Source organism: Stereum hirsutum, assembly GCF_000264905.1.
Source record: "Stereum hirsutum FP-91666 SS1 unplaced genomic scaffold STEHIscaffold_1, whole genome shotgun sequence".
NCBI lineage: Eukaryota > Fungi > Basidiomycota > Agaricomycetes > Russulales > Stereaceae > Stereum > Stereum hirsutum.
Genome location: NW_006763131.1, coordinates 348793 through 868029, shown reverse-complemented (window position 1 = coordinate 868029; position 519237 = coordinate 348793). Strand labels below are relative to the sequence as shown.

General features: G+C 51.0%; 163 protein-coding genes and 2 non-coding genes across 165 annotated transcripts in view; 78 read left to right on the top strand and 87 right to left on the bottom strand.

Annotated features, from left to right (window-relative positions):
- Positions 1-1160, bottom strand: part of STEHIDRAFT_126869 (uncharacterized protein) — a gene marked incomplete at both ends in the record, with an annotated part of 2745 nt that extends 1585 nt beyond the window's left edge. The window contains 6 exons of the mRNA XM_007298504.1: positions 1-166; positions 226-308; positions 378-454; positions 518-715; positions 786-922; positions 1010-1160. The exon at positions 1-166 is cut by the window's left edge and continues 93 nt beyond it. Coding sequence (XP_007298566.1) covers positions 1-166; positions 226-308; positions 378-454; positions 518-715; positions 786-922; positions 1010-1160 — 812 coding nt within the window. The remainder of the gene's footprint in view (positions 167-225; positions 309-377; positions 455-517; positions 716-785; positions 923-1009) is intronic.
- Positions 1161-1386: 226 nt separating this feature from the next.
- STEHIDRAFT_48067 (uncharacterized protein) lies at positions 1387-3391 on the top strand (the record flags this gene model as incomplete). Its single annotated transcript, XM_007298031.1, has 7 exons — positions 1387-1549; positions 1620-1804; positions 1882-2050; positions 2118-2249; positions 2310-2818; positions 2874-2903; positions 2957-3391. 7 exons carry the CDS (start codon positions 1387-1389, stop codon positions 3389-3391), a joined length of 1623 nt encoding a protein of 540 aa, XP_007298093.1.
- Positions 3392-4583: 1192 nt separating this feature from the next.
- Positions 4584-6320, top strand: STEHIDRAFT_47956 (P-loop containing nucleoside triphosphate hydrolase protein; the record flags this gene model as incomplete). The annotated part of the gene is made up of 7 exons (XM_007298022.1): positions 4584-4680; positions 4745-5055; positions 5117-5430; positions 5492-5760; positions 5821-5910; positions 5973-6102; positions 6170-6320. 7 exons carry the CDS (start codon positions 4584-4586, stop codon positions 6318-6320), a joined length of 1362 nt encoding a protein of 453 aa, XP_007298084.1.
- Positions 6321-6632: 312 nt separating this feature from the next.
- On the bottom strand, positions 6633-7752 carry STEHIDRAFT_106625 (NAD-P-binding protein; the record flags this gene model as incomplete). Its single annotated transcript, XM_007298503.1, has 4 exons — positions 6633-6655; positions 6715-7073; positions 7142-7511; positions 7584-7752. 4 exons carry the CDS (start codon positions 7750-7752, stop codon positions 6633-6635), a joined length of 921 nt encoding a protein of 306 aa, XP_007298565.1.
- Positions 7753-8366: 614 nt separating this feature from the next.
- STEHIDRAFT_106624 (uncharacterized protein) lies at positions 8367-11126 on the bottom strand (the record flags this gene model as incomplete). Its single annotated transcript, XM_007298502.1, has 7 exons — positions 8367-8473; positions 8545-9524; positions 9584-9732; positions 9777-10624; positions 10681-10814; positions 10862-10910; positions 10931-11126. 7 exons carry the CDS (start codon positions 11124-11126, stop codon positions 8367-8369), a joined length of 2463 nt encoding a protein of 820 aa, XP_007298564.1.
- Positions 11127-12982: 1856 nt separating this feature from the next.
- Positions 12983-15374, bottom strand: STEHIDRAFT_106623 (uncharacterized protein; the record flags this gene model as incomplete). Its single annotated transcript, XM_007298501.1, has 7 exons — positions 12983-13324; positions 13427-13437; positions 13516-13655; positions 13719-13795; positions 13888-13921; positions 14223-15064; positions 15114-15374. The coding sequence occupies 7 exons, from the start codon at positions 15372-15374 to the stop codon at positions 12983-12985; spliced, it is 1707 nt and encodes a 568-aa protein (XP_007298563.1).
- A 657-nt stretch (positions 15375-16031) lies between these two features.
- Positions 16032-18458, top strand: STEHIDRAFT_46182 (uncharacterized protein; the record flags this gene model as incomplete). Its single annotated transcript, XM_007297906.1, is given in 3 exon segments — positions 16032-17141; positions 17233-17239; positions 17257-18458. Coding segments are annotated over 3 exon segments (2319 nt in total), but the record flags the coding sequence as incomplete, so codon positions are not given.
- Positions 18459-22452: 3994 nt separating this feature from the next.
- On the bottom strand, positions 22453-23454 carry STEHIDRAFT_126866 (uncharacterized protein; the record flags this gene model as incomplete). The annotated part of the gene is made up of 2 exons (XM_007298500.1): positions 22453-23228; positions 23289-23454. 2 exons carry the CDS (start codon positions 23452-23454, stop codon positions 22453-22455), a joined length of 942 nt encoding a protein of 313 aa, XP_007298562.1.
- Positions 23455-24473: 1019 nt separating this feature from the next.
- Positions 24474-29105, top strand: STEHIDRAFT_88623 (UPF0187-domain-containing protein; the record flags this gene model as incomplete). Its single annotated transcript, XM_007298169.1, has 13 exons — positions 24474-24614; positions 24676-24724; positions 24961-25029; positions 25090-25132; positions 26581-26890; positions 26949-27536; positions 27843-27978; positions 28055-28111; positions 28176-28209; positions 28283-28303; positions 28481-28620; positions 28701-28711; positions 28782-29105. The coding sequence occupies 13 exons, from the start codon at positions 24474-24476 to the stop codon at positions 29103-29105; spliced, it is 1923 nt and encodes a 640-aa protein (XP_007298231.1).
- A 796-nt stretch (positions 29106-29901) lies between these two features.
- Positions 29902-33230, bottom strand: STEHIDRAFT_136041 (uncharacterized protein). Its single transcript, XM_007298499.1, has 10 exons — positions 33044-33230; positions 32820-32971; positions 32569-32766; positions 32433-32509; positions 32282-32364; positions 31939-32191; positions 31777-31877; positions 30959-31719; positions 30600-30883; positions 29902-30525 (listed from the first exon to the last, which is right to left on the bottom strand). The coding sequence occupies exons 1-10, from the start codon at positions 33180-33182 to the stop codon at positions 30495-30497; spliced, it is 2079 nt and encodes a 692-aa protein (XP_007298561.1). The 5' UTR covers positions 33183-33230; the 3' UTR covers positions 29902-30494.
- A 2527-nt stretch (positions 33231-35757) lies between these two features.
- STEHIDRAFT_151297 (uncharacterized protein) lies at positions 35758-37111 on the top strand (the record flags this gene model as incomplete). The annotated part of the gene is made up of 2 exons (XM_007298498.1): positions 35758-35809; positions 35877-37111. 2 exons carry the CDS (start codon positions 35758-35760, stop codon positions 37109-37111), a joined length of 1287 nt encoding a protein of 428 aa, XP_007298560.1.
- Positions 37112-38704: 1593 nt separating this feature from the next.
- STEHIDRAFT_117057 (uncharacterized protein) lies at positions 38705-40913 on the bottom strand. The gene is made up of 6 exons (XM_007298497.1): positions 40702-40913; positions 40325-40636; positions 40014-40256; positions 39514-39950; positions 39019-39453; positions 38705-38952 (listed from the first exon to the last, which is right to left on the bottom strand). The coding sequence occupies exons 2-4, from the start codon at positions 40433-40435 to the stop codon at positions 39936-39938; spliced, it is 369 nt and encodes a 122-aa protein (XP_007298559.1). The 5' UTR covers positions 40436-40636; positions 40702-40913; the 3' UTR covers positions 38705-38952; positions 39019-39453; positions 39514-39935.
- Positions 40914-43426: 2513 nt separating this feature from the next.
- Positions 43427-46206, bottom strand: STEHIDRAFT_136039 (uncharacterized protein; the record flags this gene model as incomplete). The annotated part of the gene is made up of 12 exons (XM_007298496.1): positions 43427-43693; positions 43751-43775; positions 43835-43931; positions 43994-44103; positions 44159-44222; positions 44283-44296; positions 44358-44569; positions 44623-44958; positions 45081-45764; positions 45825-45889; positions 45947-46129; positions 46169-46206. The coding sequence occupies 11 exons, from the start codon at positions 46204-46206 to the stop codon at positions 43755-43757; spliced, it is 1824 nt and encodes a 607-aa protein (XP_007298558.1). The 3' UTR covers positions 43427-43693; positions 43751-43754.
- An 809-nt stretch (positions 46207-47015) lies between these two features.
- STEHIDRAFT_126863 (uncharacterized protein) lies at positions 47016-49890 on the bottom strand (the record flags this gene model as incomplete). The annotated part of the gene is made up of 4 exons (XM_007298495.1): positions 47016-47420; positions 47487-48044; positions 48118-48655; positions 48719-49890. 4 exons carry the CDS (start codon positions 49888-49890, stop codon positions 47016-47018), a joined length of 2673 nt encoding a protein of 890 aa, XP_007298557.1.
- Positions 49891-56018: 6128 nt separating this feature from the next.
- STEHIDRAFT_136038 (uncharacterized protein) lies at positions 56019-57988 on the top strand. Its single transcript, XM_007298494.1, has 4 exons — positions 56019-56180; positions 56240-56391; positions 56448-57156; positions 57216-57988. The coding sequence occupies exons 1-4, from the start codon at positions 56051-56053 to the stop codon at positions 57287-57289; spliced, it is 1065 nt and encodes a 354-aa protein (XP_007298556.1). The 5' UTR covers positions 56019-56050; the 3' UTR covers positions 57290-57988.
- Positions 57989-65529: 7541 nt separating this feature from the next.
- On the top strand, positions 65530-65764 carry STEHIDRAFT_151293 (uncharacterized protein; the record flags this gene model as incomplete). The annotated part of the gene is made up of 2 exons (XM_007298493.1): positions 65530-65646; positions 65708-65764. The coding sequence occupies 2 exons, from the start codon at positions 65530-65532 to the stop codon at positions 65762-65764; spliced, it is 174 nt and encodes a 57-aa protein (XP_007298555.1).
- A 2075-nt stretch (positions 65765-67839) lies between these two features.
- Positions 67840-72791, bottom strand: STEHIDRAFT_136037 (uncharacterized protein; the record flags this gene model as incomplete). The annotated part of the gene is made up of 8 exons (XM_007298492.1): positions 67840-68157; positions 68210-68494; positions 68550-69348; positions 69405-70058; positions 70127-71670; positions 71726-72285; positions 72417-72640; positions 72700-72791. The coding sequence occupies 8 exons, from the start codon at positions 72789-72791 to the stop codon at positions 67969-67971; spliced, it is 4347 nt and encodes a 1448-aa protein (XP_007298554.1). The 3' UTR covers positions 67840-67968.
- Positions 72792-73536: 745 nt separating this feature from the next.
- On the top strand, positions 73537-76754 carry STEHIDRAFT_117035 (uncharacterized protein). Its single transcript, XM_007298491.1, has 10 exons — positions 73537-73750; positions 73824-73978; positions 74032-74229; positions 74289-74365; positions 74434-74516; positions 74607-74859; positions 74922-75022; positions 75080-75840; positions 75915-76195; positions 76272-76754. Exons 1-10 carry the CDS (start codon positions 73603-73605, stop codon positions 76369-76371), a joined length of 2157 nt encoding a protein of 718 aa, XP_007298553.1. The 5' UTR covers positions 73537-73602; the 3' UTR covers positions 76372-76754.
- Positions 76755-76924: 170 nt separating this feature from the next.
- On the bottom strand, positions 76925-81961 carry STEHIDRAFT_151290 (uncharacterized protein; the record flags this gene model as incomplete). The annotated part of the gene is made up of 9 exons (XM_007298490.1): positions 76925-77122; positions 77176-77448; positions 77508-78510; positions 78565-79218; positions 79281-80833; positions 80898-81463; positions 81514-81528; positions 81589-81812; positions 81870-81961. The coding sequence occupies 9 exons, from the start codon at positions 81959-81961 to the stop codon at positions 76925-76927; spliced, it is 4578 nt and encodes a 1525-aa protein (XP_007298552.1).
- Positions 81962-82527: 566 nt separating this feature from the next.
- Positions 82528-83765, bottom strand: STEHIDRAFT_151289 (uncharacterized protein; the record flags this gene model as incomplete). Its single annotated transcript, XM_007298489.1, has 4 exons — positions 82528-82893; positions 82991-83085; positions 83148-83491; positions 83554-83765. The coding sequence occupies 4 exons, from the start codon at positions 83763-83765 to the stop codon at positions 82528-82530; spliced, it is 1017 nt and encodes a 338-aa protein (XP_007298551.1).
- Positions 83766-84035: 270 nt separating this feature from the next.
- STEHIDRAFT_117032 (uncharacterized protein) lies at positions 84036-88038 on the top strand. Its single transcript, XM_007298488.1, has 7 exons — positions 84036-84357; positions 84436-84516; positions 84737-84799; positions 84872-85009; positions 85063-85107; positions 85162-85212; positions 85278-88038. The coding sequence occupies exons 1-7, from the start codon at positions 84131-84133 to the stop codon at positions 87718-87720; spliced, it is 3048 nt and encodes a 1015-aa protein (XP_007298550.1). The 5' UTR covers positions 84036-84130; the 3' UTR covers positions 87721-88038.
- Positions 88039-88554: 516 nt separating this feature from the next.
- STEHIDRAFT_151287 (uncharacterized protein) lies at positions 88555-91222 on the top strand (the record flags this gene model as incomplete). The annotated part of the gene is made up of 12 exons (XM_007298487.1): positions 88555-88696; positions 88769-88890; positions 88950-89147; positions 89214-89290; positions 89343-89422; positions 89490-89748; positions 89804-89904; positions 89977-90128; positions 90201-90358; positions 90455-90752; positions 90823-91067; positions 91126-91222. The coding sequence occupies 12 exons, from the start codon at positions 88555-88557 to the stop codon at positions 91220-91222; spliced, it is 1929 nt and encodes a 642-aa protein (XP_007298549.1).
- A 529-nt stretch (positions 91223-91751) lies between these two features.
- On the bottom strand, positions 91752-93302 carry STEHIDRAFT_164342 (uncharacterized protein). The gene is made up of 4 exons (XM_007298486.1): positions 92884-93302; positions 92559-92800; positions 92316-92498; positions 91752-92242 (listed from the first exon to the last, which is right to left on the bottom strand). The coding sequence occupies exons 1-4, from the start codon at positions 93291-93293 to the stop codon at positions 91995-91997; spliced, it is 1083 nt and encodes a 360-aa protein (XP_007298548.1). The 5' UTR covers positions 93294-93302; the 3' UTR covers positions 91752-91994.
- A 220-nt stretch (positions 93303-93522) lies between these two features.
- Positions 93523-95156, top strand: STEHIDRAFT_151285 (uncharacterized protein; the record flags this gene model as incomplete). The annotated part of the gene is made up of 4 exons (XM_007298485.1): positions 93523-94563; positions 94621-94901; positions 94966-95026; positions 95103-95156. 4 exons carry the CDS (start codon positions 93523-93525, stop codon positions 95154-95156), a joined length of 1437 nt encoding a protein of 478 aa, XP_007298547.1.
- Positions 95157-95457: 301 nt separating this feature from the next.
- Positions 95458-96975, bottom strand: STEHIDRAFT_106605 (uncharacterized protein; the record flags this gene model as incomplete). The annotated part of the gene is made up of 1 exon (XM_007298484.1): positions 95458-96975. One exon carries the CDS (start codon positions 96973-96975, stop codon positions 95458-95460), a length of 1518 nt encoding a protein of 505 aa, XP_007298546.1.
- Positions 96976-97491: 516 nt separating this feature from the next.
- STEHIDRAFT_136031 (uncharacterized protein) lies at positions 97492-99243 on the top strand (the record flags this gene model as incomplete). The annotated part of the gene is made up of 2 exons (XM_007298483.1): positions 97492-97765; positions 97827-99243. The coding sequence occupies exons 1-2, from the start codon at positions 97698-97700 to the stop codon at positions 99241-99243; spliced, it is 1485 nt and encodes a 494-aa protein (XP_007298545.1). The 5' UTR covers positions 97492-97697.
- Positions 99244-99331: 88 nt separating this feature from the next.
- STEHIDRAFT_88619 (thiolase-like protein) lies at positions 99332-101827 on the bottom strand. The gene is made up of 12 exons (XM_007298168.1): positions 101553-101827; positions 101438-101464; positions 101334-101373; positions 101205-101272; positions 100799-101138; positions 100599-100729; positions 100260-100523; positions 100118-100192; positions 99951-100047; positions 99878-99892; positions 99655-99811; positions 99332-99562 (listed from the first exon to the last, which is right to left on the bottom strand). The coding sequence occupies exons 1-12, from the start codon at positions 101601-101603 to the stop codon at positions 99454-99456; spliced, it is 1374 nt and encodes a 457-aa protein (XP_007298230.1). The 5' UTR covers positions 101604-101827; the 3' UTR covers positions 99332-99453.
- A 432-nt stretch (positions 101828-102259) lies between these two features.
- Positions 102260-103725, bottom strand: STEHIDRAFT_46206 (uncharacterized protein; the record flags this gene model as incomplete). Its single annotated transcript, XM_007297911.1, has 4 exons — positions 102260-102307; positions 102376-102606; positions 102665-103562; positions 103667-103725. The coding sequence occupies 4 exons, from the start codon at positions 103723-103725 to the stop codon at positions 102260-102262; spliced, it is 1236 nt and encodes a 411-aa protein (XP_007297973.1).
- A 431-nt stretch (positions 103726-104156) lies between these two features.
- Positions 104157-106073, bottom strand: STEHIDRAFT_151280 (S-adenosyl-L-methionine-dependent methyltransferase; the record flags this gene model as incomplete). Its single annotated transcript, XM_007298482.1, has 7 exons — positions 104157-104480; positions 104560-104618; positions 104832-104930; positions 104979-105459; positions 105526-105753; positions 105829-105950; positions 106028-106073. The coding sequence occupies 7 exons, from the start codon at positions 106071-106073 to the stop codon at positions 104157-104159; spliced, it is 1359 nt and encodes a 452-aa protein (XP_007298544.1).
- Positions 106074-106259: 186 nt separating this feature from the next.
- Positions 106260-107575, top strand: STEHIDRAFT_151279 (uncharacterized protein; the record flags this gene model as incomplete). Its single annotated transcript, XM_007298481.1, has 4 exons — positions 106260-106708; positions 106783-107024; positions 107085-107267; positions 107322-107575. The coding sequence occupies 4 exons, from the start codon at positions 106260-106262 to the stop codon at positions 107573-107575; spliced, it is 1128 nt and encodes a 375-aa protein (XP_007298543.1).
- Positions 107576-108160: 585 nt separating this feature from the next.
- Positions 108161-110732, top strand: STEHIDRAFT_151278 (uncharacterized protein; the record flags this gene model as incomplete). Its single annotated transcript, XM_007298480.1, has 7 exons — positions 108161-108601; positions 108667-108850; positions 108914-109092; positions 109166-109254; positions 109325-109425; positions 109486-109910; positions 110439-110732. 7 exons carry the CDS (start codon positions 108161-108163, stop codon positions 110730-110732), a joined length of 1713 nt encoding a protein of 570 aa, XP_007298542.1.
- A 5277-nt stretch (positions 110733-116009) lies between these two features.
- Positions 116010-117222, bottom strand: STEHIDRAFT_117024 (uncharacterized protein). The gene is made up of 6 exons (XM_007298479.1): positions 117128-117222; positions 116968-117073; positions 116713-116884; positions 116529-116637; positions 116387-116470; positions 116010-116310 (listed from the first exon to the last, which is right to left on the bottom strand). Exons 1-6 carry the CDS (start codon positions 117149-117151, stop codon positions 116020-116022), a joined length of 786 nt encoding a protein of 261 aa, XP_007298541.1. The 5' UTR covers positions 117152-117222; the 3' UTR covers positions 116010-116019.
- A 4095-nt stretch (positions 117223-121317) lies between these two features.
- STEHIDRAFT_164336 (uncharacterized protein) lies at positions 121318-122225 on the bottom strand (the record flags this gene model as incomplete). Its single annotated transcript, XM_007298478.1, has 4 exons — positions 121318-121750; positions 121862-121900; positions 121957-122025; positions 122094-122225. 4 exons carry the CDS (start codon positions 122223-122225, stop codon positions 121514-121516), a joined length of 477 nt encoding a protein of 158 aa, XP_007298540.1. The 3' UTR covers positions 121318-121513.
- Positions 122226-122707: 482 nt separating this feature from the next.
- Positions 122708-124234, bottom strand: STEHIDRAFT_126852 (uncharacterized protein; the record flags this gene model as incomplete). Its single annotated transcript, XM_007298477.1, has 4 exons — positions 122708-123342; positions 123405-123644; positions 123731-123990; positions 124062-124234. The coding sequence occupies 4 exons, from the start codon at positions 124232-124234 to the stop codon at positions 122708-122710; spliced, it is 1308 nt and encodes a 435-aa protein (XP_007298539.1).
- Positions 124235-125669: 1435 nt separating this feature from the next.
- On the bottom strand, positions 125670-126855 carry STEHIDRAFT_106597 (DOT1-domain-containing protein; the record flags this gene model as incomplete). The annotated part of the gene is made up of 3 exons (XM_007298476.1): positions 125670-125956; positions 126013-126723; positions 126780-126855. 3 exons carry the CDS (start codon positions 126853-126855, stop codon positions 125670-125672), a joined length of 1074 nt encoding a protein of 357 aa, XP_007298538.1.
- Positions 126856-127937: 1082 nt separating this feature from the next.
- Positions 127938-131594, top strand: STEHIDRAFT_88608 (P-loop containing nucleoside triphosphate hydrolase protein). The gene is made up of 19 exons (XM_007298167.1): positions 127938-128330; positions 128380-128431; positions 128487-128558; positions 128618-128644; positions 128706-129293; positions 129352-129388; positions 129442-129508; positions 129562-129582; positions 129642-129701; positions 129762-129892; positions 129960-129997; positions 130060-130106; positions 130173-130334; positions 130426-130494; positions 130553-130693; positions 130777-130873; positions 130958-131077; positions 131178-131237; positions 131352-131594. Exons 1-19 carry the CDS (start codon positions 127975-127977, stop codon positions 131385-131387), a joined length of 2181 nt encoding a protein of 726 aa, XP_007298229.1. The 5' UTR covers positions 127938-127974; the 3' UTR covers positions 131388-131594.
- A 53-nt stretch (positions 131595-131647) lies between these two features.
- Positions 131648-132923, bottom strand: STEHIDRAFT_88602 (uncharacterized protein; the record flags this gene model as incomplete). The annotated part of the gene is made up of 3 exons (XM_007298166.1): positions 131648-132444; positions 132509-132652; positions 132726-132923. 3 exons carry the CDS (start codon positions 132921-132923, stop codon positions 131881-131883), a joined length of 906 nt encoding a protein of 301 aa, XP_007298228.1. The 3' UTR covers positions 131648-131880.
- Positions 132924-133556: 633 nt separating this feature from the next.
- Positions 133557-133845, bottom strand: STEHIDRAFT_151271 (uncharacterized protein; the record flags this gene model as incomplete). The annotated part of the gene is made up of 2 exons (XM_007298475.1): positions 133557-133738; positions 133788-133845. 2 exons carry the CDS (start codon positions 133843-133845, stop codon positions 133557-133559), a joined length of 240 nt encoding a protein of 79 aa, XP_007298537.1.
- Positions 133846-135370: 1525 nt separating this feature from the next.
- On the top strand, positions 135371-136211 carry STEHIDRAFT_151270 (uncharacterized protein; the record flags this gene model as incomplete). The annotated part of the gene is made up of 3 exons (XM_007298474.1): positions 135371-135406; positions 135497-135640; positions 135705-136211. 3 exons carry the CDS (start codon positions 135371-135373, stop codon positions 136209-136211), a joined length of 687 nt encoding a protein of 228 aa, XP_007298536.1.
- A 681-nt stretch (positions 136212-136892) lies between these two features.
- Positions 136893-146084, top strand: STEHIDRAFT_70358 (type II DNA topoisomerase). The gene is made up of 20 exons (XM_007298059.1): positions 136893-136967; positions 137066-137290; positions 137391-137573; positions 137693-138635; positions 138710-139119; positions 139176-139403; positions 139471-139635; positions 139706-139891; positions 139969-140314; positions 140384-140664; positions 140734-140970; positions 141031-141339; positions 141402-141518; positions 141577-142154; positions 142218-144260; positions 144312-145094; positions 145157-145270; positions 145342-145534; positions 145622-145679; positions 145749-146084. Exons 2-15 carry the CDS (start codon positions 137189-137191, stop codon positions 142600-142602), a joined length of 4470 nt encoding a protein of 1489 aa, XP_007298121.1. The 5' UTR covers positions 136893-136967; positions 137066-137188; the 3' UTR covers positions 142603-144260; positions 144312-145094; positions 145157-145270; positions 145342-145534; positions 145622-145679; positions 145749-146084.
- Positions 146085-146340: 256 nt separating this feature from the next.
- Positions 146341-147734, top strand: STEHIDRAFT_151267 (uncharacterized protein; the record flags this gene model as incomplete). The annotated part of the gene is made up of 5 exons (XM_007298473.1): positions 146341-146345; positions 146412-146523; positions 146584-147167; positions 147232-147643; positions 147723-147734. The coding sequence occupies 5 exons, from the start codon at positions 146341-146343 to the stop codon at positions 147732-147734; spliced, it is 1125 nt and encodes a 374-aa protein (XP_007298535.1).
- A 625-nt stretch (positions 147735-148359) lies between these two features.
- On the bottom strand, positions 148360-150039 carry STEHIDRAFT_151266 (uncharacterized protein; the record flags this gene model as incomplete). The annotated part of the gene is made up of 11 exons (XM_007298472.1): positions 148360-148452; positions 148511-148760; positions 148861-148916; positions 148980-148994; positions 149059-149101; positions 149178-149193; positions 149250-149374; positions 149549-149646; positions 149709-149809; positions 149872-149933; positions 149996-150039. The coding sequence occupies 11 exons, from the start codon at positions 150037-150039 to the stop codon at positions 148360-148362; spliced, it is 903 nt and encodes a 300-aa protein (XP_007298534.1).
- A 1782-nt stretch (positions 150040-151821) lies between these two features.
- STEHIDRAFT_151265 (uncharacterized protein) lies at positions 151822-152845 on the bottom strand (the record flags this gene model as incomplete). Its single annotated transcript, XM_007298471.1, has 2 exons — positions 151822-152498; positions 152557-152845. 2 exons carry the CDS (start codon positions 152843-152845, stop codon positions 151822-151824), a joined length of 966 nt encoding a protein of 321 aa, XP_007298533.1.
- Positions 152846-153742: 897 nt separating this feature from the next.
- On the bottom strand, positions 153743-155196 carry STEHIDRAFT_126847 (uncharacterized protein; the record flags this gene model as incomplete). The annotated part of the gene is made up of 5 exons (XM_007298470.1): positions 153743-153819; positions 153891-154388; positions 154442-154582; positions 154658-154696; positions 154764-155196. 5 exons carry the CDS (start codon positions 155194-155196, stop codon positions 153743-153745), a joined length of 1188 nt encoding a protein of 395 aa, XP_007298532.1.
- Positions 155197-155405: 209 nt separating this feature from the next.
- On the top strand, positions 155406-158742 carry STEHIDRAFT_70354 (nucleoporin-interacting protein NIC96). Its single transcript, XM_007298058.1, has 10 exons — positions 155406-155587; positions 155648-155987; positions 156097-156249; positions 156318-156841; positions 156898-157258; positions 157322-157442; positions 157505-157764; positions 157835-158212; positions 158279-158473; positions 158574-158742. The coding sequence occupies exons 1-10, from the start codon at positions 155421-155423 to the stop codon at positions 158694-158696; spliced, it is 2622 nt and encodes an 873-aa protein (XP_007298120.1). The 5' UTR covers positions 155406-155420; the 3' UTR covers positions 158697-158742.
- A 512-nt stretch (positions 158743-159254) lies between these two features.
- On the top strand, positions 159255-162732 carry STEHIDRAFT_70351 (HlyB/MsbA family ABC transporter). The gene is made up of 11 exons (XM_007298057.1): positions 159255-159592; positions 160229-160253; positions 160313-160760; positions 160820-160942; positions 161013-161134; positions 161191-161453; positions 161514-161595; positions 161655-161834; positions 161892-162288; positions 162347-162443; positions 162501-162732. Exons 1-11 carry the CDS (start codon positions 159291-159293, stop codon positions 162613-162615), a joined length of 2154 nt encoding a protein of 717 aa, XP_007298119.1. The 5' UTR covers positions 159255-159290; the 3' UTR covers positions 162616-162732.
- A 371-nt stretch (positions 162733-163103) lies between these two features.
- STEHIDRAFT_151261 (uncharacterized protein) lies at positions 163104-171311 on the bottom strand (the record flags this gene model as incomplete). The annotated part of the gene is made up of 34 exons (XM_007298469.1): positions 163104-163368; positions 163432-164214; positions 164277-164382; positions 164438-164457; positions 164515-164587; positions 164655-164914; positions 164974-165363; positions 165416-166062; positions 166122-166482; positions 166535-167094; positions 167148-167231; positions 167286-167429; positions 167483-167519; positions 167577-167678; positions 167736-167992; positions 168056-168177; positions 168235-168278; positions 168337-168396; positions 168452-168646; positions 168724-168779; positions 168839-168946; positions 169005-169344; positions 169395-169460; positions 169522-169564; positions 169617-169629; positions 169717-169744; positions 169806-169822; positions 169881-170016; positions 170073-170175; positions 170232-170244; positions 170304-170342; positions 170401-170509; positions 170565-170890; positions 170949-171311. The coding sequence occupies 34 exons, from the start codon at positions 171309-171311 to the stop codon at positions 163104-163106; spliced, it is 6270 nt and encodes a 2089-aa protein (XP_007298531.1).
- Positions 171312-172040: 729 nt separating this feature from the next.
- STEHIDRAFT_88590 (chromatin remodeling complex subunit) lies at positions 172041-175560 on the bottom strand. Its single transcript, XM_007298165.1, has 14 exons — positions 175191-175560; positions 174751-174859; positions 174486-174687; positions 174320-174419; positions 174026-174250; positions 173865-173945; positions 173676-173795; positions 173560-173601; positions 173311-173499; positions 173053-173203; positions 172948-172997; positions 172712-172892; positions 172498-172652; positions 172041-172419 (listed from the first exon to the last, which is right to left on the bottom strand). Exons 1-14 carry the CDS (start codon positions 175515-175517, stop codon positions 172141-172143), a joined length of 2211 nt encoding a protein of 736 aa, XP_007298227.1. The 5' UTR covers positions 175518-175560; the 3' UTR covers positions 172041-172140.
- A 2052-nt stretch (positions 175561-177612) lies between these two features.
- STEHIDRAFT_106588 (uncharacterized protein) lies at positions 177613-179006 on the top strand (the record flags this gene model as incomplete). Its single annotated transcript, XM_007298468.1, has 5 exons — positions 177613-177816; positions 177879-177984; positions 178058-178272; positions 178522-178545; positions 178701-179006. 5 exons carry the CDS (start codon positions 177613-177615, stop codon positions 179004-179006), a joined length of 855 nt encoding a protein of 284 aa, XP_007298530.1.
- Positions 179007-179365: 359 nt separating this feature from the next.
- STEHIDRAFT_151259 (uncharacterized protein) lies at positions 179366-180419 on the bottom strand (the record flags this gene model as incomplete). The annotated part of the gene is made up of 2 exons (XM_007298467.1): positions 179366-179639; positions 179689-180419. The coding sequence occupies 2 exons, from the start codon at positions 180417-180419 to the stop codon at positions 179366-179368; spliced, it is 1005 nt and encodes a 334-aa protein (XP_007298529.1).
- Positions 180420-181170: 751 nt separating this feature from the next.
- STEHIDRAFT_151258 (uncharacterized protein) lies at positions 181171-187927 on the bottom strand (the record flags this gene model as incomplete). Its single annotated transcript, XM_007298466.1, has 27 exons — positions 181171-181570; positions 182181-182338; positions 182400-182748; positions 182807-183363; positions 183425-183508; positions 183563-183697; positions 183758-183794; positions 183846-183915; positions 183976-184007; positions 184062-184321; positions 184371-184596; positions 184650-184956; positions 185013-185042; positions 185142-185244; positions 185302-185632; positions 185691-185756; positions 185811-185921; positions 185993-186001; positions 186061-186077; positions 186152-186287; positions 186348-186450; positions 186519-186531; positions 186588-186623; positions 186683-186791; positions 186861-187189; positions 187242-187699; positions 187753-187927. The coding sequence occupies 27 exons, from the start codon at positions 187925-187927 to the stop codon at positions 181171-181173; spliced, it is 4641 nt and encodes a 1546-aa protein (XP_007298528.1).
- Positions 187928-189835: 1908 nt separating this feature from the next.
- STEHIDRAFT_117018 (rab-type small GTP-binding protein) lies at positions 189836-191367 on the top strand. The gene is made up of 6 exons (XM_007298465.1): positions 189836-189965; positions 190038-190059; positions 190142-190272; positions 190363-190471; positions 190561-190768; positions 190839-191367. Exons 1-6 carry the CDS (start codon positions 189933-189935, stop codon positions 190966-190968), a joined length of 633 nt encoding a protein of 210 aa, XP_007298527.1. The 5' UTR covers positions 189836-189932; the 3' UTR covers positions 190969-191367.
- Positions 191368-192345: 978 nt separating this feature from the next.
- On the top strand, positions 192346-192926 carry STEHIDRAFT_106585 (uncharacterized protein; the record flags this gene model as incomplete). The annotated part of the gene is made up of 3 exons (XM_007298464.1): positions 192346-192421; positions 192487-192729; positions 192778-192926. 3 exons carry the CDS (start codon positions 192346-192348, stop codon positions 192924-192926), a joined length of 468 nt encoding a protein of 155 aa, XP_007298526.1.
- A 775-nt stretch (positions 192927-193701) lies between these two features.
- Positions 193702-195815, bottom strand: STEHIDRAFT_45933 (UPF0052-domain-containing protein; the record flags this gene model as incomplete). The annotated part of the gene is made up of 11 exons (XM_007297887.1): positions 193702-193821; positions 193890-194043; positions 194126-194180; positions 194238-194317; positions 194385-194502; positions 194587-194845; positions 194915-194971; positions 195033-195123; positions 195193-195262; positions 195339-195530; positions 195599-195815. 11 exons carry the CDS (start codon positions 195813-195815, stop codon positions 193702-193704), a joined length of 1413 nt encoding a protein of 470 aa, XP_007297949.1.
- Positions 195816-196794: 979 nt separating this feature from the next.
- On the bottom strand, positions 196795-199912 carry STEHIDRAFT_70339 (Oxysterol-binding protein). The gene is made up of 8 exons (XM_007298056.1): positions 199604-199912; positions 199488-199535; positions 198446-198553; positions 198203-198381; positions 197981-198145; positions 197678-197925; positions 197316-197596; positions 196795-197238 (listed from the first exon to the last, which is right to left on the bottom strand). Exons 1-8 carry the CDS (start codon positions 199726-199728, stop codon positions 197166-197168), a joined length of 1227 nt encoding a protein of 408 aa, XP_007298118.1. The 5' UTR covers positions 199729-199912; the 3' UTR covers positions 196795-197165.
- An 834-nt stretch (positions 199913-200746) lies between these two features.
- On the top strand, positions 200747-203292 carry STEHIDRAFT_164322 (uncharacterized protein). The gene is made up of 11 exons (XM_007298463.1): positions 200747-201205; positions 201275-201308; positions 201359-201449; positions 201522-201859; positions 201924-202083; positions 202136-202153; positions 202215-202276; positions 202344-202376; positions 202432-202507; positions 202572-202787; positions 202856-203292. The coding sequence occupies exons 1-11, from the start codon at positions 200775-200777 to the stop codon at positions 203086-203088; spliced, it is 1692 nt and encodes a 563-aa protein (XP_007298525.1). The 5' UTR covers positions 200747-200774; the 3' UTR covers positions 203089-203292.
- A 5-nt stretch (positions 203293-203297) lies between these two features.
- Positions 203298-205786, bottom strand: STEHIDRAFT_143437 (uncharacterized protein). Its single transcript, XM_007298462.1, has 6 exons — positions 205456-205786; positions 205264-205352; positions 204176-205210; positions 203979-204095; positions 203443-203912; positions 203298-203379 (listed from the first exon to the last, which is right to left on the bottom strand). Exons 1-5 carry the CDS (start codon positions 205736-205738, stop codon positions 203454-203456), a joined length of 1983 nt encoding a protein of 660 aa, XP_007298524.1. The 5' UTR covers positions 205739-205786; the 3' UTR covers positions 203298-203379; positions 203443-203453.
- Positions 205787-206244: 458 nt separating this feature from the next.
- On the bottom strand, positions 206245-209217 carry STEHIDRAFT_164320 (uncharacterized protein; the record flags this gene model as incomplete). The annotated part of the gene is made up of 11 exons (XM_007298461.1): positions 206245-207304; positions 207372-207465; positions 207529-207811; positions 207886-208111; positions 208181-208205; positions 208547-208626; positions 208701-208724; positions 208785-208863; positions 208929-208973; positions 209028-209108; positions 209170-209217. 8 exons carry the CDS (start codon positions 209215-209217, stop codon positions 207921-207923), a joined length of 573 nt encoding a protein of 190 aa, XP_007298523.1. The 3' UTR covers positions 206245-207304; positions 207372-207465; positions 207529-207811; positions 207886-207920.
- A 1204-nt stretch (positions 209218-210421) lies between these two features.
- Positions 210422-211034, top strand: STEHIDRAFT_117009 (uncharacterized protein). The gene has a single exon (XM_007298460.1). The coding sequence runs from the start codon at positions 210662-210664 to the stop codon at positions 210983-210985; it is 324 nt and encodes a 107-aa protein (XP_007298522.1). The 5' UTR covers positions 210422-210661; the 3' UTR covers positions 210986-211034.
- A 1827-nt stretch (positions 211035-212861) lies between these two features.
- On the bottom strand, positions 212862-213516 carry STEHIDRAFT_136015 (uncharacterized protein). Its single transcript, XM_007298459.1, has 4 exons — positions 213347-213516; positions 213194-213275; positions 213072-213130; positions 212862-213011 (listed from the first exon to the last, which is right to left on the bottom strand). Exons 1-4 carry the CDS (start codon positions 213479-213481, stop codon positions 212949-212951), a joined length of 339 nt encoding a protein of 112 aa, XP_007298521.1. The 5' UTR covers positions 213482-213516; the 3' UTR covers positions 212862-212948.
- A 1325-nt stretch (positions 213517-214841) lies between these two features.
- On the top strand, positions 214842-216504 carry STEHIDRAFT_46362 (DEAD-domain-containing protein; the record flags this gene model as incomplete). Its single annotated transcript, XM_007297931.1, has 6 exons — positions 214842-215020; positions 215079-215512; positions 215579-215692; positions 215748-215781; positions 215842-216182; positions 216275-216504. The coding sequence occupies 6 exons, from the start codon at positions 214842-214844 to the stop codon at positions 216502-216504; spliced, it is 1332 nt and encodes a 443-aa protein (XP_007297993.1).
- Positions 216505-217219: 715 nt separating this feature from the next.
- Positions 217220-224226, top strand: STEHIDRAFT_88576 (uncharacterized protein). Its single transcript, XM_007298164.1, has 6 exons — positions 217220-217980; positions 218277-218402; positions 218454-219224; positions 219326-222904; positions 222967-223479; positions 223555-224226. The coding sequence occupies exons 1-6, from the start codon at positions 217273-217275 to the stop codon at positions 223975-223977; spliced, it is 6120 nt and encodes a 2039-aa protein (XP_007298226.1). The 5' UTR covers positions 217220-217272; the 3' UTR covers positions 223978-224226.
- Positions 224227-224792: 566 nt separating this feature from the next.
- On the top strand, positions 224793-226117 carry STEHIDRAFT_164316 (uncharacterized protein). Its single transcript, XM_007298458.1, has 4 exons — positions 224793-224907; positions 224987-225411; positions 225474-225651; positions 225719-226117. Exons 1-4 carry the CDS (start codon positions 224846-224848, stop codon positions 226053-226055), a joined length of 1002 nt encoding a protein of 333 aa, XP_007298520.1. The 5' UTR covers positions 224793-224845; the 3' UTR covers positions 226056-226117.
- A 166-nt stretch (positions 226118-226283) lies between these two features.
- On the bottom strand, positions 226284-227753 carry STEHIDRAFT_151246 (uncharacterized protein; the record flags this gene model as incomplete). The annotated part of the gene is made up of 7 exons (XM_007298457.1): positions 226284-226607; positions 226664-226908; positions 226974-227054; positions 227126-227204; positions 227264-227300; positions 227358-227601; positions 227666-227753. 7 exons carry the CDS (start codon positions 227751-227753, stop codon positions 226284-226286), a joined length of 1098 nt encoding a protein of 365 aa, XP_007298519.1.
- Positions 227754-228597: 844 nt separating this feature from the next.
- Positions 228598-229704, bottom strand: STEHIDRAFT_70331 (uncharacterized protein). Its single transcript, XM_007298055.1, has 3 exons — positions 229424-229704; positions 229056-229361; positions 228598-228996 (listed from the first exon to the last, which is right to left on the bottom strand). Exons 1-3 carry the CDS (start codon positions 229563-229565, stop codon positions 228779-228781), a joined length of 666 nt encoding a protein of 221 aa, XP_007298117.1. The 5' UTR covers positions 229566-229704; the 3' UTR covers positions 228598-228778.
- A 417-nt stretch (positions 229705-230121) lies between these two features.
- On the bottom strand, positions 230122-230856 carry STEHIDRAFT_143429 (uncharacterized protein). The gene is made up of 3 exons (XM_007298456.1): positions 230503-230856; positions 230378-230431; positions 230122-230317 (listed from the first exon to the last, which is right to left on the bottom strand). Coding segments are annotated over exons 1-3 (351 nt in total). The 5' UTR covers positions 230798-230856; the 3' UTR covers positions 230122-230315.
- Positions 230857-231562: 706 nt separating this feature from the next.
- STEHIDRAFT_151244 (uncharacterized protein) lies at positions 231563-232469 on the top strand (the record flags this gene model as incomplete). The annotated part of the gene is made up of 7 exons (XM_007298455.1): positions 231563-231632; positions 231695-231775; positions 231835-231915; positions 231986-232063; positions 232117-232188; positions 232282-232347; positions 232447-232469. 7 exons carry the CDS (start codon positions 231563-231565, stop codon positions 232467-232469), a joined length of 471 nt encoding a protein of 156 aa, XP_007298517.1.
- A 200-nt stretch (positions 232470-232669) lies between these two features.
- STEHIDRAFT_164314 (branched-chain amino acid aminotransferase II) lies at positions 232670-236194 on the top strand. The gene is made up of 8 exons (XM_007298454.1): positions 232670-232851; positions 232914-232998; positions 233066-234288; positions 234348-234422; positions 234500-234643; positions 234967-235059; positions 235134-235554; positions 235622-236194. The coding sequence occupies exons 3-8, from the start codon at positions 234172-234174 to the stop codon at positions 236050-236052; spliced, it is 1281 nt and encodes a 426-aa protein (XP_007298516.1). The 5' UTR covers positions 232670-232851; positions 232914-232998; positions 233066-234171; the 3' UTR covers positions 236053-236194.
- A 324-nt stretch (positions 236195-236518) lies between these two features.
- Positions 236519-237890, top strand: STEHIDRAFT_151241 (SAICAR synthase-like protein; the record flags this gene model as incomplete). The annotated part of the gene is made up of 3 exons (XM_007298453.1): positions 236519-236901; positions 236994-237165; positions 237228-237890. The coding sequence occupies 3 exons, from the start codon at positions 236519-236521 to the stop codon at positions 237888-237890; spliced, it is 1218 nt and encodes a 405-aa protein (XP_007298515.1).
- Positions 237891-238288: 398 nt separating this feature from the next.
- Positions 238289-239140, bottom strand: STEHIDRAFT_88565 (uncharacterized protein; the record flags this gene model as incomplete). The annotated part of the gene is made up of 1 exon (XM_007298163.1): positions 238289-239140. The coding sequence occupies one exon, from the start codon at positions 239138-239140 to the stop codon at positions 238403-238405; it is 738 nt and encodes a 245-aa protein (XP_007298225.1). The 3' UTR covers positions 238289-238402.
- A 278-nt stretch (positions 239141-239418) lies between these two features.
- On the bottom strand, positions 239419-241481 carry STEHIDRAFT_143425 (phosphatidylserine decarboxylase; the record flags this gene model as incomplete). The annotated part of the gene is made up of 3 exons (XM_007298452.1): positions 239419-240075; positions 240167-241073; positions 241296-241481. The coding sequence occupies 3 exons, from the start codon at positions 241479-241481 to the stop codon at positions 239639-239641; spliced, it is 1530 nt and encodes a 509-aa protein (XP_007298514.1). The 3' UTR covers positions 239419-239638.
- Positions 241482-242118: 637 nt separating this feature from the next.
- Positions 242119-243357, bottom strand: STEHIDRAFT_164310 (uncharacterized protein). The gene is made up of 5 exons (XM_007298451.1): positions 243227-243357; positions 242950-243079; positions 242760-242857; positions 242614-242689; positions 242119-242529 (listed from the first exon to the last, which is right to left on the bottom strand). Exons 1-5 carry the CDS (start codon positions 243284-243286, stop codon positions 242438-242440), a joined length of 456 nt encoding a protein of 151 aa, XP_007298513.1. The 5' UTR covers positions 243287-243357; the 3' UTR covers positions 242119-242437.
- A 179-nt stretch (positions 243358-243536) lies between these two features.
- Positions 243537-245081, top strand: STEHIDRAFT_88555 (DUF602-domain-containing protein). The gene is made up of 4 exons (XM_007298162.1): positions 243537-243763; positions 243848-243982; positions 244046-244819; positions 244892-245081. The coding sequence occupies exons 1-4, from the start codon at positions 243641-243643 to the stop codon at positions 244898-244900; spliced, it is 1041 nt and encodes a 346-aa protein (XP_007298224.1). The 5' UTR covers positions 243537-243640; the 3' UTR covers positions 244901-245081.
- Positions 245082-245966: 885 nt separating this feature from the next.
- STEHIDRAFT_48040 (uncharacterized protein) lies at positions 245967-246920 on the top strand (the record flags this gene model as incomplete). The annotated part of the gene is made up of 2 exons (XM_007298030.1): positions 245967-245990; positions 246162-246920. Coding segments are annotated over 2 exons (783 nt in total), but the record flags the coding sequence as incomplete, so codon positions are not given.
- A 912-nt stretch (positions 246921-247832) lies between these two features.
- Shfet3a (ferroxidase) lies at positions 247833-250640 on the top strand. The gene is made up of 10 exons (XM_007298450.1): positions 247833-248085; positions 248149-248292; positions 248369-248459; positions 248528-248702; positions 248772-248992; positions 249049-249208; positions 249267-249627; positions 249689-249879; positions 249958-250249; positions 250313-250640. Exons 1-10 carry the CDS (start codon positions 247922-247924, stop codon positions 250494-250496), a joined length of 1983 nt encoding a protein of 660 aa, XP_007298512.1. The 5' UTR covers positions 247833-247921; the 3' UTR covers positions 250497-250640.
- A 10-nt stretch (positions 250641-250650) lies between these two features.
- STEHIDRAFT_126817 (alkaline phosphatase-like protein) lies at positions 250651-252886 on the bottom strand (the record flags this gene model as incomplete). The annotated part of the gene is made up of 7 exons (XM_007298449.1): positions 250651-250980; positions 251047-251537; positions 251600-251670; positions 251734-251849; positions 251915-252346; positions 252405-252499; positions 252565-252886. The coding sequence occupies 7 exons, from the start codon at positions 252884-252886 to the stop codon at positions 250651-250653; spliced, it is 1857 nt and encodes a 618-aa protein (XP_007298511.1).
- A 2283-nt stretch (positions 252887-255169) lies between these two features.
- Positions 255170-256099, bottom strand: STEHIDRAFT_116992 (uncharacterized protein; the record flags this gene model as incomplete). The annotated part of the gene is made up of 2 exons (XM_007298448.1): positions 255170-255618; positions 255702-256099. Coding segments are annotated over 2 exons (847 nt in total), but the record flags the coding sequence as incomplete, so codon positions are not given.
- A 319-nt stretch (positions 256100-256418) lies between these two features.
- On the bottom strand, positions 256419-258540 carry STEHIDRAFT_143419 (uncharacterized protein). The gene is made up of 8 exons (XM_007298447.1): positions 258425-258540; positions 257990-258339; positions 257732-257938; positions 257599-257678; positions 257137-257526; positions 257016-257076; positions 256887-256945; positions 256419-256766 (listed from the first exon to the last, which is right to left on the bottom strand). Exons 1-8 carry the CDS (start codon positions 258508-258510, stop codon positions 256617-256619), a joined length of 1383 nt encoding a protein of 460 aa, XP_007298509.1. The 5' UTR covers positions 258511-258540; the 3' UTR covers positions 256419-256616.
- Positions 258541-258802: 262 nt separating this feature from the next.
- On the top strand, positions 258803-261239 carry STEHIDRAFT_116990 (serine carboxypeptidase). The gene is made up of 11 exons (XM_007298446.1): positions 258803-259068; positions 259154-259260; positions 259333-259374; positions 259425-259555; positions 259621-259731; positions 259800-259899; positions 259959-260049; positions 260124-260148; positions 260240-260430; positions 260541-260922; positions 261009-261239. Exons 1-11 carry the CDS (start codon positions 258812-258814, stop codon positions 261075-261077), a joined length of 1506 nt encoding a protein of 501 aa, XP_007298508.1. The 5' UTR covers positions 258803-258811; the 3' UTR covers positions 261078-261239.
- A 456-nt stretch (positions 261240-261695) lies between these two features.
- Positions 261696-264585, bottom strand: STEHIDRAFT_116988 (S-adenosyl-L-methionine-dependent methyltransferase). Its single transcript, XM_007298445.1, has 6 exons — positions 263974-264585; positions 263312-263559; positions 263149-263218; positions 262819-263021; positions 262642-262706; positions 261696-262579 (listed from the first exon to the last, which is right to left on the bottom strand). The coding sequence occupies exons 1-6, from the start codon at positions 263984-263986 to the stop codon at positions 261736-261738; spliced, it is 1443 nt and encodes a 480-aa protein (XP_007298507.1). The 5' UTR covers positions 263987-264585; the 3' UTR covers positions 261696-261735.
- Positions 264586-264911: 326 nt separating this feature from the next.
- STEHIDRAFT_46391 (DUF21-domain-containing protein) lies at positions 264912-267732 on the top strand (the record flags this gene model as incomplete). Its single annotated transcript, XM_007297936.1, has 13 exons — positions 264912-265105; positions 265165-265259; positions 265326-265366; positions 265647-265667; positions 265741-265779; positions 265841-265902; positions 266146-266234; positions 266336-266541; positions 266607-266662; positions 266732-266813; positions 266975-267081; positions 267241-267435; positions 267567-267732. The coding sequence occupies 13 exons, from the start codon at positions 264912-264914 to the stop codon at positions 267730-267732; spliced, it is 1353 nt and encodes a 450-aa protein (XP_007297998.1).
- A 1008-nt stretch (positions 267733-268740) lies between these two features.
- Positions 268741-271141, top strand: STEHIDRAFT_126811 (arylsulfatase precursor; the record flags this gene model as incomplete). The annotated part of the gene is made up of 9 exons (XM_007298444.1): positions 268741-269068; positions 269148-269242; positions 269316-269433; positions 269538-269848; positions 269919-270034; positions 270094-270164; positions 270272-270553; positions 270630-270739; positions 270812-271141. 9 exons carry the CDS (start codon positions 268741-268743, stop codon positions 271139-271141), a joined length of 1761 nt encoding a protein of 586 aa, XP_007298506.1.
- A 2489-nt stretch (positions 271142-273630) lies between these two features.
- STEHIDRAFT_116986 (uncharacterized protein) lies at positions 273631-274427 on the top strand. The gene is made up of 3 exons (XM_007298443.1): positions 273631-273974; positions 274090-274203; positions 274287-274427. Exons 1-2 carry the CDS (start codon positions 273679-273681, stop codon positions 274133-274135), a joined length of 342 nt encoding a protein of 113 aa, XP_007298505.1. The 5' UTR covers positions 273631-273678; the 3' UTR covers positions 274136-274203; positions 274287-274427.
- Positions 274428-275445: 1018 nt separating this feature from the next.
- On the top strand, positions 275446-276172 carry STEHIDRAFT_106562 (Osmotin thaumatin-like protein; the record flags this gene model as incomplete). The annotated part of the gene is made up of 4 exons (XM_007298442.1): positions 275446-275504; positions 275574-275837; positions 275904-275983; positions 276066-276172. The coding sequence occupies 4 exons, from the start codon at positions 275446-275448 to the stop codon at positions 276170-276172; spliced, it is 510 nt and encodes a 169-aa protein (XP_007298504.1).
- A 389-nt stretch (positions 276173-276561) lies between these two features.
- Positions 276562-278849, bottom strand: STEHIDRAFT_164299 (glycoside hydrolase family 5 protein; the record flags this gene model as incomplete). The annotated part of the gene is made up of 13 exons (XM_007298441.1): positions 278597-278849; positions 278521-278539; positions 278253-278456; positions 278018-278175; positions 277785-277928; positions 277615-277722; positions 277493-277560; positions 277364-277436; positions 277287-277308; positions 277153-277220; positions 277040-277094; positions 276933-276983; positions 276562-276854 (listed from the first exon to the last, which is right to left on the bottom strand). Exons 1-13 carry the CDS (start codon positions 278825-278827, stop codon positions 276562-276564), a joined length of 1494 nt encoding a protein of 497 aa, XP_007298503.1. The 5' UTR covers positions 278828-278849.
- A 2082-nt stretch (positions 278850-280931) lies between these two features.
- STEHIDRAFT_143412 (FAD/NAD-P-binding domain-containing protein) lies at positions 280932-283253 on the bottom strand. The gene is made up of 10 exons (XM_007298440.1): positions 283065-283253; positions 282739-283006; positions 282479-282681; positions 282308-282418; positions 282207-282254; positions 282086-282158; positions 281766-282036; positions 281522-281715; positions 281263-281465; positions 280932-281201 (listed from the first exon to the last, which is right to left on the bottom strand). Exons 1-10 carry the CDS (start codon positions 283220-283222, stop codon positions 281051-281053), a joined length of 1680 nt encoding a protein of 559 aa, XP_007298502.1. The 5' UTR covers positions 283223-283253; the 3' UTR covers positions 280932-281050.
- Positions 283254-284786: 1533 nt separating this feature from the next.
- Positions 284787-285429, bottom strand: STEHIDRAFT_88530 (uncharacterized protein; the record flags this gene model as incomplete). The annotated part of the gene is made up of 2 exons (XM_007298161.1): positions 285318-285429; positions 284787-285265 (listed from the first exon to the last, which is right to left on the bottom strand). Exon 2 carries the CDS (start codon positions 285204-285206, stop codon positions 284787-284789), a length of 420 nt encoding a protein of 139 aa, XP_007298223.1. The 5' UTR covers positions 285207-285265; positions 285318-285429.
- A 539-nt stretch (positions 285430-285968) lies between these two features.
- STEHIDRAFT_164296 (FAD/NAD-P-binding domain-containing protein) lies at positions 285969-287832 on the top strand (the record flags this gene model as incomplete). Its single annotated transcript, XM_007298439.1, has 9 exons — positions 285969-286006; positions 286071-286276; positions 286336-286404; positions 286459-286853; positions 286912-286929; positions 286998-287174; positions 287243-287338; positions 287402-287452; positions 287518-287832. 9 exons carry the CDS (start codon positions 285969-285971, stop codon positions 287830-287832), a joined length of 1365 nt encoding a protein of 454 aa, XP_007298501.1.
- Positions 287833-289019: 1187 nt separating this feature from the next.
- Positions 289020-290353, bottom strand: STEHIDRAFT_151222 (uncharacterized protein; the record flags this gene model as incomplete). Its single annotated transcript, XM_007298438.1, has 13 exons — positions 289020-289130; positions 289193-289235; positions 289289-289304; positions 289372-289383; positions 289444-289468; positions 289524-289558; positions 289624-289675; positions 289740-289757; positions 289812-289821; positions 289886-289931; positions 289996-290036; positions 290191-290227; positions 290317-290353. 13 exons carry the CDS (start codon positions 290351-290353, stop codon positions 289020-289022), a joined length of 483 nt encoding a protein of 160 aa, XP_007298500.1.
- Positions 290354-292121: 1768 nt separating this feature from the next.
- STEHIDRAFT_151221 (uncharacterized protein) lies at positions 292122-292363 on the top strand (the record flags this gene model as incomplete). The annotated part of the gene is made up of 2 exons (XM_007298437.1): positions 292122-292194; positions 292260-292363. 2 exons carry the CDS (start codon positions 292122-292124, stop codon positions 292361-292363), a joined length of 177 nt encoding a protein of 58 aa, XP_007298499.1.
- A 902-nt stretch (positions 292364-293265) lies between these two features.
- Positions 293266-295484, bottom strand: STEHIDRAFT_47982 (MFS general substrate transporter; the record flags this gene model as incomplete). The annotated part of the gene is made up of 14 exons (XM_007298025.1): positions 293266-293331; positions 293390-293452; positions 293504-293648; positions 293704-293767; positions 293821-293891; positions 293946-293980; positions 294050-294583; positions 294645-294695; positions 294748-294773; positions 294833-294883; positions 294939-295007; positions 295067-295169; positions 295226-295254; positions 295373-295484. Coding segments are annotated over 14 exons (1419 nt in total), but the record flags the coding sequence as incomplete, so codon positions are not given.
- Positions 295485-297456: 1972 nt separating this feature from the next.
- On the top strand, positions 297457-298707 carry STEHIDRAFT_106554 (uncharacterized protein; the record flags this gene model as incomplete). The annotated part of the gene is made up of 6 exons (XM_007298436.1): positions 297457-297509; positions 297667-297836; positions 297888-298124; positions 298194-298348; positions 298438-298519; positions 298658-298707. 6 exons carry the CDS (start codon positions 297457-297459, stop codon positions 298705-298707), a joined length of 747 nt encoding a protein of 248 aa, XP_007298498.1.
- Positions 298708-298877: 170 nt separating this feature from the next.
- On the bottom strand, positions 298878-299742 carry STEHIDRAFT_106553 (uncharacterized protein; the record flags this gene model as incomplete). The annotated part of the gene is made up of 3 exons (XM_007298435.1): positions 298878-298909; positions 298966-299341; positions 299422-299742. 3 exons carry the CDS (start codon positions 299740-299742, stop codon positions 298878-298880), a joined length of 729 nt encoding a protein of 242 aa, XP_007298497.1.
- Positions 299743-300822: 1080 nt separating this feature from the next.
- STEHIDRAFT_46352 (uncharacterized protein) lies at positions 300823-301317 on the top strand (the record flags this gene model as incomplete). Its single annotated transcript, XM_007297930.1, has 1 exon — positions 300823-301317. A coding segment is annotated over one exon (495 nt), but the record flags the coding sequence as incomplete, so codon positions are not given.
- Positions 301318-302826: 1509 nt separating this feature from the next.
- STEHIDRAFT_151216 (uncharacterized protein) lies at positions 302827-303589 on the bottom strand (the record flags this gene model as incomplete). Its single annotated transcript, XM_007298434.1, has 3 exons — positions 302827-303018; positions 303093-303376; positions 303463-303589. The coding sequence occupies 3 exons, from the start codon at positions 303587-303589 to the stop codon at positions 302827-302829; spliced, it is 603 nt and encodes a 200-aa protein (XP_007298496.1).
- Positions 303590-304526: 937 nt separating this feature from the next.
- STEHIDRAFT_126805 (uncharacterized protein) lies at positions 304527-306293 on the top strand (the record flags this gene model as incomplete). Its single annotated transcript, XM_007298433.1, has 2 exons — positions 304527-305344; positions 305408-306293. 2 exons carry the CDS (start codon positions 304527-304529, stop codon positions 306291-306293), a joined length of 1704 nt encoding a protein of 567 aa, XP_007298495.1.
- Positions 306294-307050: 757 nt separating this feature from the next.
- STEHIDRAFT_116979 (NAD-P-binding protein) lies at positions 307051-308556 on the top strand. The gene is made up of 3 exons (XM_007298432.1): positions 307051-307561; positions 307640-307836; positions 307972-308556. Exons 1-3 carry the CDS (start codon positions 307153-307155, stop codon positions 308458-308460), a joined length of 1095 nt encoding a protein of 364 aa, XP_007298494.1. The 5' UTR covers positions 307051-307152; the 3' UTR covers positions 308461-308556.
- Positions 308557-308699: 143 nt separating this feature from the next.
- Positions 308700-312298, bottom strand: STEHIDRAFT_164292 (Cullin-domain-containing protein; the record flags this gene model as incomplete). Its single annotated transcript, XM_007298431.1, has 11 exons — positions 308700-309077; positions 309145-309317; positions 309416-309635; positions 309794-309999; positions 310054-310462; positions 310532-310647; positions 310749-311059; positions 311191-311301; positions 311376-311449; positions 311527-311834; positions 312025-312298. 11 exons carry the CDS (start codon positions 312296-312298, stop codon positions 308823-308825), a joined length of 2457 nt encoding a protein of 818 aa, XP_007298493.1. The 3' UTR covers positions 308700-308822.
- A 459-nt stretch (positions 312299-312757) lies between these two features.
- On the bottom strand, positions 312758-312831 carry STEHIDRAFT_t4. Its single transcript has one exon. It is a non-coding gene; the product is annotated as a tRNA-Val (tRNA).
- Positions 312832-312934: 103 nt separating this feature from the next.
- On the top strand, positions 312935-317670 carry STEHIDRAFT_143406 (cytoplasmic dynein heavy chain 1). The gene is made up of 15 exons (XM_007298430.1): positions 312935-313013; positions 313065-313449; positions 313514-313780; positions 313838-313962; positions 314019-314349; positions 314415-314984; positions 315041-315207; positions 315258-315335; positions 315395-315968; positions 316026-316156; positions 316219-316338; positions 316395-316604; positions 316669-316795; positions 316853-316950; positions 317009-317670. Exons 2-15 carry the CDS (start codon positions 313152-313154, stop codon positions 317444-317446), a joined length of 3534 nt encoding a protein of 1177 aa, XP_007298492.1. The 5' UTR covers positions 312935-313013; positions 313065-313151; the 3' UTR covers positions 317447-317670.
- Positions 317671-318088: 418 nt separating this feature from the next.
- STEHIDRAFT_70268 (terpenoid synthase) lies at positions 318089-319458 on the bottom strand. Its single transcript, XM_007298054.1, has 4 exons — positions 319247-319458; positions 318925-319095; positions 318582-318867; positions 318089-318477 (listed from the first exon to the last, which is right to left on the bottom strand). The coding sequence occupies exons 1-4, from the start codon at positions 319417-319419 to the stop codon at positions 318136-318138; spliced, it is 972 nt and encodes a 323-aa protein (XP_007298116.1). The 5' UTR covers positions 319420-319458; the 3' UTR covers positions 318089-318135.
- Positions 319459-320971: 1513 nt separating this feature from the next.
- Positions 320972-323049, bottom strand: STEHIDRAFT_46201 (homoserine O-acetyltransferase; the record flags this gene model as incomplete). Its single annotated transcript, XM_007297909.1, has 3 exons — positions 320972-322019; positions 322620-322793; positions 322856-323049. 3 exons carry the CDS (start codon positions 323047-323049, stop codon positions 320972-320974), a joined length of 1416 nt encoding a protein of 471 aa, XP_007297971.1.
- A 1820-nt stretch (positions 323050-324869) lies between these two features.
- On the top strand, positions 324870-327253 carry STEHIDRAFT_70267 (CoA-dependent acyltransferase). The gene is made up of 4 exons (XM_007298053.1): positions 324870-325241; positions 325318-325924; positions 325976-325996; positions 326050-327253. The coding sequence occupies exons 1-4, from the start codon at positions 325081-325083 to the stop codon at positions 326797-326799; spliced, it is 1539 nt and encodes a 512-aa protein (XP_007298115.1). The 5' UTR covers positions 324870-325080; the 3' UTR covers positions 326800-327253.
- A 319-nt stretch (positions 327254-327572) lies between these two features.
- STEHIDRAFT_151208 (uncharacterized protein) lies at positions 327573-329763 on the top strand (the record flags this gene model as incomplete). Its single annotated transcript, XM_007298429.1, has 5 exons — positions 327573-327749; positions 327801-327987; positions 328200-328559; positions 328626-328729; positions 328789-329763. 5 exons carry the CDS (start codon positions 327573-327575, stop codon positions 329761-329763), a joined length of 1803 nt encoding a protein of 600 aa, XP_007298491.1.
- A 467-nt stretch (positions 329764-330230) lies between these two features.
- STEHIDRAFT_164287 (uncharacterized protein) lies at positions 330231-331901 on the bottom strand (the record flags this gene model as incomplete). Its single annotated transcript, XM_007298428.1, has 1 exon — positions 330231-331901. One exon carries the CDS (start codon positions 331899-331901, stop codon positions 330264-330266), a length of 1638 nt encoding a protein of 545 aa, XP_007298490.1. The 3' UTR covers positions 330231-330263.
- Positions 331902-332202: 301 nt separating this feature from the next.
- On the top strand, positions 332203-335612 carry STEHIDRAFT_88506 (Pkinase-domain-containing protein). Its single transcript, XM_007298160.1, has 9 exons — positions 332203-332357; positions 332864-333217; positions 333618-333751; positions 333809-333868; positions 333934-333999; positions 334058-334180; positions 334261-334391; positions 334501-334577; positions 334649-335612. Exons 1-9 carry the CDS (start codon positions 332244-332246, stop codon positions 335438-335440), a joined length of 1851 nt encoding a protein of 616 aa, XP_007298222.1. The 5' UTR covers positions 332203-332243; the 3' UTR covers positions 335441-335612.
- Positions 335613-336102: 490 nt separating this feature from the next.
- STEHIDRAFT_151205 (uncharacterized protein) lies at positions 336103-337761 on the top strand (the record flags this gene model as incomplete). Its single annotated transcript, XM_007298427.1, has 1 exon — positions 336103-337761. One exon carries the CDS (start codon positions 336103-336105, stop codon positions 337759-337761), a length of 1659 nt encoding a protein of 552 aa, XP_007298489.1.
- Positions 337762-338022: 261 nt separating this feature from the next.
- STEHIDRAFT_164285 (uncharacterized protein) lies at positions 338023-339444 on the bottom strand. The gene is made up of 5 exons (XM_007298426.1): positions 339109-339444; positions 338772-338993; positions 338645-338702; positions 338238-338571; positions 338023-338173 (listed from the first exon to the last, which is right to left on the bottom strand). Exons 1-5 carry the CDS (start codon positions 339195-339197, stop codon positions 338091-338093), a joined length of 786 nt encoding a protein of 261 aa, XP_007298488.1. The 5' UTR covers positions 339198-339444; the 3' UTR covers positions 338023-338090.
- Positions 339445-339618: 174 nt separating this feature from the next.
- Positions 339619-340962, top strand: STEHIDRAFT_151203 (uncharacterized protein; the record flags this gene model as incomplete). The annotated part of the gene is made up of 6 exons (XM_007298425.1): positions 339619-339759; positions 339835-340018; positions 340096-340146; positions 340209-340293; positions 340341-340600; positions 340652-340962. 6 exons carry the CDS (start codon positions 339619-339621, stop codon positions 340960-340962), a joined length of 1032 nt encoding a protein of 343 aa, XP_007298487.1.
- A 244-nt stretch (positions 340963-341206) lies between these two features.
- On the bottom strand, positions 341207-342434 carry STEHIDRAFT_164284 (uncharacterized protein; the record flags this gene model as incomplete). The annotated part of the gene is made up of 2 exons (XM_007298424.1): positions 341322-342434; positions 341207-341227 (listed from the first exon to the last, which is right to left on the bottom strand). Exons 1-2 carry the CDS (start codon positions 342363-342365, stop codon positions 341207-341209), a joined length of 1065 nt encoding a protein of 354 aa, XP_007298486.1. The 5' UTR covers positions 342366-342434.
- A 264-nt stretch (positions 342435-342698) lies between these two features.
- STEHIDRAFT_70261 (uncharacterized protein) lies at positions 342699-350089 on the top strand. Its single transcript, XM_007298052.1, has 7 exons — positions 342699-343089; positions 344001-344054; positions 344112-347188; positions 347252-348654; positions 348723-348954; positions 349015-349088; positions 349157-350089. Exons 1-7 carry the CDS (start codon positions 342973-342975, stop codon positions 349453-349455), a joined length of 5256 nt encoding a protein of 1751 aa, XP_007298114.1. The 5' UTR covers positions 342699-342972; the 3' UTR covers positions 349456-350089.
- Positions 350090-350524: 435 nt separating this feature from the next.
- On the top strand, positions 350525-352475 carry STEHIDRAFT_135987 (uncharacterized protein; the record flags this gene model as incomplete). Its single annotated transcript, XM_007298423.1, has 2 exons — positions 350525-350564; positions 350887-352475. 2 exons carry the CDS (start codon positions 350525-350527, stop codon positions 352473-352475), a joined length of 1629 nt encoding a protein of 542 aa, XP_007298485.1.
- Positions 352476-352622: 147 nt separating this feature from the next.
- STEHIDRAFT_135986 (uncharacterized protein) lies at positions 352623-353694 on the bottom strand (the record flags this gene model as incomplete). Its single annotated transcript, XM_007298422.1, has 4 exons — positions 352623-352958; positions 353013-353195; positions 353282-353454; positions 353535-353694. The coding sequence occupies 4 exons, from the start codon at positions 353692-353694 to the stop codon at positions 352845-352847; spliced, it is 630 nt and encodes a 209-aa protein (XP_007298484.1). The 3' UTR covers positions 352623-352844.
- Positions 353695-354369: 675 nt separating this feature from the next.
- STEHIDRAFT_126793 (FKBP-like protein) lies at positions 354370-355037 on the top strand (the record flags this gene model as incomplete). Its single annotated transcript, XM_007298421.1, has 5 exons — positions 354370-354400; positions 354558-354624; positions 354701-354759; positions 354865-354890; positions 354954-355037. 5 exons carry the CDS (start codon positions 354370-354372, stop codon positions 355035-355037), a joined length of 267 nt encoding a protein of 88 aa, XP_007298483.1.
- A 1324-nt stretch (positions 355038-356361) lies between these two features.
- On the top strand, positions 356362-358118 carry STEHIDRAFT_143398 (Fasciclin-domain-containing protein). The gene is made up of 6 exons (XM_007298420.1): positions 356362-356581; positions 356653-356875; positions 356939-357099; positions 357166-357320; positions 357389-357630; positions 357700-358118. Exons 1-6 carry the CDS (start codon positions 356410-356412, stop codon positions 357914-357916), a joined length of 1170 nt encoding a protein of 389 aa, XP_007298482.1. The 5' UTR covers positions 356362-356409; the 3' UTR covers positions 357917-358118.
- A 1043-nt stretch (positions 358119-359161) lies between these two features.
- On the bottom strand, positions 359162-360133 carry STEHIDRAFT_151197 (uncharacterized protein; the record flags this gene model as incomplete). The annotated part of the gene is made up of 4 exons (XM_007298419.1): positions 359162-359323; positions 359379-359501; positions 359566-359973; positions 360047-360133. The coding sequence occupies 4 exons, from the start codon at positions 360131-360133 to the stop codon at positions 359162-359164; spliced, it is 780 nt and encodes a 259-aa protein (XP_007298481.1).
- A 5295-nt stretch (positions 360134-365428) lies between these two features.
- Positions 365429-366798, bottom strand: STEHIDRAFT_106535 (uncharacterized protein; the record flags this gene model as incomplete). Its single annotated transcript, XM_007298418.1, has 2 exons — positions 365429-366352; positions 366493-366798. The coding sequence occupies 2 exons, from the start codon at positions 366796-366798 to the stop codon at positions 365429-365431; spliced, it is 1230 nt and encodes a 409-aa protein (XP_007298480.1).
- A 1700-nt stretch (positions 366799-368498) lies between these two features.
- STEHIDRAFT_88502 (uncharacterized protein) lies at positions 368499-369228 on the top strand. The gene is made up of 2 exons (XM_007298159.1): positions 368499-368915; positions 368966-369228. Exon 1 carries the CDS (start codon positions 368547-368549, stop codon positions 368781-368783), a length of 237 nt encoding a protein of 78 aa, XP_007298221.1. The 5' UTR covers positions 368499-368546; the 3' UTR covers positions 368784-368915; positions 368966-369228.
- A 1243-nt stretch (positions 369229-370471) lies between these two features.
- Positions 370472-371921, top strand: STEHIDRAFT_151194 (NADH oxidase; the record flags this gene model as incomplete). Its single annotated transcript, XM_007298417.1, has 2 exons — positions 370472-370931; positions 371023-371921. The coding sequence occupies 2 exons, from the start codon at positions 370472-370474 to the stop codon at positions 371919-371921; spliced, it is 1359 nt and encodes a 452-aa protein (XP_007298479.1).
- An 838-nt stretch (positions 371922-372759) lies between these two features.
- On the top strand, positions 372760-377466 carry STEHIDRAFT_135984 (uncharacterized protein; the record flags this gene model as incomplete). Its single annotated transcript, XM_007298416.1, has 4 exons — positions 372760-374646; positions 374763-374884; positions 375236-375314; positions 375361-377466. The coding sequence occupies 4 exons, from the start codon at positions 372760-372762 to the stop codon at positions 377464-377466; spliced, it is 4194 nt and encodes a 1397-aa protein (XP_007298478.1).
- A 42-nt stretch (positions 377467-377508) lies between these two features.
- STEHIDRAFT_116962 (uncharacterized protein) lies at positions 377509-380457 on the bottom strand. Its single transcript, XM_007298415.1, has 4 exons — positions 380174-380457; positions 380037-380109; positions 377894-379956; positions 377509-377805 (listed from the first exon to the last, which is right to left on the bottom strand). Exon 3 carries the CDS (start codon positions 379922-379924, stop codon positions 377903-377905), a length of 2022 nt encoding a protein of 673 aa, XP_007298477.1. The 5' UTR covers positions 379925-379956; positions 380037-380109; positions 380174-380457; the 3' UTR covers positions 377509-377805; positions 377894-377902.
- A 722-nt stretch (positions 380458-381179) lies between these two features.
- On the bottom strand, positions 381180-382371 carry STEHIDRAFT_151190 (uncharacterized protein; the record flags this gene model as incomplete). The annotated part of the gene is made up of 2 exons (XM_007298414.1): positions 381180-381215; positions 381301-382371. The coding sequence occupies 2 exons, from the start codon at positions 382369-382371 to the stop codon at positions 381180-381182; spliced, it is 1107 nt and encodes a 368-aa protein (XP_007298476.1).
- Positions 382372-383495: 1124 nt separating this feature from the next.
- On the top strand, positions 383496-385741 carry STEHIDRAFT_164276 (uncharacterized protein). Its single transcript, XM_007298413.1, has 2 exons — positions 383496-383540; positions 383613-385741. Exon 2 carries the CDS (start codon positions 383673-383675, stop codon positions 385671-385673), a length of 2001 nt encoding a protein of 666 aa, XP_007298475.1. The 5' UTR covers positions 383496-383540; positions 383613-383672; the 3' UTR covers positions 385674-385741.
- Positions 385742-386631: 890 nt separating this feature from the next.
- On the top strand, positions 386632-388713 carry STEHIDRAFT_151188 (uncharacterized protein; the record flags this gene model as incomplete). The annotated part of the gene is made up of 1 exon (XM_007298412.1): positions 386632-388713. The coding sequence occupies one exon, from the start codon at positions 386632-386634 to the stop codon at positions 388711-388713; it is 2082 nt and encodes a 693-aa protein (XP_007298474.1).
- A 1012-nt stretch (positions 388714-389725) lies between these two features.
- Positions 389726-390708, bottom strand: STEHIDRAFT_116960 (prefoldin subunit 6). The gene is made up of 4 exons (XM_007298411.1): positions 390491-390708; positions 390271-390395; positions 390110-390170; positions 389726-390045 (listed from the first exon to the last, which is right to left on the bottom strand). The coding sequence occupies exons 1-4, from the start codon at positions 390617-390619 to the stop codon at positions 389971-389973; spliced, it is 390 nt and encodes a 129-aa protein (XP_007298473.1). The 5' UTR covers positions 390620-390708; the 3' UTR covers positions 389726-389970.
- A 157-nt stretch (positions 390709-390865) lies between these two features.
- STEHIDRAFT_70253 (vesicle transport v-snare protein vti1) lies at positions 390866-392823 on the top strand. The gene is made up of 6 exons (XM_007298051.1): positions 390866-391101; positions 391204-391262; positions 391363-391499; positions 391619-391838; positions 391923-391984; positions 392249-392823. Exons 1-6 carry the CDS (start codon positions 390993-390995, stop codon positions 392334-392336), a joined length of 675 nt encoding a protein of 224 aa, XP_007298113.1. The 5' UTR covers positions 390866-390992; the 3' UTR covers positions 392337-392823.
- A 446-nt stretch (positions 392824-393269) lies between these two features.
- On the top strand, positions 393270-395407 carry STEHIDRAFT_70249 (uncharacterized protein). Its single transcript, XM_007298050.1, has 7 exons — positions 393270-393575; positions 393720-393837; positions 393959-394081; positions 394226-394256; positions 394355-394434; positions 394610-394730; positions 394874-395407. Exons 1-7 carry the CDS (start codon positions 393550-393552, stop codon positions 394972-394974), a joined length of 600 nt encoding a protein of 199 aa, XP_007298112.1. The 5' UTR covers positions 393270-393549; the 3' UTR covers positions 394975-395407.
- Positions 395408-396738: 1331 nt separating this feature from the next.
- STEHIDRAFT_116956 (uncharacterized protein) lies at positions 396739-403103 on the bottom strand. The gene is made up of 19 exons (XM_007298410.1): positions 402892-403103; positions 402774-402817; positions 402638-402701; positions 401905-402525; positions 401696-401833; positions 401522-401643; positions 400986-401454; positions 399221-400920; positions 399081-399156; positions 398849-399017; positions 398590-398783; positions 398005-398536; positions 397864-397921; positions 397665-397789; positions 397457-397603; positions 397141-397361; positions 396961-397070; positions 396876-396902; positions 396739-396782 (listed from the first exon to the last, which is right to left on the bottom strand). The coding sequence occupies exons 1-12, from the start codon at positions 403090-403092 to the stop codon at positions 398330-398332; spliced, it is 4005 nt and encodes a 1334-aa protein (XP_007298472.1). The 5' UTR covers positions 403093-403103; the 3' UTR covers positions 396739-396782; positions 396876-396902; positions 396961-397070; positions 397141-397361; positions 397457-397603; positions 397665-397789; positions 397864-397921; positions 398005-398329.
- Positions 403104-403456: 353 nt separating this feature from the next.
- Positions 403457-404590, bottom strand: STEHIDRAFT_151183 (uncharacterized protein; the record flags this gene model as incomplete). Its single annotated transcript, XM_007298409.1, has 1 exon — positions 403457-404590. The coding sequence occupies one exon, from the start codon at positions 404588-404590 to the stop codon at positions 403457-403459; it is 1134 nt and encodes a 377-aa protein (XP_007298471.1).
- A 1478-nt stretch (positions 404591-406068) lies between these two features.
- STEHIDRAFT_151182 (uncharacterized protein) lies at positions 406069-406525 on the bottom strand (the record flags this gene model as incomplete). Its single annotated transcript, XM_007298408.1, has 2 exons — positions 406069-406380; positions 406460-406525. The coding sequence occupies 2 exons, from the start codon at positions 406523-406525 to the stop codon at positions 406069-406071; spliced, it is 378 nt and encodes a 125-aa protein (XP_007298470.1).
- Positions 406526-406989: 464 nt separating this feature from the next.
- On the bottom strand, positions 406990-407441 carry STEHIDRAFT_143391 (uncharacterized protein; the record flags this gene model as incomplete). The annotated part of the gene is made up of 1 exon (XM_007298407.1): positions 406990-407441. A coding segment is annotated over one exon (269 nt), but the record flags the coding sequence as incomplete, so codon positions are not given.
- A 1903-nt stretch (positions 407442-409344) lies between these two features.
- On the bottom strand, positions 409345-410404 carry STEHIDRAFT_143390 (glutathione S-transferase-like protein). The gene is made up of 3 exons (XM_007298406.1): positions 410318-410404; positions 409918-410221; positions 409345-409803 (listed from the first exon to the last, which is right to left on the bottom strand). Exons 1-3 carry the CDS (start codon positions 410381-410383, stop codon positions 409478-409480), a joined length of 696 nt encoding a protein of 231 aa, XP_007298468.1. The 5' UTR covers positions 410384-410404; the 3' UTR covers positions 409345-409477.
- A 2297-nt stretch (positions 410405-412701) lies between these two features.
- On the top strand, positions 412702-417850 carry STEHIDRAFT_143389 (uncharacterized protein). The gene is made up of 19 exons (XM_007298405.1): positions 412702-413128; positions 413181-413202; positions 413253-413340; positions 413389-413491; positions 413543-413707; positions 413766-414922; positions 414988-415138; positions 415197-415332; positions 415397-415573; positions 415636-415686; positions 415744-415765; positions 415848-416100; positions 416164-416238; positions 416301-416341; positions 416423-416657; positions 416735-416793; positions 416853-416983; positions 417053-417230; positions 417316-417850. The coding sequence occupies exons 1-19, from the start codon at positions 412787-412789 to the stop codon at positions 417497-417499; spliced, it is 3570 nt and encodes a 1189-aa protein (XP_007298467.1). The 5' UTR covers positions 412702-412786; the 3' UTR covers positions 417500-417850.
- A 376-nt stretch (positions 417851-418226) lies between these two features.
- On the top strand, positions 418227-419341 carry STEHIDRAFT_70231 (phospholipid methyltransferase). The gene is made up of 4 exons (XM_007298049.1): positions 418227-418379; positions 418441-418543; positions 418640-418972; positions 419037-419341. Exons 1-4 carry the CDS (start codon positions 418271-418273, stop codon positions 419122-419124), a joined length of 633 nt encoding a protein of 210 aa, XP_007298111.1. The 5' UTR covers positions 418227-418270; the 3' UTR covers positions 419125-419341.
- A 454-nt stretch (positions 419342-419795) lies between these two features.
- On the top strand, positions 419796-422101 carry STEHIDRAFT_164268 (uncharacterized protein). The gene is made up of 5 exons (XM_007298404.1): positions 419796-420077; positions 420148-420399; positions 420464-420585; positions 420645-420766; positions 420823-422101. The coding sequence occupies exons 1-5, from the start codon at positions 419890-419892 to the stop codon at positions 421816-421818; spliced, it is 1680 nt and encodes a 559-aa protein (XP_007298466.1). The 5' UTR covers positions 419796-419889; the 3' UTR covers positions 421819-422101.
- Positions 422102-422380: 279 nt separating this feature from the next.
- STEHIDRAFT_46304 (uncharacterized protein) lies at positions 422381-423575 on the bottom strand (the record flags this gene model as incomplete). The annotated part of the gene is made up of 3 exons (XM_007297924.1): positions 422381-422590; positions 422670-422962; positions 423017-423575. The coding sequence occupies 3 exons, from the start codon at positions 423573-423575 to the stop codon at positions 422381-422383; spliced, it is 1062 nt and encodes a 353-aa protein (XP_007297986.1).
- A 224-nt stretch (positions 423576-423799) lies between these two features.
- Positions 423800-425627, bottom strand: STEHIDRAFT_164266 (uncharacterized protein; the record flags this gene model as incomplete). The annotated part of the gene is made up of 4 exons (XM_007298403.1): positions 423800-424466; positions 424572-425049; positions 425129-425483; positions 425568-425627. The coding sequence occupies 4 exons, from the start codon at positions 425625-425627 to the stop codon at positions 423800-423802; spliced, it is 1560 nt and encodes a 519-aa protein (XP_007298465.1).
- A 1752-nt stretch (positions 425628-427379) lies between these two features.
- On the bottom strand, positions 427380-430274 carry Shlcc13 (Cu-oxidase-domain-containing protein; the record flags this gene model as incomplete). The annotated part of the gene is made up of 21 exons (XM_007298402.1): positions 430004-430274; positions 429924-429945; positions 429802-429868; positions 429712-429744; positions 429531-429653; positions 429401-429476; positions 429297-429346; positions 429163-429239; positions 428933-429098; positions 428791-428874; positions 428694-428737; positions 428603-428637; positions 428434-428552; positions 428360-428377; positions 428259-428300; positions 428030-428199; positions 427942-427961; positions 427863-427879; positions 427698-427801; positions 427609-427628; positions 427380-427540 (listed from the first exon to the last, which is right to left on the bottom strand). Exons 1-21 carry the CDS (start codon positions 430155-430157, stop codon positions 427380-427382), a joined length of 1602 nt encoding a protein of 533 aa, XP_007298464.1. The 5' UTR covers positions 430158-430274.
- Positions 430275-433334: 3060 nt separating this feature from the next.
- Positions 433335-433991, bottom strand: STEHIDRAFT_106520 (uncharacterized protein; the record flags this gene model as incomplete). The annotated part of the gene is made up of 4 exons (XM_007298401.1): positions 433335-433517; positions 433563-433642; positions 433671-433879; positions 433945-433991. The coding sequence occupies 4 exons, from the start codon at positions 433989-433991 to the stop codon at positions 433335-433337; spliced, it is 519 nt and encodes a 172-aa protein (XP_007298463.1).
- A 1917-nt stretch (positions 433992-435908) lies between these two features.
- STEHIDRAFT_116947 (uncharacterized protein) lies at positions 435909-436816 on the top strand. Its single transcript, XM_007298400.1, has 2 exons — positions 435909-436314; positions 436510-436816. Exon 1 carries the CDS (start codon positions 435935-435937, stop codon positions 436250-436252), a length of 318 nt encoding a protein of 105 aa, XP_007298462.1. The 5' UTR covers positions 435909-435934; the 3' UTR covers positions 436253-436314; positions 436510-436816.
- Positions 436817-440401: 3585 nt separating this feature from the next.
- STEHIDRAFT_164263 (uncharacterized protein) lies at positions 440402-442892 on the top strand. Its single transcript, XM_007298399.1, has 3 exons — positions 440402-440658; positions 440711-440886; positions 440955-442892. Exons 1-3 carry the CDS (start codon positions 440505-440507, stop codon positions 442203-442205), a joined length of 1581 nt encoding a protein of 526 aa, XP_007298461.1. The 5' UTR covers positions 440402-440504; the 3' UTR covers positions 442206-442892.
- Positions 442893-443697: 805 nt separating this feature from the next.
- STEHIDRAFT_151172 (uncharacterized protein) lies at positions 443698-444026 on the bottom strand (the record flags this gene model as incomplete). Its single annotated transcript, XM_007298398.1, has 2 exons — positions 443698-443813; positions 443876-444026. 2 exons carry the CDS (start codon positions 444024-444026, stop codon positions 443698-443700), a joined length of 267 nt encoding a protein of 88 aa, XP_007298460.1.
- A 2829-nt stretch (positions 444027-446855) lies between these two features.
- On the top strand, positions 446856-447452 carry STEHIDRAFT_116945 (uncharacterized protein). The gene is made up of 2 exons (XM_007298397.1): positions 446856-447112; positions 447264-447452. The coding sequence occupies exons 1-2, from the start codon at positions 446979-446981 to the stop codon at positions 447385-447387; spliced, it is 258 nt and encodes an 85-aa protein (XP_007298459.1). The 5' UTR covers positions 446856-446978; the 3' UTR covers positions 447388-447452.
- Positions 447453-447783: 331 nt separating this feature from the next.
- STEHIDRAFT_164262 (NAD-P-binding protein) lies at positions 447784-449215 on the top strand. Its single transcript, XM_007298396.1, has 6 exons — positions 447784-447959; positions 448025-448062; positions 448157-448311; positions 448377-448453; positions 448513-448606; positions 448675-449215. Exons 1-6 carry the CDS (start codon positions 447828-447830, stop codon positions 449064-449066), a joined length of 888 nt encoding a protein of 295 aa, XP_007298458.1. The 5' UTR covers positions 447784-447827; the 3' UTR covers positions 449067-449215.
- Positions 449216-452336: 3121 nt separating this feature from the next.
- STEHIDRAFT_116943 (arad-like aldolase/epimerase) lies at positions 452337-454090 on the top strand. Its single transcript, XM_007298395.1, has 8 exons — positions 452337-452423; positions 452500-452722; positions 452782-452885; positions 452941-452977; positions 453041-453128; positions 453193-453447; positions 453505-453680; positions 453740-454090. Exons 2-8 carry the CDS (start codon positions 452540-452542, stop codon positions 453794-453796), a joined length of 900 nt encoding a protein of 299 aa, XP_007298457.1. The 5' UTR covers positions 452337-452423; positions 452500-452539; the 3' UTR covers positions 453797-454090.
- Positions 454091-454345: 255 nt separating this feature from the next.
- Positions 454346-458394, bottom strand: STEHIDRAFT_151169 (uncharacterized protein; the record flags this gene model as incomplete). Its single annotated transcript, XM_007298394.1, has 21 exons — positions 454346-454884; positions 454945-455110; positions 455167-455342; positions 455404-455428; positions 455491-455574; positions 455632-455834; positions 455899-456077; positions 456133-456219; positions 456288-456424; positions 456489-456552; positions 456613-456641; positions 456700-456752; positions 456807-456825; positions 456889-456989; positions 457048-457121; positions 457183-457380; positions 457437-457520; positions 457596-457741; positions 457817-458132; positions 458185-458327; positions 458377-458394. The coding sequence occupies 21 exons, from the start codon at positions 458392-458394 to the stop codon at positions 454346-454348; spliced, it is 2841 nt and encodes a 946-aa protein (XP_007298456.1).
- A 1347-nt stretch (positions 458395-459741) lies between these two features.
- On the bottom strand, positions 459742-464051 carry STEHIDRAFT_70216 (uncharacterized protein). Its single transcript, XM_007298048.1, has 21 exons — positions 463929-464051; positions 463736-463871; positions 463369-463684; positions 463163-463308; positions 463020-463103; positions 462760-462957; positions 462623-462696; positions 462465-462565; positions 462390-462408; positions 462273-462325; positions 462194-462222; positions 462073-462136; positions 461871-462007; positions 461713-461799; positions 461470-461651; positions 461208-461410; positions 461061-461144; positions 460975-460999; positions 460738-460913; positions 460511-460676; positions 459742-460454 (listed from the first exon to the last, which is right to left on the bottom strand). Exons 1-21 carry the CDS (start codon positions 464026-464028, stop codon positions 459916-459918), a joined length of 2919 nt encoding a protein of 972 aa, XP_007298110.1. The 5' UTR covers positions 464029-464051; the 3' UTR covers positions 459742-459915.
- Positions 464052-464715: 664 nt separating this feature from the next.
- Positions 464716-469195, bottom strand: STEHIDRAFT_116940 (uncharacterized protein). The gene is made up of 21 exons (XM_007298393.1): positions 468968-469195; positions 468769-468904; positions 468388-468709; positions 468184-468329; positions 468029-468112; positions 467767-467964; positions 467640-467713; positions 467480-467580; positions 467403-467421; positions 467300-467352; positions 467219-467247; positions 467099-467162; positions 466899-467035; positions 466750-466836; positions 466509-466687; positions 466246-466448; positions 466087-466170; positions 466004-466028; positions 465769-465944; positions 465535-465700; positions 464716-465479 (listed from the first exon to the last, which is right to left on the bottom strand). The coding sequence occupies exons 1-21, from the start codon at positions 469092-469094 to the stop codon at positions 464944-464946; spliced, it is 2946 nt and encodes a 981-aa protein (XP_007298455.1). The 5' UTR covers positions 469095-469195; the 3' UTR covers positions 464716-464943.
- Positions 469196-470251: 1056 nt separating this feature from the next.
- Positions 470252-471565, top strand: STEHIDRAFT_47129 (uncharacterized protein; the record flags this gene model as incomplete). The annotated part of the gene is made up of 5 exons (XM_007297978.1): positions 470252-470557; positions 470630-470780; positions 470855-471084; positions 471143-471293; positions 471357-471565. The coding sequence occupies 5 exons, from the start codon at positions 470252-470254 to the stop codon at positions 471563-471565; spliced, it is 1047 nt and encodes a 348-aa protein (XP_007298040.1).
- A 1313-nt stretch (positions 471566-472878) lies between these two features.
- On the top strand, positions 472879-474977 carry STEHIDRAFT_151165 (uncharacterized protein; the record flags this gene model as incomplete). The annotated part of the gene is made up of 4 exons (XM_007298392.1): positions 472879-473517; positions 473588-473974; positions 474031-474551; positions 474629-474977. 4 exons carry the CDS (start codon positions 472879-472881, stop codon positions 474975-474977), a joined length of 1896 nt encoding a protein of 631 aa, XP_007298454.1.
- Positions 474978-476871: 1894 nt separating this feature from the next.
- Positions 476872-478193, bottom strand: STEHIDRAFT_88454 (uncharacterized protein; the record flags this gene model as incomplete). Its single annotated transcript, XM_007298158.1, has 5 exons — positions 478185-478193; positions 477898-478119; positions 477829-477848; positions 477571-477772; positions 476872-477506 (listed from the first exon to the last, which is right to left on the bottom strand). The coding sequence occupies exons 2-5, from the start codon at positions 478082-478084 to the stop codon at positions 476872-476874; spliced, it is 1044 nt and encodes a 347-aa protein (XP_007298220.1). The 5' UTR covers positions 478085-478119; positions 478185-478193.
- Positions 478194-478656: 463 nt separating this feature from the next.
- STEHIDRAFT_106510 (uncharacterized protein) lies at positions 478657-480693 on the bottom strand (the record flags this gene model as incomplete). The annotated part of the gene is made up of 1 exon (XM_007298391.1): positions 478657-480693. One exon carries the CDS (start codon positions 480691-480693, stop codon positions 478657-478659), a length of 2037 nt encoding a protein of 678 aa, XP_007298453.1.
- A 718-nt stretch (positions 480694-481411) lies between these two features.
- Positions 481412-482146, bottom strand: STEHIDRAFT_88451 (LSM-domain-containing protein). Its single transcript, XM_007298157.1, has 3 exons — positions 481951-482146; positions 481768-481881; positions 481412-481705 (listed from the first exon to the last, which is right to left on the bottom strand). The coding sequence occupies exons 1-3, from the start codon at positions 482111-482113 to the stop codon at positions 481674-481676; spliced, it is 309 nt and encodes a 102-aa protein (XP_007298219.1). The 5' UTR covers positions 482114-482146; the 3' UTR covers positions 481412-481673.
- A 427-nt stretch (positions 482147-482573) lies between these two features.
- On the bottom strand, positions 482574-483539 carry STEHIDRAFT_126764 (proline-specific peptidase; the record flags this gene model as incomplete). The annotated part of the gene is made up of 2 exons (XM_007298390.1): positions 482574-482811; positions 482881-483539. The coding sequence occupies 2 exons, from the start codon at positions 483537-483539 to the stop codon at positions 482574-482576; spliced, it is 897 nt and encodes a 298-aa protein (XP_007298452.1).
- Positions 483540-484450: 911 nt separating this feature from the next.
- Positions 484451-486583, top strand: STEHIDRAFT_151161 (uncharacterized protein; the record flags this gene model as incomplete). The annotated part of the gene is made up of 1 exon (XM_007298389.1): positions 484451-486583. One exon carries the CDS (start codon positions 484451-484453, stop codon positions 486581-486583), a length of 2133 nt encoding a protein of 710 aa, XP_007298451.1.
- A 1827-nt stretch (positions 486584-488410) lies between these two features.
- STEHIDRAFT_106507 (uncharacterized protein) lies at positions 488411-490069 on the top strand (the record flags this gene model as incomplete). Its single annotated transcript, XM_007298388.1, has 8 exons — positions 488411-488507; positions 488564-488606; positions 488667-488880; positions 488949-489051; positions 489135-489285; positions 489375-489501; positions 489574-489672; positions 489737-490069. 8 exons carry the CDS (start codon positions 488411-488413, stop codon positions 490067-490069), a joined length of 1167 nt encoding a protein of 388 aa, XP_007298450.1.
- A 315-nt stretch (positions 490070-490384) lies between these two features.
- Positions 490385-490481, bottom strand: STEHIDRAFT_t3. The gene has a single exon. It is a non-coding gene; the product is annotated as a tRNA-Gly (tRNA).
- Positions 490482-490657: 176 nt separating this feature from the next.
- On the bottom strand, positions 490658-494486 carry STEHIDRAFT_116936 (uncharacterized protein). The gene is made up of 9 exons (XM_007298387.1): positions 493703-494486; positions 493359-493613; positions 493111-493274; positions 492841-493028; positions 492486-492746; positions 492026-492393; positions 491666-491953; positions 491015-491589; positions 490658-490934 (listed from the first exon to the last, which is right to left on the bottom strand). Exons 1-9 carry the CDS (start codon positions 493919-493921, stop codon positions 490907-490909), a joined length of 2346 nt encoding a protein of 781 aa, XP_007298449.1. The 5' UTR covers positions 493922-494486; the 3' UTR covers positions 490658-490906.
- A 617-nt stretch (positions 494487-495103) lies between these two features.
- STEHIDRAFT_116935 (uncharacterized protein) lies at positions 495104-495942 on the top strand. Its single transcript, XM_007298386.1, has one exon. It carries the CDS (start codon positions 495466-495468, stop codon positions 495811-495813), a length of 348 nt encoding a protein of 115 aa, XP_007298448.1. The 5' UTR covers positions 495104-495465; the 3' UTR covers positions 495814-495942.
- A 2487-nt stretch (positions 495943-498429) lies between these two features.
- On the top strand, positions 498430-499585 carry STEHIDRAFT_45928 (uncharacterized protein; the record flags this gene model as incomplete). The annotated part of the gene is given in 4 exon segments (XM_007297885.1): positions 498430-498807; positions 498971-499131; positions 499151-499161; positions 499362-499585. The coding sequence occupies 4 exon segments, from the start codon at positions 498430-498432 to the stop codon at positions 499583-499585; spliced, it is 774 nt and encodes a 257-aa protein (XP_007297947.1).
- Positions 499586-501213: 1628 nt separating this feature from the next.
- Positions 501214-503401, top strand: STEHIDRAFT_46336 (uncharacterized protein; the record flags this gene model as incomplete). The annotated part of the gene is made up of 7 exons (XM_007297927.1): positions 501214-501438; positions 501547-501768; positions 501847-502004; positions 502082-502197; positions 502322-502582; positions 502652-503016; positions 503090-503401. The coding sequence occupies 7 exons, from the start codon at positions 501214-501216 to the stop codon at positions 503399-503401; spliced, it is 1659 nt and encodes a 552-aa protein (XP_007297989.1).
- A 1089-nt stretch (positions 503402-504490) lies between these two features.
- On the bottom strand, positions 504491-511001 carry STEHIDRAFT_106503 (uncharacterized protein; the record flags this gene model as incomplete). Its single annotated transcript, XM_007298385.1, has 8 exons — positions 504491-506172; positions 506258-506327; positions 506402-506523; positions 506729-506819; positions 507055-508751; positions 509149-509160; positions 509199-509230; positions 509317-511001. The coding sequence occupies 8 exons, from the start codon at positions 510999-511001 to the stop codon at positions 504491-504493; spliced, it is 5391 nt and encodes a 1796-aa protein (XP_007298447.1).
- Positions 511002-512290: 1289 nt separating this feature from the next.
- STEHIDRAFT_135964 (NAP-domain-containing protein) lies at positions 512291-514385 on the bottom strand. The gene is made up of 4 exons (XM_007298384.1): positions 514009-514385; positions 513445-513937; positions 513050-513354; positions 512291-512956 (listed from the first exon to the last, which is right to left on the bottom strand). The coding sequence occupies exons 1-4, from the start codon at positions 514357-514359 to the stop codon at positions 512843-512845; spliced, it is 1263 nt and encodes a 420-aa protein (XP_007298446.1). The 5' UTR covers positions 514360-514385; the 3' UTR covers positions 512291-512842.
- A 585-nt stretch (positions 514386-514970) lies between these two features.
- On the bottom strand, positions 514971-516097 carry STEHIDRAFT_106501 (uncharacterized protein; the record flags this gene model as incomplete). The annotated part of the gene is made up of 4 exons (XM_007298383.1): positions 514971-515039; positions 515101-515344; positions 515497-515843; positions 516074-516097. The coding sequence occupies 4 exons, from the start codon at positions 516095-516097 to the stop codon at positions 514971-514973; spliced, it is 684 nt and encodes a 227-aa protein (XP_007298445.1).
- A 1283-nt stretch (positions 516098-517380) lies between these two features.
- Positions 517381-518596, top strand: STEHIDRAFT_164252 (uncharacterized protein; the record flags this gene model as incomplete). The annotated part of the gene is made up of 1 exon (XM_007298382.1): positions 517381-518596. The coding sequence occupies one exon, from the start codon at positions 517381-517383 to the stop codon at positions 518506-518508; it is 1128 nt and encodes a 375-aa protein (XP_007298444.1). The 3' UTR covers positions 518509-518596.
- Between the last annotated feature and the right edge of the window lie 641 nt (positions 518597-519237).

The following is a 519237-nucleotide window of genomic DNA, read 5'->3' as shown; positions in this document are numbered from 1 at the left end:
TTTCTACGTTCCAATTCTGTTTTCCTGTCCTCCAAAAACTGATCGAGAGCTTCATTCCTATTGCCTTGCTCGGTCAGACTGATGAGACAGATCGACTTCAGGTTGTCTTCAAACGTTATCAGGTCCTCGTCCCACCAGACGCGGCGGGGCCCTTCCTTGGAGCGTACTATATACATGGTTCCAAAGTCAATTACGATTAGCGGTTGAGCAAGATGAACGACGAACTCATGGTGTATGGTACATAATCTATGAACTCGGCAGAATTCGGAGCTTTCTCATAGACTTCTTCCTGAATAGACAGACACAGGCTTGACATGGCACGGATGAGTTGAGCCGGAGTAACATAGAAATCTAGAAAATCTAGAGGATCCACGCACTGTTGGTTCAGGCAATCACCGCACACACGACGGCGAAGCATAAAGTCCACCTTCAGAACTCGTTTGTTGCGACAGAGCTAGGACAAAACCCACGGTCGTCAGTAACTGGGGGTCGTTAAGAGTCTTGGGCATGAACGTACATGACACAATATGCCCCCAAATACTAAATTTGTCCACTCTATTAAGGACACATCTTCGGGAGGTGCAGGTAATCCAGGAACATTCCCGAATGCAGCTTTCCACAGAAACAGGGAGCTAGAGTCGAGGAGCAGCTTCTGAAACGAGCTTGAGACGCGCGAAAGGCTGAGCAGATCTGCAGGCGCGAGATGACCAAAAATCTGATTCATTGACGAATTACAACTCTATTAGAGATAGTAGAACGGGACGGACAGGCATGAATGCACACACCTCAAGAAGTATGTCCAGAGACATATTAGGTAGAATACTCAAACGGCCTGCATTTTTCCTTCTCCCTCCTGTTTTCTTTACTGTCTTCGTGTTGTCCACTTGCGGTCGCTTTCTCGCTCGCTTTGCTGGAGGAGGGTCTGTGTCATATCAAAGAGAAAATCAGTTCCGCCACGGTGCGCTAGCATTCGAGAACTATAACCCTTCCAGGACAAATGAATGCTCACCATCATCATCCTCAAGTGAATCGTCGTTTTGCCGTGGTTCTGTTGGCGTAGCACCGATCGCCACTGTCGACACTTGGCTACTCTCAGCGTTGTCGGCCGACAACCGAGGAGGCGGCAGCTTCCCGGTTTGCGAACGCGTCCTACGAGACATTTGTGAGGTCAATACTAAGAACGTCCGACCTTCAGCCCAAGGAGAACAGAACTTTTGAGAATGGCAAGCGCAAGAAAGAAGCACAAGTTGTGGAGGGAAACGGCCACGCCACAACCGAGCACGGTGCTTGCGGAGTTTGAATGTCACCCTACTCCGTACAACCAGGTGTGGCGCCTCTTCCCTCTGACCACCACCGTACACTACTGCAGCAGCACCATTGGTCACCATGGCCTCGACCTCTTCAGCACAAGACTTGCCACAGAATGACTTCAATCACCAGTTGGCTATCAAACTTTCTCGAGTCATGAACCTCGTCAACCCCAATGACCTGCTCGCGACCCGCGTCACTGACATTGCTAAGACAAACTCGGAGGAGGGCTTCATCAAAGGTGCGATATTTCCGACTATCTGTATGTCGTTGTATTTACCCTGACAGTGCAATATCATGCTACCCTTTAGCTGCTAAATCCTTCCACAAATTCAAGGACAACTTCCTCTCCGAGATTTACTCCGAGATTATAGCCCACTCCCAGCAAGAAACGACGGGCCACTTTCCGAAGCCAGTTCCAGGAATCACGGTCCACGATAGTGACGTACTCGAGCCAGAGCCCGTTAGACAGGGTGGTTTGATGAGGAAAGATTCTGTGCGTCCCGCTACATCAGTCACCTTGGCTAGTTCACTGACTAGGATGTTCGTACTTCTGGCCTTCCTGTTGATTAGCGTCACACATTCCGACAACCCGCAAGGACACTAGAACCACCTACGCCTAGGACATCAGTGCTGGGACTTGATAGACTTGCACAAGAGAAGAGGGCGGCCGCGGCTGCGAAGGATGAGGGAAGTCGAAAGAGGCCACGTCTAGACGACGACAATGAGCCTGTCTTCAAAGGTATGTTGTCCATCTATTACTTCTCTCGAATCTCACAGTAACTTATACGCTATTCTCGACCCCAAAGTTCCCTCACTGCCCGCGTCTCGTATGAACAATCGACAACGAGGTGCCGAAACCCCCTCACATGGCACAGGCCTGTCGGATGCAGGTAAAGCCCGTTTGCAAGAGTATAGAGCGAACAGGGAACGCCAAAGAGGTGCGCACATGGCATCCTTTTTCTCTTCCAGCGTCTTCTCATCATCCGCATAATGTGCAGAGGGAATCATTGCCAAACAAGAACAGCGTCAGGACGGTCCTCGCGGTTTAGGTGACTTTCAACGTCGCTCCAATAAAGACAGAGACGGGCGCAATAATAACCGTAACCGCGACGATAATCGAAATCGTGAATCTCGCTCCTGGGATGCAAACGCTACACCTCGTTCTGAGCGTGGTGGACGCGAAGACGGACCCTCCATGCGTGTACCCGATGTTGGTTGGGATTCGACACCTCGGAATCAGCGAGGCTCTGACGGAGGCTGGGGTGGCGCGAAAAGCCGGGCATGGGACGCCCCAACGCCCCGGACTGTGAGGGGCGGTAGTCCGGATGATGATAAGGAGACAGTGATGGATGCGCGGGAGTGGGAGGAAGAGCAAATCCGTCTGGATAGAGACTGGTATTCGGGTGCGGAAGAAGGAGGCTTAATGGGTGATGAGGAGCACAACCCATTGGCTCAGTATGAGGATCTGGCGGCGATTAAGCAGGCTGAGATCGCGAAGAAACAGGTCGTACGTGCCCATTCACTGCTCCCTACTTCCTGTAATTATCTCACATCCCCTGCAGAAGAAAGTCTCGGCCAGGCAGGCGCAATACGTGAGTCCTTTCCAACGACTCTGAAATGCGCCCACCACTCATGATTTGCGTAGAACGCCGACAATGACCTCTGGGAAGCCAACCGGATGGTCACCTCCGGTGTCGCCACCCGAAAAGGTGTCGACCTTGATTTCGAAGATGACTCCGAGTCCACGGTTCACGTTATGGTCCATGATCTCAAACCGCCCTTTCTTGATGGCCGGACGGTGTACACCAAGCAGCTTGATACCATTAACCCCATCCGCGATCCCACATCTGATCTAGCTGTGTTCTCCAAGAAAGGCAGCGCCTTGGTGAAGGAGAAGCGAGAGCAAGCAGAACGCGCGAAGGCTGCCGCAAAACTGGCTGCGTTGGGCGGGACGAGCCTAGGGAACATCATGGGTGTGAAAGATGAGGAAGCAGAAGCTGAGGGTAAGCTCCATTCCTTAGTTCATGCTCTTTTATCGAGATATCGTGGGCTTGGATGCGTAGATTGGACATTCACGTAGTTCTTTTCGGTTCGGGCAATTTACAGCCGCGGCGGAGGCCAAGGCCAAGGATGGGGAGAAGGAGGACTACAAGGGTGACTCCAAGTTTGCAACACATTTGAAGTCTTCGGCGGGTGTCAGTTCTTTTGCGAAGTCCCGGACGTTGAAGGAGCAGAGAGAGTATCTCCCGGCTTTCGCATGTCGGGAGGACCTTTTGCGGACCATCCGGGATAATCAAGGTCAGTCCTTTTATTGCGTCAAGCCCTTCAATTCTGACGAGAGATCTAGTCGTTGTGGTCGTCGGTGAGACTGGATCCGGAAAGACGACTCAGCTCGGTCAGTTTTTGTATGAGGACGGCTACTGCTCGCATGGCATTGTTGGATGCACGCAACCACGTCGTGTCGCCGCTATGTCTGTCGCCAAACGTGTTAGTGAGGAGATGGATTGCAAGCTTGGGTCTCTGGTCGGATATGCTATCCGGTTTGAGGATTGCACGTCAGCTGAAACGAAGATTAAGTGTGAGTCTCTGCCTCTCTGTCGCATTCAAAAATTCACCCGACTGATTTTCCTATATAGTCATGACGGATGGTGTGCTTCTTCGCGAGTCCCTAAATGAAGGCGATTTGGATCGGTACAGCGTCATTATCCTTGATGAAGCACACGAGCGTTCGCTCAGTACTGACGTATTGATGGGTCTACTACGGAAGAGTGAGTTACTGTCCGTTTCTCGGTGGATATACACCTAAATTTAGCGACATATACAGTCCTTTCAAGGAGACGAGATCTGAAGCTCATCGTCACATCTGCAACAATGAATGCTGAGAAGGTGTGTCTTCGCCCGTTTACCTGCTTGTTGCACTGCCCTCAACGGTCTCTTTATTAGTTCTCAACCTTTTACGGTAACGCGCCATGCTTCACGATCCCTGGCCGTACTTTCCCAGTCGAAACCTACCACTCCAAGTCGCCCTGCGAAGATTATGTCGACAGCGCCGTGAAGCAAGTCCTCCAGATCCATTTGTCGCTTCCTCCAGGGGATATTCTTGTCTTCATGACCGGTCAGGAGGATATCGAGATCACTTGTCAGGTCGTTCAAGGTATGATATATACCCGCTTTGCCATCGCGTTCTCAGCAATTTTGCTAACTTGCAACCAGAGCGACTTGCACAACTGGATGATCCTGCCCCCTTAGCAGTACTGCCCATCTACTCGCAGATGCCTGCAGATCTACAGGCCAAGATATTCGACCCTACGTCGGACGGGCGGCGAAAGGTCATTGTGGCTACAAATATTGCAGAGACTTCATTGACTGGTCAGTCACCTTTCACTAATTTTGTGCCATAATGAATAAACTCATGCGCATACCCCTTTACTAGTTGATGGTATCCTCTATGTCGTCGACGCTGGTTTCTCCAAGCTCAAAGTCTACAATCCTAAGGTCGGCATGGATGCTCTACAGATCACACCTATTTCCCAAGCGAACGCGAACCAGCGTACTGGGCGTGCAGGACGTACGGGAAGCGGGTTTTGCTACAGGCTGTACACGGAGATGGCTTATAGGAATGAGCTGTTCGAAAACACGATCCCGGAAATTCAAAGAACGAACTTGGCGAATACAGTATTGCTGTTGAAAAGTCTTGGAGTCAAGAATCTTTTGGAGTTCGATTTCATGGATCCACCTCCTCAGGTATGTCTATATCTCCAGCTCGTCTTTGATATGACGAATTACTGACCTCGCATTCTGCCAGGCCAACATTCTCAACTCCATGTACCAGCTCTGGGTACTTGGTGCCCTCGACAACGTCGGCGACCTCACGCCTATTGGTCGCAAGATGTCGGAATTTCCGATGGAACCGTCCATGGCAAAGATGCTCATCACCTCCGTCGAGTACAAGTGCTCGTCTGAGATGTTGACCATCGTGTCGATGCTTTCCGTCCCGAGTGTGTTCTATAGGCCGAAGGAAAGGATGGAAGAAGCGGACGCGGCAAGGGAGAAGTTCAATGTCCCTGAAAGTGATCATCTGACGCTGCTGAACGTGTTCAATCAGTGGAAGAGTCATGGGTATGCGATCTCATCTACTTTTCCCTGCATTCTCATTGGCGAACACTCATGGTATATACAGTTACCGTGATGATTGGTCCATGAAACACTTCCTACACCCCAAGCTCCTCAGGAAAGCTCGTGAAGTCCGTGTTCAACTTGAGGATATCATGAAGTTCCAGAAGATGGACATCGTCTCCGCTGGTACCGACTTTGATATGATCCGCAAAGCCATCACCGCGGGATACTTCCACCAGGCCGCTCGTGTCAAGGGTATCGGCGAGTTCGTGAATATACGCTCCGGTCTACCAACACATTTGCACCCAACCAGTGCATTGTATGGGCTCGGATGTGCGTTCCATTCCTCCTACAATTTCATTGCACCAGTTTTCTAATGAATGCCCTCCGCAGACACCCCGTCATATGTCATCTACCACGAGCTGATCCTGACCTCGAAGGAGTACATGACCCAGGTCACAGCCGTTGACCCCTATTGGCTTGGTAAGTCCATCCTTCATTGCTTTCGTGCAAGTTCCACCCTTGGCTGATACACGCATCTACAGCCGAGCTCGGTTCTGTGTTCTATTCCGTCCGTGAGAAGAACTTCGATGAGCGAGGAAACCGCCGTCAAGCAGACAGAGAATTCTCCAGGCGTGCAGAACTCGAGACGGAGATGGCCAAACAGCGTGAAGCGTAAGACTCCTTCATTTCTCCGTTCGAATATCAGTTAGTCAGCTTACTGACGTGTCTTTGCGAATAGAACTGCGCGGCAGGCGAAGGAGGAAGCAGAGACGGTCAAGATTGCAAGTAGTTCAGCTTCGAAGATTGTCGTTCCCGGAACTCCAAGACATACGGGCATCGGGGCAGGAGCCAGAGTCACGCAGACACCGAGGAGAAGAGTGGGTATTTAGGGCTCGGTCTTGTGTACTGGGTATGGTTGGGAGCTTTTCACTGTAATTTATTTCGCTGAGGGCTACATGATACCGGTGTAGACCTATGTACGAACCCACACACACCCTGCGGTTATGACACTAGGACCAAGCTATTTGTGGCCATACGTACCATTCTAGGTGACAGAAATCCCGGGTACTTTGTCCAGTAAGTGGATACTTATACGAATTTCTCTACAAAACTTTTGATTCCGTCGACATAGATTGTTGGAAGACGTAAGACTACAAATGCTTCGTGAGATTAGACTTCTATGTGCTCTATTTGCGATTGATTCAGTAGACTGGGAGTGCGCCGCCTGCAATGATACATGTGAGTACATCAACAAGTTGCGGCCACGATGGGATATGCACATACCATCCACGACAATATCCGTAGCATTGATATAGCTCCCCGCACTACTACACAACATCACCACCACACCCGCCAACTCCTCCGGTTCACCCATCCTTCCGAACGGGTTCCGCTCCGCCCACAACGCTCTAGCCTCCGCCAGCCCGTCTCCCTCATTCAGGATGGTGTTCATGTATCCTGGACTGACACTGTTCACGCGGATACCGTGATGAGCCCATTCAGCTCCGAGGCAACGAGCAGTATGGATGACGGCGGCTTTGGAAGCGTTGTATGCGACCTGTGGTTGGGGAAAGTTGACCGCGTGGCCGGAAATTGAAGCGGTACAGACGATGGACCCCGACGTCTTTTGTTTGATCATTTGTCTGAAGGAGAGCCGAGATCAGCCCTCGCTACACGAGAAAGCAGTCGTACCAATGAAGACGATACCTACCTTCCAACAATCTGGGCGGACAACCATGTACCCGTCGCATTGATCTCTATCATCCGCCGCCACTGCTCAGGTCTGATATCCTCCGCATGCTGCGTGCCTACCACTCCCGCAAAACAAAGCAGGATATTCACACTCCCAAGTTTCTCCACCGTCGCATCCACGGCATCTTGCAGCATCTTCTCGTTCGTCACGTCTGCAGGCTGCGTGATGATTTTCGCGTTGGGGAAGTCGGCGCGTAGTGCCTGGACGGCCTGAGAGGCTATGGTAGTCTCGAGAGTTGATGGGAGGTCGAATAGGGAAAGACCACCTGCGCCGTGCTCGAGCAGAGCGCGACAGACGCAGAGAGCTATACCTCCTGCACCTCCGGTCACTATATCCATACATCGTAAGTACATCATAAACAAATGTCCATATTATTTGGGTTTGGAGACACAGCTCTCACCGATAGCATTCCCCTTGATCGCAAAACGAGCAGCAGCACGTTGGGCCACAGACAGACCCAGAGGAATAACGGGTGGCGCAGTCAGAGGATTAGACTCGGTCGAGAACTGAAATTTTGGGATAGATCGTTTCGTGAGCTCCTCGCGGGAGACCATTCCTTCTCCAGGCATGTTGACTGAGGAGTGAGTGCGAAGAAAGCTTCAAGGGAAGTAGATCTTACAGTGCCAGATGTTGCCAGTGGGCACGGAGAAACGGACGTTACCCCGCAATTCGAGTCAGTGCTTTTATGCACCATTCCATAGACCATGCACCTGACCGCGACGACCCCTATCTCGACAACAAGCGTGATGAGGCGTGAGGGTAGAAGTCCTGAGATCTTCGATTGACGAGCAGTTCGGTCATAGATAACAAGGGCATGCGTTTGTTGTGTGTCGTATACATACCGTTCTCCGAGTCATCGATGTGCGGTGGTCGACTCTCGGAGTGTTCAAATTCACCTCTGTGGGAGCAGTCGAGTCCATCCTAGAAGGTATGTGAGATAAGCTAAGCTCAGTCATGGGGCTTGGCCGAAAACAAGCTCAAATGTTGTTTTCAGCCGGGAAACAAGAACTTGAATAATTATGTAAGGTCTATGAGGAGAGGGTCACATCAAGCCACGTAGAACGGTCCAAGAAGGATAGAACATACCAAGCCAGATTCTCGACACGATGACCATGCGATGGACCCGAAACAGATCTTTCCAGAGCGTTCATACGGTTTTTTCATGAGACGTAAGCCTAGTAGGTCAGTCCCATCGATACTCGAGATCCGTCAAGTCATTTTTCAATGCGGCAGCCTTCTTGAATCTTTCCTCGAATAAGACTTTGCCTCCACCGATCGTGTTTTCGTGGACTAAAGGGGATGGTAAGGGTGATGTCAGCTAGCTGTAGCCCAAAGTCAAATGTGATGATTTGAATGCGCACTGAACCACGCCGCACGGATCCATCGTCGTGCCTGCGTCTTCTCCAGCATCATCGTGAAAACGGCGGCCATCTGCGTAATAATGAAGATGCATTGCTCCTGCGTTGTTGTGTTTGCTGGCAACCTTCCCTTCAACATCGGTAACGCGAACTCTGACTTTTGACCAGGTTGACCGCGGGTGTTGGCTTTATAGCGAGGCGAGTATTGCGGTTCGTCAGGGAATATGTCCAAACCAGCCGCACGAAGGGCCTCTACGCCATGACGAATCATTGCTTTTGCGGCGACACGATCAACAGGTGCACGAGAGGTAGCCTTCTCCTGGTACCACTGCATGGCTTCGTCATGACTGTCGAGCAGAGTATAATGGGTCGTCCGACCGGATCTCGCGAAGGATGACTGTAGGTGTTCGATGGCGCTATTCAGCTCAGTCTCTGAGGAGCAACTCCTGAGATTACGTTTCTGGAAGCTGTCCCAAACGTTCCACGCATCTTCGGTGTCCAGTCTGTCCAGTTCGCAGAGGTCACAATTGCAAGGACCCAAGAGCTTGGTGAAGAGGTCCTTCGAACGAGTCCGTGCATTCCCAGCTGGTGACACGTACGCCAGTGTTATCTCGGTATTTTTAGGGATATCACGGTTGGATCGGATGACCATGGTGTCGCCAAAGAGCCTCCATGTCGCATTTGGAGCGCAGGAGTGATTGAAGAGCGAGGGCAAGGTATGGAGAACGGCAGAATGCTGGCCGAGCTTCGAAGGTGGAACAACGGACGCAACCCTTACTGTGTCTCCGCCGAAACAGTTCGAGAAGATCACTCCGTCGATGTAATCGACGTTTATGTCGGCTGGGTCGGGGGGAGCGTGGCACGCAAGGACTGGTTCCGTACCCAGCGGAGGGTATGTCGTAGAGGGAAGATGGAAACGGTCTGGGTCTGCATTCGAGAACAGACCGTAGATCAGTGGGGTATCCTCCGGACATCCATATAACCTGCATGATACTTCTAAGTCAGCCACTAGGAGAGTGAAGGGCACGTACGAGCACTTTACCTCGTAATGACCTTTTGAACCAGGTCGACCTCAGAACCCCCTGCGATCGTCTGGGTGGGAACATGAATGATATTCATACTCTTCTTCTGTTCCTGTTCTGCCGCCGACACGAGAGCGTACGCTTTCGAAACAACCTGTCCCAGCTTGGCCTTAAGATCGTCGTCGTCGAGATCGCTCGAAGAAGTAAGCATACCAATAATGCACCCGCTCGAATATCCTCAGTCGCACGCACACCACGACCACCACCTCGATCAGGCATCCCGCAAACTTTGAGCGGCCCAACAAAGTCGGCGACGTCGACGGGGGCCCCGTTCCCCTCCAGGCCACTACGAAACATAGCCTCCCAATCGTACACTCCGCTTGTCGTCTCTTCCATCCGAGTCTGGCACCTCTTGATCCAGGTTTTATCCGCAAGTTGTCCGCTTCGACCGAGCGAAGTGAATCGCGCAAGCGCATCGCTATATTTGGCGAGACCGTAGAGCGCCCGCGCAGCACGGAAGTCTGCTTTGTCTCTGTTCCCTTTTGCAACTGACTGCGTATGCGATGACGACCCCCCGGGGTCGGTGACCAACTCTAGTACCTTGGATGCATCTCTGTAGGCAGCGGCGTACCACTCCAGACGTAGAAAGGCCATACACCGGTTGAGCAGTAGATCGACAGACGAAAGGTTGATTGAAAGACCTTGAGACCAAGAGCTGACGGCCGCTACGAAATGGCTCTGCCGGAAGTGGCTGGTACCGACACTCTTGAAGGTTTCCGGATTATCTAGCATGGACTGGCGCCAGCTGTATCCTTCCAGAAGAGGATGGGCACGGTTAAGGACGAGGACATCAGAAGGCGAGTCGACTCTGACTGTGGCACGCTGGCGATCTGCGGTGACTACAATGAACGGCTCGCGAATTAACAGAACGGTTCCTGTTGGGAACATGGCATCGATGGCAGACAGGTCGGCTTGATAAAGGTCAGGGAGGTTGTCTAGTGTGAGTAAGATGCAGGCTCCCGCGTCGTCCTCCACGGCAAGTTGGACCGAAATATCTTGAGCTGAGGCATGTCAGAGAGAAAATCATGTTTTACATGATTGAAATCAGCAAACTCACCCGGAAGACATAGCGTCCGGCAGAATAAATATGTGCCCTGAAATGAATAGTTAGTCATGTTGAATTGACCGTAGGATTGCTTTCTATACCGACCTCGTAGCGTTGAGGTGCTCGGAGAGCCGTAAGATCCACTTCTAAATATGAGTATGAGTCCTCAACATGACCAACGAAAAGCGCTCACATCTGCTCAAGCTTTTCAGAGGCATCGTCGAAAAATATTTTGGCAAACCCTGAACAAAACGGCATTCACCATGTGTAGGCATGTCTGGAAAATCGTTCTGTCCATGCTTATCCCTGCGGTCTTGAAGTGCTTTACAGAGGTTCTCGCGGTCATCAAGTTGGACGGTCTCTGGCCGGAGAGATCGGGCGGCTTCTTCGTCTTTGATCGAGACTCTGACGAAGGATGTGAGTACGACGTTTCGCATGAAGGAGGCCTCTATCGACATAGTTGGTTGACGTGTTGTATGCGAAGTAGACGGGGATGATGGTCGAGTTTATGTGGCGCGTGAACCGTGCAGAAGGCTATATAGTGAGTAGTGAAATTTATGTGGCGCATATCCCCGTGAGCGACGACATGCAATCAATATGCGGTCTTAGTAAACGAGATACCTTAGCATAGCTCCCCCATCCTCCTTCACGCATGTATGCAGCCGGTCGTCGCAAGTCCTACTAGGATCTCGAGGTGCGTTGAAAGCATAGTATCTGGGTGCTACTTACGTTACGTGGATCATATCCACTGTGCGTATGTAGAACGCCTGGTCGGCACGGAGGTACCGACCTGGCACGAAAATCATGAATTTTCGTCTGCGAAGCCGCAGTGCCGGGTCCGATCCCAGGTTCGATCTATGTGCGTTGGTTTTTGAACACGAACAAGAGGTTTTCATGCGGGAGGGTCCTTTGGGTGAATTCTGCCGGCCCGTAAAGGCCTTTGACTCCAAGCCTCCGGTGCCCTTCTGCGGCTGCTGCCAACGATGGGGCCACCGTGCGCTCTCCTGCAGATCTCCAACCAAGAACTGCCCGCGATGCGGGTTGTCTCACGATGAACGCCAACACGATCGGCATTGCCCCTCGTGTGTGGCATCTCCTTCCACAACGGGTGGGTGTTCGCATGCACCCAAGTGCTACAACTGCGGTGGGCCACACCGGGCCGATTCACGGGAGTGCGCGTTCTTCCTCCATCGGAGGGATCCCGAGTGGATTCGGACGCATACTCCTAGCCGCAACACACCACCAAAGTCTCGCGATAAGGGGGCGCCTCCCCCCTCCCAGGTTAATCGCCCTACCAGGCCCCGAGTAGCGGATTACATGCCTGGGGCATCGTCGGAAGACAGAGTGGTGTTCGACTCTCCCTTTGATGGTCCGCCACCAAAAAAGGCGAAGGCGAATAAGAAGAAGTAGTGGGTTCTTCATTTTGTTTTCTTCACACACGGCCATTCTACGGTAGTTGTGTCTCATATCCCCCGTCCTTTTACGGATCTCACTTGAACGTTCGATACCTCTCTTTCGAAACAGCAGACAGTATTCTGAGTAGGTAGACTTCTCTTATGGACTCAGTCGACAATTGCCCATCTTGTATGTAGCTACCTATCGTACGAAGCGCCCCTGGCTCCGCCGGCGCTATATAAATGTGTTGAATTTTAAAAAAAAAAAAAAAAAAAAAAAAAGAGGGTCCTTTGGGGCGGAGCGTGAACCTCCTGTGGGCGGAGTTCGGACTGAGATGTGGCTGCCCTGCGGCCAACTTGTGGCCGTTGTTCGTCTTGCTGTCCTGTCCATGCTGAGCATCCTGCTGTCATAAAGGTGACAATGCAACCGAAAGGGACTCAGACAGTAAACGTCCTCGAATGGCATCTCTGTAGTTCCCAGATCCCAAAGGCCCATCGCAATAAGTAGTACGACTCTTCTGAATCGTGGCTGCCTGGAGGCCCCCCACAGTACCAAAACACACCCCACGAGCAAGTAGAAAATAGCAATGTTCATCGTAAGTACGCTGCCTCCAATACCAACAGCAGACAGAACGCCGTCCGGAACGTGTACGTGTATAGTAAGTAGTTTGTCTTAGAGAATAAATAAGGTCACCGCAACCAGCACTATCACCACCACCACCAGCATACCACGTACGTACGTATAAATCCAAATAAACAAAATAAATGAACAGACATACATACATATGGAGCTTTCATATCTTCTTCCCCTCGACGGAGGGAACGAAAGGATCGGAATGAGCTCCGAGGTTCACGAATATCTTAGCACGATAACCATTTTTTTTGACTCTTCTCCTCAGGTCCTTTGTCGAATGCGCCGCTCATCCGATGACGACCTCAATCTCATGATCGTGCATCTCCTGCCCTTCCATCCTGCCCTCTTCCCTCCTCTCCCTCCTCTCCCTTTCCCTCTCCTCCGCATTCCCATTTTCATTTCCTGCGACCAACGCCGCGCCCTTACCCTCCTCTCCTTCCGCACCCCCCTTCCCCTTCCGCACCCCATCTGCCTCGACCTGCTTCACGCTCCTCGTCCCGTCATACAGCGGATCCCGCGCGCTGAGATGCCGCGAGCCGAGGAAGACATTCGTGCAGGGTGTTCGTTTCAGTTTCTCGATGTCTGCGTGGACGATCTCTTTGCAGAACATGTCGAGGTCGAGGTCGTTCTGTGGTACGTGACACGGAGAAAGAAAAGAAAGAAAGAAAGAAAGGGAGGGAGAACCGTCAGATTGGGAAATACGAAGCAGGGAAGAGAAGACGTGACGGACTTCGTCGTAGCCTACATCGCAAGACATAAAACACAGCCGTCAGTACCGGATACTATGAAGGCTTGCGCGTTGAAGGAGAAAAGAAATACCGAACGGCTGCTCGATCTCCTCTCCCGCAGCGAGGAAGCCAAGATAAATAAACGCCGCGATGGCGGTTCCGGGGATGGAGGACCATCCGAACTGGTCGACGAGTTGGAAGGGGAGGAAGATGAGGTAGATCCAGACGGTGCTATGGAGATGCAGAGGGAGAGGTGAGGTTTGTAAGGAAAGGTAGAGGGGAGTGGGTGCTTACTGCCTATATGCGTATGGGGGACGAAGGAGTGACGAGGTCAGTCGTCGTTTAGTGAACAGGGAAAATGGGTCGCAGACCTAATATGCACGGAATAGACGCTACACGCCCCGTCGAAAAGAGGACATTGATCAGTTCCAGACCACGACATATGCGCTGCGAAAGCACTCACAACGGCAACGGCGTAGTCAAGATCCTCTCCAACGCTATTCGTCAAATCACCCTAGTCAGTTCACGGTTTTCCTAAATCCAAGACGATAAAATAAACCCACTTGACAGACTGTCCTCAAACGCTGCCAAACAGCCAATCATCGCTCCCAAGCTCGTCCCTAAACATCACACTGGCCATCAGCCAACCTCGCTTCAGATTCATATAAAACAAACGAAAAGACAAACCAGGAACAGTCCCCCTCTCCTCCAACACCGCCGTCTAATCACTCAAAAACCTCAACGCATCCAGCGGCAAATTCTCTCCCTGCCCGGCCACTCTCGGCCTATGCTTCCTACCCATCTCGCTCGCCTGTCTCGCGCCCTCTTCGCCGCTCAACCGATTCACCCCGCCTTGGCCTCGGGCGCCTGCACTGGTGGAGGCGGAGTGCGATCTTTGGGCGTTGGAGTTGGCGAGTGTGGCGCGGCGGTTCGGTGGCGTATTTCTTTTTCCCGGGTGCTCTCGCGGGCGCATCATCGTCATCTTCCTCCGTTTCGTCCCCACTGTCCGTCTCGACCAACAACCTCTCCTGCTCACCATCCCCTTCCACACCCGCCGCAGCCTCCACATCCCTCTCCCCCTGCGAATCCTGCTCCGAGTCTTTCCCGATCCGGAAATGCAACAACCGCCCCACGACCCTCCCCACCCCCCTAAACACACTCCCAAACGGGATCAAATCCCCGCTTATCTTACCCAACACATCTTCTGCCTCCCCTCTATTAGCGGGAAGAAGATGTCTGCGCTCGCGGGAGGTAGAGGAGTCGGAGTCTGAGGAGTCTGAGGAGGAGGTGGAGGCGTGGCGGTGGAGGAGGTGGAGGTGGGATTTCGATTTGGTGGAGGAATGGCGCGAGGGGCGCGGGGTGGGTGTGAGCGAGCGGGAGGAAGAGGGGGTGGGGGCGATGGAGCCGTAGGAGTTTATGGCGGGGATGATGGGGTCGCGGGGCGTTTGTAGGAGGGAGGACGTGGATGTGGATGCTTTTGCGGTCGGTTTGGACGGGCTGAGAACGGATTGGGGTCTGGGTTGGGGTTGGGTCTGAGACGGGGATTGGGTGAGGGTGCGGTGGGTTTGTTCGGTGTGGTCGTGGCCGTGGTCGTGCGTGATGTGAACTTCCATCATGTGGTGGTGACGGCCATGAGCGTGCTATTCGCGGTATGAGTATACATATAAGACGAGAAAAACGAAAACACACCTCATGGAACGGCTTAACAAGATCATACAAATCCTCATAATATATCCCGAGTTCGCTCCTCAAATGATGTTTAAGCGCCACCACAAGCCCATCCACCAAATCCAGCGCCATCCTCTTCTCCCGCATCACCACGCCCACCTCCTTGCGCCCCCGCATCTCGATCCTTTCTCCACGGGCTTGCAGGGCGGTCTCGGCGTCGGTGCGGGGAGAGAGCCGGAGCGGGACGTGGAACCAGACGAGGCGGGTGCGGGCGTTGCGCATTATGTCGGACCAGGCGGAGCGGCCGGCCCAGTAGCGGTCGTAGCTGTGGGTGGGTGGGATGAGTAAGGATAGGATGAATGGAGAGAACAGAGGAAGAGAGAAAAACTAGTTCTGAAACACGTCTCCGTCCGACAAACGACTCCAGACAGAAAAAGAGGCGTTCATGGTCGGCCGATCACTGCGCTGAGCAACAGACGTCGCCACAGGACAGGAACAAAAGTCTGCTCGTTTGGGTCATCCGGAACGGGAAGCAAGGGATGGTCGAAAGAGAAAAACAGACATGGATCATCACGTCTCCCCGACAAACGACTCTGTACAGAAAAAAAAATGAACTTCACGGCGGCCCGTCGACCAGCCACACCTCGAACCACACCGTCGAGCATAAGTATTCCGAGATGTCTCCACAGGACGGGGCAAAGAGCCCGAGTGTGCGCCGTGGGACGGACAGAGTGGCTGGTTCGTTTATGTTCATGTTGTACAGAATGGAGGGTGGTAGGAAGAACAATAATGGTGGATCATCACGTCTCCATTGATGGATGGGGGAGGTTATGCGACTCACAACGTGCCTTTATGACCTGCCGACACGACCGACCACGCCTCAAATGACAGCGAAGCCTGCGCGTGCGACAGACTGGCTGGCTCGGAGTGTCGCACCCGGACCGCGCTCATTTTTTAAATCATCTCGTCGAAGCCCTGCATGAACGATTTGAGCGGACGGGACGTCTCAATGATCTTGATGAGTCTATTGCTTTCCTTCGAGATGTGCTTCTCCTTCCCGCGGAGAATCATGAACGCGATGTTTCTCTTCAAAAACTTGCTACTGGCTTGGGCCGCCGCTTCACGCTGACGGGATACCCAAATGATTTTGATGAGTCCATTCATCTTCATCGACAAGTGCTTCGCCTCCGTGTCGCGGGGCACCCTCGCCGCGCTGCCGCTCTGCATGACCTCGCTACTGACCTAATGTCTCGCTTCCGTGGGGCGAGCTCGCTCGACTATCTCGACGAGTCCATTTCTCTCAATAGAGAGGCACTTCTCATCCCTGGGGAGGGCCGAGCCCGTGCTTTTTCTTTGCACAACCTGTCTGTCTGCCTGGTCGAGCGCTTCGAACAGACGGGACAGCTGGAAGACCTCGAAGAATCCATCGATCTCATTCGAAATGCGGTTCTTCTCCATCCCGTGGGACATCCACGGAACGCTTTGCCTCTGAGACACCTCGGTATCTGTCTGGATCGTCGCTTCCGGCGGATGGGAGACCCAGCTGATCTCGCGGAGTCCATTGAACTGTTTCGAGAATCTATAGCTCTCTGTCCCGTGGGGCACCCCGAGCGTGCTTGTCTTCTGGAATACCTTGGTATCGGCTTGAAGAGTCGTTTCCTGATGACAGGCCATCCCGAAGATTTCAGCGAGTCTATATCAGCTTTCGAGCAGGCTGCTAGTGATGAACATTCTAAGGTAGTAACACGTCTATCAGCAGCCCGAGAATGGGCGTACTTTACTCGAACACGTCTTGCTCAGTCCAGCCTGCATGCATTTACCATCGGCGTTTCCCTCATCCCCCGCCCCTTATCTACTATGCCTTTTGTTGCGTTGCAATACTCGCATCTATCAGTGAATCACAGACATCCTGAATTTGTTTCAGATGCGGCATCACACGCAATTCAGATGGGTCAGCTGGCTTTGGCTACGGAAATGATTGAACAAGGGAGGGGTTTGCTTTGGTCCGAATTGCGGGGCTTGAGGACACCAATGGAAAGACTCCGAGCTGTAGACCAATCACTTGCGGAGGAACTTTCGCAGATAAATCTTCGACTCGAGGCACTCTCAATGACATGGAATTCTCTTGACCTTAGCGAAGAACTCCGGTTTCATATAGCGGAAGGTCCAGCTCGAGACCCATTTGGTCCTCTCCTCGCCGAGAAACATCGCCTTTTGGAAAATCAGAAACGCATCATCGAGCGAATCCGGGAAATCCCTACATTCGAGGCATTTCTGTGCAGACCTTCGTTTTCTGTCCTCCAAGCTGCTGCGAAACATGGCCCTGTCATTACTGTAAATCTCAGCGAGTATCGGTCGGACGCGCTCATTATTCTCGAACACGGCCCACCGGCACTGGTCCCCACGGATGATAATCTTCACGAAATTGCACAGAAACTCTCGCAGCAGTTGACAGAGGCGCGGGCCAAGATCAAAACTGCACCGAAGCATTATAATATTGTTCTTCGGACTGTTTTAGAAAACCTCTGGGAGCTCGTCGTCTCGCCCGTCATCACCAAGCTCAAAGAGCTCCGCATTCCAGAAATGTCCCGGATATTTTGGTGTCCTACATCCGTCTTGTCAACACTTCCGCTGCATGCAGCAGGCCCTACTTTGCCTGGCTCGAAGAGTTATCTTCCCGACTTATACATCTCATCATACACCCCCACACTCACCTCTCTCATTACTGCTTTCAACACCGGTGAATCATTTGCAAAACCACCACGTCTCCTCCTTATTGGTCAATCCACATCCCTTCCTAGGGTGAAGGAGGAAGCTAATGAGGTTCTCTACTTCATGATCAAGTCAGGCATCATGCCCATGGAGGAACCAGAAGCCATCCATGACACTGCCAGAAATCCCTTTCTTGATTATGACTGGCTGCACATTGCCTCTCATGGCACGCTCATCCCTGGAAAGCCCTTCAGCTCTTACTTTTCCCTGAATGAAGATACACATCTCACCCTGTTGGACTTGATCCAGCTCCATCATCCCAATGCCAACTTTGCATTCCTCTCAGCATGCCATGCAGCAGAATATCCTGTGGGGAGCATTCATGACGAAGCTATTCACCTCGCTGCCGCAGTACAGTTCTGTGGTTTCCGGAGCGTGGTTGGACCAATGTGGGAGATGGCTGATGTAGACGGGCCGGATCTGGTGAAAGATTTCTACTCGTATGTATTTGAATCAGATGTGGATTCATCTCAATGGAATAAGGTGGGGCTGCATGCCAGAGCATTGGCCTCAGCAACTAAGAAAATGAGGGAAAGGAAGGGTATGACACTTGAGAGATGGGGGAGGCTCATATCTCGAAATGAGTCCTGTTAGTACCGAGGCGAGGAGTCCAAGCACCTCAATATGAATCCAATTGTCTGCTCTGAGATGGAGGTGTGTATACTTATCTCGAGAAACTTACAGGGAATTCGCCTTTCCGGGCGCTTCCGCAGCCGTCGATCGTATATTGATCGGCCGGCCGCGGCACGGCACAGCCACTCCACGTGCGTCCACCTGCCTCCGTTGGGCGTCGCGCTTCGCGCGCCGCCACTTTGCTTCCAGTGGTCGAACTTCTTCGCTCTCTTCTTTCTCGATGCTTTCGAGCTATATATGCTTATATGATATGTGTTTCTCTCCTCATTGCCTCGAGCGATCTCTCATAACTGCAAGTGGAATTTATGTACGAGTTTTTCCTCATTTTGCTCTCAGTTCTTGTGCCACAGTACTTAGCTTCAACAGCAATTTCTTGTCCAGCACCCTTATGCATAGCTGTATATGTGTATGTTACATCTTGAGTACTTGATTCCCCAATAAATTAAACTATATTATTCCATGGAGGAACTTGAGTCTGGAGAAAACTATGGGAGCAAGAGGCATTAGATGTATGGAATGAGTGCCACACTGTGGCCCAAAAAATGCATCCCGTGTGCTACGAAGGAAGGCATGGTGGCGCTACGAGGCTTCAGCGTAGCGAAAGGACTCTGATGACGAAGAAGAGACCGAAAAAAAAGATCGCGATCATGAGTGCAAAGCACCAGCGAAGGGGCTCATGTGTTAACGAGGCATGCCGAACTTACTGGATAAGTTGCCAAGGTCTGTCGTTTGGCAGCAATAAGTGCAATAAGTTCGTGCCGAACTTAAACTTACTGGAAACTTACTGCAGAAGGCTTCGAAACTTACTGGCGATCAAGTCCAGTAAGTTTCTCGCAAGCGAGATGAGTCCGAGAAGGTGTGGCACAGCTTCGCACTTGCCGCTCGCCCCTCCTCTCGATTTGGACCGCTCAACGGCCGGATTTTATGCTCAAACGTTGCTTGAAAGAGACCTTCGGGTCTATTTTCTCGGGCCTGCGGCGCGTACAATTGTCCTCTGCGTCTGCGGTCCAAGTATCAAAGATGTTGAGCACGCTAGTATGTACTAATGTAGTAGTCTTAGAGTATCTAGCAGCCAGTTGTATTTTTCTTAAAAATACTCTATGAGTCGGCCCCTTCGTAGGCACGACGAGGCCTTCCGAGTCGATGCTGTCTCGCACAGACATCAGCGTACACACTCCGGAACCGGGCGCAAGACCACTGGCATAATGCCAGCCGCTGCCAGCCGCTCTCCCCAGCTCTTGATGCTTTCCTCCGGATATCCCGTCGCTTACCAAATCCCCGTCGACTCGATCACCCGCGGCCACTTACACGAAACTTACCAGCCGGTGTAAGTATTCCTGATTATACTGACTTATATTGCCTACTACAGGTTTTCAATAGTTGCCTGTGGCTTAGATAGAGAGTCCCATAACCACCATAAGTTCCAATGACATTCAATACATGTGGAGTACATTTGCTTGGGCATCATGAGAACGAACTCGGAATTCTGAAGCAATGCCTACAAGAAAGGAGTTTTAGGAGGTCACCATGGCATACTGTAGTTTTTCGACCAAGTGTTCGTGGGAGAGTTACGTCAGCCGTGACCACCGCTGGGCCACGGTTCGTTCGGGTGAGCCACGCGTGACGAACAGGCGAAATTGTTCGTACACGGCGGCGGAGGCTACTTTCCGGACACCCCAAACAGGAAACAGAATCGAATACTACAAATAATAACATAGGGTTAGGTTTCGAGATACATGCATATAATATCAATCATACCCTGAATGTCAACCGATTCTTTGTGTTCGGCTTTGCGACCGGTATTGGGTGAAGGAGTTCAGATTAATAAAGCATAGTGCCTGTTAGAGAATAAAAGCAGCTTATGCCAAACAGGATACTATAACCATTCCGGCACTTTGTGTTCCGAAGCCGGTATAGGATCCCCAGAAGGGTTTGTTTAACAAGGCCGGAATTCAATACGGCACTTTATGACTAGCAGGCGCGGTAATTTGCGTCGAGTCGATACCAAAGATAAAACCAAGCCAATGAAATACTTTTTGTTCTGCAAGATGTTCAGGAGAAAGTAGACCTTTTGTCTTGCGTACGCGGAACTCAATACCATTGTTTCATTACCGCATTTGGTTGAGTGCACGCGAAGAAAAAAGAATAGAGCAGACGAAAAGATTAAAACAGGATCCGCTGTACATAAAGATTAGCATTCACTGAACTGATCGCCCGCTCATTGTTGGCTCTGGCGATGAGCGGGCATTCAGTTTAGTGTACACTGATCTTTATATACAGCAGCCGCTACACAAAGGATTCCGTTGAGGCTGTAATTTTTGCTTTGTGTATCCAAAACCAGATGCGGATAATGATCGAACAGAGATGGATCCAGTATCCCCCGAATAAAAGGTTCCCTTTCTCCCTCTTTCATTACAATGCATAATATTTTGTGCCCACCATGCCTTATCTTTGGCATTGGCTCGATAAAATATATTGCTCCGGCTGAACACAAAGTACCGGTTTCAGTCCCGGCCCCGCCAGATAAATTCCTTTGTGAGTCCTATATCGGCATCGGAACGCAAAGTTCCGGAACGAGGACAGTATCCAGTTCCGCATCGGCCGTTTTTGTGCTTCACCACACTCTATATTTCATTAGACTGAGCTCCTTCACCCAATACCGGTCGCAAACCCGAACACAAAGAATCGGTTGACATTCAGGGTACGCTCAATATTATATACATGCATCTCGAAACCCAACCCTATGCCATTATTTGTAGTATTCCGTTCTGTTTCCTGTTTCGGGTGTCCGGAAAGTAGCCTCCGCCGCCGTGGTATTCCGGCCAAAAATCGAATTTTTTGGCGATTTTCAGGGCAAATCGGTCACGATTTTCTGTTCGTGAACCCCCATGTATGCGTGACCCCGAGACCCAATCTGTTCGCCGACGCACTCCGCGTGACGCGTGACGAACAGTTGGTCGAAAAACTACAGTAGATACATTTGAAAAATTAGAAAAGTACAAGAAAAGAAAATACTCACTTTTGTACACAATACATCCTCGCTCAATGTCACGCACCAATATGAATGAAATTCACGAATCGTCATCATCAACGAACAACCCTCACATTTCTAAAGGTTTCTAGGGATGACACAGAATTGAGGGAGACATCATATGTGCTCCTTGTGAGCGAGGTGGATGGAACGATAAAGAGACGCGCGAACCTGGCGAAGATGTCAGAGTAACTTAAGTTCGGGGAAGACCGGGTGTGGCGAGTGCAAGTTCAAAGAGACCTGAATCAGTGGCACAAGCTCCGAGTCCTACATACATAGTATTTCTACCTGGCGGAGAGCATTGCATGTCGGACCTCCGACCGGATTGGTCGTGATTGTAGATGGTTGCCGCTGGTCGGGGTCCTAAGTCTCATATCCAACGACCTGATATTATCCAAGTATATATGCTCAAATGAAAGTGCGATCCACGGTCTAACTCGAATCCACCGGCAACTCTCTTCCCTCTCCACGGCTCTCCTCCCCGTCCTCTTTCTCCCCATTCTTCAAGTTCCTCTTCGCCTTGCCTCCCCTCTCCCCCCTGTCCTTCACCCGCCGGCTCATCTCCCACAACCCACATCCAAGGTCCCGGTCCCACACCTCCGAAGAGTTAGCCCATAGATACATACAGCACCGAAGCAGAAATATGTCCACATGTTCAATTGTCATGCAATCGTCAATCGTCATATCACGTCGAATGTCCGTATCTTCCGTTACGTACGCCGATTACTTACTGCGATACACAGTGATATACGTAGATAAAATCCGAGCCGGTCCAGTCGAGTTGTGTTGAGGGCAACAGGCCCGATGAAACCGATACAAACAGAACAGCGTAGGTAGGACTCCAGACCGCGGCCGTGTTACTTACGTCGGGAAGTTGGGATGGGATGGTGGGGCCGACGTAAGTGTAGTACATACGCAGGACTACTAGGACAACGATGACGTGGGAGGAACATCGAGCGGATACTCCAAATGCGCCTCAGTCTGCTTCACGTTTCCTTCTAGCTTCAACGAACCCTCCGGTGTCGTCGGCGTCGAGGGCGATGCGGTTTCGGCTGACGAAGAGGAGGAGGAGGAGTGCAGGGAGTATAGAGATGGTGGAGATGATGTGGGTGAGGAAGACGTCGTGGGTGAAGACAAGGAAGGTGAAGACAATGAAGGTCCATACGACTCTGCGTTCGACTCTGAAGACAATGAATGTTGAGATGAATGTGAATCCGAATCCGAACCCGACTCTATCTTCTCCGGAGCAGAGGTGTCTACGCGTAAGCGTGGTGTAGCACTGGCACTGGCGATGGCACTAGCGGTGGCGGTGGCAGTGGCAGGTCCAATCGCGGTGACCTCGAGCGATCCCGATCCTAAACCAAGAACAGACGATGACGTCGACGCGGATGGAAGAGGCTCGGATGGAAGTTCGTCGGAGGTGGTCGTTTCCGTAGACGTCATTGTCGCTGTTGTTGGCGGCTGTAGAGGCAGCATAGCAGCGTCTTCTTCCTCGGAGCTCGCCAAAGACGTCACTATTGGTAGTAAAACCAACCCAACATCCTCCGTTGGATGCTCAACAACCGTATCCAACGAGCTCGATCTTGAGACCGGATGATGATGCATATGCTTGAGGGATGTGATGGATGTCGAGTCTGAGTCTATGTTTACGATGGTAGCGCTGAGCGGGTGGACGTGATACGGAGGCGGAGGGAGAGGTGCTATTGAACAATAAATCAAGTTAGTAAAACGCACGACAAAAACTAAGAGCCCAAGCACACCCGCAGACTCCTGCTCCTGCTCTTGCTCCTCCTTCTCCTTCTCCTGCTCCTTCTCATCCGGCCCCACCTGCACCCCCCTCATCCCCTCACACAAACTGTCCACATCGAACCTCAAATGCGGTCTCGCAGCAGCCACACTATCCCTAAACAACAACGCCGAATCCATAGTAGGTAAGACGACCGCATGTAACGCCCTCGTCAAAGTCAGATCGCATGGTTCTCCGTCGTGGTGGCGCTGATGGTGGTGATGATGATGATGATGATGATGTCGCCGCAGAGCACAAACGAGCTTCCGGAGGAATTTTCGTAGTTTGCGGTGGTAGCGACGAGGGAAGCTCGGAGGTGGGGTACATGAAAAGGCAGGCGAGAGGGGGAGGGAGAGGATTGACAGGGAGGAGAGGGAGGGTGAGCTGCATAGGCATGGAGAGATGGGGAGGACGGGGAGGTCAGCGAGGAGGGCGTTGGCGTTGGGGTTCATGGCCATGGCTCGTGGTGGACGCTCAGGCTCCGGGGCGAGCTCGAGGTGGTGACGAGAAGAAGAGAAGGAGGACACGACTCGGAGCTCAGGCTGACCATGGGACGTAACTTATAAAAAGCCTGGGATAATAGATTATTTGGGGTACGTCCACGGCGAGAAGAACGGACCGAATTCGACGATGTCTGGGCCTCGAGCATGAGTCAAGTGAGGCCAAGCGGAGAGCTTTGAAACGGAAGCAGACGTTTGCGAGAACAGATTGTGAGAAACAGGGAGCTTGTGCGAGGAAAGGCCGAGACTCGGAACGGGCATGCACAGGGCGAGACACGGAGGCGGATTTCGAGGGATATGGACAGCGTCTCCCAGACAGATTTAGGAATATATATTGAAGATAATGTCGAATATACAGAGAGTCTCTGGGTTGACAAGGGCGTTCCATATCCAGATATTCGTTGGAATAAGACAAAAATAGAAATGATGCGTGATTGGCGAATGGACGTGTGCCTGCAACCGATGACGAGCGTCGACATCAAACACACAAATCGACAAAATTAGCGCCTTACTTTCTCTTCCTTTTTCTCTCCGACCCTCGATACCCTCTAACCAGGAGACCACAAACTACCCAGGAGCCCACAAACTATTCCCTAATATCATAACCACAAAACTCGAAATAAAATACCCTCATACTTGGACCCGGCCACCATCCAGCCATGGCCGCACAAATGCAAAACAAGCGCTCCTTCACAGGTCAACACACCTTGCTCCCAGCAGCAGAAGAACACCGCGTCTTCCGCATCACCTTCGTCTCCCCGCACACCCTCTTCTCATGGACTTTCGGACGCGGCACCGTCGTTCGTCTATCTCGCCCTCTTCATCCCTCCCCGTTGGTAGTGCTCATGCTTTATCTCGTAGATATGGAGGATATGGCCCGCCGTCTTGATGCACACGCTCTTTGCTACTCGTAAGTACCCCCTTCCTCCCATTTAACCGTATTTCTGGGGTGTGGACGACGTTCGAGAGTGCACGGGTGCATTTTTTCTGTCTCATTTTTTTTTGCGTCCGACGCGTCATGTCTCAAGACGCGTCGCGAACTCTTGGCACTCCCGATCCTCCCATCTTCACTTCCTCACCTCCCACCACTCATACTCATGTCGTCCACAATGTCTACCTCGCTCTAACATTGATGATAATATACAGTCGTCACGATCGTATCCATGAAAACGAATATATACCTCGGCATACCTAACGTCATGCTCACCGTTCTCGGTCCGTCCCCCCCTCTTGTTTTCATTCCATCTCTATTTGCGTACTCATACGTGTGGTTAGGTGTCGTCATCGGTTTCGTGATCTCCTATCGAGCTATGTCGGGGTACGTTCTACGTTCTACCTCTCACTTCTACCTCTCTCGTCTCCCTTTCGCATCCGTATATTATTCCATGTCGTGGTGTGGTGTGGTGTGGTGTCTTGGAGAGATCGGCATTCAACCGAATCCCGATGAACCAGTCATGATCAGTCCGCAGTCTCAGTCTCATACACATGTCCCTATGGCGATATCTCCAACTCCAAGTCCCCTCGACGGTATATCTCAGGGCACGCGCGCGCAGATTCTTGTCCCGTCCCGTGCCTGTGGCGAGGTCTGTTACGCCACTCAAACGCAGTGGTTGGTTTGGTTTGGTTTGGTTTAGTTGGGCATGAACGTCTTTTTTCTGCGCGGGTGGAGATATGTGCCACTCCCACTCCCACTCCCCTTTCTCTTCCCCTCCGGATCCATCCCGGAGACCTAAAAAACTCAGGAGTCAGAGCCATCCTTTCCGCCACACGTACACCCTGTGGCGGCGACGTCTTGTCGGGCAACGCAGTAGTTGGTTGGTTGGTTGGATCGGCCAGGTCTGTTCTGTATAGAGATAGAGTCGTTCGGCGGGTGAAGACGTTATGTCACAAGAGCTTCCTATTCTATTACAACCACCCCCTTCCCCTCCATAGACATAAACGACTCCGAGCCAGCCAGTCTGTCCCACAGGCTCTTGCCCCTGTCCTGTGGCGACGTCTGTTCAATGTTCAATGTAGTGGTGGGTCGGATCGGAGTCGTTCATCTGGTAGAGCCCGTTTTTCTCTCTTGTCTCGCTCTCGCTCTCGCTTTCCATTCCATTCCATAAAACATCAATGAACCAGCCAGCCGTCCCACGCAGACTCAGACTCTCGTCCTTGACCTTTGGCGACGCCTTGTTGCGCAACACGGTGGTGGGTCGGATCGAACAGCCAGAGCCATGGACTCTGCTGTTGATTTTCTGCGTGGAACCTCCTTCATCCATCTGGAGGGGGGGACGTCGTGTCGCAACTGCTTACTCTTCCAACCACCCTTCCCTCCATTTGGGATAACGATAACATAAACCGAGCTAGTCCGTCCGGCGCACGCACAGCGCGCAGGCTTTTGTCCCTGTCCTGCCCTGTGGTGACATCTGTTGCTCGACACAGACACAGAGGTCTGTCGGATTGGCGAGGCATGAACATGAACATGAAGCTTGCTCTTACACCTAATGGACTAATGGAGGAGTCGTTTGTCCGGGGAGACGTGACTGCTGTTTTCTCCTCTTCTCGCGCTCTTCATTCCATTCCATTCCATAAAACAAAAAACGAACGAACGAGCCAGACTGTTCGTCTGTCCCACAGCGCAGCCTTTTGCCGCTGTCCTATGGCGATCTCGTTCGTACTTATGGGGAGACATGGATGATCCACGACTGTCTTTCTCTCCTTCTCTCCTTCTCCATTCCTCTCATCCTACCCTTACTCACCCCCACTCCTCACCCCCCACCCCAGCTACGACCGCTACTGGACCGGCCGTTCCGCCTGGTCCGACATAATGCGCAACGCCCGCACCTTCACCCGCCTCATCTGGTTCCACGTCCCCCTCCGGCTCTCCCCCCGCACCGACGCCGAAACCGCCTCGGAAGCCCGTGGCGAAAGGCTCGAGATGCGGGGGCGTAAGGAGGTTGGGGTGGTGATGCGGGAGAAGAGGATGGCGCTGGATTTGGTGGATGGGTTCGTGGTGGCGTTGAAACATCATTTGAGGAGTGAGTTGGGGATATATTATGAGGATTTGTATGATCTTGTTAAGCCGTTCCATGAGGTGTGTGTTTCTCGGAGTTCTCTTTTTATGCGCATACGTATACTCATACCGCGAATAGCATGCTCATGGACGTCACCACCACATGATGGAAGTTCATATCACGCACGAGCACGAGCACGATCACAATCACACCGACCAAGCCCACCGAACGCTCACCCAATCCCCATCGCAGACCCAACCCCAACCCCAACCCATCCCCCAATCCCTTCTCACCCCGTCCAAACCGCCCGTCTCCGCAAAAGCATCCACATCCACGTCCTCCCTCCTGCAAACCCCCCGCGACCCCATCATCCCCGCCATAAACTCCTACGGCTCCATTGCCCCCACTCCCTCTTCCTCCCCCTCGCTCACACCCACTCCCCGGCCCTCGCGCCATTCCTCCACCAAATCGAAATCGCACCTCCACCTCCTCCACCGCCACTCCTCCACCTCCACCTCTTCCTCCTCAGACTCCGACTCCTCATCCACCTCCCACAGGCCGCTCCTTCCCGCCAGCCGTGGAGAGGCCGAAGATGTATTAGGTAAGATAAGCGGGGACTTGATCCCGTTCGGGAGCGTGTTCAGAGGCGTGGGTCGGGTCGTCGGGAGGCTGTTACATCTCCGGATTGGAAAAGACTCGCAGGATTCGCAGGGTGGGGAGAGGGATGTCGAGGCTGCGGTCGGTGCGGATGGGAATGGTGAACAGGAGAGGTTATTAGTCGAGACGGACAGCGGAGACGACAGTGAGGACGATAACGACGACGATGGTGCGCCCACGTCCACGCGCGCACCCAGGAAAAAGAAATACCCCACCGAACCCCGCGTCGTACGCACCGCCGCCAAACGCCGCGCCACCCTCGCCAACGCCGCCTCCAACTCCAACTCCAAATCCCAATCCGTGCCCACCGCCTCTTCCACCAGTGCAGGCGCGCGAGGCCAAGGCGGCGTGAATCGGCTGAGCGGCGAAGGCGAGGGCGCGAGACAGGCGAGCGAGTTGGGGAGGAAGCATAGGCCGAGGGTGGCGGGGCAGGGAGAGAATTTGCCGTTGGATGCGTTGAGGTTTTTGAGTGATTGGACGGCGGTGTTGGAGGAGAGGGGGACTGTTCCTGGTTTGTCTCTGTTTTGTTTTTGTGTCTTTCGTCTGGATCCGACGCGAGGTGATCTGATGTCGTGTGTGATGTGCAGGGACGAGTTTGGGATCGATGATTGGTTGTTTGGCGGCGTTTGAGGATAGTCTGTCTAGTGAGTGTCTTTTCGTCTTGGGTGCGGGGGAAACGTGGACTGACCGGGGTGATTTGACGAATAGCGTTGGAGAGGATCTTGACTACGCCGTTGCCTTTGTGAGTACTTTCGTAACGCATATATCGTGATTCATGGGCTGATCAATGTGCTCTTTTTGCGACGGGCGTGTAGCGTCTATTCCGTGCACATCAGGTCTGCGACCCATTTTCCCTCTTAAGTAAACGGCGACCGACAACTGACCCCGTTCCCCCTACGTTCCGCACACGCATATAGGCAGTACGTCCTCTCTCCTCTCCTCTCCTCTCCCCTCCCCTCCCCTTTCCATATAATCCTCACCCCACCTCATCTCTCCCCCACCCTTCATTACAGCACCGTCTGGATCTACCTCATCTTCCTCCCCTTTCAACTCGTCGACCAGTTCGGATGGTCCTCCATCCCCGGAACCGCCATCGCGGCGTTTATCTATCTTGGCTTCGTCGCTGCGGGAGAGGAGATCGAGCAGCCGTTCGGTATGTTTTTATGTTTTTCCTCGACGTGCGGGTCCTAGTATCGGGTACTAACGGACTTTCTTTTATGTCTTGTGATGTAGGCTACGACGAGGTCCGTCACTTAGTCACTTCTTTTTCTCCACATGTCCTAATCTCGTTTCTTTCTCTTTTTTGTACCACAGAACGACCTCGACCTCGACATGTTCTGCAAAGAGATCGTCCACGCGGACATCGAGAAATTGAAACGCACGCCCTGCACGAACGTCTTCCTCGGCTCGCGGCATCTCAGCGCGAGGGATCCGTTGTATGACGGGACGAGGAGCGTGAAGCAAGTACAGGGGGAGGGGGAAGGGAAGGGGAAGGGCGGAGAGGAAGTGGTGGCGGGAAATGGGAACGGGAATGGGAATGCGGAGGAGAGGGAAAGGGAGAGGAGGGAGAGGAGGGAGGAGGGCAGGACGGAGGGGCAGGAGATGCATGATCATGAGATCGAGGTCGTCATCGGGTGAGCGACTCATACGACAAAAGATCCAGGGGGATGTGTTGGTGTTCGAAAAGGACCGAAAGAGAAGAGTCGAAAAAAACGATCATCGTGCTAAGATATTCGTGAATCCCGAGAAGCCCATTCTAATCCTTTCCTCAGTCGAGGAGGAAAAGAAGATATGAATGAAAGCTCCATATGTATGTCTGTTCATTTATTTTGTTTATTTGGATTTATACGTACGTACGTGATATGGTTGCGTTGGTGGTACTGCTGGCCATGGTGCTAGTGCTGGTTGCGGTGCCCTTATTTATTCTCGAAGACAAACTACTATACACGTACATATTGCGGACGGCGTCCAGTCTATTGTTGGCATTGGAGGCGGCGTACTTACAGTGAACACTAACATTGCTATTCTCTGCTTGCCTTTGTACGTTTGAGTGCATTCGCGGGCGCGTCTCGGACTACAGGTTGATTGCACGAGATGAATCTGTGACTCCTGCATTCATCCATTTTTTCCGGTACTGGCTGTCCATTTGTTCTAGAGGAGACACGGCAGGAGGTATAGGCGACGTTGAAGAATACTCGTCTAGTGCCGTAAACTCAGACCTCTAAAGGCTCGTCTTGTCTGAACCGTCGCATGAACCGTCTATTGCGCGAATCCGTCAAGCTCGAGAAAGTTTCAAGAAACAGGGATTCGGATTGCAGGAGGGTGCTAATACTGGTGGACAAGAAAAAAGTCTGCGTCACGAACTAAAGGAAGAAGGGATACGATAGAGAGAATGATGGGCGACTCATGCGTATCGTATACGAGGAAGTGGGATGAAGGGTAATCAGTCTTGAATCGAACGAGAAATGCAACAAAAAGACCGAAATTAAAGGCGGGATACGGGACATGCAATAGGTGTATGGGCAAGAGAGTGGCAGAGAATCGGCAACGGCCAGGAAAGCTGAATCTATGGGTAGGTATGGTACATGAAAGTGCAGGATTATAATAGGATGAGAGGGTAACGATTAGAAGGACGTTACGGATGAGGTCAGAACGACCAGTAGTCGACTGTCCGAGACATTCGTATGGGCAAGAAGATAGAGTCCAAAGCCAACAAGCGAGGTATGGAGGATGTAGAGGAACACCGAGAAATGCAAGGGGGGCCATTGTTTCTGTGTAGCAGGCGCAAGAAGAGAAACGAAGAGCGAGACGCCCTCTCCCGGAAGATCTACCTTTCAGAGGGAAGAAAGTGCAATAGCGGACAAGACCGTCACGGCCGAAACAGAGAGAAAGAGAAAATAAAGACTGGTCAGAGTCTACCGCATAACCGCATGCATTCCACACGACCGGGGGTGTGGTATTTAACTTGTCATTCCAAACCATACTCCTTGTGGTCTAGGATACTGGTCCCGAGGCTCAGGAAAGAAGTCACGATGCATCCGGGGATCGTGGATTGTGTCTACAAACAGACCAGACATCCGTCAATTTCTGCACACGGATTCCGGCGTGACCCAAAGAGAAATGAGAACGTACACAGCCTTTATGTGTGTGATCATAGCATCTCGCCCCAGATACGCTACCCTGTTTTGCTCTCGCCCAAACCTTGCTTCGAATGAGTTCGGATGAAGAGTAGCATCACGGTAGTGAATGTCGCAATGGTAGCACCCAAACTGCGACATGGATTCAAGAATTCTAAATATGGGGCCGCTCCGCTCGCGAGACTTGATGGTGATTGCCTCAGTGTCAGAGAGCACGTAGAAGGAGGAACCGACGTGGGAATCTGGAGTCTTGGAGTTGCTTTGAAGGATATGTTCGAGCTACGTAGCCGTTTTTGGGCAGAAATGATGTGAGCAGATTCTAGGATCACTAAGCAGCGATGACGATGAACTCACCAAACCCCACCAAGTCCTAGCCTTTCTCCCGAGCGGGCCATCTTGTCCCCACTCTTCGCCTTCATGCTTGATAGGACAGTCAATACAAACAAAACGTTTATCGAGCCGTTCCAACTCTATGCAAGTGGTAGATTTCTCGTCCAAGCCCAAGCGGTTTAGGATAGCGACGACTACATCTTTTCCCTTCTCGCTGAAACGTGGGAAGATTGCATCGAAGGCAAGTCCGTTCGTCGTGCTAGCCGAGTCGAGTATGCAGGATTTGCATGTATGTCCAAAGACTTGGAGACCGTGAAGTGGTGAAGCCGAAGAAGAAGGTGATCCTGGAGCGCCACAAACGAATATGGATGTGGCAAGCTGGAATCGTCCAAGGGGAGCAGACCCAATTGAGGGAGCAGGATGACTGACGGGTTCAGAGGTGTCTTGCATCAGAGCGAAAATGGCCTCCTGTCGGTGATGGGCCAGAGCAGATAATTTGGGTATAAGGGACGTGGAGACGATTTTGATCTGGGCTATTCGTTCTTCTGTGTCCTCCGTGTCGTCGACCACGAGTGCATCTATCTCGGGCAGAGAGCGGAAGTCTTCCTCGCCGAGGAGACAGGAGAGCTCAAGGGCAGAAGGTGACAGAGACCGGAGGATATCGTAGTACGCAGCATACACCGCTTTGGATCGAGTTTTCTCCCGCCCTTCTCGTTCTCGTTCAAGCCTAGCGAGATTGGCAGCCGTGATGAGGGGGAGAATTTGGGGGAGAATAGTTCCCCATCCTGCACAGGAGTTCAGAAAAATGTTGGGTGAGCGAGAGAAATTGTCAGGTATCCCACCTTTTTCTGTTAACTTGGCCTCAGTGTTGACGGAATGGTGCCGTAGTGCGTCCTGACAGTCGGCCTCTTCGTAGCCCAGTTCAATGCAACGTCTGAGAACTCTAAAACAGAAAGGACTCCACATTAACAAGAGGTCAATTTCAAAGACGGCCATAGACGAACTCGGCTCTGCGAACTGCTTTCTTGGCTTCGCGCTTGTCTGCCTTCTCCGCTGCGTTTCGAGATATCCAGTCCGACCAGGACCGTGCCACGTCCTTTCTAGCTTGGAGCTCTGAGAGCTTGGCCTGTTTGAACTCTGCGAGGGCGGCTTGTTGATCACCTTGTTTGGTAGTCTTCTGCATGGTCTGAAAGTCTGCCTTGAAGGCTAGAATATCTTCGTTCCAGCATATACGGTGAGAATACTGCTTCGTAACCTCTATAGCAAAAGTGCACCCGAAAGGAATGGAACAAAACTTCAAAAATTATCGCCGTATGGATAGTTGTATGGGCGGGTGATAGTACGCACCAAGTGTATATGGTATACAGTCACGCAAGCTCGCTGGTATTTCCGGAGCTAAGGCAAAGATTGCAGCAGGGCGGTCGCAAATACTACGCTCAGAATGTTAAGGGATAGGATAATAGAACAAGGTGGACTAGCGAACAGCGTTCCTACGTACTATTCTTTCAAGCAGCCAGAACATACTCGTCGTCGTAGTAGAAAATCGATTTTCATAACGCGTTTGTTGCCACAGCACTAGAAATCAGCTTCGAGGTCAGTATGTGCATGGTAACACGTATTAACTGAGGACATACGTGACAGTAGACGCCTCCCCAGACGAGATTTGCCCACACAGGAAGCGGGACGTCGTCAGGACAAGCGGGCAGATCTGGAATGTTACCAAACGATGCCTTCCACGCAAATAGCGAGCTACGAGACAGGAGAACATTTCGGAACGACTTTGAGACGCGAGATAGGCTGATGAGGTCTGCAGGCAGCAGATGACCCAGTACCTGGATCAATATGAAGTAAATATATGCGTGTACAGCCAGTGATTACTACGCACCTCATAGAGAATGTCCAAAGAAATATCGAGTAGGGCACTCAGACGACCAATGACCTTCCGTCCACCAGTGTGACCGGTTCGTTTCGAACTGCTCGCAACCTTGTCAGTAGACTTCTTGGCTCGTTTCTTCGGGCGAGTCTTGGTGTCTTGAGCTGAGTTCCACCCGATACGAATAAGGATCAATCGACATTGAAAGAAAACATAAAGACATGCTTCAACCTTACCGGATTCGTCTTCTGGAATATGGGGCGTCCCTGCATGGTCCTGCGGATCCTCTGAGCTCACGCCGACACCAGAATGGCTTTGAATGGCAGTCGTCGTGGCATTGGAGCTGGTCTCGATTTGACTGCTCGGTGCGTTCATAGCACAAGAATTGCGCGTAGAAGATCAGATGTGATACGAATGTCTGTTATAGGTATTGAAGGTTGCAAGGCGGTCGAAAGGAACGGTTTATGGATTCAGAGATGATTCAACACGGTGAAAGGATTTCTGGCGGCGCCCGGAAATATCCGCTACGTCACGATACAAGCCACGAACTTTGCACGTCGTCTTCGTTCTCTTATCTCCTGCGAATGTTTTTCTGGGATTTTGAGAAACTTTGATAAGTCATCTCGACTATCATGGATGCTACTCGACAACATTTTTTCAGGCCCTCGAGCGACACTGGCAGTAGCATCGTCACTCAGGCCCCTGTTAACACAGCAGAGTCACACACACATCTTCCTTCAGAGCTCATATACCATATATTTGTCCTCCGGATATCTGAGTATGCTCGCCAATCTGTCCTCGGCCTGAACTTGGATCCCGCTAGCGATCAACTACGACCGCTACTGCACACCTGTCGTCGCTTTCGATACATCGCAATAGACATCCTTTCCTACATCCTCGAAGAGAGTCTGGTCGACAGAAATTCTTTGTGAGCGAAATTAGCGACAGTCTCCCCGCCCACCCATACATTGATTACTGTCTATAGTAAACTCGAGAACTTCCTGCCCTGCCTCCAAACGGTCCAACATCATATCCGTCGAACACGTACAGCCTTGCCGATAAGCCTTGCTTCCTCTGTCTTGACAGAACTTGTCATCTTCGACACGACCGGTCACGAATCTGTCCTGAAATCTCTGGCTGTTGCGTACACCACCCGTCTCGCTGGACGACGTCTTCTCGAGGAGAGTCCGTTTGACTTCCGACTACATCTGTTGGACTTCATAGTACCTGTCCCGGAATGCCAAACCCCGGAACCTATCCTAAGATGCCTTGTGGAGCCTCTTATACGGGACATATACACACAAGAACTATATGTGAGGCGATGTAGGTGGTCTATCATGGCAACCTTGATCCAAGGGAACTTATTATGGCCGATCTTTCTTATGGCAGTATGGCCTTTACAACATCTGAGAGCCAAGGCCTCTGGGGTATTGAGATGGATGCTGCGTCCCCCCATAGCCTTCAACCAAACAGCTGTAGCAGTGAGCGTTTTCTTTGATCGATCATGATGGCGGCCACTCATTCGTGTTTCAATCAGGAATACCTCGAGAAAATGAAACGAGAGACAGTAGCATCTTGTACTGACCACAGACAGGCTCTCGAACACGTCCAGCGTTGCTTTCGAACAAGTTTGGCCGCACAATCGGTATCTCTCGACGATCTTGCTCCATTATCATCAGAAACTCTTCATACCACGGGCATCATACACCTCATACATATCATCGACGAGAAGAAGCGAACATCGGATGATACAAGACTGCGTTCATTCTGCGAGGTCGTTGCACAGGAGATGGGACAGTTTCTTACGCCAGAGGAGCTCCTGATTGTAGAAAGTAGCAAGTACTTGTAAGTAAAACCGAGGTCGTACGAGGCGGTGACCCGGATGCCAGATTTTCGTATGCTGTCTACCGTTTGTATGCTAGTCTCCAGCGTATCTCGGTAGATGTATCATCTACAATCGTCACTACCGCAGTTTTTTTGGGAGCCTAGACATATTCATCAGAGGCTGCCTCGTAGACTCATCGATCCAAATCTGGGACTACTTGTCTCGTCGAATGGCGTTCCGGGGTAATTTAATTGTGTGCTCTGGGCTGCAACTGGGCTGTGAGCTTACGTGAAACAGACTTGTTGAATGCAGGGAGAGGTGAGCGAAACGAAAGAGTATCTCCAGCTAAGATGCGAGCTGTGAATGAACTGATCGATCAAAGGTGAACGTTTGAACGCTGAACAGACTGACTGAAATCATCATGGTCTGACACAGTCTTGACACGGGCTTGGAATTCAAAGTCCGCGCATGCGCGTGAGAAAACGTGACGAGCGCAAAAGTCCGCTATTACTGGGCAACGGCCTCTGACCTTCCTTTCGCTCGTTTCTGGGTACCTATACAATGACCATACTGCCTTCTCAAGAACTTCGCATCGCCATAGTAAGTTCATTCTGGCTGGCTCTGCTCAGTCGAGACTTGAAATTCTAAATTGCACACGGCGCGTCAGGGTATATCTGTCCTGAAATGTCGACCGCCCGGAAAATGTCTATCATGTCAGTACGATCCCTTTCCATGGCGTGCTGAATTTGGAACATGATCGTGAACTACTATATAGATCTTCTTTGTGATCTAAGGAGTCTCTTCCCCATTCTACCTCTGAAACATTCCGAAGAGGAGACATGGAGGGACCGAGCTCTGCAGCTCGAAGGCACTCTTCGCGAGATGAAAACGATATCCGAGTCCGAACGCATTGGTGAGTGTGTCTGATAGATTTGCATGTGTATTTTTGTCTCGAAATTGGACTCATCCGGACTTGCAATAGAGCTGTTAGCTCTTCGTGCATCTGGCGCTACAGCATCTTACTTGTCAGATACAGGCACAGAATCATCCACTACGCCGGCAACAGGCCCTAAGAAGCAAAAGAAAAGCAAAAAATCAGTATCCTCCACGCATATACCCATAGCTATGCCTCACCTTGGGACGAAGATAGATATGTTCTTGTCTCCGGATGATCATTGTCAGTCTTTCTTACATGTTGCCCATCCACGTTTCCGCACGAGCTTACCATGGAGAATAATCCATAGTGACCTGGCACCCTCCACCTCTCGCGCAAGCTCTTCGAACGTTACAGTCTTTGGTCGACATTGGCTCATCTGGCCTTGACTCAGAACGACCTTCAGCCGTCGTGAGCGTGGCTTCCACACTTGGGTGCATTGACGCCGTCGGCCATGCTCTTTCTTTTGCGCTATCTCAGCCTTCCTCTATGAAAGATTATATGCCTTCACCAACAACGCTGCTGCCATCTGTGTCCGACCTTGTTCCACGCGTACTCTGCTACTCTTTCCCCCTCATCGCCGGCGCATACGCCGGAAAACGCAAAGCCCAGAGACCAACTCGGACAGCATGGGACGACACGATGCAGGCAGATTCACTCTTCAATCTGTATCTGCAAGGCGACAACAACATTGCTAACGCCTTCGAAGCGATTCTCGGCTCTCTGTGTACACGGATTCTTACTCCAGCTGTTCGCTCCATAGTACCTGCCTGTTCGACTCGGCTCGATGCTTTCTTACTCGCACCAAAACCCTCTGTAAACCGGACAAATTTGACGACATCACGACCTCAAACGATCTCACACATCGACCCTACCGATATCGTGTATCTCCTGCATTCGGTGCGCCAAGTCCTCGACAATATATGCGTCGATATCTCTCAGCGCTACTCCAAACACTCCGCTGCCTTGACGATCTCTGTTCAGACACTACTAGATAGTGTCATACTCGAAGCTCTCCGCGAACTTGATGGTCTGTACAATACTTCTGAACTCGACTCAAAGGTCGCCGCCGCAGCCCTACACTCTCAATCTTCGCACCCTGACTCGGGCAGTCAAACACCCACTACCCAAAGCAGGAAGCCACTCCGACTTCCTCGTAGCGCTCGAATCAAACACCTCGCTCGAAGAGAAGCTCTCCACCATCTCTGTCACGTCTTATCCTTCTGTCTCGATCCAGCCCCTGGACTCTCGTCGAACTCTCTTCGGGAAAAGGCACCGTCCGCTGCACTGCGGCATGCACTAGAGGGGAAGATGGGTGTCCTTTTGCGCAAATGTTTGACCACGACGCGGACATGGTCGGCAGGTGTACTGGAAGACCCTATCTCTGAGGAGGAGGGAGAGGGTGGCTTAGAGATGGATGAAACCGAAGAGGGGATGGTGCTAGCCTTGCTGGAGAAGGGTTGGGGGTATGGTTTGGATTTGAATCCAGGGCCAGATATGGACAGGGGGTACGGTGGTGGACTACAGATGCCTGAAGATACATGACTCGGCAGGTTAGGTGAGTCCTCGTATCCGCTGTATGGACTCCCTTCTTGGCCTAACTGCATATATCCAGGTAGTGTTCGTAAACGGTCGAACGAATCTCTCCGCGCATTATCTCCATTTTGTTGGCGAACTCTAAACCAGACTCGACTTCAATAACAATGACTGGTTTGATGAGATGAATGCCTGGAACATCCCGGGACCAACCACTTTGAGCGTTCTCTTCCCAGAACTGACGAGCTGAACCTATAACAAGAGTGCATTGATAGAAACAGGGATTGCAAACGAAGTACAGTAGCCGTCCAAACAGTGCTGAAGTCTAGCCACGTTCTCAAAACAAAGCCACACCTCCAACGTGTTCACCAACGACCACATAGGGGGTAAGAGGATAACAATCACACACATGAATTACCGAAACTGATAGTGTGCTCCTTTCCCAGCTCATTGAGTGCTACTTCCATATCATGCTATATGCGGCACATTGGTTTTGGCATTCTACTTGAGGAACACGGCGAAACGCTCTTGCTGCCATCCCTCCTGCGGCGTGTCCTACAACAGAACCGGATATGGGAAAAACACGATGCATCGAACCGCACTAGGTTCTCGCAGAAAGTAAATATTCGGTCCTATTCGGTCCTCCTCCTGTGCTAGTGTATACGCCATGCTATGTATCAAGGCAAAGCAAACACACGAGGAGTGCTAGCACTGCGTTGGGGTATTAGGTCGCGGTGCTGAGACATGAGTATGCATAGTCTGTATATGTGGTCTGAAAGACCGGGGCTAGGGCAGATTCAAAGTCGTCGATAAAGGTGACAGGTACGGATCGGCGGCTAGCAGTAAGGTTTGGCTGGCAAGCTATTCCCGGCTCACAGGGTAATTTTCTATGTTCACCGCTGAGAAACGTGTTGCTACGAACCTGAGAGAAAGAACACTGTTTCTGCAATGTTGTTAGTTCAGTGAGCGAGTCGGGTAGACCGTTCCTGATAGAAGAGTGGAGTTCATAAGCCTGTACAGACCGCTGTAGGCAAGGCGCCGTTCATTGTCAAGCGCAGTGAGGGCTCACCTGTGTTCGCATCTCATCGTACCCACGAAGAGCGGACTCGGGTGTCGCAGGATGTCGTACGTCCGTGTGGGAGAAGTGAGACACTTCGGCATGTGCCAGGAATTGATAGTAGAAGTCGGTTGCACCTTCGATGAAGGGCCTAATAAATAACGACACGTTCATGATACATTTGCCGAACTGAAAGGGCTGTCGTATCAGGTCGCAATGGGCTTCCCTTGCCATGAAATATAGAGATAAGCAACCCCTTGGAGGAATGCCATACCACAGCCGTATGCAACAATCACGGACGACCCACCTTCATCATCACCGAGTACGAACATAGACCAAACGCGATGCAATCACTATACATGGAATGAGCGGGTTCTCTTGAGTTAGGGAATCATGAAGTCGGACCAAGAAGTACTCACCTCTGAGCGACGGATACGCCGGGCGTCTTCACGCCTCGGGTTGACCGAGTACTAGCACAGATCATCAACGGCAGGCGCGCTGTGAAGCAAGATCCGAGAGGACAACAACTGTTTCAAAACCAACATCTCCACGCCGGAAGTGATCATCTCTCGTTTACTGGCAGCCTGCACTGGTTACTGGTGTCCACAGACACAAACAGGCGCCTACGAACAAAGTTCAGCTCCCACTGACGTCGCACATGCCAACGTCAGATCAGAGTTACAGGGCGCCCAATGCATCCGTCGAGCTCCTTCAAGTCATCGTAGAGATGTACGGAGACACCGCTCAAACGCAATAGAAGCAATGGAGTAGAAAACGACGGATAGATCCATTCCTAACACATTATCGGGAAGAAACTTTATCATTGAGAGGTCGACCAGACTCCGAACTACAGACTCACTACTCTGCAACGGCTGAGCCACCCACCTCCAACTGATATCTGTTCCCGTAGGATCAAAGCATACCCATCACACCTTCAGCACTGGTGCCTGGACACTGAGCCCTCGTGCGGCACCGCCGATTCCATGTCAGTGATCTCGACAACACTGAGTGGGAACAGTGTGGCGTTCTGAGTCCGCGCAAACCGAGGCATCTTGAACCTGAGGATCAGAGTCGGAATATCCCGCAAGATTGGGTTGATGGTACCAGTCCTTTTCCGTATCGGCCACTTGAAAGAAAGCCTATTTGGAATTCGTCCTCCTTAAAGGTTAGATATTTAGATTATCCGAGGGGAAACGGGCGACGCCACAAATCCTTTGAGTTTAAGATCGTCAAGATGCCCGTCGAGAGCGGCGAGATGTCTTTCACGGGTGCGGTGGTCGCATAATATCACCTCCTGGAATCAGACGGGAGTTGGTGAGCCGAGAGCGGTAAGGGCGTGTGCGAGAGGACATACGTGCCACTTGCAGGTATCCTAAACACGAATTTTATCCGTGTACGGGACCGTGGCCTACGAGAGAAATGTTGAGAAGGTTGTCGGAGGTGGTGGTACCGAGGGTCCAATTTCCAACGAATGAACCAACGTGATTGCCGACGATGGGAGGAAAGCGTCGGGTGGAGAAAGCTCGGTGAACGATTGGTGGACGACCAAGGATGGAGGAGCGAGAGAGCGGGAGCAAAGTACAAGGGCGGAGTGCGGTGGGTCTACGGTATTTGAGGTGTATAGATACCGAGGATGAGCTGTGGAGGTCGGATGTTGTTCCAAGCCTGGCGAGAAGAAGAGATACAATCACCGCCGACTTTAATGAGCACATTCGAGTAAGATCAAAGGTAAAAGACAAGGGCATGCTATCCTACCGATGAATACGGCGAGAAACGCTACGAAATGGCCAACTATGACACCATTCCAAAGGTAAGTAATATTGGAGGGGGGGTGTTTGATAGGACAACGCGTACTTCGTAGTCCCCCGACTTCCGTAGGTCATCCATCACAGAGCCCATTCTAAACTTGATGAACACGTACATCTCGAAGAAGGTCCAATATCGGAGATCAGACCAATCTGTGTGAGTAGATATACCCGCTTTCTCGAGGAATATGGTCTCTGTATAGCATGCACCCGACGAGCGTGACTGGCGGCGTACCTTCGGATGCTCCGCGACCATCCAGAGAGTGAGCTGCGCGGAAAATCTCTGGGTAGCCTGTGATATACAGTCGCGCATGAGGAAGCACGCAAACGTCGGTATACCTGAGAAGGGTAGGAGCCTACCGTATAGTTGATGTGAGGAACCATTCCGGAGTATCCAGGAAATGGTCGGTTCCTGTGCGCAGCCAAAGGTTTCGATATTTCTGGGCAGCATGTGAAGAGAGAAAGTGACATCATTTAGCCAGCGCAGAGACAGCAAGTAACTCGTCAAAGCCCTCCAGGGATCATTCTCAGAGTGCCATGATAGGTACACAGCTAAATTGGGACGTCAATGTGTATTTCATCAATGGTCAGCATATCGGGTTTGGAAAGAATACATTTTCGGTACCATAGCCACCGCTGTGCTGTATTCGCGGAAGGTGTTCTTCATCTAGTCTTTTCACCAGAATTCTCAGCACATGCAGAGAGCTGAAACCGATCCCGACATTGCAAAAGCTCACCAGTGCCACCGTGAACAACTGGTATACAGCATTCTGAGCGCGCCGGGCCGTCATCGAAATCACCTGCAGCAGACTCTTCAGAGCGAGCATGTCGTTGTGGAGCTATATATATGAGAAACGCATCATCAGGTTCTGTCCCAAGAGAGATATGATGTCCAGTATGTTGTCCGAATATGCGAGGCGCACGGAGTAAGTAGTACCGTTGAGGGAAAGGCTTGGGGTGGAAGTGGAGAAGAAAGAAGTGGAACTGGGAAATGGAAAAAACGCGCTACGGTAACAGTGTGACGTGACGTGACGGATAGTGACGACACGCCGGGAGAGCAAGGGAGTGTGGCTGAGTGTGGCACCGCTGCAAGGAGGTGCGGTCTGAGCTGCATTCATTTTTGTAGGTTGATTTCTATGGGCCGATCGTTGTAAGGGACTCGGAGAATAGGTTATACATGCATTGAGAACAAAAAACATATATTATAGCGTACTTCTACATTTTCTGAAACATGTACATGCACATAAATACATACCATCACTAACAAATAAAACAGGACTTTGAAAATGGCCGCGAAGCGGCCCAGAAATCAATTTTGGCTTTCTCAAGCATTGGCACGTCTCTGAGAATTTTTACAGAGCCGTGGATGGTTGAGTCTGAGCAAAGCGACTGAAGGGAAGCCGGCGAAGGGTGGCGAGGGAGGGAGTGTGGCGGGCGTGACGGAGGCGCGCTGGATCGTGTTTTGATGGGACTGGATCGTGTTTTTTTGGATAGGAAGGTGTCTGCGCACCTGGGCGCTTCACACCAAGCTCCCCGCCAGAATTTTACCGAAGGTGGGACGAGGCGGGAAAAACACGCTCCCGATAATCAGAAACACGATCCAGTGCGGGCGCTTCAGTGGTACGCAAGGCGCCGCCCATCAATCTTATCTGTTCGGGTGCCGTTGCCGGGTTTACCTCATGGCCATCAAAGTTGTCACTCCGTGGAATTTCGAGGGAATTTCGAACGGTTTTCATTGCCAGAGGTCCCCCTCCCCTAACTAACTACACAGGTGCCACAAAAACACGATCCCGTCACAGACAAGACGCTCCCGGCACTTACCGCGTGACAGGAGCGTGTTTTCCCCGTGAGAAGCTGTGGCGCCGCACAATGGCGGGATTCTATTCCTTCCCACGCCTCGTCGCCTTTACCGCGTACTGCCATCAACCGACCTTCGAATACTCCTGCTGATGAACGAATCGACGATTGAACGCTGAACTGGGTCCATCTCTTCCCAGCTTCTCCCGAACGGCGACAAAGTTCACCGAAATAATCTACACCAGCACTAAAGGACTCTCGGACGAATATGGTATTCATCATGCGAAAGCCTGGAATTAGCACAATATCGTGAGCAAGGTTCTGTTCAACACACGCTCCGCCTGAGAGCTGACCGGTACCACTTAGCTTTTCCGAAAGGACTTTTGTTCTGGTTGAATACATGGTAGGCTCGGAGTGAGGTCTGGACACAGTTTAAGACATCCTCACGAGGCACCCAAGGAGGTTGCGACTGGGTGTCAGGGCCCAAGTACCTTTGACCAGCGCAGATAGTGAACCGGATGTTGGTGTCTCATCCTTAGGTGCTGGGTCATCCTCCCTTGTGTCTAGTCCCTTTCCATGATGGAAAAGCTCGAGGTTATCTCAGGTGAATCTTCCTCATCGTGGCCGTCTTCTTAATCGTTCGCACCCTCTTCCTCTCGGACTCTATCTGCATATAGTTGGAAAGCCCGGCGGTATACTCCTGCATAGTGTCCCTCGTGGAAGCTTAAACCGGGGCATTCCTGTGTTTGGGTACAGTTCTTGATGGAGGATCGGTTTACACATCACAAATTTAGCTCAACAACAGCTCGTATGCCCGAGAGAAACCATTATATCTCGGTGTCTCATGCCACCAAAGGTACCGATGCGATTCGTGGCATTGGCCCTTATGCTCTGACTGCTCAGATGTGCAGTTGGTGTTTGACTTCAGTCATCAAGTGACCTCGTACGCTGAAAGCTTGATGCTTCCTATCTGTCGTACTCTCACAAGGTAAGCATAGTGCTCAGCACAAGTCGGGGTTTCGAGGTTGGCTTGAAAGGGTAACACATACGTTTGTTTTGCTCCATTGCTATGTTTGCATCGCACATCTTTGCCTGTAACGGTATTACTGGTGTTCGTGTTGTCATCGTGATCAACAGCCCGGCAGAGACATTGTTCCTCGGATTCTCCTCGACGCGAAGGCTATGTTTATTTCAACAGGACGCCGGGTATAACCTCATGGTTTCGGTTCGGATCCTAGAAATAGGATGGCTTGCATGTGCTTTCCTTCGCTGTTGTTGTCCTGATCCAAACAGATCTTTGTTAGACAACGACATTTCCGATTTCAGCGGTGAGTGGCGGTGGCCCTATGGCAAACTTGTCTCCCGAACCCGAGGCTGCTTATGCACGATCATGGCGATCGACGCGAGTTCAACATCCCGGATGTTCGTTTCTGCTGCTCAATCCCAGTGAAAACCGCATCGACGTGTATCTATGGAATCGCACTTGCCGCTTATTCCATAGATACACGTCGCAACTTGGACCATTCCGAGATGTGTATCTATGAATAGCTATGGGGCCGTTGAGCTCTCATTTCGGCGACATGGGGCACCTAGTAGTATCTATGAGATTCTATGAGATTCCATGTGTTCCAATTTACAGTCTATCGGGATATTTGGCACGAAAGGGTGCTTTTATTGTTGATTCTACGTATACATATGCATATCTACGAGAGTCTGCTCCGCCGCATCTCGCGCCACATCAATACAACCGCCACAGCTCTCGACGGTCTACCAAGAAAGAAAGCCTGAATCGATGCTGAGCCGGACAGCATGTTTGTGTCTACCGAGAAAGAGAGTATGAAAAAATGAGAATGGGGTATTTCCACGAATCGCACGAGGGTCGTAAGGGCGTGGAAAGGGAGAGGGTCGCGTGCCCATGCAGTGCGATAAGCTCTACAGAAGACTGGATATCAGCGTCGTCGAATCCAAGGCGTGCAGTTGCCGACATACCTATTTACTTCACAGTCTTGTATGTCTATTCAAAGTACGAGTCAGGCAAACAGCATTTCTGCGAGGTGGTATAGAACGGCTTACCTGTTTCACCTCGTCTGCCAACGTGCTCCAGTGCTTTTCGAACGCGGCTTGCGTCATATTGGGCCACGCTGCTTTCCACTGTAAGGCGCAGTTCCGTCTGAGCCGTTGAGAGGTATAAGTACTAAGAAGGAGGCGAAAATGGTAAAAAGTGCAGCTTACTTCGGCGTATCCTTTACACCGGGAGTTAGGGACTTGCCCCCCTTCACTCCGCCATCCGTCTGAACACTCATAGGGTTGCTGGGTGTTGGGTAAGACGACACCATGCGACTCTGTATATTTAGAGCATGAGAATCAATGCAGATGTAGACGAAACAGACAACTCACGGATGAACCTGATTCGGTAGGGAGCAACACTGAGTCCGTGCTTGCCTGTGTGTAAGTGCCGGCTCTGCAAATAAATGACATGGTCAACGATACATCCGAGAGTCCATACCGTGAGGATACGCACAATATATCATTCTCCTAAGAGAATAAAGCTACTGTTAGTGAAAAGTGGTATAATGACAGCATGAGAGAAACGCACCATGAAAGGTGCGGACAAGACTGCCGTCCGATTCTTGTCGGTGGGACCCGGAGGTAGATCGTTCGATAGGCCAGTAGCGTATAGTGAACTATCTGGAGGCGGTGTGTTCGAAATGCTGAGCTCCTTCGATGAAGATACCAAATGGAAAGGTGACGATGAAACTTGACCTGACACGACGCCCATCACCTCGGCTTCAGTCTCGTGAGGAACCACTGATAATGATTAGCACTAATAGGAGGATATAACGCGCCCGAGTAAAGCTTACCGTCTCTAACGGTGTCTTGGGCATCCTGAGCAGTAGCGTTACTGGTTGAAGCGGGTGTAGCGCTCAAACAACGTGTAGCGTCAACATTGCGAGGAGGTGTACCGGTAGTAGGGGCACCCTTTACATGGGACTCGAGCGAGCGGCCACGAATAGATGCATTGTCGTCGCCGCCACGACTGGATGTATTGCCAAAGTCGCGATTAGCGCGAGGTGAATCGGTGGCGACATCCGTGGAGGCGCAAAGTGGATCGAGATCCTCCATGTTGACGCTGCCAGATGGACCGGGAGTGTCGAAGGCTTCAATTTTGGCTTTCTTCTCAGGATAGTCCGAAGAGACTAGGAGTGAGGACAAGTTAGCTTGTGTTCAGGGAAGATAAAAGAAAAAAAGGGATAAGATTTTGGATAGGCTTTGAAAAAAAAACATTGACTGTATACATCAAGAGTGAAGAGAAACGCACGATCTGTCGCCCGCTTCTTCGACTTCAACTTCTCCGTCCGAGCCCAACGCTGAGTTTTCCACGCAGGGAACTGCAGCTCCATGAACGCCTCGATCTGCCAACCATTCTCACCAAACGTGAGGTCCGTGAACGCGTCTCGGACATCCTTTCGAAACCGTTTCCGCACCCCTGGACCGATGCGCAACCACGTAACATCCTTGCTACTCGTGGGCAGCTCACCCTCAGCATAACGGTCATCAAACCAGATATTAGTCCAGCTCCTGAGCGACGTGACATCGCCTCCATCAATGACCACGCCCTGCATATTTTCGAGGAATCCAAACATGACGTTATCTCCCGCTGCAAGCCTCGTTTTTCCTCGGCCGCGATTAGGAAGAGCCAAACCCGTATCCTCCGGCTTTGCGACACTCTTCCTTAATCTCTCCGATTCAACAGCCTCCCTCCAAGCCTTTTGCTTCCAAAACCTTCCCGGCGGTATCTCTATGGACGATTTGGAAGGCGACTCGGATGTGGAAGGCGAATCGTTATCGGACAGTGCAAATGCGGGTACAGGCTGAGGGGGGGGCAGGAGAAAAGAGGGCTGCATGGGGGATGGCGTGAAGGCAAGTTTGCGCGGTAGAAGGTCCAGGTCGATAGGAGTAGAAGGATATAGAAAGTGGTTAGGAGTGTAAGGCGTTCTAGGGCCTACATCGTCGGCGAAATAATGTGAGACCCGTCAGAATTTGAAAGAATGGAGCAACGTACCTATAGACGACGGTGGGCTCATGCTTGGCGACATCGATTCTGTGCTAGAACCTTGCCCGCCGGACCTAGATATAATACAGTCAGTTCAAGTTTCGTTAGAATATTGATCTGCTGGTGCGAACCGTAACCTAGCGTTCTCTGTCTGCAGAGAGAGCAGCTGGTTTTGCATCTCAGCGATTTGGCGGGAGAAGAGTGTGAACGCATCAGCATTGTTAGTTACGGTATCTGGCGAGAAAGAGTGTCCCGCCGCCGCTGCATCTAAGGGAATATTGTCGCGCTCCATGTGAGCGACAAGTACACGGTTGCTGTGGGATGGGAGATGGTGGTCAAGCTGAAGAGCGTACCAAATGAGGAGGAGACGTATGCCCTCGAGAGTGTGCATTATTTTCCTTGCAAGAGGCGCGAGACTGAGAGCGACGGCAGGGCACCTCGAAGAGGTTGACGAATGTCTCGTTTAGGCGCTAGTAGAACGATGGACAAGGCGCATCAGCGCGATGCGGTAGTGTGAGAAAGTAGATCAGATCAGATCGAACGAACGATCTAATCACCACACAACTTCTTCTGGTTTCTGAGCAATTTCTGAGCTTGCCTCAGTGTTCGAGTTATTGCTAGCATTTATTGGCCTTCAATTGATTTGTCACTCTTTGAGAGGAAGACTACCATAGGTACCTTCTCAGATAATTTTTTTTCATCTCAATAACCTGAGTCAATCTTGTTCTACAGCCTGGCGATTTGAATCGGACACCGGACCGGTCCAGCGGAATCCAAGGCGCGACATTCTAGCACAGCCACATGGACACTCGGCACTTGGCGGGAAGACCTCTCCCAGAAAATTCATCGAAATTGCTCCTGCTCACGGAACGTATGCGCAACCTTGGGCAATGCACATATACCGTCTACATATGCATATCTTCTATCTAAATTTATTTTAGAATAGGTGTGATGTCTTGTATCTCATTCATACGACAATATTTTTGTTCCATGACCTGTGTTCCCACGCTTCTTACTTACACCACCCTGCTCGAGATACCTCACTGACCTGTGTTTGGATGATTATCTGCTTGTGTTATCCTCTCAGTAATGGTCTATTATGGGTATCTGCATGCTTCAAAGAGTTCCAAATGATTTATGGCTTGTATATGTGTACTGTTTCCGCATGCATTGACCCAATTCTAACAGAAGTACAACTTTCTACTCGTCCAATATCTCTTCCTGAGCTCCTGCCATGGATGCAACATCTAATCCGGGTTTCTCAACAACCACAAAACGATCCTCCCAATTCCATGGCTCCTCGCTCTCATCACCAAACCTCCTCAGTCTCCCACTTTCGTACCTCTGAATGCGGTGTGGGATGCTAGCAATCACAGACTTGATATCCGTGGCATTGACAACACGGAGGCTTGGATGAGCGGTGTGCACGTAAGACATGAGTGTGCCGTGCGAAAGGGAGAAGAGGTCTTTTTCGAGGTCTGAAAGTAGGGAGACCATTGCGACAGTTCGAGTTCTTCCAGCAACCTGAAGCTGAAAGAAATACTGGACTTCTCCAAAATCAGTGGCACGGTGCATTTCACCGTTGAAGACGTCTACACTCTCTATCTAATAGTCAATCATGGTCAGTTCAAGCTGTGTTAATTATGAGCAGACTAGAAGAAAATATAGTACCTTTACATTTCGAGACATGCGAAGCTGGTTGAGCGGCTTTCGTGACTCTTTCCAAAGTGTTCGAGCAACCTGACCATTTGGCAGGCGCAACCTGGCCCAACGTGTGACCGCTGTAGTCGGTGTCTGAACTACCCCACTGAGGCCTAGCACATACACACGAATAGCTTCCGTTTCCGCAGGTGTGATGGGTCGAAGTATGTTGTCCATGGCACGAAGCAACGCATACCCATTACCCAAATCCTGAGCGCCATGCGGCAACTGAGGTACAACTCCTCCATCCAGATCCGGTATCATCGATCGCAATGCATTGATCTGTGCTTGAAGGAGTCCGCGCTGTGAGAGGTTTGCATACGGTCTAGAGGGCTGCTTGATCTGCTGTCCAAGGTCGCCTATGGTACGTTCGAGTGGCCACTGACTTCCGTATGCACCGGGTCCGACACGTTGTGTTTCTGAAGCCATGTGAGAGATCGTGTGTATGCTTTGGCGAACAAAGTCGATGCGCTCTGGCATACGTCGGTAGTAGAGTGATTCATAGTCCTCACAGCAATTCTGAGCGGCCTGGAAAATAAGTTAGAATACCGTTTTTCCAGACTTGGAACTCCAGAAGAAAATGACAGAGAAGATCACGCACAATTTGGGAGTCGAGAAGCTGGTCATGGGAGATCTTATGCTGGACCTGATAACGAACAACCTTGACAAGCTGACAGTAATTTCTCCAATACTTGTCGGGGAGAAATTCGTAGAATACTGCAGGACCGATACCATAGAAATATAGCATAAACTCCCATGCCTTGTAACCACTCGAGATCTTCTCTGCCGGATTTCGAGGAACTCGATCGAACGATCCTGGCCAGTAAGGAGCAGCTTTACCGAGTAGACTACCATGCTCTGTCCATGCCGGACCAACAAGTGTGGCCCAGTCCCAGGACGCCCTGTTGTCGTTCTTATCAGCCTTTGTCCGTCCCCGCCAAAGGTTGATGTGATTATCGGGTATGTTGAGCGCAGGATGGTGCATGCAGTCGCCACAGAGACAGCCAGGAACACCGAGACAACGCTGGGGAGGAAGCCCGCTGATGATGGTAGGTTTGCAAGTTCCGGTCTCGAGTCGACGCCTGTTGTATTCGTCTTGATCCTTGGATGCTCCAACGTAGTCAACACCTCTCTTATACCTGTAAAATGCATCACAGTCAATTAGGACAGGTCGGTTGAAGTGCTACTCCATCAAAGCTCACCTCTCAGCCAGTTCTGCCGAGGTCCCCTTCCTCTCTCGATAACTCGAATCTGCATGGTCACATCCCGGTACAGAGTAATTGTTCGGCTTGAGATAGGCAGGGAAGTAGCTCTTGTCACCTGGTTTCCGACGACCTTGTTGCATGCAGCGAAGACGACATCCAAACTTCCCCAGATGCCCAACACCACCAGACAGCGAAGCCATTCCAACTGCATCGGCTGTGGCGAAACCAAGGAAAGGATAGTCTTTGTAGATCTTGTTCTTGGCGGCATCCCAGACTGTGAGCCCTCCATTCTGAAGAGCGGAGAGGTGATGGAAGCTTGGATACATGTACGAGTCATGGTTGCGTGGGTGTCGTGGTCCAGGAATGAAGAATGCGGGGAAGATAAACGCCTTTTTGTAGCGAATGGTAGGCGACAGGCTGAGGATGACCCAAATAGCGATTGTACAGTCCGAATCCTTGTTGCGATAGAGTTTTGCGCCATCCATCGAAAACATGAGGACTGATGTTTCGGAGGTGATACGACGCTCAACGATAGCACGGCGAAAGTCGCTACCATCGCACCAGTCTTCGAAAACCTGAGGAGAAAAGAGAGGATTGTGATTGTATTGCTCCAAGAATTTCTCGATCCGTTGACCGAGATACTGAAACTTCTCTGCACTCTCTGGGTTTCGTCGCAGAGCTTGTAGAACGGGACCGATAGGAATTGTCGAGAAGTGTTGACGCGCAACTCGAGAGTGTGGATGCTGTGGATCATAACGCGGTTCCTTGCACTTCGGGCACGATGTCTCATTGGCGAATGGACCGGTGAATGCGAGGCAGGAGTTGATACACATATCATGAATGATGGGAGTGACACCGCTAAGCTCCGCGACACGGTGTTTCATCTGTGCATGTGATAGCATAGCAGACTCGGGATTGTGGCGCTGCATGGCCTGGTGGATGTCGTGATATGTTTTCTGTGAAGCATTTCGAGTGGCGAGGAAGATATCGAGGGATAAACGAAAATCTGGGTCTGTTATATTGAGTGGTGTACGCAGGGGATTACGTAGCCGATCAACGGTCTCTAAATCTAAACCACCATTGTCCAGAGTGGCTAACTGGACACCACGAACGAACTCCTCCCCAATCCGAAAATCCTCTATCACCGACGCCGCAGGCACCTCCATCATCTCCGGACTAGTTCCAACACCGATTGCATCCTCTGGTATATTCGGAAGTTCGATCGGAATATGATTGTGCTCTTGAACATTGTCGGGGTCTGGAAAGTCGGGAGGATGCTGAGGCGGACCCGCAGGAGTATGAGGTTGGTGGGTAGATCGTTGTGTATCAATGGACGGTGGTTGCGGATTGGGAAGTGGTTGTGGTTCGGGAGTCTGAGAAGGCGGTGGATGTGCAGGAGGGGAGGGTGGTGGACTGTCAGGCTGAAGAGAGGATTCTATGAGTGCATCATACAACAAGAACGGGCATGAAAGAATGATCGATTTGATCACATACGGGAATCAGTGTATCCTCATCCATGTCTTCTACCCGTTGGCGCTTACTCTGTTCTGCAGAGCCAGCACTCCGGTCGTCTGCACTACGCTTTCGCATTGACGTAGACGAGAGCGAAGGGCCTGCGGAATCAGCAGGAGCTGCAGGGGCTTGAAGAGACGACTGATCCGCTTCGGCTGTAAAGCGGTTCATGTGTGCAGTAATTTCTTCCGGTGTTAGAGAAGCAAGGACTTTTGGTGTGAGGCCGGTGTGCGTCTTCAGAGCCTGCCGAGAGACCTGACGTCCAACTTCAGCACATTCTGCACATGGACAGGGATATTTCGTAACCAAAGCGGCATTTTCGTTTCGGGAGGAGGTAGATGCAGAGTGTTTCAGATTCGGAGCATGAAGGTGGTGGACAGGACAGAATTTCCGAATATGAGCCTGGAGTGTAATGGAGTAAGAGCGCCCAGTCTGATTGACCACGGCTGGCCTCAATGTTCCGAGTGTTCCAGCAATGCCGCTGTGTGCACTAGTTATGTATTACAAGACACATGAGAGAGGCTATGAGTTATCCACAATTGTTTCAACCTACCTTGTCCTAAGAAAAGACCCTTGGAGGCAGTGGAAAGGACGAAGCATAGAGAAATGCGTAGTTCGAGCAGCGAGAACTCGGAGACTGCTAGCTCGGCTCAATAGGAGCCCACTGGTGACTAGGAACATTCAAACTGAAGCCCAGAACTCGGATATCAGAGAAGCCAGCCTAGCTAACAGTAGCACAGAAGGGTATATGACTGTGAGGTCTTCGTGAAGGAGCTCGTTGCAAGCAGACCATACGCTAGAGCGAGCGCCACAACAATGACGGAGGCAAGCTCAACTTGAACTTGAACTTACTGTGAACGACTCGCCGTGGGACCCTTACCCAAAAATGGAAGGTATGACTCAGACAGTGTCGTCAGTGGACGTTGTCTTGCAAGCAATCGAAATTCATAGACCGTCATATATTTACATAGATACACATCGCCTCATAGATACACATCGACGCGTTTTTCACTGGGGCTCAATATTCATACGCCGAAGACCTATACAGGCACGTCTATTTTTCTGTAAATTTTGTTCCGAGCCCCGTTTCCCCACACAGCGCGCGACAACCCCACACAACACTTCGCCACATCTTTTCATCCTGCCTCTTTCGCAAAATGGACCTGCACGGATGCTTATGAAGCCCCTGGAAGCACTTTGAAAAAAAATAATGATGAACAATTCATGGAGATTCGTTGACAGTCTTCTGCCCAGCGCAAAGGTACATCGGCGCAGAAGGAAGCACAGGGACTCGGGGACTCGGTAAGCCTCGAGGATCACAATCAGATATTACCCTGAGGACAACCAGCAGCTTCGAGATTATGGTCGATTTCGTCGCTTCGCACGCGTGCATCCGCATATGCTGGTGATTTTCCCTCATCGATATCGAGGCCGTCTTCCGGAACACGACGCTCTGCTTCGACCACCTACAAACTCATGCCTCGAGAATCGAGACCTTTCAGAAAGAATCAAAGCGAATTCTCGCCAAGCTTTCATTAACATCGGGTTCACAATACGATGTGCCGTTTCTCTGCGTCGGGCTATACTTAGCATCCTGTCTGCGAAGGAACTACAAACATTTTCTTCCAACCCGATTGACCGCTAGATCTGTCCTCGCTGCTCTTTTCTCTGGTCCGCCACCGATCACTCCCGGACCGCAAATACTCCCCGTATCTGGACCATTTCTCAGCGGCATCGGTCGGCTCGGTAGCCAGCTCTCTTCCAGTTTCGGCCAAGAAACCCGGAAGCAAAAGGTTGTCAGTCGCCGGATCGCCCCTCGATGTCCACCTAAAGTCGACGGAGGTATATCGAGACCAGGCCCGACGCCGACTCGGTCGTTTACTTCCGTTGACATCGACCTCGGCGATGATCACAGTGACAAAGAAAAAAAACTGCGGCGGACAGCAGTGACCCACCCTTCGCGATCGTTGGAGGCAGCTTGCTCCCACTTTTGACGTTCGTGCCAAGTGATCGTCCCCTTCGAAAGCACGATCGTCTGTGACCGCTGCCGTCGTAGCTGCCACCGGTAACTCACCGCCGTCTCAAGCAATTTTCTTTCCATTTTTCGACCGAACCTTTCATCCTGCCAGTGCCTCGGGGAGTCGTCGCCTGCGTCTGACAGAATCAAACACAGTGGCAGTCCTCAGGCTGATTTCTCGTTCTTCTCTCCGGCTCGGCTCATGCTCTCGCTGTGCGCCCGACGCGACGGCATCTTAAAGGAAGGGCGGGACACACCTAGCAGAGGCGGGATGGCGTTTGGCACGGGAGGCTGTACTTACGCATCCGATTCTCCGGAAGGCTATTGTTCCTGTTTTGGGTTTACCTTCTGTCGAGTACACTTCGGTCTCGGGCATCTGCATCACTGGAGGTTGCGGCGTAGTACCTATAGCTATACATACGTGGCCCGTGCGCATGCTGCTCGACGAGGGCAACGGGCCCGAGCGTGTCGTTGGCATTGGCAACGGCTACTTACTACGGACCTTAGACGTGTTCTACGGAACCCTTCGCTGGAATTCTCTTCAAGGGGCTTTGGTTATGACCTGACTGCGACGACGCGTACTTACTGAACTGTGGAGGGCTGTACGCGCACCCGAAGGTCCTTGAAGGCTGTACATATACATGTGTATGTACTGTGCATGTTGAACGAATGCCAGCTCTGCGATCGACATGTCAGGCTTATTCTTCATGCTCTTCAGTATTATCCGTATGCTCTTGGTCTTGGAACGCCGTTTCAGCTGCGGTGGGGTATGTACCGTCAGTCAGTACAGTACTGCCCATTGACAAGCGCTTCGACTCCGAATCCGCCTTCGAAGGAGAACTCGAAGAAAGGGTCACTCCACCTCGGCGATATCCATATCCATGACATTCAAGTTCTCATCGACGCTGCCAATTGGCATTCGGACGACACGTATCCCCGTCCAGCGTCCTCGCTCTGCGTACCGACGTACACGTATGTTTTCTTCGATTACGTACTCCCCATCAACGTCTCCTGGAACATACGTCTTTGCATGCTCTTCTCGGGCGGTATGAAGACTTTTAAGTTTTAATCTATTTAATATCGAGAACGTCCGAGCTCGCCTCTTACAGCTTGTCCGTTCGGATTCTTCCATGTCCCATTCACCTTGTCATTGGTCGAACAAACCAACGATTATTACCTATACTTGAACCCTGACCGAAATTCCCTCGTAAACCTCCTTCAAAGCACCCCGCACCCATACGGAGCTATGTACGATCCTGCATCCTGCATCCTTCAACCTGTCACCCGTCACTTCCACCCCGTCCTCCCCGGATTTCTACTTCTACTATTAACGTTGCATACCCACGTCCGCCCATCCCCGCATCGACAACGAAACCTAATCGTCAAAACGTTACCATTTCCATAACACTCAGTACTCCAACACACCAATCTGTTTCGTGTTTCGCCGCACTTCCTTCACGATTTGACAGACAGCACGGCGTACACCCTTCCTTCCCTTGAAGCTTGAAGCTTGAAAGTCAGATTACGGTCAGGGTACATACAGTAACGTCCCCTTGACACCGGCACTCGATATCCCCATGCCTCCTGGTGTGCCTAATGTGAGATGCTAGGGAGGGAAAGCCGGAGATCAAAGCAGAGAGGGGGGGACCAATGCGGCGTCGGCATTTCCTCATCCGTCCATCATTGTTATTGGCCACTCATCACTCGAGCTCATAACTCGCCGCACTGACTGGAACAATGAACCAATGAACGCGCTGCTCGCACCAGCACAACAAGCGAACCTCGTGTTACACTCCCAATCCTCCGAACCCATCTCTCTTCATCTCGACTTCAGTGAGACGACGTCGCCGTCGCCCGTTCGTCCCTCAATTCCCATTTGCTATCGAGACTCGAGCGTAATAACCTCCTAAACTTGAAGTGCCTATGTAAATTCCCAACACGTACACTTCTTTCTTCAAATTTCATGTTTGCATGCATGAATGAAATCAAGGGGCACCGTCGGCGCACATGTCCACATGTTACGCAGGGCATCGTGGCCTGTCTGGCCTCGAAACGCAACGGCGCTAACGAGCAGCGATTCGTATTCTGCGCGTGTCAGAGGGGGCGGACTCAGAGGAAGAACGCTGTAGCCGTCGTCGTCAACCCAGTCCAACATCGAACACGAGCTCTCGCTAACGCTGCCATTCCGCCGCTGCAGGGTACGTATCGGGATCATGAGCACTCCACGGTGATGATATTATGCTCATTTTCGTCATGTTCTGAAACGCACCACGAACACACGAAAGAGAGACTACTATTATTTGATCTAATGATCGTCCGACTGCTAGCAAGCAGACATCGAACGGCCCACGACTCCTCTCGACGAACAGCGAACCGAAGGAACACGCCCAACGACCACCCGGATGGAGTACATAAACCGCAAAGCGAACTCGTAAAATAAAACGGAACAAGACCGAGTGCCGCCTGAGGAAGACCCGGACGGCATGTGGGGTTGAATAAAGCTGGACCGCACATCTTCCGCTTTCCGAGCGCCCCGTGTAACCGTAACTGAGAGAATTCCCCAATTCGGTAAAGCGTTGGGGACACGGAACATGAAGATTCTGAACCGTACATAACGTCGACGGCGTCCAGGCAAAGTGCCAGGCAACGGCGCAACGGACAACGTAAGGGAAGGGGGTGCAAAATCGGGCAATAAGGTGTGGGAAATGATGAGATGCCGATTGGCGAGGCGGGCGAAGGGGCAGGACGGGCCTACGGGGCTGTGTCAGTGGCCGGCAGTTTGCCGTAAAATACCGTAGGGGTCGTTACCGTAATCATAAGCGTTAGTCTATCGAGGTTAGTGCGAGAACGAGGGGACCGCGGTGGTAACTGTACATGCGGCGAGGAACACTGAATTACTGGAAGAAAGACGGAGGGGAGAGGGCGAGGAGCAGGGGGATACGAAGAAGTGATGGCCGCAGGGGTGGGAGGGCGAGTGACGGAAATTGCTGAATAGAATGACCAAAGAAAAGAAGTGGAAGACGTTGAGGACGTTGAGCAGCGCAGATCGATTTTTGGGTTTGTCGGCTCTCGGTGCGGGAAATAATGACGACGATCAGTCGGGGACGCGATTGACGATGATGAGCGACGAGATGTCGATGGGGCGCAGAAGAGATTCGCCTCCGGATGGGCTGAAAAAAGCGAATTGATTGTTTTTCTTTCATTGGAGAGACCGGACACGGGAAGCTCGGGGACAGGAGAGGAGAATGCGCAGCCAAAAAGGGAAGAAAGTTAAGGACGAGGGCGTGCTAGGGACGGAGGTAAATGGAGAGGAAACGAAGGAGGAGGGAAGGAGAGCGATCAAAAGGTCGCCCGAGGGGTCGAAAGGAAGAGGCACGAGCGACGATCGCTGTGGGTGGCGGGTGCGAGGAGAACGGCGGGTGTATGTTTACGACCTGAAACACAAAACATACGATGGTCCTCGTTGGGATATCAGGATGGGGGATCATGAAATGCTATGGAGAGGGCAGTGCCGGGGGAGAGAGCAGCGGAGGGGAAGAGCGAGGGCTGGGGAGGGAGGAGATGGGACTTGCTGGGGCGGGGCGATGAGAGAACTGGCGACGTGTCCGGAAGGGGCAAGGGAGATGTTCCAGGGAAAGTCCGAGCTGACGGCTCCGTCGGGGTCAATTGGGCTGGACGCGAGGCATCGACATGCGCCGAACTGGTGGTCCGCGATCGTATCCAGCTGTTTATAACAGTGCGCTGGACGCGTCCTGGCCACCGTTGTTCCCCGCCCTCCCCACTCCTCCACAACATACACCATGTCTCCCTCTCTCCTCGCCACACAGTTCCCCTCCCACGCCCTTGTGGCCCCCATCGCAGGCACCCTCCGCAAGCTGGGTTCCCTCTCGCCCTCCATCCGCTCCCTTGACAGTCTCCCTGAAGACTCTGGTAAGCGCCCACGCCCTCTTTCGATCGCTACTTGTCCGCTAACACACCACGTGCCACAGCGGAATACTCGCCCTCCTCCGCGTCCTCTTCATGCTCCTTCCCCTCTGACGCCTCCTCCGACGCCACCATCTCAGACACTGCCTCCTTCGACGCCACTTATGTCCGCCCTAATGAACACCTCGCCGTCCTCCTCCCAAAGCATCTTTGGAAGGTTCGTTGTCCTATCTTCCCTCTGCGCAACTCAAACGCTAACCTATTTTTGTCCAGCCCGATTCCCAAGCGGCATCTTGCGAAACCTTCACCTGCCCGAAGCGGTTCTCCATCTTCGAACGCAGACACCACTGTCGCAAGTGTGGCGGCATCTTCTGTGCCACCTGCTCCTCTCGCAGGACGAGCCTCCTCGACACGTCCAATCTCGACTTCCTTCACCCGCCACGCAACACTCCCATAGCCCAGTTCGCGTCACCCACTTCGCCTCTCTACGCAGCTCGCGTGTGCGACGCCTGCTTCGACCAACTCTACGGCTGTCCTACTCCCCGTACACCCGAACCATCTCACGCTCCCCTTGCACCTGTATCTGCACCGCTACCCGTTACCACCTCTCCTCGCTCTCGCACTAGCTCGAGAAGCAGCTCTATTGTCATTCTCACCCCTCCCGACGGCCAATCCATTGCCCCTGCCGTTGCCGCTATACGCCGCCGCTCCATTCGTCAGCAACGGCTCAGTCTGCCACCGCCCTCAGACCCCTCCGTCGCACCCGAAGTTACCTCTCCCGTAGGCGAGCTCGACTCTTATCCCTTACGATTGAAGAGCGAGGTCTGCAAGCGCACCGGTGGTGGTCGATGGACCCCGAAGAAGTGCCCTATCGATGCTGCCGCTCGCCTTCCTGGCCGGAGACCTCTGTATGAGGTCGAGATGGAACAGGAGGAGGAGCGCCAGCGAAGAGCACGCGAGAACCCTGTGGTCAAGGATGGAGGTCAGTGCACATTCTTCTCCTTTACTTACTTTCGTCGCTCATCGTGCACTCGTCTTCAGACTTCCAGATCCGCATCGCTCGTGATCTTCAGCCAGGAACTCCCTACGGTCCTTGCATCCTCTCCACATTCTAGTCTTCTCTTCAGCATCGCTTCTCTGGTTTTCGACGTCCATATTACTCTAGGCGAACATATACTACGCTCCCGCGACACCCTCACCACAACAATTGTACTATATAATCTCGCATCACTCTTCAAGACTATCGTCGCCGCGTTCGCCTCTTGCTATCTTATTGTTCCATATATATACTTTATTCCGCTCATCCTCTGCATCCCGCTACGGCGCCGTCCTATCCCCTACTTGCCCTGCCCTGCCTCGCCCTCATGCCCCCGATATGCCCCACTTGCATGCTCTCCTCCGTCATCTGTGTATACCTCCATCGTCTTGCTATACCTGTCTGTTTTGCTATACCTATGAACCCTCGTCCTCTCCCTCTCGTCTCCTCTGGTCTCCCGCGCGCCGTCTTGTTTATAGTTCACCTGCCTTTTATTCGTCTCGGACAACTCGCAGTCCCAGCTGACTTTTATTCCTTCACTCTTATTACTCTCTGGGGTCTCGGGTTTCTATTCTCATTATTGTCTCTTGTCTGTCTGTCCTTTATTACCGCTCCGGTTCTTGGTTGGTTTCACTCCTTTTGTTCCAGTACCTTCTTTTCATACGATGTTGTTGTTTAGCAGATACTTGTTTCGTTCCTTTGTCGTTGTTGCGTGTGGGTAGATACACCGAGTAGATAAAGTACAGTAATGCAGAACCACGTAGACCTCTTCTGCCCCTTTCGAATTCGCTCTCGAGCTCGTGTGCCACCCAACCGCGTACAGATCCTCAATATTCAATGGCCATCAAATGGTCATACGAATACCAGGTTCAACAGCCTCGCCCTCATTGGTCCCTCTCCAACCAATCACAACCCCCGACCAATCACACTCGCAACAAAAAAAAACAGCAACAGCGAGGCAAGATTCGGGATTCGTGAAACCACATCTTACACCCAGATCCACCCAGTGCACCGGCTACGGTACTGGAGTTCATCCGGCCCGGGCCGCACACTCCCTTTTCCTCCCCTGCAAGTGTGCAGGGTGCCGCGAAACCTAAACGCTAATTTTCGGTTGGCGGTATGATACGATACGTAAGTGCATAATTGAGGCCTGGCTGGGGGAGCACATGGCGAGCCCGAGGCCGATGGGGATGGGGGGTTTTTCTTGTTGCTCGACCGTTCCACTTTGATTCAGAGGAAGGTCAGGTAAGGTGTCAAGAAATTTGTGGAAAATTTGGAGGTTAAAATGATTGTGTACGGCTGAACTTGAAGTTCAGGAGGTCGAAAATTCGGGCTGGCTGGGCTGGGACTGGGACGGGATCGCTCCTCTGCATCAGACAGCGACGGCGCTCCATTTGCTTTTTCTTAGTATTATCATCACGAGAGGATAAGGACAGGAGGTAGTGTATGTAGGTGGAGATGATCGCCCGTATACTGGCAGGCCTAGGCTTGTTGAAGCTTTGAAGGGTTTCCACTCTTACGACTTACGGACTCTGACACCGACTCCATCTTCCTGACAGTCCCAATGTAGCCCGGCGGTAGAGTAAGTATCGTAAAGAGAACAAAATAAATTTCGAAGTATGGAGTCCTCAACGGCCAAACGGGGAGATATGTAATAAGGATACGGTGGAGGCGTGGGTGGGTATGCTATGTGGATACACCGACTTCGAAGTCAGACAGTAGATAGAGTTGAAGTGTCAGATGCGGGTGTGTTTTTGGAAGTGGCGATTGATGTTGTTAGAAGTTGGGACCGGGAGTTGCTACGATGCTAGCGCTCGCACAAACATTCTCGCAGACTGCCTTGTTTGAAGTTCAACTGACATGTACGATTCCCATATGCAGACGCAGGAGTTTCGGGTTTAACTGGGTTTTAGAAGCGAGCACGAGGGTCTGAATCAGGAAAAGAGATGGAAGAGGTGGAGTGGGAGGGCGCGCATTGCATACTTACACGCATACGGCGGGATGCGAGGCTCGGAGGTGAGCTGAGCGCTTGTACGGTATATGCAGTACTGAGACTGATACATCTGGCCATGGAATGGGGAATGAGGGATCAGAAGGAGACTTGGAAGGAAGGAAGATCATCTTGATGGCAGTTGTACATATCAGGCGCAGCGGGTTCAAGACCGTCGCTCGTTCCTTCCTCGAGGACAGGATCGATGGGTCTTATTCGATAGACGCCCATCTGACAGATCGCATCAGCTTCTAAGAATCTGAGCGAGAAAGGAGAGGGAAGAGCCTGTGAGAAAGGGCCCGTGTCTCCGTCCGCGGCGACTCGACGATGCTACGTATGTGTGGCGCTGAACGCATATTGGAGTCCTGTCGTGCGCATGTAGGCTAACGAAAAGTCGGTCAATATGTGTTCGGCGTAGGAGGCTACGCTTTACTCCAGCCGAGTAGGTGCACCTGGGATAAATTTCAACGTCTGCATGCACAACAGGACGAGTAGTGTATGGATGAATAACCGTCGTCCTGGCAATTGGTTGGAGTCCGGAGACTTATACACACACACACACGCACACAAAAAAGAACATTGACCGCCTGAGTCAATGTACATCCCATTCGGGCATCAGACCATGCTGCAGACAAAAATGCTCCCTGAATGGGACACTGATTTTGAGGCTGTGGCAGCCTGTGGGCATGCTTTCGATGTCTAGTTTTACGTGTGGCCCAAGTGTGGTCTGCACGACAACCTTGAGATCATGATGGCAAGACTTGAAAGTGGGAGAACCTCATGCTTCAAGCTGCTGTTGCCGACTCCATGGCAACTTCACCTTTGCAATATGTTGCAAAGCCTAGCACAATTGGACTGTCTTTTCTCAAAGTCTCTGAGCCAGAATAATGATATTCGCTGGAGATCAAGACATCGACTGTCAATATTCAGCGACGCTCCCAGGTCTGGATAGAACAGGCAAATTACTACCGCGTTCGTGCAAGAACCACGACGCGTGTGACGCGATCTGTCAACTGGGCGTCTATCGAATAAGACCCATCGACTCTGCCCTCTCCTTCCTCCGACGTCTTCCTTCTCTCGTGTGCGTGTGGATGGACTGTCTCCGGATGGAGTTCTGGACGAGCGCTCGACGACTGTTTAGATTTAGAATGCGAATAAGTACGTGAAGGCGGAGATGGGAAGTCGTTCGGGCGGAGATGGAGAGCTCGAGCTCGTTTCGCTTTTGAATCTGATGCAGGTACCAGACTAAGGTGTGTGGCGAGGGCCGAGGAGGAGCTAAGAGCTGGTAAGTAGAGCTTCAACTTACTGTACTAGTAGCCCTGCCGCGGGGATCGCGAACCTGCGAGGCTTGGAGGCCGCGGTGAATGGTTTCTTTCTTACCGCTGTTATTGATTCCCTGCGGGGATGGAGGATGGAGGCGCCACACTGCTAGAACTCACTCACCGCGAGACATCGACTCCGCGATTGAACTTCGCCTTGTTCCTCACCGTCAAGCCCTTCGCTGTCAGATAACCTGAGTATCCCAGGACCTTACCTTTTCCTCTTCATTTCATCCTATCCTTCCTACCGGCGGCTCGAGACTGGCTAGACTTTGAACATGCTCCGACAGTGACGAGGCCAAGATCAATTCTGCGACATGTGGCCGCGGTGAATTCGATAGAGGTGGAGGAAGAACGGACAGCTCGACTTCTTCGTCGACATCATAGTCTGGAGCCGTTCTCTTTCGCAGCGTCACCGACGGATAGGAGACAGACGGCGAGGCTTCTGCAAAGCTGAAAGCCTTGACTTGCTCCAAGATCCCGCCATAACACCACCGACTCGGACTCGGACGTTCTGCAGTAATACCGCTGGCAATGTGGGCGGCTACATCATCGCTGTCTATAGAGCTCATTCCACATCCCGGCGGTGCGTTTTGTTTCCGACTTCGGTTGTGTTCCCATCATAATAGTCTGAGGTGCTCCTCATCTCATCAACTCATATGCCACTCCATTCCTTCCTTTCTTCCTCTATCGACTTCGTCGAATTAGAGCTCATTTTTTGCTCCCCGCACGGCTAGCGGTCGAATATCGAAGCAGGCTGAGACGTTCAACTCCGCCCCATTTTCTCCCATTTTATCATCGCGGAAGAATCGCCTTCCTTCCTCCAACTCACCGTGGAGAGCCAAATATTGACAGCTCAGCGCTCAAGCGCTCAAGTGGCGACTCCAGTGTACAAGAGCTAGCCTCGTACAGTACCGGCGGCATGAACGCACCTTTTTCCTCCTATTTTTTGACTACAAATTCGCTTCGACGTCCACCGTCGTCGTCACCAGCTCCGAGTGGTTTCGAGCGGCTTTGCTTATTAGCGCGCGCGACGGCGAACTCGAAATCTCGAACCGCTTGTAAGTACATAGTCTTCATGTTCCCATATATGTGGTCGTCTGAGATGATATGGAGGTCGAGATGATAGATAGCCTTTTGACGAATTCGAAGGACTTCGGAAGAGTCCAGGCGTGGCGTCGAACGTCGACGTCGCCGACGCTCACGACGCCACGCCGCCACATAACATAGGGGAGAACCTAAGCGAGACGTCGACCCCTGTTCCTGTCTCTTCAACTGTTCCCTCCACACCGCTCAAAAAGGCATGTTCTATGTCTACCTCACGAGGCTCACGGTTCTGCCTTCTTCCCGACTCCTGCAGGCAGCATCGTCGACAGCGTCTGTCCTGCCCGTCGTCGTGCGAAGCATCTTGCAGGCACGACTTTGTTCCGCGCCGTCCCTCGAGGTCCCTCGTTCGAGTTCGGAGCCTCGAGGCCCTTTCGTGCTGTTTATTTACGTGTACGTGCGGTCTGTCGGGCTGAAGCCTGAGCGCAACGCCCTTTCGCACGCTTCAAGTTGGTGTCGGTCTGTCTTTGCCAGTGAGCACAACGGCGGCTCGCTGTAAAGTGAGAAAGACGGGAGGGCAGGAGCGATGATGCAAAGATAACGGAAAGTCGGAAGGCTGGCCGTTTCTACATGAACCCTTCTTCTCCTACATAGAACTTCACCTCTCAGAGCAGCTTTGGCGCCCTGACGCGACATAAGCGCCGCCGTCAAAGCTCATTTGAGTTGCCCGCTGGCCCGCCCACACTGGACGAGGGCCTCGAGGTCCATCAAATCGTGGACGTCCAATTTTTACAGCATGTCGGCCATTTGATCTCCGTGAGGCGGTCGATCCAGATATATGTGTGCCGATCCTTTTTGCAATCTGCTCGTTCTCGCAGGCTGAAACGATCAAATTCTGCACGGATTAGGTACCCGTGTGTACATATACGGATGCGTGCCAGAATGCCACGGGGATGGACGACCTCTCTTCAACGTGTCGTCGTCTATGGAGAGACCGCGTTGTTCGAGGTTCGTGAGCACGGTTGACTTTTTGCAGGGCGCCTCATCCTTCCCACATCGACTACACAGGATCGGGAGATCCGGCTAAATAATTCTTTGGGCCATCCACCCTGTTCGTATGCATGCATGGGGAGAGGTGGACAATCCACTGGGCCAGTTTGCTCGGTCTGAAACCTCATCGGATCCTGAAGGTCTTTCTCCCCACTGGCGGCCGTGAGCATCGTCGCAGTTCGACTCTGTAGTCGTCTGCGATACATGGATGCGATGCGATGCGATGATGTCGATGGAGGACCTGCACTGGACCTGCAAGTAACAGAAACTCGCTTCGAGCTCACGTTAAATCGATCTCCGGCAGTTGATCCGACTTCGTCGAGGAAGACCACACGGTGTTTTATCTGTCCGAGGGCATGAGCCTAAGATGATCTAAGATCATGGTGTGTGGCGGGGATGCTCTCTACGTCGTCCTTCATTCACCGTCTCAAGTCGCGGATACAGGAGAGCTTTACGTCTTCTTTCCTCCTGTCTCTCAGCTTTGTGTCGAGGCTTGATCGTAGGCGTTGACTCAAAGGCAGCTCGCTCGATTCAGCGGTCTTCGTCAATCGCGAGACAGTTGCCGCATGACCCTCTGTGCGGTTGTGGCCCCCACCCAAAAGTCCGTAGGTCTGAGTCCAGAAGGTGTGTCGTTGTAACGCTTCGTGCGCTACAAATGTTTCTCGCGCATTGCGTTTGCGTATTCCTCGTAGAAGTGACGGGCGTGCAGAGGAACACGCGGGAGCAAATACTTAGACGAACGACGTCAAAGCAGCTCACGATCGGAGCCTAGTGGTTGCCTTTGCTTTTACGAGCAATTGACTATAAGAACACGGTAATCAAACAGCAGACCAAGTCGTGTGCTCTCTTTGTGAGTCCATCACTTAGACCTTCCTTCTCGAAATCGCGGTCTTTCGGCGCACATCACGTCCCGAAAGTTAACACGTAGTTGATTTACTTACGCCTCCTGTTATAGGCCTTCCATAGACCCGCGTGTCGACATTTGTGCGTATGCTTTCTCAGGTTTTCGCTCTTCGTCTGGAACGCGCGTCAGACGGCCGGACCTAGCCCACGTACTGGCCAACGCTCGGACTCCAGATTACCTTGAGTGATGGATCATGTGAGAAGGACATAATTGTACAACTACTTCTGCGGACGTCAATTGTGGACTTCTTTGCGGCCTCGGGGAGCGTGGCAATGACCTCGAGAGTTGAGTCGAGACGGGCATAAGAACCTACGGGTCAAGGTGCGGGGTGACTTCTTGTCGTGGTATAGGGTGGTGGTGCAGGGTGGCGCGAAGGTGAGGAGAGTGGAGAAGCGCGGCATGGAATAGTTGTGTGGCTGAGACTCGAGGTCGAGGCGCACACAAGTTCTCATACTTACTCCTGAGTATCTTTCCACATCATAGATCGTATATCACAGAAGACGCAGATGACGGAGATGTGATTGACGAAGCCACAGGGGAAGACTAACGGACCACTGAAGCTTTCACGACTCGAATGACGAACAGGGCCACATCGTGTTGACGGAGTTGCGTGCCGTGAGTTTAATGTCCATGTGTGTTTATTTCGGTGTCTTGAAAAAGCACCGTTTCAACAGCGTGCTCTTTTGAGTATGGCCTACGGGCGGAGGCTTCGCGGACATGATGCTTTGGAGTAGGTACTTCATCATAGTCTCAGCGTAGAACCATCCTCACGAGCTCACAGTTTCTTAGGGATCTTTTAGAGCCATCAAATGATCACAGAAGCCATCGGTGACCGAAATGTGATTGGCGTCGACGTGGAAGTGGTACTGAGTGCCAAGTCTTGTACAATTAGGTGAGCACAAGCACAGAATACATCGGTGAGTGTTTAAAACGTACAGGTGTACGTCGCTTCAAGAAGGATGCTTTGGAGGTCGTCAGTGGCTTGTGGGCGACCGCATCTGATATATTTTACCTGTGGCACAATTATCGTACTCCCCCGAGATGGCGCGCAGATTCTATCAACATTTCGCCCAGGCCAGACCAGACGGAGCAACGGAACGATGTCGATACCCTTTGTCTCTGAGCCACACCAATGAACGGTCAAAAGGATGATCGATAAAGGTGCGTCCTAAGGCCTGAGTCTCGACCTACCAGCCGTTGAGCCACTTGGGGTCGTGCTTTACATATACACACGTGCGTTATTTCTAACATTCGGTCACACCCAATGTAGTGGTTTAGGAAAGTCGGTCCAGAGTAAACGGCTCGAAGACAACGTGTAGGTATTATGGGATACCTCTGGCCTCATCCTCGTCATCATCTGCATCGACATCACCTTAAACAACACCCGTCACATCCTCGAGGATACGCCGATCGAGAACTACTGAGAACGAAGGGCACATCAGATAAATGAAAGCAGATGTCGAGTCGGTGCGAAGTCGAAGTCGATGGTGAGTACGATAGTGAGGCCTCGGGAATCGATGGGTTATCTTTGTAACGAAGGAGCTTCATGGAGCGGTATTATGGAGGCCTCGAGGAGTGGCGTAGATGTGCCATTCTTCGAATCTTGCCGCCGACTTTCATATTTTGATGTATATAGGATGAGTGCCAGTTTTGCGATTGGACTCTCAAGTCTTTGGATGAAGCACCGTGGCACGTAAGTGGCACGCTTTGTGCTGCATTGATTATGGTGTATCAAAAAGTCTAGATCCGGAGATCCAAACAGAACGAAGCAGTAGAGCCATCTCCGAGGTTCGTTTCTTCTCCAGCGTCTCTTAGATCCGTTATGAACATTTCTTTGTCCCACGGGTCGGTTTGCGCTGTCCCAAAAAAGCTGCGTCAGAAATGGCTCGTATACCTCAGGTTCTGACAACTCGAGCGTCTGCCAAAATGTCGCTCTCTTTTACGGTCAGTGAGAAGTGGATATTCATTTACCATCTGTTGTGAAGAATGCAATGATGCCTTTACTACTAAAGATGCCTTTCCCTGGAACAGAACAAGGAATGGATCTATATCGGGTTGAAAGCCTGGTATCGAGATGCCCTAAGTTGAGCTTCATTCACATCCGTCACCGCCCATCTCCTACACCCAATGTACGAAGTTCATTTAGATGAAGTTATTTAAAGCTTGGAATTATCTGACTATTTTCTATAGATGCTACAGCTGCCGGAGCATGCTCGCCTAGAGGAGAACGGAATATCCTTCTCTTAGAAGTTAGGATGCCCGCGCTCGGATATCGTTTACCTCCGTTTCATCAGCTCTGGAGACTGGGGGTACGGAAGTCGAAAGAGAAAACATCCTCGGACTCCCGCGATGCTTTGATGGTCGTTATCAGGTGATTTCACAATGTATCTCAGGCTCCAGTGCCTACCGCGGCGGTCTTCAAAGCGTAGCGCTCTAACTCGCCTTCTACGCCCATCCAAGCCCCCTCTGGCGTCAAACAAAAGCCGAGTGCGCTGAATCATATTCGGAGTGGTCACAATGGGAGCAGATACTCCTGCTCCTTGTGCGTGCAAACCTTTCCATGAGAGAGACCTTGTTACTAATCCTCAGAGTCAGAGAAGTAGAGGAAGCTCCACCTTGGGACGTACCTTTGCCGCCTGAGCTCCTTCGGGCAGTATTACGGTGATGCGAGACCCTTTCATCTCGTTTTGAACCTTCATGGATGACTGAAAGACAATCTGCGATAGAGTTGGTGCGATCTTCGTACCAAGAGGTAGGCGGACTTGGAGGAGTAAGTTTCTATCCAAATCATGATCTCGTTCATCCCTTGGTGTTCCACAAAGGAGACAGATGATCAGGCTATCAAGGGGCGTATCTAGCAGCTGCTCTGTCTTGAACTTCCGCGATGGATCCGTCGAGGCACTAGCGCTTTCGGAGAGCTATCCATCTCAGATAGATATGGTACTTGTTTGTGATCGACCGACTCGCCATTCCTACGCTGAGAGCTTTTTTCGGCATCCACGAGCTTCGGGTGGCGTAGGGGTCGTTGTAAAATATGGCCGACTGTCGATATCCAGGTCATCGACGACCAATCCACGTTCTCCCCAGTGTGGCAGCCTTAGAAATAAGCACCCTATCCACCGCTTCGCCATCGCAGTATAAGTATTCCGGTATACATGCCTGGACAGGGATGCACTGCATTCCACTTCGTTGCGTATGGTCTGCTCAGCTATCGATGCAACGCGCGGCCTTCCTGACCTTATCACTGTAAGTTCATGGTCGATATCGGGCAGCCTGAAACCGATGATGCTTTGTACCGTCTATTCTGGTACCTGAGGCGTCAAAAACGCCGGAAGACAGGCATTCACCTCTCTGGTTCGAGGTCATATCCGTTTACGGATCGCAGGCTTCCGACCAGGTCTGACTATAGGGCGCTATGCATCGTATCACTGAGCGTCAAGGTGATCCTCTTTGACGACCTGGGTCCTTTGTTACATCTTTGGGAGGCTCAGTAGTGGTGTTTTCAGAATCACTATATGGTACAGGCTCATCGCATCATCGCCTCATGGTAGTCTACGCGGCAGTATGATTCACATACACCTCCTTGTAAGTTGTAGTACTCGCATATTACGCCCCACTCTATAAGTCTCCTCTTACTCATAATCTCCAATGATTCTCGATCTAGAGGCATCATAGCACAGGAGTGTGGCATAGAATGAGTTCATAAAGTAACATCTGAATACTTACTGGTGGAAAGAGAAGCGCTCTCGGTTTAGCGGCCAGGTGAACACGCAACTCCACGTTACTCCAGAGAGAACCTTCACTAGCACCAGAGGTACAGCTATGCTGAACGCATCAATACTAGTGCATGTGAACCCGACGCATCTTTTTCTAAACTTACCTTGATAGTATGCCTCCATCCCTGTGCTCACTGCTTACCGGGCGAGACTTTCATTCGCCCAATGCAATGCTCGCGACACACGCTGTTTTCAGTAGCTTTACGCTACTGCATTGTGATCTGCAGCATGGTTTTGGTTCCTCTTCCAACGAGCCGAAATCGAACCTTCTAGTCCTATGAACGACATTGCAATATTTTTGGTAACGCAGTCGACTCGAGGACACTACTTACTGCCTCGTGTAACTTACCTTGTTCTGCGCTCTGCGATGGCACGCTGCACAGTTAAATGTACTCACTTCTTTATTAGGCACATGACGAATTGTGAAGCCAAGAGCTCATCTCGTCAATTTACAAGATACGGACTAAGTAACTAGGTCAATGAAAATTCGGATATTCATGCGAGTCTACCCCTTCTTTCAATCAATCTCTCGCACTGTTCGTCTTTCCCGTAAATCCTCATGAGCAGACTGTGATCCTAGACGACGGACATAACAAAGTTTGAGAGATAAGCACGAGGAGGAGGAGAGGTTCAAAGTATATCAAGAAATATAACGGAACAACAGACGGTGAAGAATTAATCGCCCATCATGAGCTCCACGCTATCGGAGACTAACTTCAATCCTCCATCGCAAAGCCTTCTGAAGGGATCGACATAAACGGCATAAGATGTCGAAGAAGGCTTGCGCACGCCCCATACGCGAATGAGGACATAGACATCGCTCTGCTGATTGACGACATCCTCGCGTTCTGTTAGGTTCAAAGCCTAAGGAGCTTTCAGCGAAAATGAAACATACCGAAGTAGGAGAGAAACGTACGATGTCAAGTTGATGTCTGCTAATATGGAAGGGGTCTTGTGCAGTCCCTGCAGTTGATTTGACCTCTATGTGGTATGTCGGCCATTTGCCTTCCCATGCTTCCAAGACTGCAGAATCGCCGTCATACCAGATCCTGGTCAGGATTCCGTCTTGATCATGATATGTGAAGTCGCCGAGGCTGCTTCCCTCGAAAGGGACAAACCCGTCAACAATTTCTCGGGCCTCACTAGTCCAGTTGTCGGGGCCAAAACTATCACCTAAGAGATCCGACAGCATAGCGAAGACCTTCGAATAGCTTCAGCATATACTCAAAAGAGAGGGTGTAGAGAAAGCGACATACGAAACGCTCGCCTAGAAGAGCGTGAAGCCGTTGAGCGCGGTCGAGAGTATTAGTGACGGAGCCGTTGGATGCTCGTGATGGGCTAGCAGAGAGAAGCTCCATATCGAGTGTTGGTGCTGGGCGAAGGAGATCCTGGACGGATTGAGGTGAAAATATTACTGAGGAGTGGTGCACGGTCGAGTCATCCACGGTAAATGTTGCAAAACCTTCCGCCATCTGCGCGACCTGCTTTCGCATCTTGCCCAATGGGTCTTTAGACTTTGAAATCTGCTGTGGCCCATTGCTTGTTACTCCCGAGCGACCCGTCTGCTTAGGCTGCCGAGGCTTGGTGGATTGGGGGGCGAGAGTTGTCTTGTGACGAGACTGTGATGGCATACTAGGTAGCCCCTCATTGTCGTCTTCTACCGAGTCATCCAGCCATCCTCGGTTCTGGGATAGGCCGACATGGTCGAGCTCAGGGATGCCCTCAAAAGCGTACAATGTACGAAGGGTTCCGACATCCATCATCACGGCCTGAAGCAAAGACGCAACCTCTAGCTCGAGCAAATTACCGAGGCGGAAACAAATCTCCATGTGTACCTCGCCTTCGCATGTATTCGAGAGCGCCTCGCCGCTGATGAGAATATTGATGTAAGATTGGTCTTCCATGACGGATACCGCATCACTTGTAGTGAGCGACACTTCTTCGACAGTGAGCGTTGAGACGATTCTGTCCACTCTATGAATCGCCATGTTTTGAATCTTCTCAAGGGAGCTAAGTTGCCTCGCCGAAGGCTTCGCGGAACGGTAGTATAGCAACCTATATTATATGTGTAAGTCGGCGAGGTCATCGCAAATGATTGTTCAATTCCGCACCTCTCGATGAACTCAAATTTTCGAGCATATGTCGAAGTGAACAGAGTGTCGAAACGCCGAACACCGTGAGGTTCATGCTGACGTTTCACCGAGGAAGCTAGATACTTGACGTCAGGCTTCAAGGCCGGTGATGTTAGGAGTCTGTAAATCACGGATGGACGGTGGCTAGTGCCGATAGCGAGGAGTGGAATGCGACCAGCGAATAGTTTGGCGATCCGTCCACCCCTGTCAGGTAGGTAGAATTCCTTCAAAGACTTCAAATAGACTTCGTCTTGCGTGGATTTGACAGGGAATATCGTGTCGCCCGCCAAGCGCCGTAGGTCGTCGAGGTCTATCCGTTCCTCGGAAACAAGATCCCACAGGTCTACAAGCATGTCCGATATTCTCTCGTGGGCCTCGCTCGTAAGGGCACGTCCCCTCCACTGCTTTACCAGCTGTTTCAGCTCGTCTAAGAGAGTAGTGTAGGGCGCGTTGCGTACTCCGAGCTTACTGTAGAAGAATTCCCGAAATGACGTATCGTAAGCGCGATTGACAGCGAACTTGGTCACCATGGTTGGAGGACCATTCCAGTACGCTTCCATCCGAGTAAACCAGTGACGTCCTAATACTCCCTCACCAGGGGCTAATATTAGAGGATATCGCTTGAATGTATCGCTGAACAAGACGGTCGTAAGGAAAGGGCGTCAGGATAATGGATGAGGCCACCATTGACCTAAACTTACCGTATCGAATCGGCGTTCTCATCAAAACGCGAAGATAACTGCTGGTATAGTCCAGATATAGCATGCTGGTTGCGACAGTCTGTTGTCTGGTACAAGACAAGGAGTTTGAGGAAATAGTTCGCGTTCACGTCCACGACAACGCCTAATGATCGAAGAAAGTCCCATTCTTCGGAATCGGGATCGGCAATCGGAAGGAAGGGCAGGGTGATTTCTGTCGGAGCATGAAAGCGGGAAAAGACTCTGCGTCTGACGAATGTTAGGTCAAGGCGATGAGTCGTTCGGTCTTCGAGTGTGATGACGGCCTGCGAGAGTTGATATAGTCCGCTGTCAGAAATACGACCCTTGAGTCGTGGCCAGAAGTATCGTATCTCCAGCAGAAATTTATCCGCGGCGGTATTCTTGATCGAATGAATGAACTCTTCAGAGAGCGCACCAGAAATGAGGCGGGGAGCAGTGTTGACCGCGAGTACATCCTGTAGCCAGGTGAACCATCTCTGCTGCTCTTCGCCTTCATACTGCTGAAGATACAGCGAATGGAGGAATGGTGTGGTCCTGGGCAACAACTCACGAAGCCTCCCTCCGTCCTCGGGTAGATCTAGATACGTATTTTGACCTTGATATAGACGTAGAGATTCGGATATGACGGCTAAACTGAGAGGCTTTGGGAGGGAGTAGGTAGGATCGCGATAGTCAAAGAAAAATCGAGCTCGCTGGACGAGCAGTTTGGGTCGGTTGCCGGTCTTCCCCTTCAGAATCCTCTGTGCGATATGCTTTGGATCCGCGGGTTTGACTCCAAGCGCAGAGAATAGTTGGTAGCGAGAGGAAGATGGTTGCACCTGGCGAGAGATACGACGGAGGCCGATATCGTCGGGGATGCCGCTGAGCTCGAGGTCGAATACCAGCTCTGAGGCTGTGGCAGCGCGAACCCAAGATCCGTTAGCCAGAGGAAGGATGTTCAAGTTCCGGATAGACGGGTGGAATTGCATTTTGCGAGTCTTTGGGAAACGGTACAGCAAGTCGCATACCGTCTCGTGCCATTCAATCGACTGGTGAGAGATCGCGCCTCCTGCGCTCATATTCTCGAGGCTTTTGACGAAGACATCGTCATCCATGTCCTGTACCCCAAGTCGTTTGAGTGAAGGCCTCAGAACCCTAACCGATAGATCGTAATCGGGCGATATGAAGGTATGTGGTTTTGGTAGATGGTCGCCGGGGATAAGAGGAATTCCGATCTTATCACGGAACCTGGTAGGTATGACAAGAACCTCTCGCGGTCTGCGATATACCCCATTGGCATTGCGAATGATAGGAAGATTCGAAAGTACGCGAAGCAAATGAGGCTCCACCTCACTGAAGAAGGGGTCGAGCACGGCGTGTGGCAGGTAACCAAACCACGTATCGCGCAACTCGTCTTGACTATGGAAACGTTCTATGGCCTGTACGAAAGCAGTGACAATCCCATCGCGAAGAAGTTTGTTCCAACGGCTATCCGCAAGAATATCTTCTCGGCTCGAGGACGTCAAGAAGTCAGCTTGGATGACGAACTATAGTATGAACAAGTAAGCGCCAGGGTGCTTGAAGATATCAAGACCAACGTACATTGAAGCCAAAGGGTCTCAAAGGCAGGAAGACGTGCACATCTTGCGGAGAGAACACAGGCTGAAAGTCTTCGGCGATGGGGAAGGCAAGCACAATCTCACTCCTATCAAGTCCCGGCCGCTTCGGCTCTTGTGTGGCTGACATGTCGTTGAAGTGGTTGACCATAAGGTAGAAATCGTCTCGTAGAGGGCAATCGTTCTCGCAATGAGTGAGCTTGACAATGCCGGGTCCAATATCGTAGCGGAAGAGGGTGATGATACGCTGCCGGTCGGGGTCGCTTAATGCGAAGTCAAGTTCGATAAACCGGAGCCTTTGGAGGAAGAGTAAAAGGGAGGCCTTGACTTCGTCCAGTTTGAAGCTCAGGGCCATCCCGGGGGGCATCGAGGATTGTCTTAGACTAGTCAGTTCGAGATGAAAATCTGTCCATCCGGGTTGAGCGGGAAGATCGTCTTCCCACATTGGCGCAATCATACCAAGCCTCTCGTCTCTATCGAATTTGAAGCGAAAGTCTCCCGACGCCACACGGACCACATTTGCGACTTTGAAGACCGACTTGAACCCTATCAACAGCATCACCATGAGCGCGAGAATTAATTAGGGTTGTACACAATACCTATCCCTTTCTCGCCTGCGCATGCAATTGTGGCTTAGCAATTGTCCTTCTACATTCGAACCAGGAACGAAAGCATACCAATGAAGCCTTGCAGGTGTTTCTTCGTGCTAGTGCCTATATTACAAATGGCTCGCACATTGCTCTCGTCGAAGCCGCGTTCGTTGCAACTGATCCTCATAGAGTAATCGTCGATGCGAAGGGAGAGAGTCGGGGTCACGTCTGGATGGTAGGAATTGTCTTCGGCATTTTGGACAAATTCGAGGACGAAGTGTGTGTCAGTTCTATAGAGTTGGTCGGCCAAGCTATGGCACGTCGTGTATGAGATCACAGTCGTGTACCTCCGAGAACATGGGGCACTCACTGCTCTAGAGCGCGACCAAGCATTCTTTCGACCTCTGTTGGATTCGGAGCATCAAGTCCGAGGTCTTGTCTGATAGATCGTATGACCTCCATGGGTGCGAATTGGTCGTGCGGAAGCAAAGGGAACACCAATGAGATGGTGGTCAGGATTAGGCCAACATCAGCAGAGAAGAAAATGGGAGATGTTTATAATGCACCATTACCCATTTGCTAATTGTGTGGCGAGTCCTGGGAACACCTTTCAGAGAAATTGCCTAGCCAGATGAGAAGTAGCATGTTATGCGTGAGGTAAAATTGCCCCATGGTCTCCGCCTTTGCGGTGTCACATACCGTAGTTGGAATCGCGAGACATTAGAAGTTATCTGCTCTCTGAATTCTGAGTGGAGCCCCACTGAAAGCCAAGTGTCTGATTGGCTAGTTCCCTTAAAATTCAGGCAGCAGATAACATCTATTCACACCAAGTTGATGTTCGTCATAAGGAAGAACGGAAAGAACCGGCTGGGTTCACAAGTGCCACTCGGCGGGCGCCATGGCACGCCTTCGACCCTGTTGTGTTAGCAGTTAGTTAGCAAGGGCCTGGGTGACGATGCTGCTGGCAGGAATTGGCGCTCAATGGTCTGAAGGAATGCTATCGAGTGGAATTCATGATATTCGAGCCAAAAATCTCAGAAGAACGTACGCAGGAGATGCGAATGACAGCAGAAAGACGATGTGCAATTGATGTGGAAAGTTCGTGGCTTGACCGTGACGTAGCGGATATCTCCGGGCGCCGCCAGAATCCTTTCACCGCCGTGTTGAACCATCTCTGGATCCATAAGCCATTCCTTTCGACCGCCTTGCAACCTTCAAAATCTATAGCAGGCATTCGGGCCACATCTTTCATCCTACGTGCAATCCTTGTGCTATGAGTGCACAGAGCACTCAGATCGTAACTAGCTCCTCGAATGCCACGACAACTGCCATTCCTGAGAGCCATTCTGTAGTAGCCGGCGTGAGCTCAGACAACACGCAGGACCATCCTGGGTCGCCCAGTATACCAGAAGACGAATCTGGTAAGACCAATGGGTGTTCTGTATTCTTTCTTTCAATGTCGACTGATACACATTCGGACCGGGTGGAACTCAGCTCAAGACACCAAGACTCGCCCCAAGAAACGAGCCAAGAAGTCTACTGACAAGGGTGCGAGCAGGAACTCAAAACGAACCGGTAACGCTGGCGGACGGAAGGTCGTTGGCCGTCTGAGTGCCCTACTCGATATATCTTTGGATATTCTCTATGAGGTGTGTAGTAACCGTTGGTTATACACGCATGTATTGACTTCAATTTGATCCAGGTGCTGGGCCATCTGCTGCCTATAGATTTAATCAGCCTATCTCGCGTCTCAAAGTCTTTCCGGAATGTTCTCCTGTCTCGTAGCTCGCTATTTGCTTGGAAGGCATCGTTTGGTAACATCCCTGATTTTCCCGCTTGTCCTAACGATGTTCCGCTTCCCGTGTGGGCCAATCTCGTCTGGGGCGGCGTCTACTGTCATGTATGTCCGCAGTTGATACGCGATACTCTGGAAATACTGAACCCAAAATTGGTTTCTAGTGCTGTGGCAACAAACGCGTTATGAAAATCGATTTTCTACTACGACGGCGAGTGTGTACTGGCTGCTTGAAACAATAGTACGTAGGAACACTGTTCGCTAGCCCGCCTTTTTCTATTTTCCTCTTCCTTACCATTTTGGATGTAGTATTTGCGACTCCCCTATTGCAATCTTTACCCTAGCTCCGGACATACCACAGACCTTGTATTTCTGTATACCACACACACTTGGTGCGTACTATTACCCGCCCATACAACTATCCATACGGCGATCATCTCTAATGTTTCTGTCCATTCCTTTCGGGTGTACTTTTGCTGTAGAGGTTATGAAGCACTATTCTCGCCATATATGGTGGAACGAAGATATTCTAGCCTTTGAGGCAGATTTTCATGCCATGCAGAAGACTACCAAGCAAGGCGATCGACAAGCCGCCCTCGCAGAGTTCAAACAGGCCAAACTCTCAGAGCTCCAAGCTAGAAAAGACATGGCGCTGTCCTGGTCGGACTGGATATCGCGAAACGCAGCGGAGAAGGCAGATAAGCGCGAAGCCAAGAAAGCAGTCCGCAGAGCTGAGTACGTTTATGATCGTCTCTTAAACTTGACCTCTCGTTGATGTGGAGTCCTTTCTGTTTTAGAGTTCTCAGACGTTGCATTGAACTGGGATACGAAGAGACCGACTGCCGGGGCGCATTAAGGCACCATTCCGTCAACACTGAGGCCAAGTTAACAGAGAAAGGTGGGATACCTGACTATTTCTCTCGCTCTCCCAACATCTTTCTGAATTTCTGTGCAGGATGGGGAACTATTCTGCCACAGATAGTCCCCCTCATTGAGGCTGCTAATCTCGCTAGGCTTCATCGTGAACGTAAACGGCGGGAAGAAATTCGACTCAGAGCGGTTTATGTGGCGTACTACGATATCCTCCGGTCTCTGTCACCTTCTGCCCTCGAGCTCTCCTGTCTCCTCGGCGAGGAAGACTTCCGCTCTCTGCCCGAGATACATGCCCTGGTTGTCGACGACACGGAGGACATAGAAGAACGAATAGCCCAGATCAAAACCGTCTCCACGTCCCTTACACCCAAATTATCTGTTATGGCCTGTCACCGAAAGGAGTCAATTTTCGCCCTACTGCAAAACACCTCTGAACCCGCCAGGCATCCCGCTCCTTCAGCTGGGTCTGGTTCCCTTGGACAGTTCCAGCTTGCCACATCGATATTCGTTTGTGGCGCTCCTGAATCACCTTCTTCTTCGGCTTCCCCGCTCCACGGTCTCCACGTCTTTGGACATACCTGCAAATCCTGCAAAATTGACTCGGATAGCACGACAAATGAACTTCCCTTCGATATGATCCTGCCACGTTTCAGCGAGAAAGGAAAATATGTAGTCGTCGCTATCCTAAACCGCTTGGGCTTGGATGAGAAATCTACCACTTCCATCGACATGGAACGGCTCGATAACCGTTTTGTTTGTATGGACTGTCCTATCGAGCATGAAGGCGAAGAGTGGGGGGGAAATGGCCCGCTCGGGAGAGACGCTATGACTTGGTGGAGTTTGGTGAGTGCATCGTCGTCACTGCTTAGCGATCCTTGAACTTATTCACATTTTTTCTGTCCAAAACGGCTATATAGCTCGACCATATTCTTCAAACCAACTCCAATACGCCAGATTCCCACATCAGTTCCTCCTTCTACGTGCTCACTGACGCTGAGGCAAGCTCCATCAAGTCTCGCGAGCAAAACGGCCCCTTGTCTAGATTCCTTGAATGCTTCTTGCGGTTCGGGTGCTACCATTGTGACCTTCACTACCGTGAAGCTACTCTTCCACCGAACTCATTTGGAGGGCTCGGGGGACCGCAGAGCAGTGAAGCATATCCGCACCGAGGTGCTATGATTGCACATATACAGGCAGTGTACGTTCTGACTTCTTTTTTAGGGTCACGCCGCACTTTGTGTGCAGAAATTGATGGATTCCTGGTCTGTCTTTAGGCACGCAATCCCCGACCCTCAGATGCACCGTGACTTCTTTCCCAAGCCTCGGGGCCGTTATCCTCTCCCACAGGAAGTATGGTTTCAAATGACAAGTTAAATGTACCCCTGTTCATGTGGAATGGTGTACGGTAGAATCTGTCCAGTCTTTATTTTTATATTTTGGCCGTGACGATCCCGACCGCTGCTTTCCTCTCTGAAAGGCAGATCTTTCGGGAGCGTGTGTCTTCCTCTTCGTTCCTCTTCTTGCGTTTGCTACATAGGAACAATGGTTCTCCTGCATTTCTCGGTGTTCCGCTACCATCCTCCATACCTCGCTTGTTGTCTTTGGACTCTATTTTCTTGTCCAAACGGACATTTTGGCTTGCGGACTGTCTCGGACGGTCGACTACTCGTCGTTCTGACCCCATTCGCCACGTCCTCCAATCATTACCCTCTCATACTTATTGCTATAATCCTGCACTTTCATGTACTATACCTACCCACATTCAACTTCCCTGGCCGTTGTCGATTCTCTTCCCCTCTCTTGGCCATACTTATACCTATTGCATGCCCCGGACCCTGTCTTTCATCTTGGCCTTTTTGTGAGAGATAAGTGCGAAGACACTCTGTTTAAAAAGTATATTAAGAAAGTACAACGAAACAACAGGAGATCAAGAGTATAAACCGCTAGTCATGAGATCGACACTATCGGATACAAGCTTCAGCCCTCCGTCCCAAATTCTTTTGAAAGGGTCCACATAGACAGCATAAGACATCGATGTCGGGTTGCGTACACCCCACACACGAATGAGAACGTACACATCTGTCGGCACCTCACGGGTACCCTCGCGCGCTGCAAGGTTGGATGCCTGAGGAAGCTTTGAGCGAAGGGGTCATATCTTAGACTAATTGCTGAACTTACAATGTCAAGTTGATGCCTGCTCATTTGGAAGGGCTCTTGAGCAGTGCCTGCAGTTGATTTGACTTCTATGTGATATGTTGGTCGTCCACTTCCAACCCATGCTTCCGAATGACACCAAATCTTCGTCAGGGTTCCATCAAAGTCGTGGTACGTGAAGTCGCCGAGGCTGTCTCCCTCGAATGGGGAAAAGCCGCCCACAACACCTCGAGCCTCACTAGTCCAATTCTCGGGGCCAAAGCTATCACGTAACATATCTGACAGCATTGAGTAGACCTGTATAAAGGAGCACTGAGCTTATATTCAGGAACGAGCAGGTGGAGCAAGCTGCGTACAAAGCGCTCGCCTAGGATGGCATTAAACCGTTGTACACGGTCCAAGATGGTAGAGTCGGGTCCATTTGACAGTCGCGGCGAGATGTCAGAGACAAGGTCCATATTGAGAGATGGTGCCTGGCGAAGGAGATCCTGAACGGACTGAGGATGGAAAACAACTGGGGTTTGGCGCATGGCAGAGTCGTCCATGCCAAAGCTGAAGGTCGTAAGACTTCCCGCTGTTCGCGCGACCTGCTCTCGAAGCATGCCTGTTTGATCGTGGGCATTTCTTATTGGTTGTGGCTCGTTCTCTGCCATTGCTGAGAATCCTGTCGGTTTGAACTCAGGCGCCCTTCGCGCGACCTGCTCTCGCAGGTTGCCTGATTGATCCGGGGATTTTCTTGTTGGTTGTGTCCTGTTGTCCACTACTGATCGACCTGTCGGCTTGGGCTCGGACTCCTGTGAGGTGGGATGAGGCGTGACAGGAGGTGGCGTGGAAGGAGATGGCGTGGAAGGAGATGGCGTGGAAGGAGATGGTGTGGCAGGAGGTGGTGTGGCAGGAGATGCTGCGGGACGGGGTTGTAGTGGTGCAGACAATACTTCGTTGTTGTCGCCTTCCAAGGAGTCGTCAAGCCATCCTCGTTTTTGGAACAAGCTAGCGTGATCAAGTTCAGCAATGCCCTCAAAATTGTACAACATAAAAAGGGTGCCAGCTTCCGGAGTTATTACGGCCTGGAACAAACGTCCCACCTCTATTTCGAGGAGGCTACTAAGACGACCGCAAATCTTCATGTGCACGTCTTCTTCGCTGCCAGGTGTATTTGGGAGGTTCTCGTTGCTGACAAGGATGTCAATTTGGGACGAGTCGTCCATGACGGATACCGCATCCCTTGTGGTTATTGTCACGTCTTCAATAGTGAGCTTTGAGATGATCTTGTCCACTCTATGGATCGTCATGTTCTGTATTTTCTCAAGCGAGCTGATTTGCTTCGCGGATGGCTTCGTAGAACGGTGATATAACAACCTATGCGCGAGGATTAGTGGGAGAATCTACATAATTGCGTAAATGATGTCACACCTCTCAATAAACTCGAGTCTTCGAACATATCTCGCGGTCAACACAGGGTCGTACCGTCGCGTGCCATGGTGTTCATGTTGATGTATCACGGCGGACTCCAAGTATTGAACATGAGGTTTCAATGCCGGTGAGTTGAACAGCTTTGGGAACACTGTCGCGCGGCGGCTCGTACCGACACAGAGAAGTGGAATGCGACCAGCGAAGAGTCTGGCAAGCCGCTCGTCCCTGTCAGGAACGTAGAAATCTTTCAGAGACATCAAGAGGACATCGTTCCGCCTGGATTTGACAGGGAAAATTGTGTCACCCGCCAAGCGCCGTATGTCTTCAACGTCTACACGTTCATCGTAAATAAGGTCCCATAGGTCCGCGAGCATGTCGGATACTCTCTCGTGGACTTCGCTCGTGAGGACACGGCCCCTCCACTGCTGTACGAGCGCCTTCAATTCGTCTAGGAGAGTGGTGTAAGGCGCATTGCGCACTTCGAGCTTGCCGAAGAAGAATTCCCGGAACGATGAATCGTAGGCACGGCGAACAGCGAATTTGGTCACCATGGTCGGAGGCCCATCCCAGTACGCTTCCATACGTGTGAACCAGTGCTTTCCTAATACCCCTTCACCAGGCTCCAATATCAGAGGATATTCCTTGAAAGTATCGCTGGTCAAGACGCGCATAATGAAGTGAGTGACAGATCATGAAGATAAAATCAACAAACCTACCGTATCAGTTCAGGGTTCTCGTCAAAACGCGAAGATAGCTGCTGATATATAGTGGATACAGCGTGCTGGTCACGACAATCCGCTTTCTGGTACCACATGAGGAGTTTGAGGAAATAATTCGTGTTCACTTCGAGGACTACGCCGAACAAGCGAAGGAAGTCCCAACCTTCGGAGTCGGGATCGGCGATCGGAAGGAAGGGGAGGGTGAATTTTACCGGGGTGGGAAGGCGGGAGAATACTGTGCGTCTAACAAAGGTCATATCAAGGCGGTGAGTCGACTTGTCTCCGAGTGTGAGGATGGCCTGTGATATTTGGCGAAGACCATTGTCGGAAATATGGTCCTTGAATCGTGGCCAGAAGTACTGTAGCCCCAACAGAAATCTGTCCGCGGGGGTGTTCTGAATAGAGTGGAGGAAGTCGTCTGGGAGCGAACCAGAAACGAGGCGCGGGGCAGTATTGACCGCAAGCGCATCCTGTAGCCAGGTGAACCACCTCTGCTGTTCGTCGCCTTCGTACTGCTGAAGATACAGTGAGTGTAGGAATGGAGTGGCCGCGGGCAAAAACTCGCGAAGTCTTCCTCCGTCCTGGGGTAAATCTAGATATATATTTTGGCCTTGATATAGACGCAAGGAGTAGTCGGATATAACGCTTAAGCCGGAAGGCTTCGGGAGCGAGTAAGAAGGATCGCGATAGTCAAAGAAAAATCGAGCTCGCTGGACAAGGAGTTGGGGTCGATTGCTGGTGCTACCCTGAAGGATCTTTCGTGCAATGAGTTGCGGATCCGCGGGCTTGACTCCTAGCGCAGAGAAAAGCTGATATCGAGAGGAGGACGGTTGCACCTGGCGCGAGATACGGCGAAGGTTGATATCATCTGGAACGCCGCTGAACTCGAGGTCGAATACCAGCTCCGGTGCTGTGGTAGCGCGGACCCAAGCCTCATTCGCCAGAGGAAGGATGTTCAAGTTCAAGATCAAGGGGTGGAAATACATTCCGCGAGTCCTCGGAATGCGGTACAGCAAGTCGCATACCGCCTCGTGCCATTCTTCTGACTGATTAGGAAAGGCGCCTCTTGTACTCATAATCCCGAGGCATTCAAGGAAGATATCGTCGTCCATTTCCTGCACCAAAAGTTGCTTGAACGAGAGCTCCAAACTTGGTTTGGAAAGATCGTAATCCGGTGATATGAAGTGGTATCGTGGTGGAAGATGGTGGCTGGGGATAAGAGGGAGTTCGTTTTCGTTCTTGTCCCGGAACCTGGGAGGCGTAATAATGATTTCTTGAGGTCTGCGGTATACTCCATCGGCATCGCGGATGATAGGGAGGCCCCAAAGGGCGTAGAACAGGTGATACTGGACTTCACTGAAGAAGGGGTCGTATACGATATTTGGTAGGTAGCCGAACCAGGTATCGCGCAACTCGAGTTCATATTGAAAACGGTCTATTGCCTGTATGAAAGCATCGACAACGCCATACAGAAGGGTCTTGTTCCAATAACTGTCTGCAAGGATATCTTCTCTGCTTGAGGAGGTCAAGAAGTCGGCTTGAATAACGAACTATATGACAATAACATATCAGTCGCAAAATATTACTAGAGTGAGTGTGTCAGGGCCTACATACATTGAAGCCAACCGGTCTTAGGGGTAGGAAGACGTGAACATCCTGAGGAGAAAAGACGGGCTGAATGTCCTCGGTGACAGGAAAGGCGAGGACAATTTCGCTGTCATTCACACCCTGCCGCTTCGGCTCTTCTATAGCTGACATGTCGGCGGAAAAACTGATCATTAGGTAGAAATCGCTCCGTATTGGGCGATCGTGTTCGCAATGAGTGAGCTTGACGATGTCAGGACCAACATCATGACGGAAAAGTGTGATAATACGCGGATCTTCTGGGTCGTTTAGCGCAAAGGAGACTTCGATACATCGTAACTTTTTGAGGAAGAGTAAGAGCGAGGCTCTGATCTGTTCCAGTTTGGAGCTCAATGCCGTCCCAGGGGTTATTGACGTCTGTCCTGGTAGACTCGTCAATTCCAGGTGAAACTCGGTCCAGCCGGGGTAAACAGGCAGGATATCGTCTTCCCATATTGGGGCAATCATACCAAGCCTTTGGTCTCTGTCGAATTTAAAGCGAAAGTCTCCTGACGTTACACGAACAACATTTGCGACCTTGAAGACCGACTTGAACCCTGTCAACAACGTCAGCAGAAACACGGGAATTTATTAGCGCCGTACATACCGATTCCTTTCTCACCTGCGCAAGTGGTAGCTCAGCAATGGTCCTTCCGCACTAGAACCAGGAGTGAAAACGTACCAATGAAGCCCTGCAGATGTTTCTTCGTGCTAGTGCCTATATTGCAGAGGGCCCGTACATTGCTCTCATCAAAGCCGCGTTCGTTGCAACTGATCGTCATGGTGTAGTCCTCAATGCGAAGGGAGAGAGTGGGTGTCACGTCTGAAAGATAAGCGTTGTCCTCAGCATTTTGGACAAATTCGAGGACGAAGTGCGTGTCGGTTCGGTAGAGTTGATCGGCCAAGCTACACGTTGTGCATGAGCTCACGACTGTGTTGTTAAGAGAGTATGAGGGTGCTTACTGCTCGAGAGCGCGACCAAGCATTCTTTCGAGCTCTGTTGGATTCGGAGAATCAAGCCCAAGGTCCTTCCTAATAGACTGGACGACTTCCATTGCTGTAGAACTTTGGCTATGAGGAAGTCAAAGGCCAGTAACCATAAGCTGGGGGTTCGGATCAGACTAGGATTGTGAGAGCAGAGAACGGCAGTCTGCGTCTTTAACGCACCATGTAAGTTTGGGGCGCGGGGCTTACCTATTCGCTGATTGTGTGGCGAGTGAGGGGAACGCCGTTCAAAGCAACTGCCTAGCCAAACGAGAAGGAGAGCGCCAACCGTGATGTAGGATTGTCCCATGATTTCCGCATTTAGATTATCACATACTGTAGTCAGGATACTTATACTAGTCAGCACGGGCTTGTGCAACTAACTTGACGCCCAAAGGAAGGTGACAACGGTGAGCAAGCGGCTGGCCTCCTTCTCCATTGTTGAAGCGGATTTGCTGCTAGACTTCCGAGCAGATGCGCAATACTTAGTCTCAACTAGCTTGCGAGGAATTTCTCGGAATCTGTCGAGGATCGCCATAAAGAAGAAACCGAAACGAACCGGCTGAGATCAACTCACAAGTGCCACACGGCGGAGCGCCACACACCTTCGATGATATGCCGCTCTTTTCAGATGTCGCTACTCGATTCTCCCATCATGATGCCCTCTGTCCGTATCAAACATAAACTTCTCCATCCCAATCAAACAATGCCACACTTCCTTCTGCACGACCTCGCAAAACGTCTTCAACCGCTTACTCCTTACTGTCCGAGTCGAATCCGAATCATGCTCTATCTGTAAGTTCCTCATCGTTCTCATCACGTCGTGAAAACCCATCTTCCGGAGCTGATCCATGGTGAAAATTCCCATGATATCCATGGGAGGAGATGTGGCACCGGTTTCAGCGCGCGTGCGGAGGAAGATTTGGATGTGGAGGGCCTCAGCGGTGGAGCGAGTGTCTTGACAAGTATTGACTAGGTATTCCTGGGTGGCATCTATCCATTCCTATTCGTCACATTGGACAAGGATATCAGAAAACGCATTTTTCGGAGGTAACGTGCAACCCCCGGATATCATGGCCAAAACGAACAAAGGTACTCACCACTTCGTTGGGGGATAGGTTCGCACCGTATGAGTCGTCGCGTATGTGCTGAATAATGTCATTAACTGAGACCGCGACTAATCGAATAGGCCACACTACACTCCGGATGTAAGTATGGCTAGGATGGTGGCATGAGATAAAATAGAAGGTTACTCACACCGACACAGACGGAGTTCTTCCTTTAAAATTTCGAGGTAGACAGGCCCCACTAAACAGTTCATGATAGGTTCCGGTGGCTCCTTGAAATCCGGGAGGCTCGTCACCGCAAGTGCGTCAAACTGTATGTGCTCGAAGTTTATGCTGCACTCGAGGAGACGGTTGCAGAGTATGTGTAGGCAGTAACAGGCGGAAAGTGTCTTGATTATACTTCGAGGACCACGTTTCTCGAATCGGCGGAGAATTGGCATATCGAAGTTCATGGAGGTGTGGAGGTGAGCGGTATGTGCTCTTTGGATATTCGATTGGATTTCTGTAAGAAAGGGGATATAATTGTGGACAGTCCTGTGTGCATGATATCGTTCAGCCTTTGACAAAGTGAGAACATGCCCGAGCGTGCCACTCACATCTCGTCTCTGTCGAAAAGACCTTTATCGAAGACATAGGACAGAATGTCTATGGTAAGATTCCGGAAATTTCGGGAGGTATGTAGAAGAGGATGCATTGGTACAGGAACGACCTCCGTTCGAGGAACCAGTACGACATCACAGAGATAGTCAGAAACAAACAGAGTTATAATGTGGTAAATGAGCTCGGAAGGAAGGCGACGGACAGCCATGTTGGAATCGATACTGCGAACAGAGAAAACACCACAAATCCTCCAGGTTTCTCCCAAAAGTCGCCGCGCCCAGATGGAGACAAACGGTCGTGCATCTTGGGACGAGTTCAAACTGAGGGCGAAGGACAAGGTCCATCGTAAATTAGTCTCAGGGTCCGTGGACCTCTGTATCCCCTATTGGGATGATGACTAAGCCACGGTGCACTTCGCCGCTGGTTCGAGTTGCTCTTGACCTTTGCCTCCATCTCCTCATCCTCCTCCCTTTTTCGTTCTCGTTTGCTCCTTTTAGTCTCTTCTTTGTTTTATCAATCTTTATACTCTTTCAAATTTGATTTCCCGAAAACTAGCGACAACTTACGCGCCGTATGTCCAAGGACCTCTCACGAACATCGCTTACGACCCCAACTCCGTTTTCGACACAGCCCTCCCCAATCTTCCGGCAACGACAACCGGCTTCAGAGCCTTCCAAAGATATACAAAAATCTCAAAACTATCACTCTTCGTCCGTCGACGGAAGCTCGACCGATAGAAGTGTCTTAGCAGAGGCTCAGAGTGGACGAGAGAGACTGATTGTTGGCGAAACCATCACCGAGTGAGCCCACTTCCTGAGCCATGGAGGTTCTTACTCATCATTTACTATCCATGCAATCTGCGCTCTGGAATGCTCCAGCTCTCAAGTGCGAATGCAGAGCCATTTGAAGTCACCATTTGCCAGCAGGGCCCAGTCAGGACATCTGCCGACTCCTCAAAGGTGCGGACCCTTGTTTTTTCTTGCTCCCTCTAACTCTATTCTGTATCTACAATACCTCGAGAGGCAACGTGAAACACATTTAAGCGATTGTGTGCCCCCAGTGTTCTTATTCGAGTCTATCACACTCGCCTTTCCATCAATTTCGCTATCGTCGTCTTTTGCTTGCAACCCTATCCCTCAGAGCGCCCTACTAACGAGATTATCGTTGGTCCTTCTACAGTCCGAATAGCCTGGGACAATTTGCTCCAAGAACATCCGAGTCACCGATTGCACACTCGCAATTGTACGCCTTTCCCTCCATATTTGAAAACATCAAAGATGGCCCCTTTCGCCTAACGCTCGTCTTTCCCTGTAGCCACGCTGGAGCAAACTACAGCCGTCAACTTGTCGGCCCCGACATCGACGCAATGTCAGATGATGATGGGGATGTGGATATGGATCTCATTGCGACACCAGCCAGAACTATTGCCCAGACAGTCACCCCCGATACGAGGTAAGACGGCCACGCTCTACATCAGACACGTCTCTCATCGTTCCATGTTGCAGCCCGATGCCAGGTCAAAAAAGTGGACCGGAGTATTCCGGGCATAGGTCAGTCTTCATCACCCGTTCACACTGAATCATCATTTCTGACTCTGGCTACAGAACATCTTCGCCACCTAGGACACCCCCGAGAGCGTACACCCGCTATCCATCGTAAGGCACCTATCAGAGGGCCATCTTTTTTTGTCTCCACTCACGCATTTTTATTTATGGCTTAGGCTGCAAACAGACTCCCCCGCCGTCATGCAAGTCGACGATGCTGAAGATGACGGATTCCTTCCCTCCCCCCACCACCGGTCCGAATCCCACAGCATCGCTTCCCCGACATCCGCCATATCTCATATCACCTCCCGCCTGTCATCGCCCTTCGAACCCAGACCTGCATCTGTAGATATGGACATGGACGAACCACGCACGCCCTCTCCTCCTCCACCGCCTCCCTCTTCTCTTCCAACGCAAACCGCCAGCTCATCCTCGATAGACGCCGCAGATCACCCACCTCTTGCAGCAGGAGGAGAAATTGATCGTATACGAGCGGCGCAACAGCAGTCTCTAGTAGAAGCAATCAAGGACGCTGAAGCCCGACGCCCAGACTACCTCCGCCGTAACTCTCGAAAACGGATTCCTCTCATCCGTGAACCACCGACCACACCTTCGTCCGCCCGCCACACCTCAAGCGTTCCCCTCGGCATGGGCATCACGGAGACGCCCATGCGGGGCCGTAGGCTGGAGCTGTGGGGAATTCAGGAGACGAGTGAGGAGAGCTTCGAGGAGAGGTTAATGGCTGGGGGGTATGGCGGGTACGGGAGTACGATTGGTCCTGGCGACGCTCAGAGACCCAAGACCCCGCCGAACGGTAATAAGCTAGCTTCAAACGCTGGCGGTGGTGGATACTCAGTGGCATTGGAGTGGGCGAGCATGATCACGCCTGGACCGGCAGGGTCGTCTAAACCCGTTGAGGTTTCGCTCGCCGAGACATCAGCAACTCCAGGCGGTAGTTTTACGAGTGCAATCGGTGGTCCTCGTGGCGGCGTTAAACCCGAAAGGAAAGAGCCTCTGATGGATGAGAGGGAAATGAGGAAGAGGAGGAGGCTGGAGGCGTTCAAGAAGGATATGGGCAGCGAGGACGGCGTGAACGAAATCGACAGGAGGAGGAGCAGGTTGGTTCCGGTTGAAATGGAGGGCAGAGGAAGAGTACTCATGGATGTCAGCCTGGAAGAGACTTCAGACATCCTGGAGGGGAATATGCCTCAAGCTGATGCTCAGTCGGCTGGATCAAAGAAGAAGGCCGTCGGGAAGAACAGGAAGCGCAAGGGAGGACCTGCAGCTATGGCCGCCACTTCTTCTGCTACGCCCGTCAAAGCTGGAGCGAAAGGGGCCGGCAAGGGAAAGGCGAAAGAGGAATGGAAGACCCCTGTTGAGGATCCTGCGGCTCAGAGAAACGGTGCTCCTAATTGGCCAGACAGCGAGTTTCCGTGGAGTCTGAGACTAGCAGAGCGGAAGGAGAGAGAGGAGCGGGAAGAGCGGGAGAAGATGAGATTAATCGAAAGATTTCTCGAGACTCCGAGTGACGGCGAAGAGAGCGACGAAGAGGCTCCTTCCTCTGCTAATGGTGTTATCCCATTCGACCCGGCTGATGCTCGTGCTGCATTCCTCTCGAAGAAGACCGTCCGGGCTCTATTCTACGGGCGTCAGCTTGGAATGGAGTTCGGGCTCAACGACAGCGATGATGACGAGGATAGGATCTGTTTCTGTCGTGGAAGGGATGACGGCCGGGAGATGGTCCAGTGCGACGACTGCAAGGTTTGGTACCACTTGGAGTGCATCGGCGTACGGGACGTCCACGACCTTGGGGACGAGAAAGACCCTTGGTACTGCAGGCGCTGTGTCCTCCATCGCTCGAGTGATCTCTACGATAGATTACCATCGTCGGAGCCGACCTTCGCACCAACGGACGAGGAACTCACACCGCACCGCCAGCACGCGACTGACTCCCTCCTGTTTCATTCATCGCCATTACAGGAGTCTCCCGGTTTTGCGGAATGGAGTCCCAGGAAGCTACCAGCCATGCCTACTACGCCTACAAGGGGAAGTGATATCAGTGGAAGGAACGCGCTGGAGTTCCCTAGTAGGTCGAGTTGGACAACGAGCTCCGCTTCTAGGCACGGCCCCCCTGCGACGCCGAGAAACTCTGCTCATCACGTTCAAATCTATACAACACCGACGCCAGGCCAATTCCACCACGATTTCTCTCCTCTAGACCCAACTTCCACTCCCTCTCGTGGCTTACGCTTCCCTCCTTCTTTCACGCCTAAATCGTCGTCAAACTCGTGGACTGGCCCACCACGGACAACACTTTTCCAAACGCCTGCAGCCGCTCCAGCTTCAACGTTTAGCAAATACGCTTCCTTCCCACGCAGAACCGGTAACCCCTCGAATGTGTTTGCTCCGTACAATCAACGCCTTTCTGCTTACCCGCAACATGTCTATCATCGCGAGGATGGTGGCCATAGTGTTGTGCCGCTCAACTCGAGTCCTCTGAGAGGACAGCCCACCTGGTTCGAAGATGACACTCCCGTGGATCATTCTGTTCCCAGACCAGGAAATCTTCCGCGCCGCCTGCCCGTCATGCCGGAGTCTCCACTCGCGGGCAGAGGTTGAGATCGGCCTGCTGCTCTAGTTTTTGAGGGTATGCGACCCGTATTCACCCTTCCTGCTTCATTTCTTGACAATACAGCGCTCCTACGCGCTGTCTCTTCCCCTTGGGCTTATTTTACACATTACACTCCATATTCGTCATCCCCTCCGTTTTATCTGTCTGCCCAATCTGTTATGCTCGCTGTTATGTGTCTGTGCTTTTGGATGTGTACTCTACTTGCTCCCTTACGATATTCTCCTGTCTATCCCACGCGATACATCATCACCACCGCCTTTATTCATCGACATCCATCCATCATCCATTCACATGCTCATCTTTCCCAGCTCTTTTTATGCCCTTGACTCGTCTTCGTTCTTGACGTGCCCCCGCTGTTTATGGCTCGACGCCACAGGACGCCGTCCTTTTTTTGATGCTGAGCGATATGTGCGCCACCGCGATATACTTACTGCATTAGATCACAATACGATTCCCTTGGGTTTAAGGCCTCAAGGCCTTCTTCATCGTCAATTTGGACACCTCAGGCCTGACGCCAGGGTCTTTGGATCCGATAGAGGATACAAAAAAAGTTGCGCGCCACCCTGCGACGCCACTGTCTATTGTGCCGTGTTCCTTCCTTCCTTATTACGGTCTTCACCGAACTGACCGTTTCTTGCTGCATACAGACGCAATCACCCGGTTTCGGAAAGTCCTTGTTCTTTTGTTCCATCTCCGCTCTTTTGTTTCTTGAAGCTTATATAGGTCGTTTAGGCTTGCTCCAAAATGCCCAAGTCTCCTCTTCTGGATACATCCATCCCTGTTACAACACCCACCTGCACTGTCCGCCTCTTCTCTTCGCGATGTCTGTCGAAACGCATGATTATGCCGGTGAACTCATCGTACCTTCGAACCCAACGCTCGGGGACACCAGCGACGAGGTAGCAACAGGGAGCAACAAGCGTCGCGAAGATCAAGCTGAAATCCAACATGGCAGGGAAAGTGGTAAGTTTGAGCTACCCCGATTATAACTTATTGGTGCTCACCGTCGCACGCAATGGATTATATGATCGGCAGTCATAAAACGATTTCGCAAAAGCTCTGTTGAGAAGGACGCGTTGGGGGCCGGCAGAGGAAAGAGGAGATTAGCGGGAAAGCTCAGTTTTTTGCCGAACATGGCGCTGGACATCCTCTATGACGTGAGCGTCGACATTGACATTTTTTTGTTCATAGCACCAACCTCGCTTGTATTATTTAGATCTTCTCTCATCTCACACCTGGAGACCTCGTCAATGTCTCGCGCGTATCCAAGGCGTTCCGTGAAGTCTTATTAGTAAAGAGCTCTATGTCTGTCTGGAAGACTTCTTTCAACAACGTACCCGGTTTGCCTCCCTGTCCTGAAGACGTTTGTCCTCCAAGTTGGGCTAATCTCGTATTCGGTGGCGTAACCTGTCATGTACGATTCTTTCTTCTGTTCCTCTTCCTTGACGTCTCTCTTACCAAACCTTTTCTTTGTTGATAGTCATGTGGCGAGAAACATGTGAGGAAGGTCGACTTCCGCCTCCGTCGGAGAGTATGTCCAGACTGCCAGAAGAAACAGTATGTTGTCCGTATCATGCTACTGTGAAATTTTCTGACCTCCGCCGCGCAGTCTTCTCACCGAGAGTCTATTCCGCCAATTCGTGCCCAGCGTCCCTGATGACTTACTGAATTGTATCCCCAATGTTCTAAGTAAGTGCTGTGGCGCCAAGTTTATATGCTGTATCTTTCCTAATCCCGGGCCGTATCACTTTCATAGGATATTTTCGGGGATCTCGTGGTTTGCGAAGGGCATGGTGGGACGACGATGTCGCTGCCCTCGAGGGCGAAGTGCAGCGCTTATATCGGTCTGTCGAGCCGACTGACCTAGAAGCGGCTTTGGAGGTTTTCAAAAGGAACAAGGAGGCCTTGATGCAAAGAATGGAGGCTGCTGCTGCCGCTTGGTATACGTGGGTTCAAACGAATACCGATGAAAGATCTCGAATACGTGAGGGTAAGAAGGAGATACGGCGGACAGAGTGAGTACAAAGATTTGGCGTCCTTGTCTTGATACTTATGTTGGTTTTCCATAAGGGTGCTCAACCGCTGCCTAGCTCTGGGATACGAGAAAGCAGACTGTCGCAAGATATTGAAACACAAATCGGTCAACAACGAATCCCAGTTCTCTGAAAGAGGTAGGCGACGCTTTGTATCCGTTTTGTTCCCCCAATATAACGGCGTTACTCACTCAACGTCATCGCACATAGCATGGGAGAAGACTCTCTCCACTATACACCCTATTCTTGAAGAACGCAAGGCGTCCAGACTCATTTCGGAGAGGACGCGGCGTAAGAAGGCCCGTCTCCAGGTCATCCGAGAGGAATATGTAGGTTTGCTCAAGATCATGCTGCCTGGCCCTGTGGGTCTTGCCTGCCTTCCATTCCAAAGTGAGATCGCGGAGTTTTCTGAATTACAATCACACGCCGAACAGGATGAGGAGGTAACTCCCGAGTTTCGTCCCTCTGTGCAGCACGTATTGGACAGTCTTCAACCCGAACTCTGGACTTTGTCAACACAGCGGTTAAATGCCGTTGTTTCTCTAGTTCCAACCTTCTCCGACCAACCCAAATGTGCATCGTTGTCGCAGAGGTATATCTCTATGACAAGCTCCCCTCTCGACCTTGCAACTTCTGTCTTTGCTTGTACCTGTTCTCTCGGGCTGCCACATCATTCTCATTCCCACAGGCGCACGCCTATTCAGCTAGGCTTGACTGCCCTAGGCCACATATGTCCGGACTCTGTACGTTATCCAGAAGGCGAATTTTCCGGTACATGTCTGCCCACCTTCAGTCCAAAGGGAAGAGAGATTGTCGTGATGATCTTGCGCGATCTCGCGCTCGATGAGACCCACACGACTATCGCTGATCTCGATCAACTCGACCATCGCTTCGTCTGCCTTTCGTGCCCTGTTGAATGGGGAAATGTGCATAGGAGAAGGAAGAGGGACAAGAGTGGTAGATATGCCTTGACCTGGAGATCCCTGGTTAGTTGTACAGCTTGGTTTTGATGTGTACGGACGCTCTAACTGAAACCTGCTTCATCTCTCTTGTTAGGTCAGCCATCTTTTGCATGTGCAAACTGCCCCATCGCAGGTCGAGTCGGAACCCCACGACTCCCATCCTCGATTCAAGATTCTTTCCAGCTCCGAGGCTACGATTGTACAACAATGCGAACAGGATATCCTTCAGAACTTGAGGCTTCGGTCCTGGGGTTGCTGCCACTGCAATATCTCCCTCTGCGGACCCAGTGCTCCAAACTGGATGACGAGCCAGGAAATTAAAGAGCACTTGAAAGACACGTACGTCCTGTTCGCTATTTGCTTCGTTCTTGCGATACAAACATCTCTTGGTACACAGGCACAAAATCAATCAACCGTTGCCTCACCGTGACTACTTCAATGACCCTAGTCATTGCTATCCGGATGCTGCTGTCCATATTGCAATGTCTCTCTAGACCTGGCAGTACGCAAAGTGTAGAGTTTGATATCAGCATCACGGGGACTTGGAGGTTTAAGGAGAGTAGCGGTCCAGCCATGTCAGCTCAGTAGCACTTTTATATGATTGTTTTTCAATGCATGAAGTCTAGAAAACCTACGCCCTGACGACCGATTAAATTGCAGACGCGGTAGGGATGTTGAGCCAGAGTGTCCAGTTTTGTAACTCCGCTCAATTTCTCGACGTAAGGACATTGCCCAGACGGGTTGCAGCGGGAGCTACAGAAAGCGAAGGAAGGAGATAGTCTGTCAAGTCGTTAGGCTGGTTACGACTTTTGAAAGGAACCGCACTCAACTCTATACTATACGCTGTGTTCATCTCGCCCTTTGCGGCGTGTCAAGAACAGGTCTCAGTGGTCAAAGAGCCTCTAAGTCAGGATGAGTGGTGTTGCATAGTCGGACAACGCCGCCTTGTGCCTTGGATTGATATCAGATTCAGACCACGGGAAATTGATGCAAGCAAGCTCTCTGTGCGAGCCAGTGTACGATGCTGAAACGGTTTTACAGATAGCTAGAATTGAGTTCTAGCGTTACGACTTCATCGGATAGCTGCTATTAGTAAGACACAGAGCGAAGAAACGTAGTCGAGAGCGTTACATTACAGGAAACAGATGCAGATCAGGGACATAAACAAGACAACGGAGACGGGATGCGTGATGACAAGGGCCGAACAAGGGATGAAAGGCAAATGATGATATATAGTAGCGGAGAACAGAAGAAGCCAAGATGAGATCAGTAGTTCCAAACGACGGGGACAGGCTTCGGTCTGGTACGCCGCCGTGTGTCACTGCCAACCCCAGAAGTAGCGCCGGAAGCCTCCTTTGCCTTGGAGGGTTTGCGGCCAGGTTTGCTCTTCGGTTTGTTCTTCGAGCGAGTCCGGCCCACAGAGGAATCGGATGAGGATTGCGAGTCAGCCTCTCGAGATTCTTCGGACCTTTCCGCAACTTTCATATCGTCCTCCGGAGGCGCCACGGGGGCATCTATTGGTGGAAGTGAAGCAAACGACGGTTGCATGAGGATTTGATATCTAGAGCCGGAGTAAGAAGCACTAACCGGATTTTCCATATATCCTTTCGTAAGTCTCGGGCAGCCAGCGTTTGGAGTACTCCTTGGCGACCTTCCGAACTTCAGCCATTGCCTGCTCTCTAGTCCAGTAAGCAGGGGCTTGTTTGACGAGGTCTTCGGGGTGATGCATGATGTTGACCGGGTAATATTCTCCAGCGTAGAATATGGTGGCTGAGGATTTCATCCTGAGTATTAGCATGGTCGATGACAGAGAAATAGGACACATCATACCTGGACGCCATAGCCCAAGATCGGTCAGCATGTGCCACAACTCTTCGCACGGAAACTCGGATAAGGATTGGGCAATGGAATTCAGTGGAGGGCGCTCGGCAGTGCATGTGTGGGTGTCGGAGGCGTGCTCGAAATCGATAAGATATCCTCTATTGTGTTTATATACGATATTGCGTGGGGCGGGATCACCATGGTCGACGCCTAGCTTGTGGACAGCCCAGAAGGCAGCGATGACTGACTTCCTAAACAAGACATATTAGATTCACACGATAAGTTTAGTAAGTAGATAACGAGGAATACTGAGAATGAGATGAATAAGACGCACTTTGCTTCAGGTGGAAGATCGTCGAAAGCTTCTGGCCGAGGCTCCCCACAATACTGTAGTACAAGGCAAGCTATGTCGTCTCCCTCGAAGTAGCCGTAGCAAATCGGTACTCTCGCTCCTTGTACACTGACCAGTTTGCGATAAATCTGAGCTTCGTGACGAAGTCTTACGACAGCAGGGCCATAAGCAACCTTGTAGACGACATCGCCGTCGCAATCGGAGGGAGGGTCACGAGCAACAGCGCGATAAATGTCGACGTGATTGGCTGTATGGATCAGTTTGGATTGCTCGAGATGGAGACTATCGCAAGGGTAATGGTCGTATTCGACAATCCTTATACGTTTAGTTGGGTCCGCACTGGAAGGGATCTCGAGGACTTCGGGGACAACGAGTTTTGAGTTGTTGGCCATGGTGGTGGTGTTGGTAGTGGTGGTGGTGGTGGTGGTGGGAAGTTTCGAGTTGGTCGGGGGCGATGTTGAAGCCTACAGCACGTGGCTCTTTCTATCTCCGACGGCAAATTCCGAGGACCATCGATCTGACACGCCCGACCAAACCCAACATTGTAGACACAACATATGAGCCTTTTTCTCCGCGACTCTCACTAGGTCTAAACATCCACCTTCCCCAACTCCCCCGATTATGCCTCGATCCGAGACCGACAACCCGTCCTTCGACGAAGACAACACTCCAATTGCCGGTAGAGGAGACCCGAATTGGAAAAAAACCTCACTCGAAGATCCTCCTGACACGTCCGAATCGCACCCGCCTGTTCAATCTCCTAGTCCGCCCTCTACCCCCAACTTCAAGCAGCGTTACACACGCCCTCGCCCGAATGCGGTCAAGTATGCTCCCGTGAAGCAAAAGAATCTCTTCGATCAGTCCAAACCTCAGGCACAGCCGCCTTGGGAGAAGAAAATGGCGAAGGTGCCTCCCATGAAGGAATGTTCTTGCCCGGATCTTGACCCGAAAAGTCCTCATAGGCTGCGCACTGTTCTCGAGCTTGTTCTTGTGATCATCCTGTCTGCACCGGACACATACAAACCTGATGTCTTGGGTGGTACTCGTAAACAGACACAACGGGACGCGGCAATGTCGGCTGCCGATGAACTCGACAACATCGTGTATGTTCCTCACATGGTTGAACAGCTCTTCGGGCCAATCTTGGATATCCTGAAGGAAATAGTTCTCGATTTTACTAAACCAGCACATGTTGCCTTCGTTACTCGAGTGCATCCTTACATGACCCTCCACGACGCGCCCCATGTCACAAATTCCGAGCATGACACACAGGACGCCGTCAACAGGCAACTCGTTCGAGCCGCTCTCGCTGTGTTCAACGTTGTGCGACGCTGGCTGCTATCCAATAAGCAAGGTGACCCTATTCAGCTCGAACACGACGATCCTTCGACTTTCGCGGCGTCTGGTGCTGGATCGAAGGTGGACTCTGAAGGCGACTCTAGTTCTCGCAGGCCTATTCCCGATATCTGCGTTATTCACCTTGACGACACGTTCATCACTGGAGAAGTGAAAACGAAGAATGTCGTCGGCTTAGGCGAAAAAAATCCATTGGCGCCTGCTCAAATGGTTCATGACAGAACTGGATCGGAACGCGGTATGAAGTTCATTCCACCTAGGTCTGTTAACGACACGACCGGGAAGATGGCAAGGATCCTTATCCAAGTACGTCCTAAACCTTTGTGGCTACATTCCTCCGTAGATTGAGTGTGCTATTTCTAGCTGTGGGGGCAAATGGTCGATGGCGAGAACGACTTTGCCTTTCTCTCATCCATAGACATGACAACCTTCGTCTGCCGACTAGAAGACACACTATTTCTCTCACATCCGTACACGGGAAAACAGCCGGTGCTCCTCGCTATGGTTTCCTGGCTGATGGTAGCCATAGCCCCTGAGCTCGTGGGACCAAAGTTTGAACTTCAAGTCCCTGATCCGGAGAGCACCAAAGAATGGTGCAAAGACCGGATTTACGGCCCTGATCTCAAGGTTGGAATCGCAACCAGGTTCGTGCTCCACAACAGTTCTCGAATCCTCATTTTGCAAGCTCATTCTGACGCGTGCAATTAGTGATCTACCGAACGAGAATTCAGTTCCTCCTTCGGAAGATACTCGATACGTCGGGCATCAGGTCACGATGCTGTCGTAGTTGTTCGTCTTCTCAGTCTTCCTACCATCATCTTCCTTTCTTTTCGCATGGCTATTAGATCTACATGAATCCTGCCCTTCACACTTCTGCTGCTGTCCTACTCGTTCTTTGAATATCGTGCTTTGATTAACTTGTTTTCATGACACTCTGACCCGGTTTTGTACACTAAAATTATTGTGCCGGGGTATATCATACTTACTTCTAGCCGCTGGAAAATGCAAGTCAATCGTTTTTCAACATCAAGTAACCTGAATTTTCCCATGCTTGGGCCACAGTACTACATAGCACGTTTTTGTCAGTTCCACTTTGACCACCATGCCTAAAAGAGATATCAAAGCTCTCGGGTTCCACGCCATCCGCCTATTGATGTACCCATTTATCTCAATATGTGCACAAAAGGTGTTCCCATCAGTCTATCCAAACCACAATATGCCTATAACAACAACTCCTAGACACCACGGGCCATAATACAAGACCTTCTTTGTAAGACTCCACAAGAACTTGGGCGCAAGCCAGCTGGCGACAAAGCTCAGAGGCCACCCGACCGTAATCGACCATGCGTAGCTCATGACACGCCACAAAGTCTGACCCAACGACATCCCAAACCAGGACGCGCACAATATCGACACAAGTCTCCAGACTCCATAGTAGACCATGATCGGATAGATCCAGCCAAACAAATAGAACCACCACCGAAAGATCAACGCCACATGATTCTCGACCCGTATCGTCGCGTGTGTCCATCGGCAGTCTTTCAACATCGCATATTTCGGTCGTCCATTCCGAGGGAAGGTGATGGGCATGATCGAGTCCTTCCTGAAACCCTCGACGGAGGTTTTGAGATGTTCGAATGAAGAGTAGGCGACCTTGGTCTTGGGGTCACAGTACTCGATGAGAAAGCGATTGACCTGTGAAACTTGCTCGACGCTCAAATTCAGGAGCTGAAATTGAATAGGGCCGCTGCTAATCTCGGTTGTGGTGGGCGGTGATATAGGAATAGGGAACGTCCGAAAATAGGTCGAAGGGCCCCAAGCTGCTCGCATTGTAAGCTGAGGATAGGCCGACACGGATGCTCGAAGAGATTTTGGTGGCAGGAGCACAACGAGGATACGGGGGGTGATGGGATAGAAGACTGCAAGCTCAAGCCATTTCGCCGGTCGTAGAGCCTGCAAAGGCGACGCGAGAAATGTCCAAGGCCACACGAGCTGCCAAACCCATTCGGCGAGGCCCATGCCGTTCTCTGAGAGAACAAACCCGTGCGAGTCGGGCGCAACGTATATCGCTAACTCCCTTTCTTCGCAGTCATAAAAGAAGGCGCCGCGGTCAACACCAAGTACTCGTTTTTGAGAGAGGAGTTCTTCCGGTGAGTCCGTCAGGATGTAATATAAACTGCGGTAGAACACCAACGACCGTTCGGATGTCCCAGTTTCTTCCATCAAATCATCGAGTTGGCAGAATCCTGTTGTGTTCATACCACCCCGTGGCCGTCTCCCGAATGGAGAACGTTTTCGATATGAGGCAACGTAGAGGAAGTGGCGCAGAGTGGCATTGTCTTCCTGTGTCAAACTGACAGAGGCGTGGCCCAAGAGAACAGCAGTCTCGATCCTGTCTATGACGGCTGACGCTCGTGCCTCTAGTCTGAGTAGCATGTTGGATAAGTCTTGGTGTACCGTGCGGGAGTCAATTTCGGGGAAGGGGGTTCGGGTGGCGAACGAAGTGAAGTTTGGACGAGTTCCGCGGCGTCTTGGGGTCGCACTTTCAGGCTTGTCGCGAAGTGGATCATAGATTTTCAGGTCCGCGCTATGGGAAAAGGAGAGCTTCAACATCTCTGGAAGAAGGTCACTGGAGATGCTACCGAAGTACCCTGTCAGCCATTTTTTCTTGATGAATTCGGGCACATAAGAGTTTCCGATCTTGGGGTCGTAGGACATGCTCCACTCCGGTGCCTGGTAGAATAGGTAAACTTGAATCTGTCCCAGGTCTATTATGCGGACTGCTTACCTCGGGCAAAATATTGAGATAAGCCTTCATCTGCTAAGTACTCCGTTTTCTGAGGAGCAGGAACTGGTCGCGGCGCAGCCCCAAGTGAGCAAACAATGAGAGTTAAACACTCAAAACGTGCTCACGATAGTTTGTAGGGCCAAATGTACCGCGCAGGATGTTGGGATGAGACTTGGACCCGTGCGATCATCACGATGCTACCAACTTCGCGCCAACGACGCGTTTTGCACGCGCTTCGAAAAATGGAAGGATGGTCCCACGGCAAGCTCGCGTCGCGGTCCGCGATCTTCCGCGACGCGTTTGACTTCAAGTTGCTACTTCACCATCGACCAGCTTCAGACCGTAACGTTTAACATCCTAGTGCGTTGTCTGGTTTGGTCAGTGTCCATGGAATTCCTTGCAGTATCGCTCTAGTAATTGACTTGTTATATGCGCTTCAAGAATTGTATACTGCAAGCCACGCAGGTTCCCCTGTGCCCAGGCAAAGCTCGGGATAGACTTCAGTGGGAAGAATCGACCGTCAACTGGACACAGCATTCGATTTCTCCTAAGTGACTACGGCCTTATCACTCTTGCTACTCTGCCAGAAATCTAAACCAAGAGTCTTGTACTACCAACGCAATAGACAGTCTTAGAGGCTGAGTACACCATCATGTCCGGGTCGAAGGTTGACACTCAGTCTTACATCCCGAGATTTGTCCTTCAAAAATGGACCACAGGGTGAGCTCGCTAATTTTAAACCTTCCGATAGACGTCTGAATTGCTCACCCATCCTACCTAGTAACTCTCAATTGGAGTTCCATGAACCTTCTCTCGAAAAACTTAAACGCAAACAGAACGAAGGTCGCCACAAACGTGCCTTTGCCTCCTTCGGACGCCGAAATATATTTCCCGATCTCAAAGGCGTTTCCCCTGGACATGGCGCAAATAGTCAGCACCAGGCGATGACCAACCTTGAGACAAAAGCCTCCGCAATCGTCGACGCCATCGAAGCTGCCGTCTCGTCCAACGAGAGTGCTGTATCTTTGACTCCGGAGCAGGTCGCTACAATACGACAGTTCTTGTTCGTGGCATCATATCGCAAACGAAGTCGATTCTCAACGGAGCTACACTCGGTATCGCTGGGGCGCCAAGTACAGCTGCAGGTTGATGAACATCTAGAAAAGTACAAAGAAGCAGACGCGCAGGAGGCCTTCTTTCACAATATGCTTCACATCATGGAAGACTCTCCCGAGGATTTGTTGCACGACAAAGCGATACTCCCCGTCGACCGTGCGCTTTATTTCCAAGATTGTCAGGAACGTCGACTCGCGATCTACGTCGCCCCGTTGCCACTTAGTTTCGTCTGCTCCGAGAATGGGTTTGGGTTTAGCGAAGAGGGTGTCCGTCTCTTCACGCCATGGTCGAACTTTCCATTCGGCGCGCTGTGGGCCAAAGAGTACTTCGAAGCATGCATTATCTTCCCCATGTCGCCCCGCATCCTTATTATGCTCCTCCCGCCAAGTTCACTCCAAAAACGAGGTGCTTCACTATCGTGTTACCTCGACATACCCACCATCGGCGATCTATGGCCCGAGTCCTACTTCTCCGACTTTCCAACCGCGCAATATCCTCATTTCATGCCCTCCGGAGGCTCAGTCTTAGACGACTCGAACAAAATCCGCCTCCGCCTCCAACCCCTTTCACCCATCCAACTCTCCCAAGTTAATGCCTACCTCATCGAACACTGCGAAGCGTCCACAAAAGTGGCCTACAAAGCTGCTCCAGACGTATACAGCGCGCTCCTTGCTATCAAGAACGATAAATCCCTCCCGCTAAATTTCCCTCGCACCGGTCGTCCAGACTTCGCGATGTTGAAGGACTACGGTAATACACAAGCCATGATGCGTCTCAAGGGCGGTGGTTTTACTATATTCTGGCGATGGATGAGACTTGCATTGCAGATGCTGTGGCCCTTCATCGTGTGGTACGGGGTGTACAGGGTAGCGGAGAGAGGATGCAGATCGTACTTCAGGCTATCCGTCTTCCAGGCGGGGTATTACGGACTGAGCTCGGCGGCGAAGCTCGTATGGGATTGGACCATAGGGATGATCGCGGGATGGTTTTCGTTAGGGTTATTATGGGGTCTCGTGAAGAAGGCGATGTGGTACATTCCATGGCTGCTCGGAGTTCTGGCGATTGTGGCGAAGTTCTTCTAGGGCATTCGACGTGTCGTGTATGGGGAGGACGGACAGTGCTTTTATTGTATATACATCTACGAATCTTAACGTGAGACTCGTCTTCTTGGAAAGCTTCCCTCTGAGAGAAGAAATTTATAGCATTGCAGAACAAGAGCAAAACATATACCACTTATTCGTACACGAACCCACGACTGAAGTACTCATACATATCAAGACCGGAGGCCCAGATCACAGCTTCGCAAACTCCAACACATGCTCACTTGAAGCCTGCGCCTTGACCTTATCCACATCCTTCCTCGTAATCGGCCTACACTCCTGCGCATGATTGTATCCCACCCTATCATTCCAGTGAAAGATGCTTCGCGTCAGTTACTTATTGCAAACCCACGGCTCGCGAAGAGCAGAAAATAAAGGAAATGAAGCACTTACCGATCTCTCCCATCCTGTCCACCTTCCTCGAAGAACTCTGGCCTTCTCAAGAGACTAACGACGACGGCTCCACCAAGTCCGACGTTATGTACCAGACCATATTTTCCTCGTTTGTCAGAAACGTCGAACAAGCCTGGTGCTTGCATCGGACCGGCCCCTATTGCCTCACATCATCAGAATTGTTCATCATGTCAGGGCAAGGACGAGAGGCAAGGATACACACAGTTACGGAGTTGCACTAGAAGAATGAAGGCTGGTTAATATAGAGGTGGTCAAGGTATAGTTGGAAGACATACTGGAGATGTAGAAATGCATGCCGAGTCCGGTTGCCCCCAATGGGTGACCCTTCGCTTCAAGGCCTCCGCTTGGGTTCACGACGTACTTGCCGCCGTACTGTGTGATGAAATGGCAAAGAAACATCAACAGGTCTCTATAGTAGCGGAATAGCTGAAGCAAGACATACAGTATTATCGCCGGCCTCGACGAGCTTGACGGCACCGTCGAGCGGGCAGAGCCCCAACGCCGGATAAGTTATGAGCTAGAATTTAAAAACACCATACCCATCAGTTTTCTCTCCAACATCAACGTCCCGGTTATCCACAAACCTCATTCGCCGCAAAACAGTCATGCAGCTCCACCACACCTACTTGATCCCTGCCCTGCCCTTCCGCAAAGCCCGCATCCTTGAACACCTTATCCGCGCACCTTTTCGACATGGCGTATCCCACGACATCCATCGCACTCCTTCCTTCGAAGGCTTCAGGCGAGTCCGTGGTCAGTGCCTGGGCTACGATCTCGATGGCTTGGTTCTCGAGATTGTGCGCATGGACGAAGGTTTCGGAGGCGACGATGCAGCATGCGGCGCCGTCCTGTGTGGCGGTGGCGAGTAGTCAAACTCCAGATCAGCAACGAGAAAACCATGTGCGTGGTAAGAAGAGACGCACGGAAGTGGGACTGCACATATACTTCGTGAGCTCCTTGGTGATCTTCGGCGCAGCGAGGACTTGTTCCTCCGTCCATCCATCCCTGAATTGCGAATAGGGATTCTTCACCGAATGCTTATGGTTCTTGGACGCTACGGCACAAAAAGTCAGCGCCATCTAATGGCTTGCTAGCAAACTCGTAAATATGAACGTCAACGCACCAATCTTCGCCAAAACCCTCTCATCCCCACCAAACCTCTCAAAATACTCCCTCGCCCCGTTCCCAAACATCCTCGGCGCCCCGGGGCCATGATTAACACCCCACACCTCCTCCGCCCTTTCACTCGCTTTATTCAGAGGCATAGTCGGGCTCTCCCTGTCCTTCCAGTTACTCCCAAGCGACCCACGCGCCATGCGCTCGAAGCCGAGCGCTAGGGTGCATTGAGCGAGGGATCCCCGGATGAGGTTGGCTGCGTTGTAGAGAGCGGTTGAGCCAGTCGAGCAGTTGTTGTTGACGTTGGTTATGGGGATTCCGGTTAGGCCGAGGTTGTATAGGGCGGCCTGGATAAGAATGTTGTTCGAATGAGTATGATGGCACTGTTATTTCACCAAGTATAAGAAGCATACTTGTCCGGTCGTCGAATCGCCGTAACAGTACCCGACGTAGGCATGTTCAACGTCCTCGTAGGTAATTCCTACAAAAATCCATATTTAATTAATACACTCTTCAGCTGAAGACAAGCGACGGTCACACACCTGCGTCAAGCAAGGCCTTCGTCGCTGCCTCCAAGCCCATCTATACGCGAACCGTGCACCTCAGAACCCCTATTTGAGCTGGAGAGGGAAAGACTGATACATACGTCGTTCGTCGACCTCAAACCTCTCGGCTATAGCGCACAGGGGAATACCATCCAGAAGTAAAACGTTGTCAGTATCATCCATTACACCAAGATAGGAGTCGGTGGTAAAACAGACCTTGATGAACGCCGTACATCCCGCCCCGATGATGAACACTCTCTCAGGCATAGTTCAGAGATACTCTGAGAATTCGAGGGAGTCTTATCCTTCAGATAGCCTTACAGTGGTGTACGTCGAACGTGTCCGAGTCGTTTGATGGATAGGTAGGACAGATTCTATAATAGCCTGCAACAAGGCCTGACGTGGGAAGTCCAAGGATAAATGTGGGGAAAGACAGCCTGGGAGTGCTGTACAAGCGCGGATTTAAACAGACGTGTATGTAGACAGAGAGCATGATTGCCTGCCGGCTATATATCTCTGTGAAGCCCGAGAGTGTTACGTTGTGTCCACAGGACCAGGATGCGGCTAACAGGAGGGGCAGTCTCATGTTCTCTCGATCTACGTACTGAACAGCAAGGGGTGGCGAGCACGGGTGGCACCATCCCTGTCCGCCCGAGTGACATTCATAACATTGGTCAGAAGAACAGCAGCAAATGTTCATTCGAGGCAACATAACGGACAGCTACGTATACGACGCCCAGGATCAATGGACTTGCACATAGAAGACGTGACATTCACGAGCATGCCATCTCGAAGCAGAGCAGTCTCGAAGGCATGGAACATACATGAACGCGAGAGACGAAGCAGGAGCATAACTTTTCACGACGGTAAAGCAACCAGTCCATATGCGAAAACAAAGAGGATAAACGGCCGACACAAGCTCTCTACTCGTCATCAGACTCTTCCTCAGACTCCTCCGCCTCATCAAGCCACTGAGGATTGAAATATTCACCCATGTCAGCTCTTTCGTATAATGAAAGTGATGGGGGGAAGTACGAACCTTCAGGAACGGCTCGCTCGCTTTCCTGACCCTCTTGCTCGTATCCTTGTCCACATACTTCTTACTGACATGGGTACCCCACTGCTTGATCACTTCCTCCTCGAGAACATCGACCTGGTAGAAGGCCATCAAGATTTTGGGAATGAGGGGGACGAGGTCAGGGTAAGTGACACCCGCAAGACGCTCAACACCTCCAAGGAGGGCCTTCTGGTGCTTCTCCGAGGTGATCATCTAGAGGAACGACGCATCAGTGGCCTGATAACGCCGATGAAAAGAGAAGTGAACGAACCTTGAGGAAGAGAGGATTGTACTTCGGGATCTGGACAAGGATATCCTCAGTGAAGAGAGCCTGAGCAAGAACCTGCACGGTTTTGTGCTTCTTCTCGATGCCCAAGTCCTGAGCCTTCTTGAAGACCTCAACCGGGGTCGGATCCTCAGTCTCCTCTGCCCAGCGACCGAGCTGAGAATACGGGCTATCATAATCCTCGTCGCTGCCGTCATCATCGCCACCAGCGGCGCTGATGGAGATCCCAGCCATAGCCCCCTGCATGGCGCTCATACGAGCCTTGACGGCCTCGGGTGACGTATCCGCCGACCAGTCCTCCTCAGCCAACTTCGTCTTGGTGCTCAGCTCCGCCGCCTCCGCCTTGATCCTCCTCGTCAACTCATCGTCGCTCCCCGCCTCGTCGCCCCCTGCCGCTCCGTTCTCCTCTCCTCCACCATTAGTCTCTGGTAGCGGACCCCCAGTCGAGGGCGCCTCAGCATGTCCACCGGCGCTCTTCTTCCCCTTCGACGCCTTCTTGGGCGGGTTCTTGAGAATATACGTGGTGAGCTTATGCCTCATATCCACCCCCGTCCTCTCCCCACAAGCCTTGCAATCCCTGATGATCATCTCATTCTTCGTCAAGATGAGGTCCGTCTCGGGATTCTTGCACGACCCACAGAGGACGAACTTCTCGATGAAACCGTCGAGGAGCTCGCGAAGGCGGGTCGCGTCGTGGGCGCCGTTGACGATGTACCGGTCATTCTTCTCGTCAATGGAGGTCTGCGCGCCGAGTTCGGAGCCGAAGAATTTGGTAGGGTAGGTCGGAGGGCGTGAGAGAGCGCGGGCGACGTCGGACATGTTGGGGATGACAGTTTTGATGCCGTTGCCTTTACCCTCGATTTTGGTCGTGAGGAGGGGCATGCTGTGGGGATGTCATAGCGTTTAGAAGAAATAAAATAACAGGGTCAGAATGATTTGAAACGAGGCTGAGGTTCAGCGAGCGGGAAAGAAGGAATGTGGGCACACCGGTAGCGGTAAAACTTGTCATCGACGTCACGACGAATGTTAACGATTCCTGCGGCCATGCTGGGCGAAGTTTAACGCTACAGCAACAAAACGATTATCATCAGATGGCTGGCCTCCACAGCAGATGTATCAAATCATACAAGACTGGAAGATATGTTGGGATGCAAAAAACGCTGTAACTCTGGAATATTGACTGGGGGTCGAAGCATGAATCTTCTGTCTCTACAGAAGATATCGGCTGAGGAATTGGCGGGGAGAGGGAAAGAAATCGTGGGCGACAGGTGATGCGCTGATTCTAAAGCAAGAAGGGCGTTCGGGAGAGATGATGGTCGTTCGCTCAAGACGCGCTCGCCCACTGCCCGACTCTTATACCCCACGGGCACCGGCTCCCGCCGAGCGTCTCCCACGACCGTGTACGCGATCGGGAATTTTTGCGGATTGGTGCCACAACCTATCCACGTCACTTGCCACACCCACTTCGCACGTTCGCTCATGCAAACAAAAAGTCTATAAGACGAGACACTACGAGGACGTTGACGGAGTTGCCTATAAGCCTGTATTTACTCTTCGTAGAAATACCCTCGGGCCATACGAATCCTTTCTCCTCTTCTGTCTTCTCCTCCGTGTCATTGGCCACACGCTCGAAGCAGAACAGTCGGAGCAATTCGGAGGGAGAAAAATATCGTAACTGAAGCGGATTGAGGACCTCAACCCCATTGGACCGTTCGCCGACACGTACGTCGGCGCCGTCGTTTCCACCGTACGCGTCATCTTGCCGCTGATCCTTCAGGAATATATCGAACGTCGCTGTGGTCTGTTATGATATATTAGGGTGATCCGGCCGAGAGAAGTGGGTGCAAATAGAGAAATGAAAAAAGGATTGTGAGGCTCACGTCGAGGCTTTCATTTTCTTGCAGGATGGACCCTGCGCGTTCCACGAGCTGCGTGTAACCTGAATGCCAAACATCAAATTAGCACAGGGTCATGGGTTGTATGGGTCGACCAAATATCGTCAAGACTCTGCCAATTGAAGTGCGTGGTGGAGAGACTGAACTCGCCGAGCGCACAGTTAGGAGTTCTCGAATATCAGAGCAAGGAACCAGCAGGAGCGCCATAGGCCACGAAACCTCGACGTCAGACGAATGAGCTTTTGAGCAGGTCATACGGCTAATCTTGAGGACCATGAGGCGCGGCTGTAGTGAGGATCGCACCACAAAACCAGGCGGAATAGCCACTCGTAAACCAATCTTAGCCGCCATGAGGACTAGAGTGAACCGACAATAGCGAGACAACAGGAGAACGGAACACTCACCTCTCGTGAAACAGCATGTCCTCCTCGCCTCAGGCAACACGACGTCAAATAACCTCCCCCACTTCCCCAATACCCTGTCCGAAACCATATGTGGATGCATCCACCTTTCCTTCCCGTCTTCACCAACAACCTTCTTCCACCTACTCTCTTTGGACCTATCGAGATATCGTCTGATCTCATCTACATTATTCTCCACACTCTCAACATCGAGACCGTTCCGAGGATCGACCCAGTCATAACCTCGACCCGGGATATGACGCCACACTCGGTCTTCGGGTGGTAGGGCGCATTCATTCGAGGTCGGATCTGAGGGGCGGGAAGATGGAGGAAGAGGAATGTTAAATGGCGTCTTCCTGGCCAGCATATAATACCTCAGCCTTGAGTTCGGTATCCCAAACTGAAGTGGCGTGAGCAATAGCTCGATGGTGTGGTACCCGAGGCTTTTCATAACTTCTATCAATATCTGCCGCGTGCTCGATGTCTACACGAGATGACGGCCATAAATACCAGACAAGGTAGACATAAAGATGAGTAGATGAAAACGTACCTCGAAGCCAGCGACATTCTCAATTAATACCCAGCCAGGCTCACGCCCCTTCTCCTTCAACCCCGGCAACAGAGTCCTCACGATCCAGAGGAACGACTCCGCCCTCGGATCATCTGCTCCCTTCGCTTGTGGATTAAGCACAGTGTATGGTTGGCATGATGGTGAAAGGAGCCAGAGGTCGGCAGCATACGCGGCCAAAATATCGGGCGTGAGGGTGGCGATGTCGACCTACTTTCAGATCCATGTTATGATCAGGCCTGAGGAAGGAGCGAGACATGCGGTGATGTGAAAGAGAGAATGAACCTTTCGTGCTAGTTTAGGTTCATGGTTGGAATTGTAGACTGAGCAGGCTAATTGATCCCAATCAAAGGCCTGGACGACTTCTCCTGAGACAGAGCTGCGCTCGAGAGCAAGATGGAGACCACCTGTAGGTTTAAAGTTATAAAGAATCCATCAATTAGAAATAATTTCTTGACAATACGAACCAAAAATGTGGACAGACCAATGCCGCTATAGAATTCTAGAGCTCTGATGCTCGAAGTAGACATGGCGGTCGAAGAGAGGAAACAGAGCCAGCTACTGTGGCCCAATTGTGAGAAACATCAGCGGACATTGTTTACGCCACTTCAACACGATTCGTAAATTCTTTCCTGGACGTGTCTCAGCTCGACCGTCACCTTTCAAAACTCAACGTCAACATCCAACGTTCAAGCTCAACTACGACCTTGCCCACTATGGACAGTAAATTTCTCGAGATTCCTTCAAGTGTAGATCCCAACTCAGAACCCGCTGCCCTCGAATTTCTCGAGATCCCTTCCAGTGTGGACCCGACTACTAGTACACGTATAAGGGTTGTCGAATACGACCATTACCCTTGTGATAGTCTCCATCTCGAGCAATCCAAACTGATCCATACAACAAATCACGTCGACGTTTATCGCGCTGTTGCTCGTAACCCCCCCTCCGATTGCGACGGTGATGTCGTCTACAAGGTTGCTTACGGCCCTGCTGTCCTAAAACTTCGTCACGAAGCTCAGATCTATCGCAAACTGTTCAGTGTACAAGGAACGAGAGTACCGATCTGTTACGGCTACTTCGAGGAGCACGACATGGGTTGCCTTGTACTAGAGTACTGTGGGGAGCCTCGTCCAGAATATTTCGACGATCTTCCACCAGAAGCAAAGTGCGTCTTATTCATCTCATTCAGTATTCCCCGTCACCCACTAATCTCATCGTGCGAATCTAATTCTTGTTTAGGGAGGAAGTCATTGATGCCTTCTGGGCTGTCCACGAGCTAGGCGTCGACCATGGTTGTCCTTCCCGACGTCATATCGTATATAAAGATAATAAAGGATATCTCATCAATTTCGAACACGCCTCCGACGCCCATAAATGCACTGCTGAGCGCCCTCCACTGAATTCCATTGCCCAATCGCTATCCGAGTTTCCGTGCGAAGAGTTGTGGCACATGCTGACCGATCTTGGGCTATGGCGTCCAGGTATGATGTGTCCTATCCTTCTGCCATCGACCATGCTGATACTCGGGATGGAATTATCAGCCACCATATTTTTCGCTGGAGACTATTACCCGGTTACCATCATGCATAACGCCGAAGACCTCATCAAACAAGCCCCTGATTACTGGACTAGAGAGCAGGCAAGGCGCGAAGTCCGGAAGGTTGCAATGGAGTATACCAAACGCTGGCTGCCCGGAACTTACGAAAGGATTTATGCAAAATCAGGTCAGTGCTTGTTGCTCCTCATGCGACCGTCACTTGCTTCACTTTCACCAATAGGTGTCACCGTCGCGCCTCCGGAGGACAATATGAAAGTTGCGGAAAGGTCCGAACAATCTCAAGTGGCTGACTCGCAACCCTCGTCCGATTCCCAGTCTGTGGCCCGAGTGACTCGCTCGAAGAGCAAACTGAAGAACGAAACTGGACATATTAAATCCTCCGAGGTGGAGACTTCCGGAGCCACTTCTGGGATTGGCAGCGACACACGGCGGCGTGCCAGATCGAAGCCTGTCCCTGTCGTTTGGAACTACTGATCTCGTTTTGGCTTCTTTGTCCTTTGTCTACACAGCAACCTAGGACCTTCCTCTCCTGCCCTGGCTTCCTTTGTGATCGTTATCTCTAGCACAGCATCGTTCCTGTCCTCTTCCTATGTTGTATCTACCTCCCAATGTGTAGTGCTCCTGTTTCGACTGCACTGTGGCTTTGTTTGTTTGTTTTCAGCTACAGTAACCTTGATGCTTTGCGGTTACTGCCGAAAGAATCTTATCGTTGTTGCCTGTCACTGTCCACGTCGCCTGTGATGAGTGCTGATAGCAGAGAAGCACTATTGTGTCCGTACGGCCCATGCGCCTCGCTTGTTGTATAGTCCCTTTGATTATTCCGGCCAAAGTAAGCAAGTTCTTTGTTCCCCATATAATATGTGCTGCCGCTTATGCCTGATAGGATATACTATCATCGCCATGACATTGTCCGCATACCTTTTGTCACCGAAAAAGGTAAAATGAAAACAGTATATATAGAGCTGAGTGCGGCGCCTTTCACAAGTCGTAATCAGTCCATCGCCTACGTTTTGACAACTCATTTTCTTTCTCCACTCTCTGTATCTTCCATTGGTGATCATGACAGCTCCACTTCCACAATTTACGGATCGAGATGATGCTATCCAGGATTCCGAGGGCAGCTCGAGTCCGCTCCAGGCTCCCCTAACTGATCCCGGGTCACAGTGTCACTCCAACTCACACGAACGACCAGCGGTGACCACCAGGAAGAGGAAACGGGATGGCACAGCTACGACTCCGCCACCGCGGCGGTCGACCGGGCCTCCGCGTCCATTCAATCACATCCCTAAAGAGATCTTCCTTGAAGTCGTTCACCATTTGCAGCCTATCGATCTTCTTCAGCTTGCGCGCACCTCCAAGCAGTTCAGGGCAATATTATTATCGCATTCCACCGCCTTGGACTGGGATGTGGCCTACGAGAATATCGGTGCGCCACCTTTTCCGCGCGATGTTTCAGCACCTGCATGGACATACTTCCTCTTTGACCACAACAAGTGCGATGTATGTTATCATTCTCTACGCTTTCCAATGTGTTCTGACCTGCGGTGTGCACGTTCCGAATCTAGTTCTGCGACAAAACTGCCAATAATACGGGTTTCATTGCTCTCGATTTTGTTTCGTCGCTCAGGATGTGTCATCGAGCGTCGCTGTGTCCCTCAGCGGCCGATGAAGTACTCACCAGCGATGATGCACTTCGGATTCTGACAGGTCTCGATCCGATCCTGCTTAGTTGCATTCCCGCTATACCGAGTCTGTGATGTTCAATATATTGTTCCATCAGGCACGTCTTACTCAATTCCCACCTTTTCATAGAGCGCATAGTGGAACTCAGACACAATAAGGATGCAGACCTTTTTTGGAAGCGTCAAGTCGAGGCTGCCAAATACAAGGTCGAACAAATTATCGCTGCTGTCAGCGACCCGGCGCATGTGCAGAACGTATTGCAGGAATTCATAATGGCCGAAACCAAGAGGTTGGAAGAGAAAGAGCCTGTGGGTTAATATCTTGTTTAGAGTCCGCGCTCGCTTGACATTCTGACCTGGATTGCGACACTACTATCTATAGGACGATGAACTATACGAACATTGGTTTCAATCCGTCAAAGCCGCTCGTTCTGAGAAACGCGAAGCCAACAAAATAGACCGTCAAGCTCAGTAAGATCTTTTTCGACTGCCTGACCATCGCCATACTTCTTCACTACTTCACTCACCTTCCGCTTCGCAGAATTAAGGCCCGATGCCTCGAAATGGGATATACCGAAGCAGACTTTAAGAAGATCAATACTCATAAAGAAGTCCGTAACGAAAAACCATTAACTGAGCGAGGTCAGTATCAACTGCATAATGGAGACGTCTAAGTGCTTACCGGTGATGATGGGTTGATAGTTTGGGAACGAGTCAAGGCTATTATTGAGCCTCTTCTCGCCCAGCATAAGGCTGAAAGGCTACGGATAGAGCGTGTGGGACGATTTATAGATCGCCTCCGCCTCCTTGAAGAGGTCTGTGTAGACCTCATCGAATGGCTCGATATTCCTGGATTCCCAGAACCTACAGGTTACCGTGGTCCTCTGGCAGACAATCTAGATGAAGCTATTACCAAGCCCCTCACCGACCGAAGTCGCAATCACTCTTGGCATCTCTACCTTCCGGACCATCGTGACATCCTAGAGCAGCTCCCCGCGCTTCAGTCGCTTATTCTTGCAGATGACGATAGCTCCGACTCGACTATGCAGCAAAGGATGCGTGCCATCCTTTCCGAACGCTTCTACGATCATGAGGAGACAGAGCAACAATGGCTTCCTAAACATTGGGTAGCGGTGTGGGAACGTATCATTATTTCTTCGATTCCCTCAGAATACTCGGATCAGATGCCCTTCGGGGGGCACTCACATGAGGGCCTCTTGCGTTCTCAACTGGCTCCAGTTGTTTTTCGCTGCCGTGGCCCGGATTGTCGGAGCTCTCACTATCCCCTCCTTGGCTCTGCGATTATTACTCATAGGTGTCGAGATGGTATGATATTCTCCTATGATGGTGATGTCGATCAAATTATTCCACGTCCGACCCCCGAGCTATCGATAGATCGTGTTGGCTGTGAAGTGGCACTTCGCTTGGCTTGGCTACAGGATCCTCAGTGCTCCCCCTTGTCCGTTACGGTGGCTGCAATGGATCGTGTCGACGCTCGATTTGTTTGCATGGATTGCCCATTGCTGCCTAATTCACGCGGCCGATTCAGAAAACCACAGGGGCGAGACACTATGTCATGGAGAGAATGCGTAAGTCCAGTGTAACTCTATCTTCTTGCACTTCGTGCTAATGGTTCAACATGCAACTTTTTTAAGATTGAGCACACCTGGCGCCAACACAGTATGGCACTGCCTTCGAATAACGATGAACAGCCCTCTCCTTCGAGAGCACATGCGACACCTCAATCGAATATCCCGAACTTCCAACTCCTCAATACTTCCGAAGAATTCCAGGCCAAACTCTTGGATAGAGAAACATCGGTGCGGTACCATCGAGACAAGGGGAGGGACTGGGGATGCGAACTCTGTATTGCGCATCTTACGCGACATCGGTCCTTCACGAATTGGTTTACGCGAGAGGAGGTCTGCGCACACGTCGTCGATGCGTGAGTGCTCGCCTCTCTATTATTGAATTCACAGAGCTAATGACGCAAGTCTTTCGAACATAATGCACCGTCATTTCAGTCATCACGTCGCGGAATCGGCGCTTCTTGAAGGAGTCCATTACTTTTTTAATACACGTGCGATGACCGCGTTCAGATGGTTCCCTTTTCACGGAAGACACAAAATGGATGAGTGAAGTCCGTTTCACCGCGTTCTCGTTGACCCTTCTATGACTTGGTTCATTTTTTCTGTTCAATTTCTATGTCAACATTGCACAACCTACTATGGAACATATGCCGTATGCCTTCTCTCCCTCTCAACTTACGAACTTGCTATGTACTCCTTTTATTGATGACATCGTCCGAACACTCTCGAGCATGACCCCTTCTCTCTATGTCGGGTTTCAAAAAAATACTATTGTCATATACTTCTCCTATCCGTCTCACCCTACGACAGAGGACAACATCGTGACAGAGCCTATCCCTCCATCCGATGAACTCGGATGAAAATCTGCTTGACTGATTTCTGCCGTGACAGAGACGCCGAGATTGCTGTCCAGTTGTCTGATGGATACTGGGTGGTCCGTCGAGGTTCGGTTCTGGTGCCTTGAACTTGCCTCGATATCTGCAGGAAAAGGATATGTTGAGGCGCTGACTGAGCTTCCGATACTGACAAAAATAATGATGATAGTGGGGTATATGCCCTGGTCATGACAAAATGCGCATGGCTCAGCAATTATTGTAGTGCAATTTTCGTCGAATATTGCGTACAGATAGGTGAGCAAGTATGTTGTTCGTTATGTCTCCGACGGTTCCGACTTGCAATCGAAATAAAGAGCATATACTGGAGGATATCTGCAAAGGACCAGAGCATTAGTGTACAGTACCTTGCGCGTAATATATATATGCTGTGGGTGGGGAGGTCTTACTACGAATATTGAGTATAGCAACCCTGATTCAATCAGCAGAACCATGATCTGCCCAACATGGGCGGCCTTGTTGCTTAAGAACTTCTTTCTGAGGAACCGACGATATTTCCTGATCATCAAAATGCCGAAGAAGCGAGGGTGAGTTACATGATCCGGCAGAAAGCGGAGACAACGGTGTGCGTACCAAAGATAAAGGCCGATGATGGACGTGGTCAGGACATTTGTGGCAAAGGATATAGCATAGGTCAAAATCTGGATAATCGAAAGTGCCTCCACCATTCGACTTCTCCCTACAGTATTGTCCCCGGCCAGCGTAATGGAGAGCATAGCTCTCAAGCCGATGGTAGTGCAAGCCGATGCTAAAGCATAAATATATGGGTCACAAGAGACGCGTAGAAACCATGATGATGTCCTCGGCCACGTACCTGTAGACAGACCCAATGATGCTACCGAAGAGGTGAGAATTCTGGGATATTCGCGCTTGCTTATTACCCACACCCGCCACACGAGTACTGCATCGGCAATAACGTTCTAACAATGCAAGAGGTCAGATAATTAATTATAAGGGACGATATTTGAGATTATGCACATTGAGTTCGACGATTGCATGTGTCATGTCTAACCATACGTTGATACGCGCATCGTCTTGCTCCTTTAGTCTCGCGATCATCAATGCCAAAGATATACTCCAATCCGCTGTCGACAGAGCAAACATCGTCCAAATTGACATCGCCAGGACGAGATTGGTACGATTAGACAAGCCACGCTTACTATATCGTGATAAGAGAACTTGACGGAGGATGCTTAGAAGTAATGAGGGACTAACACCAAAAGGGCGCTGGCGATTAAGACCGACATAGCGAAGATACCTTGATGAAGTCTTAGTGAAATGTTTGAGAGTATGTTTTACTAGTATGCTTACCGTAGACCGGAGATTGGGCGACGACGACCACTACGGAAGAAATAATGGATATTTTGACCATCAGAGCTCAGCCTCGAAAGCGAGACCAGTAGGACGAGGTGACCCGGCTGCGTGTAAAATCGCGGGGACGTGTCAGCTATGCGGAGATACTTATACACATGGTGAAAGTCCTTTAGAATGTTGAGAATGCTGATGCGAAACGGCGTCCTGAGCGGGATTCTCCACCCGTGGAGATTGCAGCTCTATATAGTATACACTTGTGTGAACTCGAGTCGAACACAAGTTGATACGTGGGATATCCCGCGTTGACCGGATCAAGGGAGAGGGTAGCGTGTCGAGATGTTGCTTCGGTACTCTAGTGGATATACCTCAAACTCCAAGTACATTTTGCACATCATTTACTGTACCATTTCGATCGGATGCCATGAGATTTCTCGTGTGACACGACTTTGAAAATCCGAAAAAGCGAAAGAAAATTATTGCGATACTCAGACCTTATGCCATGAGGGGTCTGTGACGTGTGACCATGGCATCCGATCGAAATGGTACAGTACTCTGACTAGACGCTCGAGTATGAGTTTCAATGACCACGCCACGCCAGTGGCATCGTTGCTATCGAGTGGTGAGCATGTACGAAATGTACCTGGTGACGGAGTGTTGATGGTTGTGATGGTTTTCTGTGAAGGGCTAAGAATTACGATTGTGGCTGCGCGGATAGCATCTCTAGCATAAGTAGGACTCGGACCTCGCCAATGAAATGACTTGGAGAGCTTACAAAAAACGGGAGTGACGGTAGGTACATACTAACACTGACTCTTGCATAAATAATCTTGCGAGAGTGCGAACTACGAAGTGCACACGCATGAGGAAACATACGGAAGACAATAAACAGAACTGGGATCAGCAGAGTTGATCAGCTTTGTCCAGTCGGCAGTCGCACTCCGCTCGGACGATGCCGACGGAGTCCTTTGGTGAATAGATCACATCGTCCTGAGTTCTCCAGCCTTTTTCTCTTACTCGACACGTAGGATGGACGCACTGCACTGTCCTCATCGAGGTTGTGTCCTTTGAGCTACGCTAATCTGCGCTGTAAGCATCAGCCCCACCCGTAAGGATATCATATAGAGTAAGTAATTCCAAGCGACTGAAAGCAAGTAAACCATGCTATCCCATATCTCAACTATTCACGGCATCGACATTACTACTCAAATTCAGATCGAAGGATAAGTGAAGTGACTACACTAACAAGGTGAAAATCCTTCCCTATGTGTCCACCCATACAATTGAAGACAGCATGGAACTGGAGCCGATTATCTCATTCGACGAACGGTATCGAGAATTAGCTTGACAGCGACTTGTCGCTATGCTTGTCGTAGGGTTCACATCTTCTACTGAGAATCGTACGCTGGGTATACCTTTCGTGGTAGGCGCCTGGGATTCTTGATCTGAGGCGGACACCCTTGAGCTTCCGGCCACTCCTTGAGCACTGACAATAATAATAATTATCGTTGGATATACTCCCTATTTTACGAATTTCATATGAGCAGATAGACACAGTGATAAGTGTGAATTAGTAGACAGGATAAACAAAGGTACATACAGAGACATGAGCAAGCATACTGTTGGCGACATCTCCCACAATGCCGTCGGAAACCACAGAGCATGCAATGTTCGATATCTAAAATAGACGTACATCAGTCTCAGATTAACCATCAAGGCAATTTCTTGTGTCATCTGAGATGTGAAAAATATCACCATGTAGAGGGAGTACAGCAGTCCCGACTCGATCAACAATATCAGGATTCGTCCAACATGGACAACCTTATCGCTCAAGACCCTTCTCCTCAAGATCTGTCGATACTTCCTAACATCAGAATCTCGATGTGAGTTTAGCCAGAGCTAAGAAAATAGTTAGACACACCAGACATAGAGTGCCACGACGGAGGTAGAGATGATATTGGTCATGAGCGACATCACAGATGTCGAGATCTGGACATGCTGAAGTGCATGTACTATGGGACTATGGGTATCCTTTGGTCCCTGCGTGATAGAGAGTGTAAGCCTCAACCCAATAGTGGTGCAAGCCGATGCTTGAAGGTCAATACACACAACCACAGTATAAGCATGATATTCGTGAGCAATTTCTTAGAACGCTGGACATACCCGCGGTCAGAGCCAAGGACGCTATCGACGTAGCGACAAGTTTCGAGTACTCGTGTCTGCTCATCGCTACTACTCTCCACACAAGGACGGCATCCGCGATCACCGTCTAGCCCATAATAAGCACGGTACACGTAACACCATACATCAAAAAGAAATTTTGAGTTCGCATGCGCACATTTATTTGGACAATCGCATTGATATTATTTGCCCATATATTCAACCGTGTATGAGACGCATCCCCCGCCGTGACCTTGGCTATTAAAAAAGCCAGGGAGATCCCCCAGTCTGTTGTTGCCAGAACAAACATAATCCACACCGCCGCCATCAGGATGAGATTCGCACGAGTGCCTAAGCCACGTTTGCTGTATCTCCACATTAATAGTGCTGACAGGAAGGATAAAATTCAGGCATGTAAGACGGACATCAAAAGTGCGCTGGTAATTGGGACGATCAGAACGAATATCCCTGAGAGTATATGGAAACATATGAGCAGTAATAATCATACTTCATGGTCAGTGTATTGTGGACGGAGTACTAACGCACCATAAATCAAAGATTCACCCACGACAGTAGCTACCGAGAAAACGAGAGATTTTGTGCTGGTGGTCATCTGAGTACAGATACGATGGGTCCCACTATCGAGGAAGTGAGTCTCGCATGAATAGAAATTCTGAAACATCAAGTATGGACGTACGCTGATACTTATATGTCATACTAACAAGGCAGTACCAGAACAGGTTGATCTTCGGCCGATCTACACAGCAACTTTAATGATCTTCACTAGGAAATTGGATTGATATCTCTGAAACAAGAGTATTACGGAGGGAGTCCATCGTCGTCAATGTCACAGCATGCTACTCGCAATCATATTCCACTGCTAGCCGCGTGATCGTGATCTACATCGCAAAGATGCAGATTGGACAAAGTCTCGATATCGACTGTCCTGGCAGAGAGACACTACTTATTAGTCCTGTTGCTACACTGGAGACGCACCGTGATTGATTGCTCTCCGATCATGGAATAATCGGACGCGGGTTATCTGCCGCTGTTAACTTTATGGCCATGTTGGCAGTCCTGGTATTGTTATATCAGTCGTGCGGGATCTGAATACTACGGGATCATGGAGGTTCTGTCGGAACGGACGTGGACCGTGATCGTGGTCAACGAGTGAGTATCATCAATGCTGCAGCCAAGTCCTGTAACCGTGATACTTTCAGAGGAACAACGCTGCGAATGAGACGAAGAATCTGATACTGTTTTGGGGGCTACAACTAAGATCATTATTCTCGAAAGGAAGTAAGACACAGATAGACTATACGCGAGTTGTTTTCGAGCCGCCGAAGCTCATAAAGAGAGTAGCACAGGAAGAAGGCGAAAGATGCCCTGCACATCTCCCGCTCCCTGATGAGCATCACCTTTGATTCTTGCATTGACTGCTGTGTAGGGGGCTGTGTGAAGTCCGCGGCGGACGGGACGGAATCAACACAGACACTCTGATTGACCGTGAACTGTGAGCTGTGGACGGTGCCCTGCAAGCTGACCACAATTATAATGACGGTCGGATAAATTCCCTGGCCGTAGCAAGAACGACGAACATGAGCCAGAACCTCACGAAATGAGGCGCTATATGAAAAAGGGAATACTCACTGAAAGGTGCGCGAGAACGCTGCCAGTGATGTCTTCTACGGTCCCGATGGTCACCTTGAGAAAACGGCCTACAAAAGTCATGGTCTATTTACCCAGATATTACTTCAGACGCATACTGTGGTCGCAGGAAGGATAAACAAACCACAAAGAGAGAATACAACAAGCCAGATTCCGCAAATAACACGAGAACGCGTCCCATCTTGGTGTCCTTGTCATGCTTCAACATATTACGAACGAATCGACGATACTTCCTGATGAAATATGACTCCAGCATGAGTTTATCATGGTGGCAAATGGGTCGCCAAAAGAAGATCAGAAACACGCACCATACATAGATCCCAACCGCCGAGGTAGAAAGCAGATTGGTTATCAGTGAGATGCCAACCGTCGCGACCTGGACGACAGTGAGGGCATGGTATGTGGGAGTTTCCGTGAGGGTGATTCCTCCCGAAAGAAAGGACACAGTAATGCGTAATGCAATTGTGGTACACACCGATGCTATGATAAGAGAGATATTACAACGGCAATATTGTTAGCAAAGTGCCAGTGTCACTCCGACGAATCAGGAAAAGAATTCGCACCCCCAGTCAAGAATAGAGAGAACATAGCTACTATGATCAACCAATGCAACTCATCTGCACACAGTATTTCAACTCTCCAGACAAGGACAGCATCTGCGATGAAAGTCTGGCGCTCAGTGAGTATGCTGCCCCTGTTCACTACGGGTCAGAGAAAACGCACATTGATAGTCACAATTGCGCTCATAATGTTCGACCAAATGCGCGAGCGATCCTCAACAGCTTCGTGTTTCACCTTAGAGAGAAGAAAGATGAGGGAAACACTCCAGTATGCTGTCGACACGAGAAACATAGTCAATATAGAGAGAATGCGCGCTTGCATTAGAAGGGACATCGACACTGGAAGAATTACCACAAATGCCCCTAAAACAACGAGCAGATACAGTCAGTTCCAGAAAGAGTACGTCCTACTCGTGAAGGTAGGTTGCTATCTTACCATAAATTAGGGATTGGCATACAACAATGACCACCGAGCCGAGAACATCTCTCGAGCTACCGTCGACTGATACAGTGTTCGACATGGCGAGTTGATAGGAAGGAAAGAAGGAATTGTATTCAGGATACCCAATGGGTCCATGATATAGATAAACGAGTAGAAGACCCGGGAAATAGATCAACGATTAGACCTATTCCAATATATACTCGTCCGGGAGATAAAGCTTCAGTATACAGCAGAGTACTATGAAGGTCCTCACCAGACAAAATTATTCGCATGAGAACAGTGGTTTCCGGACCGGTTTTTAATCAAATCGGGACGTTCTCACACTTTTGACAGAAACCGAACCATCATTTCCATATTCAACTCGTTCTTGATGCCAAAACTGGTTTTCATTGTCAGAACTCGTTCTCGTTTTCAAAACTCATTTATACTACTAAAACTCCCAGTTTGAAAGGCCATACAGGGATGGAGAGTGCCCGACTTGACACGTTGAACGTCCTATCTTCAACACCAAGGTCTGTCTGTGGGAGACTAGTGCCCAATGGGGCCACCAGTGTTCCATATTGGGCATCAAAGGTGCCGGTTGCCGGGGCCACATCTTGTCCTGTAGCCACTGTGGCGCATGTATTGCCCGTGTATGGCTTTAAAGCGTAAGGCACTCCACTGAATATCAGTTCTACATGCCAATTGATGCAAAGAGAGTGTGCAAGACTTTAGGACCCCGCAGACATACCCTCGCCAGTCGGGGAAAGAATTGCCCGCTATAGGCCTATAGACGGACTTTTCGGACTCCAGAGGTGCGGCACTTCAGGTGTACTTCAGGTGGCGAAGGTGTCTATAAGTACCCAACAGGAGAGCCTGTTGCAGCCGTGGAGGCGCATCAACTAATAAAGACGAGAGTTTCAGGCGACTCAATGCTGGAGGCAGGATATTGGCCACCAGGACATTATTATTTTTCTTTTCTTTTCTTTTGCATCTCCTGGGGTCGGCTGGCGTGAGGGTCCCTTTCGGAGATGCAACTGCCCATTTTGCATCTCACCGCACACTGATCGGCCGGCGAGACGATTCCCAACAAATTCTGAGGTCGAGAACGAGTTTGAAAACGAGTTTGAGTTCCGAATCGAATTTTGTGTGGGAAAACACCCGCCAATGAGGTAGGTCTACCAAATAGGGTGAGTATCGGGTGCCAAAATGGCATATCGCACGCGAGATATTTTGTCCGCCTGGGACCTTGAAAGAGTACTCACCAAACAGTGGCTAAGATTACACATTAGGGGTTTTCAAACCTCAGCTTTCGACGCAGCTTTCAGCGTAGCTTTCGACTCTGCTTTCCGCTTTCGTGGCGGGACTGCCGCGCGTCGGACTCCGAAATTGAGACCCTCGTCTAGGGTTGGGTCTCGCCACTTGATGTCTTTTGGCTGATCATGATGTGTATTGCACTGCACTCCTTATTTAAGCTCGCCTTCTCTTGCTCAGAATAAAATTGGTGGAAATATAATTACACAATCTAAGACCTGCTCGAAATGTTTCGAACAATTTGGCGGCTCTACTAAGTCTACAAGTAACTTAATAACTGATTGTAATGCTCTTCGGACGCCACAATCATCAGCTACCATGTTACTTATACTCATGCAACACCGGTGTATGTGCTCCGAATGCACGTTTTATGCTTATTATAGAGAGCCACATTATATATGTCCTCTAAAACCCCCCTTTGAACTTAGAATTGCACATCTTGGACAATTACCGAGCTGTCCATAGGATGGGTAGCTGTGCGCCACACATGCTCCCTCAAGCTCATGTCTTCCAGTGTGTCGCTTGTACTGTCACATATAAGATTGAATGGAGAGCTCACAGGGTTTAAGAATACTGGGAAAAGCAAGTCATAACAGAGCCCCAATAAACGGTCCATGCATGCAGCACAGAGTCAGATAGGGTTGCCACATTTCCAAGTTGGACACATAGCTGCAGATGATGCACAGAGGAAGGAAGCTTTCTACTCGGATTTTCAACGCACTGTGTACTTAATTATCAGTGAGGTACGTCAAGATCTTCAGAGAATCCAGTCTGAGCACTTCAGAAATCTATTCTTGCAAAGGTAACACTTCGGCAAGTCTTAAATGTTGTCAGCTATACCTTGAGTGGCGAGACCCAACCCTAGACGAGGGTCTCAATTTCGGAGTCCGACGCGCGGCAGTCCCGCCACGAAAGCGGAAAGCATAGTCGAAAGCTACGCTGAAAGCTGCGTCGAAAGCTGAGGTTTGAAAACCCCTAATAATTGTCTAGATGCACAATAAGACGGAGCAGATGGCAGCCAGGGGTAGTGTTCTACAAGGAGTCCAACCGCGGGTGTCAGAGACGCACCCGCACCCCCAAACCAGACACGTGGGCTATTTTCGAGGATATAGCTAATGTATTTCCAAGGGGGTACTCACAAGACGAACAGACTGTCATGACGCTAATGGAGGGTGGGAAATACTATGCCTGACCCAGTAGTGCAAATCTTACAGTAGTGCAAATTCCGACTTTGCACCTCGAGGTCCTTTCTGTTTGTCTTTAAAATATTCTACAGGTTGCAGATACTGGATGGGATTGTTCCTGGGTACTTTGTTTGACGAATGTCACGCATGAACCGCCAAAATACTCGATAATGTCGAAAATTTGCACTTCGGACTCGCGACGCGCGTCGGAATGCTTCCGGCCCGCCAAAAGTGCAAATTTGCATTACAGGGTGCAGGCACTCGTCGTCGCGCTCGACGTTGACAACCACATTCGCCCTTTCAAAAAATGCTGATAAAATCGTAGTACATAGCTGAGATGTATTTGCATATGGCTGGGTAAAAAGATAGCTCATACAATGCACGATGATTGTGCACAATGCCTTGATTTGCCGAATTTGCAGAACTGGGTCAGACATAGTAAGTGGAGTGGCGGGAAACCCTGAAAGCACGCTCCACAGATTCTGGCACATTCCTGACTTCACATTGAGTACGGAGCAGCGCACGGGAAACTTACACTCCTACATCAGAAAAATGGCGCATATCGTGTTGCAAGGAAATGATGCACCGCCATTTCTCCAAGCAAACAACATCCTCGGATCGGCGAACTCGTCCACAAGCCATGTTGATGCTATCTCAGTGTCCAGACGTCCAAGTGCGGAACGGTAGGGACCAGAACCGGCAAGCAGGACCGCCCCGTAGTATCGAGGCTGAAGATGATCATGGTGTGATCACGAATCTGCCACGAGTGACGATGTTGTGATGACCGCTCGGTGGTGCAACAGAAACAGAAAAAAAAAGGAAAAGAAGATCAATCGGTGTAACGACCGATGGTGATTCTGCGAAAGTGGGGAACCCAACGTAAAGCGCGTTAATGGAGACATATTCAGTCCTGGTGGACATCCGGAAGACCAAATATACAACCGGGTTGCTCGAGGTCTCCTGGAGTCCTTCCTGGAATGCTTCTAGAGTCCTTCCTAGAAGGCTAGGACACTTTTACAGCCTAGAATGGAGCTTCCAGGAGCTCTTATTTTGAACTTTGAACGACCCTAATGGTGAGCTTCCGTCCATGCGGCCAAAACAGCTGTGGCGTATGGGTAATGCCTGCCATCGAAAATTCGACGAACCACCGTAGCCGAATGTGCACTGTACGAATGGCTCGCCGGAGGGCTTGCTTGACTATGAAAGCTTTTCACTTTTGGATGTGAATAACTGGAGCCTGGGGGTCTGGACACCCCGCAACGGCGAAATTTCGGCGCCAATAGGCTGTCTCACCCCACCGACTACCTGATGAATCCCCAGGAGACCAAGGCAACTCTTCAGACAGTCGCCCGTTCCTTGTAAGATAGTCTAATATTGTCTACTAAGTGAGGAGGTTAGATTAGTATCGACTCCAAGATTTATGTATGCACTCACGAAACATAGCATCTTTGTGTCCGTTCTACACCGGAGGCGTCGACAGCAAAACGTCATATATAATAAGAGAAGAAATAAGTTCACGCCACCTTCTGAATCTTACAACACCGCTGCACAGATATATCTGTCTGTTCGTTTCGTAGCTGACAAACTCGCGGCTAAGCCTTCCCGCTCTGATCACCATCCCTTGTCTGACTTAGTCCGTCTTGACCTTCTTCGCCCCTACCCTGTCTTCTGCATCCTCTTCGTATCCTTTATCTTCTCCGTCGGCCAGCGGACCCACCCCATCCTCGTCCTCGACATCCTCTTCCCTTGCTCTTTTGAGACCAGACGTCATCGACCCAGTAACAGAGCTCGCGAGTGTCGGAGCTGGTTCGTCGTCCTCGCCGTCGCCATCTTCCTCGTTATAGTCTTCTTCCTCTTCCTCATCAGCCTGAAAGAAAACGTTGTGCGGTTAGATTCGAGACACGATGTATACAGCTGGGCCTTGAACGGGGAAGGGAAAGACGCAAAGGGGATAGATGCATGAAACAATGAGACTAACCCCGCCGCCACCCAGCAGGAGTGCAGTCAAGTTGTGCCTCTGAAAGACACAGATCATCAGTAGGTCTTTGAGCGTGAAGGAGGATATATACGTACTTTTCCAGCTTCGGCATCGTCCTCGTCATCATCTTCCTCGAACCCTCCTCCCTCTTCATCCTCCTCATTCTACACCGTCGAGAACCAAGTAAACGTCAGCCCGGTTTCCTTCTGAAGAATCGAGAGATAAGACGCACCTCGATATCATACTCGTCACTCTCTTCCCCTTCATCCACTGGCTCGTGCTCAGCATGCACCACCGGCACAGGCTCCGGAATCTCCTCCTCCTCTTCTACTTCAGCAGGTGGTTGTTCCGAATCGATAGCCATGGTATAACGTGTACAATGGTAGTATGCTCGAGCAAGCACGAGATCAGATGAAAGGTCGAGGCAGAAGTTGAAGAGCAAGTCGTACACGAGCAAAGTTGATAGCTGTGTGGGTAGTGCGATACGAACGTGTGTCCTGTCGCTCTTTTCTGTGGGAATCAACACCAGAAATCCTAAAGGGGAGGGTGAGACAAGTATACTACACGTCAAGAATAGGTTATGGCTTGATGCGCTGGCTGGGAGCTAGAGCGAGGAGGGAGAGCGGATGTCCGCAGAGAAGGGCCATGTTCGGTTGAGGTGACATCAGAGCAGGAAACGAACTGGGTGGCACCCCGAGCTATGTTGTGGCCCAAAACCATTCCAGCACCGTCATTTCTCACAGAAAGTATCACTATCATTGTCCACCACACGACGGAGTGAATCACATAGCTCATTTATTTATGTACGAAATATTCTACGAGACGAAGCGTAGATCGACTCTGCGCCTATTCAGCTACTTCTCCTCTCGAACCAGGCGGACCGATACGAACAATCAACGACAAATCACCATACAGGCCACTGAGCGAAGCCTGATTACCATACGCAATGCACTGCGACCCATGGGTGTTCATATTCGTCCACGGTGAGGTGACCCACCGCACATGCTCTTCCACATCCGAATCTTTCCTCCTCTGACGAACAGAATGGCCAATGACGGTACCACCTGCCCACCTTGAAAGAAGTATATCCGAGACCCAGTCATCATCAACGTCAACCTCTTCGGGAGGTTCGACATATTCGGGACACATGATGGTGTATCCCTCTTCCATGTAGATGACCATGAGAAACGGATCGAGCCCGTTTGAACGTAGGGCGTAAAGGAGATCGGCGTCGCTGCCCTTCATGACGTTGAGAACGGAAGCGATTGCCTTCGAGTCCGAACGCTCGTTGACAGAGTATTGGTACCGGAGCCCGAAACCGAGGGTACCACCATTCGGAAGGAAGGCAGGGTCATCGAGGAGAGTCGAAAGTTTCTGCAAGAGAGGGTTTTGCTCGATGGGCTGGACGATCTTGGAATGCCTAAGAACTCCGACATCTTGATCGGCATAATAGAGGTTGTAAGTGAGAGTGACGCGATAGCCTGTAAGAGTATACTTATCAGCATGGAATATCGCGATGAAGGGAGAGAGAGAAGAGGCGAACCATTAGTAACTTCATAGACTTCATGCTCGACATCGCCAAAGAAACAGGCATAGGCCACGTGCGGTTCTTCCTTCGCTCCCAACCACTGGCTAAAGTCGAGACACACTTCCGTATCCATGTTTCGCGGACGCAGTACGAGCTCGCCACCTTCGTGTTGAGTCGGGAACGCGACCACAAGGGACCCAAACATGTTCGACGCGCGCGGCGTATCTTGATGGGGTTTGAAGAAAGAACCTGGTCCTGTTAGGAGGTATTGACAGGTAGTATTGAGGGGTAGTATTGAGTGAGCGGGAACATGAGTCAGAGCGTGCAGTAGTAGTACGAACCATAGATGTTCAACTTGTACAGCTCAGCTCTGACAGGCCGTGATCCATCCTTTGCGGCAAGAATATCTCCACACGCCACTCGAACGAGTCCGGATTGGATTGGATCATAATGACAAGCGAAATCACAGCGATCGAGCTTTCGGGCTTTCCGGTACGTCTCGTCCAGCACGTCTTCATGGTTGCGCCCGAATGTCGCAGCGGCGCAGATTTGAGAAAGATGCACGAGTTGGTCCTCTGTTGCGTTGGCAAGATCGATACGCCTGTATATATCCATAACATGGGTTCAGAGAGGTCAGGTATGGACAAGATGGAGAGGTTGAAATATACCCACCACGCGTCGGGACCTTGGGCATAGAACAGGGTGGACTCAGTAGGAGTGAGGGGCATAGTTCCGCTGGTGAAGGACGGTCGAGCCTCTAGGATAGCCTTAATCTCCCCAAGAGTCTCTTCATGAGTTGTAGCCAATTTGGGAGAGGGAGGAGTGGTGTCAGAGCTGTCAGACATCGTGATATGTTTACGACGAGGAGATGGTCCTCCAGGAGGCGGTTGGCCCAGGTATATATAACTTTCGTGGATATTACGCCACCCGAACCACCAGAAAATGACCGAAGGCTCTGTGATATATCATACTGACTCGTATGAGAACGTCCACATTAGCGAGCTCGAATAGCACATCAATGAATTGTCAAGGCAGTCTATTTTACGAAAACCTCAGGGAACGATGCAAGTTGGGGCGACCAGCGAGTATATCAGACCTCAGGCCCGGGAGTCCTCCCACCAACCTCCCACTCGAGTCACCAGAAGTCTATAAGCCTGTAGGTCCATAGGGGTCCGTGTTGTAGATGACGCTTCCGCTTCCTCGGCTCATGAACATTTGCGTACAGCAAGCGAAACATGAGGCTGGTCGACTACAGAAAATAAAGCATCCGAAAGTGAAGGCAAGTCAGGAAGAAAACGAGGTCTGAAAACGGGACCGTTCGACTCGGCGTTCGCCGAGGAATATTTACGGCCTATTTTTCCAGCACCTCGGCGGACCACTTCGTGGATATAGCAATGTGTTCCACTCCTAACAATGGCTCACTAGTAAAGATGACATTCCATTGCGCCTGTTTGGCAAGAAAATAAACAGTTTTGTGAAAGGATTGAAGGCATACAGACGAAGTCTCGAGTTTGGTTACCTTTCCGTTTCGAAAAAAACATCCCAACTGCAGCACTTTCGCTGAACGCAGAACCTTGGATATACATTGGCCACGACCGACGAAAACAAGAGAGACAAATAGGAAACAGAGCTCGAAAGCAGGAGAAACACAAGGCAGGACGAACCACAAGCAAATAAGGAAGCGGCCTATGAACGTGAACAATATAACGAGATGCGTGAGGAAGTACGGTAAATATAGACAGAGAAACGATCCTGACCCGAAAGTGAATGAGTAGAGGGGGCAGGCAAGACAGAAGTCGTATATACTAGGGCCAGTTAAGGGTCAAGCAAACAAGGATACCTGAAACGCGCCAGAAAATATATAAGCTGTGGCCAATGAAGGGAAGAGCAAAAGTGCAGAGAAATGCAGGAGCGGAGGGTAGGGTCGTGCAGAATGTGCAGAACTTATTATAGACAGATTAGTTCGTAAAGGGATTTAAGTAGATGATAAACAGAATGGCGATCATTAAATACACACAGACAGTTCCATGACTGGAGGTCCCGAGCGCGAATGTCGATTGTGATGCCGACGTTCGGTCGCTAGTCCCGACGCGTCCAATTGCGGAAAACGATGAAGAGGCAAACAGAATGAGAAATGCCACGAACCAAAGAAAAGGGGGAAAACAGAAACAGAAAACAAGGACAACTTTTCCACTTTCAATCCTCTAAATGGTATACCAGCCCATCCGATTAATCGGTACAAACCGTCCGATGATATCTCGAGATTCCACACGTCCAAATTCATCGTCGACTCCTGGTACTCCTCCCGCTCTGCCTTGCCTCATACTTCTCCACGATCCTAGCGTAGCCCTCCCTGTCGACGCGGTGCACGTAGAAGATACCACCGTTGTCTGTCCACGAAACGCTGTTGGGCGTGTACTCATGTCGCGAGACGTCGAAGATGGTTGACAAGTCGCCGATATTACGGTCCGTCATGCGCGCATTGAGGGTAGGGACGAACGGTTCGAGGGAGATGACCAGGGCGCCTTCCTTGAGGTCCAAAAACTTCGGACGAATGGCTTCGTTCACTGTAACCAGCCTCGTCAGAGCACGGCATTGGCAAAAGGAACCGCAGAATACTCACAACTCTGTGTGAACACTTTATTGTTCACGAGTACCACATCTGCCTTGCTCATCAACTCCGACACCCTCCGATCCTCCAACATATCTCCCCTCACCAACTCAACTTCACCCATCGCGACACCCCACATCCTCGCCCTAATCTTGACCTGATCCAGCTGCTCGTTCGCAATATCTGCCGGGGCCTCCATGACCTCGATCCCAAACGACTTGCATCCCGTCTGTAGCGCCGCCTGGATCGGGACATTGCCCACGCCGGATCCCAAATCCACCAACAGCTTCCCAGGACCGAGTCCGCCGAGGCGTATGATATTGTCTTCGACGAAATTAGGCAGAAGCTCGCCGTACACCGTGCTCGAGAACGACTCGTACTTGCGAAGTTCTGCGATTCGAGGCCCGACGACGCGTTGGTAGGTTTCCTCGACGATGCGCCTCGCGACGGCGGAAGGGAGCCCTGTGGGCGTCCATGCTGAGACCGATTCTTTGATACTGTTTGGGGGAGCGTCTTGAAAAATATCAGGGGGGAGAGCGGGGTACTTCAAGTCCAGGAGTAATTTGTTGATGGCAGTGATGGCCGCGAGGAAGGCGGGTCCATCAGCACGGAGATGGGCGCGCTCGAGCAGACGGAGCCAGTCTGGGCGGTCTCTTGGCCCGGAGGGAAGAAGCTCATTTGGAGGAGTCCCAAGGAGAGCTCGGAGAGGCGGTGTAAGGTAATCTACGCCGAGGAAAATATTAACTCGTGTAGGGTATGGATGTCGCAAGAACACGAACGGTCAACGATAGTCCGCAAGGTTTCTTTCAGATCCATGATGGGGTCGTAGTGTTGGGGGTCGATGGGCACTTGCATGAGGAAGTCTTCGACTGCATTGTTATTTGGATATTGCAAGCATACGACAAAATCGTCATAGTATCTGTCGTTCGGGTCGTCTGGATTCTTGAAATCTGTGATGTATGGTGTATTAGCATTGACAGCCTGTGCAGGCGATTGATTGCCACACGATATTAAAAATTCATTAAATTCAATTGAATTATGGGCATCAACCAGCTTTATTCGAGGAAGTTAAACACGAAGGAGGTAAGCTCTGCTGGACTTAATCCCGAGACCACCCACAGCTGACTGTCGAAGATGTGTTATACTGTTTGACTATAACTGTGGCCCGAAATGGGTGTCATCTGAGTCGTTGCTCACAGTCAAGCGGAAGAAAGGGAACAAGAGAACAACCTTAAACGAGCGAGATGTGCTTACATGGCTTGTACGATTTCTGCAGACGCCTCAAGACGCTCTCGGAGGATAATAGGAGGTCCCCCGGCTTGCCATCTTCATGTATGTAGCAGTTTCGGGAAATGGGCTCACGCGACACAGTTGGCGGCAGCACGGACGTAGAACGCGATCGACTGCTCTCGCTGCGATATATTGAATCCGTCATGGGTGGCGAAGTAGGCGCGCGCGACGAAGACGCGGAAGAACGTGAGGAGGAGGGGGTAACACGCGACGACGCGGTGAGGGTTGACTCGACCGAGCTCGAACGCGACTTTTTGAGCCGCCTGACTTCATCTTTGTCCTGCGTGACGCGTTTCCGTTTCTTTGTAGACTCGGCAGAGCGCGAGGATGTGGAGGCCTTTGGAAGAGCCTTTGGAGGAGTAACCTTTAACACCGGTGGGCGTTCCTGTGGCGGCGTGGAAGCTTTGCGTTGGACGACGCGTGTGACGACCTTGACGGTTGTGGTGGATGACTTGGGCTTCTCAAGGATGCACCAAGTCTCGGTTGACGTGGATGTGATGGTGCTCGTCATCGTCGGAGAGAACAGTGAGGAGGAGTATATGGTGAGTGTACGGGATAAGGAGGCGCGGACAGCACGGCATGAGAAATATGGCTGTGACGCTGACCCTAACCCCACCATAGCGCTACTTTGTTTCCCCTCGGTCAAAGCAAAGCTAGAGCCACACTTTCGTGCTGTGGCCCGTCATGTCCTCCTACGATATCGCAGAAGAAATTCGCTCGTCTCTGCCTGGAACTGAAGAAATCGTCGTCCAATATCTCTCAGGCTATCTTGTCGATGATGCGGCCGAAGACGAAGACATCCTCAGCGTCGCACGCTACATGCTCGAGTCCCTGGCAATGGGCAAGCAGGAAGCTGTCGACGAGCTCATGTCCAAGCTTGGTACACTTCTACAGGACTTGATCACATCAAGAGAAAAGGCCAAAGCTGGACCAAAGCTGCAGCGCCTGGACAAGGTCATGGATATGAGCAAGGCCAGTGCCATGTCAAGTACCATCCAGTTCACGGAAGGCGTCGACTTGGAGTCGATCAATAAATCAAAGTGTGTGCTTAGGCCCTTTCGTCTTAAACCTATTCTTACACGAACACAGAGCCTCTCGAGTCGATGTCAAAAAACTTGAGAAGCAGGAGGCCAAGCTAAAGGTAAAATATTTGTTTCGCCACACAACTCATACATACTAATATCCGAGCTACACAGGCTAAAATCGAGAAAAGAGCTCGGAGAGATCTGTATGAGGGCTCCAAGCTACTGGAACAGACAAAGAAACAGGTACAAATTCCATGTTCCGTCTGTACATATGGACCACAGTGCTAACCCCCGTTCACTAGCAATCCTACGAGGAACTGTACATGCAGGTACGTAGTCACCTCCAATCCCACCTTTTCCACCATAACCTCACGGATATTCCACCTTCAGATCAACCCTCTCGAAGCCGCCGCAGCCTCCAAGAACAAATCCAAAGACATCCACCTCCCCTCCATCGACGTCAACTTCGGCTCCAACCGCATCCTCTCCGGCGCCTCTCTCACCCTCGCCCACGGACGTCGCTACGGTCTCATCGGCCGCAACGGAGTCGGTAAATCTACCCTCCTCCGGCACATCGCGATGCGCGAAGTCCCCATCCCACCGCACATCACCATCCTCTTCGTCGAACAGGAAATCATCGGCGACGACACCACGGCCATCGACTCCGTGCTCAAAGCCGACGTCTGGCGAGACCATCTCCTCAAGGAGCAGAGGAATTTGGACCAGAAGTTGGCAGAGCTCGAGAAGGAGGGTGGGGACTCGGACGTGAGACTAGAGGAGGCGAAGGACGAGATCAGTGGAAGGTTGGCGGAGGTGCATGCGAGGCTGGCGGAGATGGAGGCGGAGAGTGGGCCGGCGAGGGCTGCGGCGCTTTTGGCTGGCCTTGGATTCAATGAGGCGGATCAGGGTAGGCCTACGAGGAGTTTCAGTGGTGGGTGGAGGATGCGACTTGCGCTTGCTCGGGCCCTTTTCGTCAAGGTTTGTGGCCCTTCGATTCAACGCTAGATCCATCCTGATAACTGAAGCGCATTTATAGCCTGCACTTCTGCTTCTCGATGAGCCTTCAAATCACAGTGCGTTTCACCGCCTGGATCATCTTCGGAAACAAGGCTGACTCCATCCATAGTCGATTTGAACGCTCTTGCGTGGCTCGAAGATTACCTTCAAACATGGGCAGGCACCCTTCTTGTCGTGTACGTATTCTTTCTAGCCGTCTTGTTAAAGCACTCGCTGATACTCTTCCCAGTTCTCACGACCGAGCGTTCTTGTAAGTTCTTAGCCAGCACACCTCAGGGTATCGCAGATGGTTGAGAATTTTCGTTATAGGGATGCCGTCGCGACCGACATCGTTCACCAACATTCCGGACGTCTGGACTACTACAAAGGGTATACCACTTCGCTTCGGCTCTCCTCCACCAACAGTCTGTAACTCATTTTCTATCATAGAAACTTCGCCCAATTCTACTCCACCAAATCCGAACGCGAACGGAATCTACAACGCGAATACGACGCCCAAATGGAGTACCGGAAACATCTTCAGGCCTTCATTGATAGGTGGAGGTATAATGCTAATCGGGGTGCGTTCTCTTTTCTTCTTTCCCTACCCGCCCTCGTACTCGGGCTGATGTGCGAGGGAATGTATAGCCGCGCAGGCACAGTCGAAGATCAAAATTCTGGAGAAGGTATGTTCGTTTAATTGAACCGTCTTTCGAGTCGCATATCTAACAGTCGCAATGGCCTACAGCTTCCAGAAATCACGCCCCCAGAAACCGAAGAAACGGAGAAATTCAAGTTCGTTTCCTCACCACTCCCCTTTTCGTTGTTCGACCCCACTCAACTCACCCTCCCCTACCCCAGATTCCCCGAAACTGAAAAGATCTCCCCGCCGCTCCTGCAACTCCAAGACGTCACCTTCGGCTACGACCCCGCCAAGCCTATCCTGAACAAGATCCATATCGACGTGGGGCTGGATTCGCGGATCGCGATTGTGGGTGCTAATGGGGCGGGGAAGTCTACGTTGTGCGTTTTTCTCCTACTCCGAAAAGAATGATGAGGAAGTGGAAGAGGAGGAGTGGAAGGTTTGTTGACCCCCGTTTGTTGTGTTATGTAGGATTAAGCTCCTAACAGGCGAGCTGAGCCCACAAGGCGGCCAGATGAACCGCAATGGACGACTGAGAGTGTACGTCCACTACCCTCTCACGCTCAGACACTCATAACACCACAAACACATCTCGTAGTGGCTACTTCGCGCAACACCACGTCGACACGCTCATCCCCACAATGACGCCCGTGCAGTTCCTCGCGTCGAAGTTCCCGGGACGGACGGAACAGGAGTATAGAGGGCACTTGGGGAATTTCCAGATCAGTGGTATGACGGGGTGCGTTTTCTCTCCCTTCTTCCCACATACACACTGATTGTCCGCACCCAACGAACGTCCACGGGCTGATGTTGCGACGATAGGTTACAGCTGATCGGAACACTGAGTGGAGGTCAAAAGTCGCGCGTGGCGTTCTCTGTGCTTTCGCTGCAACAGCCACATATCCTACTCCTCGACGAGGTGCGTTCCTCCTCCCTTCCTCCCTCGTACACCTTTCCTCCTACCTTCTCACTCACTAACTCATTATGCGATGTGGGGCCATAGCCGACTAACCACCTCGATCTGGAGGGTCTCGACGCGCTAATGCTCGCGCTCAGCCAATGGAACGGAGGCGTGATCATCATTTCGCACGACGAGAAGTTTATCACTACTGTCGCGAAAGAGGTGCGTCTTCCTTCCCCACCAATTCTCACTTCCTCCCTACACCTCTCATCACGTTGTCGTTTGGTGGAATTCGTGGCTGACGGAACGTTGGTACGAATAGCTGTGGGTCTGCGGCGACGGAACGGTATCGAAGTTCAAGGGAGACGTGCAGGCTTACAAGGTCCGTTTTTGTTTTCTTTCCGGGCCTCTCTGCATCTGCATCTGCATCTGCATTCCAAATGGCGATTATGTGTGGATACTGATTTGGATGTATATGGGACCTTTACCTTTGCAGAATCTGATTGTGAGCAATGTGAAGAAGACGCCTTGATCCTTGAGCTTGAAGCTTGAGTTGAGAGAGGGCAAGGGCACGGGATTTGGGGGTAGAGTGAGGGGTGAGGGGTGTACGTTAGCATTGACGGTGACGGTTTGTTGTAGTCTACTATAGCCGAGCTCGAGTACTGGGAGTCTCAGTCACTCGCGAGTTGGCGCGCATTGCCAATGGTCCTCCGAGGGCAATTACATGTAGTCTTTTCGGGCACTGGCAGGATTGGCCGCCTGTGTACGAGTACATTGACATTGACTGCGGGAGGGAATAAACGCCTGGTACTCGATCAAAACCAGCCCGAAACCCGCTGAGAAAACCATCAATCTTCGTCGACAAGGCAATTAAACAAACTGCACAGAAAAAGAACGAATACAACACATCGGTGTTAACTTACAATCGGAGGTACATACTCATAACAGAATACAGGATACAATAACACGCCAGTGCTCACAGCACAACAACTACAAGTCCAACACAACACAACACCCCGCAAGTCCTACATGTACATGTCCATTTCTCTCACCTCCTCCGCGCGGGTTACAGTCCCAACGCCGCCGCCTGGACCAAACAAAGCCTGATACTTCTCCCTATTCTCATCCGCCGTCCCGTCCCAGCTCGTCCCCTCCATCACGCAAGCCTTCCACGACGCACTTTCACGCGTCGCGGCGAGGATTTTGTAGATCGTGGCACTGTCGAGACCCAAGACGGGCCCGTCAGATGAAACCGAAGTATCGCCCTGCTGCATCGGGAACTGTGGCTGTTGTGGCGGCATAGAGCTGGTCGCGGGCGCAGGTGAGGGCCGGGGGTTGGAGTCGAAAAAGCCGTGCGTCGAGTCAGTGTTCAATATACCCGACGATGTGATCCAATCCTGCCATTGGATTTCGTCAGGCGATTGAAAGGTAGAGTGAAACGGATTGTGCGCCCGAACGCGCAGCTCATGGAGGATGAACAGTGCGGGAAAAGGTGCATAACGATGACCGATGTCGAGCGCGATGGCTTTTCCGTGAAATTGAGCCGCTCCGCGATGTTCGGTGTGATTAAAGAAGACAAACTTTCTCGCCTGACATTAGATTAAATGTTCAGGCGTGGGTGCCGACCGGATAGATGCAAAGAGAGCAGCTCACTTCGGGCATGTAGCGTATGAAAAACTCATATGCATCGAACGCCTTATGATGGGTGGGGCACATCAGAAGACCGTTTCGTGGTTCGTGCTCTACGTGTTCTTTGGCTTGGGACGGGATCCATCTGCGTCGCTGAAGGTCGAGCCACTACATGTGATGTTAGTCCAAGAACTCTTCCGCACGAAAACACACTCACTTTCTTAGGTTCTGATTGTCTGACAATGTGACAATGCTCCAAAATTGGAGTGTCCTCACCGCAGATAACACAGCAATTGACACCGAGGAAGATGTCACGTTGGTCTATCCCCGTCTTAAACGCAGACACCGTCGACAACAAGGACAGAGGGCGTGAGGCATAGCCGTATCCGCTGGGCGGATGGGCTGGCAGAGGGAGTGAGAAGAGGTCTAAAGCGGACATGATGGTTGACAGAGCAGAAGGCCTGCTTTTATAGTCTCGGAACCAGCCGTTTCGGAGTGCGAAAAAGGAGTGCATGCCCGCACACCGAAACGTAGGCTCGGACACAGCCGGTACATTGCAACTCCGTAAACTCCATTGCAGTATACACTTGCCCTCCGGGCTACTCCTGGTCCCTTTGTCTCTTAGTCGGCGGCACCCGGGCCCCCCCTTGACGATTCTCACCCATACCCAGACCTCGTTACTTTCAAGGTTACTGTACTATTTCGATCAATTCGGCACTCGGTGTGACGTGTGACAGGCCCCTCGCACTCGATGGTTTCGTCAACGCGGCGAAGCCGCGTGACGCCAGGCAAAAAATCGACGAAAAACATTAAAATTTACCATTTTAGGACAGAAATCTGCTCGATGGTTTCGACACTTGCGGTTGTGACATGTTACAGCTGTGACATTTCGTCGATTCTGGAGGGCCTGTGACGCGTGACCGCCGAATTGATCGAAATAGTACAGTATCTGAACATGTTATCTACACGTCGAACTCGCCCGCTATGCATTCTAACTACACCATTGAAGAAGACGTCTATCATCTTGTTCTGTGCCCTCCCTCGTTCCCGATGCCCCCTACCCTGCTCTACCTCAATCCTGCTCTCCATTGTCAACTTCTGCCTCGGATCCACCCTTGTCACTTTCACTCCCCGACCCCGGGCTGCCTGATGTCTCCGTCTCCTCTTCGCTCGTCGTTCCTGACTCGTCTACCACGGAACTCGCGCCGCTGCCACTTCCTACCATGTGATCCGCCTCTGTATCCTCATCTTGACCTGTAGTAGCTCGTTATCCGGAGTTTTTACATGCTGTATATCTACGCACCTTCACCAGACCATGTAGTGCCATTATAATGAAGTGAGGCAAGGACGTCGAGCTCCATTGTAATGTCTGGCGTAAAGTACGCACTGCCACACTGAGCCAGAAAATGGCTGCCATTACAATGCTGCACTGGCCCAATTGGGATATCAACAAATGCCTGCATTGCACATTTTTGTTTTCTGTGATAAATGCCGGGTTCAGAATGTCCCAAAAAGGATAAAAATGGGTAGGCTGCTTTGTGCTCGAAGGTGTGGCACCAGAATGTTCATTTTAGATGTGGCCCAACCTGTAGTGCTTTGGCCCGGCTGGTTAGCTGGCTTTTGGGTGACCGGGTGGGCTCTAGGGGCGGGTTGGGGACCCAGTAGGGGTTGCTAGGGCGGGGATGGGGTGCTGGGGTGCTGTATACATGAATTGGGTGGGTTTTGGCTGGGATTTGGGTACTGGGGACGATACTAGGTGTACTAGGGTAGTATTAGGTGCAATAAAAATTGGGAAAAATAGGGAAATAATAGTAGGGATGCTAGGGTAGGCCTAGCAGGTGCTGGTTTCTGGTTTGTTAGGGGGTTAGGGGGTGTTTTGGGGGTGTTTTGGTAACTTTGCGAGTTTTGTGATTTAGAACGAATGAATCGCATTGCTGGGTGTCGTTTCAATGGAATCAGCGTATAAAACGTAAATCGGCGATGTGATTTCGCTGAGATGAAGGAGCCCGATTTTGGGTGTTCTGACTATTTGACAAACATTTATAAATGTATAGGACGCTCAAAATCAATTTTTGAAGGAATCGGTCCATTCGTTCCAAAGTTATAGTGTAAATGGTTAGAAAGATATTGCCACAGCGAGGTCACAGGGGGTTGGGAGGCCAGAACTTCTGATACAACGGTTCGATTTACTTGTTTTTTGCTGTCACGGGTGGGCAAACATCAATACTTAACTATGGGCACAACTCGGGGCCCAAAAACAGCGACCATCTCATTGGTAGTGGTGCGGTGTCTAGGGGGGGAGGAGGAGAACATCTACCCTGGGGGTATTACCATGGTTAGAATGTTTGGTCATGTTGAAACAATGATTGTAAAATATAGTTTGATGTTTGGGAAGTCGATCTACGGTGCAATATCAGTCAAAATGGTTCTGCATCAATTGTGGTGCGCTGAGGGGGTAAAACGGCATGCTGGGCCACAGTATAATCACAGGAGAACCGATTTACGCGTTTTTGGCACCGTTCTTGTTGTGGTAATTTAGTTTAAATGTGTATAAACAGTATTCAAGCACCAGAACAGCCGCTGGTAGATCATGGAAAAAGCAAAACCATGTTTCCGATGGGGGAGCAGGTGCACATGTAGTATTGGGGGCGTATATGGACCAGATCTCCCTCAAATGCAGTGCTATCATGGTGTGGTGTGGTACAGGGCTAAGATACATCATAATGAATGTTTCTGGGTGATCCACTATGTCATAACTGGCCTGTGTGATACAGTAAAAATGCAGAACATCAGTTTTTGGCTGTAAATGGCCAATTCTGCCGCGTATTTGAATTTCTGAATATAATTGAGGGATTTGTGGACCAATCCCCGTTAGGGCTGAACTCTATGCATCAAAAGGTAAACGTCCAAGAAAAATCCGAGGTGATCAGTCAGCCTATACCTCTCAAAGTGCACAATACGCTGTTACTGACATTTGACTAGTGTATTACTACTTGAAAACTCCAAATGTAGTGGCTCGACCTTCAGCGACGCAGATGGATCCCGTCCCAAGCCAAAGAACACGTAGAGCACGAACCACGAAACGGTCTTCTGATGTGCCCCACCCATCATAAGGCGTTCGATGCATATGAGTTTTTCATACGCTATATGCCTGAAGTGAGCTGCTCCTTCTGCATCTATCCGGTCGGCACCCACGCCTGAACATTTAATCTAATGGCAGGCGAGAAAGTTTGTCTTCTTTAACTACACCGGACGTTACGGCGAGGCCCCATTTCACGGAAAAGCCATCGCGCTCGACATCGGTCATCGTCATGCGCCTTTTCCCGCGCTTTTCATCCATGAGCTGCGCGTTCGGGCGCACAATCCGTTTCACTTTACCTTTCAATCGCCCGACGAAATCCAATGGCAGGATTGGATCACATCGTTGGGTATATTGAACGCTGACTCGACGCACGGCTTTTTCGACTCTAACTCCCCCTCACCTGCGCCCGCGACGAGCTCTACGCCGCCACAACAGCCACAGATGCAGCAGGGCGATACTTCAGTTTTATCTGACGGACCCGTCTTGGGTCTCGACAGTGCCACGATCTACAAAATCCTTGCCGCGACGCGTGAAAGTGCTTCGTGGAAGGCTTGCGTGATGGAGGGGACCAGCTGGGACGGGACGGCGGATGAGAATAGGGAGAAGTATCAGGCTTTGTTCGGCGTTGGTGCGGAGGATGTGTGAGAGATGTATGTAGGACTTGCGTTGTGTTGGACTTATTGTGCTGTGAGCACCGTTTTGGGACTGTTGTGTTATTGTCTCCTGTATTCTGTAATATTGATATGGGTTCTGTGTTCTCGTGATACGTTAATATCGTGAGGCATGCAGTAGCTCGATATACTTATTAATAAGTACATGTACCCCGTAAAACTCGTTGGAATCTACCGTAAAGACGCGTCGCGTCGGGATCTTCCCCAAAAACGCACGTGAACGCCGTCCAAAGGGCCTGCTCTCGAACTGTCACCTCTGTTCATGCAATTACTGCACGACTGCACTCCCCTGCGATATCTCACTCGCCTCTTTCCCTCAGTCGAAAACGCGACAAATTTCACAAAAGCAGAACGAAGACGACGCGTCTGTTTTGGAGTCACGTGGGTGTCGCGTTCGGCCTCCTTTCGCGCGTCCAAGTCAACACGCGACATCAACAACTTCCTCCAACACCACCACCACCACCAAGACCGCACCCAGGACGCCTCGCCAAGTCTCCAATACCCTCTTCGACTTGGCCATCATCACCAACATCCCTTCAATCTCGGACAACCCCGTCGCGCGTTTCACACCGCCCTCAAATCCGAATTTGAAGGAACATACGCTTCACTCCAGCGAGCACAACAACAACGCGAACTTCACATCATGAGCTCTGACGAAGCGGAGAACTTCGACCTCGACATCTCCGGGTCCGAGTCGGACGACTACGCGCCCGTCGTGAAGAAGAAGCCCGTGCGTGTTTTCTCTCTCCCCCTGCCTTGCTCTCCCTCCTCATCCTCTCCCACACGTGTCCTGACACAACATGTCTCGCCCCGACACTCCCAACGCAGACCAAAACCGCAGCCAAACCAACCACGAAACCGAAAACCACGAAAGCCGCGCCTGCGAAGAAGGCAGCAGCCCCGAAGAAGAAAGCCCCCCTCGTCGACGTAGATTCTAATGCGGACGACGATATGATGATGGACGATGATGACGACGGCGACGGGTCGGGGCCTTCTGCGCCGAGGGCTGTTCCTGCGGCGAAGAAGAAGAACGCGTCGGAGATGTATCAGAAGGTGCGTTCTCTCCCGCTATGAGTATGAGTAGTACGAGTCGTTGTTGTTGTTGGTGTTGATGTTGATGTTGACGCATCTGGTCTGCAACGGCATCCCACAGCTCTCCCAACTCGAACATATCCTCAAACGTCCCGATTCGTATATCGGCTCCGTCGAGACGATCACGCAGAACATATGGACGTATGATTCGGACACGAAGCGCATGGTCCTGCGCGATGTGAAGTACGTTCCTGGTTTCTTCAAGATCGTGGACGAAATCTTGGTTAATGCTGCTGACAACAAGGTGAGTTCTTACTTCTCTGTGTCTTCTGTGCTTCATCGTCGCGTTTGAGCGCATGTATGCTATTTTCTGCGTGTACCTAATTATCCGTAGACTGACTCGCGCTCCAATCGCTTCGCCAGATCAACGACCCCAACATGGACACCCTCAAAGTCGAAATCGACGTCGAATCCTCCTCCATCTCCGTCTTCAACAACGGCCGGGGCATCCCCATCGAGATCCACTCCAAGGAAAAGATCTACATCCCCGAAATGATCTTCGGCCACCTCCTCTCCTCGTCCAACTACGACGACGACGAAAAGAAGCTGACGGGCGGACGTAACGGCTACGGCGCGAAACTCGCGAACATCTATTCGCACGAGTTCACCGTCGACACCGCGGACAAGAACAGTGGCCAGAAGTACAAGCAGACGTGGAGCGACAATATGGGTAAAGTCGGCAAAGCGAAGATCACGAAAAACGCGCGCGGCGAGGAATACACCAAAGTGACCTTCAAGCCCGACCTCGCCCGTTTCGGGATGGATTCTATCGACGACGACACGGTCTCTCTGCTCAAGAAACGGGTGTACGACATGGCCGGCACCGTGAAGGACATCAAAGTCTTCCTGAACGGCGAGCGCATCAAGGTCAAGGGCTTCAAGTCCTACGTCGAGATGTACCTCACTTCTGCAGCCGAAGCCGCCGCGGAAACCTCAGGCGGCGCAGCCCAGGCGAAACCGTCGTTCATCTACGAACGCATCAACGACCGTTGGGAAGTCGCCTTCGCCTGTTCATTAGAGGGTCAATTCCAACACGTCTCCTTCGCGAACTCGATCTCCACGATCAAAGGCGGCACGCACGTCACGACCGTGTCGGACCAGATCGCGAAGAACATCATACAGGTGGTGAAGAGCAAGAATAAGGGCGCGCAGTTGACGCCGGCGAAGGTGAAGGACCAGATGTGGGTGTTCGTGAATGGGTTGATCGAGAATCCGACGTTCGACAGTCAGACGAAGGAGACGATGACGTTGCCGGTGAGCAAGTTTGGCTCGAAGCCGACGCTTTCGGAGGATTTTTTGAAGAAGGGTATGCTCCTTTCTTTCCTTTCCTCACATTTTTGGACATGGACATGTTTCTGACGAGTTTGTGGGTGTTTGCAGTCAATAAGTCCGCGGTGATTGAGAGGGTCCTGAATTGGGCGCAGTTCAAAGCCCAGCAGGAGATCAAGAAGACCGACGGCACGAAACGCACCCGGCTCGCTGGGATGACCAAGCTCGCCGACGCAAACAACGCCGGGACCAAGAACGCGTCCAAATGCACGCTCATCCTCACCGAGGGCGACTCCGCCAAGGCCCTCGCCGTCGCGGGGCTCGGTGTCGTCGGGCGCGACAACTTCGGCGTGTTTCCGCTGAGGGGCAAGATGCTGAATGTGCGCGAGGCGAAACATGATCAGATTATGAAGAATGAGGAGATTCAGAATATTAAGAAGATTATGGGGTTGCAGTCTAATAAGGATTATAGCAATACGTCGAGTTTGAGGTATGGGAGGTTGATGATCATGACCGATCAGGTTCGTTCTCCCTCTACAAAAACTTGGAAGAAGTGTCGTTGACTGAGCTGCCTCAGGATCACGATGGCTCGCATATCAAGGGCCTGCTCATCAACTTCCTAGACCATTTCTTCCCTTCGCTCCTGAAGCTGGACGATTTCCTGGTCGAGTTCGTCACGCCCATCGTCCGTGTCACGAAGGGCAAGGACCGCATCGACTTCTTCACGATCCCCGAGTACGAGAAATGGCTCGAAGTCACGCCGGATGCGCATAGATGGACGTCCAAGTATTACAAGGCGCGTCTCGTTCTATTCTCGCTCTCGCTCTCGTCGTGGTATTCGGAATTATCGAACTGATGTCCTTTGCGAATAGGGTCTGGGTACGAGTAAGGACTCCGACGCGCGCGATTATTTCAGCCATATGGCGAAACATATGATCTCGTTTGCGCCTACTGCGGAAGGCGACCGTGAGTTGATCGATTTGGCGTTCAGCAAGAAGAAGGCGGACGAGCGGAAGGAGTGGCTGAGACAGTTGAGGGTACGTATCTTTCATCTCGACCGTTTATATGCCGATTCAGGTGACTGACCTCGGTGATGTTCGTTTCCAGCCTGGAACCTTCCTGAACCACGACACCGACGAGATCTCGATCAACGACTTTATCAACAAGGAGCTCATCTTGTTCTCGTATGCGGATAACGTGCGGTCCATCCCTTGTGTCGCGGATGGGTTGAAGCCTGGTCAGAGGAAGGTCGTCTGGGGTTGTTTCAGGCGTAAGATGAGGACCGAAGTCAAGGTACGTATCTGCCGACCCCATCTTTCTCCACATCGATTTTTTTTAAAAAAAACCCTCCTAAATTTGTCAAACCCCAGGTCGCCCAACTCGTCGGCTACATCTCCGAACACGCAGCCTACCACCACGGCGAACAATCCCTGACCCAAACCATCGTCAACCTCGCGCAAGACTACGTCGGCGCGAACAACCTGAACCTGCTCATGCCAAATGGTCAATACGGTACGCGCGACCAGGGCGGAAAGGACCATGCGGCGCCGAGGTATATCTTCACGGAGACGGCGGCAGTGACGAGGGCGATATTCCATCCTGCGGACGATCCGTTGTTGAATTATTTGAAGGATGATAATGATCCGATTGAGCCGGAGTGGTATATGCCTGTGTTGCCGATGGTGTTGGTGAATGGAGCGGAGGGTATCGGTACCGGTGAGTTACTTTCCTCCCTTCAGAATTTTGCAGCAGTGGGGGGTCGAATGCTGAGCGATATGCGGCTAGGTTGGAGCACGTCCATCCCGAACTACAACCCGGAAGAGATCGTGGACAATCTCCGGCGGATGATGAAAGGCGAGGACGTCGTGCCCATGAGCCCGTGGTACCGCGGTTTCAAGGGCGAGATCAAGAAGACGGGGGATAATAAGTATGACGTGTTTGGGTGCGTAAGGAAGGTGAACGATACGACGGTCGAGATCACGGAGTTGCCGATCCATAAGTGGACGCAGACGTATAAGGGTGAGTTGGAGAGCATGATTGGCGAGAAGGGGGATGGTGTTATCAAGGTCTGTTGCACCCTTCACGTCAAGTAAAGAATCACTGCTGACCTGGTGGTTATGTGTTATGGTATGCAGGACTACAAAGAACACCACGACAACACGAACGTCCACTTCGTGATCAACATGGCCGCGAAGGATCTCGAGAAGGCAGAGGCGCAGGGCTTGATAGAGTTCTTCAAGCTGACCGGTAAGATCAGCACGAACAACATGATGTGCTTCGACTTTGACGGCAAGATCAAGAAGTACACGTCGCCGGAGGAGATCCTCGAGGACTTTTATCCGAAGCGTTTGGCGTATTATCAGAAGCGCAAGGTACGCTCTCTGTAGTTTCTCTGTAAATTGTGTAGATTTTGCTGACATTTCGTCTCGTAGGACCACATGGCCGCCGACCTACAGAACCAATTCGAGAAACTCTCCAACCAAGCGCGCTTCATCCAAATGATCGTCAGCAAAGAGCTCGTCGTCTCCAACCGGAAGAAAGCGGACATCGTCCAGGAGCTGCGCAAGCACGAGTTCCGGCCGTTCGCGAAGATCGTAAAGGCGCGTGCGGCGGGGGAGACGGCGCCGACGGTCGAGGAGGAGGAGATCGAGGCGGCGGAGAGGGAGGAGGCAGAGACGGGGGCGACGACCGATTTTGATTATTTGTTGCAGATGGCGATCTCGAGCTTGACGAAGGAGAAGGTATGTTTATAGGTTTGTTCGACGTAGTGCGCTTTCTGACCCGTCCTATTGGATGATTTTAGATTGCGAGACTCCTTCAGCAAGCGAGGGATAAGGAGGAAGAGCTGTTCCAGTTGCTCAAGCTCACGCCCGTCGAAATTTGGAATACGGACCTCGACAAGTTCCTCGAGGCATACAGGGTACGTTGTCCTTGCCTCAATATGCACGTCTTCGACGCTGACCTAGTGCATTGATCAGGCCCACAATGCCGAGCGAGACCAGCGTAGCGAGACAGACTCCACCGGCAAGAAAGTCAAGCGGAAGCAAGCAACGCTCAAGACTCGCAAGTCCTTGCCTGGCGCTGGCAAGCGTAAAGGCGACGACGACGATGACGGTTCAGACTACGACTTCAAGCCGACCAAAGCAGCGGCTAAGAAACCAGCACCCGCCGTGTCCAAAGCTGCTCCTAATGCTGCTGCCGCCTCGAAGTCCAAAGCGACGAAGCCGACCGTGGTCAAGCCTTCTGGCTCGACGATCAAGATGGATGACGATGACGATGATGATCCTCCGTCTGCTCCTCCGTCAAAAAAGCGAGGAGCTGCTGCTGCTGCTGCGACGAAGAAGAAGCCTGCACCGAAGGACGAGTCGGATTCGGATATTCAGATGATTAACGACGATGATGATGACTTTGAGTCTGTACCGCCACCACCGAAGAAGAAGCCTGCGCCGGCGAAGAAGAAAGTGGTCAAGTCTGATGATGACTCGGATGACGATGTCGTGGCGGCTGCTATCGCGAAGGGCAAGGGCAAAGCGAAGGCTGCACCTAAGCGCAAGAGGTATGCCATTTTTTCTTTGTCTTCACTGTGTTAGTTCGTCTCTAACTCCTGACTGTCACTTAGCCCGGCAGATGACGCAGACAGCGATGATTCGGTCGTAATCAGACCTGCGAAGAAGAAACAAGCCACCTCTCAGCCCGAAGTCACCGACTTCTTCTCTAAGAAACCCCCTGCGAAACCTTCAACCGCCAAATCCACGACGACCGCTCGCAAAGTCTCTTCTTCTACCGCTACCACCAGCAGTAAAGGTAGCAAGGCGCCTCCCGCAAAGAAGGGCAGGAAGGTGGTGGATTCGGATGACGATGACGACGAGATCGACTTTTCCAAGGGTGGTGGTGATGATTCAGATTCGCCGCCTCCGCCAGCTAGGGCTGCACCTGCGCGAGCGGCGAGGGGAAAGGCGAAGCCGGCCTACATCGAGCTTTCGGACGATGATGACGAGTTCTAGGCAGGTCGGCTGGTGGATCGTGCATCTCTATCATTATGTGACCGCTTTCATGGTTCTTGTCGATGTCTTTCTTTCCGCTATCTTTCCGGGTTTCGAATTCCATTCAGTATGCGGGCGCGTGTGTTTCTCGCTAGCGCAGACAATGTGCCACACTTCCCTTGTCCTCCACGTCCCATGTGCATAGACCAAGTATCGTAGTTTAGTTCAGCGCGTGTGTATTGTTCTGTAGCTTTATTTTTATTTCTTCATACGTCTGTCACACGTGCACTCCGGAATGCGCTGACGCATCGTGCCGTCGATTCAGATGTTGCCTTCGACGACATAATATGTACATAAAGACGGTCTGCACCAGGAGACGGAGAGTATAAAGACAGAGCAAGGATTAAAGGGCTGTGGAAAGACAAGCAAACCTACATGATCTAATCTTCAAAAGGGTTCATCTCTCTCTCCATATCATTCTCCATTTCTTTGAACTCCTGCGGAATATTATTAGATAAGCTATGCTCAAGCAGGTCTTGAAACTCCTTCTCCAAGCCAACGATAGCGGGGTACTGCGTCGAATCTCGACCACGAATATTTAGTAGGAAGTTATCCGGCTCCGTCTCGGCGAGATAAGGATCGGAGTAGCCTTTCCAAACCTTGGCCCTCTGCTTAGGCTTCATATTTGGCTTCCTGTCGTACGGTGTTATGGCTCTGCGACGTGTGAGCTCACTCTTGACACCGACTTGGCCGTGAAAGTCGGCTGTTGCGCAGAGGTCCATGACGATGATGAGCGTCTCTTGCTTCCTCCGCACAGGAAACTGACCGTCCACGGAAGGATAGACGATGTGCGGGACGGTGAGAGAGTCGCTGACTGCCTTCGATATAGCATGACTTTGCGCCTTGCTCTGCTCTCCGATAAGAATCAGGTGCAGACTGTCGTATGGTTCGTTCATGGGGCCAACATACGCAGGAAACAACATGTCGACAGACTCCTGGTTAGGCGAGCATTGAAACGCGGCTCCAGTGGAGAAGGCCCACTCCACTAGGGCGATTGGAATTTCGGAGAATGAGCGAGTAAGACCATGGATGTGGGTCCAGGTCATAACCGCTTTCTCGCTGAAAGCACGAAGCTCAGGCTCCAGCGCTTTGGAAGCCGAGTCGTGGCACCCGTAATTCGAGCCTGCCAGTTCCGAGAGCCACTGCGCCAGCGTGAAGGAGCGAACGGCAGACTTCTGGTCGTTGAAGAACGAAGTGTGGATTTGATCGCGGGTAAAAATACAGAGAAGTCGGCTGCAGAGCTCGCCCTGCGCTCCACGATCGATGATAAGGCCCTGAAGGATAAGCGTGTTGACAAGAATCTGTAGCGCTTCGCGGTACTGTTCCCTGTCTTCGTTCAACGCGGAGGCCGCAGCGAGGGCGAGAGCTGGCTCTGAAGGTGCCCTTGTCTCCATCTTGTCGCGAACAACTGAAACGATCATACGCATATGATGGCTGACCAAGTCGGCTTCGAAACGTGTGGCGGCTTCATTCTGTCCAAGTTCGAGGGGCAGCCGTGAGGCGAACGCAGCGAACACGTGACTTTTGTTGTAGGAATGGAAGCCGGTGGTAGTGGCGGACCAGAACAACTTGCGGCTGGCATATTCGACGACGGCAGAATCGGGAAGCGTCGCCCAATACTATGGGGTACGATGAGATTACAATAAAACAGTATGAGCAGGGGCACTTACCGGACGACCATACATCTTGAGATGTCTCAACTCCAGCACCTCGTTGGGGTGCTTCATGGATACATGTCCAGCCATTTGATTGAACCCAAGATAGACGAAAGGGTTCAGAGGAACAAGACCGTCTCTCAAGCGCTCGGAGCCCGCTCGTGGTCCTGATGGCGCGAGCATAAATGCCTTGGAGTTAGTATCGAGCTCCAGGAACCAGAACACAGTCTTCGTCTGTAGAATGTCGGCCGCCTTGAATATGCGCTGCATAGCAATGAGTGACATCGAGTTGGAAGGGAGAAGATCGTCTGGGTCGAAGTCGCCCAGGGCACCACATTCGTCCAGAGCGATGAAGAATCGATCATTTTTGTTCAACGCTTGGACCTTGGCGTCCAAAGCTTGAAACCCCTCCAGGCAGAATTGGGTGAAAAGGTTCTCGTGCCATCTGGGAGCCTCGAACAAAGGATCTCGTTGGTCGGACGCGGACGAGGATGAGGACGAAGGAGATAGACCAGCATGGCCGTCTTTAGGCTGTTCCTGGACACGGCTTATCCAAGCACGCTCCCTTTCGAGCCATCCCTTCTTCTCCCTCAACATCTTTGTCGCTCGAGATACGACTGCATTCACATACTCTGCTCGTCTGTCTGGGCCGGAATCGTTCGGAAGAACGTATTTCCAAGTCGCGAGCGGATCCGAGGGCGGCTGATCAGAATTGTGCGAAGAGCTCTCTGGTATCGGTATGGAGTCGGCGATGACCTGTGTCAGTGCTCCTAGAAATGCAGCAGACAGCTCTTCTCCCTACGTAACAACGCATCATTTAACGCTCGGGTAACTGAGCATTGTGGGGAAGAATTAACTACCTTATACTTGCCATTGGAGTGAGTATTGAAGAACTGCAATGCCGCAACGTCACCAGGTGGCCAACCAGAGGTAAGCTTGGTATCACTTCGAAGGCAGATACTGATCAGGTGATCCTGCAAATTAGCGGAGGATTATGTGTTAATAGCGGAATGGACAATCCTCTGGGAAAATACAAAATCCTGACCTCTGATGAAAGCTCCTTCACTAAGCGTGATTTTCCACATGCGCTAGACTGTAGGATGGCAATCACGCGGCCGTAGTGTATCTTCGGGTTGTATTGCTTATTATAACTATGTAAAGCGGTTTTGAACCGTGTCTTTGCGTTTCCCTCATATGTCCTTCCAAACGCGAGCTCAAGGGCGACAGCACTTGCGGTCCTTTACAACCAAGACAGATCAGCATCTACAGCATTGTTTCATCCCCCCGGCGGTTACTGTAGGGATGGACGAAGGGATATTACATACACGCTATGTTGGATACCTTGTGGGTTCGATTGAACGAGTTCGTGCTCTACATCGGGGACTGTTAAGCACAAGCTATTTTAAGCATGTGAACCATTGGGGTGAAAGAGGTAAGGGCTGAACCACTGACGGCATGCTTGAAGGAAAAAACGTTCTGGTTTGGCGAAGTTCTTCAAAAAGAGTTCTTCGGCATCGTCCCTCATGGTTCGCGGCCCGTCCTGAAAGAGAGCGTGTACGAGCTGATCTGGCGGAGCTGTGAGAGAGGCTCTAGCATAATCTTTGACGTCGTATTGAAGATAGCGAATGAGAAAGCGGAGGAGCGATTTCTTGTCCGCGCTGTCGCTCACTGAAAGTTCTGAGCGTGTTCTATCGAGCTGTCGTGCCAACCCCGGAACGGACTGCAACCACTCAGAGACCGCGAGTTCTCCGGCAGGATCAGTTTGGCTCTTGTCTGGCTGGTGTTTCGAGGACATGGTGAAAGCGAGGAAGAGATGAGAACGTAGGCAAGCCGGAAGAACACCGTGACTAGAGGCTGGCTCGATGATGCGGGAGTTCAATTGAGACCGGCAAGTGCCGGCTGCTATTGTATCTTCACAGATTTTCACCCTTGTTCGTGTCGTCAATCCCTGGTCCCTGCACGATCCCTGGTCCTGGCATCGACAATTTTGATAAATGTTGCAGAGTTTGCACGGCTAAGCTGCTCTTGTCAATCGAGGGGGTGTATGTTGTAGTATGTATTAGATACCTTTTTTCGTAATAAGTAGTTCAGACCCGCCCTGTCGGATGAATCTAGATTGCGAAACTCCTGGGATAAGGAGGACTCGGAGCTGTTCCAGTTGCTCAAGCTCACGCCTGTGGAGATCTGGAACACGGATCTCGACAATTCCTCGAGGCATACAGGGTATGTCCTCCCTGCCTGATCATACACGTCTTCGACGCTGACCCAGTATACGCACTTTAATTAGGCCCACAATGCCGAGCGAGACCAACGTAACGAGACAGACTCCACCGGGAAGAAAGTCAAGCGGAAGCAGGCAACGCTCAAGACTCGCAAGTCCTTGCCTGGCGCTGGCAAGCGTGAAGGCGATGACGACGGCGACGACGACGGTTCGGACTACGACTTCAAGCCGACCAAAGCGGCGGCTAAGAAACCGCCACCCGTGTCCAAAGCCGCTCCCAATGCCGCTGCCGCCTCGAAGTCCAAAGCGACAAAGCCGACCGTGGTCAAGCCTTCTGGGTCGACGATCAAGATGGATGACGATGACGACGATGACCCTCCATCTGCTCCTCTGCCGAAAAAGCGAGGAGCTGCTGCTGCCGCTGCGACGACGACGAAGAAGCCTGCGCCGAAGGACGAGTCGGATTCGGATATTCAGATGATTAACGACGATGATGATGATTTTGAGTCTGTACCGCCACCACCGAAGAAGAAGCCTGCGCCTGCGAAGAAGAAAGTGGTGAAGTCTGATTATGACTCTGATGGCGATGTTGTGGCGGCTGCTATCGCGAAGGGCAAGGGCAAAGCGAAGGCTCCACCCAAGCGGAAGAGGTACATCTGACATTTCGATTTCATCGCACTAGTTTGGCTCTAACCCTTGACCATGATATTGTAGCCCTGCGGACGACGATGACAGCGATGATTCGGTCGTAATCAAACCTGCGAAGAAGAAACAAGCCACCTCCCAAGCCGAAGTCACCGATTTTTTCTCTAAGAAACCTCCTGCAAAACCTTCGACCGCCAGATCCACGACGACCGCTCGCAAAGTCTCTTCCTCCACCGCTATTACTAGCAGTAAAGGTAGCAAAGCGCCTGCAGCGAAGAAGGGCAAGAAGGCGGCGGACTCGGACGACGATGATGAGGAGAACGATTTCTCGAGGGGAGGTGGTGGTGATGATTCGGATTCGCTCCGCCGCCTAGGGCTGCGCCTGCGCGAGCGGCGAGAGGGAAGGCGAAGCCGGCGTACATTTTTGAGCTTTCGGACGATGATGATGAGTTCTAGGCTGAGTGTTGAGAAGTCGTACGGCGTATACCTGCATTTACCCCCATGTGCTGCCTTTTTTATTTATTTTCTGTCGTGTCTTTCTTCCCTTCGTTTCTACGTAGCTGCATTTCTAGGAGGTGATCTCGTGTTTAGATGTGACGTGCATATCATATTCTTGATCAGGTTGTTGTTACTGTAATATCGAAGATGTCTGAAGTCTGCTGTGTGATATGTCCTGTTGACGAGTCGTGAATCAATATGGTACCCATAGCACACGCTCATTCTGCTTCGGACAGCGGATGGATTGGGCGGAGTGTGTGACTCGGACATGTCTGCTTCAATCCTCTCGGAGTTCTCAGCATACATGGCGCAGTGGTGATCCTCGCGCCCGCCGGTTGAAACGATTGGCTACTCTGCTTAGGGAGACTAAGTGTAGGCGGCGGTTGTGACATTCTCGAGAGGAATCCGGTTGCGTATGTTCTTTCGGTCAGTACGGAGTAGTGATAATAATAATCTTAAGTAGGAACGGCTCGAAAAGGTTCTGGCTCACGAAGAAACTAAAAAAATAGAGATTCACAAAAGCACATCGTAAACGGTCATTTGATTCGACCGACGTGACGGAAAAGAGCGAATTGTCCACAAAAATGTTACCGTTTACCCTAATAAGAAGTCAAAGCTAAATCAATGAGCGAGAGTAACGTGTGGGCATGAGTTATTAAAAAGTAATACCTCAGACCACTCGGCCTGACACTGCTAGGACTATACCACACCGTTGACGGGGTGAGACAGTACTGCAGCAGGAACCGCCTCTCTCTCCAAGGGAACCATCTCGACAGCTCCGGTATCATAGACCTGCCAGTGCGGAGGTTATAAATTGTTCAAGCTCTGTAGACAAAGGAAGGATACTCACGACTGGTACAAGCGTCACTATTCCCCCGCCACCCGCAGGTTCCATAGAGTTCTGCAGGTTTATACTGGAGATTGTGTCGACTTGCGGCTCGTCGTCATCTAACTGTTCGTTCCACCAGTCGGGATCCAGAGGGGCTCCGATGTTGCCCAAAAACCTATTATGCGCGAAAGCCTGGTCGGGCATGCCGTCATCTATGCGATGTACGGTGGTGCGTGGACGATTGAGTGCTCGAAGGTTTAGACAGAGGCGGCTGACGAGTAGGTTTGTCAGTCTGAAATCGAGAGTTGTTGCTGTTTAGTAGAGAAAATATGGCAGCTTTCCAGCCCAGACAAAGATATAGAAAGACGTACACAGAAATGTAAGGCGTCATGCTGTCCCCTAGCAGGATCACAATCTGAGAATCTTCCTAGTGAGGAGTTTGAAGAAATATGAGACATAAGTTCCGTGTGGAATGGGAAGAATGACTGACGTGCGCTACGAATAACTGGCAATCCATTCAGGTTCAGTCATTATGTTACTGAGGGCATATTAAATAACAAAGTACATACCAGACGAAGAGCAAGATTCACAGCTGCTAGAACTAGCACGGCGCTGTTTGAGAAGAAGGGGCCAGGGTGGACCTGGTAAGTCAAGGTCCGTCGAGCGATATGCAGGATTAGTTACTGACAAAAAGTACAAGGTCCCTGATTGATATACTGTGAGCAACGATGCCGAGAATATATGATGCCGGGAACCATACCATCGTGAAGAAGGACTTCAGCGATACTCTTTCTTCCGTGTTCCCGCATCTCCCTGGAGTGTTGGTATGTCTTCAGAACAGTTGCTACGAAGACAATGAAATCGAAGAGAATGGGGAGGGAGGCACTGATGGTAGTGGCTGGTACATATCAGGAGAGGATTGGGAGTTAAGGGTATCAGTTCACATCGCAACAAAGATGATATATTCCCGTGACAACGATAGACGGCATGAACCTACCACTTCCTCGAGAAAATGATCAGTTCGACCTAAGTGTAACTCGTTTTTGGAACTCGACTCACTGTTCAACCGCCGTCGGGTCCGCTATGATCGACCAACACATCGAGAACTCGTTCCATTGAGTACCTATGCTGGATAGACTTATGGACAACGTAGATCTCTGTGAGCGTCAAAGTCATTCGAGTCAGTGGATTCACGCTCCGTAGAAACTTATAGGCGTACCCAAACGTCGATCCCAAATTTCGCGATGATCATGAGCAATGTCAGCGCGAGAATTGCTTTATTCTGTCCCCATAAAGCATAGACTCTAAGAGTGAAGATTACTGAAAAATGTCGCATCAATATCAATTGAGGGGAGTTGTAAGATGGGACATTTGCGACTGACAGCTTGTAGTGATCCGGGAAAGGATTTGCATAGCTGTCTCCAGTATATATAATGTCTGGCAGCTGAAGAGGACAGTGGTAGGGTCGTTAATATTGATTTCACTCATGGCGATAATGCAACTCACCTCTTGTCCGATCTGGAGCCCGGAGTATCGAGCACGGTGATCATGATGATGCTCAGACCGTACGCATAGCGGTTCACCAGGTATAATATGGATGTTCCTGTAACATTTCTTGACCATATAGCTTCGATCTCCATCGGTAAGGTGTAAACAAAATCGGTCATCCACATGGCTTATATGGGGAGAGCGCTTAGTGAATACGTCACAAGGAACATTGAGTGTATGAAGTACGCACTGTTAGCGGAGAATGTGATGTAGTTGCCAAGGATCCTGTATGTGGCAGTATCAGATAATTTAATATCCTTTAAGAAAGAATAGCCGCGCTTGCCATAACTGGTCTTCAAAAATGGCCTGCTGTAATTCTGTTGGTGAGGTAGTCATGATGCGACGTGGAGTCCTTGATGAGCGTTTTTGAAAAAGAAGAAAAAAGACGGTCATTTTATAGTGTTCTGAGGAGCTTATGTTCCTCTGCACCGAAGACTGTAGCACGTAGCGAAGTGCCGCAACTAGCATTCACGAGTACATTCACGGCTGATCTGAGGAATATGATATACTCAGTGTGACTCATTTGACAGCCAGGCTCCGGTAGGACACCGCGTGGACAGCTGGACCCAGAAAATGACACTACTTCAAGTATACAGAGCAGCAGCAGCGTTCCCAAAATCACCTACTCGACATCGGTGCTAGTGTGCATGGTCCCAATACGGTAGACGATAGCTCTAACACCGGTGGATGCGTCCACTGCCTTGCTTCTTGATGCGAGTTAAAAGGCACAAATGCATGCGGTTGGCGAATCATACACCATTGCGCGGTCGCAGTTTAGACACAGAACAGCATTCGAGGGGTGATTGATGGCTTCGGATGCAGCCACTGCCCGGAAGCGAGTGCGGATAATTGAGGTCATTTCCTTATGAGGTTGAATGATGGTCCGTAATAAGGATCCTCCAGGTACGTCAATGAATATGGAGACTGTGTGGCCGACGAGAGATAGAAGAGTCGAAAACAGTCTCACTAGGACATGATTGATTTGAAAATAAACTCGAAAATTGCTGCATAGACAGCGGCTTTCCCCCTGCCAATGGTTAGCGCTGTGGCGAACATCAGAAGAAAAATTTGACGGTACCGCGGAGAATAAGGAGCACCGATGAAACCGGAACAGCGCAGAAAATTGGAGAGATGGAATCTCTTCGAGAATGTTTGATGTTCGTTTGGAGTCGTTGGGCAAGAACTTGAAGGGAATAGCTCAGCAGAAGGAGTCGGGATCAGCCGGCCAATCGTGAACTCCTGCGCGGCGTACTGTGGCGAGAGACGTACTGAACGACCATAGGCCGATGTGGTGAGAGGTAGGTGAAGGATCGAGGTAGGAAGCCATGCCAAGAAAGATTGCGGCTTCGGGAACCAAGCCTCGACCTGTATGAAGCCTTATTTTGAGATGAATCGTATCACGAACGATGTAAAACAACCTGGAATCATACATACAATATCCTGTCTCACTCGACACCCAGTCTCGCCTTGATCCAACGTTTAACATCAAACGGAAAACCTCCCCGTTCTTCCGGCCACTGACTCTCCGCATACTTCTCCACCCAAACTTCCGCGTTCCCTTCGTACTCATTGCACAAATTATAGAATATCGCACGAAGCTCGACTCCATCCCGCCAATTTCGAAACAGCCTCTCATTCCTCGTCGAGAGCTGCGTGCAGAAGTACTCGCGCAACTCTGTATCCTCCTCAGAATCTTCTTCATATCCATCTGCTTCAGACTGATCGTCCGTGACCAGAAAACGACACGAATCGTCATTGAACCATCCCGGGCTGACGGCAGCGAGCTACGAAGGCCGGAACCCTGCCATCTCCCAGTCTATAATGCCAATGACTTGACCCGTCTCAGGATCGACGAGAATATTCGCAGCGCTAAAGTCTCCATGGGCGAAGTGAAACAGATGGGGATCTAAAGTATATAGAGGGCGGATGGAGTCGTAGACTTTGAGGATCATGTCGTATGCACTTCCGTGGGGATCTTCGTGGGGTATGCGTCGGTGGGGTGGAATGCCGCCGTAGGCGAAGGCTTCAAGGAAGGAGCGTTCGGAGGGGAATGGGCCGCAGAATGAGGCGGGGAGCTGGTGCGGAAAGTTCAGGAAGGTGATGTCGTTGATAGGACCTGGGTTCATGCTGAGCTTGGTCGACCCAATATCGACGATGGTTGAAGGTAGAGAACAACCTGCGTCCGGATGAGCGACGCCACCGAAGCGTAGAGGTGATAATTCCTGTGACTGTCTGACATAGAACAGACTCCCGGCGAGTGGCGCCGTGATAGAGAATAGAGAGTGCATGATCTGTGCAAGGTCGGAGGCTATTTGGTGCTTCTGAGGATACCCAAGGTCGTCGAAACAATCGGCTAGTTGTTGACCAGCAATATAGTCCATGATGACCCATTCTACGCAGACGGGATTGTCAGGGTTGCTGCAAAACAGATGGACTTTAGGGACGGGAATGGACGTATGCTCTAGGTTACGAGACAATCAATTCAGGAAAAAAATTACAGTACATTGCAGTGCACTCACTTTTGGCGAAAATCATGGCGGACACTTCTGCCTCGGTTTTCAGGTGCTCACGCACAGGAAGAATAAGGCGTCCTACCACGTGGCAACCGTTCTTAAGGACGAAGAGATACACACGAGCGTATGCGCCGTTTTCCATTGAGGTCCGTTCCAGACAGGGGGAATGCATATGCGCAGCGATGATGTCTGACAGTGCATCAATATTGATGTTGGCATTGCGCCAAAAATCTTCGTCCGCAGATAGAGTGCTCCGAGTCTCAGCAGACGAATGTTGACTGCCAGACGAGGACATAATAAAGAGGATCTAGTTTAGATGCAGGCCAATAAGAAGGTATCCCAAGCTAGCTAACCAGTTCATCAAGTACGTTAATCTAGCTTATAGCCAGATGGAAGCGGTCCGTCCAGTGTCGGCCATGGTACATGGTGGTTGAAGAAAAAGAGCAGCAAGATGATCTAGCGCCACAAACGCGTCTCGTCACAGCACGTCACTATTCATCACAGTTGTGATCAAGTGACAGCTGACGCGCGTGTACGTTGTTGTTGGAGCCTGCACAATTCGCGGGCTCTTGTTCTTCTACCGTCACTTCTCTGGAGATACACTATTATCATGTACGAGAAAATAGCTTCAGACTTGCTTTTCTGGTTGCAGTCATTGTTGAAAGCGCTCACCTCGCACAATTTCGCCACAAGTGGCCCAATCCTCTGGATCACATTGAGGCCCAGTCACGATGATTTGTATCTCGCAAGTTTCTCGTCAATCACTAGGAGCTGCGACATATGTGCAGTTTGGATAATGCTAGGTTCGCCTGTCTGTAGGTAGACAAGAGCAGAAACTTCGGTGTCGGCCATGGTGGATAGAGGAAAAGAGTAGCAAGATGGATGACTAGTCACAGGATAGGTCAAAAGCAGTCGCGATAGCAATGAGTAGAATAACGAGTAGTTCAAAAGCGGAGATGACAGCGAAGTGCAAAACAAGTGCAAACTTGAAACCAAGAAATCAACACGATAACAGGTACAAGATCAATTTGCTGAGCATATTGTAAGATAAATGAGGCCTTGTTCATGAATAGCATGGGAGAGTAGTGTATGGAAAGCAGAGATTGAAGAACCAGAGCAAAAATATGAGCAAGATATGAGTGTAAAGAGAGCGAACAGTTGTTTTTGAAGTTGAAAGCCGTTGAGCTACAGCCTACCACCCCTTCAGAGCTCCGTATGCGTCACACGCAGCCTGCAGGTGGGCGTGACTCTTGCCTCTTCCAAATCCCCCTAAACGTGATTTGTTAGTTCAGAAAGTCGAGAATAATGTGCCAAGGATATGTAATTAGCCTTAAACTCACAAAACTCTGTCTCTCCCTCCTCATCCTCCTCATCCTCCTCTGTCTCCATGCACGGATCAACCTCTTCCATGACAATATCCAGAGCTTCCTGTGTTGCTGCGTATGTCTTCATGGACATAGGCCTAGGTGCTGAGGGCGGTGCACCTTCGCACGATTCAGGACGGACGAGAGGATCTACGTTTAGAGACGTGCTTGGAATAGTATCGCAATCTGGTGATGAATCCCGGGGCTTCATGAAGATTGAATTGCAATTCTGTGCAGGAAGAGAGCGGCGTGACAAAGGTGATGAAGGCGACGTGGTTACAGCGGGTGATTGAGGGCTTGATAATTTGGGCCTCTTGCTTGGTGGAGTACATAATGGCTCATTGTCGACCTTGGCTGATTCCGACTGTACGAGTTCAGGATAGTCTGGACCAGTCATGGTTTGGGAGAAGAGTGTCTCGAGGATGGGAGGTGGGCTGGATTGAGGAGAAAAGACTGTTTCGAGCAAGGTGGGAACTGTCATGAGTTTACTTAGGGGTCAAAAAAAGTATACAGCAAATTGAACGTACAATGTCCCTGCGTGTTGTCACTTTCGTATGCTGGGAGTGCAAGGTGTCTATTGACAAGTGGTGTGTGACCCGGACTCTGAGTATTCAGAGTGGCAAGAGAGATATCCTCCCTTCCTGGTATGGTATCGATTGACGACTCTTCTGTGAACCTAGACATTCAGACCGCTACACACTGCAACATAATGCGAGAAATCACAAAATTCATCTCGTACATACCTGGAACACTAAACAATGAGCCAGCTGGCGAAGCACTACCTACAAAGACAAAAGCCACATAAATATAGCTCAAGGATGCATAGAAAACCACAATCAGCAGACTTACGGCAAGTGGTAACACTTGTATCAGCTTTGACAACCTGATCCGAGGAAGCTGTCCTAAACCTCATCATGATCTTTTCTTCGTCGGGGGATGAGCGCACTGCAGCCCTCAAAGCGTCAAACCGCTTGTTTGCACGGTCAAAATTCGATTTCCATTGCTTTCTGTGGAGAGCATGCTGCTCTTCCAGCTCGGAAAGCTTATTCTCCAATTCCGAGACCTGCTTTATAGATGCCCGAAGTTTCAGAGAGAATCCTGATGCCTGAGAGCGTGCCTCATCACAAGCGGCCAAGGCATTCCGTAGCTCGAGTTCCAACCGATGTCTATTTGCTACAGCTGCTTCTTTTAGAGACTGCAGAGGTAGCGTATCACGTTCGGCTATAGTCGCGTCAAAACGCTCAAGCAACCGTGATAGAGCGAACTTTGATTGAGATGTCATGAGGAGTAAGGACAGGAGCCAAAGAGAAAGACCAAGGTAGTGGTGGTGAGTGTAATGAGAGACGTTGCTGGCGGTGAACTTCGAGTTCACGGTCAAGCCCCTGTCATCATTCGGCAGATGCCGTGCGCGCGTCGTTGTTCGAATTTGACACGGTTCGCGTTCTCCTTGTTCTCTTCTTCTGACCGCCACTTCTCTGGAGATATTCTGTTGTATCGAAAGCAAAAATGGCTGCCGATTCGCTTGCCTCGTTGCTGACCTCGTCGAAAGCGCTCACGTCGCACCTGTCTCGGCCAGATCTCCCACAACTCAACCTTTCTCTAGATCAAATTGAGGCCCAGTCACGACGACTCGTTTCTCGTCAACCCGGAGCTGCGACAGATTCTGGACGCGCGTACGTTTAGCATAATCCAGTATCTTGTACTCTTGATTGAACTCGAACACTGTGTCTCAGAAATTACCTGCTCGCACAAGCACATGTTGATGCCCCAGCACTAGCAAACGCCATAACCCAACTGAACACATCAACGACTTTCTCTCCACTACGACCTCTCCAAGACACCGACATTGCAAGCTACCTCCGCCATGCGCACGAACAAAACATCATATCCACGATCGAAGAGGCGCGGCGAGAGACTCAGGAAGACTTCTACCGCGTGCTGGAGGATCGGTCAAGGCAAGACTGGGAGACAAGAAAGAAGAGGGTCTTCGAGGAGCTTGGAGGACGCGTCGGTGGTGATAACCCGGCCGTGGCACAGTACAGGAAGAGTCATTCGGGCAAGAGCGCATTTGCAGTACGTGTTTTCAGACGTTATCGCTGTAATGAAAATTACGCCACCCTACTGCACCCTTGTGTTTGCCAACACAAATGGTCCCTGACATACTCCATCCTCCTGTTCATAGATGAGCACAGGCCCCAGCCCAAGCCTCCAAATGCAAAGTAAAATGATGGCCTACGACCGCCCCATCACCGAGTTGAACCAAGCCCGCCTCCGTGGCGTCTCCTACCCAATCATCCACGCCCTCCTCCATTCCTCTCTTGCTCTCCACCCAGACGTAAGTTCTTGTCTCAGCCCCTTCCAATTTCCGTCGAAAAAACGCGTCACTCATTCATATTCAACCAGCGCACGAACCCAATGTCCCAGCTCTTCCACCTCCTCTCCAAAATCACCTCTGAACCCCCCTCCATCCCCCCTCTCTCCCACTCCTCCGCCCACATCCTCAACGCACCCCTTTTCGAGCGCAAACACGCCCGCGCCTACCTCAACGACCCCTCCTCCCGCGACGCCCTCGACCTCCGGCGTCAAATCGCCAAAGGCTCCCGCGAAGCCCTCGAAGAGCAATACTTCGACGTCCTCGAACGCACCGTGCACTCCCGCCCCACCGAGGCCAGGCTCGGTGGCGACCCGAGCGTCTCAAATAAGGTCCGCGCTTTCCTGTTGGTCCGGTTCTATAGGGGCGGGGAGTGGCAGGAGAGGATCGAGCTGGTGGCGGGCCAGCCGTTGTGGGCGAAGTTGTTTTATTTGGTGAGGACGGGGTACGGGGATGAGGCGTTGAGGGAGGCGGTGCAGCATCAGGCTGCTATTGAACATAGGGAGGATAGCTTTGTGATGCATTTTAGGACGTGGATCGAGTCGCCTGATAGACGGTGCGTCTTCTTCCTATTTGATTTTTCCTCCTGTTTAATGACTATTGTCACTGTAGGCTACCGAAACCTCACCGAGACCATATCCAATCGATTTACAATGCCCATCTCCTCCACTCCTCCACCGTCGACCCGTTCAAACTCGCCCTCTACAAACTCATGGGCCGTCTCGACCCCTCACGCAGATCCGTCCCCCTCGTCACCGCAACGACCGAAGACTGGCTCTGGTTCCAGCTTTCGATGCTGGACGAAGATGAGGAAGGATCGGGATTGAACTCGTTGGGCGAGGTATTGATGGGGTACGGAGAGAGGTATTTCGAAGGTGGGGGGGCGAGTGCGGGGGCGGAGGGACAGGCCCAGGCGAAGGGCAGGACAGGGTTGTGGGCGAGTGTCTTGTTGATGACCGGACAGTTCGAAAGGGTTTGTTTGCGATCTTTGTGCAGGCTGTGTCGACATTTTCCCTTATCTGTTGCTTTGGTGTAGGCTGTCGCTGCGCTCTGGGACCATCCAGAAACGGAGATCGAGGCGGTCCATATGGCTATCGCTCTCTCATATCACGGCCTCCTCCGTGTTCCTTCTCGAACGGACACCGCAGAACTAACACGTACGTCTCCACTTTCTCCACTCCCTGTTGCACCTCGAAGTACTCACCCATAAAACAAACAGTCTCCTTCCTCCCCAACGGCCAAGTGGCACTCAACCTCCCCACGCTCATCTGGCGCTACGTTCGCCAATTCGTCAAAATGGACGGCAAAGAAGCGCTCCAATACGTCTACACCGTCACGCTGAACGCCGATCAACCTGGCGTAGGCGAGGAGCAGGTCGAGCAGGCATGGGAGATGGTCCGGCGGATCATCACCCTTGCAAATGCAGGACCTGCGTGGGACGAACTCGTCGGTGGGTTCAGGACCGACGGTAATAAATTCGTGAGTCCCCTTGCGCGTCAAACTTGTAAGCGCATCCGGTTCTCTGACGGTAATGTTATGCACAAATCAGAGCGGCGTGATCGAACACTTCGCCCCACTTCTCAAACTCCCCTCCGCCGAATCCTTCAACGCCCAAATCCTCATCCCCGCCGCTCAACACTCCTCCTCCTCTGACCGGCCCCTCGAGGCCATCAAGCTCTACAACCTCGCGGGCGACTACGACACCGTCGTCGCGTGTCTCGCACAGGCGCTCGGTGCGTCCATCGGGCAGCCGAACGCGGGGGGCGAGAGAGGGAAGGCGGTGGAGGGGACGGCGAGGGAGATTGTGAGGCATTATGTGAGGATGAATAGGGGGGCGGGACAGTGTAGGGAGGCGGTGGAGAAACTGTTGAAGATTAGGGAGGCGATGGGGTATAAAGAGGAGGGGAGGGTGGATTTGGCGTTGGAGGTATGTTCTCATTCCATTTCTCATCGTGTTTCTGATACTGAATGCGGAGAATTGGTGTTTGAATAGCTCCTGGAGAGTACGGAGATCGTCACGCTCGACGGCGATGTCGGCAAGATCAACAAGAAAGCGGACGAGTTCAAGAACCAGCACGAGTCTCTCCAGAGGAATATCGAGATGTTCTTGCCGCTCGTTATGGACTGTGTCGTCTCGGTATACCGCAAGATCAAGACGTCGAACGCACCGGATTCGGCGCGACAGGCGGTACGTCTTCCTCCTTACTCTTACTCTCACACTTCCTTAACATCTCCTGATGTACTACTTGACGTGTTGTCCGAAACTGACTGGCATGGTGGTCACACAGACGTTAGCTACTTTGAGGAAGAAATCGAAATCGGTGATCATGTTCGCTGGCTTCTTGAAGTACAGGCTGTCGCCGGATGTGTATAATTATCTAGCGAGGCTGGATGTTGAGGTTTCGTTGTAGTTTTCTCTGTTGTTTGTTATGGTGATGATCCACTTTCTGTTTGGCGTTACAACGCTCATTGGTATTGTGGCATGTTCGACCCTGCTCTGAAGGATGAGTGGGGAGGGCCATGTTCCAACTGAGACGAAAACCACGTGAATGTTTCCGCTGGTCGATATCATAGATGTCAAGAACATGTGTGCGCCTGGCTTTCCCCTTTCATGAACTCGAAAGACTACTGCCAGCAATTCCCGATAGTTATAAATAACACCTGATGTACACGTTCCTTGGATGTTCCTTCCTGATGTGAGGCTCTTAATTTCTGAAACTGCGCGCCAGCTTCCTGATGTCTTCGACGCACTGCGCGTCGAGCTCATGTCAGTGCGCAGCCGTGGAGTATGTAGACTATGACTCAAGAAGACTCAAACTCTACTCGCTATAAACAACGATAATGCCATCTAAACCAACGAGTCTGACATCCTTCTTCCTCACCCCCATCGCTCAGCAAAACAGTCGGAGAGCGTTCGAACCTCTGCGCCACACGCCTTTCGCCACAACATTCAAGTTCAAAACATGCGCGGACCCGGAGGACCTCCTGGAGGCGGACCACCACCAATGGGACGCGGACCAAAACGAAACAAAGCTCGTTCAAATCGGAAAGGCACCTTTGACCCTACCGATACGAAGAATGTCGAACACCACCAGATAGGCGTATGGGATCTCTACGTGCAGAAGGAGCCGAAGCTGCAATATGTGCCAGGCGCGCCGGTATTGGAGGAGTGGGCTCAGATGTTCCAGGATTTGCCGTACCTTTGGAGGACGATTCAGGACGTGGGCAGGGCGGATTGTTGGACTTTGTTGATCCTTTATGGGTTCATCATTCTTGGGCAGAGTTTGATGCCAGCCGTGACGCTTTGGTGAGTTCTGTTTCGTTGGGCATGGTTTGGTATGGGTGGCGAGTTTGGAGACATGGAAGGCTTGGGTCAAGTAACGAATGAAAGGCTGGGACTGGTTATGACTACGAATTGGAGCCGTTTGTCTTCACCGTATTCAGGGCCTATGGTCAAGACAATGTTGACTACATGGGTGCTACGTGGTGGGTGGCGCGGTGTGGCCCACACAGTATACATATACGCATGTCGTTCAACGCCCGTCATATAGAACTTCACTTCTTCTGAGGAAGGATACTCCCCAATTCCATCTCTTCAAACCTCGCTGCTTGGCTGTGAGTTGACTGTTCGAGCTAGGCCGAAGGACAGTAGGATGGGCCACATCGACATGCACGACCCACGACAGACAGACTAATGTTTAAGGGCGATCATAACCTAGACATCTGCGGTTGTTTATGAACCATCGAAATGCATCGATATTGAGCAGCTGGTGCCTGTTTACGCTCTTCCTGACAAAATGAGCCACCCAGTGACACAAATTGTGCTTCATGCCTAGAGCTGGAGGTCTGAGGATTTTCCAGTACTTCGTTTCTTTTTGCCTTCTCTTTCTACATATCGATACATCCCCGGTCTGTTCGACTAAGACTCACAGCTCATACACAGGTTCTCGGGCCAGCTTCTCAAAATCGTTAGTTTCGTCTCACCGCATCTACACGACCAACTGCTAACGGTATCACCCTGCTACAGGTCCAAACCGCCGTTGACTCCCGCCAAGTCGACAAAAACCTCCTCTTCCGTGTCGCCGCAGGTCGCATCCTCTGCACTGTCCTCACCCGTCTCCTACACCACTTCGGCTGGCGCATATCCACCACTCTCAATGGCCACATCAAACGGTTCTATTCTGTCCATATCTTCAAATCCATGATCCGGCTAGACGTACCCACCTCCGAGGACCCCAACGTTGCTCGTCAAATCGATGCGATAGTGCCGACGGATAGGTATAGTGTACCGTGGAGCGCGTTGAGTAGTATGTCGACGCTGTTGGGGACGATCGTGAAGCTTGTTGGTCAGGCCGCGGTGCTGGCGGGTGTGTTGAGGAACCAGAGGGATGGCCCGCTATTGGCGGTGTTATCTTTGAGTGAGCATCTCTTCTGGTGGGCAAAGGGAGGGGCACACATCGGTGGATCGTCAGGTGGTAAGCGCGAATATGTTGTGCGAACTCAGAAGATGCGGCTGATGTACATTTATCTGTAGTATGGGCCGCAACTACTTTCGACGAGGACTTTATGCGGATGGAGGCTATGAAACGCCTTGTGAGTAATGAGACACACCGCAAGGAGATCGTCGCTGGCAACTTCTCCGAATATCTCACGAACCGTATGTCCTGTTTTGAGCCCTCATAAAAGCCTCAAATTGATACTGACATTTTTCACCTTGCCGTTTGCAGAGTATCGCGAACTAACGGTTAAACTTGGTAATCGCGCAGGCGATTTCTGGAGCCTCTACAATGACTGGAAATCACAGTCACTGTTCTCCCTTCTTAGTGGACCAATCGACGAGTTACCCCAGGCATGTAACGCCCACAGCCTACATATAATAAAAGGATATTAACCACAAGCCAACAGATCGTGTTCACACTTCGAGCTGTCCAATATCCTTCCTCAATCCCAGTCTCCCTCGCCTCCCTCAACCTAATCCAACAAACCGCCCAAAGTTTCTCCCATACCATCTCGTGGTTCGTGAGAGAGGTGGGGTCGGTGAGCGAGAGGCTCGCGAACCTGCGAAGACTTTACGAGGCAGAGAATATCCAAAATAGGATAGAAGACGGAACTGTTCCGTATCCTGAAGACGAGCAGAGCGTGAAGAGTGGGATCGCTCTGGAGTTCAGGTGACCCTCACAGATAGACTAAAGTTTCGGCCCGATGCTAACTATGCACTTTCACATCAGAGATGTCTCATTCAAGTACCCAGGCAGTCCAGTATACGCCGTCCGCAATGTCTCGTTCAAGATCGAACGTGGTCAGCTCTGTGTAAGCGAATCATCCATACCACCTAGCGCCCAGCTCTACTCACCAATGTTATTATACAGGTCATTGTTGGAACCAATGGTTCTGGTAAAAGTACCATTCTGAAGCTCATCTCCCGAGTCTACGACGCCACCGAAGGTGAAATCCTCATCGACGAAAAAGACATCAAGACCCTCAAATTGGTCGATCTCAGAAGAGCAATGGCACTCCTCTTCCAAGATTATACTCACTTCCCTCTCTCTGTATGTATACTTCCATGCGCACTTATCTAGTCCCTGTCCATTGACGTTCTTCAATAGATCAGAGAAAACATAGCTCTCGGAGACCCAGACAACGCCCAAGACGACGAACGTATCCGTCTCGCCGCACGCCTCGGCGGTGCCGAAGAAATCATCGATCGTCTCCCCCAAGGTTTCGATACCTACCTCGAACGACCCGTCCGCGACATCTATTCCGGTCTTCCCGAGGGAACCAAGACCCTCTTTGGCCGATCCGTTGATTTTGGCAATATCAGGGGGAACATGGGAGGCGGAGACGGTGGGGGAGAGGCGCCGAATAAGGTCAGTTTGAGCGGAGGACAGATGCAGAGGCTGGCGGTAGCGAGAACGTTCATGAGGAGCAGTTCGGAGGAGCAAAAAGTTGGGTTGTTGTTGTTTGATGAACCGAGTGCGAGTTTAGATCCCACGGCAGAGCATGGTAGGTCGACCTAGCTAGTCTCAGTCGTATTTCCTTGACTGACTATATTGCTTTCCAGACCTTTTTGCCCGTCTACGAGAATTGCGCGGAAACAAGACGATGGTGTTTTCCACTCATCGTTTTGGAAACCTCACGCGCCATGCGGACCTCATCCTGTACGTTTTACCCATCTCCTGAAAGCATGAATCTATGGAGACTGACGTTTGGTACAGGTACATGAACGACTCCGTCATCGTAGAGACGGGTACTCACGATGGGCTGCTGAAGCACGGCGGGGAATACGCTAGGCTATGGAGACTACAGGCACAAGCATTCCTCGGCGAATGATGTACTTGATCTTTGGTTGTTCTCCTACGACTTCACGTGATTACGACTATTCACGCGCATACACGAACTCGTTTACGGACTACAGTACGGAGCGATGAATATGTGACGTATAGCGACAAAAACAGGGAAAATTTTGACAAAATGTTAGCAAATGATAGAGACAGACCAGGGTACATGCTACAAAAAAAGTGACAAAACGATACGTCGACATTGAGTCTAAGGAGTAGGAAGGCTGTATGGTGTACACAAACTGAAGAAGAAAGGCGAGAGGTAGATTTCGGATACAGGATGGATAGGGCTGATCGCATTACAGTGCATGTCAAGGTTGGGAGCGAATATCGCAACGAAAAACAGAAAAAATTAGAGGAAAAAAAAGTGCGGGTGTCACATAGGTACGCTTGGCAAGACAACGACATGCAGGGGGAAATACTTCGACGAGAGATACCAGATGTTGACTCAACCGTAGACACCCCGTCCGACCTTACCGCTCAATCAAGGTCCTCCGTGTTTAAGGTCGGCTTCTCATTCTTCGCCACTGGTTGTTTCCTCTCCTTCACGATACCTGCCCACGCTAGCTGGAACTCATCTTGGAGGTCGTCACAGTTCTTTGAAGAAGGAATCTGCTGTAGCACGTCGTTGAGCTGTGTGACGTGTTTCTTCAGTTCGTTCACTTCTTTCCGGTCATGGATAGACGACGTCGAGTTGGTGGGGTCAAGAGCCTTGAGCGCAGCTTCTATCTGCCGAAGTAAATCCCTACGCAAGTCGAACAAGTCAGGGATGCACTAGGATAAAAAAAAAGCTGACATTCAGACCCACTTTAGCTTGTGCTGACGATCCATCACGTCGTCGTACTCTTGATGCTTGACGTTCGGATCCTTAAGCTGTTTCTGGACCTTCTTCTTCTCTACCACCAACTCCTTCTGCGACCACTCCAAACAGGCCAACAGATGTGGCAAAGGTCCCAAGAAGACATAGCGATAATGAGAGGTATTCGCCCACTGGATCATCTTCGAGCGCTCGAGACATTGGCCGAAGAAACGTTGCCGTGCTGCTGGGATTGGTGCAAGCTCAGCGTGTCGGCCACGACGGATGCGTTCATAGTACGACCACATAACTTCGGCAGCGGCCTTCTGCTGCTTGATCGTCTCAGGGTCCGCGACTGTGACTGCGTCTCCACCACTGTTCGACTTAATGAGGGCGTTTATGTCGGTAGTTGGGCTCTCGACCAATTCTGAGTTCTGGGGTTCGTCATCTGCATCTAAATCTTCCTCTCCTTCGGCTTCAGCCTCATCGTCGTCGTCATCCTCGTCATCTGCACCCCCACCACCTGCTTTCGCCCTTTCCGCTAGGAGGATGCTTGGGCTGGGTACGAAGTTCTGTGCGAGCGGGTTCAAAGCAATCGCGGAGGCCTTGTTCCTTACCTCGTCAAGGGTCCTTACGATATCGGGCATAGTGTGGAAGAAGATCCGCCGAGTGTCACGGATTTTGATGAATTTCTTTCCTTTGGAGACCAAGTGGACTAGTTCATCCATCTCGAGCTTTGCCGACGAGGTGAGCAGAGCCTGATAGACATTGGACCAAATGGCTGCTTGCACGAAGCTATGCAGGTATTGTGCCATAATTAAGTCGGGGATGCGTATGGGAGGGGGTGTATGACTGACTTTCGATAACTCTCGGGAAACTGACGGTCGGGAGCTCTGAGTGCATTCAGACTTTGGAGAATTTGGATCCTCATCACGGGGATCTTGACTCCCAGGTTGTTTCCGACTAGACAGACATTAGAGGCCGGATTGTCGCAAGGGATCATGAAGGCTATACGCACGCAAAGCCATGTTACGACACCTGAACAAATTCATTGCGTCAACGCAGAAAGGTCATCATAGAAGGAGATAAACTCACAATTGAGCGATCAACACATGTCGCGCTTCCATCGAAGCGTGCTGGATGCCCTTGCCTTCGTAGAGCAGATAATCTACCAACGGTCATTCAGTGTCAGCAAATTTGGTAGTTAAGCGGTTCAAGATATAAGCCAAGCTCACCCGAGGTGTCTCCACCTGTGTACAGTTGCTGTAACAGATTACGGAATATCGGGACGAAGAGGTCCAGCATGCCCGTATCTTTGAAAAGGAGTCCGTTTCCGTCTACCAAATCCGCAACCCAGCTCCGAGGTAAAATAATATCATGGAACCCAACCTTTCGGTGCTCGAACGATTTCGCGATGATGAAAGATCCACATAGTCGATCCAATATGTGACATAGCGCTACGACGTCAATCTTCACTGACTGTCCCAAAATATGGCTAAAGCAGATGAGGTCAGAGAAACTTGTGGGGGGGATCTCTAGTAGCAGAGAACGTACCGTATAAACAGAACACCATGGTTCAAACTTAGACGTGACTCTGCTCTCATGAGCGAAACCAACTCATGGATCACATAATATTTCTCCCGACCAAGAGTGCGAAGAAGATTTTGAGGTCTGTAGACGGTGACACAGCGGGTTTGATTGATGTAGGTCTTGATTTGAGCCTTGTCAATGCTGAATCCAAGGAAGGCATTCTTCAGGAATAGTGTGAGGAAATAGCCCTCCCACTCGTCGGGTTCGAGGAGATAGAAAGCTTCTCTAATCCATTCCCTGACCACAACGAGTCCACGATGATAGACCGTGGAGGTCTTGTCTCTCAGGTTGGCTATGGATCCCAGCATGTACGACGGTGGATTCAGGACATCATAGAGACGATCGAGCCATTGACTGCACAAACATGTTAATGAACATAAACTTATACGAAGAGAGTCAAGCGTACATTTTGACTTCGGTCGCCAGACCATCAGGAGGTAGGTTTGAGACAACTTGGAGTAGGAGGATTTGGTCCAATATGACCGAAATTCGCTCATTGTAGATGTCTACGCTAATGGTGTGCTGACGTGAACAGCCCGGTATCTTGCAATTTCCGGTGCATGCATGTACTATGCAAGGATCGAAGACAGTGGATGAAAGCAACCGCTTGCTCCAGAGTAAAAGCCTGTCTCTCAGTCGTTCGGCTAGAGCGTGGCGCAGCAATGTGGTAAACATCTGAGGGGAAAGTATGGCCTCCTCGGTAGTAGCCACAGCGAATCGTTCGTGTGTACGGTAGAGCCAAGTATGGTCCAAAAGAGCGATTTGTTCGGCGGAAATGAGTTTGAAGGCGAATAGAAGTTGGAGGTCCTTGTCCTGAGCTGGGGCAGTCGTGGCCATGATATTTTGAATGAGCCCTGCGTAGACGTGCAGGACGTGCAATATATCCTTGATCTGGAGCTTCGTTTTCATCTCCATTGTTCCGAGATCGTCGAAGTACCGGTCCAAGGCCAGCAAGGCCGTCGAATTCCGGCAGTCTTTCTCCTTGAAGAGATGCAGGCCCAGTCGCTTGAGCTGATCCGTATGTCCGTCCTCAATGGAGTGGAGTACCATGAGCTGTCGTACAAGGCTAGTCAGTCAATTGATTGTCATAGAGTCGATTAGGCAGTACAGACCTCTGGACGCTCGTGCCTTGCGACAACATTGTTGACTTGGCTGACGAGCCTGAATAGATCGGACATCGTCGTTCGCATTTCTTCGGATTCCTCCTCCGGCCGAATACCGAACGATAAGCATCTCCGGAGTTCGTCCATCGCACAATCCTTTGCTCGCCGCCTTAAGCTCAGATCTGGACCATCGTCTTTAATGAACGCTCGAATGGCATCGAAGGTACGGCCCTCCTCGAGATAGATATTAGCGGCTTCTTCATACTTCCCAGCCTCCAGAAGAACATCGGCGCGGGCGATGTCGAGGTCATAGTCTTCCAGGAACTCAAGCTTTTCTTCCACGCTCTCAAAGAGACCGGTCGGTGCGCCCCTACGCAAGCTAAATCAGTGTTGTGCGTGTAAGTGGCACGAGGAAGACATACTTGAAGTTGTTCTTGTTGAAGTAGTGCAACCGGGAGACATTCATGATACGCTCCGCCACAGCGGTATCCACCTCTTTTTTGTGACCTCGCAGCAAGGTAACGGCCTGCTCGAACATTCCCGCCTTTCGATAGAGCAAAGCACCCTGCGTAAAATCTCCCGACAGGACATATGCCTCCGCCGCCTTCGGAATATCCTCGACGGTCAGATAGGACTTGCCGGCGATGCGGAAGTATTCACTTCGTTCTTTGACAGCTTCATGGCCACAACGCATGAATGCTTGCGCAGTGGCGATGTAAGCCTCGTTATACGCCTTGTGGGTCGTGCGGGTATCGGAGCGCATACCACGAGCTTGTTCACGAAGATAGTAGGCGTACGCCACCCGAGTCTCCCTTTTCTTGTCGGCACGCTCGAAACAATGCATCGCTTGGAAATATCGCTTGTTCTCGAAGAGCTTAACGGCCATTTCGCTCCATTCCTCCGGTGTCGAAGTGGCGGCGAGGTGCGGCATGTCAGTTTCGGGATTGCAGTTCTGGACTAGGTTTTTGGCAGTCCAGTACATCTATGGCTAATATGAGTATGTCGGTTGTTCGGGAGAAATCCTTGAGCACTTACTCGCATTGACTCCCCGCGTTCAGAGCGATCGACGATCCAGAGATTCTTTCGTGCTCGTGTGATCGCTACGTATAGGAACTTCAACTGGATCGTCGTTCTGAGTGACTTGAATCTTCAATGAACTAACACGAAGCGTACCTCACTGCACACTCCAGCATGCTTGGTGTCATCGAATGACGGTGCTTGAATCGTGTTACGGTGCGCCTGGGCCACAGCGTTAAGTACGACGCGCCACTGAGAGATATCGACCGTTGAGTCTTCGAAGAAGTTGTACAGCAAGACCTGTGGGATGAATGTCAGGTGTGCATGGCGTACAAAAAGGGAACTATTCGCACATCATTGAACTCTAATCCTTTGCTCTCATAGAGGGTCCTGTGCGATGTGTGGGGTCAGTCTCAGAACGAGAAAATATCGTACATGGAGACGCACATGATGAGACCAATATCTCCCACTTGCTCGCGAAGCTTGTCCCGAGCGGCGTCATTGCGCACGAGAATGCATTGCTGGGCACCGAACTCGATGTGGCTCCCACTGATACGAACATCATCAGACCATTGGGGAGTACTGATTCATATGGACGAGACCTACGCAGAGCCAAACAGAAAGGACTCGTATCGCACGTTGTCTTGGTCCCAGCCACTGAAGAAGACAGGCTGAATCCCGTCGACAATACCCTTCTCTTCCGCAAGCGCATCGATTGAGTACGGCCAAAAATTTGTGATCAACTGCACGACGGAATGAGCGCATTTGACGATCCCGCCATGAGACCGGTAGTTTGTTAGCAAATGGAAGGATTTGGGTTCCTGTGAGGCTCTTTTTTGGATGTCACGGGATTTAAGGGCCTCCTAGGCGAGTCAGGAACCATAATTTAGCTACAGATGGCGGGATCGAGGCTAGAGAAGTCGAACCTCAATTCTGTGGAGGAAACTCTTGAGATCGTCGAAACGGAACGAGCTACCGACGGAGATGGTTTGAGCAGTGTCCCCCGCCCAGAACAAGCCGTCAGGATTGCGGCATAGAAGTCTGAGTACTGTGGTGCGGATCCGTAAGTGTAACAAGCGGGAAAGAGACTTTGTGATGTGCTTACATTTGCTGTCGATCAAAAGGTTGTCTTGAACTTCGTCAACGTAGCTAGCAATCCAGAAATTCAGCGATCGGGTTCATATGTTGACCCAAGAGATAAACTCACAGGAAATCCAGCTTTTGTCCAGGCGTTCCGTTACTCAGTTCGTCTAGTATAGCATGTGTGCTATTGAGGTGTTAGGTCAATAGTAATTGAATATCATTCAAGACCCTCAACTCACCGATCAGCGGCATCATACTCTCCCCTCTTCCGCTTCATGCGCAAGTAAGCTTGGAAGAGGTTGTAGATCTCCTCACGCTTCGAGGAGAACGTCGATTGAGTTCGATGACTGAGGGTCATGTAAGTAGCGCGGTCCAGGATGTGACCCTCAGTCTTGAGAGTCTGTTCTGAACCTTTGATCACACCCATGAACTCGCTGAAAACCAGTGAAGGATCTGCAACAGCTGCTGTAAGAGACCTGCACGAATTTCGACGCGATGGCAGGAAACAGACCTAACCCCTTGGTCAGTGGTTGTGGAAGATGCGGCCAATAGTGTTCCATAAAGACCCTGTACGACACGAAGCGATCACGCTCTCGTTGCATGTAATCGCTCACCGGTTCATTTACATTTCGGAGGAACAATTCAACTGTGGGGCTGCTCAGAGCATCCGTCACGTTCAGGCTGTTTTGCCTCTTGCCGCCGTCCTCCTTCTCGGCTTCCAGCATGCTCGACAACTATCCGCGACTACCACGGTCAGCAAGTCCTAGTGATACCACCACCTCGATCACGCACCTTGTCAAAAGTGATGAACATAGGGAAATGACCGTCGTTCAGGTCCTTGAAATGCCTCGGTAAATCCTCCCTCCACTGTACAGCCTCCTCCCGATCCACCAGACCTGCCTCCTCCCTATTTTTCTTCCTCTCCAAGAGCTTTGATATATCGGCCGTCGTGCGCGACTCCATTGCCAACGATTCCAGAAGTTTCGTGAAGTAATCTTCGACTCTGTCAGCAAGGACGCGGGACTGAGTCACGAAGAGTTGGCGTGGGCGAGCGAGGCCAGAGGATTCGGGGGTCGATTGTTGCCAGGAGTTTTCGATGCCGAGCATCTTGAAGAGCATGGTCGTGGTTTTGCTGGGTGCGGCATTAGATGCTAAAGTGTAAAATTATCGGCTGTAACTCACCCGGTACCGCTACGACCTTGGACGTAGCAGGAGTAACTGTGCTCGATGATCTCCTGCTCCTGGGGTCTACATGTATGGATCGGTTTGTTAGAGGATTGGGAAATTGCAACAGATGCATTCGACGCACGAGACGTGGAACACGTGGGAAGCATCCTGATCCGCGATAATGCCTGGCGTAGAGGTCAAGACACCTTCTATCGAACATTATTGCAATGAACTTACTACTGAGGAGGGCCTGAAGATGGGCGGTGCCACCGAACGCGTACAAATAGCAACGTCAGTTAGAATGTCAAGACTGATATAGGAGAGGACGGCGGCTTACCTGCGAGAACGTCACGAACTTCTCGAGGCTAAAGGAGAACAAAATACGGAAATTTAGAAGTGTCATCTCAGCCAAGTAAAGACACATACACAAGTAAGGCATGGAGCTTGAGGAGAGGAGAATGTAAGTGTGGGATACAGAAAGAAGTCAGAAGCGCAGCACACCTCTTCCAAGTCCTCGTTCCGCATGTCAGCAGCATCGCTAGCGGTCTCCTCAAGATCCATAATCGGGGTCGGAGGGAATGAAGCTGGCGGGTAGACATTGTCTCCCTTGTGGTAAGGGTCTTGGCGAAACGTACAGCTAGATGGTATGTCTCAGTAAATTGCAAAACATAGTGACATGAGTTGTTCACGCACCGATCTCTGTACTCCTTCCCTCGTCTAGCGAGCTGGAAACCCATAGAGTCCCAGAAACGCTTGTCGAGTTGAGCATGGGTGTATATCCCGAATACTCGAATTACTGGGCATGCAACATAAGTTGGTTGAGAATGAGACGTGGTGGAATACTGTGGTTACCTTGATGTTCAACCTGAGGGGACAAACATATCAGCACATAAACAGCAAATAAGTCAAGAATTGGTGACGGACATGGCTACCATCGAACTCAGGGATGCAGTCGATTTGGTACTGAATGTTAAGTAAGTCAGCGACCGTGAAGCCTTCAACGCACAAAACAAGGGCATACCACCAAGCGAGAATCACGCGTCATCTTTGCTTCATAGATGGGTACCGGAATGTTGACTCCTGTCAAGCGTTTCTGGTTATCATCTGAGAAATGACCGTTCGAAAGCTCCCTGTTGATACCATCACATTGGTCAAATGTCGAAGTCTAATGAGATGAATACATACTTGATCTTCTTCAGGTAGATCCTGAAAGAATTGGCGTCTTTGTTTCTAGCCTCCCGCAGGTTCCTATCAGCTCGCGTTGAGATCAGAATTCGCCACTCTCCAAAGCCATCAGCACTGTCGAAGTAAAGTGCTGCTTTCATAGGCTGCACCATGGGGAATGCAGAAGAGGGCTCTGCGGGCAGTGCTTCCTCTGAGATTGAAGGGAACTCAGACGCCTCCGTCTCATCCGACATTTCTGAGGATGCGGCTACCGCATTCAGACGCGGTAGAAACACATTCTTGAACACGGGGATGAGGTTTGGACGACGGAATATATCCAAGAAGTACTAGAATCAACGGTCAATCAGTAACATTCAATATGTTCTAGGTGGTAATGAAATAGACCTCGAGGATTTTCTTCTGTTCAATCAACAGAGTCTCTCCCAAGAAATCAACCTCCTCACGAGTAGTCGGAATGAAGGGGCACACGGCCTTCAACGGGGTATCGTCGATCATCTGCTTGACTCGGCTCTCTTTTCGTGCGTGCTTCCGCGTGGCTTGAGTGCCCTTGACCTTAAAGCCAGGAGGGAGGTCCTCTTCAATGGACACGCTAGTAGGTTCGCTCCTCGAAAAGGACGGAGAAAGTTGCATGGCCAGCAGGACTCCGAGGGCGGGCTGTGAGTCCCGAACGGTACGATGGTGTTCTCGAAGGTTTGCAGGTTCGAGTTCGGCATCGGGGTACGGAAGGAAAAGTAAAGAGTCGGACATGGTTTTCAAAAGTGTCGAGGAAATCGAAGATGCAGAGTACTTGGCAAGAACGGTAGTACATTGTCCCAGTATCCAACTGGTCAAAATCGTGTATGCCGACTCAGGAAGAGCTAGGGCACACATGAGTTGACTACTAATAAAATCAAAAACATATGACATACCAGACAATATGAACTCCAGTCGGTACCCCTGCTGTAAGGCTTCTTCCAAGAAAGTTTTGTGATTAAGCAGACCATTGGTTAATGATGTATCCAGGCGTCCTAGAGCAACGTCAACTGCTTCCTCGCTGTGAAGATTCTGTGCATCAAATCCCTGCAGAGCATCACAGAATACAACAGGAGAAGTAGCCAACATTCTGCAGGTGCGAACAACGTATGAAGGGTGAGGATACAAAAAAACCAGGAAAATTCGATGGGTACGTTGCGGTCGCCGTCGTGATCGTCGAGGTTGAAGGTGAAGACCTTGTAGACTAGTATGCGCTGATATAGAAAGTTTGATAGAGGAGCCAGCCAATGTGGATACAACGGCTCTGCTCTGTTGTGATGGGGAAGTCAAGAACAAGGAGGAGACAAGTACGACCTGGATTCCGATTTGGGTGGCGGCAGAGGGCACTTAGCACAGCCACCTGCGCGTCTTAGGGTTGCACGCGACGCGACGCGTATGTGGCGTGCGAAGGTGGCCCACACAAGTTCGAATTCAACCATCCGAATATGATTTTCCTCTTACATTCTCACCTTCATTTTTCGTTCAATTCACCTGCCAAGTTATAAGAAGCAGGTCCGTACATACAAGACTCCAAGAAAGATACCGCACACCGTCTCAGCCAACCTCAGCCATCCACAACACTCGCATTCCAGTTCCCACCCCACCACCTCCTAATCCTCTCCCCTCCCCACTCCTCGTACTCCGCCTTGCTCACACCAACCTTCTTCAATCCCTCCGGATCCCGGTTCGCAAAGTCAGCCATTCCTTTCCACGCGTCGTGCGAGGGATCGTCGGCGCGAATGATCGAGATGGGGGTTTCTGGAGGTAAGATGGGGCGGAGGGTGGATTCGAGTCGGGGTATAAGGCCGGGGAGCATTGAGGGAGCGCCGGTGAGGAAGACGTTCTGCCATACCATTGTGCGAGCGTGATCAGTTTGGAAGGGCGAAGGGGAGGTGGGATGGGAAAGGAAGGTAAAATATACCTGGACAAGTCTTCCCCGCTCCGGGATGGTAAACGTGTTGAGCACGTTCTGCAGGACTTCACCCAGACCAGCACAGTCAACGCCAGCCATAGAAGGCGAGAACCACGTCTCGCAGACCCGCCAGCGTTCCGTGCTCAGGTGTATACGTGTATTGCCTACGCCATCATCAGCGGTCAACTAGAGCTTTGGTACGGAAGATGTGAAATTATATTACCTTCAACGTCGCCGTCCTCGTACTGCGGCTTGAAGGCCGCGATAAGTGCGGACTTCTGGGAGGTGATAGAGGCGTAGGTGTGACCGTCGTGGAATGTCGGGTCGTGGGTGAGGAGCTTTTGTTCCACCGATTGGAGCTGATTGAGGTCTTCTTCTTCGTCCGAGGAGGCTGCTGCGTTATTCTAGACGCTGTCATGTTAGCACAATGTCCCTGGAAACGAGCATGGAGGAACTCACGATCTTGCGATATATGGCCCAGTCCGCATCGTCTGCTCCGAACATATCCTCTGGAAGATCCAAGATGAGTCAGGCAATGTGAAGAAAGTGTGGATAAAGACACACCTCCGCCATTCTTTCTCCTCTTCTTCGGCGCCACACGGTCGTCCGCCGCCAAACTCGCGATATTCTTCATCCTAGCTTGCGACGCTGCGCTCTTCCTGTCTGTCAGTGCCGCCTTCTTCCGGTTCCTCTCCTTGATTTTCGCCATTAGTGCCTACACCGTCACCACCACCGATGTAATGTCAATCAGTCACTATCAATCCAATTGTGGCGCACCGCCAGTGGAATAGCATAGGAAAAGATGGAGGATTAATCACACACCTCATGTTCCCTTCTCCGCTTCCCCGCCCAGCCCGCCAAATCTTGTTCCCTCTCCTCTTCCTCTTTCCGTTCCTCCGCCTCGCGCTCTTCACGTTCTTTCTCCTTCTCGCGACGGGCGCGGAGACGTGCTTCGAAACCGGCCTTCATCATCTTTTGTTTCCGCTTTTCTTTGAGACCTTCTTCGTCGAGCTAGAAGAAACAGTCATGAGTGTGTACGTAGTGAAGTACAGCGATACAGAGATGGCCTACATCTGCGTCGGGAATATCGACGAGTGGATATGTGGGCTCTTCCTATGCAGCGGTTAGAAGTCAATGCTGGTAAATAGCGAAGCCTAGTGGGAACTGGTCAGGAAAGTTATACGTACGGCCACTTCATCGCCCTCTGCGACTTCCTTCTTACGCGCTTTCTTCAAATCGGTTTCCAGCTTCTTGATGGCCTGGTCAAGATCAGCGTCGTCGTCGTAGCCTGCAGTCTGTAGTGAGATCTAACAACCGAGTGAGTATAACCATCAGGGAACGAAAACACAGAAGGTCGAGGAGCGGAATTGACAGACCTGCCATTCTCTCTTCGTCTCACTCTCCTTCTGCTCCTTCAAGTTCGTCAAGAACTGCAGCTCGTTCTCTTTCTGCACAAGCTATAGCAGAACAATCGCACAGCAATCAGCTCGGTTCTCTGAATATACCATCCAATGAGGGGCGGAGGATGATAACAAACCTTTTCCAACCTAGCCTTCGCCGCCAACTCCTGCAACTTCCTCCCCTGCTCCCTCCTCCTCTCCGCCGCCCTCGCAATCTCTTCACTCGATTTCTCGTCCGCCGCAGGCAGGACGAAGGGAAACTGGACTATTCGTTCGGAAAGGCGCATTTGAGCTGGATCGGATAGGCGGCGAAGGAGAGAGGTGTAATCTGGCGAGACTTCGCAGAAGTTTTGCAGCATCCACTGTAAGATGACTGGAATTAGTGATGGGGTCATATGAGTATCTCTGGCGAGCCCACAAGATAGACATACATTGGTGTGAGTCGGTAGAACGCGTGTGGGAAATGTGGGGTATTTGAGCTGGATGAGTTTGAGGAGGTAGTCGGCGGACTGGGAGGCACCCCACGGTATTCTGATATACGCATAATCATTAGCTGGTCAGATATGGGAAATTAAGCGTACTAAAAATGAGACAAACCGTTTAGCTTGGCTCATAATCCCTTTTCCGTTCAACATAGGAATCACAGAGGTAGACGCAGTATTGAACGAAACGACAAGGCCGTCTGAAGTGAATGGAGATGACAGTGCTGGGAGGTTGTTATGGTAGAACGACATAACAGAATCGACCGTATATGTTAGTGATGGGACGGAGTATAATTCGAACATCAATTCGGAGGTTACTGTAGAGAGAAGAACCAATGTAAGCGGGTATTGCTACTTGCAACAACCACCGGGAGACGTACATGCTCGTGAGTGCAGTGGCGAGGCTAGGCGTTCCGTCATCATAACAGGATGATCGACTGTCGGGGTGTCGACTGCAAGTTGAGTGAAAGCATAGTCCAGAGCATTCTCCTACTAATGCGGTCAATTTACCTCATATTCGTACAATCAAAGATAACTCATGCAACACAGAAATCTGAGCGGACATGATGCAACAATATCGATGGCGTGTAGGATGTTTGACGAGGACTAGGACTACATGTCATGCATTCCTGGGCCACCGCCACCCGTCATGCATGAGCATGCGTGGGTTGGCGCCTCAGAATAACATGGAAGACCAGGGTCTTATCACCTCTCGGTAGAGGTGCTTTGGGACATCTCTTCACAGAGCATTGGCATTGAACAAAACTCCCCAGCGCTTCATACTAGACTCGGGTCACATAAAACAAAGAGCCACGCTCACCAGTGCATCGAAGTTCAACAACACGTCACCCTCCCAAGGCGTCTTGGCCTGCCCCCTTGCTCCACTCTCCGACTCGATATCATCTCCAAATAACAACAGCTGTTTCCCAAACTTTCTCTCCTTGTACTTTGCCACAGCGTTTGCAGAAGTCCTCGGCGATGGCTGAGTCGCATAACCAAACCGGAAAGTGCTGGAGCCGTTGTCAATGAGAATAGGTGTATCTGCCTTCTTGTACTTGTCCAATGGAGCCCGAGTACCAGGGAAAATAAACCGGGCAGGGAGGTGAACAATGTTCTGAGGATCGAGTGATGCAGTGGCTGAGGACATGATGTTCGTTTATCGGTATGGGGAGATTGGGCCAAGATTGGGCAAATTTCTCAAGCCAAAGCAACCATCCAGAAGTTCAGGAGAATGATATGTATATGCCAAAGTAGCCAATACTTTTCTGGTTTTGGTGAGATATCAGACGAGGGTAGTAAAGCAAGCCAAAGCGCCTACTTTCTCGCATCCAAATGATCTTGAATTTCAACCAGAAGGCGGCCCGACTCTCCGGGTGGTGTTGTTAAGGCGGCACCGGGCTCAACAGCTTTGTTCCTCCGAGTCATTCTTTGCAGATCGCGGTTTCATGAATATCACAAATCCCTGCTTGAGGCCGGTCTTTTGTCGAACGCTTTGGGTACGTCTTGCTGCGCGTCTTTTTGTGACACTTACACGCCCAAGCACTAGTTAAGTACTTGCTAGTTACGCTTCCCAGCAGTGTCGACAGACAGAACCCAGTAGTGGTTGGGCGATTCTCATCAAGATGTCGAGCAGGGATCTTCTGGCGACGCACGTGGATCACTGCGACGATTCACAGTCAAAGCAGTATCCACCGACATCTCCGAACGTGGACTGCCTCGAGACACTGATAGTTTTGAACAGTGATGTGGCGCAGTGCTCGAGCTCGCACTCCTTTCGGACAATCCTCAGTATGCTCTCGCAGGCTTTTGGATACTGCACCTGATGTGCTATTCTCTTGCTTGGAGGTTTCTATTCTGTGTTGCGTTCGGGAGCCTTTTCAATCGTTATAGTGATAATTTTCACCTTGCCGGGAGCTGCCCAGCGCTCGCCTTTCATGGCCTGGGTGTTAATAGTGTCGCTGCCACCGTGAGTGTGTTTGACGTACGACTTACTGGGAGCACGCAGATACAGTTCGATGAGAAGATATGGTATATCAGCTGTGGGTGATCGTCATCTGTATAATGGTGCTGATGAAGATGCAGTTTGAGTGGGGCTGAAGATACACGACTTTTCCAACCCTATGTGAGGAAAAGATAGGTTGTATGGAGCCGCTCTTGATATCCCGTCACCCCCCTGTGATACCTATGGGGGTCGTCGTAACATTTGATGCATTGCTCTGATACAGTTCCATCGACGCACAGTTTGTTTTTTTTAAATAAAAGTTTAGATGTTTTCCTCCATACTGCGTCGAATACTTTGTTCACAACAGCCCCGATCATGTTCAACCGGTGCTGCGATAACAATATATCACACCGTGAAGATAGGATCTCTAAATAGTACTCGTTTCACTTCCTAATAAGGATCTTAGTCGCCGTCAGCTTGTGCTGGACAACCAACAATGCGTCGTCTTGGTCTTCGTACTCCTTCCATAACTCAGTAATCGAAACTTCAAGGCAATGGACGGGCCGCCCATCGTGGCGCTCGGCACTTTTTCCTTAGAAGATACAATATCAGTACGCCATTCCAGTAGTATCAAGAGCTATCGTTACCCTAATTTTATCGGAATAGGTTGCAGGATGATGCTGTGCGCTCCCGTCATCAGTCTGCAGTTGTGTCGATTCGATGCTCCCTCAATCTCTGAGTTCGAGCCTCGACGTGACCACTTATTCTATCAGCAGGCATCAGCATTGCAAACGGCCTCGCAAAACAGCCACGATCGTGACTGTGCAAAGATCACATTCACGGCCCATTCTACATGGCGATGTACACTATCAGAGTTTCCGCGAAGATGATCATCCCGAGTCCATCCTGCAAGCGCGCTGTCACATATTCCTGGATGAAATCATGATCATCCGCGTTTCGTCGTTGGTCCCCTCATCCAATATGTGCATAAATATCGCAGCATAGTGGACTTTTGTTGATACTTACAACTTCTCGCGAAGCCCTTGATTACCCTCACCCCGGAGGCCGTGGTACTTTCAGAGCTCCGCGCTGGATCCCGATGCACACCGACACCGTAATCCATTTGATGTCCATCATGGTGGCCCAATCTTTGGTTTATGGTGTGCCATTTCCGACGATTCTGTATAATGATGTGTCAGCTGACTAGGATGGTCTCGTTCCTTAGGTATTTTCGTCATCATGGTCCCGATTGCCAGCGCACTTTTGCTGTCAGTTCACACCTTCTACTGAATGTCTGTCAATGGCTGACACTCGAAAACATAGCAGGCGTGGTTTAAAATTTCGTGCAAATCTCATACTGGCGGTCTCGATCTGGGCTATGTTCGTACTATCAACAGCCGACTGGAGTCTCGCATTGGCTAATACGCTGGCCGTTCTGAAGGATCAACAAAAGCCACGGCTCGTAATGTGGGCCAACATAGTAAACGCGGTCATACGACTCAATGTGCATATATTTTGACTTTCTCACGATACTATTGTCTTGACGTGCTTGACACCCTCTGCAAGACCGTAATTGCAGACGCAGTACTTGTTTGGCGAGTGCGAGTAATCAGCAGGCACGAATACCCGAAACTTCTCGCCGTCGCGATAGCGTCCTTCTGCCTAACCGCAGGTACGTATGTTGAAACTTCATCAACGCCTGTTACTCTTTCTTTATTGATATGATGTTTGATGCCCTGCTTCAGCATCGGCTTGCGCCACCATTTGCTTGAGAGCTACGCTTAGCATTATGTTTGGCACAGACGATGCACGCGCAAATTCAACCCGAATAAACAGTGCACTGGTGGTTATCCAGATTTTAACATTCGCCATCTCTTTCATCACGAATGTCATCACCACGTCAATTATCGGCCTCTATGTTTGGTATGTGTCTCCCCTCAGGCTGTTCGATCTGAACTCAGTACGCAGGCTGGACTTTTAAAATCACTCCCGTGACCAGGAAATATCGCCAGTTCCTCAGGAAGAAGTTTCGGAACCAAAAGACCGTTCACGTTGGACGAATTATGGATCTATTCATAGAGTCAGGTCTTCTATACTCTTTATACGTGGTGCGATATCTCCTCCTTGACTAGACGTATCTCGAAGCAAGATTAACACAAGCTAACATATTGGTAACCTTGTTTGCCTAGCTCTCCTCTATTATATGTAGTTTCTTCAGGAGCTATACTCAATGGTCCGTAGGAGACATAACAAATGCCATTCTCGCGCACCTTTCCGTATGATCTTTCCATGTGCATCACGTAGAATCAATGCTGATCCCTTTCGTTTCTTTGGGAAACGCTAAGGGCATTTACCCAACCCTTATTATTATTCTTGTTAGTGTTCAAGGAACGATCAGCAAATCGTCATTATCTGCACCTTCGGATCACGAAGAGCGGGCGAGCCGCAGGAGTCGAATACCGGTTCGAGTACATCCGTCAAATACAGATTCAGCAGAAAGAGAGCTCGAGAGCTCAGCCATGTCTGTCACGGCAGAACATCGCCGAGCAGGTTTTCCACGGAATTCGTCGGACGGAGGGGTTGGATCGGGCACGATGCTGTCTACTGTCGTATGGCTGGACTCGTAGGACATTGCTTCAGGCTGTTATACCGCAGTATCTCTTCTGGAAGGCATTTAGCGATTTTCAAGGATGATGCAAAATGTATAAAATTTAACTGGACTAGATCAAAATCGTGGCTATTTTTTAGAGGTGATTTCTTGCATATACGAGTTGTTCAAGCAAATAGAGGGATATTTGTGCCGTCTGTAGAACATCGATGTTGCTTACCTCCATTCTGAAGGTTTCGTCTATGAGACCAGTTTCTGACTGATAATACGTGTCGGAAGAGCGAGAAATATAGCTTGAAAACGCACAACATGATCAATCACCCTCTACGTATACCACCACATAGATAGCCAACTACAACATTACGCTGCAAAATCCTCATTGCGAACACCATCCGAATCAAGACTACTAAACGGCACGATAACCCAGAATCCCGTACCACCGATATCAAAGGTCCTCCGTGTTCAAAAACGGCCTCTGCATCTTCCGACCATGTCTGATCCCAACCTTCTGCCCCTCCCGCTCTAATGAACCATTTACCATGTCGTATGCGATGTCCAAGTCTTTGCGGACTTTGGATCCCAGCCCAAGCTCCCCCAGTAAACCCTTTACATCTTCGCAATGAGCCCGTAACGCGACAAGATCCAAGACCCCAGTAGCATGCTGGGTCGCGTCAGGCTGGATTAGGTCGCGTATATTCTTGCTGCATTTGAGGATCCCGCTATCAAGGACGCGAAAATCATCGTCAGTTCGTCGGCTACATGGTATACTGGATTATAGCTTCTTGCCTCGCTTTGGTCTGCAACTCCATAGCTTGTTCCAACTCCCTATACGAGGCACCTTCCCTGCGCTTCTTCGCCAACTCTTTCATCTCCTTGGCTCTCTCCATAACCCAGTCGACCGAGAGTAAGATATGCGGAAGCGCCCCTAGGAAGACATGGCGGTCGCTTCGTTTTCCCCAATTGATGGCCTTCGAACGGGAAAAATATTCCAGGAACAAACGTCCCCTCGTCGCAGCGATTCCTTTTGTAGCCTCGCGATCCTTCTGGCGCTGCATGGCGCTGCGCCAATGAGTCTGTATCAGGCGAGCGTCCGTCTGCTCCTCGGCTGTTGGAGTGATGATCTTGGTGGTAGAGCTTTCTAGAGTTTCGTTCACCACAGTCGCGCCATCGATGTGGGAGATTTCCACCTGGGAGCGAGAGTCGTCGATCTCTGAATTCGCATCGAGTGCAGTGCCCATCGATATAGCGCGCGGACTCAGGGCGGTGGACAAACGAGACAGTTCGGAGGTAGGGTCGATGAGAAGAGGGATGTCGTCAAGAGCCTTGTAAGTCAGCCGACGCAAGGGAAGGGCAGATGATCGGTGCTGTTGAACTTGGCCGTAATCGCATAGTTGTACTAGTTCTCCTAGACCCGTATTCGTGCTAGTTTGCCAAAGTATGTGCTTTAGCTGGTCCCAGCTTGTGCAATAGATCCATCTAATACCACTAGTGATGAGCATTGTATATCTAGAGTGAGAGAAATAATTTCGGTCCACGCCTACTTACGGTCGGCAGATCGAGGGGATCAGCATGCGATTTTCTTGACGAATGGATCTTACTGCCCCCAGAACGTCTGTCTGGAGAACCGGATCACCCGGGATGTTGTACGCCACTGAGAAACAATGTCAGAAAGGATCTACATATGGTAACAAGTTTGAAACGCCCTACAAAGGCATAAGGCTCGACAACTGGACATTACAGCGTAAAATCAAGTCAGATATCCCGATTTACCCAGAGATCATTATGATACTCACAGACGAGCGATGACGATTCCTTTGGCAGGAGAGAATTCTAACTCTCGGGGCATCCAATATGGTAAATCTAATCCACCACGCATCGATGCGAGGTGCGGTCAGTTCTTGTTAATATCGGCAATGGAATAAAAGGTACTATGCACCAATCCTCGAATCAGCAGTGAATATTTGTCCCAAAAGAGTTCCCACTGGTTCCACTAGTTCTCTATACGAACGGCTTGCCTTGAGTTTGAAGCTGTCAAATTCCTTCCAGACCTCAAGCAGCCATGTTACTGGGAAAACAAGACTGTGAACGCTATTCCTGGCCTGGTAATTCCGCGCCAATATGAACAGGGCGCAGAGTCGTTCGACATATCCGCATAAAACGCCAATATCGATTGTGATTTTTCGGTTAATAATGTACCTGCGCCGTAGGACAATTAACCATTGAGCGCCATCTTAAACATGAGGCATAAACCTACTCCAGGAACAATGCACCGCGCACTAGGTCTGAAGGCCCCTGTGCCCTGAAAAAATCTACCAAGGCGTGAAGAGTGTTGACGTCGCCTCTTACGGTTCGTAAACGTAGATCAGGATGATAGCAATGGTGGACGCAATAAACGCGGCCAAGGACGCCATTGATGCGGGGCTTGTCGACGAGCTGACCTATTGTAGCGGCTTCGAAAAAGTTTGTCAAAAACCCGCGCTGAAGTCCAGGGCGAGTAGGATCGAGGTTCTGAAGGACATCGAGAACCCATCGCTTTACTCCACGGAATGCAGCGGCGCCCTCCGGAATGAGATCCAGGCGAATCAGGGATATATTGCCTTGTTGTGGGAGAAGGGATCGCATAACGGTGTCGAGACGATTCAGCCAGAAGCTGCATAAATATGAGTTAACAATAGAGTGCCAGAGTCAGGTAGCGTACTCACCGGTTTACCCACATTCTTGTGGGAAAATCGTACATGTCGCATATCTTGTGAGCCGTGTCGATGACCATCATTATATGGAGGTGAGTACTGAGCCGCTGATTGAACCAGGTCACATCAAGATTATGGCATAGAGCGCAGCTTGTTTGGGTGCATCGTCCATCGCGAGACACCGAAATATAAGGGCAAGGATCGAGAAGCCTGAGTGGACATGGATCGATACAGGTGCGTTTCAAAGCGTCAAAACCACCTATGACGTTCAGCTGGACCTGGATGCGACCTGACAGACGCTCCCGTAGATAAAAACGAAAGCCTTGGCCAAACCTGATGGGTTCCATATAGACCTCGGTGAGAATATCTTCCTTTGGAGTCTTCATCTCTTCCAGATAGCACTGGTGGAGGTACGTTCCTGGCGATAGCAATATCCGGTTGTCACTGGATATGCAAACAGCAAACAGTTTTTTGACGAGGTCGCTCTGAGCGGGCCTATGCTGGACGATGTTGTCGTGCATCAAGCGCGTGTACTGCAGAAAGAAAAACATACACCTCGCCACTTCGCACGGCGTAGTGAGAGGGAGGGATGTCACGTCTCCGAAGAGGTGGTCAAGAGCTAGAAGAGCCAATGCCTTGGGATACTCAAGATCAGGACCAATCATGGAGTTGATAAGGCCTTCGAGTGCTTGATGGTTGGAGGTGTATATAGCTTCGAATACATCCAGCTGTAAAGTGTAATATCAGCATAGTATCTTCTTTCGCAAAGTGATTACAAAGTTTTATTACCTCTTGCTGTTGTTCTGGTGTCAGCATACTCTTTCCCAAGTCATGAATGGACTCGAAGAGAGTTTTGAGGCGCTGTGTGTTGCGTTCTGTGCGGCCGGTAGCAAACGACAGTGTACGCCACAAATCCTCTAACACCAGTGCGGCCGCTCGTTCGCACGATGCTAAGCTCTGACGATCCTTGACCAGGAGACGGATGGCGTACATAATGTCCCCTTCTTGTAGCCTCAAATTTGCAGCTTCAAATAACTGACCTCGAGATTCGAGCACTGTGGCGTGAGCCACTCCGAAATCATGCTCAACCATGAATTCGACTTGCTCCTCATCGGCATCGAATAAACCCCTTGCTTCCCTTTGATAATTGCATACGCATGAGTAAATATATAGAAACGAATCAGGCGGAGACGTACTCGAGACGTTCTTGGCTCAGATATGTATAGCGCGCAGTGTTCACCACCTTGTCGGCAACGGTGTGCTCGACCTCGTCTTTGTGAGCCATGACGATCGAAACCGCTTCGTCAAGCATGCGAGCTTTCTGATAATGCACTACCGCATGCGTCCACATCGAGGCTTTCACAAAGGAAGCCGCAGCTTCACTGTGCTTGTCGGCATGACTGTAACAATTACCTGCTTGAGCGTAGAAAGTTGCCCTCTCCTTCTTTGAATTGTCGTGATCAGCCACAGACCTTATGAAAGCCTCTGCAGCCGACGTAAAAGCAATAGCGCGCGGCTTGCTGTTTATGGTGGAGCCTGCTTCAGCTTGGAGAGCATAAGCTGAAGATATTCCCTCTTCCCGTGGCATTTGGGCGCGTCGGTAGGCAGCTTTGGCTAGGTCGTACTGCTGAGAATCGAAATACTGGCGAGCTCGACTGGCCCATTCTTCCGGCGTTGATCTTTTGGCAAAATTCGTCAGTACGCTGTCAGCCCCGGTACGAATGTCGACGAGATTTTTATGCTTCCAGTAGGACTGATGTCATGCCAAGTTATTAGCGACGCTAATGCAAAAAGAGCGACGGGACGGGAATGACCTTCATAGGTTCACTCGTGAGTGAGCGGTCCATGAAGACGAGACGGTTGCGGGCTCGTGTGATGGCGACGTATAAAAATTTAAGCTATAACAGCTTATTTCTTGAGTCATTGGTCGTGGGTATGAAAGTATAACACACCTCAACGCAGAGTCCAGCATTGGCATGCCCGACTTCGAAGGTATCTCGCGTATCGCATGAAATGGCTTCATGAATGACTCTTCGCCACTGCGCACGGTCAACTGAGGAGTCCTCAAAGAAGTTGTACAGAATAACCTGTGAGGAAGTCACGCTCCCGGATAAGCAACGTGCATTAGTTAGAGATATGCAGCTTACGTCGTCGTATTCCATGCCCTTGCTATCGTAGAGTGACCTGGCAGAATCGTCAAAATGGTGAATTTATAATGACACAGTCAATGCTCACAATATAGCACCAATGTCTCCCAGCCGGCTTTTCAGCCTGTCTCTTACCTCATTGTTCCGAACCAGAATACCTAGAGTATGCCTCAGGTTATAGAAAGTATAGTAGAATAGCCAAGCTATTTTCCACATACATTGCTGAGCACCCAGTTCGATAGGAGTATCCCTGAGCCCATGGTAAGAGACGGGAAGAAATATGGGGGGATATATTGACACTTACACCTCGGAGTCGGGCTGAAAAAATGATTGCTCTTGTAAGTCAGTCCACTCCGACAGGAATATTGGCCTTGAGCCAGCGACAGTTCCTCTCTCGCGCCGAAGGATATCGATGGAGTACGGCCAGAAGGCTTTGATCAGCTCTATGGTCGAGTGAGCGCAGTCCACAATGCCTCCGTGTGATCGATAGTTGACCAGCAACTGGAAGAATTGGGGTGTCTTGAACGCCGGCCTCGCAAGAGTTTGTCGTGCTCGGGACCCCTCCTGTTTACTATGTTTACCATGCGCTCGATGCGATAATAAAATATGATACCTGCCTCGATGCGATAAAGAAATGCCGTGAGGTCATTGAAGCGGAAGGCACTTCCGAGAGAGATCGTTTGGGCGGTGTCTCCGGCCCAGAATAACCCGGAGGGGTTTTGACAGATGCAGCGTAGAACTGGTTCTTCGTCATTATCTTCCCATCATACCAACGCAAAACCACGAATATCATACCAAGTGTGTCGATCAATAGAAGGTCCTGCACTTCATCAACATACCTGTCGAGTATGGTGAGTGGCCCCAAAAGAATTGACTGATGGCATGAGCTCACAGATAGTCGACCTTTTTCCTCAGGATTTGTTTTGATCGAATGGAGCTGAGAAGGTCGTGAGTTCTGTCCATAATAGAAAGCAAGTAAGAAAATGATTCAGTGCCTCGGCGAGAAGGAACAAGCCTTTCGGCGGGATCACGATCTCCTAGTTCACGCTTTCGCTTCAAGTATTGCTGGTAAAGGTCGTACAATCGGGAGCGAGTATTGGCGAACGTCGGTTGCATTCTAGGGCTAAGTTCCTCGTACGTTTGACGGTCCATGGCACGTCCGGGTAGCTTGAGTGTAACTTCGGAGCCCTTTATTACACCTAAGGAGAAGTGATATATATGCTACAGAACCTTCCACTGTGGTAAAGTGGCCCACCTATGATCTCGCTATAAACTAATGTAGGAGCTTCATTGGAACGATGAGTATTTGTGCTGCTAACACAGGCCGAAGGACGATATTTACCGAATGATCTGAAATTTTGTGAAAGCCGGGGCCAATACTCACTCTTGAACACTTCATACGATAGCATTCGTCGATGGGAGTCAGAGTGTTGTTTGGGCTCATTTTCGGAGTCTTCGAGGAGATCGGCCTCGACCATTCCACATAACTGGTGCAAAAGAAGTCATATACATTGTAACATATAAAGACTGACTGCAGGACATACCACATCGAACGGAACTGCCAAAGGAAAATGCTCTTCGCCTAGCTCGCTGAACTTGCGAGGTAAATCTGCGCGCCACTGGTCATCTTCTTCTATATTGATCATGTCTCGAACGCGCGGCCCTTGCCGCCTCCATCTCGCAACGGAAGCATAATCTCCACTTCCTTCAGTGGGGATCGTCGAGGAGAGAAGTTTCATGAGATAGTCCTCAACCTTGTCCGCTAGCATGCGAGACTTGGTCACGAAGACCTGCCTTGGACGAGGAAGCTGGCGGTCTGACTCATACCACGCTTTCTCGATACCGACCATCTTAAAGATCATCGTCGTAGTTTTGCTAAACGACACTAGGTCAGAATGTGCGCCGCACTAAAGAGGAATCTATTTGTTCGCACCCCGTCCCACTACGTCCTAGGACGTAGCATGAATAAGGCCATTCCACAACTTCTTGCTCTTGTGAGCTACGGTTTGCATGAGATGGAGAATGAACACAGATGCCAAGTGGAATGACTCACGAGAGTCGGTGAACATGGGCGAGGGGCCCGTCGGTAAGGATACCTGTGGCACAGCTGCTGTTGAGTATGCATTGAAGATCACAAGTAGATAGACTTGCTTTTGATGACGCCCTAATATAGTGAAAATCAGGCTATGCGGGTACATATGTAGAGCGGCCCATACCTCTGACATTGTAACATACTTCTCATGACTAGTGAACATTCATATCAAGTGGGTTCTGGGTTAGCACAAAGTACAAGCTGCACTCACACTAACAAACTCTGCATCTATGAGGATCCAACCCGGGTGGATATATGCGGCTTAGAGTACATTTGGCAGTAGCAAATGCATTGACACGTACTTGAGCTTGATCCTCTTCATCGAGAACCTCCTCGAGAACGTTCAACTCGTCCGCGTTCTCTTCATGTATACCATCAAAAGCAGCCGGTAAATAGATGTCTTCCCCGATGTGGCGGGGATGGTTTCGGTATCGGCATCTACAAGTGCGACGTCAATAATCCTCTGACTTGTGATGACGAGAGGAAGAGGTTATGCACCGTTCTTGATAGGATTTGCCTTTTCTGCCTAGGAGACGCCCTATCCGCTCCCATACGCTTCGTCTTATCTCCGTGTGGCTCATGATGCCGTGTATTGTAAGAACTGGTCACAGATGGAAGATACGTCGTGAGGTGGAGGGTAGATGATCGTCGGGAAATTTATTGACAAACCTTGATGCTCGTTCTATCATATGCTCGGAAGTGAGTACAGTGGAAGTATAAAGTGTACATTCGACGCACATCTGACTGAAATTCCTGCATACAATCGACTTGGTACTTGAAGATGATGAAGACACATCAGTGGACAAAACAATTGATTGCTTGGCTGCACATACCACAATCCTAGGATCACCAGGAAGTCTGGCCTCGTAGATGTGGACGGGAGTCTGAGGGCCTGTGATACGTTTCATGTTGGTCTCAGAGAATTTCCCGTGAGACAGCTCGCTGATGTGTCGTATGATATGTAGTTGAGCGGGTGGAGCTAAGTTGGTAGAACGGAGCGGTGTTTCTCACCTCAATTTCTTCATAATGATGGCGAAGTTGCTTGCATCTGCCTTTTTCCTCTTCCGCAGATCCTCTTCGGCACGACCAGACAGCCAAATTCTCCACTCGCCCAATCCCTTCGCACTCTCTTCGTATAATTTCGCCCGAAAGGGAACAACAGTCTCCGGAAGCTGCTGAGTGTTGCGGATAGGCTCTGACGGACTCATAGGATCCTGTGATGGCGAGGCAGCTGTCTCGAACCTGGTGTTATTGCTCAATGGCGCCACTATCCCAAGGGATAAATATGCGTTTTTGATGAGAGAGCGGAGAGCGGATCGACGCAGAACAATAATGAAGTACTGTTCTTTGTACATGAGTAACTGTCCCGGCCTGCAGACTCAGCGCTCTCACCTCAAGAATATTCTTTTGATCAAGAAGGATACGTGCAGCCAGGGCCCCCGCCTCCGTCAAGGAAGTGGGGATTTGGACGTCCATAGCTTGAAAAGGTTTGGGATCAAGAAAGGTGGTGGCGCGGAGAGCTGCCTGGGACCGCCTTTCACCTCGTGGAGGTATTTTCTTTTTTGAAGGAGACACGGGAGTTCCTGCGTCGTCGCCCGTTAGCATGCTTGGATCTGCAAGCATGCCTTCGAGCTCGATGAGGACTGGAGGTGCGATGTCGACCGCGCGTGAACATGTATGGAGTTGCTGAGGCTCATCATCGCGGGTTGGGTAAGGCAAGAAGGTTAAGAATTTTGCCAATCGAGACAGTAAGGATAAGTGCCATTTATCCGCAGAGACGGCGTCTAAACTGTCCGGAAATCCGTCCAGTATCCACGACGAGAGAATTTTGGAAGTGTCGGCCGGTATTGCTGGATAATGATTAATGCATAGTGTATTGAAGGAATAGATAGTCATGGCATACCTGAGAAGATGAATTCAAGCGCATGCGGCACCTCGACGGCTCGCTTGATGATAGCTTCCGCGGTGTCGGAATCAACAGTGCCCTCGAGGACCTCTAAAGCGACTGTTAAAGATTCTTTGTCTTGAAGAAGACTCGGGTCAAAAATATTGAGATACGACAAGAAGTCGGTCGACATTGTCGAGTACGATAGGGGGGGATACAATGAGTGCAGGAAAAAGAGAACCTCTACTGGCTATTTGTGTGGCGCACATCGTGAACTACTAGGCGCAGTCTGCCGAGAAAATAGAAACCTACAGCTGACAACGAGGCCACGGTGATCTAGTCAATCGCACGAATCGCAGTGAGAAAGCACATAGAACGCAAAGCTATTGCCTCTTGCGTATATTAGGGTCCCTATTATCAAGGGCATACGGCGGAAATGAAACCCCGCGAAGCCGGATACACGAGTGAAGTCCTCAATGGTCAAAATTGGGTTGAAAAGCTCTGGGCATAGAGTTTTATGGACGAAATGGATGAAGATCGGGTCCCCTGCTGCAGCTCTGTCAACCCCTTCGAACTGGCGTCATGAAAAAGGACAGTTACCACTGGATACTTATCTACCATCGAGAATGTCCACGAAAAAGAAAAAAACAGCACCTGATAAACGGGATCAAGACGCGTATCTTGAGCTTGCGGCCGCATTGTGCTCCGAGTCGTCTTCTGGAATACTTAGGCTCAACGTTGAAGTTATCGACATCGAGCTAATTTCTCGCATTGCACGGTGTAATACTGATGCCACCTAAAGTATCCCCATTGTGTGAAAACGTGATAACTTAGTGCTATCTGACTTGAGAGCCCTCGAAGTGGAGGTTGGATCGAAAAAAGAAAAGGAGGACAGCGCGTGGGAACGACTCAACCGGATGGGGCCGGATGCTGCCAGTCGCGAGAAGCGTGGGATAAACATACATTTTGATTCTCTCCTTGTTCTTTCCGGTCAAGTTTCCTTCAGCCCAATCTGCATTTGCCGATTGCCGACAACTCTCAAGCTCGTCACAATGACTAGAGAATTCTACGTCTCGGTCGATATGCTCTTCTGTTTCTGACATGTCGGGCTGGAGTAGGTAGGGGCCTCTAAAGACCGCCCGTTCACGTCTCCACACTGCCGGACGGTGCTCTATGTGTTCGTGCTGTAGCTACTCTGGAACATGATGGTGTGACTCTCCATAAACCCACCAGCGTATTTGAGTTTGGTATGAAAATCCCCAGCCATATCATCTCTCCGCACAACTTCTTAAAGCAGTGGAACGCTCAGCAGCAACTGGACTTCAATCTGTTGGCGCGTTACTAGTCGAGGGATGATGTTTTTTTTCGTCCACCTTTATGAAACACTCTCTGACTTGGCACATTGCAGCTCCTGGTCACTGGCGAACGAGAGGAGTATTCTCGTAGCTTGGGCATTCTCTTCGATAGTATTCAGACCTTGCTTGTCTAGACCTCCCATTGACAGGACCATCCAGGAGTTGAGAAATCTTCTTTACTTTAGTATTTCAGCTCTATGAAGGAATGACCACCTGGCTTCAATTTTGTGGCCTACCATACAGTACTTGATAGCAGAAGTATCAAGTCCCAAGTTGTACGCACCTTTCTCCATGATTGCCCTTCTCTCCAGAAATAGGCACAAGTCCTCCGCGATCTCATATTTTCGACAACTTTAGAGACATTCTCCTAAAGGACCTCGATGAAATGTAACTGATATGATCTCGTCACAAGTATTTACTAGGGAGGGTTGTAAGAGGGTCGGTGCCACAGTGGCGATGATCTCAAGTCGATTTTATCAACTGGGTTTCGCCCTTCTGGAGGCTCTGTCCTGTACTTCTTTCTTCGTTAATGATGTAAAATTATACTAGCCTGTATTAAATATCAGTCTCGCTCCCATGATGCATACCTAGCAATTTCTCCCCAAGTCACCTGTGACTGTGGCCCAAGCGGACAAATCCTAATATGGTGCGATAAGTGGTTACCGAAAGCGGTGCCTGGTCGGTGTTTGAAGTGGCACGCTGTGAAGCAACAGGCCGGAATCGTCTTGGTCGTGCTGCTACAACTCACGACTTGTTCTCTGCTTTCTCCTTGCATACGTTTTATACAAGCAGTCATCAGACTGTGTACATTCGGTTGAACGGACACTTGCACGACTACGAAACATGCCTCCCCCTCACTACGATTTCCTCATCAAGGTGCGTCTCAGTTCGTCGTGACCTGAATGCAGGTCTATCCCCGCAGCACACCCAAGCTGATGTTGACTCTAGCTGCTGCTTATTGGTGACTCAGGTACGTATAACTTTAGCGTGCTCGTCTCAGTGTGAAGTACGAAAGTTCTCAACGATCTGGGGATATATGAACAACGCGACAGGTGTCGGGAAGTCATGCTTGCTGCTCCGGTTCTGTGACGATGCGTGGACGCCTTCCTTCATCACCACTATCGGTATCGACTTCAAGATTCGTACCATAGAACTTGATGGCAAACGTATCAAGCTGCAGATTGTACGTTGCCCTGCCTCGCATCCCATACCCCTCACGCGCGTCTCGCTTCGGACTCAATCACTCACACATGGCGGACGTGGCGGATTATAGTGGGATACCGCGGGTCAAGAGCGGTTCAGGACCATCACAACAGCTTATTATAGGGGTGCTATGGGAATCCTGTTGGTCTACGATGTTACGGACGAACGCTCGTTCAACAGTGCGTACTGTCCCCTCTGCCCTCCACTGTGGCACCTCTTCATGTGGCCCGATTGCCTGACTTGGCTATCCGCTCGCTTGATGACGTAGACATCCGCACCTGGCACTCTAACATCGAGCAGCACGCCTCTGAAGGTGTGAACAAGATCCTCATTGGTAACAAGTCGGATTGGACAGACAAGAAGGCTGTCACGGAGGAGCAAGGACGAGAACTCGCAGAAGAGTTGGGCATTCGCTTCATGGAGACATCAGCAAAGATCAATGAGGGCGTAGAGGAGGCATTCTTTACCCTCGCACGGTGGGTTTCTGACATCATTTCCTCTCCATATAAGCAGGCGTCTCGAGATGGCTGACCATGGGGTCTTCAGGGATATCAAAGCCCGGTTGATCGACTCGCAGGCAGATGCTGCCGGTGCCCCAGGAGGTCCCTCTGCGGCTGACGGCTCTGTCAAAGTCAACCAGCCCGCAACAGCCGCCGCCTCTGGTTGCTGCTCATAGACGCTCCATCCACCCCTATTGCCTACCGTTCCTCTCAGCTCCCACACCACACGGCGTCTACTTGCACCCCAACATCCACCCAAACATTCAAATTCTGCCTTATAACTCCATTCATATTCTCGTCTCTGGATGGAGATTTCTTGTTTCGTTCGGCGGTGCCGCGTAACGCTGTGGATAGTCTCTTACTCCTTTCTCCATGCATCGGAATCCATTTCATATTTCCTCTGCGCTCACTTTGGTCCGTTGAATGCCTCCTTTTCCTTTTCCATCTCACTATATGTAATGCATGCACGCCCTTTGCATAACGATACTGCATACGCTTGAGACTTCCACGCAAAGTCGCTATGATACTGCCCACGACCTCCTGCCCAACTAAGTGACGTGTCCTGTGGGGGCCACTTTACACGAGTCCATGTTACGCTCTTCACCGCTCATGCAATTTAAAGATCAGCGAGCAGCTCACTGCTAGCACAAAGTGCGGCTGTTACATATCACTGAACGAGGTAGACAATTGAGACGAAATGTCCACCGAAACCGGAATGGCGTATGCGGTTGTTTGGTTTTGTTAGGATCGAAAGCCTCCACCCCTTACTGCCGGCTAATGCCGGCGCTGAGGAAGCAACGAACTTGAAGTCACTGTCCTTCCTTCCATGGGTCGAATCACCAACTTTGTATTTAATCCGGCCAAGGCCGTCACCCGTGCTCTAGGAAAAAGTCGCGGCATCTCATCTCATGCATCGCTCGTCTCTCTAGGCTTGCCAGCATCTCCACCCCCTGAGAGCGTTGCGGGCTACCAAAGTAGGCCCAAAGACGAGCATTCTAAGGAGCGTGGTGGAAAATGATCTGGGCAGACGCACCCGCAGGACTGCGTTGAAGTCCTTGTCTCTCCGGTGGTGGAACTGCTCTCCTAACTGCGATCGCCGTGCATGCCTGGATTCTTACAACCAAGCGCGAAAGGACTCGAAAATAGTAAGTGCGTCACTGACGCCGCACTTCGTCCGCGGTTCTTGGCAGCGTCGCACATCCAAATCTTACTGAACTCCCTCTCTTGGTGACTGGTCTGGGGAGCGTCGGTCTGTAACCACTCATCCACTCTCATCCAACCCTCGGAACACCACCGCGAAGGCAAAGGCACTACTCGGGGACGGGATGACTCAGTGCTCCGAAACTGAAACCGGCTCCCACTTCACGGCTGAATTCCCCGAGCACATACATCAATGCTCTGATCATAGTCGTGCAACGCGGGAATGCAGTCACGGCAGATTCACCTACCCGCCGACACATCCACCATCGCTCCGCAAAACGTATATAAACCTTATTTCTTCCTCTATCTCTTCTCCACCGAACCACGCACATACCTCACCCCAGAGCATAACCATGTTTACCAAACCCACTGTTACCTCCACCGCTGTTGTCGCCGGTCGACTTAGGCTTCGATTCCGTGGACTGTTCCGTGCGTCCTTCCTTCGTCTTACTACATTTTCCTTCCGAATACTAACACGAAAATACAATCCACAGAAAAAGTTCACGCAATCCAGGACATATCTACGCAGGCGTACGAAGTCCCCGTCATTCCCCGCCCTGTTCAACGCGCCTTCTTACAATCTGCGGACAAGGCTGCTGCGAAATCAGGTTCCTCGGCATTGGGTCTCCCCACCACCCCTCGCCGCCCTCAACTCTCCTCCGACTTCGAGGAGTCTGCGTTCAGTTCTTATGCGAAAACTGACAATGGGCTCGATGGTGATGAGCTCAACAATGTTGGTGAGTCCATGGATCCGCTCGAGGCTGAGTATTGGTTTGCCTGTGAAGGCACCGGTCATCGTGATGTGAGGCCCTTCGAGGTGTTCGTTGATGGTGGTCTCGATGTGGACGAGTGTGAAGAGTGGGGATATCAGGGTATGGAAGACCTCGTTTGTGGGACTCTTCGTTGTGGATTGCTATGGCCCTCTAAGGACTGAGGAAGTAGTGATGAGGTGACATAGTGTAACAAGGAGTCGCAGGGACTCGATGTCTCAGTCCATGTCTCGGAAGATGTGTGTGGCCCGATAGGTCTCGGAGGTGCTCGAGTCGGAGGGGTAACCTCCGAGACCATGCTACTGACAACTCAAGGCTCAGTAACAGGGATATTCTAGCACACACGATATTCCGACGCTCCAAGAGCTTTCGCAACAGGATATTCGCCTCTACGATCCTCAATATCAAACACCGACTTCCGCTGGTGACGGGTTGCGCGACCCCACCAGTGACGCCCCACCCTCCCAAGCTCTCCAGCAGAGTGTCCCTCGACTTACGCGCCCGGGCTTGGTATGGGGAAACCTCTGTAGCGAGAGGTCTCTATGAGAGGCCAGTAACTATATGCCCCCATACTGGTTCGCGAGAAGAGGTTAATTTAGAGGGCTGCTATGATGCTGTTAGGTTGGGGCGTTTTTTGTACCTGTATAAGATGCTTCCATGTACGCCATAGCCTGCGGACTATCACACACCGTGCCTTTGCGCCTTTCTCGTCCATCCCAACCTACACGATCGTGAACCACAGCACCACTTCGATCGCATTTGATTCTCAGGGGGAAACGGTTCATACACTCCACATACACTCCTAGAAGTAGCTATTAAACTATTAAAGCAATAAACATGGATCGTATACGCATAGTAATACCCTGAAAGGGCCTTTCCAAAGCCCTTGCGCCATAATATCATCCTCGTTACTGATATCCCAACGACACAACCCACCATTCAAGTAACACTGCTCAGAACCTCATCGACAGCCGTTCTCGCGCACTCCGCATCGTAGACCGGCGTTCCGCTACTAGACCGTGATGAGCTCTCGACTTCTATGCATCTCACCCCCATATCCTGGGAGACCGACGTATATATCATGAGCGCTTTTTCTGAGCTGAGCGAGCGTAAAAAAGCATGCTTACAGCAATCTTCCTCACGTCTACCTTGACTGTTGTGCCGCGTATGTATACGAGATGCGTGATGAATGCTGAGACAGGGTAGAGTGTGGCCGCGTTCCCTCGAGCGAGCCCGTAAGGTTCTACTTGATATCGGGCGTTAAGGGTACGAACGATCGCCCTGCCGATGTTCCGGAGAAATATGCAGAAGAGATCAACCATTAGAAATGATATAGCATGAGAGAATACTGAAGATAACGGACTGTATATAGTCTACCGCCGTGTACCCTGTTGTTTCTCGGTCATTCTTCGAGTTGACTATGACGCAAAGTAAGTAGGCGATTCGAGAGAGGTGAGTGTTGTTTTCAAACGCACGAAAAAGGACCTTGGCGCGTAGTGAATGGGAGCGTGCAATAGCGGTGGATACTCCTCGAAGTGCAAGGCACGGGATGATACTTGAAATTGGTTTCGAAAGACACTATTATAATGCTCAGACTAGATATGAGGATACCTGGTACATACCTAGTCCATAGAGACCCACAAGAATAGACTAAGACCTCGTTTCTTGCCAGACTCTTGATATAGTCCGGGTTAGGTGACGGGTGGATCTCGTGTCCATATGAGTTGATGTAGTACAACCCTTCAGACAGGACGTAGGTTCACACTCGGTCAGCATCTAGAGAGAGAAAAGCTTGGACTACCGTAGATCATTGAATGTACGCACGGGAGATGGGTGCTTCTAGTTCCTCTTCTTCATGATTGTCCTTTGATGTCGCACTGAACATAACGTTTTGATTTCGAGGAAGGATGGAGCCTTCACCACCGTCCCCATCCGCATCGCCAGTTGGAGACATTACATCGAAGTCATCCTCTGTGTTTTCCCCTCCGGTATGGTCTGTGCGAGTAACTTCTTCGGGGTTAAAGGTGATTCGGGGGACTGGGTGCGATATTTCGCATTGTCCAATCAACTTGGCGCCGTTGTTCTATATAAAGGGGCCAAAAGCACATGAGCGTCATGAATCACTCTGAATTCGCAAACTATAGGATATTACGAGTTCAGCAGCAATCGTCACAATGTGGTTGGTAACGATTACGGGCAAGATGTTAGCCTTTCGAGGCCAATAGAGTTTATTTAGTATATTGTTAGGTGGGTATGTCTTTGAGACATACCTGAGAGCTCGTGATCGACGAAAACAGAAATATAGCGGAAGGGAGAGATCTGAAAAAGCCCTGAGAAGCGGCGAGGAAGTAGTTCCCTATACTGAAACACAGTTTCGCGAAGCTTTAGCAGGCGCATAGACTCATCTGGGAGTTCATATGTTTTGTTTACCTTCCGTTCACAAAAGAGAAGGACTTGTGCGCTCTACGGAGCACTTCGTTCTCAAAGTATACCAAAAAGCCTAGGCGAAAAAATAAGCAGCGACTCCAATCAGTGTGCACTCTTCATGACTCGAACCAACGGCCTGCTACACTCACCTCGAATAGCCTCCTTTCTGTCGTTAGGGACACCATTCCACAGCGGACTCTTGCCTTCCACAATCGCCCTCCATTCATCCCTCGCCGCTGCACCAACAGGCAGCCTATACGCCAGCAAAATCCTGAGAGCATCCAGCGGTGATCCAGGAGGTGCAGGCGGTATGAGACGCACGAGACGCGACCGTATATCACCTATACGTCGTATCGGATCAGCATCTACTACACCTAGGTTGACTTCATATAATGGTAGGAATCCCTACCTATCGAAGGCCCACCCAGAACTCGGATAATCTCGCTCGAAGAGCCTCCGTCATCCGAGACAGGCAGAACATAGCAAGCATTAGAAAACGCCGAACAGATAGCATTACATCCCGTCCCACCGGACACAATCACGAAAGACGGGTCGGCGGATTCAGTATGCTCGTTCCCGGCACTGGATGCCTGAACATTGTCGTTCGAAGGGTGCCGAGTGACCATACCACCGGTAGACGTCCCGGGGTGTGTGGGGAGGTCAAAGATAGAGGAGCCGGCTGGACTTGCGGGACGGCCGGCTTCTAGATCAGGAGTAGTAAGCAAGATAGAAGGCTGAGTTTGTGAAGCCATATGAATTGCAGGACGGTATAGAAGTGATTAGAGCTCCCGATGCAACACTGGTGAGCACAGTGATAGTAAGGCTGCGGAAGTCAAACAAACGAGTCACTCCGAAAACGATAGGATTATAAGCTCGCAGACGGCGTCTAGTTAGCGGTCGATGTTGGTAGCGGATTTACCAAGATGACGTGTTCGTAGTAATTCCTGCAAGTAGTGGAAGAATGGGCCACGTATCGACCACGTATGAACAAGAACAGAATGCGGCGCCACAGGCCGGCGTCTGAGTTGAACTCAACATTTTAAAGACCAAGGACCAGTGCTTTGGCGCATATCCTACGTACGCGTCATAGTACAGGTGGCGTGAACGGTCGATAAGACAGAGGCCATCAGGGACCGACGAACGTCACGTGAAGTGGCGATTTTGCAGTCCTCGACGAATAGCTCACGCAAAAAGCCCTAAATCAAAGATCCAGGAAGACAGTCCGACGCATATGCCTGAATGTAATGTCTCTGTGCAAAGAAATTCACGAAAATACGAAATTTGCGAGTGCCATTAAACTTGCAATGCCCAGAAGATCCGATCCGCGGCGCCACCGTCGCTCTCGACGGTCTGCAGTTAATGGCACTCGCAATTCGTCGTTTTCTTTGGTTTTGACTACACAGTATAATGGGTGACTGGGTTACCCAGAGGACTGTCTTCCTGGATTTCCGCGAAACATCGTTTAAACGAGATAAATCGCTGAAAACTGTCGAAACGCCACTTCACGTGACGTTCGTCGGTCCCTGATGGTCTCTGTCTTACAAGCAGAGCTCTTACTCAAAACAAATGTAAACCTGCCCTCTCTTCTGCTGAGCATATACGTTGGCAGATTCTATGATGAAACTTGTATCGCATCGCAGCTGGCCTACTAATCGAACTATACAAATATGGGATAACCTTCTTCATGACCATCGACAAAAAGACTTGAAAACACTAGCAACGATGTAAATGCGTGAACACACCAACCCGACAACGAGACATGGATATTAGTGTCCGTTAACGCAGCGTCATGATGACATGAGGGGCTCATAGAATGGGATGAGGAGACGACGGGCGAGGGACGCGAAGAACGGCCGGTTCGTGTACAACATAGATAAGGACCCTTGGATGTAGTACAATAGTGGGCGAATAGTGGGATGAAGGAGAAAATGATGCTGTTGGCCGCTTGTCTAAGAAGTGGTGACGACACGAGGGCATCAAGATGCAGAGGGGGAACTCCATATCCATGCTTGAACCGCTTTAACTGCCTCTTCCGGATCCTCGGGCAATCTAAGCAAAGCGAACCAACCGTAGATCTAGTCAGAACCACCCATGAGGCTCAAGAAAGAAACAAGAACAAAACTCACCGTAACTTTGGCTCCCACCTGCCATTCCTCAACTCGAAGAACCTCGGCGTATGCGACCCACCGCTCTCATCCAACCGCTTCCTATCCTCCCTCTGCACGTCCTCGACCTTCGATTTCGCATCCGTCGCAGCCTCCATATCCTTAGCCTGGATCGCGAGGGTCAAGTCTCGCCACAATCTGCGCGACTCGTTCGGCTCCTGCTCTGACTCTGGCGCGACCCACTTCGGCGCCACATTCTGGCCGTCTTTCTGTGCATCAAAAAGAGAAGATTTCACTCCAGTCTACGAGACGGAATCAAACACAGGACCATGCTTAGTTATCTACCAAGAATGAGCGGAAGAAAATAAACCACAAGAACGAACCTTGCTGCTCTTGAACTCCATGAGCTGACTCCACTTGCCGCTCACCTCGCCGATGTCCGTCGACCCTTTATGCACCCGCCCGGCGATGGCGTTGTACGTCCCAGAGAAAAAGCCCTTCGTCTTGAACTCGAGGTCGCATTGCAGCCCGTGCGCCTTATTCGTGGCAGTACACATGTCGCCAAGCTCGAGCACCATCTTGCCGAAAAGGATTCCCCGGGCATACATGTTCGGCATGGTGATCACGTACTCTGTGGCGACCGTAAGTTTTCATGCACTGGGTCCGCGAGTACAGACAACACATACCTCCATCTTCTGGCCGGCCCAATAGCTGCACCCGGTTTTCGCCCTCCATCGTCGTCGAAACACTATTCCCCAAGAACTTCGACTTTGGCCGGAGCTCACCGACGATCGAGACCTTATTAGCTGGCGAAATATAGTAAAAAGCGGAGATGGGAGGATGGTGCGATACTAGGACGTCACAGCATCAGTCGGTCATCGCACCAACCAGAAGACAGCGGGACGCACCTTGCTCGGCAATGTAGAAACCCTGCGTGCCGTTCGGATAGTCGTATCTGCACCGGAAAAACTCGCCGAGGACGGGGTTGTATGGCTTCTTCACGCCCTTCGGCTTGATATGCCAACCGGCCAGGTAATACTGCAACACCTTCATGAACCGCTCTTCGGGGTCATCGCACTCTTCGGCGCTGCGGGCGAAGTTCAATTGAGACAAGGGCAATGTTGGGACCAGGTGTGGAGCGAGTCACGCACCCAAAGATGAGGTCAGGGTGCGCCATGAAGTCGGTGATTCGCTCAAGCATACTTCGAGGCTCGAGGACGAATGTCGGGAACGTGACCTTCGATAAGTCCATGCCAACCCTAGCACACAAAAATGATTTAGCGTTTGATCTCACCACGAGCAAGTAAAAGATGAACGAAAAAAGCATGACGTTAAGGTGGCCCGTAAGATGAACCCGGGATACAAAAGCAGTGATATGTTTGGATTAAACTCAAGAGATCACAGTATCCAGTCCGACGAAGAGCAATCGTCACTACTGGAAGGGATTACGACAGGAGGTCATAAGTGTGGGGCCACCGTAGAAGCGCCACCCATTAATGTGAGCCTCACCAGTCTATTGAAAGGTTCAAAGTGTTTTGTACGAAGTGACGACTTCCGTTACGCCTTGTGTGAAGGGACGGTGGACAGTGACACATCATAATATGGACAATGATCCTGAACAACTGTCGCTGAACCAAACCCGCGTCCAAATATGTCCGGAACTACTGCGCAGGGGCCACTTCGCACCATGAAGCAACAAAGAACAAAGAAAATGAATTCGGAGTGGATAGGTGATGACTGGACACACAGGGCATCACCGCTTGACCTCACCCGAGACATGATGCTATGCACGGCACGTCAACATCCGCACGGCGTCATGTCATTGGGGTCAGCAAAAGCTCGTCGGGATAAACGTCCACGATGGACCGGGTGGCCCGCAGCGTTGCATGTCCCTCATTGGCCAATACAGCGAGTGCAGAAAAAACACTAACACCCGAACATGACGGGGAATTCCAATATGCAACGATATCGCCACACAGGAGTTAGGCGAGTGACCGAACCGGCAAATGTGGTAGCGTCTCTGAGACCACCGATGTCCATCTTGCAGCCAGAGGAGATGAATCATATAGCACTGCATACATTCCCATAGAAAAAAATCTCCACCATCAATGAAGACAGTGTCGTCTGAGTAGCTCCGCGCCCGTGTGCGCCACGCAACACACACAACGGTATTCTGGGACGCAAAGGACTCACCGAAGTTGCGAAATGAGCGAAGTAATTATGGACCCCTCCTTCTCATCTCTACCCCAGCAATCGTCAAAGGTTTCAGCCCAGAAGGACATTGTGGAGGGAGAAGAAGACGAACGGACAAGATCGATGTATCATCTGGGTCTGTACCCTCAGGTGCTCCCTCTCCGTTGGTGTTTGATGATCCAGCGCGTGGTCTAGTGCTGCCTTTGACATGAGCACTTGCGGTCGAAAGAAAACCCATCATACTTCTGTAGCGTGTATGCTACGTGGTCTAGGCGAGGACGGGATACAGGAAGTGTGTGGCAAGGGTTCGGGGTCGCTCGATGGAGAGTTTGTATTGATCTTTGTGTGCGAAATGGGCGGCAATGAACAGTTGTAAGAGGGAAAGCTGGGGCAAGACGAGAGATGCGTTGTGAAGGGGTGTTTTGTCGTCGTCGAGGTTGATGAGCAAGTTGACTGACAGCGCCGAGAGGGGCGTCTCGCGTTTATTTACCGCAAGTAATTCATCACAGCCGCACGCCTGCGTCATGCCGGTTCCGGGTCCGAGAATACCTATTACGGTAGTATGCTGTGCTATCAATATCATTTCCTCGGCATCCTCCGGCCGGAGAGCTTTTCATTGCCGCGGAAGACACCAGTCGCCCGGAGTTCTTTCCAGCATCTCTCAGTTCAAGATATCGATATTTACCTTATTCATACGGGCGTTAGCATCGGTCTGGTCTACATGATGCAAACGGCCTTCCTTTAGCTCTGCTGGCTGGTGATAGAGCACTGTGGTATCCACTATTCGTCCTCTGTATGATTCTTTGGTACTGTGACAGACATGAATATCCCCTGGCGATTTTTTGCGCCGATGCTCAGTTTTGCTTCTATTTCCAAGTAAGTATTCCCCTTGTTTCGACGGTGTGTCTCATCAATTTGAAAAATGGTAAACTGCACAATACAGTTGAAAGGGCGATTCACAGTCGACAACGCCGACGCATTTAGGCGTTATCCACGCGACTTTCTCCAAGCTCGGTGCAAGTCCCAGGGAGGAAAAAGGCGGTATTGGTGCGGTATACCTTTGCTCTCTTCAATGCGCATGTGTTTTACCCATCTTGGATACACGATGGGACGGCGACTGTATTTTTTTGGTTTTGCGCCATCTTCATGGGCTTGGTGTTTGACAGCGTGTGATGATCCAGTTCGGAGACTCGCGGCGACTGAATAAAACTGCACCTTCCGCGAATTGAATTTCGATTTTGCCCCCCGTTGGTCCCTTTGTTCTCTTCTCTGTCCTTGCGCTCCTGCATGTCTCGCAGCGAGATGGATATCGACATTGCGTCTCAGATGCTTATCGCTGAACTCCTCAACGATGAGCTCAACGACAGATTGTCCTCTCAGTACGCTGAACAGCTCCAGGCCAATGAACTATCTGCGGTTGAACTTCATGAAGGCGGGACCGCCGCGACCCCGAAGCCAGAGGTCGTTGCGCCTGCTGTCGATGACTTCGAAATGGCGCTTCGCTTGTCTGCCTCTGACACCCGTGCCTGTGGAGATGCGGCACTCGCGGCGAAGTACCAGCTACATCTCGACGCTAGCTATACGGCTGGACGCCAATACGCACAACAGGTCGCCGCCGCGGAGGCCAAGCTTATTTTAGACGCCGAATACGCAAAACGAGTCCAAGCTGCATATGATGACGGTGCTCCCGAAGACGTTAACATGCAAGAGGTTGACCGGTACGTATTCCTGTGACTTTCCACCGTGAATTTATTTTCTATCTGGCACTCATCGTTTGGCTTGTATAGATTCCTCACTGCTGATACAATCAGTAACATTATGGTTTGTGGAACTTAGAATCCATGATGAATTTTCTACTTATGATGATATAGTCGACGGACCCTAACTCCAAAGGCAAAGGCAAGGCGAAGGCAACTACAACAACGGGTCCAGAACTGCCTTCCATCATTGAACAACCATCCAGTAAGCACTGTTCGAGCTAATATGATCTCATACTGTTTATCTCATTCTCATCTACGGCCTCTCGAGCAACAGTCAAGTCTTCTCCCGCAACACCTTACACATGTTGTGGGATCTGTATGGAACCTTTTCAGCCCACGAACTCGCCGGTTGCTGCTACAACTACTGCGACGTCTCATGATAGGGTAGCATTCGGTCTCTTCTTACCTTGCCCAGGAAGCCACGGATATTGTATCTCCTGTCTGTCCACATACATTACTAGCAAGTTAGACCCCGACGAAGATGGTGGGGGTCGTATGGATATCGTTGTCTTCCCTCTTCTCTGTCCAGAATGCTCCTCGCAGGAGTGGCCGCAGGGAATTGAGGATGGAGTAGCGAAGCGCGTGCTTAGTGAAAAAGCCATGGTGTTGTGGGTAAGTCACCGCGACCAAGTCTTCGACGTTGCCATTCCATATTTTTCTGATCATCATGCTTTAGCACCACCGAAAACTGCTGGATTCTCAACCTCGCTATTTCTGTCCCAATCCACGTTGCTCCGCTCTCGTCGAAGTCGAAGAAAATCCAGATGATCCTCAGGCAGAGTGTCCCGCTTGTCGTCAATTGCTTTGTATACCGTGTCGATCATCTTGGCATGATGGTAAGTAATGTATGTTCAGTTCCTTTGCTCTAAACTTAATGAAGGTTGATAGGTATATCGTGCGAGGAATATCAAGTATGACCGTCATCTTTATTCCCTCGTTTCTGCTTCCTAACATGTTTTCCAATAATCTCAGTCCATGCCGTTAGAAGATAGGTCCCCCGACGATCTTCTTGCGCTCCAAGTTATAAAAGTACGTTTGCCTTCGACATTTTTCCCATTCCATATGACCCTCATCATCTTGTTATCCTGCACTGCAGGCCCACAACTGGAGAAGATGTCCGAAATGCTCCGTACGTCCTCGAGCACTTCCTCATTCCCCTCTTCCGACTCATTCGTCTGTGACAGTACATTGTCGAGCTCGTCGTCGGCTGCAATCACATTACATGCCGCTGCAAGACAGAGTTTTGTTTCAAATGTGGATGTAAGACCATTGATCCCCAACGTTTCATCCTGGACGGATTCTAATAGCCTTACGGGAACGGTAGCTCTTTGGGATATCGCACAGCGGAAGTGTAGTCAAGATCCTAATTGCGCTCTTTGGGACGAAGAGATGCTCCTCGAAGTCCGAGAGCGCAACCGTCAACGACCTCAACTGCCAGGCGCAGATGCCGGAATGTTACCTGCCCCTCCTCCGATGGACATTCCTCCATACGCCCCTGAGGAAGCTCGCCATACAGAGTTTGACTGGCTGACGCATTGGGGTACGTCTTCGTCTCTCTACGTCGCACGATTTGTTTTCTGATCTGCTAACACATCGAACTCCAATCAGGAATGCGGTTCAAGCTTCACGAGTTCACGCACAGCATGGTCAAGCGCCTTCAATGTGGCTACTGTCACACCCGCGTGCAATCCCTTCGAGAACTGGAGGTGCACCTGAGCATGGCTTATCACCCAACTTATGCGTGCTGCCATAGATTTTTCCGTACCCGCACCCATTTCCACCAGCACCAGATGGCTCGCACGAGACTCGGGTATCATCAGGATGCATTTGCCAGAGATTGACCGCGTTCATGGCTTTTGTTGAACGTCGCTTTTTTGGGTACACTTAGGTTACATCTGGATTATGTTCGTGCCTCTGTCGTGCTCACTCGTTCCTGGAGGCCCGGGTTGTTGATTTGCGACCGTACTTCCTGTGATAATTCTCCTATTCTTGCTCAGGTTTTTCTGTGACAGTGTCTCAAATCAATGGTACTCGATAATGATGCACTCAAGTTCGTGACGACTGACAGAATACATGTGAGCAAACTAACAAGGAAGCATATCCCTCGACTACTCCGGATTCTATGTTACAAACTATCACAACGGCGGATCAGTCATCGGCCTCTCAAGGAGAAGAATGAGACGATAAGAGCGTACCTCACTCATCTTCACTGGGCTCGTTTACTTTTGTACAACCCAACCCTCACTCCATCGAAGAGCACCTCCTCCTGCACACTGTCACAAGTAGACCCAGCTATCCAATCAAATGGATCCGGCGCACTCAGAGAATAACTCTCCCTGCCATCGCGGAAGTCCGACGCATCAATTATGTGATCCCACACCTCCATTCCTCCATAATGTGGCAAAACAAACTTGACGGCTTTGCCTGGAGTGAATCCGAGGTCCATCATAGCGCTCCTCAGACGATAGAACATTTCGAGGTACTCGGTCGTGGTGGTGTTTACGACATCGCTGGAGGTGCTCGGGCTCGAATCGGAGAAGTCGAAGAACACGACATGAGGTACCGGGGATCGAAGAACGAACATGGGTCTCTCACGGTGTGCCCAAGCACCTGTTGAGATGTCAGTGTACTGCAGAGCGCGTACAGCATGTCGAGCGCCTTTAATCTGAGGAAGATGAAGGATTATTACGTTGTTGGATTTCAAGTTAACGATGATATATATTAGTCTTACCAGCTCAGCACGTTCCGGATCGCTCATTGAGGGCATGGCTTCTTCCAAGCTTATAGGGTTACCAGCAATGAGCTCTAGGAGGATCCCATAGACCCAGTGTCCATCAGGCAAAACGAACTACGAGATCATAAAGAAGTTAACACCGTCAGAGGTCGTATTTCGGCGTCAAGATATGGATGATTCAAAATGAGGCGTACCTTATGCACACCGTAGTACCACGGCACGAACGATCCTTGCGCGAAGCGAAGCTGCTCGTAGACGACTCGCTCTCTTCGCGCATCATCCTCGGACGTCGTGAACGATTCCCAGAAGATCTGATCTTCGCCTGTATCCCAATCCTCTGAAGGACGAACGTCGAACAGGCGGTCGTCGTAGAATTTGATGCAGAGCTCCGGAAGACCAGGAGGGGCCTCTTCGTTGTCGATGGATATGAGCTGGCAGCGATGCACCGTACCACAATCGCCGCCTAAACTGTAAGATATGCAGAGCTGGAACGTCTGGGATGTCTCGAGGCGATGACGCATGCGATCGTCCAGTGGCGGAGGGCGCTTTATGATGTCGAAGAATTGCATCGTTGAGTCGGGGATGGTCCCCAGGTCAATGGGCCAGTAAGGTATAAGGGTGGCGTTGTCGCGAGCAAAGCCGTCCGTAGACGCGATGAGCACATCTCCTGGACGAATATTTTGGATTTGGTTTGCATTTTCTTCCATGTGTGTCTTCCACCGGAGAAACTGCAGCTCTTGTGCACGATCGTGCATCAAGGTGTACGGATCGAAGTCTGAGTGGCGCTTGCGCGTCTCGAAGACCTCTTCGTCTGATGGTTTTGGCCCGTCAGGATTGGGAGTACAGCCCATCATGTCCGAGTACATTGCCTCATACAGTGGAGGCTCTTCACTTCCAGAAGTGCCCACACCAAGTGAGCTCTGAGGATTAAGATAGCCACGCACTGGGTGCCGGCGGGTTTCTTGGGACGGTAAAGCCTCGTATATGTATGCCCCAATGAGAACGCGGATCGAAAGCAAGGCATCGTCCACTGTAATACACTCGTATGGAACGACGCGACCGTCCTCGGACGAGGGAGACGGAGGGTGAAAGATGTGGAAAGAGGTGAGGTCTGTCATTATAATCTTCGATTTCGCGTTTGTCTTCCATGCGTTGCGAAGGAGCGGGTGGATGAACGAGGATTCGGAAAGGCTTTTCATGTCAGGATATTGCTCCAAAAATCCAGGCATCTAAGAAGGTATCAGCTTACTGAAGTGTTGGATATGAGAGACTGGATGCGTACAGTGAACAATATTACAGGTGTGCTATCCTTTTTGGGGCGAGCACGCGGAACGGGTGGATAGGTGGCTGCCACCCTGACAGAAATGATGCCTATCCAAGACGTTGATTAAGGGGGTAAATGCAGTCAGGCTCCAATCTACGACCCAGAACAGTTTCGATGACAGAAAATGTAGCGTAAAAGGCACACACTGACCATCGTCAAGTCTGTCGACTATGAGTTGCAGGGGTTCTTCAATGTACGGCGCCCGTAGATGGGAAAGTAGATTCAAAACTGGAGAGACGAGAACATCGACATAGTATGCATGCATCTGATCAGTATAATTTCCATGAGGCACTTCAAATTGGTCGTCCATTGGCCACAGAACCCGGGTCCAATGGCACGAGCACAGGGCCTTGGAGAATGACTCCACTACCACTTTGAGTAGGGGATAAGTGCGAGAATACTTTTTGAGAAGAGGGCGTAACAGGAAGCGCATTTTTGGAGGGAGGTCATGGTTTGTAATGAGTGGACGAGATGGAGAAGGCACTGGACGGCGAACAGACGGGGGCCGAGGTGGTGGACTGAGTAAAGTCTCATGAGGGAATTTTAGGGCATATCCATCATGTTTTTCAGTAGGTTGATACGCAAAGCCTGGAGAGACCTGAGCAAACCGTGAGACGGTTTGTTGTGATGCAGCCATCGTTTGAAGTGGTCGCAGTACAAGGTGGATGAGCAAAGAAGGACCAGAAGTGTTCACTGTTTATATGTACGGCGCCACCCAAACATCGCGATCGTCCCACGGTTGGCTCGGGCCCGGGGCTCTGATCTAGTACTTACTCTGACTCCTCGTGCCAATTGCCACATTCAAAAGGATCACAGATTTGAAAGTGACAGCAGAAACATGCTTGAAGGTGAGTTGCTCAACAGCGATACTCGCTCAAACGTTCACTAACTATGATATGGTCGTTCTGTATCACTTAGGCCACTATCTCACCGCTCAGCCTGGCCGAGTGCCGTAAGTATTTTCTGTTTGTTTTTACTAACAGGAATAAACAGCGCTGATGCTACGATTGCCAAAGCGGGATAATTGACAGTGCGGCGTTGCGTACAGCGCAGGCTGCCAGCAGGGACATCACTAACATTCCACAGGACAAATATACAAGACCCAACTCCCTTCCTCCGAACCCTGTCTCCGTGTCATCTCGCGAACTGGTATAGGGGCATATAGTTACTGGCCTCTCATGGAGACCTCTCGCTACAGAGGTTTCCCCATACCAAGTCCGGGCGCGTGAGTCGAGGAATACTCTGCTGGAGAGCCTGGGAAGTTGGGACGTCACTGGTGGGGTCGCGCAACCCGTCACCAGCGGAAGTCGGTATTCGGTATCGAGGACTGTAGAGGCGAATATCCTGATGCGAGGGCATGTAGAGCGTCGGGATGCTCTGCGTGTACTAAGGGGTCCCTGTTACTGAGCCTGAGTAGTCAGTAGTATGGTCTCGGAGGTTACCCCTCCAACTCGAGCACCTCCGAGACCCACCGAGCCACACACATCTTCCGAGACATGGGCTGAGACATCGAGACCCTGCTACTCGTCGTTAAACTATGTCACCTCATCACTAATTCCTCAGTCCTTCGAAGGCCAAAGCAATCCACAACGAAGAGTCCCACAAACGAGGTCTTCCATACCCTGATATCCCCACTCTTCACACTCGTCCACATCGAGACCACCATCAACGAACACCTCGAAGGGCCTCACATCACGATGACCCGTGCCTTCACAGGCGAACCAATACTCAGCCTCGAGCGGATCCATGGACTCACCAACATTGTTGAGCTCATCACCATCGAGCCCATTGTCAGTTTTCGCATAAGAACTGAACGCAGACTCCTCGAAGTCGGAGGAGAGTTGAGGGCGGCGAGGGGTGGTGGGGAGACCCAAAGCCGAGGAACCTGATTTCGCAGCAGCCTTGTCCGCAGATTGTAAGAAGGCGCGTTGAACAGGGCGGGGAATGACGGGGACTTCGTACGCCTGCGTAGATACGTCCTGGATTGCGTGAACTTTTTCTGCACGAATAAATCTTCGTGTCAGTATCTTGGAAGGCAAATACAGTAGGATGAAGAAGAGACGCACGGAACAGTCCACGGAATCGAAGCCTAAGTCGTCCAGCGACAACAGCGGTGGAGGTAACAGTGGGTTTGGTAAACATGTTTATGCTCGTGAGTGTCTGATGGACAAGGTATGTGCGCGGTTAGGTGAAGAAGAGTTGAAGGAAAGACGGTTTATATACATCTTGCAGCTCGACGGAGGATGTGTCGGCTGGCATGTGAATCTTCCGTTGAATGTGGCCCACGGAGCGTTTGGTCGTGTCGTCGAACCGTCTACCAGTGAAAACAGTCGCCAAGTCTCGGACGAGTGTGGGTGTCTCATACCGATGATTCTGTCTTCAAGACGGAGACGATTCGAAGGTCAGGCCCGAGAGCTATTCTCAAAGAGCATGTCGATCAGACTGAACCTGGAAGGGTGCTGGTTCCAGGACACCCTTTGATTTAATCAAATAACTCAGTCGCACACTACACAAGATTCCCAGTCGAAAACTCAAAATAAGCGTCGCCGTTGGAAATCTGACCGTCACGGTCGAACTCACCTTCAAGATACCCATTATAAATTGACCCAATTCCCTCATTCCTCACCGTCCACTTCCGCCTCCGCCATACCTCTCAAGATCTGCTTTGCTTCTTCCAAATCTCCTTCTTTGTACATCTTGAGCCCATAGGAAAGCATGAAGTGGTACATCCCACCATACGACTTGAGGATGGCTCGCTGGACTTCGGCGATGCGTTCAGCACGGGAAGGCATTGGAATGTTATGTACTAGCAACGAGTATTGGACGTTGTGTGAGTTCTAAGAATTTTTGGTTTTGAATAATGAGAAGGACATACCGTAGATGTTCACAGAGAGCAATGACTTGGAGAGGTTTGCGTGTAAGTACTATCGCGGTTTGACTCTTGGTGGCAGCGTCGAGGTTAGGGGCAGTCAGACTCACACTAGTTAGGGGCTTGTTCGGTCGCCACAGTGGCGTGCGCCCCTGTCAGAGGGTATCTCATATTTAGATGAGTGTGGACTGTGATGGGAGCAGTGTATTGTCGAATAACGAAGGGTGATAAATAATTCGATCGCAACGTAGGTACGCAGCCATAACATCCTACATTCTCTTGATAAATAAATAGGTTGCAACAAGAGTCCAGTGGTCGTAAATCGCAGCATGACGGTCAAAAATGAAAGTTGAGGATCGAAAGAAGCCATACAGCTTGCAGTCCCGTGAAATCGAATAACGATGTATGAGTAGGGTATCCATGATGAAGATTCAAATCCGAGCTCGACCCGACTAGATGAATGCACCCAACCCAAAGTCAGCTTCTCGTCCCACCTTCGAAGTGGAAGGCGAGAACAACTGCGTACCTCGCGTCGGCCAAGCTAAGCAGTCTATAAAAGAAAACGACGTCTTGCCAGTGCCGTCTCATGAATGCGACTTCTTTCGCTGACGTCTCGACGATGATGGAACACCCCAGGACATGTTGTCCTCATCCATCATCTCGGCATGGTCGTTCACTTGGACTTGCGACTATTGAAGAAACCAAGATCATAGTCAGCGCAATGACGGGAAAATAACTCTAACTTGTCACATACTTGGCTACTTTGAGGTGACGACGTGAATTTCGCGCGTAGTGGGTTCTACGAGGCATTGTCAGTACAGTGATAAACTCTAGCATGACTCATTACACGCACGATAAATGTGCTGAGCTTTGAGGCGGCCGAGGAAGAAGTTGAAGTTGTTGTTCCCGTAGCCGCAGATTGGGTGCTAAATCTCTACATGAGCGATGACGTCTGTCAGCATACGAGAACAATGATAGCTCTCTGGGTGGCTGACCTTCGCCTTCTTCTGAGCGGAGACAGTGGGTGGAATGGAGTTGGACATGACGAGAGTTGATTGCCAATGGGAACGATAAACGATGAGATAAAAGAGTCTGTGGATGCAGTAGAAACACTCTAGTTGACGGAGGACAGAGGTCTACGAGTGTAGTTGATGATAGAGGTAGAGGCAGAGTACTGATTCTCCACGGCCGCTGTCATCGCACTCTTATATATACCACTCACAAACCTTCTCGGAAGCCTGCGCTTCTCCAACAGACGTGAGTACCCCATGACCCCCATTTCAATCTCAGCTATAGTCATGAACCTACCTACTGGCCCAAAAGCACCTCCAGCCCCTCCAAAACCAAAATAAAACGGACCAGAAAACGACGACAGCGGAACGCCGAGCCCAATGCGCCCAAGTCCTCTAACCGCCGCGAGCAATGCGCAAAACGCTGTACAGCCAGGAATAGACATCCGCAGCGCGACTGAGAGTCTGAGAGAACGATAATCCAAATTGGGTGACGGAGGTTAGGGATTGCGGTAATAGTGCGAAAGATGAGACGAAAGTGAAATAGACATAGTGCGCCAAAAACGTTCCCATGGGGGCTCTGGATCCGTTTTCGCACTCCAGCGTCCCCACGAGAGATACTGTGCGCTAGGGATGCGCCGGGAGAGGTTCCCGTCAAGCGGGACTGTGCGTGAATTACTGGACATAGAGCTCCCAACGCCTCCTGGGGAGTGGATACAGCGAGTACAGAGCCCTGCCAAGGCTCTGTATTAGAACCTGATCGCAGTCCTTCCTAGATTATGGAGTCGTTCGATTGTCCGTTACGAGCGAGGTCACTCCAAATGCCAAGTTCGCATCCAGCCGCTGTGGAGGTACGAAACTGATTGGAGGAGGAGGGGATCGGGACGTGGTCGCTCGGTCTACAGAGGTAGAAGAGAGGCCGATCAAGCGAGTGGAAAAGGGAGGAAAATTAGAGTAGCAATGTACGCACCGGATTAATAAATGCGGACACTTGTAGGGTTTTGAGAGAGTTCGAGTTCTCCGAGGATAAGCCGGAACGTGGTGGAGAAATGAGACGAGGGAAGCAAGCAGAAGAAATTGGAGAAAATGGGGGTATTGAGGCGAGGCGAGTGGAGTTAGAATAAAGAGAGTGGAGGACGATGAGAGCGAGAGGCAGACGATAGAGTTGACGAGTGGGGGAGACAGACGGTTGACGGACAGACACGCAGACAGAGACGTTCGAGTTCACGGGGTGAGGGGGGACCTGCATTCGAGAGGTGGCAGGACACCAGTATAAGTGACAAGAGAATCTTCGCTTCCCGATCAGCCGCGCGTGCTCCTGCGCCGTCGGGCAAGCTACAAGTGCATCGGAACGCTAGTGAACAGTGGAAAATGCGATCATAGATCTAGATACATAATTAGAATGTCCGGGAAATGAAGGAGAGGCCAAGTGGAATAGAGTATCGTAAAATCGAAGAAAAATAAAAGAGAGCATTCCATGTTCGAAGTTGAAGATGTCAACAGTGTTATTTACCATCCAAGAGTACTCCAAGATCGAAACCTGCAGCTATTGACGAACGCGAGCGATGTGGAGGTCCTCTGTGGCCCTCACACAGAGTTGCAGACTTGGGTGCCCAATCCAATCGCCAAGACCTGTCCACATGCTGCGGCGCAAGGTTACGAACCGGAAGACACTCCTTTCAGGTCAATAAACCGTCGATGCGATAGGGATTGGTGGTGGAAATTGAAAGAAGCAGGAAAAACAAATAAAAGGGTGAAAAAGTGCACTAATGGTGAGGCCCAGAGTCGAAGGGTCGCCTAGAGAGAACCAGATGAGACTCGTACTCGAAAACAATTTGCCAGTGAAGGTTAGATATGTGTGAAGTTCTGTACAAAGTTTCGAGGCAAACGGGGAAGGGGAAGTGCTAGCAATAAATCGAACAAAGTGGAAGGAGAGGCGAAGTGTGGCTGAACCCGAGGCCGCGCGTTCCGTTCCTAGTCCCGGGCGGATGGCTCCGGCCCTTCGTCCACTAGCGATGTCGATTTAGCGTGCCGTGATCGCCACTACTTGAAAACAATTGCTCCGAGTGCTGGAGGCGATACCTGGGATTCCCTAGAAGTGCTCAAGTGGGACAGCTCAGTAGTCCAAGGAAAAACGAGAAGAAAAACGAATAAAACATCGCGATGCTGCAGAATGGGGTTGACCGGGAATTGAAAGTCCGACTGAACGAGCGTAAGTACGTTCGCAAGTCGCTACTTCAACTCCTTTTCCTTCTCATATGGGGGAGTACACGAGTACGCTCGTATGCTCCTCCACACCGCAAATCTCTAGAAGGGTGAATGTGGTCTGCAGCCGGCTGAAAGTGCTCATCCTGGAGTGAGATTAGTGGAGTTCGACATTCGCTTGACTTCTCTATCCTTCATCGACTGCCGACAGAGCTGACTTGCGGAAAGACCAACCCAGGTTATTTTCAGATAGAACTGACGAATTGAGCCGAATATATCTCTAGGAGTGTTATCGAAATAGGTGGAGCGGCGATATACTATGCCTCGAAATATAGTGACGTACATCTTCCAAGCATGTCCTTGATATATAAGATTGCTCGATCACGGAACGCGCTATTCAAGGGGTGTTATCCCATATGTGTGATCGTCGAGCAAGTATGAGAAGGAATACCTTGCACTATACGCTGAGCCGTTATGAGACCCTCCTGAATCGCTGATAGTCTATAGCCTGAGCACTGAACGTTTAAAAATGCAGTGACAGAACCGAGCAAAGGCCTCGACGTCTAGCATAGGCCGACCAGAACGAGAAGTTCTCGACTGTGCTAATATTGTGAGATGCAAGCATGCAGCATCCTTCGGATGGCTGGAGATGATGTTCTAATCTGAGGAACAAACAAAGATATGTCATATCTCACCATGTCAGGATGCACGATATAAATACGGCAGAGACGTACCAATCCATCTCACTCCATATGATTCAGAGCGTAAAAAGACCGGCGTTACTGGACGGGAGGCCGTCGATATAGGAGCAGGAGTTCCGCGAACTCATAGAAGGGCAAACAGCAAGGGTGAAAAATAGTCATTAAGCGTTCAAACAGCGCTTCCGTTCCGAACAGACCATCTTGTCCCCGACTGTGCTTTGGCCGCGTCCTTGTCAACGATGTACACGTAGTCACCTCGAGTGATCGCGATACATCCCAAGATCATGTCGTGGCGTCGATCAGAGCTGAACCCGTCGCCAATCTGAAGCAAGAAAAAGTACGCGACACCCTGAAGATGCAGTTGACATGAGCCTGGTCGAGTTACGTGCCGTGCCAAAGTTAATATTATCTGCAAGCTCGGATCCCTTCGGCGGCTGAGGATTCTGAGGAAACGAACTGGAACGGAACCCAGGCAAAGCTTCATCAAGAGCTTTGCATCGTCTACCTTCTACATGCCTTGGACGAAGAGGAAACAGAACATTGGGTCTGACTCGAAGGTCATGGTGAAAGAGAGAAACAGAGGATGTCGCCAGATGATGCACTCGAAAAGCGCGCAATCCCGGGACTCTGCGAAAACCCTTGTGGCGAGGTGGCGGGACTGAACTGGGGCCACAAACAGCTGACAATTCGGAGAACTGTTGGTTGAGGTTTGGTTCGACTTTCTTTTTTGCACAGTTCATATGAGAGCTCTTTGCAGTGATACTGAAGCCGGAAAATATAGTGTGTTCACTGAGATACGCTAATCATGCTTAATGTACAAATGTGTGTTGCAACGGAAAGGAAACAAGGACAAGTTCGTTACAGGTCTTTCTTGATCTCCGCCTTGGCTTCGTTTTTCTTCTGACCAGCGACGCCGGCGGTCTACAAGCCATACGACCATGTCAGTATCTCTTGTGAACAATCGACAAGACATACACGTACCTCTTTCGTCTTCTCCTTTGCAACACCAGCAGCGTCGGAGGTTTTCTCCGATGCTACGCCTATGTAGAAAACGCCAGGATCAGTATATATTCATAGTGGCATGAATAATGAGCCGTGCGTACCAGTGGCCTGCTTCGTCTTCTCCGTAGCGACCTCTCCTGACTCAATGGCGGATGCGAGACCCTTTCCGAGCTTCTTGTTCACCTACATCACAGAACGAGAGATACAGTAGCGTCAGCAAGCAGAACGAACAAATACTGAGAGAGGAGACGCACAGCATCAGCCTTCTCCTTCACTGTCTCCGTGACGGTCTTGAAAGCTGCTGGTGAGGCATGGAACTGTCGCGATGCAGCAGCGCGAGAGAGGGCGGTGGTTTGGGTGCGAGTGGAGAGAGCGATGCGGGAGTACATGATGATATTACTGGTAAATCGGAAGAAGATATTCGTAGATTTCGTAGGAGCGGTGACGAGGAAAGTTGTGAATTGTTGTGGTTGGTAGACATGCGAGCGCGGCGGTTTATATACTTTCGTTGGTGAGGAGCATGACGTCGGGAAGTTGAAGTGACGTCAGGCCCGCGATGAGGAAATGAGGCCACCCCCTGTGGCACTAGGCGCACTACGGCCGCAACTTGGGTGCAACGATAATATGCATAAAATGAGACTGAGACCAAGTAATAGTTGACCTCCATACCTGTATTTTTCGACGATCACATGGATTTTTTGTGGAAGAGAAGGGACCTACGACGAGGGCGCCACGCGCACCCTGCACTTAGAGGTGGATTTGAAGTCCTAAACTTGAATTAGTGAAGGGAATTCCAGTGACGAGTAATGCCCACCATGACCGATGGATGTTATTTTGATATTTGAGTCCGGTTTTGAGACCAAGCTTGTAGTCCGAGTCGTCGTGGTTAAGGATAGGGAACAATTGTGGCCCCTCTTCGTTGTGCCACACCGTGGTCCGTCGGCCATTCATGATCGAGCCTTCGCCTCGGACTTTGGCGTCTGTCCTCTCATCCTTTTTTTCGTGCTCCCCACACTCTTCGCCACACTCTTGCCACACACCCTTCTGTTCCGTACCTCTATCCACGATTGCCATGACTCTCGAGATGGACACGACCCCAGGCTCGTCCGATCCCACTCTCAAGCGCAAAAAGTCGAAAAAGCATGCAAAGGAGACGGTCCCGATGGATGTAGAGGAAGTAGTTGTTGCACCAGTAGTTGAGGAGGACGAGAAGGAACGGAAACGGCGGAGGAAGGAGGAAAAGCGGAAGGCGAAGGCTGAGGCAAAGGCTGCCAGTATATCAGCCGATACACCTGATGCTCGTGCGTGCTATTCATCATGTCTCTACCGAAAGGCGATATTAACTCATCGAATGTAGCAGTTGAGCCAGAGAAGGAGAGTAAGAAATCGAAGAAGGATAAGAAGAAGAAGGCTGCTCTACAAGGCGAGCTTGTACCAGCTTCAGATGCTGTATCCCCTTCAGGTGCGTTGTATCATCTATGTCAAGCTCGTTATATATCATAAATCAATTCCCTAGAACCGGAGAAGAAAAAGAAGCGCAAGCGCGACGAGACCGCTACCGAAGTCGCCACACCTGAGGTCGCATCCCCTTCTAAACGCTCCAAAAAAGACAAGAAGAAGAAACATGCTCCAGAAGAACCCTCGTCGACCTCTTCACCCGCCGTGCCTCCTCCCACAGCATCTACCTCCGCACCCAATGCACCATCATCTTCCGACGTCGAGGCGTACTTTGCCGAGCACTCCATCAGCATGAACCTCCCTCAGGGCTCGGGTCCGATCGTCCCAGCCATGTCTTTTGCCTCTTTAAAGATCCCGGCAGCATTCCAGGCTGCGTTCAAAGGCTTTGACAAGCCGACGCCCGTGCAAGCCTGCACCTGGCCCCCAGCTCTCGAAGGTAGGGACGTTGTAGGTATCGCAGAGACCGGAAGGTACGTTTCCTCCATTCTCAACACTTTTGACACATTCATTTACTTTATACGACTACAGTGGCAAAACCCTCGCCTTCGGAATCCCCGCCCTCGCACGCCTCGTCTCCTCCTCCTCCTCCAAAGCCAAAAAATCAAAATCCTCCGTCCGCGTCCTCGTTCTCGCCCCAACCCGCGAACTCGCCGTCCAATCACACGACACCCTCTCCCACATCGGCTCCACTTACTGCTCTCCCCCCATCCATTCCATCGCTATCTACGGCGGCGTCGACAAAATCCCGCAAATCAAAGCGCTTCGTTCGCCCGATACTAAAATCGTGGTAGGCACGCCTGGACGGATATTGGACCTCGTGAGCGATGGGTCGTGCGATCTTAGTGGGGTGGAATATCTGGTGCTGGACGAGGCGGACAGGATGTTGGACAAGGGGTTCGAGAATGATATCAGGAGGATTGTGGAGCATATTAAGCCCATTGAGGAGAGGCAGACACTTATGTGTGAGTATCTCATCGGTTTTTTTTCACGGTGTAGCGGGATGCTGAGATGGCCTCGTGTGGGTGCAGTCAGTGCCACTTGGCCGGATGCTGTGAGAAGGTTGGCGGCGACGTTCCAGAAGGATCCGGTGAGGGTCACGATTGGTAGCGATGACCTGACGGCGAACGCTCGTGTAGCTCAAGGTCAGTATCCTACTTCAGTCCTGCTGCTTTCTCCTGGCTAATACATTATTCTCAGTCGTCGAGGTCTTCGATGATGACCGTGAAAAGGAGTATGTTCATTCGAGCTCCCTCGTAGCCTTCCAACTAACCTTACTATCTCTCCAATTTAGCTCTCGCCTCTTCAAACACCTCCAAACCCTCTCCCCCAAAAAGAAACACGCCTCAGACCCCGAATCCGACCGCGTCCTCATCTTCGTCCTCTACAAAAAAGAAGCCACCCGCGTCGAAGCCACGCTCAAACGCTCCGGCTACTCCGTCGAAGGCCTTCACGGCGACATGTCGCAAGGCGCTCGTCTCGCCGCACTACAAGCGTTCAAGGACGGAACGACGAGACTGTTGGTGGCGACGGATGTCGCGGCCAGGGGCTTGGATATTCCTAACGTCGCATGTGTGTTGAATTATAGTTTCCCTCTGACCATCGAGGACTACATCCACAGAATCGGAAGAACAGGTGCGTTCCTCCCTCCGGGGTCTCCCTTCCTAACCTTCGTCCAGACCGCTGACTGTCAAATTGTCTTCTTTCCTTTTTGGTCGACTAACCAGGCCGTGGCGGCAAATCCGGCAAATCCATCACCTTCTTCACAGGCGACAAGCACGAACGCGCCCTCGCGGGCGAACTCGCGCGTGTCCTCCGGGACGGCGGGTTCGATTCTGAGCCGCTGCAGAAGTTCCCGATGACGATTCGGAAGAAGACGCATAGCGTGTATGGGGCGTTTTTCAGGGACGATGTGGATATGAGCGCTGTCCCGAAGAAGATCACTTTTGATGATTGAGGGGACGGATGGAGCGGTGGGGTTTGTTTGGGTTTGGTTTTTTGGAATTGGTGGGCGTTGGTCGTGTTGGGAGGGGGGTGGGCGATTTAAGTATTTCGGTGCTGGGTCTAATAGATGATGCTCGTGTCGTTGGCTGCATATTCAACATGCCATTACCTGAACCGCGCTATGCTGACCGCAATCTCTCGATGCACAAAAATGCAAGAGGCATAAGGTCAACTATGGGCCGGACGACATGTCCTCCATTAAAACGTTGATGATTCGTACTCAAAACGTGATGCCAAAATATTGGGATTCATTTACGCCTTAACTGATTCGACCCTCTGTGTGTTAGACAGATGCCATAACCAACTACGCCATCGAATCATATGCATGATGAGAGACGTCGAGAGCGTGTAACAACTGATATTTCTGCGAATTTTTGGGATACCCTTCTTTATTTCTTTTCAAATGAAGCGAATAATATTCAGAATGTTTGATGGCTGATCGGCATAGGGTAGAACATTAAATCCAAGCTCAGAAATGTTTGTGCATGTAGGAAATACTTCTGGAGGAAGAGATTGCTTCCGGCAAGTTGCGCAGTCACATGTCACGGTCGATGTTTCCGAGAACTTGCCCGCCAACGCCGTCCACGTCTTTCCCTTTCCCTCCACCACCGCACTCGTCGCCGTCGTCGTTGCCGACAGTGAGCTCGTGAGCGAGGACACTGTCTTCGCCGTTATACCCCGTCCCTAGTTTCTTACCCCCTGCGCTGCAGGCCACTGTGCCATGATGGCTGGGCAGCACCGACATCAGCTGTCCCGACTGAACATCCCAGGGCCCTCGTTCCACCAGCAGCAGCCCGTGCAGCCTATGTATTCGCCTTCACTTCCAACCGCGATCCAGCAGAGCTTTCATCCAGCCCCTCCTTTCAACCCGCAGTCCGCACTGCAGACCCCGATGCAGGCCTCTTTTTTCCAGCCACCAGGTCCCCCCGGGAGACCTATGCACAGAGCTCACCCGTCGCTCGCACTCGCCGCCATGGGTGGACGACTTCCACCAGGAATGCCAATGACGCCTCTTGGCCAGGGCCAGTTCCCGCCAAATATCATGCTCGGACAGGGCGGCCAGCCGTACCCTCAACGCCGTGGCAGACAGCCGAGCGTGAGCATCGGAGGTCCTCCAAAAGCTCAACTCGGCGGGCCTGGCAAGAATCACGTCCCGACGCCACTCACTCCTGCCGCGACTGCTGCGACCGCGTCTGCAACGGCCGTGAAGACGAAGAAAGCTATCGTTTCTTTCCCGAAGGAAACGATACCCGGGGAAGACGGTCAACCAGCAACGCATCCCGAGTGGGCTCGCGTACCTATTCCCATCGACGAGGTGCCAGAGCAGCTACCGTTGCCGCCCCCAGTTATTGATACTCGCGAAATCTACCCGGAGGATATGTGGCGTCAGAAACTGCCTGATACTATCGATGTCTTCCTTCCCGGAAAGGTATGTCTCTCTCCATCTTCAGAAGGTGTTTCTTGGGAGCATCGAAGTGCTGCACCCCCGTGAAAGGTCATTCGTTGCCTGTTTAGCGGCTCGTAACTCAATGGGTCGTGCTCGTCGATCGCCTCCTCGTGGCGATGCAGTCCGCGTCGTTTGCAAGCCTATTTTGAGAGGGGCACGTTCCTGTTCAACATGTTGAACAGAGCTCGTTTGGTCTGCGCGCGTCACGCGAGCCCTCTGGCTTTCAAATCCTTGCTTCGTGTCCCGCTCGGTTCGAACTAATTTACTTCGAATTATAGCTCGCCTGGGAAGATGTCAAGAGGCAAGCCATCGAAGAGAAGCTCGAGAAACTCGGCGTCGAGAAGGGTATTGGCAGCTACAGCTCGGTCCCCCAGATTCATGCTCCCCATGCCCGTGCCGCCTCGGTAAGTATCCCGCTTTCTCTTACGTCATGTCGGTACTCATCTGTTACGCAGATTTCTTCACCGGCAGACCCAGCCCTACTCTACTTCAAGCTTAACAAGCTTCAGCAGTCTCAGAATGCATCCCAAAATGCGTCTACCGCTGTCTCTCCTCAGTCACTCTCTGTTTCTCCCAACCTCGGCGCACAACTGCCTCCGCGCCTGCAAAACAGGCATGGTCACAGTCTCTCGCTGGCTCAGCAACCGTCCTCGACGTACAACCCATCCGGTTCCTTCAATCCCTTCGGCCCTATGGCCACGCTTGGTTCAGACACCATCACCCCTGGTAGTTTCGCTCGGCAGGATACGTTGTCGGACCCTGGGGCGCCTACCGATTCCTCGCTTGCGCCACCTCCACTTCCACAACGTGCAGACAGCCGTCCAGACTTTGTGCGTGGCTTTGGTATCGAGATCCCGGAGGAGGAAGAGCCGCCAGAGGATGTGGTGGAGTCATCACATGTCGTACAACTCGCTGAGGACCAATCGGTGGACATGGAGCTCGATGAGGATGAAACGCAGGAAGGCAGTGTCACGACGGCGGCTCATAGTAGGCTACACTCGAGGCACGTATCGCGCCTATCGGCTGCATTGTCTTTGTTGTCTGTAGGTGGACAGGTCGATGTGGAGGAGCCGGAGAGGAGGGATATGGATCAAGTACCGCTACATCAAGTACCGCTACATCACGGCGCGAATGCGCCTGAGGTCGACGACCTTGATGGCGATGCGGTTGGAGAGTGGACGGGTTCAGAAGACATGCGAACTGGCGCTGAGAGCGAGGAGGACGAGGTACGTAACACTAATCGCGATGGCCTCGTGTTCACCACCAGGCATCTCTCCCATTCATCTGCTGAATGCGCACTTGAATGTCTTTATCTTTACCACCTCAGGAGAGCATCGGCGAGTGGTCAAATCCCTCAGACGAAGAGCGAGCAAGAAACGATCGACTTCAACGAAGGCTTATGCGCAAGGGCGGCCATAGCCAACGACAAAGCCAGAATCACGCCGACCATCGCCCGATCGAAACTCCTCGAAGACTTCCTAGCTTCCCTATTCCCCCTCTTGCTACACCTTCTTACGCGCTCGCGAACGCCACAACCGACGACGAGAACGACATGATTTCGAACCCGAGTGAGGATGGACGTCGTGGATATGATGATGGTGGGTATCAACATCATCGACCTTTGTCGGTCTCTAGCGGTATGACTGTCGGCCGACCTCTTCCCCCTTTACCTTCCTCACGGCCAGACACAGCCCAGTTCTCAGTGCACGATCCCGCGCTCGCCCATTCGCGTCGCACTTCGGAACAAATGTTCAACTTCACGACGAACGCGCCACTCGCCGCGCCACAGCCCACGATGCCCCCGCCACCGAACTCCGCGCTAGGCCCAACATTGAATCCGAATGCAAAACCGTTCGTATTCGGGCAAAGATCTGGTTCGGGATCGTTTGTGCCAGCGACATTCGGCCCTTCAACAACTTCAGCAAATGGATCGGCTTCGACTACACCAGGCCACACGAGAGTACCTTCGCTGGGCAAGCCACTCAACCCCGTTGCTGCTGAATTCAAGCCCGGAAACTTCACTTTCCGTCTTCCGACTGGTGCACCCCAGATGCCGATACCTGTCTTCGCCGCGCCTCCTCAACATCATCACCACGAACCTCCGCCACACATGCCGCATCCCCAACACCTCCAATCATCCGTGCAACCCCAGGCCCCGCGACCCTTACCTTCGCCGCCAGCCGCAGAAGCAAATCCCTCACCTGTTCGTGCTTCACAAGGAAGGGAAAAGAGGATGCGTCGTGGTTCGAGTTCTACTCATGACGGTGCGAGTGAAGATGAAGGTGAAATCCATGATCGTGCCGGGATCGACAATATCAAGTCGTTCAAGTTCCCCAATGCCACCCTCTCTCCGCCAACCACAAAGACCCTGCAACGCTCTGCGCCTTCTTCGCCCTCGAAGCAGGCTACCGCCGTCAGTGCAGAGGCAGCCACTCTCGGCGCGACTACTGATCTCTCTTCTTCGAGACCCTTGACTCTGCCACAGTATTTCCCCATGCCGCCGAAGGAAGTCGTCACGATTCCCTTCCCTCTGCCTCATCCTCTCGTTCCTGTCGCCGAGCAACAAGATCATCAGCATCAGCGTGTCGAAAGTCCAGAAGAGTACAACGAGTCGGAGGACGAAGCGCAGGCTAGCATACTCCCGCTAGAGGAAGTCGGGCGAGATCTTCCCATTCCCCCGTCGATGAAAGCCCGTCGTGCCCCTATTCCCCTCGACTTCAAACACCCCGTCTCCACGAACACTGTTCCTGCTGGTCTCTTCAAGGCTCTCGGAAACGGAAATGGTGAGGGTTCAGACGAGAGGACTAGGAAGTCAGTCCGTTCGAGGCTTAGCTCGAGGGAGTTCTTGGGCGGATTCGACCCGCATATGCATTCGTCGAGGCCTTCGTTGGATGATCTTAACGTCCCTGCTATCTCGAGGAAAGCATCGAGAGGAAGGCTGGTCACCGAGCCTGTTTCTGGTGCGAGTTCGCCTTGGGAGGATCTGGGTCAGTCTGCTGTTGATGGTAGGAGGGAGTCTACGTTCGCGCCTCAGCATCAGCCACGGAGAAGGTCGTCTTTGCCTGCTCTTCATTCAAGCTCGTCCATGTCGGATTCTTTGCCGCCTGCTCTTCCCCGTTCGTCTTCATCCGGCAACAATGTCAATGCTCGGCTGGAGTTGCAACAGTTCGAAGACCGCCTCGAGTCTCTCTTCGATGAGAAGATCGACCAGATTAGGATGGATCTTCAGGACCATTACCAGGCTAATGCTTCAACGACAGACGGTGGTGCGCTCAACCCGAAGACGGAGGCCATGATCAACGAAGTCGTCTCCCTCTTCCGTAGTCAACTGCAAGAATCGGCTTCTAGAGGCCTGGACGACAGCACGATGGACGCTCGGGGTGAATTGGACTTCCAGCTCGTCAGGGATATCGTCGAGAACGGACACGCAGAAACGAGGGCGCTCATGCAACAGGACCTGGCCGAGGTCTTGAGGAGGGTGCAGTCTCAGCCCCAGTTCGGTGGTCTGAACGTGCCGGGGATGATGGAAGAGTTCCACGGCCGAACGATGAACACCGTGCTCGGCGCCGTCGGGCAGCTGGCGAACCGAATCGAAGTCAGTCTCGCGACCCACAACCGTCCTTCGTCCTCGTCGTCGCATTCGCACGGTGTCGCCTCCACTGCGTTCGACCGTGAAGCCCTCGTTCGCGAACTCATGGCCGCGCTCGTTCCTCATATGGCGATGATGCGCTCCGAACCCATCGACTACGAAGGTCTCACGAATCAACTCTCGCAGGCCGTCAAGCCGCATATCGCTCAGCTCATCGACCTCGCGTCGGATAAACGCGAGACGGCGGACCTCATCGTCGATAAGCTCCTGCCTGTTCTCCCGAATATCTATCCTCCTGTTACTATGCCTGATGCGGAGACCATCATCTCGAGGATTACGACGGAGGTCAGGAGGATCGTGGCACCGGCCGATGCTCATGAGATCAAGGAGCAGGTGTCGGATTTGGTTGTTGAGAGGCTTGACTCGAGGTTGGCAGTTAGAGACCGGGGCTTGGACGCCCTCGCTGGGAAGGTAGAGCACGGTGTTGAGGGCCTGAAGGCGCCGATGGAGGACGTGGTGAAGAAGATTAGGGAGATGACTATCGGGCAGCAGGAGATGGCGGGTCAAACGAAGGAGATGATCAAGCTTGTCAATTCCGGCTCGCTGAAGGCACTGGAGGGTCTGCAAGGGAAGCTGGAAGGCCTGGGAGACCTGCAGAAGGCGTTGTTAATGAAGATCGACGACGCCGCCAGAGTGGCCAGAGAACGCGATCTTCATGCCGCTGCTCAGCCCGTCGCACCCCCGCTGGACTTGTCGGTCGTGGAGTCGGGGGTAGAAGGTCTCGTCAGGGGACAGCAGTCGTTGCAGGCTCAGAACGGCGAGATTCTGGCGCTTCACCAGGATACCCTCGCCCGACTCACCACGACTTTGCCCGAAAGTGTGGCCTCGTCGTCTCAAGCCATCCAATCGACACTGGCCGACTTCATTGCGCGCGCCGCATCCAAGCAAGACCTCGAGGAACTCCGCCGCACGCTCAACTCCAATGCAGAACTCCAAGTCCAACTCGCTAAGGCCCGTGCAGCCCACGGCTCCGTTCGCGTCGAGAAGGATGTGCTCGCCGAGCGTGCTACCGCCGCTGAAAACGAGCGGGATCGATTAAGGGTTCAAGTGGACGAGCTCCAGGCGAGCATGGTCGACAGGGCAGCTGCCGCTGCCGCTTCGGAAGCACGGCATACCGAGCTTGAGGAGGCGTTGGTTCAGGCGTTGGATAGATTGAAAGCTGCCGATGTTGCGTCCGAGACTCAAGCGGCGAGGATCGCCGAGTTGGATAGGATTGGACGAGAGAATATGACCGAGGCGCAGAAGCTCAAGCTGCAGGTACGCATCGTTTGTGTCTCATACACCGTACGTCTCTCTGAGAGGGTTTATCCTTGATACAGGTCCAGGCTCTCGAGATGCAGGCCAACTTCGCCAATCAGCAGAAAGCAGCTTCTGACGAGGCCCTCGCTTCGCTCCGAAACGATCACGACGTCCTCCTCTCACAGCAGTCAAACTGGGACCAACTCAACCAGGCCACTCAGCAGATCGAGTTGCTCACCTCCCTGATGCAGCAGCAGAAGAGCAATGAGCCCGAGCTTATGGAACTTCGCCGCGTTCGCGACAAGACCAAAGCCCTCGAGAGCGACTACGCGGCCCTCCAACGTCGTTTCAAGGACCAAGAGAGTAAGGCCGCCAGTAGCGACCGTGCGGCCACTGCTGCGAAGCAGAGCCTCACTCAGGCCCAACAGCGGGCGATTGAGTGGGAGCAACGCGCGAAGGAATATGAGGCGGAAGTGGAGGAGATGAGGTCGAGGTGCGATGAGGCCGAGCGCAGGGCAAGCGACCTTGAGACGGACCATTCTCTCGCCAAGTTGCAACTCGACGAGAAGGATGCGGATGAGCGTTTGGCTCAGGTAAGCATTATCTTCACTCGATACCGTTATCGCTTTGAGTCACGGTCTGTCCGGAAACTGATGGCTATGTTGCAGAAACGTGAGAGCAAGTTGCGCGATCAGGTCGCCTCCCTCGAGGAGAAAGTTGCCCGTCTTCAGGCCGAAGCTGACAAGGCGAAAGAGGATGCAAAGACCGCGAAGATGTCCGTTAACTCTCCTCCTCGACCGGATTCTCGTGCAAGTACAGTATACCCCAGCCGTGCTGCAACACCGACTGCACCTGCCAATGGCCGTCCTGTCTCGCGTGCGCCCACAAACCGCACGAACACTCCTCCAACCACCTCGGTCTGGGACTCAATGCACGCTCCCAAAGCACCACAAGCTTCTCGTTACCCCCATCTCAGTTACAACGCCAAGCAGCGATCAGCTCACTCGTATTATCGCCAAGCTGCGGCATCACCGACGCCGAGCGTCGTTTCTGTGACGCCTACCCAAGGAGAGGACGGTTGGTGGTCATAAAATATCCAGGAATATGTCAATGTATAATTTCGTTCGGCTCCTTCATTATCTGCTCGTCGCTTTCCTTCCCTTATTTCTCACCAGCTTTGGTCACTATGCGTTTCTTTCGGAGGATTTTATTCGGCTACGTTACATTACTCATAAGCTTCGCTCCATCTTCATATATCCCCACAATTTCTGCTGAACCTTTTTTCGCTCCCCTTGATCTCATCTTTACCTCTCGGTCTCCTTGCAATTGCTCGTGCTGACAGTCTTACATCTACTTACACTCATATATCCGCCGTTCTCGGCGACACTCTTTGCTCGTTCCTTGCTGTATATATCTACTCAATTGCATGCTATATCTCAATCGGTGCTTTTCTCCATTCAACGCCGGTCGACGGTGCCCCTGCAGCTTTGGCCACTGCTCAACTATTCAATGTAGGTGCGATAGCCTTGAAATAACTCACAATTCTAATTTCTTCTGATGCTTTGTGGCGCCCGCTTTTAGCAGACTGACCTTTGCCGTTCTGCCGTACCATCTCTGCCATTTGGATCCAGTGATACAGGATGTAAACTCTATCCTGGTTCCCCTGACCGTCTCACAATTCAACCGTCGCTGCTGTCGGGATGCCGATCAGCAGCAACACCCCATGTGCTACGATTGCGACTTCTGATGGGTGTTCGCTTTGATTCTTCGGACAAGTTTGTTGACAAGGTGAAGAGCTCCGACCCGATATGCGCATCTTCTCATGTGCTTAGACCACACGTTGTCAATGTGGTGGATTCGTGATCACGAACCTGATCTTCTTTTCCAACATCATCGCGTGTGTTTACATTCTGCTGTGTCCTACCGTTGAATATTCAAACTGGACTATAACCGACTAACATGTCCACAGCACCAGAGGAAGCAAAATATGTTCTTGGGGACAGCGCCCCCGAGAAAGTTAGGTATGTTAGACTCGTCATGGCTTTGCCCACGGACATCGCTCCTCGTGTCTGATTGTTCGATCAACTGGGGCACCGTCAGATTGACCTCTCAGTATCTCATGGCGAAGAAAATTCTGGGCCGCACATCACCTCTTCCATCGTGCATCGACATCAACTCTGTCTCCAGTGTCCTTGACATTGCGGCAGGAACCTGTATCTGGACTTTAGACCTCGCCAAACTTCCTGAAGTCACTTCACGCCTCGCCAATGCCAGCACTTCTACTGGACAATCTCGCGATCCAAAGGCCCCTTTGCAACTATGGGCGTGCGATATCAGTACGGCGAAGTTCCCTGAGAAGGAAATCGCGGACAGTGTGGGTCTCAAGACGTTCGAGCAAGATGTGACCAAGCCATTCCCTTCCGAGTTGTACGGCACATTCGATTTGGTGCATATGACGCTACTGGTGTACGCTTTGACGGAAGACGGATGGAAGAAGGCTCTACAGAACTGTAAGGATCTACTGAGTGCGTCACCCTGTTTCATCTACGCCAGTGAGTCGCTGACTTTCTCAATGCGACGGTGCCAGCACCTGGTGGGCATCTCATCTTGAGTGAGACCGATGCCGTCTTCTACACGGAAAGTGCCCCTCCACCCACACCCAGTGAGCGGCATGACTTTGCGGCCGCCATGAATGGCCCCACATGGAGACATAAATGGAACACTATGTTTACGGGCGGCGCGCTCAGTAACGGCTTCATCACTGAGTAAAGCTGTTCTACCCTTCTTGTTATTCTTCACACCATCCGGACTTCTGACTCCATCTTCATACAGCCTCTCCTATCGCCTTCCGGACCTCCTGAATGACATCTCTCTTCCCATCATCCACTCGACGAGAGGCATTTCGCCGTTCGGCAAGCTTTGCCACGTCTACAAGGGTCTTGACGGTGGTTCACTGGCATCAGAGGCAGACTTCTCGCTTGAGAACTTTGACTTGGTGTTGGAAGTATTATCCCAGTCGATGTTGAAGCGTGGGGTGCTCGAGGCGCCCCAAGGAACAAAGATAGAGACCGAAGAGGGGAGGAAGCTTCTGGTTCAGGAGATTCGGGATGGGATCAAGGAGGAAGGTGCATGCATCATCGCCTGCGAGTTGGTAGCCCAGAAACCATGAGTAGTTAGTCGCAGTACGAGCAGAGGTGTATCGTTGGAGTTTCATGCATGCTTCATTGTAATGACCAAAGATTTTTGCGTTCGCAACGTTGCTGAGGAAGCATCGTCTCGAAGGGAATGGTATTGATATAGTCCAAGGCAATTGGTATGAGTATCATACAAACAATGAGGGATGAGTGCTGGTTTCGCCACCAGAAAAGTAATCAAGGTGCATATTCCTACACCGGTGCTATGGTTCTGGTTCCTTCACCTCATGTATAACAAATTCCGAGATCGGATGCTGCTCGATGTTTGAATGTGAGCCCACAGTAGTGTCGACGAATGAGAGGTCTCCTGGATTCGACGTATGGATGGACCTCAGGCCGAACGATTTGTCACCGCTGCTTCCGAAAGCCGTGTTACTACCATCCCAACGCTTCGACGATCGCTTTGTTTGCGTCACATGCGGGTTCGGGGCGAATGTCATGGAGCCAGGTACCACTGAACGGTATGTTTCCCTGGACCAGGCATTACCGTTCGCCACACGAAGGATGATCATGAGAGGACAGACGCCCTAATGTTCAAGACGCGTTAGGAGGGTACGGGAATACTCGACCAGGACAGACATACCTGAATGAGCTCGACGGGTTCGACAGCGAACTGCAGTGGAATCTGTTTCGCGTAGCCGACAAGGAATATGATAGCAGAAATGGAGTAAAGAGCGGCGGATTCGATGATCATGGCGGCTACGCTGGTATAGACCCCGGCTTCGGTTTGCTGCATTGTCTTCATGAGCATGTAGCGCATGTACATCAACCGAGACACTATAAGCAATGTGACGACGATGTTCAAAGCGACCGAGAAAGACCAATATACTGAACAGAAGTGAACATAGAGCATATTAGGATTAGGGGGCCATGGCACAGACGAGAGGACGCACGAAGCCCGTAGTTGACCGCCGAGTCAGAGAACATGCTGGCGCCTGGTTGAGTGATGCTGTACAGTTCGACGATAGACAGCGCTACATTAATGATAATTTCAACCGAACTAAGCATATCTTAGAGAACAATGTCGAAAAGAGCAAAAACGCACAGAAAGACGCCATGAACATCATTGTGGGGAAGGCGACCACGAGAGTTCTACGTTCCCAGATCACGTATAGCCGATAGAGCTATCCACAGAGGTCATAAAATCTGCTAAATCATATATGCATAGCGAACTGTGACATACCACCAGACTATCTGCCATCCAATTCATCATAAAGTAGCTGTAAACCCAGCGTCAGAAACCAACGAGGACGGTAAGATTGAGTGAGGGTACGCACGCAACTATACCAGTGATGTTGATCACTGAAGTGTAGTGAGCCGCTTGGTAACCCAAAGGCCCTCCAGGATATTCACGATCGTCCACGAAAGCGAGTTGGATAAAGCGAAGGTGCGTGAAATATCCCACGTTTCCCAGCGCGAACATTACAAAAACGTAGGCGACATAGTGCCATAGAATCTTGCCTCCCCGCGGGTTCTGAGTGAGTGCGTTCATACACTGTACAAAAAGAGTGAGAAGGACACCTAATAATCGCACAAGCTATGAAAGTCAGCGCTTATAGGCCAGAAAGTATTTTTGTGTTCGCACCGTAGGCCGCAGCACCCAAGGTGAATCCATCATACAAGCCCCTCTCCCTGTCGAGGAGTGCTGCTGACTCGTCTGGGGCGTAAGACATGATGAGGAAAAAGATGCAGAGAGAACACGCGAGATCAGGACCTTTCGTTCTTTATGCACGTTGAACGTTTGACCGAAATCATTGAATTGGTCAGAAGGAAGCATCCCGTTGCATTGGCGCACGCACAGCTGATGCTATCATGTATCGACTAGGAACGCCCCATAGGGCCTAACGGGAGAGCGGCAGCACCTATCGACAGTGTCGATGTCTATGGCCAAAATATACTGACCTCTTCGCGATCCTAGAAAAACAACTCGTTTTCGAGGCGTGTTCGGTGTTAGCAAGTGGAAGCTGATACGACCACAATCTGAAACGTATAGGGGTCCAACTTCGTGGCGTCCATCAACATCGGAACAATCGCATCACCAAGAACATTTCATGCGCTCACGCAGGCTCACGCTCATGGAGATCCAGGAGAACCGACGGTTATCGCAAAATGGCCGCGAATGTTCTCGTGGGGAATTCCCTTCAAGTAAGCTCACACGAGTATATGTGTGTGAGCAGAATCATTGCAATACGTCGCCCAGTCTCTGTAGATGTTGTGAGGTTCCCGAGGTACTCTGTTGGTACCTAAGCTCTGAACATCAAGTGAATCGAAAAACGCAAGCGATGGGTACTTCAGTACTTAACTCCCACGAAAACAGGATGGGTGATGGTGAGAGCTAGAGATCATAAGACATAGGGGCAAGTAGATTCAAAGATAGCGCAGCCAGCATCTTTGAAGGTGTTGTTTGTAGTGAAATTGTCGGGTTGTAGAGTCGGACGTGAGTGGTTTTTGCACGGAGAAATTGTCTGAACTTTGTGGCGTCAGACTAGAGCGGCAACCGCCGGGAGTGGCGTGGGCGGCTTGATCAAGGTTTCCTTGTTTCCGAAGCACTGTCGAGCAACATTCAGAACGGCCAGCCCCCGGTTGATACAACCTGGATAGAACAGACTCGCATATCGCCCGAGTATTCGAAGCAAGCAGCACCAATGGAAAAAGACGCATATATCGACCGAAACATACCCCTCCATCCTCCAGCCCGTCACGGGTACATCGACGTCGAGTTGCCTCCCTCTGCCTTCCACTTCTGCCTCTCTTCGTAATTCTCGTCAAGATAATCCCGTATCTGAGTCCAATCGCGACATTTGTGCAGGATATCGAGGCCTGTAGCAGCGTTATCCGGCTGGCCGATGGAATTGATGGTCGGCACCGATGTTTCGAGCGTCATATCGCCCGCGCAGAGAATCATCTCTCGAAGATCTGAAGGTACGTGATCAGAAAGCGAAATTCTAGGAAGGAGGGGGGAAATCGGTACATACAGGTCAGGCAATGATTGACATGGTGCTCGACGCCCGTGCCGTTCCCGGGAAAGTCGAGGACTCTTGCCTTCGCAGTCACGTATCCAAACCGCAATGCATCGAGACAATGCAGCTGATGGAACATGGACAGAACGAACATGTCGTGGTTTGGACCGAGTGCAACCCATCCGTTGCTTTTGGGGAAGTTGGATGCCCAGTCTTCGTCTGCGTAAGGCCCGTAGACTTCGTCGTCGAGCCATTCGGCGTTCATTGCGACCTGATTGACTCGTAGAGGCAGCTCCTTGGGATAATCATCACCGATGTAGCCTACGAGACCATCGAGCCATGGGAATTAGCTGCAATCAATGTAGCGCTTGAAGGGCACTCACTGTACGAGACTGCCTCTGGATTCTTCACGGGATGAAGGATCCGCAGAGTTCGCAGTTTGGACGCAACCTCCATGCCCTGATATACTGCGAGGCAGAGAAGCCCAATGATCGTCCACCTCAAAGACGAGGCTTTGCCTTCCATATCGCTCTCTGCGTACCGCGTAACAAGATTGTGGGACGGAAGGAGGCGAAAGTGTAAGGAGCGTTGTGATCCAAGGAGCAATGGTAGCAGTTGCTGGTTATACGAGTATGATGTAACTATTCCGCCAAGTAGTCTGGCTCTGGCCGAGGTCGACCCTGAAAGAAGGAATGTCACGGCTTTTGAAGAAACTCAGAGAGCGCTTTGAATTCATTCCTCGGAGCAATCTTTGGGGGACCGCCTGGGCGCTCTTTTCAGTGACATCTCTCGCCAACGTAGCGTTCACCCTGCGGTGTATCTCACAAGATAACTTTCCTCCGAAAGAGGTGTTTTGACCATGATTTACTCACTGTGCAGAATACATAGTATGTACGAGCTTCGTGGATAGGATCCAGGGGGACCACACCAGTGACCCTTACGATGGTGTTCACCAGATGGCCTCGAAGTGTTCGGCAGTCGGTTCTGTTCCGACCTACGCATCACGCAAGGCTGCTTTCCTGTTTCACGCTAGCTTAAGAACCTCGCTCACGATAATATCGCCCGGGAAACCCTCTGAAACCCTGTTCAATTCTTCTCTGGAGAAATGTGTCTCCTATTGGAAGTAGACCCTGCATAGATTGTCACTACGATCAAAGGCACAACTCTTGCGGAAGATGCACGAAGCCCACGATGACTGCACGCACATGCGTCAATATGACAAACCGTGTGCTCTCCTGAAGTCCTATTCCTATCTCAACAGTTGCAAAAGTACAATCCTGTAGACGAGTCGCGTCGACTGAGATTGGGAGGCAACTAGGACATGGGAGCAAACTCACAAGATGTATCGCGTGAACCAAGGACACTGGCTTTCTCCTCTTCGGTATGGATCACTGAAGTGGATAATCGGTCACCTCAATCAGCTGGATTTCAACGACACAAGGACAGTAGAACTCGCACGCACGTTTCTGTCGAGAGACATCGCTGAGGCCTACATACTGGTCTGGCATAGGTAGGTGCGCGACCTTGGTGAGAGGAGTTATGTCCAGGATGGTCGAAGAGAGAGCATTGGTTGCCCATAGATTGACACCAGCCAAAAGGACATTAACGGCGATGAGAAGGAGAGTGAGGTAGCGAAAGATATCGAAGGTATGTTTCGGTGTCAATGTTCGTGATAACGACCGTTGCTTCTCGTCGACTAGCCCATGCTCCTCAGTGATGTTGTCGTCGCTGGCGGAGAGTCGCTGGTAGCTCGCCATGGAGCACAAAGGAGAGGATCGACAACTGTGGTGTACAGGTTCAAGTTCAAGGCGCTTTCGCAGGACCAAGTCTTTCTGACGATCACCCTCGGATCTGAATCGCCGCCGTCACAATGCTGTCAGAAGACCAGTAAGTAACATATGTGTGCCCGTTACTGACCGTAAGTATTACTTGGGGATAAGCTCAGCGCTCAAGAAGCGAGAAGGAGCCGGAGTATCGGAAGAAAGGGGCATAAGTACGTACCTCATTGCTCTACAGAGTCGTCACACGGTACGATCCTCATCGGAACCGCCCTCCCAACAACCTTCCAAATACCCTGATAGGATAGCGGCACAAAGTCCTCGCCCAGGCCCCAGGACGATCCCCATCTCTCTATAAACCCAACCACCACCATTCGCTCCGCGATTCCCTGTTTGCACCCACTCGGATCTAGGACCTGTTTGTGACTGTAAGTCTCATTTGTGTCTTTCTCTCCTGCCTGTCCCTGGCTCGTCTTTGTGATATGTGGAGAAACCGACCACGCTCGTTTGGAGAGCTTCGTGTTGGATAATGTCTAGGTCTGTCCGTGAAAATCGGAAGACCAAGCATCTTCCAGACGAGCACTGGATCGATAGTTTTCGCTTTGTAATCGCCGTTGACCTTGTTAGGCAACGACATGAATTTCGTTCTTGGCACAGTCCGGGGAACGTCTGATGGTCATAAACTATTCTGTCGTGAACTAACTATCTTTTTCTCAGCGATTTCAGCCTCCTCGACTTCGAGCCATGCGTACAATCATTCTCTCCGCTCTCCTCCTCGCTGCCTCGGTCGTCGCAAGCCCCGTAGCGAACGCCGGTAAGTTCATCTCGAGAACATCATTTCTACTGCCATGAGCCGACGACGGTTCGAATGAACAGTCGAGGCTCGCGCGACACCCATTCCAGGCTTGTTCGTTGAAAATGTCGGCGTCACATCTGACACTTCCGACCTGGAGAAGAGTTCGCACCCTCCCCTGTAACTTTTTAGGGGCCGCAACTCGTTCTAATCGTTCTTATAGTGAAAGCTCGCGACAGTCCTCTCCCAGGCGGTTTCGTTGAAACCGAGGGCGTGACTTCCGACACTTCCGGCCTGGAGAAGAGTTCGCACCCTTCCCTATTTCTTTTTTTTTGGGCTGCCACTCATCCTGATCATTATTCCACTGCTTGTAGTGAAAGCCCGCGACACGCCTCTCCCCGGCGCTTTCGTCGCAGGCGTTGACGCCACGTCCGACACGTCCGACTTCGAAAGTACGTGATACATCTCGTCGACTGTGGAATCTGGACTGACCTTCTCCACTCAGCTCGCGACACTCCTCTCCCTGGCGCTTTTGTTGAGGGCGTCGGCGTGACGTCCGACACTTCCGATTTCAAAAGTACGTCATGTTCTGTACATGCTCACCTTTCATCGCCTCGAAAATCCGAACTGACTGACTGTCTCCCTGTGCTTGACACTTGACACTACATAGAGCGAAACGTGACCTCCCCCGGGAAGTTCGTCGAGAAGACCGGTGTCACGTCGAACGTGAAACAATGTGAGTAGGCTGATTCCTCATTCCTCATTCCTCATTCCTCAACTCTGTCACGACGAGGCAGTTGGTTGCAGTTGAGCTGACTTTTGACGTCATCATTAGACACGGGAAGAAACGACGCTTGAGTGGAGTGCTCGTTAACGTTGTACCTGGCCTCTTGTATCGCCCAGACAAATTTCTCCTTCGTCTATTGACCGTGTACTCTCCGTCATTTCTCATTGATTGTTTCCTATACACGTGCTTTCGCCCTTCCTACGCCCGAGAATTCGAGGTAAGTAATCGACGGGAACAGTCAATCAGTCTGCATTTCCCATGGCCAAAGTGCATGCTTGAAACTTCCAGGACCCCCATAACTTGTAAGCCGGCGGCGCACTATCACCGCTCATGATCAAGAAGTACGAATACAGTGTCACCTGGAAATATCGGGCGGATGCAATCTGACGTGTATCCTGTCAAAATAAGCAGCAAGGCTGCCCTCGTGCGTCGAAGTTGGCCTCGAGGGGTAGTCTATTCTCAAAAGCAGTTGATGAGCTGTTCAATACTATGTTAGAATGCACGACTAGACATACCGCTCGAACTAGCTTTACCGTGGGGATCACGTCTCAGAATCCGTAACGAGGTGCTGGCCTGATACATTGTACAATCCTCAACAAGCTAGCCAACGATTCAAGAGAGGATGTTCAGCCCTTGTATAGTGAAAATGACAACGGCGCAAACGTACCGACAGCGTCATGGAGTCCCAGTCTGGCGTGGCGCTTTCCCCCAGTCTCCTGCCTCCCGAGCCTCCTGCTCCAGCCCAACAATAATCTCCTCAACCTCGCCCATCTGCCCAGAGCCCAACTCCATCCTCTCCATATCTCGTCCAAACCTCTTCCCGAACCTGTCCACCACGCCCTGCACTTCTCCCGCCACGCTGACCCGCCTATCCTCTCCACCCGCGCTTTCGATACACCCCGCCTTCACATCCGCCAACCCACAAGCGACAATCTCATCGAACCACGGGAGCGGCTCCCTCGTAACATTGAACGCAAATCCATGAGTCGTCAGCCGATGTCGCACCTGCACTCCAATCGACCCAACCTTCGTCTTCTCATCTAGAAAAACACCCGTATGTTCCGAATTCGACACCGGAATCCCATGCCCTTCCGAAAAATGTTCTTCGATCGTCTTCTGAAGTCTGCAGATATAGTCCCGGATGCTGAGGGGAGGTCCTGACCCGGACCCGGCGCTCAAGTCCAGCAGAGGATAGCCCACCATTTGGCCAGGACCGTGGTAGGTCAACTGGCCTCCTCTTTTTGTGCGGACGAAGTCGGCTCCGAGAGGTTTGAGACGTGTTTCTTCGGCGATGAGCTCCCGTTCGTGCTCTGGAGTCGATGCTTGTCGTCGACCGGCGGTGTAGACGGGTCGGTGCTCGAGAAGAAGTAGGATATCTCGGTGTTTGGAAGGCGCGGAACGTCGCAACGAAAGTTGAAAGTTGTGGATAGCTTCTTGCAGTGCAAGAGTTTGGATATATGGTAGGGGTGTTGAGAAATGATGATAGAGTATTGGAGGGAGGCCCATGGTCGACAGTGCTGGTCAGTAAGCAAGGTGGCCCAGCGCTACGGTGGCATCACTGGGTGAGCCGCCGATCTCCCGGGTCAGATAAGATAAGCTCCGCGAATCACTGTCGATCTCCTGACTCGACTGTCTCTGTTCAGGCCTGTATTTATATCTTCACCTCCTTTCTTCTTGCTTTTCTCCTTTGTCTGTATCCATCCACAGCTTTTCTTGCTAGCGCTCCTTCCTTGCTCAGCTAGACCACATACATAGACTCGGAACTAGAACAGAATGACGATCCCAAAAACGAACGAGCCTCTGAGCTCCAATGGGCTTCCCCTCCCTGCCGGAGATGCGAAGGTCCTCAAAAACCCGGGGGGCATGCCCCCAAAGTTGAACGAGATCGACGTGCGTTTTTCCTCGCACTAACTTCAAGCAGGATGCTCACTCTATACGAACGAAACTAGCCATCGAAACTGACGATTACAATGAGCAACAGTCTAAAACCTATGCCGGCCGTGGAGGACTTAGTCTTTGGCCAGGTGCGTCCTTCTCTTTTCCTTAAAATCTTTCACTGGTATGTAGACTAACGTTTTGATGTGACTGGGAATGGGAATAGACAATGACAGACCATATGCTCATCATGCACTACGAGCCCGAGAACGGATGGTCAGCACCTGAGATCAAGCCTTATGGCCCGCTGAGCATCGATCCGGCGAGCTCGTGTTTGCAATACTGTCCGAACGTGTTTGAGGGTATGAAGGTGTGTGGTTTTTTCGTCTTCTTCGTACTACGTCAAATCTCGCTTCGATGCGAGTAAAGTTGAGTGCTGCGTTGGAATTTTTTGTGTGTGCGTAATGAAAGCATGGACTTGATGAGGTCATGGTTATATTTTTGGCGGCTGGTCGAGGATTTTTGCTATCGGTTGCAGTGGTATGACTATCACGAAAGGGCCTTGCTCGTCCTTACAAAAGTCTTACTACTCATCACATCACGGAGAATGTACACAATGCATAGATACCGCTCTCTGCGATATCTCGGTCGTTTCATATCCTTTCATCCAAGCTCACAAACTCGTCCTCTTAGGCCTATCTCGGCGCAGATGGTAAACCCCGTCTGTTCCGCCCAGAACTCAACATGAAGCGCCTCGAAGGCTCCGCAGCCCGTATGGCTCTCCCCGTAAGCCTCACATCCCAATTCCCCTCTTACTTTCCCCGCCTCTCCCCTTATTAACCCATCTCGCACCCCCACAGCCCTTCGACTCCTCCGCGCTTCTCGTCCTCATCAAACGTCTCGTCCAACTCGAATCCCGCTGGATCCCCAAACCCAAAGGCTCCTCCCTCTACATCCGTCCCACCCTCATCGGCACACGCGCCGCCCTCGGCGTCACCGCCTCCACCCACGCCACTCTCTTCGTCATCCTCTCCCCCACCGGGCCTTACTTCAAATCCAGCACAACCAAGGGCATATCCTTGCTTGCGGTGGGGGAACATGTGAGGTCGTGGCCAGGTGGACATGGAGGGTTCAAGTTGGGGTTGAATTATGCGCCTGGGTTTAGTCCGCAGAGGATGGCGATTGAGAAGGGATATCAGCAGGTATTGTGGTTGATTGGAGAGAATATTACGGAGGCGGGGGCTATGAATTTCTTTATCGTCGTGAAACGAGATGACGGTGGTACGTTTCCCTTCATATTCTCCCTCCCTTGAGAGACTGTGGAAGCTGACGGTGGGTGTTGGTGCAGGCCTGGATATCATCACCCCCCCTCTCGACGGCACCATCCTCCCCGGCATAACCCGCGCCTCCGTCCTCTCCCTCCTCGCCGCGCACCCCACCTCCACCTCCCTCCCCGAACTCTCCAACGCGCTCAAAATCCACCTCCACGAGCGCCCCATCTCCATGCCGGAACTCTACGCCTACTCCTCCACCGGCCGCCTCCTCGAAGCGTTCTGCGCCGGCACGGCGGTGGTCGTCACTGCCGTGGCGCGAATCGGTTGGAGCGGAAAGGGAGGGGAGGAGGGGTTGGGCGATGTGGTGTTGCCGGAGTATAGGGATAAGAGGGGAGGGGGGGAGACGAGGCCGATGGGACCGGTGGCGAGTGCGCTTTATGAGAGGTTGGTGGATGTGCAGCATGGGAGGGTGGAGTGGCAGGGGTGGAGTGTGCTTTGTGAGTAGGGCGGGTGGTAGGACGTGGATAGGTATATAGTTATAGTGGAGTCAAAAAGTGTACGTACTTGTGTATGTACTGGATGAGCTGTTTGTACGAAGTTCCTACAGATACAGTTGCTTTTCGCAATGAAATCAGTGGACGAGGGCGCCACCGAAGTGCCACTGCTGTAGGTGCCACACCGCCCGCCAAGCATTCGAATTTCGATATTTGCACGAACCGATGCTCTCCATGCCACCATGATCTCCTTGGCCATGAACGCTCTTCTGCTCTGTACCGCTCTGTCACCTTGAACCTTTACTTACGCCTCACACTATATCTAAGGTAGGCCTCCACGACATTCAGAGTAGTCTGCCACGTCGAAACAAATATTATCTTCATAATCTGAAGCAGTGCATTCTTAGCTCTCTTCTGTCTATAGTTCGCCTCCATCTATTTACACCACCTCTGAAGCAACCCCCCATCCCGATATCGATGTCCGCCATCGTGACCCCTTCCCCCAACAATCTCAGCCTAAGCGCCACCCCGTCCTCCCTCTCCCCCTCTCCTTCCCCCTCCTCCGCCCCCTCCCGCTCACACAGCCCCTACCCCCCCTCGCACCCTCTCGAGCTCGCAAACCAAGTCGGCGGCCACTCCGGCGTACAGACGTCCGAGGACGGCTCGCTGGTATTCAAGCCCGCCCTGCCGCTCGAACATAAATTCTATGCGAGTGTACTGCAGAGTGAAGATGGGGAGAAGCTGGGGTTGGGCGATTTGAGGAGGTGGGTGCCGAGGTTTTATGGGACGTTGAGGTTGGAGGGGGTGCAGGATGAGAGGGGGAATATTGAGGAGGTGGAGGGGAAGGAGAAGAAGGAGACGTGAGTTTTTCTTTGTTTCTGTTTAAGCTGCGAGTTGTTGCGGGCGGTGAGGGATGCGTTTGTGCTGATCGACGGTGTGGTTTTGGGTGCAGGTTGGTCCTGGAGAATCTCACAACTCCGTTTCGTAAGCCTAACATCCTCGATATCAAACTCGGGACCGTCCTCTACGACGACGACGCGAGCGAAGAGAAGAAGGCGCGTATGTCGAAGACTGCACGGGACACGACATCTTTCGAGACGGGCGTGCGATTGACTGGATTTCAGGTTTGACCCAGCTCATGCAGACCGTGAGCAGGAGCGAAATTTTGACATGTTGACATGCGCAGGTATACGATAATACGACCTCGAAACCCGTCAAGACCTCCAAATCCTACGGCAAATCTATCAAACCCAGCGACCTCCCCTCCGGAATCGCACGCTTCTTCCCCGTCCCCTCCTCTTCTCCTTCCCCTTCTCCCTTCACCTCGACACCCGCCTCTCACCCCTCCGACCCGACGTTTCTCCTCCCCACCCTCCCTCAGGTATCATCTACATCTACGCACAACCAAGGTCTCCCTGCGCACCTTCTTCTTCCTATCCTCGAAGCGATGTTGCTCGACGTGGAGATGATACGCGAGATCGCGGGATGTATCGAGATGAGGATGATCGCTTCGAGCTTTTTGTTCATATATGAGGCGGATATAGAGAAAGCGAGGGAGGGTGTGAAGTGGATGGAAGAACATCCGAGTGGGCTGGAGAGTGATGACGACGATGACGAGGACGACGAGGACGAAGAGGAGGAGGATGAAGACGAGAAGGCGAAGGAGAGGCCTGGTCCGCCGTATATCGTCAAGCTCATAGACTTCGCGCATACGAAGTTGACGCCTGGACAAGGGCCAGATAAGGGGTTGTTGAAAGGGATGGATACGGTTATTGAGTTGTTGGAGGGAAGGATTGAGGAGGTGAAGAAGCTCGTGGAGGAAGATAAGACCAAGGAAGCGGCGTCCTGAACGCTTATAAGAAGCGGGTGTGAGGGGGTGGCAAGCTGAGATGTCCAGTTCATGTCTCTTGATAGGATGTTGTGATGTAGATGTGAGGTGGGTATCTCGTCTCGTTTTCCTCTTGTTGCGTTACGGTAATGTATTGCTATGCTTTTTATACTGTCAATAATTCGCCGTTTTGGTCTTACATCGAATGACGCTTGCATCTATCATCCTGAGTACTCGCTATCGTTGTCCCCTATCGGAGTTGAACATATTCTAGTGATCATGACTCGCGAGCTGCTCCTTTCTCTAGCACAGTGTTCATGTCTGTCACAGGTACTGGAGAGTGCGGCTACCCTATACTGCCGCCTTCTCTTGCACAATATATTAGAATACATCGGAATGCACTAGCTCCTAGAGACTTACAACTTGGATACCGAGACACTGGGTTCTATCTGATAGGAACGGTATTCCAGTACAACACGAGGACACGATATTCCCGAGTATCGCGTTCAGACGATCGCGTCCCAAGTACTCACTCAAGCCGAGGTCAACAGAGGGGCCTCACGGATCCACTCTCCAGCCCGCAACTCTCCCGCCACGAACGCCGCAAACCCAGCCCTCGCAAGCGTCGCCCCAGTCTTCCCATCGCCAATATACCCCGCCACGACCTCCTTATTATTCGAACTCGTCAACGCCGGCACTCTCACGATCGTCCATTCAATCTCCTTCCCGCTCTCCACACCTTCGTTCGCTCCACGAATGACTTCTCCCACCTTCACGATATCCTTGTACGCATTGGGCGCATAGAGCGCGATCCCATGTACCATCGCCTTATAAACCAAGCTGAAACCGTCCTTCTCGTCCGTGATACTCGGCGTGCCCAGCGCGATGAGCCTCTTCACCCCGCTCGCTCGCATGGCGTGCAAGACGACTTTATAAGCCTCTGCGATGGGCGTGTCCGGTCCTTCTTTGACACTGGGCCCAATAGCACTAAGAACAGCCGAGACGCCCGTCATTGCAGACGTGAGTTTGGCTTCGTCGGCAGGTGTGAGTGTGCCCTCGACGAGGGTGACGTTCGGGTGGGTGCTGAATGTGGTGGGGAGCTTCGAGGGGGTGCGTAGGTATAGAGTTAGAGTCGGGAGGGCTGGGTTTGGGGTGTGCCATGAGCCCGGTGGAAAGTTGGGGGATTTGGAATGGGGGATGTCGAGTAGTGTTTCGACGAGTAGTTGGCCGCATGCGCCTGTCGAGCCGAGAATGAGGAGATGCCCGGGCATGTCCTGAAGTTTGAGTGGTAATAGACGACGAGTACTTAGCTCCTCAGAAGACGATATATATAACAAGCCAGAGACAAAGATATCTATATTACTGGAGCTGCAAGGACAATAGCAAGCGAGGTTGAGACGAGTTTCCGATGTATGGTCGCCGTTACGGTGTATTCAAGTTGATGTCAGTGGGTGGCGTAGGAATGTGGCGCCACAGAAATTGAAAGTCCGACATTCCCATCAGCTGCAAGTACTCGACACACTCATATTGAACGTACTGTATAACCTCACCGTACATATTCGTTCGAAAAGACCTGAGTTGAGACGAGCAACATCGTGATAGTATGCAAGAAATCACGGGCCACTGCAGATAAATTATCTAAAGCCCTGACCCTCCCATCGAAGAGCAAGCAGTGAATTATTTTGGTTCCGGATGTTGAAATCCAAATGGGTAAGTAAAGCACGTAGAGATGAGTCTCGTCAGCTGTATATGCATCAACAACCTTCCCCTCACTCAACCTTCTCTCTCCCACTCCCAAACCTCCCCAACCCCTGCCCAACCTTCACCTTCTCCCCCACCCCCACCCCAAACTCCCACCCCTCCCTTCCCTCCGGCGCCTCCCAAACCAGCACAATCGTACTCCCCAAACAAAATCCCCCCATCTCCTCCCCCGCACTCAACGGCTGCCCATTCAATATCGGACTCGCAGCGGAGTACGTCGCCTCCTCGTACGTCCCCGGTGGCGGGCGCGAGCGTCGGGGGTGCCGGAGGTTCGTCCGGAGCTGCTGGTCGAAGTTGATTTTTATGGAGCCGACGTTGGTGGCGCCGACGGGGATCATGGAGAAGAAGCCGTGGCGCCAGCGGCCGAGGAGGGCGACGCGTTCGTTCAACACAAACAGGTTTTCGAGCCGTTTGGCGACGTAGGGGCTCACGCTGAACAGTTCGCCTGTGTCATTGCCATTAATCACCCCGAGTCAGCAATCAGCAAATCCCGTCAAGAAGTCTGAAGAAGAGCGTGCAAGGAATCAATCACGCACCCATGAAATGCCTCCTCTTCTCCACGACCCACGCCGTCGGACTATGAAACCTATGATAATCCCCCGGCGCCAAATAAACCACCATAAAATACAACGCGTTCCCGGGCCTCACCGTCGCGCCGTACGTGCTCCGCGTCCTCTGCAGCGTAGGCGAGACTCCCATCTCCTTCGCCACCGAGACGTCGTGCGAGAGTGTTTCTTGGATGGAGCGGTCGGGCTCGACGACGGAGGCGTCGATCCGTTCGCCGTGTTTTTGAGGGGAGGGGTGACGGTCGCGCGAGGAGGGGGTGCTGTACGCTTTTGGATCCGTCGGGAATTCTTCGTCTGTACTCTCCGTGGCTGACGTTGACGCAGAAGAAGAACGTTGGGTAGTCGGATGCGATGGCGCAGAAGGCGTAACAGGTGTCGAAGGCGTACTCCCCGCTCCTCCAATAAGTTGGTTAAGGGAATACTCAATCCCATTAACGTTCGCGAACTCCTCATCATCCACCACCTCAATCTCCTTCCTCTTCCCGAGATCCGCCTCCGCCCTCCTCACCCTAGTCCTCTTCCCGCTCTGGTCCTCCAAACCCAATAACGCATCAAGACTATACGTCAATCCCTTCACCTGCTCCACCCTCGCCCCCTCGACCTTTCCGAAATGCAACACGGTGCCGTCCGCGGGGCTCACGAGCGGTGCGGACGCGTCGATCGGGCGTGCGCCGGGCTTGAGGGCGCGGTAGAAGAAGGCGCCCATGGAGGGGTAGGCGTGCAGGTCGGACGGCTCGATCTCGGAGAGGTCGCAGCCGAAGAGGGAGGCGTAGATTTTGTAGCCGTACGGACGGAACCAGAGGGGGAGTTCGAGGGAGTTGAGGTAGCCCCAGACGCGGGAGAGGTTGCGGAGGGGGAGCGCGCCGAGGATGTGGACCTAGGAAGGGATGAGTGAAGTGGGTGAGTATGTTGGAGATTAATTGTGTATACTAGTCGTATGTACGAGTCGAGACGATGTTCTTGTATTAAATCATTATAAAGACAGTAACAGCGCACAAGCATATTCGGACTTTCGTAGTTTCAGATGAAGTCTCAACCGACGGTGCACACGACCACTACCAAAACATACATACCACAACCAAACAATAAACAAACTCACCTGCCAAGGTCCCCTCAATCTCACGACCTCATGTCCATCCCCATCAACATGCACCTCCGCCTCCTTCCTTACCGTCCGCCTCCACTGCACTAGCACGAGCAGCATCGCACCGACGAACCAAGGGAGGGGATACCATTTCGTGGGGGTGCGCCTCCATGCCTCTGACGCACGTTCTGTCCAGACCATGACCGTATACGTATCAGCCGACCGCACAATTCAACCCAAATCGTAAGGGACGGGGCAAAGGAAAGGAAAGGAAAGGAAAAGGGAGGGGAAGGGGATAAGCAGGAGGAAGGAGGGACGCACTGAACAAGGACTGGTTCGAGGCCGCGCCGTCGATATGATTACTTCGTGGCGGGCTGTCGTCCTTCGGCGCGTGCTTATTTTCGAAGAGCCGGGCGACGGTCGTATGAAATGTTCTGGATGCCGAGAGGAGGGGTAGCGAGGCGGCGGCGTTATGTTTTTCTGTTCGTGTTCGCGTTCTTGAAATGCGCAGGAGCGTGTGCGTCTGCGTACGTCGTTGTACACTGCGGGCAACGGCGGCGAGCACGGTGTGTTTGCTGCTCATTGTCGTGGTCGTCGATGGCGGCGAAGGAGAGCAGTGGCCATAGGAGATCTAGAGTTGTTCAGAGAATGATTCCGACGGCACAATGCCGGGATAGATTATGTAATCACGACGTAAAATGACTTCTTCCAAGATTGACGTGCCTCGAGGCTACCAACGTTCGCATGTGATTTAGATTTCGAATTTCGAGAGCAAAATCAATAAATATGGAGGAAATTATATTGTACGACATGAGGGTAAGGTGCAGAGTCCAGTCGACAGCCTATCCATAACCCAGGAACTCCCAGTACTGATAAGGGCCTTCTTCAGCTCGTAAGGAGGTTGAATGCTGCGGAAGAAGGAGCTGTTCCAAACGGCAGAGCCCAGGTCGTATTGGGTGGGTGATATTGGGTAGGAAGAGAGTTCTCTTGTAAGAGCCGGACGCCCGTCGAGGGACGGACTTTGGCGATTGTGCGACGAGGATGAGCCAATGTTTCGACGATGTGGGTGCGTCTGTCAAGTGTTGCTCTTTTCTCGTGGTCTCTCGGTATTGTAGTCTTTCGGCCGTTGGTCATTGTCCTTTGACCATTGAGTGCGTTCATCCTGGCCCCTCGACCTCCGCCTCCGCTGCGAACTCGTCCTCGGAAAGCATCGTCTTCAGTACGCCGTCGATCTGGGCGTGGAGTGCCTCTGTTTGAGGGCAAATGTGCAGCGTGTCAACAACACGACACCATGAGGGGAGAGAGGATGTGAGACAAGATTAAAGAGACTGACTTGCGCGGTTCACAGCGGCTATATACTCTTCGTTCGCGATCTTCATCTCGTCTTCGAGGGCTTGGAGTCGTTTAGCCTGCACACATCCACAACGTTCGTTCAGCTAAACCTGAGGGTGAATGGGATGGGATGTAGAGAAACTCAACTTGTTCCTCCTCCGGTTCAGGAGCGGGGAGGCTCTGGATGAGATATTCTACTTGTTTCGCTTTCATCATCAGATCCGCCACGAGCTCCTTCTTGTTCGCTATATGACCCACACCCGTCCAGACGCACAGGCAAAAGGAGCACGCCAGTTGAGATTGGTGGCAGATGGGAAGAGGCAAATAATGAACGCACCATTAAACACCTCCTCCGAATCGACCTTCTCCGCATTGCGTGTCTTCGTGACGGGTATATCGCTCGACACTTGCGCGAAATCGGCGCGTGAGGTCAGGTAGGCGAGTGTGCTCGACATGATGGTCATCAGCTATAGTCAATTTATCATGTCATCGTCAGCTATCTGCGCCTTTCGAACGACTTTCAAACAACAACAAGGAAAGTGGGACAGGTGAAAGAGAAGATGAGATCGAAGGAGAGGTGAGGAGAGGGGAGGAAAGACGGGCAATGGACATACGTTCTGGATTTCATCCTGCAGTTGTGTGATGCGGTCCATGTTCGACAATTCCTGGAGCATCTCTGGGGCCAGAAAAACACGAACGAACGAACGCGACCAGAACAGGCAGACAAAAGACGGACGGATGGACAAACGAGTGTTTGGAACTGAAAGAGTTGGGTTTGTCACGCTCGGCCGAAACGTGAGGCCGCGGTTTGTGACCCTGAGACAAGGCGCTCGTCACATTTCGTCACGAAGGGCTTGTCACGAGTGGCACCCTGATGAGGCTCCGGTCACGCTTCGGTCAGCACCTGTCTCTCAGCCTCTGTCTCTGACCACCACCATCACATCGCCGCCTCTCTTCTTCGTCCTCATCTTCGTCGTCGTATTATCTGCCGTCTCTGTCTAGTCAGCTACCAAAATACCTCAGACACCATGGGTAATGATGGAGGAAGTATCCCCGACCGTCGCGATCTCGTTCGTTCGAAGCCCAAAGCCGAACAAGCAGACAAGGCGAACCAGACCCGTGCGCGCTGGTTCTCGTGTGCTTTATCCAAGGTGCGTCCTCTCATCTTTCTTCTCACCTTCCCGAACAAACAAGGTGTCTTTGTGCTGATTGGTGGACTTGGAATGGCTATGTAGCGCCCATTAAGGGAGCCGATAGTCAGTTGTGCGCTGGGCAAGCTGTATAATAAAGATGCGCTGCTGGAGTTTCTGCTGGATCGGGGCGCGTATGGGGATGGGGAGGAGATATGTGGGCATATACGTTCGTTGAAGGTTCGCTCGTCATGTTCAAGTTCTCCCTCATCGACCGACCGTTGCTCACACCGTCGTATACAGGACGTCAAAACCCTAAATCTAACCCCGAACACCACCCCCTCCTCTTCCACCTCCACCTCCACCTCTAACTCTATTAATGAAGACGCCCCCACCCGTGCACTCTTCGTCTGTCCGCTCACACTCAAAGAAATGACAGGCGCCGTCCCCTTCGTCTACATCTCCACCTGCGGCTGCGTCTTCTCCCAAGCCGGCCTCAAGACTCTCACCTCCGCATCCGCATCATCATCCTCACCTCCTTCCTTGTCATTAGAGTCGGAGGGAAAGGAGAAGGATGTAGGCGAAAAGGAGAAGGAGAGGCAATTGGACGTATGTCCGCAATGTGCGACGAAGTTCGATAAGACCGAAGACGTGCGGACTATCAATCCCTCGAGTGCGGACGAAGAGAAGATGCGTGTGGCGATGCAGGCGAGGAGGCTCGTCGAGGCTGCTACGAAGTCTGCGAAATCAAAATCGAAGAAGCGCAAAGCTGCTGCCACCTCCTCCAGTGACTCCCCGGATGCCAATGTCAATGCTACGTCGCTCGAGCCACCAAAGAAGAAGACAGCGAAGGAAGACAGGGAAAGGGACAGGGAAAGGGACAGAGAGAGCAGAGCGACGGCAAATTTAGCTTCGATAAATGGGGTGGGGAGTACGAGCCGAGCGGTGGCGAGTAGTTTGGCGATGGAGGAGGCGAAGCGTAAGGCGGGGATGAGTGAGGCTGTGAAGAGTCTTTATGGGCCGAAGGATGGGGTGAAGAGGAAGGAGACGTTCATGACGATGGGGACGTTTACGAGGGTGAGTTCGATTTTTCTAACTATGCTGTTGATGAGAGGGGGTGATGCTGACTAGTTGTTTTGTTTGTGGTAGTATGCTTGAGCGGTCCGTTGGTTCTAGGAGTGGTTCGTTGGTCTCGTCTGGAGTTTCTGTTCATGGTCATGGTGTATTTTTGTAATCTTTCCTATTCTCGCTCGTTGCTGTAATACACTCATTTTTCGCGGACTTCTCTCAAGAATCACTCCGGCCGGACTCGTAAATCCTCACTCTGCAACGCGTTCGCATGTATGTTTTGAATGAGAAAGATAGTGTCGTAGTTGGCTATTTGAGCGGATGTATATGTCCCCTATTGTAGCGTTGGATATATACTTTCAAGGTGATAGACGGACAAAGAGAGATGTGGAGAGACGAGACAACACGATCTCAGTCACGTGATCGTACAACGCAATATGAGCACCGATGGAACTCGAATCCTCTTCTTCATGAACTATTCCTCTTCGTCCTGGCTACGTCCTTAGATTGCTCGTGACATCATTCCTCTTTGGCACCGTACAACATCTCTATAATACTTCGTCGCTGTTCCATCTCGAATACATCTTGATAGAACAATTTGACGGGCCTCTTTTCATACGGACTCCACCATGTCGTTTCTATCTGCAACTGGGGCTCGGACCCTTACCCCTCGCGCTCGTCTCTTTCTTTCGCGGCAGCACACTAGCACCCTCCGTTCGAGACACTTCCACCGCTCTCATCAAGTTCAAAACGTAGAAGTAGACTACGCGTCGAAATACGCGTCTAAGTTGCAGGAAAAGGCGAAGAAGTGAGTCCGTTTGTTCGTTAGCGCACTTGTCATAGTATACGATAGGATACTTATTAGTCACGGTCGTCATCTGATCATTCTTCGTTCTCCTCGTTGCTTTCCCTCCCAATCCCAAACCTCCTCGGACTTGGACTCGTGCTCGAACTCATCCGGAACAGAGAAAACGCCACAGTCGACGAACTCCGACAGAAAGTGAAATTACAAGAGCAGGAGGCGAGGAAGGCACGGTTAGCTAGCGCTGCGAAACATCTGGCTGCTTCTGCTTCGGTGGATGAGCCTGGTACAAGTACGACGACTGGGACTGGGGCAGAGGCAGGGACTGGGGTTGGGGCGGCCAAGATTCCGAAGAGAAAGGATTCGTCACCTGTGAAGGTATGTGTTGTGTTCGTGTTTGTGTTCGTTTGAGGACCGAGGTGATTTCGGTTCGTGGTCGGTAGTCCAGATCGGTCGCATCTCGCAGAGACAGGATGACACCTTTTCTCTTCTATTACTTGCCTTCTTAAACCATGAATATTGACAACACCTTCTCGACGACCCATCTAGCCCCTCTCCTCCATCCTCGCCCTACCCAAACTCCTCCAAACACCACACACGCCAGCCCAAATCAACGCCCTCTGGACAGCCTACCACGCCTCCCGCTCCGGCGGCACAGGCCGCGGCTACATCTGCGCCTCGATGCCTCTAGAGACGTATGAACGCATGCTCGGCGTCGCCGCGAAATGGCCGTCGTTCATCCTGCCACTCCCGAGGGAAATACCCGCCAACGTTCCGACAGCAGATGGCACGACGACGACAGAGAAAGAGAAAGGACACGAGTTCCATTACATGCAATGGGCGACGCACGACCCGCCTGCACTCCCTTCCGCAGACGACTCTCCTTTTCCTCCTTCCACTTCACCGCCTGCGCTCGATCCATTGCTCCTGGGAAAACAGAACCCGAAAACAGCGATGATCATCTTCACGCCGCTATTAGAATACAAAATGCGCCAAACATTCGCGACGCCCTACCTCGTCCTCACATTCTACACCGACCTCGCACATACACACGGTCTCGTGTTGCTGCGGGGCGAGATCACTCCTTCATCAAGTTCGAATGAAAAGGAGTGGATGCTGAGCCAGGAGGACGCGCAGTTATTGACGATGGGGTTGCAGAGGTTTTATTTGTGGCCTGTCGCTGCGGAGGGAGAGGGCGAGAGCAAGAAGGAGACGGCGGCGAAGGAGGTGTTGAGGAGGTTTCATGAGGAGCCGGAGAGGTTTGATTGGGAGGATGTGGTAAGGTTGGCGGGGGATGTTGGGGTTTGAATGACGTGTTGGTAGGAGACTAGGAGCGTGTTTGGGTCGCGCCGTTTGGATGGTTTCCTGGAGATCTAGTGCAATGCGTACTGCTGCTCTGATCTGCTCTGATGCGATACACGCTTTATTGGACATCATCCTATCAGCCTCAGGTGTCGTGGGTGCTTCTAACCTCCTGCTCTCTGAAAGTATTCTTCATCTGCCAACACATTCGCCACCCTATCATCCAATGCTTTCGTGCGCTATAGTCTGGCTTGTCCACATCCGGCGACAAAGGTGCAGCAGGGCGCAAGGTGAGCGGCGATGTACGTCGAGTTTCTCGAATACCCGTGTACAGAGTACCCTCCTAGAATACTTAATAGGAACTGGTATTCCATCGGTAATGTCATCACCATATCCATGGACACTATTGCAAGTAATACATCGTACTTCATACATGTCAGGAGCAGTCTCTTGTTAAACCTATGATGATCATAGAGTGCAGTTTTGCGGAGTGCATAGTACTGGTCGTAGTGATCACCTCTCAGTGCGATGGGCCACATCTTGGTGTTCCCATTGGTTCCGTATTGCTCCGCAGCGTATATATAGCGCATCCCGTCTTCGACTCATTCTTAGCTCTGTACTTCATCTTAACCCCCGATACATTATCTTCTCACCGCTGTGGGTAAAGTTCGAAAGAGTCTGGAGGAATTATACGTCGCCACAACAGGACGCCACACAGTCGCTTGCTAGACGTTCAATTGATAAGATCACGATCGGAAATTATCAGATAAGGCACTGATGCGAACACCCATCTTATTAACCCCTCACTGCTCCTTCGAGGACGGTATACATATATTGTTCAGCAATCGAAGGGCAAGGGGGATGCGTCTTTTATTTTGACCCACAACAACCTAGTACTCCATCCCTCGTAGTCCCACTCTCCAGGGCTTCGCTTTCTGCATACTACCCCACAGACCGCACAATATCTGAGACGCCACTCGGTGGATCTGAAGCCTCGCAACTTCACAATGTGGCCATCTTTTCTCTCTTGCCTCGCATTTATTGCTTTCACTCTCGTACCTCCTGTTTTTGCTGGTACGAAAGAAATCTGGTGGAATATAACCTACGTGGACGACATCAGCCCGGATGGACTCTACCCCCGACGCGTCGTCGGCGTCAATGGCACCTGGCCGTGCGTCCTGCGCCACATTCGTCCCCACAGTTCTCCGAGATAGTGCTGATGGTCTTGTGTTAGGCCACCGCCCTTCGACGTCAACTCGAATGAGGACCTACTTGTTCATGTGACAAACTCTTTGGACGTTCCTACCTCGCTCCATCACCATGGCATGTTTTTCAATTCTACCGCATGGATGGACGGCGCTGTGGGTCTCTCCCAATGGTTCGTACGATAGATCGCTTTTAAATTGCCGTTTCCGCCTGCTTGATATTTTCTCTTCTTTCGGTTGTTTTTGTAGCGGCATACCTGTTGGATCTACTTTCGGCTATGTCGTCCCCGTCAGTACCTCCGGCCAACGAGGGACTTACTGGGTTCATGCCCACGCTTCCGTACGTTCATCACTCAGTTCATCTTTCCATTCATCGCCTCCATCTAATGGTGGATTCTTCGAACATAGGGTCAATATGTCGATGGGCTACGTGCTCCATTCGTGATCAACCCCGAATCCGAAGTCTACTCATATGATGAAGAATACACGATCGTCCTCGGAGACTGGTATCATGAACAACACAGCGACCTATTGGCCGAGTTCATCAACGTCGATAATCCTGAGGGTAATGAGCCCGTGCCAGGTAGGTAATCCGAGCTAATTTCTCTCGACCCACTTCTAAAATCTTAGCCATTAATCATCGATGCTTTAGACTCTGCGTTGATGTACTTCGCCCAAAACGCGACCTATCTTCCTCCCGTTTCCGGCACATCCTCTGATGTGACTAGTTCTGCTGTCGGCTTCAACGAGAACGCGACCTTGCCATTCGAGCCTGGGAAGACATACCGATTGCGTGTCGTCAACACGGCGGCCTTCGCAGGGTTCTACTTCTGGATCGACGGGCATGAGATGAGAGTCATAGAGGCGGACGGAGTAAGCCATACTGCACTCTGAGTGGTCTGAATAACAACTAATTCCGGATGGTGTAGATTGACACAGAGGAGTACTCAGCCGAGATGCTATCCTTGACTGTCGCTCAGCGCTACTCTGTCCTCGTCACCGCGCGAAACGATACCTCGTCTAATTGGGCAATCCACGCGAACATGGACGTCGACATGTTCGACGACCTACCCGATGCATTGGATCCAAGTTCGTATTTCTTATCATTCCCAAACTGTGTACCTCACTTAGATGTTATAACGCGCAGACGTGACCTCGACAATCACATACAACTCGTCTACCCCGACGGCTGACATAGGATTTGTAGACGAATTTCTAATGTTAAACGATAGCGCACTCGTGCCGATCGAAGTCGTGCCGATGTATCCTCCCGCAGACCTCACCATACCATTGGTCGTCCTCCTAGAAACCATGGATGATGGTACGAATCGCGGAATGTTCAACGATGTAACATACAACGCGCCTTTAGTGCCCGGGATACTCTCTGCACTTACTCTCGGGGAGAACGCGACGGTGGCCGGTGCGTACGGACCCACCAGTTTAGTATGGAACCATTTGGATGTTGTAGACATCGTGTTAATGAACGACGATGACGGTAAACATCCATTGTGAGTTCTCCCTGCGTCTGCATATCAGCTCTTATGGTCCTCTGACCCGAACAACGTATAGCCACTTACATGGGCACACCATGCAAATCATCCACCGCGCCGAAAACTATACCTCTGATGATCCAGAGCTGAATCCTCCATTCATCGAGGGCCAAGCGAACCCTATGCGACGAGATACCGTCCATGTCCCCGGTGGAGGATCAGTCACACTACGTGTCGTCGCAGACAACCCCGGTGTCTGGTTCATTCACTGTATGTGTAGAATCCCTCCTAAACATCATCCTCCACTTTTCAGTCCACCCATGTACTGACCTGACATCACCCTACCAGGTCACATCGAATGGCACCTTGAATCCGGCCTCGCACTAACCATCATCGAAGCCCCCCTCATCGCACAATCCCGCACTGAACTCGGAGGCGGCGTACCCTCGTTCATCACCGAACAGTGCGCTGCGCTTGGTTATCCTACCAGCGGGAACGCAGCTGGAAAACATAGTGCGACCGATTTGGAGGGATTGCCAGTTGGACCACACAGGCCGAAGGATGAAGACGATGAGGTTCGCGGATGGTTTAGATTTGGATGGGGTGTAGTAGGGTGGTCAAAGAGTTGGGTTATGTTCGGGTGCGTGACAAATGCCCTTTCTGATTCTATATTCGCCCATGTTTATTTAGATCTCTTTTTCAGAGGTGGAGTTGCGGCTTTGCTGGGCCTAATCATGATCGTGAAGTCCTTCCGGAACAGGTCACGGACCCGGATCAGTGCGGAAGACGAGGTCATGAATGGACACACTAACAAGACTGTCAAGGTCGTAGAAGACAGGTTCTCTGCGCACAGCCGCGAGGAGGCTAAAGCACTGCTCAGTGCTTGATAATATCCCCACACTAAAGAGTCCACGGAATACAGAACTAGATTGAGCGTACATCATTACTACTTTTCTTCTGCTCTAGAGCTACCAGGTTTGTACGGACAGCGCCTATCATCACTACTCCCCAATTCCACATAGTTCATCTATCATGCCGGTTTTATGCCGTATAGGCCAAAGCATCCGTCCACTCCGGCCCCTCCACCTCCTCAAAGAACCCGAGCCTGCACTCATCGTACCCGAACTTCTCCAACCCCTCGAAATAGTCGTCATACGCTTCATCCAACGCCCCATCTAGATTTTGGACCTCCCCGTCGGGGAATATGAAGGACCAGGGTGAGAGACATGCATTTCCAGAACAACGGCGAAGCACGAGGAGAAGGGCATCGAGCCGGGTGGCGAGCGGGGTGTAGTCTGTGTCGTCTACGGTGGCGAATGAGAAAGAGGAGTTGGAGTTGATGGCGAGGTTGGTGAGTTGGTATGGGTCAGTCTGTTTAGAGGTTGGACTAAGTTTAGCGGAGGTCTGATAGGGTGTCTCTAGGAGACTTCGCTATACCTTGAGGTTGAACAGCTCCCGCTCGCCCGTGCACCAGACTCCATACACCCATTCATCTTCGCCATCAATCACGCGCAATGAACGGTATGTCTGGTTCACAAAGCCGCCATTCGAGTAGGTCTTATCTATAAACGAAAGTAAGAAGCACCCTTTGTCAGCACCGCCTTGGATCTTTTCTCTCTTGCTCTCCGTCTCTCTCTCCATCGCATAGGTATTGGACTCACCAGCATAGTTCCCCTCGAACGCTCCGATATTCCAATACTCCGTAATCGTATGTCTCGGCTCCTGCACCGTCTCATTAGCACTCAATCCACATGTCGTATCGTTCGTCTCGGTGAACGATATCGGTCGCCCGTCGATGGTGTAATTTGTCGTGGCACCTGCGAGACTGAGGAGCGTAGCTCCAAGGTCGGGCATGGAATAGACATCGGCGGAGTTGGTCGTGTTGGGTGTGATTCCAGGACCACGGATGAAGAGGGGGATGAGAACGTCTGCGTATCAGCGGAGCGTGGTTAAGATGACATTCTACGGAAAGAATAGTCTGGAGTCTGACCTTCTTCGAAAGGGAGTGTTTTACTTGGTTGACGGCGATGAGAACCGAGGGCGTAACCGTTATCAGCCACGCTGCGAGAGAAGTGATATTAGACATTGTATATGAGCGAAAACAAGGGAGAGAGAATAACGCACTAGATGATGTAGGTGTTGTTCGCGATCCCTGCGTCCTCGACTTGTTGAACGATGTTCTCCACGAGATCATCTACGCTCTGCAGAGACCTCAACCTCTGACGATACACATGATCGATCTTATAACAGTCTAAGTCAGCACCACGTTCCTTTCGATCTATTCCAGAGCGAACACGATACGCACATAATCCACCACCGTGTCGTTCAACTCCGGCAGCTCCTTCAACCACGAAACTCCGCCTCCCGGACCTCCCACCGGGACATTGTAATTCGGCGACCTCGGTACTATACTGTCATTGAATGATCCTGCGTATTCTGGTGATGGGAGTGGTTCGGTAAACGAGCCATTGAACTGGACTTCGAGATGTGGCGCTGTGGGCGCGATGCCGAGGAAGAAGGGCTGGGAAGGCGAGGCGAGGGCTTGTTGCAGCATGGATGTGGATTTTTGCTGGATGAGGGCGGTCTGGTATTCGCCTTCGTAGTTGATCGAAGCTTCGCCGTTTGCAGAGAAAGACGCGTTATAGAAGAGGTAGGTGTTCGGGTCAAGCAGGAAATCCGCATTTGTCCATCCGGCGGCTGGGAGTTCTTGGATATTTGTGGTTTTCATGCCGTTCATCTACATTTCGTGTCAGGATATATAAACCGAGGTATATAAATCGATCGATTATACGCACCAGCTTTCCCGTGTAATATGTCTCATATCCTGCCTCCTGTAGGAAAATAGGCAGATAGTCGTTATTGTGTCCTAGGTCGCAGAAAGTCTCCCATCCTGCCCACCATATAGTCAGACCGACAGAGCCAACACCAACCACTGAAAAAGAACAATCAACATACCTCCATATGGACCCGAAACGTAAGTCACATTGTGATTATGTGCGAACTGAGCCTTCAACAGCGATACTCTCGAGGGACAGCACAACGAAACAGGCGCGTAGAAATGAGTGAACGAAACACCCTGCTCAGCTATAGAGGCGTGAAGCTTCGGCATGTAGTCCAGTGTGTTAGTACGGACATCCTGGTCGTCGGTGATGATGAAGATGATGTTGGGTTTTGAAGGGTCGAGGGAAGCAGCGTTAGAGGCATGAATGAGACCGGAAGAGAGGATGGGAAGAAAGCCGCAGACGGTCTTCCAAAAATGGCTCGAGGAGAATGCCATAACGGAAGGTCTCTAGAGGAGGGACGACGACAAAAAGAGGAGCGTCATTCTCGCAGACATCGCCAAGTATTTATAGCGGATTCTATCGAAGACAGTATGCTCAGCAATCCAAGTATTTTGGTCATCCACACTCGTCTGAATGAATTTTGCGCTCAGTGGCCTACGGCGATGTTCTCAAGGCATGAATGCACGAGCTCGAGCCGGAGGTGAGTGCCAGTGGGATCAAGTTGCCACCGCGCGCGATGCAGCTCACGAATGACGCGAGAATTCCCCATATCGCTGGACGATGGCGATCTATATTTGCACATTTTTTGGGTTTACCCCTGCTTCTCCACCCTCGGACGTCCTGAATGGTATTTCATGGCATCCTAGACCTGGAAATATTCAAATTCTATGAAATTCTGCCAACTGCTCGCCACACTACTTATGCCGGTAAGTGAGAGAGCGACTGAGTTGACCCGTGCGGTATGTCCCTCCAATGGCCATGCTACCAATATACTTGTCTGAGCGTCCTAGAGACAAACCGTTCCATCGTGTGAGCCCGACACAATGCATGTATTGTTAGGCGAGAAGGCAACAGAGGTGACGGTGTCGGTATGCCCTTGAACGGCCCTGACAACACAGAACATGTCTCTATATGCCGGATGCGGACTGCTACCATCGCAAGAGCCAGATACAACGTGCGGGATGGGTAAGTCTGTCGCCCGCACCTTGCGAACACAGGAACTCTCAATAATGACTCATGAGAACAGCTGGTTTGAAAGAGGAACATTATCCCCGGGTTTGTGTGATTGTCAAAGTGAAACGGAGAGTTTATACACGGCCGAAATGTCTTCGACGACCGACAAAAAATTTGAAGACTGTACAATTACAAACAGAGGTCTTGCACTTCTTCCGCTCACCCATGTTGGGCTCTGCCAGGGAGCTATAAGGCATGTTAGTCAGACCATTACTATACGTTGAACAATCAAAATAGTGGGCGTACGTATAGTTGGAGTGTGTTGACCATCGTATCTAGTTCACGCCCCTGTGGACGTTCGCTCTCGCCGGAGCTACGAGGGGTGGACTGCACGGATATCTCTCCTGACGATTTCGACGCCCGCTTGAGTATACCAACTAACATATCCTGTAATCTCTCCGCCAGCGATTCCAAAAACTGTATGGGAACTCCGACGGGAGGCGGATACCATGGATAGATTGTCGAGTGGCTGCCCCATAGCACGATGTTCGGAGGACCTTCAGCCGGCGGGTGAGGGCTCTGTAGCGGGTCCGACTCATGCTGGTCGTCAGGGTGAAAGTAGCGATACAGCTGCCAACAGCACCAACAACACTTCTTGCTGACGGCGATCGGAGTCTTATTTGTCTAACGGACGAGTAACCCAAGGAGCGTTAGCAATGAACCACGTTCCGAGGAGATGGTGGCGAACTTGAAATATTTTGAGAAGCACGTCTCGAGCCTCCGCGCTGACGTCCAGTGAAGAGCTCTCCGCTGCAGGTAGTGACCAGAAGGTACGTGCGAGGCCCATCATAAGTGCTTCTGCGTGCACCGACACGTCAGTCACAGACCATGGTTCCAATTTGAAGTCGGTCTCAAGTAGCGCTGCGGTCTCAGCCTTCGTGTCCCGTAAATCAGGGTGGTCAAGGATCGTACTTTTAAAGTTGGCGATTACATTGTTGAGAGGCGGGAATGAGGGATGAGGAATGGAGATAAGATATGCATGGATAGGGAGCGGGAGAGAATGGGCGGAGAGATAATCTACGGCGGTGGTCCACGCGACTATAGTCTTCAGATAGCGAATGATGGTGTCGGCAGGCGAGTTGGGCATGAGGTCTTCGACGAAAACTTTGAAAACATGATAAATACCATCAGAATACGCGATTGACCGGTTGTAGTGACTCGGCGGCCGACATTACCATCGTTTTCCTCGTCGTTCTCCCGCGCCTCCTCTTCATTCTCCAGGGCCTCTTCGTTCTCCGCGGCCTCCTGCGCTATCCTGTCTCCGCCAGGCCCCACGTTCCCTGCATCTCCAGCGCCTGTTTCCCATTCACCATTCGCACAGTCAACGGGGCGAATCATGCAGCAAACTGGCCAAGAGAGAGACGTACGTTCGGTCGCGCTGCCAAGTCCGAGATCGCCCGGCCTGACCGCGGTCATCTCCTGCACAAGCAATCCATCCGATAGCAGAAAAGCAACGAGTTCGCATTTCAACAAGAGACGAAACATCATCAAGCGGGGCACAACTTCCACCACATTCTGCAGGGTAAGCGAGTTTCTGGATCTGCCCTTCGTAGTCAAGGCATCCCTCAGGCCCGAGAAGGTATCCGTGAGGGCTGCGATCCATCTCCCAACGTTGTCGCGGGTAACCTGGTAGAGGACGTATGGGCTTGACGAGGTGTTATTCGCAGATACCGTCTGGGGTTGGATGTCGTATCTATTGCGAAGCCAAGTTACCCCGGTTTTGTCGACCTTGAGCTTTCTCGGAAAAGAAAGTCTTTTGCGTAGGCTGTCGAGAGGGTAGGCAGCGAGGACGTCCATGGGGTGCCTATTCCAGGTTCTGCTACCCATGAGGATGCGGGAGGCGATCTTGGGATAAGCGTGGTTCACGATGTACAGGTGAAAACGTTCACAGCGACCCAGGAAGACTCCACTAAAATCGGGGGATTTCAACCTAGGCTTGTCTACACGAAATAGCTCAAGAATGGCGAAAATGCTCTTGAAGTTACCATCGGGACTGTAGGCGATCAAAACAGGAAAGAGTAAGCAGCTTGTCGGGCAGTAAACTCTGAAGAGGATAGAGGATCCTGCGAAACTCACTCCTTTTTGTGCCATTCGTTCAGAACCTCCTCACCACTCACAGTTGTTTGCAGAGACTTCAGCTCGGTCGTCTCTGGAGAAAGTGCAGATCTCGTGTTCTGAGTAACCAGAACGAGTGACTCGATTGCTTCACAGTTGATGTTTGCCGTGAGAGCGATGACGCGAGAAGCGAAGGTATCTTTGAAGGGACCGCGTACTTTCGGAGGAGTCCCGACAGTAAGAAGGGTAGTAATATACTGCAGAGTTCGGAGCAGTTCGTCTTTCGGAACATTTGGCTCTTCCGGCGCGGTTGGATGGTGAAAGCGTAAGGCGATAGTCGCGAGGGTTATGAAGTTCGACAGCTCGTTGCGCAGTTCTTCAGGGCTTCCGACGTCTTTCGAAGGCGGCACGTCAAGCATCTTCGTTGATGTTAGAGTAGAAGAGGTAGAAAGCCCATGAAGATAGATGACTGACAATGTCAATGACGACTCAGCGACAACGGCGTTCAATGGTACCATGCTCAATTTGAAACTCCGCCGAAGCACCGCTTTCGATCGGCGCTTTCTGAGGTAAGGTAAGGTAATTTATTCAGGGTACAAAACGGGCCCATGAGGACCAATACCCCTATCCGTGTACGAGTTTCCATACAACGTTATCTTCGCGTTCTTGACGGAGGTGGCTTGCATGAGATCGTTAGACGGACGTCAGCGCTGCCAACGATGGCGGAGACGGGGTTTACTGGGTGACTTTTGAGTCGCTGACATTCTCTGGATCACTGTCACCCCCCAAGAAATACAGGTCTACCGAAAACAGTCCTTTAAGAAATAGTCTCGGGTTCGCTTGTTCCCATTACCATCAATCCCACGCTTCGAAATCGGCTCTATTTCCTCCTCCCGCACTTCTCCTTTGGGCACAGACGTGTTTCCCACAACTTCATCATTTCTTCTTGCTTGCAGCTTTATCTTGTGTCGTAGCAGTGGGAGGAATTCTGGAGCCGTCGAAGAAATTGGAACGAGCGACGACTTTACGGGGTACAGTGGGTGCGGGGATGCAGATAGGCATTTGTTGCGGTGTCTCGGAGAGGGGCTGTCGACCATACAATGCCCATAAATACGAAGAGAAATGCGTTATATCAGTAGCGCTACAAAAGGACCCGCAGGGAGGACTGATGGACAATAGATATCGATTGAGGGAAGATAAACGCACGATCTCTCGTCCGGTGGTATACGTCTCTGTCGTCCATCGCGTTCTCTTTACTTTGAGGTCTACCGATGTAAAAGTCGAAGAAAATGTTTTAGCAAGAAGAATGTCAAGTCGTTGAGAATGTGAACGCACCGCTCCAGATCGTTCGCATCCCAAGATCGTTCAAATGCAAGGTCAGGATGTCTCTGTACGCCTTCACCGCGACTGATTAGCCCATGCCTATGAGTTTGAGCACGAAATGAGAAGAGCCCACCTCATGCAAACAATCATCAAACGCCCCATGCCCCTGGAAAAAACTCATTCGCGACCCAGGTCCCTTCATCAATCCCGGCACATACTTGAAAAACTCCAAAAACGCTCTATATCCCTCCTGGAACGTATCAAAGTAAATCGCGTCGAACGTGCCCAAGCTGTACTTCGCCCTCAATTTCGGATCCTCGAATACCTCTTTCCACGGATGTGGGATCAGTTTAATGTTCGTCTTTTTCGGATTGTCGATATGTTCGCACTTTGAGGTTTCGGGGTGGCCGGGAGAGAAGGGGCTCTTGTCGAATTGGATGTTTTCAAAGTAGGTGAGGGCGTCGGGGTGGGCTTCGATGATCGTGTGGTTCGAGGGAGAGTAATATTGGAATTCTGTGTCGATCTACGAAGGGTTGTGCCACAACGTCAGATCGCGCTGTGTAAGTATGTATCGAAACGTCAGTGAAGCCCTTACAATACCAAGTCCAAAGCCGATGTTCAATATAGATTTTCCGGGGCCTTGACCGTCCATCAATAGCCTGGCCGACTCCTTCACTACAAAAGGGATGAGCACGGAAAACGAACGAAGATAGCTGTTTTGAATTCACTGATAGGGGTCTCCCAGCCGGCCATGACGGCGCTCTGACTCTTGCTCGTGATCAAGCTGACCTCCATAGACCCTTGATCTACGCGATAAACATATTGGCACCGTTCGTTAAGGTAAGAAGAGTTGTCGATCTCCACGTCCATGGGGTGAAAGTGCCATTCTACTGTATTGGGTCTTCCCTCAAAAGGCCTGTAATAGCGCGCATAATCTGCATAGAGTCAGACTATGTTCAGTTAGACTCGGGCTGAGCTAGACATACCGCTCTCTACCATCCAATTCATTAGCACCTTCCAACACTCGCCACCTTTGATTGCCCTTCCAATCGCATACTTGTTCTTTTCATCCACCGCAGAAACCCACCAAGGTAGTCCTTTCTCAAGCAGCCATTTCACAGCAACAGGATTTTCTGCGATCGCAGCCAGGTGTAAAGCCGAGTCACTGGTGGCGGAATCGCGGTCCCAGATGGTAGCCCCTCGAGCGACAAGATCGTCAAAGAGAGCAGTATCACGTTCGCCACGCTGAATGGCGTAGAGAAGCTGTTTGGAAGGGTTGTGTTTCACTCGGCCACGCTCGTAAGCAGCGTGGTCGGCCTGGTTGCGTGCATGCCATCTACGTTGAACAAAAGGAAGGTGGATACCAGTTAGTTGATTAAATCGCTGGTAGGAAAACGGTACGCAGTGGTGCAAATTCTTACGCGTTATACGACTCGCCCCCTCTGATAGGGCTCTTCTTGAACTCTTTCTTGTACTTCTCCCAACCGAGACTTTCCGGGAGCTCCATTGTAGGGGGATCATTCTCGCCAGGTTGTTCACGGCCGAGAGGCGGGCCAGGAAGCGGAAGAGTGGTCCATGCTGCAGGGATAGAGACCATGGTGTGATACGGTGCGAAAAATCATTCCCTGGCGAGTTTTGAGGTGGAGAAAGATGGGAAAGAAGGATGAACTTGGAAGACAAACAAGTTGCCTTCATCGGAGTTCGAATAACGGGTGGCGTGGGTTGGTGCCATGTGCTTCAGGGGACGGAACGCCACTCATAAATTCGCGCTCTTATCGTAAGAACACTCGTGCGCGCAGGCCACGACCATGTTCATCCCCTTCTCACCCTCTCTGCTACTTTCTTTGAGCCTAAGCAGTGCTGTAGCAGCACGCTCAGCCGTTTTCAAGTCTCAGCTCGCGTCTGAATATGGGCCGTACGGCTCTTACGACAGTGGTCTCTTCTCGCCTGTAGATTCTCTGAGTGCGCTGAGCACAGATGAGTTCACGACGTTGACCCACCCTGCTTTCCCGAAACATAGTGCCAGAATCAAGAAGACAGATGGTTTCTGTGATGATACGGTCTCGTGAGCTGTTTCTACTTTGAAAGATGGTGAGGTTGAATTCTGCTAAACATAGGGCCTGTGGTGGCTCGATTGGACTTTCGTGAAGTTCGTACACAGGTTACATCGACATCGAGGCGAGACATATCTTCTTCTACTTTTTTGAGAGTAGAAACGATCCTGCGAAGGACGACGTCATATTCTGGACGAATGGAGGTACGCACCCTCTCAAGATTCTAATGTCTCTCGCGACTTCAAAGCTTCGAAGCTCACTCATTCTAATGACAGGTCCTGGTTGCTCAAGCTCCATGGGACTGTATATGGAGCTCGGTGGGTTCGATTCTCACGCGACAGTACCGTCTCTGACTATGATACTGCAGGACCGTGTAGAGTCGTGAACTCTACGTCTACAGAGTACTTTGAGGAATCCTGGACTTCGAACGCAAACGTCTTCTTCGTCGACCAACCCATCGGCGTTGGCTTTTCATACGCCGACTACGGAGAGTCTGTCGTGTGTATCGATCTTCTCCACTGCTCTTCCCCATTATCTGCACATATTCAATTAAAGTGCTGTAGAGTACGACGGAGGAGGCAGCGGTGGACATCGCCGCATTCGTCTCGCTTTTCTTCGAGAACTTTCCGTCTTTCAAAGGACGCGCTTTCCACATGGCTGGCGAATCATATGCTGTACGTCTAGATTTAGGCTGAGTGTTACATACGGAATACTCAAACTTAGACCCGGTCCACCTCGTTAGGGCCGTTACATCCCGGTCTTCGCATCGGCAGTCTATGACCAGAACGCAGACCTCATAGCTGCTGAAATGACTCCCATCAATTTGACTTCAGTCATAATTGGTACGCCCTTCTTATATGCTCTCATACCTCGGTGATATGACGTCTCTTTTTGTTCGTAGGAAACGGACTGACGGACCCATACACCATGACCCCATCGTACTATGACATGACCTGCACACCTGCCTCTGTCGACCCTGTCCTTCCTATCGGGTGTGTTTCCTTTCCTCTTTCTGAATTGTACGAGGATTATACTAATAAGGGTTATTACAACGTTGTGTACACAGCACCTGTGTCCGTATGAAAAAAGCCGTACGGATCGTCTCTTCCCATCACACCCTCCGTCCCCTTCCCCTTCCCCGCACCTTATAACACCTAATCACAAACCTCTTTCACTGCATAGATACCCCGTTGTGAAACGTGGCTTCAATCCTCTTGCATCACCCAGTTCGACGAGATGAACTGCGAGGCGGCCATGAGCTTTTGCACAACAGAGCTTATGGACCCATTCGATAGCACGGGACTGAACTACTATGATATCAGCCAGCCGTGCGAGGGTCCGATAGAGGAAACTCTGTGTTATCCTATCACTGTGTACGTTTGCTAACCTCTTACCTCCCCTCTCTGCATCTCTCGATGGTACATCCGTAACCGATTGAGACCTATCAAGCTAATATGATTATCTATGTGGCAAAACAACATAGCACAATCGCGCAGTACCTCTCGCAACCCTCCGTCCGCTCCACCCTTGGTGTCTCGCCCTCGTCCGGTAACTGGTCCTCCTGCTCCAACCGCGTAGGCACCCTCTTCGCACTCTCAAACGACGAACTACACCCCTCCAAAGACTACGTCGCAGCCCTCCTCGAGCACGGTATCCGTGCCCTCATATACGTAGGTAGCTACGACTGGATCTGTAATTGGGTCGGGAACGAGAGATGGGTCAGAGCGTTGGAATGGAGCGGAGCTGATGAATGGCGCAAAGAGGGGTTGGGGGAATGGAATATTCCAGGAGGCGAGGCCGTGGCCGGGAAGGTGAGAAGTAGCGGGGGGTTAACGTTTGCGACGATTGAAGGAGCAGGACATATGGTGTGTGGTTCATTATACGTTCAGAAGATTTCCGTGACGCATAACTGATACCGAGACTATGTATGATGACGATGTTAAATCAATAGGTTCCTTTGGATAAGCCCAAGGAGGCACTTCACCTCGTCAACAAGTGGATGGCTGGGGAGGAGCTTTAGTAGCGTTCTTGTTAATTCTTGTTTTCACGACTTCGAGACGAATTTCGACAACCTATGTGCCCACATCCTCATCACGGTTGATCTTCGTTTGTCCCAAAGACGTGCCGATCATCGTACAACTACTGAGGTTCGAGATTGGAAGCACATACTATAAAATAGAGACAAACAAACAGACAATACTTTCCGGCACACTCGCCATCACCGCGATCAAAATAGGCGATAAGTACCTCTTCGAAAGGTACACTGGAAGTTTCAAAGAAAGAAAGCACACGGTATGGGTGTTGTCGAAAAATTGCTAAAAGCCAAAGCTAATAGACGGGTTCGGATGTGTAATTTGCAATCAGCAAAAGACATGGGCTCAGTCGAGACTTCACTGCCGCATGTGCGTGCCCGAGCACAAGAGATGGGGAACATCGGAGAGACCAGAGCAGGTTGTTATAGCTGTAGTGCGAGGTGCGCACGGACCATGGTTGGGTGGTACAGAGAATGCGTTGCGTGGAGATGTCGCTCTGACTCTAACTCTGACTCTGACTCAGAAAGAGTGGTAGAAGGTGTGGCGACGCGGAATCCGATGTTGTGGCAGAGTTGTGTGCTCCAGTTCGAGAACGAACATCTGACCGCATATACTGACACAATAAATTATTGTAAATGACGCGAATCACTCCTCCAGCTTCAAAACCGCCACACTCTCCACATGCGCCGTCTGGGGAAACAAATCGAACCCTCTCAAACTCTCCAACACATACCGCCCCTTCCTCTCCCCTCTCTCCTGTTCTTCCGCCGTCGTTCTCACAACCCACCCCACATCCCTCGCCTGCGTATGCACATTGCAACTCACATAAACCACCTTGCTCGCCCCAAAGCCGATCAACTGCTTCAAAAACCTCTCATCGCACCCTTTCCGTGGTGGATCTATGATCACCACCGTCTCGTCCCTCTCAAACCCTTGGACCTTCGCAAATATATCTGCTGCGTCTCCAGAGAGGAACGTGGCAACATGCGAGAGCGAGTTCATAGCGGCGTTGGAGGTGGCGGAGGCGATGGAGGCGGTCGAGAGTTCGATGCCGGAAACGTGAGTGAAGTAGGGGGCGAGGGTGAGCGCGAAGAGGCCGGCGCCGCAGTAGGCGTCTACTAAGTTCGTCGGTTTTTTGCTGTTCGCGGCGGCAAGGAGATCCGGATCGGAGGAGGAGGGTGGGAAAATGGCGTCCCGAACGTAGGAAGTGAGAGGGACTAGGACAGAGTTATTGTTCTGGAAGAACGAGCCTGCGGTGTAGTCGAACACTGTATCGCCGACGCGTTCGCGGACTGTCGCTTTGTGGTCAGTGATGCAGACATGTTTTTCTAGGGCGGAGGTGAGAGAAGATATTGTGGAGGTTTCTGTGGGTTCTTGGGGAGTTGGCTCTGATTCTGTAGGTTGTTGGACTTCTGGCTCTTTAGGAGGTGGAATCTCGAGAGAGTCACGAAGGAGGAGGGAAACGCCTTTCTTGTAGGTGTATATTTTTCTGTACAGAGTAAATCAGCGTTCTATCTACCGAAGAGAAGGCGATGACTATAAAAGACCCACTGCTCAATCGTCTTCCGCATCTTCGTATACTCCTCGTTAATAACCGGTGTCGCAATCGGACATTCCTACCACATCGCATACCGAATCAGCATCAGTATCAGCCATGTCGCTCTTTCCATCGTCTTGCCCACAAGCCACGCCCAAACTGTAAATTATAGAAGAAAGAAGGCAACTCACCTCGATATCCAGCACCGTCCTCTTCCCAATCTTATTAAACCCGATATTCAACCAATCCGGCCTCCCTTCTGGTCTACCTTCCACATTCTTCTGAAGTTTCTTCGGCGGCGCGTCGAAGTGCGGCGTTATCTTCGTGCGGTAGCCATATTGAAGGGGTGACCCGATCGTGGATTCAATCGTGGGGATTGAGGTTGGGGGAAGGTCTGGAGTAGGTAAGGTAATTAACTTCGGAAGACAGTGATAGGGGGTGGGAATGCGGAGGGAAGTGTGATCGGGGAAGGATTGGAGGAAATAGGGAATTATAAGACTGTAGGAAGTGGGGAAACGAACCGGAGTAGTGCTGGTAGGCTTTGACGACGACGTCTTGCTTTAGCTCCAGCTGCTTCTCGTACGATAACATCTACGTCGTGTATATAAATATATCCCCCGTGAGTGATGATATGTTCTCCCGCAGTGTACAGTCTCTGCCGAAGTACGAAAAACAAAACCGTACCTGATATTGACACCCTGCACAGCTGCCAAAATACCGACACCGCACTCTCTCCATATCTCTCAATTCATCATTCGGCTTCACAACGCTAATCAAGTCTGCAAAGGAGTGTAGCCGAGCCGAACGGTACACCCGGGCACGAATGGTTTCTCCAGGAAGGCAGAAGGGAACTATGAGGACCCAAGGGTGAGGATTGGCCTGGGGCTTCGAGGGAGATGATGAAGAGGGGTGGACGAGGGCGAGGGCTTCGCCTATGTTGAGGAGAAGGGAGAAAGGGAGGAGATTAGTGGGAAGCTTTGATGGTTATATGTCGATGAAGTGAAAGAATATCAAACAGGTGCGCATCACGCATCTAAATCATGCGAGGACGAACAGAACGTCCGTTCGCATCCCCCTATGCGGCACATTGGTGCCACATTACACAGTCCGGGCCTATGCTTCGTATGTGACAGATTGACAGATGAACAATGAAGCAGGTAACGATTCCAAGGCACAATCATAGAGAGTAGTGCATAATACACATGATTCGAGAGCCTGGATAGAGCAATAGCGCTTGGGGCCGTATGGTCACCGTTGGAACAGGCTATCGTTGAAGTAGATATTGTGACCAACTGCAGGAGAGGCATAGCACTGTATGGAAAACACGGCTTCGAACAAATGCTCACCAGTCGAACTCATCGCACTAACCACGACCTCTACCTCCTCCCGGAACTCAAACGGACTCTTGAACTCCCATCCCTCTTCCTGTGCCTTCTCCACCGCTTCCTTGCCCAACAACGCCCTGACCTCCCTCAGCACGACATCCTCCGACGTTCCTGGCTCGGGTTCTTTGCCTTTTTGTTTGCGGGATTTTTTGGCGGCTTTGTTGGATTGCTTTTGAGTTCGTGCGGGTTTGATGGTGGCGAGCTCGTTGGCAGCTACGACGAGTTCTGGATTGCCATTCTCTAATCTTTCAAGATCGGCTGCTGGAGCTGGGATAGGTGCAGATGCCACAGATTTTAGTGGAGATCCAAGTCGTGGTTTTTTCTCCGCGCCAGGTCGAGTAGACAAGTCCTCTACCTCAGAAGCTGGTCTGGTTGTAGATTTTGATTTTGAAGTTGATCCCAGCGTAGATGGGTCCGACAATGAGGATGGTTGTTCTTGTGTGTCTGTCATTTTATTTGTAGACTTTATCTGTTTGAGGCCGAGTCTGCGTCTGAGGTCGGTGGTTAGGTCTGGGTAAGCTGGGCGATAGTATATCGGTCTAGACGTGATTGTTGGAGAAAGACGTAGTGTGGAATATTTACACCCAAGTAGAGAACGTCTAGAACAGCTCTGAAGCATGCGCAGATGCGTCCGAGGCAGGAGATGACAGCGACGACGACAGCAGAGGAGTGGCGCACAAATGGTTCAAAAAATGTGGCGACAAATAAGCACTTCGGAGTTTTACCTCCACGTGGGGAGCCCAGGGCCTGGCGACATGTCCGTGACGCGAACAGTCACTGTGATCAAGCGTGACGAACGCGTCCTGACGTCACACGCACTCAAAAGCGCCCTCGCTTGGCTAGCACCGTCGTTACGCCCCTTCGTCCTTTCCCTCATCTCAGCTTTCTGTTTATTCTGCATGCGTCGCTCCCCTCTTAGGTCTCTTCCACTTCTACTGCATGTATCACTGGGCCGTGCAGTTCCTTACTTGACTGCAGCTGTAGGAGCTGGAACGGAGAAAGATGAGCACGGAGAAGCTCCGGGGTCGCCAGAGTTTTGGTGGAAGTTGATCATCAGTGTTGCGCTGGTCCTGATTGGTGGTGTATTTGCGGGGTGAGTCTTTATTTAGGACTGATTTGTAGCATGGTACTGATGCACGATGACGTTCGAAGGTTGACTCTTGGTCTTATGGGCCTTGACGAACTCCATCTACGTGTACTTTCTACTTCGTCGGAGGATCTTGTAGAAAAGCGAAACGCGCAAAAGGGTGCGTGTTTACTGAACTGTGAGCTGTTTGCGATATCTGGAACAATACTGAGGTGAGAGTGATTAGTGCTGCGGCTCTTGACGAGAGGAAGACATTGGGTCTTGGTGGTGAGTCCCGTTCCGCCTTTGTGTTCTTGGCTTTTGTCTAGAGTTGTCTTGCACTCTTGGAAGCAGAATATGGCTTCAAATGAAAGCTTGGATTTGATGTTGACTCATCTGCAGGGATACTCTGCCGTCGTATGGTGTCAGTAATGCTTGCTTTACCTTCAACGGGAACGCATGCTCCTAGTGTGGTGTTTGGATCTACAACGAATCCTCCGTACAACACAATCCTGCTCTTGAAGTCACCCAGATCAACCGATACTGACCCCATTGTTACTCGGCACAGGTTCTCTTGCTTGGCAATGTCGTAAGCCCCGTTCTCCAAGGCCGGCTCAACTTGCTCTCAGTATTTTCTTGTCTATGTGTGGTGCCGCGTCTAGATTGTCAATGAAAGCTTGCCAATCTTCTTGGATAGCGCTGTACGTCCCTTTATGACTTTAATGTCGCGTCATGAGACACCCACTGACGAAACTAATGCAGTTAGGTGGTGGTGTAGCCGCTGTGGTCATCTCGACCACGCTCATCGGTCCGTATCCCCGTCTGTTCGTCTTCATACCTTTGGGTTATACTGATGCTTTGAATGAATTCTTTCTCTGTCCTTTCCCAATCGGCAGTCATCTTTGGGTACGCTTCTTTCCCATTCTGTTTATGGCACAACAAATCGCTAACACATGATATATTGCCACTCTGTTATGTCATATCAACAGAGAGTGCGTTCTATTTTCTAGGTCTCTTGAGCCGTGAATGGTAGGATACTTATTTGTGAAAATTATTTCGCGACACAGGGTCATTCCTCAAGCTGTCAGTGTCCGTTACGGTCTCTCAATCGGCGCGAAGTGCGCGCCTTTCGTACTCGCCATGATGTACATATTCTGTCAGTCATCCTTTCTTCTCTCTTTTCGTTCTCATCCTATCTCCCCACCTTAACACTGATCCCTCCTCTCCTCTACGCTTCGAAAACAAAACGAAAATTAGCCCCCATCGCATGGCCTACCGCTAAACTGCTCGATTACATCCTCGGCGCCTCCGAAGAACACACGTACAAAAAAGCGGAGCTCAAGTCGTTCCTGCAGTTTCACAGGACAGGCGAGGAGCCGCTGAGGGACGACGAGATCTCTATTTTGAACGGAGTGTTAGAATTGAACACGAAGAACGTAGAAGAAATTATGACGCCGATGAAGGTACGTTTTGTGGTCTGTGTGTTTGTTTTCCCTCCGGCTAATCGGGTTGGGCTGGGTGGATGAAGGATGTTGTGACGCTTAGTGCGGATACGATTTTGGACTCGAAGACTGTTGAGAGTCTGTGAGTATTTCTTGCATGTTTCTTGCGGAGTATCACACATCCTGACGGCTAACGTCGACGTTACGATAGCCTCACGTCGGGATACTCTCGTTTCCCGGTGCACGAGCCCGGTAAACCCCTTGCATTCGTGGGATTGCTTTTGATTAAGAAGGTATGTATTTCGCTCTCCTTTCATTTCAGCTTGTCTTCAACTCAAAGGTGTTTTTCACCCATTCCTTCAACCAATGCGTCTTTTCCCCTCGATGAACGGCTCCCGCGATGTCTTTGGACTCGATCACCCGCCCGTGTGGTCTGCATTTTCCCTATCAACAGCTCCTGTCCTACGACCCCGCGAAAAGTCAAGCCGTCGGGTCGTTCAAGCTCTCGATTTTGCCAGAGGCCCAACCTTCCATCAATTGTTTCCAGGCCTTGGATTACTTGTGCGTCCTTTCACTCACCCCCCTATCCTTCAAATTTTGACGTCCTCGTATCAAATCGCGCTGACATTCTCTCTTTCTCTCTTTCCTCCTTGCCATCGCGATTTCGTCTGTGGCGCTTCACAATCCCACAAATAATCCCAACTTATTCGACTCACCTAGCCAAACCGGCCGTGCCCACCTCCTCCTCATCAGCGCTACGCCCGGTCAAGCCGGTGGCGCGCTCGGCGTGATAACCCTCGAGGACATCATCGAAGAAATCATCTCGGAGGAGATCGTGGATGAGACGGATCGGTACGAGGATAATCAGAGCAAGAAGAGGGCGAAAAGGATGACGACGGCGGCTGTCATGAGAGGGTGAGTGATCAGTTCATTCCTGAATTCATTCTGTCTCTTTTCCTCGTCCTGTTCTCTCTGGCCCTGTCCTCGGTTCATGCAGGAATTTCTTCTCGACTGTTCCTCATCATATACTGACGCGTTACACAAAGGATCGTCGAACGCGAACGTCGCGATACTAGTGTTCCAGGAGACCGCACCCCCCTTCTAGGAGCAGGAGGTGCTGGGGTTGGGTCTCCGATACCTGAAAATGAGGTGGCGAACGGGAATGGACATGGAACGTATGGAGCCACCATCAGTGAGAGTCCGATGAGCTGAGGAGGGGTGAGTTTAGAGGTGTCACAGAGCTGGTGGCAGCTGGTGGCTGGGTACGGAGTGGCCGTTCAACGACTTAAGACTCGAAGACAGTACACGTTGCGGTGGGAGAATGAGCGACGTTTACTCTGGTATGGGTCCATGTGGCGTCGGAGGGACACTGGAATTGGCAGCTGAGACGAGAAGTTGAATGCCAGGAAGGTACGGGCTCATGAAGGATCACGTTTTTTAAGTTAAGCAGATGGTAACTCATCCACACTCAACCTCAAAACTTCTTGCAATTGCAATTGAGGACCATAACGTTACATGTCATTATTCTGCTTTCTCGCTTTACTTCGCATATGATGATTGCTGTCTTCCCTTGACATTATGTATTTAGTTTATATATGTGCATAGTTCGAGTTTCGTTATCGTCTTCCGACGCCTTTGAGCATAGCCAACACATGGGAGCTGTAAGTCCGTTCTGACCTCCTCTCCTGGCTTCGAGAATGGATTCATCCACTCCATGCATAGCTAGTACCTAGATCTCGAGAACCATGTCCTGAGAGGTATGTCTGTTCTGATTACCCATTCGTTCCGTTGACTTCGTTACACTGACTCTTTTTTTTTGTCCCCGACTAGGCGATCCTGGGGGCGACCGTGAAACGAGCTTGAGGGTCTTAGTGCACTACTTCCCCGGGCTCGCTCAACATCATCGACGTGGCACACGATCTATACTTGATTACAAGACCCATTGTCCCCCAGCGGAATGGGTAGGCATCCGATAGCATCCGTCACCAGTTGTCGCGACTCCGCCTAGCTTCGAAAGTATTTTTACTACGAACTCAAGCGCCCGTGAGCTCCCATATGATGCATGGCACGTCCTCAAAGGCGCAAACTTTCAATTCACTCTAGTCGGGTCCGCTGACGCCTCCTACTAACGATGATGGGCAGGGGACAAGATGTGCTATAAGTACTCCCTAGCGGTTTGTGAGTTGATGCCCCCTCTCCTTCCCCCTTCATCGTCTGGAAATGCCAAGGAGCCTCGTATTACGACCCTCCTGGCGTTCTCTCTGGAGCCGCTTCCTCATCTGCTTGGTACTATTTTCGCTACATGCTTATGCGGCCTCTCTCGATCCCTCGAAACCCAATATCATCCTCATCATCACAGACGATCAAGATGTCCGCACCGGGACGCTCGACTACATGCCGAAGCTGCATGCCTCGATTGCAGAACAAGGCTCAACATTCACGCATTTCTACGCACCTGTGTCGCTGTGTTGCCCTTCGAGAGTGTCGCTGTTGAAGGGTCAATACGCACATAACCATAATGTGACGTATGTGTCTACTCCGTATGGAGGCAAGTGATGGGTCCTCCTTCATTGATGAGGATGGAGGTGTAGCGCTGACGATGCGATCTTGTGCTATCATGATTTCAGGATGGGAAGTGTTCTGCGAGAAAGGGCATAACAGCGAGTATTTGCCCATATTTCTGCAGGAGGCTGGGTATGGCACTTATTATACAGGAAAGCTGGTGCGTCTGACAGTCAAGTTATCACAGTCTTTAATCCCCGTCGTAAGTGCTCAACTGTGGACGATTTCGCTAGATGAACGGCATGCAAGTTGACAACATACAACAACTTCCAGCGGCTGGATGGACGAATGCAGACTTCCTAGTCGATCCGAATACTTACCTGTTCTACAACTCGTCTTTCTCTGCTAATGGTACGATCACCATGACCTACTCATTCCCCTATTTACCTACTCATTCCCCTATTCCGTCCATTCCATATATTCCTATCTACCACTTACATTCGTGATGTATCCAGGCGAAGCCGCCATCAATCATGAAGGAACCTACCAAATGGACCTCATCGTCCAAAAATCCATTGCCATGTTCCAACAAGCCCTCTCCTCTTCCCAACCATTCTTCCTTGGCATCGCTCCCACGGCACCACACATGGAAGTCCAACTCAACGGCTCATTCACCGAACCGATTCCTCCTCCAGAGTACGCCGGGCTGTTCAACGAGACTGTGGTACCCAGGGTACCGAATTATAATGTTCCGGTGGGTGGCCCGGGTGGCGGGGTTTCGTGGTTGAAGGAGCTGGAGGCATTGAATGAGACCGTTTTAAGTTATGTGCGTGTTGTGTTTCGGTTTGTTTGTTGGCATTGGAGCAAGGTTGACGTATTGAGTGATTGTGCTTCAGGTTGATCATGTGTATCGTCAACGGTTGCGAACGCTGCGAACCGTGGATGACTTGGTAGAGAACACTGTTCAACAAGTCGAGGACGCGGGAATCGCGAACAATACGTACATCATCTAGTTCGTTACTCGTCCTCTTCTTCACTTGATTTTCATATCTAACATTTTTTCAACTGCAGCGTAGCGGACAACGGCTATGCCCTCGGCTCACACCGCCGTCAACCAAGTAAAACGCTCCCGTTCCAGGAAGGTGCGTCTTCTCATCCCTGTTGAACGCTCTTCGACACCTTCAAGTTATGATTCCTCGGTCGCTGATTTAATTTCTCGGCTTGACCGCTCATGTTGTTTGACATATAGATGTCCTCATTCCACTCTTCATCCGTGGTCCAGGAATCGCGCCTAACGTCACCAATGCTGCCGATGTCTATTCCATGCCCGACCTAGGGGCCACAATTCTCGATCTGGCCGGTGCCACGGCGAACTACACTCTCGATGGTCGACCAATATCTTTCGTTACTCCGGCTTTCGATAATGGCACCCAAACTACAACAGACGTGAATAGGACTTCCCCAGTGGAGGAGCCTAGACATACCATCACAGAGTATTGGAATGTTGGAATATTGGAGGGTATCTATGCTAGTTAGTCGTGTTTCGCGAGATGGACAGACCCAGACGTCATTAAGATGCCGCTTTTTAATCGCGCTTTTGTTTACAGATCGAGTGTTCCGGAATCAGACCTATCGCTCGTTGCGAGTGAATGACGACGACGATGAGTGGGTCTATGGGGTCTGGTGTACGGGCGAGCGGGAGCTGTTCAATCTCAAAGTATGGTCCCCCCTGCCATCGAACCTGCATCTTCCCTTTTGCTTCATTGACCCTATCACGAACCATGAACAGACAGATCCCTACCAACTCACCAACCTCGCCATCAACTCCAAGTCAACTTTCTCCTTCGCCACCGTGAACAACACTGATTACACCACCATTGCCCCCCGTCTCGACGCCCTGCTCCTCGTTCTCCGTCGCTGTTCCGGATCCTCATGCCTTTCCCCTTGGTCCTCCATCTTTCCCAATGGAGAAGCGCAGGATCTATCTGGGGCCTTGAGCGCGGAGTATGATGATTATTTTGATGGATTGGAGAAGTTTCAGTACGAAGAGTGTAAGATTGGATTTTTCGAGGATCTGGAGGGGCCGGAGTGGAGTGAGGCGCTGGCGTACGGAGAATGATTGGGCGGTTATTGGCGGCACTTACTTTGCATGTCTATTCTCTTGGATGCTGCGCGTTCAAAGGACATGCACCGCTTGATAAAGAGTACAGTCCTCTGCAGATGTTTACGAGCTGAACCGAAATTCAAACTTCCAATGGTTGATTTCATGAAGACGACTCCGTAGAAATGACGACCAGGACCATAGGTTGACGGGGTTTGCTCATACTGCTTAACTGTTTCCACCTTGTCGTGCCAGAAATCGGTGTCACTACTATACTTCTTCCGCCCGCATACCTGCACCTCTGACCATGTATGTGGCGCTCAACTCGCGCCACACAAACCAGCCAAGTACCGACATCATACAGATCATGCAGTTCCTCTGGATCAGAACAGCCCCCGAAGACCTCAAGCGCGAAATATGGAGGTCCGCATTTTCATGGAGTAATGTTCTCCATGTCTGCCAGCGGTTAGTCTCCTTAAGCAGAGTAGACGGTGTTCAACCGGCGGGTGCGAGGATCCGGAAAGTGGCGATGTCTATGGAACGAGAATCCTGATATCCTTCATGCATTCTTCCGCACTGTACCATGTCCCTAAGGACCTTCACCTCGATGTGTCCTACACCATTGGGGACGAAAATATCCTCAGCGCATTCTCCTTCATCCGATCATATTCCTGGTCCCTACAGGGATCAGGTCTTACAACCACTTAAGCTGCCACATTGGGCATACTCTCCCACCCTCGGCACCCGAATCGCGTTTTCCAGACGTCCTTCTACATTAGGCCTAATCTCCCACACTCCACACCCGAATCGCGTTTTCCAGACGTCCTACTACATTAGTTCAATTTTCCCACACTTGCAAGCAGCGATCTTTAGGTCTTCTGCTACATTATATTTCGACAAAGTCACCACACTGAATCGTCGAACGCTGATGGCCTCTCGCAGAGTCCCATATGTTTATCTCATTATTTTTATCTATCAGTTGTGTCGAAAAGCGCACCAATATTAGTAGAGCTAAACTCTGTGGCCCATGTATGGCCATTATCTTTGGTTCACCCTTCGAACCACAGTGTTCCATGATATAGATTGGATGTGTGCCGTGGGTTGAATTACAAGTGCTATATGGTATGCAGGATCTGCAGCATGCAAAGACAGGGTGAAGTGCAAAGATCCTGTCTGTGGCGCAAAAGCAACGAAATTTTTACCGGATAAATCCAGCGGAGTTTGAAAAACCTGACTGATTTCTATCAGGCCGAAGACGGCCTGACACCAAACAGTCAGGTTTCCTATACGCAACCACCTGGCCTTTTCATCCGGCTCTCTGAGCCTGAATTTAATCTAGACACTATATGCTACTCTCTAATATACACACATTAGCAGAAGTCCAGCAGACAGATTCAGACAAGAGCGAGTACTTAGAGCTGGAGCGAGTGCGCCACGGCCTTACGGGCCGCTGCTGTGAGCCCAAATTCCCGCTCGCTTCAAAGGGCAAGCGGGAATTTGGGTCAACTCTTGGGCTTGGCGGCTTTCTGGCAGTGGCCCGACGCCACAGATATGCACGACATGGAGATAAATGAGAGGAAAAGTCGGAAAAATAGGACACAGATGTACAATGTACATCAACAAGTGCAGTCTTAGAGCAACATAAAATAATCTATGCGTCAGCAGAGGGTATGTCGAAGTGCGACTGCCCAATGCGTAGACATTGCTGACCATGACTGTAATAAAGAAAGTGTACTACGAGTGCACCTTTATTGTGGTGCCTGCGGAACACCTCGCCATAACGACGCGCTAAGACGCGCTAATGAGCGGGACGCGTCGAGAGGTGGGTGGCTAAGTGCCGCCTCAATAGCTGACAGCTAGCGCGGAATTAGGGGCGGACTGGTTTCCCGATGAGTTAGAACAGATCAATAATGATGGACACATTCAGCAGTGAACTTATAATGAGCCTAACAAGGCTCTTGCAGATATTCGCGTGGGGCGAAGCCCCTGCGCGTGAAGGGGGCAAGAGGTGGGCCACGAAGCGGCTGGGCGAAGCCCTGGCGCGACAGTGGCCTACCATCCTCTGTTCGCGGCTCAGCCACGAGGATAGATATTGGATCCATGCCAAAAAATCCTATTACTTCGAAAATTTACTCAAACCATTTCATCGGAGGGACCAGGTGATGCCCGGAGGGCAAGTGTATCAGAACCGTCAGGCACTCAGCTTTCCGTGCGTCACGTTGACCATCTTGAACGATGTCAGCAAAGGCGAAAGCCTCACACGCACGGGCCACATCATCTTACCCTCCTTTAGTTCTCAGCACACCGACGTTATGCCTCGCTTGCTAAGTCCCCAACACCCTGTGCTGTACTTCACATGCGAGTACAAACTCACCGTCACGGACATGTTTCATTTGATGTTGCGCGAACTTTTTGAAGCATTGCGCGTCGCTGGAATACAGCACTTCACGCTCTCCGTACACTTGAAGGAAGATCCATCGGAACCGCTTCTTCTTCCCGCACTCGAGAACCTGACAGCTTTGACCTACCTCATTCTGGACTCCGCTGCTGCAATAATGACCGTCACAGCGTCAATGGAAGATGTGTTGAGGCCACATCATTCCCGCCCTGCGCCACCTTCATATCCTAGGGTCCCCCCGACTAGCCCACCAGACGTGGACGAGGACGAGCCTTTCGATACCTTACTCGACGTATTGACGCTCAGAGCGGAGAGCGGGGTACATTTGGACACCTTGATGTTCACGGAATGTGGCATACATGAACATACCGTGTCTCGATTTCGGGAAGAGGCTGTCGTGAAAGAGGCTGTCGTTTGGGATGCCAAGCCAACGAAGCTAAGAAGGGATTCTCCGTAAGTCAGAAAATCTCTTGTAGCACACGTTCCTTCGTTCTTTCGTTCTGCTCGAGTGGGGGCGAGTGGCCGTGATTGGCGGCTGCTGACTGTCCCTCGTTCATTATTCCTCCAGACGGTCAATCGGAGAGAAAATCATTCTCGCTATGGGTTTATTTTGATACATCGTGGCCAACTATCAGCGGGCCATACATGGTATCAGAGTTTTCTCTAGTCGAATCGCCGCATTGTACGTCCCCCCATCATTCAAACTTCCCTCGCTGTTCCCAGCTGGTTGTCATCTCCGCTCATGTTATACTGCATCGCGCCTAGAATTCCTTCGCCGTGTCAAATCCCTTCTAATAGACAGTCATTCTTCAGCTAGTTCTACCATGCGCTTTCCGCTGCCATCACCATGCCCTATCGAACAATACACAGTTACGTGCATGGCCACACTGGCCATATCATCTAAGTCTCTGCACTTGGCTGCACGCCTGCGATCGCAGTCTGCAATAGAAACTGAGCTCATCACTCGTTGGATGTCGATGAAGTGACATAAGCTTGGTATATGCAGCAATCTAAATGCGTCCCCGCAGTATGTAGTGGACCGCCTCCGGTTGTGGCGGCTTTGACCTGCTTTGAATTCCTACCCATTTTATAACACCGACTTCGATCTTTCTGATGCATCGAGGCAATACTAACATACATAGCCCTCAGGGATAACAATTCTCGTCTCAGCGACGCCAGACGACTCGGACACCACACTCGCCACACCCACAGAAAGCTAACGTCCTTCATGACCTTTCATGACCCGCGCTCCTCTTCCAGACTTAGAACTTCTGTTGACCTTCCATCACGGGCCACCTATGAATTGAGCGAAACTAGGGTCATAACGTATGCTGGCGGCGTTCCATTTACCTCACTCTCTCAAATTGGACTGTTGGACGGCATCTTCGTGGCGTATTGAACTCTGGACTAGAGGACTGTTCTTATCTGTTTTGTTCTGTATTCACTCTAAGTATCTTTGCATACTTCTCTCTCATGGAGCGACCGTTGGGCTAGACTGAAGAACAGTCTACCAGTAATATGCTGCATAGGCATATGGTGTGCCACATCGATATAGCACTGATCCTCCACTCAATATCACCGACCTCCGTCATGATCAGGTCCTTCTAGATATTGCTTGCAGTTTCACATTATAGTGGAGTTCTTCGGACTTCACGTGGAGGACATCTAGCGTCCGACACACGTCGATTCGTTCAAGGCGCTGATTCGGACGGCCTCTGATGGCCTGGTGTGGTCTTGGACCTCCGTCGAAGCTGTTATGACCGCATACGATGTCACGCGCGGCCAACGCATGTCCGTGTATCGCAATTGAGGGTGCAGTATATAAAGATATAAGGTTGGATGTTGTGCACTCACTCCTCACACATTTCTCACCTCACACTCTTCGCCCTCGCTCTTCTTCACGTCGATTCTCACGAACCCCGTCATGTTCTTCGCCCGCGTCGTCATCCTTGCTGCCGCTGCAGTCACTTCGGTCGTCGCAACGTACGCTTTCTCAACTCAGCTTTTTTCTGAGCGCTGACTTACTTCTTATCCTCCCCCCTCCTGATACAGTTCGGTCACGATCGTTAACAACTGCGGAGATCAGATTGACCCTGCCATCTTCCCCGCTGCTGACAATGGACTCGGCGGCTTCGCTCTTTCCGCTGGCAGCCAGAATACCGTCAGTCTTCCTGATGGGTACAGTGGAAGGATCTGGGGGAGGGAAGGGTGTGATTCGGACGGCAACTGTTCCTCAGGCCAATGTTCGGCAGGTGGCGTGAACTGCACCGGACCTTCTCTGACTGGCCCTACTATCGCTCAGTTCACTATTGATGGGTGCGTATACTTTCGGGACAGGTCTTGAACACTGCTTTGTTGACGCGTAATGTGACACTATATTAGGTTCTCAAGTTTGGACTTCTTCAATCCCAGCGTGGCGGACGGTTTCAACTTGGTCACCACCATCACCCCTGACAGTTCTTGTATGTTGTCCTTCTATTCACATTCATTCACTGGAGAATTTTCTCATCGTGATGGTATTATGCTTTTTATTTGGGCCTATAGGCTCGACCGGTGCCGTTTCCTGCACGAACGCTGCTGGGGATGGAACCGGATGTGGCGACACCTCCACCTGTGCGACTGGCACCTCCTACACCGTCTCCTTCTGTTAAACGATGGATCCCAAAAGTCACTTTATATAAAACACGGGTATATCATGGACAGAAAGAACATTTGTTACGATCACGGACTCTTTCTCTGGACTTTTCTTGTTTTACTATGATGGACTTTCTTGCGCTACCGCGATGGACTATGGTGCGGTGAACATGTTGTATCAGTGTACTGTGTGTTTGGTGTATGGGGTCATCGTAGCGTTACTCAAAAAATAGTTGCCGTTTGTCGAGTTTCTGGCTTCAGCTCGTCAAAGAAACTGAAAGGTCTCAAATGGCACCGATGGGCCACACTGATGCTCCTCAACAATGCCGATGTCCTTGCACAACGAATTCATCATTCCAAAATACTTCCAAAACATCTACACGACGTATTATTCCTCCCCACAATCCTACAATGCCTGACAAGACCCCTTCTTGAACGTGAATGTCGTCAAGCTCAACGCGTTCAACGGCAGCGTCCACGCCCCATTCGACTGTGTGGCCGCACCGATAGAGGTGAAATCTTCGCTCGAGGACGTGCGTACAGCTGCCGTACCGCAGACGGTTTCCGGGAAGGTAAGGCTGAGGCTAGTTGAGCTGGTTCCTGTATTCATGGCGAGAACGTAGTAGTTGCTGGAGTCGGTGACGGCCATCATGGTCTCGGTAGAACCATCACCGGTGATGGCGCGACGTTGGCTACCGGCTGCGAAGAGTACAATGGTATGAGACAATAGTTAAAGCCACTGGAAGTGAAATAGAACATGCACGACTAGCTACTCACGTTTAACAAAGTTGCCAAAATGTTTATAGGTCCAGAAGTGTTTCGTCAAGTCTGAGTATGTCCGATGTTAGTAGGTTGAAAGAGTTCATGACAAGGAAGCAACTGACAAAGGTTGTGGTTTCCGTTTGAAGCATAATTCGAGTCGTAATATATGAGTCCATCCTGGTCCCGCTCAGTCAGCACTGCGCGTATTGTTGGAGGTTTGTATCAAGACGCTTACCGTCCATCCACCACTGTTTGCCACGCTGGGGTTGCACGAAGAACTCGAGCCAGGGGAGCATCCGATTGCTATAGTGGAGGAGTAACAGCCATTAGCTGTGATACTCGTGGAGAGTTGATGGACTTATAACGCACCATTGGATACCAATGTCCAGAACTGTACATATCATATGTCAGACATGAGATGTTTTGTAGCATGTTCAACAACCTACGTCATAATGTGGTTCTCCAGCAAGAACGAGACTCTGGAAAACCATGCCAGAGAACATCAAAGCGTTGGTGATCCTAGCGTGCATCTCATGAACACCAAGACACGCTGTGAAAATAAGGAATATGCGTACGTAGGATCGTAGCCTCCGCCGTAGCCTTTGCCAGAACCATCAGGCTGTCCCAAGGAACAGCATATCTCCTGTGGCGTGCTTCAGCATATAATGATGATGTGAGGTATTTAAAATATACGAACCGACATCCACGTTTCTATCCCAGGGTAATTCGCCTGTACATCCTGTACAAAGGAAGTGTATTCACTGTCGCTGGGGAACTCGTAGGTATGGTGACATAGGGCGGAGACCTGAAGGAAAACCAACATTCGTCAGTAGTAGCGCACATAGAAAGCGACGAGAGTCCAATGACCTTGTCTTTGACCTGTGGGAGCCAGGCAGAATACTCGCTGGTAGCCTTCTCCATCGTGTTAGACTCGTCTACAATGATACCGACAGTCCCCGTCAGCCCGTTGTTCTCGAGGGCCTGGTAAAGCCCGTTGACGACCTCAGCTCGCTTTCATGGGCGAGATGAAAGAAAATGCAGGACAGACAAGGCGACTCCGTTAGTCAAGATGCTGGCTTCTTGGAGACGATATTATGTACCTGACTGGGAGCGACAGCCATTCCCTCCTGACCACAAGGCGACGGCCCGAAAGTGCTGTCAGGTTCGTTCATGGGTGAAACACGAGTAATGTTGATCCCCTGGCCTCTCCAGTGGGAGACAACATCGGCAACAAACTGGCCGTACTCGTTCCCAGTACCTAAATGTCAGCGGCAATACAATCAGCGAAGGTCACGAGTCCGTGTCGACAACCTGGGTGCAATAATTTCGACGAACCGGTCACAAAGTCGCCGTTGCAGCTTGCATGACCAGAGGTCAAAACGGCAGGTGCACTGTTGACGAAAGCAGTGATGGATGGGACGTTGTGCTGGGCGGCCTGCTGCATGAAGTAGACACCGCTTGGATCCGCGTCCCAGTTGTAAACTCCTTGAGACACCCAGAATGACTGTATTGCGCGGGTGGGATTGGATACGTTCACCCCTGATAACGAAATAGGAACGAAATGATTTCAAGTACATCCTGTTGAGAGAGGAGAGTCGCTCACCGCCAGAACCGACGTTGTACTACAAAAGATAGATGTCATAAAGTGCAGCAAGAGGAAGAGCGCGGCAGTAACGAACCCTGTAGCTAGAAAGCCCCATACCGCTTTGGTCGAACAAGAGAGTGCTGAGGTTTTGCCTGACGTCATCGGGAAAGTTGAAGAGGTCAGTGGGCCACCAAGCGCCGGAGCCTCCGATACCGTTGAAAGTTTGGGAAGGACTTGAGGAAACGCTCGCTCCTTGACAGGTAATAGCGAGAAAAGACAAGGGCGCGAGAAGCAGAAAGGTGTATAGCTGCGATCCAAGCGCCATTTTTGTTGAGAGCAGATGCCTGGGCACGGATGGCTGGGATCAATGAGCTCGAGTGTAGCACTAGCAGAAGAGAAGTTCGACGCAGTATAAAAGGAACTCGCTCAGGGGTACCACGGAGAGCTCTCGGAGGGACGGAGATGATCAACGAGCGGCTCGCATCAACCGTGCTTCTCCCAAACATTCATGAGCAGCACCACAGCAAACAGAAATGGATGTTCGCGTACATGCGGGAGAATATACAGTGGGAAAATACGGGGTCTTTCTGGTCTTGTGGCACGGACGGCGGATCGTCGAGCTGACCATGGAATATTTCAGGGGTCCTCTGGGATCGGCGACACAGGCTTAGAGACATTGTGCACGACGTATGACCATTTGTTGGTGCGCATAAAGTATCTTACACCATCGTGGTCGATGAGCTACACGCGAAGACGCTCCTTCTCTTGGACCGAGAAGAATGCGCGTATGACCCGTCAGCGGTTGACTCGCAGCCACGTGCTACCTTGCAAGTTGGTCCGTAGGATTAGACCGGCGAAGCCATATGCAAGGAGAGACAAAGGTACGTCGCTAACAGCCTAGCTCGCCGAGCCATCTGCAGCAGCGCATCCCGAGTGGCCACCGTCTCAGGCAGTGGTCAAAGAAGATCAAAGACAGACAATTTCTACCACTTGGCAAGAAGTGGCAAGCTCTGCCATTTATCCTCTGTAGACGGTTCTCGGGGAGGTCCTATTGGATGTATGACATGAGAAGCAGAGCTAGTTCTACGCTCGGGCACTTGGACATGCGGCGGAGAAACAGACGAGGAGACAGCTATTCGTGAGACGCAGCATCAACTTGGAGGTTGTGAAGGAACAAGACTGAAGTTTGGAATGACGACGATGCTGTTGTGGCGACTCCTGCAGCCCACGCACACATGATTTTATAGCGTGTCACGGCTTACGGCTTTATATTCAGCAAGGGAGCCATGACATCAGAAACATGGAGAATGGCTCCACCGTAGAGATATTGGTGTGCACCTTCGTAGGCCACAGGGCGCCGTAGAGACTGATGGGGCGGGGTACTGTTCCAGCTACGATAGAATAAGAAAGAGGCTGTTATTCGATGAGGTGCATTATTTGCAGTTTAAGCACACGCACCGTTCTGTCCTTTGGCTGACTATGATAACGACCAGAAAAGGTATTGTTCCTCATCTACTGCTATGCTTCGTATAATGAGACTCGGATCTTCTGATTTGTGTGCGTTGTTCGATGAGTGTCTGCCGAAGCAGGACATCGCTGAGGGCCCAGCTTGAGTCTATCAAGTTTGAGATGATCAAATCTCCCACATTTAGTCGGATTGAGCATTGGTTGTCATTCTAGAGAAAACCAGGATAAACCAGTAGGAGTAATTGGTGCGGTGGAAGGAAGTGGTGATGCAAGCAAACTCGTCGGCAGTTCCCGGCATGGGTCCTCACCCAAGAAATGTGTGTGGCCCTTGTGTGGCCCGCAGACTGATAGCGAAATGGTATAAATACTTCCAGGCAATTGGATAACCAAGTCGGTAGGAGCCTTATAAATATCCACCTATGTTATAAATATCCACCTATGTTTCATGAGAATAGGTTCCTGGCTAGGCGCCGCCACTAGCACCACGATTCGACTGCTTGCGATACGGCTCGTACACTGGCAACAAACTGGCAAGCACGTTAAAACTGTTCGGGAGGACTTCATCAAGACTGCATCGTGCTCGGCTTCCATGATCCCAGGTCCTTAGGTGAATGCATCAAGTACCTACTTTAGTACCGGCCCTTGTCAATGTCCGAGTAGTCACCTGAACACTAATCGTCGCACACGCCAATCATCTCCACGTCTGTACAGAGGCACTGGCTCTGGTTTGACCAACGGGTGTTCGCTGACAAAAGGAGCGTCGTGACTTTGGCAGCGAGATAATACCAGTGGGTCATACAAAATGTGTTTACTCAGTGGTCTACGCTGGTCTACGCCGTTCGAGCACATTGTCGCATTGTGTCCTGTCGGTGGGTAGAACAGTGTAAGGTTGACAGATGAAGTTTGAGCTAGTAGTCCAAAAATTGGATTACATCAATTAGTAGCCCTTCACGTATGGGTTCCTTTCCGAAGGATGAACAAGATAGAGCTCAAAGGCCAGGATATATGATACAGGAAAACTCGTCGAGGAGACCTCAATCCAACATGATTTCCAAGAGAACGAAAAGCCAAAGATGAGAGGTCAACGACCTTGCCTCGCATCACGTTCCTCCTTGAGAGTAGCGATCTCGCTCAAATCTATGACCTTAAAAGGCCAAGTCAACCAGTTCCCCCCACTTCTCATGGAGCGCAGCCCCATGTCTTCGAGCAGCTCGTCGACGACCTGTGGCCAGCTACATCGAACTATTATGTTAGACATGTTTGTTAGAATTGATCCGGGGATAAAACACGTACGTCCACCAAGCGATCGAAGTCGTGTAGCTCTCATCCATCCACAATAACTGATCTGGATATCTTCGGCGCATCCAGGCCGCATTACGCTCGGTATGTTCGTATCCCTCAGCGAGCGTCGAAGGCAAACGCATCGAATCCCCCAGGAAATAAGACGATATCCAATGTGAGGCAACCTCGCACGTGTAGCCGTTATTTGGTGAAAACTGTAGATGTAGGTCAATGAACAGAAAGACGAGGAACTTCTGGTGAAGAAACGTACAATACCGCCATTGACGGCGAAATCACGACGGAGCAGATTTTTGACAGGCACTAGACCACGGTAAATTGATGAAGCCCATTGGTCTTCCTGTGGGTGAGCAGAAGGCGGGTTGGCTAGTGTCGTGTAGCCCCAATTATAAGTCTTTGACCCCATAGGTGGGTGACGCATGAGCCCAAGGTTCTCGCTTGTATGATCTACACAAGAAAATAAATAGCGACTTGTGTGGACGATGGTTGCGACCTACCATCGAAGAGGTGATCCCAAGACGATGAGTAGCCAGTCGCGAGGATGACTGCGTCCGCGCGCAAGGTCGTACCGTTCTTGAGAACGACGGAGTGACCGTCCGTGCCGTAATTCTCCACTCGTGTCGGTGCGATTAGGTCGATCTTGCCTTCGTTGACTAAAGCGTGAAACCCATTCGGACGTGGGACACCTTCGTCATTCGTGCGGATGGACCAAAACATCGAATGGGTGCGGCGTAAAGGAGAATCTTCTGGTACACCAGCTGCTTCAAACTACACGAAATCAATGGACCTAGGCAGCATGAAGGCTAATAAGACGTACTGCACCGGTAGCCATCGAATCCCACATGCCAGAAACAATTTTGTTCCCGAGCCACGTCTTGTGAAGGAACCACCTGACAGGAACATGTCAGATACGAATAACTCATCATAAGCTCACTTACTCGAGCCAGGTGTTTAGCTGTATGTGGGGAGAAAATATCGATAGTAACCTATCCGACAAAATCAATCGTAATCAAAATAATGGTGAGCAATATATACAGACCTGCTTCTCCTAATAAAGCCAGGCAATGGCTTTGCGCCGGCAGTGAAGGGGTCCGCCTTCTCAAAGACGATGGATACTTTGCGACCTTCGTTCGCAAGGTATGCAGCGATACTGGAAGGATCAAACTATCAGACTATTGAAGGGTACTCATAATGGGGGAAGGGAACGTACTCCTGCGCAGACTTACCACCTCCAACAATCACGACAGACGGAGTGGAGCTAGGCAAATGGGAGTCTGTAGAACCCTTAGTCCACGCTAAGAGCTCGTCGAGGCGAGCTCGGAAATGGATTGAATGGAACACCATTCCGGCGAACTCGGCATCATGAGCGGCACGTTGCGACAACACGTCGGGAATCTTTGGAGTGCTACAGCCCTGGACGATAGGTAAGCTGGTCGTTATAAGAAGAGATGGGCGCAGGTGGACACTCACGCCGGTGCAAAGAACGATTTTATCGTAAGTCAAGGTCGTCTCGGACCCACTCTTGATATCTCGGATGGCAATGCGCCACAGTTGGGCTTCGTCGTCTCGTGAGATTTGAAGTACTTCGGTTTGAAATCGAATACAGCCATTCAAGAATCTGTCTGCGAAAGTCTCCATATAACACTGCATGCCAGGCCCAGTGAGCCTGCCTCCCGTCTGCTCAGAGTCCGGCGGTAGGTCCATCGGAAGGTTTGAGAATCTGTATTCTCCGTGAACACTACGGAAGGGTACGACGTCAGTTGAATGCTGGGTTGAGACGATATGTTACAACGCACTTATTGAGACGGAGATTGGGGTAAACGCGCGCTTTTGACCATACCCCACCAACGCTGACGTCCCTCGTCAATACCTCGATGTTAAATCCATCGCGATGAAGAGTATAGGCGGTTATCAAGCCAGACTGTCCAGAGCCTATGATCCCTACCGAGGTCATTCCGAATGTAAGAGCGGACGTCGTTAAGACTGGAGAGGCGCGGTGGGGCAAGATCGAGGCGCAGAAAAAGCAGAGCTGATTGTCTACTCATGATAGAGTTGTGTTTACGCATACCTATCATACACTCCTTGGGATAGCATGAGGCATGTGCCGACGTTCCAGATTCCGGAAAGATCACAAGTTCTGGTGAGACGATTCGTTACAGAACAGGGGATAGTTGGGGACTGGCGCTTGAGTATGATCTGACATTACGAGAGATTACGGTGTCCGAGTGAGAAGATGCCTTGCTGTAAACTAGTTAGACCCACTCGTTTGGCGGGACTCTAGTGTTTATATCAGATTGTTACTAGTAACTCATTCCCGATTCTCCTGTTCTAGTAGTATACCTACTGCGTTATGATGGTACCGCATGGTGCGCTCATGCGCGGTTAATTGTCAGTGGGTTGGCAAAATCGGATGCAGTTCTTCGGGAAGTTATCGTCTTCGTGGAGAAATGATACCGCGGTGGTATAGGGTGGTATCAGTGCGATTGTCCGAGGATCAGTGTTGCGTGAGGTATGAGATATCGATGCAGGAAGTACCGCGACGATTCCGATGATGGGTCGATTCTGCGCCTGACTCCAGGTCCGAGATACAGTAAGCAGAACACCAGTGCGCCGTCTGGCGTATCGCTTGCATCTGACGGGGACCCGAAGACCGGTAGTCTCAGGACCAAAACCCCGTAGTAAGTGTGCCTCGAGCCCTCTCACATTTTCGAAATAGCCCAGCTTATTATACGATCCGAAACTCTTAGAACAGTGTCGGAGAGTGCTGCTAAACGGTGAAGGAGAATACTAGGCAGCTGAAATGGTTGTGAACGCTGAAATCTCAATTCTGGAGCCCACAGCACCCACGATGTCCCTCACGACTCCCAGGAATGACATGGATATGGTGACCGACCGTTTCATACAGTAAGGTACAAGGTAGTGGTATCAGTTTTCGTCTTCATGGGAAGTAGCCGGATGAGACTGACCTCAACTACCGCGTTGCCATTTCAGTCTCGTTCGTACAATGTGCGGCCCGTCAGAATTCCATATGCAAAGCTCTCAGCAGTTCCGGTACGTAACATCTCAGGCATCCTGTTCTGCCTTCCCTCGCTGCACGGCTTTCCAACAGAAAGAACTGATACAGGAAAGATTGCGTAACGGGGAATTTCACTATTCGCACACCCGGCGTATTATGAGAGACGTGGAGTAAGCGACGAACCACGCACTTCATTATGGTGAGGTGGTCACCTCTACTGTATACGCGCCATGAAACGCTGCCTAAAGCATGATATACCAATCGAGTTGTATCTTATACAGCACTTGGGGGTTCGATAGTACTTCGCTTGCACTCGCCGACAAGGACGTCTCGCGCACGAGCCTGTCATGAAATCGGGCTCTCTGACGTCGCCAATCAGTAAATTGATACAGCATCATCAAAACTCATCGATCTAGTAGTTTGCGCATCAGCAGGGCTGCGGATTGCAGATAGTAGGAAGTCAACAACGCTCAGAATATGGGAAGAGACCAATAGCTCACAGTCAAAGTTGATTGTCGACCTCTAGCGGGGCCCACCCCCGGGCCTGATGCTCTGCTGCATTCCGCTCAGCCTCTCTATACACCATACGCCAGTCCCTACACGTGAGCCTACCCCATGGCTGAACAGATGGTAGTTGGACAGGATCCACGACGCGTTCGAGGCGTAGATTTCTCCGACAGAGTACCATCTGCCGAAGGTAATTCAGGCAATGATGGCTGATAGCTACAGAAGCCTCGTCGTGGTGGCTGGAGTATGCTTGTCTGATGATGTCCAGACATCGCAATTGGTGAAACATCGACAACATGAATGGCTGATTCTCTGCGCCGAGATGAATGATGCCGTCATGGGGGACTAGGGCCGACCACTGCTCAGTGGCACCAGACGTATTGAGCTGGTAATTGGCGGTACTCTCTACGAACATGAGCACATCAGGTAGAGGACCGATGTCCCATGTCGGCGCCGTATTGTGGAAATCGAAACCTACGAAAGCCTGATCAGTTATATAATGAAATACTATTGAACGATTGCTTACGAATGCCCTCCGTAGAAGCAGAGCTGGATGAGCTCAGGTTGAGCGAGACGATGAGGACAAGCAGACCTGATACGAGAACGGCGGATAGAATGATGGCGTATCGTATGGGTGCTGACATGTCTGCGATAGAAAATCGTAAAAAATGTAGTTGAGGAAAGACGAAGATCGATACCGACTTGTGAGAGCAGGACCAAAGTGCTTTGGCAGAACGAAATACAGGTTGAATCCAGCGCTCGAGACATCACAATAAGAAATATGAAGAGTTGACGATAAGATCTCTAGTCAGGTTACGGTGTATGTAGTGCCCGAGAAGCGAGACCTAAGGTGTAGTCGAACTCGAAGCGTTGGAGATCGTGAGAGTGTACGTCTGATGACAAATTGGTGTGTTCGGGGTCTTGAGCATGCCTACGTACCTTATAGAACACTCACGCTACAAGCAACTCCCAGCATCGACTTCTCAGATTCTGGCAGAATGGAAGGAAGGATCCGGATTGAATCTCAAACTTGTTTCATACTCGCAAGGTCCCACACCTTCCACCATCGATCTCGCTGAGCCTGCAAGAACGGCGTAAAGGATTAGGGATTAGTCATCCCTCTGTATCTTGTCAGTTTCCTAAACTTTTCTACGTTCAAGTGGTCGCACTGGAGACAATGAGCAACACACCTCACAAAATGCGAGTAGCAGTATGGTGAGTAGGTCCTCGAATTGACGGATGATGAAGCGATTGGTCCCTGATCCTGTCCTGGTTGTAGTGGTGGTGGCGTTGGGGGTATAGTTGCGGCATACGCCCTTGGGCTGTGTAAGAATATCGAGGTTAACGTCTTCGAAGCTGCCTCTAAGTTCGCCGAGATTGGTGCTGGTATCGGGGTGACTTGGAGAGGGTGGATGGTTCTCAGGCAGCTAGGATTAGAGGAGGACTTGTTGCAGCTTTTGCCCGCGTCCCCTTCCGAAGACATGGGTAAAAGAACATTCTTCCAGACATTTTCTCCCTCTCTAAAACAATTTTTTCCTTCCAAGTCCCCGCTACGCACTGTCGTAAGTCGGACCAAGGTGAAGGTATAAGTTTCATGGATACTATGACTCGAGGTGAGAGACTGGCGTCCTTCCAACAAGCATTCTGTGTTGCTCACTTTTCGTCAGGCGGATATACAACTTTCCTGCGCTCAGAATTCCACGGGGTTCTTATGAAACGTTTGTCTTCTCGCTGTGCAACATTCCCGTCTAAACGCCTGGTTGCATACGAGGAATCACCTCACAAGGCCTCTGAGCCCATCACCCTACACTTCGAAGATGGCTCTAGTGCCACCTGCGACATTCTCATCGGAGCGGATGGAGTGAAATCCGTTGTCCGCTCATCTATGTTCGAGGCACTGGCGACAAAGGAGGAGCTAGACGGCGAGAATCTCAGAGCATCGGAGCTGCGATCACATATTAGGGCGCGCTGGAGTGGAGTTCTCGTATTACGAGCTCTCATTCCCGCAGAGAAACTCCGCGCTATATCTCCAAATCATCGAGCCTTCACTAGGAATCTTCAAGTTAGTCTTCTTTTCTTAACATGATGATGCCTAGATTTGTTTACTGAGTGCTTCGAAGTATCTAGGAAAAGACCGTGTAAGTACTCAGACATCATAACCCGTCCTTTGTCTGATTCAATTTTGTTTTTGAACTTCGTTTTACAGCACCTGATGGTCTACCCCATCTCGCAAGGTCGCCTCGTGAACGTCGCTGTATTTGAGGCTGACTATAACAGGGAAGGAACTGTGTACCCTGAACCCTGGATCACTACCGACGTCGATACTAAGGCAGTGATAGAGTCATTCCGTGGCTGGGAGCCCGAAGTCCAAGACCTCATTGGGGTGCGTATGTCACTCCGTATCCTTTGTGTTATTACTCTTGAATTCTGATCGTGATCACTATCTTGAAGTGTATGGACGGCCTGACTGTCAATCAATGGGCCGTCAACGTTGTAAATGGGCTGCCGTCTTTCGTCGACTCACGCGTGGTGCTCCTGGGTGATGCAGTGCGTTGTTTTCCTTACCAGTGTACGATTGTTCATATGCTCTGGATACTGAACTTCATCCAGGCCCATGCTATGACCCCATTTCAAGGAGCGGGGGCGGCACAAGCCATCGAGGTACAGTGCGCCGATCCGTCATTCTTCTCTCGGGTGTAACTCACCACGCTGTATCCGTTCCCCAGGATGCTTACGTCCTGTCGAACCTTCTTTCACATCCCGGTGTCACACGAGACAACGCGCCTCGAGCTCTGAAAGTGTATTCTCAAATCCGCCTACCATTCGCTTATGATGTTCTTGAGCGATCGCGCCGTGGTGGCCTGCAATATGCATTCCATGACTCTCAACGTGGCTCAGATTCGAGCGACTGGGATCTGACGAGGCTTGCGAAGGAGATTCAGCAGAATAGTGAATGGGCTTCGACGGGGCATCCCAAGGATGAGTTGGAACACGCGGTCGCTTTGTTGGAGAAGGAGTTGATAGGGGTCGTAACATCATGATTGGCCTGGTGAGGCACGGCTGTGAAGGAGAGGACCATGTATCTGTACATTCCAGGGCAATCATATAGCTTACGTCTGGCGTTTTGTTTTCGTTGTCTCTTGTCTCAATAAGAAATTTTTGTGTCAGTCGGCGAGCGTCGACTCATCCCAATCATGAGCAAGGTCAAAACGATATTGTCGCCGATCGACTTCGGTTACGGGCCCCATGCTACACAAACGGAGATGAATACAATTATGTAGGACGGCGAGGCTACAGTATATGTCATCCAGAAAACAGAGAGGAGTAATGTTGAATTTTTCGGGTCCAAACCTCCTTCCTGATTGCATGTTGTCGAAATGCGATTGTGTTGAAATCATCACCTCGAGTAATGAGTTACTGAGATCAATTGCGAACCTCTGTCATATCACGAGGAATCAGCTCGTGCAACATTGGATTGTCGTATTCATGTGGTAAGTAAATATAGTGGTGCGAATGATATACGCAGGAGGTTAGCCCGATGATGCGTCTCCTCTTTCGACGAGATGCCTATAGTGTCCGGATCGGACTGAAATAAATAACATTTCAAAAGTAAGGTGCCAAAGGGAAAACATATTAGACGTGGTGTTCACATAATGCAAGTCATAACATATGACTTGAGATCGTCATAGTTGTTCAAACGCTCGATCCCTCGACTGACCTCCCAGGCTTGATATTTATTCTAGTCTCCAGCGTCGTCTGAGAAGGGTCCGACTGTTCTCCAACAGCATTGAGAGAAATCTGCTGCTGCGTCCCATACTAGCGAATCTTGTTAGCTGGAATCATGTCTTCACGATTATACACTCACCGGAACGTTGTGATTGCTTGCGAACTGCATACCGTCATGGAATTCAGATTGGTATACGTCTTCTCCACGTATGTATGCCCGGGCATTCAGATTGGCGATCAGAGCGTTACAGTACAATGGACAAAGGATGAAGTATAGCGAGACATAAATCTGAACTTGTGGGTATGCTGCCATCTTGAAGAAGTCTTCAGTTGTTATGAGACGAATAAGATACCAGTACCACCCACCGTTACGATGACAAATAGTGCACAGAGAGCTGTCCAGAGGCCAGTATTGATTACGAAAACTGAAAGTCGATGCAGGATACGGTTCGTGCTGCACAAGAGGATGGATTAGAAGACGACGTATACATCAACCGGAAAACTACCTGTCAAACCCTACCCCAGCCCGCTTGCGCCATATGAACCACATTAAGGCAAGAGAGATCAGCATGTCTTCGGCTGCACTAACACCCCAAAACGCCATGGGCAATTTCTTTCCCAGTAGGCCATCAATCAGTTTTTTTCGTATCGCATTTAAAAGCTGATCTGACTTACCTCTATGGCGAAGATAATCTGTGCGGTGGGCCCACCGTTGAGACTATGCCCTCATAGTAAGGCAAGCGTGTGATTTACATAGAATCCAAAACGTACCAGAGTGCAATAAATGCTGTAGCGTGTTTACATCAGCTTAATGAGTCAGAGATGCAATTGATGAGAGGGTCAATGCAACCCACCAATATATCCCGCTACATACAATCACAATGTCAGTGACGATCAAAGTAAATGTATCAAGTTGGAAATCCTACCGAACTGAAACAGGGAGCACGGAACCTGAGTGTCAGGTCAGAGGTTTGAATCATACGCTCTAGCGGCTCGGTAAACCTACAAATATCGCTGGAAATATCCACTTATTTCCACTGACTAGGATATTTAAACCTGCTCTTCAGATACGAGTTCCGACATATAACATCAAACATAAGACATACACTGCCAAACTCTGTATGCAAAGAAAAGCTGTGTGGGCAAGGCGACCAGTGCCTGTAGAGATTGGAGTCCGGTGAGCGCAGCGTGCCGGTGACGGAGGTGGTGATCCAAGACTCACTGTGAACAATCCTCCCCACTGTATGATGAAACTGCTCAGCCTTCGAGCTGATTGGGCCAAGAATCAACGTACTAGATATTCTCTAGTATCAAAGGGTGGCATTGAATATCCGTAGATATTTGTTAGGTATCATGGAGCGCACTTACTGAGACAGTACAAATGGGTCATCAACTCGAGATATCAAGACCCAAACTAAGAAAAATATCAATTATACATCAATTCTTCCGATGAGCGGTATCTGGAGGATAGCACGCACAACCCCTGTTGACCAAAACTTCGTGGACGGTGTTCATGCAGCTGTAGACGAAATCACAGCAGTGAATGAGATATCGCAGTGAGCTACTGGTGTTGCGTAGAATCGTACAGCAAATAGATAACCTGAAAGCAGATGATCAGTCTGAATATAACTGTGGAATTCGGATAGAATAGTCAAGTAACAAGCATGGCTTACTAAGAAACGCTTCGTCCATCCGTCATGGCGAGAGTGGCTAAGTTGAAAAGATAGTGAGAAAAAATTATTGCAACGAGATTTTTGAAGTCATACTAGACAAAGTATAGGAAGCTAGTGAAAACGAACCGAAAAGGTTGCCATTAGTGCTGTGGTCCTTGACCATCTGAAGGAGACAGGGAATAATAATCTAACATGACCAACTTACGTTTGCATGATTGTGATTCCATAAAGGCCAGTATCTGCAAGCACTGCGACGAACTCGACTATCGTACCAGGATGATCCGATGCAGATGACATCTCGGGTCTTTTAATCCACGTAGTGATTATCCGTCCGACAAGGTGCTGAGGTGTTTTTATTCACGGAACGAATGACCAGTCTGACTTTATAGACAGCTGACCCCAGTGTCTGCGCGTCTACGGTGTACAGCACAATCAACAAGAATCAATCAATTTGGACTTCCGAGTTACCCATGTCTGGATACATGTTTGCTGTCGTTCACGCGATCCATCGGGACGTGCTCACCACGTCGCTGCTGCCATGATCCCGGAAATGGTACGTTGGTACCGCCTAAGTAGAGCACTAAAAATCTTACCATCTTGATGAACAATAGAGCTCAGAGGCTTCCTGTGATGAGATGCATCATTACATCTACCCAATGCTTGGTTGACAATAAGCAGAAGGGATCGAAGGGTTGAGGTTTGGTAAGTGTTTGTTGTGCCGGTGAACAGAAACAGAGCACCGTTTCACAGCATGAGATGTGTTTCTGGCTAGATCTGTGGAAAAGGACAGCTGAAGGCTTCCAGAAAAGAAAGGCGAAAGATGAATGTAAATCTGTAATAGGACGAGTTGAGGACGAGCTGTACAGCTGGGAAGACCCGGAATTCGCCGACACTTTTACCTTACCAACCAACTGCCGACAGCTGCCGACAACAAGCCGACAAGCTCCCGAGGGCCTGATGGATTTAGAGTCGGATTTTGTCAAGTGCCTACAATCACTTAGAGGTCCAAATTTCTTCAGCTCTACCAATCCTCGTACTCCGTCGGAGCGGTCTTCTTCTCGATTATTGATTATTGAGCCCGTAGCATTGGGGGTCCTCTTGATCAATGACCGGATTCAGGTTCAAAATGCCCGCGATTCCCTGAGTATTTTCCCACTGGACTGGTTCATCTGTAAGATCATCTCCGACCTACTACATTCGAGAGATTCCTCGCAAACGACGGGGCCACGGTGCCAAAGGGCTAAAAAGAATCGACACGTAGAGAACATTATTTCTGACTGATCTCCTACAGGCACCATAACAGAACGCTCGAATGACCGAAATGTGGGTAAGTACTTACTCAGAGTCGCCGTTCCTAGCCCGGGTCCTGCCCCGGACAGGACAGTACGATCGTCTACATGGTTGCGTGATGCTGGCATGGTGAGAAACTTCCACAGGCTGGTATTAGTTGTGCGAATCTCTGTGTATCTTCACTCTCTTGAGGTCCTGAGGACGGTCAGTGCGGTCTTTATCAGTAACTCGGTAGTGTGCGGGGAGAAGATTCCTTACCGTGTGTATAGGGAATCTCTGCGTTTGTGCGGCTTACAAATCAACTAGGAGATTCTCCCCAATGGACCGGGGCAAATCAATGACATCGAGATGACCCAAGGAAAAGGGCTGTAATTTATAATATTAATAAATAAAAAGCAGGATGATCCACTCAATAGTCGATATCACGGCGTAGCTCCATGCAGCCATGGCCAAATACTAGGTTCTAGTAGCCGGATGATGAGTTCGCTTCTGTTTACATGTTACGTAGCTGTTTTCTAGAACCCCTCTCATCCCGCGGTTATACTAGACCGAAATTAGCTTTAAAGGACTGTGGTCCCTTCGAGGAAACTTACATCCACAAGCACCCCTCATCAAATCCACAAAGCCTCAACGAGTCAAACATGAAGCTCTATCTCTCTCTCCTGTTCGCGGTGGTTGCTGTTGCCTTTCCTCTCATCGAATCCGAAGTGAAGCGTATGTCATCCTTTGATTGTCGCATCGACTCGAGGTACCTGATACATGCTCATCTACCTCTTCAGGTTGCAGCGGAGATACTCTCGATCTTCCCAAAGCTGCTATGTCTTGGGACGACGGTGATGTCCCCGGCCTCACTAGCGACATATGTGACCGCGTTGATTTCTGATCGTGACATGTAGGTTTTATCTTCGGGTATTATTGTACATTCAACAGTTGATTCACCTCATTAACAGATTACTGCCCGGTGACGCTTGTTAGCCTTCACTGTTTGCGAATCAAATTTTTGTACGAACATGCATGAGGATTTTGCGAGCTTGGCAGAGTTGTCCTGCTTTTGTGTTCCAGTCGACTCATCAATGATCATGTGAACCTCTACCCTGTTTTGAGCCTTGTGCATTCGCCGAACGGTAAGTTTGACGTCAAGCATCACTAGGATATATCAGAAACATATGTGTACCACGAAGTATTTCGATCATTCTTGTTCAGTCTAAGCTGTACTTTGACTTATCTATCGTCGAGTCCTTTGAAGTCAGCTCTAGCAACAAATGGTATTCTGCTGGCTTGAGTTATTGGGGTTAGCTCGAAAGTAACTGGTAAGATATTGTCCGGACATCTGTGCCGCATAAAGGAACGTACAGAGTCATATCAGCGTGACCAATCCGAAACGGGCAGATGAGTATCCAGCGTGAGCCGGGTAATATCCTGATTAAACGAATACAAAAGGACTTTGTGTGGTACACATAGTCATAATTACAACATAACAGCTCTCGTGGTGCATCAGATTCAACAACAAACAGAGCTTTTTAAACCAAGCTGAAGGTATAACGTGAATAATTCACACTTGTGGAAGCTTACGTCCTAGTCGAGCATTGACGGAAGCCTGAACGTGAACCACAGTTCGCAAACAGCAGATTTCAGAAAGATCGTAAATACATATGCAAGTCTCAGACAGAACTTTCCCCTTGTATGAGTGATTTATCGCCAGGTATCTTGGCTGGATCCGCTTCCTCCGTCGGCTTCTCGTGGAGAGAGTATTTGCGCACGGACAAGGCTGGTAGTCGTCAATATTCATTCCGAAAATGACACCAAGAACTTACAGAGCAGAAAACCGACTGTGACAATAGGTGTCAATACCTCCCTAATAAGAAAGTGAGTGAGAGCACTGTGAACGTCACGGCAATCACAAGGATACATACCAGATAACCGACAAGCTACGGCTGTAAGCATGCAGGACTTCGTTGCGCGTGCTGATAGGCTAGCAGAACACCGGTTAGCTAAGTCAATCAAGAACAACGGCGAAAAATACCTGGATGTTATGTAGGCCAGTCAAATTATCCGTGAGGGTATTACTGTCTCCGACGCTATAGTTGGTTATGGCAGAGATGCGCTTTTTTACTTCGGTCACGAAAATTGCCTCGCCTACGGAGACACCGACAGCGCTTCCGAGTAGCCTATGACTAGACATTTTAAAAACGTGAAGATAGTATTCGTGGTTGTTTCACATACCGAAGAAGCATGAAGGCAGATGTAGACATGGCAATATCGCTGACGGGCATGCTCGCATGAAGTGCTAATGTCAAATGATGAGCACGGGGCCCAGGAGATATCCGAAAAATTGCGTACCAATGAGAGGAATTTGGAATACGCCTCCCACTCCCACTCCAGCAATGAATATATATACTATCTGCAGAGGGCTGCCAAGAGAGTCAGTCACAAGATATCGCTCGCGTAGTGATGCTGATACAAACATGCTCGTCGAGCTATCGAGTCGTATCATCAGCCCCTAGTCGTCTGTCAGCCCACTATATTGTCGGAAAACCATCCAATGTTGATTTTGAGAAAAAGTACTGACATAACCAACCGCTATCAATGCCCAAGACACCCAGAGTACCAGTCGATACCCTGCCTTTACGGATATAATACCGGCCAACGCTCCCGATACCGAAGACGTAAGGCTGAAGGCCATGGTCTTGATTCCGGCGATTGTGGCGCTCGATCCCAAGACTTGAAAATATAGAGGAATGTAGTAGCTCCCCGTAAATACCGCCATACCGTGGATAAATGCACAGATCAGTACGGCTGCAGGGGTCATCGTGCAAAAAAGTCGGGAGGGCAAGACAGGGATACGCTCGGTGAACAACCCATGGAGGCAGCACCCCATAATTAATACTACTCCAATGCAGATAAGAGCAATGGCAGCGGCAGATGACCAGTGATCTTGTCCGACCTCAAGGCCCACTAGGAAACAAGCCACCCCAGAGATAACCAGAGACAGTCCAATAAAGTCGAACTGACGGACAACCTGACCAAAAGGACGCCTTGGCACTGGTTTCAACTTCAGCAAGAATAGAAGTATCAAGGACAGAATGCCTCCTGCAGGAAGATTCTACGCAAGGATTAGAATGGTGCTCATGAGTCGTATCAACATGAGATGAGAGACAGCTTACCATCCAGAAACACCACCGCCATGAAGCGTGATCCGTCAAAGCGCCACCGACCTTTATGGTACATGAGAGCAGGCCTTCATGGATAAGATACCATGACGCTTACAATGGGGCCAGTAACGCTGGCAACACCTGTCCTTATATTTAGCTCTAGATGAAATGGTGGGGTTCTGTGATTGAAGTGAGCGTACCCCAAGTCGTTCCTACCAAGCCAATATAAAATCCACGTTTCTCCAAAGGAGCTTTTTAACGATGAGTCAGGACAGCTATTCGATATCTCAGTAGAAAAATACCAACTTATATCGGCAATTGTGATCATGCTAAGCTGAATCAGTCCTCCACCTCCGGCACCTTGAATGCCACGAGCTTACCAATCGGTAGCAGTGTCAGCAGGGATCATACACAAGCTGAACAAAAGAAAATACCTATCGCAAGCCACAAAAAGCTTTGCGCGGCACCACCAAGAGCAGATCCTACCATGAAGAAAGTCATGGCAATGAAGTATACTGGCTTGCGCCCTATGATGTCCTACCCAAGACAGTGAGTACTGAGTATTTTCTGCCAGACAACGAATTGCGACAGACAGAAAGCCTTCCGTAGATAGTTGAAAAAGCTGAGGAAATCGTTAGAACAAGCAGCTCAAAGACTGATTGGGCTAACTGACAGGCACTAGCTACGCACACACGATTCAACACCTCGATTGAGAAAGGATGAACGCGAAGCTCACGCACCAAGTAAATACGCAGCCCCAATCCAACTGTACGCATTCTGGCCACCAAGTTCACTGACGATGGTTGGTAGTGCCACAGATGTGATTGTCTGATCAAGGGCGGGGATTAAAACTGAGAATAATCACTATCATGCCCAACTTCTGCTTGGACATGGACGACATACTGAGCAGCAAAATTCTGCACAGTTTAAATCGGTCAGGCGCAGATTCAAAAGAGCTGGTGAGAGTCCTACGCAGGAATGACTATCGCAAGATTACTGCTGTGTATCAGTACGAGTCATTGTGAGAGGAGAAGATAGACTAACTTTGAAGGGACATCGGGGACAGGATCGACTTGAATGTTGGATTGGTTTGGAGGCAGGTCTTTCTCCGGATTCAAGTTGCTCTGGTCAATGACCGGAGAGCCCATTTTTGAGGAATTTTTCATCGGTGAAGTTACTGGTAGAGGTCAGTGGTGAAAGAGAAAGGACACAAAGGTAGAGCCTTGATGACACGATTCGTCTCCTCGAACGCCCACTGCCGAACGCGAAGACTTCTATTTCACGCATAACCCAAGTGAAGATTCTATCGGGAGGCTCTCTTCAAAGGATTCAAATCCCATCTTCACGTACTCACGTTCAGAGGTCTGAGGAATGCACGAGGGAAGACGGCCTAGAAGGACCCCAGATACGGATGCGGAAGGTTCGCGGCCCCTGCGTCTGAGGGATCTCAAAGAGAACATGCTACACGAAGCAAGCGATTATCCGTCCCGTTCAGGTATGACACGGAGTCGGCGATTGCTCTAATAATGAACAAGAGACATCCAACGCATTCCGTCAATATGGAAGCAAGTGCATCGCATCAGCCTTCCCAACTAATCGTGCAGAGGCGCTAATCGACTGGATGCTGATAACTCCTAGACCGGTGACAAACATCTATGCACCGAGGAGCGAGGGGTTGATGTGAGAAAGAGTTTTTTTCGGCCCAGGTACTTGATGACCCTTGACACGGTGTGAATGAAAGAAGTAGTAAGTAACTCGGGTGGCTGAACGAACAAAAGAGAATCGGAAAAAAGTGGCCATGTGAAAGTCTTCAGAAGCCTGAGACGGAGACTATTATCACGACATCCTGCGAATAGTTTCAGCATAGGGCTTCTAATTCCACCCGGTACGACGCAAGTTCGGAGAGAGCCCGCAGTTTCCTCTTGAATAGAATACGAGGCATGAGGATGCTGACTCCATCACGATACTGTATTCTGGAAGTTGGCCCTGATCCGTCCTCTCGGTGTATCCGGAATAACATTATTTCTAGGTTGAAGGCCTTTGTGCTCTTCCAGCATGTGAAGTTTGTCTCGGGCTCCCGATACACATTCTTTGTGTGTAAATGTGACATATGGGGAAACAGGTGACAAGCCTTGTGTAACGACTTGAAATCGGTTCTCCTCGAGGACAGTGGAGAATCACCTACATATTTCTTTTGATATCGCATTGTCTAGTGACCCTAGTTGATATCCAGTCCTCCAAAAAAACTCAGGTGTAGCATACCTGGCACCCCAGAGTTACGCCGGGGGAACATACAGGAACTTCCGCCCTATGGCTTGTATTTGTGCTTCTAAAGGTGACGACGCCATCAGAAGGTATTGTGTTTATAACATGACGAGCGAGGCATAAAGTTTGGACTTACATGTGGAAGATAGTATCGCTCACCTAAATCCTGCGGGCCCGGAAGTTTTCTGAGACGAGTTCTGATGAACGGGCTGGCGTAAGGGAAGGTGTTCCATCATAGTAGGCTGTACATCGAACCTGAGCGCTGAGCTATGATTGGGGAGATGTCAATCGATTGGGCGACCGAAGGGTTCTATGTGCAAACTATCGGATATGGAATGAGCTGCAAGTGCCTCGCGGTGGATTCCAAAATTTTCTTGAGCGCTGAACGGTGAACAACGAGCGCAGGAAGATGGCGGACAAAAAACAGGATTAGGAATTTGTGGCGCTCTAAAAATCGGCGAGTCAGGAAACTGCCGAGGCCATTGTGCGGGCGCCGGGGGCAGCTTACTCCGGACCCTGGCACTTACAGAATCTTTTGAGTAGCCAACAGAAGGCCAACATGATCTCCAACACATTCTCGTGGACAGCTCGCACTGGGCTGGAGCTTGATAGGTGCGACGCACGTCAGAAGGTGGCCACTGGCCTGTGGATGAAGCGGCTGTCGAGCGGCTACTAAGTGCTCATGTGCCTTGCCGCACTGGCACCCTTACTTTTCCCTAGCACTTTCGTTGTACAATTTGAAGCTTGTGGTCCATATCGTCGCGTTTAGCGCCCTACGTACCTCGATGGCTCGTTTCTGGTATGGTCGTTCCCGACTGCAATTCTATGCTGGTGTTGTACTGGCTTGTCTACCCGCCCTCCTTTCCATCGCAAACCTCGCCTTGTCCATACTGAAGGCTAATAGCGCCGAGTATGGTTTCAATGAACCTCGGACGTATTGTAGGTGTACTTGAAGCCATGACGTATTAATGCTCACATTCCATTTCTAAGCATACATCGACGACGACTATCCTGAGTACTACCCTCTCGAGGAACACTTAGTAGCACTGGCCGTCGAAGAGACGGGTCATTACCCTATACACGGTGTAGATGCGAAGGAAGAATGGGCGTCGAGCTCAGTTGCAGGTTTTGGTTATTTGAGGCTCGGGGAAGAGCATCGGACATTTGCCATAGGCATGTCTCACGAAGCACACTGCCTACGCATTCTCCGTGTTCTACTCGAAGGAAGTGAGCCTGCAGCTGTACGAGGACAATATTGCCTGAATTATCTACGCCAGATGATTCTCTGCTCTCCAGATTTGACCTTGGAGCCGGCAGATGCTCTTTGGAGATCCCACGATGTCGAACGCTCTGGAGGCACGCACACCTGTCTAGACTGGAGGCTCGTTTATGAAGCCATGGCCCAAAATTGGGAGGAGTGGGTACGGGTGCGAGATGATGACTTCGACACTGTGAGTATACACGCACTTCCATGGAGAGAATCCATCCGAGGACTGATCAAAGTAACTTCATCCAGTAAAACCGGTCGCCGTTACGCTAGCACAGCGCAGTTGAGCTGTCGCCCCCTGCAGGAGGTATCAGGGGAAAGGAGACGAGAGTATCTATCGAGAGTAAAGTTATCAGTATGTTGTCGAGCAGTGCTCGGAAGATCTTGTTTGGTCAATGACCAGAGTGTTCGCTTCGCGCTCTCGCTCGTAGTCACCGCTCAGCATCGCGAAGTTACAGTAATTTCTACTTCATCATGGAGTTGTTACGTGTAGCAAGTTTCACCGCTTCATGCGTTGGTGGTCGTCTAGGCCGCACATTCTAGATTTATGAGATCTTAAAATTCAGGCATTTCAATCAACAAGATCTGAGAGCAACATAGCTGGGTCACGACTCATGGGGCGCAACAAGTGAACCAACGTATGTTTATAATCCGAAAATTGAAACAAATATGGGAGAATAAAGTGCAATCTGATTCAAATTCTACTGTGCATCTTATAGAGACGACCGTTGGACCAGTAAAAGCCCTGAGAGCGATGTTAGGAAACAGCCATCAAAGTGCTGAGGATAAGTAAACGCCTACCAAGCTGCGGTTTCCTCGGATCCTGCCTGAAATCAACCCTACCGTCTACTTCTCCCCCGCCCAGATTGAAAGTAAAGGTGTGGTAGGATCCAGAGCGGCAGAAAAATTCGGCGGATTCCCATGAAACTCCGAAGCCTAACTCCAGCGACGCAAACATACTCTGCTTCGTGGGACGCGTCGACCAGGAAAGCTTGCGACGGTCGATCTCTTCCACATCCGCCTTCCAAACGTCGACGAATACAACAGGGTCAGAGAAGAAAGACGGCGACGTGATATTCATATCTTCTTCCAGATTCAGGAGATATGGTATGGACATAATGAGGGAGCATCTCTCCATTCCGAAGTCTCCTGCACGAAATTGGGCGATGGTAGAGACCTGGAGGGAAGATATATCAAATATTGTTTACACTGAGCGGTGGGTGATAATGGAAAGGTGATGCCAAAGAGATTTCATACGTCTAGTGTTAGTAAGAAGCGACGATCTTCAGGGTAGATCATACCAAATCCTGAGCGCCAGCGATGGCTGTCATACAGCACATTGTTCGGCTGTGAGGCGTTGACCTGTGCGAGTACGATGGGAAAGTTGGATATGGGGGGTAAGGGGGGAGAAGAGGGATCCCGAACAGCGGTCTCTAGCCCGATGTAAGAGCTCGCGTACTCCAATTTGGGCGGGTTCTGTGCTGAAAAAAGTGTACGAGGTGCAACAGATTGTGCCCCGAGGACGAGGACGTTGAGCAAGGAACAGGACAAGGCCACGATGCATGCCCAGAAGACCATTCGTTGACCACGGCGTCGCTCTGTTATCGTTAGGTCTGCAACAGAAAAAGTCAGCCCTTTGATTTTGAAGGAGGTGGAACCAAATTAAAGCAGATATGTGCCTTCTTGCAAGTGCGCCTTTCCCAGATCATATTCCTCGGCGTGCACTGAGGGTTCGTCGGCTGAAAGAGGTTGGTATTGGAACACTGTAGACATTTTCAGTGAGAATAGTAAGATAGTCAGAGTATTTCAGTTGAATGAGAACTGAGCGAGAAGAGTGGACCGGGAGATGGTAGCCAGTGTTGACCTTTCAGGTCCCAGCGCCCGGCAGTGCGACTCGGAGCAGATGTCGTAAAGCGAAACAATCGAATCTTTCTCTTCTAGTCAAGGTATCATGTAATCGATAATTAGGATTGTTAGTAACACATCCCGTGTAATGGATAGTGGGAAGGCGCCAGAATCCTCCGGGAGCAGTTCGCCTTCAAGGTGCCTTCTTTAGCGTACGATGACAAGAACCTTGTTGCCTTCCGTAGATCCCGTCTCTAGTCGCATGAGAAAATACAAGCGACGTCTTTGAAGCACGGTGAGCGCGCGGATCGGAGTGCCAGGTGTCCAACCACTTCTGCACAACCGTGACTCCAGTAGATTGGCCTCCAACTCGCGACGATGCTCCGTTCCAACCGTAGATTGTCAGTGGAGGCGTCCGTATGTGCGATGGTTTTTTTTCTTCGCTTCTATGGGTACGTGCCTGTGATTTTTTTCCTTTCCAATCAGCCTTTCGACGCTCAGATAAGGAGTCAGGACTTACTACTGATGGATATTCTGGCAAGCAACGCCGTTAGGTTTCTGTGGCTTTCTTGTGCAGTCACGACGACAGATTTCCCAGTACACCCACTCCTCCAAACATGTTCCAACTGACACACCCAACCTGTCTCTATGTTCTTGGGACGTGTGCCCTTGCCCTGTCCGTGCTCAATCTCAATGCCGTATTGTACAGGGAGTTCGACCCTAACCCTGCAGGAAGAAAAAAATACAGTGTGTATATACATTCGCTCTAGAAAGACTGCGTTCACGCTAAAGTGATATATATTAGCCTACCGAGGAGAGGATTATCCTCCTGTTTGGCACCTCGAAGAAAGGCCATCCGTCGCCATGACCGTCGAAGAAAGCGCACACTACCCGATTCATGGCCTCGATGCCGCTGAGGAATGGGCGACGAGCTCGCCCAAGGGTTTTGGATATATCAGGCTTGGGGACGAGCATCGCGCGTTTGCGATATCGATGTTCCACCAGTTTCACTGTATCCGTTTGATGCGGTCCGCGCTAGATGGAGACTACAGGCCGGTCATTCAGGCTCACGTGGAACATTGCTTGAATTATATTCGGCAAATGATTCTGTGCAGTCCTGATTTGACGTTGGAGCCTCCGGATGTTCTGACGCGCGACTTCGAGGTGGAGAGGACGGGGGCAACACATGTCTGCGAAGACTGGGGTCAGGTCTATGAGGAGATGGAGAAGAATTGGGCGGAGTGGACAGACATTCGAGTCGGTTTCCGTAACACGACCGTCTTCGGCTACGATTCGTACGATCTGTAATTAGAAAGCGGTTGGAGAGACCAAGCAGACTCTTGTAGCATTCGATCGCACCAGCCTGCATGATGTCTTGAAGTGCTTAATTGTACGTCAGACCTTCTTCTTGATTCGTACCATAGCTTCGAGGCAGTCAGTATGTTCGCACTTATGTGTTACTGGTATATTGAATGATATTTGAGTTTTGGAACGCTACAATTCTAGGGCATCCGAGTCGAAGATATACTTTGCGCGAGAGTTCCTAGGTTTATCGGGCTTCATCTGTGGTGTTGTGGCGGCGCCCCTGCTAGACGATGGAGAGCAGGTACCCGCAGCAGTCGATGCTGTTCTGGAGGTCGTGGCGCCGATTGAAGCAGGTGCTGGTCTGGTATTTAGCGAAGAAGACAGAAGCGGGTGGTTAGTCCAGTGGTCGAGAACTTGAGGGAAAATATATGTTTAAATGTATAGTGGAGGGAGTCACGTTGGAAGGAGATGGATGGACCTTGTGCGTGCTGTAGCTGACTCGGATGGTGGGCCGTAGCAACCCAAAGTTACTCGTATCCATGCAATACAAGTTGACAATCTCAAGTCCTAAAGCAAACTTTACGGTGAAAATGCTCACGAGGGTACAGAGCGGTTCAAGCAGACTTACGGTGGAACTACCCCCAGTAGTTTCGCATGTCAATGACATGTCGTCTGGGATTTGCAGGCGGAAATAAGGAGCGACGCCGTGGATAAAAACGTCAAATAGATGATAATGCCTGAACGCCTTGATCATCAATTCTAGGAGTAAGAAAGAGCACAGGTAAGGAGTCAATTTAAAGGTGGGGTGTCTCGATTGTCTGGCCTCTGAACTCAGGCAGGGTGTGGTCCGATGGGGCACCTGCAAACCAGTATCACTAGCTCAAGGACAAGAGGTGCATTGTGGTTTTGCCGACAACTGAGGTATGGTATGCCGCATCCTGATTTGCGACCATAGCGGAGGACCAAAGCCAGGTCTGGCGCTGGCACGGCTCTCTGTGCAGTGTTATTCCAGGGTGACGAGCCCGACGACGGCAGACGTGCACTGCAATAATGACGAGATCGGACACGCCAACAGAAATGATCAGTCTAGTAGCGGCCTGCTCGCTAAAAGCGAGCATAGCTGGCGTCGCCACCAATCGAAGTGCGAGCGGAGTCGTCGCTACAACTCCGAGCCTTGGACGAAACGGACGAGTATCCCGGTACGTTGTGCAGTAAGACTGCAACGCCCGATCGCAGTTAGCCAAAATCAGTGGCTGGATGCAAACCGGCGTTGTTCGAAACACGATCGAAGGCATACGCCACACTTAGATGGTCCGGAGGTCACCGCGGCCATATTTTCATCATGCAACTGTAAAAAGATAGGTAGAGCAAGAATCAAAGTCAGCCTCTGTCCCTCCCAATCTGCGCAGAGCACACTCCGCCATCCACCTCAACAGCGAAAAGACTCACAGCAAATATGTATTATCCCAGCCCTCGCGTGAAGATATGCTATGTGTTGTAGGTTGTAACGTGCTACTTTTCAAGAATTGACGGCCGTTCCGCCGCCCCTCCGAGAAGAACCAGCGGTCCTTCCGGTCCACCCATGTTACGACAGACGTCTTTCGCGTGATCGTGGAATGCGGAGTGTAGGCCTTCTGGCCGGTTCGGGAGGAGGATATGGGGCAATACGCGGGTGTGGAAGACGCGGTGGGTTACGGAGCCTCCCTGCATGATATGGATATTTCATGTGAGATGTTTAGACTAGCACCTATGGAAGGCGAGGACTGAAGTCGACGTACGAATTGGTGGAATAGCCCGCCCATGACCGATTCGACCATCGTCCCCGAAACCTTATACAGCCCTATACTCCTCATATCGTTCGTTTTCAGCCCATCGTTCGCCACGGGCCTCCAACGCATTATGTCTGGAAGACGCCATTGCGGGGCTACGTGTTCGCCGAGGACGTAGGTGTTGAGGGTGCGTGCGGTGATGTTGTCGAAGTCATAATCAGGTGATGAGGTGGCCTGCAAGCCTGGCGTAGAGTGGAGAAACAGCTGAAGATATGTTTCGAGAACTCTGCGGCCTGGTGGAAAGTACAATGTACGTTCGAAGCAGGATATGTCAGTGAGCAAGCTGTCCACACGAGCAACTAACTCGACGGTGACGCACCCATGAACGCAAAGCGAGCGTTGTGTCCCTGGACAGCATCTTTGTGACTCAAATGCGTCAACACCCTCTGCGCGACCTCTGGTGGAAATTCTAGCGGTGCGAAGACCTCGTTCAGATGTTCTGCCATTCGGACTCCTAGCGAAGACCCGCTAGACGATGTTGAAGGTATGGGGCCGTCCTGCGCTGACAGTACCGGCTTCGTTGCCAGTGCTGCAGCATCAAGCCTCGAAGTCGTCGAATGAAGACATCGTCGCGTCACTGGAGATCAAATAAAGCTTTAGTTTTGGTTCACTGGAACAACTCGGAGTGTACTGGACGGAGTAGAGGCGCACGAACCCGGCGACCGTGTCAAGAAGGATTTTGCAGAAATATCAACGGCCCTACTCGCGTGTTTTAGTGATCGTATTCCTCTTGACATTGTCGGCGACGATGACGGCGACGACGGACAGCAGGACGATACAGAGAACGGTGAGAACGGTGAGCGCGACGAGGAATTGCAAAGTCGCGAACTCGGAAAACAGGACCAGGTGTCCGGAGTCCCTAATTCTGCCCATTTATGGAAGAAAGCACCCCGAGCACCGCACGGATAAATGTGGCCCTGTGAAGGGCGATGTGAATCGAGAACAATTTTGTTCACGCCCATCATCTTCTCAGTTCGCCGTGCGCTCATATCATATCTGTCCCGCTGCTGCAATGCTATGAACACCGCTCGTATCACACATCCACAATAACCAGTAGTGTTCGCCAACGCATGAGTCTTTGCCAGGCCCGTGAAACGTTCGAACGGTATTGGCTCGTTGCGCTCGTGTGAGTCCGTACCACTGTTTTCGGATATGGACAGTTCTAGTGGATCTTCCTTCTCCGTTAGGAGGATTTTATACATCTTTTTGGCATTGGCATCAGAACCGGCCACGGTGATCGCATTCGCGACGTACAAAAGCGTACAAAGGTGAGCGGCGGTGTGACAGGACGCGAGCGTGACGAGAGCAAATACGTACGCGGTACTTAGAGCGCGATGGTCGCGAGGGATTGTCTTGCTCTTCATCTCGACTACCGCCATCATCATGGCTGAAACACCCTCGTCCTCATCCGTGCCATTTTCCTCATTTTGTACCTCTTCTGCGACGTCTTCGCTCACGTCTCTAGACGAACCACTCTCCTTGAATCCGCTCAAAGAAACCTCGTCGGTCTCGCTGCCACCTAAAGGCAAGTCCAAGACCAAGGCCAAAGCGCGTCCATCTCTCCCTACGCCGAAATTAGAGAAACCCAAAGAGGTGACCATCGTCATCGGTGTCGACGACGACGGCACGGAACAGACCATGACCTTCAAACCCACCGCAGTGCTCGAGACACTCTTCACCTGGATGGCAGAACGCCATGCTATTTTCCAACGTCGTCTAGCCGGCGAACCCGCCCCGTGGACATCGGACGAATACTTCCAGAGGTATCCCTTCGTGAACGTCTACCGCGTCTACGACCGCATGACGCAATACATCGTCCGCGAGGTCATCTCCAAAGGCCCTCAGGACCTCAAAGAAACCGCCTTCCGAGTGATCCTGTTTCGTTTCTTTGCGCGTTACGACACTTGGAGGCTCTTGCAGGATCGTTTCGGTGTACCCACCTGGAAGAACTTTGACATGGATACGTATACGGAGGCATTCGCTGAGGCGAGTGCCGAGGGCGCGAAAATGTACGGGGCAGCGTACCAGATGCCGCCTCCTCCGTTGGGTGAGGGTCCAAATTGGCTGAAGCACCTTCGCCTGTTAGTGTTGATGATGACCACCGGCCTATGCGAGAAACTCGCGAAAGCGGAGTCTCTTCAAGAGATCCTCGGCCAGGTCCAACTTTATCCCTCCATGAATGGCGCCTTCCTTGGATACCAGTACGCTTTTCTCCTCACACCCCCGTACAAATACCTTAATATATCTGACCCTTATTCTCCCAGACTATCCCTCGACCTGAACCTCATCCCCTCCCTCTCCTTCCCCGAAAACTGGTCCCTCCTAGGCCCCGGCGCCACCGAATGCCTCTCCAAAATCTTCGGCCCCCAAATCGGGCCCTACGTCGGCCCCGCCGTAAGCCACCTACACGACAACCAAGACTTTTACTTCTCCGCCTACGGTATCGCACCTTCCCTCCGTCCGCGCCTCACGCCCTCTTCTCCGCCGTATGTCAGCAGAGTCGATTTCGAGCACGTGCTTTGTGAAGTGAGTAAGTACGCCCGGCTGAAGCATCCGAAGGAGAGCCTGAAGGTGTCGAAGAAGGTTGATGTTAGGGGACGGTTCGATCCGTTGGGGAAAGGAGAGGGAAGGCCGAGGCCGACGACGGAGGTGCCGAGGAAATGGATGGAGAGACAGAGGGAGATGATGATGCCTCTCGCCTCTAAGCCGAAGAAATCGAAAAAGTCGAAATGGGGGTCTTCTAAGAAGAGGAAGTCGACCGCTGCCGCCGCTAGTCGCGCGAGGAACGGAAACGGAAAGACGTACGAGTGCCGTGGGGCTGTTGATGAGGACGCGGAGGACCCTGAGTACGAAGTTTCGCATATCGTGATGGAGGAGCATACGGATTCTGGGAGCAGTAGTTCGAAGAAGAGGAAGAGGGACGAGGAGGTTTGGTATACGGTGAGGTGGGACACGTGGGGACCGGAGTGGGATACTAGGCAGACGAGGGACAGGTTATTGGAGGACGGCGTGCATGGGGTTATTAAGGCGTGGGACGATAGGAAGGAGGAGATTGAGGAGAAGGCTAGAGAGATGTCGGGGTATGGAGCGTCGACGACGGAGAGCGAGAGCGCGGGGCGGAGGAAGAGTGGAAGGAAGAGTGTGGCGTAGGATCTGCTGTCGAAGTTTTGTTTCTTGCTTTCCGGTAAGTCGCGTTCTTCGATTATTGCCCTCATTGATTCCCACTCCCATTGATATCTCGCAGTGCTTTGCTCTCTTGTCGCGCAATCGTTTTGGGACGATCTCATACATGTGTATACATCGCTAATCCTGCTGCACTGTCCACACATCTACTACATCAGATGCTCATAACCAAAAATCATGTTCACTCCAATAGTACAGTAGTCACAGCCCTTCAAGAACTGATCTGCAGCGTTCTTTGGCGCATCTGACTATCTGGGTCCTCGCCGAGTTCCGGAAATTCCACGACTTAATGCATGTCTTTTGTCTTCTCCATCGGTAATATACATGTCGCGATGCATGCATGACCGTGCATCCAAGTATGTACCTTCAAAATGAACTACGCGAAGTTGTTTCCCTCTAAGGACGATTCCTTTGGTCCTTGCTGCCGCTTTGTGAGGTTTTGCAACCTCGGTACCGTTTGTTACAGTCGATGATTTGTCAAGGTAATTCGTTGGATATTGTGCGGTGAAGTGATGGGCAAGCATCTTGTTTCTCTTCCTAATACTATATCGTTGGCTGATCTATCTAAGTATACCGCAAAACTCGTGTTTTGCCACAACACGATATTTCATACTTACGCCACAACAACCAAACAAACACGTGCATCCACCCTCTCTCACAACCGCACTCAATTACAATAAATTCTTTCTAAGTACATACCCCCATCTCCAAAATGGCAGGCCAACGTTGGCAGGCCATCCAACGCTTCTCCGCACGCCAAATCTCCGACCCGAAAAGTACGCCTCTAAACCAATGGCGAATGCTATCATCCCCCGACGTGCCACCGATGACTCTACCGAGCTCAGCGACCGTCATCCTCGCCACCACACTCTGTCTCTTCCTCGCTACGACAATCTCTCTCTTCGCTCTCCGATCCACCTTTTACGTCCTCTCCTTCATTCGACGGTGTTTATATAAGCCACGAACGAAACTGATCCCTCCGAACTCCGAACGCGTCCTCATCGTCGGAGGCTCGAGCGGGATCGGACGCGCTATAGCTTTGCTCTACGCGCGTCGAGGTGCGAGAGTATGTATCACGGGCAGGAGGGAAGAGGAGGCTGTGAGGGTAGGTGAGGAGTGTGCTGCGGTGCAGGTTGTTGAGGGATTGGAAGGAAGGCAGGAGAGGGTACTGGGGCTCGGGGCGGATTTCACGGATCCGAAGCAGATGGTCGCGTTGAGGGAGACTTTGGAACGAGGTACGTTTATTCTCGATGATGATATAGTAGGTCGGTCTGTTGCACTGTGACTTATGTGCTGGATATGTTGTACAAAAGAATGGGGAGGCCTGGACACAATAATCGTTTCTGCTGGGGTATCCGCGCTGCAACCGCTCATGACCCTCGCTGGCGTCGAACCCGGCTCGAACGAGACCTCGGTGCCGAGTGTTGAAGGCGTGGAAAGGGCGTCGAGGATTGCGTCTGCTGCTGTGGATGGGAACTACATAGGTCCATTGATCACTGCCGTTACCTTTGTGAGTACTACTACTAGTGCTTTCTGTCTCTGACTTGGCCGTCGCAGTGTGGCGTCGTGTGGCGCCACAGTCGAATGATATTATGTTCATCGTTCCCATATTCCAAAATCCCGTACTAAAAAACACACCCAACAGATCGCCCTCCTCTCCCAAACCTCCCTCTCGCCCTCAATCCACCTCATATCCTCTCTAGCGTCCTCCATCCCCGCCCCCACCCGCACGATCTACGCATCCACCAAATCCGCCTCCCTGCAGCTCTACCGCAGTCTCTCCATCGAACATCCCGCTATTGGGTTCAGCTATACATTGCCGAGTACTGTGGAGGGTGATTTTAGGGCTGGTGCGGTCGACGCGTCCCTCGGCCCATTGCACGAGGACGACCCGAACGCCACCACGAACACGAAGAGTAAAGGCCTGAAGAGGGAGTACGTAGCGAAAAAGGTGGTCGAGATTGTAGATGGGAGTGGAAAAGGGGGCTGGGCGCGCGGACAGGCGGTCTTCGTGCCGGCGTGGTATTGGTGGGTGCAGTTCGTGTATGCGATTTGGCCGGGGTTCGTGGAGAGGAGGGCGGCGCGGAAGTATAATTTTAGTCCTTCCACTGTCAGTGTGAAGCCGAAGAGTTGATGTTGATGTTGGTGAGAGGGTATAGGCAGTTGGGGGAGGGGGTGGATTGCTTTAGTTATAGGTATTTGTATTGCTGTATTTCGGTGGCCTGGTAAACCGGAATATTTTGGATTTTGTTAATGGTTGTGACACTGTCGCGGCTCATCATGTCTATCGCATCGCCGCTCTAGGGCACGACACAGGCCACATCGCGTATTAAGTAGACGAGAAACGACTGCACTTGGTGGTATAAATTCAGAGGAAATATACCACAGCTCTACAACAGCGTCTATTGCATAAAAGTACATGATGATCACCATCAATTCAAGAATACAAGAGAAAGCAGATCCTATCCAACTGGCACATCCACCCCCCTCCCAAGCTCACGCAACATAAATATAAAGCCCCATATCCTCCTCGTCCCTCCTCACATACTCCGCCTCGGTCAGACTCGCGATCCGTTCCTTGATCATCGCCACGCTCGGCACGAAATGTTTCTGGACCGCTTGCACCGTCTCGTTCACGATCTGCCCGTGGTGCATCTGTTTCTTCGCTTTCATGAGTCGGACGATGGCCGCGTCGAGGAGGTGCTTGCGATCGCCTTCGATGGCGTTGCGCGTGCGGGTTGTTTCTTCGGCCTGGGTGGGGTAGAGTGCATTCAGTAGGATTCGGTGAGATGAGATGGACGGATAAGAGAAAACGCACCGTCTCCTTCGACTGTATCGAATTAATATGCACCACCGGCTTCGGATCCGTGAATTTCTCATTAAACACGAACACATCCCCGTCATTCACGTCCTTCCCCGCCGGACGCTTCGTGAGCACTTTCTTCTTCCCGCACGCAAGACTCTGTAGTGTTCGTCTGAGCTCCGCGTCCTCTGTTACATCACACCACACCAACACCAAAAAAAACACACACATTCTCATATCAGTTCCCTGCAATGGGAAGAACACAAGACAGGAGATGAATACGCACCCATCCCCGCCCCAACCTTAATCTCCCCAAACCCGAGCTCCTTCTCCTCATTAAACAACAACAACACAACGGCCTGATAGAGCGACACCGTCAGTCTCTTCGTGCCTTTGGGGAAACGCGCCTCGAGCGTCGCGGTGCCGAGGGAGTGGTCCCATTCGAGCGTGCGGCCTTTGTATTTGGATTTATAGTAGGCCGTGAAAGAGGTTAGTTGTTCTTGGAGCTGTCATTACGATTACGTTGTTGGTCGTTGGAGGACGTGGGAGTGTGAGGTGTCAGTTGAACTGGGATTGGGATGAAAGGAAGGGAGGGACCAGGAAAGGAAAGGAAAGTGGGGAAAGGAGAAGGAGGAGGGAGGAAGAGACGAGGAGACGCACGTACATATGGAGGCAGGACGGCCGTGATTTTGCCTTTGCGGGACGTGAAGGGCCATACGCTCGCTTGGAGGATCATGACTTCCGGAACGAGGTCTGAGTCTGTATTGTTGTTCTTCCCTGCGAGAGTTTCGCGGTAATCTTTCCCCAGATCGCGCGAGAGGTTCAGGTCCGTGAACATCTGGTCGCCCATTCCGAACTCGGGGTCGTAATCTGGTCAAACACGCGGTCAGTAGAGAAGAATGAGGATGGTGGAGGAATACGCACCCTTCTTCAACCGATCCAACATCGCCTTCTCCACATCATCGCTCGCCGCCCTCTTCAACAACAACCTCTTCGCCAACGCCCTCTGATAGAAAGTCCTGAACACATCCTTATCGTCCGTACTCCTATACAACCCCAACACATCCTCCAACTCCTTCTTATACTCCGCCTCTTCCCTCCCCGCCTGTCCCTGCCTCAACAACCTATCGACATGCTTCGCGATCATCTCTGCGGGCTTGAGGCGCCGGCACTTGAACCCGGTGGTGAAGGCGTCTTGGAGCGCGTAGTTGAAGTCGGGGGAGGAGGCGAAGGAGGTGGAGAGGGTCGTGGTGGCGAAGTGTTTGAAGGAGATCAGGCGGGAGACCATTTCGTCGTCCCGGGGTTGGTCTTCGACTATTCGTTTCACGGTGTCCTGCAGCGTATACGTAGATGTAGAATGATGAGTGACCGATGAGGAAAATGGGGATTGAATGGTACCTACTTGGACGGTGTTCTTGAATTGGACGAGCAGGTCTTTCTTGCCGTTGATCCGGTCGAAGAGATTATACATCCTCTTCAACCCATCCATATCCCTCTTATTCATCAACGCCTTCATTCCTGCACCCGCCCAATCAGAATCAGCCTATCCATACTCACACTCACGAAAGGGGGAGGGGGGAGAACAAAATGGGAAGGGAATGGATGGATAGATGACATACCATCCTGCGCCAACCACCCCCCACGTCCTTCCAGCAGCGCATACTCCGTCCTGCTCCTCACGATCGCCCAACTACTCTTCGGCAGCACCTCCTCCGCCCTTTTCATCTCCTGCGCGATCCGCGCGTCACAATGGACGATGAACTCCCGTGCATTCCTAGTTTCTTCTGCAGCCAATTTCGATGACTCGGCGGTGTAGAAGGAGGCGAGGAGGGAGAGGTAGAAAGACTCGAAGATGGGTTCGTAGCGCGCGTGGCGGTGTAGATGGGCGATTAGGTTTTGGATTGTGGGGCGGGACGGGTGTGGGGTGTCACTGTGCAAGTGGAAAATAACACGAGATTAGACCAAGTGAATTGAGATTACAAGAGGGAAGATGGAAAGAGGAGGAGGAAAGGGAGGAGGAGGAGCAGAAAGAGCAGGAAGAGGAGGAAGGGGAGTACGGACGGATTCAGACGTTCAGCAGTGACCCATTCTTCGATCCCTTTCTTTATGCGTTGAACTATGCCGGACTCGCGCTCGAGGATCGCCTCGGTGAAGAGGCCGTAGGCCATATTCCTGCGTTTTGGAAGTATGTCATGTTCAGGAGAGCAATATCATACGAGACGCTATATGGAGAGAACAGAACGCACTCGATTCCTTCCGAGCCCTTGATCTCAATCATATACACACGGTCCAAGTACGCCAACAAGTTCTGCAACAGTCTCTGTAAATTTAATGAGACTCCGATCAGTAAAACACACTCTGCGCTCGCTCCAACAACACAGATTTAAAAGAACGCACGATTCGACCCTCGAACATCCGACACATCCTCACGAAATACTCAACCCACTCCATCTCCCCCTTTGTCTCCTTCCCCACCAACTGCCCTCTCAGCCTCGCCAACGACTTCTCCAACTCGAGCTTAAGCACATCTTCGAGGTCCTGGCCACGGCCGGCGGCGCAGACGAGATGAAGGCATGTGGAGAAGATGCGTTCGTAGGGGAGGGTGTGGCGCGGTGTGGGCTCGTCGAGGGAGAGGATGTTGATGATGCAGCGTTGGAGGTCCGTGAAGCCGCTTTGGGTGGATTGACGGCGGTCTGAGGGACGATCTGGATAGGGACAGGGAAGGTGATGAGTATGGACGAGCCAAAATTGAATATGCCGAGTTGATCTGGTAATGATCTGGTAGGTGTAGGTAATCTCGTGGATGGCTTAGCTATAATTTCCGCAATTCATTCTTCCAACGAGAACGCCAGAATGATTTGTGGCCCAAAAGTCGATGTCACAAAGCATACTCACAAGCCGATCCAGTGATCTTGACCTGCGCAACGCCTCTCTTCCTCGTAGTCGCAGCAGCCTCCCCAGCCCTCGACCTAGAAGCAGAAGCAGAGTCAGAGTCGCTGTCCAGACGTGCTACCTTGTGGACATGGACAGGAGATGCCGACCCAGCAGATTCATCGGGAAGTTGCAATTGGACGGGGTTGGAAGACTTGTAGGCGCTGAACGCTGCCCCGACAGTGGATGTGGATGGGCTGTGTCCGAGAGTTAGGAGGCTGAAAATGTCGAGGGACATTGATAGGATGAGATGAGCCTAGGGATTCAGTGCTCGTCGTCGTTGACGATGGCGATGAGAAGGGTTCAATGTGGGGCACGGTGACGAAGCTTGGACGCCACACTTTGGATCTTCCTACAGGTGGCGCTGAGGCCCCTGAGTGATCACTGACTCACTGAGAGCGAACTCTCTCATTGTTCAGACCAGTTCCATGCAGCCTTGTTGAGCCTGCTTACAACGCCTATAAGATATTGGTAGATCACATTTTTTTTCGAACTCTTACAGACCCAAATTCCTCTGAATTGTAGGGGTTCTGTGACGGTCAGCCTTTGCGTCTCTATTAGTCGAGGGATATATCCTTACACTGGTGCTGTAGACGCCATGTAGTCGAAACTCAGGGGAAGGGTCATACTGTAGCAATATGTTGGCGATATGTGAGTAAGTAAAAGGGTGAAAAAAATAATGTGTAGTTCTCATTGATGATTCGACCCAGGCTCGAACTGAGGACCTTCTGTGTGTTAGACAGATGCGATAACCAACTACGCCATCGAACCATGCAACCGATAAAAATAGACGTATCATCATACGGTAATGCAAAAGGCAACTCAACCGGTTAGCGACGCAACATTTCATTTGGGCAGCTTTGGCTTCGAGCCGCCACCTTGTTCATTGCTGTAGACATCGAGCTCTATTGCCATTTCCACAAGAGTATCTGTAATAGAGACTCATAACGACTGTAATGTCCCTTTCGACTTCACTGTTATTAATCAACTCACAATAAATACAGGACGTGTTGGGGATACCCGGGATCGGAGACAGACCGCAACGGAGAGCGTGGCCCCAGCCTTACGCGTAACACGCAGCATATTTCGCCATGAACGGCACTCTTTCAATGGACGCATCGTATACACCGGCGCTCACCAATGGCAATGGCACCACCAACGGGAACGGGCTGATACCACACGACGACGCGCCGCCTACGAGCGTGACCTCTGCTTTCGATCCGAACATCTTCAGGAGCTATCTGCTTTCACTTTTGCCACCTGTGCTCGGCGCGTCGACGGACGAGGTCGAGGGCATATTCGACGAAGAATTCGAGGAGCGGATAGCGAGATTTGCGGCGGAGGGAGGCGCAGCTTTGTATGTGGTCAAACGACGAGATGAAGTCGAAGGTGCGTTGCTGTTTCAATGTTTGCTTTTCCGGACTTGTGCTGAACATGGTCGATATTCATACAGACGATGCAACACAAACATATACATATCACCTCACCTCACATCTCACGTACACGCCCTCGAACATGACCACGCTCGCACTCATCAAACGAGGACCTACACTCGACCCTCTCTCGCCACTCGCCACTCAAATCCACATCCTGAACCTGTTCGGAGGAGACGAGACGCCGTACGAGAGTTTGCATGCCGTCGTCAGGGACGGTGTCAAACCTTGGTTCGACGCGTTTGTGGGCGCGAGAGGCGGAGGGAAGGATGGCGTTAGCAAGATGGGTGGGTATACTCCGTTTACGAGCCTCCCTTCATACTGACCTCTGGTTGGCGCCACAGGTATCCCCGTAACCAAGAAGAAGTTCGCCGAGCTCGAACTCTCCTTGCTCCACTTACAACAAAACGTCGAAATCCCCGAAATCCACCTTATCATTCACCCTGTCATCCAGAAGGCCGTCGAACAGGTAACTATCGACTTTCTTATTCACTTTGCGTCTTCGCTCATTAAATGATCCGTCAGGCTCGTTCATCCGGCTCAAGACCAAACATCTCCCACATACCCGCTAAGATCCTCAACGACTCCAACTTCCTCAACACCCTGCACTCGAACGTCAACACATGGATCAAGTCCATCCAAACCGTTACCAAACTGAACCGCGACGTCGCGTCCGGGACTGCCTCGCAAGAAATTAACTTCTGGCTGAGCAAGGAGCGAGCCCTCGAGAATATTGAGAACCAGCTCCGCAGCGAGGAGGTCAACATGGTGATGGACTGCTTGCGGAACGCGAAACGGTTCTTGGCCACCGTCAGTTTCATCGCTGATACCGGCCTGAAGGACGCCTCCGATGACGGTAAGACCTTGTCATTCCCATTCGTTGATCTGGCCGTTCTATCATACTGACGCTCACTGTCACAGTTCACAAGTACAACCAGCTCATGAAAGATTTCCCGCTCAACGAACTTCTCTCCGCCCCCGACCTGGACAAGATCCAAGAATCGCTCATCCTCATCTTCGGCCACATCAACCGTAAACTGAAACTCTCACCCTACCCGATCCGTCGCGCGCTCCCCCTCGTCGAAGCCATCTCCCGGGACTTCAACGACCAACTCCTCCGCATCCTGACCTCGCATCGACTTCTATACACGCCGTACGAGACCTTCGAGCGTCTCCTGAACCTCACCATCACCATCTTCCGCACCTGGGACGATCTGATCAAGGAGTTCACGAATGTGGCGCGGGAGGTGACGAGGAAGCGGTTGGAGAAGTTTATTCCGATTAAGGTCGTTCCGGCCCATGCGAAGTTGCAGGAAAGGACGAGGTATTTGAGGGAGTGGAGGAAGCAACATGAGCAGTTGGCGGTGATGACGGGGCCGACGAAGGGATTGGGGGCGGTGGGGATGGAAGTGGGAGGGATGGATATGGAGGAGGAGGTGAAGGAGGCGTATGAGGTTATGAAGAGGATCGATGTGCTTGATGTTTCGACCGGTGAGCGGTCTCTGTTTTTCTGTCTTCGCGTGGATACGAGCTGATATGTATTGCAGAGGGCACGGAGATATGGGTCACTGCGGAGAACGCTTACAACGAGCGGGTGGCACGAGTCGAGAACCAGATCATCTCCCGACTGAGGGATAGACTTGGGACGGCTCGCAATGCTAACGAGATGTTCCGTGTGTTCTCGAAGTTCAACGCTCTGTTCGTGCGACCAAAGGTACATACAAGCCCTTCCAAAGACGTTCAAATAACTGACCATTCGAACAGATCCGTGGCGCCATTCAAGAGTACCAAACCCAGCTCATCGACTCTGTCAAAGAGGACATCAAACGCCTCCACGACAAGGTACCTCTCTTTCCCTCCACCTCCTCCAAACACTCCCTAACTCCTTTTCCCCTACCTAGTTCAAAACCCAATATCGCTTCTCTGAAGCCTACCACATGTCCCAAATGCGCGACCTCCCCCCAATAGCCGGCGCCATCATCTGGGCGCGTCAAATCGAACGACAACTCCTCACCTACATGAAGCGCGTCGAAGACGTCCTCGGAAAAGGCTGGGAACTCTACGCCGAGGGCCAAAAACTCCAATCCGAATCGTCCGCCTTCCGGAAGAAACTGGACACCCGACCGGTCTACGACGCCTGGCTGCACGATATCAACCGGCGCGATATGGGTGTGAATGGGAGGCTGTTCGAGATTGTTAGGTTGAGGGGGGGAGGGTTTCAGTTGGCGGTGAACTTCGATCCGCAGATTATCACGCTGTTCAAGGAGGTTAGGAATTTGCTGTGGTTGAATTTTCAGGTGCCGCATGCGATCACGAATATGGCGAAGGACGCGAAGAGGGTTTATCCGCATGCGGTGAGCTTGATGGAGACGGTGCGGACTTACGGGCAGACGTTGGATTTGGTGGAGAATAATAAGGGGATCGAGTGGCTTGTCGCTGAGTACAGGAACGAGGCGCAGAGGATGGTCACGAGAGGTGAGCTTGGGACTTTCAGGCATGTTGTGTGGTCCGAGGAGCTTACGAGTGGAATAGGTATGAACATCAAGTGGGACCATTTCGTCAGTCAGTATGATGCGGCGCGGTATGTTCCTGCGAGCGACGGACGAGATCAGAGGCACATTCAGTTCGTCAGGGAGTTCGCTAGCGTGGTCTCTGTCTTGCAGGTTCGCCACTTCCCTTAAGATTTGGCTACTTTTGTGCTCACTCGCGGCCGTACTATATACAGGACAAGACGAACAATGTTATTGATCTGTACAAAGACATTCTCAGGGCCGTCGAGGATCTATCCACATGCTCCTATCAGAGTGAGGTATTCTCTGAGTTGCTCGGTCGTATTCAAGCAGCAGTAAGCCTTCTTCCGTCTGTCTCTCCCCTTGCATCGCATCTGACGATATGAATCAGATCGACAGGTTGAACTTGGAAGGCTACGCGAACCTCGACCAATGGGTTGCAGAGCTGGACAAGAAGATCGAAGGCATCCTTCTTCAGCGGCTTACGCACATCATCCATCTCTGGTGTCAAGAGTTTGACCGATCGGACGATGGTGACACGCGAAGAGATGCTACCGGACTCATCACGAAGAAGCGAGGGGATAAGCGCCATAACGAGAAGGTGGGCTCTCTGACGACCATGCACTGTCAGCACGCGACAACAACTGACTCCGTTTTGCCTATAGCACCTGGAGGGCATGACGTTGAAACCTATCGTGCACGAGATTCGGATACAGAATCAAGTCATCTTCTTGGACCCGCCAATAGAGTATGCTCGTCAGACTTGGATCCAACAGCTTCACGACTGGCTCGGTATGTCCATGCCTCCACTGATTCAGCGATGAGTCTACTGACACAGGGTCATTCCAGGTATAATCTGCCGGTTACGACGCATACAGAGTTCGCGGTACGAGATTGGTCTTCAGATGCAGGGGCAGACCGTTACAGAGACAACATATACATCACTGGTAAGCTCTTATTGGTCCGCTTCGAGAAATATATCATTGACGGAGCATTTGCTACCAGGTCACACAATTCCCCGACGACACCTTCGCCCGGCCATTCGCCCTCGTCGAGGCCAAAATCCAACACCTCCGAGACTACGTCAACAAGTGGCTCCAGTTCCAATCCCTCTGGGACCTCGAAGCCGAATACGTCTTCAACCGCCTCGGAGACTCTCTCGCGCACTGGCAACAGCTCCTCACCGAGATCAAGAAGACGCGCTCGACGTTCGATACCTCGGAGACGCAGAAATCGTTCGGCGTCTGCGTGATCGATTACGAGCAGGTGCAGGCGAGGGTGAACGCGAAGTATGATGCTTGGCAGAGGGATATTCTGAGCAGGTTTGGGGTGAAGCTGGGGAACGCGATGAAGGAGATGCATGCGAGCATTTTGAAGGCGAGGAATGATTTGGAGCATCAGTCGATTGAGGGCTTGGTCGGCGGGGGTCCTAGGAGGTTCTGAGAGTCTCCGCTTCTACCGTCTCGTATTGTTAGATTTCTGGTCTTACTGTTCGTCGGTTTGGTCTTTGGTCCCGGTCTCGCAAGTTCATACACTCATTTACCTTATGTTTTCCTTCCCTCATTTTCGCTCCGTCTCTATCTTCCCTTTCTTTCTCCCGTGTTTTACTTCTTTCATGACCAGCATATGTTTGTATCTTCAATTGGATCCCTCTCTATAGTAATGCCCATTTACGCTTTCATGAAAATGTTGGTGCGACAGGACTCTGCTCGACATGGCGCCACCGTAGCATAAGAAAATGCGCCATGGCTTCGGTTGGCCTGCCACACCCGCGAACGCCCGCGATGCCAAGGAAGCGCTCGGATGTGGCTGACATACAATCCTTCAAACCAACTTCAACCTTCACGACCTTTTCATTGAAGTGACAGCTCGAGCTCAGTATAACGACTCAATTGGAACTCATCGCACAGGGATAGACGAACCATCGCGAATTGCGACCTTCAGCAGCACTTCAGCGCTCAGCATCGAAAGGTCTCGATGTTCGATCGTAGTACAGGTAGTAGGCAAGGTAGTATATACAACATATAAATCGTACGGCTGTACATGTCCCATAATATTCTACAACACTGATACATCCCTCCAGACTGGATATCCAGAAACCCACGAACTGTCCATAATTCATGTCCACGCAATCAGGCTCGCAGCTTGGGCACAGGGCCCACCCACTTCGTCTTCTCCATGATTTCCAACCCTTCTCCCCCAAAATACCGTCCGCACTCAAAACTCCATCTCGCATTGGCCCAGACCCAATTCGCCAAACCCTCAATATATTTAGCCACCTGCGAATCGACCGGCTCGCCAAACTTGGGCACCTTGTCGTACTTCTCGATGAACTCCTTCTCGAGCTCCTTGTGACGTTTCTCCACCCAATCAATCGCCCCGTTGACGTCCAAGTCGTAAATATCCATCACGACCGTGATGATATTGTCTTCGGTGCGGCCACGTGCTTGTTCCCGGCGATAGGAGAACACGTCCTGAGATGAGATGAACGCCGTTCTACGATCAACGACAGGTTCTTCGACGTGATGGGCGCCGAGAGACAGGGCGGCGGAAAGTAAGAATGATTGACACTACTCACATTCGCCATGACACTAATATCCTGTATTGTCACGATCAGGTCTCGGACGTACGGATGGTAGAAGGCCTCGTCGGGTAGGGCGATTTCAAGCTCCATGAGTGCGAATACCAGGGCACAGCCCGCACTGTCCCTCCGCGTCTTCAGGAATGAACTGATACTGCTATGGGCAGACGACGTCTTGCGAGCATCGGATTCAAGAGCCATTGCGACCATACAATCCTTCACGCCGGAGACGAACCGTCTTTGGCAGAGCGGGCTTGCGACCTCGATGGTTCGCTCCCAGAATCTAGACCAGGAAAGGTAAGAGTTATTAGGGATAATCAAGAAGGCGCTTCATACTCACTGACGAGTCATCTCTCCCACGACCCACTCTCCAGGAGGCCGAGGGGTGTGTGGGTTCTTCAGAGCGCTGAGGATGATCCGCATCCTATCCTTGACAACATCATCACTCTCGTAATCCAGAATGTCGTCCACGACGAAAAGCAGAGTGTTAACATCGCCACAGCAGCGCAACCTCTCTGAATATGATGTGAGTTGTGTCATTATCTACCCTCAGCATCGAGGTAATTCTTACGTTTATCGGTCACAGGCAAGCCCCAGGCCACGAACAGCACTAATCCAGCGCGAGGTGCTTCAGCATCATGAGGCTGAGGATATATTCATACGCCGACTTACTCCCGTCACATCCCTCGATGCTATCCTCGTTCTCCTTGTAGAAATCTTCAAAAGACCTAAACCACGCCAAGGACTCTGCCTTCGCCTCCTCATAATGCGGGTTCCGACTTGTCTTCCAACGCCAACCGTCGAAGATATCGGGAATACGATACGGTATCGTCATGGGCACGTCGAGCTCGAGGTTCGGCTCTGTCTCCACGAGCTGAATATGATCACGTCAAAACATGTTCGTTCAAGCAGCGCACCGAATGTCATATCGTGCGAGGCGTTAACGAAGACTGACCTCAGGCTGCAAGGAGGCATATCCTGCGGATGTGATGACGGCCTGCGTGGTAGGCTGTACTGCGATCATCGTGGTAGGAGTAGGGAGGCCGAAAGGTAAGGGATTGTTGGGGGTGAGGATACCTCATTCCTCGTTTCCGGTCCTTTTCTTTTATCGACGATGGACCACATTTGTAATTACCGCCACGAGATTGAGCGAGGCGCGGATGATGTCCACCTCAATCCCTGCTAACTTATGCGGAATGACTGTGTGTGCTTACCGGCTCTCTATTGCATGCCGCCGACAGTCGTACGACCATCAGCCACCAAACTAGAACCTCTGCACCCACTGGTTCCTATCGTCAGACAAATCGGTATTCGTGTTCATGAACTTCCGTATGGCTGTGATCCTAGTGGGGTGATACTGTCTTCTACCTGAATATCAAAGCGCCTGTGATCCTCGGCGTAGGTTTCCTTCTGGTCACCGGTATCCAGGTTCGAGGCTCGTATGCAGCTTACTCAGGTGTAGTTCGTGAGCGGAGCTCTTTAACGTCCACACTGCTCCACCGCTCGGCCCTTCACAAAGGGGTTTGCAACCACCACTAGGAGATAGCGGGCGTAAGAGCCATCGATATGTGCGGACCATGGTACGCTAGCCCCCATAAGTCGTTTCTTTATCGGATCTATGCTCGAGTTGTGTTTTGGAGGCGTACTATGGCGCCTGTTAATACATAACAATCACCACTATTTGCCCAATCGCACTACGGTATGATTCTTTCTCTTACGACAGGATCTCCAAAACAGATCGTTCCTGTCCTATCTCCTGCAAGCTCTAAGTCCTCGGAGGACCCTGCGCCTGACGTATCTAGCCTTCTTCACCCAACTGCAACCTACTTCCATCCCCGTGGCCCAATCACCGGACTGATAATGAGCTCTTAAACACCTTCTCGCGCGCCGCTCACGACTGGCGGCCGGGATTTCAATGGATCCTGAGAGCTAAAGGGGTTGTTAACCGCTATGGTCCAGGATGTTTTGGGCTACGGGGGAGCTTACTTCTGAGCATTACTAGTGTCATAAAGTCTGAAAACGGTGTCGGTTCCGCTCAAAGCAAACCGACCGCACAACCTGAATGAAGGTAGACCAACGATTCGGACCGTTATCACCTCGAGCGTCCGATTTACGGCTAGGAACGCGCAGCCATTACATATCCTGCTATAGAAAGTAGTTACCAGTCTAGTTCAAGAGCATATACATGTACATTAGTTGGATAACGCTACACTGTGAGTATTACAAGGGATGTTGAATCCAAGAGTCCGCCTTTACTACCAGGACAGGCTCTATAAATGTTCGAGCATTACGCCACATCCACCATCTCTGCGATCATCAAGAGAAAACACCAAAAAAACATGAGCAAAGCGCAGACTCTAACCTTGGCACTACCGGACCCCCAAATTCTACCACGCTGCAATATCCGCCTCCGCCTCTCCAAACATGCTCGTCTTCTTCACATCGAAGCCTTCCTCTGGGACTACCTCCAGCTCCTCCCCACGCTCCCCTACATAGTACTCCTTGAACTCCCTCCTCAGGAACTCCATCAAATGCCTGTTGATCCTCTCAAACTCCAACAAGAACCCGTCGTGCCCGTCCGGAGAAGGAATGATAATGAGCTCAGCGTCCGGAATTCCTGATGCGATTTCGATTTGTTCCGTCGTAGTGAACAAACCATCAGTCTGGATGCCGATAACAAGCGCACGAGGCGGCAGACGAGCGAGAACCTTCGCAAGGGCGTCAGATTCGGATTTCGCAACGGAGGAGGGCGACGTGGTGGTCGAGTCCGTTGGAAGTACACGACCGCGCGCGAGGTCGTGCGTGTCCATTTTGCGGGTGATATGGATATAACAATTCGCGTCGAATCGGGCCGTGAATTTGTCGCCCTGATAACGCAGGTAACCCTGAGCGGAGAAAATCGGAGGTGGGGAAGCGGGGGTACGAGGTGGTGAAGACGCAGATCCCTCCGAGATCGAACCGGCGGCGCGCGATGAAGGGCGTGGCTTCGAGTTCCTGAGCCCATCGTTATGCGCCTGCCGCGCATCGTCTGGCGAGAGCACAGGACTCCTCGGAGGAGTAATCAGTTCCGCCGACGCTGACGCCCCCATCGTCCTATTCACCTGCGCATTCCTACCGAATCGACTCTCGAACGAGTCTCGAGACCGATACGTGAGCAGTGCGGCCATGCGTGCGGCGGCGAGTCCAGAGGCGGGTTGTGATGAGTAGTAGCCGTCTTCGTATATCGGGTCGCTGTAGATGCTTTGGCGCTGGGCTTCGCCCCAGCTGATGCACCAGGCGGAGTGGCGGGCGGAGGTGGCGATGGGGACGACGTGGCGGATGTAGCCTGGGGGTGTGCAGAGGGGCCATTCGAGGACGGCCATGCCGCCCATGGAGCCACCGACTACGACAGCCACGGATTTTACGCCGAGATGGTCGAGGACATGTTTGTGTAGGCTAACAGGGAGGTGCAAGTCAGTTTTATGAATAAAGTTTTCGTGACCGCCAAACAAGATGGAATTAGGTCGCAATAGACATGATGAGGCGATCCTAACACCGTAAAGGGAATACGGCTTCTCCGAATGGTTGCGCGGTGTTAGGCAAAAAGACGCTGTTTGCGTGTATAATGTCGGGTTTAAATACAGGCAGGTTCCAAAGCGCCGAACGAAACATCCGTACGTTTCCGAGTTGGGAATAAGATCGCCGCGTCCGGAAGTATAGGGGATAAGAAAGGACACAGGGTACATGTTTACACCCGAACAACGTCTCCAAACAACATGCACGTTGAAACATGCAGATACGTCAAAGAGCAGACCAGGCTTGTCTGAATGCCAATAAGCAGTCTATTACTGTGAGCAGCTCAAGCTCAACGATATTGGTGCCACAATGGCCCACGACCAATAGCGAACCCATGCAGTTGTGGACGCACATTCCGTACCTCACAGGACCGAGCATCCCAAGTATTTGAATGGTGGTCATGATACGCATGACACACCCCAATGCTCCAGAACGAAAGAAACATAGACGAAGAATAGAAGACATGTTCAAGTCACGTACCGTACGTCGTCCCGAATAGTGGTTCCTGGAAACTCTGGACCGTACAGCTCGCCGGTTTCTGGGTTTGTAGTGATAGGAGAGGCGGTTCCATAGGGTGAACCGAGCACGTTGGCGCAAAAGATGAAGTAGCGACTGGGATCGAAGGCCTTCCCTCGTCCCATGAGAGGTCCCCACCTGTGAATACAATGGCTAACGTCAGAATTTTGTATCATTGGGAGTATGGAACGTACACGCACCAATCCTCAACATCAGCACTACCAGTGAACGCATGACATATGATCATAGCATTATCCCTCTTCTCGTTCAACTTGCCCCATGTTTTGTATGCGACCGGAACCTGCTTCAAGACATGGCCGCATTCGAGTTCGAATGACGGAACGGTATGGATGGTCTGCTCTATGAGAGATGAAAAAGCTGCGGTTGGAGCCATTAGATATGATAGATATTCGACTGGGATTCGAACTGAAAACCGAGCAATGCAAGTGGGCGAGTTATAACGAAGATTGGTGCAAGATTGGTGGGTATAGACCGGGTCAAAAGAGGATGGATGCCGGCAAGTTTTGGGCCACTTCTAGGAATGAAAGAAAAACACAGAGAACTACCAGCAAATAAACCGTGTTAGAGGACAACAGAAGAAGCGTTCAGAGCAAGTTTAGAGACGATGGGGAAGAGTTTAGACCGAGTCAAAAGTACGACCGGCGATCACACGGAATTTCCCGGCCCTGTGCGCTACTATATGTGTGGCGCCGAGTGTGGCGAACGTTCTCCTGTCCCGAACGCTCACGACTGAGGCCCACCTTCTCATCTAAGCCATTCTTTTTGTTTTTCCCTGGGACGATGGATCGCTATCCATGGTGGATGGAGCAATAAGCTTCTCACTGACCTTTCCGATGCTCGCCGTCGACCTTTCGACATTCCGGAACCCCCGAACTCCCTTTCCCAAAAATACTTTTGCATACACGCTTTCCCGGATTTCTCCCCGTCTCGCAATTCTGGTGGAGCGCGGATACACGGGGATATACCCTGTTAAATTATTGGTACATCTCTCGGTCTTCACCTGGTGCATATTGGATCAGCAACGGCGGTCGTGCTGAAGAGATCTTAGTGAAATCTGCCCTGGCGCGATCTGCTGCCTATCCCCCCACCATTTGACTCGGAAGGACCGCATAGGCCTACGTATATTATCGTGCATTCAGGATGCGGATACCATAAACCTTCCACTTCAGGCCAATACCTCACAATCTCAAAGGCCGTCACGACGTGCTAGTTCAAAACGCTAACTTCTTTCCTTTTCCCGAGATGCTACTGATTAGTCTCCCACAGTCAGACCTAAGGAGGGGAAGACAGTCGTTCCCCTTAGATAATTACTGATCGCCTTCTTGCACCATATATAGGATGCATTTGCCTGGACGCACTCCCAGAATGATTGGGAAGCTCGATTGAGACGTCCTCCATGTCCGTCGCCTTTGACAGTCTGTGGGCTTCTGTGGCCCATTATTTTGTCGAACTATAATGGGACGGTACTTCTGTTCTCACCGTGTTCGCTGATATTCCTTAGATATGGCACCTTACTAACAGCACTTTCTGTGCCACGCCATGCAGACGACCTCGGTATGCCCCTCGACTCAGGGTGTACTTACTCTTTCCTTGACCATGTCGACACCGCTCTCATCAGTGACATTTCTCCTCCATAGATGTCGCAAATATGTCGCATCGTAGAGCCTTTTCTGCACAGTTAACCGTCGAATGAACATTGAAACACGCACTATGGACCTCTCCGCTTCACTTTTCGGCAACTCATCGAGATGGTGGAGTTGCGCACCACGGGGTCAAGGGGTCACGGTGGTATACTTTGCCTGCGGCCTCATGGATTCAGAGCTACTGATCCTGGAAGAAAGGTCCGGCATAACGTCTTCACTGGAAATCCGAAGACACAGAAATCTTGCTTGCGGCGGTGACGAGCCTGCTGCCTGAAGGATAATCTTTGCTTGACCTTTTCAAAGTTTGCTCAGTCACGGCCGATGGCTCCTGATGGCCATCAGTGTTGCTCCAAGTGATGTTTGATTGTCCAGTTACTTCTACTGCACCGATGCATCCTTACTCGATGGTCCCTCTTCACTCGATGTTCACAATTAATCCTGAGGATTCCTTGGAATTTGATCGTACTTACGCCACTGTGGCACAGTATTTCATCCCCATAACCAATTATGCTGCGTTAATCTTTCTTCCGTACCAACGTTGGCTCCGTCTCCCATCTCCAGCTTCGACACCTACTTATCCCTGTAACATGATACATACCGGCAAATACTATGTAACTCATCTGCCCATCTGGGACACATCTTTGTGTCAGGCTCGTGCTCGTCAGTTGACGAAGACTAAGATCCGCCCGAAAAGCGGTACCAAATAAGAACGGATTCAACTCCAATACTCACCCCGCTCTCTATTGCTACCCCACACTCCGATGCTCCTGTCTTCCTACCGCCGTATCCTTCTCGGCCGTAGGCTCTACTACAACTCTGGGTTTCATACTTCTTCAGTCTGGCATGCGTCCAGAAAGGTCTTGCAGAAGTTTAAGCTGGCAGACATCGGAGAGGGAATAACAGAATGTGAGGTCATCAAATGGTGAGTGACTTCAGTCTCTCCATCATCTTCCGTCAAACTCATTATTGGTTTGCGTTGTGTCATTGTCTTTGTTCAGGAACGTGAAGCCTAAGGGCTCTGTCACCATGTTCGATCCGCTCTGTGAAGTTCAGAGCGACAAGGCGAGCGTCGAGATCACGAGTCCGTTCGACGGCGTGGTGAAGCAGATCCTCGTCGACGAAGGCGAAGTCGCGAAAGTCGGCTCTGACCTCTGTATCATCGAGGTTGATGAGGAAACGCTCGAAGGTGTTGACCCAGCTCAAGTTGAACCCGTTAGCAATCCACAACCTCACCAAGAGCAGGAAGCCACCCAATCTGAAGTGGATTCGTTTGCCAATACTCAATCCTCTGCAACGCCTCCTCTACCCTCAGTTTCTGAATCACGACAGCCGCATCCGTTGGATCCAAACAAACCACCATCGACGACGAGTCAGGATAACGTACTGGCGCTTCCGGCGGTCAGACATCTTGCGAGGCAGAGCGGGGTAGATTTGACGCTGCTTGCTCCGGGGAGTGGAAAGAACGGAAGGATAGAGAAGGTTGATGTGGAGAGATATCTCGCTGCTGAAAAGCAGAGTCCAGAGAATAAGACTGCTGCCCTCGAGGAAGATGTTGTTGTTGAACTGGGACGGACGAGGTACGGGATGTGGAAGGCGATGACCAAGGTACGTTTGGGACACATTCTCTCTCCAGCTCTACTCTAATATCGGTTACAGAGTTTAGAGATTCCACATTTCGGGTGAGTCGTCTCTGTTCACATCTCGTAATGCTATTGTACTGACATTGCTTCAGCTACTCGACGTACCTCGACCTGACCGCACTTCACCACCTCCTACCGACACTAAACGCCCACATACCCACCCACTTCCTCCCTTCGCCACCCACAACACCCGTAATGGTCTCGCCCACCTCCATCTACACTCCTCCCTCACCTCCACCCGTCCCCGACTCAGGCAAATACACCAAACTCACCTACCTCCCCATCCTCCTCAAGACCCTCTCCAGAGCAATGCTCGAATGGCCCCTTTTCCGCTCCTCCATCACACCCTCCTCTGACCCCTCCGCCAAACCCACACTCACCATCCGCCCCAACTCCGACATCAGTATCGCACTCTCAACACCCACAGGTCTCTACATCCCCACGCTCCAACGTGCCAACACGCATTCTATTTGCTCACTCGCCTCCTCACTCAAACATATTTCCCACCTCGGCCGTCAAACTCCCTCCGCCCTCACACCGAATGAGATGCCCAAACGCGGCGGAACAGTCACGGTGTCCAACGTCGGAGCCATCGGAGCAGGTGAATTCGCCATGCCGGTGCTAGTTCCCGGGACAGGTGTGGCGATCGTTGCTATTGGAAGGGCAAAGTGGGTTTGGGACGTGGAGAGAGGTGATAGGAAGGGTGAGAGGAGATTAAAAGTTGGGGTGAGTTGGAGTGCGGATCATAGGGTCGTTGAGGGAGCTGAGTTGGCGGCGTTCGTGGAGTGTTGGAGGTCGTATGTCGAGCAGCCGGAGAGGTTGATTGGAGAAGGAATCTGAAGCTGAGGAATATGCAGGAGGTCAAGGAAGGCTTCGTGTCCGCCTTGTCCGAGCTAATCTGCCAAATTACTGCTTATGGGATACCCCAGATGCTTCTTTCGGAGGAACGGTATGGGACGGCCGTTGTCGCGGGGACTAGGAGCGCGTAGGACGCAAACGTGAGGACCTGCGTGTGATATTATTTCTTGTCGGTCGCGTTTCCGACGTGTACAATTAGGGCAGCTCAATCTTAAACGCGAGCCGCGAGCCGACCCCAGCTCGCAGCTCGAGGTTCTCTTGCGTTAAGCGGGTGGGTGCGGTATGCGGCTGAGAGATCCCGATCGGCAGGCGCACCGCCTGCCTTTCCGTTCTGGTGTGCTCTGCCTGGATTGGGAGATTCTTTGGACACTCACATATTGTCCTGCATAAATGAAAACATCCTTTTGTCAGAATTTGTGTAATATCTAGTCTTGGCCCCATCTGAACGCCTGTCTTCGGATTCGGTTTGACCACCCTCGAAGTTTGTGGAACTGGTAACTAGTTTAGCTGAAGACAAGCTTCCGGAAAGCTTGCCGGAAAGGCCGTAAAGACGAGTCTCTTGCTCCGCTCAAGGAATCGTAACACTAAGCCTGCAGGCCACGACCTGCGACTACATGATCATGAACAGAGGACCAGGCTTGGACCAGGTCTGTGGCGGGGCGGTTGCCGACTCGCGTTGAACTTGACGAGCACGACCATACCCTCGACATCACCCACCTCCGTCTTAAGTATACAAGCTTGCACGCCGCATCGTCATGCCCGCCTATTCGCTTTTCATCTTCGAAGATGACCTCAAGCGCACCAGGTTTCTGTCACATCAACACTTGTCCTGTTCCTCGACAGACACCGCCGCCGTTTTCCTTCGGAATAGTCAACGTGTTATTCCAGCTCGGACACGGTCGCAGGCCGGTATTTGGGAGTTTTACCAAATGGTGCGCCACGACCATATATTAAATTTTCGATTCTTCTTATAATGTTTGTAGACGGACCCCGATGCCCCCATCGTGCCGAAAGCAGAGGCCTGGAAATTCGTCAATGATCATTTCAAACAAATCCCGAGTAGTTTTTTCGATCAGTCGGACGACTATTTCCTGCTTGCTCACAGCGAGAATGTGGAAGATATAATTCTCGGAGAGAGTGCTGTCAGTACTATGGTTTGTGCCATCTTTGGTAAGCTTTGTCCACTTCAATTGCGCCCCTGATCGCATGAATGACGGTGTCCTAGTCCATGATCCCCCGCCGGCCTCGCCTGATCCAATACAACCTTTTTCTGAGATACATCAACCACAAAGACTCGATGCCATATCTGAGAAACTACACGCACTCGGCATGTAATGCATTCGCTAGTTCGCTCCTTTTGTGCTGATTCTATGGGGACGCAGGGCGCAATGATGTGGTCAACAAGGCCAAGACACGCAAGGCTCCTTCGACGAGTACACAGGCGCACGAGATGCGGCGCCAGCAAACGTCCAGGAACGTTGATGCTCTCTATAATGGGAGACCGATCTCTCTTTCGCCGACCCCTATCTTAATCTACCACCCTGTCTTCTCCCAATTCGCCCGCGACATGTCGGACACCTCCGCGCTTACCCAGGAAGAGGTGGAGACCGCTTACGACTTCATAGCCATATCGTCTGAATTCTACGAGAATGAAGTCGAGCGTCAGGAGAAGTTGGAAGAAGTTGTGGCGTCGATATTTTTCGGTTGCGGAGTCATCTCTCAGGAAACGACCTTTCCTGTAGGTACGTCATCTGTCAAGCCTGACGGTCATGCCTTCACGGTCTGCCTCAATCATAGACTTGCTAAAGCCTTGCGTCTTATCATGGAATACAGGACTGAGGTTGGAGAGGGCAGATGCGATCCTTTGTGGCAGGCAGGATGCGCATTCAGGGCATTGGTTTCAACAGACAAGGTGCATCTCTTTCTTTCTTTCTTTCGAGTCCTTGGTAACTCATGACCGTGCATGGCCAGTACGCTTCCATTCGCGCCGTCTCTTGCTGCCCAGCGTTCCTCCTCGCTATCGCCGGACCATACTTCGTCATTGAGGGAGCAATCCTCGCAGACCGATTCATGGCGCAGCACCTGACCGACTTTATCTACCTTGGCGCTAGCGACTTGCATGGCAACCTCGACAACTCTATCGTTCGTGTCGCGTGCATCTTTCGCGCTCTGCGGAAAGCACTGCTATCTCTTGAGAAGTACTATAGGGACCTTCCCGCTCCAGAAACAAAGCCAGCCGGTTCATCACAGCCCTCTTCTTCCCGTGCGTCGATGCGAAACCAGTCCCTCGTCCCCTCGACCTCAACATCACGACAAGAAATGTCCTTCGGCTTCGTTATGCCGTCCTTTTTTGGCCCAGCTTTCACAGAGTTCAAGATGGATGGAAGGACATATAAGCTCATGTATACGGCGCGTCTCCTCCCTGAATATACCAGCAAGGCGATTTTCAAGGCGACTTGCATCGATGACACCGAAGTTCACCACCCCGTCGCCGTCAAGTTTGCGCGCACATACTCGAAAGAGGCGCACGAGTGCCTTGCGAATCGGGTGAGGCCCCTCGCACCCAAGCTGTGGTATTGCCAGTGTATTCCTGAACTCGGAGATTGGTGGGCGATTGTGATGGATTATGTTGAAGAGTGCTCCATGGAGACGAGGAAGGTGGATAGAGAACAAGTGAAGAGAGACGTGCGGGACGCTGTGGATGCGCTGAACGGTAAAAACCTTGTGCATGGTGACATTCGACGGGCGAATATTTTGATCATGGAGGACAAGGCCATGGTTGTGGACTTTGACTGGGCGGGAACGGAGGGCCAGGTGACGTACCCGGCGAGCAGGAACAAGGAGATCAAGTGGCCGGAGGATGCTACTGTCCTGGGATCGATCATGCATGAGCATGACCTTGATATGTTGAAGAAATTTGAGGACGAGATGGACAGCGAGCAGTAGAGATGTTGGCCAGGTGTTCCATAAATGTCTCTTCCATCTCGTTCCTTCTCGCGTATGGCTTGCTATTGATTTTTTCTTGCCCTTTGTGCCTCGTCATGAGCGGCCGGAGAGGTTGATTGGGGAAGGAATCTGAACTTCTGAGGAATATGTGGGAGGTCAAGGAAGGCTTCGCGTCCGCCTTGTCCGAGCCTAATTTGGAGTATACTTATAGGATACCCCAGAGACTTCTTTCGGAGGGATGGTACGGGACGGGTGTTGTCGCGGGACTAGTGTTGTCGCGAGACTAGGAGCGCGTAGGACACGAACGTGAAACACTGTAATTATTGTATATCATGTCTTGTCGGTCAAATTTCCGACGTGTAAAAAATCCAGTGTCGTTCTCAATCCTCTCGATGTAAGTATATACATGCATTGCAATACCCAAGGATTAATGCGAATACCGACGAGACCGACTGCCGCACAGATATATACTGACCACCAGGTCCGGACTGGATAGCCTCTCATTCTTCTGAATCTGAATCGTTTGGGCCCGTTATATCGTACCGCTCCGTGATCCCACTATCCGGCAGCTTATTCACCACATCTTGTATAGAATCCTTCTCGAGGCGTATTGTGAACATCTGAAGTCGTTGACCCCCACATGCCTCTCGATCCCGGAGCGCATCCACAATGTCATTTAGCATGTTCCTAATGATGTCGTCATGTTCCTCCAGGGGCACCCGAAGTGCAAGGTGTTGAAGCGATGGAAAGGGGATTTTGCCACCTTGATAGCCAATAGCTCTGTCTTTCTGGACAAAGAGGGCAATAGTGTAGATGGCAAAGAATCCATCCAGCTGGAGATGAGTCAACTGAACTAGCTGGTCCAAAACTGGGAAGAGAGCCGATGGTTGATAAGGGAGGCTGCGGTTCTGGATGCACACGGTGAAGTGCTGTATGTGTCTGAACTCTAACAACTCGAGAAGGGGCATGATTTGCTGAATTACAGAGGAAGTGGGTGTTTTAGCCTGGTACATCCCATTCAGAAGTACAATGCCAGGCCCTGGCCGTGGGCCTTGCACCTGAGTGGCTGGATGTCTGGTTAACTCGGAACCTGGCTCGATGAATGAGTTGCATTGAATTAATAAGCGTCTCGTCCACTTGAGACGATCTATCGCACTATTGTCCTGAAGTAAAATACCGACAGGGAACAATGTCCTTCCTTGGCGTTGTCGGGCCTGGAGGAATAACTGTATTCCAGTGATATATTCTGGGATTATAAGGAATTGTAGGTTTATGCAGAGATCAGCGTGAAGCATGATCATAGAACCTAGATGTGCAACAGCCCTGAGCGGTCTACATTCGGCGAACGTGAGAACCTTCAGATGCTGAAGAGTGACGGTTTGGGCGGTTAATGTCGCATGATCGACATCATTCATGTAGCTGTGGAGAGTGAATACTTCCAGATTTGGAAAATGTCCGAGCAGGGCATGTATGTCGGCAAGAGAAGTTGGTGGAACAACCTTCACCAAGAATTCTGTCAGGTTGTCGAACGTCTGTACCTGCATGAATGGCGATATAACTCGAATGCGAGGGAGCTTGAGCCAGACCAGTCTCTTGGGAAGCTGTGATATAAACTGCTCGTTAAGTGTGCCATCGCTGACGTGCCACTCTGCGTGGTTTATCGGTAGGATATCATAATCAAACACCGAAAGTATATTTTCGGGGCTTGTCGAGAACGATTTAAGAAGGAGATCAAGCAACTGGCCGTCTTCTGCGCGGACGGTGACGTTCTGGATGCGATTCGCCCGGGATAAGATGCTACGGAAAGACGGTAGCAGCTTGGGAGCGTGCGTGTGGCAGATGAGAAGAGGCATATTCTGAGAATGCTCGAGCATGAACTCTGTAAGAGAGGTATGTCGAGAGCAAATGATCTCCGTCCACATTTGGGCGGACAAAAGAGCTATGTCGCGCCACCTCTTGCACACGTGAATGATGCTCAGCCAAGTCCAATCGCCCACGGCATCATTCGAGTGGCTTGGTCGGTGGAGTAAAAAAATCGTGAGCAAGATCTCGTTCGCGAGCATGGCGATAGGTCCTCGACGTTGTTGGATCACAGACTGTGCTGCAAAACGCTGAGTGTTGGGGGTGGAGGAAGCCATCCTGTCGACGTACTACCTTCGCTTGAACATAAGACTAGCCGTATTGATAAAAATTGACTCACCGTATTGTCAAAAATAACTCCCTAGGATGTAGTGCTAGAGATGATGGTGGTTGTAACGAAGGAGTGCTCGACCTTTTGCGTCGGAGTTTGATGCAGACAAACGAAAGAGGAAGGGATCAACCAGGCACCGAAGGCGCGTCATGCCTCGTGCCTGCTTTGATTTCGTAACTGAACCAAGGCGGGCTGTGCTTTGCTTCTCCTCCATCCGTCTATCATCTTCCGTATTTTTGGTCTTTTGTCTCACTGTTTTTATTGCTCATCAGACAGCCAGTCGTTGAAGATGAATCTGTCGGCAATCTCGAATGCGATGCTGCCTCAGCCAGCATCGTTCACAAAGAAGAAACAGTACGAGGTTAAAGATGTGCTCGGCACGGGGACTTTTGGTAAAGTCATGGTGCGTTTGTCTCTTTTCTAAATGTGGCAAGTATAGTGCGTGATGCAGAGAGGGTGTGCGAGGGAGATAAACACTAGCTCAGACAATGCTGGTGGGTGGCAATACACGGAGAGCGCGATCGCTTGCGTTTTATCAGTGAACTTGGACATCGAGCACTCGGTAGCTTTCACAGGAACAACACGAATTTCGACGAGTTTTTATGCCTTTGGAGTGCAGCCGTGCTGACCACGGAAGGAGAGGATAACTTCACTAGCCATCCATATGTTCCACCCTAGATATCCGCAGTGTGTGGAGATGTCGTGTACAAAGTGGTATCTTGCAGAACTCCACGACTCTCCTAAACTACAAGGGGTGGGACTGCTATCCCCTATTCTCACGAAGTCTGCGTCTCGACTTTGCGGGCAGAGGGACATCTCTTAAAGGCCTTCTTAGCCAGCGCATTGTAGACTCACGTCGTTCCGGGACAAGCACATCACTGTACTTAACATCCCTCTTTTTTCATACAGCGCGCAACATGGCATGTACCACCCGAACAAATCAATGTTGCCCTCCGTGGCGCAGCCGCATCATCCCTCGCGCCGCCGTCTTCATCCTCCTCCACGTCTTCCACGTCCCCGTCTCCGTCCACTTCGCCGACTTCTTCTCTTCATCGTCCTCCACTTTCGCCCTCTCTTTCCTCATCGTCTTCCACATCCTCGATCGGGTCTGCTGCGTCGAACAAGACGTCAAAGGCCGGTAAGGCTCAGGATATGACCAGAGAAGTTGCTTTGAAGGTCATCCCGAAGAAGAAGGTCAAGGGGAATGAGTCGAGCGTCTGGGGAGAGATGGAGGTATTGAAGGGTTTGGATCATCCAAATATCGTGAGTTTCCTCCATACTTTTTGCTCTCTGTTTCTTCGGAATTTGCATGCACGCAAGAGGGTGGGGTTGGTGTGCCAAGCTACGCAGTCGCTTGGCAACGCTTACCCTCGCGATAGCGTCCATTCCGTGTTCGTGTGCCCATGCAGTCTATGCCACGGTCGACTCTGCCCATCTGTTCTCACAACTCGAATCGCATCACGATATCCGGTAAGGCTATGCACAGACATAGGCCACACAGATGTCATTTCGCGACCTGAGAGCGTCTAGAAAAGACGTCATAGTCATGATTGGCATTGAGCATTTCAGGATGATGCTCCTCTGACAGGCTTCTCGTTCGAATGCAGTATTCGCGTTTCCCTTCCTGACTTCACTCCAACTCACCCCTCGATTTCCTTACCAGGTTAAGTTCTATGAATGGTTCGAGTCACGCACGAAGTACTATCTCTCGTTCGAACTTGCAACGGGTGGCGAACTATTCGAGCGGATCTGTCAGAGGGGCAAATTCACGGAGTCAGATGCGGTGGGAGTTGTTCGGTGCGTTACGCCCATGCCCGAGCCATGGAATAAAGTGCACTAACGTTGGAGATTTAGGAGCGTGTTGAATGGGGTGAAGTATCTACACGAGCATGATATAGTGCATCGCGATCTCAAGTATGTATCAAGTCCATTCACAGTTATTTCCTTGCGGACTCATCGTGCGCCATCGTATCCCACAGACCCGAGAACATCCTTTACCGCACCCGCGACAAAGACTCCGACATCGTTATCGCCGACTTCGGGATGTGAGTCTCGCCTGTCTTCATGATCCCCCTTGCTGAAAGGCTTACTTTTTGTCCACAGCGCAAAGCATCTACACTCTTCCGAAGAACAGCTCATGTCGCTGGCTGGCAGTTTCGGATACGTAGCACCAGAGGTGTTGAACAAGAAGGGGCATGGAAAGGCTGTGGATCTGTGGTCCACTGGGTACGTCTCACTTTCTCATCTGTTTTGCTATGTCACTCACTTGTTATTCAATTTGGATGCGATTGGAATTGGAATGCAAGAATCATCACCTACGTTCTCCTTTGCGGTTACTCACCGTTCCGGTCGGACGACGTCAAGCAGCTAGTGAAAGAGACAACGGAGGCGAAGATCAATTTCCATGAACGGTACTGGAAGAACGTTTCTGATGAGGGTACGCAGGCTTCTCACCACCCTGCTCTCTCTACTCCGCCCGCCGAAGCCGGATGTAGATGCTGACTTCCGTCGATCTGCGTGGCGGTGGCGCGGCGTTGCGCGAATAGCGAAAGACTTCATCAAGAAACTGCTCGATCCCGATCCGAACAAGAGGCCTACGGCAGCGGAGGCCCTCCAACATCCTGTACGAACCTCTACCCTATCCCCTATCATGCAAAATCTGTTTACTATTTACTGACATTAATCTCTTCGCAGTGGCTAACAACCCATGAAGCTTCAACAACGCACGATCTCTCCGGTCTGCGCGAAAACTTTAACCCACGTCAACACTGGAAATCCGCCATCGCCTCCGTACAGGCCATCCAGCGCTTCAGCATCAGCGCTCGCAATGCATCACGATCGAAGTCACCCGCTGCGAGGAGACCTCTGACGCCTGGTGGGAGGGACGAGTCGGACACGAGGAGTAGCGGGGGCTGGGCTGGGGCTGGTGGGGTTAGTGAGGACGAGGACGAGGGTGGGTGGAGGGATAGTAGAGAGAGTAAGGAAAGTAAAGGGAGTGAGAGCGTGAAGTCGGTGGATTATGCGAGAGGAGGGTTGGGAGGGGAGCATCCGGGGGAGAACGCGAATGTGAGGGTTACGGGACCGGATGGAGAGGGTGGGAGTGGAGAGCAGGTGAGGGAGGCGTGGGAGGCGAAGAAGTTGAAGAGAGAGGACGAGAATGAGGTGCAGAAGGTGGGGAAACCGATCCTGGAGGATGAGGTCGTGGGGAAGACGCCGACACAGGCTACTTTCAAGCCATCGGACATTGGTGTTTCTAGAGACTACGAGGAGGATGAGGAAGAAGAAGACTCCGAGGATGAGAGGAGGATGCCAGGATCATTTGATTTCGGAAGCGAGGATGAGAGGCCGGCCAGGCGGAAAAAGGCCGGGAAGAAGAGTGGACTACAGCACGAACATGTGAGTAGCCATGATGGCCGCGGTGGCGGGGCCAGTGCGGAGGCGGACGGTGTATTGGGTGGTCTGTTCAGGAAGATGCATCTCAGATAATATGGGAGTATTTGAACGGACCGATAGAGTGGGTGGGACTTTTCTTTAATAAGGTTTGCAGTTTGTTTGACATTTTTTTCGTGTGGAATTCACGCAGGAGGGGGAAAGCTGGTGTGCGCGATCAGACTTATCTTGATGTTGACGACCTTTTATGATTATGATTAAGAATCGTTATTCTTGTGACAGTGTGTAGTATAACCTAGTTGCATACTCACGGCTTGATCAGAGTATATAGTGCTAAACAGAAATCAATGTATGTATCCGGCCTCTTGTTGTTTGCCTTTTGCAGATTCACACAAGCAACAACTCGAGGTTTCGCTACCCAGAATCTAGGTAAATCTAAGTATTCTGGGCCGGCAGACTCAGGCTGGGGAGCGCTGTCTCCGCCAGCTGCGCTACAAAATGACCAAGTGCAGCCTGGGAGTAGCCCGCTTCAATAGTGCCATGTATTGCGCGGGAAGTAAAATTGGAGCAGGTCTTTTGTCTGAGTTTGAAACTCGCGATCGGGTTGCAGCTGCTGCGGTGGTCAGCCGTAGTCAGCCACGCCTGTTGTCTTTCCTCTCAGCCGTCATATCCTCGAGCTGTCCTCTGACCGACCTCAGACATTCTAAGTAGATACCACTTTGCTACCGACAACCCACTATCGCCAAAGCAAAACCAACATGGACGACGCTCTCTCTGCAGCTGCCCCTCCTTATTCTTCGGTGCAGGTTGTGTATTATTCGCCCCATGCGCCTATATCCAGGCTCGCCACCGAACTCCTGCTCCAGATTTTTCTTCTGCTACGGCCTGCCCACACGAGCATCACCGACACGATGCGCGATTGGACTTGGCTCAGCATCATACACGTGTGCAATAGGTGGCGCGCTGTCGCTCTTTCATCCGCGCAAATGTGGACCGAGATTATATCTTCCCGACACACGTCCCTCACGGAATTTATGCTCGAGCACTCTCGGGAGATGGCCTTACAGGTTCAGCACATACACTCGACCGAGTTGTCATCTTCCTTCTCTAGCATTCTGGCCCATGTCCATCGCATCCGTAACCTCGTCGTCCGTACGGACGACGACCAGTTACTTGGCCTCCTCCTTAAATCCTTCTCAGAGTCTCAGAACCCCAACAATATCTTGTCGATACTCGACTATGACATCTTACCCATTTTCAGAACGTCTCAGGACACTGACATCGCAATCGACGATCAGTTTCTTTCGTCCCTCCCCAAGAAACTAGTCTGGCTCAGGCTCCCGCGAATTCGAATTAAATTGCCCTGTTTGCACACGCAGACGTTCGACAATTTAACGGAATTTCATGTCCCGGTTCTCCCACCCACCTCTCTCATTGACATCCGCGCTCTGCTCGGACATTTTCCAAATCTGGAAGTTCTGACTCTCCAAAGCTTCATGTTCAATGCTGACACTGCGACGCCACCTGCACAGCCTGTCTCCCTTCCTCATCTTAAGATATTATCATTCACTCAGCATATTCCATCCACTGCCATCGCGCATCTGGACTCCGTCATCCAGTTTAACGCCAATCTCTGCGTAAACCTCATATTTTCTCTCGTGGTCAGAGATATCATGGCAGTTTCAACCTACCTTGATAATCGGCAACGCCAAGGAATCGCCTCTTTCCGACGAGTCACTTTTCAGCTCGATGATATGGGTCCGAAAGGCTCTCTAAATTACAACGGACAAATTGCCGTTTCATGTAATTCATCCGTGGAAAGCAGCTCTCCGCACAACACATGCCTATTTCCCGAGGCGCAAGGCCCTCATTTAGAGCCTGGTGCTCTGATCATGTCTGGGCGTTACATGAGTAGGTCGGAATCCGATCCTCTTATAACCCAGTGCTCGGTGGGCCTCCTCCTGATCGTGGGATGTAGACGTATCGAGAGTTTCGTTCTCAACCTTCGAGTTCACAACCTACCGTACCAGTCGTCGACTCTCTTCCCCGCTTTTGATCAGTTCACTCAGTTAACGCGTCTCCGGTTGATAGGGCTCGTAGCGATCGAGACTGTTACCGAGTTCGTTATGCAACGCGTTCCCCACCAAAGTGGCCAAATCCCTCTTCCACTCCTTCAAATGCTCGTGTTACACGTGAACAAAAACCACTGTTCCGCCTTCGTTACGGCAACATTGGACAACATCCTGGGTGCTTTCAAGGCCCGTCAGGAAAATGGGGGCAAACGACTTCGGGAATTGGTAATATGTCTTGGGAAGGATGTCAGGCGAGAGGTGAGGCGCAAAGTGGTAGATTCCGGCATCGCAGAAAAGCATGGTGTACTTCGGTGGACCATGGGAGAGACGATTGTCCAAGGCTAGCTGTATTTTGCTTGTGTTATGTGTTCGAATTGAGGGACGTAAGGACGGATATTCGCCCATGAGCCCAGCAGGATACAATATATCTTGACAATTCTCGTTTCAACAATTTGAATATGTAGTACTACTATCATCCTCACTATCCGAATGAACTTAGAGTAGTGAAACACTCAACACAAAGCCGATGATAAAATGGGTGTGACGACGAAGAATTTCGCGCATGGTCCCTAACTGCAAAGCAAGAGGACTGGTCGTGCCACCATATTCAACGAGCCTATTGACAATATCTAAGTAGAAAGGACAAGAGACATTCACAGCATTAGGCGGTTCTATCATTCAGCAGGCCCACTATTCATGTCTATCACTTTGAGCGCGGCCTGGTTCTCTACCTCGTAATGAATCAGATATCCGTCCACTGGTATCGACGACAAGCATCGTCAGCTGTCAGCGCAATGACCACTGTTCCGGAAAAGACTTACAGTTTCCCCCATCTACTTGAGACATGAGCGCGCGCTCATATCCCTCTTGCAACCTCCGCGAGAGTAATCTCCCCTTCGTCGTCGACCTCATCTCGCCCAAGTCTACCCTTTTCCCGTTTTCTCGAAGGTAACTCTCCAGGAAGGGCAATTCCTGCATGCCTCCAAGGAATACGCCTTCACAGATGATGCAGTAGCGGATGACGGTTTCCAGTGGGGTGACCCAAGGACCGAAGGCTCTGTTGACTACTGAATTGCGAAGACCCTCATCTAGGGGAAGTATGCGGTGCATTATTCTCTCGAAATCTGCGTGCGCCATAAAAGACGCGGATTTGACCTGTGTGTTATTTATATCGATGTCAGTGGGAGAGAGACTATTCGGTTCCATGATAAGAGAGGTGAGCACTCACGGCGTATAGCTTCAATCTCGAAGTTTCCATGTCTCTTCGCTCCAAGTCGAGTACAAAGCTGGAAAAAAAGCCAGCTTTGTCAACGTTGTACATTGGAATAAGAGCGAAGATTGCATGCGCAACTCACCAGTGCCTAGTCAGATAGTCCGCTGGACTGTTCCCGTAATCAAGGGCGAAGAACATCCAGACCTCCAGAGAGTATCTCCAGTGATCCCAGAAAGACTTGGCCGATGTAACCTGAACATTGATAGCGTCCATACCACCAGTGATAGCGTGCGGAGTGCAAATGAACCTGTGAGTCGTCTGCCAGGCAGTCTTCTGACATTCGACGGAGCAGTATCTAGAGACTCTAAAGAGATACGTCAGGTATATATCAGTGTGAAAGTTTTCAAGGGTCAAAGAGCGACAAGGCCGCTATCGGGATGAAACCAACATGGGAAGGGATGAGGGAAAGAGCAACGTACTTGCAACGAGAGCACTTGAAAAGAACCGCCCGCTCATTACACTGATAGCACCGGATGTTGAACCCGCCAAAGGGAACATTCATGGCCATGTGGACTAGAAAATCCTGTACCAGTAGACCTCAATGAGGGTTGGGAAGGCAAGACACAGACACTGGCGCTGTCGCAGTTGGAAGGGGCAACACGTGGCATTCCCTTGTTCTCGATAGTCGGGTACAAGTCGGGTCCCAGATCTATGGCGCCCTTGAAGAGACTTACCGTAATTCTTCATATATAGGTGTCCTAGTCGACTTGAAGATAGTGGGTGTGCGCCGACGATTCGTACGAAAAGGTCGCTCGTCTTCAATTGTGCTGGTACGCCAAAGAGAGTGCCTACTCGGCCCGCAGCGGACTCGCTCGATTTACACCTCGGCGCAAAATGCCGGCGGACTTTGAATGGTTTTCCGAAACACCGTCGACTGGAATAGGAGAGTCGCTCATCTGGTTCTTGCCTCCTTTCATTGCACATTTACGATGGACGCCTCACCGCTCACCATTTGGGCTCTTATGATTGGAGAAGCTCCATTCAAGATTATGATACCATCGAACTGCATCGTACAAGACTTGAAGGACAGAATTCGCGAAGAGAAGAGCAATGTGCTGCCCGGCATCACTGTGATAGATTTGAACCTTTGGACGGTGTTTAATGTTTCGTTATTAATTCTTCCACTCGTCTCTGAACCTGTCTAGCTCCCCGAGCCTATTGATTTTTCACCACAAGATTCGCTCACCGAACGACTGAACCAGATGCACGATGCAGGACAGACCGTGCGGCTTAGAAACCTCCAGGATCTCTCGAATGTCTGGCCTGAGCAGCCCACCCCCGGAGTTCATGTCTTTTTCATGCGGCCAAATATTCCCGTACCACAAAATAGTCAGTTTATTTCCGGGGCTGTATTCAAAAAGAACAAACGAACTCTTGAGGTTGTTTTTGACGTTCTTACAATCTAGATGCCTTGAATCCCGCCGGCGCCCTTAGATCCAGAGAACAATCGTTTCTTGGTGGGTTACTTGCTACTTGACCAGCTTAGCATGTCGATTACTGAAATAATTGGCTCTTGCAGCGTGGCCTCCGCGGGTGCAACGAATCTTCACAACAAGACCTGAGGCCGATCGTGGCCACACCAGCGCCGAGGAACAGGCCCCGAGGTGAACATTGTCCTCGAAAACAATTTTATATCACTCTGTGAGATCAGCCACGAGACTTCTATGATTTTCGACGACGTCAAGAAGTCCGGCTCAGCCATCGACGGCGCGGGCTGCATTTATCTTGGTATCCCCGCTGTTCCCGAAGGATCCCAATACGTCTACCTCGAGAAAGTAGGAGACATTAGGAGAACCCTCTTATCAACCACAGCAATCACTGATGTCCTCGTCGTGGCCCCCGAGTATCATTCCCTACGCAAGACGATAGAGGCGAGTGATCGGCGTGGGATCGTGGGCCCCTCAGAATTCGGTTCGTACGGCGTCCATCTATGCCTGAGTCCAAACACTGATTTTCCCCCAGACACAACGGCCTTCCTCCTGTACCCCCTCTTGAACCTTCTTGAACACCAACTTCCAACTGCGGTCCAATTCAATGTTCAGTACTACTTCATCTTCGATGAACAAGGCGCCACCATTCATCGTACTGATCAGCTCGACCTCCGGCTCCGGAGGTGCTTAGCTCTGACCGACACTACTACCCTCGTCGAACAGCCATGTGCGGCCTTCCAAGTTCTCGCGAAGCGTATCGTTCAGGCGTCCGAGCCCGAAGATAATACTTGGAAGAGATGGCTGAAGCGGACTGATGGTGTATGCATCGTGAGCCCGGGATAGACGACATCGATAAAGAGGAGTGAGGGTCGAATGCTTTTCGCTAATCTGCATCGACTCTACGTTGTCTCTGGAATTGCGTTCTGAGGAGGGAAGCCTAGCATTGCCAGTGATCATGGCGCATACTTAGCATCGCAGAATAAAATAGGACGTTAGACGTGAAAGTGTAATAACTGTCCGTAATTTATGACACAGATAGATAAATATTATGCATATTTAACGAATGAAATTTAGGAGAACAAGAAAGTTAGAAAGGGACGTTCACTGTCTAGAAGTACGTGACAAGGTGAGACGATTCGGATTAAAAAAATATGAGCAATGGGATCGAATATGATAGAAACGAGATAGACAGAAACACGCACCTCTCGAATCTCCATTTCGATCTTGTCAGCGACCAACTTCCGGAATATAGGCATCTCAACCCGCGCCCTCCACTTGCATCCCTTACAGTCATCGGCCGTGCGCAAAGGGGCAGCTAACAACCTATTATCGGCGAGCATGGTATCCCAATGAGGCTTGTCGTTGAGTGCGGCGCCGCATTGCGTCAAGTAGTCGATGACATACTGCGGGATGTTGAATACCTGCTGATGCGGGCCTTGGGGCTGGCCTATCATGTCCTGTCTAGGGCAGTGGCATTTGAAGCAAAGACTACAGGAATAGCAGCGTTCGTGCCATTGGCGGATATCCGCTGACGGGGCATTTCCCGTGCGAGCGAACGGGAAGTAGACGGATCTGAGAGTCGTGGATTCTGGAAGGAAGGAGCGTATGACCGTGGATGTGGCGCGGACAGCTTGGCGGTGATAGCACGCTAAGTCGTCGAAGAGCCCTGATGTCATGTACTCGGAGAGGTGCTCGTCTTGAATACGCTGGATCGGGGTGAGTGGAGAGAAGCGCAGCGTCTCTATGGCGGCTTTCTCTGCCGTTTCCTCGGCAAGGGAAAAGCGACGCGCGAGGGAAAACGCTAGGTGTGGTTTCTTTTTGATAACGTTGTCCATAATGGAGTCGATGGTTCTAGGGATGCTGGAAATATTGATATACCTATCCAAAGCACAAAGGAGGGTGACTGATTGGCCAAGTGTTATGTTCTCAAAGTCCGGAGAATCTCCAGGATAGATGATGCCGAAAAGAAGAGTGAGGGTCGAACGACTTTCGTTGATTCGTACTAATTGTAAGTTGTCTCTGGTTTCACGTTCTGAGGAGGCAAGGCTAGCGTTGCCGGTGATGATGGCGCGCAATGTTGGAGATGCCTTGAATAAAATAGCACGGTAGACACGGAAGTCTATATTGTCGGACGAGCGAATTATGAGATCGGCGTCAGAGTCGTTGAACGGATCCCCAGCATCTTGAGAGGTAGCAGCAGGTGTAGGAGGAAGATTGGCTTGAGTCACCGAACGGATCCCCAGCATTTCGAGTGGTGACAGCAGGCCTAGGTGTAAATAGATGAGGTATTGAACTGAGTCGCAGACCAATCGCAGACTCGCAGTTGCTGGCAGCGACGACCAAGATATCTAGGATGATTTAGAACTGACATTGATCAGCTTGAACAGTCTCTATGATAGCGGTCTACCACAGCACAATATAATGAGACTCACGGTGACTTGCGAAGATGGCCGTCGTGCGAAGAGAGTTGTTCGGGCCACACCGTGCCACCCTGGCTATAAATTGCAACCCTAACCTGAAAACAAGGATCATAACATGCTGATGGCCGCTTCCGAACATTCTTGCCGCCTACGCCCGCGCAAAGTCACTCGTTCACCCCTTCTTGCTTCCCTTTCTTCATCTCTTTTCAAGGCGACCCTAGGACCTTCAAGCTAGCACTAGAAATATCTTTTATTCTTTTCTATTCTGAAGACATCGAATCTAGGAACAGTTCCCGATACCTAGTTCGAATTTGGCGGCGGCATCTTTACATCTGTTTTGGATTCGCTCCCGCTCTAACATCCAATTTGTGCCTGACTTCGCTCGTTCTCACCACTGACCACGACCAACCGGTGCTGGTGGCGGACAACAACAATGGACGCTGCAGAACTTGCACGCTGGACGCGCTTCGCGGGGAAGGGAGGTATAGGCAAAGGGACAGCGGTGCAGGATTGTGTGGCAAAGAATCCAGAGGACCTCATGTTCCTAAAGGTATGTTGAATTTATTTGAACGGTCGTGGATGTGCTTCGCTAGTCAGCTAGGATTGTGCAAGGAGTCGCTACAATGCTTGGGCATTCGTGCACATCACGGAGAGATTCGGTCCAGCAGAGCACAGGTACTAGGCTCCTCCTATGTGCTACGCGTGTAGACCAGTTGTGTTAGACGAGCCAAGCCATGATATATCTTGGAAATATGGGCAAGAGTCTGCCTATTTAGTCGGCTATACTTGTTTCGACATTGTCGCGTAGATGATGGCCTGCGCACTTGGCTGCATTGACTACAGGCTGTGCGCAAAATGCATACCAATCAATTCTTACTGAGGGCAGCCGTCCCCAGCTTTTTGAGGTTCGCGGCCCCCCGTATCCTCCTCAAATCTTTGGGGTTTCTTCATTTCCTCCATTTACCTGCTTCTTTTGACGTCTTGCGTTCATGTCGAAGTCCCGACACGAGACTAGACCGCGTCTTCGGGCTACCGTTCCCCTATCCGCTTTGAGGAATGAACAAGACCATCATTCCTTTCCACGAATTTGTCTGTCGATTCCACGGTCACCACATGACCTCGACACGGAGATTACTTCGTTCAGGATTAACATCATCTAGAAAGAATCTTGCTACATTCGAGATTCGAGACCCGTCGACGCTAGTTAGCCCTTTCGGCCTCAACCCAGACTTCTTCTTTATGATCAGTAGTGTCGGGCAAGTAGTTAGACTCAGCCACGAGATTGAGAATGTTTAACGACACTACACTCGTGCTACAAGCGTTGCTTTGCCCCGGAGTTGGCAGTTCCACCGTAGCTTCCGATGATTCTTCAGTGGGTTATGGGTCTCGTCTTTCGACAGTCTATCTGTTTCACACTACGTTTACCTTCTTACGGGATGACTCACGTTCTTTTTCCCATAGGATGACGAGATCGTCGTACTCATGCAAATCAAAGACCAAAAGGACGTTTTTCTCGTGAGTGCCACCCGACCATCCTGACTTTACCGAAGACGCTCAGCTCTCTGTCTGCAGGGGTACTGCGAAGGTGTAGTGGGTCGCTTTGATGGCTCCTACGTCCGCATGCACGGGAAGCTCAAAACTCCCGTCATGACCAAACGATCGTCGTCTTCTCGAGCCTCCAGCTCCCTCTCCGTCTCCCAACGCCACACATCAACATCACAATCTCCCGTCCCGTCCCTCGCCGACGCCATCTCCCTCCGCGCGATGGTCTCATCCCCAAATCCCCCACGGTCGCCGGCCTTCTCCACATCATCCATCCCTTCTATTGCGGACTCGAACGCTACCATCGGCACGGTCCACGGTCACCGGCTTCACCCGGGTGCAAGTTATTCTTCGTCTTCCTCGGCACAAGAGTCGGCCTCGCCACAGACCCCGAATTACTATAATCAATCGTTCACGAGCGACGAGAGCCCAAAACACCCTGGGATGCAACGGGAGGTGCCGTTACGGGATGATTCGATGGACCTGCCTTCACCTTCGAGCAGTCAGTATTCGGACCGTGATCAACGTCCCGTGACCCCCCCTTCATCAACGCAGAGCCCGGGCATCGTCGCATCACCGACTTCGACGGGATTGTCGACGCCACCGGCGGCTTCTGCGCCAATGCCATCTCCATATAGTCCGCCACGAGACGGCACACAAGATTTGGCTGCGCCCCTTTCGTCTTCTGTGAACGGACTTTCGGCCATTTCTCCCGCCCGAACGGATTTTTCGAATACTTCGTCGGGTGGCGCGTTCGACGACAGCACAGATGCGCGCATGTCGGTCGCGTCGGACGGTGTCATGGGCATCGGTCTTTCGTTGCTTCAGAATTTCGCTAATGGAGGAGACGGGGACGATGCGTCGTTCATGTCGCGGAGTGAAACGTCGACGCCTGAACCTGAAGAACGAGCCGAATCACCATCGATGGAGTCGCAATCGCACGAATCCACGGTCGGCGGGCACGATAATTATACTACAAAGTATACAACCCCTCAAGAATTGGCACCTATTCCATCACACACCGAACCTGAACCTGAATCTGCCGAACCCGAACTCGAACCGTCGCAAGAAGCTGTCGCCCCCTCCCCGCCACCAGAAGCCAACGAACGCCGCAACTCCCTCCAGCCCTCACTCAACCCATCCGAGGCCTCGTCATTCGACCCAGAAGACTGGGAAGGCGCCTCGGATATCTACGACGACTACCGATACTCCCGCATGTCCATGGCCTCGAAAATGTCCCGCTTCTCTCGCATGTCGAAGGTGTCGGTCTTCACAGGTGGAGGAGGCGGCAGTGGTGGTAGGGAGAGAGACGGATCTGTGTCTGCGGCGGGGTTGCCGTACCCGCCGCCTGTGCCGCCGACGTTCGAAAGGTCATATTCAGCAGATTCATTCAGGTCGGGCCAGCCGAATTTCCTACCGAAACCGGGGATGGAGAGTCCTCTTTCGGAGGGAGCCAGACGACATACACAGGCGGCGCCGTCGCAGGACTCTGGACGTCCTTCGTTCGTTTCGACTTCTACGAGGGATGAACCAGAGATACAGCAAGATCAGGACGAGGACGAGACACCTCGGGCTCTCAATATCGAGACGGCTATCCAGGCTAACGTTCGGCAGTCGGATGCGTCACAATATTCCATTCAGTCCCCCATCACTCCGTCTGAACCATCACCGTCGGCGGAAGCCCCTGATGCCCACGACGATTCCGAGTCCGTGCAGTTTGCGAGAGCTAGACCGGCACCTTTGGAGTTCGCCACCTCGCCCCTTTTGCATGCTACGTTTGGAGGATCGCCTGGTTTTTCGCCCGCTATGCATACGGGGTATACAGGATCGACTGGATCCGAGGTGGCTTCTCCTCCATACTCCGCTACGTCGTTCGAGGATCGAGAAGCTCAAGGTCAAGGCAATTTGGGTGGCGCGGCCTCAGCACTGAGACAGAAGATCGAGATCGAGCGGAATGCCAACAGTCCTGTTCCTCCATCAGAAGCTGCAGGCAAGGCCCCTCAAGACCAAGAACGACGGGAAACCCGTGAAATAGTTATCGACGACGACGAGCAGTCCCAGGACGAGGAAGAAGAAGGCGAAGACGAGACCGTCATATCGCCCCAAGCAGGACCGAGCCGTGCCAACTCGACCTCCACATCCTCTCATTCCCACCACGGCCAGCTCAACGTTCCTCCAGCCAATACGTATCCCTCCGAGAAAAAGCGTGCACCACTCATCGTAGTCAATCCAGCACCTCCGCCCCCACCTTACTCGCCTTCCCTTGTTCCTACATCCCCAGACCCAGAATCCACCCCACCGGTCACCCCAATGACACCAGCCACACCCATATCGCCCATGCCCGAGCCTCAACATCAGCAGTCCCCCCTCCCATCTCCTCAAGTCCAGTCGTTCTCCAGGCCTCCATCAGCACCTTCGACGCCTCAAGACGGCTCCTTCCCTCAGTCCCGTCAAAGCCTCTTCATGCCCCACCCAAACGCACCGAAGCCTACACCAGGACCTATGGCCTTCGGACCGACCTACGGCCGCAAACAGCTTATTCCACCACATATGCTCCAACAAATGCAGCTCCAAAATGCAGCAGCGCCGTTCGTTGTTCCAGGTATTCCAGGAGGTCCGATGGGCCCCGGTGCCGGTGGTCCCGGTCCGATAGGATCACCGGGCAACGGACCAAACCTGATGAATACCTCGAGTCAGACGATGAGGGTGGCTCAGGCGCATAGAGCGAGGACGGTCTATGGGTTGACGCAGGGCGAGCTGGGGACATCGATGGGTCCGGTGCCGATCGTGTTTTCGTTGGAACCGTTGAATAATATTCCGGCGTTGAGGTTGGGGTTGGCGAGGAGGGGTACTGGTACTGGGGATGGTGCTGCACCTGGAGTAGGAGGCAGTTTGGCCCAGCCTGTACCCACCGATGGTGGTCGGCGTTCGGGGGAAGACTCGAGGCCAAATGGAGAAAGAGAGGAGGGAGGGATGAAAGCAAGTGAGAGTGGGAACGTGATTCCGAGAGCGAACTTTTTCCCGAAGACTTCTGGGGCAAGACCTCGGTCGAGGTCGTTCTCTGGCTTTGACTCGACTGTTGCAGAGTCGACCATACCACAGGAAAGGTAAGCAGTTTCGGTGCGGGTTGTGCAACAGCAGAACTGGGCTGATTCCTTTCGTCCCCTCAGCCCCGATGGTTCTATCAAGATCCCAGCTGCTCAAGAACGCACGGTTCGAACATCACTGCCCAGTCAGCGACCACCTGTCATTCCTTCAGCTTCCACAGCCCGCCAATCGACGGGAAACCACCGCATTAATGCGCCTCGGGAACATAGACCCTCACCTCTGGCTATGGCGCAGCCCATCGTGTCTGCAAGCAGTGTACCCTCTTCTCCTGCCACTGCAGTGCCACCTCGCGCCCTTAATGGACGGCCATCGATCTCTTCGCTGCACTCGCCATCTTCTGGTCCCGGGAATTCCAATCTTCGAAAATCCGTCTCGACATCTGCTCTGGTGCAGGGTCAAACCAGCCCCAGTTCTCCGTTACCCTCAGTGCCCGCACAACCTCCATGGGCTCACCGTCCACGAGATGATTCCATCGGCGAAAGCATTTCGTCTCGAGTCTCCTCTGCTTCACAATACAGCCGCGATGCTCCTCCCCTCAATATTCCCGCCTCTAAACCCTCGCTCGACTCTTCGGCGTCTCAATCATCACCAAAGTCTTCTAGGCGGAGGCAAGGGTCGATCGATACAGTCGCTTCGCAGTATACGAACGGCGACGCAAGGTCTTCTCCAACTCCAGGCAGCGGCCCTGTAGCTCGCAATACTTCGCTGCGATCTAAACTCTCGCTTGGTCACCTACGTTCAAGACCTAGCCTCCAGACCTCGCGGGACGAAAGTATGACCAGCGAATCGCTTCACGAGACCATTCAAGTCGAGGACATGGACTTCGAGCTCGTCAAGCCGAACATCCATCGTGAACACGGTCGTGCTTCCGAAGACTCGGTCGTCAGCCACAGCCCCAATACTTCGACAGGGCCCGGATTAGGAGCTAGGAAGAAATCGTCCGAGGCTCCAACGTCGGATCTGGCTGCGTTTCTGCGATCCACGAGTCCGGGTGGCTCAAATTACAAACCCGGCGGCATGCCCCCAAGCCCTCATTCCCCGGGCGACCCCATGTCAAATCCTAATCTGCTCTCGGAACCGGCCCATCCTTCCAAGGCCTCTGCCAACAAAACTGGCGTCGAAGCCCACCGGAATCGCGAACTTAAATGGATCAACGCTATCTCGTCTACGCCATCCTCCCAGGCCCGTAAGAGCAAGAAGTTCAAGAAATTGGTGTACGAGGGCGTTCCAGGGTCGGTAAGATATCAGGTGTGGGCACATCTGGCGGATAGTAAGGCGAAGAGGATAGAAGGGTTGTATGCGCAGTTGGGTAAAAGGGGGGATGTGGCAGCGAAGGATCTGATTGTGGCTGATGCGAAGTCTTGTTTTGCGAATGCGAGGGGAAGACTGGGGGAGCCGGATGGGCCTGTTGTCTCGCTGTTGCAGGCGTATCTGACCATGGTGCCGGATATTCAGTACCACCGAGGTCAGTGTCACATTTTGATACCTTTCTCCCGGTATCTCACTGACAAGTCTCTTTCACTGTGTGGTTAGGCTTGACGGTCATTGCTGGGCAACTTCTGATGCACGCCCCCGAGGAAGACGCGTTCTGGATCTTCATCTCTATGATGGATACACACTTGCGATCGTACTTCGCCGCTAATGCGATCCAGATGGATGTTGACGCGTCATTGTTCGTGAAGGCCGTCGAGTCCGCAGACCCTTCTGTGGCTAAGAAGCTTTTCACCGACATGAGCATTTCCCCTGTCATGGTCTGTCGGCCTTGGTGAGTTGATTTATCTTTCTTCATGGTTGATTGTGGCGCTAACACCACGGACACGTTCAGGTTCGCTTCCCTATTTGCGGAGTCGCTGCCGACAGAGTACTTTGAACGCGTGTGGGATATCTTCCTCTGCGAGGGTCTGTATTTCCCCAACTCTATCGTGAACCCCTCTCGCTCATACGCCTTATTTTTGTTTTCTATCCAGGTGTTCCCTATCTTTTCCGTGTAGGCCTCGCGCTCATAACATGTTGTCGCCGTCGCCTTCTTGACTGCAACTCAGAGGAAGCCGTTCTCCAAGTCTTACACCACCCTCCACCCATACTGCTCTCTTCCACTGCTGACATTCTCGTCGAGCTTGCCAACTCTGTCAAATTGAAGGATGACGACGTGCGGAAGCAAAGGACAAAGATGGAGGCGCAGATCAAGAGGCAAGCGCAGCAGCAGCAGACGAGGGGGCTCTTGGCCAATTCGGGCGGAGGTCCAGCGATTTCCTTACCCCGGTAACTTCAAAATCATCCCACTTGTCGCTCCTTCCTTTGCTATGCTTTGACTACGTTTTAGCTGTTCGCGCATTCAATTCCTTCACCAGCATTTCATTGTCCGTTCATCGCTTTGTTGCATACGCATATAACTTAAAGAAATTACCTTTCATACTTTTCTTGCTTTCCAGTTATTATACATACCCCATGATTCATGGGGTCCCAATCTTCAGCCAGCCCCGCCCTGCATACTCACATCACTAAGCATCTTCCATTTTCTACATTTTTCCATCGATGGACAGCACTTGGATGGTCAATCGGCTCAACATCTTCAACTGGCAGCTTGTATATAGAGGTTTCTCTCTTCGCGTTCCCTCTTTTACCCTGTTCGTTTGACTTCCCCTGTTCAAAGACTTCGCTTGATTATGGGCTTCCGTTCCATTTCGTTGTCGTATACTTATTCACTGGCTTTCTTGGCTCCCATATACAACCCGCTCGGTTCTCCTTAGCTTATTTCTCAAGTTCGTCCTCGCTGGCTCGTCCGTTCTTTCTAAATACCTCAACTCGATCCCCGATACCTTTCCTATATCATCTTTTTCTCCATATACCTTCATACATACATGCATGCATATGGTCCAACAATATGTCTCCCCCTCTCCATCGGTCCTTCGTATATCGTCCATACCCATGCCGCGCTCGTTGACTCGCCGCCAGGTTTTCGCGGTACGGTATCTATTACATACGCCAGTACGCTCTGTCAATTGCTATTGCTGTTGCAACCGCGCACGTCAACGTGCATTGAGAAGTATTTATCGTTTGGACTGCTCGTTAACTGTGATCAGTACGATGAGTTTTATGCATATGAGGGCTAGGGATCCCATTCCTGGTCAGTTTAGGTCAAAATCCAGGAAAGGGTGGGAAATTGAGACGCTACTCATAGGCCAAAATTGATACAGTCTGATGATGACTTTGTAGTTGACCCTCATCATCTCTCGACCGGGCTCGAAAATCGGTGGTACTAAATTAACTCAACTTCCTTTATATGCTGCCCGGATAAGCAAAGCAGCGTAGGAAATCCAGTAGCCGTAGATGTCATGACTGGGCCATGGAGCACTACAGGAATCCTGGCACAACGTACGTCCCGGCCTCCATTCGGAAGTCGCACTCAGCTTGTCTTGATCTTCTTTTTCTATCTGAATAGTGCACAGGACGAAAGACCCTCGTGATGTGTCTGGTCTGATCTCCTCCAAAGGCATACATGGACTGCCTAACGAGATCCTATGCCGCATCTTCTTATGTCATCGACTGGACCCTCAAGCCATTCTTCGGCCCTTCATCTCGCTGAGCAACTCGCACTATGTTCTCGAACCCTCGAACTGTCCAGATTTGTTCGTCATGTTGCTCGTGTGCCGCCGCTGGCGTGACACCGCATTGGCGTTCGCTCAGTTGTGAATAGTTCTTATTCCCACTGGCAACAACCACGCATTACTGCTATTCATGCTGGAATATTCGAAGAACTGTGCTATCTCTTTCGGAGACAGAATGTCTCTTTGCGCCTACAATTACACGGATAGACGCAATATTGTAATGACCTATCTTCGCCGCATCCGAGTTCTCGACCTGTTTCTTCGTCCCGATATTGGCATGGACGAATGCATCGGCCTGGTACGCGATATCGCTGCGCCGGGTGCTGCTCCTCAACTAGACGTCCTTAAACTTGCAATGACCGACCATTTCGGTCTGAATCCGACCGTCACGCTGGCAGTACCACTACTGCCGGCGTCTTTGACATCTCTCACGCTTCGGGATTGTGTTTTCGTACCCCTCGCCGACTGCCCGCCACTCATTCACTTGACCCACTTCTGCTTGGAGGAAGACGCCAGGCATCATCGTCGATCGAGTCGAGGCATTCCGCTATATGATGCCCTCGACAAAATGCCCAGCCTGACACACCTTACGTTCCGGCATGGAACCTACGACCTCCGCGACCAGGCGGAGCCTCTCCCTCGAGCTCAGCCCGTCCACCTGCCACATCTTGAATTTTTCGATTTCTATGGCACTTCATCCTACTACCTCGACATCCTCCCAAACCTATCTTTTCCGTCTTCGGTCGTCAGAAACATCCACCTAAATGAACAACCACCGCGTCTGGTCCCCTTTTTCGCAACCAGCGTGGTCAAAGTCCAGCGGAAAATTTACGTGGATACGGTCTGCAACGAACTCTCCGATGCTTTCGATAACTGGCGTTACAGTCAGGCCATGGTCGGAACCTACCAGGTCAAATTTTCTCTCAACAGTGTCGTCGCCGGAATCGAGGAATCGCTGCAGCTCACAGCAGTGATCACATCATCGGCCACTCAACAGCCTTCCACCCCAAACGCTGCCAATCCCGAGCTCACCGTTCTCACTCTCCAGCTCGACGACTACTCCGACGAAATTAGCGACGTCCTTGACATCTTCGAGAAAATCTCCGACTTCTTTCCAACGCATATCGTGGACTCTTTCCACTTCGAGACCAACATCGAAGATCACAAACTCGAGATGTGGGAGCCTGCCTTGCTTGACTGGGAAGAGGTCAGAGATGTGAAGCTGGAGGGCACCGGCGCTGCGCAGTGGCTGATCCCGTGGCTTATGGAAATTTATGGTACGGTAACTGCTCAAGAGGACGGGAACGGAGTTCAGGGGCCGAAGGGGGGGACTGAGGAAGTCCAGGGCTTGACGAGTACTCCTGACGTTTTCCCGAAGATGACGATTTTGTCTCTGCACAGGATTAGGATGAATGAATGTTGGCCGAGGAATGTCGTCTCTATCATGGACGTCCCTATGGACTTTGATTGGGCAAGCGTGATGATGATGTTGACACAGAGAGCCAGTTGTCATGATGGGTCAGGGAAGGATGTTCAATCGCTGCGTCTGCAGATTTTGAAGTGCCAGGTGAGGGAATGGAGGGTGAAGGACATAGTGAAGAAGGGATGGGTTCAGGACGGTATGCTTGAGTGGGATGGGGACGAAGGTGAAGACGAAGAAAGAGAGGATACCCATTGAACGGTCATCGGTGATGAAGGACTAGACAAACCCTAGGTCACGCATGCATCGATTTGCTACGTCTTCCGCACCACGGCGAGTCTTTATTTTTTCTTATGATCGCGAACGAGCTTCATGACAATCGTGTCTCCAACACCAATGTCCAGCCTCGTTCTATTATCGCTCGGCATTGAATACTTCATTCCCGACCTCGCGATTACTACCGTACGTTTCGTACTCTCTCCTATGACTTTCTAATGACTCTTCGCCCGTTTCAATCGCCTCACTCAGATCTTGCACAATCCTCTTGCTGTATACTACGTGTCAATGTCCGTTTCCTTCCTCCAAGTCTGCCACGCCCAAATTATACTGGTTCCTTCTGGTCTACGTTCATACCCCTTCCTCATCGAACTTCACATGGACCGCTCTTGCGCCCTTCAGAAACGGCATCATCGCACTTTGCTTCTGCTTGAATTCCTCCTGGCTCGCAAGTTTCACGTGGTCCTATATCGACCCCTTTTTAACATTGACTGTCTCTTATTCCATACAAGAGCTTACCTCGACAGAATCCCATCCAACGAGTATAAACACTTTCACACCTTCTTGGGGACCTTCCTTCGGCTTCGTGGCTCCCCATATTACGCCTTTCGCTCCTGGCGCTTTCTTGAGCTCAGCTACGACGATTTCGACGATCTTGCTAAACTCGGAGAGTCGAGAGCCATGATTGAGATCGAGGATGCCCTATACACAGAATTCACCAAACCATCTCGGTCAGTTTTATTTATATGAGAGCACAATGCGAAGAAGTAAAGATGATGGCAGCTAACGATCTCAGTCACAGCAGCATCTAGAACTCCGGTAGGGAACGTCTCGCTCCCTTCAATATGGACGAACGAATTGGCGGGCGCTTCGGACGTGAGTTGGCCGAAGAGATCTTTTGGGTCGCCGTAAGTGGTATAGTCCCACTTGAGGTCGTCGGGCAGTAAGCCGTTCTCGAAGTCTGTGTGGGTGTTCAGTTTCAGGTCACATCCATTATCTATATGCTGGTGGAGGGGGGTGATGGAGTGAACGAGGACGCACGGACAAGCCACCACAATTTGTGTGGATCCTCGATGCTCATACCATACGACTGATGTTTTGCACCACCTTTGCTCGTCGCCTCGCGCAGACGAGAGAAGATCGGGTCGGTGGATGCGTTAAAGGATGGAGTGACCCTGATGGGGAAGACCTCGGTGATCATCGTTTGAGATAGTGGAGGTGTACGTAGATCTTTGAAGCGAGTGAGTGTTTGTTATCGTCTTTGACAATATGGCCTCGCGTTCTTATATTCTTCCAACCCTCTAGGAACTTGGAGGAAGTACAAGCTCGTGACATCTTTCTTCGCGTAGGTCCCATTATTGCTTAACAAAACAAAGGACCTCTGACCCAAATCGCATTACGAGCTCGCCCCCTGGTCGGCTGCTTCCTCTGTTCTTTTAGCCGCCTCTCCACATCCCATTTCATCTTATAAATCAATATCAGCGTCTAATGTGGCTATGAAGCGAAATGGATACTTTGTGGACATCTGTGCCATTGGTTTGTTTGAGCCAAATCTGGAATTAGAACCGGGAGATCACGTCGACAACTTCTTGACCATTGACTCGGCTGGGAATACTAAGTAGTAGCGCTTCTATGAAACGTTCGTGACATGACAAGGAATGGTGCTGTGGGAAGGATCAACGCGACGACGACCTTACTACGGTGCCACAGCGGCGAACCTTTTCGTAGCTGATAACTAGGTCGGATGACAGTGGTTCGGATGAAGATCCATACTCAGCGCTCAGCAACCACGCCAGTATACTTGAGTTCTCACTCCACGTTTCTCCCTGCTATATACCCCTTTTGATCATCGCCCCCATCTTCATCCACATCCATCATGGGGCGTCTCCCATCTCGCGCACGCTACCGTCTGCCTCGCACTAACATGATCATCTGAATCTATAGGGCGTTACTATCCAGGTACTCTCTCACGGCGATTACACTAACTACCCTTGAAGAGGAGGTACGACTCAAGCGTTATCTCTTTCTGATTGTCTACCGATAATCGTGCCATCCGCCGGACAGACAGGGTCTTGATATACTATATCGGCACCTTGTCAAACGGAGTGAAGTTTGACTCCAGTCGAGATCGGTAAGTCTCCTAGCCGTCTACACATTACTGTATTCATCCCAGATCGCAGTCGCTCTCAAAAAAACGGGCCGTCCAGTGGATCCCCATTCGAGACGGAGATCGGCGTCGGGAAGGTGATCAGGGGCTGGGATGAAGGTACGCTGTCATCTTCCCATCTTCATTGTGAGCTGAAACTCGAGCTGATCCTCCTTGATGATGCAAACATGGCAGGCATACCACAGCTATCGCTAGGCTAGAAAGCCGTCCTGACAGTCACCCCAGGCTGTGTGAGTCTCTTTGTGGCTCCTATTCCTCATATGATTATCGGGCTCATCTTCTATTCTCAACAGGCATACGGCTCCCGTGGCGTCCCACCAATAATTCCTCCCAATGCGACGCTTAGATTCGAGGTCGAGTTACTAGCGATCAACTAGACAGGGCTTGGCTACCGATTCAGACATGAGCCTTCTCATTGACAGGCTGCCTCGACTGGCGTTGTTGTTTCTATGCTCCCGGATTCTCTTTTGGACTCGTCTTCTTCATGGCGTTAGCTTATGCTCACACCTTTGCCTTTCTATACATCTGCATTCCACAATCACTCCGACGATTTTATGTGCCAGTCAGTAAACGGAGTTAAGTAAGTCTAACGCGTGAAATTTCTTCAACTTACTCTCAAGTTCATCGACGGGATTTGGTGTGATAGAAAGTGCACGTCAGTTTGTGATGAGATGCATGAACCGTCGTTTCCTTACTGATACCAAACATCCGATGTATGGAGAAGAATTGCACCGCATCGTCCTTATTAGGAGTATTCTAGTTACACAGTAAATTGTCGGTCGAGCTTTCCAGTGCGATATACTTACTCTTCTTCGGGAGAGATGAGCGTCCAGTCGTGACGAGCGTCCGAATCGAGAGGATTGGCGGGGCCGTGAGCCGAATGCCTGGTCTATCCCTATATGGTAACGCGCGCATGGAGATTGAAACCCCGCTGTTTCTTGTGCCCGTCTGCTCATCATGCTTCCACGCAACTACGATCCTTGAAGTTTGAGCACTTGAGCTCTCCCATTCTCCAGGTGTCTGAGGCACTCCAGAACACAAAGTTCTTCCAATATTCCACGTTTCCCGGGTCCTCAGGCTCTGATTCTCCGTCATTATTGCCTGTTGTGCCCAATGATCGATGATTTTTGTTCGGAGTTGTTCTGCAGCGGAGGCAGCTGGTCTTGTTGATCTCAGTCGGAGCTCGGAGCTATTGAACAAGAGAAGGAGCTCTCCAGTTGTTTGCTCATCGATGCAGATCATAACACCATGCATCACCTGAGAGGTCTGTGGATTCTTCGTTCTTGCACTCCTGTGAACATCTGGAATACTGCAGCTCAATATCCGAGATTTGAAACACAATATATTCTTTTCCTAATCTTCACCATGCGAGTATATATATATATTCCTATTTTCTCCGCATTTACCTTGCACGGCGCACCTTGTGCTTACAGCTGAGATCAAGGCAGCTGAAGCTGATTCGCCTCCTCCTGACCGATCCTTCTTGACTGGCGCCACTTCCTTCCATTCAATCCAACTCTCTTCGCTCAGTCACATGTAGTCGATCTCTCCAGGTGACTGTTCCCTTTTGGCAAGACGAGATCCCAAGCGGTCTTGCGCCCAGCGATGACGCCTTGCGAAGTTCAACAAGGCAGGTATATAAAGACTTGCTCCAGGACATCCCATCATTGTAGCTCCCTCTTGTTAACCATGTTGAACCCCATCCTTCCCGCCGCCTCCTTGGCTCTCGCTGTCTTCCCTCTGGCTACTATGGCTCAAAACTCCTCATACTTCCTCGGTCTTGCGCAAGCGCTCAACGACCAAGGTCTTAGCACCCTCGCCACCCTTGCCGCCGGTGCTCTAAACGATACCGCTGGTCCCGCATTCTTCGAGGAGTTGCAATCCGGCAACAAGACGCTATTTGCACCCAGCAACGAAGCCTGTGCGTCGTCACTTTCATCAAAGTCTTCATCTGCACTCGCGGAAGCGCTAATATCAATGGAATGTTCCTAGTGTCCTCCCTCTCGTCTGCCACCTCAAACACGACGGCGCTCCTGGAAATTCTTTCTTACCATATTCTGGACGGCAACTTCACGGACCTTGTCTCTACATACCCAAACGTCACACTCGGACGTACACTCCTCAATGACACAAACTTGGTCGCATTGGAAGGGAACGAGAGTCAAGTCGTGGCGTTCTCAAAGGTGGGAGGAAGCGTCGTGGTGTTGAACCAGAAGTAATTTCATTTCCCTGTCTTTTTGTGTTTGAGAACTAATCATAATTCGTGTCATTGCGATAGCTACACCACGGTACAAAATTCGTCTTCGTACTCTAACCTCCTCATTTGGGCCATCAACGCGACCCTCACCCCACCTGGCTCGCTCAACGAAACTGTCGGAGTCAATTCTGATCTATCTGCGCTAGCCTCGCTCGCTTCGACTCTCGAGCTCCCAGAGTCCGGTCCGTATTCATTCTCACCATGTTATCCTAAACGCCCTCGCTATGTACTGACGAAATGGTGATCAGGCTCAGACTCGAACATCAGCGCGCTCGAATATCTGGCCGCTCAGCACGGCTTTACCCTCTTCGCGCCGTCGAACAGTGCCCTCGCGAACGTGAGCGCCGCATTGCAGACCGTCCAGTCGAACCAAACCGCGCTGGGTGATCTGGTCAGGAACCACGTACGTACTTCGTCTCCTTTCTTCATGAACCTATCGAGACTACATCGCTGATACTCCCCCTAACACAGATCGTCGTCGGTGAAACACTCTACTCCCCCCTCCTGCTCTCCTCCACCTCCTCGAACTACACATCCTCCGCAGGCGAGTCCCTCTCCATCACCACGAACTCATCGGGCACCTACGTCGTCTCGGGCGGCATATCGAGCGCGAAGATCAGCCAGAGCGACGTGTTGGTCGAGAATGGGGTGATCCATGTTATCGATGGGGTATTGTTGAATTTGGAGGTCAATGAGGCGGCGGCGAGTTCTGCGTGAGTGTTTCTCGTCCATGTCCTGCGTATTTTTCGTTTTTACTGATAGTCACGTTCTTCGCCGTCTAGAATCGCAAGCGCCTCGTCGGTCGCATCCGCAGCTGCTACAGCGTCAGCCACAGGCCCCGTCGGCGGCGCGACGCAGGCGAACCCTGCGCCCTCTGCGTCTTCGAGCTCGAGTTCGAGTTCGTCGGACGCTGTTAAGAATGCTGTTGGGGTTGGGATGCTGGGTTGGGCTGTGATGTTGGGCGGGGCTGTTATTGGTGGGATGAGTGTTTGGTTGTAGGGGGGTGGAGGCTTTTCTCACTCTTCATCTTTACTGTTGTCGGTGTGCCGTGATGCGGCGGACTATTTTGAACTAATTCCTGTGTTTCATACTTAGCTGTTTTCGTTAGCCCCAAAATTTGATGTACTCTTACAGTGGCCCTGTACTCCGTGACGAATTATCTGTCTGTTCCGCATACCGCATAATATAATAGACGTTCTACGTCCTATTTGAACGCATTGATTCATTATATTGGTATGATTTATACGAGTCGCCAACGCCACATTTGGCCCTTGTGTAGTGTAGATCAGGCGCTTCCGGAGGACACTTCCAAGATGCTTGTATAATTATATATAAATGAGAAGGGAACACTGTGCTGAGATAGTTAATTTTCGCGAGGGCAGGGTACCGCAGTGTGGGTGATATGACGAGAGCACACAGCTTAAGAAGTATGTCGTCGCTCTTGTCCCGTATAACTCAGCAGTCACTGACGCTGGTTGAGTACTCAATCGTTTTGATGTAGACTGCGGCTGCGAGCACGAGGTGCGCGCATAACTCTGCGCGCCATGATGGTGATTGCCACTGTCTGCCAGCGAGGAAAAGAACGCGGAGAAAATGGGTATGAAGCCTTGTTTGGTAAAGAGTTCGTATGCATTGACATAAATAGGGCCTTCAAGTCAGCGTTGTGAATATATCGATTTTACCGATTTAAGTGAATAATCTGGCCTCTCGGAGCCCACGTTTTGCGATGAAAGGATTGAGGACTTCGAAGTCTGACAAAATTGTATATTCGCCTTAGAAGTGCTGTGCATTTTCCTAAACTTATATGGTCGTAAAAGACACGAAAACTTAAATACTAGGGATGCCGTGTACTGGTAAACGTATCAAAAGCCATTGAAATGTTTTGTTCGTTATATATTGATTGTGGGTAGTCAGGGACAAAGAAAGATCAAGGGAGATCACGATGATATATTACATAGTACTACAAGTCCAGTATACGTAGTAGGAAACTGCGTATACAATGAGTGGCTAAAAATACACGAAAACTCGGCGGCGGAGAAGACATCCAATCGTGCACTGTAAAATGACCAATAACGGTAGACAAGTACTACTATAAGCATCCCACAGGGTATTGAAATTTCCGTGGAATGAGCAGAACATGAGACTCGTACGTGGCAAGGCTAGATAATGATGTTGATAGAGTGTGGAGTGACACATCCAGGTTATACAAAATCCAGTGAGCACTAAAACGTTTCAAACACGCGATCAGAAGGCGAGCTCGACTTGCCAGCTGCCTTTCGTCACTTGGTAGAACCGTCGAAGATATATCATGTCTGGGGATAGCTGACCCGGATATGGTGTAGGAGCATTAATCTGAGGCCTAAGTACTGACCCCAAGTTCGGATGCGCCATATCGGGCACGCTCACCTTGGAAGAGTCAATAAATGAGGAAAAAGAAAGCGGTACATGTAGTGCGACGTACTTTCACGAATTTGATGATAGATCTAGCAAGACGTTTTGCGAGTTCCTCGCGCGTTATGGCGGCCTGCGGATTTCTCCATGTCTTGGTTCTCAGCAAAGTACTCCAGGGCTGGCATCCCGGCCACTGTACAAACAGTTCAGTGAGTATATACAGGCGTAATAATTAATACGGGGGAAAATTATCTCACCAAAATGCGTAGCTTAACATTCACGCCATGGTCCTGAAGCACTTCATCCTTTCCACCTAAGAGATTCACAGTACCTGTGTCGTCCAAGATGTCAGAGAGACTGACGCCGTCTCCTTCCGCATTCTCTAGTCGGAAATATATTGAATCCATCTCGAGACCGGTCGCACTTCCGTATCGGGTTCGTGCTGCCTTCGATGCATGGGCATAGCGTTCCTGCGGGATGGTTTTTGATCCATCATTGGTTGTTGACAGTGGGGAGATTGTGTCGCGAAGGTGTATACTGTCAAGACTGGAAGCATTCACCGTACTCGACGATGAAGAACAAGTAGTAGCTTCTGGACAGCAGTGTCGAGTATGAGACCCATAAAGAGAGAATGGAGGGAGTATCTCTGCGTCTCTTGCATGCATCTATCACATACGCGTCAATGTTCCAACATATTAGGACCATAAGAAATCTCGCAAGCGTCTTTAATACACTCACCAGAACTTCTACATTGGATGCGTTATCCACTCCGTGATGACTTTCCAATCGTGTAAGATCGCTGTAGTACGATGAGTCCAAAGACATATCAATTGAAGATGAGCTAAGCTAGGGTGCTGTCAGGTGTACGGAACATCGCCTCGGAGAAAAAACTGGACGCACTGTATTGATAGTCAAGGTCTGAACGTCAAAGTCCGGGACCGAATGGTCGAAGAATGGCATAGCTTCAGAACTACTGAAAAAGAAAAAAGTTAAAGAGATATCATCGCCGTACCTCATCAGGTACTGACACATGTTATTGTAAATAAGGCTCATTTGCATACCTTGATAGATTCGAGGAAGGCCTGGAATATGGAGATCCTGATCGATAATAAAAACCGGACTAGCAAAGATTTTACTCCTTCGATTTGACTGAAGCAATCGCGGTAGGAAACTCTGGTAGCTTGAGGGTGATTAGTGATAGAAAACTCACCTCTCTGGGGTGAGTATATATACATAGCCGAGTAGGCCTACTGTAGAGCATGCGGAAGAGAAAAGACATCTGTTTAGGAAGAGGTTTGCGTTATGTCCTTGCAGAAGAATGGAGACATCGGTGCGTTGTTGTGAATGTCGAGGAACCCAAAGTGGATGTGCGATTCGCATGTAAACTTCTATATTTACGCTGAACCACTTCCGAGTTAGAACTTCTCTGGTTGAACTGCTGATGATCTTTGTTCCGTTCTCGTCCGACTGGGAGCCGGAAAGTCACTTCTAGTTAATCCTCGTTTTATCTCGAGTAAATAATACTCTTCAAATATCGACGCTGTTTTGAGCGTCATTCGGGGAACGGACTTAGTTGTTGTCCTTTCAGGGTACGGGGTGATATGTGCGTTACAGGGACTCTAACTGGTGCATCATGCCTTCGTGACGCTGTTGATCCACTTACAGATCCCCAAAGGCATCGGCGATAAGGAGCATTAGCCTTGTTGCGGCTGTGCCAGTAGTAGTAGTACTACAGTTGGCCACGGCCCAAGATCGTGCGACCATTGCTCCTCAGTGTACCCACAGTTCCCATGCTCTCATTTTGTGCATTTTGATTGACTCTATATTATTAGACACGACGTCATTTACAATGCCATGAGGATCTTGCTTCACCTGTAGTAGACTGTGTAATTTTATGCTTTCTAGACGGTTCGCCGCTCGCGATGGCCGACGTCCCTCCCGCCGAACCACTGTACCCTATTGGCTGTGTATCATTTAGCTACCTTCTTCTGCATCCTCTCGCATAATTTCCCATCGATATCCCGCCACTATTTCTGCCGTTAGTTTTGTTCAATTCGAGGAAAAGATGTATGCTTGTTTCGTTTTTTAAGAGTTGTCTGTGGTCTGAAACTACAATATCACAGCCGGTGGGTAAGTAATTCCTTGAAATTTTATCAATATATTACTGATACGATCTTCAGCATGTCGGAGTCAGTGAGTTCTGTGCAGTGGCTTGTGGTTCTCCATGTCGTTCATGTACAATAATATGGTTTTTTACTCCCCTCTCATATAAAACCTGACCCTAGATAAGATTGATAGTGGGTAGCAGTCATATTCACTAGGAGGGTAACTTCAGTCCGTCACGTCTCTCCTGTTTGCGGAGTTGGATAGTTGCCAGCGGATTTTCTGCGTCCAAAATGATGCAGTGTGTTATATACTGTTAAGTATGTATAGAACATCATTTGAAAGCGTGTCAAACGCTTTCGAAAATTCAGCCAGAACATCGGATGGTGTATAGCATTTTTTGGTGGACTTCTCAGAACGTTCCGCCAGCCCTAGGCTACCATAGCGCGTCCCGAATCTGCCGACTTGTCTAGACACATGCTATAATAATTACAGATAGAGAGTGCTTCGACATCTTGGCACTCAAGCAATAATCTCGACCAGAGAAAACAACACAGGCCACTTCAATTATTAATGCGTTATTGCTCATTATTAACGTCTCTTGAGCAAGACCTAATACTACCATACTCTTTACCTGGCTGGTACTCCCTTGTAAGGACGAGCCCTGTGGTCTCTTGTAAGACCATGGCTTCCACGAGCCCTGTGGTCATGGGTTCCATGAAAGCTTGATAGTGATCTGCTTATCACTATTCAGTACTAAAAGAAGTTGAGCTGACAGGAGCCCAACATGACGGGAATCTCACAAGAGAAGTCTGAAGGTGCCTGTGTGAGTTTTAGGCTCTGTCATTACCTAACTTGTATCATTCTTCGAGACTGGTACAAGCCAACTCTGACTTCCTGGGCACAGCGTTCTCACCGCCGGGTGGTTCGTCTCGCGCTATCATTGACCCTGATGGCATTCTCGTAGCTTCCCATTCACGTGAATGACCGTCATTCCAATTCGCCGACATTAGTGAGTATGCCGATCAAACAATAAGATTATACTCACAGCGAAAGACACTCCTTCCCCTGCTTCTCAATATGGTATACAACTCTAATCCTGGTGTCGCGTTCGAGCCGTGCTTGCGCCCGCATTCGTCATAGAAGCAAGATGGTTGTTGTAAATATTGGGTGCAAGGTGTAGATGTTCGACCGCTGCATGACTGTTAGATTTTATTACGACCGATTACTCCAGTACTATGACTCAGCACGTCATAGGGTGTCATCTTCATGCACTCATTTGAGGTTTTGATCCAATTCAGTACTTTTGGAGACGATATCATAGCGATTTAAACCAGTCTGAATTCCTGAATTGGTGGTCCATCCCGATGTACTGGTCCAGGTAGAATACTAAGAAAATATATTGCTCTGTTATTTCATAAAGTTTCTGAAGCTGAGGCGAACGAGAATCTACTAGTTGGAATCTCAGTTAAAGCTGAATCAGGCATGGCTTCTTTCTCTGCAGGCCTCTCCGCGTGTCCGGTGACGAACACTTCAACCTATTCATGTCGGTACTTCTCCCGCTAGTCTAAATCCTTGCTGAAAGAATTGAAGCTCTTTCTCCTCCAATTACCCGCAGAATCTTCGGGAAGACTTTGGCCACGCCTTCGCTCAAGACTTCGGAAATCCCGTCCCCGTAAAACCCGGAAGACCATGTGGGTTATGGATATGCGGTCTATTATCTACGTCTGGTCGAAACACATGGTGGTCATTTGCCCCAAGGCAGGGCGTAATGGTGGCGACGACACTTCAAGCTTCCGCCAATCAGGCATTGAGCTCTGGCGAAGGCTTGAAAGGTTTGAATCACTCCAAATATACCCACATAGTCACCGACAAGAGAAAACGGGCTCATAAATGCAAGAGTCAGACAATTAATCTGCCCTCATTGATATGTATGAGTAAAGAGGCAAAGCTGCATGGTTATAACGGTAAGGTATGAGAAAAGGACTTAGCGACCCCTATTTCATGAGTATCACAGATGGGGACAATGATGTGTTCTAGGACGATGCAATGTGGCACACATAGCTGGCTGTTGCATTAACAATGTAGCTCCTATTGATAACGACAATAATAGAAGTACCTTGAGCAAGCGGTAAAGACGCACCTTAGATCCTAAGTACTGAAGGACAATAGCGTGCTTTAGGGAGGAAAGGTGTTAATCTCGGACCTTCGAAGAAGCACTGAGAGAAGACACTATTTTGGCCATCTCCATCCATTGCAAATGCCGCACTCTGGATATTGATCAACAATGTCGTTACGCTCAATTAGCCTCAGGTGAGTGGTCATGAAACCTTACCAGTCACTATCGCAGACATAAGACTAGTCCATCGTCCCGAATGCCTAACAGGGGTGGGTGCCCCGATACTTAGAGGGTGCACAGACCAACTGGAACAGACAACAGGGTTAATAATCCTCGACTCCCGGTTACAATAAATGACACATCTCACGTTAGTGTGCACTGTTTGGGCTCCAATTCCGCCTGTGGCTCGTGCGTGAAGTTGGCTAAGAGGACGTATCAAACTGGCCAAAGAGGCAGCAGTATCCCACGAAGAAGGAGTCTTCCAAGCCTATCGGCATCGACAGCACCCAGACGAATAACTTCTCGCAAAGATCATCGTTTTGAGGATTCTCCGAACTCCGATCCTCGTACTTCAAGTCGCCCCATACTTCTGAACGTCCTTGGAACGTCCTTTCACGGTCACAGTCTGAGACCCAACCATTGGAGATCTATCTCCGTATACCTTGCTCGCGCAAGTGGGGATGACGGACGGAATTAGGGCTTATATGTTAGTAAAAACTTGGAACTTTTTGCGAAAACTCATTGGCGGATCGGACAGATCTTCCGCCAACGAGTTCCAAGTAAACTTGAAACATATAAGGTCTATTGTCTAATTTGAACGAGTCGGGGTCGGAGCAAGGCAAACTAAGACTCGAGGAAAACTGCAGAGCGCGCCCTTCTACCACGCCACGATCCGGTCTTTTCCGAGCGCCCTCCGCCACTAACGACGACCAAGCTCGGAAATTATTTAAAAGAAAGACCATCACTGTGGCAGGGTTTATAGGTGTTCAAACGACATAGTACGTAGTGTTCAATATCCACTTGAACCTATGACATGCAAGAACCTGAAGAGCAAGTCGTAACTTAGCTTGCGCTGTACAATGTCATACATCACTCGTCAGTTCGACAGTCGCTGCCGCCCTTCAAGCTTCAAGCTTCAAGCTCAAGCTCTGTCAATGGGCAGCAGACTGCTCGCCCATATCAATACCGACCGGAGACAGCCACCACTAGACAGGTTGATGAGGTCTACCTCACATGTCACTCCGCCGTTCTTTGTCTCGTGCGCAGGCTGGAAGCTGCCTCCCAAGGGAGCCGTCTTTCACTAATGCTTTCGTGATCCTGGCTAAGAGCAATGCTGTTCCCCCATCCATCATCTCCTCATGACTTAGCACGCAGATGTGGACCTTCTTCCGGGATGCTTTCTCGAACACAATGCTGCTGAATGCAAGCGCATACAATTGATTCTTCGAGGTCAATCTTCGTCGAGATCATGATAACCCGAAGCCGCCTACTATAGCATGATATTAGTGTGACGGACTGGATCCATACATCCGTGAGGCGGTTGTCGCATGAAGGACGACCATAGGAGACGGAAGATGTTCAATCATGACGGGTGATATGTAATACCTAGGTCATATTGTTACTTGAGAAGTTCGATGTACACAATCATGTACCACATGTAGTCGTGTATGTGGTATGCAGTGAGAGATTCAATATCTCAGTAGTTAAGAAAACTAACAAACCCAAAATATTGAAAGTTTGAACCCTCGTGAAGGCGTCCCCGGCGAAATACACTATCTGAAGGGGCGACTTATCGATAGCGACTTTCAAGCTGTTTTCGCCCTCAGTGTTTAGGGAATGAAGGAGAAAATCTTGAGCTGAGCAGTGACTGTCACCTCGCGCTGCTCTCCGTTACATGCTCATGTGTACAAGAAGCGATCACAGAAGCTATGGCATAAACCCGCACAAATCCTTCGATGCCACTCATAATCCCAGCCCTCCTCCATCAAATCAAGCTCTTCTCGTGTAAATGTTCTGTCGCAAAGGAGATCCTCTGGGTCCCCGGCAGTACTATCGCATTGCCACTCGACCTTGTTATTTTCGATCCATCCACTGGTCCTCAGCACGGCACACCATTTCCGCCATTCTAATTGCCCCCATACCTCGCCCCCAACCAGGACCAACCTCTGCAGTTTCTTTCCTGCGCACGCCGCCCGGGCCTGAAGTACGCTCTCCCAGCATTTTCTTACCTCCACAACATCAACCTTCAATCTGTGCGACCAGATCTCATCATAGCAACCCTCGTTGAGGCTCTGCGGACTAAACGCCCTATCAATCTTGTCTAGCATCAACTCTTGGAGCTTCGGGAACACCACAGGGGACGTCTCCTTCCTCCACTTTCGACCCTCTCTAAACATCAGCTGTCGCGTTTTCGAAACATGCGGAACGAGCCATTCCGCCATGCCCTTGCCCTCAACGTGAAGGGAGAGAACCTCCGACCATTCCAAGAAGGGCGGAGTCCACTCCTCGTTGTTTTCGTCGGTATCGCTGTCGTCGTCGGATTCTACCGTTTGAGGAAGGATGGAGACGTTTGAGCTGAGATGGAGATGATTGACGGCATCCGTGGGGAACATGCGCGCTATGGTAGAGATGAGTGGAAGGATCATAGCATGGACGATATCCCTCTCGTATTCGAATTCGTCAACGGGGGCGTCGTCGTCGACGGGTGGTATATTGTACCTGATACTGAGAACAGGTGCAGGCCTGCTATGTTCATCTAGGTCAACTGCGTCGTCGAATGTGCTAGATTCGAGTCGGCGCCTGGGCGAGGGGGTGACGAGGACCTTCAACATATATTCAGCTTCTACGAAAAGCAAAGAGAAATGAACGCCGAAGGTCTCATTGGCTCGGCCAGGCTCCGACCTTCGAGATGCAAGAATCGCATCTATGTCGGATAGAAGTAATCACGATTCTCATGGAGTACTTTTGGGCTAACAGCATAACTGTATGGTGGATAGCCCGGTGGTGTCCACCCCTCTGGCACCTCCCCGGCGCCGTACCAATAGTCTTCATAGAGCTCGATGTTCCTGGAAGCGACTGCGGGGATGGAGAGCGAGGGCACTATGTACGTGTAGTGCGTAGGAGTGCCCGAGAAGAAGAAGTCACGAAGATGAGGTAGCGGTACGGGAGAGGTTCTCGTGACCGGTTCTACTAGGGGGGTAGAGGGAGCTCCCAACGCTTGAAGTTCACGTTCACGATACCCGATATGCAGTGATTCCAAGGAGGGCATATTTTTTATGGCATCTAACAATCCACCTGGAAGATGACATTTCCACGGTAGCGGGGCGTGCACAATATGAATGGATGTAATCCCTTCACACGGGAAAGGTGCAGATGGGAAGACTCGACGGAGAGCGATGGATGATATAGACGAGGGAAGGGATGTAATGTCGATGGTTTGGGGTGTGGGGGCGTCAAAAGTACGACGCGGAGACAATCGAATTCTCAGCGTCTTCAACGCCGGTCGGGGAACGTCCGCAGAAGATAATGCTTTGATCATGCGAGAGAATTCGGCGGGCTCGGGACCAAGAAAGTCGAAGGATAGCATTTTGATTCGAGATAGATGATCGAGGATGGTTTTAGTTCTTCCTTGAACGACGCGGGATAAGATATGGGTCCAGCCAGAGAGTACCAGAGGTAAATTCCTCGAGTACTCGAACAAGAAACACAACAACGGTGACGGAGGATCATCGATATCAATGTCGGTCCACAAGTGACTATCTGCCAAAGCGACGTCTCTCCAGCGACGACATACGAGAAGAATTTTAAAACAGGCCGGACATTTCGCCGAATCAAGGATATATGTCGACTTTCCGAGTGTGATGTATTCATCTCCTGGAGCTATACTGATAGAGCGCTCTGCAACGTTCAGACCGGGTGAGAGCCGCTCTGGAAACCTCGATAATGAACCAAAGCAACGGAATACGCGGGAGAGAAGTTCTGGAGGCAATCTAGTCGTCATATCAGACTTTGCGTGCAGGGATACCATGGTAGAATCTGTTATGAGAAATAGCTGAAGGTTAGCATAGTAAATGATCAGATGAGTGGTCGTCATTACCTTGGGTGCGTTGAATGCTCGAGACGGTTTGGTGTGTCGGGTCGTCGTTGTTGGTACACGTTATGAGCAAACTTGTGAGGATGGGCAATGCTCGCCAAATGCTCGCTAAAGACGCGTGTTCAAACTCCGACGCGCGGTTATGGCGGCAGGTCAGCCGCCTCAGCTTGTCAGCAAACCGAGTGCCTGGCTGTGTCTGAAAGGCTCACAAGATTTGGGTGTCTGCAGCAGCAACGCACCGATAAATAAATTCAAGGAATATAGTTGAACACATGAACTGGATATACAAACGGAGTGACCGAGCCAGAATCTTGATAAATGTCTTGCTCTTTGAGATAAGACCGTATCTGCAACCGTTTAAAACGGCTTTAAAACTGTGATCGGACCAATCGTCGTGTCCCGTTGGGCCTTAGCGAGCTTTAGCGAGGTCAAAAATTCACTCGCAGATACGGTCTATAGTGCCCATATCTCAAGCTGCAGTCCGTTTTAAACAAACTCTGGCTCGGTCATTCCGTTAAAAATGCTATACAAGTATAGTTCAGGATTTTTTAGTGATTATATATGGCCTGATCGCTGTGCAAGCAGGTGCATCGTCGCACACCAGGAAACGCGCTGCATGGGACGCGGCGCGACTCGGCCGGCTGGTTCGGCTCACAATAAGGTTCTATGCAAACACGGGACAAACAGCACGCGCCTCGCGGGCATTTCCTCACAAACCGTGCTTACTCCACGTCGCAAGCATTGAAGCAACACACAAACTGGCTGTATTTGGGAAATGGATCACAATCCGACCCCTTTTGGGATCCTCTTCTGGCATCGTCATCCAAATTCCGCCCCGTGTCAACTTTTCCAGCACGACCACCATCTAATCCACTCACTCGCACTCCTCTTTTATTCCCAAAAACCCCTAAAACAAACATATCATGGCTCGCCGCTCTGCACCACCCAACTCTGGCCCCGCTTACTACACCCCTGCTCAACTCCAACCATCCCGCGCTTCCGTCGATCCCAATGAGGGTTTCTTCGGTTGGTTGATGCGCGAGCAGATTCTTGCGCCAGAAAAGCTCCCAGGGAACATCAGCATCGTCACGGGAGTGAGTGTGTTTCTTGGAGGGGTATTCATCATGAGGAAGTGGGGAGATTTGCTGGTTCCGGCGTAGAGGGTGAGGGTTTCAGGCGAGACTCGGGAGTTGAGAGCTGAGGAGTGGTGAATGGTCGGGGAAGATAGTGAAGTTGGAGAGGTCTGAAAAGCTCGGATTCTGGATGAGGGTTAGATCAAAAAATATCTGCAGGTGTGCACGGAAATTCTGATTGACTCTCTTGAAACTGAGTCCCGAGAAAGTCCCTCTTCGCAGCTTTCGCTTTCCATGCCAAGTTCACGAACCACATATTACACTTTCTTTCTCCAATGTCTTGACGTTCCGACCGCTCGCTTGTTCCGTGCATCGTCTGTATCATAGAAAAAGTCCTAATCGCATCCATGCTCTCTTCTCTGTCGCTGAACACCCTCGTGTCGCTATCGGAAGGCCCCGCCACATCTTCTCATTTTTCACAAAGTAACGTGTACAGTATAATGAACAGGTCAAACGATACATTGTATCAAAGCCGTTCTATGGACCAAGCTGACGCTCTACTGGAGATGATTCGTCTCAGGACTTCTCCTTTCCAACTTCTTTCTTACAGGCCTTCCGGAACATGCATAACCATCAAGGGGAGTGTCCATGAATTTCACCCACCGGACGGACGGCGGAAGGGGGAGAAGGTACGCCGAATCCATACCATTCGAACTGATGGCAGATGAATCGATGACACCGGTATCTCATTAGGCGTATCGTGACATACGTATACTGATCTCGTCCGGTATTCAGAGTTTATATTAGCCGGACACCTGCACGATGCAAACGGGACGTTTGATAAGAGCCGAAATTTGAATGGGAGGAACAGTCTCAAAATTTTCACCGGTGACCCGTCAGGATTTGAAACCATACGTGCGTACCTATGTGATTTCTTTGTACTCGTGGGCGCTATGCTCAGGTAGAGGAAGATATAGGATATTCACCGAGGTCGTGCCATTACCCACAGGAAAGTATATGTATACTAACAGCCATTAGTGTTCAGACTGGTGTCAGTGTTACCTCTTCGTCAGGGTTACCTCTTCTTCATCTTCTCCCCCACCGACGAGAACGTGCTGGAACGCTGACAAGCTCGTGAAGAAGTCTTAGGGCCGTGCCCTGGCGTGAAAGGACATGATGAACGAGCACCATATCAGTATCACACTAATTTGATTCCTGATCCTCCTTGTCCTTCCATTTGTCCTCGTTCGGAGACTTGCGATCAACGCTTTTTTCTGCCTTTGTCTGTCCTCACGCCTTGCAGGAACATGAAGCAACTTAACGCAAGCACTGGCCTCGGTCGGCATCGATACATCCCCCACTGCCAAAATCGAAACCGGAAACACCAATCTATACGCTGACATATCATATTCCTTACTTTCTAATGCGTGAATTGTCGGCGTCTAAATCGGAATGCCGTGCTTTTTCAGCCTGAAGACCCTGACTAACCTCACCTTCGCATTCTTTCTCTCCCGTATATGTCAGAAACGTGGCTTTGTCAAGGTTCGTATTCAGGGAGTTCTCCGAGAACACAGATATCGCTAAACAGTGCGACGCAGCGATATTGATGTGGATATGGAGTTCGAGTCATGAGAGGGTGGGTCAGGACGTATAAAACCATCGAAGTTTGTTCCTCCATCTTTCGTTCCCTCGTCTCTTCATCCCACTCACTCGTCCTCACACTGTCCAGTACAACGCAACCACCACACTCAACAACAAAACCAACAACACCAACAATGTCCGTCCGCTACACCTCCGATTCCGTTTCCCCCGCCCCTCTCGGCCAACCCCTCACATTCGCCTTCTCAAACCGTACCGCGCCAAACCGCTTCCTCAAAGGCGCAATGTCCGAACGCCTCGCCTCCTGGTCGCCCACCGAGCCCTCCGCCCGCGGCATTCCCTCACCCATACTCATCAACGCCTACCGCCATTGGGGCGAGACCGGCAGCATCGGTGTCATCCTCTCTGGTAACGTCCTGATCGAGTACGACCAGCTGGAAGGACCGGGCAATATGGTCGTGACGAAGAAGGAGGAAGCGAAGGAGGGCGATGTGAGGTTTGAGGCTTACAAGGAGATGGCGAGGCAGGCGAAGAAGGGGGGAAGCCTGTTTGTGGCACAGTTGAGTCATCCGGGAAGGCAGGTGCAGGATACGATTCAGAAGCATCCGATTTCCGCGAGCGACGTCCAGCTCGAGGGTATGTACTAACGTTCCTATACACCGTCCCGATACGTTCCGACGAACTTACCTTACTCATTCCGTGTTTTTTTTTCTTTTCGTGTTCGTAGGCAACATCATGGGCATGACCTTCGCCAAGCCTCGACCCGCGACCCTCGAAGACATTCAAAATGTCATCTCCTCTTTCGCACATGCCGCCTCCTACCTCGAAGCCGCAGGTTTCGACGGTATTGAGCTCCACGGCGCCCACGGCTACCTCTTCGCCCAATTCCTCTCTCTCACCACCAACAAGCGCACTGATTCTTACGGTGGCTCTCTCACCAACCGTGCCCGCCTCATCACCGACGTCGCCGCCGCCATCCGCAAAGTCACAAAACCGAACTTCATCCTCGGCATCAAAATCAACAGCACCGAGTTCCAGGCGAACGGGTTCCAGCCTGAGGAGGCGAAGGAGCTGGTACGGATCCTGGAGGAGAACACGTTCGATTTCGTCGAGCTGAGCGGGGGAACGTACGAGCAGCTGGTGTTCTATCACAAGCGGGAGACGACGAAGAAGAGGGAGGCGTTCTTCATCGAGTTTGCGGAGATGATCGCGCCGGGGCTGAAGAAGACGAAGGTGTACGTCACGGGTGGGCTCAAGACTGTTGGTGCGATGGTAAACGCTCTCGATACGGTCGACGGAGTCGGCCTCGGACGTCCTCTCGCGCAGGAGCCGGCGTTCTGCGCGGATATACTCTCGGGGAAGGTGCAGGGCGCGATCGCGCAGAAGCTGGACCAGGACAGTTTCGAGATTACGAATGTGGCGGCGGGGGTGCAGATCAGGCAGTTTGGGAAGGACGAGCAGCCGGTGGATCTGAGTGTGCAGGAGAATGTAGATGCGTTCATGGCGGATCTGGGTAAATGGGTGGAGAAGATGGGGAAGGACACGGAGAGGAAGGAGTATGGGTATATGGATCTATCAGCGAAGGCGATCCCGTACGGGGCGGTTGCACCCACTACTCCTGCTTGATTTCTTTGGCTCTGAATGTGTGTAGGATAGCATGGATAAACTAGAGAAGCTTGAACGTCAATGTTGACTACGATTCTCAGTGACCTGCCTTGTTACTGATGAAGTGGAACAACAGCGTTAACTTAGATCGACATTAATACTGTCTGACTGTCCTCTCATCTTCGTAAATACTCGAGTACTCTATCGGCGGAGATCGGCGGCGCTCTGTGGAAAAATCTGATAGAGAATGTGGCCCACGTAGTACCTTCGGCATCGTGTGGCGTGGCTATCGGAGGAATCCGGCGACCATGCACCAAGGCTGAACACGAGCGGTGAACGACTACCTGCTCACTACGTGCCACGACAAGCACCGGCGATCTTAGATTTGGCGTTCCTTCGAAGCTTCACTGGTCACACCGTAATAAAGGACTCGAGGGGGGCACCATAATTAAAGCCATTCTTGTTGACTCAGATTCCTGGTAAGTATATTCTATGATTCCAGTCGTGAACTTCGTACAGCCTAGTTGGTCACTGGTGTCCCTGAAGCTCTTTGACGAGCGTGCAAAGGGACGGTTGACCACTGCAGCGAAACGAACAAGTAGTCATGTTTGCTGCCTTAGTAGCCCCCACTGCCATTTATATTTACGCTTTCCACCTGTCGAAATTTGCTCTATATGACTGACATATAATTGAAACCTCATTTCATAGTACTGAGTAACAATCACTAAGTGCGTTGACCAGTCACGGCTCACTCTATATCTTGGTTGAATCCATGTTGCACAGACCTGACTCACGATTTATTGATAGATAATCCACAAGAATCACTACCTCCAAAACCACAGCAATCTCCCTACACGTTATGTCAATCACAAGTTCGATGTCGGCCCCAGTTGCCCAATTGGCACCAGAGCTGCTGTGTCGCATATTTCTCAACTTTCGCTCGGACAGGTTGTACGGACAATTCATCTCCAGTGCCGGCGGCAGCTATACCCTCAAGCCCAAGTTATGCCCGACCCTCTTTCGTATTTTGCTGGTCTGCCGACGTTGGCGAGAAGTGGCGTTGGCCTGCAGCCGATTATGGAGCCACATCAGCATCTGCAATCCATCCCCACCTCTTTTTTCGTTCATGGTCGAGTACTCTCGAAATTCTCCGCTCTCATTGTCAGGCGGAATTAAGGTGTATTGCGAGGAAGATGAAGAAAGGCTCGATAGAGTCATGCCTCTTCTTCACCGCGTTTATGCCTTCCATCTACGCGTAGACCTCACGGACCTTACAAAAGTGACAACAATATTCGGCCGTGTACTAAACGCAGATTCCGCTCCCGAACTCCAGTCACTCGATCTCTGGTACGGCAAATCGTCCGCTCCGCATGCCCACGTTACAGCCACCACATCCTCGCTTCCAGCCCATCTTTCCTCGCTCACTCTGAATCGCGTCATGGTCTCAATGCCCCCGAATTCCATACACACATCACTGACCACGCTCACAATCAACTCCTTACCTTCACCGTGGAGGTGTCTTCTACCCGGTGCACTGATCGATACACTGGAGAACTTTCCTAATCTGACATCCCTCAGTATGCACTGTGGCAGTGAACACGTCCCTCGTGTACGACCCGCACACAGGCCCCAACCAGCGGTTTTACCCCGTCTCCAACTCTTTACTCTAAGTGGAACTCCCGCCCACCTTGCATATCTGTTATCCTCGCTATTCCTCCCTCCTATGGTGACGCTGGAGCTCTACATATTCGAATCAACGACTTACGATGCGCTTGACGTTCCTGCTGGGTGGGTAGCGCCTCAGAACCAATTGGGCGATCACGTCACCGAGGAGGCCATAAACGAGGCCGCGATCCTGTTCTTCACCGAGCTCAAAAAGCTCGTCATGGCACGGTACCAGAGCTCGGAAGGCACGGAGAATCAAGAGACATACAGAGCCGAATATTCGTTCTTTCACGCAACAGATGTTCAACGTCTCGACATTGTGGTCAAACCACTGGCAAACGAAGACCGTTTGTCACCTTTCATATCTATAAACTACTCCGAGACGCGCGAGACGCACGAGATGCGCGAAGAGGACGACGGAAGCGAGGACGAAGACGGAAATGAGTTCGGCATAAAGGAAGCAAATCCGATTATGCGCAAGTCCACCCTCCCTTTCCTTTCTCGCTTTTCCGATCTCTTCCCGGTCAACGTCGTCCGCGAACTTCAGTTCATAACGGACGTCCCAGCATTCCCACTCATCGACGACATGCAGTGGAGACCCAGCTTTCTGGACTGGGATGAACTACAGACCCTCCATGTGACGGGAGCGGGCACAGCAGCTTGGATGGCCCCATATTTAATGAAGACCAGGAATCGTGATCTCCCTTCCGTTTTTCCGCAACTGAGAATGTTCATCCTCGACAAAGTCAACCAGAGTTCGTCCATCGAGCCTCACCGTATTTGGTCGGCACAGCTGCACACGAGAAGCACATCAATCGTCGATCAATGGGACCGTGTCCTTCGCGCTCGAGCTGCATGTGCCAATGGACAGAAACTTGAGAGATTGGGATTGGTCGAGGGCGGAGGGCGAAGGCTGTGGCGGACGTGGCTCAAGATGGCCAAGGAGACGGTGTGGATGAAGGATTGCGATGCGAGGTGGAAGTGGGATGAGAGATGGGGATACGAAAGCAACGAGGAGATGAGCGACACGGAGCACGAATCTGATAGAGGCGATGGACCTGATGATGGCTGGATTGAAGAGGTAGACAAGGAAAGTCGGTTTCCGTATTCACTTTGGGCTTCTTCGTGACGAATTTAAGTAGGCGTAGCAGACATGTGCATCTATGAAACCCACTAAAGGTGAACGGGACATTCTAGGTTGGAGACAGATACACTAAACCAATTGGTCTCAAATACGAGTTGGAGCAGTTGAACGAGTGGGAAAAGGCCGTTTTCTCCATTTCTCGTGCGGAATCCAGAAAGGAGAAAGCTGAGTCCCCGTGAGGGTATGATAGACTCGTCGAGCCAAATCTATCCGTAGTGAACGAACAAGAAATTTATGGACGGGCAGAAGTAGAATCATCACCCCACAGAGTATTGGTAGAACATGATGGCAGCTCAACGAATTCATCGTGTTCTACTTATTTTGTATGTGGTGCCATATCGGAAAAGTCCGGATTGGATGAGTTGAACCTTAGGCGCCTACTCAGCCGAACGTGCAACGTGCAACGACACCACATACCAAAAATTTACATAGTAGAGAGTTTCGCGCCTCGAAGAGGTGATCCACAGAACTCGATATACCGGCTTCCTCGTTATGCTCACCTTGTTACCCGTTCTGAACCTTCTAGCTGTTCCCTCAACGGCTACCACAAGCCCCAGGATCCTCCAGTACTAGCGATCTTCATCTTGAAGTTTCTCGTCGACATAGTTTCCTACATCAGTCACAGACACTCCATCCCTTATTCCGACATAGGATCTCAAGGTCAAGATATCTACGATGGTCTTCCCAGATGAGAAGTTTGACATGACCACGAAATTGCCCACCGAACTACTTTCCCGCATCTTCCACTGTTTCCGCTCGTTGACTCGCTATATTTCCTCCTCGGAAGAATACATCACGCTCGGAGAGTCCACATATGTTCTCGATCCAACGCGTTGCCCGACTTTATTTCGGATTCTTCTCGTATGCCATCGCTGGCGGGCCATCGCCCTGTCGGACAGTCGTCTATGGTGTAATATCCACCTTGGTAATCCACCACTACCATTGTTGTCCTTCATGTTGGAATACTCGAGGACTTCGCCTCTCTCTTTCTCTGGCCCTATTCCGATACCTTCCGACATGCATGTCGCACCAGAGGTTCAAACCATTCTGAATCTTGTCCCTCGAATTGAGCTTCTGCATCTCAAATTTACCGATCCCAATTCCTCGGGATTCTCCCGCATGATCGGAAACTTGTCTGCCGCTAGCATTCCCACAGCAGTATTGAAGACTCTAGAGCTTCGAATCCAGTGGGCTTGGAGCGCGAGTTCCAGAGATAGAGGCTCTTCGTATGCTATCGACATTTCTTCATTCCCACCGTCACTGTCGTCCATTACTCTAGACGGAGTTCTACCCTTTGTGCCATTGCGACATGACGCGATCACATCCCTCCATATGCATTCCACTCCTGTACCGTGGAAGTGTTATCTCCCAGGCAGTCTGTTTGACGCACTGGAAAATTTGCCTAACTTGGAGTCTTTACGTATGTCGCAAAAGCGGCACCCCGACTCAGTCCCCCGAGTCAGACCAACCCCACGAGTTCCACCCATCTATCTGCCCTTACTTCGTGCCTTCTCCTTATCAGGCACTCCGACTCACTACGCGTACTTTGTCTCCTCGTTATCCATCCCCGCGACAGCCCTCAGGGATATAACTATCTACGAGGCAGTCGAATGCTATGACACCGATGACACACCCGAAGGATGGGTGCCGCCGACATCTCAGGCGAATGTTATGGACGAGTCCGCAGTTCATCCCGAAGTGCTTCAGGATTCCAGAGACTATCTTCTTTCCGACTTAGAACACATGTTTTCGACTCGTAATCTGCTTCCAGATCGAGCCGGGGAAACTTTCCAGGTCCACTTTTCCCTGCTCTTAACACAGGATGAGGAATACTTTTTCAAGATCCTCGTTGTCTCCACTCCCGTACACCGAAGCGGATTCAGGACGGTTCATGATCTCTTTGATACGGATAGCGCAAACAGATCCGTGCCGGTACTCACCATCAAGTACATTTCACCACGCACCATGGAATGGGACGAACATAGTTGGGATCTTGCTCACCCAGTTATCCTTCCTTTTATCTCCGCCATTTCACGCATGTTCCCCCCGGACGCTGTCGACCACCTCCATATCTCCTCGAATGTCCTCATCGTCCAAAGTGCCAAATCTGATCTTGAGAGCGTACACGAAAAGAGCCCAGAGTGGACACCGTCCTTCCTGGAATGGAAAACGATTCGCTCCCTTCACGTTGAAGGCAAAGGGATGGCGGAATGGATTGTGCCGCACCTGTCGGAAACGCGGCGGCTGAGCTACAGGGAGGGGGGGAAATGGAGGACAGAGACGTCGGTTGTGGTATTCCCGAAGCTGCAGGAGCTGCTCCTGGATAAAATCGACCTCACCTATTACGATCCACCCAACCCCCCACCTTATCGTAGCCCATTCCAAGTCTGGTCTATGCGACCGAGGAGTAATTCTCTTGAACTGTGGAAGGGCTGGGAGGCCGCAATCGAGGGCCGAGCAAAATGCGAAGGACAAAAGTTGCAGGGGTTGCTTTTGATTGAGTGGTCTACTTGGGGAAGATTGGAACATCGCGATTGGATGGCCACACTCAGGAGCAGGGATTGGATCAACGGTGGCAACATTCGGTGGGTTGCCGATTCCACCTTTGAAGAAGATGACAATTTATCGGGATATGACACTGATGAAGTGGAGGAGGTCTTCGAGACGTACAATGATCCCAATTACTTGTTGATAAAATGGCACCAGAAAATGTGTGCTGGACTGTGCCATGCGTTCTGTAACCAGCTCCCGGATTAGAACTAACAACGATGTACTATGATTGTTCAGTGGTCGTGCTCACTGACAGAAATGATGGATATACATAAATGCATATATATGATACTTTCTTGGGGAAGACGCCGCGTCTTTAGTAGTGGTTGAGGGACCTGGGAGACGATGTAGCACGGAATGCTGGTTCACTTAGCTCTATCCATAAAATAAAGATCTATTAATGGGTATAAGTAGTAAGTGAAGGAAGATTCAATCCGCCCGAACGATGCGCGCCGGCATCTCGAGCCTAATATTCCGAGACGAAAATCTAGGATGCAAGTCTACTGAGAACCCTGATCGAAATGAAGTATAGATGGTCGTCTCAACCTGTCCGATGAAACAAAAGGTTCACCGTCAGTCATCGCATGTCAAATCTGAGCGAGGATAACCGTAAAGAATAGGAAAGAAAACTCACATTAAATCGTCACGTCTCTATAGCCCCATCGTACTCAACGCTCTCGACCGCCGCACCGCACCGTGACTCTCTAAACCGCGCCAACATCCCCTCCCCAATCCCACACCCCCTAAACACCACTCTCTCCAACCCAACTCCCCTCTCTTTCCGTCTCACCAAAGCGTCCAACAACGTCTCATATCTTCCCTCCAACGCCACCACCCGCGCACTTCCCGCCCGCTCAGTCTCATCGTCCGAACTCGAACTCTCGAGCCCCACACCGTCCAGAACCAATTCCTTTAATCCCTCCAAATCACCCACAGCATGCTGTCCCTCCTCCCTCTCTTTATCCTGCTCCTTCATCCAGCTCACTAAACTCGCCAACCCGTCGCAACCCTTGACTTCTAACCTCCTCAGCCCCTTCAACGCGCCGAGGACCGGGACCCCAAGCGGCGGCTTCCTCCCACTCTCTCCACCACCTTCGTCTCCACCACCATAACTCGTCCCCAAACTCGGAACGGTCACCCTAAGTCCCAAATTCCGCACATCACCATATCCAACCGCTCCATACAACTCCGTCACGATCTCAGCCTGCCTCTCCGCAGAAACGAAGAAAAAGCGGAGCGTGAGGAATAAAGAGGCGTATTCCGGTAAACGGGAGGTGTCGTACGCAGCGCGGGGGTACGATGGTCTGGGGAGTGACCGGCGATGGCTCGAATCTGAAAGGGCAGGAGAGGGAGAGGGACTGATATAGAGATCGAGCTCCAAACTTCCCATCCCGAGGTATTCCGGCGCCCTCCTCGTCATACCCAGATTCACCCTCTCGAACTTGACCTCGCCCACCTCCCTAGGTCTGTACGCTCCAATCAGCCCCTTCACGTCCTCCACGTCCGCTCCATTCACGCTCAACGTCAGATGACGATGTGCGTTTTCCGGGATGCGAAGCACGGTGGAGAGGTGATTGTACACGTAGAGAGGACCGTCGTAGTCGAATAGGTATACGTGCGGAAGGTGGACCGGTGGGGGGGAGGTGCCATTGACGAGAAGTGGAGAGGGAAGCGTGATGAACGCGCCCGGCGAAGCGCCGTACGTTCGCAATCGAAGTGAAAGCGTCTGTAAGTTCGGGAGATACGTGAGCGTAGACTCGAGCGAGGCGATGTCGATGGGCGGAGTGAGACAGAGATAAATATGGCCCAAATTTATCGGACCTCCGTGCGATAAATGCCTAGGAACGATCGGATTCCGAGCGAGTGAAGAACCAAGTTGACCGCAGAACGCGAGGAAATCGAGAGTAGGTGGTAGTGACTCTAGCACGTTCCGATCCATGAGCGGCATCGAAGCTTTGAAATCCGTCTCCACCGTGGCGTATATGAGCGACCTCAACGCGTCCCTTCGTCCTCCCCTGGCCACGTCCGTGAGCGCATGGGTGATGATCTCGCAGAGCTCTCGGTCCGCACCGATGACGTGCAAGTGCCGAATCCTGGAGACTTCGTCCATGATCCTGTCGAATGCGCGCCGTTCGTCTTCTTTGTGCCAGTATGTCACGGCCAACTCCGCCGTCTTTGACCTCTCCAACATCATCTCCGTCAAACTCAAACGCATTCCCCCCTCTCCATACCAGACCCCGTCTCCTCCACCATCACTATTCTCATTCACATCCTTATCCACATCCTTATCCTCGCGCCCACCATCCTTCCGCCCGTACTCCGACCCATCAATGACCACATTCGACCAAAACGCGCCACACTGGAATGCGACGCTCCGCCACCTATAACACGTATGCAATATACTCAACCACCCCGTCGCGTTCTCGCGTAACGAGATACCGAGCGGATGGGCGGGGTCGGCTTTGAGGAGGTGACGGTGCTTTTTGGCGGTGTAGGATTTCCAGGTCGCGGCTTGCGGTTGGTGGTATGCGAAGATGCGGGTGAGAAGTTCGTCGGGGAGGCGGGAGATTGGGGATATAGATGGCGAAGTGGGAAGGGGAGATAGTTCGATGGGTGAACTGTCCTCCAATGATGGGGGTGTTGGGTCCGAGGTGAGGTGGGACATGGCGTGTATGTTTACGTGCCAGATGAAGGAAACTAGAGACAGAGGATAACGCGATGGAGATTCAGCCTCTGGAATCGCTCGTAGGCAGCATCCTTGTATGAGCACGACGCACCGACAGCTTTTAAGTCTAGCGACAAAGTGCTCAGAGCCTTTCTATGAGAGAGCACTCAATCTAAGTCTATAACCTGCGCGAAGCCCCCAAATATTAGCACACGCTCAAACACACACGAGAGTTAGGAAAAGGCGCACCAAAAAATAACACTCTTCAACGACCACGACGAACTCCTCCGACAACCGTGTATGAAGGCAACGGGGCAAAGAGACAAATCCCGCCAGCTCACACGACCCTGCCTCTTTACATAAATCCCCGTCTCATCGTCGCTTAGAATCACCGTTAACCGCTCGGGCATTTAGATGATCGGCCCACTTCCGGATTGAATATTGAATTATGAGAGTCAGACACGATCGCCGAGAAGAGATGCGAACAGGCAGAAAGAGAAGCAATTGGTCGACGTGAAATGTTAAGACCGCCGACCATGTAGGGTACATCTGCAGGAGGTCATGGTTGTTCAGATTGAGCTGGATCGATGTCGACACAAAGATTCGTCGAAGGAGGCCCAGGAACTCGGCGGGCAGGATTATAAGCATCGTTCTTGACGTGTGGCCCACCGGTGGCGAAATGATAGACCGCAAGCTTTGAGCACGACAATGGATGTGGCTTGTTTAACGATGTTGGCCAACGTCACCGGGGAGGTCTCCATCGCTCATCGTATTACGCACGCCACAGCGGTGGTCCCAACCTCTGAACGGTACAGAAAGAGCGCTTGAAGGAGAACGTGGTTCGAAAATAGTTGGAGGATTGCAGTGTGCTCGAAAAATATAAAAACATGAGCTCAGGTTCAACCTACTATATGATCTTCAAAAGGAGGCGATCGTGAACGAGGAGGTAGAAAGGGATGCAGAATTAGGAATTTCAGAGCAAAAGAAAACACGATTATACTCGAAAAGCACCTAGCCACTAGGGCTTATATGTTAGTGAAAACTTGAGACTTTTTGCAAAAGCTGATTGGCGGATCGGACAGATCTTCCGCCAACGAAGTCCAGGTATACTTGAAACATATAAGCTCTACTACGTACACTATAATCATGAGACATAATTTAGACCCTCCTGCTCCTATGTAAGTGACCCCTAGAGAATAAGTACCATCTTCGAGACGCCCAGGCGCTAGGATGGGATAAAAATGATGATTTTCAGTCACTGACGGTGAGCGCGAAAGGCCGAACGAGCGATCTATAAATCATGGAAGCGACCCATGCGAAGAAACTCGTCAGCTAACCATTCATCACCTAGATATCTATGTAACACATCGACGTACCGTCCTCACAGACTGCTCGATCTGCGCAACCAACCGCTCTCGCAACTTCGGCACCTGGTCCTTCGCCCTCCACTCACACCACCCGCATACCCCCGCATCCTCAAGACAAGCCTCCATCATCCTCTGCGCTTTTCCTCCCACTAACGTCGTCCAATGTGGTCTCTCGGCCAACAACTTCTCGCATCCCTTCAGGTATCCGAACACCCAATCTGGGGCGGTAAACGTATGGTTGACTATAAACCGTCTGCGGACGAACTCGCCCGTCGTTTGTCGATGGATGGTAATTGACTGGTGGCCAGAAGATCCTTCGGTCATCTTTATATCCACGCGTTTACAAACGCACGGTGGGACGGCGTCCCGGGCATCGGTAGACATCGAACAAGGATAATCCTCCGGCATCTTAGACGTCCCAGACCCAGGAAACATTCCCTGCACGATACCCACCACAGCCTTCGCGCAATCCCAATGGAACTTCAACAGATCTTGCAGCTCCACCGAGGTCATTTGCAATAACTCGCTCTCCCTTACCAGCGGCCCCCTCGTCAGAAGCATAGGATATCTCAACGTCTCGATCGCCGTTTCTCGAGCGATATCTATGCTCCGCGTTCCGAAGTGGTAGTGGCAGGAAAAGGCATAGACTGTGTGCGGGTTGGATCGCATTGCGGTCTGGAGGAGGGAGGTGATTGTGTTAGAGAAGTGATCGAAGGAATATTTATCCATGGCGCGGACGAGGGCGAAAATGTCGTGGGAGTCGTCGATGGAGGGGTTGTCCATGGGGTATAGATATTGGAATAGAAGGCGGAGAATATCTGATGGTTCGGACAAGCGGACGACGCGAAGACCATCACGTATATCAGCGAGTTCGTCGCCCTTAATATCGAGAGTGAAAGGTGCAGGCAGCGCGTGGGTGAACATGTCTCGGAACACTGCTGAAGCGGAGGACAGGATGAATTTGGAGAGGCGGAAGTCGACTTTGTCGGAGGAACGGATGATGATGTCGGCGTTTATGTCGTCGAAGGGAGAATCGGCGTCGGTGATAGGGGGAGGTTCGAGACCTGCTGGGATTAGCATCATGTTTAACGTTAGATTTTGCGTATTTAAACGGAATTCTGTAAGCAGCTAATAGAGAGAGGGATGTTCGTTAGCGAATCTATAGTAGGGAGCGGTATTAGTATTTCCACTTCCAACGTACCGTTCGGGCCCGTGGTGGCGAAAGGGGTGACCAAGTTCAACGGGCGCACACTGCCTTTATATCCAGCGAGCCTACCCAAATCCAAAACGGGCTTGTAGCCTCTTCTGACGTCCAAACTACTAACCTCGTGTCATCCAAGTCGCAGGAAGTCCACTCAGAGAAGAACATGCAGGGATCAAAGTATCATCGAAGAGCTCGAAGCTGACACGGGCCATATTCGGCTCAGCAAGTGAAGCGTCTGTCAGTAAGCGCTCCATCACCGAGACCGGCGGTCGACTCGAACTGGCATCCGTCCCGACAAAGGTGAGCACAAATCAGGCCATGCTTGTGGAAGGGAGAGCTACTAGCGAAGCTAGTGAAGGTTGCACAGCGGAGCAGTCTCTGAAAGGTGGGGCTTTGCTACAGTACCTCGCAAGATGGAACGTCGAGCTAGGATCTTCCATCAGCAAAAACAAATACAGAGACATGCGAAGAAGAAGAGAAAGAAAGAAATACGCACATCGCTCCCTAGATGAACGCCAACTCCGTATGCACAGTCTGTTTCGTCTTGGTTTATCTTGCTCCATGAGCACGGACCGGCGAGCTCGAAGGCCGTGGTTTCTGGCGTGAGGGAGAGAAATTCTTAAGTGCACTGATCCACTCGTGAATAAACCACCACATGAGCCAACAACGAAGATGTCCATCAGTGACCACACGTATTGCATAGCAGGGGAAAGATGAAAGTTCAAGAAAGAAACGGACCGGATGCGCCCCTTTCAACCAAGTTACGGGATTCGCCGAGTACCGAAAAATTGGCCATAACGGGGAAGAAATGGGACGGAACAGCAATTGGTGACAAATCTTCGGTAAACCTATCCGTGGCTTTACTCAGGTTCACTCCGAGTCATCGAGTCAGGGTGCAACGACGACGAACCTAACGCACTCGCGACCATCTTGATTACTCAGTCAACTATCCTCCTACGTTGGCCATCCAACAGGCTAATAACAAGAATATCGCAATCGGCTGCTTAGAGCTCGCCTGCCAAGAGGTCCGAGTCAATTGATCTTAGTAGGATCCCTCGTCGACATCATCATGGAACAGACGCACATTGTAGCTGACCAATGCTTACTCCCAACGCAGGCATTTAGGCATCCATATTGATACCTACCCGCGACGGACTCCTCACACACAAAGTGTGACATGACCGAAATCTTACCACCAGAGCTCCTTTCCCGCATATTCCGCTATTCTCGATCGTGGTTACGAGAAGAGCACTCATTCGATGACAACGATGACAGAGAAGAATTCATCGTCTTCGGAAACTCGACTTATATTCTCGACCCGACGAAATGCCCAACTTTGTTTCGAGTTCTTCTCGTATGCCATCGGTGGCGAGATCTCGCCTTGGCGGAGAGTCGTCTATGGACGGACATCAGCGTCGATGACCCACCGTCCCCGTTGTTATGCTTCTTTCTGGAGTACTCGAGGATTCAGCCTCTTTCTTTCTCTGGTTGGACCCAGATCTCTTCCCCAGTTGTCACAGGAAGATTTAAAACCATCCTGAATCATATTTCTCGAATCGAATCACTGTCTCTCGACTTCCCCGGCCGTAAGCCTGCACCATATTCCAACATAATGGGAGAATTGTCTTCTGCGGTTGTCTCCGAACCGGGCTTGAAGACGCTGAGTATTCGATGGTCTGAACGTAGGAGAGGTATGATGCCGCCCTCATACCGAATCCTCGACGTCCCACCATTTCCCCCGTCGCTCTCATCCATCACCCTCGATCAAGTCCTACTATCTGTCCCTATCCCGTGTGAAGGGATCACATCCTTTCACATGGAGAGAGCACCCCGGCCATGGGAATATCATCTTTCAGATGCAATGTTAGATGCGATACATAATATGCCCAACTTGGAGTCGTTGCACATCAAGTATGACCCCAATCGATTTCATTCATTCGACATTCCTGCAGTAGAACTGAACCCGAGAGTTCCACCCATATCGCTACCTCGACTTCGTGATTTCTGCTTCTCTGGCACTCCGATATGCTATGTGTGTATACTTCCTTCACTATCCATCCCCGTGACCACTTCGAGAAACATCGAGCTCCGTGATAGATACAGGTACCACAGCGGACGGGTGCCAGAGGAACCGATAATCGATGATCCTCGTTACTTCGTCTCTGACGTAGAGAACACCCTGGCAGCTCGAAACTCGCTATATGGTCGAGACGAGACTTTCCGGGTCCATTTTTCTTTACTGTTCGTGAAGGACGTCTTCATCCTGAAGGTCCTTGTCACGCTCGCACCTAAGCGCCGGCTTGCATCCAGCACATTTGATCACGCACTCAACGTGAACGACGATGATAACACTGCGCTCGTTCTCAGCATACGATACACGATACCATTCACCCCCAGATATGACTTGGACCACGAGGAGCTGGATGAAGAAGAAAGAGCTGCTATCCACGCTACCATCCTTACATTCATTTCTACCATTTCTCGCGCGTTCCGCACCGACGCAGTCGACCATCTTCATCTCAGCTCGAACGTCTCCATCTTCCCAGAGCTTAGATCCTCTGTCGAGAGCGATCATACCGACGCGAAGTCGAAGTGGACGCCATCTTTCCTGACCTGGACAGAGATTCGTTCTCTTCATATCGAAGGAAAAAGCGCGGCGGAATGGATCGCCCCTCACCTTTCGGAGACGAGACGATGGGGGAATGAGACGTCCGTCGTGGTATTTCCGAAGCTCCAGGAGCTGCTGCTCGACGAGCTCGACCGAGCGTACTACTGCGATCCCGACGGTTACAGCCGTCGTGAACTTTGGTCTACCCGATGGAAATTCAATATCCTCGAACTAGGGAAACGCTGGGAGCTCGTGTTTCAAGTCCGAGCGTCGTGCGAAGGGAGGAAGCTGCGGGGGTTGGTCTTGGTTGAAGGAGTTGCGTGTAGCAGGTCTAAGTGGAACGAGTGGCATGCCATACTGAGAAATGGAGGATGGATAGAGAACAACAATATCCGGTGGGTTGCGGAGTGCAACTTTGACGATCCCGATGATTGCTCTTCGCATGAGGATGAGGGATGCAAGAAGATCGAGCAGTTAGGGGATGGTGTAGAATGCTTGGATACAGATTGGTATAGGAGGATTTGTGGTGGACTATGTCATGATTTCTGTGCACGGTCTTTGGAGTACTGATTACACTGTTTCCTTCCTTCCTTCCCGAACGTTTGAACTTGGCGATCGTGTACATCTATGAATGCAACAAAACATGAAATTATCCATGTACGGAAGGAATTTCGTGTAGTGTGAGTCAGTAAAGAGAGGGGAAGGGGAGAACGCACCCGGTACACACCCGCCTTCGTCGGACTCGCGAACTGCAGCTGCCAAGAACTGGAACCATTTCGTGACGGGGGGGCCGAATAAAGTGGCACCGCAGAAGGTCAGATGGAGATGCGGGATGGAAGAAAGACTGAAGGAAAATCGTCACGTCCGTGGTCGTGGTAATAAATAATGAGAGAATGATAACTGTGCTGGTAGTCGAAATCTTCCAGCTTTCAAAAGCCGCGCGGCTGTCGGCGGTGTGGGGTGTCAATGGATGGGTGGTGTGGGGTACTTACGACTCGGAGTAAGGTACGAGTCGTCGTCGACCATGACGCGCAAAATGGTACGCGTTTGGGAAACCAATTGACAAGGTCTATATTCCGCCCAGCAAGTGAAACATCTATTGCATAACAGGAGAAGGAGCCGATTCAAGGCTCAGCGCTCAAGTTCAAGAGATGAAAGAATGAACGGAGACTTTCGACAAGCTACGGGATTCACCGTGGGAAATGTGGCCATAATGGGGAAGAAATGGGACGGAACTGCAACTTTTGGTGACAGATCTTCCGTAAACCTGGATGGACCTTACAGACGGGCGTTTGCCCATAGCGTGCAACGACGACGAACCAAACACACTCAAGAACATTTCGACCATTCTGTCGACTATCCTCCTACATCGGGATATCAAAACCGGCTGCTTAGATCCTGCGAGTTGCCATCTCTGACGTCCGAGTGAACTGATCTTAGTAGGATCCCTCGTCGATACCATCATATAACATATGCACTGTAGCTGACTCTTAACGCAGGCATCTAGGCAAATATATCGATACCCACGATGGACTCCTCGCACGCAAAGTCTGACATGACCGAAATCTTACCACCAGAGCTCCTTTCCCGCATATTCCGCTGTTCTCGATCGTGGTTACGAGAAGAGCACTCATTCGATGAGAACGATGCCAGGGAAGAATTCATCGTCTTCGGAAACTCGACTTATATTCTCGATCCGACGAAATGCCCAACTTTGTTTCGAATTCTTCTGGTATGTCATCGGTGGCGAGACATCGCTTTGGCGGAGAGTCGCCTATGGACCGACATCAACGTCGATGACCCCCCGTCGCCGTTGTTATCTTTCATGCTCGAGTACTCGGGTATCCAGCCTCTTTCTTTCTCTAGTTGGACTCAGCTCCCTTCCCCGGCTGCTTCAGGAAGATTAAAAACCGTCCTGAACCATATTTCCCGAATCGATTCGCTGTCTCTCGACTTTTCCGGCCACGAGCCGCCCGAATATTATTCTCGCATACTGAGTGAATTGTTTTCTGCGATTGTCTTTGAGCCGGGATTGAAGACGCTGAGGATTCGATCGCCTGGACGTGTGGCCGATGTATTCATACCTTCATACCAAACCCTCGACATCCCACCATTTCCCCCGTCGCTCTCATCCATCACCCTCGATCGAGTCCTACTATCTGTCGCTATTCCGTGTGAAGGGATCACATCCTTGCACATCGAGAAAGCACCCCAACCATGGGATCACGAACCTTCAGCTGCAATGTTGCATGCCATACAGAATATGCCCTGCTTGGAGTCGTTGCACATCAAGTATGACCGCAGTCTGTATTATGGTAGATATGTTCCTCCGGGCGAAACGAACACGAGAGTGCCACCCATATCGCTACCTCGACTTCGTGACTTCTGCTTCTGTGGCAGTCCGGTATATTATCAGTACATAATCCCTTCACTGTCCATCCCCGTGACTACTTCGAGAAACATCGAACTGCGTGAAAATTGCTACCACAGCGAACGGGCAGAAGAGGGATTGGTCCCGCCGGTCGGTCAGTTAGACGGTGTTAATGATAGCACCGACGAACTCAATGATCACCAGCGATACTTCATCTCTGATGTAGAGAACATCCTGGCATTTCGAAACTTACAGGAAGGTCGGGAGGAGACTTTCCGGGTCCATTTCTCCTTACTTTTCGTGGAGGGCAGCTTTGTTTTGAAGGTCCTTGTCATGCTCGCACCCAAGCGCAGACTTGGCTCTAGCACATTTGATGACGCAGTCAACGTGAATGATAATGATGACACTGCGCTCGTTCTCGGCATACGATACAAGATGCCATACATGTCGAGATACATGTTCAACTCCTCGGAAGAGCTGCCAGTGGAGGTGCAGGACACGGTCGACATCCACGCTACCATCCTTATTACATTTATTTCCTCCATCTCTCGCGCGTTCCGCACCGACGCAGTCGACCATCTTCATCTCAGCTCGAACGACCCCATCTTCCCCGAGCTGACATCCTCTTTCGAGAGCGACACCGTCGCGAAGTCGAAGTGGACGCCATCTTTTCTGAACTGGACGGAGGTTCGTTCCCTTCACGTCGAGGGTAGAAGTGCGACGGAATGGATCGCCCCTCACCTTTCGGAGACAAGACAATGGGGGAATGAGACGTCGGTCGTAGTATTTCCGAGGCTCCAGGAGCTGCTGCTCGACAAAATCGACCAAGCGTACTACTGCGATCTCGACTGTTACGGCCGTCGTGAACTATGGTCTCCCCGATGGAACTTCGATATCCTCGAACTAGGCAAAAGTTGGGAGCTCGTGTTTCAGGTCCGAGCATCGTGCGAGGGGAAGAAGCTGCAGGGCTTAGTCTTGATTGAAGGAGTTGTGTGCGGAAGGTCGGAGTGGAACGAGTGGCATGCCAAATTAAGAAACGGAGAATGGATCGAGGATAATAATATCCGGTGGGTTCCGGACTGCAACTTCGACGATCCCGATGATTGCTCATCGCATGGGGATGAGGAATGCGAGAAGATCGAACAGTCATGGGGTGGTGTAGACTGCTTGGATTCAGATTGGTATAGGAGGATTTGTGCTGGACTGTGTCATGATTTCTGTGCACGGTCATTGGAGTAATAAGTACACTGTTTCCTTCCTTCCTTCCTTCCCGACGTTTGAACTTGGCGATCATGTACATCTATGAATGCAATAAAAACATGACCTTCCCCATGTACGGAAGGGGTTTCGTGTAGTTGAGTCAGTAAAGAGAGGGGGAGGGGGATAACGCACCCGGTACACAACCGCCTTCGTCGGATTCGCAGAAATCCAAACTGCCCAGGAGCTGGTCCCATTTCGTGACAAGAAGCTTAGACGGTGATACAGGGTGGAACAGAGATTGAAATGAAAAGTCAGCGGATAGTCCGCATCGTGGTGATAAACAATGACAGGAGAGAACTGTGCTGGCAGTCCAGACGTTCCTATCACTAGATGGGTGATCTGGGGTACGAGTCGCCGTCGACGCGCAAAATGGTGCGCGTTTTGTGACATGATCCACACGGTCCATATCCTACCCAGCAACTGTCAACAAACCTCCCCATCGCGGACACCCTCGCATCCGTCCTCGACTCGGAGCCGACAAACACGAATTGGGACAGCCGTACAGTCCGACCGTATGCGTGGATATGCCACCGCCACACTTCGTTCGCGATAGCCTTTTGAATCTGCAGATGATGCGTAAACCTTTGACAATCCTGGAGAGGAGATTCAACGAACCGACAATGCCTTCCTGCCTACCTACATGCCTATGGAAGAGTGAGTATTTGACATGGATGAATCAAGGTAAACATCGATAAACGACGGCAAACCGCAAAAGGATTCAAGAAGGACTCTGACTCATGTCAAACTAGCTCGAAAGGCGAGCCCATCACCTCGTGAACTGATGCCCCCACGTCAGAGAGGTGGACATCAAGATTCAGAAATAGGAAAGTCGCGAGTGTGATAGTCGGTTTGGAGCACATATCTTGACCTTGAACCCGAGTCTTGACGAGGGAGCACTCATGCTGCCTTGCTGCCAGGACATAACTCGAAAGTCGTCGAGCGATCAGATAATTCATACAAATACATTGCATTGGAGCACCACTAAAACAGACGGATCGAAAGAGATATCCGTCAGCCTTATTCGCACCGGAGTTCTATGTACTACAGCCTCGGACGGTCGGAAGAGGGGACGGATGATTCTCTGGGTAAAAAAAAGCGCACATATACATATACCTCGTCACCACCCAACCTTACGAGCCTGTTTCTCCTTTTTACCTGCCACGGATGAACTCGCTTGACGAGACAAGGATCACGGTGAACAGATCCAGAGAGATAGGGAGCGTCCAGCGAGAATAATCATGCCTTCGCCGCGACAGCAGGCGGGTTCGTTTCTTGTTGTCGTTGCTGGAGTGCTGTTTGTAGGTCCACAAGCTAATGATAATTATGACCAATGTCAAACCTAGAGCAGATGTATAGGGCAAAAGAGCAAACGCACCTCCATCTTCTTCGCTTCGTTTTTCTCGCCTAGCGTTTTCAACTGTGCTTCAATTCGCTTACTAGAGGCGGCGTGGTCCGTCAGTGCATGAAAGATAAATAGAGCCGATATAAATAGATATAGGAATGGGAATGTGGATAAGAACAAGAACAAAGACGCACATCTCCCCCTGAATAAACTCCAACCGCGTATTCACGTTCTGTTTCGCCTCGTTCTGGTCCTGCTTCACGAGCACAGGCCCGACGAGCTTGAACACCGTGTTTTCCGGCGTGAGGGTCAAGAATTCCTGAGCGCACCGATCCACACGCACACGATATATTCAATCAGGAGGTAGAAGGTCAGGAGGTATAAGTCAAGGGAGAAATACAGAATGGGACGCACCTTCTTCACCAACTCGTTCTCCGAAAGCTGAGCATCGAGCTTCTGTCGCGCTTCGACCGCATTCGAATAATCGATCTGCAGCTTCTGGTACTCTGCAGAGGCGGCTTGCAAGCGGGCTTCGAGCGACATTTTCTTTCCTTTTTCGCCCTGATGTACCAGGTATATTGGTGGTGAGATCAAGTTTTTATGAAGTAAGCTCGATACAGAGAAGTGGAAGAGAGATGGAGGTTTGGGACTGGGATCGGAAGTGGCGAGGAACAGAACTTGGAGAATGGGCGCCACAATCCTTAGCTAGAAATAGCAGTCTTTTCCCAGGATACGCAATCCAGCGCTCGGCACGCCTCGGTGCCGGTGGCCTACCTTCGTTCCCTCCAACTCCTCCTCTAGATCTGCAACCACATTCCACGGTCCACACCACCCGCACTCGTCCCTAATTTCCATCAAGGCATTAACAGAAGAAGCCTATCTTTTTGTCTCGTATATCTGAATCTAGAAGGAAGCTATGGACCAATCACCGACCGCGCTGTTTGATTCGTACGAGCAGGACTTGCAGCAGATACTGGGCAGCGTGAGGGAGAAGCTCGACGGGGATGCGAAGGAGGGACGGGGAGGTATGTTTTATTCCTTGTTTTTGTTCTACTTGAAATACTGCTAGAGAAGTGATCGAGAAGTATGGGATGCTGATGTGATACGTACTTGGTATGGTAATATAGAGCAGAAGAAAGCGGCGCTGCGGAGGGTCGAGATGGAGCTCGACGAGGCGGATGAGATGGTACGTCCTCCAGGCTGAATATACCCATACCCATGTATTTATTCTATTATCTACGCTGACATGTGCAATTATGATACACTCGTTCTTTATTGTTGTTTAGCTCTCACAAATGGAGATCGAAATCCAAGGAATTCCACAGTCCCTGAAAGCTTCTTACACTTCGCGCATCCGGTCTGCCAAAGCGGACTTGACGAAGTATAAGAAGTTGTCCAAGGACATGCATGCCGCCGCGAACCGGTACGTCACCATATATATATCTCGCTCAGCATAGAGGCAGTACGCTAATCGCTCGGCGCCACCGTTCCCTCTCGACCTCCCCCTCTTCTTCAACACCACCAACGCCAATGCCACACCAGCTCCGATCTCCTCTCCTCCCCACGCACCGGCACCCCCACCTCCGACGAGCCCTACGGCTCCGACCGCGCTCGCCTCCTCTCCGGCACCGCGATTCTCGAAGACGGAACACGGAGACTGCAGGAGAGTCAGAGGATAGCGCTGGAGACGGAGGGGCAGGGCGCGGATGTATTGAGGGTGTTGAGGGAGCAGAGAGAACAGATTGAGAACTCGAGGAATACGGTAGGTTTCTCTTTTTTTGGGGGGAGGGAGTGGAGAGGAGGGAGAGGGAGCTGATGGCTGATCGTGGATTTTTCGTTGTTTTAGCTTAATACGGCGGAGACGTCGATTGGACGTGCGTCTGGGACGCTGAAGACTATGATCAGACGGTACGTCGCCACTCTATCCATACAACCGATTATCTGTCCCCGCCTTGCCCCTGGTTCTTTGCCACATCGGTGGCCGACCCGACGTTTTCCTCATCTTTGCTCTTTCTTCTCGTATTCACAAGATGGTTCTAACGCACCCCCTTTATCATATCGGACACTCTACTGGATGGCGCCTGCTTTCCCTCGAACCCCTGGTCACTGGTCACTCCACCTACCGTCTTTGACCTGGACGAAACGAACTGGTGGCAAAACACACAAACACAGGATGTACCAACAGCGCGTCGTGACGGGCGCTATCATCGTCGTGCTCATCCTATTGATCGTCATCATCCTCTGGGAAAAGCTTTCCTAGTCGCCTCGCTTCTGGCCTTTTCTCTTCCCATCCCCCTTTCGGCCTCATCAATCCTCTTGCCCTTTTGTCCACATCCCCTCTGTGGCCTTCCAGCCTTCACGGTCGCACGGTTGACCTGCGCTCGTTACCGGACATTGCCTGGCTATGGCCCAGAGAGGGTAGATGGAGCGACGTACAGTCGATGGAGATATGGGCTTTCTATGTTTATGTCATTGTTTTTCTTTTTTCTTATTTGATCTTTTCTGGTGCTTGATGTGCTTGATGAGTCGGACACATACCTGGCTTTCGCTTCGGTTTCGGTTTGGATTTGGTTATACTTATATCGTTTGGACATGCAGATCGAGAGGGGGTGGTCGCCGGTCGGTGTAGTCTGCTGGCTGGGCGGTGGCGGTTGAGGCGAAGATTGCGAGCTATACATCCTTTCTTGGATGTGTCTATGTACATAACTTAGCATGTTAACAATTTCGTCGACGACCGAGGCTAATGGTTTCAATCGTGACTGCCTAGAATGACATCCAGCCCGACAAAGTGTTGATGCTTATATGTGAGCAGCCACGGGCCCTTCGCGAAGAACCCTCCAAAGAACTGATAAGTAGGATGTGGATGTGTTGAACGCCTGACGTCACGCGCCTTGGGGTAAACATTCGAATGAAGTTCCCCATTTGCGTTTTTGCGGGGAAGCAAGCGTAAGCGCCAGGCTAACCAGTAATAAACGCTCGGCTTGATCCGCTCGCGCGCCGAGGTTCCTCCGATTCTTATCCCCCTCCTGCCATCCATCCTTCGTCTTTCTGGACGACAAGGACTGCGAGCTTTCGTGAAGGCTGTTTCGTTCTCTTTCTGTGTGAGTGCATTCCAGATATAACATAGCATTAATGTGGAGCAAACAAAGCTGGACAGTTAAATTTGTTGAACGTTGACTGACGGACCGGTGTTCCCTTTCTCTCTCGTAACGAAACCATTGAACCCCAAACGCGCACCATTTTACGCGTCAAACGGCGACTCCAACGGTCAACCGCACACCACATCCACACCTCACACCGACGACGACCGCGCGGCTGTTGGGACGTTTGAACTGCCAGCACACGACCCCGCTCGTTCATCACCACGGCCGTGACAAAGTCGAACACACTCTCCACGACGCTCGAGTTACTGGATTCGAAACATATCGAGATAGGAATTACATAGGTAGGAACTGAAGAAAATAAAACGAGAGATGGCTTCGCTTTTTCGTGCATACAAGTGCGTGGACTTATTTCCAACTTCCTCGTTCGTGGATTGTTTACTGACCTCAGGCTCATTGCTCTATCCCTTCGTCATCGTTCGACCACCCTCACCTACGCGTCATTTACCGAACGAACGAACGAAACGCACCCACACCGACAGCCGTGCTCTCATCCAGAGACCGTTCCTCACCCAATGTCTGAGCTCGGCGGTGTTGTTCGGCGCTGGCGACGTTCTCGCACAAGAGGCGGTGGAGAAGCGGGGGTGGGAGCGCTATGATGTGCGTTTCGCCCCTTTCATCCGCTCTCTCTCCACCATCTCTACCTCTCACATCCTGTCCTCTCTCAAAAAAAAAACTGGTGGAATAAGATACTGATCGCACTTTGATGCGATGCCTCCAGCCCATCCGCACACTCCGTCTGAGCTTATACGGCGGTGCTTTCTTTGGTCCTCCTGTCACGAAATGGTTCCAGTTCTTGGGTAGGCTGCAGTTCGCGAGTCCGACGAAGGCGGTCGTATATAGGGTGTGTTTTCTTTTTTTCGTTTTGTGGTCCTTCATCCATCACCTCTTCCTTGTCTACCCGAGTCCGTCCATACGAAATTTATCCATACCGTGCTCGGATGTTCGTTCATTATCGCTAACGCATACTTTTGGGTGTATATGACAGACGTTCCTGGACCAGAGCTTAATGGCGCCTCGTACGTTTCTTCTCCTTCGACCCTCCCTCCCTTCCTTGTCATAATTATCCGTGGTTCTTCGACTGACGGCTGACGGAGGGGATATCGTTTGACTACAGTCGCCGTGGGCTGGTTCTTCACGAGCATGACCTTCCTCGAGGGTAAGGGCGTCGCGGAGGTGCAGGACAGACTGTCTAAAGTGCGCATCTCTCATCTCTTTGCTCAACCGGCTCCTGCCATCCACTCACTAACCTCGCCTCTTCTCCCCCCTCTCCCTTTTCCTCTTTTCCTCTTTTGCTCTTCCTTTTCTATTCGTTTTCGTTTTCGTTTTCGTTTTCGTTCTCGTTTGGATCGTAATGGAACCGGCACGACAGTCCTACGTCCCCACCGTCTTCCGCAACTGGTGTGTCTTCATCCCGACACAGATCCTCAATTTCTCCATCATGCCGCCCCAACTCCGGTTCGTCTTCGTCGGCGTCGTGTCCTTATTCTGGAGTGCGTATCTTTCTATCTTTCCCTCCTTCTCCTTCCCTCCTTCTCCTTTCCTCCTTCTCTCGTGTTCCTTCTTTTCTCCTTGTCTTTGTTTCGCACGCACTGACCGTTCTGGATCATGGTGTTGGATTCTGGATTCCGAACAGACACGTACCTGAGCGCTGTCAACGCCGCCGACGCGGCGAAAGAGGAGTTGGGTGTGATCGCTCCTGTGGTGGAGATGGTTGAGGGCGTGAAGGTCGCCTGAGGTACCGTAGAACCTGGACCTTGGGAGAAGGACGAGGGCGGAGTTGATTGGTTATGGGAAGAAGGTGGTGGATGCTCAAAAATGCTGGATACCGACTCGGATACCCACTGATTGAATAGTGTAGAAGTGGACCGGGCGGGCATCTTTGGCTCAGACGTGGTGGGCATTGGCACCCACGCGACGTATATAGACATATAGACGCTTCGCCTTTTTCTTGATTTTCGTATCTGTGTTTGTGTGCTTATTTTGGACAGCGAAAGCTAAAGCGCTAAGAATTAGCTCTTGGTTCGGTGCCACGCGAGCTTGCGAGGAAGTTTTCTTTCCGTCGGTTTACCGTCTGTGTTTCTGTTTCCTCCCATTGCCTCTGTGCAGTGTTTTCCGCCCGTTCGTCGTCGTTTCTTCACGCTCGACGTCTTTGCGCCGTTTTCTGTCCCACCCACCACACCCTTTTCAGTTGCACTCTTTGCTCGTCTTGTACACTTCACATAGCTCTAGCGTACAATGACATTCTGTCTTGTTTCGTTCTTTTCGTTGTCCGAACTGTGAGCAAAGAGTCGCGCTGCGGTTCAGCCCGCCCACCCTTGATCTGCCTCCTCGTTCTCGAAAAGTCAACGAAAAGTTCTCGATCGCCCCTTGTAAATATCATATCGAGATTCAACTTGATCCAGTGTTTTCATACCGCTCGAGCTCATACACGTCCTCCGGTCATCTTGACACCACATTCTCCATCTTCGGGCATTCTTTCTGTGCCGTCCGTGAATATGAGAAGCGCCGGACACCACATACCAGGCAGAAATGCACCGCTTTGGCGGTCATGGAAAATGCCGGTGAGACCATTTCAAATTCTTCCGGTCTCCGTCTGCCAACGCCGGTTGATTCTCAGCTGGGACAACTGTCAACTGGGAGTTGTGTCTGAATGCATGTTGTAGAGGTAGGTGAGCTGTAGCTAACCTTCAGAGATAAATTTCAAGACTGATGCGTAAGAAGGCACGTCGCTTTTCACGCTCGAGGATGACATAGGTACTAGTAGGATATCTGTTCAAGTTCAAGTTGTGTAGGGCTCCGACAAAAAGTCCACGGCGGATGGTACCCCGTGTTATTAACTCGGTGGCCCCCGAGGGACTTTCTTACAGGTGTTAAAAACAGTTAAAAACACATTATTTAAATCGAATTAAATATTATTTTCACCCCCAGGAGCTGCCAGTTTCGACTGGCCTGGAGGGCTTTCAGAGCACTAAGAGTTCTTTTGATCGCCCTTGATCACTATTTGAACTCTTGGAGCAGGCTCTACAGCACATACGCTCATGGTATGTGCGGTCGTTGGCGAAAACACCCACCGTACTTAAACTTGGACGTGGACGAGACTCAGCTGTGGTGAGCGAGTCGGACTGTGGAGTCGACATCGTGGGAATCGGTTCGTATAAAGGTGTGTCTAGGTCGGGTTAGGGGCTCGAGAGGATGGAATACGATGTCAGGGGTGATCAGGAACTCGAAAGCGTCTTGCCTGGACGCGTATCTACTCCTCCGGACGTCTAGATTTCTTACACTTTCTTACAGCTCTATAAACCAGCGTGTCGGAAGGGCTGTTAATAACAAGTTATAAACAGTTATTAACAGCACTTTTTTACAGCTGTTATTAACAACCGACTTTTTGTCGGAGCCCTAAAGTTGTGGCTGGCACAGTGCGATCACTGGGCTGAAACAAGCCAAGTAATTTGATAGGATCCAGAATTTATTAGCGAGGATAATCTATAAAGTTACCCCATATCATGCCCGTTCCCGTTCGTCCTACATGTCGAACTTGTACGGTGCGTTCATCATGCCACTCACACTCTGTGGTACCCCTCTGCATCGTGCGTCCATGTCTGGTCCGAAACTCATGAGTAGACTGCTTACCATAGTTCTCCCGTCAATGCGTTCTCTGAACCGTAAGTACCGGATGCCTACGTCTGTCTCTGAAATTCACGATTATTTTTACACCATCAGATTCTGGCGCGAGTACGGAACACTATTCGACGATATTGCAAAAGACCCTACCATCCGAGCAGTCGTACTCTCGTCCGGCCTTCAGAAAGCCTTCTCTGCTGGGGTGGATCGTGAGTTATATTTTCACCTCCTCTACCTCTCCGTCTCCATATTAACCCGGACATCATCTCATACTCATAGTCGACTTTCTGACCGGCCTGGTCTCAAGCTCCGATCCCGCTCGTACAGCATTGATCACACGGCCAACCATCCGCGAATTCCAGCAAGCTATCGCCGCTCCGACGCGCTGCCTGTGTCCTGTGATCGCTGCCGTCCATGGTGTCGCATTTGGTCTCGCCATTGACATGGTCAGCGCTTGCGACGTACGGTATGCTACGAGCGATGTGAAGTTTAGTATCAAGGTGAGATCCAGTTCAGCTTGTTTCTCAAACCCGTTGCTTTGGATGACCGGAACCGTTATGTTTGATGTTCCAAGACTGACTTGTTTCTGTCATAGGAAGTAGATGTAGGACTAGCCGCTGACATCGGCACACTTGCTCGGTTACCCAAATTAACGGGAAACGCATCTCTTCTGAATGAGCTCGCGCTCACGGCCAGGATCTTTGGTGCTGAAGAAGCCAAAGAGTTGGGTATGATTTCGAGGGTACGTCCTCAAAGACTAAGCACGAAGTTGGACTTTTTCTCATCCTGTTGCATTGCAAAAGATCACACCTGGCTCTCGCGCTGAGGTCGTACAGGCCGCACTTGAACTTGCGAAGGAAATCGCGTCGAAGAGCCCGGTCGCTGTCGTAGGAACGAAACACTTGCTGGCTCATGCAAGGGATCATACGTGCGCTCTCTTTCGCTTCAAATGTGCATACATTTAAGCCTTCTCATCCTGACGGGTCCAATGTGGATGTACAGAATCGATGATAACCTCGAATATACCATCACCTGGAACTCTGCCATGCTCCAGGCTCCGGTACGTCGCACCTTCGTCTCAACCTCAATCACTGTGCGGGGGAAGTGTTCATTGAAGTCTTCTGTGGCCCAAATAATGTTTAGGACTTAGTCAATGCGACGCGTGCGGCGATGAAGAAGCAGAAAATCGACTTCGAGCCTATTGGTACGAGACCAGGAGGCAATGGAAAGAAGTCAGAGCGTGATAGCAAGCTCTGAATATGACTGCTGAGCTCTAACTTACAATGACCTGACCTGGAAAGTAGCAGGCCTTCGGCTTGTCGTCGAGAAACCTGGTTCCTTGTATATAGTTCGTAAAATGTAAATTAGATGGACAAGACAGCAGAACACACAGCGGAACAAAACAACGAGAGCCAAGCTCGCAATTCCACAACACAAAACAAGATTTCAACCATGACCGAATCAAATATCACTCTATCTTCTGACAACTCTGGTCGTCCCATCGCAGCTCCTGTGTCAACGCCCCATTGAGCAAAAACTCCTTGTTATATATCGTGAATCCAGCCCCTTCTAAAGGTCGCCAGATGCTGATATCTGCTTTACAGGATATGACGACGGGCTTCTCGGTATCCCTTCTGGTCTTGAGCATACGCACAGTGGGCTCCGACGAACGCCACTGTTTTGTGGAAAATCAGTAACGAGAAAATAAAACGGATAGCAAGGACTAACCCAGCCACCGTGAGCCTCGACAACATTCCTCAAGAGGTTCTTTTCCAGTCCTTGGAGAACCCTCGTCGTGACATAGAACCCTATGCCCTTGAAGATCTGGCCCTTGTTCTGTTTGGCACGTTTGACAGCGTCGACGAGTTTGAACTTCCACTTTTTCTCGTTCGCTGGATCCGACAGGAGGAATTCATCGGCGGCTGTGTGCACGATAGAGGATATATCAATATACTGTAGACAGGAGCGAGGCGGAGAAGGTGCGCACGTAGCAAGGACTTTGCACCAGCAGACTCCTTAGCCCATTCTTCCGTGACGATGAAGGGTGCACCGGCCATGGCGCATAAGAACTTCTCTGTACGTCCGATGTGTTTTGCGATCAGATGAGTACAATCCCTTGCGCGTGACGCTATCTTGACGTCCAGCTTGATGAGACCCTTAGATACACAAAAGCAAGTCAACCAGTGGTTGGGAATATCACAGGAGCAGAGGGGGCATACTCTCTCTACATCGTCGGTGAGCTTCAGCTGTGTGAAGCAAATCTTCGCTGCAGGTTCGGGTCTATGGACGGGCTCACTGAACAGAGGATTCGGGGGGAAGTTAGAACCACGCCACGCTGAACCGAGAGACAAAGACGTACGCAGCGTATATCGGCCCGCCATTGATCTCCTCTTGAATCTTGCTGTGCACGATCTTCTTACGCCCTCCACTCTCGTCCTGCTTAGCCTTACCCTTCGACGTACTCGCCTGCACATCCTCCTCCGAATCAGACTGAGCCCTGTTCCTCCGACTATTAATGCTCGTCCTCGCCTTCTTTCTCCCGCTCTCGTCGTCCCTGTCCTTCGCCGCACTCATTCTCCTCTTCTTGCCTTGTTTACCCCTCACGTCCTCGTCCTCCTCTTCATTATCATCGCTCGCCGCCATCGAAGCGCGCCTTCTCGAACCAGCACCGAGAGAGTCCCGTCCCTTACCCTTCCGATCAACATAGATGTCTTTACCCTCCCCGATCGCCTTGATAGTCCCCGCCCTTTTCTGCTTTTCGTAATTGACCACATCCTTCATCGTATGCTCGAGTTTACCCGAAGCCTTGATAGCAGCTGACCGCCTAGGTCCCGACCTTCCAATAGGTGTCGCCGATGTTCGCTGCTCGCTCGTAGGGGACACAGTTCTGACTGATATCACGACCTCAGGCATGGATTTACGTCGCGGTGGACGTCCGCGAGAAGTCGAGGCGACGGGCTCAGGGTCGGACTCAGACTCTGACCTTGGCTCTGGTCCACGCACTGGCCCCTGCTCGTCGTCAGACTCCTCTTCGCGTTGGGCCCGCCTGGACCGAGAAACAGATCGCGGTTTTGGTTTTGATTTCGGTTTGACGGTCCCCTTCGGAGCAGCGGGCGCAGGTATAGATATAGGCTCGTCGTCAGAGTCACCATCGCGCTGAGCTTCAGCTCGCCGAGATCGTGAAACAGATTTTGGTTTCGACTTCGGTTTAGCGGCGGCGTCCTTCGGTGCGGCAGTGGATTGGGGTTTCGACGGGCTAGCGACGCTGGTAGTCGAACCTTCCGCACGAACGCGAGACCGTGATCTCCCTCGTCCTCCGGAAGCGCCGGTACCGATAGGAGGTAAGACGACTGATAACCTTCGCCGTGGAGTTTGAGTCTTGGAGCCTGAAGGCCTCGACGGCGAAACTTCGTCGTTCTTCGAATGTGTCGCATGTTTGGAGGTAGGGGTGGTGCCTTGGGACAAACGACCTGAGCGGCGTAGTTGACGGTTGACCTCGTCTTCCTCTGGCTCTGGCTCTGGTTCAGTGTATGCATCAGAATCGGGCTGCTGACGTTTCGAGCGGCTAGGTGTTCGAGGTGTTCTGGCGGACACGGATACGACAGGCGGTAACTCCTCTTCTGAAGAACTCTCCTCGAGAGCAAAGCTTTTAGGAGCAGCTTTTCTCGTTGGTGTGCGTTTGTTCGGTGAGACGGATGCGGGGGAACGGAATTCGGCTAGACGGGTGCTCTTGGACCTCCCGTACTTGCGAAGGGGTGTACGGTTCGTGCTGGCTGCGTCGGCGTGCTCGTCGTGCTCGTCTTCCTCGTCCATGTCCACGGGCTCGCCCTTAGACTTTCGCCGCGTGGAAGCTACGGAAGCTGGGCGCGGATGAGGTTGTTGTTGTTCTTTCTCCTCTTCCTCTTGGCCCCTTGACTTGCGTTTCCGAGAAATTGGCCGTCCACGTTCTTCGGGTTCAACGGCTGCATCTTTGGTCTGCGAAGAGGAAAATCTCCCATTACGGGCTCGAGGGCGAGGTGGCTGCGGTTCCTCAACTTCTGCTTCCTCGTCATCCTCGATCTGAGCCACCCGTTCCTCGTCAGCGAATCAAACATGCAACTAAAGCAAGACAGTCTATAGCTGACCTCGATAACGTCTTCATGACGTTGAGCCTTCTTCCCGCGCGCTTTGGCAGACGGCGCAGGTCGGACGTCTTCCACGATGTCCTCCTCCTCCTGCACGGCTACCACTTCCTGCTCTTGCTCCTGCTCCACATTTACACCGCCATCATCTGGCATCTCCGTCTCACCCTGTCCTTCTCCCACCATCCCCTCACCACCAACATCATTCATCTCCACATCCACCCCAATCGCAGCCTCTCTCCTCTCTTCTTCCATCTGCGCTTCCACCTCTTTCAAACTCTCCTTCAAAGCCGCGCCACTCAATCCTCTATCGCCTAGAAGCTGGGCAAAATTCATGCTCGGAGGGAAGGAGATGTATTTCTCGTGCGCGGGGGAGATGTACTTCCAGTGGATGAAGCAGTCTTCGAGCCACGTATGGTTGACAATCGGCATGGACCAGTTGGCAGCCTTGTTGGTTTTATTACCATCTATGCTAAATAAGAGTCAGGTAAGAATCAGACGCACGAGAAGAAGGCGACGACGAATGAGGATGAGCTTACAAGGCGGCGACGAGTACAGTGTTCTTTTGTGTCATGCTTGCGGTAAATTTGGCACCCAATATCATGACAAGCTTCTTGAGGTAGTCGCGTCCTTCACCAGTGTAGTTCGACACAGTCATTTCCTGGACGAAATGTGAGCTGTGGGCAAGCGAAATATTTTGTCGTACAGCCTACCTCTTGGGCCATCCTCTCGACCTTTCCCTTCGGAATCGGATGGTGAAGAAGCTGGCTGGTAGGTGCAGACAAGACACCAGTATGTTCAACGTGCAGGAGCCATGTCAAGCTTCCGACGAGCTTGTTCGCTCTGACAGCCTGAGGACAGAGACACAAACGTGCGTCAAAGAAATGCCCGATCGTGACACAAGCAGATTTATAATCCTTACCTTAATATATGGCTCGCCCCAGCGATAGGTCGTCACCAGCACATCCGCCTCGTCCACCAAATCAACCTCATCCTCTCCTTCACTCGACTCTACTACCTCCCCGCCACACAGCCTGATCCCATCCTCGACCGTCCGCCTTCTCAACTCTGAGAACTCTAATTCCTTACTCAATAATACCCGCTTCCCTCCCCATACATCCTTTCCACTCACTTCCACATTTCCCTCCGCAACCAACCCTTTTAGTACCGCTCTCCTCTCTGCCGTCATCGCTTTCATCCAATCCTCTCCTGTGGCCTTCGACAATTCCCTCTTCCCCTCCTGCTCCCCTAGCACCTTCTTAATCCCTGAATACCTCCTCCCCACCTTCAAGATCTCCGGCTCCGGCCACTCATATACGTCCGTAGGCAAGTTCCGTATTCCGAGCCTCACCGAATCGTCGAACCAGTGTGGCGTGACGACTTTGACATGCGTGTCGACCTGGTGGAACAATGCGGTTTTGTATTTATCGGAGCCAGCAGCAGGCGCGAAGAGGTGGGTTACGTCGCGGAGGTAGCCGTTTCGCCATTGACCGCCGAAGGCGAGAATTCCGGCTTGAAGGACTTCGTTATCTGACGGTGTGAACTGTGGGTGAAGTTGGATAAGTAACGTATACAGTTGTTCATGGTGTGCAAAACGAGAACATGAACAGTGCGGGCTGTATGTGAAAGTAAACTGGGGTATTGAAAACACTCACATCTGTCGAGCACGCCACAACACCAGAGAATATCATGGCAGGGTCTGGGGAATAGTATTGCGTCCTGAGCGATGGATGCCGAACAAAAACACGTTAGGCTCAATATAAAAGTACAATAATCGAGCAATTCACGCACTCTTGCAACTTCCCAAGCAACAAAGACCGATCCACCCAATAGTCCTACACGCCACGACCCGTCTCAGTCATCACGTCCATTCCGCTTGCGATGTGCTCCGTGAAAGTCAAGGACTCACGGTGACTATTGCGACATTTTTTCTGACCTTCGTCCTGCCGTCAAAGTCATTCGCATTCGTGACGACTACAGTCAAGCTTTCATCGTCCAAGCCCGTACACTGCGACCCTCCGTTCTGGTCGAGGCTGATGATGAGTTCCGCTTGGCGTTCTTGAGGTACCGAAGATGATATGCAATATTTCTGGCCTTCAAATACCGGCATTTGAAGTCAAAAAATTAATGAGATTAATTGGAAGATACTAGCAGAGCGAAGAGGAGACGTGGCCGTGGAGGAGAAAGAAATATAGGCGCTCGCTGAGACGCGATTCGACGCGTCTCGTTTATTTCCACGTGATGCGCCACAGTACAGTAAGTTTACCCCCTTTGTGCACTGTGGAATAAAGGTCAGTACCGTAATTGCCCATAACATGAAGAGCACTTGTGCGCGGTGCAAAATGCATACAAGAGGACACTGTAATTACTGCCGCGAGGGTAGCTAGTAGGTACAGGAACGTGCATTTATATGTAGGAGTGAGTGCATAATTGCGGTCGAAGGAAACATAGAAGGCCTTAGTAGTACTACCGAGCTACTGAGGCAAGTCTGGCCAGACACCGCGTCCCCTAACTTCATTGATCAGAGTCAACCCTTCATCAACAGCTTTCATCAAACACCCATAACGCCCAGGATCCCTCTTCTTCATCCACTCCAACGTGCGGTCATCGATACAAACAGTATTCAAAACAGCGACGGGTGTCGCATTGTCGGAGCGTAATACGGCATTCGTTCGCGGGTTCCAGCGCGACCTGATGATGTCCAGAAAAGGTTCGACAAGATCCTCCATACGGGTTTCTATACCGTACATGGGCGGGCGTGTAGACGGGTCTTCTGGATCGTCTGGATCGTCTGGCACTCCGAAATGCAGCGTCAATCTCTGCAGCTGAATGTTCTGACCCTCCAAGGGCGTGCCATCATCCCTGAACCGCAGAACAAGACCGCGCAGGATTTCGTTCGAATTCTGAGTGACGGTCAGACAAAACAGATGGATGTGAGAGAGATTGGTTGCGCATCCGTAACAGCGAAGGAGCGTTTGGTTACTAATTCCGATTTGATTCGTGAGGAGCTCCTGTAAGGTCGCGGCATGGTTTGAGATGAATCTCATGAACGAATCACCGTCTGATGGTAAAGGTCCGCATGTGCTCTCGTTGAATGAGAGCTTTTGGACAGACGGGACTGATATAACGCGAAGTAAAATATCGAGGACATTGGCATCCCAAGAATCGAAGTGTGCCTCTCGTACTCTGGTCAATACTACGTGCTCTGCAGAGGGCAGAGGCATGCACGGACTGATATCTTGAGACGCTATGGCAAGGAATTCGAGTGATAGACATTGTGACAAGGTGACTAAAAGCCACGGGATATCCAGAGGGACCGGGTTTTTGTCGTCGATGACTTCTCCGATGCAAAGGGTTGTGAGCTGCGACCAGGGGAAATTCCACCGCGTGAGATGGGGAACATTGAATCTCAAAATCCGAAGATTGGGTGCGAACTCGAAGGCGCGCTCGAAGGGGCTGCAGTCGAGGTAGGAGTCCCAATATAGATCTAGATGCTCCAGAGGCGACGTTGAGAAGTCTCGTGGGATGGCGAGGCTATCATGGCGTTGAGCTCCGAGGCGGTTCCTGTAGTTTGCAGGGTTGGACAAGGAAGAGTAGAGATCTCCCATTAGAAAAATCTCAATTTCATTCCAGTGGTCTGCGTGGAGAACCATGCATCCTAGGTATGTCATGAAGTTTATCTGATCTGCCCTGGACACTTGATCGCCTGAGATTCCACACCGGAGTGGAGCAGACTTTGACCTCGCAAGCCAGGTCTGAAAGAGAAACAATCTTTCCGCATGTTGTTTCGTTAACAGGGATCGCGGTTCCTCTTTGTAGCCCTCGCTAAAGTCGACGTAGATGGATGACCAGAGACGAGGGGAAGAGAAGGCGACTTCGCGCCATCGCTGGCAAGTTGCTGTCAATGAGGGGGGTAGACCCAGTGAAGGTTCGTGAAGTTGCAATGGCCAATCAATGCAGCACTCGAATATACGAGAAAGTATCTCTGTCGGACATGATGGAGAAGCGAATGGGCTCTGTTGCATCGACATTCGGTGTATGGGGGTCCAGCATAGACTTGGAATAGACTAATTTCCAAAGTTAGCTTGTTAGTGAGGGGGTCAGAATGAGTATAGTGGTTGATAAGTGGCCCACAAACCCAAATCAACTATGTTCGATCGTGCAAGGATCAAGAAGACTGTTGTTTGCAGCTGTGACCTGTCTGATGTCGAGAGGGAGGTTCTGAGAATTTCGTGAGGTCGATGTCGGCGACAGCCGAGCGGAGTTTGACGTTGTAATATTGTATCGCGTCCGCTCGCGAAGTCTCGCGTTGTTTCGTTGTTTTACCACTTTCGACTTCAGAGCCCTCAGTGAGGATTGCAAGATCTATATATTCGAGGCTCGATAGGTTCCCTCCGACGTCACGCCATTTTTATCCATTACAGCAGAGCAGACTATACTGACGCCACACCACTTTGAGGTCATTTCATAGTATCCACGCACTTGAGCTTAGGTTCTCTGTTGAATCATGCCATATATCACCTCATGCCTCAAATATAGGTTTCCAAGACACAGCATGCAATACAGTGAAATCCTGTAGTGATGTAGCACTCTGAGAGTCTCCGACACCAACTGGTTGGACATTCGCAGGCACGCCGCCACAAATACTGTATCTTCGTTTCAGAAGACTTGCGGCCACAGGCTCATCCTCTATATCTTTTGCTCTCCAAATACCTTCTAACACCTTCTCTTGCTTCTACAGCTTCAACCAGCATCGCCAATGCTGGATATTCTCTCAATCCTTTCCTTTCCCCCTGTGTCAGGTCTTCGTCATGAAGGATCTGGTACAAAACAAGATCTGCGTATGTGATTGTACTACCCAGGATGAAGGGTCCCTCAACGGCAGTTGGAGAGATCGAGAAAGGATTTCCGTTGGTGAGGTGAGTCTGCATGGCCTGCAGATAGCGCAGAAGATTCGTTCCTTTATGTGCAGCGAGGGCGACGTCGCTGTTGGGGGCTTTGGCGGCGTTGCTTAGGTACGTGCGCCCTGTTCATGTTCCGCCACTGTGTTGATCACCGCTTGTGTCGAACGAGAGGCTCATAAACGTTACTTACAGTCAATGATGATATCGCAGATCGCATCCGCCCAGTATCGCTCTTCCTCGCTTTTACCGTCGTAACCACCAAGCACTCTCCCAAAATACCTCACTATCGCGTAACTCTGTGTCAATATCTTCCCATTCAGCTCCACCACCGGTATATTTCCTGTAGGGTTTCTCGATATAATAGGATGGTTCTTCTTAGCTTCAGGCCACTCGGATGCAGAATATCGGACATCGATGTATGCGACGCCTGCGTCTTCGAAGAATAGACGAAGGAGTTGACCGCGTCCGCGGGAGAGTGCATTTTTGTAGTGGACCTACAACGATCACAAGCACAACGATTTAGCTTTAGCTTTGTCGAAGGCATGGATAGCGGGAATAATGAAATAAACATACGATGGGAACACCTCCTAAGCGTTCGTTCGCTTCAGTGGGTGTCCCACAGGTTTCGGTCGTGGGCATGATGTGTTCCTTCGAGAAAGTAAAGCCGGGAGATGTCGCACGATACACGATATTGTCGAGCGACGAGAGAGGGTTATATATGCTACTCGTGTAGGCACCCATATGATTTCAACCGTTACCGTGACCGGCTCACTCGATTCTAAGAATGGACTATACAGCATTTCGCGCATAGAGTTTTGCCCCATAGTAGGTAGATGTTCCCGCGCCAAAATAGTTCCTCTCTCAGACGCGAATGACTTGCCTCCCTGTGGGGATCGGCGCAGGCATTGTTCGTGGGTTGAACATATTTGACATACTCTGGAAATGAATGTTTGAAAGGCTCGATGAGATACCGTCAAGTATGTTCCGCATTCTTGGGATTCTACCACATGCGAAGTCGTGAACAGTCAAAATAGCCAACCACTTACACAGCCCAGCGTATAAGCTCGGAAAAACGGTGGAAGTTTCGAGGAAGAAATCAAAGCACGATAGAAAAGCTGTCCATTATATGATATTGTTGTGGGAGATGATGACCATGGCGATGATACAACTGTCCATAACGAACTGCGCTGTGACGCTCGATGCGTTCAGCCATTCGTAAGCCCTACTCGTACACCCCTACTGCTCTCAATGACTGATAATATCTACAATTTCCTGGCCCCCTTCTCTCAATCGATGTCTTGTTCCGAGACGTTACGCTGATCCGAGAACCTGCTTCGAAGAACCAACACCGCTCCACCAATGCGTCTTGTGGGTGCTTGGCTGCGACTGTGACTTGATGTATGGTTGCCATTTCGAGGGTTTGTCGGTACGGTAAGTCTCTTTGAGATGGAGGCTCGATTTAGAACCGTGGTGCGAGGAGGCTTGTGAGGACTGGACGGAGCCCATGATATGATGATAGATGGTGGTTGGTAGAATGGGGATGATGAGTATGATCTGTGTGTGTGAATAAGTACGGTAGGCCTCGTGAGCGACGCGTTCTCTGTGTAGACATGTTGGAGGCTTCAACGTTACTCACCGGTGTATGTTTGTTGAATGCTTGGGGGGTTTCGTGGCAGTCGACCTGTTCTTTTTATATGCATAGCACAACAGGGTCGCCAGAGTTACAGACTCGGAGCGCTGGAACGGGAGACGAACACGTGTAAAACTCGCCGGAAAATGGCGACCCCAAGTACTCATGAAAGACCGAGAAGCGTCCAGTCCCCGGTGTCGCTTGATCTAAGTTATATCAAGGAAGAACATCTCTTACCTCGACTAGCTAGACCTCAAGACATGGGACGAGAAGCGTCGCCAGGGAGCCTAGGCAAGTCCTTGTTGAATGGAGACCAGCACGTACCGCCACACTTCACTGTGTTGGATGCTCGAGTAAATCGCATGCACAGGTTCAGGCTTGGCAAGAGGGCCTCTCGCCCCAATAGACTCTAAGTAAATGGTCGCCTACAGCCAAGATCCGAGCTCGCCTAGTACATCAAGTTTCTGATTATTCACTCCGGAATATGATAGCTTTGCAACTCAGAGCTCTGCGTACTATGTGATTCGATGCGTACTGTCAGCTATTCAGGCTTGGACGAATGCTGACTGAGGTTCCACGAGCGAAGAGGGAGCAGTGGAGGTGCGTAGAGCAGTCAATACTTCATGTTTCGGATAGAGCAGGGTTCGAGGAAGAGTTGTGGAAACGGTTGGGAAACGGGTGCGAACAGGCGTGGCTCGTGAGTTCAAGTCGCGCTCCGATCTCACCCGATATTAGTGCTTCCTACGCCACACCGTACTCCGTTCATCGTTGCTGGAGCGAACTGCACTCGCCAATACCCACAACATCGCAAACAATATCCGAGCGACAACTGTACCCCGCATTCCACCTACGGCCTATTTTATTACTGGCAGAAGAAGTTGGAGGGTTCACCTGTACACCCTCACAAACAAATTCCGATTATAGGCCGCAGTGTTCACTGGGCCGTCCGAGCGGTGAATACAGAATGTATGATATTGGTCGTATGTAGTTCTCCCTCACGGACTCTGCTTCGTCTATATTTGGGAATATTCTCGAATGCACAAATATAATATACATGGACCATCAGGCTCTCAACCTTTAATGCTTATTGGGACTGAACTTCGCATCACAGATGCCCATAATAATCATGCGTCGATGGCCTGATTTAAGTTGTTGTGCCCCAACGTCAAGCAGCAGCATCAGTACAGCATAGCAAGGCTTCGAGGTGTGTGGGACTTACGGGCTATGCAACAAGAGTCACAACCCCCTGGACTAAACCGTCTGCAACCCTTTTATTCCTCTCGAGCGTTTCCTTGTTCTGTTCCGTCAAATCGTATTGATCCCAGAACTTGCTTCTAGGATTGGAAGGACCACCACCATGCCACCAGTGAGTCTTTGGCACTTTCGGCTGTGATTTCGTAATGTACGGTCGCCACTTTGATGGTTTGTCGGTACGGTAGGTTTGCTTGAACTTGGGGTGTGGGGATGAGTGCACAGAGCCCATGAGATGATGTCGACAGTAAGTAGGCGACAGGTAGTCCAAGAGCACGGTGATCTGTGTGTGCCAATAGGTAAATTTCGTGACAACCATCTTATGGGCGAAGCAGAGCGCGAAACTTACCTGGTGGTGTTGCTGCGGGTTTTACTGGATCGTTCCCCGCGCAATCTATTCCGTATATATAAATCCTGCATCTAGGTAAGCGCTGCGTGTCCTTGGGGTGACGCGTACTCTCGACTATAAATGGCGAGTCCAGTACTTAGATGGGCTTGCAGTGCTGCATCTGCATCCAAAATAACATATAGTGCACCCCAAGCGTTCTTCGACACCTCAGCTACTGAAAAGAGGAAATTGATGCTTGCACACATTATTGATTCATAACACTCTTCTTTATTACAAGGTATCACACAGCTATCAACACCATTCTCAGCTCCTCTCTCTGGCCTCCAAATCGATATACTCTCGCACCTGAGATGTAACGAAATCATCCCCTATACCTCGAGCTCTCCAGGAACGCCTTCACACCCGGCCTCTCTTCCACCGCAGCCGCCAACTTCGCCAGCCTCGGATATCCCTCCAGACCCTTATTTCCGTGGTGAACAAGTTCCTCGTCATGCAATATCTGATATACGGCGAGGTCTGCGTACGTGATACTAGAGCCGATGACAAATGGACCATGGACGGACAGTGGGTTCGTAGTGAGATGTTGCTCAATTGCATGGAGGAAGCGAAGCTGAGTAGTTTGTTGGTGTTTGGGCAGGTCCGTGGATTTATTCTGGGAGAAGAATGCGGCGAGGAAGAGGGTGCGCCCTGTCAAAATACATCACTTAGCTCACGCCACATTTCTGTGCCACCTGAGAATAGGGGCTTCCGCGCTGCATATCCCCATGACCCGCTGCAACCATCATCTAATAGAATACTCACAGTCTACCACGATATCACAAATGACATCCGCAAAATACTTCTCCTCCTCATTCTTGCCATCGTACGCCCCGAGGACCCTCGCAAAATGCCTCAGGATAGCATAACTTTGCGTCAGGAGCTTCCCGTCCAACTCGATAATCGGCACGCTCTTCGTTGGGTTTTGGGATAGGATAGGATGCGTGCTCTGCACTTCCGGATATTCGCCGAAGGAGTATCGGACGTCTGTGTACGCAATTCCTGCGTCTTCGAAGAGGAGGCGGACGACTTGGCCGCGACCGCGAGACTGGAAGTCGAAGTAATGTATCTGGAAGTGATCAAACGAAGAATCGTCGTTTATAATTGTGATCAGCGAGTTGTTAAAGCCGTCCGAACGAAAGTGAGCAATTAGAAAGCTGCGTACGATTGGAACGCCACCAATGGTAGTGTTGGCTTCACTGGGTGTGCCAATGTGTTCTACAGTAGGCATCTTGATTTTGAGTACTTGTGTCGGCGGGTGGTCGAGGGTGGCCGTCAAGACAAGAGCACCTTCCACGTCATGAGCTTTATGGCGACGATGTCGCCCCGATCAGGTTCATCGCTCTCATCGTCACATCTTGCGCTTCGTCGGTTGGCGGAATCCCGACTGTGGCGAGCGTGAGATCGGGGCCGGCATTCCGAATTACACACCACTTTCCATTTGTTTTCCTTTCTGCTTGCTCTGGGAAGCTTCCAGTTCGGATCATTTTCCTCATATAGTGTCAGAGGGGCATGCGCTTAAGATCTGCTGAACCTTGGCTGAACCACGTCGATCGAAGTGGGGTATAATGTCGAATTGGCATTCTAGAATAGCAAGCTTGGAGAGACACCAGACAAAAGGGTTTTAGACTTGATGGCAGAGGAAAGTTTGAAAAGAGAAGAGAGAAGAGAAAAGAAGAGTAGACAGAGGGTGTGCAGGACGAGTGTTATTAGGGTTACTAGTGTAGAAGGTGTCGTGATTTTGACTCGAACGTCGCCAGTCGATCGCATTAAGTCTTCCGAGAGAGCATAGGAACCATCATCCGTAGAATCCTCTCGAGTGTTTAGAAGCTCTGATGCTGAAGGAAGAGCTGACCCCACATATCTCAGCACGAGCAGCGAAAGGGTAAGGGGGTGTGGAAGGAGAGACGAAAGGAAAGGACGATGCGCTGACACTGAAGATTGAAATTCCGCAAAGCTCCGAAAGCCAGCGCTGCCACATCGTTGTCGCGCCACCTTTGTGTTCCTCACCATCATGTTGTGGCCTTGTGGCCCTTCTTCTATGCGTCCTCGTCCAGTCCACTACGTTCGTTCAAACTCTATGGCCAAGCGATACCATGTCTCTGGTTCTCATGGTTCATGGTCCCGCTGTCGCGCTTGAGAGCTTTGCGGGGCGCTTCTGTCGTCGACGTGTTTCTCGGATTGCTTTAGTTCGTTAGTTCGGCCAGCTTGGACCTGCGGGCATGATTCTGCGAGGACTGTTTCGAGAACTTAAGATTCATACCGTCAATTACTCGTACATTTGGTTACGGTAGTGACGCTTTGACAGGAGTATGAGCTCGCCGTCAAGCCTACTGGTCGAGTCTGGGCCAACAATCTCATCCAGCAATCCTTCAAGTGAGTTTCTGAACTTCGTGCTCTCGTCATCAATCATAACCTACCTCCTCATAAATCTCATAACCCGTTTCACGATATCTACCGCCGCTAGAGGGTCTCGACACATCGCAGAATGTACCAGTCATCGCATACGACCAGATCGGGAACTGTCATTTCCTCGACGATATCTTGTAACAATCTCCTCCCCATTCTTGCGTTCAAGCTGATTTCGATCTAACGCCATACAAAGACGCCCTAAGGCGCTCAAACATCTCGCTGTTTGCTATTCCGTCTTATCCATCGCACTCGCCATAGCATCGCCACGAAGTCCGTGTTCCTATCCTCGTAATCAATGGCGTAAAACATATCTCGATGAGTTCGTCGTCGAGCCGTTCGTGAAGATTCTTGATGTTTTCATATTTTGTCTGTACGCTGACTCCAGAAGGATCGTATGGCTTTTTTGGAATTTACTACTGCGCACCCCTTCCCATCGTTTGCCATCTTACAACCTCATCTGTGGACAATCACATTAGGTATACTCAGCATCTCCTCATCTTTTCACCTCTCTCACCTTATCCGGAAAAGGCGTGGCTTGTCAGTGGATCCAGGTTTATCAGCCAGATTTTAGCAACATTATAAACCGTTCTCGAAAAGACAACGGGAAGGACTTTTGTTGACCCTGCTTCGTCCATCCACCTCCTTCTTCCACCTCCTGCATGTATCCTTTGATGGTCAAGCCTTATTCAGCGTATCCAGTGTGCACCTGACTTACCATTATTAGTATAATACAAGTTGTCATCATCAATTTGGTCCTCCATGCATGTTGTGACTGGATTCGTTGTCTCATCTACCCTCTCGGAACTCCGTGCAGGGCACACGCTGTCCCGCTGCCTGCGACAAAAATACCTAAGACAACTTGAAGCTTCATATAGCAATACTCATGCTAACCTGACGCTCATACACGGGCTGTCCATGAACCGCGGTCGGGAATCTTCCTGCGAACTGAGAACGATTCTGAGCGAATGAGGAGGACGTGTGGCCCGGTCTGCTGCGACTGGCCGCCACAGCATCGCCCCCCGCACGTCGTGTTTGTTTTCCGCGAAAAACGTGACGTCAGTTTTGAAATTGAGACCCTTGGTTTCGGCTTCTGGTCGCTATGTTTTAGAACCTCCTCTACGATAAATATAAGAGCCTGCGATGCCCGCCGGGGCTTTCTTCTTATTTTCTTCTTCTTCTTCTTCTTCTTCTTCTTCTTCTTGCGCTTTGCTCTTAGCTTTGAATGGATAAACACGACAATTCGATTCGTCGAAAATATGACCCCCGCATTGGGGACGAGGCGGACGGCGGCGACGAGTCACCCCGCCCGGACTCAGAGGTCTCACGAACGGAAAAGACGACCAAGCCACGTCTCGTGAAGAGGGAGTCATCGCAGGCAGCAAAGGAGGACGTTGATGTCGACAAGAAGAGCGACAACAAACTTTTCACTCTGCCGAGCAGTCTTGCTTGGATTCCACCGAACTTGACTTGGCCGAAATGGAAGATTGTGCTGCGCTGTGCGATTGCAGCATGGGTATCTGTCGTGTTGATGGTCATTGACCCGGTTCTGAAGACGATGGGGCAGGTGCGTTGAACTATTGCTATTGATCTTGAACGTTGAACTGATTGTCATGTAGGCTGGGTTCTTGATCATCATTGGTACGTTGTCCCTTTGTCCGTTCCGCCACCCGTGCTGACTCGACCTCCAGCCTCGTTTCTTTCGCCTCCAAGTGATCCACTTGTAGCAAACTTGGAGCGCGAAATATTTCTTCTCGCGTTCGTTTCTGCAGCTTGGGGGTACGTTCTTTGTTCTCTTTATCCATGCCTCGCTAACCCCTATCCTAGCTGGAGCTGTCTCGGCATCTGGCTAGCTAGTCTTACACGCTCAGAAATTATTGTGACTGCTACAAATGAGGATATCTGGTCGGGGCGCTATGTCGAAGCTGCTGTAAGCTCTTCCGTGGTCTACCGTCATGCTTCTTGCTCAATTTAAGAACAGCCCTCCGTCATCATGGCTGTCTTCTTATTTCTCGGAGCTGCCGTCTTCCTTTATATCAAAGCAAGACAAGGGCCCGGTCCATTCCTCATCGCTACTATATTTGGGTGTATTGCTCTCGACATATCCTTCACGACAGCTGTTCTGTATCCGTATGCTCTATATAGGGTAATCACACTTCATTTCAATATAGCGTGGTTTGCTTCTGACCAATGCGACGTTCCAGATCGGTCAAGCCATTGTAGTCCCACTAGCCTACCACTCTGCGATCTCACTACTAGCCTCAATCCTCATCTTCCCCTCTTCCGTTTCCTCCCAATACACACGCGCATTCCGAGGCGTCGTCGCCCCCCTTTCCGCCACATTCTCACACCACCGCATAATCCTCTCCATCTCTACCTCATCACCCGAATTTTCACCCAAAGCCGCCATCGACAGTACGCTCCAAGCTGAGGGAGCCCTCGTCCCTCTTGGTGCTTCGTATCGGTTGCTCAAACGCGACATTGCCTGGGGAAGATTCTCACCAGCTGATCTCGCTTCGTTGAGGAAACGGCTGTTGAAGCTGCCTGTGCGCGCAAACGGGCTGAATGTCTACTGGGCGCTTATCGATCCGACGAGAGAACGATTCCCAGTCACGCCTGTGCCCTCTAGGCCCGCCACACCAGCCACTTCGAGACCTACTTCTCCAGTACATTCGCGTCCGCCATCTCCTTCAAGTGATCACGAGCACGAGCGTGGTTCGGTCATTCACCAACCGAGCCCAGCCACACCGACCTCACCTATCTCACCGACGTCACCTATCCTCGAGGGTGTACGGATGGCTTCGGGCTTCGGTACGGGCTCAAGTTCAGACGAGAAGGATAAGATGTCGACGAGGACGGGACGGAAGATGCAGCGCCACCATACGCGGTTCGATCTGGGCAATTCGAGTCCTGCGCCTTCGCCTCGCGCAACCACGCCCGTTTCTCTCTACCGTCGCCACTCGCACGTCTCCCACCATTCGCATGCGCATTCGCAGCTTCTGCATAGTCTACATCATCTCTCTATACACTCACACCATCACCACCGCGAACACGTCGTCGGTGTATTCGAATCACAACGATACATGGACCTCGAGTCTACGCATTTTTCGCATCCTTTATCTGTGTTCTATACCGAACGGGCGACGGAGTTGTTGAGAGAGGGATGCGACGAGCTGTTGACTGCGAATATGGAGGCGTTGAAGGGGCTGGACGATTGGTTGGGGTGGAGTAGGATGGATAGGTGGACGTTTTGGAAGGGCGGAGAGAAGAAGAGGAGGTTGCATCAGGAACGGCTCGTTGGTGTCAGGAAAACGAGGCTTGATTTGGCGGATTCGTTGGAGAGGTTTAGGAAAGACAAGAGGTAAGTTCTTCTCCTGTTTGTTTGGGGTGGATCAGTAACGCGTGTGTACTGACGTTTTACGGAAGGTTTACGGTGCTGGAGCCGTACAGGTCCGCGTTTAGTGCGGAGCACAAGGGGATGCTGACGGGTGATGGCGTCCCGCCACATCGATATCTTTTCCATTGTTTCTTGTACCAGTATCACCTCATGAGGTTCTCCGATAACTTGCTCGAACTGGTACGCACCTCCATTCCATGAAGCCCCGCTCTAGAAGGCTAAGAAGGCGGATCTCTAGCTTGAGGACATTGCGATCCTGGAGCAGGAACGGCCAAAATGTAGACTATGGCTTCCGCAGGTGCCACTCCTCAAGTTCTTCACGGGCGTCTGGGAGCATTCTGTCGACATCGACAGAGAAGAGGATGAGGATCCCGGTATGCCTTCCGCCTACCACATCTGCGCTGACTGTTCTGTCCAGCTCATCGGCGAATGTGATAGACATCATCCAGGGTATGGATCCAACGTTTAACGACCTCGGACTCGCAGAGCGCCGTGATCCCGACGCACTCCCGCCACGAAATTATTTCGAGAGCGTGATGAACTTTTTGTATAACTTGCTCCAGGCAATGTCGAGGGGGGATGTGTTGTTCGCGCTGAAGGCCGCCATGTTGACAGGTACGTATACGTCTTGTCGGTCGTTAGGTCTATATGCTTAATACGGGGCTTTTTTGGGACAGTTATACTCAGTTTGCCTAGTTTCATCAAGTCTTCTGCGGGCTTTGCGTATAGTACGTCGTTTCTCTCTCTGAACATGTAGGCCCCTGTTGATATTCTCCCTTCTTTAGCCGAACGTTTTAGCTGGGCGATGTACGTCCACCTTTTCACCCCTCTCCACTCCACCCATTCACCTCATCCTCACCCTTATTCTCTTCTCACCTCTCCGCTACAGCTTCATGGGCCAACTCACTCTCGCCCGATTCCGCGGCGACACCACGTTCGGCCTCGTAGCCCGTATCTTCAGTACCTTCGCCGGCGGACTCGTCGGCACCTCGCTCTGGTACATTTCGACTGCGAAAGGGACAGGTAACGCGTATGGGCTCGCGGGCGTGTTCGCGGTCGTGCTCCCTTTTGCTTTTTTCGCGAGACTCAATTGGCCGGGGCCGCCGATGGTGAATATGATCTTTTTCGTTACGGTCGTGTTGGTGAGTGTTCACTTTTGCAACTTCGCTTTTTATGGAGGGCCCTGGCTGAGAGTGGGGATGTAGGTCGTTGGGTTCTCGTGGCAGAATACGCATTACCGATTGGGCTCGTTCGCGGCGTATGGGATCAATCTTGCCTGGGTGAGTTACACCTCGTTTGTTATCGTAGCTGCATTCTGAGTCCTGACATCCACATACAATAGCGACGATTCGTCCTTGTCACAGTCGGAGTGTTCGCAGCTTTGTACGCCTCTCCCTCTTATACTCTCTTGAAAACAGCCAGCTGATCATGTATTATACCTCATTCCCCAACAACCTAATACAGCCTCTTCTCCTTCCTCCCTCCCTCCACCACCCTCCGACGGTATCAACGCACCTCCCTCGCCACCACGGTCTCCGAGATCGGCAACATCTACTGCTCGATCGTCTCCTTCGCGAACTCGAGCCCGGGGTCGAGACACCACAACTCAGAAGAGACACAGGAGATCGTGCAGAGTCTGCTTGCGGTCAGAGCGAAGCTGAAGAGGTCTTTGGTTTTGAAGACGAATATTATATACGAGGTATGTGTATTGTGTTCAATTGTCACTATGAAAGTGAGATAGCTGATGTCTGTGCTTGATCGTTTGATCGCTGATAGTTCTCGATGCGGGGGACGTGGCCTGCGGAACGGTATCATAAAGTCTTGGACCAACAATTGTACGTCCCTCTCGCTCCCTCTAGGTGCGAGTACAGAGCTCACTGTTTACTCAATCCAGACAAATCGCATACCTGCTCTCTCACCTGATGTCAATCGTGCAACACCTCGAGCCGGCATGGAATCGCGCCTTCCTTCGACGGACGAGGTTCCTCGATGCAGATTTTCAGGGGGATGTGCTTGCTGTTATCAGTCAGTGCCCTCACCATTCACTCACCACCCTTTCGACGTGCACTTGAGACTGATTTGGGTGTGATATAGGTTTGATATCAACAGCCCTCCGGACGGGCAACCCCTTGCCGCAGATCACGCCCTGCCCGTTATTCGATCGGTTCATTGTGCATAATCATGGGTTGAATATCATTAGGGGGGAGGCGGACGACGATTATGGGTTGCCGAGGACGATGACGATGGAGGCGTTAGAAAATGAGCAGTATCTGTGAGTGATACCCGTTCTGTCGTTCTCGCTCTCTTCCGCCACACTTTCTATGGTACCACGAGGGATGCTGACGCACTCCGCACAGATGTTTCTGCGTCGGCGTATCGACGGCGTTCGGGATCGTCACCCGTCTGGATAACTTGATGTTGGCGACGAAGGAGTTGGTGGGGGAGCAGTATCATATACATGGGGTCGGGTATGTGTCGAAGACGGGAGGGGTGGAGATGCAGTCCAGGACGAGTTCGTTGAGGCCTTCGAGGGATGTTTGAACGGAGAGCGGAAGGTCGTTGCGCTGTGTGTGTAGTGGAGGATGGGGCTGATATAGACGGGTGATATAGGGTCCTTTGGGATATAGAGGTCTGGGTGTAGAGCGGCTCATTATTGTTGACGTGCCAGGATCCAGGGGTCGGGCTGGGTAAAATGCAGATTCTCTTTTTCTGTTGGGTTGGTTGGACGTTGGGTTTCTCGATTTGTTATCCTGGTGGAGTACGTACTACCATCTATTCAGGCATCTGACTATCTGTATTCAGGCATCTGACTATCTGTTCGTGGTACATACTTGGTTTCTTCATTCATCTCCTCACGATAGTTCGTGTTCAATGAAATGGTCACGATGATTTCTTGGAGACGATTTGGACAGCTCACAACGCGCTGTGGCACGATATGATTCCGGTCGAGTATTTTCAAAACATGGCACTACCTCACCGTCGTCCCCACAATGAGTTACGAAGAAAAATAAAATAAAATAAATATTGAGACCCGTAGGTCTACCACTCTGGAGAAGCGTGTCATCCTTGTGCAGGGGCCATGCTAATCTTCTCTGTATCGTTCCAATTTTTTCGTATGTCACCCCGAAGGGGACAATGAGTGTTGGGTGCATCGGTAGTGACGCGGCCGAAAACGGGATTTTGCTTTGGCCGCGGGTGTGCAGGCACGCTATATTCACGTGCATCATCCTCGCCGCGTCCTGCAGGTTGTTTGTTCCCAACGCTCACGACTAGGACGCGTTTCTCATTTCCTTTTCTTTCTTTCGAGACACGATGAGCAACACTCTTGCGACGGCCGTTGATTTTTCCAAAACTTCCTTGTATATTTCTCTTGCGTCGATTGCGTTCAATCCTACCGCATGGAACATCGTCGCTCGTAATGGTCAGTTCAACATCTGGGTGTACTCTATAGTCGTCGTGATCTTATTTATTTTGAAACACAGAATATCACAATAAGACGTTAACGCGTCTGTTTGGAAGCCCTCGTACGGGATGCTATTTCCTCGCGCTGTCCATCTTCGGCTTCGGTATCCTTCGGGACTCACTGTACGTGTTAATATCTTTATCCTTCTATTATACAAACTCAACTTCTCAACAACCTTACATTACATTTTCTTGGTACTATTCATTTGGATCTGCTAGCTACCACCAAGCCCTAATGGACCAACCCCAATCCCCCATCCTCCCGGAACCATTCAACACCATCGTCCCGGCCATCCTCTTTCTGGCCGGCCAAACCCTCGTCATTACCTCCACCTGGGCCCTCGGAATCACCGGCACCTTCCTCGGAGACTACTTCGGTATCCTCATGGATCATCGCGTCGAAGGCTTTCCTTTCAATGTGTTGAGGGACCCGATGTATGTGGGGAGCACGATGTGCTTCGCGGCGACTGCGTTGTGGTATGAGAGGCCTGCTGGATTATTGGTCACCGCATATGTTTACGTGGTATATTTGTTGGCGTTGAAGTACGAGGGGTGCGTTCGTCTCGCTGCTTGTGTTTGGAGTGTATTTCACTGACCTCGTATCCTCGACTTGCAGGCCCTGGACGGACATGATCTACGCGTCCCGCTCCTCAGCCGAAACAAAGGCCAACGGCTCCTCTACCGCCTCGAAGAAAGAGCTCTAATGATCTTCTCTTCGTCCTTTCAATCCCGTCTTGGCCACACTCTCCCATCCACTCTCTCTATGATCGTACGAACCCCACACGACGATACACGGCTCTCAACAGTCGATGACGTTACGCTTTCCTCTTGGTTGGACGGTTGAACGGACAAAAGTAACACAGTACTCTAGCACCACATTATATTTCAACAATAGGATCCTCGATAGAGTCGCATTTCCCCCTTTTTTTGGTTGTCCTTTGGTAAGTTTCGAGCATCAAGTTGATGTGTGAGCAAGGATGTTATATGGTGGTGATGTGGCGCGCCACACTTTTGCCAACCCCTAACTTTAACTCAGCTTAAATCACGCCTGAGCAAAGCTAAGGTAGCAAGATTCCAAGGCAGCGTTGACGCTAACCTTTGAAAGCCCTTGCGCTTTAGTGATAGTACATAGTAAGTGGACGAATTTCGTCGCATCGTCATCGTCAATAGGGATCTACACGGTGGCGAAATCGTTGCGATTCCAGTGCGATTTCGACCGCGATTTCGCACTCGGTTTCGACGCGGCCTCAGCGCTTGCCGCCCGCGCCGCGCCGGCGGAGCTTGAATTCGTATGCGCCCAGTGTTCGGTCAGCGTCGCGTCGTGACGCGCGTCGTCTTCTTCGACGCGCTCGCTCTCTCATACGCGTTCGTGCGTGTTTCCTGCAGTCCTCGCACGCGTCCGTTTTAGCTCTTGACTCTCAGGCTCTCGGGTTCTCACATACATCCTCTGTTTTACTGGTTCTGTGTTCATGGCTCGGAAGAAGAAGCCCACTAAAGCTGAGCAAGAAGCTCAGATTGCTGCTCTCCAAGCACGGCTCGCGGAGCTAGAGGGTGCCGAAGCTGTCGCTGCGAAACCAGTCACTAAGAAGGCTGGCAAAGATGGAAAGGATGCGAAGGAAGTGGAGGAAAAGAAGCCTCGGGCAGCTCCAGCTCTCGAGTATGTCCCTCTCTCTTGCTGTTCTGCTTTCCGTAGTAGATGCTTGAAGGAAGTCTTACCTGCTGTAAAGGTGGTCAAAACCCGAGCTGCACTATGTGACAACGGCTGTGCTTAACACCATTGAGGAGCGGCCAGAGCTGTGCCAGGCTTTTGGTTTCATGAAGGACGGCTCGACCGTCACCGTAAGCTCCAAGGGTAAAAACATGGATGCGCATTATGATACACTCATCAACGAGGTCGTTATCTACAATAACAAGCAGCTAGGCTTTACGGAGGCCAATCGTAAGGATCTCAGGCCAGTTTTCAAGAACAGAGTCACAGCGTGCGCATTTTGTTCTCATTTATGGATGCATTATGTTATATATTTCTTATTTTTGGATTTACAGGCTCAAGGCTGGCTACTCAAAATGGCGCAAGACAATGACGGCAACAGGTCAAGGTCTTGTTGATGCAGGAAAGGCTGATGAGATTTGGGAGGGTGTTGACAATGCTACCTCCTCAGCATGGGGTACATGTCTCTTTCACTGTGATTGACTGCTTTGCCGGTCCAAGCTTATTTGGCTGCAGATGTGGTGAGGGAAAGTTTCCCGTGGTATGCCCAGATGAACCGTCTCATGGGTGGGAGTCCGGTTGCAAGCCGTGTCGCTGTCGCTAACAGTGCAAAGCCCCTGAGCACTGATTTCTTGAACGTGAGTGTCATATACCTGTATTCTTTTCTCTAGAAATCTAATCGCTCTGTCGGAAGTCCAAGGCTCATTCCTCTCGCTCTAAGCGTCACCGTGCGCTGGTGGCAGATGCTGACGATGGTCTTGATCTTACCATCCATATCACATCTTCCCCTCATAGTGCTCGCATCGGCTCTCCTATCCCAGACGAAATTTCTGATGGTGAAGATGACCCCAAATCACTCGCTCCCTCCCGATCTCCTTCCCCAACTCCTGCTCCTAAAGCATCCTCTGCTTCCAACTCTACAAGCAAGCGGCCACCCGACTCCGATCTCGGAACTGCCATCAAGCGTAAGAAGACCATGGCCGATACCGTGCAAGATATCGCTTCACGCAATCAGAAGACAAAGGTTGATGTAGCGAAGGTGAAGGTAGAGGGGAAGATGAAGGGGAAGTACCATATTGCAGAGCTGAAGATGAGGGCGAGGGCGAAGGAGGCAGCTGATCGTCGCCGTCATGAGGAAAACATGATGTTGCTCCAGTTTCGAATCATGAGTGGTGGTGGAATGGGTGGGATGATGTATGGTATGGGAATGGGCGCCATGAACGGGATGAACAGGACGGGCGGGATGAATGGGATGGGTGCGATGAACGGGATGGGTGGGATGGGCGGGATGAACGGGATGGGCGGGATGAACGGGATGGGCGGGATGAACGGGATGGGCAGGATGAACGGGATGGGCGGGATGAACGGGATGGGCGGGATGGGAGGGATGAATGGGGTAGATGGGGTGAATGGTGGCGGGATCAACGGTGGTAGAATGGCGGATATGAATGGCGGGGGAATAGGCGAACTGGAGGTTGGCGAGTTGGGTGGGATGAATGGAGCTGGGATTGGTATGATGAATGCTGGGCTTGGAGGTGAGGTGAATATTGGCGGCATAGGTGATATAGTAGAAGGTGCTGATGAGGGTGGGATTGAGCATTTTGATGATTATTTCGGGATGCAGGGTGCTAACAGTGACGGGATTGGTGAACTTGATGCTGAGGAGCCTGAGGATACTGGTGATCATTAAAAGTTATTTCTCTATTTCCTTTATACTCTTTAATTTACCTTTCAATCCCTTATTCTCTATGTTATTTGTATATATGTTATACTACTACGACCACTACTCATTAGATACAAGAAATTCACGTAGAGCTAATTTCAACTCTCCCCTTTTGACTTTCCCTGATAATAATCGTATATCATCCCCACTTGCGCTCTCTTCAGCTCTACGCTGCTCTCGAGCATCATCTCTCCATTCTTCCTCGTCTAATCGTGACTCCTCCATGTATCGCCTTCCATCCTGATAGAACTGATCCCTCTCCATGTCCTGCCCTCCCTCAGCCCGTAAAGCAAAGCAATGAAGTATGATGCATGACTGAATCCAAAGTGTGGCATATTGAAGATGGAGCTCATCATCAATCCGGAGACGAAGACCCTTCAAAGATGCGAAACGGCCTTTGAGCCAACCGATGCAGTGTTCCGAGCAGATCCGGATTCGGGAGACAAAGTAATTGTACTGCTCATTATCTGGTCGCTCCTTTTCAGGCCTGGATATAAATTTGACGGTTATAAGACAGAAAATGTTGAGGCTACTTCACAACGGGAACATACGATTTGTATGGTGATTGAGTCCAATCAGCCAAAGGGTATGCCGAGTCTGCCCATACCCATTCACCATCCTTTAATAAGAGTCGGTGTTGCTGGTAGAGCCGTGTATCACGCCATGCTGTAGCATCATGCTGGCTACCAGGCAGGCCTGTACAAAAGTCGATAATGAGACAATCAGGTGTAGAAACGACCTGCATAGAGATATTCAATATTTCAGTTATGTTCCGACACAAGCAAAAATAGGAGAAACAAAGAAAGAAAAAACCAGACCTGGACTGTCATTGAATAGTTATGCTTGCGGTCAAACCATGTGTTTCCAAAGAAAGCAGGTCGTTGGTATAGAGGTACCAGAGTACCATCCACCATACACCATCCATCCCGCCACGCTGGGCATGATCTGTCACCGACCCACTCCTTCGCCTTCTCCTTTGCTTCCTGATTTGACCACTGCACAGTCGAGTTACGAAAGGCTTCCGAGTTCAGCGCCAGCATCACCCTTGTTGTTGCCTTCCGTACAGTGCCATATCCTACCCCAAACCAAAGAGCGACCTTCATGGTACTTGCTAGTGGCATAATTATAAGTTGACTCGGAAGAAACAAAAAAAGAAGACTCGCACCAGCATTGCCATAATGCCCAAAACGGTACAATGCAATTGCAAGTTGCTCTTCAACAGGCATCTGTACCTGATTCGAGTTGTTGTGGAAGGCAGGATCGTCTTTGATGGCATTGACGAGTGCATCGAAGCAGTCTGGTGTAACTCGAAGATAAGAACGGAATATTTCGGGACGCTGGATCTTCCATTCTTTGAGAAGAAGGCGCATATTCTCTCGTGTTTTTGGTATAGTACCCCTCTCGTTATAGTAGTGCTGTGAATAAAGAGCCGCGATAGACTGTAGATACTGCTCGGCTTCATCATCGGAGGAAGAGGAGGATGAGGATGAAGATGAAGAAGAGGATGAAGAAGCAGTAGATCCCCAGAAGCGACAATCTGATGAAGAGGATGAGGAAGACGAGGAAGAAGACGGGGAAGAAGAGCCAGGGTTGTATTCCTCATCAAAATCTGTGAGCTCGAAGTCACCAAGGCGCATATCAGCCTCTAACTGAGCAAGGAAGCTAACAAGGAATGCTTGTGTGAGTGCATCTTCCTCAAGTTGTCGCTCTGTGCGAGTCGGCATGATGGATCCGATGAGAGACGTGCGTCGAGCGTCGAGCGTCGAGCGGCAGATCGATCAAAGCACGATTAAGTAATGGGCCCATGACGCTGGCTTGCTCACTCAAATTCAAGCTCCGCCGGCGCGGCGCGGGCGGCAAGCGCTGAGGCCGCGTCGAAACCGAGTGCGAAATCGCGGTCGAAATCGCACTGGAATCGCAACGATTTCGCCACCGTGTAGATCCCTAATCACCGTCGTTCCTGGTCCCCGTCCCTGCTCCTCGGCACCGTCTCAGAATCCATAGAATACTCCCGGACGTCCCCCACCTGCCTCCTAATGCCCTCCCCTTCCCCCTCTCCCTTCCCCTTTCCCTTTCCCTTCGCCTCTCCCTTTCCTTTTTTCACAGATTCTGGGTCTGATGTCGCAGATATGTTAATAGCATCCTCTGTCGTCATCGCTGTATCTTCCATAGATGCCCGACGACCCTGGACTCCGGTCGGGCCCTCATCCCTTTGTTCGATACGTCGCGAAACGATAATTTCATGAAGACTTTGCCACATTATTGCGCTGCGTGTACGTTTTTTCAGCTCGGGCTCGGCGACTTCATCCGGGTTTGTGGGCGAGGATGAGGATGAAGAAGAAGATGAGGACGTGGTTAAGGACGAAGACGTTGAAGGTTCCAGTGATTCAAATAGAGGTCGTGACCGTGAAGAAGGCTCCCAATCTCCCACATTAGATGATACATCGTAGCGGGACAGAGGCACAGTCAAGAAATCGTGTGCAAAGATCGTGTGGCCTGTACAGAACGCATGGTCGACCACAATGCGGAGCTGGGGTAGAATAGATGGAATTTGTCGCGTTTCGGGTGGGCTTGTGCCGTTCCTCTGTGTGTTCTTGGGCGGGTCCGGTGGGATCCTTCGTATTAAGGAGAAGGAGAGAGAGAGAGAGAGTTAGATTCGGTTTGCGTTCGCTAGGGCCTTTGAAAATGATGAGAGGGAACTGCATGTGGCTTCAACTCACCTAGCGCTCAAATGAGTCAGAATCAACCTGTCCGCGTTGATTCGTTGCGCGAACTCAGCAGCCATCTTGACCGTCGAATGACCACGGCTGATCGCCCTACTCCTCATCTTCGCTTCCTTTTTCCTCATCCAGTCAATGTAGAAAGCCTCCCGCCTTTCGCTCAGCGACAACAGCTTGTCTCCGACCGGAGCCTCTTCTGCTTCTGCTTTACCCTCCGTCGCTTCCGGATCCCTCGCTTCGTCTGCTTCGTCTTGGGCGTCCATTTTGGCGGCGAGATACTCGTTGAGGACGTCGACGGGTCCGAAGTTCGTGCCTTCGTGGATGAGAACTGTGGCATTTTCGGCGAGAGGGATGATAGACGATGGGTCAGAGGTATCACCGAGAACCACGACTTTGTAGCTGCTGCTGGCCTTGGATGCGACGGAGGGGGAAGGGGAAGGGGGGATCGAGAGGGTGAAGACGTAGCCCAGGCAGGGGACTGTGAGATATAGCATCTCGTCAGAAAAATCGTCGCACACTGGTATGGACGAACAGCAGGAACAGGTGAAGTTACATACCGCGATGCACTATCGAAGCCGCCGAAACGTTGATTTTCCTTTCGGATTCATTCGCTCCGCCTCCGCTTCCACCTCCACGCTTCTCCAGAGACAGAATATCGCGCCACAGACCGTCCTCGTCCGCACGTATGTCCTCTCCCTGCGCTTCATTCGCATGTAATTCTTTCTCCCAACGAGAGGGAGTCGAAAATGCCGGTGGATCGGCTAATGCTTCGCCGCTGGGTTCGCGGTGGAGGGGATTCGGGACGAGTTCGTGCACGGCGTAGAGGCCGCGGAGGGTCGTGTGGGTATGTGTGAGGTTGAGGCGGATGAAGGAGCGGAGACCGGGGGGACCATAGAGGTGGAGGTGAATTTTCTGTGAGTCATACGTGGAGGTTTGGAGGAGCGTGATGGTAGTGAGCGTTCATGGTTAGAGGAGGGAATGAGATTCTCTACGTACGTCTTCCTCCAGGCTGCCGAGCCCATGTAGGCGTTCTTTCGTGAATGAGATTAGACCCATGCAATGATCAGCTGCGAAGCACATACGGCCAGTCCGAGGAATTCACGGTCAGTTTCTAGCACCATGATACCGTACGACAAGTCGTGGATGATGCATCGAGTGCGTCACTTACCATGCAGATGTGTTACAAAGATATGCTTGATTCCACGAAGTCTGATCCGTGGCCGCCTCGTCTTGATCAACTGGCGTAAAGTACCCTCCCCACAATCTATCACTGCATCATGCAAATAACCGAGCCCAATTGACAGTGCGTAAGTATATGTTCAGAACGAAACGGTAGTCTGAGCTGTCATGGCAGTTTACAGGCAGGTCGGGGTAGCACGTGGAACGATACCCACAGAAGCTATGTTGTTCATCCAGATTGAGAGTCGTGGCCGTGCATGAGCGAGCATGAGTCGGTGAACCAGCACTTGTACCGAGAAATGTCAGAGAAGGGTATATAGGCTCGTTGAAGCGCTTTTCCGGAGCAGGGGAATAATCGCCGAAGTGGCGTTGCTGCAATACTAGAGGGACTAATGGCTGCAGCGTGTGCCGAGCGTGTTGAGCTTGGAAGCGAAAGCTAGGGATCAAAAGATTTCGGAGCCACATTATTCCTGAACCCAAGAGAACCAATCTTGATACAAAGATATCCAACACAAGCTTAAGTTCTCCTAGTAAACCATGACCAGTTGTCAGTTGGTTGTCAGTAAGCTGATCGAAATGAAGTCATGATTGAACAAGGCTTGTTGCCAACCCCTTTCGGAGTTCCGCACAAATCCGAGAGAGTTAGGGTCCCTTCGGCAAGCGAGCTCCAGGTAAGTCCAGGATGGTTCTGCCCGCCAAATCTCTCAGAGCTCTCAGGCCGAGCATAAGTCCGACCGGAATGGGCGGGTTCCTGAGACCGGAGCACGCGAAGCTCATGCAGCCAATAAATCATATCAGTCACACTCAGGGTCGGGAGACATCGGGAACGCGATGCTACAGCTGCTGTGGGTTTGAGTGACACATGCGAGTACGTGCAGCTTGAGAGCTTATACACTACAGAAAAGTGCTCTATGTGCATTGGAAACACTGTTTCTCTACTTCAGACTTGTAATGCGCTTTTTTCTGGGGACGGAGAATACGATGGAATAAATGGTGTGAAAGATAACAGTGCCACACAACCCGTGTTGTTGTGCTGTGACTGAGTGTGACTTGCAGGGATTCCGCACTGTTTATCTCCTCCGACGGTGGCAGATCCGGGGCCTAGCCGCCGTTCCTGGCCGTTACCAAGCCGCAACCATCCTGGACTTACCTGGAGCTCGCTTGCCGAAGGGACCCTTAGATAAGATAAGATGCGCCAGCCTTTCGCCACAGTACCGAATGTTGACCATGACTTTGCCCTACTTTGCCAAAGTCGACAACAATACCGCCTAGCCTCGGATGCGTGCATCAATAGTTGAATTTCATCTACCGGAACGAGGGATTTTACAGGTTTGGGAGAGAAACGGATCAGGCCGGTCAGAAACCCTCACATTTCATCCAGCCACAGGAAGTACTTCAAAAAGGCAGTGTCCATACCGCTTGTACGACATGCTGGGAAGAGAGCACAAAAAGCACCACCACTGTTCAGTCAGCATACATCAAGACTGTGGTACGGGTCAAATAGAATCAAGATACAATCAATCGAAACACGGGCACCAGCTGATTCACCTTCACTAACAGACTAATGATTTAAATAACGAAGGAGAGGAAGAAAAGATTGGATATGTGCACTCCTCAAAGCAGAAACTTTCACTGCTCATCTTCAGGTAGTGAGAAATAGCTCGGGCACAAATTCGACCATTCATCATCTGGTTGCACTCCAGCGCGCGTGTCATCGAGGCCGGAGGCCATGACGGTGGCGAGACCGGCTTGCATATGCCAGAAGATGTGGCAGTGGAAGAACCAGGGGCCTGAACATCATTCGGAGGATGATTAGTCTATGGGATAGAGGGTCCGGAAAAGGGAGAAATGGGCGTACCAGGGTTATCGGTCCTGAACCTGAATAGATCAGAGAGTGAATAATCAGCAAATGTTCACGCGTGTGGGAGATGAATAAATGAGGTCTACCTGAGGGTAGTTCCGGCGGCACCGACACCGACGACGTCACGAACAACGGGATCAACGGTGTTAACAACATCGGAGCTGTTGGACTTGATGACCCAGAAGTTGTTCTGCAGTACAGAGATCTTGGTTAGCCTTATGTATAACATGGACGACAAGGGAGAAGCGTACACCGTGCAAGTGGAAGGCTGGGAGATGCTCATATGTTAGCCAGATAATCAGGATACAGGATAAGTAGTACGATGCTTACGATGCGCCTCATCATCATCGCTAAATAATATCGTCGGTATGTTAGCTCGAAGGAATACAAATCGTACATTCCAGAAACTTGATCTTACTTGGCAGGGAAGTCAATCTGGATCGTCTTATTAGCGGGAAGAACGAACGTGTTCTCGGTGACGTTGAAGTCCGCGGTGTCGTTGGCACCGTTCAGGATTTGAATGAGAGTGGGGACATCCGGGGGGAGGTAAGACACGTTGTTGACGTTCCATTGAGCCTTGCCGGTGGTCTGATTGCAATGAAGTCAGTGAGAGGTCGTGGATTAAGTAAGAGACAATAGATGCGTACGACGACGAGGTTGAGGGAAATGTTGACATCGGGAACGGGTGGCTGCAGACACGGTATAGTTAGTACTCGTTTTCAGAATCGGCTGGTTCGCAGTAGCTCACGGGGCTAGCAATCAGGGGCTACATAATGGGACGAGATGAGTCCAGTGAAAATGAGAGGACATGGAGGTACATACGTGGAGGTCAGCCTCAACGAGAGCAGTGCCGTTGGCGGGACCGAGAGTCAGCGGACCAGTGGGGTCGCTCTCGTTAGCGCCAGTGTAACGCAAGATGGCGCGGGAAAGGGTGGCGTTTTCTACAATTATACTTGAGAACGCTTTCATAGACGATGTTATAGTAACCCACGGTTTAGGTTACGAGTGGGGTCGCCACCGACGAAGCTATACAGAGACATGAGTTTCTAGGGATGTGCAGGATATTACGAAAGGGAGCTTACGGAGCGTTGATCCAGTAGTTGTCAACGGGTTGGTCGGCATTGAGCTAGACACTTTTGTTAGCTGGGAATACCCCAAGAAAATAGAATACAGACGTACAATGACAGAGTAGCGCTGGCCAGCGAGAATTTCGATTTCATCAACGACCAATGGTTGAGTGGCCACACCGTCGGCCTCCACAATCTGCAAGTCCAGAAGTCACAATCAAAACGAGTTATCATAAAAGCAGAAGCCAACGCACGGTAAGGTTGTGTCCGTCGATGGAGAAGGTAAATACGTTTCGCATGGACTGGTTGATGATGCGGAGACGGTGGCGGAGACCAGGAGTGACGGTGGTCACGGACCAGGGAACCTCTGGGCCGCCGTTGTAGCGTCCGACCCCGTTTACGGTACCACTGTCCGAGACTCTTCAGAGAAGAACAAACGTGTTATGAGCTTACTATCAATATGGTATACGCGGCATATACGCACGGGACGATACCGGTGGCGACGTAGCCCGTGAGGAGAGCAACACTAGCGTTGTGCCACCAATCTCCGAGTTGAATAATCTTTGAACGTCAACACTGTTCAGCGTGAGGCCGGCGGGAAGCAGGAGCTCTGCTCACCGTTGACTCGCCATCGACATCGTACAGGTCGAGCAGTGGGTCCTCAGGATCTGTGAGTCCATCAATAAACACGCACTACAAGAAGGCCAAAAGATGAAATGTACCATAGACAACCAGTGGGCCACGGAGACCATCACTGTACTGCACACTCAACTGAGAGTGATACCAGAAGGTTCCAGCCTTTTGGGAAAATCTCAGCAAAGTATTCCGTACGAAGTATGGAGGTGTGCATACCTGGTCGTTGATGAGTGGTACCTCGTATGTATAGGTGGCGTTTGGCCCAATTGGGCATGTAGTGACGAAAGGAGTACCCTCGTCGTAGGAATTTTCAGTGCCGAAGAAGATGCCGTCGAAGTCCTGTAGATCAAAATGCGTCAGTCTATTGACGCTTTGTATAGCCTACATAGCAGCTCACGATGGAGGTACTACGACGCATTGTCGTATCCGTCTAATGCAATGACAGTTAGATCAACTCATAAAGGTAGGCAGAGTGAAGTTATCTTACCAACTGGTTGTTGACGGTAACGACGAGGGTGTCTCCCTTGGTAGCGGTAATTAGAGGACCGGGGTAACTGTGGGGTTGATTGTCAGGAAAATGAACGAAGAAAGTTTGAGTGTGCAACTGACGTTCCGTTAGCAGTGACGAGGCCTGAATATTCCCGTAAGCTGAATGTTAAACTAGTTGAAAGTAGAATTCAAGGACTCACTCCTCGAAAACCCATCAGGAGCCAACTCGGTGTTGACGATGTCGAGAGTGACCGCCTTCGTTGCACGGCGGCTCAAAGAGTTCACCGCAACGCCACTCGCCAAGCGAGAAAGAGCCAGCGCAGAGAGCACCGAGGAAAGGAAGGTAGAATGCATGCTGGAGTTGCTTGGAACTTGGCTTGTGCAGTGCGTTCTGGACCTTGGATATCACTTGGCAAGAGTCTTTATAGTCCATATCCTGGAAAAGTTGCTCTCCCTGCTTGTGTAGTTCGCTGGCATAGGCCATTCAATGGATGAGTGAATTTTCGATTGATAATTCAACATTGGGATCAGACGTGAGTGCTACCCGAGTACCCAACCATAAGGTATCCGTCAGGATTGGACCGGGGCTCACTCACCAGGAGCCACTTGGGTATAGCGTGGGCGGCGACACGTCGAAAAACATTGAGAACTACGGCGATGTCAAGCTGCGTGGCTAGTTACAGCATGCATGTGGCAAGGCGGGGGACTGAGGCAATTAATTAGCCGTTCACAGCTCTTCATGACAAGGTACAGGACTTACTAGTAAGTGGAGATGGCACTGCGACCGAAACAAACGCCAGTGAAGCAGTCAATGGTTCAAAGTGCTTGGCTTGACCGGGGACAGCGTCTTGGCCAATACCTGGTGCACTTGGCACTGTCTTGGAGAGCCGTGCGGATCCGATGGACGGCTTTCGTGGGAGTACGAGTGAGATTCTCGTGGAAGAGAAGGCATTGCGAAATAAAGAGGATTCGACCACCGTCAGGCAGAGGCATATAAGTATTTTTGCAGATGGTGGTATTGTTCACGGTCAAGTTCTAAAGTCAGCAAACGACTGTCTTCGCACTTCGAAACATTGAGACAGCCAACTTCAAGGAGGTTGCACATACTGACCGTAAATAACGACCTATGCGAGATAAAAGAGAACTTTTTGCCAACAAGAATACGCAGTCTGTGAAACCGAGGACATACTACACAATTCGCGTGAAGTTCAGCGAGAGGTCAATGTCATTTTCTATGATGGACTCTCACCTATTTTGCGCTTCGAGTGACGCTATGACGTGGAACAACCGCAAAGAGGCGGTAATTCCTACGGCAAGTAAATTGGGACTTACCTCGACGGCATCCAAGTAGAAAGGAATGCCAAAGGGGGCCAATTGGCCGTAGGGTGCCCAACGCTCATCAAAAGTTTGTTTGGCTTGGCAAACTATGCACGTTACCTCCCATGCGGTAACATTGGGAGCACCTTTTGCGTGGATATTTGTTCCCATGAAACGCGCTGAGGGAGCGCTTTCCCTCAGTCTGACGGCGTTTGATTCAGAAGAACGAAATTTCCCATGTAGACTAAACCTCGTGCAGGATGGAGATGCTCTCGCATAGTACTTACTGATAGTCGTGGTTTATGATGTGAGGGCAAACCAGTGTGCAGCTTGATGCTTTCCCTCAGCCAGCTCAACAAGATCAGAGAGTAGATGGTCGACTGACGACCAGTTCAGCAAGTCCCCCTGAGGTTGCTGGCATGTCTAGAAATATTCTATCCGATACTGCACCAGAGAAGACCAGAGAGAGAGTAGTATCAGAATCGAGACGCTTGAGAAAACGCCACAAAGGCTTCAGAAATGATGGAGGTGTGAGTTCAAGCTCAAATGCGGCAGGCCCCGGTTGCTTTCGGGACTTCGGAGCCGAGCGCACACGTTCCGCGGAGTTGGAAAATGAAATGTGACCGCGACGAGCCCACTTCGAGCCTTTTCTTTCCCTTGTCTTCCTTCTCCAACTTGTATCGAGCAACGTCTTCGTGCAGATGACTTGGTGAAACCCCAAGCAGTATTCTGAGGGCTTCCAGGATGTCTTGTATGCTTGTCATGATGGGACACATCTCTCCTTACGCGCTGAGAATCGGCAGAGCAAACCGCTCGGACTTGACGGCGGGTCTGCAACTTGTGGGGCTCACGCACGCTTTATTCTTCGCCTCGTCTTCGCCACTGCGATGGATGCGTGGTTTCTTTCGGTATGTACCCTCTGCTCGTTGTCAAGGTAAACTCATACTCCTCGGAGCATAGGGGCTAGCAGGGAGCGCTTGTACACCATCACACCCCAACAGAGAGCAGCAGCGATTGTTGCCGGGAACTGTGGATAGCTTACAGGAGTAACAGCTAACATATTCCTTTCTGCTGGCCCTGAGGGACATACATAGTATCCCAATGTGCACCTCTCAACTTCGGCGGACATACGGCAGCTATAAAGATGTCTAAACCAATGGCCTTCAAGCTCAAGTTCCGAGGTGAGTATTATTTTGTACTATTCTTATTACCTTTCTCATCGGAAGATGTCCTTGGCATTGAAGCATTCCTTCACAAGCTACATCATTCAGCTCGAGCCCTCAATGTCACCTTCGCAGTTGTGTGTCTCCCCTTTTTCTGGTGACGCGTATCCATTCTCGTTTGCGCGCAATGTTCTCGCACTATGGATCAAGTTTTGACCAGGGTCTGCCCCTTCTAGGTCGCGCATTTCTCATTCACACCAAATATGTTGTGAACACACATGGAACTGCCAAGAGCACCTTTGTTTTCCGTTCTCGGGGCCTGATCGTGGCTATTCCGAGGGTTTCTTCTTCACCAGAAATCCACGTCCGTAAATCTTACCTTAGCGTAACAAACCGCGTTTGTTCATCCCACACACATTGTGAATGAGCTATAATGACCTCCTCCGGTTCCTTGCTTTCCCGAAGCAGACGAGACGAGAACTAGATGGACTGTGACGGAGCCAACTGTCTATTTGATCTTTGCCGAACCGGTCTAGGAAGGAACAATGCGGCCTTGGACAAACTTTCGCGTCTGTTCTCAACTGCTTTTGTTTGTTCGTTTTTTTTTTTTTACCTATTACGCGACTTTGGAGGTCTTCCTCCATCTTCACGTCGGTCTGCCCATGCTGAACGGGATTCCTCTAAAATGAAGAAGTATCTTCGTTATTAACTTACGTTCGGTGACACATCAACCCACTCTCTGCATTAGAGTTATGGTCTCCAGGTGCTTCCTGTTGCGCCTTCATTGGCTCTTGTAACTCACCATCTATTCTCTCCATCAGGGTCCTTTCACTTTAGTTATTCTCGAAAACTATCTGGAGCAAGCATGGCGCCTTCTTCCTTTGGGCAGAAGAGAACAGGCGTTGATTGACACTGGGAACAGACGTGCCGAGCCCATCCCTGTTTTTCGTAATAAGTCCTCATGTCGTTGTGACCACCTCGACACGAAAGGACCTCAGGTAAAGGGCATCCCACCTCGCCGAGGCTTCCGTACGACGTTTGCTTCATCTATTCATGCGACAGCGCCCTCTTCCGCTTTAGCACCTTGTTTCCTAATCTCATCGTCGACGGCTCGTCTCGTGCTATTGCCCTCTGAGAACATTGCAAACAGACGAGTAGTGACGTCGTCATTCGACTCTCCATCGCTCAATCCGTTCGTCCTCCTCCCAGGAAACGGGTGGTCGTCCGCGGCCTTCTACGGACCAATGTAGTCCTGCGCTCTCACACTTTCGGCCCTTACCCCACGGTTGGAAGGTATGATGTTGACTTTTTTGTCCATTGAAATGTCGCGGAAGAAGCGATCCGCCTTCATACCCACTTCTGGCGGGGAAACGTTCCGAGCACTCACGCTGATAGACATCGGATCCTCCCCATGGGTCAGTAAGTTGATCTTTCACCCATTCATTTCTGACGGAGTGGCGACGTTTGTCCTCACGGATGTTCGGCCTCGGGCGCTCAATGACCATCTTGTGCTCGAACAGAGCTTCCAGCCGAGCGGTAAGCTTCGCTATTTCAATTGTGAAGACGGAGAGACATGGAAAGATGCTTCCTGATTGACTTTGTGGTATGTTTTTAGGGAGGAAAGGCACCCGGTCTAACGCGTAAAAGGTCCTTAGGCTTACTTTTCTGCTCCTTTTCCGGCAGCGAACGAGTTCGAACCTTTGCTCATGTGTTCGAACGAGGCGACGAATATCGCTTGGATATTACGGTGAGTGAGCGAATAGCTCGTCGGCACTCGGGTTGCAGATTTACTGTGTTTCTTTTCTCCCTTTTCAGCTCACGATCCTTCTGAAGTAGTCTGAAGTCCAAATAATCAAATAACACATGACAAAGTTATACAAGTTCCAAATTCGGATTGCTCATCACCTCGCGCGCCATTCATCTGCGGTCTTCTCTGATATGTCCTTCTTCATAAAGAAGGCTTGGTTATGACTTCATGTCTGCCTCGAATGGACATAGCTACGGCGCATTGATCCTACAAGATCGTCGATTCGACGCTTCTCGCAGGCCTAGGTTTGATCTTATTCGTCAAGTATTTGTGCTTCAGAACCTGATCCTCGACGATTGAATACCTCGAAGAAGTCGTATGTATGTTCCTACTTCATATTGAAACATTGGAGCGCTTACATCCGAGGTGATATCCGCATCAATACAGAAGTGGGCCCTTCTGCAGTTCTAATGCTTTGAATGCCGGCGCACCATCATGGACATACATGGGCGACGCCACATACATATATTTGACGCTCACCTCCAGAACATGCGGCGATACCATGACTTCATACACTCTGTATGCAGTCCTCTTCGCGCAGCATGCGCGCAACCCTGCCCTGATCTTCGCTCCTTGGCGCAAACCAATATATTATCGATGCACGTCGATGTTGACTTCTCTTCCTTCTTGGAGTGTGTTCCTCTCGGCGAAATCTCTATGTCATTGATGCAACTGTATTCACTTTCGCGAAGTCTCGACAAGACCGAGTCTCCGAGGCGAAGCTCTTCTCTCTAATATACGGTATATAAGCGCGCTCTTTGCTCGCCTTCTAACCCCAGCCGCCCCACCGTCCAGACACTCCTCATGCTCACTTGATCTTCACCGCCCCTCTTCCGTCCTTTGGGTTAAATCTTCACTGACACTTGTTAATTCGGTGGCCGCGCCTGTTTTTCATGTCCATGATCGTTGCTTGCTTCCACCTTTAATCTCCCCTTTCCTCACGTTTTTGCATCATCATCCTCTGTGATGCTCCACTACCAGGCGCACTGCGCAATCGATTTGACGACGGTATCAGCACATCGGTCGTTGATGCTTCCTCGAAGGCGTCTGAGCCTAAGTACGACGATCCACACTGCGTGCGATGTCTTTGTTTCAGAGGCTACATTGCTGGTCCGATCATACTCGCGTTTGATGGGTATCTGGACTTGCTTCCTACGATAGGACACGACGTCAACGACTGGCAATTAGTATGAGTTTGGACAAAGATGGCGATGAAAGGTGAGCCCATGTCTTCCTTGCCGTGATCTTTATTTAGGGCTCCGCTTCATTTGCTATCATGATATTGTGCAGAATCAGCGCTGAGGCTGTTTTTTGGCTTCTCAGCCTGATACTCCGCCCGTTAGAAGAGATGCTTGATACTGATGCTGCCCCGGTCTCTCTGGATACCACCGCCGATCTTTCATGGTATGGTCTTGGCAACATCGGGGGAGTATTCTGGGATCGCGTTGAGATGGGTTCGATGTGCTCCGATAGAACTGTCGTTGTTTGTTCGTCATGATTATGATGGCTTTGGTGGGGTGCAGGTAGGCAATGACAGGGTCACGACTGGTCATGGGTGCGCTTTTGTCCCGACAACATCGGTTCGCATTACATGTTGACGTCCTTTCCATTGTCCAGGCTCCAATTTACTTCACCGCTGTCTGTCGAAGTGACGGTGAACCTGCAAGCCGAGAAGGGGCCTATCAAACATACGTCCTACGAGTCTAGTCTTTGCCTTGAGGTAAACTCCTGCCATTCGCGTCCCCCACCTCGTCCTCATTCCCGCGTTTATAGAGGCTAGTACAAAACGAGCTCCTCGACAGTAACGCCCACACCCACAGTGTCGTACACACCCCGCTCGCTCCATGATCTCCTCCGTCCTCGCCGCATCCTTCCCATCCGCGTTCTCAGCTCAGTCCAACGTCCAAACGTCTTTGGTTCCTCATGGTGCGCGCGTTCTCGTTCTTGATGCTCCTCGAGAGACAGGTTTAGAGTGTGCAGGGGAGGAGAAGGGGCTGCAGGTGCAGGGTCGCAAGGGAGGAATCACGTCCCAGCGTCTGATTCCATCATGGTGGCCCCTTCGGCTATGTGGGTCACTTCTCGCCTTCCCTTACCTGTTCGCGGTTTCGTCGACGAATTTTTTAAGGTTGGATGGTCCATGGGTCAAGAACGAAGCCGGCTGACAATGATACCGTATTATCTGCGTTCGAGCTCCGGAGAGATGAGATGAAGGGGAGCATATCATGTATGTACTTATGCACTGTACTAAGGGTCACATCCTCCACTATGATCGATATCCCAAGCCATCCCATCCATCCATCCATCCATCCATCATCCGAATCGTTCCGTGCGGCGTTTAGACCACCCTTCTCTCGACGTCCACCCTCTCCCTCCCGCCTCGGAAAGGTTTGATCCACTGATGTGACTGATACGAACACAGCGAACGGCCAACGGCGAACGGCGAACTACTAGTCCACGACAGGCGTGCGTGCATAGTGCGGACGACTACATAACGACGCAACGGGTCAGCTTTGCCCTTAACTGTGCTTAATGAAGTTAACGCTGCCGTACCGTTACGACTTTGGTTTGTTTGGTCGGAGTTGGTCGGTGCGAGCGCAGCGGAGTGTGGAACTTGCCATGTCCATGGTTCGTTTCATCTCAGCGGCTATGGCCTCTGTACATGGCCTGCTTTCCGTACGCGTATGTACGCTCGGCCCGACAGATGGGTACAGTACGACGACGGTGGTAATGGGACAGAATGGTTACCGTCGCTGTTCTGTGCATGTTCTCTGTTCTCCTTTTGACCTGGATGCGATGTGCCCGATTGCCTTCGAAGTTCGATCTGAGCTCAGAGCTCGCACCTTCTTTCATAACACGATGGACTATGGGACCGAGCAAACGCGAATTATGAACTGTCAGTTTATGTCCTGGTTTTCCCCCTTGTTCTACGATCGAGAGTATGCCTCTTTGGGAAGATCAAAAGAATGCAGAACAGAGAACGGAAGACGGGGAACGGAGAGGACTCGTCGCTCGATGCTCTGGTTCTTCTGTCTGTAACGATTGTCGCGCTATGTTACAATACTGTACTCGTAACGAGAATCTTGAGTTTCTTAAGTTTGATTCGTATTCTTCGCAACTGATGCCGACGCAGGTGCTGTACATACCATTGTTTACACAAATGGAAGTACGCGTACGCATTCCAGTTCCGTTCTCCCAGCATCCTGGCCATCATGTGGTGTGCCGCTGCCGAGTACGATCGGGAAGTAGGGCAATGCGCCTTCTGCATCGGGACAAGGTGCGGTAGGTTGGAATGCTGAAGTTGTTACGCCTCCCCGAAGCAGGTCAAACCAGGCCCGATCGACATTCGAAGGGGAATCGGGACCAGTCTACTTACTCTACGTAAGTGGCACTCGAAAGACCAAATACAGCATCAGGACAGGACAGGGGCTGACAGGACATAAATTCACTCCAACTAAGCTCCCCTTCTTCGCTACCTCACGCAACGTCATCCGTCACTGGCATCCGCATACATTGAACAAAGTTCTTATGTAGGGTCCGCAATTCTAGATCGTCCATCACGTTCTGGAGAAATGGGGATGAAGAAGCACGTACTTACTGACGCCTGACAGAACGCGTGTCATGCAGCTGCAGGTGGTGGTGGTGGTGGTGTGTTGCGTTCAAGTTGTAGCACCGATCCCCTACTAGTACGACTGCTGTGCTATCTGCTACCCCCTTCGAGACGAACCATCAACCACGAACCAAGTCGCACTGTGCATGGTGCAGGTTTCATCGCTAATTATAGGTGGGGTAGGATAGGTGGGCGTCCGGTGCAAGACTCCAGCTGGGGCTACGAGGCTACGGTCACAGTGTATCCAGATATGACCGCAAAGTATAACTCGTAGGCGAGTTTGGGATGGAGGGTACGGTAACAACTGTGGTGGAGAGTAAGTTACATATTTGATAGGTACGCATGTACAGCTACCTCAGTACCTTCTTCTCGTCGGTACGAAAACTCTGCGTGCTGCAGTGGTCGTACAGCCCCCAGGCTGCAACCAACCTAAAAGCTCCCTGAAAATTTGTTGTGTTTGACAATAAATAATAATTGATGCATGCACGCACCTCAATCACGACGATACCCTGGCCTCTCGTCCAACTTCTTTTGATGCGTTGATGCTGATGCGGACCTTTGCGAGCCTTATTATCATCCTACTCATCGTCGCTTACTGGCAAGTGCCGTTCGAATCTGATGCATGAAACCACGACGGGAATTGTGTGATTGTGATAAAGACAAGTATGGGGACAGTAGAGAGCGGGATCTGAGACTTGGACTGGGACTGACACTGAGACGGGAGATGTACACGTCCGATGGGGATGTGTAGTACCGGAGCCGTGAGGACGCGTACGGACGGAGGGATAGACGGAATATGTGTATGTGCAACGGGACTTTGACGGAGAGCAGGGATGATGGATGCATGGATGCATGGATGGAGGGAGACTACACCAGGTTACATTTCTTTGGACCATTACATAGTTCATAAGCGCAGAGCTCCAAAGGGTCTGAACGAGAGCAAATCGCTAGTTACTACTACTAGCTGCCAGTCACTAGTTAAGATTCAGACCCAAGAGGCGAAGGCGAATAAGTAGTGGAGGATATTGTGAGTTATGCAGGGATACGCACAGTGCACCACGCTTGATGGGATATCAGTGTTACCGTGGCGTTGGCGTTGGCATTGGCATTGGCATTTGCTGTCGTCCGACGTCGCGACTTCGGAGTTGGTATCTTGGAGGCGTCAAGGCTAATACTTACATGATGACTGGTGATTACAGTAGCGCGAGCATGCAGACAAACAGACAAGCGCTACTGAGACCAGAGCCATCCAGCTAGCAAGTCATAAACATATGTTTTCTGTCAGAATTTCAGACCAGCGGCAACCGCAACCTTATTCTTACCTACCGGCGGAAACACAGGAACATTCTCGAGCAGTCCACAAACGATTCATCTCGCTTGCGCTTCCCGTCGAAAGGAAGTCAGATCGTCGTACATATCAGAACATGACCAGAACTCGAAGGCACCCGAAGGACCCTGAGCGGGAGCTTTGATCTGCGAAAGGGCCTGCTGCGCGGGCGATGCGGTTTCTTCGTGCACATGGCGATATGCGATATGCATGAGATGAGGATGTGTGTATGTATGTATGATAGATCCATCTGGTCCCAGGGACGGAGGCTGTCCAGAACAAAGGATGATTTCATTGCTCTTGCTCGCCAGTACCAGCACCAGCTCGACACAGGTGCAAGCGACACAAGTTCTGAGATGTAGAGGCGAGGCCAGCACAGAACGTACGTACGTCGGCTACTCCAAGGCCTCTTTGTGGTCAGATGGAGTGATCACAAGTTTCGTGCAGTGTGGACCGCTATAGCCTGAGGCGCTTGAGGACGACGGGGACTTGCGTTGGCGTTGTTGGGTCGACGAAAGGAGAAGAGGTCACAGATCTGCTTTGGGTTGGGTTGGGTTGGTGTCCAAAACCTGAACCCGAGCATGCAAATATCCGACAGTCGGGATATATCAGAGATCTAGGAACGCGAGAGCGTCTGCGGCAGGGTAAGGTGTTCGCTAGCTAGCATGGCAGATCTCCGTACGTATGCAAGAAGATGGCAAGACGTCGGGGAAGAGAGATGGCAAATACGATCTAATTCAGAAAGGTAAATTTCGAAGACAGCGACGTTGCCGCGAAGCCCAGCCAGTTCATAAGACGGCATCTCGAGTTCAAAGCCCTTGGTCCGCCGTCATTGGCAGCCCCACGGAGAAACGAGACGCCAAGTTGTCAAAGGGATAGAGGGCCAGGATAAATAAGGCTTTATTTAGCAAAAGAGTCGAATCAGCGCGGGTGCCAGCCAGAGGGTAGCTGGCAGACTGGTTCACGTTCGTCGCCCGGACTGGGCGACTGCCACGGTGGGTCTTCGGTGATTTTTTGGGATGGAGGGAAGAGGGAATCGAAGCGCCGTAAGTTGCCGAGCGGTTCGACGGTGCGATGGCGACCGAGGGAAGGCGAGGGGGAGCGTGGGGGAGTGGGATCGGAGTGGGATGGGAGGGTGAGATGGGATCTGGAGTGTCGTCCGCGGGAGGAGGACGGGGCGTGTGGTGCGCAGAAGATCAAGGAACTGAGTCATTTTCGGGCGGGAGAAAAGGCGAGCGAGGGTCGCATCGAGCTTAGCCTGGCGCGGGGGCATCACCGGCTGAGCAGTAGCCTCACGGAAACTACAAAGGCGACACGCCCAATCCGTCCCTTTATAGTTTCCCGTCCTCCACTTCAACTTGTAGTCCTCCCGCCCCGATCACTCCGCTCACCCGTCCGCCACTCGTACATCCCCCTCTTCGTTAGCGACCACCACGACCGTTAGCTGCCCTGCTCACCGTCCACAACGTCGTAGCCCGCCATGAACGCCCGCTACACCCTCAAGCGCCCCGCCCACCACCTCTCGGAAGATGCCGACATAATCGAACCCAGTCACGACCTCGCCTTCTCCGACTCCGACCCAAGTTCGAGTCGCGTCGTCCATCACGCCAAACAATTATCGCATGAATCTCCAGGTCAGTGATTCGTCGCTCCATTTTATTTTCGCATTCTCACAGCGGGCTGCAGAGGACGCCAGGCTCACTGCGCAGACTCTCAACTCCGATGGCACGCCGAAGAGGCCCATGAACGCCTTCATGATCTTCGCGCGCAAACGGCGTCCTCAGGTATCCGCCGAGAACCAGATGATGCGCACGGGGGAGATAAGCAAGCTTCTGAGCAAGGAGTGGAACACCATGGAAATGGCCAGTCGCCTTTCCCCCACCTCACCTTAATTTTCCCCTGTCTGACTTACCGCTTAACTCCCCCACAGGCAGACAAACAGTACTTCCTCGACCAGGCGAAGAAGCTCAAGGATAACTTCAACGCGAAGTATCCGGACTACGTCTATAGGCGTCGTCCGAACAACTCCCGTAAGAAGCGCAAGCCAGATCCGTCTCTTCACCCTATGCTCGACGGCAGCCCGTCAGCTGACGCCGGCGATGAGATGTCGGGCTTTCACGAGTTCGACTACCCCAGTCCCGTCGAAGACGACGATAGCGTGAATCACTCTCCACGCGACCTTACCTTCAGCCGCACCGGCTTGCTCTCGTCCGCTGCGTACGAAGATAGCCAGGGCTTCCCTTCCTCCCACCATCACCACCACCCTCACTCCTACTCGTCCTACTCGTCTTCCTCTGATCTCCATCCGCATGGTCAACTCTCCCACTCCGGCGGGAACAGAGTCATCCAGCTCCCGAGCGTGCACGACCGCTCTGGATCTGAGGGCTCCTTATCCGGCAGCACATCGCAACATTCGTCCTCTGGGGACTTGACCAGCCATGCCGGTTACTCCAGCCAGTCCTCGCAGATGCCCCCCTCTCAGCTCTTCTCTGAACAACTCGGCGTGCACGCTTACCAGTGGCCGCTCCCCTCCGCGCCTAGAGGGGCTAACCAGACTCGAGGGGCGAGTACAGCATGGCCGCCCAGCATGATCACACCACTTAACACCGGTGGTGGTGGTCCTGGTGGCGGCGGTCGCAATGATCGTTCGTTACCCGCCCTCTCAGCCTCGAAGCTCGACATCTACACTCCCCCTCCCCATTCACACTCGCACCTCTCCCGCCCCTGGTCCACCAGCACCGCCTCGCAACCCTCCCCCACCGCATCCAGCGCCTCTTCGCACCTATCCTCTCAGTCCTACTCTCATCAACCTCTCCCGACGCTCTCCGCGCCCTTCTTCCCAGACGGACGTACTGGGCCTCCTTCGCCGCCGCAATACCATAGCAGTGGCGCGTCGTCGAATTCGGCGAGTCCGGAGGCGTATTTTTCGACTGCTGCTCAGTTGCCGCTTCCGATCGCTAACGGATCGGCATACGGAAGAGCTGGAGGGGGAGGGGGTGCGGCCGAGTATGATACGCCGAGCTATGGCGTGCATAATTCTCACCCGACGAGTGGCAGCTATCAAAGCCAGAGGGAGCACCAGCAGCATCATCATCATTCGCAGTTGTTGCAGACCTCGATGTTGCCGTCGAGGACGCCGCATATGATACCGGTGACGGGTGGCAGGTATCCGTATGTTTAGGTTTGGCGTAGGGTGGAGGTGGGGGTGGAACACTCGATAACCCTCGCTCGTCGTCTCGTTTGCAGCTCACACACGAAAAAGCGAGGTTTAAATATTGGTCAGTTAATCCTCTTTCTCCTTTCTTGTTACTTTATGCATCCTCGATACTCTGCATACCATTCGTCCTCGCCACGAGTTTCGATCGTTCCTTTCCTTCGTCCCACTGGTTTTCAGTTTCGTTTGCCTGTTTTCTTGTCGTTGCCTGCCCCGTTGTTGCCGTCGGTTGTGCCTTTGTTGTTGTTGCCAGTTGTTATTTTGCCTTCAAGCTGTATCATTCATTCCTTTGTCTGTTTTTCATTATGATTATGTGTTATCGTCGTCGTCGTCGGACATGCATTATGTTTATGGTACATGGTACAATACAAACCCAAATCACGTTCCCTCTCAGTTGCAGTCCCTGTCTCTTTCTGTCTCAGTCCCATCTCCGTCTCTGTCTCCGTTGCACTGCCCTCATCATGATCGTACATATCCGTTCCTGTCTGTTCGTCGCACTCGCTCGTTCGTTATTCAAAAATTGTGTTTATAGTCTTCGTTTCTTTGCCTCCGAGCTGTCTCAGTGTCTGTTGTTTGTCTGTTCGTTCGTTAGTCAGTCAGTTGTAGTGTTGTTCGATGTTGAGAACTCGAATCGATAAAGTGCATATTGTCAATTTACACGCTCATCGTCGTTTGTTCGTTCGTTAGTTAGTCAGTGTTCATTCCGGAACCTAAGTTAGCATCCGTACGTTCCACGTTCATCTTGGTTCTTAGTCTTTGTCGACGGGCGTGCGTGCGAGTGAGAGGAAAGGGAGTTCGCCGTTCGTCGTTCGCTGTTCGCCGTTGGAACTTAGGCCTTAGGGTTCGAGATTAGCGATCAGGGTATAGGTATCGCCATCCCTATCCGAGCCATGTATGTAAGTTGGTTAGTTTTGGATCCTTGGTGTTGGTTTACACTTATAGACTATAGTGAGCGTTCCACGTTCGTGGACACGGTAGATAGCTATAGGTGGACTCGGTAGATAGCTATAGGTGGACTCGAGGTTGTTCTCAGGGATTTTTAGAGTGCGTGAGCCTGAGGATGCGAGGACGCGAGGACGCGAGTCTGAGGGTGTGTCAGTGGATGCTATACTTAGTTGGATGTCCTTGTTTGTAGGCTATACGACGCGTTCTGTTCTATCACTATCACTGCGATCATTCATTCTACATAGGGCAGGAGGCCGGGGCGGCGATCTCGTTCACGTTATGAAAGTACGGCGAAGATGAGGATGAAGATGAACGTTCTGAGGTTCGCGGGGGTTGAATTTCGATCGTTGTTAGACGTACGTACAGGTGTTGAAATGAAGGGCGCGGGTATTTTGATTATCCTGCCTCGAGTAGGAAGGCATGTAGACATGTAGGATGTTTCCAGTTTTGGTATGTGCTGACCTTCGTCTGTGTAGTGCAGGAGGAAAATGAGGAGGAGGAGGAAGGAGGCCACTTAGAACGGAGATGGTGTCAAGTTGCCAGCGTACTGAGAATCAGAGGGTGGGACGGCGCCAGTGGAAGCAGCGTACCAAGTCCAGCCCGTGTCGCCGGATTTGGACAGGAGTATTCCTTTTTGAGCATTTGGAAAGAAAGAAGGAACTTCAAAGTTCAAGGAAGAAGGTGTGACCGACCGAGCGGAGGTAGAAATATCGATCGTTCTTGAGCTTCTTCGGCTTTGGGGTAATTTGTTGGACTTAGTGGGTGGTGGGGTTGCTGTTTGTGGCCTGAGGTGAGCGGGTCGGTGATCGTTTTCAGGCTTGGGATCTTGTCGAGCGCGGCCATTTCGGGCGACTGTGGATATCTGAAGAAATTGAGGATGCCATTTCTCAAGTCACCGCTTCTTCCATGTTTCTCGAGTCGCGGTATATACCATTACAGTGAAACTCCATAAGAGCGCATGTTGTGTCGAATACGTCTTGGAAACAACATGAGAGAGCGCACGTAGTCAACGGCCGTCAGTCCCGCGATAAATTCCATCAGATCAGGGAGAGGCAAAGCTCAAACTTATGATGAATAAATGCGTGTTTTGGTATTTTGATTGACACATTGCAGGATCGACGAATGTATAATCTGCAGAACGTCAACAACGTTATCATGCTTCTTCTAATCATCGAGTAAATGGAAGAGAAGAAGGTCATTCGAGCGTCAAACAACGATTGGACATCTCGGAGAGAACACCAAAGCCAAACACGAGCTCTGACGGGAAAAAAGAAAATTGGACGCTGACGGATCAAAGAACGTCTCGAAGAGGAAGACCAGACAACGCAGCCGCTGCCCTCGCATTGTCACTGCATGGAGCACACCAAAAATTCTCGTAACCGCCACAGAAACAAAGCGGTGTGTCCTGTGACCCCATGAGTTACCCCCATCGCCACCGGACATGTGGCTGCTGTGTCGCATCAGAGCAGTATTCCCAGACATAGCCAGACCGAGACTTCCTCTGCCTGAGCCACCAGAAGACCTGCGGTATTCGGTAGTTCGGTGTTCTATCGGCTCCAACGCGGCGGCAGCAGAGTTTGGTTGTGGTCGTGATATGCGAGCACAAGACCACGTTCGTCATACGACAGACAGAATGGGGTAGAGAGGCCGCCGAGGGAGGGTTGAGAAGATGTATTCGACGCTATCGGGTTGACAAGGACCAGTGCACTGTCTGCGCTCGGGAGCGAAGACTCTGGGTGCTGTCTAGAAGACAACCGAGCTCGTCCTGAGGGCTTGCTTCATGTCGTGAAAGTTGGTCGTAAGAGCAGGACCTTATATTTGGGGATAAATATGGCCACAAGCCCATTCGGCTCCCAAAGAGAACTATCTGAACATCCGACGACGCAAAGAAAGAAACGGAGAACACAGGTCGATCGAACCCCATCATAACTGATGTCCATTTTTAGTGATTCAAGAATGTAGCAGTGGCAAGAATGCCTCGCCTCGTTGAGCCCTTCACAGCGGATAGATTATGGACGTACCATGGGATGTACTCTGGCGCGTGTCTGGAACGAGCAAGAGTTGGTATTGCATCCGTCTAAATTAAACCGAAAGTCTAAACCACGGATCCGTCATCGCTGAATTTCATTACACCACGTCTTCATCTCGCTGTTCATAGGTCAAATGACGAGGACATTGCGGGTCCTATATTGCATCTACAGAGGTAGTGTCAGTTGACAGCACATGAAATAGAGGGTGGTTCTGATCTTGGTTGCGCCTCCTGTAAGTGCTGCTGATACCACGATAACCATGGCCCAGTAGGGAAAGACCGCCGTTAGCAGGAACCAAGTAGAATAAATTATGGGGGCCGGAACATGTGTCGTCAAGGTGGCTCCAGGAGAACAAAGACCAAACTCGGTAGGCGAGATGCTTGCGTGTAAGCAATCCTCGAAAAGCTTGCGAGGAAATCACCTTAGACGTAGTTATTTCCCTTCAAAGCTTCAACTCTGAAGACTGACGGCCCCCAAAGTAAAAGTTCGTGACCATGACCCGTGAAGCCAATAGAGGAAGACGCTGACGTTCTGTGAGCATACGAACAAGCCAAAAGAAGCGCCAAGACAAGGGGGAGGGAACGACACAAGGGAGCCTTCCGGGACAAGGTGTGAGTTACCCGTATTTCGAAGAGGCTACATGGCGTGTTCGGTAGCATCGGTGGAGTGAGTGATTAGAAGCAATGGTAGTGCCTATGACTGGCTGGAGGAAGCTTCTCGGCGGACGACCCATGGGAGGTCGAGAGCTCGAGAGCGCACCGGATGGTGTCCAATGCTTCTTTGGCAGGACATATTTGGAACTGTTTACGCGCCACGACGGAAATCTGCTGATTTGCGCGTGCAGGAAGGAGAGCCTAAATAGGTCTTCTATCCGTGGACACGTAGGAAAGCAAGTTACCAGCATTATTATTGTGTGGGAAGACGCTTGAAGGTTCTGGCGGAGAGAGAACGGTGCGGCGAAGACGAAGTCGGTTGTAAGCTTTCGAACGCGGACAGAGTGTTATGAACTGTTGGAAGCACGAGATAGGAACTCGAGCGCCATCCAGGTCGGTTGCATCGGAAGGCTGTCAGTTTCCATTTGAAGACGAATATAAGATGACCGCGAGAGAATAGCGGCCTCTGCTGTAATTCTGTGAGAACCACGCATTATCATGAGCCGGACCTCAAAATTCCGAAAGGAGAGTCAGCATTTCCTAGTAAAATGGCCGATAGATATGCCCGTGACAAATCGTAAAGAAGAGAACCCTCGCTCACAGTACGCACATTGACTGCGGTGGGCGCGGGGCATAATAGGGCGTAACGTTGAGAATAATATCATGCTCCAAGTTGGATGTGGGAAGAGGATAAGAGTCAACTTGGTCGATTTTGCGCGGGATTTGACACTTGTCAGCCACGAGCGGTATCTGGGAATAAGACGTCGATAAAAAGGACACACACATATTCGAAAAGGACGATAATACCTCGAGTTGTATATTACGATTCTATGGCTAGATCCATGAGCCATAACCACGACCGTAAAGCCTTGGTCCACACACTCAAATATGACAGACATGTCCCATAGTGCTAAGAATGGGCGACGTTTTACGTGTAGCTGATCCAGGATTTTGGGCATCGTGTGCCTGTTCGTCGATCTAGAAAGACACAGGCAGCGTCAGTACGGTTGTCCGAAGGTGAGAGTAATCTCGGTGATAAGGGTGCTTTCTGGAAGAACCTGAGTAGGGGAGAGAGCGGCGAATAGTGTCCTTCCTTGCGATTGCTGGGACACATGGACACCGACATGTGCCATCGAGACGGACGACCTGCATCCAGCAAAGGATCTTCAAGCGTGGACATAGCACCAGGGCTTATATTCTCCGAGAGATTCTGGACCTATCCGAAGTGCAAGGGTGCAAAGCACTGGTTCGATAGTCTGGAGTCAACGAGCGCTGAGGCCAGATTAACGAGGCAACGTATGTCGGAACTGACATGTGAACTGGGTGAAGTGAGAGTAAGGTGAGCTATGAGTACCCTTACGCCGAGATGAAAGGATCACAAAACTGAAAACAAACAGTTCGAACAAGGCGGGATTTCTGCGTCTTCCGAGTTATAGACGTCTCGCCGACATTCCCGTCATATCACATATTGTGCCGAAATTGAGAGGCGTTTTGCTGCTGGACAATATCGACACCTCATGAGAGCTTTGGATGCTCGTGGTGATAGATCCTTCCTGCTCAGATAAACAACGGTGACGATGGTCCAGCTGGTGAAAAAGCAGTCAGACGAGCCCACGAACTCTACGACTCCTTCAACGTGGTAAGTAATGGCTTGAGCGTAATAACACTCACATGTTCTGAAGGCCCGGTATGTCACTTGATTTCCCCAGAAATCAAGGACACATCGGCGCTGGCCGTGAATATGAACTGCCTGGCCAGCAGTGGACTGGCGAAAGGTTAGAGTGGCAAGTTGGCAAGTTGAACGCGGACACAGGCGGACACAAAAAAGTGGCATGAGGCTGCGAGTACACGTGGCCGCTCGGTACGGTAAGCAGCATAGCCGGATTCGTGGTCTCGTTCAAATGCGACGCCCTCTCACGATCTTAGCCTTTACCCACTTCAATCGACTTCACACCGGTACCATGTCATATAAATCTTATACGCAGCCTGTAGTTGACTCGAACAAGATATTCAGGGATGATATCTTTGAGGGCAAAGTGCTGTTCTGCACTGGCGGTGGCTCCGGGATCTGTCGTGGGATGACGGAAGCAGTGGTTCGAATCTACCGTTTCATTCTTGGTTCAAGTTGTGCTATCTCAACCATACAAACTTTTCACAGATGCGCCACGGTGCCAATGCGACTATTGTTGGACGGAAGTAAGCCATCTTACTTCGTCCGTCTCTGCTGAGTCTCAAACAAACGTTGTAAGTTCAACTACGATCGCTGACACACGGCGTTCTGTCGCGATAGTCTCGACAAAGCGACACAGACCGCCAAGGAGCTTTCAGCTACAACAGGCCGGACATGTGTCGCCTTTCAGGCTGACGTTCGTCAACCGAAGCAAGTGCAAGACGCAGTTCAGAAAACAATCGAAAAGTTCGGCAAGATAGATTTTGTAATCTGTGGCACGTCTATCTTTTCATGAGAACGCTCCGATTCATGTCTTGTTCAACGTTCTTGCAAAGAATAGGTGCCGCCGGCAACTTCCTTGCTCCCATATCTGGTTTGTCGGAAAATGCATTCCGCACGGTCCTCGAAATCGATACGGCAAGGAAAATTTCTTCAAGCTTACTGTGCTTCAGCTTACCCTCATGGTTTTACCCTAGCTTGGAACGTATCACACGATCAAGGCCACCTTACCCCATGTCCAGAAGTCGAAGGGCTCTTACATTCATGTCAGCGCCACATTGCATTACCATGGTCAGCCCCATTCCTGTTTGAAGCGAATAGCGAGCTTATTTGTGAGCAATACTGCTACTATCGTAAAGCCACGCCATACCAGGTGCACGTCTCCGCCGCTAAAGCAGCCGTTGACGCCACCTCCGCTGTCCTTGCCATCGAACAAGGGCCGCACGGGGTTAGATCCAATGTCATTGCCCCTGGACCTATCGCGGGTACAGAAGGCATGGACCGGCTCTCTGCGAAGGGTGGCGAGAACGAAGGCTGGTACGAGAAGTCTGCTCCATTGGGACGCATGGGGGACGTCAGAGACTGCGCCAATGCAGCCGTGTTTTTATTCAGCGATGCGGCCAGCTTCATTACAGGACAGGTCCTCGTAGTCGATGGAGCTTTCGATCAGCTCAGAAGCACGTCTCTGCCCTACCCGCAGAGCGTGTTAGACCCTGAGTCTGTGCAGAAGATGATCAAAGCCAGGATGTAGGGACCAACACTTTTTCACTGTTGCTTGTATCATGTTGTATTGTCACTGCTATGCATGGGATTTATTTTCGTATTTCTGATGGGCATGTACCAGCGATGTCAACGTTATGTGGCCCCGCAGATGTCCGCTGTAATGAAGGGATGACTGATCAGAACCAGACAAATGGAGAATTGTATCCCTATAACCCTAAACTTCCATCTGCTTCAGAAAGTGTTGCCACTAAGCCTCCTTGAGAATCTCAGGTCGAAGGTGGCACCCGTGTGCACCAAGAATGCGGGGCGAGATCTGCCATATTTTCTCGCTTTCCCCGCCGCAAAGTTCATCTCCACGAGAGGAAGGTGGAAGTGTAGCCGATACCTCGCTTGCGGTGGCATCGATGATTTATGTTCTCGGACACTAGGGTAACTCTAGCGGCTGATATCCGCCTGATTCCCATGTCGATCGAGACGAGAGATTGCGCAACCAGACAATATGGGAACAAATTGCTGACGAGGGGCAATGGATAATAATTGACTGGTGCAGACGGACTGGTCAGGCGCCATCCTTGATGTAGAATTAGCACGATCGGAGCCACAACATCGCACCGACTTTGGACCATGTATGATCGATGACCGTGCGGCATATAACCGTCTGGAAAGGGTAGGACAGACGGTCAAGCACGAGCGAAGAGCGTGGACAGGGAAGATAGTAAGAATAATGTGAAGGTCACTATCTGACCATCTGCGCAGAGGAGTGTAACAATCTCTGCGAAGTCCCAGAGAGCTTCTGTTCGGAAGGGTCAAACGCTACTCCCAATCAGCCATAGGCTATTTGGAGTATAATCTCGAATAAAGGGTAGTCTCTTACAAGCACAACGTCGCTCGAGCTGAATGATAGGAGTATTTGACCGTATGTGTCCACGCAGACTTAGTTGTGCCTGCTACAATCCACATGCTGACCACATAATGTTGTAGTTCATGAGTGGTGAAGAGGTATATAATATGCATACTAAACCCTCATAAGTCAAGGTCGAGGCGCAGACTTGAGCGTAACCAGCATCTTACACCTGAGACTAGGAGTTAGGGCTGGCGGATGCCAAGTATCGATTGCTGAAGATAGGTATTTCATTCGTACCTTTCTTGAGAAGAAAACCATACAGTCTCTTGGTTCTATCCACGCAGAATAGATGAATCCCTCAGATCTCTGGCGATCTGTATATCCAAGGGTATCAGGAACAAGTGCAGCATGTTCTCAAGACAGTAGCGATGTCGCCCCGACATAATCCCCACGGCGTCGGGCGGACCAAACACCGTATGGGATGTGGATAGAAGAGCTCAGGACAAATTCAAGACCGAGACAGAAGGAACAAAAATACGGTCGGGTCCACAGGCTTCGTGTCGCTTTAGAGTACCAGTTCAGGCCCAGCTCGCCACATGCCAGAGGCTTCTATATTGGAAGAGACATCCACAAAAAGAAGACCTAGCGGCTCGGTGTGCCGGGGATCCTCAGCCAGAGGTAATCGAAGAAAGCAAAGGCTGATCCTGCATGACCACGTCAGGAAGGAACTATGAGAAACGAAGCCAGAACGGGAAGGGCGATGTGGAATCGAGAATGATATCGTTGGATCGATAACTTCGAGACTAAAAGTAGAGGAAACCGAACCCAGATCATGCGAGACGCTGATAATGTAGGTTGTGAGTGAAGGGAAAAGGATGGCCTGCGATTAATTCTGAGAAAGGGGGAGGGTGTCTGAGCGGCCCAGATGAGCATAGCTACTAATGAACCACCGTGAAGGGGTCATACTTACGAAACCTCCAGTCCGAATCTATCTGCTATTTTTGCCCATTACTGAAACAATGGCAGAAGAGCACACATCTAACCTTTGGACTTCACTGATCGTTCAGAAACTCCTGAGGGAAGTCTGAAGTGTGTCCTGGATGCCATGTCAGGAAAATGACCACAATGTCTATGGTTCCTGCCTTATATGATCGCAGAACGGGGAATCGTGGGCAGCGGGTCATTTCCACTCGGAAAGAAGGATGATGAAGGGTGTCGATAGATAGCAAGCAGGCATCATCGAAAAACGATTGGCTCACGTAATTGGGGAAACATCGGTCGTCTTAGTCCGAAAGTATGACCCACTGCTCAGAGACAACCGTACAACTGCGACTTCGACTAGCCTACCCGTTTTCTGAAAAAAAAAAAAAGAGTGAAGAATTTTCCCGTTAGTGACAAAATCAGGACATCTAAAGCAGGAAGAAACGTCATTCACGCCAAGGGGTGCCACACTGCTGTGCGATGAACAAGAATTTCTATCACAGGAGAGCGAGGATCTGTGCCTCGGCACGCAGTCATAGCTAGGATGTGAATCATGATGTTTCTTGAGACAGAAAGCTCATAAGAAAAGAATATGGAGAAACGTCGGGTGTGACCTCGAATGGGCCACAACGAAAGACGCGTGTCAAATGTGATGGAAAGAGAAACCTCAAATTTTATCCAGACCTATCTCCATGTCATACTAGCCAATTTATACGCTCCCCTCGAAAAGAAATGTAGGAAGAATTTCGGACTACGCACCGAGTTTTGCACAGGTGACAACCAGTCGCTACAGACCAAGCGAAAATATTTCATCTCAGCCGTCACTAACGGATCTCTCGCCTAACGCTCGAGCTCTGGCGTATAGGTAAGGACTAGCAATCGAATTGGATGATTATTTCCAAGTGGGTGAGCAGCTGTGGGCTTGAGTTGTCCCATCCAGACGCGGTGACCGAGGTTGTCCCGTCGAAGAGTAGCCTGTTCAGAAAAGGTGTGCTGAACATCGTACTAATCGTATACTCGGTAAAACAGGATGTCGGAGTACATATATAAGCCACGATATGTCTTTGGGTAGCTGTGGTACTGCGCATTAGCCTGTATTAGCCCAATCTTGCAGCAAAGTCTACATGACACGGAACACCGGACATAACTTGAATGAGTCTGAATCATCTTAGACTAGCCCGCCTTCCATCTCTAAATCCAAGAGTTTTAGTGGTACAGGATGTCGAACGCCTTCTTTTTAGCACCTTAGAGGAGGTGAGCGTAGCTGCGAAGAAAAAAAAAGAAAGAAAACTTTTGTCCAAAACGAACATGGTGAGGTGGCGACAAGGTGGCGACGATAACTCGGCTTCGCCGACTTCTTGGCCGCGGCCATCCAAGGCGCCTCAACGCAACACGCCACCAACACGCCTTGCGGGTCACCAGTCCATGGCCAGTCCACTCTCCAATGGAATGTCTTTTGTTGCTCAGCGATAGCCAAGATCCAAAGCTATAATACTAGCTTCAGTCAGAACGGTCAGCTTCTGCTCCGTTTCTTTGGACGACTTGTGCGGTGAACAAACGGTGAGTCGGTTGGGACTCAAGCAGACTGTCGAATATATGGAGAATAACGAACTGAACAGTTTCGTCCACTTTGTAGATAACCATTGATATTACACTCCTGCACTGTACCTCTCGTCATGTCTCCAGCACTCGACTTGAATGCTTCAGAGCAAAATGGACATAAGAACGGTGGCAACCACCCCACCGATCTAGAGGAGAATCGTCTAGAGCGTACGTATCGAGGTGATAAACAGGGGCTGATTAAAATGGAGGGTGTACCGAAGTTTAACAGCCCCTATGATGAAAGGGAGTGGATCAAGGTAGGCAGCGCTGTCTTCTTCTCAGGTCTTGCTTAAAACTGATTCTTGTGCTCGTTCAGTCGCATATGGCTGCTGCATTCCGTTACTGGGGTAAACTGGGCTTTGGCGAAGGCACCTCTGGCCATATCACCGTCCGTGATCCTGTTCTTCCCGACCACTATTGGTATGTACACCTTTTCCCGATGAATGTCAAGCTTCTTAATTGGCCGGGCGTCTAGGATGAACCCATACGGCGTGCACTTTTCATGCATCACTGTGAGCTTTAAAAACCATTGTTCGACCTTGCTCGCGTCTCAGAGGTTGCTGGATATACCATAGAAATCGTCCTTGGTTCTTGTTGGCCCAGATGGATACGTTACAAAATACGGTGCCCAGGCTCCGATCAACAAGGCTGGCTACTGGATCCGTAGGTTCTCTGCTGCCTATGTCTCCTAAATTCTCAGGTCTCATCTGCGTCGCCACCTCTGCAGACTCTGCCATCCACAAGGCTCGCCCCGACGTCGTCGCTGCGGCCCACTGCCACTCCTTGAATGGATGTGCTTGGTCTGCATTCGGCCGTCCGATTGACATTCTGCAGCAGGATGGCTCACTCTTCCACGATAATTTGGGCGTATACGACGACTATGGAGGCGTCGTCCTGGGATGGGAGGAAGGCGAGAACATCGCACGTGCTCTTGGACCAAAGTTCAAGAATGTCATTCTGCAGAACCATGGTCTCTTGACTCGTAAGCTTTTTCATGTTTGGTGTCGTACGGAGAGAGATGCTCACAATTTGCATACAGTGGGGAACACCGTTGATGAGGCTGCTTATATGTTCGGCCTGTTGGACAAGCACTGCAAGCTGCAACTCATGGTTGAAGCGGCGGCGGCGAACGGTATCCCGAAGAGAATCATCCCCCCTCATGAGGCCAAGTTCAATGCTGATACGGAGGCGTACTGGGAGAATCTCTACCTCCAAGTGCGTTCTGATGAATATCTAAACCACAATTCCTTGCTGATCCTAGGGTCCTTTAACAGTTCCAGCCCGAGTATCAGCTGCTCATGAAGGAGACCCAGGGTGACTTCCTCCAGTAAACGAGATTCTATCTTCTCAGCACGCAAGCCACGACACAATGTACCAGAAGTTTCCTGTAAGAGCGGAGGTCTATCAAATGTAGGATTAGCTCATATGCCGTTTCTATATCAAAGCTGCCTGTTGTATGCACACCGAGCTGCTGTTAAATCATCAGTTTAGTAGTCCTGTGAATGTGGGTTTGGTACACATATAGGCATGTTTATCTCGACGCCAATCATCAAAACAGTGTCCACCAAGGAACACCGCTGCTTGCTCATCCTCTATTCACTACCCACCTGCAATATGTAACTACTTCCCCCTCGGCACCCGCTCCAGTTTACATAGCCCATGAACACAACTAATATCGATCAAGCTCTCCGCTAATTTTCTCGTCAGCTTGCTTCGCGTTCCAAAGCCCTGTTCTCACGAACTATTGACAAGTTTGGTCACAAACAGCTCAGACAACGGACCATATTTGCAAGTGCAAAATTTAGTAAAAATTTTGGCTAAGATATTAGGAAATAAAGAAAGCAACAGAAAAGATTTCACTTCACAATAGCCCGCATCACTCAACTCCAACTCACGACAATCGGACCCTCCGCATTGAGATCCAATCCCAACCCCGTCACATTCAACCTCTGCACTCCACTCTCATACGTCAGGCCACTCGACACGTTCGTCCCTCCCACGTTGACCACGGTCGGCTGGCTTGCGACTCCGAGCACAGTCAAAATATCCAACTTCTGCGAGACCTGCCAGTCGCCTTGGCTGGCGATGCTCAAGCTCCCGCCGTTGACGGAGAAAGTAAGCGTCCGGTTGGAGACCGTGCTGTTTTCGGTGGGCATGGTGATTCCATCGTCGATATACGCGGACCCGGAGGCAGAGCCGTCAGAGGAGAGTGTGACGAGAAGGGAGTAAGGAGATTGGAGCGTCTCGTTGGTCGTGTATCCAGGTTGGGAGTGAAGAAGGATAGCAGCTCCGGAGCGGATGTGGACTGGGATGTAGCCCAATGGAGCCGAAAGAGTGGTGGTGCCACTCGATGTGGCGTTCACAGCTTCGTGAGTGTACCAGTCACGCCAGGTTTCAGTGCCGCGGCCGGGGAATACAGCTAAGCGGGGAAAGGTAAGAAACTACATAGAAGGGCGATAAGTGACCGAGGACTACTTACCGTCAACAGTGGAGACGTTCGGAGTTGTCACTGGGGAAACCAAGATGTCGCTTCCAATCATCCATTGCAGGGAGACGCTGAAGAGTTCTGGCTCGTTCGGGAACTCATAGAACAAGGCTCGCACGGGAGGCGTCCCGTGTGTGGAGGCATTCGCGAACAAGGTGTACTGTTATGTGGTGTAAGTTATAGGTCCAAGAAGTTCTGGTTCGAATAAAGACTGACCCAGTAAGGCAGCATAGAGTACCGTACCGCCATCGCCACACGACTGGCCTCAGCGACGCTATCCCAACGGTAAGGCTCTTGGGAGAGAGCGCTGAGCTCGTTGTGGTTCCGATAGAAGGGTACGAAGGCTGAAGCTTGCATCCAGCGGTTACAGAGCTCCTCGTCGGTGTTACCGTCTGTCATCAACCACAAAATTAGTTAATTTGACAATCTGATGCAAGAGGAGACGATACTGACTGAACCCGCAAGTGTCAGATCCAACCTATCGACGAGGGAGATTATTATCATCATTGCACGATACATTCGATGTGCGCCAAAGCTTACCATTGGAATTTGGTACAACTGGAATTGAAGGACACCCGAGATCATGTACTGCAAATACGCCCACTTGCTATAGTTATCCCCGAGCTATAACAACAAATGAGCTTGTCGGGCACCTTCCACGTATGAACGAGATCAACGCACCCAGTGTCCAGTCCAAGCTCCCGAACTTGGGAAAGTCGACCGACTGATCATGAAAGGACGCTGCCCAGGATGGATCTGCCTAAGTGCAAGGTTCGTCGCCCGTTCCTCCATATATCCCCAAAGGTTATGGGTGTCGAGCTCAACGTAACCTCCGGCATGCGTTGCATTGGTAGCAATCGTGTGGGTGGCGAGGCCCTCGAAACCTGGGGTGAATCGAAGTGAGCTACATCGTAAAAGAGTGATCGTGGGAGAGGGCAAGTATCTTACCGTTGTGAATGGTGTAGGGCGGGTTGTTAAGGTCGACATCGGTTTCGTTGGCTGCTCCTAGACCGCGTTTTCCGAGAGCTCGTTTCGCAGGCTCAGAGAATGGCGCTGCTCCAGCACCGTATGTCAAGGTTCCGTTGACGGTGATATTGCCACTAGGTCCTGAGATCGTGGAGTTGTATCTAATGAAGATCATAAGCATTCGACCGATCACGATATCGAAAGATATACGCATACCCCTCAGGATAATCAACGACCAGATTGCCAGGTTCTCCGGGTAGGGTGATAGGAACGGACGTATCCGAGAGGTTCGCTCCAGTTCCACTGTGAGATCCAGATTGCGCAACCACATTCAGTCACTATAAAACTAACAAGTCCAAACGACCACATACCATGAACCCACGCAGAAGGAACTGACTTCGTTCATGTCCAGCCACAAACCAGAAAATTCAACACCATTGAGCGACCAGTTCGTGAGGGCTTGCGTCCAAACTTCCTCAGTATTTTCTGCGAACCAGTCTGGGAACACCTAAGAACAACGACAGGTCAGACCGAAACTTCACTTTGAATAGGGGAAGGAGATAAGAACGTACAGTATATCCGGGCCACACTTGACCGATATACAGAGAACCGTCTGGATTCTTGATGAAAATGTCCCTGTAAGTGGCGGTGAAAGTCAGAAACATCAATTGCAATGTAATCGTGAGTTTCACTTACTTCTCTATGCCGACCGAGAAGGGATAGTACTAAAGACAACCCGAGGGTTCATGATTGGGCATTTTTGTGACAAAGACCATGACTTACGACGTCGGTATCGTTCGCGGCGTGGTTGACAGCTGCGTCCAAAATGGGGATATCTAGATGGACGAAGTTGAGCGGTCATCGTGATCTTTATAAGTGCTCGTACGTACAATGCTGGCCATTGGCAGTCTGAAGAACGGTTTCGACATCAGATAATGCATGGACTTAAGGAAGAGGAGAGAGGAAACTCACTAGGTTCGCGATGAATTCCCTCATTTGGTCGCCAGGATAGCTGATCGGGTCAGAGGTAAAGTCACGAAGTGAATGGTAGACATCGATATCGTTCCAGATGGCTTTCAATGAACAACATCAGGACCGTGGAAGGACGACGCAGCGATAATGAGTACTCACTCTCGAGAGGGATGTTCGCAGCTTTCATGTTCTCCACTTGTTCCTGCAATTCCGACAAATTCGTATATCCCCAACTGCACCGTCTTTCATGAATAATCTCGATCACAAGGATGCATGAGAGCTCAAATCACGAACCGGCAGAGATGGAAACCAAAGCCCCACATAGGCTGCCAAGTCGGCTTGCCCACAACCTCGCCGTACTGTTCGATCACAGTCTTAGGATCCGGACCCGAGAGGAAGTACAAGTCAAGGGTTCCGCCTAGCATGCGGTATTGGATTAGGGAGGTGTTGGAGGAAGGCGGTGTCGCAAGGAGGATGTCGGATCCGGCAGCGCTGTTGAAACATCGATCAGTACTGGAAAGAACAAGGAGGCGACAAAAGAAAGCTACCTTGAAAGGAAGACACCATGGGACTGGGATGTATTCGTGGTTTCATTGAAGCGATGTTCTAGATACACAGTGTGTGATCCATAACTAAGATGTGGCGTAGAGTGGCGTCAGTTACAAATAGAACGCGATCATGTGATGACGCTGGAAACGCGCACTGACATGTTCAAATTGACAGGATCCGCGTCGTCGCGAGCCCAAATGGTCTGCAATGTTCCATTCACGCTTACGTCCCTCCGGAAGCCACTGCTAGACACCACTTCGCCAAGACCGTAGATGTTGGCATCCACCGGAAGAGCGGAAGTGAGCTAAACCACATGGTGATCCCAACATTGAATTTGACATTATTTTTGGGAACGATAGGAGTAGGTTTAGCAGCTGACCTGAAGATATTGGTCCTCGAACACGAGAGGGAACCCATCAAATCCGGTGCTGGAGCCATTGACGGTGGAGTTGACGAACGCAGCAATTGGAGTTTCAGGCAGTGAGGAGATCCGGGTATCGAACAGGGGAGAGGAGTCTGGTTCTGAGCGACGTGTGATCCAAAAGGCGAATGGGGCAGAGTCATAGTTGAACACGAGATCGGATTCATTGACGAACGTTGGTGATGTCGAGATTGGAGGAGAGGACCGAGGCTCGAAGTAAGCTTCAGGAAGTGTGAACTGCTGCGACGCGGTGTCGTAGATGTTGACATGGAGCCTTTGGGAACGTGAGCACAGAAGAATAGCAGAAATCGAACAGTCGGTCCTACCTTGACTGCGTTTCATAGGTAACTTCGACAGTCAAGTTAGCTATGTCGTTTGAAAACGCGTTGCAGGCTTCGCCCGCAAGATTCAATTGAGCAGTGAGGCCGTGTTGAGTCGATTGAAGTGACTCCAAGGTATACCCTATTGCCTACTCGTTAGCTTGCGATTAGATTTCAAGAAGACCAACACTGACGAACCTGGGCAGCTTGAAACATTGTAAGACCAAGAAGCAGCCGAAGCGAATGCACTCGCGCCCAGCAGTAAACCCACTGGGTAGAGGGGGAGAGCAAACATTGCTGCAACGAACAATTTGGGTTGACCGTTGGAGGTTAAGGGGCAACAATGGCGCTGGGGGTGACGCAGTTTCAGCCCATGTTTATATAGGAGCATACCCCTGCCAGGGAATTCTTGCGGGCAGACGTCAGCTCACCGCTCGGTGATTGATTCATGTGGTGGAAGGCGTCTTGTGACCGGGATACGGTCCTGTGAGACTCCGTCGCGATGATGTCGTTCGCTGACCTTGGTCTTGCCTTGGTCCATACAAGACCAGGCCATATCTGAATCGTCCTGGCGAGAAATTGGAACCTTTCAGTGCACTGGCGGCAGTCGGAAGAACGCGTTTACGTAGGTTTACGTGGACGATGAGGACGAGAACATTTGTCGTCGGCCAGTCGGAGTGCAGGGCCCCATCGGAGTTTAAATTACGTGTGGCGAGAATGAGAATGACGCCTGTCTCCGTTTGACATTGGACTACGCGTAAGCGGGCCACAATATTTCACAAATACTTAGCACTCGCGGACGCGAGAGGCATTCGAGTAATCGACCAAGGAACCGAGGCATTTTCAACGCAGACGCCAGTGGAATTACCACTTGTGGCCGTGACAATTTAACTGCTGCCGCCGACACGGTCCAGGAAAGCGAAATGGAAGGCAAAATAAGTACTGGGGTAAGTATCCTGTCTAGCATGCCATGACATGCCAATTCTCATGCCCGAGCTAGAAACAGTAGTATGTGAGCATTTATCTTTCACGTCGTTCGCGACAGTTGACATGGCAGATAATTCAAGTTTGCGATAGATTACCTTTCGCAGTCTTCGAAGCTTCGAAGTTGCCAGGCTTCGTGGTCCCCTCTCGCATCCGTACTGATCGCAATTGCTCGAGACAAAGGCTCGCATTGCTTTGTATGAATTTGTTCGACGACTCTCGCCTCCGCTCTTTCCGTGGCATAATTTTGTAGCTCTCGCATCGATTATTGGCTCCCTTAAATACAGGCCTGGTGCTCTGTTCACGAAAAGAATGGCGCTGAAAAATGCACAATGATGACCTCCTATGTAGATATTAGAAATATCGCCAGTGTAATCGATCCAAAGGAACCAGGGCACACCAAAATTCGAGCCCAACCCGAAAGTCGGAGCTTCTGAATAGGCATTTCTGAAATGGTGCAACCACTCTGTTTGTTCTTGCCGGATCTCATCGACCTCATCTCCAAAAAAAAAAAGTGCAGCACCAAAGTCGGCCTGGACTTCGTCAATCCGGACGGGTCTTGCATCGCCACAATGTACGAGTCAGACATCGAAGTAGAGTACCACATCGGTCTTCGAAGATCGCATTGGATCGGCAAGTTAATGGATAGAGTGCCTGAAGATCGGAAACCAAGAGCGATAAAATAAAGAAAACGAGCAAGGATTTTGCTTCAGGTCACGAAGAACCCAGACAGTGACGCTCTCCTATTTCTCTTCAACTCCAAGCGACGACTGTTGGGCCCTCAGCATTCAAATCCACCCCCATTTCCGTCACATTTAACCTCTGCACCCCACTGTCATACGTGAATCCGCTCGTCAAGTTAACGCCACCGATGCTGACCACAATTGGTTGAGTCTGCACTCCTAGAACGGTCAAGATGTCCATTTTTTGCGCGACCTGCCAATCACCCTGGCTGGTTATACTCAAGTGTCCATCGCCGACTGAGAATGCGAGCGTCCGATTCGATACCGTGATGTTTCCAGTGGGTAGTGTGATTCCGTCGTCAATGTACGCGGATCCAGATGCCGATCCATCAGAGGAAAGTGAGACCAAGAGGGAGTAAGGAGATTGAAGGGTCTCGTTCGTTGTGTATCCCGGTTGGGAGTGAAGAAGGATGGCGGCTCCGGAACGGATGTGAACCGGGATGTGGCCCAATGGCGCTGAAAGAGTGGTGGTGCCACCCGATGTGGCGTTCACGGCTTCGTGAGTATACCAGTCGCGCCAGGTTTCGGATCCACGACCAGGGAATATGCCTGAGTGGAGAATGGTAAGAAGCTGAAATGATAAAGGGTAATGAAGGAGTAGTCACCGTCAACAGTAGAGACGTTGGGAGTTGTCACCGGGGTGACCAAGATGTCGCTTCCAATCATCCATTGCAGGGAGACGCTGAAGAGCTCTGGCTCGTTCGGGAACTCATAGAACAAAGCCCGTACAGGTGGCGTCCCAAACATGGACGCATTCGCGAATAAGGTGTACTGGTATGTAGGGTGAATCAGTGAGTCGCTGCTGAAAACTTTACCAAGGCTATAGACTCACCCAGTATGGTAGTAGGGAATATCGAATTGCCATCGCGGTACGGCTGGCTTCAGCGACACTGTCCCATCGATACGGCTCCTGAGAAAGGGCACCGCGCTGGTTGTGGTTGCGGTAGAAGGGAACGAACGCTGAGGCCTGCATCCAGCGGTTGCACAGCTCTTCATCAGTGTTGCCAACTGGTGCCAGAGAGTCTATCAGTGAGCATACACAACATATTGAAGGTGAAGGGAAGCTGACTAAAGCCACAAGTGTCCGCCCCGACCTGAACCATAGCGCACATTAGCGCGAGATACGATAGGCCCCGTTAGGTGCTCAGTGCTCACCATAGGGATTTGGAATAGCTGGAACTGGAGAACGCCTGAGATACTGTACTGCAAGTATGCCCACTTGCTGTAATTATCGCCGAGCTGATACAAACCATGTCATTAGCATATTATATTTCTAGAAGCAAGAAGTATTAGAAGACGCACCCAGTGCCCCGTCCAAGACCCAGAACTAGGGAAGGATGACCGACTAATCATGAAGGGTCTCTGGCCAGGGTGAATCTGTCTAAGCGCAAGGTTCGTCGCTCGTTCTTCCATATATCCCCACATATTATGAGTGTCCAATTCGACGTAACCACTGGCATGGGTCGCGTTGGTAGCGATGGTATGGTTCGAGAGTCCTTGGAAGCCTGATGACGGAATAAACATTTCAATAACGAGTCAAAACGACTGACTGGTGGTGGATTACCGTTGTGGATAGTGTACGGTGGATTATTCAGGTCAACATTGGTCTCGTTCGCCTCTCCTAATCCACGTTTCGAGACGGTAAACCGTCTGATAGGCTCAGCGAATGGTTCGGCTCCGGCGCCGTAGGTCAATGTTCCGTTGACGGTCAGATTACCGCTAGGTCCTGAGATCGTGGAGTTGTATCTAAGTGAGAGCATAAGTATTTTGCGTGGTACAGAATGTGTACTGATGTTTGTGATCGCACCCTTCCGGATAGTCAACTACTGGGCTGTCAGGGTCTCCGGGCAGCGAGACAGGAACAGACGTATTCGAGAGGTTCGCACCAGTCCCACTGTCAAATCAAAAATTTAAAAACCACACTAGCCTACGGTAACCAATGCGAATGAAAGCATGGTGACGTACCACGAGCCAACGCAAAATGAACTGACTTCGTTCATGTCCAACCACAAACCGGAGTATTCGACGCCACCCAACGACCAGTTGGCGAGAGCCTGCATCCACACTTCCTCGGTGTTGTTGGCGAACCAGTCAGGGAATACCTGTGGCCGAAGAGAACAGCGTTAAGGTATTGATATATCGACACATGTGAGACGCAAGTACATACTGTATACCCGGGCCACACTTGGCCTATATATAGGGAGCCATCCGGGTTCTTGATGAAGATATCTCTGTGAAGACTAGGATCAGATATGCGTAATCAAAGCACAATCGTCAATAGGACATACTTCTCTACTCCGACTGAGAACGGATAATACTATGGAGAAGGTCAGTTACCGTCGGTGTTGGGATGCAGACGGCACATACAACGTCTGTGTCGTTTGCGGCATGATTGATGGCTGCGTCAAGAATGGGGATGTCTAGACCAGCAACGGTAACGAGTCATGAATTGAGTTATGGCAGGATTGGTTAAAATGAGCGAACAATGTTGGCCGTTGGCGCTCTAAGAATGGCAGTCGGCAAACGCATTTAACGCACAAACATTGTAGTCAGACGTACCAGATTTCGGATGAAGTCTCTCATTTGATCGCCAGGGTAGCTGATTGGATCAGAGGTGAAATCACGGAGGGAGTGATAAACGTCGATATCATTCCACATAGCTTCACAAGGCATCGTTAGGCTGTGATGGTTCAAAAACATAGCAAGACAGGACCCACTCTCAAGAGGTACATTCGCAGCTCGCATGTTTTCAACTTGCTCTTGCACCTCAGACAGGTTCGTGTATCCCCACCTGAAAGTGAAGAAACGCGTCATTAACTGTGAAGAAGGTTATGGGAGGTACCTGGGTACATACCGGCAGAGATGAAAGCCAAAACCCCACATAGGTTGCCAAGCCGGCTTTCCCACGACGTCGCTATACTGTTCAATGACAGACTTAGGATCAGGCCCCGAAAGAAAGTATAAATCAAGTGTTCCGCCAAGCATGCGATACTGGATGAGAGAGGAGTTTGAGGAAGGCGGCGAGGCGAGCAGGACGTCGGATCCAGCGGCACTAACATGTTCGATAAGTAATTAATCCCTGGCATCAAGTTAACAGGCAGTGAGGAGAATTACCTTGATAAGAAAACTCCATGGGACTGCGAAGTGTTTGTGGTTTCATTGAATCGATGTTCCATATACACGGTATGCGAACCGTAGCTATAGGGCCACAGGTGGCGTCAGCGTTGATTCGCGGTCATGTGCAAACACACACTCACACGTTCAGGTTCACCGGGTCCGCGTCATCGCGAGCCCAAGATGTCTGCAGCGTACCATTCACGTTCACATCTCTCCTGAACCCACTACTGGACACGACTTCACCGAGGCCATAGATATTTGCATCCAGTGGAAGTGCGGACGTCAGCTAAAAACATATTCGATGAGTACAAACAGCTCATTTGGGGCTAACGCGGAAACAGCTGACCTGGAGGTACTGGTCCTCAAACACGAGGGGGAACCCATCGAAGCCAGTGCTGGAACCATCTGCAGGGGAGTTTACAAATGCGGCAATTGGGGTGGGAGGTAGCGAGGAGATCCGAGTGTCGAAGAGAGGAGCTGAGCCTGGATCCGAACGGCGGGTGATCCAGAAGGCGAAAGGAGTAGAATCGTAGTTGAACTCGAGGTCCGAGGAATTGACGAACGTTGGGGATGTCGAGGTTGGAGGCGAGGAGCGGGTCTCAAAGTAAGCTTGCGGAAGAGTGAATTGCTGCGATGCAGTGTCGTATATATGGACGTGAAGCCTGCGCGAATGTAAGTCTTCGCCACAGCCGGAATCCCATCGAGCACTTCACCTAGATTGAGACTCGTACGTGACCTCGACGGTCAGATTTGCGATATCACTCGAGAATGCGTTGCACGCATCTCCAGCCAGGTTTAGTGAGGCCGTGAGGCCGTGTTGAGTTGTCTGCAGAGAATCCAGTGTGTACCCTATGTTCGATCGCAAAGTTCATCAACTTGCTCCATGCCGATAGACCAACGACGTACCTGGGCAACTAGAGACATTGTAAGACCACGCAGTCGCAGCGGAGGTAACTGTCGCAGCGCCTAGCAGCATTCCCAGGTGGTAGAGGGAGGCAGCCAACATTGCTGCAAAGAAAACGAGCACCTACAATTTTGAGATGAAGGAGAGGGCCGACGATCAAGTGGAAGCGGCCTGGCTTGCCTTTATACGAAACCCTAGCCAGGGAACACCTTCAAATTTACTCACAGACGTCAGCGGATAGAAACGGCCGCGTCTTGTGGCCGCCTTCTTTGATGGACTTCCCCAGTAGGAAGGCTAAAGTGAAATAACAGGGTCAGGCAATATTGGACAAAACACGTAATTTCTGCGCCGCCGAGGCGCCTTGGACTGTTCAGGGTCAGCTGAAGGTCTTGGGCGCTGCCGTCGGGCTCGATGACGAGCACCGTCGTACATCGTACGATGTGTGCCCGGAGGTTCCCTACCTCAAGGTGCTTGAAGTTGATTGACACAAATTTATGATGCTGGACGCAAAACGCCCTATGCGACGGCGAACTTCGTTGCAATGGCAGAAGGACACCCTCACCGTTTGCATCGGTGACATCGTCACCAGGATCAGGATCGTCCTAATATACTGATATCGACGGTTGCTCGTAAGAATCCAGGGCACGTCCAAGTGAAAGTGGAGACTAGACGCACTGCGAATTGAATGTAGGTCTGAACTTGAGGAGAGTGAGATGGAGGCCTTTGATCTGCGGAAGAGCAAGGAGTCAGCGCTAGAGACAAGGTATGTGTTTACTTGGAGGTTGATATATAACAGGCCCCTGTGTCGGAGTACAAATACATCGACGACGCTGTTTAAATGAAGTGTGACCGGGCGATGGTGTAAAATATCACGCAAGAGAAGGATATAAATGGGAGGGCAATTAACTGTTACGAATCGAAATACAACAACCGGGCCTCGAATGGAGTCCAGAAAGACCGCGGGTTGAAGCGTTTTGAGTATCATAACGGACGCCCTGAGCCTCCTTCTCGCGTTCATTAGCTCCATGTAATCGTCGTACTCCCGAGGTTCAAATCCACCCCCATCCCCGTCACGTTCAATCTCTGCACCACACTCTCATATGACCAACCGCTGGTCAGCCTAGTGCCACCCACACTGACCACCGTCGGTGGATCCAGCACACCGAGGACCGTCAGAATATCCAACCTCTGCGCCACATCCCAATTTCCCACGCTCGCCACGTCCAGTCGTCCTCCATCAACCGAAAAAGTGACCGTTCGATTGGCCACGGGTGCGGACTCAGTGGGCAATGTGATCCCGTCGTCAATGTATGCATTACCAGACGCGTACCCATCAGAGGTCAGGGAGACGAGGAGGGAGTAGGGCGATTGTGCGGTTTCGGTGGTTGTGTAGCCTGGCTTAGAAAAGAGGAGGATGGCAGCTCCAGAGCGAATGTGGACATTGATGTGGCTGAGAGGAGCGGAAAGGGTTGTGTTGCCTCCTGGGGTGGAGTTAAGAACTTCATGGGTATACCAGTCGCGCCAAGCAACACCTCCACGGCCTGGGAAGACACCTGTATAGACCTTCAGTGTATATTCGAAAGAGAGTATGGTATATGTGGGACGAACCATCCACGGAAGTCACATTTGGGTTCGTCACTGGTGTCACCAAGATATCACTCCCAATCATCCATTGCAAGTCGACGGGGAATAGCTCAGGCTCGTTTGGGAATTCGAAGAAGAGCGCACGGACGGGAGGCGTTCCGTACATTGACGCATTAGCGAAGAGTGTGTACTTCATATCACATCAGCACAATGAGCACATTCAGCCGAACCATTTCTAGAATAAAGAAGTGAACTGACCCAGTACGGAAGCATGGCATAACGTATGGCGATGGCCGTGCGACTGGCCTCAGCAACGCTGTCCCATCGGTAGGGCTCTTGAGAGATGGCGCCACGCGTGTTGTGGTTACGGTAGAAGGGGACAAATGCCGATGCTTGCATCCAGCGATTGCACAACTCCTCGTTGGTGTTGCCGACTGTCATATGAGGAGCATCATGAGATTGTGAGCGAGTGCAAACTAAGCAGAGCACGTACCGAAGCCACAGGTATCGGCTCCAACCTAAGAAAGAAGTCATTCGTACGCAGACTGCAAAGAGGTCCATTGCTGAGGAACTCACCATAGGAATTTGGTAAAGCTGGAACTGGAGGATACCAGCGATACTATATTGTAAGTACGCCCACTTGCTATAATTGTCGCCGAGCTATTTATAACGTCACACCGCTCATATCAGCCTCGCCATCTCGAATAATAAAGAGCGAAAAGAACGTGAACACACCCAGTGACCAGTCCAAGCCCCAGAGCTGGGGAACGTCGAGCGGCTGATTAGGAATGGTCTTTCACCAGGACGAATCTGTGTCAGGGCACGGTGTGTCGCTCGCTCCTCCATATATCCAAAGAGGTTGTGGGTATCTAGTTCGACGAAGCCTCCAGCATGTGTGGCATTGGTGGCGATTGTGTGATTCGATAGACCCAAAAATCCTGGATGGAGTACGCACTACTCAACCATGGTCGTCATTGACGAATTGATGAACTGCGTACCGTTGTGAATCGTGTAAGGAGGGTTATTAAGATCGATATTTGTCTCTCCACCTGCACCGACGCCACGCTTACGGATCCCACTTTGGTACACCGGTGAGTAGACAGGAGCACCAACTCCATAGGTTTTGGTCCCGCTAACGGTGATGTTGCCACTTGGGCCGGATAACGTTGAGTTGTATCTGATGGACCACAAGGGTCACCAAGGGCGTAACAACAGACCGGCGAATACGAAAGAACGCACCCTTCTGGGTAGTCAAGTACGGGGTTCCCAGGATCTCCTGGGAACGGAAAAGGTGCAGTGGTATTGGAAAGGTCGGCGCCACTTCCGCTAGAATGCAAAGGCATAACATGAAAGATCTGTTTGTAGCTCAATTGGTGAATGATACTGACCATGAACCTAGACAGAACGAACTCGCTTCGTTCATGTCCAACCATAGGCCCGAGAATTCTACGCCACTTAAAGACCAATTCGCCAGTGCTTCCGTCCAATATTGTTCCACATTGCTAGCGAACCAGTCGGGAAACACCTGGATGTTTTCGAGGTTCAATTTATTTTGTGGAGGCCAAGGATGAGACAAGTATATACTTACTGTATAACCGGGCCACACTTGACCGATGTACAGAGAACCACCAGGATTCTTGATGAAGACATCCCTATGAAAGTCGGGACATTAATAGGGGTGTAACCAAAGAAGCCAAGGTACACTCACTTCTCGATCCCGGCGGAGAAGGGGTCGTACTACGAGAGAGGACGTTAGTTAGGAGTCGGTTGGAGATGGAAGGAGACTGACGATGTCGGTGTCGTTGGCGATGTGGGCAATGGCGGCATCCACGATCGGGATATCTAGTACATTTTATCAATGGATGGATTGAGAAAATGTGAAGGTAGCGTACAATGTTGTCCTCGGGCGCTCTGAATTGATATGGATGTTAGGAGTGAATACCGTAGACAGATATCGAAGCTCACTGACCATGTTACGAGTGAACTCTCTCATCACGTCACTGGGATAGCTGACAGGGTCAGAAGTAAAGTCGCGCAATGAATGATACACGTCGATATCGTTCCAGATTGCTAAACATCCTGATGAGTACAGTGATCATGAGAGAATTTTTTATTTCTCAAGGACGTACTTTCGAGAGGGATATCATTAGCGCGCATGTTTTCAACTTGTTCCTCGACCTGCCATATATTTTCATAGCCCCACCTTCCGTACTATCAGCCAACCCCGAACAATCTCTGGCGAAATAAGTCGCTCACCGGCACAGGTGAAATCCAAATGCCCACAGAGGCTGCCAAGTAGGCTTGCCAACGACTTCTCCATACTGCTCGATGACGCTTTTGGGATCTGGACCGGAAAAGAAATAAAAGTCGAGGGTACCACCTAACATACGATACTGAATGAGCGACTTCCCCGATGACGGAGGTGTGGCGAGAATGATATCAGCTCCGGCGGCGCTGTTCGCACGGTCCAGATGAATGTCAGCCTGCAACTCAAGTGTAGTAATACAGACATGCATACCTAGACAAAAACACGCCATGGGAACGAGAGGTATTTGTTTTTCCATTGAACCGATGTTCGAGGTAGATCGGATGCGATCCATAACTGGTGGGAGAGCGAAACGGTGCTCAGAAAGAAACGCGATCATGTGACCCATCGGTGTCGAGGAAACTCACAGATTCAGATTGACAGAGTTCGGATCGTCGCGAGCCCACATCGTTTGAATAGTCCCGTTCACGCTTAAATCCCTCCTGAAACCGCTGCTTGCGTCGACTTCTCCGAGCCCGTAGATGTTCGCGTCCAGTGGAAGGGCAGAAGTCAGCTAACATACGCGTAATCAGCATGTACGCTACATTGCTGTAGTGATCCTGCCCAGTCACCTGGAGGTACTGCTCTTCGAATACAAGCGGAAACCCGTCAAAACCGGTGCTGGATCCTGGGTTGTACTCAGTCGGCTGGAAGAAAGCTGGTATTGGCGTCGGCGGCAATGATGAAACCCGCGTATCGAAAAGGGGAGCAGCGTCGGGTTCAGAGCGGCGTGTGACCCAGAAGGCGAAGGGAGTAGATTCGTAGTTGAAAACGAGGTTAGAAGAGCTCGTGAATGACGGCGAAGAGTCGGTTGGTGGCGTAGACCTAGGTTCAAAGTAGGCTGTCGGGAGTGTAAATTGCTGGTTGGCAGTATCGAAAATGTTGACGTGCAGTCTTGACAGAGGACTATGATTCAGAGAAATGGAGATGGGGAATGGAGACATTGGACGCACCGAGATTGCGTCTCGTATGAGACCTGAATGGTCAGGTTAATAATGTCGCTGGAAAAGGCATTACACGGCCGGCCCGCCAGATTTAAATGCGCTGTAAACCCGTGTTTTGTGTTCTGGAGAGACTTGAGATTGTACCCTGGAAAGACGCGTGTTCGTGTTAACTGTTCGCTCTCGGGCGCGCAATACGAAGGTCACATACCAGGGCATGCCGAGACATTATACTTCCAGGATGGTGTACCATCTCCGGGATCGAAAGCAGCCTGAGCTGAGGTGACGATGTTGTAATGTGCGAGGAGTAACAGCGCGTAACATATAACACCAAACATAGCTGCCTGCAGCGTCGCTGTCGAATAGACTAGAGGATAATGGGTGAGATGCACAGTCAAGTCGACGTGCGTATACAAGAGTCGCTCGAACCTGAGCTTCTCCCGTTCCGAGCAGCGAGTACAGAGTCAGGGCAGATCTCCGATGAAGTACATCGAGAAGCAGCACATAATAGCTCCGTCTAATAGAGTTGGACGATCGCAGGCTGCCTGTTAGTAGCATTATCCAAATCGATGCGTGAAAGAAGACCAAGACAACGAAGCCAGGGAAGTTTAAAAGAGCGTTCATGCAGTCACGGTACTCATGGCAGGTAGAGAAGAGGTCGCTAGACTTGAACAGACTAAAGCCATGGCCACGAACGTCTGTTCAGAGTATACCGGAAAGCTAGTCTCATATGTATCATGCGCCAGCATGAATTCGTAGGAGTGACAGCCCAACCATATCCAGAAAATTCGATTAGCAAGGGAAACGAACAAGTAAGGCTGAGGTGCTGGGCTATGATGCGTGTAGCATCGTTCAGAGATCATAAGTCGAATTTGCCGAAGGTAAGCGGTCGGAAAAGCTTGTCTCTGTTTTCTATGACACTCCGTTCTACAAGTCGAGGTGATACAGTAGCAAGTGCGCGACACACTGTGCTCGACGGGCGTGGGCCTGTTCGTGGTTGCGTGCAAGCGGCGCTGGGACGCTTTTCCGGCATATTTTCCCCGATTCGGCAAAATCCGGGATCGTGTGAAATTCAACCAACAAATTCTACCAAATCCAAACGAGGTTTTTCTTCTGTCCAGTCAAGTTCACTGCTGTTCGCTGTCCTCTGTTCATGTCTCTGTTCTTCGCTTTGGACAATCTTTGGACCCGTCTGTCGCTTTCCTAACGACGAATCACTGTATAATCCATGAATTGTTCAGTTAAGCGTACAAAAAGGGGAGGGGACAAGCTCAGATGTGGCAGTGCCTCTTCACACGAGCTTTTGCCTCGAGGCGCCAATTTCAGAACAATGCGACCTGTCCACCGCGTTTTTGTTCATCTGATCATACAAAAATGGAGGGCCTCGCCTGCTTTTGCCTCCCCCGACGCTCACGACCTTCGCAAGGCCTATCTATCAAACCGCGACGTCTGCAACGATTGAAGCCAGACACCGTATCTCGACATGTTTCCTCTCATGCGTTCGCGAACGCAGCTGCCCTGCTTGGCCTTCACTGTCTCATCTTTCTTCGCTTCTTTCTCTCATGTTTTGGCCCATGGATATGTTGGACAAGTCACCATCGATGGGACGGTCTATAACGGAAATGCTCCGGGGGAAACTGCTAATGCCAGCCCTATACGCCAGATCAGCTCGAACGGTCCCGTCAAGGGAGCAAGCAATCCAGATCTGAATTGTGGTCTTGATGCTCAGCTGGCGAGCGAAGTCGCAGACGCCAATTCTGGAAGCACCGTGGTGTTCCAGTGGACTGATGGGCCGGACAACGTACGTCGTGACATCTTCTATTCCCTCGACTGTGATTCTGATCTTTGTATATCCTTTCCCTCCATGGTAAAGTGGCCTCACGAAGTTGGCCCGTTGATGACCTATATGGCTATGTGCGAGGATACGACTTGCGACCAGTACAACTCCACCAACGCTGCCTGGTTCAAAATCGATCAGGTTGGCCTCAAGTCGGACGATTCGACCTGGTATCAGGCAGAGATTAGTACGTTTAGAACCGACGTTGTGCCATTGTCTTCCTCTCCATTCTAATTATTCTCGACTTGTTCACTCCGACAGTGCAAGGGAAGTCCTTCTCAGTGTCACTCCCCGACAATCTCGCGCCAGGCGACTACCTCATCCGTCACGAGATCATCGCTCTTCACCTTGCCGATTCAGAGGGCGGTGCCGAATTCTACCCCTCTTGCACGCAAGTTCGCATCGGCGGTTCGGGGACTGGTACCCCAGACAGCACCGTCGCCTTTCCTGGAGCGTACAACGATGACGACCCCGGTATCTACGATCCTACGGTTCGTCCTTGTACTTTATAAGAGGTTTTCATGCTTAAGCTCACAGAGTATTGTTTAGATCTTCAACGGGAACCAGATCTACATTTTCCCTGGTCCTGATATTTCGAACCTCGCCGCTACAGCAGATCAATCCACAGAGGAAGGTGGACAAGCTCCGTCCGGTATACTCGAGAACGGCCAGACGGTAACAGCGACCGGCTCCGCGATTGGTTCGTCAGCCACCGGTGCGTCTGGCTCAACGACCTCTACTGCTACTGCGACGAAGAGCACAGCATCGTCAGCAGCCACAACTAGTTCTGGCTCAAGTTCAAGTACAGGTTCGGGCTCGGACTCCGGATCATCTGGGACATCCTCGACCTCCTCCAATGTGGCCAAGTGCAATCTCAAGAAACGGGACACCGCTACCTTGGCCAAGCGGGGCGCCGCGAAACACAGGAGCCACTGGAGCAAGATCTTGCGCTCTTGGATTCGCCATTCATGATTACGCCTTCGCCCACATCCTCTCCACCCACCTTCGTCTACCGTACTACGTTTGCGATACGACACCATGCACGGCTACGTCGACAAACCCACGAATCCTTATCATTCACGCTCTTTGCATTATTATTTATTCGCGACGCTATCTTATGGTCCGTGCCCCGGTGGCAATCGCTCGATGTAGCCTTATTTGTGTAACATTATCGGTTTGTTTTTTGGTTGGAAATGGACGCAATCGACGGTCCAGGCTGGAGTTACAGAGGAGGCTGTGTTGTGGGTCGGGTACTCCTAATTGTATATCCCTATATGTACGTGCTCTCTGACGATCGTTCCGTATTTTCCGCGTTCATTCAGGATGATTATTATGACAAACCAATCGCAGGCTATCTTTTACGGCTGTATATTGTTTCTGAATTACCACGCCTGCCAACGACGCCCCCAGGAATGGGACACAACCTCCTCTCGTGGGACCCTCATTGTGAGAAAGGGGATTCTTCGCTTCGCTGGTGAAATCTCGTGATACTCCCATGGGAGACGAAAGTTCCCGGGAGCACACGGAAGCTCTATGGTTGAACGTTGTGTGGGCGAGGTGGTCCGTTGTGGCTAGAATTGGGCAACCATAATGAAAAGCGACGCACGTCCGTGCGCTTCGGCGATCGTTCCTTGCCATCGTGCGGCTGCAAAGTGCCACATAATCCTGACTGTGGAGCATACCCGGCTTCGCATTTTGAAACCGCCGTACCCGCAGCGTTACCGTTAAAATATTCAGCGCACTTGAGGAGCGCGTTGACATACGGGTTGTGGATCGTTGTTTGGTCGATCGTATACTCGGTTGATTCGGAGTTGACGGAGGCAAATGGCGTTTATCCTTGGTCATAGCCGATCATCGTCTCCCATTGTTCTGGAGCTGAGCCAAGCCTATGGATAGTTCGCGCGAGATCGTGTACACACAGTGACAAACGAACATCGATCGTGCTCAAGTCGGACAGCTAATCATCACCAGCTTCAAGCTGTCTCTCTCTCTCTTCTTGACACTTTCAGCGCACTACAATCTCGCCCCGACCATCGTCTTCCAGACCGTCACAGACTAATCTCCGACAAAAGCCTCAATATTTCAATCGCTCGTCCGAGCGTACGCATCATCATCAGGTACTCCCAAGGAAGCCGGCAGTCCTCTCGATCGAACTTGGTCTACGGGTCCAGTGACAGCTACGCCTCATATATATCGCCCGACTGAGAAGGCCGTTATTTGGGGCTTTCAGCGGTTGATTCATCTACTCCGAAACCGATCCATCCTCTCCACGACCCGTCTCAGTCATGCCGCCCCTTTCATCCATATCCACTACCTTCAACGACGTATCTTATCCTTCGTCGCCTTCTGTTCTCAACCACTCGCAAGGCCACGGCGACGTCTACTCTCACTTCCAACTCACTACCTCAGACCGCTCCTCGCACGGGCGACTACTACCCCAGCAGGCGTACCCACACTCGAGCCCTACCATGCAGTCAGATCATTCCCATCTGCAACATCCCTCGCACATCCACGCCCACAACTCCTTCTGGGCGATGAACGCCCTCGCCGCTCACCATAGCTACGGACAACTCCAACCGTCTACCTCGCCCACGAGTCTCGCTCTCTTACACGGAAACTTCTATGACAGTCAGCATCATCAGGCGCTCGTCCTCGCCCAGGAGCAAGCGCAAGCTCACTTCCCTACCGGCGGTACGCTTCCTGCCCTTCTCCAGTCTCCACTCGATATACAACATCTTTCGATCGGCAACAAAATCTTGCCTCGTACCACCAACATTCCTGCCGCAAACGCCTTCGGTGGCGTAGCTAGTGCGGGTGTTTCTGGGTCGTTGGATCCTGAGACTGGTATATTCTTGAGAACGGTAGAGCACCCCCGTCTGCGTACGGCTCAGGCGTGCGAGAAATGTCGAATTCGCAAGGCAAAGGTACGTTCTCTCGCACTCTACCTCCACTCTAATCCCATCCTGACGCCGTCTCATCCCACTCCCTCAACAGTGTTCTGGCGAACAGCCCAATTGCAAACGCTGCCTCTCTCGCGGACTTATCTGCGAGTACGCCCCGGAACGGAAGATGCGTGGCCCCAACAAACCGAAACCCCCACCCGCTCCGGCCAGTCCTGTGAGTAACGGCTCGCCGACCTCCGCCACCAAGTCCTCTTTCATCGAGAAGCTTGACTCTGCCGCCTCTTTCCGTCGCAAAAACTCGCCAGCTCAGCCTTCCCGCAAACGTGCAGCGACGCTCTCCGCGCTTCCTGTGCATCCTCGCGAGCCGAATGTCAGCCACTTCCGCCGGTCGTCGCTGGCCAAGGAGAGTTCAATAACTACGGCTCATACTTCGAGTCCGATGTCTAACTCGATGGCGGTCGATTCTAACGTCGTTACCGTGAGTAATCCCTCTGCCTGCCTATTTCCCAGCGACTTAACATTCGTCATGGTTAGCAGGCTATGGGCCCCGTCGAGCATGCTGCAGAGGCTTTGTCCGGCGGTCGTATCAGGTCAGTAACTTCCTTGGAAGCCCGCCCGTCCGGTCTACGTGGACGACCTCGACCTCCCCCGCTTGACTTTTCCAACGTCAACTTCAACCCGCTCCAAACGACGGTGGACACAACGAAGAACACCGTTACCGTCCTCGACGCCAATAACTCCGCCTCTCAGGTTCATTACCAGCCTCAGCATCAACCTCACCCTCAGCCGCAACTACAAGCTCTCTGGAACTATCGTCAGGACGAATATTATGGCGGGCATCTCGGTAGCTCTACGGCTGCTGCTGAGATTTACGGGAGTCGTAGGACGTCTCAGCCGAACGTCTCTTTTAGTAACCTGGAGCGTCATCATGAGGTCGGGCGGGCACGGGCAGCCTCGGAGGTGTCTCACATGCACCTACCCCTTCCCATGCTGCCGAATGCGCATGGTTGGACGTTCACGGGGGAGCCTATCGACGACATGTATCTTCACCAACCGTCAGTCTTGTCCTATTCTTCATCTTTTTTATTCATCCCTCGTTCTTCACTCATACTGTAGCTTCCTCTCGTTACAGTTTCTCCGCGGACTCGTACCGCTTCCCACACGACTCGAATCCGATGCAACATCATCACTACGATGCCGTCTCTACCTCCCATGCCCGCTCCAGCTCTACGAGCGGCTCCATTCCCTCCGACCCCTCCCCCATTACGCCCCATAGCCTCCTGGACCAATTTCCTCCCAACTCCGCCTCATCTGACCACGACATCGCGATGTTAACCTGCCAATCTTACGGAAACGGTCAAGAGTTCGACGGTGATTTTGATGGTGGACTCCGCCTTGAGGCACTTCATATGGGGTATTATGTGGGGGGTGACCATCGTATGGACGGAGATAGCCCGAAGTCTGGTGAAATGAGCCATTGATCATCGTTTTTTTTTTCATCTTCTCATTTCTTCATCTTCGTCATTATCCTTCATTTCCACTTCAAAACGTCTACGCATGCAGCAGCTCCCTGCTCTCCCTCGGCTTCTTTCTTCTCGCTTTTCTTCCAAAGACTAACTTGACAGTGTTCTTCGCTATAAATTATCCCGTTCCTTCCCCAGATGCACATGCACCCATCTCCGTTTCCATTTTATACTTACACTTTCTGATTTCAGATCTGCTCCGCGGCCCTGCACCTTCTATATCATCTATGTTTATCCCATATCCATCTTCGTCTTATTCCTCCAGTAACTCAGTGCTTCCATGATTTGGATCTCTCGCTATATTCATCATCTATCGTGCCTCATTTCTCTTGCCCCGTTATCGTATCGCACGCCTCTACCTCTCTCAGAAGTATCTATCTACTGATATATATATATATACTACTGTTCCACCAAAAAATGGGACACGAACATCTCTTTGCTGGACTAGCGGCTGGAGCGGCCTCTCCAAAACGTGAAAACTCGCCTCGTCAGTTCAACGTCCAACTTTGACGGTCACATGCGTAAGCGTTCGGAGACTCTCATTCGAGTACCGACCGTAACTTTCTTGTTTCACCGGAACCATTCATTCATGGTAGATAGAGAGCTGACAGTGAAAGCAGCGGCACCACCTCCGCTCCGTTCGGTAAATTCAAACATCTAGGCCACGACCTAGAGTTCGGTTCACCGGCATTGAGCGATGAGCGCTGACCACGCCGATGCGAGGGGCGAACTCCTGTGTCACAGGCCTGTATGGAGCCCGACATGCTTATCAAGGCACCTAGGAATATTTGTGACTCGGAATAGCGTGAAAACCGGCATAAAACAGACAAAACATTTGCCAAGAGGGAAAATGCGCTGTAAGTTTTAAACGCCGGTAATCAATAATCACACTCAAAGACGCAATAATGAGAGTGAAAATGCTCGACCGGAGGCCGTAGGACGGTTTGCATCTAGAACTTGGCAAACAGACCTCCTAGATCGTGAAGAAAAAAGCCGGCCCGGGTTTTGCTCCTCTACCGATCTAGGCGTTGGACTTGGACGGAGAGTTGGAAAAAACATGATCGAAGCAGTGGAGGAGTGATTGTGGGCGAGCAGTTCGGTTAGGCAGTCATCGTGGTATGCATACCGAGTGAGTGGACGGTGCCTTCGCGATATGGTCGGGACCATGAAATTAGAAGGACTGGTGTTCAAACGTTCAAGCTTCAAGCCCGGCGGTCTGTGCATGTGGCATGAATTTGGCATTATCTTTCCTACGGCATGCGGCTCTGTATGCGGCAATAGTACTGTCGGTCCATCGCTGGAAGCAAAACCTAGGAACCACGCCATCCTGTTGGGCAACGATCTTGGTCGTGCAAGCACTCCGTAAAGCACACGTGCTCGAGATGAGATGCAGGATGACGATGTGGCAAGCGGTAATTGACTCGAGCGATCTTGGCTTTCCCGATTCCACTCTTCCGCGTGAACGAAAAGGCCCCTTGTTCTCCGGAGTTGTTTCGCGAGGTGAAACCAGTCAAAGCGAGCAATAATCGTCGATTTACTCGCCATCAGTCGCCGAGATCGCCCCGGAGCTCAAGAGCACAATGCCAGATTAGTGGCGATGCATCATCAACAAGAAAAAAACACCGAAAGAAGTGCGTCAGATCATAGATTCCGTGGTCCATCATCGAGAGCATTCAAATATTCAATCGCGTGGGGCACGAGATTTAGAACATGAATATTTGAGAGGCATGTACGACAAGAGACATTAAGCGATGACAACGACATTATAGGAATGCTGCAATGATCTTCAGAATGATAGTGAGATATACGGATGAGAAACCGTTTTGAGGAACAAGGACGCACCCCATTATTCCTACAAAGAGCTTGCTACCCAGAGGGCAACTGGTGCCATAAGGCCAACAGAAAATGCCACACTGCCCAAAGAAAGGGGTAACAACATTACTGTGGCGGACGGCGTAGTTGATATCCACGCTAAAAAAGAAACCGTCGTCCATACGACATCCCAGCCGATCGAGGACTGTGCCGGATGAGAGTGTAGAGTCTGCCATAGACCTCTTGCTATAGCCTCATAACGGGGTTCGGCCTCGACGGGTATGGATTCGAGCATTAGGGATATCGTCCGAGAGCGTGGGATGAGGGTGGCCACGGCAAGAATGGCGAATAAAGTCCGCAGCCGAATCTGCATGAATTTAGAGGAGAGAAGAGAGCGTGGTGCGGCCAGTGGGATGACGAGGAGGATATGCATGGCGAGAAGGTTCGAAAGAAAGTAGTCGTGCTCGAGAGAATGTGGAATGAGGAAGACCGTCCCCAAGGAAAGGACGATGCTGAGCCACAACACTATCGGGACCAATTGTGGCGCGCCATGCTTGGAGCTTGGTAATGGAGAAAGGAGCGCCGCGAGGTAAAACAGGTTCGACGCGACGGATATCGCGACAACCTGTCCAAGAAGCATATATGCCCAGACATGCTTTATGGAGCGCTGACGTGCTAAAAACGTGCACCATTAAACTTGGCTTGGAACGAGATGAAACGCAAGATCAAGGCACTTTACCTTCGCTAAGCAGGAAAACAGTCCATGCACCGACCGTAAACAGGCATAGTTGTTCGCTCCACCACCAGTTTTGCGGATGAGAGCATACAATCTTCCACGCCTGCTCGAATAGAGCTGTTCCAGAGAGCCAGTTGGCCACGCGCTCCATTTGGGTCTGTTCATAATGTACGACATGGGATTTCTCGTAATCGACGAAACTCCACTGTGCGAAGTGATCCCTCAGAAGACGTACATTAACTTTGAAAGACAAGAACTTACGTGCATGAATGAAAACATATCTTGTATAAATCAGCATTATTGTAGTGGAGATTCGAGAAGCAGACTCACAGAACCATGTGTGTGCGAATGATATAAGTGTAAGAGCTATAAAAGAGTAAACGCGACCTTTGGATACGTTTGGGTTGTGAAGAGGTGGTAGGCTCCGAAATATAACAACCAGTAGAGCCAATATAAGTCCAAAATACGAGGCAAATATACCAAGTCCGAGAAGTTGCGGAAGAGTGAGATGTTGCATGGTTTGAGCTACTCTGTGTTGAGAGTAACGTCCAGCTTGAACACAGAAGCAAGAACATCAGCATAATCGCGGCAGCTCGGTAGAGTTGTTGCAGGGTCACCAGATCAGTTCTTCCACTGGCAGCAAAGTTTCAAGCTTTACCAGGAATATAAGTGAGAGTTCAATAAGACAGTGTGGAAGGCGCCTCGGCCAACTGGACACGTTGACACGCTGGGCATAAAGTTTTGGCGGAGCTTGAAACGCGGTTTATTCCCGCTCGCGCCACCCCGCTATCGAACGGTCGACCGCCACGCTGCTCCAAGGCGATTTGCAAGTCGAGTAGATTGGATGGCTTCACATAGGATAGCAGATTCTGCAGGTTGGATGTGACGGGGTTTAGGCTGGATTCAGATGTGGGGGGGCTTAGTACGGTCGCTTCTCGATAGTGAGGAGTATTTTTTTTTGGCTCTTCCTTGCTTTCGGTACCGTTTAGAATAGACAAATTTATTGGCGTTTGCCTTTATGATTCAAACGGAAACCTGTTTATTTCTATATACATGCAGTCTAGCGAACTCGTTATCTGATACGAACTATCATGCCGACCAATCTACCTCGACACCCCACTTTTCCAACGACCTCGCCTCTTCCTCCCACACCGAGTCACAATTTACAATGCTGACCCGTTTGATCTTCGCTGCCTCTTGAGCCTCCATCAAGGCTACAACTCTTCGTGACTGCGGCGTTGTCACTCCCGTACTACTGCTGGCACTTCCACCTACGGACATCATAGCCCTTCGCTTCAACGGCTTGATCTTCCTCGTCTCACTCGCTGAGGCTCCCGTATTACCGGACATCAATTGCCTAGTCGATTTCTGGATCCGCATCTCCTCCTTCAACAACCCGCTCCTCAAACTGACCACTTCCTCCAGCCGTTCAAACCTCAGCCCACGACCACATTCCCAAAGCCTCAACTCCTCCAACCTCGGACAATATCTCATCGACAGAAACTCCCGGTTCGGCAGAACACACGTTTCGGCCAGCTTTTCCAGAAGGATGTCCATCCCGTCCATCATGTCACATTGCAATACCCGAAGGGTGCGTAAATAACAGAGCATCGACGCGATGTGTTCTGAGGTGAAAGTGAATGCGGAGAGCGCGAGCGAAGTGAGGTGGAGGAGACGCGGGTCGAAGAAGATGTTGTCGGATCTTTGTAGATCCGGGAGGATGCAGTAGCCTGACGGGAGAAGTTTTATTTCGGTGTTCGTTATGGAGACGGTCTCCACGGACGGAATGTCGAGGAGTCCGACGATCATTTCCATAGCCGAGACCGAGGAAGACTGGACGTGCAAGCAGTTGAGGGAAACGAGTTTGGTGGGGGATATACTGTGTGGTGGCGCCTGGTATACATCGTGTAGGATAAAATCGCTCCAGTAGAGAGAGTTCTGAGTTGGAGCGAACAGTTTCACATCGAGGAGCTCGAGATTTGGGGAAGGAAAGTAGGCGAGGAATGCATACAGGCCAAGTGAGTCAACACCGATCCATACGAATTCTTTCAGATTCCGTAAGACAAGAGGGGGGATCTTCCTGGGACTTTGTCGTGACCATGCGGAGGAATGATCCCAAAAGGAAGGGGGAATAGACGTATCGAAGTCGAGTTCGACGTCAACGTATGGACCCGCGTTGATGAACGAAAGTTTCTCTAGGTTTGGTGCGGATGCGAGGAGCTGAGCAAGGTGAGAAATCTTGAAGGATCGTTGATACTGTTCTTCGGTTGCAATGTTGAGTGGTCGAGCAAACGAGTACTCCAGAAGGGAGGGAAAATCGCAGACCGGGATGAATTCGAAGGGTATCCCATGTAGTGAGAGGTACTGCAGCGAAGGAAGTGATTGGGGGTTGGAAGGCATGGCGAAAGGAGACGATGTCTCAAAAAATCTGGTTATAGACGTGGAAAACCAACGATAGAATGATGTGGATGTGGGCCGCAGGTCTAGTGACGCCAAAGACGAGAACCGGTCTTTTTTGCACAAGAGCTGTAGGAACAAGTCCACCAATAACATGGTACAGCAGGTGGTCGAGATACACCGAACGTTATGAGTATCGATGAGGAGCGATAGACCATTATAAAGGCCTAATTCAAGGCATGATGCCGTGGTCCTGATAATATCATATGACTCGGGGATCCAGGGGTCGGTCTCGTCGTTACTGAGCACGATATCGAGGGTGACCTTCTGCCTACGTTGAAGGAAAGCAGTCACACAATCTGGCAGTGATTTGGAAGGAGAAAAAAGATCGGAATGATAAAAATGTATGCTTCGCCACAAAATTGGCGTGCCCAAAGCGACCTCCCGCCATCGCCGGCATACATGGGAGAGACAGACAGGACGAGTGTCAAATGCAGTGTCACCCATAGAGTCGTGTGGCTCAACGACGAGAACGAATACTCGACAGAGAAGCTCAACGGGGAGGCTATGTATGGAAGTGCGTTGAGATTTCATGCTTTCAGGTTCAGCCTGAAGACTGAGTCTATCCATGTGGAAGTCGAGGAGATCTTGAATTTCGTTGCCAGAACTTCGTAAGCTGTCGTATTCTTCTTCCGAAACCGTGAATTTTGTGCTGACACGTTCTGGCATAGTGAGGCAGCTACAATATATGAGCAGGAGGAAGCAGATGTGTGGTGGGCGAAGCGAACGTCTCGAGCGTTGAGCCGGTTTATACTAGTGACGATTCTAATGAGTCCACAGAGTCATTGTCAGTTAACTATATCAATTGATGTCTTGCGTATCGAAGAAAGAAAAGAACGAACGAAGGGTGGGATGCTTTATGGTGCACGGCGTGGTAGTACCGGAGAAAGATAGAGTTGAACGAAATTGTCACGAATGCTTCGGTGTCATGGTCTTTCGGCAAATGCCGGTATCAGTGCGTGGCTTCGGGTCTGTCGTGCCGGTGCCACACTTGTGACCATACGCTATGTAAGTGAGTCGCCACATAAAATGGCATGCATTTTGGCACACAGCAAACGTACCATGCCAGTATCGAACTTTGTTTCAAGCTCGTCGTAGTTGAATTTCTGTGACTCAGACTCCACTCAGCGAACGAGACACTAGAGAGTTTATGGAGCGTATAATCTGCGCTCGGCATGTTTTTTTGGGCGGCATTCTCGTCACCTGGAGATTTCTGAAGATAGTCCTGAGTACTCTATAGACTTATAGAACAGCATTCCTTAGAATGGTGAGGGTTATGATGCAGAGCTATCTAGAGAATGCCGCATCGTGTAGAATCTGAGTTCCGCAAACTCCTTCAATCTGAGTATCTAACCGACCAAACGAGCTCGTACATTTTAGACGCACAGATGATTCATTGCTGAGCTCTCAGACAGAGCAAAACTATCCCTACGCGGTCCGGCCGTATGGGAGCCACCGTGGCCCATCAATCGGCGTTCGTGGGTTGTAACCGAGCTCACCGCCATCGAATGGAATTGTATGACGCTACGCACAGAGCATTTTATGCGTGAGTAGTCAGAGGATGAGGAGAATGACGTGTAGATGGGCGAGCGATAGAAAGCAAGGACAGTAAGAGCACATTGAGGCGCTAACAATAATGATACAGGACATCATATCTCCTCGTCCGCAGAGATGTACAACACTGTAAGCATAGTACGAAGATCAGCCGGAAGGCCTATCAGCTAGATACCGAACTAGACGCACCATTATTTCCCCTGATGAACGCGTCTCCGTAACGGTTCGTGACTGCACCGTTAACATGCTCCTCCGTCTGCTCCAACGCGATATTCATATAGCCATCCAAACACGACAACACTCCTACAGAAAGCATACATTTTGCAAGTCCATAAAGATACGATTGATCGTGATAAGAAAACCGGGACGCACCTCGATAATCCACTCCAGAAGTCAGTCGCACAACGACGCGTTTGCCCACAACGCCTTTTAAGAAGTCAGTTGGCGAACCTGTCGGGCCTGAGGCTTGTGGGGGAGGCGGCGGCGGGCTCGCATCATCTACCGGTTGTGGTGGCGGCGGCGGGGATTCCTCCATCCAGACGTTGTTGTTGCCGACGTCGACGGCGGAAGGTGGTCAAGTCGAGTGGCGACAAGGTTCAAAGAACGCGCGTGGCCTGGAGGATAGCCCACAGTATTCCCACGATCCACAGTGGAGATTTACGCAAGATCTACGACTTTTCTCATACTTTTACACAGTAGCCTTCACTGCTGGTTGCAGCATTTTTGGTGCGACATGATTTTGGAATTTTGAATACGCTACGTGGAGGAACTCTCGACAGGACATGATCGCTCACGAACACCGTTCAAGTCCCACTGGGATGTGGCGAGAGAAGTTAACTACAAAAGTTGACGCTGAATTCTTGGACTGTTATTGATATATGGTCCAGAGAATCTGACTACCTCCAAGTGATATATTCGAGACCGTATAGGATAGGCTGTTGAAGCCATCCGTGAACATCGTGTGCCCCGACGGCAGGGCTACGTCACACTCATACTCAAACCTCTACAAAATCGGCGACTACCCTCATATACTTCCCACTCTCTTCCCAAAACGGCATGTGGCTCGACTCCTGAAATTTCACCCACTTCGCACCAGGAATTTTCTCCACCATCGGCTCAACGACGAAATCCTGAGATATGTCGTTCGCACCATTGATGACAAGGGTAGGAATATCAATTTGGTGAAGACGGTCGATGGCTGACCAGGTGGAGAACCACGAGCTCGGTTGCATCCTGGGTATAGCATGTGCATAAATTACGAATCAGCAGCTACATACGCAGAGGAGAAGATCGAAGGCGTACAGAGCAAGCGCGACGGATGGATCCCCATCCTCCCCAAAGGCCCCTTCCAAAGTCCTGACAACCTCCTCCGGCATCGGCACAACTGTACACCCATGTACCGCATGGAACTTCTTCAACGCATCCAAGTACTTCGTCGGATTAGCCATCCCTTTCATCATCCCCTCCTGAACATCCTCAGGAAACTTCTGCAAAAGCTGCATGCTCGATTGGCCCCATAGTCCCACCGAGGGGAGCGAGTCGGATAGGATGAGATGTTTTAGTCCCGTCGACTTCTGCCGGATAGCGTACTCAAGAGAGAGTATGCCGCCCCACGAATGGCCCCAGAGATCGAACCTGTCCTGGATGCCAAGATGTAGAAGAAGATTGTTGAGTTCGTCAAGGAAGAGATCGAGAGACCAGAATGACGGGGAGTCCGCTCTGTCACGGATATGAGAAGAGCGCCCGTTCCCTATCTGGTCGTATACGATGACAGGGATATCATAAGACGTGGCGAGGCCTTGCAGTGGAACGAGGTAATCGGAGACAAGACCTGGACCGCCGTGCAGTGCGACGAGTGGGGTACGGGTGCGAGTGGAGAGGTCGCCGTAAACTCTATACCAGGTCTGATATGTTTGGCCATTGACGGTGAAGGACGTAGTAGTTTCGTTGCTGGTGGACATGCCGATAATGCTGAAAACGATTATGTGGAGGGTGGGAATGAGCAAATACTGGACCAGGCTACAGTTCGAGATACATACCTGCGTCTGTCAGGTAGCAAGGCTGCGTTGGGTTAGACAGAGATCTGGGACAAGTGCCTGAGTATAAGTACCCAACACAGAACCTATCGGTCTTGACGGTCAGCCCACACGTCCGAGAAGCCCTTCGATAGATCGATAATTGTGATAAATGATACTGACGTGCTGATGGTTAGCATCATCAGTCCCGAGTAGTAAGATTCGGATCTCACAGGATCAGTCCACGAGTCCACACTACTAGTAAAAAGATACGAGTAGATAGAATTCGAAAGACACGTCGATTCATAGTCGACTTGATGAGAGCGCAGCCAGGCGTTCAGCAATGCCATCGATCATAGCACCGAGACGATTCACGAAGCGCACAATCATCACATACAGTGCAGTGAATATGACGTTCGTATTAGATACACGCATACATATGCAGAGTAAGCTCAAGAACTTGAAGAGGCAAACATTCGACCGGGGGCACAATGGAGGTAACCAGAGAGTGTGGCATCGAGTGGCTCAGAATAGTGTTGAAAATTGAGAGCCAAATTCGGAGTTTCGGGGTTTCAAATACCGCAAACGGCCCTTCAGTCTCCTTCAGTGCGCTCCTTTGTTCTCTCTTTTCATATGATGTTGCTCTTTACGTGCTCGATCCTTAGCTTGTCCTACAGCTGAGTTTCCAGAGTGACCAAAACGTTTGAGACCTAAGCGTTTCATAATTCATTCGTCTCTTTTAGGAGGATAATGGGCCGTCGAAATCAGGTGTGTATAAAGGTTCTTCTACTCATCCTTGCAACACTGCCTCTTCCCAACCTCCTCGTCTCATATCTCTCCCCCTCTCTTTCACCACTATGTCAAAACCTCGCCTGGACAATTTCGATAAAAGGCTTGTTATTGTACAAGGTCAACTTGACGCTCTATGCGAACGCGAAAACGAGCTTCAAATCCTTGTCCGCTCCGTACGTCTGGAACGACTCGCCCTTAAAGCTGAACATAATGATCTAGAGGCTCTGAGAGTACCAATCAACTGGTTACCTACAGAACTTCTCTGTCGCATCTTTGTTTTATCTACCGACCCCTTCGACGATCTCGACGATACGTCCTGTGACGCGACTCCCATCACCCTGTCGCATGTATGTCGGAAATGGCGCGGTATTGCTTTGGGTACGCCGATGCTGTGGCGAAGAGTTCAGCTGCACCCCCGCGACGCCTCCTACGATGAACCTGGACCTCAACGAGTCCGCTCTCCTCAGGCTCTCGCATTCTTGCGCCGCGCTCAACCAGTTCCACTCGACATTATTCTAAAAGCCGAACCGGATCCTATTTTGCTCCATTTGTCTGGTCATATACAGCTAATGATTCAGAGGCGCAGCGACGCCTTCAGATTCGGTTACCCCAGTCGTACGCTTCACGTTCTCGAGACCTTGGGTGACATACGTTCTATTTTGGTCGACGATTGGTTCACCATGACGCTGGACGTGTTCTTGCTGCTTTGCATGCGGGAGCCCGTTTTCCCATCCCTGGAGACATTGTCCCTGCGCATCTTCGATTTAAATTTCTACAGACCCTTTCTCGACTACATCACATCATGCCGCGAGACGCCGAGCTTCGTCAAGTGGAAGCCGCAACCGTTCCGCAAACTACAGTGTCTATCTTTGTTCGGAATCCCGTTTGACTTCCTCCCAACCTGTGATCTTCCTCTGTTGCGGGAGTTCACCTTTGGTCACCCGCTAGATTGTCTCTACAATCCATCATTCAAGATCGCTCATTTTGCTCGGTTCCTCTCTTCTGCCCCCAATCTCGAGAAACTCTCTCTCCTCCAGGCCGGGCCCGAGTTTGATATTGGGATCGACACCTCCCTCCCACCTACATTCTGGGATAAAGCCATAGACTGGTATCCAGCTGGGCCAAACAAGGTCCCCCCTCTCGTCCTAGCGAACCTCAAAGAGCTCGAATGGATAGGTCCCCCAGTCGAATGCCTCTACTACTTCTTCACCTTCTTCCCTTCCCTAGCTCTCGAGTCACTCAACGTCGCCTTTCTCCCACCTTCTTTCCGTATAAGGACACAACCTACAATTCTTCACTCCCCCTTCACGAGCCTCGACACTCTGCTCAAAAACAGCACAGCCATCCACTCTACCAAGCCTCTCTTCGTTCCTACCATCATCCTCCCAACACTTAAGACCCTCTGTGTTGACTGCTCGACAGGAGACACTCTCCGTCATCCATTCCGTCGCATCGATGTCCCGGCTCTAGAAACCCTCTCCATCTCGAACACAGAAGCCAATCATCGCAAAAAGCTCGATGATGACTTTGCGGTATACGAAGGACCCGCATGGGTAGCTTGTCATGCATCAAAAACCTTTGCATATACTCTTCCCTACCTCCCCCGCCTCGAGTCCATATTCCGCGACCCGCGCCTTCCATTCCTCACGTCCTTCTCCCTCGCTTCGTTCGCGATCGTTCCGGACTCCGTCGAGACATTGTTGGCATATATGCCTGCGCTGAGAGTCATGCACATGGATATGGTGGACGGGGTGGATGATGTCTTGAAAGGGTTAGCGATGACGAGGGTCTCGAAGGATGGGAAGAGGATGGTGTTGAAGAGCTGTTTGCGATTGGAGGAAATGAGACTTTGGGGATGCGATAACGGGTTTCATATGGAGTGTTTAGAGAAGGTGGTCCGTCTGAGAAGTGGGATGGTGAAGGATACAAAAGAGATGAAGGTTTCAGCTGCGCCAAAATCTTCCAGAAAAGCAGGTGAAATTAATGCTTCGGGAGTAGGGGTACGAAAGATCAAACCACTCAAGAGAGGCGCTGCGGGTACAGGTGGCGGTTGGTGCGGCGTGGAAGGTACAGCCGCTAGGGAGGGCGAGGAAGCGACGAGGATGAAGAAAGTAAAGATCAGGAATTGCCAGTCGGTAACAGAGGAAAGGGCGAGAGAGATGGAGTGTTGGGGTGTAATGGTCGAGTGGGCAGAGTAATCAGTGGGCGCGTGTTAACGTCGTTCATTTACGTGAGTTGATGTCTTCCGATTATCTCTTTATTCAGCTACGCTTGGATGTTAATGATCGAATTTTCTGTCTTACCCGTTGTCTATTCACTGTCGTTGGAGCACACATCATGGTAAAACATGTGTATGCGAGTGCACTGCACAGCCTCTTTATGGGACCACGATGAGAGAAAGCATGCCAAACTTCTAGAGCGAGCAAAAAAAAGTAAATGAGGAAGGTGCTCGTTCGGAATGCCGACCACTGAGATTATGTTCGTCACTATGGGTATGCCGTCAACACATTTGAATGGATGCCACAAAAAATGAACTCTGGAGAACATCGCCATATGGTATAAGTAAAATACGATGGGAGGGACGTCCACTGCTTCTCTCATCCTTCCCGCGAAATTCGTCATCACTGCTCTGAGTGAGAAAATTTTGATGCCTATCACAGAGCACGTTGGTAAACCTAGTGAAGCTAACGCCATCATTGGTGGTGTCCCAATCGTACGTAAGTAATGTCTTCGTTTCAACCTCCGCCGGCCTTTACCGAACGCGAACTATCGCCACGAGAGAAGATTCAAGAACTTCACTTCCCCCCGTCATGAATGCTACCCAGTAGGTACTAGTATTGGTAACCTCTAGGAGAACTCCGTTCTGGTAAAAACTCTTGGTATGCTTTTCAAAACTCTGATGCGCTGACGCCGTCTTCCCCAACTGTCATGGCAGCCCCTATGACGACTCAGATCCACTCCGAGTCTCTGCTTTGAACGCGTCTGCTCAGGCGCCATACTGTTTATAGCCTGAACGGAAGGTCTGCAACGTCCGGTTCACGTCGGAATTACTCGCCTGCCAGATCTCTAAACGCCTGCAGACATCTGAGAAGCATTTGAGTATTAGAGAGTTTTGGCTGACGGGCGCTAGTGCAGCTCCAGAGGCCTCGGTGGCGTGAAATGGCGGGTAAGTGGAGCGCTCCAAAGAGCTTTGAGCGGTCGCCAAAATGCGATCTGCTTGTTTGCTTCCTCGTTCTCCATGCCGGGCTCAATCGCTTGCCTGACCTGCATTACAGTCTCAACAGATGCGCGACGTACCTCATGATATATCTCAGCTAGCAGTTCTTGAGAGCCAAATCGGAATAATCACCTCGTCCAACAGGATAGTCTTTGTCCTTTTCTTGTACCCGCTAGTCTCTATGTGGCCAACGATGCTGTACGTGCATGTTTTGCTTCTACTCTGTGTTTGAGCCCAGATAGCGCGCAGGTGCATCGCTATCCACGGAGCGTTAGGATTTGCGACCGCGGTTCTTGCATATATATATCTCCACAACAAGAGGGTTTAGTCTGAGCGCGGATAAGCACGGACTCCGATCTGAGCGTGATGGGTCCGGATATACCGTCCAGTAACTTTCCACCGAGACTCGCCATCAACCTTATTTGTCTTTGCTCAGCAAGTCATCATGGTTCGTTGTTGCATTGATAAATCTCCACTATCTTTCATTGGGTCAGCTGCTCGCGACCTAGAGGCTGTACAGGGCGCTCGCGTTTTAACACGGATATTTTGGGAACAGTGCCGGCACGGCTTGCTTCCATCCATTCTGTGCGCGCTGATTATGTATATCAGGTACTCTGGCTTTTACTAGAGTGGTTAACAACCTTCCGGTCTCAGACATTTTCCGTCTCCACAGTAAGGCAAGTGCGCTCCATGCAAGATATATGAGTCGGGTGCTTCAAGGTGTTCTAACAGAAGTTACCCTTCTATACACCCTCACCACTCGTTGTCTCTTCCCACTCAATTAAGCCTCAGACTCTTTCTCGTCATCATGGCACTTCCAAGTAAAGACGGTAAGGCTGCTCTTGCCACAGGAGATGCTCTCATCTCCGCAATAGCGGCATTTGTTCCCGAAACTGTTGTATACGGTACGTCGATCGAAACAACGGGCAGACCCATGTTTTGAATGCTCAGAAGTCTTCAGGAGGATACATCGTGTTCCTCGTCTTTGCGACCGTTATCATGATGTACGCTTTCATCTGCACGATCTCACAATTCATCAATAATCTCACTCCGCTTTTTTCCAGACGCAAAGAAGACTGTACAAGAGCTCACCTTACTATGTACTCAACCTGCGCGCTCATGTTCCTTATGTCCTCCACCCTTTGGTCCATCGACGTCGTGAACATTATCCTCCCCATTTGTCAAATACTTGACGGGTCAGAGCAGGGCCTCCAGACAAAGTATTCAAATCTCAATGCAACGAGATGGTTTTGGCAGTCGTTCATATTCACTTTGGAGGTGAGTACGAGTCGTTTAGACTGGGAGGTGTCGTAGAAAAATGTCCATTGACCGAATATTTTCTCTAGTTCATCCTCGGAGACGCGGTAGTTGCGTGGCGAGCTTGTGCTCTGTGGAATCGTTCGCTACTAGTTGTCTCAATTTTTGCAGTATCATTGATTGCGTCCACTGGTGAGCACCTTCAAATCTTCTCTTCAAATTCTCAGTTCGCAGTTCTCGAACTTCGGCTGACTAGTACACTTCTGCCCCTATAGCAACGGCATTCGCATATTTAGGCTGCATAGGACGCAATGACTGGAACTATCTGACACGACCTCCTACTTGTCAAAACCTGGAGACCGCAAGCTTCTACCTCTCCATAGCCATCAACTTCGTCGCGACCTCTATGATAACTGTTAGGGCATGGTATGTCTTGCCGTCATCATCGTCTCCTTCGAACCAGCATACCTTGGAGTCCGAATCAAATTTGACTGTTTGACATTGCCGTACTATAGGCAGCTCCGGGATTCACTCAGTGGGGATTTCCCACTATCACGCGCCTCTAGGAAGGGACATCGGACCTATAGCGAGAGGATCGTGATCCTTCTCATCGAGTCTGGCTCCATCTACCTTATTTTCTGGGTACGTCCTCATCATGCATCCAACTATGAATCTGTGACTGAAGGAGACGTGCTCTTCATTGGTACCCTTTAGTTGTCCAAAATATTCACGTACATACGTGACGAAACCACGAGCTCGACAGCTGCCCAACTCGCCGCATCTGTAATCAATTCAACTGCAAACCAGATCGTCGTGCGTAGCCTTCCTACACCCATCTACTATACTGTATGCTCGAAACTTATCCTCCAATTGGCAGGGGCTCTATCCTACCGTCATCATCGTCCTCGTACACCAAAAGCAAACGGTATGGGATACCTCGGAAACCTCGTTCGACCTTCCTAGCTTCCAAGCAGCTAGCCACGATCACCATCACCATATGAGACGGAGCCACAACGCAAGCGAACCAGTCTCAACCACATATGATTTGGAGTCTTATGCGGACCAAGATCCTAGATCAGCGACATTCGAAGTGGAGTTAGGGTGTCTATGCGACTCACCTGCGTCGCCTCGGAAATCTTGTCGAGAGGGAAAAGCTGACATTGAGAGCGAGGGTCAAGAGTGTGGTGTTGCAGGACCTGAAGTGCAATGAGACCTTGTTGACTGGGTACAGAGCCTGATATTCAGTAAATATTTTAGCAGTAGTTGCACTCAACATCGTCAACTAGTATGTAAGTCTTCTTGAAGTCTAGTCAGATTTGGAACTCCAGAAACAAAAATGGACAAGGCAGGGTTCGAACACGTGCACCGCGCCCAATTTGTTTTCCCGTCCCCATAGACAGCGCTTAATTACGACATACAGTACGTTCGCCACACCGCACGACTTCTCCCCACGGCATGTCGAATACTCTGGACAAAATTCGTTCTCAACAAAACAAAAGTGAGAATCAAGGCAGTACCACTGTCATACACTCGACGGGAATCGAACCCGTGCCGCTTGCTAACCGCTCATAGCGTAACACTGAAATGGAAGGCAAGCATGATAACCACTTCACCACGAGTGTTACTCATCCAGGAATCTACTTAGGTTATGATGAAGGCTTTCACCCCACTTTTAGGAACACTTCTGTTCATGTTTGGGTTAGAAAACGACGAAAGTGCTTATATATCTTGCGAGTACATTGAAAAGTAGGACGTTGCTCTTATCATACAAACGAAAAGATATAACTTAGATCAATACTGAGAACAAGGCGTACGCGCGAACTGTACATGAAAGTGAACGCATCAATGGTGCACCCGCACAATACTTATGGTTGAATCCCAGATCCCACAGCACAGACAATAAAGAACGAAAGTAATAAGTTAAAAGCACAAAGTCCACAGTAGTGACTAGAGATAAATCGCTCATACAAACCACCAAAAAGATGACAACCAGCCGTTTTCTTCTCAACAAAAATCTCTGAGATACCCTTACGCAGCTTCCGAATGCTCACCCGACAGTTGACTTGATCGTGATACTAAAACACCACAATCAAACACCCAATCAGCCTTCATGATCACATAAAAGAACATCAGTCGAAAAAGGAGAAACACTCACTCTCCAGCCTTAACCGTCTGACTGACCAACCCAACCGGCGGCAACAGATCCACGCCCGCGCACTGCAAATCCGCCGCCCTCCGCATAATTCCCATCACACTCAACTCCCTCCTCGACATCATAGAACCATAGCTCGCGTTCCCGCCGTAGCCGTAGGCATATGGCATCGCCGCTGCTGAGGCTGAAGGTGTGGCCATGTGCATTGAGGGCGTTATGGTCACCGTTGTGACAAACACAGAATTGGAAGCGGCGGCGGCAGCGGCGGAGTATGCGTCAGATTGGGAGTACCACCATGACGAACCGCGCATCGTATATGCCGCAGATGCAGATGCAGATGCAGATGTAGACGTGGAGGTAGAAGCGGCCATGGAAGCCGAAGTGGTAGGGTTGCAGGACCCATCGGATGAGGAATTGGAGGCAGAGTATACTGTGGTGTTATACGAAGAATAGGCCGACGTGGAGTTGTACATCGAAGTCGAATTCGAGCTCGTCGTCGAGTTATCGCAAGAAGTCGAGTTGCTGGAAGACGAAGTAGAGTTGGACGAGTCCGTGCTGTTCGACGCATCGAAGCATTTCTGCTCATCCGAAAAACCAACACAACTTCAGCAACATGCGGTGAGATATAAGTATCGAGAACCGAAGTAGACCCACCTGGAAGATCTCGAACACCTTATCAAATATCGGCACACTAACACTCTCATCAAACAAATCAAAAAACTTCGCATCCGCGCCCGCATTCACATTCAGCTCCGCGCTCACATCCACGCACCCCTGCGGCGCCGTCGTCGTCACGTTCGACACCGACACGCCCGTCGAGTTCGCCGTGCCACTGACGGAGGCGCCGGTGGATGCGTTCAGGGCGAGTGTGGCGGAGGCGTCGAGGTTGAGGGAGATGGTAGCGGATGCGAGGCCGGAGAATGCGTCGAGGCCGATGTCGAGCTGTTCACGTGGATCAGTCAACGATTCCGACAAAGAGAAGTAGAAAAAGAGGATAGGGAGGAAAAGACATACCCCAGGAATCAAATGCGCCTCCACACTAGCCTTCCCATCCAATTCCGGGCTCGCCGCGAACGTCAACCCCGTATCCCCGGGGATGAACACGCCCCCGCTCGTCCCATTCGTCTGCGTACTATTCGCCTGGGGCGGGAACACCAAATGTCCATTAGTGATATTGTGCGCGAGATCGAGCTTCATATCCACGTCGAGTTCGAGGGAGGCTTTGGCATCGGCGCTGATCTTGAAGGAAGGTCCGATGGTGAGGATGCCGGGGAAGGAGAGACCGGGGATGCCGAGTTCGAAGAGGGTGAGGGGGCCGGAGTCGATGGTGCCCGTTGCGGAGGCGGTGAGGGAGAGGGTTCCGCTCATGGAGGCGTTGAAGTCTGACCACAAGCAACACCGTCAGAATTAACTTTTCGACGTGCGAAAAGATAGTAGGGAAAGGGGAGGTAAAAGAAGAAAGGGAGCTACTCACCGGCCGTAACTCCCAGACTACTAATCCCCGGCGGTACGATCTGCCCCACCGCGACAACGCCCACCTGCACCTGCGCATCCAAATTAACGTCCATACTCGCGTCCACGCCCGCTTGTACGGTCGCCGGGCCCGCACTGATAGTAGGCGAAGTAGCCGAAACGGACGCGGAGCAGGGGATGTGCGCGGAGAGGAGGGTGGAGAGTGCGTTGGAGACTGTGATGGGTGTGGAGGGAGATTGGAGCGATATTGTCGTCGGGTCATCTGTTTCCGCGGGAGCAAAAAATGCGGAAAATAAGCGCAAGATCGCAGGAGTAGTAAAATTGGGTGAGAAGAAAGAGGGAGACGAGATGCGTACCACGACGAGCCAAAGAATCAGCGACGAACGCATGTCTCCTCCTCGATTCAGCAACCATAGACCTCCTTCCCGAACGTTCATGCCCCCTTCTCCTATTACTCAGACTTGCGCCTGAAGAGGCTGAACTGCCGGTGTTAGGGGCGTACACGACGCTACCCGCTTGGATCGAGAAGGATACATTTCCGTGCCTATAACATGTTTCCCAATTTCGACGAAAAACGTCAGTTAGAAGAGGTAAAAGTGGCGAGGACATGAAAAAAGGGAACCGACCTCCCCGCGTCCATCGCCACGAAATTCGTATCCAGCGTCAACGCATGGACTGTAACGTTCGCATCCCCTCCTCTGCTATCAATCGACCGCTTCACATTGCCCGGAATTGTTTGGTCCTCCGATACCCAAGCTTTCGCGACGCGGAGGAAGGGCGCGGTGGTGCACTATATCGCACAAAACCAAACCACAAACCGAGCACAATCTCATTAGCGACCAAAGCGACACACATTCAAGGCGGTTGCACTCACGTTCTGTTCCCCCGCAGGCGGCATCCTCACTAACGTCCCCTCCGCCCCATTCGCAAACAGATGATCACACCCCGCCGCCGTCATATCCTCGCTCGAACACACGAGCCTTACATCTACTTGTGCCGATGTCGGGTTGGAGGTGGTGTTGGCAGAAGTTGAAATAAATACGGCGGATGAGGAGGCGGAGGTGTTGCAGGAAAGGACGAGCCAGCCCGCGGAAGGGGTTATATCTGATATACCGGTCGTGGAACCCCACTTTGGTTACGCCACAACACACACATAAATGAGCACATTCGCACATATATACAATTGATGGGTCGGAAAAGAGAAAAAAAACGACGTACGATCTGCAAACTCCCACTTCCCCCACTCGAACCCGAAGTCGAATTATCCACATCAGCCTCCGGAAGATCATACGCGCATCGACCCTGGAAGCACGGCACCGACCAGTCGTTCAATTTCAGTGGCGCTGTGGCGGCGGTGACGGTTCGGACTTGAAGGGTTAGGGCAAGGAGTGAGAGGAAGGGAAGGAATGGCAGGGTGGTGTGGATGATCTGGACCATTGCGTGTGATTTTGTTTGGGATGGGTAGTGATGTGTATGGGTATGGGTAGAGGGGATAACTTAGGATAAAGATCGACTCGAACCCGAAGAGACGAAAATCGTAGCGTAGAAAGGCGATACGTCGAAAAATCAAGAAGAAGAAGAAGAAGGGCAAGAAAAAACAAAGGCCGAGCTAGCGGCAAGCGAAAGAACGAACGAACGAAGATAAAACCCAGAAAAACGAAAGAATAACGAACGAAGACACGAAAACGAAGGGAGGGGCGAAAAAGACGAATCCATCAACACCGACTCGTTGACCTTATATGCACCGCACACCGCACACCGCACAATACGCATGCACGTCCTCGGATTGCATCAAAGCCCGTCGCCGAGAAGTCAATAGGTAGTCGCGCCAATCAAATATCGTGGCGATAAATGGGTGGGTGGTGTGCGCTTCCATCAGATACGAAAAATCTTGGTGGGAGGGGTAGGGGTATGAGAACCTTGAGACCCGGGGAGAGAAGTCCGGATCAATGGCCATGGCCATGGCTGGAGATGGCTGGAGAAATGCGATAAGTAGTCACAGCTTTGTGTGGGGGTATGGTGGTTACTCGACGTTGATCGTCGTCCAGAGTCCTCGGTTACTAGATTCTGAGCCACATCTCCAAAAAAGCAAAAAGAAAGAGAAAATTATCCGTTCTATGGAAAGGCTTGAATCGTCCAAGATGAAAGGGGGAGACGAGAGGGTACTCATTTAGTTCCAATGATTACCACCGTCGCAAGAACGGTAACGATGAGCGCTAAGGCGGTAGACTCAGACGGTAAGTTGCATACATAGAGCTCGCAAAAGAAGTTCAAAAGATGCCGTCTGATCTGATCTGATGTATTCCGTCATTCTGGTATAGATTATGTCTGATCTCTCAAGATACAAGGAAACATTAGAAAACCGTTCTGGGGACAATGGAGAGGAAGCTTGACTGCCAGTCTATTTTCCCAAATAAACCGTCGCCGATGAGCACCCTCACAGAGCATATATACATCCACCAAGCAAACCAAGCAAGGGGATCCCAGACATCCACCAGGCCGTCAGAGACCATTAGCGCCCATGCATCAACTCAGGAGCTCGAAGACCAAGCTTTGCAACGATCGGAAGATCGTCCATATTGAAGGTCTTCGGTCGCTCAACGGTGTATGTACGTCGGAGTACGCCAATCACGAGGATGGAGACGAGACGACGGCGAGTAAACGTGTTCCGAGAAAACCCTAATACTCCTCTGATGCAGCGAGCTCATAGATGAAGATCGGATTTTTCTATGCATATAAGTATGCTGCAACGCAGTCTATCGTTCGCAGATTCTACCTCCTCTATGCAGAGCATGAAAGAAGACGCCAAGATTCAAAAAAAAGAAGGAGAAGAATAAAATCGGAGCTTGACCCACAGGCACCGCAAAATCACCCTCAGTAGGCCATCGGCCATCCCTCGCAGCGCATACATACACCCTCCCAGTGAGGGGATTCCGGACATCCACTGCCAGGTCCTCAGATATCATTGACGCCCATCGCCCATGTATCAACTCAGGAGCTCGAAGACTCGAAGACACAAGCTACTTATGCAACGACTCGGATTCGAAAATCGTCCACAAGGTCTTCCGCCCCAATCACGAAGATACAGACGAGACAGAAAATCGACATCTAGCAGGCCCTCAGATATCATCGACGCCCATACATCAAGATTCCACTCAGGAGCTCGAAGACAGGCAATTAAAGCTATGCAACGACGAGAAGATCGTCCACAAGGTCTTCGGCCCTCGACGGTGTACGACGAAGAACGCCAATCACGAAGATACAGACGAGACGACGGCTCAATCGAGGTACGAACAGAATTCCCGCCGTCTCGGTGGTGGGGATTGTAGAAGACACAGAACGAGATGGAAAATCAGAGTCACCATGACAGCCGTATTGAGGATTCGGGAGTCAAGTCGAGTTCGTAGTTCCCGAGATCAAAAAGTGTCGGGTATGACGGTCAACTCGCACGACCGAGCAGATTCCAACGTCGAGAGCCGATTTGAGCATAGAAAGTCAAGAACATAGGAAAGCAGCGAAAAGGACGAGATGCTTGAACGTCGGTGGTGGAGGAAGAAAAAGAGGCCGCGGACGATATCGATGTGGGTCCGCGTGGCGTACGTAACGGGTCACATCGTGGGAACTAAACGTGCGTGATCGTGACTCGACGCGTTCGCCGTTCGGTGCCACCCGCGTCCTTTTGTTCTTCCGTTTATATCCCTGTGGCCCTTGCCTCTCTTCCTTCATTACCACCATCTCCACATCCTATACTTCAAGGTAAAGGTGAAGGGCCAAGTCACGAATAATCTAATCATGGCGCCCTTGCCACTCGAGCCGTCCTCATCTACCAGTCTTCCCCAAGACTCAGACGACATCCCCGCACCGGAAGCAAACCCAACCTCCTCCTTCCTCACACACCGCGTCTCCATCCTCGAATCCCAACTCTCATCCTCCCAAGCGTCCAAATCCGCCCTCGAACGTCAGATCCTCTCCCTAACCCAACGTTCGCAAGACCTCGTGTTCAAACTCGGGTTCGAGAGCGTGGAGGAGGCGGAGGAGGTGATTGGTAGGGAAAGGGCAGTTTGGGAGAGGAGTCGTGTTGAGTGGAGTGCCAAGAGAGTGGGGGAGCTAGAAAGGATTTTCAGAACGGGGAAGGAGGGGAAAGGTGGGTCGAAAGGCAAGGGGAAAGAGAAAGGGAAGGGGAAAGGGAAGGAGGTGGATGAGGCGGAGGTGGAGCTGGAGAGGTTGAGGGTTGATAATGAGAGGATGAAGAGGGAGTTGGAGGCGTTGAAGGCGGTAGACGTGTATGTTCTATCCACTTTCTTATTTTGCTTTTGTCATTGTTGCTGATGAGCTTATACAGGAAATCAAAGCCTTCCAACATCGACACCAATGCTCTCAGCACCCAACTACACGACCTCCAACGACAATACGATGCTCTTCTCGTCCGCGAGAAACGTGCCGAACGTCATTTAGATCGCTCCGAGAACAAATACGAAACGGCGAAGCGTCTACTCGAACGTGTATTGTACGGCAAAGGCATGACGGAGGGGGACAAACTGAAGATCGGAGACGCCTTGAGAAAATTAGACAGGCGGGGTTCTCACGAGGAAGAGAGCGACGTGGATAGAGGCCGTGCTATGTCGATCATCACCGTTGGTGACGAAGACGAAGACGGGCACGACGACAAGATGAAGCTCGGTTCCGACCCGCTAGACTATGACCCGCTAGGTTATTACGACCCATTATCTGCCAACGTCGTGAATCACGACCGGTTCGTCCTGTCCTTCCCCACTCACTCACATCCAACCATCACACTAACCAACCCCCCACCCACAGAATAACCTCCACATCCACCCCTCCCTCTCCCATCCACATCAACCACAGCCTCTCTCCTCCCTCCCCGCACATCCCTCTCTCAAACTTCTCCCTACCAAACGCAGCCTCGACGCCCAAGAAAGAGAAACGTAGACGGCTAGACTCTTCCGGTCCTTCGCCTATCGTCGATGTCAACGCTGCTGCGTCCAGCCACGATACGAGTACGAGTCCGGCTCTGACGCCGTTCCCTGCTATCTCTCCACTCAGCAGTAGGTCGCCTAGGACGACACCGAGGAGGAAGAGGAGGAGGACGGGCAGTGTTGGTGGTGGAGGTGGCGCGGGAGGCGTTAACGGTGGAGGTGAGGATGCGGACGAGAATATGGGTGGAGGGGGTGAGTTGATGGATCAGGCGGATAGCGGAATGGGTTTGGGATTGGATATAGGGATAAATGAAGAGAGTCAGACGCAGGAGGATTCGCAGGGTATGTGTTTTCGTTCTTCCCTCCGTCCCATCTCCCCCTTTTTTTCCTCCAGTATAGCCTTCCACGCGTATCCTAACATAAACCCCCCTCCAAATAGCCCCAACGATATTCTTCCCATCCCCCACCTCCCGTCGTCTCTCCATGCCCCCACCCTCCTCGCCCACCACTCCCAGCCGTCCAAGGATAACGACATCATCAACTCACACCGCAACCGCAGCCTCAGCCCTCTCCCCCTCTCTACAACGTCGTCTCGGTCTCGCTCCTAAATCGCCTTCTTCACCTCTCCGACACGCACACGCACAAGGACGGATGAGTCCACCCCGTTCACCCCATTCGTCTCCTGCACGCAGAAACACACCCACATGGACCTTCTCCCCCCGCACCCTCCCTCGTCAACTCCCAGGTCCTTCCACCCCCCAAAGCAAGACGCCCAAGTTCCCCTCCTTACTTTCGAAGGTGGGTATGTCTTCGCCGAGAGTGAGCAGAGAGGACGTTGAAGAATGGGGGGATGAGAGTACGCGGGTCGAGGCTGAAGTTGTGGTGTCTCCTCTAGGGAGCGCGCGGAAAGGAAAGAAGGAGGGGATGGTCTCGAGTGGTTCGAAGAAGAGGAAGTTTGATGATGCGGATGCGGATGGGGAGGGGGAGGGTAGGGGCGATGGTGTGGTTATGCCGTCTAAACTGATCGGCTCGGTTAAGCGTATTGGCTCGTCTAAGTCTAAGGCTACCAGCTCGTCCAAGCCTGCAAGCTCATCCAAGCCTGCAAGCTCATCCCAGTCCAAGCCTACCAGGTCTTCCAAGCCTGCTAGCTCATCCAAACCGACCAACCCACCCGGCACTTCTAAGCAACCCACCACCACCACCAACAATAACAACCCGCCTCCCGCACCCACACCCACCCCCACCCCCACCCCCCTAACCCTCAACGCGCGCTACGAAATCAACCCCGACGCAAACAACGGGCTAGGCTTCGCATACGACGAGGTCGTACGGGGGAAACATAAGCGGAGCAAGATGTGCGCTGTGGATTGTGAGGATTGTAGAGCTGTGAGTTTTTGTGTTTGATTCGTGGCGCTTTGCCTTTCCTTTTGCTTTCCTTCCCACACACCCTACCCCCAGAGACCTGCGCCGAGAGTTCTCCATGCTGTGGTCCCAGAAGACGTACTAACTGTACGTGTTTCCGTTTTCGTTTTCGTTCGCGTTTGTATAGTATTACCAGAACATAGGCCCCATGCCACCCCGCGCCCAAGCCCCCCTCTGGCGCTCGCCCACACATAAACCACGGGCTCATCGGCAGGAACAAAGCACTACCGCCGCCGCCTCTTCCTCTTCTTCTACCTCGAAGACAAAGATCAAGGGCAAGACCGCTGCGTCTGGGTCAAAGGGGAAGGGAAAGTCAAAGTCGAACGCAGCTTCTGCAGAGACTTCGGCACGAGTGACGCGTTCCCAATCTCGTTCAGCATCGCAAGCTCCGCAATCCCCTTTGAACTCTTTCTCCCAACTCGCACCCCCATCTCCTTCCGCCCCGTCCCATGACCATCCGCACCATCTCGACCCGAACAACCTGAACAACCTGAACAACACCAACGAAATCTCCACAGCCATTCAATCCCACCTCGCCCAAATCTCGCGCCATCGCGTCGCCTGGACCCGCCCAAAAACGCCACCTTCGTATTGGGATATCGGATTCCCGAATACGCAACAGGTGGGCGGGATTAATGAGCGGGCGAGGGAGATGAGGGAGGAGGAGGAGAGGGAGGTGGAGCGGGAGGTGAAGGGCGGTGCGGAGGGGAAGGAGGGGAGGTGGAGGAGGAGGGGTGGATGAAGGGGGGAGGGAGGGAAGTGATTCGTTTTTGTTTCTTGGACTTGGGTGTTGATACCACCAACGGAACTGAAGGAACGTCGTCGTTCAATGTAGCATATATGCCTTATGATTTTTTCCCTGTACTATCCCATGCTATCGCCCTTCAAATCCTTCGATGCGGGCTCTTTTCTTCACGCTTTGTCCATACCCTTCATGTCATATTCATACCATACCAAACACCACGCATTACACGACAATTATTCATGCCATTGTATATATAAGCTTTCTCCCCTCACCTCGGTGGATTGACTGGTTTGCCACACGAACGTACTTACGCCACACTGGATGAACTGGCGACTTCAAGTTGTCGTTGCCAATCACACTTCGCGTTCCTTCTCCTCACCCTTCTCAATTGGTACGAGAGCGTTGAAATTTACTTACTTTACCAACTCTGTGAGACATATTTTTTTTGTGCCGAGTTTTTAGCAGTCGCCGGTCGAATCTGTAGGGTTCAGTCTCGCCACCTTGAACTCTTTCCATCGGACTTTCAATCGCCTTCTATACGCAATCAATCGCTTGCCACAAATCTATCACCGTCGTCAATCGTCGCAACATTTGCTTAGTTGGGCCAGATTACTTGCATCCTACGAGATCACTCGGTATGTTTTTGAAGACCTGTTCGACATGATCATCCGTCGTGCCCCCTGTATCTGTCGTTGGACGACGGAACGCGTCTGAAATGGCTGTCATGGCGATATTTGATGTTCCGTCGACCGCTGCCCTCCTTCACGCTTGGTGGTTGCTCTCTACTTGGGGAGGACACAGCACGGCATATATACCTTGAGGTTTATCTTCTTCATCACACCAACACCCGCTCCTGTGGATCCCCTGTTGCCCGTGGCGAGCGTCAAGTACCTGATGAGACTGGAGATCCGGTCCTCCGGCTACTTTCTCTTCCTCCAGGGGCGCAGCCTTGGTCTTGACTTGCAGGGGAATGTTTTCTCTGGAACAGCTTGGGACACGTACCTGGTCATAAGTATTGGTTCTTCCCTTCCAGCCATGCTCTCAGGTACTATTAAATGTTTCTACTTGTTCTTCCCTCTTTCTTGGCGGGATCTACGCTCTCTGCATCAAAGCATCTTGCCCAGTGCGCGACGATCATGTTATGATGATACTCTACTGTTTCGCCGCGAGACACCGTGACACGACTGGGATTCGCCTATGATCGTTTTGCTCATCGTGTTTCTGACTTGCTCACATCCTACACAACCAACTCTGCCGATGTGTACAACTATCAAAGGTTACCATCCATCCAATCAGTATATACACTTCCTTTCCGATGGAAGCGCATTGAAATTCGTTTCACAGACAATCTCAAGCGAAGTTGTCTGCCGCCGGTACTACGATCCATGTGAATATATAGTCCATCGTCATGTTCGGTGGGTCATCCACTTCTGTTTTCTCCTTCCCCTCCTCGTCTTCTCTGAGGGGCTTCTCTGTATCTCCTTCACTCCTTTCGTTTTCACATTCGTTCATTTGCTTATTACTAGCTCGATACAACTTTGACACATACACATCATCTTTGAGTCGTTCATCGACTTGACTTGTCCTTACTAGTGCCACTCTTTCGACTTTGACTCTTATATACCATGTTACACATCGCCACCTCTCCCTCCTCCTTCTCCCTCTCCATCCTCACCCTTTTCTCTTTCTCATCGATTCTCCTTCTCCAGGCCTCCACGGCCACCGCAAAAACCAACGACTGGTCCGTACCTTGCTTCCAAGGCCGCTGCGCATACGATCTTGTGCACACGGCGAATAGTGGGGATAATTCGACCTCGAGCAGCGGAGGCGCCAATGGCAGCCTCCAAATTGTACGTGCTCCTACTTTCATCACCTAACAAAAACCTGTGTCGATACTGCTATCATTTTATTGTTATTTGCTGTGTGGCGTACTCTCCGTGTGGCATAACATCAAATAGTGGGGATCCACCACCGGCATATCCGATATCACGTCCTCCGCGGGCTGGATCATCCTCTCTTGCAACCCTTCAGCCGCGAGCTCAACCACGTCTAACCAGACGCAGGTCGATGTGAGGCTCGTGTGCAGTAGTGAGGACACGAGTGCTACCGGATGTGACCATTTGTTCGCTAATGGAGCGGAGGGGACCCTGGTCAGGATGCCGCCTCAGGATTCACAAAACGTATGTGTCCTCTCCTCCATTCCGACGCCTTCGTTGATTCTCAGGATGTTGATTATCTCTCATCCTCAAATATGATAGTGCACCTCTGCACCTTTCCTCCGTGTCGCCAAAGCTTGGATACCAGAAGATCAAACTATCTCTACCTCTGTCAAGCGCTCGATCATTGGCAGAGGCGACAATTCGACGGTCCATGCGTTGACGCTCGATACCAACTTTGCAGTCATGGATGCCTCCAAGTATGTTCTACGATCTCACATTGAGTCGGCTGTTCTCGTAAGGTGGAACTAATCATGTCTGTATTTCTTCGTATTAGGCACGGAAACGTATCGTTTTCTATCCAGGCGGGCAGCGTATACTCTCCTAATACTGGCTCTACCGCTGCCAGCTCAACTGTGAGCAGCAGGAGGCGTGGCTACCATCATTCGCGTCGTTCTATGGCTGCCGAATCTCGCAGGCGCCACGAATTCGTTGCTGATTCTTTAGCTCGTAGGGGTACGTACCATCACGCTTATCACAAGCAATTTGACTTATGTTATCTTCTTTGCCACTGAAGGGTTCTTCGGCGCTCATACCACGTCTCTCGAGTCCACGCCGACATCAATTGCCGTTTCTAACTCCCTCGCTACACTGATTTCTGCGGATGTACCCTGCTCTGCCTCTGTCGCATCTCCTACTTTTAGCGCAGGCCCTGTGTCTGCTCAGGCAGGTGTAGAAGCGAGCGTGGACGTTAACTTGGATGCTCAGATTCAGGTCGGAATCGTCGCGGCTGGGTCACTTATCCCGCCGAAGATCACTGAACTCGGTCTTACGGCTGGTACGTCGCCATTCTTTCCATCATGATTATACCTATCGGACGAAAACAGAATACTCAACGAAATTGCAGATTTCAACGCAAGCATCGACGGTAAACTCAACCTCGAAGCGAACGTTACAGGGACGATCGACTCCGGGACCATCTCCCTCTTCCAAGTCGGCATTCCAGGACTCTCCTTCCCCGGTATCCTCACCATCGGCCCGTCCTTCGCCATCAACGCAGAAGCAAAAGCGACGCTTGAGATCGACGTGGATCTGACACTCGACCTCGCACATAACATCACCAATGGACATATGGTGTTCCCTCCTGGTGCGGCCAGTGCGGACCAGACCACGAACAATGGACAGTTTGTGCCGAGTAATACGGGGTTGACGTTTGCTGCGAACCCGGAGCTGAATGGAACGGCGAGTGTGGAGGCGCATTTGATTCCTACAGTATGTCTTTTCTCTCTATCAACACGCCTATCAACAACCATTTCATGGCTGCTCACGGCTCGGACTCCATCAGCTTCAAATTGGAATCACAGCATTCGAGGGCATTGCGTCCGCCAACATCTTCCTCGACCTCGATGCCTCAGCAAAACTTGGGCTCAACGGGTCTACCTCCGCCTCCGTCACCGGTACGGCCAACTCGACGGACGTGTCAACGACGGCACCGCAAGGATGCGTGGACGTGAGCGCGCAGTTGAGCGTGAACGCGGGTGCGGATGCGAAGTTTTTCAGCATCTTTGATGAGACCGTCCAGGTGCCGTTATTCGATAAGACGTTCGACATTTTCCAGGTGTGTGCCTCAGTTATAAGCTGTACTCCTCGGAGATAGCTATGAAGTTTGTGTGCTGAATGGATTTCCTTTAGAAATGCTTCGACGCTGCGTCGAGCGGGACAAGCTCTAGCTCCGCTTCGCCTTCGAGCACCGCGGTCGTTTCTTCCCTTGCGAGCTCTACTTCTGACAGCGCAACCCTGTCTGGATCGTACTCTTCCGACATCCAGTCCCTCAGTTCCACTGCTTCGTCGTCTGCTTCCACCGCTTCATCCTCTTCCTATACCGCTTCATCTTCCGACATTCAGTCCCTCAGCCCCACGGACTCGGCTGCTGCCTCCATTGCCTCGGCCATCGCGAGCGGGATGGATACTAGCATATTCTCATCATCCTCCCAATCTGATGCTTCCAGTTTTACTACATCCTCCGTCATGACTTCTTCAGTTGTGGCGTCCGCGACGGCTTCGGCGACGTCTATTTCCGCACCAATCAATAACTCGACCGTCATGGCAAGAAGACTCCATGCCAACTCGTTCTCAGGATCGTTAACGAGGAGAACGGCGGATCTGCAGTGTGGGGGCACTAGCCTGTCGTCAGTGGTGGGGTTGATCAGTCAAATCGTTTCAGCTGCCGAGTGAGTGATTCTCTTCATTCTGTCCTTGCCATCTACAGAATCAGAACGCCCGCTAATATCGGTTATTGTCTCAGTATCGCCGCCAAAGTGCTGTAAAAGTATGAAGTGATCGCCATGATCGAGAATGAGTTGACGAGACTGGCGGTTTGGAGGAGTGTATTGATGGGTGGTAGTGTATACGGACAATCTGTTTTTTTTCGCGGACTTTGACTGTTGTATCTTCGTTTTCTCGTCGTTCTTTGTTCCATATTTGAGGCTTTTGACGTTTCGTCCCTTCTTGTATATTTTTGGGAACTGTGATTGCTTTCGTTATTGGATATTATCATTCGCCTTTGTTATCAAGGTGCCACATCTCTTTCTGCATGACCAGCCAAACCGACTTTGAGTCCGTATCTCTGCAAGAGCCCGGTTTTGCACCTACTACAGTTGGCTACTTTACGCGAATTGGAGGTGTATTCAGGCATCCCCATGAAGAGAAATGTACATATGACAGAAATGGACGGAAGAATCAACAATCAAATCAACCAATAGGGTGGCTCAGTCTCGCGATCATCTGTTAACCTCCTAGCCATGAATCGAGGATCGTAGGGGGCATCAAACTCGTCTCCGCAATACATATCCATCTCCTTCTGCAATACATCGAGTGTCAAGTCTAGGTAAGTGGAGTGGTCGAGCGAAGCGTGTGTTGACGGTAGGACGAAGTTTTTCAGCTTCTCACAGATGACAGATATACAGTGGTCGATGCATTCTCGGGGGTTAGGGAGTGTGGATTGCGGAGCCTTCGACGTCATATCCGGTGTATCTTCGGTAAGGTTACAGGCTTCGGCTGGCTCGACGATGAAGACGATACGCAGAGTAAGTCGATGAGGCAGGATGTCTGAGTACGGGTTTGACACGGGATCGGTGAGGGACATCCGGCGAAGGCGAGCTCGGGAGGATACGACATGATAGAGGACGACTGCAAATCGTTCCAGGTACCACTCTGATGCGATGGGCCTCAATTGTAAGGTAACTTCCCGAAGTCTCAACATGTGATTGATTCGTTCGTGAAGAGTGTCGTCGTCTCTGAACGTGATACCCAGAGCGATGATACAATCCAACCATGACAAGGAGCATTCGGTATGATCGCAAAGTGTGAGTGATTCGACATTGGGAGCGGCGCGCCACATACGATGGTGCAACTTGAATTGGGCCGTGTAGTGGCTCCTGGGATCGTCCGAGACGAGGCTACTACAATAATAACCCTCGCGAACCCTACGCTCGTCGAATGTGAAGGTCTTGTGGTTTGTAAGGGTCTGGATCGATGGGTTGAATTTCAGGAAGAATACAATCGCACGTTCGCCTATCTCGTCGCCAATCGGAACGTCCAATGAAATAGTCTTGAGGACGGGGCAAAGTAGACCGCGCAATATTGCAGGGAAGTGCCGGGTGTCGTCGGTGCGAATAGAGAGACTGGTAAGACGGGGAAGTTCGAGCTCTTCGCAGAATGAGTCCGTATCGTCTCCGGGAGGAAACCCACTTCCGTACATGCAGTCAATCGCGAGGGCCTGTAGGTTCAAGCATTTGGGAAGAGAACTCCGAATACGGGTGACGTGTTCGTGGTTAAACTTGTGCGGAATCTCTACAATGCGGAGTCGTGTAAGATGCTGTGGCAGGTCGATGTTCCGGCAGGCCTCAAGCCCGATACATTCGATTGCGAGTGATTCAAGACTGGGAGTATGGTCCAGAAGTTCCTCGTAACCGACATAACCGTATGAGTCGCGGGAATCACAGAGTAGCGATATACTTCGCAGACGGGTGAACAGCGTCGCGTCAAGGAGGAGGCTAGGTGAAAGAGAGATGTCGAAGTGTAGCTCGAGGAATTTAGGTGCGTTTTCAAATATAATAGCGAGGAGTTTGGTTTCACGTTGCGGTTGCCACTCTGGCTGCATAATGTAGCAAGATACAGGCACAGGTTCTGATCGAGGGAGCCAAGCTGCGAATGCAGAGAGAGCTGTGTTCAGGCCATTGGGCGTGATTTTATCGGCTTGTACGAGAATGCGAGACCACAGACGGGGCGTGGATAGAGCTATGTCGCGCCATCGACGACAAACCACAAGAAAGAGGAGAGGTGGTTCGTCCAGACTCATTGCTGGTATCCGGTCGCGGAGGACAAGTAGAAAGCTATTTGCGATGATTTCAGCGGGGACACGGTGGACTGGAGGATGCATTTATAAGACTGAGCAAGCAGAAATATATATGGTCAGACATGGAATAATTGAGGTCATCAGGTGTAGACACACATTCGGAGGGTTGACGGCCTAGGTAGTAGCTGGCGCAGGCTGGTGTACACAGAGTTGGAAAAGCGATATCCTAGTAACCTTCAGATTTCAGTTACAGGTTGTGGTGAGCAAGGAGAATATGCAATGTTACACTGGTTGACATACCTCTGTCTGTGTGCTGAGCTGCCCTCTGGTGACTATATCGTTGGACAGGGAGTGGGTGCACGTCGCACGAACGAACAGCGTCGCGAAATTCAAACTTTGATTTTCATCTTGTGTCCGCGTCACTGCCAAACAATGTCAAATAAGACCACGTGCTATGACGAGCAGTGGCCCCCAAGTGGCGCCACACTCCCTCTTCGCGTTGGTCTTTGGGCAGGCAGTCTTTAGCAGAAGGAGGATTAAACTAGTCCCAGGCGACATACAACCACCATAACTCTTCTACCGGAACAGAAAGCCTGGAGTGTACTGAAATAACCTTGCAGCAGTGACCAAGTTCAGGCTGATCGCTTCCACCTCTCATATTGCACTGCAAACCCAATTGGTAGGATATTTCATTCGACGGGATAGGTAGAATATAAGACTATCAAATAGGTTCGTAGAAGTAGAAGCATAGGTCAGGAAAAAGTTGCACTATCTGTATAGAGCCACGAAACAAACTTCTGCCAAACTTCTGCCAAACTTGAACAAAACCCGACAGCAATTGTACGAAAGCTCAACCCACTCATTGTGAATACATTAAAATTCTTGAGTTCCACCCCATCTCGACCGACCACCCAAGTTCAAAAGAATTCATCGTATTCGTCCCACCGTTGAACCAGCTCCCTCTTGGGGACGAACCGAGCGTCATACGGCACGTCGAAACTGTCTTCGCAATACATATCCTTCTCCTCCTGCAAGACATCGAACGACAGATCCAGGTTCCCAGAGCGGTTCGAGTCGAGTTGTTCATGCTGGAATTTGGCCGGTGAGACGAAGACTTGCAATTTGTCGCGAATGATGGATATACAGTGATCGATGCACGCTCGAGGGCTAAACAGTTCGGGAAGCGGCACATTGGAGGCGGTATCCGTTTTGTCCTGGATGAATATGGACGAAAGAGGTGGATCGATTATGAAGACTACTCGCAGTTTGAAGCAATGGCGATCGGAATCCGGAATAGAGCTTGATGCGTTCCCAAATGTCGTCGTCTGTCGAAGTCGAATCCTCGACGCCACAATGTTGTAGAGGATAGTCACGAACCTGTCAAAGTACCACTCCGATGCGATGGGTCGTATCTGGATCGTAAGGTCTCGTAGCTGGTGCATGTGACTGGTAGAGTCGACGACAAAAAGAGGATTATCCTCATCGAACCTCACGATGAAAGTGCAGAGACACTCGAGCCAGGTGATGGAGCATTCTGTATGATCACAGAGAACGAGGGACTCGACGTTTCGTGCGTTCGACCAGAGCTCTCGATACATCGAAGTTTGTGCATCATAGCGTCTGGGGTCATTTAGGACATACGCCTTATAACTGCGCTCTACTATGTGCATTCCCCGTGCCAGATGTTCGTTCATCGCGAACGTGACATGGTATGCGAGTGACTTGATGGTGGAAGAGTGAGTCTCGAAGAGGCGATTGATAGCATGGAATGCGTGACCCGCGTCCGTCTGGCAGAATGGTACGTCGAGTGAAACAGACTCGAGAACAGGTGAGGAAATACTGCGGAGTATGGCAGGGAATAATCGGGTATCGTCGGCACGAACGGAAAGATAGAGGAGATGGGGAAGCTCGATAGACGCAGTGAACAAGCCCTTATCTTCTATAAAACGATGATTACGCATGGAGTCGATTGCAAGGACTTTCAAATTTGAGAAACCGGCAAGACCCTCCAATACTAGCTCCGTATCGACGAATGAATACCAAGGCGCGCTCACGACCCGAAGCTTTACCAACTGCTGGTAGAAAGCTTCTGAAAACTGGTCCTCCACCATTAGGGAGGGGATGGTTAGCGAATCGAGAACTGGCGCTTTCTCTAGTAGCCTATGGAGGTCAGCAAGTGCACTATAGTTGACCCCTTCACCAATGAGCAGTGTTGCCTTCCTCAAGGCAGGAAAAAGAGGCAGGCCATCGGGAATCGTGGGTATGTTGACGACGTTGAGATGTAGCTCGTGGAGTCGAGACGCTTGGTCGAGGACAGTCGGAAAGATTATTTCGCTGCTGCTTCTGTGGCAATAACGGTTATCGAGTTCCTTGATGAAAATATCGAGAGGCAGAGACTTTGACCGCGAGAGCGATGCCTTGAACGTGGACACAGTTAATTCCTTGTCGCACATGCTCGTATCGATCTCCGCTAAGACCTTGGACCAAAGACGTGGCGTAGTGAGAGCAATGTCGCGCCATCGACGGCAGACCAGAAGCAAGAGAAGGGGGGGCTCCCGGAGGCTAAGAGTGGGTACTGAACCTTCCGTAGAAAGCAAAAAACATCTAGCCAGAAGTTCGACGGGGACTCGGTCGACGTGGGAAGACATGCCTAAGTAATAGGTCGTTAGGTAATGAAGTAGGAAGAATAACTGAACAACGCACTAAGACGATCGCTGAACCTAGGCGTGGAGGATCAACCTGAGGGACACTGTTGTCTAAATTATTATGGACAAAACCGGGCGCAAAGCCTGTGTGTCAACTGGTCAAAGTGTGCGTGTCGATTATTCAGAGTGTGATATACCAGTAGAGGTCCCCTTGGTGTACTTATGCTATAGTCACAGTGTCGACCAACTCCCGAATGTTCAACGCGTAGAGGTAAGTTGAAAGGAAAGAAGTCGCGACGAGGAGCCAATTTGAACGCCAACAAACTTTCAAGCGGCGCTTGAAAGGTCGTGTGTCAACGCCACTCTCCCCACGCGTGGGCCACAACCACAACTCAAGCTTACACTTCTCAGAACCTACGCAATTCACACAACCAGGTTGGATCATAGCTGACCAGAACTGTTATAGTGAAGCAGTGTATTGAATCTTCGAAAAAAACAGATGATAAACGTAATTACACAGAACAGAGTGACGGGCGTTTTCAAGTGGGCGTAGTTCTCATAGGCATGAACCTCGTGTCGTACGGCTCCTCCATCTCATCCTCCCCACAGTACATATGTCCCTCCTCCTCCATAACCTCAAACCCCAAATCCAAACACTCGTCCCGATTAACGCAGTCCGGGCGCGACGGCGAAACGAACTCTTGCAGCTTGTCTTTGATAACGGCGGTGCAGTGGTCGATACATTCGTATGGATCGACGGAGTCGGGAACACCACGAGCATTCGACGCGGTGAGGCTGTTTATCTCGACGTATCTTGAGAGGTCGTGTGGTTGGACGATGAACACGATCCGTAGTTTGGCTCGACGACGAAGCGAGTCCAAGTCTGGACCCAATATACTCTGCGGCAACATCCCCACCGACGCCATCCATCGAAGCTGGGCCCTTGACGACAGAATGTTATGAAGGATGGTCGCGAATCGTTGAAGGTACCACTCGGAGGGGATGGGTCGGATCTGGATTGTAAAATCCCACATCCTTCGCGTCGGAATCCACCGCTCGTTAACACGAAGTGGATCTTTGGGATCGAACCGCACGATGAGAGTCATGAGACACTCGAGGAATGATATCGAACAGTCGGTATGATCGCAGAGGGTGAAAGATTCGATGCTGGATGCGCTGGACCAAATGTCGTTGAACCGTTCGTACTGTGGCTGATAGTGGGCTTTGGGGTTATCCAGCATCTGCTGCTCATCGTCAGAGTCTACGTCACGGGTCCGGCCTCGAAGCTCGGATAGCGGATAAGTGAAATGGTACGCGAGGGACTTGAGGGTCGCAGTGTGCAAAGAAAAGTGTCGGACTAGCGCATTACGAGAATCTCTACCACCCAACGGGGCGTCGATCGAAACAGCCTCCAGGGCCGGCGAGAGAATATTAGGGAGCACGGTAGAATAGAATATTGAGTCTTCGGCGCGGATGTGAAGCCTAGAAAGATGGGGGAGTTCAATAGTGGGGTTGGGCCAGAAGTCGTTTACTTTCTCATCCCAGGGCGGGCCTCCGGACGAATCAATCGCGAGAACCTTCAAGTTCGGGAATTCACAAAGCGCAAACGCGGTTCTGCTAGCGTTCAGTTTGACCTCCCAATATGTGGTGTCCACGATGCGCAGTTTGGACACTCTCTGGCGGTAGGTGTCAGGACAGTCGTCGAAGCGGGTTACGTCTAGTGCGAGTGAATCGAGTTTCGGTGCGTTCTCCAGAGTCCTCGCGAATGCTGTGTGGTCTTGCCCTGTGTAGGCAACATAATTGGGAAATATCAAAGACGCAGACCGCAGGATGGGAAAGAGAGGCATGGCCGAGGAAAATATTGGTGTGTAGGTGCAGTTGAAGTGAAAGTCACGGAGTCGATGCGCATAGCGGAGAACGATGCCGTATAATCTGTCCCGACTGAGGTTCTCTGTACGGTAGTCCTTGACGTAGCACGATAGAGGTAGGGCCCCTGAGCGAGAAAGCCAAGCATCGAACGCCGAGAAGGCTTTCTCGAGGTTGTCCGGGGCGATATTATCAGCGACTACCAAAACGCGAGACCAAAGACGGGGCGTGGACAGAGTGATGTCGCGCCATCGCTTAGAGACCTTGAGGAACAGGAGAGGAGCCTCGCGTGACTTTAGAGCAGGAACACGATCGCCGAGACTGAGAAGAAGACAGTTGCTGATGACTTCAACCGGAAGTCGGTCGACGGGTGAGGGCTGATGCTGCATGTGGAACTATGAGAGGGTTTCTGTCAGAGATAAAGGATGCATTAATTTGCAGACGTATGCTAACCGTCCAGTATATAAAAAGTAGCTATGCCGGTCTTGGTTATCTCGACTGGTATCGGTTGAAGACTCCTGTAACCTCTGTGGCTTCCTGTAACTTTGCGGAAGCTTCGCGCTATGCATACAGCATCAGTCAACGAGTGTTGCGAAGATTTCGCCAACATATGAATGGCTTACTATATGGCTGATATCGCAGAGTCCCCTGCACTGTGCAAGTACTGCGTTGCCAGGTCGTAGAAGTTGGATGGAAGAAGAGCGTCGACTCGGAGTTGTCCGCGCAAATCCCGGTGTCTACCGACCAAACAAAGCCAAATTGAGTGGCACCCGCAGAGCTGGGCCGCTTTGTGGCGCCGTGCTTCACATAACGCAGCCAGAAGCAGCCTCCACGATTTATCCAGGATTCTCTTTCATGAGCTCCCAGAATGAATCCTGATTGTATTTTGCCGTTCTCGGATGTAAATCGGTAATCCCTCTGACGAGTCCTCAATTCACAGAATGTAATGAAACTCGCTTCGAACTGTGGCGCCATGGACCTCTTCAGACGACCCATAATATCGCATTGGAACCTACCAGCCAACACACAGCAAGCTACGCCGGTGGCCAGACACCTCATACGAGCATGTCCTGACGATAGGTCTAAGTGGGTGATTTCCGTCGAGGGTTTGACAAAGGAGGAGGATTACATGCGCAGAAAGGAGGCTTAAGTCGATTCAAGCAAGTTGTTGATGGGATGAGCCCCAGTGTATCTCTATGCACCAGGAAACCTCAGAGATTACTATGAAAAGTCACCAAGTAGTACAGACTTGATCTAAATCGCCAGAGTCTGAACAAGACTCATACCCACCTGGCTGCTCTAACATCGCCTCGGAGCTCGAACTCTCGACTGCCGCAAACCGGCACCATTATGGATTCAAAACAGCTCGACACCCTGCGGGGGCAATGGATGTATTCTTCTACTTAAATCAGAGTAGCCAATCGTTTGACGTCCAAGCGGCTGGCACAAGAAAAACTCGGCTGGAGCTGTGGGCGTTGGAGCTTCACCTCCAAGGCGCCACACCCATCCTCCTCGACTTGTAAGCAATACCAAAACACCGAATCTCATTTCATTCCTCCTATTCACACGGATCTCACACCCCCTACAGAGCAGAAAAGAACGGAGACCACCATGTAAAAAACCATATCGCATTCGTAAAAAGTAAAAGTAAAAAGGTCGTACGTAAAAGGTAAAACAACGGAAGGCAAGGTTACGAGTTCGAGCTCGATAAGTGATACAGAGGTGGAACAATGGAACAATGGAACGAAAAAAAAACGGCGGGATGGAACAAGTTTAAACACGTCACGGCTGCTACAGGGGCGAAGCACGGTGAATTAACGCACAGAAGTTGAAAGATGAAAGGCTGACAAGGGAGGACAACAACAACAAGGATGAGCATTATGTCAAAGAACGGCAGAAGAGGGACGGGAGAATGGATGAGGGAAGGGAGCGTAGGCTATGCGGACGGACGAAAGGAGAAGATGTTACCCAAGACCAAGGAAGTGAAAGGAAGACAGAACGATTGACGGCGATTCGATTGGATGGCTTGTATTGAGTTACGACGACGACGTGAATTGGGGAGGCATAAGTACAAGAACAAGAGACAAAGATAACGGCTGAAAAAAAAAGATGGATGAGGGAAATCACGGCCCTGCGCAGGCCGTGCCTCTATGAATTTTGAGGTTACCGTGGGCCGATGCGATGTAGACGATGCGAGCCATGGCGAACGAGGAAGCGTTGCGACGAGCGACTACTGCTGTTTACATTCTTCGGGGTCGACTTTCTGTCCGGCGGCACCACCGCCACGGCCCTTCGGGGGACCGCGACGTCTTGCTGCCGGAAGGTCGTTGTCACTTTCAGAGTCCTGTACATCACTGACCAGTCAGCATCATGCGAACGGAACGGAAGGCTCAGGGGAGAAATGCCGCTTAAGCTTGGAAAAAAAACCAGAACGTACATCATCATCCTCGAAATCGTCCTCGTCATCATCCAGATCCTCGTAGTCATCCTCGTCCTCGTCCATCATGTCGTACTCGAGAGCCTTGCCGGTGAAATAATCGATCGCACGGGGGATGATCTTCTCCTTGATATCCTCACCGATCTGGTAGTCCATCTCGAGCTTCTCCTCCAGCTCGTCCAGCTCCTCCTCCTCGATCTCGCCATTCTCAAGGGCATCCTCACCCGGCGGGGTAGGTGGGCTGAAGAAGTTGAAGAACGACTCCGTTGGACGAGCCTTGCGAACGAGACGCGTCCGGTTGGTGTCTACGAAAAAAAGAATTATCAATTATGCGTGAGAAAGGGCCATCTATGAAAAGGGAAGGCGTAACGAGAGGATCGAGCGAGAATGCGTACTCTTATTCCGTTGCTTCTTGATCTCAAACTCCTTCGTCAGATCCTTCTCCGCCTTCCACTTGATCTCCGTCCCGATAGCCTTGTCGTACACGAAATCGCCCGTGTAGCCCACCTCCTCCTGGTAGACGTATGTCTTCTCCAGCTTCTCGTTCTCGAAGTACTCGTTTGGCGAGAAGGTGAAGATGAGCTTGAAGCCGGGCTTGCCTTCGCTGGCCTCAGCGGTGAGATACTCGATGCTGATATCGGTGAGGTGCTTGAGCGCGCCGGCGTCACGGTCGGTGATGATCTCGGCGAGGCCGACGTGGTTTCGGAGGGCGGTAAGCCAGAATTCAGGGATAGGGGCGGCGGTGGTGGAGGCGTCAAGTGCGACATGGTCCGGGTCGTCCTTCAGAGACTGTTGGTTTCCGCGCTCGAGCTCTTCCTCAGTAGGCTGAGCTGAACCGGAGATGAGAGCATGACGGCGTTCATACAAGGGCTTCTGGAGCTCGAGATACTGTGAATGAGGAGATCCAAAAAAAAATTAGGAGGTCGGTCTGAAAAGCAACAAAGGGAAGACAAAAAAACCTTCTTCTCAAGCTCGAGGCACTCGCGCTTGTACTGGTTCTGGAGCTCGTTTTGCTTTGACTGCACCCCCTTGAGCGCTTCTACGCTCTTCTTGACCTCGTCGGGCAGGCTCTCGATGTAGCCTGAGCTCTTGCCTACAAGGCCAGCCAGTCTCCCCTGAACGAGACCGAGCATGGCCTCCTGAACATCGTCGGCATTATCAGCCTCTTCATTTGGCTCAGCATCTTCCGAGATGTCTGGCACGGTGGGCCTCGAGAGACCTGCGGCGATGGGGGCGTGGGTCAGGGGTGTGTTCTGGGGGGTAGGCGCGGTGATATCGTTGGATTGTGAGATTGGGACGTTTGCGGACATCGTGGGCGACGACGAGGAGAGGGCGGTGTACGATGTGGGCGATGGCGTTGTGATGGAGGAGAAAGGAGCGGAAGAAAGGGTCAAGGGCAAGCCGGCATCGACGAGCCCAGCGAGCGCATGAGAAAAAAGTGGCGTACATGCCGCTTTGGGTAACTCGGTCCGGCATGCGCGCTATTGCTCCCGGACACGCGCCTATGGGCGCCTCTTCTCTCCAGTCCGATTTCGTCCATCTTGCAAGCCTTTCACGACTTATTTCTGGCAGACACTCAGGCATCTACCTCTGCTGCTTTGCTTCCTCTTTTATTTCTAAGTCGAAGGAACTCGATCCAGAGGACGCATTCGTGAGATTGCGCCGCAGTGTTAGACTCAGTAATAGCGTCTTGTTCTATTTGTTCGATCTCCAGACGCACGAACAGCATCGCATTTCTAGCATAGGTATGTTGATATTCTTCTCAATCATCGGTAAACATATGAATGTTTATTGTTGGTCCAGGATTTGGAAGGGCTGCAAATACATACTTCCCGGTGGCACTTAGTACGCCTCATCATCTTGCAGTGAACGACTCTCCGTTCAGACCGTCGCCAGTTGCTTTCAGCTTCTTGTGGAGGATCTAATACCCGCACTGCGTCTTGGACTCCTCGCTCTTCTTCTGGTTCCCCGTCGATGGAACGACACCGCCCTCTCGGCGTGGTGTATCTAATCTCAGGTCTTGCCGGACGCGGTCCGCCCTCGAAACTTACATTAGCTCTGTCCAAGTTTGCCGCATGGCTGCCATAGTCCCACCAATCTGCTACACCACGGATAGCAGAAAACTTGACGGCGCTCATGATGAGTTCCTCGAAATTATCGTTATCCACGCGGATCGGTTTCAACAACTGTATCTCGTTACCGCCGATGGCCTCGTTTCCGCTCTTGCGAACGTATCCTCGCTCTATGCGACGTTCTTTGGCCATGAATTCGACGACGTTGGAAAAATCACGAACACTCTAGAGCGGGCACCCAATCTAGAAACTCTCGTCATCAACTCCTTCGCACCCAGGCTCTGTGACAGTAATCAATCACAGCGGCTGAAAAGGCTTCGTATGGATCATCTGAACCCATTGATCGACGAGAGACCGACTTCTTCCTCTGCTCACTAGATCCAAGGAATCACTATGGCCGACAAGGTGCCCAATATCGTGCCGTCTGGCACAACGCTTCCAACGTTGAATGACTCAATCTCTGCGACCGCACTGGGTGCTCTTTGTCGTTGTTCCAGTATCTTCTTCCTCTGATCACTCTTTTCGGCCACATCTTCCCGAGCCAGATAATTCATGAACCTCAACAGCCACATGCTGAAACTACGGGACCTCACGATAGATATCCGCCCCATTGACTGGGAGTGGTACTTGGAGTGGCTCATAGCCATTCTCCATGACGGCAGGGCGTCGATAATTTGATTTTGCGAGGCTGCCTTGATAGGAGACACGTCGCCGGAGCGTCCCTCGGCTTCGGAACAGGGCCTTCATCACTAAATACTAGGACTTCGGGTAGCTTTCATCGTCGAAGCCTTCGGTGAATTCCGAGTACGAATCAAGAACATAACAGAGACGGCCTTGAATGTATCCCTTCCTGGACTTTTCAGCTCTTGCGGCCGCATCGACTACTTTATCTCCGACACTCACGAAACACTGCGGGACTTTGTTCTACCAGGAGGATCGCCGCTTAACTTACCTGCAGGAGGAGAGGGACATGCATGGTGGAGATGCAGACGGATCCAACGCGGCTGATGATTCTCGATTCCTAGCCATAAGCTACACCAAGTTGTGATCATTAGGCAGGACGCAAATTCCCCTGGTGTTTTTGTATCCGGTGAAGGTTGTCGACATGTGTCGTCTATGTCTATTCGTTTTATAACAAGATCGACTCACTTGGATTGATACCGCCCTTTCAGAGTCGATATTTTTCACTTTGTATTTATAGAAATTTAGATTTCCTTTCTCATTGTTATATTATAAATATAATCTTGTCCGCCGTTGATATGTATATCGACTAAGACCGTCTACATAGGCAGTCGAAGACGTGGGCAATAAGACGCTTGTGCCAGTGGCGCCACACCTCGATGAGTGCCACTTGCTTTGGCTTTATTTGGTAAGACCAGTTGGACCAGACACAAAGAGTGCCGGCACCTGCCGGCGCTTCTTGCACGACAACCAACTCTGTCCATGCAAAACAAGACCCAGCGACGACGTGTCAGCACTATCGTAAGACTATCGCTTTGTCGATGTCACCTTCACTAACGTATCTGATCCGATGCAGGATACTTTGACCAAGACGCAATCGAAATAACCGCACTTTCTACGCAGCGACGCCACCGCACGGTCCAACCTCGAAGCCGACAGGAATACTCTCTGCATGTCTCTAGTGTGTGCAAATATACATCGGAATCAGCTTGTTGTTTGACTGATAAATGTCATTTATCACAGCCACTCATGAATCCACCGCCACCCGTTAATCGACTTCCAGTCGAAATCCTCAGCAATTGCCTTCTTCTCGCTATCGAGGACCGTGTTCCAGCTCTGAGTCCACGAGAGGCACCTCTCCTGTTTCTTAGAGTTTGTCACCGATGGCACGATGTTGCACTGTCCACACCGCGTCTTTGGTCTCGCGTCCTTGTGCTCGCTGACAATATCGCGAGGGACGACCTTGAGACTGCTTTCAGGGCGTTCGACGCCTGGTTGTCGCGCTCAGGACTACTCCCTTTGTCTTGTTATGTCAAGGACTAACGTGGAGAGGACCGCAGTAGAGACCGATTGTTTGCCATCGTTCTCCGCCGAGCGTCTCGACTCCGAGACCTCCATTTAAACTGCATCAGTACGCCAAAGTTCTCTCCAGATATGCCCCTGTTTCCCATATTACGCTCCGCGTCACTACTCCATGAAACCGGCATTGGACCCCCATTGATCACCAGGGCTCCGCAGAGTGCACCCGCTCTGGACTTCGTCGCATTGAACGCCTTTTACGTCAAGGATTGTCCCGACATGCTCGCCGAGAGGCTCACTAGGCTGTGTATCATGGAGAAGGCGACGACCAACAGCCCCCATGTATCTTTTCGCGTAACACAACTTCTTCCTAAATTCTCGAAGTTGGAGAACCTTGCTATCGAGTCGATAGGAAGGATTATCTATGGAGGTGACACTGGCTGGACCACGGACCCCATTGAACTTCCCTACCTCTCTAAACTCTCTATTCGTGCCGAGAACACCAGTTTTTTCCCTATCATCGTCCGATCTTTTTTCTCTCCTGTCTTGGAGGCCGTCTCAGTCGACGCGCCGTTGGGCTGCAGCGATAGCGCATTTTTTCACTTATTTGACTCCCATACATCAACTCTCAAATCCCTCACGTACCATTTCACCTACTCCCTCTCTGAACTTCGGGTCCGGGACAGTTTATCTGAGTACGACGCATCGATCCTGGAGGACCCTAAGGATTATTATGGCCGTAAATGTGAATTATACGGCTCTCTTTGGACCAGCGCATCCAGCATCGAGTCCTTCATCCTCTGCGACCACACTGACTGCTCGATATCATTTCTCGAGTGTCTCATCGCCCTTATCTTTCGGCTCGATCCCAATGGATTACTGAACGCTATCGAGGGCTACAGGTCCATGCCGAAACTGTTGGACTTAACTATCCAGATCAGGCCCATTACGTCGGAGTGGTACCTGCAACGGTTCGCGACCATCCTCCACAACATTCTAGCGTCGAGAGCTCAGTTTCGAGAGTTGGCGCTAGCGGGGCTGTTGCCGCATCTCGTATCGAGTTTGGACTTTGAGTCACTTCGTCGTCGAGCCAGGTTACGAATCGTTTTCATCGTCGAGCCATCCGACGTTTCAGAGTACGTCAAGGACATAACCGATACCTCTTCGAACGCTCATTGTGACTCTGATCTACTTGAACGACACGAATGCATCGACTACTGCACTTCCGTCATTCGAGAAAAACTACAAAAGTTTGTTTCGCCGTCGCGTACTCCTTCTCTTCGCCCCGAACAGTGCTTGGATTTATCGTTTGGGGTTCTGAGGGAAGAAGGTCATGCGTATTGCGGAGAAGAAGGGTTGGAGCAGCCGTATGATACGAGGTTTTTGCCAACGAGAGCTACGCTCTGAGAGGTGTATGACACGAGCCGCGAATTTCTCTGGTGTATTAGTATCGGGCGAAGGATATCAGCATGTACTGTTTCAATTTGTATTTGTTATAACCAGATCGACTCGGAACACATACATACTGCCTTTATGCGGACGAGTAATAAGGTTGTTCTCATTTATGCACGTGCCGCAGATAACGGGATCCGGCGCTATGATAGTCAGAACTACCCTATTACTAGTATCATGTGACTAGTATTCTATTACTAGTATCATGTGACTAGTATTACTAATAGGACTATTAATATGTCATATGCTTTGTCCCGCGCGGGACTGTCCATATGCCCGGGTCATGTCAGGCACAATATGCCATATCGCCCGACCCATCTTTACTTATGACATATCCTTGGCCTGCGTCATGGGCCAGCCTCCATGCGATATCTCATGTTCACTCGCCGATCCGTTCCTAGATGGCATAACACATGGCATTATGATCTGTTGGCGATCTTCCATATCGCCTGAAGCGCCTACGATCACATATGAGACTTCCCCGTTGCTGTTTAGGGATCTTGCTCGCTCTTCTCCTTCGTCTATCTTCCCCATCGTCCTGCCCGTCCTGCACTGCACCTATGTTCGGTGTCCCTCTGGTGTGTCGGTAACGGGTCGGCTAAACCGTCCGCCCTCGACGGCGGTGTAAATGTCATGCTGTTTTTCAAATTATTGTTTGGCTTTTTGGTTGACCTGTTTGGGTTA

Bases quoted from the DNA above. Each gene is read 5' to 3' on its own strand.
- STEHIDRAFT_164322 (XM_007298463.1), top strand. From the start codon at position 200,775: ATGTCTCGCAGCGAGATGGATATCGACATTGCGTCTCAGATGCTTATC. The intron at 202,277-202,343 runs GTACGTTTGCCT...CCTGCACTGCAG, and splicing joins TTGCGCTCCAAGTTATAAAA to GCCCACAACTGGAGAAGATG. The intron at 202,788-202,855 runs GTACGTCTTCGT...AACTCCAATCAG, and splicing joins TGACTGGCTGACGCATTGGG to GAATGCGGTTCAAGCTTCAC.
- STEHIDRAFT_136015 (XM_007298459.1), bottom strand. From the start codon at position 213,481: ATGTACTCCCGCATCGCTCTCTCCACTCGCACCCAAACCACCGCCCTC. The intron at 213,276-213,346 runs GTGCGTCTCCTC...TCTGTGATGTAG, and splicing joins TGAAGGAGAAGGCTGATGCT to GTGAACAAGAAGCTCGGAAA. The intron at 213,131-213,193 runs GTACGCACGGCT...TTTTCTACATAG, and splicing joins GAAGACGAAGCAGGCCACTG to GCGTAGCATCGGAGAAAACC.
- STEHIDRAFT_70268 (XM_007298054.1), bottom strand. From the start codon at position 319,419: ATGACGATACCGTATCGTATTCCCGATATCTTCGACGGTTGGCGTTGG. The intron at 318,868-318,924 runs GTGAGTATGAAG...TTCCTGGTCTAG, and splicing joins GTGGGAGAGATGACTCGTCA to ATTCTGGGAGCGAACCATCG. The intron at 318,478-318,581 runs GTGAGTAGTGTC...ATCTCATCTCAG, and splicing joins ATATTAGTGTCATGGCGAAT to GACGTGTTCTCCTATCGCCG.
- STEHIDRAFT_88506 (XM_007298160.1), top strand. From the start codon at position 332,244: ATGAATCTGTCGGCAATCTCGAATGCGATGCTGCCTCAGCCAGCATCG. The intron at 333,218-333,617 runs GTGAGTTTCCTC...TTTCCTTACCAG, and splicing joins GTTTGGATCATCCAAATATC to GTTAAGTTCTATGAATGGTT. The intron at 333,752-333,808 runs GTGCGTTACGCC...TTGGAGATTTAG, and splicing joins GATGCGGTGGGAGTTGTTCG to GAGCGTGTTGAATGGGGTGA.
- STEHIDRAFT_116956 (XM_007298410.1), bottom strand. From the start codon at position 403,092: ATGCCGGTATTTGAAGGCCAGAAATATTGCATATCATCTTCGGTACCT. The intron at 402,702-402,773 runs GTGCGTGAATTG...TCCATCGCTCAG, and splicing joins TTGCTTGGGAAGTTGCAAGA to GACGCAATACTATTCCCCAG. The intron at 399,018-399,080 runs GTATGCCCCCTC...TGTGTATCTAAG, and splicing joins TCACCGACGATGTAGAGAGA to GGTCTCATCAAGCTGGACGT.
- STEHIDRAFT_70339 (XM_007298056.1), bottom strand. From the start codon at position 199,728: ATGATGGGTTTTCTTTCGACCGCAAGTGCTCATGTCAAAGGCAGCACT. The intron at 198,554-199,487 runs GTGAGTCCTTTG...TTTGTGTGCTAG, and splicing joins TCGCTCATTTCGCAACTTCG to GGTTGGCATGGACTTATCGA. The intron at 197,597-197,677 runs GTTCGTTCTTGT...TCCGTCTCGTAG, and splicing joins TGGAGTTCAAGAGCAGCAAG to ACTGGAGTGAAATCTTCTCT.
- STEHIDRAFT_70216 (XM_007298048.1), bottom strand. From the start codon at position 464,028: ATGTTGGCTGCCTCCCTCTACCACCTGGGAATGCTGCTAGGCGCTGCG. The intron at 461,800-461,870 runs GTACGTCACCAT...TTGATTTGACAG, and splicing joins TCATTTTGCGTTGGCTCGTG to TGGGACTGGTGCGAACCTCT. The intron at 461,411-461,469 runs GTAATCCACCAC...TTCCGTCATCAG, and splicing joins ACCGTACACTATCCACAACG to GCTTCCAAGGACTCTCGAAC.
- STEHIDRAFT_117032 (XM_007298488.1), top strand. From the start codon at position 84,131: ATGTCCAAGGACCTCTCACGAACATCGCTTACGACCCCAACTCCGTTT. The intron at 85,108-85,161 runs GTCAGTCTTCAT...CTCTGGCTACAG, and splicing joins CCGGAGTATTCCGGGCATAG to AACATCTTCGCCACCTAGGA. The intron at 85,213-85,277 runs GTAAGGCACCTA...TTTATGGCTTAG, and splicing joins GCGTACACCCGCTATCCATC to GCTGCAAACAGACTCCCCCG.
- STEHIDRAFT_143419 (XM_007298447.1), bottom strand. From the start codon at position 258,510: ATGGAGCTCCCGGAAAGTCTCGGTTGGGAGAAGTACAAGAAAGAGTTC. The intron at 257,939-257,989 runs GTATGTCTAGCT...GACTCTATGCAG, and splicing joins GAATTGGATGGTAGAGAGCG to ATTATGCGCGCTATTACAGG. The intron at 257,679-257,731 runs GTGAATTCAAAA...TCCCTTTTGTAG, and splicing joins CGGCTGGGAGACCCCTATCA to TGAAGGAGTCGGCCAGGCTA.
- STEHIDRAFT_116940 (XM_007298393.1), bottom strand. From the start codon at position 469,094: ATGTTTGGTGTTATATGTTACGCGCTGTTACTCCTCGCACATTACAAC. The intron at 468,710-468,768 runs GTGCGTCCAATG...TCCTCTGTCAAG, and splicing joins TCATACGAGACGCAATCTCG to ACTGCACGTCAACATTTTCG. The intron at 468,113-468,183 runs GTGAGTTTCCTC...CTCTCCCACCAG, and splicing joins AACTCTGTCAATCTGAATCT to TTATGGATCGCATCCGATCT.
- STEHIDRAFT_117018 (XM_007298465.1), top strand. From the start codon at position 189,933: ATGCCTCCCCCTCACTACGATTTCCTCATCAAG. The intron at 190,273-190,362 runs GTACGTTGCCCT...GGCGGATTATAG, and splicing joins AACGTATCAAGCTGCAGATT to TGGGATACCGCGGGTCAAGA. The intron at 190,472-190,560 runs GTGCGTACTGTC...TTGATGACGTAG, and splicing joins GGACGAACGCTCGTTCAACA to ACATCCGCACCTGGCACTCT.
- STEHIDRAFT_164285 (XM_007298426.1), bottom strand. From the start codon at position 339,197: ATGGCCATGAATGTTCCCTTTGGCGGGTTCAACATCCGGTGCTATCAG. The intron at 338,994-339,108 runs GTACGTTGCTCT...GTATCTCTTTAG, and splicing joins TTCAAGTGCTCTCGTTGCAA to AGTCTCTAGATACTGCTCCG. The intron at 338,174-338,237 runs GTAAGTCTTTTC...CGTCGATACCAG, and splicing joins TCAAGTAGATGGGGGAAACT to TGGACGGATATCTGATTCAT.
- STEHIDRAFT_143389 (XM_007298405.1), top strand. From the start codon at position 412,787: ATGGATAAACACGACAATTCGATTCGTCGAAAATATGACCCCCGCATT. The intron at 413,341-413,388 runs GTACGTTCTTTG...CCCCTATCCTAG, and splicing joins TTCGTTTCTGCAGCTTGGGG to CTGGAGCTGTCTCGGCATCT. The intron at 415,139-415,196 runs GTACGCACCTCC...GCGGATCTCTAG, and splicing joins CCGATAACTTGCTCGAACTG to CTTGAGGACATTGCGATCCT.
- STEHIDRAFT_70267 (XM_007298053.1), top strand. From the start codon at position 325,081: ATGCTCCTGTCTTCCTACCGCCGTATCCTTCTCGGCCGTAGGCTCTAC. The intron at 325,242-325,317 runs GTGAGTGACTTC...GTCTTTGTTCAG, and splicing joins GAATGTGAGGTCATCAAATG to GAACGTGAAGCCTAAGGGCT. The intron at 325,997-326,049 runs GGGTGAGTCGTC...TGACATTGCTTC, and splicing joins GTTTAGAGATTCCACATTTC to AGCTACTCGACGTACCTCGA.
- STEHIDRAFT_116945 (XM_007298397.1), top strand. From the start codon at position 446,979: ATGGACACCGACATGTGCCATCGAGACGGACGACCTGCATCCAGCAAA. The intron at 447,113-447,263 runs GTTCGATAGTCT...GAAAACAAACAG, and splicing joins TGCAAGGGTGCAAAGCACTG to TTCGAACAAGGCGGGATTTC.
- STEHIDRAFT_88608 (XM_007298167.1), top strand. From the start codon at position 127,975: ATGTCCTCCTACGATATCGCAGAAGAAATTCGCTCGTCTCTGCCTGGA. The intron at 128,645-128,705 runs GTACGTAGTCAC...TTCCACCTTCAG, and splicing joins ACGAGGAACTGTACATGCAG to ATCAACCCTCTCGAAGCCGC. The intron at 130,694-130,776 runs GTGCGTTTTCTC...TTGCGACGATAG, and splicing joins CAGATCAGTGGTATGACGGG to GTTACAGCTGATCGGAACAC.
- STEHIDRAFT_117035 (XM_007298491.1), top strand. From the start codon at position 73,603: ATGAGTGCACAGAGCACTCAGATCGTAACTAGCTCCTCGAATGCCACG. The intron at 74,230-74,288 runs GTATGTCCGCAG...ATTGGTTTCTAG, and splicing joins GGGGCGGCGTCTACTGTCAT to TGCTGTGGCAACAAACGCGT. The intron at 75,841-75,914 runs GTGAGTGCATCG...ACGGCTATATAG, and splicing joins CTATGACTTGGTGGAGTTTG to CTCGACCATATTCTTCAAAC.
- STEHIDRAFT_116979 (XM_007298432.1), top strand. From the start codon at position 307,153: ATGACTCTACCGAGCTCAGCGACCGTCATCCTCGCCACCACACTCTGT. The intron at 307,562-307,639 runs GTACGTTTATTC...GTTGTACAAAAG, and splicing joins GAGGGAGACTTTGGAACGAG to AATGGGGAGGCCTGGACACA. The intron at 307,837-307,971 runs GTGAGTACTACT...CACACCCAACAG, and splicing joins TGATCACTGCCGTTACCTTT to ATCGCCCTCCTCTCCCAAAC.
- STEHIDRAFT_116988 (XM_007298445.1), bottom strand. The intron at 263,219-263,311 runs GTACGGTTTTGT...TACACGACGTAG, and splicing joins GTGCAGGGTGTCAATATCAG to ATGTTATCGTACGAGAAGCA. The intron at 262,707-262,818 runs GTGAGTTGCCTT...GCGATGTGGTAG, and splicing joins GGACGGTGCTGGATATCGAG to GAATGTCCGATTGCGACACC.
- STEHIDRAFT_143398 (XM_007298420.1), top strand. From the start codon at position 356,410: ATGGCTCAAAACTCCTCATACTTCCTCGGTCTTGCGCAAGCGCTCAAC. The intron at 356,582-356,652 runs GTGCGTCGTCAC...GAATGTTCCTAG, and splicing joins TGCACCCAGCAACGAAGCCT to TGTCCTCCCTCTCGTCTGCC. The intron at 357,631-357,699 runs GTGAGTGTTTCT...TTCGCCGTCTAG, and splicing joins GAGGCGGCGGCGAGTTCTGC to AATCGCAAGCGCCTCGTCGG.
- STEHIDRAFT_117057 (XM_007298497.1), bottom strand. From the start codon at position 40,435: ATGTCACTTTCTCTCTTCACATGCTGCCCAGAAATATCGAAACCTTTG. The intron at 40,257-40,324 runs GTAGGCTCCTAC...TGTATATCACAG, and splicing joins TTCCTCACATCAACTATACG to GCTACCCAGAGATTTTCCGC.
- STEHIDRAFT_88590 (XM_007298165.1), bottom strand. From the start codon at position 175,517: ATGTCCTCAGCCACTGCATCACTCGATCCTCAGAACATTGTTCACCTC. The intron at 173,500-173,559 runs GTAGGCCATCTC...TGTTTCTTCTAG, and splicing joins TCGATATTCCCGACGCAGAT to CTCGACGAAGAAGGTCTCAA. The intron at 172,998-173,052 runs GTGTGTCTTTAT...TGGATCTTCCAG, and splicing joins GAGGAGAAAGAATGGCGGAG to AGGATATGTTCGGAGCAGAC.
- STEHIDRAFT_164316 (XM_007298458.1), top strand. From the start codon at position 224,846: ATGTCCACAGCACCAGAGGAAGCAAAATATGTTCTTGGGGACAGCGCC. The intron at 225,412-225,473 runs GTGCGTCACCCT...CGACGGTGCCAG, and splicing joins GAACTGTAAGGATCTACTGA to CACCTGGTGGGCATCTCATC. The intron at 225,652-225,718 runs GTAAAGCTGTTC...ATCTTCATACAG, and splicing joins AGTAACGGCTTCATCACTGA to CCTCTCCTATCGCCTTCCGG.
- STEHIDRAFT_143429 (XM_007298456.1), bottom strand. From the start codon at position 230,797: ATGGCGAGCTACCAGCGACTCTCCGCCAGCGACGACAACATCACTGAG. The intron at 230,432-230,502 runs GTGCGTGCGAGT...TATCCACTTCAG, and splicing joins CGATGTCTCTCGACAGAAAC to TGATCCATACCGAAGAGGAG.
- STEHIDRAFT_143406 (XM_007298430.1), top strand. From the start codon at position 313,152: ATGAACGGCACTCTTTCAATGGACGCATCGTATACACCGGCGCTCACC. The intron at 313,963-314,018 runs GTAACTATCGAC...ATGATCCGTCAG, and splicing joins TCCAGAAGGCCGTCGAACAG to GCTCGTTCATCCGGCTCAAG. The intron at 316,605-316,668 runs GTGGGCTCTCTG...TTTTGCCTATAG, and splicing joins ATAAGCGCCATAACGAGAAG to CACCTGGAGGGCATGACGTT.
- STEHIDRAFT_143390 (XM_007298406.1), bottom strand. From the start codon at position 410,383: ATGCCTACTGTAGAACACATTGGCACACCCAGTGAAGCCAACACTACC. The intron at 410,222-410,317 runs GTACGCAGCTTT...GATCACTTCCAG, and splicing joins CCATTGGTGGCGTTCCAATC to ATACATTACTTCGACTTCCA. The intron at 409,804-409,917 runs GTGAGTATTCTA...GTATTTTGACAG, and splicing joins TTGTGATATCGTGGTAGACT to GGCGCACCCTCTTCCTCGCC.
- STEHIDRAFT_70249 (XM_007298050.1), top strand. From the start codon at position 393,550: ATGGCTTCGCTTTTTCGTGCATACAA. The intron at 393,576-393,719 runs GTGCGTGGACTT...CCACACCGACAG, and splicing joins TCGCTTTTTCGTGCATACAA to CCGTGCTCTCATCCAGAGAC. The intron at 394,731-394,873 runs GTGCGTATCTTT...GATTCCGAACAG, and splicing joins CGTCGTGTCCTTATTCTGGA to ACACGTACCTGAGCGCTGTC.
- STEHIDRAFT_70354 (XM_007298058.1), top strand. From the start codon at position 155,421: ATGGCTGCCGATTCGCTTGCCTCGTTGCTGACCTCGTCGAAAGCGCTC. The intron at 156,842-156,897 runs GTGCGTCTTCTT...TTGTCACTGTAG, and splicing joins ATCGAGTCGCCTGATAGACG to GCTACCGAAACCTCACCGAG. The intron at 157,443-157,504 runs GTACGTCTCCAC...TAAAACAAACAG, and splicing joins GGACACCGCAGAACTAACAC to TCTCCTTCCTCCCCAACGGC.
- STEHIDRAFT_164342 (XM_007298486.1), bottom strand. From the start codon at position 93,293: ATGGCCAACAACTCAAAACTCGTTGTCCCCGAAGTCCTCGAGATCCCT. The intron at 92,801-92,883 runs GTGCGTCTTATT...TGTCTTGTTTAG, and splicing joins GATCTTCCACCTGAAGCAAA to GAAGTCAGTCATCGCTGCCT. The intron at 92,243-92,315 runs GTTAGTGCTTCT...TTCCACCAATAG, and splicing joins AAGGATATATGGAAAATCCG to ATGCCCCCGTGGCGCCTCCG.
- STEHIDRAFT_164310 (XM_007298451.1), bottom strand. From the start codon at position 243,286: ATGCTCCAGGAATTGTCGAACATGGACCGCATCACACAACTGCAGGAT. The intron at 243,080-243,226 runs GTATGTCCATTG...AATTGACTATAG, and splicing joins TGCAGGATGAAATCCAGAAC to CTGATGACCATCATGTCGAG. The intron at 242,858-242,949 runs GTGCGTTCATTA...TGGGTCATATAG, and splicing joins TTCGGAGGAGGTGTTTAATG to CGAACAAGAAGGAGCTCGTG.
- STEHIDRAFT_70351 (XM_007298057.1), top strand. From the start codon at position 159,291: ATGGGACGCGGACCAAAACGAAACAAAGCTCGTTCAAATCGGAAAGGC. The intron at 161,454-161,513 runs GTGACCCTCACA...CTTTCACATCAG, and splicing joins GGGATCGCTCTGGAGTTCAG to AGATGTCTCATTCAAGTACC. The intron at 161,835-161,891 runs GTATGTATACTT...GTTCTTCAATAG, and splicing joins ATACTCACTTCCCTCTCTCT to ATCAGAGAAAACATAGCTCT.
- STEHIDRAFT_70231 (XM_007298049.1), top strand. From the start codon at position 418,271: ATGAGCAACACTCTTGCGACGGCCGTTGATTTTTCCAAAACTTCCTTG. The intron at 418,380-418,440 runs GTCAGTTCAACA...TTTGAAACACAG, and splicing joins GAACATCGTCGCTCGTAATG to AATATCACAATAAGACGTTA. The intron at 418,544-418,639 runs GTACGTGTTAAT...TGGATCTGCTAG, and splicing joins GGTATCCTTCGGGACTCACT to CTACCACCAAGCCCTAATGG.
- STEHIDRAFT_116936 (XM_007298387.1), bottom strand. From the start codon at position 493,921: ATGGTCCAGATCATCCACACCACCCTGCCATTCCTTCCCTTCCTCTCA. The intron at 491,954-492,025 runs GTATGTCTTTTC...CCACGTGAACAG, and splicing joins AGGCGCATTTGATTCCTGGG to CTCGACATCGGCCTCGACGC. The intron at 491,590-491,665 runs GTGGGTCTACTT...TCGGATGAGCAG, and splicing joins AGGTGTTCGAGATCTTCCAG to AAATGCTTCGATGCGTCGAA.
- STEHIDRAFT_164263 (XM_007298399.1), top strand. From the start codon at position 440,505: ATGAACGCCCGCTACACCCTCAAGCGCCCCGCCCACCACCTCTCGGAA. The intron at 440,659-440,710 runs GTCAGTGATTCG...AGCGGGCTGCAG, and splicing joins ATTATCGCATGAATCTCCAG to AGGACGCCAGGCTCACTGCG. The intron at 440,887-440,954 runs GCCAGTCGCCTT...ACTCCCCCACAG, and splicing joins AGTGGAACACCATGGAAATG to GCAGACAAACAGTACTTCCT.
- STEHIDRAFT_116947 (XM_007298400.1), top strand. From the start codon at position 435,935: ATGATCTCCTCCGTCCTCGCCGCATCCTTCCCATCCGCGTTCTCAGCT.
- STEHIDRAFT_88619 (XM_007298168.1), bottom strand. From the start codon at position 101,603: ATGCCTGAGAGAGTGTTCATCATCGGGGCGGGATGTACGGCGTTCATC. The intron at 101,139-101,204 runs GTATGCTTCTTA...ATTCTTATCCAG, and splicing joins GCGATTCGACGACCGGACAA to GCCGCCCTATACAACCTCGG. The intron at 100,524-100,598 runs GTGCGTCTCTTC...ACCGCCACACAG, and splicing joins ATATGTGCAGTCCCACTTCC to GACGGCGCCGCATGCTGCAT.
- STEHIDRAFT_88576 (XM_007298164.1), top strand. From the start codon at position 217,273: ATGATGGCTGGGCAGCACCGACATCAGCTGTCCCGACTGAACATCCCA. The intron at 219,225-219,325 runs GTACGTAACACT...TTACCACCTCAG, and splicing joins CTGAGAGCGAGGAGGACGAG to GAGAGCATCGGCGAGTGGTC. The intron at 223,480-223,554 runs GTAAGCATTATC...GCTATGTTGCAG, and splicing joins CGGATGAGCGTTTGGCTCAG to AAACGTGAGAGCAAGTTGCG.
- STEHIDRAFT_116990 (XM_007298446.1), top strand. From the start codon at position 258,812: ATGTTCATCCCCTTCTCACCCTCTCTGCTACTTTCTTTGAGCCTAAGC. The intron at 259,375-259,424 runs GTGGGTTCGATT...ATGATACTGCAG, and splicing joins GGGACTGTATATGGAGCTCG to GACCGTGTAGAGTCGTGAAC. The intron at 260,923-261,008 runs GTGTGTGGTTCA...TTAAATCAATAG, and splicing joins TTGAAGGAGCAGGACATATG to GTTCCTTTGGATAAGCCCAA.
- STEHIDRAFT_70358 (XM_007298059.1), top strand. From the start codon at position 137,189: ATGATGATGGACGATGATGACGACGGCGACGGGTCGGGGCCTTCTGCG. The intron at 140,665-140,733 runs GTCTGTTGCACC...TATGGTATGCAG, and splicing joins AGGGGGATGGTGTTATCAAG to GACTACAAAGAACACCACGA. The intron at 141,519-141,576 runs GTACGTTGTCCT...TGCATTGATCAG, and splicing joins AGTTCCTCGAGGCATACAGG to GCCCACAATGCCGAGCGAGA.
- STEHIDRAFT_88451 (XM_007298157.1), bottom strand. From the start codon at position 482,113: ATGGAGGAATCCCCGCCGCCGCCACCACAACCGGTAGATGATGCGAGC. The intron at 481,882-481,950 runs GTGCGTCCCGGT...TGCTTTCTGTAG, and splicing joins TTCTGGAGTGGATTATCGAG to GAGTGTTGTCGTGTTTGGAT. The intron at 481,706-481,767 runs GTGCGTCTAGTT...CTATGCTTACAG, and splicing joins GTTCATCAGGGGAAATAATG to TGTTGTACATCTCTGCGGAC.
- STEHIDRAFT_116986 (XM_007298443.1), top strand. From the start codon at position 273,679: ATGACCGTCACAGCGTCAATGGAAGATGTGTTGAGGCCACATCATTCC. The intron at 273,975-274,089 runs GTAAGTCAGAAA...TTATTCCTCCAG, and splicing joins AAGCTAAGAAGGGATTCTCC to ACGGTCAATCGGAGAGAAAA.
- STEHIDRAFT_136041 (XM_007298499.1), bottom strand. From the start codon at position 33,182: ATGAACGCACCGAGCAGTCAAATCGAGACCAGCTCCAATGCCACGACG. The intron at 32,510-32,568 runs GTATGTCCTCAG...GCTGATTTCTAG, and splicing joins GGGGAGGCGTCTACTGTCAC to TGCTGTGGCAACAAACGCGT. The intron at 30,526-30,599 runs GTACGTTCTCAT...GTCTGTTTGTAG, and splicing joins ATCACACACATAAAGGCTGT to ACACAATCCACGATCCCCGG.
- STEHIDRAFT_116935 (XM_007298386.1), top strand. From the start codon at position 495,466: ATGTATCAACTCAGGAGCTCGAAGACTCGAAGACACAAGCTACTTATG.
- STEHIDRAFT_143412 (XM_007298440.1), bottom strand. From the start codon at position 283,222: ATGACCTCGGTAGGGATCATAGGCTCTGGACAGTCTGGCTTGATAACC. The intron at 283,007-283,064 runs GTGCGTTGTAAC...ACCCTTCCGTAG, and splicing joins CCCAATCTCCGTCTCAATAA to TGTTCACGGAGAATACAGAT. The intron at 282,159-282,206 runs GTAAGTGAGCTT...TGTTCCTGTCAG, and splicing joins CAGCTAAACACCTGGCTCGA to GTGGTTCCTTCACAAGACGT.
- STEHIDRAFT_136038 (XM_007298494.1), top strand. From the start codon at position 56,051: ATGTCTCCCTCTCTCCTCGCCACACAGTTCCCCTCCCACGCCCTTGTG. The intron at 56,181-56,239 runs GTAAGCGCCCAC...CACGTGCCACAG, and splicing joins CAGTCTCCCTGAAGACTCTG to CGGAATACTCGCCCTCCTCC. The intron at 57,157-57,215 runs GTCAGTGCACAT...ACTCGTCTTCAG, and splicing joins CCCTGTGGTCAAGGATGGAG to ACTTCCAGATCCGCATCGCT.
- STEHIDRAFT_70261 (XM_007298052.1), top strand. From the start codon at position 342,973: ATGGACGCTGCAGAACTTGCACGCTGGACGCGCTTCGCGGGGAAGGGA. The intron at 347,189-347,251 runs GTAAGCAGTTTC...TCGTCCCCTCAG, and splicing joins TCGACCATACCACAGGAAAG to CCCCGATGGTTCTATCAAGA. The intron at 348,955-349,014 runs GTGAGTTGATTT...GGACACGTTCAG, and splicing joins GTCATGGTCTGTCGGCCTTG to GTTCGCTTCCCTATTTGCGG.
- Shfet3a (XM_007298450.1), top strand. From the start codon at position 247,922: ATGTGGCCATCTTTTCTCTCTTGCCTCGCATTTATTGCTTTCACTCTC. The intron at 248,460-248,527 runs GTACGTTCATCA...CTTCGAACATAG, and splicing joins GGGTTCATGCCCACGCTTCC to GGTCAATATGTCGATGGGCT. The intron at 248,993-249,048 runs GTAAGCCATACT...CGGATGGTGTAG, and splicing joins GAGTCATAGAGGCGGACGGA to ATTGACACAGAGGAGTACTC.
- STEHIDRAFT_143437 (XM_007298462.1), bottom strand. From the start codon at position 205,738: ATGCGCTTCCTGTTACGCCCTCTTCTCAAAAAGTATTCTCGCACTTAT. The intron at 205,353-205,455 runs GTCAGTGTGTGC...CGTCTTGGATAG, and splicing joins AGTCGACAGACTTGACGATG to GCATCATTTCTGTCAGGGTG. The intron at 205,211-205,263 runs GTACGCATCCAG...ATACCTTCTTAG, and splicing joins CACCTGTAATATTGTTCACT to ATGCCTGGATTTTTGGAGCA.
- STEHIDRAFT_116943 (XM_007298395.1), top strand. From the start codon at position 452,540: ATGTCTCCAGCACTCGACTTGAATGCTTCAGAGCAAAATGGACATAAG. The intron at 452,723-452,781 runs GTAGGCAGCGCT...GTGCTCGTTCAG, and splicing joins ATGAAAGGGAGTGGATCAAG to TCGCATATGGCTGCTGCATT. The intron at 453,129-453,192 runs GTAGGTTCTCTG...CCACCTCTGCAG, and splicing joins CAAGGCTGGCTACTGGATCC to ACTCTGCCATCCACAAGGCT.
- STEHIDRAFT_70253 (XM_007298051.1), top strand. From the start codon at position 390,993: ATGGACCAATCACCGACCGCGCTGTTTGATTCGTACGAGCAGGACTTG. The intron at 391,500-391,618 runs GTACGTCACCAT...ATGCCACACCAG, and splicing joins ATGCATGCCGCCGCGAACCG to CTCCGATCTCCTCTCCTCCC. The intron at 391,839-391,922 runs GTAGGTTTCTCT...TCGTTGTTTTAG, and splicing joins TTGAGAACTCGAGGAATACG to CTTAATACGGCGGAGACGTC.
- STEHIDRAFT_164314 (XM_007298454.1), top strand. From the start codon at position 234,172: ATGACGATCCCAAAAACGAACGAGCCTCTGAGCTCCAATGGGCTTCCC. The intron at 234,423-234,499 runs GTGCGTCCTTCT...GAATGGGAATAG, and splicing joins AGGACTTAGTCTTTGGCCAG to ACAATGACAGACCATATGCT. The intron at 235,060-235,133 runs GTAAGCCTCACA...GCACCCCCACAG, and splicing joins CAGCCCGTATGGCTCTCCCC to CCCTTCGACTCCTCCGCGCT.
- STEHIDRAFT_135964 (XM_007298384.1), bottom strand. From the start codon at position 514,359: ATGTCCGCAAACGTCCCAATCTCACAATCCAACGATATCACCGCGCCT. The intron at 513,938-514,008 runs GTTTTTTTGTCT...CCTCATTCACAG, and splicing joins GCCTCGAGCTTGAGAAGAAG to TATCTCGAGCTCCAGAAGCC. The intron at 512,957-513,049 runs GTACGTTCTGGT...AGTGATGTACAG, and splicing joins ACGATTTCGAGGATGATGAT to GACTCTGAAAGTGACAACGA.
- STEHIDRAFT_164276 (XM_007298413.1), top strand. From the start codon at position 383,673: ATGACCGAAATCTTACCACCAGAGCTCCTTTCCCGCATATTCCGCTAT.
- STEHIDRAFT_116962 (XM_007298415.1), bottom strand. From the start codon at position 379,924: ATGTCCCACCTCACCTCGGACCCAACACCCCCATCATTGGAGGACAGT.
- STEHIDRAFT_117024 (XM_007298479.1), bottom strand. From the start codon at position 117,151: ATGAGCGCAATTGTGACTATCAAT. The intron at 116,885-116,967 runs GTGCGAATTCTT...CTCTTATCATAG, and splicing joins CTCTCTATTCTTGACTGGGG to CATCGGTGTGTACCACAATT. The intron at 116,311-116,386 runs GTGAGTATTCCC...TGCTACGGCCAG, and splicing joins GCGTTCTCGCGCACCTTTCA to GGAATTTATCCGACCGTCAT.
- STEHIDRAFT_88502 (XM_007298159.1), top strand. From the start codon at position 368,547: ATGGCTCGCCGCTCTGCACCACCCAACTCTGGCCCCGCTTACTACACC.
- STEHIDRAFT_70331 (XM_007298055.1), bottom strand. From the start codon at position 229,565: ATGGAAGGCAAAGCCTCGTCTTTGAGGTGGACGATCATTGGGCTTCTC. The intron at 229,362-229,423 runs GTGAGTGCCCTT...ATGGTCTCGTAG, and splicing joins TCCAGAGGCAGTCTCGTACA to GCTACATCGGTGATGATTAT. The intron at 228,997-229,055 runs GTATGTACCGAT...ACGTACCTTCAG, and splicing joins TGTCAATCATTGCCTGACCT to ATCTTCGAGAGATGATTCTC.
- STEHIDRAFT_117009 (XM_007298460.1), top strand. From the start codon at position 210,662: ATGTTCGAAGTTGAAGATGTCAACAGTGTTATTTACCATCCAAGAGTA.
- STEHIDRAFT_88555 (XM_007298162.1), top strand. From the start codon at position 243,641: ATGGGTAATGATGGAGGAAGTATCCCCGACCGTCGCGATCTCGTTCGT. The intron at 243,764-243,847 runs GTGCGTCCTCTC...ATGGCTATGTAG, and splicing joins TCTCGTGTGCTTTATCCAAG to CGCCCATTAAGGGAGCCGAT. The intron at 243,983-244,045 runs GTTCGCTCGTCA...CGTCGTATACAG, and splicing joins GGCATATACGTTCGTTGAAG to GACGTCAAAACCCTAAATCT.
- STEHIDRAFT_164262 (XM_007298396.1), top strand. From the start codon at position 447,828: ATGTCATATAAATCTTATACGCAGCCTGTAGTTGACTCGAACAAGATA. The intron at 447,960-448,024 runs GTTCGAATCTAC...AACTTTTCACAG, and splicing joins GTGGGATGACGGAAGCAGTG to ATGCGCCACGGTGCCAATGC. The intron at 448,063-448,156 runs GTAAGCCATCTT...CTGTCGCGATAG, and splicing joins GCGACTATTGTTGGACGGAA to TCTCGACAAAGCGACACAGA.
- STEHIDRAFT_164268 (XM_007298404.1), top strand. From the start codon at position 419,890: ATGGCTCGGAAGAAGAAGCCCACTAAAGCTGAGCAAGAAGCTCAGATT. The intron at 420,078-420,147 runs GTATGTCCCTCT...CCTGCTGTAAAG, and splicing joins CGGGCAGCTCCAGCTCTCGA to GTGGTCAAAACCCGAGCTGC. The intron at 420,767-420,822 runs GTGAGTGTCATA...CTCTGTCGGAAG, and splicing joins TGAGCACTGATTTCTTGAAC to TCCAAGGCTCATTCCTCTCG.
- STEHIDRAFT_116960 (XM_007298411.1), bottom strand. From the start codon at position 390,619: ATGTCGCTCGAAGCCCGCTTGCAAGCCGCCTCTGCAGAGTACCAGAAG. The intron at 390,396-390,490 runs GTGCGTCCCATT...CGGTGCGCTCAG, and splicing joins AGAACGAGTTGGTGAAGAAG to GAATTCTTGACCCTCACGCC. The intron at 390,171-390,270 runs GTGCGTCTTTGT...CGCCGCCTCTAG, and splicing joins GAGTTTATTCAGGGGGAGAT to TAAGCGAATTGAAGCACAGT.